This window comes from Neoarius graeffei, chromosome 9 (assembly GCF_027579695.1).
Source record: "Neoarius graeffei isolate fNeoGra1 chromosome 9, fNeoGra1.pri, whole genome shotgun sequence".
Lineage (NCBI taxonomy): Eukaryota > Metazoa > Chordata > Actinopteri > Siluriformes > Ariidae > Neoarius > Neoarius graeffei.
Window position 1 is genome coordinate 56,667,606 of NC_083577.1, and position 570,196 is coordinate 57,237,801.

At 41.8% G+C, this 570,196-nt stretch overlaps 10 protein-coding genes across 18 annotated transcripts in view; 9 read left to right on the forward strand and 1 right to left on the reverse strand.

Annotated features, from left to right (window-relative positions):
- Window positions 1-13,694, forward strand: part of scel (sciellin) — a 16,115-nt gene extending 2,421 nt beyond the window's left edge. For both annotated transcript variants that reach the window (XM_060929890.1, XM_060929891.1), the window contains exons 3-25: window positions 1,761-1,860; window positions 2,056-2,118; window positions 2,313-2,393; window positions 2,615-2,650; window positions 2,869-2,898; window positions 2,995-3,048; window positions 4,129-4,176; window positions 4,288-4,341; window positions 4,427-4,528; window positions 4,610-4,714; window positions 4,804-4,905; window positions 4,994-5,095; window positions 5,184-5,285; window positions 5,408-5,467; window positions 5,557-5,622; window positions 5,748-5,816; window positions 5,931-5,993; window positions 6,080-6,148; window positions 6,241-6,300; window positions 6,394-6,459; window positions 6,540-6,648; window positions 12,974-13,076; window positions 13,156-13,694. In XM_060929890.1, coding sequence (XP_060785873.1) covers window positions 1,761-1,860; window positions 2,056-2,118; window positions 2,313-2,393; window positions 2,615-2,650; window positions 2,869-2,898; window positions 2,995-3,048; window positions 4,129-4,176; window positions 4,288-4,341; window positions 4,427-4,528; window positions 4,610-4,714; window positions 4,804-4,905; window positions 4,994-5,095; window positions 5,184-5,285; window positions 5,408-5,467; window positions 5,557-5,622; window positions 5,748-5,816; window positions 5,931-5,993; window positions 6,080-6,148; window positions 6,241-6,300; window positions 6,394-6,459; window positions 6,540-6,648; window positions 12,974-13,076; window positions 13,156-13,172 — 1,661 coding nt within the window. In that variant the 3' untranslated portion in view covers window positions 13,173-13,694. The remainder of the gene's footprint in view (window positions 1-1,760; window positions 1,861-2,055; window positions 2,119-2,312; window positions 2,394-2,614; window positions 2,651-2,868; window positions 2,899-2,994; window positions 3,049-4,128; window positions 4,177-4,287; window positions 4,342-4,426; window positions 4,529-4,609; window positions 4,715-4,803; window positions 4,906-4,993; window positions 5,096-5,183; window positions 5,286-5,407; window positions 5,468-5,556; window positions 5,623-5,747; window positions 5,817-5,930; window positions 5,994-6,079; window positions 6,149-6,240; window positions 6,301-6,393; window positions 6,460-6,539; window positions 6,649-12,973; window positions 13,077-13,155) is intronic.
- A 16,748-nt stretch (window positions 13,695-30,442) lies between these two features.
- Window positions 30,443-56,496, forward strand: slain1a (SLAIN motif family, member 1a). Of its 2 annotated transcripts, XM_060928770.1 has the most exons (9): window positions 30,443-31,009; window positions 32,594-32,730; window positions 35,180-35,305; window positions 35,843-35,953; window positions 41,772-41,921; window positions 42,069-42,392; window positions 49,142-49,327; window positions 52,646-52,928; window positions 55,665-56,496. In XM_060928770.1, the coding sequence occupies exons 1-9, from the start codon at window positions 30,615-30,617 to the stop codon at window positions 55,738-55,740; spliced, it is 1,788 nt and encodes a 595-aa protein (XP_060784753.1). In that variant the 5' UTR covers window positions 30,443-30,614; the 3' UTR covers window positions 55,741-56,496. The 2 variants fall into 2 exon arrangements, with proteins under 2 accessions (XP_060784753.1, XP_060784755.1); XM_060928772.1 differs by lacking the exon at window positions 35,180-35,305.
- Window positions 56,497-58,070: 1,574 nt separating this feature from the next.
- wu:fc50b12 (uncharacterized protein LOC103911624 homolog) lies at window positions 58,071-58,783 on the forward strand. The gene is made up of 3 exons (XM_060930562.1): window positions 58,071-58,149; window positions 58,236-58,399; window positions 58,549-58,783. Exons 1-3 carry the CDS (start codon window positions 58,087-58,089, stop codon window positions 58,781-58,783), a joined length of 462 nt encoding a protein of 153 aa, XP_060786545.1. The 5' UTR covers window positions 58,071-58,086.
- An 8,112-nt stretch (window positions 58,784-66,895) lies between these two features.
- Window positions 66,896-69,502, forward strand: kbtbd7 (kelch repeat and BTB (POZ) domain containing 7). The gene is given in 10 exon segments (XM_060930563.1): window positions 66,896-66,906; window positions 67,111-67,260; window positions 67,262-67,300; window positions 67,302-67,360; window positions 67,363-67,696; window positions 67,698-67,897; window positions 67,900-68,008; window positions 68,010-68,215; window positions 68,218-68,333; window positions 69,473-69,502. Coding segments are annotated over 10 exon segments (1,254 nt in total).
- An 8,192-nt stretch (window positions 69,503-77,694) lies between these two features.
- On the forward strand, window positions 77,695-87,409 carry zgc:101559 (Ras-related protein Rab-33B-like). Its single transcript, XM_060929892.1, has 2 exons — window positions 77,695-77,994; window positions 86,384-87,409. Exons 1-2 carry the CDS (start codon window positions 77,758-77,760, stop codon window positions 86,822-86,824), a joined length of 678 nt encoding a protein of 225 aa, XP_060785875.1. The 5' UTR covers window positions 77,695-77,757; the 3' UTR covers window positions 86,825-87,409.
- A 16,972-nt stretch (window positions 87,410-104,381) lies between these two features.
- Window positions 104,382-110,357, forward strand: rgcc (regulator of cell cycle). Its single transcript, XM_060928773.1, has 5 exons — window positions 104,382-104,516; window positions 105,644-105,817; window positions 107,824-107,928; window positions 108,146-108,208; window positions 109,906-110,357. Exons 1-5 carry the CDS (start codon window positions 104,483-104,485, stop codon window positions 109,911-109,913), a joined length of 384 nt encoding a protein of 127 aa, XP_060784756.1. The 5' UTR covers window positions 104,382-104,482; the 3' UTR covers window positions 109,914-110,357.
- Window positions 110,358-132,281: 21,924 nt separating this feature from the next.
- Window positions 132,282-327,730, reverse strand: vwa8 (von Willebrand factor A domain containing 8). Its single transcript, XM_060929893.1, has 45 exons — window positions 327,461-327,730; window positions 324,772-324,849; window positions 309,090-309,220; window positions 307,474-307,584; window positions 296,333-296,500; window positions 293,964-294,128; window positions 293,838-293,887; window positions 293,647-293,755; window positions 293,448-293,552; window positions 290,610-290,732; window positions 290,229-290,363; window positions 289,854-289,931; window positions 276,913-277,073; window positions 276,698-276,811; window positions 266,856-267,024; window positions 265,744-265,821; window positions 265,192-265,307; window positions 261,590-261,693; window positions 258,551-258,657; window positions 254,564-254,635; window positions 253,918-253,994; window positions 253,099-253,174; window positions 246,685-246,820; window positions 246,479-246,598; window positions 242,974-243,179; window positions 239,167-239,318; window positions 237,632-237,746; window positions 237,404-237,542; window positions 233,184-233,371; window positions 230,386-230,508; window positions 226,878-226,942; window positions 226,664-226,789; window positions 226,344-226,453; window positions 219,201-219,355; window positions 218,845-219,037; window positions 218,662-218,743; window positions 215,730-215,934; window positions 166,470-166,578; window positions 164,459-164,615; window positions 156,030-156,138; window positions 143,589-143,714; window positions 140,765-140,923; window positions 136,071-136,169; window positions 135,402-135,640; window positions 132,282-133,911 (listed from the first exon to the last, which is right to left on the reverse strand). Exons 1-45 carry the CDS (start codon window positions 327,597-327,599, stop codon window positions 133,803-133,805), a joined length of 5,688 nt encoding a protein of 1,895 aa, XP_060785876.1. The 5' UTR covers window positions 327,600-327,730; the 3' UTR covers window positions 132,282-133,802.
- A 3,399-nt stretch (window positions 327,731-331,129) lies between these two features.
- dgkh (diacylglycerol kinase, eta) lies at window positions 331,130-452,833 on the forward strand. Of its 5 annotated transcripts, none has more exons than XM_060929898.1 (30): window positions 331,130-331,322; window positions 336,174-336,332; window positions 361,529-361,639; window positions 364,894-364,974; window positions 389,604-389,708; window positions 390,678-390,810; window positions 399,058-399,164; window positions 401,121-401,246; window positions 401,637-401,739; window positions 413,222-413,384; window positions 413,505-413,613; window positions 413,709-413,848; window positions 417,978-418,059; window positions 421,544-421,635; window positions 421,783-421,882; window positions 429,534-429,831; window positions 430,047-430,178; window positions 433,341-433,475; window positions 434,459-434,576; window positions 435,379-435,489; window positions 435,576-435,672; window positions 436,658-436,765; window positions 442,395-442,508; window positions 443,919-444,053; window positions 444,141-444,407; window positions 444,533-444,625; window positions 444,736-444,855; window positions 447,408-447,513; window positions 448,746-448,876; window positions 451,270-452,833. In XM_060929898.1, the coding sequence occupies exons 1-30, from the start codon at window positions 331,275-331,277 to the stop codon at window positions 451,354-451,356; spliced, it is 3,711 nt and encodes a 1,236-aa protein (XP_060785881.1). In that variant the 5' UTR covers window positions 331,130-331,274; the 3' UTR covers window positions 451,357-452,833. The 5 variants fall into 5 exon arrangements, with proteins under 5 accessions (XP_060785881.1, XP_060785877.1, XP_060785878.1 ...); XM_060929897.1 differs by lacking the exon at window positions 331,130-331,322 and adding an exon at window positions 363,429-363,575 and having other exon boundaries at window positions 336,066-336,332; XM_060929894.1 differs by lacking the exon at window positions 448,746-448,876.
- A 12,092-nt stretch (window positions 452,834-464,925) lies between these two features.
- On the forward strand, window positions 464,926-518,172 carry akap11 (A kinase (PRKA) anchor protein 11). 3 transcript variants are annotated; one of them, XM_060929899.1, is made up of 12 exons: window positions 464,926-465,008; window positions 477,084-477,182; window positions 492,348-492,458; window positions 496,675-496,728; window positions 496,975-497,106; window positions 498,100-498,343; window positions 498,532-502,813; window positions 503,992-504,147; window positions 505,178-505,264; window positions 511,473-511,519; window positions 511,904-512,085; window positions 514,586-518,172. In XM_060929899.1, exons 2-12 carry the CDS (start codon window positions 477,120-477,122, stop codon window positions 514,751-514,753), a joined length of 5,526 nt encoding a protein of 1,841 aa, XP_060785882.1. In that variant the 5' UTR covers window positions 464,926-465,008; window positions 477,084-477,119; the 3' UTR covers window positions 514,754-518,172. The 3 variants fall into 3 exon arrangements, with proteins under 3 accessions (XP_060785882.1, XP_060785884.1, XP_060785885.1); XM_060929901.1 differs by having other exon boundaries at window positions 505,181-505,264; XM_060929902.1 differs by lacking the exon at window positions 505,178-505,264.
- A 14,985-nt stretch (window positions 518,173-533,157) lies between these two features.
- On the forward strand, window positions 533,158-544,362 carry tnfsf11 (TNF superfamily member 11). Its single transcript, XM_060929903.1, has 4 exons — window positions 533,158-533,383; window positions 536,328-536,357; window positions 542,410-542,536; window positions 542,621-544,362. Exons 1-4 carry the CDS (start codon window positions 533,195-533,197, stop codon window positions 543,040-543,042), a joined length of 768 nt encoding a protein of 255 aa, XP_060785886.1. The 5' UTR covers window positions 533,158-533,194; the 3' UTR covers window positions 543,043-544,362.
- Window positions 544,363-570,196: the final 25,834 nt, after the last annotated feature.

Sequence of the window (570,196 nt, forward strand, 5' to 3'; positions counted from 1 at the left end):
AAAATTCAAAATGAAAAGCTATCCTGAACATGTGTGTTTTCAGAAGAGGCTTAAAACTCTCAGTACTGTCAGCAGCTCTGAGTTGTTGAAGGAAAGCGTTACAAAGGCGAGGGGCCACAGCAGAGAAAGTTCTGTCACCCATAGATCAGTGTCTTGTTTTGGGGACAGTGACGAGGCCATAGTCAGAAGAGCAGAGAGAGCATGTTGGACAGTATGGATGGATGAGTTCAGATAAATAAGCAGGAGCAGAGCCATGTAGAGCCTTGTAGGTGAGCAGAAGGACTTTAAAATCAATCCTCTGCTGGACAGGGAGCCAGTGAAGGTCGTGAAGCGCTCGGGTGATGTGATATGATGGCGGGATGGGGTCGATGTGAGTGAACAGGCAGATGGGTTCTGCATGTGTTGTAGTCAACTAAGTAGATGAGAAGGGAAACCCCTGAAATGGGCATGACAGTAGTCCAACTGGTAGGAAATAAGAGCATGTATTACTTGTTCAGCATCAGAAAAGGAGAGTATCGGGCAGATCCGGGTGATATTTTTAAGGTGGAAAAAGATTAATTGTTGTGTTTTATTGATGTGATGCTCAAATGAGAAGGTAGAGTCCAGGAAAACACCCATGTTCTTGACATGAGGGGAAGCTATGACTTTTGTGTCATCAATGGTAAGACAAAAGTTATTAAGGTTGTTGAGGTGTGACTTTGAACCTATAAGGAGAACCTCTGTTTTGTCGGAGTTAAGTTAAAAAAAAAAAGCTGCTGTGCATCCAGGTTTTGATGTTCAGAAAGCAGTTATTGACTGTTGTCAGTGCAGAGGTGATGCCTGGTTTGGTATAGATATAAAACTGAGTGTCATCAGCATACAAATGATAACTGGGACCATGAAAATAGATAATATGACTGGGGGGAGCATATAGATACAAAATAAGAGAGGACTGATCCCTGTGGAACACTGTGGAGGATAGCAGATGGGTGGGATCAGATGCCATTTATGGTAGTGAACTGTTGTCGGTTAGTGAGATATTAGTTAAACCAGGAAAGAGTGGAGCCAGGGAACCCGGCAAGGCTTTCCAGTCATTGCAGTAAGATAGTGTGGTTGACAGTGTTATGCTGAGATCCAACAGGATTAAAATGCTCAGATAGTCACAGTTAGCAGCCAACAAAAAGTCACTGGTCATTCTGACCAGTGCTGTTTTGGTGCTGTGTTGCTTCCTGAAACCAGTTTGGAATGGGTCAAGAAGTACATTGGAGGTAAGATGGTTTTGAAGTTGAGTGAACACAACACGCTCAAGCACTTTGGAAAGAAAAGGAAGGTTGGTTATGGGTCAACTAAGGTATTAGACAAGTTAGACAAGGCATCAGGATTGAGGCCAGGTATGATCGAACCAGTTTTCAGGGCAACAAGACGATGACCATGTTCAAGGGAAGAATTTATCACCTGTACTATCAGAGGACAAAGCTGAGGTAGACAGGTTTTAACCAAGGTGGTAGGCATGGAGTCGAGATAGCAGGTAGTAGAGCGCATGCCAGAAATTATTTTGCAGGCAGTCAGGCTTCACTTGTGATAGAGACAGGTCACAGATATGATTCAGATTCTTTCAAGAATTTAAAGAGATATTTCCAGGTTCTTGGGGTTTTGGCACAATGAAACCATTCAGTAGCATGTTTTTTTCCTCTTAAACAACTCATGATATAACACTCATTGTTTAATTCAGTGGTAGATGAGGTAATGAATAATACATGAACGATGCTTTGTAATTGCAGACAAGAGGAAGTCTAGTGTGGTAGAGGACAGCAAAAAGAAGTCCCTGCTGAAGGACAACAGCTGGATCAAGAAAGATGTGAATGATGAGAAAACAGTGGAGTGAGTCAACATTGAGGCAATACAAATACAGACAAATACCAGGAGGGAAAAAGCTTTTTTCATGCGAGTGGAAAGAGTCAGATGTTTTTCTATTGGATTTTTGTAACCATCATTACCACATTTTGTTATCATGGGAAAACAAAATATATAAATTATAATTTATGGTACTGTTTGACCCTTATTGTCTTTTTACAGCCAAAATTCAAACTTTGGAAGAACTGTCCTGAGCCGTTTTAGATCCTCTGAAAATATTAGCAGGTATACAGAAAACTTCTGGACCCTCTTTTATACATTATATCACAAAAGATGCCACATAAGATGCCAAACACAATCAAATACAATTGCTTTGTAATTACAAAACATGTGACTGATGGATAAGAGAATGTTTTTTTTTAATTGTCACCAATGGATATAAATGGATAGGTACAGTATTTGCACATTATTCTCTTTAGCTCTTCAGAAAAAATCACCAGCTCCTCCGAAGTTACTGTCACTAGTCCATCAAGAAAAAATGTCCTGTCCCTGACTAAAAGGTAAGACAACCTACAAAATATGCATGGGAAAAAAAAATAAAATAAATTATATATATATATATATATATATATATATATATATATATATATATATATATATATATATATATATATATATATATATATATGTGTGTGTGTGTGTGTGTGTGTGTGTGTGTGTGTGTGTGTGTGTGTGTATGAAAAAAAGTAAAAAAAAATCCACATCATATTTTTACTTGTAGATTCAGTGCAAGTCAGGATGAGCTGGATTCAAGCAGGTAACAATTAATTTATTTGAATTTTGGTCCATTTATTGATTAATGTATAATTATAACATAAAAGTCCTGCATTTGAACACTTGCTCTTAAAAGTGTTACATCGCAGAACCCCAGCTTAAATTACAGAGTAGACTTTTATCTGGTAATCTTTAGAATGCATGGCCATACCCAAAATGTACAACATTTAAAGTATGCCTTCCCCACCCATCATTTTCCAGGTTTACCACATCAGTAGAGCCAAAGACAAGGTAAAACACACCCTGAAAGCACACACCTAGTGGAATACCACATTCTTCTGCAGAATGCAGAATGATCCTTAAAAATACATTGCGTGTCCCTTTCAGCATTACTTCTACATCTTTCAAAAATGGCACGAAGACGACTGTGACCACAAGCAGGTAGAACACATTTTAAAAACTCTGTTAAAAAAAACCCAACCCAAAATATTTTGCTAACTACTTGATAGACAGCACATACAACTTTGCTCTACGTTCATTTTTGAAATTGTAATGCGTCTTCAAACATTTCTTGGGGACATCTGTGGTGAAATCACCAACCAAAACAGAAACATTCACTGAAAAGATCGTCACAGGCTCCAAGACTAATACTGAGTAAATGTTGTTAGTGCTACTGTATTTTGACACACCTATAGCTCATTATCAATGCTAAAACAGCGATCTTATTTTTAAGCCTGTGTTATTCAGTCTTGCCTGTCTGGAAGGTTGATGGCTGCAGAGAGAAGATTCTGTCACTTAGGTGTCTCATATATGGCAGTTTTCCTCCCCAGGATATGTTTTATTGCATACAGTTCAGTGACAACTCTTTAGGCTTTTCTCAAAGTAAAATGTTTTATCTGCACATCAAGGCTGTACATTGACGATCATAATAGTATTTAATTTTGATTGATTTTTCTCTCTCTCTTTAAATGTAACATGGACAATATGTAAAGTATACCCAGCCATTTGTCTCATATAACTTTACAAATTCTTCTATTCAGTCAGTAATAAGCAGGGTAATCATAATAAATGGACAATAACTAGGTGTTATCACCACGGCACCACTTCACCCTCACTCCCCCCATCTCTTACACCTCTTCATGCAATTCCATCTAACTAAAGTGCAATATATACAGTACATTTCTATTGCAATTGTATCTCTTTGCGCAACTTCATTCATTACAGTGCAATATACGGTATATTTAAGTTTTTTCTTAAGTGCAATATATTTTTATACATATTCTGTATATTGTGTATATTCTGCAGAGCGTTCTACCATCACATTTTTATTTTTTATTCTATTTATTACATTCTATTTTACTCCCTTTCTTTTTACTACTCCCCCCCCCCCCCCCCAAGTATCTTCACAGCTTATGGAGCACTGCAATAAGCATTTCACTGCATGTCGTACTATGTATGATTGTGTATGTGACAAATAAAATTTGAATTTGATAAATGTAAATATATTTTATTTATTTAAAGGAAAATTCAAACTCCACCATCAACACCTGTTGAGACAACTACTAAAAGGTATGTTTTAACATAATAAATATCATATATGAAAATTAAAAAAACAAAAATAAATGTATTAAAAGGTTAACCAGCAAAATAACTCTCAATAACTGTTCATGAAAACTCAAGTGTTACCAAGAGAGAGACTGTCACTGTGACTACTTCCAAGGACAACACAGTCCAGTAAGTGCTGAATTCTTATATGATGTTATTTTGTTAAAAAAAATTTTATTCACATAACTCTACATAATGCCCTTTTTATGTGCAGAGAAAACATAAAATCTGTCAAACCAGCACCACCAATCTCACCCACAAAGACTACCAAGAGAGAGATTGTCACAGTAACTACTTCTAAGGATAAAACAGTGCAGTATGTGGGTTATTTGTCTATGAAGCATTGCTCATTCTGTTTGAGTTTTCTATTGCATATAACTCTTTTTTCTTTCCTCAGAGAAGACAACAAAACAGTCAAATCAGTGATAACACCCACCTCACCCACCAAGAGTACCAAGACAGAGACCATCACTGTGACTAATTTTAGGGACACCATCATTCAGTGAGTGGTGAATTCCTGTAGGATGTTTTGCTGATTTGTTTTCTTTTTTCATACATATAACTCTACATTACTATCTTTTTAATATTCAGAGAAGACAGCAAAACGGCCAAGTCGGCGCCACCGATCTCACCTACCAAGAGTACCAAGACAGAAACTGTCACTGTGACTAATTTTAAGGACACCATCGTTCAGTGAGTGGTGAATTTCTACAGAATGTTTTGCTTATTTGTTTCTTTTTTAATGCATATAACTCTACATTACTATCTTTTTAATATTCAGAGAAGACAGCAAAACGGCCAAGTCGGCGCCACCGATCTCACCTACCAAGAGTACCAAGACAGAAACTGTCACTGTGACTAATTTTAAGGACACCATCGTTCAGTGAGTGGTGAATTTCTACAGAATGTTTTGCTTATTTGTTTCTTTTTTAATGCATATAACTCTACATTACTATCTTTTTAATATTCAGAGAAGACAGCAAAACAGCCAAGTTGGCGCCACCGATCTCACCTACCAAGAGTACCAAGACAGAAACTGTCACTGTGACTAATTTTAAGGACACCATTGTTCAGTGAGTGGTGAATTCCTGAAAAAAGCATTGCTTACTTGGTTTCATTTAGTAATACATATAATTCTATATAACTGTATATAACATGCTCGATATAACATGCATATAAATCTATTTACGTTCAGAGAAGACACCAAAACATCCAGATCAGCGCCACCGATGTCACCCACCAAGAGCATTACAAGGTAAATCCAAATAACTTTCACAGATATTTTAAACTGAGTCATCTTATCACCCCAACTTTCTGATAAACTCTTATTCTTATCAATTTCAGCACAACCTATACAAGTACTACGCCAACTTCTAAGACAACATTTGATACCTTCAGCTCCAAATCCAGGTGATTTATCAGTATGGCCTTTAGATGGCACATACAGTAGATTAAATAAAATACTGTAATAATTACACACATAGAGGAATTCATTATACAGAAAGAACATAGCTTGACTGAATAATTTCCCCTAGTGCTGAAGACCAGTTATTTGATACCCTCATTCCCACATCCATCAAGTCAGCTTATGTGTCTGACACCAGGTATGGTGTGTAGGGTGTGGCCCATAAATGGCATTTTTCTTCGTAGATGCTTTGCACATAATGTGTCCTACCTCTTAACTGTTTTGCATATCAGATTTGTTTGTTTTTACACAGGAATGATAAAAGCAATGGAACCAGTTCTACAGCCTATACTAGAAAGTCTTACAAAGACAGCAAGTACGCATTTGCACTTCGACTCCTGTATCTGCATGGTCATTTGAGATCTACAGATATTTTACAATGAATTTGTATTATTTGCGCAGGCCTGAAGACTATATTTCTGATACAGTGATCACCGAATCTGTGAAGACTGTGTCCTCAGTGTATGACAGGTATGTTTCATTTTACTAAATTTAAGTACCATACTGTATGTTGATGAAATATTGCAGACACTTGAATTTGAGGATTTTTTTTTTTTTTGCAGTTATGAATATAGCGGTCATAGGAGCTCCACAAAAACCTACACAACTTACACTGACAGCAGGTACAATGAGAGGTCGAATGTTTAATTAAGTGTAGAATTTTTCCCAAATACAGAATGTGAAATTTGCATTTTAATGGCATAACTTCTCCACAGACCTGAAGATCTCTCAGACATCTACACATCAAGAACTGTTGAAACAGTTTATATGTCACCTGAAAGGTTCAGTAATTAAGCTGGACTTTACATATTCTTACTTCTTCTGTGACAGAATATTCACATTCACATCACTGTTTTTGCAGGAATATTATAGAAAGGGATATTTGCACATACTGCCAGAAACCAATGTTCTCTGATACGAAGATGATTCTAGAGGATGTGGACATAAAGTGCCATGCCAGTTGTTTCAAGGTAAATGATATAATAACACATTTTATATGAAAAAAGAACATATTATTTAAGGAGTAAAACACAATGTGCAATTTGCCAATATTTGTTTGTTTGTTCGTTTATGTGTTGATGAGCAAGACATCATATGTTTATCAATTTATATTTATATTTTAATATGGTGCAATGTCTGTGAAAAAAATTTGTTCAGATTAACACAGATTTAAAAAAAAAAGTAATTTGTCACAGAACTGAGAACCCTCAAGGCACAAATTCCTCTGTCTTGAAGATTTTCTCCGGCAGAAAACTTAAAGAAACAAATTTATGACAAAAAATGTTGACAGTGACTGAATGCTTCTTTCAGTATTTTAAAAAATGTCTCCTAAAAAAACCAGGGCACTCTTTATAGTCTGGGAGCATATGTAACCTACTTTGCAAAATTTGCCAAGTCTGGTTTCTCAGTATTAACCCTTTATTTACATCCCAAACAAATTATTTTTACTTGTTGTAATGTCAGCAATCACCATTTCCACCAAAAAAAGGAAATGCTAAATATCGCATGTAAAAATGTTTTTAAAAAAAAAAACATATATCTGTATCATTTAAGTCCATTATAACATCTATATTTTTTTTTATTACCCATTTACTAACTTTATGTGAATAGAAAGCATATATTTACATGATATTATCAAGTTAAGTTTAAAATGAGACACTTAAGTACATAGAGAACATAAAAAAAGCCAGAAATATTTTACACTGTTGCTACAGAACTTGAGAATATTTATAGCTTATCTACATTCCAGAACTCGGCTCACAATCTCTCATTTCAGAAATTTCTGTGATACATTTATTACTAAGCTGCTAGCAGTTTCTGGATTTTTTTTTATGTCCAAACTACATCAAGAAGTAACACTTTGCCTGATTCAAACACAAAACACGAAGATAAAAGCAGTTATTAGTAACACATTATGACCAGAAATAAAGCAGAATGAGCATTTTCTAAGAGCATGCATATTAAACTACCTTCAAATGTGTCCACATGTTTATGATGCAATGAACTCGTCATCATTTGATATTCCATATTCATCATGGCTCTTTCCCCATTGTCGAGGATCTCTGGGAAGTACTGGTAGTCCTGCAGGCTCTCAGATGGCTGAATAGGCCTATCTTCGACCTGCATACTCTGTTGCACTGCTGACAGGTAAACTGGGTTGGAGACACGTTCTGGTCAGCTGCCTCCTTTCTCCTTCTTCTTCTATCTTCAGCATGATCATGTTGGATTTTCTCAAGGGCCTCAGCGCCTCGCCTTGTCAAAGTTCTCCAGTTTGCTCTGTTAGCAGCTCTGTTTTCCCAATCAGCTTCAGGGATGCCAGCCACTCTGAGCTGTTGTTTTAACTGGTCTTTGTAGCGCTTTCTTGGTGCACCTCTGGCACGTTTACCTTGGCAGAGTTCACCATAGAAAATGGCCTTTGGCATTCTGGTGTCTTCCATCCGTGCCAGGTGGCCTGCCCAGTGTAGTTGTCTGGACAGGAGCATGGCCTCAATGCTCCAGATGTTGGCTCGCTTCAGGACCTCATTGTTCGTTGTAAAGTCCTGCCATTTGATGTCCATGATGGAGCGAAGGCTTCGCTGATGGAATCGTTCCAAGAGCTTTACTTGTCTCCAGTACAGAACCCAGGCCTCAGATCCATAGAGAAGGGTGGTAACAACAACTGCTTTGTAGACCAGGATTTTGGTAGCCAGCCGCAGGTTGTGGTTCTTCCAGACATGTTTCCATAGTTGACCGAAGGCAATGCTGGCTTTGGAGAGTCTGTTGTCCACTTCTTTGTCAACTGAAGCATCGTTGGAAATAACGCTCCTGAGGTATGTGAAGTGCTCTACTGTGTTGAGCTGTGTACCATCAATACTTATGTGGGGTGACTGGTAGCTCCCATGAGGTGACTTCTGGTGCAGCACTTCTGTCTTCTTGAGGCTTATGGTGAGGCCAAAGGCCTTCGCTGCATCAGCAGAATGGTTAACAGCTCTCTGAAGGGCTTCTTCTGTATGAGCAAGAAGGGCACAGTCGTCTGAGAACAGCAGCTCTATTATCAGTGCTTCAAGGGTTTTGGTGCGAGCCAGGAGTCTTCACAGGTTGAAAACACTCCCATCCATTTGGAATCGTATGTAAATTCCGTCTGTGAGGTCCTCCTTGGCTTCCCTAAGCATCATGCTGAAGTATGGCAAATAGTGTGGGTGCCAAAACACATCCTTGCTTAACCCCATTTTCAATGGGGAATGGATCTGATAGCTCACCTTTGTGCTTAACTTGTCCCATTTGGCCTTTATGTAGCTGTTGCAGGATTTGAAGAAGTTTTGGTGGGCAGCCCAATCTTACTAGAATCCTCCAGAGCCCGTCATGGCTAATGGTATCGAAGGCCTTTCTAAGATCTATGAAGGCAGCATACAGTCCTACATTTTGTTCTCTACACTTTTCCTGAATCTGCCTGAGAACAAAAGTCATGTCTGTTGTGCTCCTGTTTGCCCTAAATTCACACTGACTTTCTGGAAGGTTCTCCTCAGCAACTGTTGGGATAAGCCGGTCCAGGATAACCCTTGCTAGGATCTTCCCAGCAATAGACAGTAGTGTCACACCCCTGTAATTCGAGCAGTCAGACTTCTCCCCTTTGTTTTTGTAGAGGGATACAATAACAGCATCACAGAGATCTTACCGTACAACTCCTCTCTCCCAGCAGTCCTTAAACAGGTCAGTAATCACTGTGAGCAGGGTGTCACCCCCCAGCTTATACACTTCAGCTGGTACGCCCTCAACTCCGGGAACCTTGTGGCACTTCAACTTGGCAACTGCTGCTTTCACTTCCTCTAGGGAAGGGGGGATGTCAAGCTCTGTCTTTATTGCTTGCTGTGGTATCCTCCTGATTGCCTCCTCATGCACTTGGCATTTGTCTCCAAACAGACTTCCATAGTGCTCTGCCCAACGATGTAGTATGGACTCCTTGTCAGTGAGAAGCCTTCTGCCATCTGATGAGCGTAAGGGGGCTTGTATCTGGAGGGTTGGGCCATATACTGTTCGTAGTGCTTCGTAGAAAGCACAGGTGTTTCCTGAGTCAGCATAACTCTGAGTTTCTACTGCTAATGCTGTCCACCACTTGTTTTGCAATTCCCTCAGCTTTCTACGTGCAGTGTGGCATGAATTCCTGTAAGCTGTTTTAGCTGACTGGTTGTCTGGCCTTGCAAGGACTCTCTCATAACAGGAGTGTTTCCTTTGCAGTAGGTCTTGAATCTCAGTATCATTCTCATCAAATCAGTCTCTATGCTTCCTGGATTCATAGCCTGCTACCTCTGCCGTTGTGTCCTGAAGGATTGTTTTCAACCTCTGCCACTGGGTTTCTGGGTCTGGGTTCTCCTCACTTGTGTTACCTTTGATGGTGTTCAGACGCTCTTCCAGTTTGGCTTGAAATTCCACCTTGCGTTCTGAGAGCCTGTCAATGTGTAGCTTCTTTACTTGTGGGCCTCTCCTCTTTACTGGGGGTTTGATAGATAGTCTGAGTTTAGCTCTGACCAACCAGTGGTCTGTGTAGCAGTCTGCATGGGCATGACTTGGGTGTGTAGTACATCCTGGACATCCTTCTGGCACACCAGTATGTAATCCAGGAGGTGCCAATGTTTGGAGCGCGGATGTCGCCGTGTTGTCTTGAACCATGCTTTCTGCTGAAAGAGGGTGTTGGTGATGCTTAGACCATGTTCTCCACACAACTCAAGAAGCAGTCGTCCATTATCATTACAGTTACCCACCCCGTGTCATCCAAGTACACCTGGCCATACATCTGAGTCTCTACCCACTCTGGCGTTGAAGTCTCCCATGACAACAACCTTGTCTGCTACGTTGATTTTGCTGAGGAGGTTCCTCAGCTCTGAGTAGAACACTTCTTTTGTGAGAGGATCTGCTCGGAGTGTAGGAGCATAGGCACTGATCAGGGTGACAAACTTGTCTTCACGTAGTGGTAGACGGAGGGACATAAGATGGTCGGAATGTCCGAACGGGAGATTTTGAAGCTTGTTGGCAATGGAAGTCTTTACCATGAAGCCCACACCAGATAACCGTCTTTCATCTTTCCCTTTCCCAGACCAGTAGAGCGTGTACCCTGCACCATGTTCTGTCAGACAGCCCTGTTCTGCAAAACGAACTTCACTAACTGCTGCAATGTCAATGTCCAGTCTGGCTAGTTCTCTGGCGACAAGAGCTGTGCGTCTCTGTGGATGGTTGCTGTCGTTTGAGTCCTGCATTGTGCGAACATTCCAGCAGGCCACTTTAAGCATAGTACTACTCTTCATTCTTATGTTTGTTTTACCGTTTTAGAGAGATGCCTGTTGGCCGCGGCGAGCCAACCTGGCTACACAGCAAATTCCCCAGTGTTGAATTAACACCCAGAGTGTTTATATTGGTCCAATTGGACCAATATAAACACTCTGGGTGTTAATTCAACACTGAGGAATTTGCTGTGTATAGTGAGACAAGCAATTTTTAGACCACCTTTTCTAGGTCCTTCTCTATTCAGAGCAAGCAGCGCTGTCCCAAAAAAGGGCTGCTTGGTCACTCAGGATGTTGCTGAGTGTTGCTGTTGTCTCAGGTCAGCAGACAGACGACCATCACGTCTGAGCCACCTACATGCGGAGTCGAGACTGCGACTCCCAGTGCCATCTAACACCTGTCGTTTCGCCTCTTCTCCATCGCTGCAGAACTTTCCTTTCCTTTCCTTCCCACCTGCACTCGGTAGGTTTATAGTGACGGTTGGTTCACGCAGCCAACTTCTGTTGGAACCAACTTCACTCCTTAGGCTCAGTATCCTTCCACAGTGGCTCAGCAGACTAAGACGGCTGTGGTGACCACAGAGCTGTAGGTTTTACAGACTGTCCTTGTCCCTGTCCCCTCACGTGGTTTAGCCCGCCTGCTGAAGCGGTGTACCGGGGTGTGGCGCTTGGAGCCAGCACATGAGAGTTTAGGGGATGAGTGAGGGCCGAGGTGCATGTCCACCCTACTGATGGTCGGTTCGGGTGCAGCAGACATCAACCAAGTGACTACCCCTCTACTCAGAGCCCCCTACACCCCATATTCCATATTAATGAATAAGTAAAAAACGAATGATACTTCTAATTCTAAATATTATATTTGACATGTGCAGATTTCAAATTTTGTCTTATAAAATCTTTTATTCAAATAAGGAATCACTTATCCCAGCTTTTTATTGAAGAGTTGGTATGTGGACACATTGTTATTAAGCATTAGCGTATTAGCACAAAGCATAGGTGCAAGGATCTGTTGTGGTATGTGGTTGTGTATGGAGAGTGCATGGACAGATAAGCATCAGACATTTCAGTAACTCTATAACTAACAGGTTCACTAGTTATTTACAATTTGTAAGAAAGAGTTATATTCTTAATTATGGCAGACATCTGAGACAAGCATGCAAACATACAGATAGGCAAAGATAGACACACAACGAAGCGACTAGCTTGCTGAAATATTTTTGCAACAAATCTCACAGAGTTATGGGACCCCAACAGAAAATCAGTCACCTTGTTAAACACTTTTTCATCAATCTTGAAACAAACATACTTTTAGATAAAGAATCTATAGAGTAACAAACTCCTAAAAGCAAAAAGTTATGTCGGTTGAATAGACTGAGCAGCACACCACCTCTGAGGTTCGAACTGATCCCACTCAGTAGTTTAGGTCCTTTTAGGGTTAAATGGGTATCTAATGTATGACCTGAGTAAAAAGGTTGTGTGCCACAAATAACACCTATTATGGATATAATAATTGCATATTAATGATATAATACTTTTATACCAATTTCCTATATGTGGTTTCAGGGCTCTTTTTATGCACAAAGTTCTCCTGCATAATTAACTATGAAACAGCAGCCTACAAACATTACAAGTCCAGATTAATATCTGAACTTGTATATTATTACCAAAAACAAGACTTTGCAAATTTTGCAAAGTAGCCTCCAAATATAAACAAATACTGTCTGACTATTATATATGTGTGTGTGTGTGTGTGTGTGTGTGTGTGTGTGTGTGTGTGTGTGTGTGTATGCATGCGCGCGTGTGTTTATAGACATAAATTATGTGAACCCTGTGAATGAGTTATTACTATCGAAACAAGGAACACATGAATGTAAATTCACCGACCGTATGCTGTGATATAATGTAATATAATAATGATATTCAAAGATTATTTAGGTTTTTAATTCAAACTTAGCAGGTAAACAGTATTGTGTTTAAATTAGCATTTTGTTTGGCAGTTAAACTTCAGCATGTTCTCACACTCTCTGTTCCTATACTCTAGTGTGATGTTTGTCAAAGTCCTCTTGGACACCTTAAGGCAGGGGACAACATGTGGTTGTACCGCCGCAATGTGCACTGTGAGGACTGCTTTGATGCCACCAAGGGTAAGACAAAATGCTTTTCACATGTTTACACTGAAATTATAATAGCAGTATTTAAAACAAACACTTTTTTGTCCTTTAGGTCAATGGCATCGCTGAGGACAAAACTACTGCAAATCCATGAAGCATACAGACATGAAGGAATTTTACATGATGTTAAAATAGTTTGGTATGGTGAAGGAAAGCAACACAGTTTTGTATGCATATCAAAAGTACTCACCCAGGGGTTTTATTAAAAATAATTATTCATTTAAGATGCAAAAAAGACAGTTTGGGTGGTGGATCTGTTGAAAATGCATAGCATATGGGAGGGAATCTATGTCTTTATTTTATTTCCTTATACATAACGTCATTGAATTGTGGAATACTTAGTTGGTTGTGGAATAGGGCTATTTATTGTACTTTTTATTATTTACTATTTACTGTTTGATCTCAAACGCATTAAGAAAGCAAGAAATTCCACTAATTAACTTTTGACGAGGCACACTTGTTAATTGAAAAACATTCCAGGTGACTGCCTCATGAAGCTGGGATGATGCCAGTAGTGTGCAAAGTGTCATCAAGGTAAACAGTGGCTACTTTGAAGAATCTAAAATATTAAACATGTTTTTTTTAACACTTTTTTGTTTACCACGTAATTCCATACATGTGCCATATGTTATTTCATAGTTTTGATGTCTTCAATATTGTTCTACAATGTAGAAAATAGTCAAAATACAAAAAAATCTATGAGTAAGTTGGTGTTTAAATATATAATTTCCAAAGACCAAGCTAATCCAGTTTAACAAAAGGGTTTATTTATATATTTTTTTATTTGATTTTTTTTTTTTACTTAATGTATGTTTGAATTGTTCTACACACTATGCCATTATAAATAAAAAAAAATAAAACACCATATAAGATTATACTACTAGGTAGACTCTTAGTTCAAGTTCAAGTCAACTTTATTGTCAATTCTGCCATCTGTACAGGACATAGATGGGATTGAAATACTGTTTCTCCCAAACCATTGGTGTAAACATATATGTCGATCAGCCATAACATTATGACTAGTGATAGGTGAAGTCATTAACATGGATTATCTCATTACAGCGACACCTGTCAAGGGGTGCGGTATATTAGGCAGCAAGAGAACAGTCAGTTCTTGAAGTTGATGTGTTGGAAGCAGGAAAAATGGGCAAGTGTAAGGATCTGAGTGACTTTGACAAGGGCCAAATTATGATGGCTAGATTATTGGGTCAGAGCATCTCCAAACATGCAGTTAAAGAAAGGCAGGTCAGAGTCATTGACTTTGTTACTGGTAACATTGTAACCCAGCACCACTGCATGAATGTCTAAACCGCCGCCGCCCCCCCCCCCCCCCCCCCCCCCCCCCACTGGGTATCACCTGGTGAGGAGGGTGGCATGACACCCGGCAGGACAAAAAGCAAAACTTGTCAAAGGACAGATGAGCTCAATGTGAGCCAATGGCCATCATGCACCCTAATAAAGAGGCAAGGTGGATGGACACCCCATGGGAATCACAACCTCTCACTAAGGCTAAGGCATGGATGAGCTCCCTCCAAGTCAATGACCATCCATCAACCACTGAAGTAGTTGCACCCTCAGCATGAAACAGCCATTGATAAGATTACGATGACACTACAACATAGCACCAGCGTTCAAGCCCCTGCACATGAAAAATGACTGAGCAATTTTTCCAGAGTTTTTATAAGAATATAGGAAAAGTATTTTCCTCAAACATAGTTCACTGTGGGTGGTAGAAAAGGGCAACTGGACTTGCTTGAAGATTCTTGAAAACGTTTCACCTCTCGTCCAAAAGGCTTCCTCAGTTCTGTCTGACTAATAGGGAGTATCAGATATTTATCCTCTCCTGGCTCAGAATCAGAATCAGAATTCTGATGACCAGCTCATCTAAGGTGTCACTGAGGCATCATGTTGGTGTGGGTCGCTGGAGGCTGGGTGTGGATGGCGAGTCATTAGGGTGATCAAAGGATTGCCCGTTAGGGTGATCAATGGCAATCTGACTCTCTCTGTCCTCCTGTGAGTCCCCGAAAACAGCTGACACCTTAGATGAGCTGGTCATCAGAATTCTGATTCTGATTCTGAGCCAGGAGAGGATAAATATCTGATACTCCCTATTAGTCAGACAGAACTGAGGAAGCCTTTTGGACGAGAGGTGAAACGTTTTCAAGAATCTTCAAGCAAGTCCAGTTGCCCTTTTCTACCACCCACAGTTTACTATGACCTGGATGATTGAGAATCTTCACAGACATCTCAAACATAGTTCATTTTGCTCTATTTTGAGTTTAGAGAGTAAAATTTGCAGTTGGAGTGGGGGCAAAATTATAGAGTAATTGTATAACAGAGTAACAGAGTTGGTTGTGGCTCTGAACTGAGTAAAATAGTACAAAAGTTAATTTCAAGACACACTGAATAGAGTCAAATACCACAACAAAGAGTAAAATATTAACAGTGAATTGAGGAGAATTGACTGAAAAAAAAAACAGGTCTATCAAAATAATAATTTTTCCTCTTTTTAGAGAGGGACCAAATGTTATCTGGCATAGAATAAAATTTTCTTCAATTTGAGTAAATTTTACTCAGGCAAATTTCTTGTGTGCGCTTCCTGGGACATCTATGTCAAATATGGTTCCTACCATATTCAATGATGGGTTGGTTCCAAAGCCAATTGGGAGACTCAGCTTTGCTCAAGATAAAGTATCCCTGGAAAAATTTGTTTGTCGCAAGACACCATTTATCATCAGCACCCTCAACACCAGAACTCTTGCCTCCCAACCCAAAAAGTATGAACTTAAGAAGAAGAAACCTTTATTCGTCACATGCACACTTCAAGCACAGTGAAATTCATCCTCTGCATTTAACCCATCTGAAGCAGTGAACACACACACACACTCAGAGCAGTGGGCAGCCACACCAGAGCGCCCGGGGAGCAGTCAGGGGTTCGGTACCTTGCTCAAGGGCACCTCAGCCCAAGGCCGCCCCATGCCAACCCAACTGCCTTCCTTGCTCAGCAATACAACATAGACATAATCTGCCTTCAAGAGCACCGGAATTTCCATCATAAAGCCCGCATACAAGAAAAGATTAACATGCATACACATACATGTCAACCTTTGGTCAATCAAACCTGTATAACCAACCTCCAAAATCCGCATTTCCCTTATAAAATCCTTATAAGATGCAAACTGAAATAATTTACCTAAAATTTGAATGATAATTAACAATGATATATCCAAGTTACTTTTTATTCAATATTAATAACAATAAACCTTCAGAATGAATACAAAGCTCCAATGTTTGACAAAAACACAAAGTGTCACTCTAATGTTCTGAATTGTACTCCATGACAGCTTTTTTAGCAGTCTGCACCAATACCTCACTAGGCTGCATGTCACAGCAAGTGTCTGTGTTGATCTTGCTGGAGTGCCCATTCAGAATCTTTTCAGTCGCTAGTGAAAGTCGCTCAGGTGGAAATACGCGTTTCAAACAAAATGTTACTTCACGGTTGGCGGGATTCTCGCAATGCAGTGTGCGCATGATCAAAAGTGGAACGAAGTCTCGCTACCACAAGATAACGCGAGATTTCATAAGACTCTTTACTGGCTGTTTGTGCTTTCTGTGGTGTACAGTACGTTTGTAAATGTTATGCGCTCTTTTATCATCGTGGGAATTGATTATAGCTCGAAATAAATATTGAAGTTTTTTTTTAAAGAATCTGTATAACTTTATTTGTACGCCCGTATACTACGTTTATTGAATCAAATCCATATAAAATACGGACATTCCGTATAGGTTGACATGTATGCATACACTCATCACTGCCTCAGCTAGCAAGAACAGCCAAAACTCCACCATCCAAGGCATTGGGTACTTTCACTCTCTGAGAGCCTACAGAGCATGCAACGACATCAAAAAATGGAAGGAAAGGATAATGACCATGACACTCACTGGCAATCCAGAAACAACTATTTTATGCTGCTATAGTCCAACTTATACCCCAGAAAATGAACATGAAGGAGGCGACTCTGTTCTATAGAGATCTATCAATAATTGTATCTACAATCCCAGCCTATAACCTACACATCATCAGGGGGAGACTTCAACACCAAACTCGGTCCAGAAAAGCATAAATTTGCCTAACACCAAGAATCCAACAAGAATGGCAAATGCTTCATAGATTTATGGAGCAGTTCAACCTATTTGCTGCCAAGACCAAATTCCAGAACCAGCCACAACCAACCTTGGGCAGCTGGATTACATTCTTGTCAGAAAGAAGTGGCAAAACTCTGTTAAGAAGTGCAGAGCCTACACCTCATTCAAAAGTGTCAAATCAGACCATATTGTCTCCTGCACCTGTCAAATCAGCTACAGGCAAAACAGAGCTCCAGCTCGAGACCCCATAAATACCATAGACAGGAAAAAGTAACATCAGATCCAATCCTCTTCGAAGATAATGCGGTCGCTGTGCACAACAGATTCTCTGCCCTACTTGATCAACTGGAAGAGGAACCAGACGTCTCATCTCATCTCATTATCTCTAGCCGCTTTATCCTGTTCTACAGGGTCGCAGGCAAGCCGGAGCCTATCCCAGCTGACTACGGGCGAAAGGCGGGGTACACCCTGGACAAGTCGCCAGGTCATCACAGGGCTGACACATAGACACAGACAACCATTCACACTCACATTCACACCTACAGTCAATTTAGAGTCACCAGTTAACCTAACCTGCATGTCTTTGGACTGTGGGGGAAACCGGAGCACCCGGAGGAAACCCACGTGGACACGGGGAGAACATGCAAACTCTGCACAGAAAGGCCCTCGCCGGCCACGGGGCTCGAACCCGGACCTTCTTGCTGTGAGGCGACAGCGCTAACCACTACACCACCGTGCCGCCCAGAACCAGACGTCTCTGAGAAATATGATCTCTTAATTACTGCAAACAGAGAAGTCGCACTCAAAACCATTCCCAAGCGAGGAAAAAAGACAGGCTCCATCTCAGAGAAAACTGAGGTTGTAGAAGCAAGAAATGCTCTGTGAAAAGCAACTCAGGCACATCACTTTTGCCCTGTCAGAGGCTCCCAGGCTAAGTTAGAAGCTACTAAATCAGCCCTTGATGGAGCCTACAACACAACCCTCAAACAACAACTCGAGTCTAAAATAGAAGAACTTGAAAAGGCACACCATGAAAAAAAGACACTCTGCTGCCTGGCAAGCCCTCAGTGAACTGACTAAGAGAACATTTTCCCTGGTCATGAAGCTCAAAGGGGCAACTGCAAAAGAGCACCTGGACACATGGTTCTATCACAATACCAAGCAAAATCCTGTAGACCTGAGTGACCCTTTCTACAATCAAAAAGTTTCTGACCCACTCCCCATTAACACCAACCCATTCACCAATGCTGAGCTAGGACCTTGCCTCCTAAAGATCAACAATTCCAAATCTCCTGGACCTGATCACGTTCCTGCCATCATATGGAAGAATCCCCTCTTCAAATAACAATTATATGAATTCAGCAACGAAACCTTCAAGGGGAATAAGCCAGTCACTTTCTCCAAGTCATGTATTTGCCCAAAACCAAAGAAGAGCAACCTACGATTACCCGAAAAACATCATGGAATAGCTCTATCAGCCATTGCATCAAAAATCTATAACTCTCTTCTACTTAACCAAACATTGCCACATCAAACCTATTCTTTGAAGGAACCAAAATGGCTTTTGTAAAGGGAGATCCACTCTACCACAGACACCACAGATGCAAGGATTATTGAAGAACTTAAAGTCATCAGGAGGAGAGCCTCTGTCATATTTGTGGACTTTTGTAAAGTCTTCAACAGTGTCAACAGGGAAGCAATGATGCATATCCTCTGCAACTATGGAATTCCAGACCTGATAATAGAGGTCACTGCAGTGATGTCTGACAACCCCTCATGCTTTGTCAACACCTCATATGGCCCTACGAAGGAATTTACAACCACTACAGGCATCCTCCAAGGAGATACAGTTGCTCCATTTCTCTTTGTGATTGTGGTAGACTACATCTTCAGGCAATCAGTTGATTCCATCCCCACAAAAGGTCTCACCATAGATAGAAGATCTGGAAGACAAAGCTCCAAATACCTTACTGATTTGGATTACGCTGATGACATTGCTCTAATATCTGAGCTCCTAACTTCAGCACAGGAGCTCCTCTCTTCTCTGGAGGAAGCTGCTGCAAAAGTTGGTCTTATACTTAATGCCAAGATGACAGAACTTTTGACCATCAGTAAAGATGCAGACCGTCAGCCCATTCACTCAATGAGTGACAATGACCTGAAAGAGGTCACTGACTTAAAATACCTGGGCTCATTGATCATGACAGCAGAAAGGACTTTCAGTCTTGGAAAGGTCAGGCATGGGACATATGCAATAAACTCCATCAAATCTGGCAAGCAGACATTCCTATATCCACTAAAATCAGTTTCTTCCGAGCCTGTATAGAGAGCATCCTTATCTATGGAGCAGAAACATGGATCATCAACAAGGAACTAGAAAAATGTCTTGATAGCACTTACACCAAGCTACTGATGAGGATATGGAACTTTTCCTGGAAAGCCCACCCCACCAAATCTCAGATCTACAGAGAAATCCTTCCAATCTCCACCACCTTGCCCCAAAGAAGAGCCCGGTCCACTGGCCACAGCTTCAGAGCAAAAAAATCAAGTAGCCTCTGACACCATTCTTTGGAGACTACCTTGCTCAAATTGAGGAGCCAGACCTATCACTTATCTAGACACCCTAGTTAGGGATACTGGCCAACTCCTTGGCAAAATGGGTCAAGCGATGATGGACAAGACCCAGTTACGAAAGATTGTGTCACGCAGTCGACCGATGATGATGATGATGATGATTAAAGAAAGGCACACACATACAAAAACAGCCATCCATCCATCATCTGTAGCCACTTATCCTGTACAGGGTCACAAGCAAGCTGGAGCCTATCCCAGCTGACTATGGGCTAGAGGCGGGGTACACCCTGGACAAGTCGCCAGGTCATTGCAAGGCTGACACAAAGACACAAACAATCATTCACACTCACAGTCAATTTAGAGCCACCAATTAGCCTAACCTGCATGTCTTTGGACTATGGGGGAAACTGGAGCACCCGGAGGAAACCCACGCAGACACAGGGAGAACATGCAAACTCCACACAAAAAGGCCCCCATTGGCCTCGAACTCACGACCTTCTTACTGTGGGGCAACAGTGCTAACCACTACACCACCCCATACAAAAACGCACAAGCAGAAATAGTGCAAACAGCTTAACAGATATGGGCGTATGCACAATGTGCAAATCATGTTCCATTCACAGGATGAGTAATGAACAGATGTTAAAAATCCATCCATCCATTATCCATAACCGCTTATCCTGTGCAGGGTTGCAGGCAAGCTCGAGCCTATCCTAGCTGACTATGGGCGAGAGGTGGGGTACACCCTGGACAAGTTGCCAGATCATTGCAGGGCTGACACACAGAGACAAACCACCGTTCAGACTCACATTCACACCTACGGTCAATTTAGAGCCACCAGTTAACCTAACCTGCATGTCTTTGGACTGTCGGGGAAACTGGGGCACCCAGAGGAAACTGACACAGACATGGGGAAAACATGCAAACTCCACACAGAAAGGCCCCTGTTGGCTGCTGGGCTTGAACACAGAATCTTCTTTCTGTGAGATGACACCACCAGATGTTAAAAAACTTATTATTATAAGAAAAGGGTTCATCAATGTGTAGCGCGGATAATGTGTGGGTGGAGCACAGAGGATGGCAGGACAATGTTTGGAGGTAGAGAAAGCGTATTTATTAAACAACTTTTCAGTTATACTACGGCGTAAGCACACACGCACACACACACTCAGCCTCCAATCCCGGGTCGCGCTCCCTCTGCTCTCTCTCAGCCTCCTTAAATAGGGAGCGGTTTACTGGGAAAACACACACAAAACACAGGTTAATTACCGTCAGGTGTAGCGATTCTGCCACTCACCTTCCCTGGCTCCACCCTCCTGTCACAGACCGGCGCTTGACCACGCCCCCGCTGCCACATACCCCCACCGCCCGACTCAGGCCGGGCGCCCGTCCGGCCCGCAGCCGACTCCCCCCCCCCCCTTGACGGGAGAGGAAGTCCGCCACGACCATCTGCGCCCCCGGCCTGTGGACCACCTTGAAGTTGAAGGGTTGGAGTGCCAGATACCAACGGGTAATCCGCGCGTTGGCATCCTTCATGTGGTGGAGCCACTGGAGGGGCGCGTGGTCCGAACAGAGGGTGAAAGAGCGCCCCAGCAGGTAGTAACGGAGGGCGAGGACCGCCCACTTGATCACCAGGCACTCTTTCTCAATTGTGCTGTAGCGCCCCTCACGCACTGACAGCTTGCGGTTGATGTATAGGACCGGGCGGTCCTCCCCCTCCACCCGCTGGGACAAAACGGCCCCCAGCCCTCTGTCTGACGCATCCGTCTGTAACAAAAAAGGGAGAGAGAAGTCAGGGGAGTGTAAGAGTGGCCCCCCACACAGTGCAGCCTTTACCTCAGAGAAAGCCCGCTGGCACTGCTCCGTCCACTGGTCCAGATCTGGCGCCCCCTTTTTAGTGAGGTCAGTCAGCGGGCTGGTGACGTCCGAATAATTAGGTATAAACCTACGATAGTAGCCAGCCAGCCCCAGGAACTGTCTCACCCCCTTTTTGGTCTTGGGCCTCGGGCAGGCTGCAATCGCTGCTGTCTTATTAATTTGGGGACGCACCTGCCCGTTGCCCAAGTGGAAGCCCAGATACCATACTTCCACCCGCCCAATCGCACACTTCTTCGGGTTGGCAGTGAGTCCCGCCTGCCTCAGCGACCTAAGGACGGCCCTCAGGTGTTGCAGGTGCCGCTGCCAGTCATTACTATAAATGATGATGTCGTCTAGGTAAGCGGCCGCATAGGTGGTGTGCGGCCGGAGGACCCGGTCCATCAGCCGCTGAAACGTAGCGGGCGCCCCAAACAGCCCAAACGGAAGTGTGCCGAACTGGTGTAAGCCGAACGGTGTGGAAAAGGCCGTTTTCTCTCGGGATAATGGAGTCAAGGGGATCTGCCAATATCCCTTCATCAAATCCAGTGTCGAGTAAAAGCGAGCCGTGCCTAGTCGATCGAGCAGCTCATCAATACGAGGCATTGGGTACGCGTCGAATTTAGACACCGTGTTGACTTTTCTATAGTCCACACAGAACCGGACTGAGCCGTCGGCCTTGGGAACCAAGACCACCGGGCTGCTCCAGTCACTGTGGGACTCCTCGACGATGCCCATTTCGAGCATGGCCTGAAGTTCTTCCCGAACCACTTTTTTTTTGTGTTCGGGTAATCTATAAGGACGGCTACGCACTACCACCCCCGGGGGCGTCTCTACGTGGTGTTCTATGAGGTTAGTGCGACCGGGCAGGGGCGAGAACACATCCGAAAACTCGGCCTGCAACTGGGCGACCTCCGTGAGTTGAGTCGGGGAGAGGTGGTCTCCACAGGGGACCGGAGAGGTACGTGATGCCAATGACCCTTTTTGGACCTCCGGCCCCAGCTCCGCCTTCTCCGGAACTACCGACACCAACGCCACGGGGACCTCCTCGTTCCAGAGTTTCAGCAGATTGAGGTGGTAGATCTGTAGTGCCCCCTCCCTGTCCGTTCGCCTAACCTCATAGTCGACGTCCCCGACTCGCCATGTGACCTCAAAGGGTCCTTGCCACTTGGCGATTAATTTGGAGCTCGACGTGGGCAACAGGACGAGTACCTTATCTCCCGGAGTGAACTCTCTAAGGCGTGTGCCCTTGTTGTACAGGCGGGCTTGCCGTTCCTGGGCCTGCCGCAAATTCTCCTGAGTTAGGTGGGTGAGCGTGTGGAGTTTTGCGTGCAGATCCATAACGTACTGAATTTCGTTTTTGCTCTGTGAAGGTCCCTCCTCCCAATTTTCCTGCAGTACATCTAAAATGCCGCGCGGCTTACGCCCATATAATAATTCAAACGGGGAGAACCCCGTGGAGGCTTGGGGGACCTCTCGCACTGCAAACAACAAGGGTTCGAGCCACTTATCCCAGTTACGTGCATCCTCACTTACGAATTTTTTGATAATATTCTTGAGGGTGCGATTGAACCGTTCAACTAAACCGTCCGTCTGTGGGTGATAAACGCTGGTGCGGATCGGCTTAATACCCAGTAGCCCATACAGTTCGCTCAGTGTTCGTGACATAAACGAGGTGCCTTGGTCAGTCAGAATCTCTTTCGGGATTCCAACCCGGGAGATGACGTGGAAGAGGGCCTCTGCAATACTGCGTGCTGAGATATTGCGAAGAGGCACCGCTTCCGGGTATCGCGTTGCATAGTCCACCAGAACCAATATAAAGCGGTACCCTCGTGTTGACCGATCTAATGGCCTGACGAGATCCATCCCAATTCTTTCGAACGGGGTCTCGATTAATGGTAGGGGGCGCAAGGGCGCTTTTGGAATGGCCGCTGGATTTACTAACTGGCATTCGCGGCACGCCGTACACCACTTACGGACGTCGCCGCGAATCCCCGGCCAATAGAATCGGGCCATTATCTGGGCGAGTGTCTTATCCTGCCCGAGGTGTCCAGCCATGGGATTAAAGTGAGCCGCCTGGAATACCAATTCCCGGCGGCTCTTTGAAATTAACAACTGGGTGACTCGCTCTTTCGTCTGAGTGTCCTGCGTCACTCGGTATAACCTATCCTTCAAAATGGAAAAATAGGGGAAGGACGGGGTGGCGTTCGGCTGGAGCGTTTGACCATCGATTACTCTCACTTGGTCAAATGTGTGTCGCAGAGTCTCGTCTCGCGATTGTTCCAGTGGGAAATCCGCGAGGGATTCCCCAATAGAAAGAGGAGGGGCCGGCAGCTCCTCACTCTGTCGCAGAGATGACGTAGACGGCTCTGCGACCGCAGCTCCAGCCAAAGCGACACCGGGACCTTCCCCCGTCAACCGGCAGGACCCACTCTTTACTAGGCGTGCCATTAAACCCCGAAATCCCGGCCAATCAGTCCCCAAGATCAAAGAGTGGGTAAGGCGAGGATTAACCGCCGCCTTCACTATCGATTTTTCCCCTCTGAAATATATGTGGATCGACACCAACGGGTAGCTGTGAATATCCCCGTGCACACACAACACCTTCACCCCTTGTGCTCCCCCCAATGCCTCATCTTGCACCAGGCTTTGGCGGATCGAGGTCTGATTGCAGCCTGAATCCACCAACGCCTGATATGTAGCCCCTTGTACACTTACCGGTATGCGATACACTCCGGCCCGATCGAGGGCAGCCTCTGGCGCGTCGGGGATCCGCACCACCGCCCCCACCTCCATCGCTGCACACTGTTGCTGCAGGTGGCCCGGTTCCCCGCAGCGTCAGCAAACCAGCCCGGGCCTTCCCTCTGCAGCTGTGTTCTGGGGCTCACTCACCTGAGGGGGGGGAGAGACAGACACAGAAGGGAGAAACGGGAGGGCACCACGGGTGCGGCGGGCCGGCTGGGGTGGAGCCGGCCCCCGCCTCCGTGGTGGGGGAATGGGGCGAGGATGGGACATGGGAGGAGGGGGGGAGACAGAGAGAGAGAAGAGGAGAGAGAAGACGATGTCATCTGTTGTCCTGCCGCCGGAACAGCCGCCAGATGCCAGTCCTACGGCCTGATCCAGCGACGCCGGGCGGTGGCACTGGACCCACTCCGCGGTTCCGGCTGGTAAGCGGGCGATGAACTGTTCCAGCGCCACCTGGTCGATGATTCCCTCGGCGTCGCGATCTTCGGCCCTCAGCCACCGCCAGCAGGCGTCCCGGAGCTGCTGGCCGAACGCGAATGGGCTGCCGACTTCCTCCATCCGCAGCGCGCGGAAGCGCTGGCGCTGCTGCTCCGGCGTGCGCCCCACGCGCTGGAGGACGGCCTGGCGAAGGTCGGCGTAGGCCAGCTGGCGGTCAGCGGGGAGCTGTAGTGCGGCCAGCTGCGCCTCTCCCGTCAGGAGGGGGAGGAGGTGCGCCGCGCGCTGCTCCATTGGCCACCCCGAGGCTTCGGCGACCTGCTTGAACAAGGTGATGAAAGCCTCGGGGTCGTCCTGCGGGCCCATCTTGGTCAAGGTGAGGGGAGACGGGCCCGCGGCCGGGGCGCTGGTGGACCCCGCCGACGCGAGGAGCCGCCGGAACGCCTCTCGGTCTTCCTGCTGGGCCAGCACCAGGGCTTCGAAGCGGCGCTCCTGCTCCTTTCGGAGCGTGACGAGTGCCTGGTGCTAGCTCTGCTGAGCCGTGGCGAGGGCGTGGACCAAGTCCGCGAATGGGGAGGATTCCATGGAGCTGCAGAACTGGTGCTCCACCTTTTCCGGGTTTCAGCACCACTGTAGCATGGATAATGTGTGGGTGGAGCACAGAGGACGGCAGGACAACGTTTGGAGGTAGAGAAAGCGTATTTATTAAACAACTTTTCAGTTATACTACGGCGTAAGCACACACGCACACAGACACACACTCAGCCTCCAATCCCGGGTCGCGCTCCCTCTGCTCTCTCTCAGCCTCCTTAAATAGGGAGCGGTTTACTGGGAAAACACACACAAAACACAGGTTAATTACTGTCAGGTGTAGCGATTCTGCCACTCACCTTCCCTGGCTCCACCCTCCTGTCACAGACCAACGCTTGACCACGCCCCCGCTGCCACACAATGATTCCTTAATGCTTTATTGGACATCAACTGTGACTGAACCTTTTAGAGTTCCAGCAGGGGGACAAGTGAAGAATCTCTAAGTGTAAAGATGGTTGGCAAAAATATCAAAAATAATTGAGGCTTTCATTATTTAGTTTAACAACAGTCTGATGTTTTATTTAGTGTCTACAAAAATAATACTTAGTATTTTGTATGAGGAAACCAGGATATTATTGTTAAGTTACAAAAACAATTTGCTTTTAACATAGTAGGGGGCATGGAGGTGCAGTGGTTCGCACTGTTGCCTCACAGCAAGCAGGTTCTGGGTTCAATCCTCCCAGTCAATTGTATGGAGTTTGCATGTTCTACCTGTATGGGTTTCCTCCAGGTGATCTGGTTTCTTCCAACATTCCAAAGACATGCAGTTAACTGGCTACTCTAAATTGTCCATATGTGAATGTCTATCTCTCTGATAGCCCAGTGGGGTATATGCCCTGTTTAGAGTTTACCCCAACTCTCACTCAATGTCACCTTACACATGACCTGCAGAAAATGAGTGAACTTAAATAATTTATCAAAGTAAAACTATAGATTGTTCTCTGATAAGCCGATATACTGTATTATCTGACTGTACAGCTTGGACTCCAACAACTCATGCACATCCCCCTACTGGCTAAATTATTACCTCCGCCAAGGAGGTTATGTTTTCGGTAGCGTTGGTTTGTTTGTTTGTTTGTTTGTTTGTTTGTTTGTTGGTTTGTCTGTTAGCAACATTACGGAAAAAGTTATGAACGGATTGCTCTGAAATTTTTTTCCAGAGGTGTGACTGGGCACAAGTAACAATCCATTAAATTTTGGCGGTGATCCGGATCACTTTCTGGATCCCGGATTTTTTTTAAAGGATTCTTGGCGGAGGTCTGCGCTCTCTGAGTGCTTTTCTAGTTCTATTTTAATTATGTCCACTTTTCAAAATTGTATATTTCAGATTATTCTATTTCTTATTGTGTGTTTATAGCTATTTTTTGTCTTTGCTAAATTCTTCTATTTTAACTGTTCAAGCACCAATCACCAGAGCAAATTCCTTGTATGTGAGAACGTACTTGGCAATTGCTGGATTTCAGTCACGTGACCTTTCTTAGCGGTTTTACTTGAAGTGAAATAGCTGGTGGTCTAAACAGCTGCCGTAGTGCAAACAACTAGCGATAACTTATCAGAGTATGCTCATAATCTAGAAGCCACTGCTCGCTTTAAATATATTCAGAAGATTACTATGTGCAATGGAATCGACCCCTACAGTCTGGGAAAGAATGATTTGTCATACGATCTTGAAAACTACCCTTCAGTCGAGTTCCCCGACATCTTGAATTATCTGGTGTTGCAGACATCCTTCTACACCGCAAAACAGATGAAAGCGTGGAAGAGTATGGAGGCTTCCAACTTTTTTGTATGTGGCTGGGTAAAGGACCTTGGTATCAAGTCACTGCCGAATGAATCCTGTATTGTTTTTGCCCGTGTAAGTATGTTTTTTTAAGCTTTTTGTTCGCGTCTTTACAACGAAGCGCTGCAAGTTGAAGTGTAAACAAACAACAGTTTGCTTGATTCTCACTTGTGTTGACTCTTATCTCTCAGGTAAATCATTCACAAAGATCATCAGAAATCCCTTTAAAGACCTGGATCCTAGTTAAACAAGACAGAGAAGTGATCACGGTGCATTGTAACTGTATGGCTGAGGAAGAATTTTGTCGCGCCTTTCATGCATATGGACTTTGTGAGGAGTGAGGAGGAAACAAAGAAACAGCTGGGGACTTCAGCGCTTCGTGACTGAAAAAAAAGTACCATAAAATAATGATACAGCAAGAAAAGTACTTGGAAACCACTAACGACACCACTGAGAGGGATATACAAACCTTTCACCAAGTGATCACTGCAAACTCGAGCATGCTTCGACTTGTCTCCCTTTAATTTCAGTGAGAGGTTCAAAAGCCACTTTTCTCAACGTCCATTCATCCATTATCTGTAACCGCTTATCCTGTCCTACAGGGTCACAGGCAAGCTGGAGCCTATCCCAGCTGACTATGGGCGAGAGACAGGGTACACCCTGGACAAGTCACCAGGTCATCGCAAGGCTGACACAAACAACCATTCACATCTACGGTCAATTTCAAGCCATCAATTAGCCTAACCTGCATGTCTTTGGGGGAAACCGGAGCACCTCCACACAAACACAGGGAGAACAAGTAAACTCCACACAGAAAGGCCTTCGCCAGCTGCTGGGCTTGAACCCGGGAGCTTCTTGCTGTGAGGCGACAGTGCTAACCACTACACCACTGCTGCCGATGTCTTTTTGTGAAATCATGTGTTCATTCACCCTTTTTTATTAGTTTATTTACGGAGAACCCTGAAGAAACTTTTATCAGTTTGATCGGTTCAAACAACCTAAAACAATCTGTGGGTGGTAGAAGAAACCAACTGGACTTGTTTGAAGATTCTTGAAAACGTTTCACCTCTCATCCGAAAGGCTTCCTCAGTTCTGTCTGACTAATAGGGAGTATCAGGTATTTATCCTCTCATGGATCATAATAGAATCAGAATCAGAATTCTGATGGCTGCATAGTAGGTGGCTGATAAATGATGTCTTAGACCCCCACCTCTGTTCAGTGATGGCCATTCCAGGTTGACAAAAAAGAATGATCCTCTCTGGCTAAAATGTCTGCCAGTTTTCTGGAAGTCCTCTCATACTCCCGCACCAGTCGAAGGGATCTCATCCCAAAGTGCGTAAAACAATGCAAGCGTCAAGCATTTTTCATGTACCTTCTTCATACAAATGCTTTGTCAACGGAGCTTTGGTTGACCACCAAGTAAAGTTTTGAATAACTAATGAGGCAGATATGATGTCATGTGAAAATCTGATTCTGATATGATTTTAAGATATTGATCCATTTGACCATCAAGAGACTTTTTAAAATGTGTTTTGTAAAATTAATGTGTCACATATACAGTGGTGCTTGAAAGTTTGTGAACCCTTTAGAATTTTCTATATTTCTGCATAAATATGACCTAAAACATCAGATTTTCACACAAGTCCTTGGTCATTTATTTATTGAGGAAAATGATCCAATATTACATATCTGTGAGTGGCAAAAGTATGTGAACCTTTGCTTTCAGTATCTGGTGTGACCCCCTTGTGCAACAATAACTGCAATTAAACGTTTCCGGTAACTGTTGATCAGTCCTGCACACCGGCTTGGAGGAATTTTAGCCCATTCCTCCGTACAGAACAGCTTCAACTCTGGGATGTTGGTGGGTTTCCTCACATGAACTGCTCGCTTCAGGTCTTTCCACAACATTTCGATTGGATTAAGGTCAGGATTTTGACTTGGTCATTCCAAAACATTAACTTTATTCTTCTTTAAACATTCTTTGGAAGAACAACTTGTGTGCTTAGAGTCTTTGTCTTGCTGCATGACCCACCTTCTCTTGAGATTCAGTTCATGGACAGATGTTCTCACATTTTCCTTTAGAATTCACTGATATGATTCAGAATTCATTGTTCCATCAATGATGGCAAGCCATCCTGGCCCAGATGCAGCAAAAAAGGCCTAAACCATGACACTATCACCACCATGTTTCACAGATGGGATAAGGTTCTTATGCTGGGATGCAGCGTTTTCCTTTCTCCAAACATAACGCTTCTCATTTAAACCAAAAAGTTCTATTTTGGTCTCATCCATCCACAAAACATTTTTCCAATAGCCTTCTGGCGTCTACGTGATCTTTAGCAAACTGCAGACGAGCAGCAATGTTCTTTTTGGAGAGCAGTGGCTTTCTCCTTGCAACCCTGCCATGCACACCATTGTTGTTCAGTGTTCTCCTGATGGTGGACTCATGAACATTAACATTAGCCAATGTGAGAGAGACCTTCAGTTGCTTAGAAGTTACCCTGGGGTCCTTTGTGACCTCGCTGACTATTACACACCTTGCTCTTGGAGTGACCTTTGTTCGTCGACCACTCCTGGGGAGGGTAACAATGGTCTTGAATTTCCTCCATTTGTACACAATCTGTCTGACTGTGGATTGGTGGAGTCCAAACTCTTTAGGTTTTGTAACCTCTTCCAGCCTGATGAGCATCAACAACGCTTTTTCTGAGGTTCTCAGAAATCTCCTTTGTTCATGCCATGATACACTTCCACAAACATGTGTTGTGAAGCTCAGACTTCGATAGATCCCTGTTCTTTAAATAAAACAGGGTGCCCTCTCACACCTGATTGTCATCCCATTGATTGAAAACACCTGACTGTAATTTCACCTTCAAATTAACTGCTAATCCTAGAGGTTCACATACTTTTGCCACTCACAGATATGTAATATTGGATCATTTTCCTCAAAAAATAAATGACCAAGGACTTGTGTGAAAATCTGATGATGTTTTAGGTCATATTTATGCAGAAATATGGACAATTCTAAAGGATTCACAAACTTTCAAGCACCACTGTATGAGTGGATGGATGGACATATATTAGTCTTCTTCATGCTAAAATAGACCAAATATGAAAATTCTGTGACATAATTTCTACAACCCCCCAGTCTGTGGCTCTCGGGGTGTCTTCACTTTAAGGTGTCTTGCTGTAGCTGTGTGTGTGTGTGAAACGGAGAGGAAGGAGAAAGGGGGGCATCGAACCGAACAGCATCTGAAAGAAGCAGCATGTCGCCTCGAGCTGAGCAGACAAACCTCACGCACACGCACTGACTACAAACACTGCCATCGCTGAGTCGCTGTGTATTTCTTCCTTCATTTTTTAATCGCTGGTTTTGATTGTTTGCTCCATGGAGGCGGCTGTGATGAAGCTGCACGCGATGGCGGACGTTAACGGGAACAGCGCCGTTATGGACGCGGAGCTCGAGGTGAAAAAGCTGCAGGAGCTCGTGCGCAAACTGGAGCGACAAAACGAGCAGCTAAGGACGAGAGCAGCTAATAACTACACCCACAGCGGACATCTATTCCCCAACCAGAGCTGCGCTGCGAACCCGGCCGGCGGTCATGTTTATTCAGGGAGTCACTGCCTTTCAGCTCAGCCCACGCAATTGGAAATGCACAATAGAGAGGAGCAGTACGCGTGTTTCCACGCTCAGAGCGAGGCTGAGAGCTCACTGCTGGACGAGCTGGAAACCTTAGACCTCTTTTCTCTTCTCAACATCGACCGAGAGTCCGAGGACAGCTGGTACTGCAACCCTGCTCCATTTCTCACCGCTTTCTTTCACTAGCCTGCTGCCTTATTGCTTTGCATTCTAAATGCATTCAAACCAAGGCACTTCATTCAGCACTGATTTTTATATTGTCAGGTCTGATACTGTTCCATCACATAGGACACAGGGAACAGTATATTATCACTGCTGACCTAATAATTCTCTGATATTTACACTCATGGCCTAGTTAGGAGAGAAATACTGTATGCAGATCCTCTTCCAGCAATAGCTGAAGTGTTTTTGTAGGTGTCTTTTGTTATAGTGTACATCACAGAACCCAGACTCAAAGCCTGTGCTGGAGAAAATCTCTCTCTCTATCTATCTATCTATCTATCTATCTATCTATCTATCTATCTATCTATCTATCTATCCATTATCTGTAGCCGCTTATCGTGTTCTACAGGGTCGCAGGCAAGCTTTATTTATATATATATATATATATATATATATATATATATATAATCTCATTATCTCTAGCTGCTTTATCCTGTTCTACAGGGTCACAGGCAAGCTCTATCTATCTATCTATCTATCTATCTATCTATCTATCTATCTATCTATCTATCTATCTATCTATCTATCTATCTATCCATCCATTATCTGTAGCCGCTTATCGTGTTCTACAGGGTCGCAGGCAAGCTTTATATATATATATATATATATATATATATATATATATATATATAATCTCATTATCTCTAGCTGCTTTATCCTGTTCTACAGGGTCACAGGCAAGCTCTATCTATCTATCTATCTATCTATCTATCTATCTATCTATCTATCTATCTATCTATCTAATCTAATTTTTTCTTATATCAAAACATCCATCCATTATCTGTAGCCGCTTATTCTGTTCTACAGGGTCACAGGCAAGCTATATATATATATATATATATATATATATATATATATAAAATCTCATTATCTCTAGCCGCTTTATCCTGTTCTACAGGGTCGCAGGCAAGCTTTATCTATCTATCTATCTATCTGTCTGTCTGTCTGTCTGTCTGTCTGTCTGTCTGTCTGTCTGTCTATCTATCTATCTATCTATCTATCTATCTATCTATCTAATCTAATTTTTTCTTATATCAAAACATCCATCCATTATCTGTAGCCGCTTATCCTGTTCTACAGGGTCACAGGCAAGCTTATATATATATATATATATATATATATATATATATATATATATATATATATATATATATAAAATTTTTCCTTATATCAAAACATCAAACATATTTTCACATTTTCTTATATCAAAACATTTTATATATATATATATATATATATATATATATATATATATATATATCTATATATATATCTTCCCACTTATAACAAAACATCAGAATAATATATAGAAATATATTATTGTGATGTTTTGCTCTAAAGGTTGTGTGTCTGTGTTTATTGTGATAAGATAACATGATCACACAATTAGGCGACCTTTCTTCCATATTTCTCTTTATAACACCTGGATGTCTCCATCATCCTATATCATACATAGACATTCTGCAACACAAATAACATGGTGAAATTGTGGCTTATATCTGCAGGTTGTATTTGTCTCCAAAAGCAAAGCTGTTCCCTCGGTCAGCCCTCAGCCCTCTGCAGTGGTGTAGACATGTATTCGACAACCCTGGGCCTGAGGTGGAGTCAGCAAAGCGTTCCTTATGCTACCGACTAGACCAGGGTACGGTATTCTTGATTTTGCATCGCACACTTCATGTTCGATCTAGAAGAATGTAAGAGCTGAGCACATCTGATTGTGGCTAATTGAAGAGGTTAATATTCGTAGAGGAAAACTGGAAATGTTTAATATGCTCTTTCAGTGGCAATCGGTTTAATTTAAAGCGCGTTGTCAGGGTGATTGTTAATCTTTTTTTGCAAAGTTATTTAATGTACTGATTATATTTCAGTTAAAAACTGCTGCATTGGCACTGGTACCTCAGAGAGCAATCATCAGCATCATCAGCCTGTCCTATAGTATGTAACAGCACTGTGGATCAGCAGTATTATATTGTGCTGGAATATGGGCAGTGGTACTGTGATTTTAAGAAGAGCATGACTAGCGCAAGGAATGTAAAATTAGAACCATGGGTAATAAACTTGGATACTTATGTAAGTGTCATTATCTTTGCATATAATCACGTGATTGTGAATAATATACTGGGTGATGTTCTGAATAATATAGATGTTCTGATACATCAAGATGAGTGTATCTTGTTAAAAAAAAAGTCTTGTATTACATTTGAAATTTGTATATTGTTCAGCATATGAACTGGTGTGAGGCCATTTTATATGATGACATTATACTATGTATAGTACTACTTAATGTAATATTACAGCGTTTATATGAGTGTGTTTGCATATGTAACATTTTAAAAACGTCTCTCTCTTCATCCCCGTCAGTAATAATCCATATCAGTAGTAATAATCCCGATAAATGTTAACATATTAGTCTATTTATGCAGCAGAGAAACCAAGCTGTAAACGTTTTTCCTTTCCTTAATTCTCTTTTACCCTGAAATATTCGACAGTGTTTTGCAGCCATGGTAGAGAGGATGGTTACCATAGAAACTATGACTATATTAACCCTTTCAGTTAAACTAGAGGGAAACATTGTGCTGGCTTCATTTCCACGCACAGGCACGGCATTACGATCAGTTTGGATGTGTGTATGTATAAATATGAGATGTGTGTACAGAGGAATCTGCTGTTTAGCTTTCGAGCTCTTGTTGCTGTTGAAAGGCCAGATTGAGCAAAGGTTGGCCGTGTGCTGGAAGGTTATGAATACAGCTTTGTTTAGCCACTCACTGAAAACGCTTTGTTCTTGTGGGCGGCTGTGAATGCTTGCTTTCATGTAGTTTGTGGCTAGGCTAATTTTCTGTGGTATAGCAAAAGCACACAGCTCCAGTTGCTTATCAATTAATCATAATTAGCTGAATTTTGTATGTGAAATGCATGATATTACTTTTTTTTCCATTTTTCAGTTGAATAAACAGCAGAAATGGGAAGGCAGGAAAGTTACACTCATTCCTTCTTAACCATTAAAAAAAAGCTAAAACCGTGTACCCTGACCAAAGCCTGATTCACTGAACAACAGCAAGCTTAAGCTTAATATTCTCAGTTCTCACCTACACACACACACACACACACACACACACATATATATATATATATATATATATATATATATATATATATATATATATACACATACATGTCAACCTTTGGTCAATCAAACCTGTATAACCAACCTCCAAAATCCGTATTTCCCTTATAAAATCCGTATAAGATGCAAATTAAAATAATTTCCTGGCGACTTGTCCAGGGTGTACCCTGCCTTTCGCCCGTAGTCAGCTGGGATAGGCTCCAGCTTGCCTACGACCCTGTAGAAGGATGAAGCGGCTAGAGATAATGAGATGAGATGAGATTAAAATAATTTACCTAAAATTTGAATGATAATTAGCAATGATATATCCCAGTTACTTTTTATTCAATATTAATAACAATAAACCTTCAGAATGAATACAAAGTATTTTTCCAGTCTCACCTGTGAAAGGTAATCCCATGTGATCTCGTTTGGACGGTAAACCTGTTGGTACAGTTAAACGCAGCACATGAATGAGGCATCTTTATTCTCGGCTACTGTCTAGACGCCATACCAGAGACGGCTGAAGAATCTCCACTTTGCCCCATCCAATATGGCGGCGAGGATGACGTATGATTCTACGCAGAAGGCGGCGTCTATGTTTATATGTCTATGACTTCACGGTTGGCGGGATTCTCGCAACGCGGTGTGCACATGATCAAAAGTGGAACGAAGTCTCGCTACCACAAGATAACGCGCGATTTCATAAGACTCTTTACTGGCTGTCTGTGGTGTACAGTACGCGTTTATCATCGTGGGAATTGATTATAGCTCTCAATAAATATTGAAGTTTTTTTTAAAGAATCCGTATAACTTTATTTGTACGCCCGTATACTACGTTTATTGAATCAAATCCGTATAAAATACGGACATTCCGTATAGGTTGACATGTATATATATATATATATATATATATATATATATATATATATATATATATCCTCCACAATCTGAACAGTAATTAATATCCTTTCCATTCTTTTCTTAGCCAAAAGATGGAGAGGAGCTCTCTCTGGCAGTGCATCATCCTTATCATACAGACCTGTAGATGGACTTTCCTTCTTAAGCACCTCAGTTAAATCTCTTACTAAACCTGCACTAACTGAACAAACAGGTAACACCATCACTACAGCTATACTAACAGACTCAAAAAGTAATAGAAATAATTATCTCCTTTTTTTTATCCTTTCCCCTTACATATTGACAGTAGATTATTTATACTGCATTGCATGCCATTTTTAATTTACCGAAATATTTGACATATGGAGTGTACACGAGGATAATATACAAATGGCAAAGTTCAAAGCATTAGCATCTTTATTGATTTGTGCTCTAGGAAAAAAAAAAACCCAGCTATCATATGTCCTTCTATACTACTCAGCATATTTCTGTCAGACTTAGGGAAATGTGAGACGTATTGATTGGTTCTGGTGACATCCTTTATGGAAGTGGCTCAATCAGCATGTGTTCTCTATAGAAAAGCATTTATAGTAATACTGTGTTATCATGGACATAAATATAGACCTCAAGTAAAATGACTGTTCATATTACTTTAACAAAGCATGATGGCCATATTATCACATTCATCACCTGAGTTGAAATCTGGTAAATCCATTACAATGAATCATGTCTCATGTGTCTGTTGATCTAGTTCCATCTCCTCAATCCAGCCACTGCTCTCTCCAGTCACCTCTCATTGGGAGGAGTTGTGGTGGCCTGGCCGAGAGATCGCCCTCATTCCTCTATCACACGGCTACTCACAGTAAGCCTCACCATACTCATCCATCTTCCATTCTTCTATGAGGCACAACAGCATAGCTAATTTGGAACTGAGTCAGTAACAGAAGACATCATAGCTAGTATAAAATATATGTACAGTGGTGCTTGAAAGTTTGTGAACCCTTTAGAATTTTCTATATTTCTGCATAAATATGACCTAAAGCATCATCAGATTTTCACACAAGTCCTAAAAGTAGATAAAGAGAACACAGTTAAACAAATGAGACAAAAATATTATACTTGGTCATTTATTTACTGAGGAAAATGATCCAATATTACAGATCTGTGAGTGGCAAAAGTATGTGAACCTTTGCTTTCAGTATCTGGTGTGACCCCCTTGTGCAGCAATAACTGCAACTGAACGTTTCCGGTAACTGTTGATCAGTCCTGCACACCGGCTTGGAGGAATTTTAGCCCACTCCTCCGTACAGAACAGCTTCGGCTCTGGGATGTTGGTGGGTTTCCTCACATGAACTGGTCGCATCAGGTCCTTCCACAACATTTCGATTGGATTAAGGTCAGGACTTTGACTTGGCCATTCCAAAACATTAACTTTATTCTTCTTTGACCATTCATAGTAGAACGACTTGTGTGCTTAGGGTCGTTGTCTTGCTGCATGACCCACCTTCTCTTGAGATTCAGTTCATGGACAGATGTCCTGACATTTTCCTTTAGAATTCGCAGGTATAATTCAGAATTCATTGTTCCATGAATGATGGCAAGCCATCCTGGCCCAGATGCAGCAAAAGAGGCCCAAAACATGATACTACCACCACCATGTTTCACAGATGGGATAAGGTTCTTATGCTGGAATGCAGTGTTTTCCTTTCTCCAAACATAACGCTTGTCATTTAAACCAAAAAGTTCTGTTTTGGTCTCATCCGTCCACAAAACATTCTTCCAATAGCTTTCTGGCTTATCCACATGATCTTTAGCAAACTGCAGATGAGCAGCAATGTTCTTTTTGGAGAGCAGTGGCTTTCTCCTTGCAACCCTGCCATGCGCACCATTGTTGTTCAGTGTTCTCCTGATGGTGGACGCATGAACATTAACATTAGCCAATGTGAGAGAGGCCTTCAGTTGCTTAGAAGTTACCCTGGGGTCCTTTGTAACCTCGCCGACTATTATACCCCTTGCCCTTGGAGTGATCTTGGTTGGTTGACCACTCCTGGGGAGTGTAACAATGGTCTTGAATTTCCTCCATTTGTACACAATCTGTCTGACTGTGGATTGGTGGAGTCCAAACTCTTTAGAGATGGTTTTGTAACCTTTTCCAGTCTGATGAGCATCAACAACGCTTTTTCTGAGGTCCTCAGAAATCTCCTTTGTTCATGCCATGATACACTTCCACAAACATGTGTTGTGAAGATCAGTCTTTGATAGATCCCTGTTCTTTAAATAAAACAGGGTGCCCACTCACACCTGATTGTCATCCCATTGATTGAAAACACCTGACTCTAATTTCACCTTCAAATGAACTGCTAATCCTAGAGGTTCACATAGTTTTGCCACTCACAGATATGTAATATTGGATCATTTTCCTCAATAAATAAATGAGCAAGTATAATATTTTTGTCTCATTTGTTTAACTGGGTTCTCTTTATCTACTTTTAGGACTTGTGTGAAAATCTGATGATGTTTTAGGTCATATTTATGCAGAAATATAGAAAATTCTAAAGGGTTCACAAACTTTCAAGCACCACTGTAAAAGTACCTTATTCAATAGTAAGGGCTTGTGTTTATAAGTCTACATGGAGTCTGTGTGTAACCCTATGAACAACTGAGGCCCTGTTTACACTTGGTTTTAAAATGCATCTTGGGTGATTGGATCACAAGTGGACAGCTAAATACATGTATAAATGACCATCAAGACACATTGTGATCCCATCATGCCGAGGTGGTATGGGACACATTTGACCATGTATATTTTGTAGAGTAAACACAATGCGTCCTGATGCGTCCCCGACAAGGACATAACAGGAAAATACGTCGTCAGTGCAGGATGTGGTGGTTGTTTTGGTGATAGCGCGCCAACACTTGAAAAAATGGAGAGGAGCACTGATGCACATGGTTGAAGTGCAAGAAAATGATTACAATATGTTGCAGGTTTAACATTTTTAATGTAGCTGTGCATGGGGCCCTGTGACCTTCTAGCAGAAGTGATGTAGGCAGTGACGAAATCTGAACACAAGTGGTCAGCTGGACACCTTGGCGGTGCATGATACATACAGATATAAACGGCAATGTGTCTCGGCTGTCCACTTGTGACCAGATCACCGAAGACGTAATTTAAAACCAAGTGTAAACAGGGCCTGACATAAAGCCTACACACATCTTTATGAAAGCTTATTCCAATAAGTGTAAGCTGGGCTGTAACAACCATTGTTGTAGTCGAGTCACTAAACCTCAAGTCTGAGTCCAATCTCGAGTCCCCAGTGTTCAAGTCCAAGTCTTTAAAAAAATTTTCGAGTCAAGTCCAACACTCCAACCGCACCATTTGACGGTGGCTGTTTTAGTGCCATTAACATTAGTTTGTTCCTGAACATGACGTATGAACAGGTGAATGTGCTTCTCTTTATCAGGGAGTGTGAAGTATTCTGTCAGAGATGGTTGGGAGATGGATGCAAGTGTAGAAGGTGTGTTTATTAATATAATACAAGTGAAGACAGGTAAACAATCCAGAATGGCAGGCAAAATCGTAAAACGGTGAAACAGGCAATAGGTCGAGCGAGGTACAAACAGGCTATCGTAGACTCAGCAGAATCAGACGAGAAACAGGAAATCAGGGATCAGGAAACTAAACAAGGAAATAAGGCTCAGTAATGCGTCTGCAATGCAACTCAGTACTTCGCAAAGTAAGTGTTTTCACAGTTTTTATACAGGTGCGCTGATTGCGCCTTAATCCTGTGTAGGTGTGAGTTGTTTACGGCGCGTGCACGCTGTCTGTAGCGCACCCAAGAGTCTATCTGATGCACGCGCCAAGGCGCACAGGTGTGACACTCTTGAATTAAATTAGTACAAAAATTAATGAGATATAAATATCTTATGCCAAATTATTATCGCATGTTACAAAAAATAAATAAAAAAATCAGAGTCCTCATCTCCAATTTACGAATCCGAACGCAGTTAATGCACGAGTCCGAGCCCAGGTCCAAGTCATCAGTGCTCAGGTCCAAGTCAAGTCATGAGTCCTTAAAATTAGGGCACGAATCGGACTCGAGTCCGAGTCCTGGACTCGAGTACTACAAGCCTGACTGTAACCATGATCAGAATGTCAGTGAGGTCCACATTCTAGAAATGTGACCCACTTCATATACCACAATGCAGAATGTCTACAACTACAACGCCAGCAGCTAATCAGTAATCTGTTATGTTATGCTTCCATTTGTCCATAAACTGCTCTGATTCATATTAGAGGGTTTAATTTTTTTAGATGAACATTTTGGTTGACGTAATGACTTAAAATATTCCGTGGCCACCAAGTTCTTATTTTATAGCAAATAATCAGAATTAAATCTAATACATTTCTGCAAACAACACTTACAAAGCAAAGTGTGCCTATGATGTACATAGCCAATTTGGAATGTACAGGAGTGGATTCTGTCTGCACATCAGAAATGTGTGTGCATCACAGTGACCTTGTTTCCCATGCTAAAAAAAGACGACAAATGTGTTTCCTTTTTCCAGTGTCTAAATATTTTGGGCTTGGTTTGTGTGGTTTTCCAGATGTAGTTGGGCTGTATGTTGTTGACTCTCAGCTGCTTATTATGGTGTTACTCTAACTGAATAGAATTTTATCAATACTTATGACAATGTCATGACGTAGTGAGTTATGTATCTCCAGGTCCTTTTGTAAAATGAGGTTCTTTCTATTATTTATTAGATATTATGTGATGTTTACATAATGTTGGATGGTGTTGAGTGGTATATCAGATATATTCCATTCAGCTAGCATGATATTGAGCAAGTCAAAGACAAGTCAGCTGAATGGAATATGTCTGCTATACCATGAAAAAAGCCAGCCAATATTATTATTATTATTATTATTATTATTATTATTATTATTATTATTATACATACACATTCCTTTCGGGTGTTCAATGCGTCTTTCTCTTTCAAAATTCTTTCAAAATCTTCTATATTTAAAGAAGCAAACCTGGCAGCCATGTTTGTTTATAAATTGTCACAGTCACTCGCTAGCGTGGAAGTTTTACGCCACCGGAGAACAAAGAAATGCTTCTGCGCATGCACAGCAGAAAGCTCTCTCATTGGATATTCGCATCAGCTCAGCCGTGTGACATGTTGTCTTGACAACCATGCAGTATCGTAAACCATATTCAACTCTCATTCTCCATTGGGTGGGTGGAGTGATGTAATACATGTAGAATAAGCGATATGCTAACAATATTTCATGCTGTCAAACCAAATGAATGAAACCCACCAGAAGGGAATAGAATACATATATGTTATTTACCAGCTGGGAGGTCCGTATGGTGAAATACCGTGACCAAGGTCTTGAAAGTACTGAGCGAGGCCCTCTGGGCCAAGGTCAGTATTCAAGGCCGAGGTCATGGTATTTCACCATACGGACCGACCTTAAGCTGGTAAATAATTTATTATTTTTTTTCTTTACCAAATTCTAACAGAAAACGAGAGCGCCCGAAAGGGAAAACCGAGCCGAGCTGCCATTTTGAATCCTCATTCACGGCTGTAATGCTAATTGCTTCCTCCTCGGTTTACAAGTGCACTTCCATGGCAGGAAAAAAACTACGTTTTGCCACCTATGTAGTGCCCTATTTATACAAAACTGAGTCATTCAGGATTCAGCCATGTTTTTGCTCGGCGTTTTTGTTCGACCAAAGTTATACAGTATTATGACCTTTATATTGTATAAATAAAGCCATTTGGTGAAACTTTGAAGAAGAGATTGTACTGGTTTAAAGTTTTTACCTAACATAATATTATGTATTAGGATAACATGGTCCAAAATGGGCCTCATTAACTAATGAGATCAAACTGTGTTACAAGTTACAAGTTACAGGTTTTTAGCTTTCTCCTGAAATGTTTTCTTTTATTTCTTCTTCCTCAGGGTAGTAAAACTCGCTTTTGCTGTGAACACTGTCGTTATCGCTATCCATGCTGTAAAATTAATGCTATTCTCCTGAGAAATGCTGGCAAAGATTTATAAGATTTTTGATACTTATAAATAAATTGTATTAAAAAAAAGATAAATGTTGACAAAAAATGCTACTATGTTTGTTGGTGTTGTGAATGAGCGAGTCGCCAGAGGTCCATAACCGGGGTCCGTACCGTAGGATACGGACCCGCTCGCCAGCCAATTAGAGCGCAGGATTTGATGGAAACTGGACCGTGAAAAAAATGTTTTTATTCCATTGAAAATGTGTCCCGTATGTATAATAATTATTTATATTGTGATATTTATGAAAACTAATAGCAATATGATAACACTGTAATAACAGAATTATATATATTTCTTTCTGACCCTAAATTTTTATAGTAATTTTTGTCACGTCATCATTATATGACTTTAACCTACTAGAAGTCCACTGAGCTTCAAAATTAGTCTTTACGTTTGTTAGAACACCACTGTATGCCACTTGAAAAAAGCAGTCTCTGTGACAGAAGTGGCAGTTGGAATAAGCCTTTTTAAATGTTTTTGTAGGTTTATGTCAGTTGTCATAAAGGTGTCACATAACCCTATTATCACCACCCTGTAGTAAAGTGTGAATGGTTTAGTAAAATCCTAGTTTGCTCCCAAATTAACACTGTCATTTCACTAGATTACAGTCGTCCACATGCTGCCGTCAGTCCACAGTCTTCCATGAACAATGAGTTCAGCATCTCAGAGCTGGACGATGATTCAGTCTCTATGGACTACAAACTTCAAGACATGACTGATGTCCAGGTCATGGCCCGGCTACAGGAGGAGAGTATGTACTTTTTAACACAATCATCAGCTTTAATATATAATTATTTGAACATTTTGATTGATATGGATTATAGGCATGACAGAACAAGACATGCATGAGGTTAAATGAATATTCGGATCCATGTTGCATGCCTGCTCATATGTTCAGGTCTGCGTCAGGAGTACGCCACTACCTCGGCCACAGGTGCTCGCCGGAGCTCCAGCTTCTCTGTGCACTCAGGATTGCGTCGCCCCGAGAGGACTGATGTGAGGATGGAGGAAGATGAGGAGGATTTTGATGATCTGCCACCTCCCCAGCCACGACTTTTTCGTACAGGGTCCATGCAGCGGAGTGTGTCCCACTCACACAACTTGTCCAGCCTCAGAGAGCCACGCCGCTGCAGCTCCTCCAGCACTCAGTACCTCAGCAGCCCCAGTCCCAGCACAGCCAGCTACACGAGCACCGAAACACAGGGTTACCGCACCGGCGCAGGTCAGGACTGTGTGCAGTACAATTACTGCATTTAGAAATTTTTATTTAGCACAGAATACAGCCTTTGGTTACATTTGTACATTAACTGATTTACAAGCAGACACCCAAATAGACTCACAGATATTACTGATATCCAGAAATTCTCTTTTTACAGTAGCCAAACAAAGCACTCTCTCTCTCTCTCTCTCTCTCTCTGTGTATATATATATATATATATATATATATATATATATATATATATATATATATATATATATATATATATACACACACAGGGTGTTTCAAAAAATTTGATATTATTTGAGATGTAAATATCCCAGAAACTACGTAGTCTAGGCAAATTAATCTGAACAGGCTTAATGTTGAGCAATATAAGATTTATTCCTCAAAATTTGAATGAGAAATTCAAAGGTATGTGGATTCTGTGAATGATTTCACAAATTTTCAATATTGGCAAACCCATTCGACCATCTCTTCCGATGCTGGTGGTCGTTCAGATCCTTTTGCCCTGCATAGAAAGCCTCCCTCTTTGAACTTTTTGTGCCGTGTCCAAATCTGCATTGCAGTTGATGCATTTTTAGAGAATTCTCTCATAAATGCACAGTGTACAGTCTTGTTCGACTGTGTTCGAGCGTACTCTTAACACACAAAACGCCTTTTCTTTTCCAGTGAATGGCGTTTCTATACCTAAAAAGATAAAAACAAAAAATATTAATCATAAAATTTTGACCTGTTTCGACACATGCTGTTAAAATTTGAAGTCAATTGAACAAGAATTGGCAAAGTTATTAGATTGTGAAACTTTCTTGTGAAACTTTCTGTGAAAATTTTTTGAAACATCCTGTGTGTGTGTATATATATATACAGTGGTGCTTGAAAGTTTGTGAACCCTTTAGAATTTTCTATATTTCTGCATAAATATGACCTAAAACATCATCAGATTTTCACACAAGTCCTAAAAGTAGATAAAGAGAACCCAGTTAAACAATTGAGACAAAAATATAACATTTGGTCATTTATTTATTGAGGAAAATGATCCAATATTACATATCTGTGAGTGGCAAAAGTATGTGAACCTCAAGGATTAGCAGTTAATTTGAAGGTGAAATTAGAGTCAGGTGTTTTCAGTCAATGGGATGACAATCAGGTGTGAGTGGGCACCCTGTTTTATTAAAAGAACAGGGATCTATCAAAGTCTGATCATCACAACACATGTTTGTGGAAGTGTATCATGGCACGAACAATGGAGATTTCTGAGGACCTCAGAAAAAGCGTTGTTGATGCTCATCAGGCTGGAAAAGGTTACAAAACCATCTCTAAAGAGTTTGGACTCCACCAATCCACAGTCAGACAGATTGTGTACAAATGGAGGAAATTCAAGACCATTGTTACCCTCCCCAGGAGTGGTCGACCAACAAAGATCACTCCAAGAGCAAGGCATGTAATAGTCGGCAAGGTCCCCAAGGACCCCAGGGTAACTTCTAAGCAACTGAAGGCTTCTCTCACATTGGCTAATGTTAATGTTCATGAGTCCACCATCAGGAGAACACTGAACAACAATGGTGTGCATGGCAGGGTTGCAAGGAGAAAGCCACTGCTCTCCAAAAAGAACATTGCTGCTCATCTGCAGTTTGCTAAAGATCACGTGGACAAGCCAGAAGGCTATTGGAAAAAATTTTTGGATGGATGAGACCAAAATAGAACTTTTTGGTTTAAATGAGAAGCGTTATGTTTGGAGAAAGGAAAACAATGCATTTCAGCATAAGAACCTTATCCCATCTGTGAAACATGGTGGTGGTAGTATCATGGTTTGGGCCTGTTTTGCTGCATCTGGGCCAGGACGGCTTGCCATCATTGATGGAACAATGAATTCTGAATTATACCAGCGAATTCTAAAGGAAAATGTCAGGACATCTGTCCATGAACTGAATCTCAAGAGAAGGTGGGTCATGCAGCAAGACAATGACCCTAAGCACACAAGTTGTTCTACCAAAAACGGTTAAAGAAGAATAAAGTTAATGTTTTGGAATGGCCAAGTCAAAGTCCTGACCTTAATCCAATTGAAATGTTGTGGAAGGAACTGAAGCGAGCAGTTCATGTGAGGAAACCCACCAACATCCCAAAGTTAAAGCTGTTCTGTACGGAGGAATGGGCTAAAATTCCTCCAAGCCGGTGTGCAGGACTGATCAACAGTTACCGCAAACGTTTAGTTGCAGTTATTGCTGCACAAGGGGGTCACACCAGATACTGAAAGCAAAGGTTCACATACTTTTGCCACTCACAGATATGTAATATTGGATCATTTTCCTCAATAAATAAATGACCAAGTACAATATTTTTGTCTCATTTGTTTAACTGGGTTCTCTTTATCTACTTTTAGGACTTGTGTGAAAATTTGATGATGTTTTAGGTCATATTTATTCAGAAATATAGAAAATTCTAAAGGGTTCACAAACTTTCAAGCACCACTGTATATATATATATATATATATATATATATATATATATATATATATATATATATATATGAGAGAGAGGGAGAAATAACTGTTTTTATTTTTTTCGCGGTCCGGTTTCCATCAAATTGTGCGCTGTGATTGGCTCGCGAGCGGTCTGGAATCCTACGATCCGGACCCTGGTTACAGACCTTTGGCGACTTGCTTGTTCACAACAACAACAAACATAGCAGCAATTTTTTGTCAACATTTATTTTCGCATTTCTCAAGAGAATAGCATTAATTTTACAGCATGGATAGCGATAACAACAGTGTTCACAGCGAAAGCGAGTTTTACTACCCTGGTGAAGACGAAATAAAAGAAAGCATTTCAGGAGAAGCCCTGTGGTGACCTGGCGACTTGTCCAGGGTGTACCCCGCCTTTCGCCCGTAGTCAGCTGGGATAGGCTCCAGCTTGCCTGCGACCCTGTAGAACAGGATAAAGCGGCTAGAGATAATGAGATGAGATTTCAGGAGAAAGCCGAAAACCTGTAACTGTTGCTAACGCCGAGCAAAAACATGGCTGAATCCTGAATGACTCAATTTTGTATAAATAGGGGACTACATAGGCGGCAAAATGTAGTTTTTTTTCCTGCCATGGACATGCACTTGTATACCAAGGAGGAAGCCATTTGCATTACAGCCGTGAATGAGGATTCAAAATGCCGGCTCGCCTTGGCTTTGTTTTCCCTTTCGTGCGCTCTCATTTTCTGTTAGAATTTGGTAAAGAAAAAAATATATATATTATTTACCAGCTTAAAGGAGATACGCAGAACCTTTATTTTTAAATACATTTCTGAGTGGATAGTACCTCCATCCTTGACTCTTGTATGTTGCATAAATGGGAATAAAAATATATATATCTTTGGGAGTTAAAATCGACCGCAAAGTTGGCATTCGAGCTGCCCCGCTGAGCCAGCCAGCCGAGTGCGTGACATCACAGCAGGAACTGGTTTTAAGGCCGAGGCCTTTTACAGCTATAGACCAAAATCATATAAATAAAAATTTATGGTGAAAGTAAGAAATACCGTTACCGACTTGCTCAACTAAGACTGATTTGACTTCATTGATTGTGAGTTGACTCTCATTAAAACAGGATAGGTGTTATAACTTATGCATCATACATGTACCGTACATGCATGCATTTTCACTGATAAAATGTAAAAGGCTAATTAAATAATCAGATGAACTGAGACAATCACATTCTGAAGCAAATTAAATAATCTTATACCGGTAACTTAAACACACAATACAAGTTACATGTATTAATCTAAATGCAGGTAAACAACGTTTGGTTTGGTTTTTTAATCCAAGTGAGAGTCAGAGCTTACCTGTCTGTGTTCTCGCTTCTTGAAGGCCGATTGTTTTTGAAACAATCTGACTTTCAGTTGTTTGTTCAGTTCTCTGTTCATTCGCTTCTTCCATGTAAGGGCGAGATGGCAGCAACATCCAGTTTAGAAATCAGACGGCTGCTCCACTCATTCACTTTTCTTCATACTGTGTATTCCGCCATTATTGCTGGGCTCAGACAATTACTAAAACCTGGGATGGAACGGGATGTCACCGGTTTTAGCAACAACTGCAAGGAGGTCACTGCCCGAGCAATATGTCCCGTCCCGTTCTGTCCCGGGTTTTAACAATAACCTTTGGCTCACTCCGGGAGGACTGGTGCAACTGAACTCACTTTCCTTTAAAAAAAATAAAATAAATACTTTCCTTTTCTTGTAGTTTTCTTTTTCTTTAATTGTTAGTACTGCACCCTCTTTTAATACGGGCTTATAGCCAACGCTCCTCAACAGATCAGAGGTCTCGTACGAGTCTTCAGTAAAATGTGCAAAGTAGAGGAGAGACCACTTTGTAGGCGCCCAATGTGCCCATGAACTTCTCATAAAACGCGTCCAGATCTTCGCAGTTTGAACATTCTTGGGCCATGAATGCAACGTAAATCCAGCTTCTGTCGTGTTGCTGCACCCACCAGTAACACATCTACATGGCATGGTGATAAATTGGCTCAAAATGGAGGATTGGAGTTGCAGTCAGCTCTGTGTTTTAGTATAGTGGAAATGGCGATGAGACTGATAGACTTCCTGTTGTGACGTTACAGACGTCAAGGTCATTCACTCAGACCACTACCTATATAAATCACTTTAACCCTTTGGTGACTGACCCCTTGAAAATGGTTCCTCCAGGAACGATGACATTTCAGTTGTCAAGACAACGGAAAAACTAAAATACAAAAACAGAAAGATACGTCACAATGCTCTTGTGCACAAAACAAAATGCTCTTGTATTTTAGTTTTTCCGTTGTCTTGACAACTGAAACGTCATGGTTCCTGGAGGAACCATTTTCAAGGGGTCAGTCACCAAAGGGTTAATCGTAAAAATTACTATATTAGATTTATTGTTAATGCTTAAAACTATTCCTGTGCCATTCTTGAGGTCTCAAAGCATTTATAAACGAAAGTGAGGCCATGGCTCTGCGTATATGCTTTAAGGTCGGTCCTGTGAAATACCGTGACCGAGGTCTTGAAAATACTGACCTTGGCCCAGAGACCTTGGTCACGGTATTTCACGATACAGACCTTCCAGCTGGTAAATAATATATATGTCTTTTACAGTACTGTGCAATAATCTTAGGCACCCTATTTTTTTCCATACAAACTTTGTTATAGATTTCTATTTTATGACTTCTACATTATCAAGTCAGTACAAAAACATTTTAGAGTTCCAAATGTTCATTTTCCAGCACAAAATTAAATGTTACAGAAAAAATAAATTCTATCTGAGCAGCATATTACATAAGAAACCACTTTTCAGATTAAAAAAGAAAACATAATGAAGGCTCCTGGATTTTGCTGCAAAATGAAGAAGCGAGTGTGACAGTCAAAGTGTCCAGAAGAACTGTGGCTGGTTCTGCAAGACGCTCAGTAAAACCTACAGCTCATTTCCTTATCAAACTGCTCTCATTGTACCTGAGACTACTTTTTTTTTTTAAAAGCAAAGGGTCGTCTCACACCAAATATTGACTTTGTTTCATTTATTATGGCTTACTGCTGTTTAGAGTATTTTTTTAATGTTGAAACATTTCATTTCATTTCATTATTTTTAAGCCATTTTTGGTCGACAGCATTTCTTTACATGTGCCTAAGACTTGCACAGTACTGTGTATTATAGAGTGACAAGTCAGTTTATAAAATACACCTACCTTCAGCCTACATCAATGGTCTGTTCAATCAGATACCCCACCTCGTTGCAGGTTGAAGGAGCTGCTGGCAGTGATATGAAAGTGGTGACTATTTTAACACATATTTTAACACATATACAATATCAGATTGTAGGGGTCTTACCAGTATCCCCCCACCCGCCAATACTATATATCACTCTAAAGGGACGATCATAAAACCACCTCTGACCATGTATTATTTGGTTTGTGTATCATTCTCCGCACAGTGGCGATACTGATGTGGTAGTGGTTTGCTTGATGTGTTACTAATGTGAGCGTATTGGATTATTGGGATTTTTAAACACCCAAAAATGTCCAGCCAACAGCAGTAAAGTGGCCAGACCCTGACACCAGTAAAAGACTGATTAACATAAATTGTGCATGAAAAAGCTGGAGTCTTTTACTGTACACCAGTAGTTGTACGCAGTGGTTAAAATCCCAGAAACACTGTTCTGCTTGACACAGTAGTACCAATGCAATGCCCACTAACATGCCACTACTATGTCAGTGTCATTAATAATGGTCTACTTACCCCAGTAATATCAGATAAGTGGTGATGGATGGGTACACAGGGGCTGACATATTGTACCTAGAAAAAGATGGGCGACAATCAGGATGCCTACCTACAGACTGCATTTGCAGGGCGTATATATCGTCATATACAATAACTTTTTCATCATTTTTAAATATAGTCACTACATGTGCCATTTGACAACAAGTGGCCAGTTTTACTGATTATGAGCAGTTGAATGGCGGTTTATGGCACACTTTGGCCTAGAGAGCAAATGTTTATCTGTTTATGCCAGAGTGGGTGGGGTGGATTAGCAGATGCTGGATGAGGTAGTAGAGGCGTGGGCTGTTTGTATAAAGATATTTTCATTATTAGAGTATTAAAGGAATTTTTTTTAATATATCTGACAGGTGACAAAGTTCATCTTCATTTTGTGCCATATCAAATGTTTCAGGGCTTTTTTTTTTTACATTGAATATTGAAAGTATCTCACTTGATTTTTTGCAATTTGTACTTTTAGATATGCTGCGGAAAAGCATGCCAAATCTGATACGAGCTCCCAGCATGCTGTCGATGCCAAGTGTGACAAGTATTGCAGCTCCTACCAGTCACACAAGTTTCTCTTCATTTCAATCTTCACCATCGTCCCTACGCAGCAGTCAGAGCTTTGACTCTTCAAGCGGCCTTTCCAGGCTTCAGTCTGCAAGTAAGGCTCACACAAAAGCAAGCACTATTCAAGAAAGCAACACAAGAGTTATCACAACCAACATTCAGACACATAATAATTAACACAAAACAGCACTGTGAAAGGGCGGCACGGTGGTGTAGTGGTTAGCGCTGTCGCCTCACAGCAAGAAGGTCCGGGTTCGAGCCCCGGGGCCGGCGAGGGCCTTTCTGTGTGGAGTTTGCATGTTCTCCCCGTGTCCGCGTGGGTTTCCTCCGGGTGCTCCGGTTTCCTCCACAGTCCAAAGACATGCAGGTTAGGTTAACTGGTGACTCTAAATTGACCGTAGGTGTGAATGTGAGTGTGAATGGTTGTCTGTTTCTATGTGTCAGCCCTGTGATGACCTGGCGACTTGTCCAGGGTGTACCCCACCTTTCGCCCGTAGTCAGCTGGGATAGGCTCCAGCTTGCCTGCGACCCTGTAGAAGGATAAAGCGGCTAGAGATAATGAGATGAGATGAGATGAGCACTGTGAAAGAATTAAAAATAAAAAAAAAATCATACTGAAACAATTCCCTAATATATAGCTTAAGCTCTAATAGTGAGATCAATTGCACAACTTTCAGATGTTTTGTTTCTGTAAGTCATGTCATGATGATGGAGAACTATAACTAAAAGCTATCTTCAGAATCATAAATCAAATACTTTAATAATCCTGAGGGCTTTTGTACATATCCCAAATGTCTATATCCCTGCATCAAAATGATAAATATAAGAATGTGAAACTGTATTTCATGATTTTTATTTGCAAAAGTACAGACAGATGGGATGCTGCGTCAAATGTACATAAAAACAGAATGCTATGATTTGCAAATCATGGAAATCTTATATTTCATAGTACAAAGACAACATATCAAATGTTGAAACTGAGAAATGTTTATTGTTTTTTTAAAAATATATGCTCATTTTGAATCTAGTGCCAGCAAATTTTATTTCAAAAAAGTTCGGACAGGGGCAATAAAAGACTGGAAAAGTTGTGTAATGTTAAAAAAAAACAATTTGGTTCATTGGCAGCAGGTCAGTAACATGATTGGGTATAAAAAGAGCATCCCAGAGAGGCGGAGTCTCTCTGAAGTAAAGATGGGGAGGAGTTCACTGCTCTGTGAAATAATGTGTGGGCAAACAGTACAACAATTTAAGAATAACATTTCTTAATGTAAAATTGCAAAGAATTTGGGGATCACATCATCTACAGTACATAATCATTAAAAGATTCAGATGATCCAGAAAAATCTCTGTACGCAGGGACAAGGCTGAAAACTGACATTGGATGCCTGTGATCTTCAGGCCTTTGGGTGACACTGCATTAAAAGCAGACACGTGTCTGTAGTGGCAATCACTGTATGGGCTCAGAAACACTTTCGAAAACCATCGTCTGTGAAAACAGTGTGTCACTGCATCCACAAATATAAGTTGAAACCATAAACAATATCCAGAAACACCGCCACCTTCTCTGGGCCCGAGCTCTTTTACGATGGACTGAGGCGAAGTGGAAAACTGTCCTGTGGTCTGATGAATCGCAGTTTGAATTTCGTTTTGAAATCATGAACACCACGTCCTCCAGGCTAAAAGGGGAGAGGGACCATCTGGCTTGTTATGAGTACACAGTTCAAAAGCCAGCATCTGTGATGGTATGAGGACGGATTAGTGCATATGACATGGGTAGCTTTCACATCTGGGTTTAAACATCTTGGGTTTCACATCCCATACAGGTTTTGGAGCAACATGCTGCCATCCAGATGAAATCATTTTCAGGGAAGGCCTTCCTTCTTTTAGCAAGACAATGCCAAACTGCTTTCTGCACATATTAAAACTGCATGGCTCCATAGTAAAAGAGTCCGGGTGCTAAACTGGCCTGCCTGCAGTCCAGACTTGACTCTCACTGAAAATATTTGGTGCATTATGAAGCGCAAAATACAACAAAGGACAAAAAATGTTGAGCAACTGAAATTGTATATCAGGCAAGAAAGGGACAACATTTCACTTTCAAATCTACAGCAGTTGGTCTCCTCAGTTTCCAAACATTTCCAGAGTGTTGTTAAAAGTAGAGGTGATGCAGCACAGTGGTAAACATACCCCTGTCCCAACTTTTTTGAAACGTGTTGCTGTCACTAAATTCAAAATGGTTTTAGTATATTCATCTATAAAATCGATTATACTATAGATTAGATTAGATTAGATTAGATTAGATTAGATTAGATTAGATTAGATTAGATTAAACTTTATTGATCCCTTTGGGGGGGTTCCCTCAGGGAAATTAAGATTCCAGCAGCATCATTACAGATAAACAGAGAAAATAAATAGAGAAAACTTCTAGATAAATTAAAATAAATTATTTACATATACAAATATAAAAAGAATAAGATATGGGGAAGGGGGGGAAGGCGGGGGAAAAAGGGGGGGGGGGGGCGGCAGGAGAGATATTGCACATTATATTGCACATTGTCCGGTATTGCTTATTGTTAAACTAGGCTACTGCTCCTTCCCATCCTCTGTCCTCCTGTTACCCCTCCTCCCCCTCAGAGAGGAGTTGTACAGTCTGATGGCGTGAGGGACAAAGGAGTTTTTAAGTCTGTTCGTCCTGCACTTGGGAAGGAGCATTCTGTCACTGAACAGGCTCCTCTGGTTGCTGATGACGGTGTGCAGAGGGTGACTGGGATCGTCCATGATGTTCAATAGTTTGTCCATAGATCTCTTCTCTGCCACCGTTACCAGAGAGTCCAGCTTCCAACGATGGCTGTGTCATCGGCAAACTTCTGAATGTGACACAGCTCCGAGTTGTAGCAGAAGTCCACGGTGTACGGGGTGAAGAGAAGAGGGGCCAGCACCGTGCCCTGGGGTGCTCCGGTGCTGCTAATCACGGTGTCAGACGTGATGTCCTTCAGCCTGACGTACTGTGGCCTGTCAGTGAGGTAGCTGGAGAGCCAGGTGACCAGGCAGGGGTCCACTCGCATCCTGTTCAGTTTGTCCTGAAGCAATAGAGGCTGGATATATAAATTCAATAGGGGCTGATATATAAATTCAAAATGATTTAGTCATATATTTTTCAAAAAATAATACAATTTCTCAGTTTCAACATTTGATATGTTGTCTTTGTACTATTTTCATCGAAATAAAGGGCTTTCATGATTTGCAAATTATCGCATTCTGTTTTTATTGATATTTTACAGTGTCCCAAATTTTTTGGAATTGGGGTTGTAATATAATTTTCTATAATATGGTATGATTACTTCCTAAATCAGTTATATACCATACACTGACACGCACTTTGATTTAACTCATATATAATCTGTAATGTCAGTTCCATCTCCAGGTCAGCTGCAGCAGCGGGTACAGAGTATAGGCACCTTCTCCACTGCAACACGACAACCAGTGAAAGCCACTGCCTATGTCAGTCCTACAATACAGGGTCCCATCACAATGCCTTCATCTGTTAGTTTAAACTCACTCTCCAGCAATAGTGTTAGTAAACCCAGTAAAGCCAGCACTCCATCCACTACAAGTCGCAGTGCTCTACCTCGACCAGCCTCCTTCATTGGCACCAGTGGGACCACACGCAGCAAGATCGCTCAGCCAGCGCGCAGGTAATCACCAATCACAGCCTGAAACAATCCATATTAGTTGGCTTAAACTATTAGAATATGGATTCTATCTATCTATCTATCTATCTATCTATCTATCTATCTATCTATCTATCTATCTATCTATCTATCTATCTATCTATCTATCTATCTATCTATCTATCTATCTATCTATCTATCTAATTAGACACAAATGTTTCCTAAGAAATACGCCATTCGTATTTTTCATACGAACTACATCCAGGACATTGAGTAACATATTTCAATAATATTGGATAGCGTTGAGTGTTATATCAGATATATTCCATTCAGCTAGAATGGAGTCGAAGACGAGTTCAATATCATGCTAGCTGAATGGAATATGTCTGATATACAGTGCTGAGCGTAAATGAGTACACCCCCTTTGAAAAGTAACATTTTAAACAATATCTCAATGAACACAAACAATTTCCAAAATGTTGACAAGACAAAGTTTAATATAACATCTGTTTAACTTATAACGTGAAAGTAAGGTTAATAATATAACTTAGATTACACAGTTTTTAGTTTTACTCAAATTAGGGTGGTGCAAAAATGAGTACACCCCACAACAAAAACTACTACATCTAGTACTTTGTATGGCCTCCATGATTTTTAATGACAGCACCAAGTCTTCTAAGCATGGAATGAACAAGTTGGTGACATTTTGCAACATCAATCTTTTTCCATTCTTCAACAATGACCTCTTTTAGTGACTGGATGGAGAGTGATGCTCAACTTGTCTCTTCAGAATTCCCCAAAGAAAATAATTTCTTTACACCACAAAGGTGAAGGCTACAAGAAGATCAGCAATGCTTTACTTATCAGTCAGAATACTGTAGCAAAAGTGGTACAGAAATTTAAGAAAGATGGAACTGCAACCATCTCACAGAGACGTCCAGGTCGTCCACGGAAGTTAACACCTTGACAGGAGCATCTTCTGATGAGAAGAGTTGAAGAAAATCAGCATGCGAGTTCACTGCAGTTATCTAAAGAAGTAGAAAGCCAAACTGGGGTGACTATTTCCCGTAACACAATACGGCGTACACTGCAGAGGAATGGCATGCATGGATGCCGTCCACGAAAGAAGTCTCTCCTAAAGCCCAGGCACAAAAAAGCCCACCTAGAGTTTGCCAGGGCCCATGCTGACAAAGATGAAGACTACTGGGACTCTATACTCTGGAGTGATGAGACCAAGATAAATGTTTTTGGAACTGATGGCTTCAAAACTGTATGGTGTCGCAAAGTTGAGGAATACAAAGAAAAATGCATGGTGCCTACAGTGAAACATGGTGGTGGCAGTGTCCTTATATGGGGCTGCATGAGTGCTGCTGGTGTCGGGGAGCTGCATTTCATTGATGGCATCATGAATTCACAGATGTATTGCTCTATACTGAGAGAGAAGGTGCTACCATCAGTCCGTGCCCTTGGTCGTTGTGCACTTTTCCAGCATGACTAAACACACATCTAAGGCCACTGTTGGATTTCTGAAGAAGAACAGGGTGAAAGTGATTCAATGGCCAAGTGTGTCTCCTGATCGGAACCCAATCGAACACCTACAGGGAATTTTGAAGAGACAAGTTGGGCATCACTCTCCATCCAGCATCCAGTCACTAAAAGAGGTCATTGTTGAAGAATGGAAAAAGATTGATGTTGCAAAATGTCGCCAACTTGTTCATTCCATGCCTAGAAGACTTGTGCTGTCATTAAAAATCATGGAGGCCATACAAAGTACTAGATGTAGTAGTTTTTGTTGTGGAGTGTACTCATTTTTGCACCACCCTAATTTGAGTAAAACTGAAAAAATGTGTAATCCAAGTTATATTATTAACCTTACTTTCACGTTATAAGTTAAACAGATGTTATATTAAACTTTGTCTTGTCAACATTTTGGAAATTGTTTGTGTTCATTGAGATATTGTTTAAAATGTTACTTTTCAAAGGGGGTGCACTCATTTACGCTCAGCACTGTACCATGAAAAAAAAGCCAGGCAATATTATTATTATACATACATATTCGATGGCTCCACTGGCGAACAAAGAAATGCTTCTGCGCATGTGCAGCAGAAAACTCTCCCACTGAATATTCACATCAGCTCCAGCGTGTAATGTCATGTTGTCTTGACAACCATGCAATAATCGTAAACCATATTCAACGCTCATTCTCCATTGGGTAGAGTGACGTGGTACACACAGGATAAGCGATATGCTAACAATATTGCATGCTGTCAGACCAATGAATAAAACCCATTAGAAGGAAATAGAACACGTTGTTATTCCATTGAAAAAGTGTCCTGTATGTATGGTAATTCCTGATATTTCACTCCAATGACGTCACTCCCAGTGTTTCCCCGTTGACTAGACGCATGTTTTCAAAATGGTGAACCAGTTCAAAATTAAAATTCTTTTGATTAACTTGCATATTTTTTGTGGATGTGTCTAAAAAGAATAATACACTGTGACACGAAGATATGAAGTTTATCTTCTTGTGTTCAAAAATATTTCATTTGTTCGCTTCGCTCACTTGTGATATATGCATTCACCACTCAAAGATAAACTTAATATCTTCGCACAACCATGTAATATCCTATATATACTCTATTTACATTGTAAATCGTTTTGCAAGTACGTTTGCTAATCATAAATCATAGTAGTTACAGATTTCAGGCTATTTTACGGTTCCATATTACACAAAAAAATGCCTGTGTTCATTTTTCTCAGCTTACTGACTCCCCCAAAGAGTATGGCATCCTTGAGTGCCCTGCGTGATGCAAGCTGGAGGGATGGATGTTATTGATGCTGGATATCCGCTGCTCTTCACAAACGGCCAACAGTGTTTCAGGCCCAGCTGGCTGGGTAAAGCTGTTGTTTAAAGGCAACAGGAAAAGATTGAAGTGTAATCACTGATGTGTGATCATGGACGGTATAAAACGGTTAGCACAGCTAATTTCATTGATGCCATGTACATACAAAAATTGCAATATGCCCCAGTGACCAAAAACTTTGATTAGAACATTATGCAAATGATTGTTTACATGTAAGATACTCCCCATAATTACAAACTGTTTGTTATTTAATTCTTTTTACTTACAGAAAACAAGTAAGACTACATAAGACAAATATTGTTAGCTCTTAGTGCCTCATGGTAAGTGTTTAAGATTATACTGAAAGTAATTACCTGACTGCCAAATGGTACTTTTACTAGTCATTGTTAGTTGAGAACTGTTAGGCCAGTTAAGTTTCATTTCATGAACCACATCTAGTACTACTGAACTCGAAATGTTTCTAAGGAAGCACCTTGATTAAGTACATTAGTGTCAAAAAATAAGATAACATTGAAACTGTGAATTTCAATAACTACAAATGTGAATACTGGACAGCTTGGCTTTGATACGATTGCAAACATTAACACATTGATCTCGTTCTTTTAGCAAATTGGCTTTAAAAATGTAATATAAGAACAAATGCCTCTTAATGTGATTACAACATGCATACTTGTGTGTTTACAAGCTGCTCATATGAAAGAGCGTTGCTGATGGATTGCACATCATGGTAGGAACAAGAAAGAAAATTCAAATAAGTGTATTTTAACATTGAAATAAAGTTTTTTCAACTGATTGTCTTCACTTGAACATGTTAAATATTTGATGTCTGAGGAGATGCTGTACTTTTATCCTGTAGATGGCACTATAGCAAAGGCTTATAGTGTGTGGGATAGACTATTTCATTATTAATACTCAGTTATAGTCAAGTTATATTCAATTATGAATGAGAATATGAGGGAGGGCAAATTTACATTCTCTTGGAAATATTTTATAATGCCATTTTTTAAATGACTTTTTAAAAAAAATAATTTTGGTAAATTATTTACTGGTTTAAGTGCAGTAGAGACTTGGAGTGATCTTGTAACATTATCTATTTAATGCTAGAATTCTGATATATTATTTTTAATAATTTCTTACTGGCTGATGTCCATAGCCCATAGTTAAAATAATAACTCCTGTTTTGTTCCCAGAATAAAGTAGTAACTGCAGATGAAGAAGGTTTTAATTATTAGCTGTTACTATACAGTACCTCATATAAAATGTATAAACAATTTAAACATGTGTGCATCTTATATATTCTAAGATGAATCGTAATCAAGTATAAATTAGAAAAACAAAAAAGTTAGAAAAACATTTCACAGTGCAATAATCTAATAAAAGCAACAACCGGGCTTTGTTTACTTTCTAGAAAGTAAACTGATAAGCACGTGTTAATATGTATTAATAAAAGTTCAATATGTCACGGGTTCTCAAAAGACAGTCTGAAGAGGTGAGTTAATGAGTGCAGATCTGACAGGCGAGAATACTAAAGCAGTAAAGATTTGGATTTTTGATCTGGATGTTTTTCTGTGGGAGCAGATTTGAGTTTTGGTTGTGCGTGAAAACGTAGTTTTCTCTCTGTACAGGTGTTGTGTGGTTCTGCTTCTGATGGAGTGATATTTTTACCTGGGGAGTTTCTGATAAAGATGTGTGTGAGGTCCATATCAACATTGTTTTATTGATTTCTATACCTTTCTTCTTCAGAAACTTGACGTGTTTTTGTGTTTTTTCCTGCCTTCTAATTATTATTATTATTATTATTATTATTAGTCTAATTATTACTTTGTTTATTCATGCACAATTTGGTAAGCTTTTGTAATGTCCGTAACAGCACCTTGAACCTGAATATACAGATAATTTGGTACATCAGCGTTTGAGTTGTTTGTAAGGATTTGTGAATATTGTTAACCTTATGTTCAAGATGTACAACGAAAGTGAGAGTCACATGGCATAGCAGTGGACGTGACTGGCTGAGCACAGTTTAAATGTAACCTTAATTTCTAACAGAGCAGATTTGTATTGGACAGTCTCCATGGTGACTCCAAGCCAGTGCAAAATCAGTGGCTGATGTGCAGCAACAAAAAGTAAGTGCTTCAATTTATTTTTGATAAACAACTATAGTCAACATTTTAAAAAGTGTTCTTTGTATGCAATAATACTGAACATGTTTAAAACTGATAATGCAGTGGACTGGAACTGAAACCTGTGAAAGGGGTAGAGATGATGTTATTTTAAGCAACATCAAAGCAGTGCACTTTTCTTATTATTCATGGAAAATCATGGATCAGCAGGTTCTGGAAGCAAGGAACCGTGTGGACAAAATGCCAAGTAAAGCTCAAGAGGTGAGCTGGGTAAAGACTAGAAATTGAGGAGGAAATGAAAACTGAAATGTAGTTATAAATGTCAGTGCAAACGTTGTGTCTCTTAGGATGCTGTGATCAACATGAAGTCTATACAGGACCTCTCAAAACAGCTGGGCTTTGAATGGCCGATTCTTGCATATGAACTGGGTTTCACAAGAACTGAAGTCAGGCAGTTTCATGCCACATCGATGGAGAAGAGGGATCAGGCCAAGAGCATGCTGGAATCCTGGTAGGCAACACTTTAAACAGAATCTTTCATCTGAACACACATGCTTGTAAGATTTTGAAGCTGTACTATTTATTCAAATAATATTCGAATATTTGATATGTACATTATTATAAGAAATGAACAGAAGCGAAGGTTGTCGTATCCCACAGGTATGAGAGGTCTTGGGATAAGCCTAATAAGACTAAAGTGCTGCAGGATGGACTGGAGCGTGCTGGCCGGAGAGACCTGGCTGAGAGGCTGCGCTGTCTTCACTGGGGCCACCAGAAACTCAGCCGCAGAGTCGAGTTGCCCTCTGCCTTCCCCTTTCTCATAACTGTCCAAAAGACTATAAAAAACAAGGAAGGCCTGAGAAGAATTAATGAGCTTAATCGCAGTTACACCTAATATCATTGCTGTGAAAGAATAAAACATATTTAAGCTCTCATATATTCTGGATACTCCAAACATAATTTATATGCATTTATCATGCAGAACACTTTTAATTAGGTAAAAAAAAAAAAAACCTGAATTTTTTTTAAGCTGAAGGACATTAATTATATTGTTTTCACACTGATGCTCAGTTTGCATAGTTTTAATGCTTTCAAATTATTAAAATTTTAGGGCACCTCAGCACCGCTTTTAATGTATTCAAAATAAACTTAAGACCATTCAATCTATTCTATTCTTCTAGATTTTTACTTGACTACTACTTTTTTGGAATACTTTATTAATCACCGAGGGGAAATTTAGGCTCTGCTTTAATCATCTGAGGCAGTGAACATACATGCACAGACAAGTGAGCAATGCCCAGAGCAGTGGGCAGCGCTACAGCATCTGGGGAGCAGTTGGGGATCAAGGGCACTTCAGCCATGTAGAGGATCATTCCCTCTGGTCCAGGGACTCGAACTGGAGACCTTTTGGTCCCAAAGCTGCTTCTCTAACCTTTAGACCAGATAAAGCAGCCATATTTACAGCAAATAAAGTAACATCTATCACATGCAATTGTTTCCATACAACAGGATAGATTGAAAGGCTGGAATAACAATTTGTTGAGTGACCTACAGTGGTGCTTGAAAGTTTGTGAACCCTTTAGAATTTTCTATATTTCTGAATAAATATGACCTAAAACATCGTCAGATTTTCACACAAGTCCTAAAAGTAGATAAAGAGATCCCAGTTAAACAAATGAGACAAAAATATTATACTTGGTCATTTATTTATTGAGGAAAATGATCCGATATTACATATCTATGAGTGGCAAAAGTATGTGAACCTTTGCTTTCAGAATCTGGTGTGACCCCCTTGTGCAGCAATAACTGCAACTAAACGTTTCCGGTAACTGTTGATCAGTCCTGCACACCGACTTGGAGGAATTTTAGCCCATTCCTCCATACAGAACAGCTTCAGCTCTGGGATGTTGGTGGGTTTCCTCACATGAACTGCTCACTTCAGGTCCTTCCACAACATTTTGATTGGATTAAGGTCAGGACTTTGACTTGGCCATTCCAAAACATTAACTTTATTCTTCTTTAACCATTCTTTGGTGGAACAACTTGTGTGCTTAGGGTCACTGACTACGTTTACATGCACGTCCAAATCGAGCTGCTGTCGGTAATCGAGCAAAGGGTCCCAGCAGGGGTGCCAGAGAAATCCAATCCTACATGCACAAGTGAAATCGGGCTATTGTGCAAGGTGCATTGTGCACCCGAGCCACACGTGGCGCTACACGCCCCATCGTGTTGGTACACTTCCGGTTGTCGTCATGAAGAAGAGCTATAGTGTTGCCAGATACTGCTGACGTTTTCCAGCCCAAAACATGTTCAAATCCGCTAAAATGCACTTAAAACCCCCAATCTGGCAACACTAGCAGTTCCGTGTTCAAGCTGTTCGGCTTGCTCTAACAGACTATGGCTACAAACTGTCCGGCGCAGACCACTGTTTTGTAAGAAAACTTATTTTGCACAATAATATTTTTCTAAAGTCCATTTTTTGCTTACAAAAAAATATTTTTTTTTGCTTACAATTTAACTTATGTCTTAATAAACACACAAAAAGTTCAGTTGTTTTGTTTTTATTGACATTCTTCAGATGTTGGACATATATATTACACACACAAATACAATGACTTGTTTATGTACACAATTCACAGCTATGCAACAGCTGTACAGATGTATTTGGTGATACAGTAAGTGAGCTAAATTTTAACAGTGCAAACAATGCCACAAAAAGAAAAGATTCATGCCGTTGTCATGCCGACCGAGGCTGTTGTGTTTCCCGCTTGTGGTCTCGTCACTCGTCACTTCCGGAAGTAGCTCGACAACTAGCTCGATAGGGTATACATGCGCAAAATAGCTCGGCAGAAATCGCATAAACTAGGTCGTGTAGCTCGATTCCGAGAAATCAAGTTCGGTTCAATTTCAGCCGAATTAAGGTGTATACATGGCATTTTGAACTTCGATTTCAGTCGAGCAACGGCAGAAATTCGATTCTCTCTATGTGCATGTAAACGTAGTGACTGTCTTGCTGAATGACCCAGCTTCTCTTGAGATTCAGTTCATAGACAGATGTCCTGACATTTTCCTTTAGTATTCGCTGGTATAATTCAGAATTCATTGACTACGTTTACATGCGCATCCAAATCGAGCTGCTGTTGGTAATTGAGCAAAGGGTCCCAGCAGGGTGCCAGAGAAATCCAATCCTACATGCACAAGTGAAATCGGGCTATTGTGCAAGGTGCATTGTGCACCCGAGCCACACGTGGCGCTACACACCCCATCGTGTTGGTACACTTCCGGTTGTCGTCATGAAGAAGAGCTATAGTGTTGCCAGATACTGCTGACGTTTTCCAGCCCAAAACATGTTCAAATCCGCTAAAATGCACTTAAAACCCCCAATCTGGCAACACTAGCAGTTCCGTGTTCAAGCTGTTAGGCTTGCTCTAACAGACTATGGCTACAAACTGTCCGGCGCAGACCACTGTTTTGTAAGACAACTTATTTTGCACAATAATATTTTTCTAAAGTCCATTTTTTGCTTACAAAAAATTTTTTTTTTTGCTTACAATTTAACTTATGTCTTAATAAACACACAAAAAGTTCAATTGTTTTGTTTTTATTGACATTCTTCAGATGTTGGATATATATATATATATATATATATATATATATATATATATATATATAGATAGATAGATAGATATACACACACAAATACAATGACTTGTTTATGTACACAATTCACAGCTATGCAACAGCTGTACAGATGTATTTGGTGATACAGTAAGTGAGCTAAATTTTAACAGTGCAAACAATGCCACAAAAAGAAAAGATTCATGCCGTTGTCATGATTCGTTGTCATGCCGACCGAGGCTGTTGTGTTTCCCGCTTGTGGTCTCGTCACTCGTCACTTCCGGAAGTAGCTCGACAACTAGCTCGATAGGGTATACATGCTCAAAGTAGCTCGGCAGAAATCGCATAAACTAGGTCATGTAGCTCGATTCCGAGAAATCAAGTTCGGTTCAATTTCAGCCGAATTAAGGTGTATACATGGCGTTTTGAACTTCGATTTCAGTCGAGCAACGGCAGAAATTCGATTCTCTCTATGTGCATGTAAACGTAGTGAGTGTTCCATCAATGATTGCAAGCCGTCCTGGCCCAGATGCAGCAAAACAGGCCCAAACCATGATACTACCACCACCATGATTCACAGACGGGATAAGGTTCTTATGCTGGAATGCAGTGTTTTCCTTTCTCCAAACGTAACGCTTGTCATTTAAACCAAAAAGTTCTATTTTGGTCTCATCCGTCCACAAAAATTTTTCCAATAGCCAACTGGCTTGTCCACATGATCTTTAGCAAACTGCAGACGAGCAGCAATGTTCATTTTGGAGAACAGTGGCTTTCTCCTTGCAACCCTGCCATGCACACCATTGTTGTTCAGTGTTCTCCTGATGGTGGACTCATGAACATTAACATTAGCCAATGCAAGAGAGGCCTTCAGTTGCTTAGAAGTTACCCTGGGGTCCTTTGTGACTTCGCCGACTATTACACGCCTTGCTCTTGGAGTGATTTTTGTTGGTCCACCACTCCTGGGGAGGGTAACAATGATCTTGTGGGTGGTAGAAAAGGGCAACTGGACTTGCTTGAAGATTCTTGAAAACGTTTCACCTCTCGTCCAAAAGGCTTCCTCAGTTCTGTCTGACTAATAGGGAGTATCAGATATTTATCCTCTCCTGGCTCAGAATCAGAATCAGAATTCTGATGACCAGCTCATCTAAGGTGTCACTGAGGCATCATGTTGGTGTGGGTCGCTGGAGGCTGGGTGTGAATGGCGAGTCATTAGGGTGATCAAAGGATTGCCCGTTAGGGTGATCACCCTAACGGGCAATCCTTTGATCACCCTAATGACTCGCCATTCACACCCAGCCTCCAGCGACCCACACCAACATGATGCCTCAGTGACACCTTAGATGAGCTGGTCATCAGAATTCTGATTCTGAGCCAGGAGAGGATAAATATCTGATACTCCCTATTAGTCAGACAGAACTGAGGAAGCCTTTTGGACGAGAGGTGAAACGTTTTCAAGAATCTTCAAGCAAGTCCAGTTGCCCTTTTCTACCACCCACAGTTTACTATGACCTGGATGATTGAGAATCTTCACAGACATGTAACAATGATCTTGAATTTCCTCCATTTGTACACAATCTGTCTGACTGTGGATTGGTGGAGTCCAAACTCTTTAGAGATGGTTTTGTAACCTTTTCCAGCCCAATAAGCATCAACAATGCTTTTTCTGAGGTCCTCAGAAATCTCCTTTGTTCGTGCCATGATACACTTCCACAAACATGTGTTGTGAAGCTCATACTTTGATAGATCCCTGTTCTTTAAATAAAACAGGGTGCCCACTCACACCTGATTGTCATCCCATTGACTGAAAACACCTGACTCTAATTTCACCTTCAAATGAACTGCTAATCCTAGAGGTTCACATACTTTTGCCACTCACAGATATGTAATATTGGATCATTTTCCTCAATAAATAAATGACCAAGTATAATATTTTTGTCTCATTTGTTTAACTGGGTGCTCTTTATCTACATTTACTGTAGGACTTGTGTAAAATCTGATTTTGTTTTAGGTCATATTTATGCAGAAATATAGAAAATTCTAAAGGGTTCACAAACTTTCAAGCACACCATAAACCCGATAACACAGCAATCAATAACCAATCAATGCAATGTACTTCCATGTTGGATGTGTTGCCAAGTGCCCGAAAAACCCTCATATATGGGGTACTTGAATTGATGTTGATAGATTGACACCCCTCCCCCCCACACACAATCGAAAACGAGTGATTGTATTTCCCCACTCCGCCATCTTGAAACTGCCATGTTTGATGTAGCCCGTGTGTTAGTCACCAATCCATGCATCCATTATCTGTAGCCAGCCATCCTGTTCTACAGGGTCGCAGGCAAACCTATTCCAGCTGACTATGGGCAAGAGGCGGGACACACCCTGGACAAGTCACCAGGTCATCGCAAGGCTGACGTAGGCTACGTTTACACTAGACCGTATCTGTCTCGTTTTCTTCGCGGACGCACTGTCCGTTTACATTAACCCCCCTGAAAAAGCGGGGAAACGGGAATCCGCCAGCGTCCACGTATTCAATCTAGATCGTATCAGCTCCGGTGCTGTGTAAACATTCAGAATACGCGAATACGCTGTGCTGAGCTCTAGCTGGCGTCTCATTAGACAACGTCACTGTGACATCCACCTTCCTGATTCGCTGGCGTTGGTCATGTGACGTGACTGCTGAAAAACGGCGCAGACTTCCGCCTTGTATCACCTTTCATTAAAGAGTATAAAAGTATGAAAATACTGCAAATACTGATGCAAATACTGCCCATTGTGTAGTTATGATTGTCTTTAGGCTTGCCATCCTTCCACTTGCAAGTAATAAGTGATATGCGCTGGGATCACACACACAGCGGCTCAGTCCCGAATCGTGGCTTGTTCACTTCACTCGCGCGCTCTGTGAGCTGCGCAGGGCCGGAGTGCGCACCCTCCAGAGGGCACTCGCTGTTCAGGGCGGAGTGATTTGGAGCGCAGGATGCCTGCGGAGCCGAGCGTATCCGCGTATTGGTGTTGCTGTGTGCACGGCTAACGGTTTTAGTGTCAACGCGAATCGTTTTAAGAACGTTAATCTGATGATCCGCTGATTCGACGTAATGTAAACGTAGCCGTAGACACAAATAACCATTCACACTCACATTCACACCTTCGATCAATTTAGAGCCACCAATTAGCCTAACCTGCATGTCTTTGGACTGTGGGGGAAACTGGAGCACCCAAAGGAAACCCACGCAGACACGGGGAGAACATGCAAACTGCACACAAAAAGGCCCTTGTTGGCCACTGGGCTCAAACCCAGAACCTTCTTGCTGTGAGACATCAGTGCTAACCACTACACCACTGTGCCGCCCTAGTCACCAATCCTCCCTCCAAATTATTTAACACAGCATGTCCCCTGTACACCACTACAGCCAACTTACAGGTTTGTTTAGTCTTTATTAAAGTGCTAAGCTTAAATTATATCACATTTATTATTTACAATTTGATAATTTGATAACGAGTAATTACTGACAGTCAGTTAAATTTGTGATATGATCAAAAGTGACTGAAGTTATCTATGAAGGTGCCCACAATTCAGGGTTTGTTCTGGCTTAACTACAAATATCCAAAGACACCAAAGAATCGGATTTTCAGTCTATGTTTCAGGGATCAACAACTGATCCTTAACATGCACAGCAGCAGAAATTCCGACTTCCAGTCCCAAAGCAATTATAACTAGAAAAGCACTCGGAGAGCACAGACCTCCGCCAAGAATCCTTTAAAAAAATCCGGGATCCAGAAGGTGATCCGGATCACCGCCAAAATTTAATGGATTGTTACTTGTGCCCAGTCACACCTCTGGAAAAAAATTTCAGAGCAATCCGTTCATTACTTTTTCCATAATGTTGCTAACAGACAAACCAACCAACAAACAAACAAACCAACGCTACCGAAAACATACCCTCCTTGGCAGAGGTAATAATAATAACTAGAATGCATTTCTGGAGAAAATGTGAAAGTGTGCTTGCTCAGGTGCGCCGCCATGGTGACCTGGCAAGAGAGGCAACCGCACGCCCACACGACAAGTTTTGTGTCAACATGCGAAAGTTTGGCCGAGACACAAGGCAGATTCTCATATGTAGATGACAGGCTGGCAAGGTTCTTTACAGGGACATCCCAGAGCATCACTAACATGAAAATATAGATGTAATTCTAAATCCGTAAAGAGATATGACCCAAAACACGTTTTTTGCTCATTGTGGCGCCCCCTAGTGGCCAAATGACACCAAATTTGATGAGGATACATGAACTGGTGCCGAAAGTCATCTCAACAAATCTGGTCTTGATACGTCAAAGCATTTCTGAGATATGAGCCAAAATACGTTTTTGCTAATTGTGACGCCCCCTAGTGGCCAAATGACACCATATTTGATGAGGGTAGTTTGGATGGTGTCCAAAGTCATGCCACTAAATATGGTCTTGATACATCAAAGCGTTTCCATGATATGAGCTCACTTCCTGTTTGGTGGCTTCACCATCGATTTTGATTGGCTGCCACGGGCGAACACTTCGATGTATGAGAGCGAAACGAATATCGTTCATTAGACATGGACTGGAGACCATGTGTGCCAAGTTTCATGATGATCGGACAAAACATGCGGCCAGGGTTACTCTACCTTCACTTTGGACAAAATTCAAAATGGCGGAAAATCTAATTAGGCGGAGAATGACGTCATAGAGCGCGTTGGAATCGTCTAGCTTCAAGGATTCCAACAGCACCAGACTTATGAAAATCGGACGTGCGGATCAAAAGTTACGTGCATGAACGCATGTAAGACTGTGATCAGTTGGTGGCACTAGATCGTGAGACGTACCAACATGAAACTTGATGAAATCAATCAGGGTCCAGTTCTTTATCAGTGTACCAACTTTCATGACTTTACACCTTACGGTTTGGCCTACAGAAGGAAAAATCTGTTTTTTTGCGTCACGCGCCCATGCATTTCAATGGGGAAAAAATTAATCCTTTAAAAAAATCCGGAATCGAAAAGGTGATCCAGATCACCGCCAAAATTTAATGGATTGTTACTTGTGCCCAGTCACACCTCTGGAAAAAATTTCAGAGCAATCCGTTCATAACTTTTTCCGTAATGTTGCTAACAGACAAACCAACCAACAAACAAACAAACAAATAAACAAACAAACCAACGCTACCGAAAACATAACCTCCTTGGCGGAGGTAATAAACCCCTTCTTATATCAAGATGAGTATTTTTTTTTCGATTATTGTGACCATAATCCAGAGTTGCGCTAAAGAACAGAGTTGTGCTAAGAGACTTTAGAACTTGTGCTAAACGACTTTAGAGTTTTCCTGAAATACTTTTGTGTTAAATAACTGAATACCAACATGGCTGCGCTGTAAGACAAATAAATCTGTCTAGCATTGAGACCTTGTTATAGTGTTACAGCTGGGAATGTGAACTGCAAGCTGCATCTTAAACCAGCAATAGAATTCACAAATCTAGTGGATATTGTTGTTGTGGAGGTAATTCAGACAGGAGAGACATGTAGATGTCATTCTACTCAAAATGGCTTCAGTAAACTCTTTTAGTGGTCCAGAAGAATTCAAGGATTCAAGCCATGCAGTGAATTTAAAGTGACCATCACTGAATCCAAAATGCAAAAGCTTTATTCAGCTGCCAGTATGCTGCAGGTGGAGCACATCAGACATGCCTGTGCTGATTTCATGTCCAGAAGGCTGGACCTGTCTAACTGGGATCTTGAAATTTGCTGACACCTTTGATAACATGGCCCTTTGCTCAGCTAAGTGCCAGTGAAAATGAGCTGTGTGAACTGGACATGAATCAAGTGAAAGAGATTCCCTTGATATTGATTGTGAGAGGAGAGTGTGTGTAGTTGCAATACACGAGATCAAACGTAACCTGCCTCTGGAAACAGAGGATGCACTGCACATGTGTCCAATGGCTCTGTTCACAGAGAAAGACTGGTTCTATTTTGATAGAATTAAATCAAAGTCTTTTATTACAAAACACATTTCAAGTTTACCAGATTTGGCTAGTACAGGAGAGAGTGGTGTGATTTTGATGAACCATACAAAACAGAAAATTGGTTTAAAAAAAAGAAAAAAAAAAGAAATGGTCCTGTTTTTTGACTGTCCAAATCAACTGTTCATGTGTTATGATCCACACTGAAGACATCTACCCCATGTCATCACCTATCGTTAATCTCAGCAATCAGAACCTTCAACATTCTCATATGGAAACTTTTTTAGTCTGCGCCACGCCAGAGAACAACCTTTACATAGCCTCACACCTGTTGAAGCACTTATCAGTGTATAATCCATTGTTGAATTGCTGGCAGGAGCTGGCAGAAAGACTTCTCGACAGAATGATTCATAAATTGGCTACTTCAATGGGTGCAAGTGCATTCTTGGTGGTAGGGACTCTGTATCTGATGCCAGGCTCAAGGAGATTGAATGCTATAGCATTCAGAGGAATCAGTTGCTATTTAAAATGCAACAAGCACCATGAGACCTGTGTCTTTCAGGATCAGATCATCTGCCTTTGTGACATCCCAACAGGCAAAGTGTATAAACTAGTCTGAAGGGATTATAGATGCATCGTGGACATACCGATTGATAGCAGTGCTCTGACCTACCAAGTTGTGCAACACAAAAACAAACTGCTCCTGCTTACTCTTGCCATCGCATCAAAAACAGGCTGGTCATAGATGAGTATGACTCTTCTTGGGACACATGGAAAAATGTGTTCATCATGTTTGGGTACTCATTTGGCTCAAAAAGTCTCTCTGCCCACATTTACATGGCTTCTGCTGACTTTTTATATATATATATATATATATATATATATATATATATATATATATATATATATATATATATATGGGGCGGCACGGTGGTGTAGTGGTTGTGTAGTGGTTAGCGCTGTCGCCTCACAGCAAGAAGGTCCTGGGTTCGAGCCCCGGGGCCGGCGAGGGCCTTTCTGTGTGGAGTTTGCATGTTCTCCCCGTGTCCGCGTGGGTTTCCTCCGGGTGCTCCGGTTTCCCCCACAGTCCAAAGACATGCAGGTTAGGTTAACTGGTGACTCTAAATTGACCGTAGGTGTGAATGTGAGTGTGAATGGTTGTCTGTGTCTATGTGTCAGCCCTGTGATGACCTGGTGACTTGTCCAGGGTGTACCCCGCCTTTCGCCCATAGTCAGCTGGGATAGGCTCCAGCTTGCCTGCGACCCTGTAGAAGGATAAAGCGGCTAGAGATAATGAGATGAGATATATATATATGTGTGTGTGTGTGTGTGTGTATGTACGCCTTACACCGATACGGGTATAACCTAGTGAATAAAAATCAAATAGTCTATAGTTCATGAAGTATTGTATTTGGTAGTTGTCTGTTTGTTATGGCGCTTTGCACGCTTTCTTTCGTAGTCTTCTTTTCTTCTGATGGCAATCCTGCGACAGATGTTAAAGTTCAGAAGTCTCCACTTGCTGCGGTCGTTAACCATAGAACTCCAGTCTTCCAAAGCCTCCTCACGCTTGAGAGCACTCTTGCCCATGTCCTTGTAGCGAAGCAGTGGTCGGCCCACTTTTCTGGCTCCATCAGCTAACTCACCATATAATAGAGCTTTGACTGGGCGATCATCATCCAAACAGCAAACGTGCCCCATCTAGTGAAGGCGATTTCTGACCAGTTTGATCTCAATGTCTTCTACATTTGCTTTATCTAGGACCTTCTCGTTTGAAACAAAGTGGTCCCATTTAATTCGTAGAATGAACCTTAGATGACGCTGTTGTATGGTTCTTAACTGATTTACATGTTTTTGATGAAGGGTCCATGTTTCGTTGCCATACAGAAGAAGAGGGATGACACATTGATCATAAACTTTGATCTTCGTAGTTGTAGTCAGATCTCTGCAATCAAACACTCTTTTCCGCAATTGTCCAACAGCACAAGAAGCACTTTGTATTCGTGCATTGATCTCTTCGTTCATCATACAATCTCTGGAAACATGACTGCCGAGGTACTTGAAGCAATCAACTCTTGTCAGCTTAATATCATCTACAAAAAAGTCAAGTGGGGTTCCAATACTCATGGTTTCAGTCTTGGAGGTGTTGATGCGGAGTCCCATTTTCTTAGATATTTCGTTGTAGGCTGTAAGAAGGCATTGAAGGCCCTCTGCACTGTTGCTAAAGAGAGCTATATTGTCTGCATACTGGGCCTCTTGAATGTACATATACTGGACTTTTGTCTTAGCCTTTAATCTTCACAGATTGAAGAGATCAGCATCGTACCGGAAGCATACTTTTACGCTGCAGTCGGGGGTGATGGACTTAGAAGAGAGTTGGAGAAGTATAGCTGTGTAGATGCCATAAAGGGTTGGAGCAAGTTTGCAACCTTGTTTTACACCACAGTTTTAGTTGAAAGTTTGCGAGAGTTCTCCATCAACAATGACTCTTGCTTTTACATTCGAGCATAGTGCTTTGATAAATCTTGTAAGTTTCATCGGACTGCCAAGCCTTTCCAACATGACAAAGAGCAGCTCACGATTAACACAATCAAAGGCTTTTGTGAAATCAACAACAGCTATATGAAGATCTCTTTGGTGTTCTCGACTTTTTTCCATAATTTGATGTAACATAAAAATACCATCAATCGTACTTCTACCTCTACGGTACCCAGACTGAGATTGTGCGTAAACACGTTCAGCAAGGACCTGGAGCCTCTGAAGGATAATATCTGCAAAAGCTTTCCCAACAACACTGAGAAGAGAAATTCCTCGGTAATTGCTGCACTGGCTGCAATCTCCTTTTTTAAAATCGATGGTAATGTTTGTATCGATGAGTTCCGATGGAAGGTCCTCAGTTGACTATAGATGATTGAAAAAGCACAGCAAAGATGACTTCAAACAGGTGTCACCATAAACAAGTAGTTCTGGAATTATTCCATCAGGTCCAGGACTTTTCCCAAGCTTTATATTATTCAGCGAAGTAGTAAGCTCATCCATAGTGATGGGGCTATCCAGTTCCTCTATTACTGGTAATTGTATGATGTCGCTGACTATGTCCATGTCGATGACGGAAGACTGGTTGAGTAGTTGACTGAAATATTCGACCCATCTACACCTGGTATCATGGGGTGATGACAATAATTCCCCATTTTGAGAGCTGATTTTATGCGTACTTTTGGACCTTGGGCCATAGACAGCGTTAAGTGTAGCATAAAACTCTCAATGGTTTTTCTCTTTGCTGTACTTTTCTGCTTCTGCTGCCTTATTCTGGAACCACTCATTTTTGAGCTTTCTTATCTGTTCTCTGAGGGAATGTCTGTCTCAGTTATGTTTCATTTCCTTGAGAAGACTCTGTATAACCTCATCTTGGTCATCAAACCAATCATGATGTTTCCTTTTCTTCTTTCCAAATATATGTCTTGTCGCCTCGTGCAGTGTATTCTTTAGATCTGTCCAGTGCACATTACAGTTTGACAGTTCCTTTTGTAGAAAGAGATCTAGAATTTCTTTTCTGTCTTCGGTCATGGTGGTGTCTAACTTCCTAGGGAGCTTTGTGTCTTGCCTCTTCTTCTTCCTAACAGACATTTTACACTTGCATATAAGTAGTCTGTGATCAGTGAAGCAGTCAGCTGTAAGACTGACCTTGGTTACTTTAACAAGAGACTTGGCTTTATCATTGGCAAGCACATGATCTAACTGATGCCAGTGCTTAGATCGCACATGCATCCAAGTGTTTTTGAGATGGTTCTTTAACTGAAATGTGGTGCCAGTTATGACAAGTACAGAATTCTAGCAGCATGAGACTGTTTGAGTTCATTTTACCAACACCATGTTTTCCTATTACAGATGGCCAAGATTTCCAATCATTATCAACTAGTGCATTAAAATGCCCCAGGATAATTATGCTGTTATTTTTGGCCCTGGTTATGCACTCTCCAAGATTCTCGTAAAAGTGTTCCTTCTCTTCACTTGTTCTTTGCACAGTTGGTGCGTAGGCACTAATGAGAGTCAGATAACTACTGACATGTCGTGAGTCAATCATTCACAGGAAGAGGATGAATGTTCTTGAACTTATTGGACACTGCAAAACCTACGCCAACTGTTTTATCATGACCACCACTCCAGAAGATTGTGTGACTTCTCTCAACAATATTACCTGAACCTGGCCTTCTCACTTCTGTTAGTGCACATATATCTATTTCTGCTTTCTCGAGTTCTCTGCAAATTATTGCTGTGGCGCGTTCAGGTCTCACAGATGTATCGCTGTCATTTGTTGTACATACGTCCCATGTTGCTAGATTAAAGGAGTTTCGTGGTGACGTTTCGCCAGAGACACTGTACATAGTACAACCCCGATTCCAAAAAAGTTGGGACAAAGTACAAATTGTAAATAAAAATGGAATGCAATAATTTATAAATCTCAAAAACTGATATTGTATTCACAATAGAACATAGACAACATATCAAATTTCGAAAGTGAGATATTTTGAAATTTCATGCCAAATATTAGCTCATTTGAAATTTCATGACAGCAACACATCTCAAAAAAGTTGGGACAGGGGCAATAAGAGTCTGGAAAAGTTAAAGGTACAAAAAAGGAACAGCTGGAGGACCAAATTGCAACTCATTAGGTCAATTGGCAATAGGTCATTAACATGACTGGGTATAAAAAGAGCATCTTGGAGTGGCAGTGGCTCTCAGAAGTAAAGATGGGAAGAGGATCACCAATCCCCCTAATTCTGCGCCGACAAATAGTGGAGCAATATCAGAAAGGAGTTCGACAGTGTAAAATTGCAAAGAGTTTGAACATATCATCTACAGTGCATAATATCATCAAAAGGTTCAGAGAACCTGGAAGAATCTCTGTGCGTAAGGGTCAAAGCCGGAAAACCATACTGGGTGCCCGTGATCTTCGGGCCCTTAGACGGCACTGCATCACATACAGTAGGGTGCATCAGTTGCCCTCACTTTCATAAAATCTGATGCATTTTTGTTTGGATGTTCCTTTTCACCAATAAAGACATCCTGTAAAATTTTTTGGCCATATTCAAAAGTCTAATGGTGGCACCATGAGGTTCATTTTTTGCCAAAAAACGCTTATTTTATGTTTTCGCGTAAGGTTTGAATCACAATGTTGGACTCCATTTATTGATTTCTTGTGACCCAGAGATCATGTTAAGAACCTTTGCAAGGGATTGAGAAGCATTAATGTGATTCATAATACATTTGTATTGTTTAAAATTAGTTGAACAATGATTCAATGAACAGCTAAAACTCAAACTGTGCTTGATAATATATTTAGAATATGTACTAAAAATGTGTATCTAAGATATTTGGTATACTCTATAAGGTGCCATAATGTTTCATGAAAAGTGATCGAAATTTTGTCATAAAAGTCATAAAATAGCATCTTTTTCCATAACTTTGAGCTCCTGGTGCAACCATTAAACTTTTGAATTTTGTCAAAATATTTCACCCAGTGTGTTTTCTTACCAAAAGGAACATAAAAACAAAAATGCATCATGATCAGAGGAACTTTTCATTTTTAGGGGTGCTTCTGTATTGGAAATCACAAAATGGGCTCAGGAATATTTCCAGAGAACATTATCTGTGAACACAATTCACCGTGCCATCCACCGTTGCCAGCTAAAACTCTATAGTTCAAAGAAGAAGCCGTATCTAAACACGATCCAGAAGCGCAGACGTCTTCTCTGGGCCAAGGCTCATTTAAAATGGACTGTGGCAAAGTGGAAAACTGTTCTGTGGTCAGACGAATCAAAATTTGAAGCTCTTTATGGAAATCAGGGACGTCGTGTCATTTGGACTAAAGAGGAGAAGGATGACCCAAGTTGTTATCAGCGCTCAGTTCTGAAGCCTGCATCTCTGATGGTATGGGGTTGCATTAGTGCGTGTGGCATGGGCAGCTTACACATCTGGAAAGACACCATCAGTGCTGAAAGGTATATCCAGGTTCTAGAGCAACATATGCTCCCATCCAGATGATGTCTCTTTCAGGGAAGACCTTGCATTTTCCAACATGACAATGCCAAACCACATACTGCATCAATTACAGCATCATGGCTGCGTAGAAGAAGGGTCCGGGTACTGAACTGGCCAGCCTGCAGTCCAGATCTTTCACCCATAGAAAACATTTGGTGCATCATAAAACAGAAGATACGACAAAAAAGACCTAAGACAGTTGAGCAACTAGAATCCTACATTAGACAAGAATGGGTTAACATTCCTATCCCTAAACTTGAGCAACTTGTCTCCTCAGTTTACAGACTGTTGTAAAGAGAAAAGGGGATGTCTCACAGTGGTAAACATGGCCTTGTCCCAACTTTTTTGAGATGTGTTATTGTCATGAAATTTAAAATCACCTAATTTTTCTCTTTAAATGATACATTTTCTCAGTTTAAACATTTGATATGTCATCTATGTTCTATTCTGAATAAAATATGGAATTTTGAAACTTCCACATCATTGCATTCCGTTTTTATTTACAATTTGTACTTTGTCCCAACTTTTTTGGAATCAGGGTTGTATTATGTGGCTGGTCATAAGTGACTTTATTTATGTACCAGGACAGAGTGACTTGGCAAAATGGCGGCCAATCACTTCGTCGCCATAAGTGAGGAAGAATTACAAATTATAAAAGAAAATGCTGTTCCTAAAAGATGTTTGGTCTAAAACTATTCAAATGTAAGGTGAAATTGTGATTTATTTTATCTGTTTCAAAAAAAAGTATTTTATGTGAGTCGGCATCAATAAGTGAAACAAGTTTGCTCCACGCCATTATTACATTTACATGCCACTTTTGAAGTTTGAAATAAATGATTTTTAAATACATTTTTAAAAATATTTTAAAATAACCACCTGTGTATTTATACTAAACAATTATCCACGTCAGGCTCAGCGAATAACTGTTAATTACATGGTATTTGTATTCGTATTACTGAGTAAAAAGGTACTATGATGATGAACACCATCCATTATCTGTAGCCGCTTATAGGTCACAGGCAAGCTGGAGCCTATCCCAGCTGACTATGGGTGAGACGCGGGGTACACCCTGGACAAGTCGCCAGGTCATCACAGGGCTGACACATAGACACAGACAACCATTCACACTCACATTCACATCTACGGTCAATTTAGAGCCACTAATTAACCTAACCTGCATGTCTTTGGACTGTGAGGAAAACCGGAGCACCCGGAGGAAACCCACGCAGACAAGGGGAGAACATGCAAACTCCACACAGAAAGGCTCTCATCAGCCACTGGGCTTGAACCCAGGACCTTCTTGCTGTGAGGCGACAGTGCTAACCACTACACCTTCGTGTCACCCCATGATAAACACCAGGAGATGATAAATTATTTTCTCAGATTAATGTTGCTAATTTCGGTGGTGTAGTGGTTAGCACTGTCGCCTCACAGCAAGAAGGTCCTGGGTTCAAGCCGGCGAGGGCCTTTCTGTGTGGAGTTTGCATGTTCTCCCCTTGTCTGCGTGGGTTTCCTCCGGGTGCTCCGGTTTCCTCCACAGTCCAAAGACATGCAGGAGATGTTGCCCATTGAAATGTTGCCCATTGTTAGTTGCCCTGAAAAGTTGCCCTGTGTCTCACCTAGTTGCCCGTTGCCAGCAACATTGCTCGGCAACATTGCCCAAAAAGTTGCCCCGTGTATCATCACCATAAGAGTCCTTAGTGTCCAGGTGAGTGAGAGCTGAGTGGAGAGCGGTGGAGATTGCATCATCAGTGGACTGGTTGGCCCGATATGCAAATTGGTATGGGTCCATGGAGGGAGGGAGGATGGATTTGATGTGCTGCATGACTAACCGCTTGAAGCACTTCATAATGATGGGGGTCAGTGTCACAGGGCGGTAGTCAATGAAGCAGGATGGTGAGGCCTTCTTTGGAACAGGGATGATGGTGGTGCTCTTGAAGCAGGTGGGGACAACAGCTTGGCTCAGGGAGGTGTTGAAGATGTCTGTGAGGACATCTGTTACCCCTTTTCCACCAAATCAGTTCCAGGGCTGGCTCGGGGCCAGTGTTGGTGCTGGTTCACAACTCGTTCAACTTGCGAGCCAGCTGAGAACCAGTTTGCTTTTCCATATCTCGGGGTGCTAAGGGGAGCCACGTCATTACGTCGCTGTATATGTCAGTTACGTCGCTGTATACGTCAGTTACGTCGCTGCGTTTGCATAAACCTTGGTGTGAACATCGAAGCAACAACAACACGGAGAAGAAGAAGCAGCAACAACAACAATAATGGATGACTTCATGTTTGTACAGCTGCTGCTTCTTGTCGCTTAAAAATGGCGACCTTTCGAGGTCTTGCTATTGTTGTTGGTCTTAACAACTCCCCCCCCCGCGACGTAAGCGGTTCTTTCCTTTGGCCCAGCAAAGAGTTGGTGCTAGCCTGGAACCGGTTTTTCTGGCCCCAGAGCCAGTTCTTTGTCAGTGGAAACAGAAAACCCGGTTCCAAACTAAGCACTGGCCCTGAACCAGCCCTGGAACTGCTTTGTGGAAAAGGGGCATGTGAGCTCCTCTGCACAGTCCTTTAGCACACGACCTGGAATGTTGTCAGGTCCTACAGCTTTGCGGGTATTGATCCTGGAGAGGGATCTCCTCACACTGGCTGGAGACAGGGACAGCACCTGGTCATCCGGAAAGGGTGATGTCTTCTGTGCAGGCGTGCTGTTGTCGGCTTCAAACCGTCCAAAGAAGTTGTTAAGACAGAAGTTGTTAAGACAGAAGTTGTAAGGACAACAGAGTGATGTCCTTGTCACAGGTCTGTGGTTGAGGTTTATAGTCCGTGATGGTCTGTATCCCCTGCCACAGGCTCCTTGTGTCTCTGCTGTCAGTGAAATGATGGGTTATCCTGCTGCTGTACTGCCTCTTTGCTAGTCTGATGCCACGGGACAAGTTGGCTCTTGCTGATCTCAGACCAGCCTCATCACCTGCTCTGAAAGCAGCGTTCCGGGCTTTCAGTAACCAATAGACTTCTCCCATCAGCCATGATTTCTGGTTGGCCCGTACTGTGATGGTCTTAATGTCTGTGACATCATCAATGCATTTACTAATGTAGGCTGTAACAGTGTCTGAATACTTCTGGATGTTGATCTGGTGGTTGTAAGTGGCTGCCTGCTTAAACATGTCCCAGTCTGTGATGTTAAAGCAGTCCCTAAAGCATATAACAATATTTTGAGTGTGATTTCTTTTCAGATGTCTTACATATTGTAGGATGCATGTCTGTAGAAAGGGTGCCACGTTTTGAGTATTGAGTGTTCTGCTGTTTTCTCCCACCTTCCAAAACATGCCATTATGAGGATTAGCAATGCTAAGTAAGAGAGAGAGAAAGAGAGAGAGAGAGAGAGAGAGAGAGAGAGAGTGCCCTGAGATGGACTGTCAGTCCATTGATACCCCTTTTCCACCAAATCAGTTCCAGGGCTGGTTCGGGGCCAGTGCTGGTGCTGGTTCACAACTCGTTCAACTTGTGAGCCAGCTGAGAACCAGTTTGCTTTTCCATAGCTCGGGGTGCTAAGGGGAGCCACGTCATTACGTCACTGTATACATCAGTTACGTCACTGCATTTGCATAAACCTTGGCGCGAACATCGAAGCAACAACAACACGAAGAAGAAGAAGAAGCAACACCACCAACAACAATAATGGATGACTGCTGCTTTACTGCATCCATGATATCTCGTCGCTTATTTAAAAATGGCGACCTTTCGCGGTCTTGCTATTATTGTTGGTCTTAACAACTCCGCCCCCCTGCTGACGTAAGCGGTTCTTTCCTCTGGCCCAGCAAAGAGCTGGTGCTAGCCTGGAACCGGTTTTTCTGGCCCCAGAGCCAGTTCTTTGTCAGTGGAAACAGAAAACCCGGTTCCAAACTAAGCACTGGCCCTGAACCAGCCCTGGAACTGCTTTGTGGAAAAGGGGCATCAGTGTTTCCCAGTAGGACTGATGCAGGATCTACTGCCACCCTGACCAGGATAAAGCTGTTACTGGAGACCAGTGAATGTTTGTAGAACCTAAATGTTTTATTTTTCCAGTTTATATGTTTTTGTCACTCCAGGTTGCTGTAGCTCATTTGGTGTGTGTGTGTGTGTTAATAATTTATGCTGACAGTGATGCCTGGTCGTCCTGGTTGGTTGGAGGTGAGCTCGCGCTGAGGTCAGGTTTATCTTTGTGTTCTCGCGATACTTCACGGGAACTCGTAGTGCTATGGCAGCTGGTCCTGATCTCACTGCAGCCCGTGACAGAGACAGTCTCGGGAATGATTCGTTTCAGGACAGTTTTCAAACAAGGATATTTAAAATAATTGTCATTGGTGACTCGAATGTTGGGAAAACGTGTTTAACTTATAGGTTCTGTGAAGCTAAATTTCTTAAAAACCCAGAAGCCACAATCGGTGTTGACTTCAGAGAAAAGATCCTGGAGCTGGGGGCACAAAGCATCAAGGTAAGAAAGCGGATCCCAGCGCGAGGGCTTTATCAGGAAGGCGCATGCGCTGCAGGGCTCGGACCCTGATCAGGGATCAGTGTGCTCCGCTCTCCTTCAGCTGCTGGCCGCAGGAGACAATGGCATTCTCGAGTTCTTATCTATGAAAGGAAAATAAAATCACCGTTATAAAATGCAATATATTTATTTTTGAAAGCTCTATCAACAACAAATTACATTTCCTGACTCCCAGTGAAATGACTTGACATCTTACAAGTGAAATGTTACATTAGTCCTGTTGTACAGATACAAGGCAAGGCAAGTTTATTTATATAGCACATTTCATACACAATGGCAGTTCAGTGTGATTTACAGAAGTAAAAACAAAAACAGTAAACAATAGAGAAATAAAATTACCTAAAATAATTTTATTTTTATTCTGAAACAATTAATTAAAAGAATTAAAAGAAAATAATAAGAATTAAACAATAGTAGAAATAAAATAATAAAATGAAGTAGTAGTTCAAATAGGAGGAGAAAAAAGAAACCAGCAGAATAAAGTTAAAGTAAATTTAAAACATGCAGAGAAAGTAAAGATTATAAAAAATGTAAAGAAGACAATATTAATTATTTAACAGAAAGCATCTGAAAACAGCTTGGTCTTTAACCTAGATTTGAAGCTGCCAACAGCAGGAGCATTTTTGATGTCCTCTGGGAGTTGGTTCCATAGCTGTACTGCATAGTAGCTAAAAGCTGCTTCACCACACTTTGTTTTAACAACTGGTTTTAATAGTAAATTTTTCTGTTGCAATCTGGTAGATCTGATTGGGTTAGGCCGCTGCAACATATCAGAGAGGTAATTGGGCCCTGTACCATTTAGAGATTTGTACACCAGCAGCAATGCTTTAAAGTCAATTCTGTAGCTTACTGGAAGCCAGTGAAGGGACCTTAGAATTGGAGTAATGTGCTCTGTTCTTTTTGTTCGTGTGAGAACCCTAGCCGCTGCATTTTGAACCAGCTGAAGTCGTTTGATGGTCTTTTTTGGCAGGCCTGTGAAAAGGCCATTGCAGTAATCAACCCTACTAGAGATGAAGGCATGTATTAGTTTTTCCAGATCATTTTTTGACATAAGTCCTCTTAGTTTGGAAATGTTTTTTAGGTGATAAAATGCCGTTTTAGTGATTGCTTTCATGTGACTGTCAAAGTTTAGCTCGCTGTCAATGAAAACACCAAGATTTTTAACCATTTCTTTAGTTTTAATCCCTTTTGTGTCAAGAATAGTGGTAATCCTGAGTCTTTCATCTTTTTTTCCAAATAGAATTACTTCTGTTTTATCTGTGTTCAGCTGAAGAAAATTTTGTGACATCCAGCTATTGATTTGATCGATACACTGGTAGAGACATTCAAGGGGGGCATAATCATTAGGTAATAGAGCAAAATAAATTTGGGTGTCATCTGCATAGCAGTGATACAAAATTGAATTTTTATTGATAATTTGCCCAAGTGGGAGCATATAAAGGTTGAAAAGTAATGGTCCAAGAATCGACCCCTGGGGGACACCACAGGTCAAGGACATTGATGTTAAGGAACAATTTCCCAGGGTAACAAAGAAGCTTCTATCTTTTAAGTATGAATTTAACCAATTGATAACTTTACCAGTCAATCCAACCCAGTGTTCAAGTCGATATAGCAGTACGTTGTGATCAACAGTATCAAAAGCTGCACTGAGGTCCAGTAATACCAGGACCGATGTTTTGCCTGCATCAGTATTAAGACGTATGTCATTTATAACTTTAATCAGCGCTGTTTCAGTGCTATGATTGGCATGAAATCCTGACTGAAAATTATCAAAACGGCTGTTTGATATCAAGAAGGCAGTTAATTGATTGAAGACAATTTTTTCAAGGATTTTCCCGATGAATGGTAAATTTGATATTGGCCTGTAGTTATTTAATACTGAAGGATCCAGATTATTTTTTTTAAGTAGGGGCTTTACAACGGCTTTTTTTAGGGACACAGGAACAACGCCAGTCTCCAGGGATGTATTTATAATTTGAAGCACATGAACGTACATGAACGTACAGTACACTAAATCAATTCTGGAGGGGGAAAAAAGCATTAAAGGGGTCTGCTTACCTTCCCAGAATCCAGTTCATTGTTTTCAGTGGCGTGCACAGACATTTTGGGGGGCAAGTGCTCTGGGGGGAAAAAAGGGCACTTTTTTGCACATGTGGAACACCTTATTATAAAAGTCTGAGATTTAACCCTCCTCTTGTGTTCGGGTCGCCACTGACCCGTTTTAGTTTTTAAAGGTGTAAAACAACCACTTAATGTTAATTTATTACATCAAGGCTTTTTGACTTTGCCAGGAATCTCTAGTTGAACAAAATAGAAAAAGTTTCGCCTCTCCTCCGAAACGTTTTCAAGAATCGTCAAGCAAGTCCAGTTGCTGTCTTCAACCAACCACAGATTACTATGTACCTGGACGACTGAGTTTCTTCACAGATATGTTTCTACGCACTTTGGGATGAGATCCCTTCGACTGGTGCGGGAGTATGAGAGGACTTCCAGAAAACTGGCAGACATCTTAGCCAGAGTGGATCGTTCATTTTTGTCAACATGGAACGACCATCATTGAACAGAGGTGGGTGTCTATGACATCTTATCAGCCGCCCACAATGCAGCCATCAGCATTCTGATTCGGATTCTATGATGATCCATGAGAGAATAAATACTGGATACTCCCTAGTAGTCAGACAGAACTGAGGATGCCTTTCGGAGGAGAGGCGAAACGTTTTCAAGAATCGTCAAGCAAGTCCAGTTGCTCTCTTCAACCAACCACAGATTACTATGTACCTGGACGACTGAGTTTCTTCACAGATATAAAATAGAAAAAGAAATTTTTGTTTTCCTAAATCTGAAAATGATCTAGCAAAAAATATAATACTTATGTGCAGTTGTTTCTGTATGCGATGGGCTACTTCACGACAAAATAATTACAGCTTGGGCTTAGAGGGCAAACAATACATTTTCACTCGATTCATGTGTTACCTGGCTGGTGGGGCAGGGGAAGAGCTGACTGACTGCCCGATGTGTTGTCTGCGCTACGACAAGGCCGTGGCTTCCAGGACGCTATGCTGCTGCAACCTCACATTGAATGCACTGCACGCTTGTTCACGTGACGGAGCAAGAGAGACAGAGGTCCGGTGTGTGTGCGGAGGGGGCACACATCGGGACATTATTTTCACACACGCTTTTAATGCCGCGGCTTTTCTAAAAGATTATGTCGACATTGGCCTCAGTAAACTGTAAAAAAAAAATTCAAAAGGGCACTTTTTTGGACAGAGGGCAGAGGGGCAGGTGCTTGAGCACCACCTCGTGTCTATCTGTGCACGCCACTGGTTGTTTTTGTTTGTCAAGTTTATTTGTATAGCGCTTTTAACAATAAACATTGTCGCAAAGCAGCTTTACAGAATTTGAATGACTTACAGTGGTGCTTGAAAGTTTGTGAACCCTTTCCATATATTTCTGCATAAATATGACCTGAAACATCATCAGATTTTCACACAAGTCCTAAAAGTAGATAAAGAGAACCCAGTTAAACAAATGAAACAAAAAAAATATTATACTTGGTCATTTATTTATTGAGGAAAATGATCCAGTATTACATATCTGTGAGTGGCAAAAGTATGTGAACCTTTGCTTTCAGTATCTGGTGTGACCCCCTTGTGCAGCAATAACTGCAACTGAACGTTTCCAGTAACTGTTGATCAGTCCTGCACACCAGCTTGGAGGAATTTTAGCCCATTCCACCGTACAGAACAGCTTCAACTCTGGGATACTGGTGGGTTTCCTCACATGAACTGCTCGCTTCAGGTCCTTCCACAACATTTCGATTGGATTAAGGTCAGGACTTTGACTTGGCCATTCCAAAACATTAACTTTATTCTTGCTTAACCATTCTTTGGTGGAACAACTTATGTGCTTAGGATTGTTGTCTTGCTGCATGACCAACCATCTCTTGAGATTCAGTTCATGGACAGATGTCCTGACATTTTCCTTTAGAATTCGCTGGTATAATTCAGAATTCATTGTTCCATCAATGATTGCAAGCCGTCCTGGCCCAGATGCAGCAAAACAGATCCAAACCATGATACTACCACCACCATGTTTCACAGATGGGATAAGGTTCTTATGCTGGAATGCAGTGTTTTCCTTTCTCCAAACATAACACTTCTCAAAAATTCTATTTTGGTCTCATCCATCCACAAAACATTTTTACAATAGCCTTTCGGCTTGTCCACATGATCTTTAGCAAACTGCAGACAAGCAGCAATGTTCTTTTTGGAGAGCAGTAGCTTTCTCCTTGCAACCCTGCCATACACACCATTGTTGTTCAGTGTTCTCCTGATGGTGGACTCATGAACATTAGCCAATGTGAGAGAGGCCTTCAGTTGCTTAGAAGTTACCCTGGGTTCCTTTGTGACCTCACTGACTATTACACGCCTTGCTCTTGGAGTGATCTTTGTTGGTCCACCACTCCTGGGGAGGGTAGCAATGGTCTTGAATTTCCTCCATTTGTACACAATCTGTCTGACTGTGGATTGGTGGAGTCCAAACTCTTTAGAGATGGTTTTGTAACCTTTTCCAGCCTGATGAGCATCAACAATGCTTTTTCTGAGGTCCTCAGAAATCTCCTTTGTTCGTGCCATGATACACTTCCACAAGCGTGTTGTGAAGCTCATACTTTGATAGATGCCTGTTCTTTAAATAAAACAGGGTGCCCACTCACACCTGACTGTCATCTCATTGATTGAAAACACCTGACTCTAATTTCACCTTCAAATTAACTGCTAATCCTAGAGGTTCACATACTTTTGCCACTAACATATATGTAATATTGGATCATTTTCCTCAATAAATAAATGACCAAGTATAATATTTTTGTCTCATATGTTTAACTGGGTTCTCTTTATCTACTTGTGAAAATCTGATGATGTTTTAGGTCATATTCATGCAGAAATATAGAAAATTCTAAAGGGTTCACAAACTTTCAAGCACCACTGTAAAACATGAGCTAATTTTGTCCCTAATCTATCCCCAATGAGCAAGCCTGTGGCGACAGTGGCAAAGAAAAACTCCCTCAGACGACCCGAGGACAAAACCTCGAGAGGAACCAGACTCAAAAGGGAACCCATCCTCATTTGGGCAACAACAGACAACATGACTATAACATTAACAGTTTTAACTGTTTTCGTTGATGTTATAACTCTTCATTGATGGAAACTTGAGTGCAAAACTGTTCATGACAACTGCAGTCCTAAAGTTAGCAAGTCAACTGTCGTCCTCAGCCTTAAAAGCATTACTGTAAGTGTCCAGAGATTACATACGGGCCACTGTGTTTTGAAAGCTTGGGCCCACTACTCTCAAACTCTCTTTGTGTGCTTACCCAGCTGAATACTGAGACTTTACAAGACAGGTTTTGCTAATAAAAAAGCACACAATATGCCAAATATTTTCTTTCCAAGGCTGGTTCTGATCCCTTATAACAGAATAACCGTAAGAAGACAGAATGGATCGGTCTTATCATCATCACTGCCAAACCCAGTACGGGCTTGAGGCAAGCCATGTTTGGTTGACTTGGCCAGAATTGCAGCAGTAAGGTGGCCAGTTCTTTTCTGCGCACTCACATTCGCACCTACGGTCAATTTAGAGCCACCAGTTAACCTAACCTGCATGTCTTTGGGTGAAACCGGAGCACCCAGATGAAACCCACACAGACCCCGGGAGAACATGCAAACTCCACACAGAAAGGCCCCCCTGTCAGCCACTGGGCTTGAACCCAGAACCTTCTTGCTGTGAGGCGACAGTGCTAACCACTACACCACCGTGCCACCCAATGGATTGGTCTAAAGAATTTAAAATATAACTACTCTGACTAAATTTCTATGTTAAAATTTCTGATCTATGGCATAGGATGTCACAGCATAGTTGTGGATAGTTTTTTTTTTTTTACATAAGACAGTGGAATATTGATGGCATTGAAAATAGTGACTCGCTCCTTAACGCAGAGGTTTTGGGAAGGTTGAACTGTCCCTTCACTCCTTCCTTATCTCAGTCAGATCTGAAAAGAAAACATGGTGGATTCCCAGTGTATGTGTGTAAACGTAATCTGTTCAAAGCATTGAACTGTTTGAATGTCTGGCTTTACATAACAAATGAAGCGGATACCTTCTTTCACATAGAGCTCCATGTAAGGCAATGCTTTAGATCAGACCTGGGCATTTTCCGGCCCGCGGGCCGCATCCGGCCCTTTGGTTCATTCTGACCGGCCCGCGTAAGGTTAATTAGAAATTACAAAATAAACGTATTTTCTAATTTTACCTCATGCATGGACTGAATGTGCATTGCTTTTATTTTGAAGTTGTGTTCAACAAAAATGCAATGCGCGACATGAACATGACATGAAATCCCACGAAACCTAATCCCGCGATAACTACTTCCGTAATTTGTCCAGACCAACCACAAACTTGTACGTCATCCTTCAAATGGTCCAGCCAATCACGTAGTGTGACGTCACCAGCAGGCGCCGGAGCCCGAGCCGATCTGTAGATCTGATACCTACACCGAATCTGTCAGCTGTGCTTCGCATCTCCACCTCAGACATTCAACCTGACTTTGATGCACTCGTTAAAGACCAACAGAGACTAGATTTCTCTCACTGAACAAATAAAAAACACCAAATGAGGTGATTAGACTACAAATGTGGGCATCATTATTATAATATGATGTATCTTGCTTGATATTTGGAGCAGAAAGACAATATTGTGATGTTTTTATTGTGTTTTGGGCTGAATGTGACTGAAAAAAAGTGGTACAAACGTTCACATTTTGTTAACCATTGTTTTGGGAAATTTGATTGAATAAATGACATTTTTTGTAAGGCAACCTCATTTTTTCCATACTCTTACCAGTCTTAGCAGCTTGTAAAAACAATGATATTTATTGTTTTTTATAAAGAAATACAATTAATATTATGCAGAATTTAGTTCAGCCTTATGGTCCGGCCCTCCACAAAATTTTCTGTTTCTCATGTGGCCCCATGGAAAAAATAATTGCCCACCCCTGCTTTAGATGAACCACCATCGTAGAAATGCATGTAATGTTATCTAACTTCAGTAGTGGCAGTCAGTCGACAAACTCCTTAGCGCTCTTTAAAAAGAAAAGTGAAGGCACTGTTTACCATTCTTACAGCAGCAAATATGTAAGAGCCAAATTTCATACAACACACTTAATAAACCGCCTACATAATCACTTTAAAGTGATGCCATGCTAGTCTTTGATAACAGTGATAACTTGGTGACTCTTAAAAGTAGACGGCCTTTAAATTTCATAAAATCGGTGAAATTTAGTTCCCTCTGAAATTTGGTTATTGCAATAGGTGTTTATTTCTATAATATTTATAAAAAAAAAAAAAACGCCATTTTGTGGCTGGGAAGTTATTTAATTTGAGAGGATTCCCTCACAAATAATGTGCTTGAAATCGCTCGCTTAACGCAGTCAAGCAGACAGAGGAAGCCTATGTGCGCATGCGCACGCTTACCTTAGTCATCGTCGTCATCTTCTTCAGCTAGGGTTTTACAGCAGCTGGCATCCAGTGTTGCATTACTGCCATCTACAGGTTTACCTTGACCGTGCACTGACAGTTACATTTTTTATTGCTAAACGAACAGCTGATCACACTGAGGTGCTCACTGACTGCCAATATTTATTAGTTTGGTCCTGCGTTTCCTTTCTTTCGCAGCATAACGTCTTTTCTTCTCACTTTCTGTTACTGTAGTCTGTCTTTCACATTTCATTCGCACACTCACGTCCTCCATTTTTCTCTCCCGTTTCAAATTTGTATCCCACAATGCCTTGTGCGAACGGGGAAAGCCCACCACGTGATGCATGACGTAGTATCTTGAATTGGGTCATGGTGAAGTAGGAAAAAATAGCAGAGAATTTAGGGCCACATGGCCCTAAATTCATTAATTGTTCTATTTTAAAAAAACTAATAAAATTGGAAGCCTGTGATTCAAATTCAGTAGCTTTCGGTCCACTAAACAAAAATAATTGGGTGTCAGGGAAAATTCTTTTTATGACCTAAACTTGAAAAATCTGAAAGGCAGTCTACCTTTAACTGACCACCGGCCACCCCAGATTCTGGGAGGTGGGTTCACAGAGTAACCTCTAGACAGCAGTATTGACTAATGCACCTTTAACAGCAGGACCCAGTTTCCCCAAAGCCTTGTGAAGTTAAAATCATTGCAACTGATAGGGATGGTGAAAATCATGCTACCGTTTAACACTGAGTTTTTGATGTGAAGATTTTTAGGGAAATTGATCCAAACCGTATATTTGTTTTTAGTTACAGATTTGGGACACAGCAGGACAGGAGCGATTCAGAAAGAGTATGGTGGACCATTACTACCGCAGCGTGCACGCTGTGATCTTTGTTTATGATGTAAGCAACCTGGCAACCTTCGAAAGTCTGCCTGAGTGGATTGAGGAGTGTAGGCGCCACTCAGTCCCACTGAGCGTGCCCCACATTTTAGTAGGGAACAAATGTGACTTAGGAAGACGAGAGGTTCCCATCTCTTTGGCCCAACGACTAGCCGATAGCTACAATTTCCCCCTTTTTGAGACGTCTGCCAAAGACCCCGCTGAGAAGGAGCATGTGGACGCCATTTTCCTCACGCTGGCCCACAGGCTGAAGAATCACAAGCCTCTGAGGCTGAAACAGCCAAGTGGAAGCATTGCAACACCCCTGAATAGTGAACAGGAAGAGAAGAAGTTCTGTTTTTGCTGAGAGACTGTGGCCATGTGTAACTGATTTAAAATGATGAAATGGTCAGATGGCTGGGTTAGATTTTGAACTTTTTGCTGTTTTTATTGGAACAGAAAGGGATAGAGGGCAGGCATCATTAACTATGTGCACTTAGCAAAGGTGTTCCTTATTCTTTGAAGCCAGTGTGAGTGTTTACCAATAAATTAGTACAATGATTAAGTGGAACAACACAACAGCATTAATGAAGCAAACAATTGCAAAAGAAAATAAAATAGTTAGATTTGAATTACATTAAAATGCATTGATATTTTATTTGTACAGCGCTTTTAACAATGGACGTTGTCACAAAGCAGCTTTACAGAAATATATAAATTCAGGATATAAACTTTAAACATGCGAATTTAAAAAAAGCCTTATTAGCGTGACAAAACTACATCGTCAAACTATATGACTAGTTTTACATTGCTTTTAAGGTCTAGGGCACATGCATTCTGAGCAACTTGAATTGTGATGTTTTTGTTCAGTGTTCTTTGCCTCTTTCATGCTGTTTGTTGTCACTTATTATGACCTTTTTCCACCAAATCAGTTCCAGGGCTGGTTCGGGGCCAGTGCTTAGTTTGGAACCAAGTTTTCTGTTTCCACTGACAAAGAACTGGCTCTGGGGCCAGAAAAAATGGTTCCAGGCTAGCACCAACTCTTTGCTGGGCCAGAGGAAAGAACCGCTTACGTCGGGGGGGCGGAGTTGTTAAGACCAACAATAATAGCAAGACCGCAAAAGGTCACCATTTTTAAATAAGCGACGAGATATCATGGATGCAGTAAAGCAGCAGTCATCCATTATTATTGTTGTTGGTGTTGCTGCTTCTTCTCCGTGTTGTTGTTGCTTCGATGTTCGCGCCAAGGTTTATGCAAATGCAGCAACGTAACTGACGTATACAGTGACGTAATGACGTGGCTCCCCTTAGCACCGCGAGCTATGGAAAAGCAAACTGGTTCTCAGCTGGCTCGCAAATTGAACGAGTTGTGAACCAGCACCAGCACTGGCCCCGAACCAGCCCTGGAACTGATTTGGTGGAAAAGGGGTACCAGTGTTGTGCTGTTGTGAGTATTTAATTATTTGCAGCATTTCAGTTTCATTGTCTGAGCCATAATTCAGAGATTTTAAAGTGACATTTCAGAAGTTAAAAGGGAACCAGTACCTTCTAGATATTCATAACACTTCATAATATTCATGATCACTTTCACATTTATTTGCTGCATCTGTTCAACAAAACTTAAGAAAATCTGTTCTGATTATTTTGCATGTTTGAAGCCATCCTTACTGTGGATTTTTTAATTTTTTTGCAAATGCAGCATTGCATAGAGTTAAAAATAATATCAGCTAACACTCCATAAACAGTGCGATTTAGCAGCTTAATCATAATTGTATCAATGAATAGGACCAGCTTGCTGCTTTTACTGATTAGCGTAAAGAATGCCATTAAAGTATTCTCAGAGCTTGTACTTCATATACTTTTTTTAATCACATAGAGAAATAGATGCTTTAACAACACTTAACTACCAGCCTGACAGCTTGATATATATAACAGCTTACTCTAAACTCGTACTAATTTTACAGCAGGGACGCTAAACCTACAGCCAGCAGGCAGGGCCTGGCCTGATAAAGGTACTAATTCAGCCCAGCAAATGAATTTAAAAACCTGGCTCTAAATTAAAATTGTCTTGTGGACCATAATTGAATCGAAAGATTTTAAAAAGAGCTGGTTTCTGTTATTCCACTAGAGGGCAAAATAGAGCAATAAACTCAAAGCCATAGAAGTATAAAAGTTACTGTAACCATCCATCCATCCATCCATTATCTGTAGCCGCTTTATCCTGTTCTACAGGGTCACAGGCGAGCTGGATCCTATCCCAGCTGACTACGGGCGAAAGGCGGGGTACACCCTGGACAAGTCGCCAGGTCATCACAGGACTGACACATAGACACAGACAACCATTCACACTCACATTCACACCTACGGTCAATTTAGAGTCACCAGTTAACCTAACCTGCATGTCTTTGGACTGTGGGGGAAACCAGAGCACCCGGAGGAAACCCATGCGGACACGGGGAGAACATGCAAACTCCACACAGAAAGGCCCTCGCCGGCCTCAAACCCAGGACCTTCTTGCTGTGAGGCAACAGTGCTAACCACTACACCACTGTGCCGCCCTACTGTAACCATGTCTTTCCAAAAGAATTAATTTTCAGGGTTTCATGAGACATCTCTGTATCTTTGTAGACCAGGACTAGCTCCAAGCAGGCGCTACAACTCCAAATGGTCTAACACAGTGGTTCTCAAACTTTTTTCACCAAGTACCACCTCAGAAAATACTTGGCTCTCCAAGTACCACCATAATGACCAACATTAAAATACAGCCGTATGGCTACCCAGAAGCACTTGCAAACTTTTTAAAATTATTAACTTAATTTGTATCTCCTTTCATTTTCTTGTCATCACACATCACATCACATTATCTCTAGCCGCTTTATCCTTCTACAGGGTCGCAGGCAAGCTGGAGCCTATCCCAGCTGACTACGGGCGAAAGGCGGGGTACACCCTGGACAAGTCGCCAGGTCATCACAGGGCTGACACATAGACACAGACAACCATTCACACCTACGGTCAATTTAGAGTCACCAGTTAACCTAACCTGCATGTCTTTGGACTGTGGGGGAAACCGGAGCACCCGGAGGAAACCCACGCGGACACGGGGAGAACATGCAAACTCCGCACAGAAAGGCCCTCGCCGGCCCCGGGGCTCGAACCCAGGACCTTCTTGCTGTGAGGCAACAGTGCTAACCACTACACCACTGTGCCGCCCTACTGTAACCATGTCTTTCCAAAAGAATTAATTTTCAGGGTTTCATGAGACATCTCTGTATCTTTGTAGACCAGGACTAGCTCCAAGCAGGCGCTACAACTCCAAATGGTCTAACACAGTGGTTCTCAAACTTTTTTCACCAAGTACCACCTCAGAAAATACTTGGCTCTCCAAGTACCACCATAATGACCAACATTAAAATACAGCCGTATGGCTACCCAGAAGCACTTGCAAACTTTTTAAAATTATTAACTTAATTTGTATCTCCTTTCATTTTCTTGTCATCGGTTGATATTTTCATCCATTCGGATATTATGGATAGTATTTCACTCGTCTCGTCTCGTCTTCTTCCGCTTATCCAGGACCGGGTCGCGGAGGCAGCAGTCTAAGCATGGAAGCCCAAACTTCCCTCTCTCCAGACACCTCGGCCAGCTCCTCGGGAAGAACACCGAGGCGTTCCCAGGCCAGCCGAGAGACATAGTCCCTCCAGCGTGTCCTGGGTCTTCCCCGGGGCCTCCTCCCGGGGGGACATGCCTGGAACACCTCCCCAGGGAGGCGTCCAGGAGGCATCCGAAAAAGATGCCCGAGCCACCTCAGCTGGTTCCTCTCGATGTGGAGGAGCAGCGGCTCTACTCCGAGCTCCTCCCGAGTGACTGTGCTTCTCACCCTATCTCTAAGGGAGCGCCCAGCCACCCTGCGAAGGAAACTCATTTCAGCCGCTTGTATCCGCGATCTTGTTCTTTCTGTCATTATCCAAAGCTCATGACCAAGCTCATAGTCATAGGTCATAGTATTTCACGTTTTATTTTATTTTTTAAATTTTATTTATATTTAATTAAGTGATTCTTTGGCGTACCACAGTTTGAGAATCACTGGTCTAGCATGTTCACATGTGATAGTGGATGGTTCTATGGACCATCTTCCCTAATCCTAACCGCAATCCATCCCATTTTTGGCTCATTTGGAGCTGGCTTTGGGCTGCAGAGACTTGGATTTCACAGCAGCAGGGGTGAATACTTCATGCAATACAATCACACCTATACTGATTTTCTACCACTTTAGTATTGTTTTGTGTGTGTGAGTGTATTTGTGTAGATTCGTGACATATAATCCCATTTAAGTCCAATTCAGTTCCAGTTTGGAAATTGTGGAAAATTTCAAGGGGAGGTGAATACTTAATCAAGGCACTGTATATCATATGGTAAAACCATAACTTGTCATTTTTTAGTAATGAATTGTGGTGTGTTTGTGTGTTTTGTTAGTGATATATATTAAATCTGTGTGTACCTTTTAGATGAATGAACACATTTAAGAGGCGTGGATAATGATTTTTGGCCCACTTGAGAGTGTAATCAAAAATGAATTTAATAGCCCTGTTTAAAAGAATTTTTTTTGCCTAAATGAAGAAAGCCTTTAGACTAATTGTCACATGTACATTGCAGTACAGTAAAATTCCTAGCTTTTTTTTTTTTGGTGGGGTTGGACATCTGATATGTTCAGAGCTGTGTGACACACAAAATTAATTATTTTAAAGTCAGTTTGATCAACCTTTACCTTCTCACCCTAATCCTGAAAAGCTGCTAAGCTATAAACGATAATCTTGTGACGAAGGCTTGTGATGGATTGTGTCTCAAATATGATGTTTGTTCATGACGCACCTAGGTCAGACATGTGCTATAAGTCATTTGAAGAGTGTACATGCAGGTGGTTTCAGGGCACAGTTCTCACTGAGAGATATAGGGCACTTACGAACACAAATATGATCCGAGCATTACAGCTTGCAGACTGCAGCTTTACTATTACTGTACATTTCCTAAAATTCTGCTAATGTCATTCTATATAACTGTGACTACATGGTAAAACTCATTTAAATCATTTTTTCCCTTCCAAAATGGATATAAAACCATTAGCACAAAGTATCCTAGTTAATGTGAATGTAGGACATACCGTAGTAGTGAATCATCTCATGTCACTGCACCTTTGTACCTGCTAAGAATGCGCATGAGATAAATAAACCGTCAATATGAATCTTGAGTGAGAGGGGAAAAAGTTTCTGGAATGGAATGAAAATAATCCATTTTGTGTCATTTTGAAGATGTCTTTAATAGTTTGACCAAAATATGCTATGTTTTGTGTAACCAGTCTTTGGGATTTATGTAATAAACCAGTCGTGAATGTCTAAGTGTATAAATAAAATGAATACTTCAATACTTTCCCGTTTGTTTTGCTATTTATTTGGATGACAATTAGGGGGAAATGACTTTTTACATTTACACAGCAAGATCTGATTGCATTACAGTGGCTGTTAAATGGTCACAGTGTTCAGTTGGGGATATCTGAATTTATGTAATAAACGTATGAATCAACAAATCCTGATTTGTTTAACATTGGAAATATTGTTTGTACAGTAAACATTTTCTAAAACATCCAGATTTTTTTTCAGAATAATGCTGTTTGCACTTCTTTAGCAAACAGAATGCTTAGCTTATATTTTAACAAATGTTATAAAATTCTTGTTGTACCCAAATACAAGCCCAAACATCTCATCTCATTATCTGTAGCTGCTTTATCCTGTTCTACAGGGTTGCAGGCAAGCTGGAGCCTATCCCAGCTGACTACGGGCGAAAGGCGGGGTACACCCTGGACAAGTCGCCAGGTCATCACAGGCCAAGCCCAAACATTTATAATGGAAATAATTTAAACAACATCTAGTCCTCTCTTAAAGTATTGTAATGGTAAGGCCAATTCTTTTGTTGTTGCTATACGCTGAAGACATTTGGGCTTACAACCCCGATTGCAAAAAAGTTGGGACGAAGTACAAATTGTAAATAAAAACGGAATGCAATAATTTACAAATCTCAAAAACTGATATTGTATTCACAATAGAACATAGACAACATATCAAATGTCGAAAGTGAGACATTTTGAAATTTCGTGCCAAATATTGGCTCATTTGAAATTTCATGACAGCAACACATCTCAAAAAAGTTGGGACAGGGGCAATAAGAGGCTGGAAAAGTTAAAGGTACAAAAAAGGAACAGCTGGAGGACCAAATTGCAACTCATTAGGTCAACTGGCAATAGGTCATTAACATGACTGGGTATAAAAAGAGCATCTTGGAGTGGCAGCGGCTCTCAGAAGTAAAGATGGGAAGAAGATCACCAATCCCCCTAATTCTGCGCCGACAAATAGTGGAGCAATATCAGAAAGGAGTTCGACAGTGTAAAATTGCAAAGAGTTTGAACATATCATCATCTACAGTGCATAATATCATCAAAAGATTCAGAGAATCTGGAAGAATCTCTGTGCGTAAGGGTCAAGGCCGGAAAACCATACTGGGTGCCCGTGATCTTCGGGCCCTTAGACGCCACTGCATCACATACAGGCATGCTTCTGTATTGGAAATCACAAAATGGGCTCAGGAATATTTCCAGAGAACATTATCTGTGAACACAATTCACCGTGCCATCCGCCGTTGCCAGCTAAAACTCTATAGTTCAAAGAAGAAGCCGTATCTAAACATGATCCAGAAGCGCAGACGTCTTCTCTGGGCCAAGGCTCATTTAAAATGGACTGTGGCAAAGTGGAAAACTGTTCTGTGGTCAGACGAATCAAAATTTGAAGTTCTTTATGGAAATCAGGGACGCCGTGTCATTCGGACTAAAGAGGAGAAGGACGACCCGAGTTGTTATCAGCGCTCAGTTCAGAAGCCTGCATCTCTGATGGTATGGGGTTGCATTAGTGCATGTGGCATGGGCAGCTTACACATCTGGAAAGACACCATCAATGCTGAAAGGTATATCCAGGTTCTAGAGCAACATATGCTCTCATCCAGATGACGTCTCTTTCAGGGAAGACCTTGCATTTTCCAACATGACAATGCCAAACCACATACTGCATCAATTACAGCATCATGGCTGCGTAGAAGAAGGGTCCGGGTACTGAACTGGCCAGCCTGCAGTCCAGATCTTTCACCCATAGAAAACATTTGGCGCATCATAAAACGGAAGATACAACAAAAAAGACCTAAGACAGTTGAGCAACTCGAATCCTACATTAGACAAGAATGGGTTAACATTCCTATCCCTAAACTTGAGCAACTTGTCTCCTCAGTCCCCAGACGTTTACAGACTGTTGTAAAGAGAAAAGGGGATGTCTCACAGTGGTAAACATGGCCTTGTCCCAACTTTTTTGAGATGTGTTGTTGTCATGAAATTTAAAATCACCTAATTTTTCTCTTTAAATGATACATTTTCTCAGTTTAAACATTTGATATGTCATCTATGTTCTATTCTGAATAAAATATGGAATTTTGAAACTTCTACATCATTGCATTCCATTTTTATTTACAATTTGTACTTTGTCCCAACTTTTTTGGAATCGGGGTTGTAGATCAAGAGATGAATATGAGACGATAGATCAGTTTCAGCTTCCATTTCCTGATATTTACATATAGGGGTCAATCCATGTGAAATCACCAGAGGCCTCGCCACTGACCATCTCAGATTTGCTTCATACTTTCTGGAAATATTGTCAGTGTGCCCAATAAATAGTGTACAAAATTTTAGGCTTGTACCTTCATTAGTTTCTGAGATATAGGGGCGTTTAAAAAGGGGCATGGCCCCAATTTCACTGTTAAAACGCATGCTACAGAAAACGGACCTAACTTCCATAAGTCATTACTTTTAAACTATTCATGCAAGATACATGAAATTTTCAAGGATTGTTCTTCAATGCCAGACGCCTTTAAATACTATAATAGAAAGTTCACAGTTCAATATTTGCCAAGTTATGGCTTGCTGAAAATCATTAAAAAAATGTCTTCTATCGTACTTTGGAGCAACTTTGACCCCCCCCCATATCTCCACATTAAAGCACACCAGATCTTTCAAATTGTCTTATTTATTACTCATGTTATAGTACTCTTTAGGCAACTAGGTATGTGTTCAAAAGAAATCAAACTTTCTGATTTATTAGGCTTTAAAAATAAAAAAAAAACATGTTGCGCCTATAATTCTAATGCATATTGCAAATGTATGACAAGGTCTACCATAAAAACAATTATACCACTGGAAAGAGCTTGTCCTGATTAGCAAATGCACAAAATATGAAGTTGGTACCCTAAACCAAACTATAAATATTAAGGTATCAAGTACGGCATGTTTTACGATAGATGGAAATGCTGTTTTAATGCATATTACAATACAATTACAAACCTACAGTGTAGGAAAAATGACAACCTTAAAAATACTTTATTTGAAGAGCTTAAACAGTGTATTGATTTGCTTTTCCACATCAGATGGAAGTTTATACTGCCTGCCAGTTGATGTAAGTGGGGCATCAATGATTTTCATGACATCCACCAGAAGGACCCAACAGTTATCCTCTCTCCTGGGCCAGCTGTGAGTCTGAGAGGGACCATGAGGATGCATAAATGTTACTTGTACATCTTGTTCCTCCTCTGATAATGCACGAATGTTGCCTATCCACCACTGTCTGTCATACAGACATATAACATTTACCAGGAATTGTATCTGCCAGAGAGACTGCTGATTGAACAGGGGTTTTATGCATTACTTGTGGCCGATTCCCACTCATATCCACAATGAAGCGAGGTCAGCAGCTCGAGCTAGCTTACAGGCAGTCACGAGTGATCACATACTAACCCCATCTGATCTGTTTTTGTGGGCAGAAATACATATCAAGAACATCCATTTCATCTGGGTTGGTACAGGGGAAGTTATGGAGAGTGGAAAAGCATTGGAGACAAGATTTTCAAGGTCAGCTACTATTCCTGGAACAGGAGACAAACCACTCATTCGTTCCAATCATATCCAACCAGCTGCAGGTCAGCAGGGTGTCAGGTGGTCTTAGCTTCATTGTGGATATGAGTGGGAATCGGCCACAAGTAATGCATAAAACCCCTGTTAAATCAGCAGTCTCTCTGGCAGATACAATTCCTGGTAAATATGTTATATGTCTGTATGACAGACAGTGGTGGATAGGCAACATTCGTGCATTATCAGAGGAGGAACAAGATATACGAGTAGCATTTATGCATCCTCATGGGCCCTCTCAGACTTACAGCTGGCCCAGGAGAGAGGATAACTGTTGGGTCCCTCTGGTGCATGTCATGAAAATCATTGATGCCTCACTTACATCAACTGGCAGGCAGTATAAACTTCCATCTGACGTGACTCTTTAAGCTCTTCAAATAAAGTATTTTTAAGGTTGTCATTTTTCCTACACTGTAGGTTTGTAATTGTATTGTAATATGCCTTAAAACAGCATTTCCATCTATCGTAAAATATACCATATTTGATACCTTAATATTTATAGTTTGGTTTAGGATACCAACTTCATGTTTTGTGCATTTGCTAATCAAAACAAGCTCTTTCCAGTGGTATAATTGTTTTTATGGTAGACCTTGTCATACATTTGCAATATGCATTTGAATTATAGGCGCAATTTTTTTTAAAGCCTAATAAATCAGAAAGTTTGATTTCTTTTGAACACATACCTAGTTGCCTAAAGAGTACTATAACATGAGTAATAAATAAAAAAATTTGAAAGATCTGGTGCGCTTTAATGTGGAGATATGGGGCGTCAAAGTTGCTCCAAAGCATGATAGAAGACATTTTTTTTACGATTTTCAGCAAACCATAACTTGGCAAATATTGAACTGTGAACTTTCTATTTTAGTATTTAAAGGCATCTGGCATTGAAGAACATCTCATCTCATCTCATTATCTCTAGCTGCTTTATCCTGTCCTACAGGGTCGCAGGCAAGCTGGAGCCTATCCCAGCTGACTACGGACGAAAGGCGGGGTACACCCTGGACAAGTCGCCAGGTCATCACAGGGCTGGCACATAGACACAGACAACCATTCACACTCACATTCACACCTACGGTCAATTTAGAGTCATCAGTTAACCTAACCTGCATGTCTTTGGACTGTGGGGGAAACCGGAGCACCCGGAGGAAACCCACGCAGACACGGGGAGAGCATGCAAACTCCGCACAGAAAGGCCCTCGCCGGCCACAGGGCTCGAACCCGGACCTTCTTGCTGTGAGGCGACAGCGCTAACCACTACACCACCGTGCCGCCCCATTGAAGAACAATCCTTGAAAATTTCATGTATCTTGCATGAATAGTTTTAAAGTAATGAATTATGGAAGTTACCGTAGGTCTGTTTTCTGTAGCACACGTTTCAACAGTGAAATTGGGGTCACGCCCCTTTTTTAAAGCCCCTATATCTCAGAAACTAATGAAGGTACAAGCCTAAAAATTTGTACACTATTTATTGGGCACACTGACAATATTTCCAGAAAGTATGAAGCAAATCTGAGATGGTCAGTGGCGAACATTTTTCTAAATCTGGTGATTTGGGGTGGAATTACCCATAGATGTGTTAAACAACGTAGACCATGACACATTTTGTGTGAACCCACCCATTTTTCAAATGATCAGACGTACTGGAACATATGACTAATAGTTGTTTCTGCTTGCCCAGGTGTACCCTGTTATATTTATTGTTTAACCAATTAATAGCTCTGAATGTTTATTCTTTGTTTGAGCCCTGAGTTTCACCTGTGAATAATTCATTTATTGTTAAAAAAGGATAAACCAACATGAAGACCAGAGAGCTGTCTACGGAAGAAAAGCAAGCCATTTTGATCTTGAGAAAAGAAGGAAAATCTGAGCCATTACACAAGCATTGAGCATACAATCGTGCTTGAAAGTTTGTGAAACCTTTAGAATTTTCTATATTTCTGCATACAACCCCAATTCCAAAAAAGTTGGGACAAAGTACAAATTGTAAATAAAAACGGAATGCAATAATTTACAAATCTCAAAAACTGATATTGTATTCACAATAGAACATAGACAACATATCAAATGTTGAAAGTGAGACATTTTGAAATTTCATGCCAAATATTGGCTCATTTGAAATTTCATGACAGCAACACATCTCAAAAAAGTTGGGACGGGGCAATAAGAGGCTGGAAAAGTTAAAGGTACAAAAAAGGAACAGCTGGAGGACCAAGATGCAACTCATGAGGTCAATTGGCAATAGGTCATTAACATGACTGGGTATAAAAAGAGCATCTTGGAGTGGCAGCAGCTCTCAGAAGTAAAGATGGGAAGAGGATCACCAATCCCCCTAATTCTGCGCTGACAAATAGTGGAGCAATATCAGAAAGGAGTTCGACAGTGTAAAATTGCAAAGAGTTTGAACATATCATCATCTACAGTGCATAATATCATCAAAAGATTCAGAGAATCTGGAAGAATCTCTGCGCGTAAGGGTCAAGCCCGGAAAACCATACTGGGTGCCCGTGATCTTCGGGCCCTTAGACGGCACTGCATCACATACAGGCATGCTTCTGTATTGGAAATCACAAAATGGGCTCAGAGAACATTATCTGTGAACACAATTCACCGTGCCATCCGCCGTTGCCAGCTAAAACTCTATAGTTCGAAGAAGCCGTATCTAAACATGATCCAGAAGCGCAGACGTCTTCTCTGGGCCAAGGCTCATTTAAAATGGACTGTGGCAAAGTGGAAAACTGTTCTGTGGTCAGACAAATCAAAATTTGAAGTTCTTTATGAAAATCGGGGTCGCCGTGTCATTTGGACTAAAGAGGAGAAGGACGACCCAAGTTGTTATCAGCGCTCAGTTCAGAAGCCTGCATCTCTGATGGTATGGGGTTGCATTAGTGCATGTGGCATGGGCAGCTTACACATCTGGAAAGACACCATCAATGCTGAAAGGTATATCCAGGTTCTAGAGCAACATATGCTCCCATCCAGACGACGTCTCTTTCAAGGAAGACCTTGCATTTTCCAACATGACAATGCCAAACCACATACTGCATCAATTACAGCATCATGGCTGCGTAGAAGAAGGGTCCAGGTACTGAACTGGCCAGCCTGCAGTCCAGATCTTTCACCCATGGAAAACATTTGGCGCATCATAAAACGGAAGATACGACAAAAAAAGACCTAAGACAGTTGAACAACTAGAACCCTACATTAGACAAGAATAGGTTAACATTCCTATCCCTAAACTTGAGCAACTTGTCTCCTCAGTCCCCAGACGTTTACAGACTGTTGTAAAGAGAAAAGGGGATGTCTCACAGTGGTAAACATGGCCTTGTCCCAACTTTTTTGAGATGTGTTGTTGTCATGAAATTTAAAATCACCTAATTTTTCTCTTTAAATGATACATTTTCTCAGTTTAAACATTTGATATGTCATCTATGTTCTATTCTGAATAAAATATGGAATTTTGAAACTTCCACATCATTGCATTCCGTTTTTATTTACAATTTGTACTTTGTCCCAACTTTTTTGGAATCGGGGTTGTAAATATGACCTAACACATCATCAGATTTTCACACAAGCCCTAAAAGTAGATAAAGAGAACCCAGTTAAACAAATGAGACAAAAAATATTATACTTGGTCATTTATTTATTGAGGAAAATGATCCAATATTACATATCTGTGAGTGGCAAAAGTATGTGAACCTCTAGGATTAGCAGTTAATTTGAAGGTGAAATTAGAGTCAGGTGTTTTCAATCAGTGGGATGACAATCAGGTGTGAGTGGGCACCCTGTTTTATTTAAAGAACAGGGATCTATCAAAGTCTGCTCTTCACAACACGTTTGTAGAAGTGTATCATGGCATAAACAAAGGAGATTTCTGAGGACCTCAGAAAAAGCATTGTTGATGCTCATCAGGCTGGAAAAAGTTACAAAACCATCTCTAAAGAGTTTGGACTCCACCAATCCACAGTCAGACAGATTGTGTACAAATGAAGGTAATTCAAGACCATTGTTACCCTCCCCAGGAGTGGTGGACCAACAAAGATCACTCCAAGAGCAAGGCGTGTAATAGTCAGTGAGGTCACAAAGAACCCCAGGGTAACTTCTAAGCAACTGAAGGCCTCTCTCACATTGGCTAATGTTCATGAGTCCACCATCAGGAGAACACTGAACAACAATGGTGTGCATGGCAGGGTTGCAAGGAGAAAGCCACTGCTCTCCAAAAAGAACATTACTGCTTGTCTGCAGTTTGCTGAAGATCACATGGACAAGCCAGAAGGCTATTGGAAAAATGTTTTGTGGACGGATGAGACCAAAATAGAACTTTTTGGTTTAAATGAGAGGCGTTATGTTTGGAGAAAAGAAAACACTGCATTCCAGCATAAAAACCTCATCCCATCTGTGAAATATGGTGGTGGTAGTATCATGGTTTGGGCCTGTTTTGCTGCATCTGGACCAGGACGGCCTGCCATCATTAATGGAACAATGAATTCTGAATTTTACCAGCGAATTCTAAAGGAAAATATCAGGACATCTGTCCATGAACTAAATCTCAAGAGAAGGTGGGTCATGGAGCAAGACAACGACCCTAAGCACACAAGTCATTCTACCAAAGAACGGTTAAAGAAGAATAAAGTTAATGTTTTGGAATGGCCAAGTCAAAGTCGTCACTTTAATCCAATCGAAATGTTGTGGAAGGACCTGAAGCGAGCAGTTCATATGAGGAAACCCACCAACATCCCAGAGTTGAAGCTGTTCTGTACGGAGGAATGGGCTAAAATTCCTCCAAGCCGGTGTGCAGGACTGATCAACAGTTACCAGAAACATTTATTTGCAGTTATTGCTGCACAAGGGGGTCACACCAGATACTGAAAGCAAAGGTACACATACTTTTGCCACTCACAGATATGTAATATTGGATCATTTTCCTCAATAAATAAATGACCAAGTATAATATTTTTGTCTCATTTGTTTAACTGGGTTCTCTTTATCTACTTTTAGGACTTGTGTGAAAATCTGATAATGTTTTAGGTCATATTTATGCAGAAATATAGAACATTCTAAAAGGTTCACAAACTTTCAAGCACCACTGTAGACAATACAACCATTTGGAATGTCCTGAAAAAGAAAGAAACCACTGGTTTACTGAACCAGATGTTGAACAGGTCAGCAGTTTATGACAAACATTGTGAGAGCTGTGAAGAAAACCCCCAAAACAACAGTCAGTGACATCAACAATCTCCACAGGGCAGAGATGAAGGTGTCATAATCCACTGTTTCAAGAAGACCTTGAGAGCAAAAATATAGAGGCCAAGCCACTCATCAGCAGTAAGAATCAGAAGGCCAGATTGGAATTAACCAAGAAATACAGAGATGAGGCACAAAAGAGCCAAGGTTAACCTCCACCAAAGTATGGAGAAAGAAAAGATAAGCCAGGTGGAGGTAGTGTTATTGCTTGGGCTTGCATGGCTGCTTCTGGAACAGGCTCACTCGTTATTGATGATGTCACTCATGATTGCAATGGCAGAATGAATCCAGAAGTCTACAGAAATATTTTGTCTGCCAATTTGCAGAGAAATGCATCCAAGTCTAATTGGGATAAACTTCATCATGCAGCAAGATAATGACCCAAAACACACTGCCAACACTTTCATCAGGGGAAAAATGCAGAAGGTTTTAGACTGACCAAGTCAATCACTAGACCTTAACCCAATCGAGCATTTCATTTCACCTCTTGAAGAGGAGACTGAAGGGAGAAACCTAACAAACAAACTGAAAGAAGCTGCATTACAAGCCTGGAAAAGCATCACAAAGGAAGAATGCAACAGTCTGGTGATGTCAGTGGGTCAATGACCTGATGGAATTATTGCAAGTAAGGGATATGCAATCAAATATAAAGTGTTATTTACTTTAATTTATGGTACGCCCATCTATTCCAATACTTTTGCTCACCTAAATGCTGGGTGGAATGCTATAAAAGGTGCCATATTCTAAGTTGTTTAACGTATCAAGATGTACATATCAGGAAATGAAAGCTGAACTTCTGATCTATCATCTCATACTCATCATCAAATGTCTTCAGTGTATAGCAAAATCAATAATTGGACTTTTGCGTTTTGGGGTTTTGTTTGCATGTTTTTTAACATTACATGACCCTGATACTGTTATTGTCCAACACTGCAGCACTAAAAGGCATCAGGAAAGTGCAACTACAAACACATCCTGTTTTTCCCATTTGTCCGTCTTGCAGCACACAGTCAGTGGTGTGATAAAATAGTAAAACACTGGTGGACTTGACACTTCAGGGAACGTCATGTGTGAACTACTGAATCTTACGTCACATCATTCTGTTATTTTGTGTCACGTTTGAAATAAATCGGAACTCAATCGCCCAGTGCTGTGGGTCCTGAACTCAGAGTGTAATTGCGGGTATGGACCACCAGATGTCGCTACAAACTCAATACAGTATTACAACAAAGAGTCGACATTTGCGGGTGGGTGGGAGCGCAGTACCATCCATCCATCCATCCATCCATCCATCATCTGTAGCTGCTTATCCTCCTGTCCTACAGGGTCGCAGGCAAGCTGGAGCCTATCCCAGCTGACTACGGGCGAAAGGCGGGGTACACCCTGGACAAGTTGCCAAGTCATCACAGGGCTGACACATAGACACAGACAACCATTCACACTCACACTCACACCTACGGTCAATTTAGAGTCACCAGTTAACCTAACCTGCATGTCTTTGGACTGTGGGGGAAACCGGAGCACCCGGAAGAAACCCACGCGGACACAGGGAGAACATGCAAACTCTGCACAGAAAGGCCCTCGTTGGCCGCTGGGCTCGAACCCAGAACCTTCTTGCTGTGAGGTGACAGTGCTAACCACTACACCACCGTGCCGCCTCAGCGCAGCACCAGCACTAATGTTTTACTACTGTTTTCACATAGCGTTATGCTAAATGTGATTTTGTTGCTAAAAGTTATGGCCTACATACTGTATAGCCTGTAGCACACAGTATTTCTTTCCCTCCATTGTGTCAGACTGGTGGAAACCACAATCCACTATGAGCCTATATTTAGGCTGATATTGTGTCCTTATTAGCATGTTTGACTGGTCCCATGAATTAAATCAGTGTTCATCTAAACCTCATGAACGCACAAAAAAGCCTACAACTAATGTCAGCTTGGAGCCAGTCTGTTCTGTCCGTGGAAAGTTCAGGAATAAATAAACAGACAAAATATTATTCGACACAGTTAAATAAGGTTCAGAAAATAAATCTGTGCTAAGGGGGTTAGTACGGATTCCTTATACAGTTATACAGTACAAAAGTTTTGAGACCCCCTGGCCTGGTCATAATAGAGTCTTCTAGCTTCTTGCAGGTAGCTACACTGATGGATAACAGCGACACTTTTACTGAAAAAGAAATTGTCTGTTGTAGGGCAGACAGTGTGCATCTCTCGCCTTTAAGGGCCCCCCAGAGGGATAAACTGAAGAATGTGTTGAGGTGCTAAATAAAGAACAGGTGATGAAAATAGGAAACGATTCGAGTAGTACACTAAGGGTCTTGGCATGATTAAAAATAAACAGGAATTGCGTTAAAGTCATGTGGTTGTTTACAAACACATACTTTTACTAGGGATAATGACACCAATTGGTGTAACTCAATCGGAAATCTAAATGAAGCCCCAGACTCCTGAACTGCACACTCAAATAAATAGTCCAAATAGTTATACTAGGCAGGGTGTCATTCGTTTGTGATGCTAGCTCATTATGGAATGTCATTTAAGCCATATCCATCCATCCATCCATCCATCCATCCATCCATTATCTGTAGCCACTTTATCCTGTCCTACAGAGTCACAGGCAAGCTGGAGCCTATCCCAGCTGACTATGGGTGAGAGGTGGGGTACACCCTGGACAAGTCACCAGGTCATCACAGGGCTGACACAGAGACAACCAACCATTCACACTCACATTCACACCTACGGTCAATTTAGAGTCACCAGTTAACCTAACCTGCATGTCTTTGGACTGTGGGGGAAACCAGAGCACCCGGAGGAAACCCACGCGGACACGGGGAGAACATGCAAACTCCGCACAGAAAGGCCCTCGCTGGCTCGAACCCAGAACCTTCTTGCTTACTGTCAGAAATAGGGGTACCGTAGGAGTCCATTTCTGTCCCCAAAGGTACAAGCTACACTAATGTACCCCTTAGGGCTCATTATTGGACTTCAAGGTAACTATATGTATCTTTTTAGGGTCAGAAAGGTACATATATGTTTTCAATCAGCATATAAATGGTACAAATAAGTACCTTAGAGGGTACTGCCCCAGTGACAAGCCGTTGTACCCCTAAAGGTACAGTGATGTACTTTGTTTTCTGAGAGTGCTGTGAGGCGACAGTGCTAACCACTACACCACCGTGTCGCCCCTATATATATATATGTGAGAGAGAGAGCGCATTTGAAATAAACAGCCTACCCTGAAACTGTAAATATATAAATTACAAAAATATAAATAAGCCAACATAGTTAAATAAATAAATAAATAAATAAATAAAGCTAATAAGTATTATTCAGAACGACGTTTTTCAAAAGACTACTACTTTTATTTATTTCAGGGGACATTTATTTCCTAATGCCACATTTATTTCCCAGTTCTTATTTCCATCTGAATGAGCATGAACGGTTATCTCACAGATTCATGGGCTTGTTTGTTTGTTTGTATGCATGTAATATTGAGTTAAGTCCCATCCCACAGCTCATTAGCGCAGCAGAACGTTATGCGGTATGGCGCGTCGCCACGAGCGCAGATGCGTTGGCCCCGCCCCATTGCCCCGCCCCCTGTGGCAGTCGGGGAATATTTAAAAGCAAAGTCGCGCTGCTTCGTCCTGAGAGAAGTTCAGTGAGAGTGAGAGGACCTGAGGAGCCACTTCTTATCTTGGAATAACTGCGGTTTGTGCTGGGAGACGCCACCGGAATGAAGTCACCAAAGATAAAGTCTCAGAGTAAATGTAAGTTTCAGTGTTCCCTGCTGGTTGGGCTCAGGGTCCAGCGCTCTTACCTGTCGGGGTGATAGCTGTCGGGGTGATAGCTGCAGGGGGGTGATAGCTGTCGGGGTGATAGCTGTCGGGGGGTGATACCTGTCGGGATGATAGCTGCAGGGGGGTGATAGCTGTAAGGGGGTGATAGCTGTCGGGGTGATACCTGTCGGGGTGATAGCTGCAGGGGGGTGATACCTGTCGGGGTGATAGCTGTAAGGGGGTGATAGCTGTCGGGGTGATAGCTGCAGGGGGGTGATACCTGTCGGGGTGATAGCTGTCGGGGTGATAGCTGTAAGGGGGTGATAGCTGTCGGGATGATAGCTGTAAGGGGGTGATAGCTGTCGGGGTGATAGCTGCAGGGGGGTGATAGCTGTCGGGGTGATAGCTGTAAGGGGGTGATAGCTGTAAGGGGGTGATAGCTGTCGGGGTGATAGCTGTAAGGGGGTGATAGCTGTCGGGGTGATAGCTGTAAGGGGGTGATAGCTGTCGGGGTGATAGCTGTAAGGGGGTGATAGCTGTCGGGGTGATAGCTGTAAGGGGTTGATAGCTGTTGGGGTGATACCTGTCGGGGTGATAGCTGTAAGGGGGTGATAGCTGTAAGGGGGTGATAGCTGTAGGGGGGTGATAGCTGTAAGGGGGGTGATAGCTGTAGGGGGGGTGATAGCTGTCAGGGTGATAGCTGTAGGGGGGTGATAACTGTCGGGGTGATAGCTGTAGGGGGGTGATAGCTGTAGGGGGGTGATAGCTCTCAGGGTGATAGCTGTAGGGGGGTGATAGCTGTCGGGGTGATAGCTGTAAGGGGGGTGATAGCTGTGGGGGGTGATAGCTGTAGGGGGGTGATAGCTGTCGGGGTGATAGCTGTAGGGGGGTGATAGCTGCAGGGGGGTGATAGCTGCAGGGGGGTGATGGGTGTCGGGGTGATAGCTGCAGGGGGGTGATAGCTGCAGGGGGGTGATGGGTGTCGGGGTGATAGCTGCAGGGGGGTGATGGGTGTCGGGGTGATAGCTGCAGGGGGGTGATAGCTGTGTTTGCTCAGAGAGGCGGCACAGTTTACTGAGGAATGGTAAGTTTGAAATGTGACTCTGCGATTCTTTCAGCTTTCCTGGAGGAGGACGATGACCTGAACGCGGTGCTGTGTGAGTTCGACGCAGTCATTGAGGATTTCACTTCGCCCTTTGAGAAGAGACATTTCCGGTATGACGAGCACTTAAAGACCATGAAAAGGCGGAGCAGCGCGAGCGTCAGCGACAGCGGCATCAGCGACTCAGACAGTGAGTGGGAGCTGTGAGCTCATCATCATCATCATAATAATCCAAAGACATTTCAGGTGTCTGGTAGGCTTCTAGTGACTCCACATCACAAGAATTCATGGGATACCATTTCTTAAGCTTGGTCATGTGCTTTACAAATCCACAAACTAGCATGAACATGAATAGAAATTGAATAGAAATTACAGTGGAAGTGAAGAACTCCTAAGAGAAACTCTGGCACTAAGCTGTGAAGACACATGACAGGATCCTTTGCATCTGATTTGTATAAACTACTTATGTGGCACGTCTCTCTCTCTCTCTCACTCACACACACACACACACACACACACACACACACACACACACACACACACACACACACTTTTCTCTCTCTCTGCCACACACACACACAAAAAAAGGTAACTACCTTTCCCTGTCACTTGGGTGGTTACATCTCTTGTATCTTTACGTATCTGGAAACATGGCTATAGTTGTTGTTGTTGTTATAGAAATAAATTACTTATTGGCAAAACGGTTTAAAGGTTCACTACATGTACGTTTCTAAATAAAAGGTGCATAATAAGTTACAAAAGCTGTCCCCCTGAGGGTGTCACCCCAGGAACAAGGAAAGGTGCAGTTTAGTACCCTTTTGTTTCTGATTGTGTACAGCTGAAATGAATACATCTCATGCACACACACTATGAGTTAGTGGTGATACTGTGACAGCCTACTCACTATTAATCATATCCCTCTGCCTCTCAAATTTGGAGTGAGCACTTTGTTCTAAAAGTCTGCTTGATCTAGATACATAATACATGTGATTATAATTCTGGATCTGGTGCAAAGGAGCAAAAGCAGTCAGCGCTCACGGATTTGTCTGAGCAGGGAGTCTAGAAGATTTCTGAAAGCAGACAGACTGCACTGATGTTGGGGTTTCTGATACATGGAAAGTCTGAACCTCGGCTCGGCCAGGAAGAATGATTAAGTGTCTAACAAGCAGTTTTCAGTGCAGTCTGGAGAATACAGGCTATCATTTTCAAGTTCATCGCTCACATTTTCACTTGAATCCTTTTAGTCACCAGTGCATGTAGTTAGTGGCAAAATGAAAGGAGTTTTTCTCCTGCACAATATAAGAAGCCATAAAACAAAGTATGTATGCATCTTCTGAGGTATAACCTCGCAATAACTAGATAATATCTAGAGAAACACGTTATTGTATTTCTCTGGAGTGGCATATATTGTCCAGAACACTCTTAAATCCAACATCTGGGTTTTAAACATGGCCAATGTCGTTACTGACGAGACTCTGGCACTTGGTGTGACGTGCTTTCATTTTATGAATCCTTAGTCTTTAAGTACTTGGTACCATTGCACTGGAAGTCACTCTAGATAAACGCGTTTGCCTGTACATGACTGTAAATACAGCCAGTGATTGTCCTCTCAAGGATTATAACCAAATAAAGTCCAAAATAAATGTATACATTTCCCAGCTATGTTCCATTATTTGAACAAATGCATAATTTCTTCACATTACATCCTGAAGCATGTTGTCAAATTGTGTGGTGGCTGAAAACATCTCCTGACTGAATGAAAGCCATCATTAATATCACTCAGTTCTTTGTGACACAATGTGGAATGCACGCATCCTGTGCTTCTTTAGCACTTCTGTTTCCATTTGAAGGCTGTGGTGTGAGTGAGTGAGTGAGAGAGAAAACATTGTGCTCACAACACTGAGGTGCTCGGGACTCTGTGGAGCCGTACACAGACAACCAAAACTGAATACACTGCACGCTTCCTGCAGCAACATGCCTGTGTGTGAATTCTGAGCAGGGATAAGAATGGGTAAACATGAAGCTGGGCGTGCGGTTTTTCACACAGAGAGGACTATGCCCACTGTGGCGTTTGGCTTTCGGTTTTCTTGCCAGTGGGTGGGATTCTTAAAAGTGATGGAGAGGAAGGAATTGCCAGTGAATGTTTTCTTAGCCATGCTCATGCTCATTCATTCACTCTCTCTCTCTCTGGAACAGGTGCAGAGTCTCTCAACAGAAACAGCTTCAGCTTTAGTGATGAGAGACTCAACTCTCCTGTCTTCTCGCCTTCACCTACCAGCCCTTCAGTCACATCACCCAAACGTGAGTGTTGGGATGTTTACATTTAAAAAGTGTTTGTTTTATATCCAGGGTGACCTACAGAAATGCTTAGCTCTGTTTGGAATGAGTTAATATAGCAGGAAGAACGAATTAATTAATTAATTTATGTGCTAATTTAGTGACGGGTTAAAAAAAATACATAGATAATGTATATGTGCTTATTTTCATTTTGATTTATTTGGTAATATTCTCATTACAGCAAAACTTGGTGACACAAAGGAACTGGAAGACTTCATTGCTGACCTTGATAAGACATTAGCAAGTAAGTGTTCAGTGCTATGGGAGGGCCAGCTCTTATAACTATACATATATCCCTGGAAAAAGTTTAGTTTTGAAGTGCTATTAATGTGCCTCAGAGGTGTGTGAGAGACAGAATGAGCACTGTACATGTCAGTGAGGGGAGTGGCTTCATGGAAATCTTTGCATTTTGTGTTTTTGTTTTGCTGCTCATTAACTGAATGTTCTCTAGTCTGAGTACACTACCGTTCAAAAGTTTGGGGTCACCCAGACAATTTTGTGTTTCCCATGAAAAGTCACACTTTTATTTGCCACCATAAGTTGTAAAATGAATAGAAAATATAGTCAAGACATTTTTTTGAGCATTTAATCGACCCCACAAATGTGATGCTCCAGAAACTCAATCTGCTCAAAGGAAGGTCAGTTTTATAGCTTCTCTAAAGAGCTCAACTGTTTTCAGCTGTGCTAACATGATTGTACAAGGGTTTTCTAATCATCCATTAGCCTTCTGAGGCAATGAGCAAACACATTGTACCATTAGAACACTGGAGTGATAGTTGCTGGAAATGGGCCTCTATACACCTATGCAGATATTGCACCAAAAACAGACATTTGCAGCTAGAATAGTCATTTACCACATTAGCAATGTATTGAGGTATTTCACTCACGTGACCAAGTCATGTGATGCTGCCATTTTGGACGTCACGGCTCGAATCAGTTTGAATGCGAGGAAGGCGACAAACGAAAAACATAAAAGAAAAAGGAGCGAGATGCAGAAAACACCTTCACTATCCAGCGACGTAGAGCATTTACAGGGCGAGCAGAGGGAGAGGTATTTGCAAAAATTGAGGAGCAGGCTTAGAGAACGACATTTACCTGCTTCCACCAGGATTGTTCACTGACAGCTAAGATTTGTTCACATTTTCATTTACTTTCAGTCCTCAGGATAAACAAAATGTTATTAAATGTCATTGAAATAACTTCTTAGTCTGTTGAGACATGGCCCGTTATAAGTTTTTCCTTTACTGTATTTACTAGTTTACTGAGCGCGCTCCGGGGCTGGCTGGCTGGCGCTAGCTAGCTAGCGCTCCGGGGCTCGCTGGCCGGCTAGCTAGCGCTCCGGGGCTCGCTGGCCGGCTAGCTAGCGCTCCGGGGCTCGCTGGCCGGCTAGCTAGCGCTCCGGGGCTCGCTGGCCGGCTAGCTAGCGCTCCGGGGCTCGCTGGCCGGCTAGCTAGCGCTCCGGGGCTCGCTGGCCGGCTAGCTAGCGCTCCGGGGCTCGCTGGCTCAGTAAACTAGTAAATCCAGTAAAGGAAAAACTTGAGACTGAAAGGTTTTAAGAGTCATCCAAATGACTGAACGTAAACATTGCTACAGTAACATACTAGCTACTGTTGTTGACATTAGCTAGCTTGCCGTCCAAAATGGTGGACACCGGGGCGTCACGTGACCCTGTGACGTCAGGTGAAATACCTCAATAGAGTGGATTTCTGATTAGTTTAAAGTGATCTTCATTGAAAAGAACAGTGCTTTTCTTTCAAAAATAAGGACATTTCAGAGTGACCCCAAACTTTTGAACGGTAGCGTATCTGAGCGGTGAAGATAAGCAGTTAAGGTTTACAAGGCCGGACTCCTCACAGTGTGGCTGTTCATTAAAACTAGACCTCTCAACTTGCAACTAATAACCAATGGAGCTTCATTAACTGTGCACTCGTTCTTCTGTAGGCATGTGACCTGGAGTTAGTTACCAAGTTTTACACCATCAGGAAGAGCAAGCAGACAGCAGGCCACACTGGACAGGCACAGTCATGGGCCGACACGATGACGAAACTCATGAAGACATCTCTCTGTCTCATTCATAAACCCCTACGCTATAAGGACTCATTGTGCTTCCTCTGGAAAACTTGATCTGGAAGATTATTTAAATCGCCTTTTATAGAAATTATTATTTGTAATTGTATAGAGCTAGTTATTGTAAATTATGAGTAATTTGTGAATATATATTTTTGTATTTTTATGTAAATAGTAATTGTCAAAGTCTATCGCCTTGTTATAAGAAGCTTTTCCATTTAATAATTAATTGAGCTTAACAGAAATGCACACTTAATTCACTAGAAAAACTGGAAAGCATCATTAAGTGTACTTAATAACTACTACCTGAGATTAAAATGAAAAACTGTGACTTTAAAATATGTCCTTGTTTTGTTTCTTTCTTGTTCTTCCCTCAAGTAAAAGTTGAGACAATTGCTCATATATATATAGTGTTGGAGTTTTATGAGTAGAACTATGCCGAGTCAGTCAGTGCAGTAAATTAGCCACAGTCTGTCGGTAAATGGTTTACCATACAGCAGGGGGCTCAGATTGTGAGCAGCTGTCCTGCAAAATATTTAACAGCTGGTCACCACCTCTGCGCTTTAAGTCGGTCTATAGTCAGAAAGGCAGAGATAAAGATGACGTGACCTGTCCCTGGAGCCCTGCTGCTCCGTTTCAGCTATACTGTACACAGCTCTATTAAAATCACTCCATAATACCTAATGGGAGAAGGATGACTCTGTGATACCTGATGCATGTCACTGGGAAATATCAACTTCTGCCTTCGATTCAAAGAAAGGAGGATTACTAACAAGTGCAAGGGTGAAAAAGCAGAACAAGCCAGACATTCTTAATCATGAGTCAGTGCATGACCTTGTCACCGGCCAGCTGAATTTTTATTTGCTGTGTTGATAACGTATGAAGGAGAAGTGGCTTTGGCATGTGCTTCTGCTTTTTTTGTGTGTGAATAAAGTTGACACAAACTATATTACAGCAGCTGTCCTTCGCTTGTATGGACAGGGCAGCAGCAAGTGTATTTGTGCTACAGGCCTGAGGCGACCCAGCGTCAAATATACTGACACAACAGATTAATGCTTCTGAGCCGGGTTCTGTCATTTTTAAAACTGAATTCCCACTTGGCAGCAGCAGGCACTGTTTTGGCAGCGCTGTCCGTGTGAGTTTGGCAGATAGCAGAGAGCTAGTGGTCTGGAAGTGTGGGAAAGTGGAAATGGCAGGTGACAACTGTGTCTCCTACCCAGTGGGACAGAGGAACACAGGAGGAGGGCATCACCATCCAAATCAATACCACAGCGAGGAGGATGGCTTTATTCCAGTGGGCAAAATAAAGTTGCGTCATGGCATAACAGGATATACGCCTTCCTAATCTGTACCCCTCCAGTATGTACATAAATAGACTGTTGACACATATTTAGTCTGGGGACAGCATAATGGAATTACTATCAAATGTATTTTTATACAAATTGATTTGCCATCAGCAGGGATTTAAGGAGAAGGTATCCATAAAACACCCAGACCCACAGGAAAATCTAACTAGCTGAAGTTACGTCGGGGTGGGTTTCCCAAAAGCCTCTTAACACTAAGAGCATCTTAACTAGGACAGAGTGTGTTCATTGTGCTGCTTGCTGTATTATTTAACAATGATCTTTGTGCTACGATGCTTTTGGGAAACCCACCCCAGATCAGTTTATACAGCATATACGGTACAGCGGTGTTTGAAAGTTTGTGAACCCTTTAGAATTTTCTATATTTCTGCATAAATATGACCTAAAACATCATGAGATTTTCACACAAGTCCTAAAAGTAGATAAAGAGAACCCAGTTAAACAAATGAAACAAAAATATTCTACTTGGTCATTTATTTATTGAGGAAAATGATCCAATATTACATATCTGTGAGTGGCAAAAGTATGTGAACCTTTGCTTTCAGTATCTGGTGTGACCCCCTTGTGAAGAAGAAGAAGAAGAAGAAACCTTTATTTGTCACATGCACACTTCAAGCACAGTGAAATTCATCCTCTGCATTTAACCCATCTGAAGCAGTGAAAACACGCGCACACACCCAGAGCAGTGGGCAGCCATACTACAGCACCCGGGGAGCAGTCAGGGGTTAGGTACCTTGCTCAAGGGCACCTCATCCCAAGGCAGCCCCACGTTAACCTAACTGCATGTCTCTGAACTGTGGGGGAAACCGGAGCACCCGGAGGAAACCCATGCAGACACAGGGAGAACATGCAAACTCCGCACAGAAAGGCCCCTGCTGGCCACTGGGCTCGAACCCAGAACCTTCTTGCTGTGAGGCGACCATGCTAACCACTACACCACCATGCCACCCATCTGTGCAATAACTGCAGCTAAACGTTTGCGGTAACTGTTGATCAGTCCTGCACACCAGCTTGGAGGAATTTTAGCCCATTCCTCTGTACAGAACAGCTTCAACTCTGGGATGTTGGTGGGTTTCCTCACATGAACTGCTCGCTTCAGGTCCTTCCACAACATTTCCATTGCATTAAGGTCAGGACTTTGACTTGGCCATTCCAAAACATTAACTTTATTCTTCTTTAACCATTCTTTGGTAGAACGACTTGTGTGCTTAGGGTCGTTGTCTTGCTGCATAACCCACCTTCTCTTGAGATTCAGTTCATGGACAGATGTCCTCACATTTTCCTTCAGAATTCACTGGTATAATTCAGAATTCATTGTTCCATCAATGATGGCAAGCCGTCCTGGCCCAGATGCAGCAAAACAGGCCCAAACCATGATACTACCACCACCATGTTTCACAGATGGGATAAGGTTCTTATGCTGGAATGCAGTGTTTTCCTTTCTCCAAACATAACGCTTCTCATTTAAACCAAAAAGTTCTATTTTGGTCTCATCCGTCCACAAAACATTTTTCCAACAGCCCTCTGGCTTGTCCATGTGATCTTTAGCAAACTGCAGATGAGCAGCAATGTTCTTTTTGGAGAGCAGTGGCTTTCTCCTTGCAACCCTGCCATACACACCATTGTTGTTCAGTGTTCTCTTGATGGTGGACTCATGAACATTAACATCAGCCAATGTGAGAGAGGCCTTCAGTTGCTTAGATGTTACCCTGGGGTCCTTTGTGACCTTGTGAGGGGGACAAATTGCTCAGAGGTCTATTGAGTGATTTATCATCCTCTCACATTCAATTGCACCTCTCCTTAGCAGCTAAAGAACCGCATAACCACAAACAGCACAGCACCAGGGAACCGACTTTATTTCTTTAAAATGATATACTATCAAAATCTAAATTCAAAATCTATAAAGTAAAATTTATAAATAGAATTAAGAATAGTAGTAGTGACGTAGCTAGTTATATTCTCTTCTCACCTGTGACCCTGCATAATCATCCCTGTTGGCCTCTGGTCCACTGTCTCCTCTCTCACCCTGCTCTTTCTATTGTGGCAATAAAGATTAAAAATATGTGGAAAGCAACATTTTGAAATAGAATTAGGAATACAGTAATAATAATCAGCAAATTCATGTACTTTAAACTTTAACTACCACAAAAATAAATTAAATCTTTACAAAAATAACAGTCAAAGGAACACAAATACATTTATATTCTTATTTTCTACCCAGAAGTGAGTAATCTTAGAGTAGCCAAAATAGTAATGTTACTCAAGTAAGAGTATTGTTACTTTAGAATAATATTACTCAAGTAAAAGTAAAACGTATTTTGCAACAAAACAACTCTTAAGAGTACAATTTATCCAAAAAGTTACTCAAGTAAATGTAACGGAGTAAATGTAACTAGTTACTACCGCCTCTGGGCGGCACGGTGGTGTAGTGGTTAGCGCTGTCGCCTCACAGCAAGAAGGTCCGGGTTCGAGCCCCGGGGCCGGCGAGGGCCTTTCTGTGTGGAGTTTGCATGTTCTCCCCGTGTCCGCGTGGGTTTCCTCTGGGTGCTCCGGTTTCCCCCACAGTCCAAAGACATGCAGGTTAGGTTAACTGGTGACTCTAAATTGACCGTAGGTGTGAATGTGAGTGTGAATGGTTGTCTGTGTCTATGTGTCAGCCCTGTGATGACCTGGTGACTTGTCCAGGGTGTACCCCGCCTTTCGCCCGTAGTCAGCTAGGATAGGCTCCAGCTTGCCTGCAACCCTGTAGAACAGGATAAAGAGGCTAGAGATAATGAGATGAGATGAGACTACCACCTCTAAGTCAGCTAGCTAGCTTAACTAACTAAATTGACATCTATTTGTCATCTTTTAGCGAAACATTATCTACATTCAACAGCATTACTCAACTTACACGGTTTGTTTGGAAAAAACTATCTCAAGTCTCTAGCCTCTTGGCTGGTTTGCTGAACATACAGAAGCACTGCCCAGATCTGAATCACACCAAAGACACTCATACAATATTTTCTAAAGCGTCTCTGATCGCACACGACAGCGGTGTTTGTTTGCCGCCTTACTGGTAGCTCTGCCTGCTCATGATGCGATTAGAGGCGGCTCGGAAAAACACGTTTCCATATGTTAAAAATGAATTGAGTGGTTGTAATGGCTGTAAAAAGTGCAGGGGACAGAGGGCACAAATACGGGAAGTGCGGGGGACATGTCCCCCACGTACTGTACCCCGCGTCCACTACGCCCATGGTTCGTGCCATGATACACTTCCACAAACATGTGTTGTGAAGATCAGACTTTGATAGATCCCTGTTCTTTAAATAAAACAGGGTGCCCACTCACACCTGATTGTCATCCCATTGATTGAAAACACCTGACTCTAATTTCACCTTCAAATTAACTGCTAATCCTAGAGGTTCACATACTTTTGCCACTCACAGATATGTAATATTGGATCATTTTCCTCAATAAATAAATGACCAAGTATAATATTTTTGTCTCATTTGTTTAACTGGGTTCCCTTTATCTACTTTTAGGACTTGTGTGAAAATCTCATGATGTTTTAGGTCATATTTATGCAGGAATACAGACAATTCTAAAGGGTTCACAAGCTTTCAAGCACCACTGTAAATGGAATATGATTCTGACAAGAAAGAAAAAGTTGATATGAACTCACATTCATCAGAATAGAAGTGAGAAACATCTTACTTTGTGAATACACCGGAATGAGTTACGGTTTACCTTAAGGAACCTGAAAACCTTCGACACTCATGTTCTGGCTGGATTTCATGTCTGGAAGCAATAATAGGAAAATAAATGTAATAGGAAAATAAAGAGTTGACAAAAGATCATAAAACCTGGCCAGTTTGTTCATGCACATAGCTTGCAGGTAGAGAGCTGCTGTGTGCAACTCAGCAAATTGGCCTCAATACATCATTCATATGAAAAGCCCGTGGCATTCTCATTTTTCTCTTCTGTCAATGATTCGTTCCCCCAAGCTCATGGTAAAAGAAAGTGGTGATAAAAAAAAAGAACGCAAACAGAATACACTTTTAAAAGACAATTGAAAAAGAAATGCATGATTCACATGGTTAATGTGATGATGTGAGCTAACTTTCAAAATTAATTCACATTTGACATAATTCACGTACGGCTCAAGAAAGCAGCGGTTCTGCCTCAGCTGCTCCTGCACTGACCATTTCCCATGTGTAGCTACCAAAACTAATGCACCAGGATTGCAGGCCAAGCTAAGCAGCCCAGGATTTCAGGACCGTTAAGTCAGTTAGGTTATTTAGCTTGGATGAACGTATCTCTTTTTATGCTGCTTCATAGAATGTAGTGTTTGGCTTCGTGTAGCCAATGCAGAATGTGCTCATTTCCCACCGATGATGAAAGACTAATGTTAAAGCAATCATTTCTATCAGTCTCAGCCTGGGGGAGAGAAATAAAAGCATCATGCATCAGCAAGAATCACTCTACACTGCTATCCCAAACACACTGGGATTCAGATGAACTCTGTAGTTTGGTGTAATAATAAAGACTTAACCTTGATGTTCCAGTGAGAATGAACTGCAGAGATGTTGGATGGTATGTGACGTTGATGCCTCCACACGCCTTAAATATAAAACGGTGGAAAACCCAGGGAAAGCACATTCATCTCTCATGCAGCCTCAGTATTGTTTCTGTCCTTCCTCTGACCTGTGCGTCATCAGCTACCTTTCACCCCCACACACAGAAAAGAAGGCTTGTGTGAAAGATCACGCAGCAAAACACAAGGGACTGTTGTCCAAAATCAGACAGAAATAGCTGGATTTAAAACCTGTTAGCTTGTTTTGTTTGAAAGGAAAACATCTAATATCTAAAGTGCCCATGTTTATCAAACTGATACTGAGAACATGGATTTTTTTTTAACCATTTACAGTGTTAAGTATCTTCCTCAGCCTATATACTGTATATCAGCTCTTGTTCTGATCAGACACATAAAAATCTAATCTGTTATATAGCATAGCTTAAAAAAAAAAAAAACGTGTCAACTAGAGCACATAATACAACCCCGATTCCAAAAAAGTTGGGACAAAGTACAAATTGTAAATAAAAACGGAATGCAATGATGTGGAAGTTTCAAAATTCCATATTTTATTCAGAATAGAACATAGATGACATATCAAATGTTTAAACTGAGAAAATGTATCATTTAAAGAGAAAAATTAGGTGATTTTAAATTTCATGACAACAACACATCTCAAAAAAGTTGGGACAAGGTCATGTTTACCACTGTGAGACATCCCCTTTTCTCTTTACAACAGTCTGTAAACGTCTGGGGACTGAGGAGACAAGTTGCTCAAGTTTAGGGATAGGAATGTTAACCCATTCTTGTCTAATGTAGGATTCTAGTTGCTCAACTGTCTTAGGTCTTTTTTGTCGTATCTTCCGTTTTATGATGCGCCAAATGTTTTCTATGGGTGAAAGATCTGGACTGCAGGCTGGCCAGTTCAGTACCCGGACCCTTCTTCTATGCAGCCATGATGCTGTAATTGATGCAGTATGTGGTTTGGCATTGTCATGTTGGAAAATGCAAGGTCTTCCCTGAAAGAGACATCGTCTGGATGGGAGCATATGTTGCTCTAGAACCTGGATATACCTTTCAGCATTGATGGTGTCTTTCCAGATATGCAAGCTGCCCATGCCACACGCACTAATGCAACCCCATACCATCAGAGATGCAGGCTTCTGAACTGAGCGATGATAACAACTTGGGTTGTCCTTCTCTTTAGTCCGAATGACACGGCGTCCCTGATTTCCATAAAGAACTTCAAATTTTGATTCGTCTGACCACAGAGCAGTTTTCCACTTTGCCACAGTCCATTTTAAATGAGCCTTGGCCCAGAGAAGACGTCTGCGCTTCTGGATCATGTTTAGATACGGCTTCTTCTTTGAACTATAGAGTTTTAGCTGGCAACGGCGGATGGCACGGTGAATTGTGTTCACAGATAATGTTCTCTGGAAACATTCCTGAGCCCATTTTGTGATTTCCAATACAGAAGCATGCCTGTATGTGATGCAGTGCCGTCTAAGGGCCCGAAGATCACAGGCACCCAGTATGGTTTTCCGGCCTTGACCCTTATGCACAGAGATTCTTCCAGATTCTCTGAATCTTTTGATGATATTATGCACTGTAGATGATGATATGTTCAAACTCTTTGCAATTTTACACTGTCGAACTCCTTTCTGATATTGCTCCACTATTTGTCGGCGCAGAATTAGGGGGATTGGTGATCCTCTTCCCATCTTTACTTCTGAGAGCTGCTGCCACTCCAAGATGCTCTTTTTATACCCAGTCATGTTAATGACCTATTGTCAATTGACCTAATGAGTTGCATTTTGGTCCTCCAGCTGTTCCTTTTTTGTACCTTTAACTTTTCCAGCCTTTTATTGCCCCTGTCCCAACTTTTTTGAGATGTGTTGCTGTCATGAAATTTCAAATGAGCCAATATTTGGCATGAAATTTCAAAATGTCTCACTTTCGACGTTTGATATGTTGTCTATGTTCTATTGTGAATACAATATCAGTTTTTGAGATTTGTAAATTATTGCATTCCATTTTTATTTACAATTTGTACTTTGTCCCAACTTTTTTGGAATCAGGGTTGTACTTATACACACTCATTCTCCGTGCAGAGGCATGGTCCAGATGGCCTGCTGTGATCAGAGCTCCTATTGAGCAGAACATCTCATCTGCTGTGGGATCTGGTCTGACGCATACTGATCACTTGTCTCTGGGGAGAGGTCATATCCTGTCTGATGAACATGATGCTTCGGAAAAGGAATCTGGGCTCCCACAAGGAATCATTTCATTTTAAGGTGGGAGTCATTAGAATCCTTTCTGCCATAATAACAGGAAGAACGGAAGAGTTTTCTTATGATCAGATTACTTGTGCATATGTTGACATATTGGATGAATTTTTGACAAAATAACTCAAGTTTTTCAGTATTTTGTTCACTGTTTAATTGAGAGACTATCTGAAATAAAACGTTTCAGGCCCCTCAAATGAGTTGCGCTTTGATCCTCTAGTGAGTACAAAGTGAAGTACAAAGGTAAAAATGAGACAGTCAAGACAGTAAATTCTACCGATCCCAGTCAAGATCTCATCTCATCATCTCTAGCCGCTTTATCCTGTTCTACAGGGTCGCAGGCAAGCTGGAGCCTATCCCAGCTGACTACGGGCGAAAGGCGGGGTACACCCTGGACAAGTCGCCAGGTCATCACAGGGCTGACACATAGACACAGACAACCATTCACACTCACATTCACACCTACGGTCAATTTAGAGTCACCAGTTAACCTAACCTGCATGTCTTTGGACTGTGGGGGAAACCGGAGCACCCGGAGGAAACCCACGTGGACACGGGGAGAACATGCAAACTCCGCACAGAAAGGCCCTTGCCGGCCATGGGGCTCGAACCCGGACCTTCTTGCTGTGAGGCAACAGCGCTAACCACTACACCACCGTGCCGCCCCCCCCAGTCAAGATGAGAGGTCATTATCTTGATTGACAACAGAATGACCCTCTGTTCGGTAACGATCCTGATAAGATCGTACTATTTGGGGTTGTAAACTAGGACAGTAGTGGGCTGGTAAACGTAAGCAAACTGCATTCAGAAGAGCTGCTGCTGTTCGGATACTGTAGGAAAACAACCTAGTCATAAAGAGGGACAGATGGAGGACAAGAACTTGTGAACTGTAATCCACAGTGCTAAACAATTTGTTCCTATTCATCCTACAATGCATCTTTCAGCACAGCTCACTTATCTGCTTGCAGCAGGGCAGACTCTGCCAGCAGAGGAAAGAAAAGGCACTTTGAAATGCATGAATGAGAATTAGGCAGAAGCCTGCCAGTGACATGAAGGGGCTCAATTTAGCATTCTGTGAGCTCGGCCATTTAAAAAAAATAAATAAATAAATAAAAAACCAAGCCGTCTTTTACAAATCGAGCACAATTCAGTCCTTCATGTGGCAAAATGATTAGAGTCTTTGTTGCAAAATCTTATAAACCAGCTTGAACAGTTTCTGAGAAGGTGAATTAACACAACGAACCTTCAGTGATCAAAGAATGTTACAAATGCAAATTATTTAACACTGCTTACTGCCAGGAAAAGAAAATTACTTTTGATAGCTTTTAAATTGGATTATGCAAGAAACGCAGACTCTATTCTTGACTTTATATAATTGTAGTGAGATTGAAAAGGCACTGTGAGTGAACCACACTACTAAGCAGATGGTGATTAAAATTACCAGGTCAAATTCTTTTCTCAGGTTCTCAAAACACAAAGACTAACCACTAAGTAATCCTTCACATCTGCCCTTCTGCTGTCTTCCCCCTCCGGCCAGGTTGAGGCTGCGGGCAGAAAACTGCTTAATTTAGCATCACCACCCTCTCATTTAGTCTTGCAGGTTTTACATGACAGCCTTTCACCTGGAGGCTAGAGGCTAACAGGCTGTATCTACTTACCTCAGCCACGCCTTCTGTGGAGTTAGATACTTTCTCTGCAGGTTTCTTTTACTACGAATCAAACGACCTCTTGTTGACTGTCAACCTCATTTCTCCATCACATCTCACCAAATACAGAGGGCTAACCGAGACTGAATGGACATCATCCAAGACAAGCACAAGCAATATGACTACCTTCTGTAACGTTCTGTACTGTCTGTAATGTGGTGGACTCTGGAGCATCACTAATAATTTTTCATCAGCTATAATATTACAGTGGTGCTTGAAAGTTTGTGAACCCTTTAGAATTTTCTATATTCCTGCATAAATATGACCTAAAACATCAGATTTTCACACAAATCCTAAAAGTAGATAAAGAGAACACAGTTAAATAAACGATACAAAAATATTATACTTGGTCATTTATTTATTGAGGAAAATGATCCAATATTACATATCTGTGAGTGGCAAAAGTATGTGAACCTCTAGGATTAGCAGTTAATTTGAACCTTTGTTTTCAGTATCTGGTGTGACCCCCTTGTGCAGCAATAACTGCAACTAAACGTTTCTGGTAACTGTTGATCAGTCCTGCACACCGGCTTGGAAGAATTTTAGTCCATTCCTCCATACAGAACAGCTTCAACTCTGGGATGTTGGTGGGTTTCCTCACATGAACTGCTCACTTCAGGTCCTTCCACAACATTTTGATTGGATTAAGGTCAGGGCTTTGACTTGGCCATTCCAAAACATTTACTTTATTCTTCTTTAACTATTTTTTGGTAGAACGACTTGTGTGCTTAGGGTTGTTGTCTTGCTGCATGACCCACCTTCTCTTGAGATTCTTTTCATGGACAGATGTCCTGACATTTTCCTTTAGAATTCGCTGGTATCATTCAGAATTCATTGTTCCATCAATGATGGCAAGCCGTCCTGATGCAGCAACACAGGCCCAAACCATGATACTACCACCACCATGTTTCACAGATGGGATAAGGTTCTTATGCTGGAATGCAGTGTTTTCCTTTCTCCAAACATAACACCTCTCATTTAAACCAAAAAGTTCTATTTTGGTCTCATCCGTCCACAAAACATTTTTACAATAGCCTTCTGACTTGTCCACATGATCTTTAGCAAACTGCAGACAAGCAGCAATGCTATTTTTGGAGAGCAGTGTAAACGTTTGGGAACTGAGGAGACCAATTGCTCTAGTTTTGAAAGAGAAACATTGTCCCATTCTTGCCTGATATACAATTTGAGTTGCTTAACAATTCAGGGTCTCCTCTGTCATATTTTGCGATTCATAATGCACCAAATGTTTTAAATGGGAGACAGGTCTGGACTGCAGGCAGACCAGTTTAGCACCTGGACTCTTTTACTACGGAGCCATGCAGTTTTAATATGTGCAGAAAGCGGTTTGGCATTGTCCTGCTGAAAGAAGGAAAGCCTTCCCTGAAAAAGATTTTGTCTGGATGACAGCATATTGTTCTGAAACGTGTATATATCATTCAGCATTAATGATGCCTTCCCAGATGTACAAGCTACCCATGTCATGTGCACTAATGCACCCTCATACCATCACAGACGCTGGCTTTTGAACTGTGCACTGATAACAAGCTGGATGGTCCAGTGTGGGAAATAAGGCCGGACCGGTGGACACTGACCTGTAATTTTTGCATTTGTCCGTCTGTATTTCAAAAGCACCAGACTGGATGGCCGATAAAAAATAATTTGAATGTGTCTGTTTGTATTTCAAAAGCATCAAACCAGATGGCCCATAAAAAAATTGTAAAGATATGGGTCTAATCTACTTCCAATTTTCTTCCAAATGTTACACTGGGCGAATACATTGTCATAACACGGCCTGCGAAATGGAGACCCCTGCGGGCCTGTCTTTAAAAATTCATAACTCGGCTACCAATGGTCCTAGTCCCGCCAAAATTTACAGGCACATCTCTCTACCCGAGCCCTTTCGAACCAGCACAGGCATGGCCTGCTACGACCCTGCGTCAGCCCATTATTCGCCCCTGAAACCCCCGCGTGAGAGCTGCTTGGTGAAATCTTTAATATGAGCCCTGGCTTGAGCCAGCCTTTAAAAATTCATAACTCGGCCACCGAAGGTCCTAGCCCCGCCAAACTTTACAGGCACCTCCGTCTCCCCAAGTGGCACACTGAATAAGACAATAATAATAATACACTCAGCATTCAGTGTTGTTTTTATTGCACAATACATTTGAACTAGTGTTTTAGGGTTGACAATATCTGATTGATCCAGTCAGTTGATTAAAGCTGTACTGCCTTTCAGATTTTTCAAGCTTAGGTCATTAAAAAGAATTTTCCCGACACCCAATTATTTTTGTTTAATGGACCAAAAGCTACTGAATTGGAATCACAGACTTCCAATTTTATTATTATTATTTTTAAATAGAACAATTAATGTATTTAGGGCCACGTGGCCCTAAATTCTCTGCTATTTTTTCTTGCTTCACCATGACGCAAAACAAGATATGACATCATGCATCACATGGTGGGCTTCCACATTCGTGCAAGCCATTGTGGGATACAAATTTGAAACTGGAGAGGGAAACGGAGAACGCGAGTGTGCGAACGGAACACGAAAGACGGACTACAGTAACAGAAAGTGAGAAGAAAAGACATTATGTTGCGAAGGAAAGGAAACAGGACCAAACTAATAAATATTGGCGGTCAGCGAGCACCTCGGTGTGATCAGCTGTTCGTTTAGCGACAGAATGACGTAACTGTCAGTGCACGGTCACGGTAAACCTGTAGATGCGCACACGGACTTCCGTGTCTTCTGTGTATTTGTGAGGGAATCCCCTCAAATTAAATAACTTCCCAGCCACAGAATGGCCTGGTTTTTTTTTTAAAGATATTACAGAAATAAACATATCACAATGACCAAATTTCAGAGGGAACTACTGTAAATTTCACCGATTTTATGAACTCGAAAGGCCGTCTACTTTTAAGAATACAGTTTACATGAAACTTTGCAGTACAGTACAATGTTAAGTGCTATTATTATGTGCATTTTTAAAAATTCATAATAAGAACGACAGTCTTTGCTTTGCTTTGGAGGATGTAGATTTATATTTTAACAGAGTTTTTATTTTCTTCTATTTTCTAAGTTCGAGTCCAGCAGATTTTAATCTGAATGCCAAATGATATGACTATGTAGTTCTGAGTCATTTTAAAAGTCATTTTGTTCCAAAGTTACTTGGAATCTCGTACTCAAAATTATAACTCTATTATGTAAGAATAGTTGGATTGTTAATTAGTACATTTCTTATAGACTTATTATAAACATAATATTAAAAATAATAATTGTTGGACATAATGTTGCATGAGTGTTATTATACTACCTATAGATGAGCACCAGTAAGTTGTAACCAACTGGAACATCCTTTTCCCCCCCCATACTTTTTTCTAGACATGTGTCCAGATTTGCATGTTTGAGCTATATGTATTATTTCCATACACAATGAGTCGTATGAGTTATTAAAGGGGCAGCTGATAGACAGGATATCAGTGAGCATCTGACTCAGCTACAGAGGAATGTTTTTTGATCGCACTGCAGCATGATATTAACTGTAATGGATTTGAAAAAGAAATACTCATCAATACAGCACAACGTGTGTAGAGACAACTATCAATCATGTGATTAATGGTTCAGCATCAGAGCCACATTTCTGTTAATAGAAGACAGGCGTCACTCTGCCTACCACATGATGCTGTGATCTGAGGAACGTGACCTTTAGGCATCCAGTCCATTCCAGAGTTCACACGAGGACATTTTCTTCTGAGTGACTCGTTGAAAATCTAGCCTAAAGTCCTCATGGAAACATCTACTATTATAGGAACCACTAAGCCTCTCACATTTTTTCTTACTGAAAAAAGGAAAGTCAGATGCCAAGACAAGTTGGCACCGGTTACGATCTCTTACTGAATTTCTAAAAATCAAATAGTCAGAATGTTAAATTAGCCCAAACAAGATTGAAATAATAAAAATACCAAGCTTAGCTCTGTAAATCATGCCCCCAAATACAGAGAACAAAATCAGATGACAGACAGAAGAGCAAAAATATGGAAAGTTAATAAGAGGCTTCTGCTTGAAGTTAATCTATGAGATGTCTTCAAGCACAAAATATACGACTGCAAATCGTATATTTTTTTCCAAATATTTCGTTCATGTGCCATATTTGGTTTTTCACAAGCTCACTAATTTCTCTAGTCATTAAACATTTCGTATATTTTTTAGTCTACTTAATTATGAGATGTTGTCTAATATATAAACTTAAAGCAACAGCTGCATGGCCTTCCAGACTGCACCTAGAAGTCGTCTTTATTTGTCACATGCACACTCAAGCACAGTGAAATCCTTCCTCTGCATTTAACCCATCTGAAGCAGTGAACACACACATCCACACACACAAGTGAGCAATGAGCACACACACATACCCAGAGCAGTGGGCAACTATACTACAGCGCCTAGGGAGCAGTTGAGGGTTAGGTGCCTTCCTCAAGGGCACTTCAGGCCACGGCTGCCCCATGTTAACTTAACCTGCATGTCTTTGGACTGTGGGGGAAACCGGAGCACCTGGAGGAAACCCATGCAAACACGGGGAGAACATGCAAACTCCGCACAGAAAGGCTTCCGTCGGCCGCTGGGCTTGAACCCAGAACCTTCTTGCTGTGAGGCGACAGTGCTAACCACTACACCACCGTGTTACATATCTATATATAGGTATACCTTCATATGTAATTTGGTCTAAGTGACAAACTCACTCATTCAGAGCATTTTGATCTGTTACACAGTGAACGTCTCACACTAACACACACACACGGCATGAAAGATTTCCTTTCACTGCTCTTTCTCACGCTGCTTCTGATAAATGGGCAAAAACGTGTTGTCGCTCAGTTTCTAACTAAATAGCTTAGCATAATGATTCATGGACTATTACACAAAAGTAAGCATATCATATTGGCTATCAGAAGGGAAACACATATGGTACATATTAATGAAACGTGTCGGTCAGCTTCTGCAGAGCAGGAATCTGTATGCAACACTTAAAAAGCAAAGTAGTTCAAGTTCAAGGTAAAATAAGTTTCTGAGGATATTCTCAAGTTAAGAGAAATGGAGTGGTTGAGAAATGGAATGATTTAGGCAGTGTGTGTGTGTTGAAAAGATACATATTAAAACCTATCAAACAATCTTTTAAACCACAAACTACTTACAGACAGCTTCCAGTTTAACGCTTACACAACTGTAGAACATTTCAGAATGATCGGTCTCTCAGAAGTGCAAATTTAATACACGACAAAAGTTACAACATTTTATGGGAAATAAAGCACATTATTTTTTTCGCGGTCCAAATCCTGCGCTCTGATTGGCTGGCGAGCAGGTCCGTATCCGACGAGATGGACCCCGGTTACGGACCTCTGGCGACTCGCTCGCTCACAACAACAACAAACATAGTTGCATTTTTTGCCAACATTTAGCTTTTTTTTTTATAAGATTTATTTATAAGATTATCAAAAATCTTATAAATTTTTGCCAGCATTTCTCAGGAGAATAGGATTAATTTTACAGCATGGATAGCGATAACGACAGTGTTCACAGTGAAAGTGAGTTTTACTACCCTGAGGAAGAAGAAATTAAAGAAAACATTTCAGGAGAAAGCTAAAAACCTGTAACTGTTGCTAACGCCGAGCAAAAACATGGCTGAATCCTGAATGACTCAATTTTGTATAAATAGGGGACTACACAGGCGCCAAAATGTAGTTTTTTTCCTGCCATGGAAGTGCACTTGTATACCGAGGAGGAAGCCATTTGCATTACAGCCGTGAATGAGGAATCAAAATGGCGGCTCGCCTTGGTTTTCCCTTTCGGGCGCTCTCGTTTTCTGTTAGAATTTGATAAAGAAAAAAATAAATATATTATTTTCAAGACCTCGGTCACGGTATTTCGCGATACGGACCTCCCAGCTGGTAAATAACATATATGTATTGGTTTTCAGTCATGAAAGCACTATCTATAGAAAGATTTCCCAGGGTTTGTTGGCCGTTTAGTTCAAATAAATACGCAGTACAAAATAAAATAAATAATGAGCCATTCCAAACTTGATCGTCCAGTGTGCAAGGCGTCACAAATGAGAATATATGTGGAAACCTCTTTGGGGGTGACTCCCATTATTCCATGATTATTTACTTGCATTAGACGAGTGGAATCCTGCACTCAAAGTCTGGAGTGCAGCTGTGGACTGAGCCTTGGGAAAGTGAGAGGAGCTGGTCAGGCAGAGCCAGCTGGCTGCTGCAGTGCGAGAAGACACACACACACACACAAAAAGAAAACCCCTCATCATTGTGCCTAAAACTTTGGCACGACTCACGCACTCAGTGCAAGAGAAAATCAGCATAGCTGCACACCAGTGAATAGACTGATGCAGATGCAACTGACAAATCTGAAAGTCATTCCAGGACATGTGGACATGTTTGGGCCTGGTGTCACAACAGGGCCTCATGGTAGTCACAACACTGCTGAGTGAGCCAGTAGCTTTTAGAGATCTACTGTGATCTACTGTGAAAAGCCCTGAACTCGTCAACACGGGTCAAGCAAAACGCTTCTAGACAGCAGGCAATCTCACGATGAAGATTTCTATCTGCTGCTCCTAAGCCTCATACTTTTCATTGTTAAATGCGACTGAGAAGCTTTTATGAAGTACATCAGGTATGAAACACTCAACTCCATGGAATAAACCTCCGTAATAATGTACGTATTCTACATGCTTGCTTTTTCTTTTCCAGTCCTGTCACTACATGTTTGCTCCAAACTCCTAATGCCACCATATTCAAAAGCTTGTTTTCCAAGCAGAATATCAGTGTAAGTAAAACATGTTTTCACAGTTCAATATCCTGAAGCTTGTGGCCCGCTAAGTGTGTAAGAGATGTCAGATGCTCCATGGGAAGAAGGTCTGAAGCGGAGTTCGATTTCAATTGCATTGCATTTGGAAGAGAAATGCTTGCTGATACAGCACAAAGTGTGCCGAGACAAGAGGAGGTTTCTGAGCTTGGCTTCATCCACTCAGTCAGTAACATAACACAAAGTTCCACTTCTTAACACGTACAGCACGCTCTGTGAATCCCTGCTCTGATTAAGAATGCAGAGAGAGAAATTCAATGCTATTTCGATGACATACTGTAACTAATTACGGGGCTATTTTTTCAAGCTTGGGTTGATTTTAACCAGATGATCTGATGACATCATTTACTGCATGACTGTGAACGATTACGAAAGTACAGTGATCAAGACTATATTTGTCAGCAGCACTTTAGTTTTCATATTCATTCCTATTCACAGCTAGCAACTTTATAGTAATTTCATATGACGAAATCACAGGGCTGTGATGGTGTGTGTGTGTGTTGCAGTGCTAGTAGTAAAATAAGGTCCAGAGAGCTGATAGTTTTACTCACTGATCACACTGGCTGCTTTATGGCAGATTAATCAGCTGATAGTGACGGATTTATCTCCTCCCAGAACCTGGAGATTAGAAACTAAACTTGACCACTATCACCCTGTCCCTCTCTCTGTCTGTCTCTCTATCTGTATCTCTCTGTCTGTCTGTCTCTCTCTTTGCCTCTCTGTCTTTCTGTCTCTCTCTCTGTCTGTCTTTTTCTTTCTGTCTCTCTCTCTGTCTTGCTCTCTGTATGTCTTGCTCTCTGTGTGTCTCTCTGTCTTTCTTTCTCTTTGTCTGTCTCTCTCTCTCTCTGTCTGTCTCTCTCTCTCTGTGTGCCTCTCTGTCTGTCTCTCTCTGTCGTTCTGGCTCTCTCTCTCTCTCTCTGTCTGTCCATTTGTCTGTCTGTCTCTCTCTCTCACACACACACACACACACACACACACATTTGTCTTACTATCCTTATGTACCTTCCACTGACAATTATTCATGCACATAATTAATGCTATGCCTCCACCTGAATCAAACCTGAACCTTAACCTCAGTAACCAAAAGGAAATATTTTGACACTTAGATTTTTTTAAAATAAACAATACAGTTTTGGGGGGGTTGAATTAAATAAGTTTAAAAAAAAAAAAAGTTTCCTTGTGGGGACCAGCCAAATGTCCTCACAATGTTATAAGTGTCAGATATGATCAGGCTCCGAAATCTGAACATCTGGAATTCCCTGTAGAGGTTAATACAAATAAAGAGAGCGAACAGATGATAGATAAGTAAAAAGTGTTCCATCTGAAGTAACACATTGACAGCTGACCCTGTCTGTCGCTGGTTAGGACACGGTCCTTATCTAAAACGGTGTAACTAATTAACCTGAAGAAAACTGTGTGACCCTGTGAATATTACATGTGGTTTAATCAGTAATCTGTAGCATTCACATGAGAAAAGACCGAGTCGCAACGGCGGCGTCCAATTAGCATCTTCCCCTTCCTCGAACTCAGTGCATCAGCAGGATCAGGAAGCACATTAGTGCAGACACATGCCTTCCACAACCAAGCTGACAAACACAGGACACAGACGCAGTCTCAAACAATTCAGTAAACACATTCCCAGATGCCTTTAAACATCCTACCCTTCTACACACTCTACCAGAGCTTAAAAAAAGAAATATATCCGATGACCTCGTAAACTGATTCTTCCAACTGATTTTGTTTAACCATCTGTTCTATAAAGTTCCTTCGTGCACACTTTGCAATGTTTCAAGCTTTCCATTGAACCTGTGCGCAGTCGAAGGTCAGCGTAAATGTTTGCATCCGCCATGTTTTTTCTTTTTTCAAAAGGGAAGAAGGAAATGTATCTGGATTTTTCAGTCTATCTACAAAAAAGCATTCCAATATATTATATGTATTTCATCTGGAAGACTTACACTGGATACAGTACGTCAAGAAAAATAAGGAACGTTTCGCCAAGCAATCTGACAGATTTAGAGCAGATATATCAAAAGGAATATGCAAATAGTGTAACTGGGAGAACCTCAAAGCAGCTCAGAGGATATTAAAATATGTTGGATACAGTCAAAAGCAAAGTGCTGACATACAAGGGTTTTTTTTTTTTTTTTGGTTTATAAAATAGAATACATCACACTCAGCAAGGGAAATGCAAACTACTGAACTGACAGCAGTTAGACCTTTTTTCTCCAGTACTGCAATCTCAAAACCCACAATTTGTCTATTTTTGTTAATGTGGTAATGAAGGAGCGTCTATAAAACCTAACACACTGAGGCCCTGAATTACTGAATTATCTAAAATAATGTGAAATCAAATGCAAAATGAAGATACATGCATTAAACCCTTGTGCACTTTAACATAAAACACCCCAAAGTGCATGCTCAGTCAATCAAATGTGCAAAATAGACAATTAAAAAGTTAATCAATGAAAGTTGAAAACGATAAAAATTATATAAATAATACATTATATTATAATAATAATAATAAAATTATTACAAGCACCCTTTGTAAAGATTATGAAAATTGTCATAAATGACCACTTAAGAGTTCCCGAACACTCAGGTGAACTTGTTTTGCATGTGTTTTTACACACACAAAGGTTTAGTTAATCAGAATCTAAATGCAGGCGGCGCGGTGGTGTAGTGGTTAGCGCTGTCGCCTCACAGCAAGAAGGTCCGGGTTCAAGCCCCGTGGCCGGTGAGGGCCTTTCTGTGCGGAGTTTGCATGTTCTCCCCGTGTCCGCGTGGGTTTCCTCCGGGTGCTCCGGTTTCCCCCACAGTCCAAAGACATGCAGGTTAGTTTAACTGGTGACTCTAAATTGACCGTAGGTGTGAATGTGAGTGTGAATGGTTGTCTGTGTCTATGTGTCAGCCCTGTGATGACCTGGCGACTTGTCCAGGGTGTACCCCGCCTTTCGCCCGTAGTCAGCTGGGATAGGCTCCAGCTTGCCTGCGACCCTGTAGAAGGATAAAGTGGCTAGAGATAATGAGATGAGATGAGAATCTAAATGCCTTGTTCACAGAAATATTTTTGGTCTTCTTCAATTTGTCCTACGTGTATGTGAGCTTTTTGCGCTTATGTGTAGCCGGTCTTAATATAGCACACACGTGTAAATCAAGGTCATAGTGTGAAGAGTTCAAGAGGGCCTGGAGAATACTGCCTAATGGCCTTGTGAGCTTGACTGGACAGAAGCAACGGCACATTATGCAATAGAGAGTAAGGAAACAGTCACGTTCTCTGTAAGAGGTCAGATTAAATGCTATCATGTGCAGAGCAGTGTGTCACTTGATTGAGTGTCCCTTCACCCTGAAGAAAAAAAAGCACCAAAAAAGAAATGATACCATCCTGATGTCAGGACAGCAGTGGTGGTGGGGTTTTTTTTTGTTTTTTTTTTTCCATTATAGATGATACAATATGGCATTACATGTGTTTGTGTCTACTAAGTCAGTAGATCCTTGGTCATTTCTGTGCTTTTTGTGTGTACTTGCACATCTGTAATGAGCCTCTGACATTTGCAAGCTTGAGCAAAGCAAGTAAATCCTAGCAGCCATGTGGATACACACTACCATTACATTACACTGCAGGCATTGAGCAGACGCTCTTATCCATAGCGATGTACAACATACCCAGAGCAGCCTGGGGACCAGTTGGGCGTTAGGTGCCTCACTCAAGGACACTTCAGCCATTCCTGCTGGTCCAGGGAATTGAACCAGCAACCTTTTGGTCCCAAATCTGCTTCTCTAACCATTAGGCCATGGCTTCCCCTATCATGGAAATATGACATCATGGAGTTCGAGATGTCTTAATTTCTCAACAATAGCGTAAAAATAGCACAAATGGATGTGTTGTGTTGTTAATCACCTAATCAATCAGCCTTGACACACAAGTCACATGGACAACACAACTGTTGAAAAAGTGTACATAGAAATAAGCAGTGGTCTACAGTTAGGTGCAAAAGTTTGATTTAAAAAAAAAAGAAAAGAAATTCAGATGATTTTTTTTAAATAGCAACGAGGCATTTAGTCTGTTTGACTCCCAAGCTTTCTTTGTACAAAGATGGCTAAACTGTACATGTTAAGACACGTTAATGATGACAATTTCATTTATCTCATCTCATTATCTCTAGCCGCTTTATCCTTCTACAGGGTCGCAGGCAAGCTGGAGCCTATCCCAGCTGACTACGGGTGAAAGGCGGGGTACACCCTGGACAAGTCGCCAGGTCATCACAGGGCTGACACATAGACACAGACAACCATTCACACTCACATTCACACCTACGGTCAATTTAGAGTCACCAGTTAACCTAACCTGCATGTCTTTGGACTGTGGGGGAAACCGGAGCACCCGGAGGAAACCCACGCGGACATGGGGAGAACATGCAAACTCCACACAGAAAGGCCCTCGCCGGCCACGGGGCTCGAACCCGGACCTTCTTGCTGTGAGGCGACAGCGCTAACCACTACACCACCGTGCCGCCCCCATTCTAAATGTGATATAAATATTCTGAATGAACTTTTATGCCCAAGCTTTGTCTTTACACTCACCTCCAGTCTCTTTGGTAACCTCTGAGCACTTTTAAGTCAGGCAAATCACCAGTACTGAGCTGTTTTTTAACTGCTTGTTATTATTATTGGTTGTATATTGGTGTATACAGCAGAAGTAGTTTACTTTTTTCACTGAAAAACCACAGAGGGTGAAAACTTACATGATATTACACAATACTTGCTACACGTTGATTGTGAGGTCTGTTCTTAACTGGAAAGCTTTGCTGAGTAAATAATTAACAGTAGAGCCCACACTTCGCATTTCTTGGTAGGGAACTAGGTAAGGTAAGTTACTTCAGAGCAGAGTTCAAACGTACTCTCTTGGAAACTAATGCAAGCTGTTATTAATAATCAATCTTCAGCAAAAGGTAGTGGAACACACAGTACAATCTTACTGGACCTTAACCAAAGACCACAGACTGTAGTCACCGTATGAAGACAAGGAGAGGGATAAGGAATGAAAAAAAAAAAAAAGACATAACGACTATATATTTACAGAGCTGGACGAAGGAGTGTGCATTAATAGCACTATGAAATTATAATCTTATAATCATAACCATATGAGATGCAGATGTAATGGAAAAGTCCATGGGTTGGCTTGAATGGGCAGGATAGTAAAACGAAGCACAGCAATCTGCTGATGCTTCATTTTGTTCCTTAGTAGATGGAAAAAGTGACCAAACGGACGAAAACTGCTGTGCCCTCTAGAAATGCACCAAACAGCCACCTCTGTTAGCTGCGGAAAATCCCTGCCTTGCGCCGTTAAATGAAAAGTTGTTTCTTTTATCTGGAGACAACTATGCTGTAAATACCAGACATAACACAATCAGCAGGGCGCACACTTCCTGTCAGCATTTTCATCCAAATCCCCTGTGACAAGAAAAGATAATGGTGTTTATTGTTAAGATTTATTTGATCTCTTTAAATGTCACATGAGTAGTAACAGATCATTTGACAATCACAGGATATGACCATGTACATAATGCACGCGCGCACACACATTTTGAACAATCACTGAAAATGTTTTGATTTTTAAAGCTGTGTCTTCGTGGGAGGATTCACTCATTAACAATGTTGACGAGCAACTCTAACCCCTCAGAAAACCTGCCTTACAGAGGACTATTGCACACTGCAGCTAAAACACCTTTCTCACTCCCTTGAATGCATAGCGGAGCTGACCCATTGCAGCCACCCAGAGTCTAATGGAAAAAAAAAAAAAATCACATGTGACCGATAGCCACATCCATCTTCCGTCCACACACATGTTTGTGCCACCTGCTGATGGTCCACAGCTTGCTATTCAGCTCATATAAATTACAGGTCCACTTTCTCCCCAGCAACACCCAGTGAGTACGGTGTAACCTGAGCCTGGGCCTGGATCCTCAAGCACTCGAGAGGCGCACGGCAGCCTGGCGGGGTAACAGCAGCTCCAGCAACACAGGAAGGAAAAGGCATGCTTGGAACACAGGAAAAACACACGCATCCCGAGGATTCGAGACAGAGACAGAGAAAGGGGAGGGTGGACTTGCGCAAGTAGTGCTAAAGGAGTACACACAGTTAAACAGGGAATGCCAGGGGTCAGATTGGCACTGGTCCAATCAGTGCTGCTAGCGCCAAACACCTAAGCCAAGAGGTCAGAAAAGTCAGGAAGCTGAGTAAAAATCATGCTCAAGTTCATTTAAAAATGCAAGGCTCCTACTGGATTATAAACTAGTAAGATAAAAATAACCTGGACTTTGTCTCCCAAAATTACTTACAGTATTTCTGGGATTTCAGGTTGGTCAGTCTCTAATTTTCTGTTAAAGTGAGCTACTTTTATCCACTCTGGGTGAGAAATTAGCTGTGCATTTATTTCATTTTATTTTTAATTTGTAAGACAGAGTGTACACAGAAGCACGGGAGTAAAACTGCACTTCAGAATCTGCTTTCTTTGTAGATACGGACAGATTAAAGAGGAACACTAAGGCACACTAAGGTGAGTGTGAATTTCCTGCCTCGCTCTGCTGCTCCCTCACAGGACCTGTCCACTCCATGATCCCTCCACAAGGAGAGAGGAAGATCCTGAGAAAACCCACACAAACACATCCATCAAGCGACATGTCTTACATAACACTGGGCTCTTTTAACAGGGCGTTAAGGTTACAGTCTGTACAACCGAACACCAGTTGGAACATCGATGTTTAACTGTTTGTAGCTTCTCATTTGTACACACATGACACACTCATACAATATAATTCAAGGAAATGTGTTAACAGGATATAAGCTCAACAATCTGTAATGGGTTATGTATCGCTTTAAATAAGTGAAATGAATTATACAAAGATGAAAACCCAAACGTGAAAATGCAGAACAGGCCACAAGACTGGAATCTGCAGCGTTTGAGCGTGCAGAGGAATCTCAGGTGGTCAGGTGTGTTTAGGCACTGGACAGCATCGTAGAGGTGAAGATCTGCTGCAGGATTTGAGGTATCTCCTTGGTGTCCATGGCAACAAAAGAACGGCCTGCTGGCAGGGTTCTCTGGAGCCTACGTGTGAGAGAAAATAAGGAGAAAAAACCCTCCAAAGCACACTCCCTCGCAAAGAAAAAAAAAAATGCAAATGTGCTTTCACTTGCAATCAAAGTGAGCTCTTAGTCCTCATGGGACAACAAAGGCTGTCATTCACACAGATTCTTTTGTGAGAGATGGGGGGGATTGGGAAATGCCTGCTGGGGGCAAGGGGCTAAAGGCGGAGGGACGCCCTGCTCCTTTCACTCTTTTGCCCTCCCACCTTTCCTATTCCACTGACCATTCATTACTGTCACTCTGTCTCTCCAAGGAGGACACCAGTTCTGAAAAGCCTACCCTTTAAATCATGGTGGGCCTGAAAAGAGTGGAGTCAGTGAGGGCTATGCGGAATTTGTTCTGACCACCGCAGTAGCATCGCTCTCGTGTCGCTATATTCTTCTCATTTGTGCTCAATGGCCTCACTCTGGCACAGCAAACAAAACCCAGCCTTTTACAGCTTAAACATCCATACTTTGTCATTAGATCTAGATCCTCTTTTACAAAATACAAATATGAGTCATAAATAAGCCTTAAAGGCTGATTATATACATATAGATCGAAAACATTACAAACTAATAATTATATAGTAGGAAAAACTGCCATTTGCAAGCTTTGATGTTGCTAGTTTCTTTAGTTTAGCTTCTTTCTTTCTTTATTTCAGAAAAGATTTCCTCAACTTTGCTCCTTTTCCTTTAAAGGCACCTTACGAGGCATATGTACTTTAAACAGAGAGGAGATGGAACAGTGAGGACCTTGTCAATGTTTCTACTGTAGCTGTAATTTACCTCTCAAGCTGCAGAGAATCTCAAATACCCCTTTTCCACCAAATCAGTTCCAGGGCTGGTTCGGGGCCAGTGCTGGTGCTGGTTCACAACTCGTTCAACTTGCGAGCCAGCTGAGAACCAGTTTGCTTTTCCATAGCTCGCGGTGCTAAGGGGAGCCACGTCATTACGTCGCTGTATACGTCATTACATCGCTGTATATGTCAGTTACGTCGCTACGTTTGCATAAACCTTGGCGCGAATATCGAAGCAAAAACAACGCGGAAGAAGAAGCAGCAGCAACAACAACAACAACAATAATAATAATGGATGACTTCACGTTTGTACAGCTGCTGCTTCTCGTCGCTTAAAAATGGCGATCTTTCGCGGTCTTGTTATTGTTGTTGGTCTTAACAACTCCGCCCCCCCGCTGACGTAAGCGGTTCTTTCCTCTGGCCCAGCAGAGAGTTGGTGCTAGCCTGGAACCGGTTTTTCTGGCCCAGAGCCAGTTCTTTGTCAGTGGAAACAGAAAACCCGGTTCCAAACTAAGCACTGGCCCCGAACCAGCCCTGGAACTGCTTTGGTGGAAAAGGGGCAAAAGTGACAAACTGCTCCTTTAATATGTAGTTAAATACACTGGTGTGGAACGATGACCCAACAGGGATGGTATCTGCATGTATGTGTATGTGTCAGTGCGATGAAGCTCACCTCTCGGCCTGGTCCCCGAGGGAACCAATAAAGATGGCAAAGGCGTGGACCTGAGGGTTGCTGGTGAGTGCGCGGGCAAAGCGGTCAGGGCTGATCCCATAGCGCTCCAGATTGGCATCACTCAGCACGATGACAAAGTGCTCATCGGCTTCTTCGCGTACCAGCTCCTTCACAGCATGCTCCGTGCCCTCCAGTGTGTAGTCTCCACTCATACAGAACTGAGAGTGCGCATGCATCGTCTGTACACAGGGTATTCAGGGAAATCATTTCATAAATATCTATGTACAAACACCAAATTTACATTTAAAATAAATTTCCAGTTACTGAAGATGCTGACTTGAACAGCCAGGTGTGTATTAGTAGTACAGATAACTCATAGGGCATTCTGTTCATCAGATGACCATTTCAAAACACACACAGGTGAACGGAGCCGGCTTCTGCAGACTATTTATGGTTTAAACATTCAAATCTGACCAAGATTGTTTCTTTGAATGCAAATGAACCTTCCCTGAAGAACCGAAGACTGAAGCATGCCTGTCTGTGCACACCCTGCCACGTTTCATGATCAGAAGGATGGCTTCGTTCCAGGAAAGCTTGTCAGGAAGCCGATTTCCAAACAAAGGGAAAAAACATGAGAGAATGCACGCAGTTCTTACGTAGGCTACATACCTTTAAGACTTTCAGTCTCTGTTTGTTGTTCTTTGGCACTTTGTCACATCTGACCAGCTCTATATCAAATCCATCCCCAGAGTGACCCACTATGTCATACTGCAGGAAGAAAAAAAAAATCAACAGGAAAGCAGAGAAATGAACATACCGTTCCAAAATCAGAATACAGACACTGACAACTTCATCCTGAGAATGACAAATATATAGGTATGCCAACTGTTTGGAAAGGTTTTTCCATTTATCCAAGCACACAGGGCATGCTGACACGGAGTGTGAAAAAAGAACTATGAAAGGGAAATTACATAAATCACTCACTGCTTAACAAAGGAATCTAACAGGGCAGACAGGAGACAGATGTTATTTTTATATATATTTTAAATAGACACCCAAAGCATGTTGCAAGCACTTTCAGAAAGACATTGTGTCGCAATACAACTGTTGTTTTACTGACATCCTTTGCAAAAAATACCATGCCTAAAAAAGCATCTCTGACCAATCTCCAGCTATTAAAGAGACAGTGATTTGGACAAGTATTCATTCCTATAACGACCCAGTTTTAAAAATCCAAACCGAGGAAAGCATTTTCCCCCACAAACCTCATGCTCGAGCTAAAGACAACATTTTTACAGCTTTTTTAAAGGAAACTCTAAGAATATTTAAGGTGGATAAGCAGACTCTCTCAGTATAACGCAGATCAACATTTAAACACAACAAGCGTTGCCAGGGAAAACAAACCTCGCCCGGCAGCACTTATTTTATACCTATATGTTGATAATGGTAATATTTCTCAATCATCAGCTGTCAGGTTATAGCCCTACGAAAATCCATGACCTTGAGTTTGACATTTCAAAGTCAGTCATTCAAGGTCAAAGGTCATGGTGCCAAATGAAAGCCCATATGGCACTTCCTATAAGTTGATAATGGTAAATATCTGTCTACCATCAACCGTTTTCAAGTTACAGCCCTCTGAAAATCCATGACCTTGAGTTTGACCTTTCAAGATCACAGATCATGGTGCCAAATGAAAGGCCATATAGGAGTTTCTATATGCTCATAATAGTAAACATTTGTCTATCGGCAACCGTTTTTGAGCTATAATGGAAAATGTTATTTTGACTGAAAGGTTTACCTTTCCGGTGACCTTCACCTTGACCCGATTACCCCCCAAATTAAATCAGGTAATCTACAGACCATTGCCCACCTACCCTGAAAATTTGGAGTTGATCGGTGCAACCGTCTAGACAGTAGATTGTTAACAGCCAGACACACCAACCAACCAACAAACAAACCAACCAACCAACCAACCAACCAACCAACCAAACCGTACTGATTACAATACTTCGCCCTGCTTACTCCATCGCAGGCGAGGTAATTACTGTCAAATACCTCTGGTGAAAATGATTTTAACTGCATGTAATTTGCACTGTTTTTTCAATGCTTCATAGGATAGGATAATTTTAGGATAATTGGCCCAAATTCTAAATATAAAATACACTGAGTACTGTTCTGTGTGTTCAGTCCTTGCTATAACCAGATTTTCATTTTCTAACCTGTATATAAAGTTGAACCAGCAGGTGTAATGCTTTAATCATGGGCTTTAACAGATAATCATTTGAGACTCAAAGAAGGCACATGTGACCTGCAAATGCAGACAGGTGACAAATCAAAGCAAAAACCAAGGTATGCTATGCAAACAACCTATCTTCCCCTTCCATTAAGGTGTTTGTCCCTGAAACTGTACTGGATGGAAGAAGACCGTTGCTCCAAAAGATATTCCCTCAAATAGTGTTTTAATGATGGTGGTAGAGAGCGCTGTCTAACAGAATCTCTCATCGGTGCTTTAACTGAGTGGAGATCTCGTGATCTCAACGGCCATAGGATATGACTGACATTATGTTCATACCCATCAAACCATTCAGCGATCCACGCACATCAGGCAAGAAATGTTTCATCTAAGAATAAAGGTATACAGTCACAATAACGCCTTTTTTGGGCTTTTTTCACCTTTATTGGATAGGACAGTGTAGAGACAGGAAATGAGCGGGAGAGAGAGACGGGGAGGGATCGGGAAATGACTTCGGGTCGGAATCGAACCCGGGTCCCCGGGTTTATGGTATGGCACCTTATCCACCTGAGCCAGCGGCCGGCAAGGGCCTTTCTGTGTGGAGTTTGCATGTTCTCCCCGTGTCCGCGTGGGTTTCCTCTGGGTGCTCCGGTTTCCCCCACAGTCCAAAGACATGCAGGTTAGGTTAACTGGTGATTCTAAATTGATCATAAGTGTAAGTGTGAATGGTTGTTTGTCTCTGTGTCAGCCCTGTGATGACCTGGCGACTTGTCCAGGGTGTACCCCGCCTCTCGCCCGTAGTCAGCTGGGATAGGCTCCAGCTCACCTGCGACCCTACACAGGATAATAAGTGGCTACAGATAATGGATGGATGGATGGTGCTCTGAGATGCACAATGGTGCATAACTCTGGTGCACAATATCCCCCGCTGGCAACTATGCCATAACTCTGGTAAAATGCGACTGAATTGAACGAAATTGCAATATGCATATTACTGACATTTTATAATGAATCCTGTCAAGTTTCGTGAAATTCCTCCAAAAATTGTGAGAGGAGTTGATTTCAGAAGGTGAGTACCCTTCCCTGGATGGACGGACGGAAATCGCCACGACATAATCCCCCTTCGGGCCTTTCGCCCAGCAGGGGATAAAAATTGCGAGGGAAGTTGATTTCAGAACGCACGCACACCTTGATGCAATTGCCAAAGTATAAGTCTGTTAATAAATTAAGGGCATAACTCTGGTAAAATCTGCCCAAATTAAACAAAATTTCAGTATGCGTATAACTGTCATATAACAAAGCCTTTTGCCTAAGGTCTCTGCACTGGCTCCCAGTGAGCTATAGAATTGACTTTAAAGCACTACTACTTCTATTTAAAACATTAAATGGGATGGGACCCAGCTACCTACTGGATACGTTTCAATTACATGCACCAACTAGGTCTCTAAGATCACAGGAGAAAAACTTGCTAGTAATACCAGCTGTCAAAACGAAGTGTGGTGAAGCAGCCTTTAGTTGCTATGCTGCTAAGCTTTGGAACCAACTTCCAGATGATATCAAAAATGCTCCTACTGTTGTTAGTTTTAAATCCAGGCTCAAGACAAAGCTGTTTTCAGATGCTTTCACTTGATTCATTTTTACCTAAGTAATTAATTTCCTTTAACATAATTTCTTTTAATTTTGATTTTAATGATTTTACTTTCTTTATTTTAATTTCTTTTTAATCTTGGATTTTAATGATTTTACTTTTACTTTAATTCTTTGTTACTGTGATCCTCGTAGATTTTGTCTGCGGGACGATTTTTGGTGATCCTCGTAGATTTTGTCTGCGGGACGATTTTATTTGGTGATCCTCGTAGATTGTGTCTGCGGGACGATTTTTGGTGATCCTCGTGGAAGAGCCACGGGAAGAGCGCGCTTTATGTGATCCTCGTAGATTTTGTCTGCGGGACGATTTTTGGTGATCCTCGTAGATTTTCTCTGCGGGACGATTTTTGGTGATCCTCGTGGAAGAGCCACGGGAAGAGCACGCTTTATGAGTTAAACCCATAATATTAATTAATATCGAGGCTGATTCCTTTTTTGAACTTTTACTTCATTTTATTATTTTATTTCTACTATTGTTTAATTCTTATTATTTTTCTTCCCCAATTATTTTATGTAATTTTATTTTCTATTGTTTACTGTTCTGCTTTTACTTCTGTAAAGCACATTGAACTGCCACTGTGTATGAAATGTGCTATATAAATAAACTTGCCTTGCCAAGTTTGGTGAAATTCCTCCATAAATTGTGAGAGGAGTTGATTTCAGAAGAACGTGCACCCTCATGAAATTGTCAAAGTACAAGTTATTTAATGAAGGGTCAAAACTCTGGTAAAAGTTTCACAAACGAAATTAAATCGCAATATGCGTGTTACTGTCATATAAAGCGTATCTGTAATGAAGCCTGCTTGTGTGCTGATGCAGTGTTCTATTCAGTTACATAATACTGAACTTCTTTTACTTTATTTCCACCCATAGATTCTCTGAGATGGAAATAAACAGAGAAACAACAGATCAGCTTTGTGCTGCTACGGCTGTGTTGAGAACATCTTCCAGTAATAGAATGATTCATTGCCTCCTGCATGGCAGCCAGCAGCTGGACTCGCTTCAGTGAAGGGAGTCAAGAGGGGAAAAAACGAGAGACAGAAAGAAGTGACCACTTAGGCAAAACCCTGCACAACTGTTGCTGTACACACAGCGGTGACTGAAGCATGCGTCAGCCTCGGAGGATCTCTTCAGCCCCCATTACCCATGTCTCCATAGTAACCTCCATCACAGTGTGTCAGCGGCTGAGGATATCCCTGTTACGCAACAGTACATGAGTGACCGAGGAAGCAAACACAGCCGCTGTTTCCTTGGTGCGTTGGTATGGAGCTAGGTTTCTGTAAATAATTACAACTTTCTTCGTTTCTCACTGCTGCATGATGTACACTGAGAATATTAAGCATTAAGAGAGAAGCAGGCTGGGAAAATTATTGTAAGCACACAACTGGGCCTATTCTTGCGTCTGTTTCCTTGAAAGCAAACCAAAATTTTCCAGAGTCTAAAGGTGTAAGCCCCCAAAAAAAACAATAATTTAACATCTCACCTTGAACTTGTGCTCGTAACTCTCTAATGCCTCCATCACCATACACACAGCCTCCATAGAGCGTTCCAGGCGCCCGTCCACACCATTAAAGCGGTACATGCTGCCCGACACGTCAGCTAGCAGACGCAAGCGCTTGGGCTTCTGCTGAGGTGTGCCCAGCTACGAAAAGACAGAGACATACTATACCATCAAGAAAATTTAAATATGACTAGATTGAGTGAGCATCCATCATTTTAATATCTCATCTGCGGTTCCCTTAATTCTAGTTCTCGCTTGGTTCAGGTTCCATTCCCGAAAGCTATAACATTTTGTAATAGATTTTACAGGAGGCATTAATATGATTTATTAGAGCACTTTTTAAATTCCTACAGTACGTAGTCTTTGCGTCAAGGTTATTTAGAAAACAGACGTAAGCCTGAAGAAGAGAATGTGCTTCCCCGAGACACACAGAGCCAATCAGTGCATCTTTATACAGTGGACATAAAAAGTATACGCACCCCGTTAAAATGATCGGTTTTTCTGATGTAAAAAAAATGAGACCACAATAAATAATTTCAAACCTTTTCCCACCTTTAATGTGACCTATAACCTGTACAATTTAGTTGAAAAACAAACAAATCTGTTAGGGGGAAAAACAAAAAATAAAAAAAACATACAATAAGTTGGTCACATAAGTGTGCACACCCTTAAACTAATACTTTGTTGAAGCACCTTTTGATTTAATTACAGCATTCAGTCTTTTTGGGTTCACACCTGCCATCAGTTAAAATGACTCTGATTAACCCCAAATAAAGTTCAGACATTTACTCAGTTGCCTCCTCCAGCAAAAGCCAGGGTTCACAGAGAGCTTACAAAGCATCAAAGGGATCTCATTGTTGAAAGGTATCAGTCAGGAGAAGGGGACAAAAACATTTCCACAGCATTAGACATACCATGGAGCACAGTGAAAACAGTCATCAAGAAGTGGAGAAAATACGGGACAACAGTGACATTACCAAGAACTGGACATCCCTCCAAAATTGATGAAAAGACAAGACGAAAACTGGTCAGGGAGGCTGCCAAGAGGCCTACAGCAACACTGAAGGAGCTGCAGGAATTTCTGGCAAGTACTGGTTGTGTACATGTGACAACAGTCTCCCATATTCTCCGTCTGGACTATGAGGTAGGGTCAAAGAAAAACATCCAGGCTTGGCTAAATTTTGCAAAAAAACCCCAAAACATCAACTCTCCCAAACGCATGTGGGAAAATGTGTTATGGTCTGATGAAACCAAGGTTGAACTTTTTGGCCGCAATTCCAAAAGGTATGTTTGGCACAAAAACAACACTGCGCATCACCAAAAGAACACCATACCCACGGTGAAGCATGGTAGTGGCAGCATCATGTTTTGGGGTTGTTTTTCTTCAGCTGGAACAGGGGCTTTAGTCAAGGTGGAGGGAATTATGAACAGTTCTAAATACCAGTCAATTTTGGCCCAAAACCTTCAGGTGTCTGCTAGAAAGCTGAAGATGAAGAGGAATTTCATCTTTCAGCATGACATTGACCCCAAAAAAGTTTTGGAATGGCTCAGCCAGAGCCCAGACCTAAATCCTATTGAAAATCTGTGGGGTGACCTGAAGATGACTGTGCACATGAGATGCCCTAGCAATCTGACAGATTTGGAGCGCTTTTGCAAGGAAGAGTGGGCAAATATTGCCAAGTCTAGATGTGGCAGGCTGATAGACTCCGACCCAAAAAGACTGAATGCTGTAATTAAATCAAAAGGTGCTTCAACAAACTATTAGTTTAAGGGTGTGCACACTTACGCAACCAGCTTATTGTACGTTTTTTTATTTTTTGTTTTCCCCCTAACAGATTTGTTTGTTTTGTACAGGCTATAGGTCACATTAAAGGTGGGAAAAGTTTTGAAATTATTTATCATGGTCTCATTTTTTTTTTACATCAGAAAAACCTATCATTTTAATGGGTTGTGTACACTTTTTATATCCACTGTAATTGTGACTCCGTGTGCTCAGTTGTGTTCTTGTTTATTTTAAAGTCTTTTTTAAGACATTCAATAAATTCACATCATAATATAACATCAAATAATATGTAACTGTCTTTGAGATAGTGTTCTGTTTTGCTGGATTAACAATTCTTACAGGACCTCATGACTTCTTTGCCTCCCAGATAAAATTTCAATAAAAATTCAACATAAACTCTAAATAATCATGTTGATGTAACCTTTATATATTTGCTAGCAATTTTTTTTTTCATGGCTAATGCCATCTCATTAATGCCAACAAGGTTATTAAACATTAGCTAACTAGTAAGCTGAATATGTCTGAGTTGGCAGAAAACGTCTGATAAGATAATTCATGCTTAAACTGTTCATTTTTTTATCACTTTACACTTTAGATGTTTCCTTTACCCTTGAATCTTTGAGTCAGATTAAATGTAAATAATTTCTATACCCATACTTTTACTTCAGTACATTTTTCTCTGGACTTTTTCCACCCCTTGTGTTGTGGTGTTTGTAGAAGAGGACTGCTCATGGATGGCAATGTCAACACGATTCAATCCTATTAGCAGCTGCACCACTCAGGAACTCATTAAAAACATTAAATTGGATGAAGATGGCACACAATCCTTGTAAGAATCAAAGCCATAAGCTGAATGCCTTTGAGACCAAAAGTGTTTATAGAGGTCTGAATGCACATACTCATATTAACTATTCAACACATTCTGCTAAGTGTGAATTTTTGATCGCTTGGGGCTACTTTATGAAAATAAAGCTCCTATGAGCAGTGTCATTCTCAGAGCTAAAGACAGAACAGCTCTCTCACCTCTGGTTCTAGCTCTCCTCTACGTTTGTAAACTGCTTTCTCTCCAGTCAGGCCATCAATAATCTTAGCATCATCCAGTTCCCCCAGTGCCTGGTTCTTCAGCCATTGCCTTTCCTTTCCTTTCGCCTGTAAAAGAAGCATTAAACACCATAAAATATTGCACTCACCACCTAACAGCAGTCTTATTTAAAAAAATAAATCCAACAGGGTTACAATAAAAGCAGTGACAGCGTTAATACTGAAAAACCAAACTTAGAAACTAAAGAGATCTGCTGACAGTGCGATACATGCACAGGGCTCGAAATTCATATATTTTTTCAGCAGCCAGATGGACTAGTTACCTTCCAAAGTAACTCGCCAAACAGAAAATCAACTCGCCAAAATTTGTTCATGTATGAATTTTACTTCTGTCAAAAATAACGCAAAAGAGAGTAGTTACCATTGTTCATGACTAATGTGCATTTATTTCAAGACCCGAGTATTTTGATACTGTTTTTTTTTTTGCACACTTTACAAATTGGCATTTGCTGTTCCACGTCCTCCTCGCGATATCCAAAAAAATGCTGGATGACTGACCCCTTACTAGTTCTTTTAGGAACCAATTCGTCCGCTTCCATTTTTAATTTGTCACTGAAATTGACAGAGCTTACACGGTAGCCTGTGCAACACCAGCGATTGCACGAACTGAGTCAGCGCTGTAAACCGAAACCAGGAAATCTTCCCGCAAGTTCCTTTCAGAATCAGAAGCACTTTATTGCCAGGTATGTTACACACACGAGGAATTTGACTCCGGTTCGACTTAGCTTTCATAGTACAGACAGAAAGAAAGTATAGGAAAAACACACACACACACACACACACACACACACACACACACACACACACACACACACACACACACAGAGTCTCATTGCAGTGAACTCCAGGGGGAGAATCGCGTTTCTACAGCGACAGCCTTGAAGGCAGTGCTGGCTGGGAGAGCCAAGATAAGATTGAAATTTGTTTAGACTTAAGATGGGTAGACGTGTCCTTTTTCGCTTAACCCGCTTGTCCATTCTGGCCACCAAAATGATCCATTACTCTTTGCAAAGCCATCAACTTCTCCATGATGTTATCAATGTTGCAACTCAAGTTCTGAATAGCCACAGTCTGAGTGCCGACAGCTCTGCCCACCGCCTCAATCATGTTGGGCAGCTTTGTGGGGCTTTGAACAGCTGCCACCATTAACTAATTTCCTCGATACACCAAGGCAATGCCAAGTCCAATCAGCAAAAATCCTTTGATCATGATTCCGAATAGGTAAATATCCTCAATGTCCTCCACGGAAAGAATCGCCAAGCACACCACACGCCACTTCTCCCAGGCATCCATGGTGTATCCGGCTGCAAATGTTCCGGCAGGACAGGCAGGTTCCCCCGAACCCAGACTTCTCATCGAGAAGATTGTGTCAATTGCGTGAAGTGACCAGTTGATCAGATCCATAATTTTGATTCGGAGAACAGTGCAGGAAGGGTCTCTCAGACAAGACGAGTCCGCAGAAGCAAAGCAGGAGAGAGGCTTGTCAGGAAGGGAGAGGCTGAGAAATGAGAGATGAGAGGAAAAAACACCCACATATTTCGCTCCTATCAGGACCGGAATGTGTAGGCATTAAAAAAAAAACCTCAGCGCAGCATTCCGTGAAGCACGGAGAAAAATTAACACAACAATTACACAAAAACATAGAGAGTACGAGAGAGCAAAGTCCTGTGGCAGCCGTCTGCGGCGCCATCTTGGATGGAAAGCACCGAGATGTTGCCCGGGATTGGTTGGCGAGTGCGTGACGTTGTTGTTTTTTTTTACCCTTAGGCAGCCTCTCACGTTACTGCCTGAGGGACAGGGAGAAAACCACCGGGAAATGTTTTAAACAAACACGAAACAAACGCAAGTGGGCAGATGACCATAAAATACTCTATCATTACAATATAATAATTTTATGTATCTCACACAGAATTTTCGGAGATATATCGAGTATATTCGATATATCGCACAGCCCTAGTCTGAATCTTCACTTCATATATATTTTTTATTTTCAACTAGCCAGCCGAGCTGCCTAGTGGCAGGAATTACCCGCTAAATGACAAATTAAGTCACCTCGGGCGACCGGACCACCGCGAATTTCAAGCCCTGCATACAGGATATTACATGGCTGCATGAAGATATGAAGATCATCTTCGAGTGGTGAATATATTCATGAGTGAACGAAGTGAACGAATGAAAACATTTTCAACACAAGAAGATAAACTTCAACTCTTCGTGCAACCGTATATTATTCTTTTTATTATATAGACACAGCCACAAAAAATATGCAAGCTAATCAGAAGATTTTTAATTTTGAACCGGTTCGCCATTTTGACACGTGTCAAGTCGGCGGGAAAACACTGGGAGTGATGTCATCAGAGTGAAATATTGGAAAATGTGTCACCCAGATCCGTGATGTATTTCGTATGAAAACTGCAAGCAGGAGAAGATAAAGTTTATATCTTCAAGCCAATGTGTGACTTTCTTTTTATTATCTAGACATATTCACAAACAAAAAGTACTCAAATTTATCAAAACAACTCATCGATTTCCTCACGAGTGACATATAGAGAAACATGTTTTGGTTCTCCATGTCCTGGATGTAGCTTGTATGAAAAGTACAAGTGGCATATTTCCCAGTAAACCACTCGTGTCCATATAATACTTTATCAACACCCTCAAGTTGAATGAGGGACAAATCAATCAGTTAAATCAGTTTATATTCCGTTAATATAAAATGAGTTAAATAAAGTAACACCACCAGTCAAAGGATTGGACATTGTCTTAATTTGATAATATATTTTGATAATGGCTTATCGTTTAAAATTTTTTTAAAGACAGATGTATATAGTTAAATTCTATCGTACAAGTTGTATAATTTTATTTCTAAATCAAAATGTATTTTTAACTAGATAGAACTCGACGCCAACGGTGTCGATGGGGATGCCTCCACCTGGTAGACTACACGCCTTATTAAGTTGTGATTTGGGGATGGACATTTGACCTCACAGTAATCTTGACCTGTGACCTTTTAACCTCAAAATCTAATCAGTTCATGTTTGTCCCCAAATGCACAAATGGTGAAAGTTTGGTGAAATTCCTTTCATTTGCCTTGGAGATATTGTGTTCACAAGGTTTTCGGACAGACATTTGACCTCAGTGACCTTGACCTTAGACCTTTTAACCTCAAAATCTAATCAGTTCATGTTCGTCCCAAAGCGCACAAATGGTGAAAGTTTGAAGGTTTCGGGACGGACGCACGCACGGACGGACAGACGGACAACCCGAAAACATAATGCCTCCTGCACCTTAAGGTGGCGGAGGCATAAAAATTAGGTTTTACTTAAAATAAATTTGTCTCACCAAACAAGGGGAGAAACAAACGATATGTGAAATAGCAAATAAGCGCATGGTCACTTTATGAACTTTAATAAACCCTCTTGAATGAAGCTCCTCCATAAAGCTGTTAAAGTTATTGAATAATTTTCTTGGTCAGTGTATAATTCCAAGTGTTATGATGTTAATGTTTTTATTCTTATTCTAAAACAGAAAATAGGAAAAATGAGGAAAAACCTAAGGATAAAATAATCACAGCTCACAGATATGATCGTGACCTCAGTAGCACCTCAGCTATGAACGATGAGCAAAACATCATCAAACTGTCATAGATGCAAGTCCGCATCTGCTTTTCATTTAGACTCAGATCCCTCTGGAGCTCCCTGAACTGCTACATCATCCCACACATTGTCCTCCTGTGTCATCCTGCCAGTCACACTCAGATAATGCAGAACAAAGTGCTACACTCACAATACAACAATGTTTTCTGTGATCCAGACGGGAAATTGTTGGCAAGAGTCTGAAATTGAGCAGAAAAAATATACTACTCTCCAGAGGCTGCCTGAATGAATGAAATCAGGGTTATTTTCAGTGCTCTATCTGACAACTAGGAACAATGAGCTGAGCTGTACAACAAACAATAAGTAGACACGAGACTTTGGTCACATCTGTAATAGTAGCTGAGTAAAACTACGGCACAAGGCTTATCTGGTTTTACGGTGTGGTTTGAACTCAGTAAGATAAATGAGGACTGCAAGCTGTAGGTGCACAATAATGTATCTAACATAACTGATATGTGGCTTTTATAACAACTTTTGCAAAATGCTTCCAAACGTCTAAGTACACATTTAAAAAAAAAAAAAAGAGTACTCTGAAATACTTGTAAGAAAACTAGTTTGGATAAAAATACATTTTTGCAGTTGGTTATTCTTCATTATACACAGTACCAGTCAAACGTTTGGACATGCCTTCTAATTCAATGAGTTTTCTTTATTTTTATTAATTGAAAGACACTTCATGTCTTAAAGTAATGATGGATGTCGTTTCTCTTTACTTAGCTGAACGGTTCTTGGCATAATATGGATTACTACAGTTGAAGAATACGGCTATTTATCCATCCATTATCCGTAACCGCCTATCCTTTGCAGGCAAGCTGGAGCCTATCCCAGCTGACTACGGGCGAAAGGCGGGGTACACCCTGGACAAGTCGCCAAGTCATTGCAGGACTGACACATAGACACAGACAACCATTCACACTCACATTCACACCTACGGTCAATTTAGAGTCACCAGTTAACCTAACCTGCATGTCTTTGGACTGTGGGGGAAACCGGAGCACCCGGAGGAAACCCACGCGGACATGGGGAGAACATGCAAACTCCACACAGAAAGGCTCTCATCAGCTGCTGGGCTCAAACCCAGAACCTTCTTGCTGTGAGGCAACAGTGCTAACCTCTATACCACCGTACCGCCTACTTACTGTATTTTTATTATTTACTATTTACTGTTTGATCTCAAACGCATTAAGGCGGCAAGAAATTGCACTAGTTCATTTTTGACGAGGCACACCTGTTAATTGAAAAGCATTCCAGGTGACTCCCTCATGAAGCTGGGATTAAGATAAAGCCAGTAGTGCGCAAAGTGTCATTAAAGTAACTGCTGGCTACTTTGACAAATCTAAAATATGAAAATATTAAACATTTTTTAAAACACTTTCTTGTTTACCACATAATTCCATATGCTAGTGCATCTCAAAAAATTAGAATATTGTGAAAAAGTTCAATATTTTCCATCAGTTATTTAAGAAAGTGAAAATGTTATATATTATAGACTCATTACACATAAACTAAAATGTTTCAAGCATTTTCCTATTTTAATTTTAATCAGTATGGCATACAGTACAAAAACATAAAAAAACCCATCTCAAAATATTAGAATATTTCATTTCGAGTTTGAGTAAAACAGTATGAACACAGTGTATCTCTCGGTCTAGTTCAGTACACACAACCACAATCATGGGGAAGACTGCTGACTTGACTGTTGTCCAGAAGATGATCACTGATGCCCTGCACAAGGAGGGTAAGCCACAAAAGGTCATTGCTGAAAAGGGTGGCTGGAAAAGGTGCACAAGCAACAGGGATGGCCGCAGTCTTGAGAGGATTGTCAAGACTTGGGAGAGCTTCACAAGGAGTGGACTGAGGCTGGTGTCAGTGTATCAAGACCCATCACGAACAGACATCTTCAAGAAAGGGGATACAACTTTTGCATTCCTAATATCAAGCTACTCCTGAGCCAGAGACAATGTCAGAAGTGTCTTATCTGGGCTAAGGAGAGGAAAGAAATGGACTGTTGCTCAGTGGTCCAAAGTCCTCTTTTCAGATGAAAGTACATTTTGCATTTAATTTGGAAATCACGGTTCTAGAGTCTGGAGGAAGAGTGGAGAGGCACAGAATCCAAGATGCTTGAAGCCCAGTGTGAAGTTTCCACAGTCTGTGATGATTTGGGGTGCCATGTCATCTGCTGGTGTTGGTCCACTGTATTTTATCAAGTCCAAAGTCAACACAGCCATCTACCAGGAGATTTTAGAGCACTTCATGCTTCCATCTGCTGACGAGCTTTTTGGAGATGCTGATTTCCTTTTCCAGCAGGACTTAGCACCTACCCACAGTGCCAAAACTACTACCAAATGGTTTGCTGACCATGATATTACTGTGTTTGATTGGCCAGCCAACTTGCCTGACCTGAACCCCATAGAGAATCTATGGGGTAGTGTCAAGAGGAAGATGAGAAACACCCGACCCAAAAATACAGATATGCTGAAGGCCACTATCAAAGCAACCTGGGCTTCAATAACACCTCAGCAGTGCCACAGACTGATTACCTCCATGCCACACCGCACTGATACAGTAATTCATGGTAAAGGAGCCCCAACCAAGTATTGAGTGTATAAATGAATATACTTTTCAAAAGTTGGACATTTCTGTATTGTAAATCCTTTTTTTGATTGATCTTAGGGAATATTCTAATAATTTGAGATACTGGATTTCTGATTTTCATGAGCTATGAGCCATAATCATCAAAATTAAAACAAAAAAGGCTTTAAATATTTCACTTTACATGTAATGAATATAGAATATATTTAAGTTTACCTTTTTGAATTAAATTACGAAAAAAAGGAACTTTTTCATGGTATTTTAATTTTTTGAGATGCACTAGTATATGTTATTTCATAGTTTTGATGTCTTCAGTATTGTTCTACAATGCCAAAAATAGTCAAAATACAGAAAAACCTATGAATGAATAGGTGTTTAAATATATACTTTCCAAAGACCAAACTAATCCAGTTAAACAAAAGTTTGTTTTTTTTACTTAATGCTAATTGTTCTACACACAATGTCATAAGATTACACTACTAAGTAGACTAGAAGAAGCTAGAAGATTGAATGCCTTTATTGTCACTACACAAATGTACAACAAAATTTAGTTGAGGACAGCAAAGCCGCTGTGTACGCTGCGTTCAGCCCAAGGCCGTCCCATGTCTTGCTGTGAGGCGACAGTGCTAACCACTTACACCACCGTGCTGCCCCATATTGAAAGAAAAGGGTTCATCAATGGTTCCTTAATGGGTTATTGTATATCATCTGTGACTGAACCTTTAAGGCTACATCCACACGACAACGGCAACGAGTTTTTTTTTTTTTAAATATCGCGTCCACATGGGCAACGGATCAGTAAAATATCAGGTACATATGGCAACGCAACGCTTGCTGAAAATGATGCAATACACATGCCACACCTCTACGTGCGCTGTAAGACGGTCCCATCGGAGACACCAGAACAATAGAAGAAATAGACGCATGCGCATAAACCCCTTCTTCTGTAGCATCAGCCACATAAAGTTTTGATTATTAATCAGTAGCGTAAAACGAAAGACGCGGAAAGAGGAATGAATGGGGGTAGATGGAAGCCGGTACGCCAACATTCTGATATCCTCCAGAATTCTTTAATGGTCCGGAATAAATTGAATGCTACACGTTGATGGATTACTTTGTTCTTCTACGCCCTTTTTGAGGAATGTATTGTCGGACTTAAACCAACATCTGAAGAGGTGAGATCGCTCCTTTTTTTTTTCCTATTTTTGCTGGCGGGATTGTTTTTGTTTTTGGAAAGCGCACGGGCGGTGCGCGGTTTGGTACTGCTTCCGCAGTGTTTGGACTAAAGACTCTGCCCTAAAGGCTATTCTCTCACTCTCTCTCTCTCACTTTGCGCCATTACACAATAAATATTCACAGTGAAAATATTTTGTAAGCACGTTTCATGAACCAAGTTATAGGATTTGTTGACAACTCGCATCGAGTTCGTTACACTTCTACCCGGCGTGAAGCACTGACAGTCATGTGGTTGTGACGTCATCGTAAACAAATCCGTTCTACTCATCCAGACGACTTCGCAATGGCGCCGTTGCCAGATTTTTCCACTCTGGAACCCGTTCTCAAAAGATTTCGTTTTGGGGCACCCAAAACGCCGGTGCCGTGTGGACGCCAGGCCGAAACGATAAACAATTTTATCAGATTCACCTGAATCCGTTGCTGTGTGGACAGGGCCTATGATTTCCAGCAAGGGGACAACTGAAGAATCTCCAAGTGTAGGGATGGCTGGCAAAAATATCAAAACATGAAACAATACAAAATACGTCTCATAAAAGTTAGCTTAACGACAGTCTGATGTTTAATCAAATGCTTATTTAAAGGTAGAAAAATTAAGCTGGTTGGTGTTTCTGATATACCTGTAATGTCTTTTAAAAGTGAATAGGATATTATATAGGATATTATAGGATATTAAAGATGGATATATATGGTCCGGAATAAATTGAATGCTACACGTTGATGGAATACTTTGTTCTTCTACGCCCTTTTTAAGGAATGTATTGTCGGACTTAAACCAACATCTGAAACCAACATCTTAACATCTTAAACCAACATCTTAAACCAACATCTGACCATATATAGGATATTAAAGATGCCATGGATGTTCCGGCTTGCATGAATATGAGCTGTGTGGGAACAGGAGCCAAGAAAGTACAGGTGAGAGAAAGTGTGTGTGTGTGTGTGTTAGAGAGAGAGAGAGAGAGAGAGAGAGAGAGAGAGTGTGTGTGTGTGAGTGTTAGAGTGTGTGTGTGTGTGTGTGTTAGAGAGAGAGTGTGTGTGTGTGTGTGAGAGAATGAGAATGGAAAAGCATATGCCACCCCTGTGCACTGATTACAGAGCAGCACCACGCAAGTAAATATGCAGCTTTGTTCTTCTCCTTTGCTGTTATCTTTAAATTCCTTAATTTAAGTTAGTATAATGGTTATGCTGTTTTTGGTCCTTTGTAAAGTCCGAGCTCTGTCATACCACAGTGATGCTCACGTGTGTATACGGTTGTTCAAAGAGTGAGGAAATGTGGGAATGTCATGCGACATGTGCTGTTTGTGCTGACACGTACACAAAGATGCTTTCCAACAAGTAATTTTGACTCAGCCCAGAAACAGGAGTGCCTGAATAAAAGTGAGAAATGGAGGGTGACTCCACATCTGCAGTGCTCTACTCTCCTGTCTGTACAAGATCGAACCGAGACAGAACTTCAGAAATAAGTGTACAAATGTACAAGGTTGAATATTTCAGTTTTCACTTTCACACTGAGGTGACCAGAAATGAAAGTTCATGTGCGAGACTGTTTCAACTCGACCTCATGTAGATTTTGCTTGACTCATTTTGTTAGGCTAATTGGCAACTCCAACATGGAAAGCACCAGAAAATTTCAAGATTATGTTGAACACGGCAACTTTTTAAGTGCAAGCTGTTGTAACAAATGGTTTTTGGGGCAATCAACTGTACTGGCATTACAATAATGAAACAGTAAACACATTGGAAAACTAATTTGCTCGTAATATCATGTCAAGTGTGACAAAAATTGCAATGTAGTCTAGCCATGTTATGAACAGACATTTGGTTGAATTTGTGATGGTTTGTTCCTGGTACAATAAAACATTTCATGTTAGGCCCAGGCGGCACAGTGGTGTAGTGGTTAGCGCTGTTGCCTCACAGCAAGAAGGTCCGGGTTCGAGCCCCGTGGCCGGCAAGGGCCTTTCTGTGTGGAGTTTGCATGCTGTCTGCGTGGGTTTCTTCCGGGTGCTCCGGTTTCCCCCACAGTCCAAAGACATGCAGGTTAGGGTAACTGGTGACTCTAAATTGACCGTAGGTGTGAATGTGAGTGTGAATGGTTGTCTGTGTCTATGTGTCAGCCCTGTGATGACCTGGTGACTTGTCCAGGGTGTACCCCGCCTTTCGCCTGTAGTCAGCTGGGATAGGCTCCAGCTTGCCTGCAACTCTGTAGAACAGGATAAAGTGGCTAGAGATAATGAGATGAGATGTAAGGCCCATATACTGCACATGAGAAGAAAGAAATGTACAACATGGCAGAACAGTTTGAGTTCGGTTACACGTGATACGTTACAACCCCGATTCCAAAAAAGTTGGGACAAAGTACAAATTGTAAATAAAAACGGAATGCAATAATTTACAAATCTCAAAAACTGATATTGTATTCACAATAGAACATAGACAACATATCAAATGTCGAAAGTGAGACATTCTGAAATTTCATGCCAAATATTGGCTCATTTGAAATTTCATGACAGCAACACATCTCAAAAAAGTTGGGACAGGGGCAATAAGAGGCTGGAAAAGTTAAAGGTACAAAAAAGGAACAGCTGGAGGACCAAATTGCAACTCATTAGGTCAATTGGCAATAGGTCATTAACATGACTGGGTATAAAAAGAGCATCTTGGAGTGGCAGCGGCTCTCAGAAGTAAAGATGGGAAGAGGATCACCAATCCCCCTAATTCTGCGCCGACAAATAGTGGAGCAATATCAGAAAGGAGTTCAACAGTGTAAAATTGCAAAGAGTTTGAACATATCATCATCTGCAGTGCATAATATCATCAAAAGATTCAGAGAATCTGGAAGAATCTCTGTGCGTAAGGGTCAAAGCCGGAAAACCATACTGGGTGCCCGTGATCTTCGGGCCCTTAGACGGCACTGCATCACATACAGTCATGCTTCTGTATTGGAAATCACAAAATGGGCTCAGGAATATTTCCAGAGAACATTATCTGTGAACACAATTCACTGTGCCATCCGCCGTTGCCAGCTAAAACTCTATAGTTCAAAGAAGAAGCCGTATCTAAACACGATCCAGAAGCGCAGACGTCTTCTCTGGGCCAAGGCTCATTTAAAATGGACTGTGGCAAAGTGGAAAACTGTTCTGTGGTCAGACGAATCAAAATTTGAAGTTCTTTATGGAAATCAGGGACGCCGTGTCATTCGGACTAAAGAGGAGAAGGACGACCCAAGTTGTTATCGGCGCTCAGTTCAGAAGCCTGCATCTCTGATGGTATGGGGTTGCATTAGTGTGTGTGGCATGGGCAGCTTACACATCTGGAAAGAGACCATCAATGCTGAAAGGTATATCCAGGTTCTAGAGCAACATATGCTCCCATCCAGACGACGTCTCTTTCAGGGAAGACCTTGCATTTTCCAACATGACAATGCCAAACCACATACTGCATCAATTACAGCATCATGGCTGCGTAGAAGAAGGGTCCGGGTACTGAACTGGCCAGCCTGCAGTCCAGATCTTTCACCCATAGAAAACATTTGGCGCATCATAAAACGGAAGATACGACAAAAAAGACCTAAGACAGTTGAGCAACTAGAATCCTACATTAGACAAGAATGGGTTAACATTCCTATCCCTAAACTTGAGCAACTTGTCTCCTCAGTCCCCAGACGTTTACAGACTGTTGTAAAGAGAAAAGGGGATGTCTCACAGTGGTAAACATGGCCTTGTCCCAACTTTTTTGAGATGCGTTGTTGTCATGAAATTTAAAATCACCGAATTTTTCTCTTTAAATGATACATTTTCTCAGTTTAAACATTTGATATGTCATCTATGTTCTATTCTGAATAAAATATGGAATTTTGAAACTTCCACATCATTGCATTCCGTTTTCATTTACAATTTGTACTTTGTCCCAACTTTTTTGGAATTGGGGTTGTACATTATAATATAAACTATAAATTCCTGACTCTCCTGGCACCTTAATCTCACAACTTCTGACTTGTTCCGGTTTTGATTGTTTTCTTCCCCTCACAGATGTAGCCATGGTTTCTCAACAGTGAAAATAGGAAGTAATTTAACTCTGTCATTTGTATATTCCAACATGACGCATCTTTGGGTTCATACTAGGTCATGCCTGTAGATTTGATGCCGGTTTCATATTGATTGGGATGTATTAAGAAAGGAAATGCAGAATTTCATACTTCTGGTAAACTTCTGTTCATACTTAGTGCTCAATATATAAATAATTATATGCAAGATTTTCTATGTGGTGCAACTAGAGAGAAAAATGCCAAGATGCCCTGCTAGGCCACAGTTACACAGACGCGCACAACTGCCACAGTTTATTGGAGCTAATCACTGGTACAGTTTGAATCCCCTTATTTCAAATTGCTATAGATTACAAAGATATTCAAAGATGCCATAAATTGTTGGTGAGAGAATGAGACAAAGAGAAGGGACCAGAAAGTAAGATGGAATTCCTGACATGGTATTTTCCCATTAATGCATCTATGTTTGAGCAGAAATGGTCAATGAGGCTGCCAGCAAGGAACCTGATCCTGCAGAGTCACTGCTCTGTCTCACTGCAAAGGAAATCCCCAGGAGTGCTGCTGAAGTGTCAAAACATCACTCGCAATCTGCTCGAGCACATCACATGGCCGCGTGTCCACTCAGAGGTCACTCAGAAAAGGAACAATAGCATTTAATTTCACTTAGTGATAGGAGATAATTGTTTCATGACTTGAAGGAAAAGAGAAGCAGCTGTAATAGCAGCTACATGAGGGTGTGAGTGCATGTGTATGTGAAAGGAAGGAAAGGAAAGAGCACTCAAAGATTCTTGGAAGCACTGCACACACCCTCTGGGAGAGCTGAGATGATATGTTTACCTGCAGGCTGTCCAGAATGATGCGTAGGGACTGGACCTGGCGCCGGACAGCTCCGGAAAAACGCTCATATGTGGCGGCGTCATACTCACTCATCTGAATCTCCTTCAATCTGAAATACACAGGGCTTCCTTTATACACACCAGCACACTCAAAACCTACAGAGACATTCCAGACCATCATGCAGTTTCTTTGTTGAAGATACAATTGGTATTTAAGTTTAGAATTTCAAATCAAACTTATACACACACACACTATATATATATATATATATATATATATATATATATATATATATATATATACACACACACACACACACACATACACACACAGTCAGAAGTCTACATACAGTGACATGAATGCCATCTTGGATATGAATGTCATGGCAATATTGGGCTTTCAAGGATTTCTCTGCATTGTTTGTTTTCTGTGCCGAAATGATTGTACAACATATTTCTTGAATACAAAAAAACCTATGAATTTGGTGTAGAAGTTTTAATTTATTTTGGGTTTTCTGAAATCAATACAGGGTCAAAATTATACAAACAGGTTCAAAAATTTACATACACTCACTTTGATTATTAATTCAGAGGTGCTGAGGCTTCCAAAATGTCTCTTATCTTGCCAAGTCCAACGTCTCTTAATTTCCTGTTAGTGATCATGACTGACTACAGCTGGTAGTTTCTCTGTGCCTTCATGAAAAGGGTTTGTTTACAGCACTCATTGGACTGACTAACACACAGTAAAATGGGAAAGTCCAAGGAGTTCAGTGCAGATCTGAGAAAGAGGATCGCAGATGTACACAACTCAGGAATGTCTCTTAGAGCCATTTCTAAACAACTGCAGATCCCAAGATCAGTTGTATGCAAGTTATTGTGAGGTGTAGCCACTTTGCTTCAAGAAAACCCAAACTGTCACCCTCAGCTGAAAGGAAATTGGTTCAGATGATCAAGAACCACCATGGCACACCCTGTCTACAGTTCAGTGAGTTTTATATCACCATGGACTAAGAGGCTGCTATCCAAGAAATAACCCCCTGCTCCAAAAATGACACCTTCAAGCTTAACTAAAGTTTGCAACTAACCACATGGACAAAGAAAAAGCCTTCTGGAGGATAGCTGTATGGTCAGATGAGACAAAGATTGAGTTGTTTGGCCACGATGACCACCATGTACTGTACCAGCTGGTGGTGGTGGTAGTATCATTATGCTCTGGGGCTGTTTTACTGCCAGTGGAACTGGTTCATTGCACAAAGTGGATGGGATAATGAAGGAGGACTACCTCAGAATTCTTCAGCATAAACCATCAGAAACTTGAACACGACTTGGGACTTACAACAGGACATTGAACCCAAACATGCATCAGAGCTGGTTGTGGAGAACAAAGCAGGCTAACATTAAGCTTAAAATAAGCCCTGACTTCAACCCTATTGAAAATATATGGACCGTGCTTATAAGTTGAATCCATGCCAAGAAAAAAAACCCTAATTTAATTGAACTCTACCAATTCTACCATGAAGAGTTGTGAAATATCCAACCAGAATTCTGTCAGAAGTTTGTTCGTGGTAAACAAAAATGTTTAGTCAAAGTGAATCTTGCGAAGAGATATTTTACGCAAATATTAGGTGTGCTGTATGTAAATTTCTGACCATGTGTTGATTTCAGAAAACCAAAAGAAAACTATGCACCAAATTCTAGTTTTTTTAATTAAAGATGTATGCTGTACAATCATTCTGCCAAAGAAAACGAACAGTTCAGAAAAATCATTGAAAGCCCAAATATTGCCATGACATTCATATCCAAGATGACATTCATGCCACTGTATGTAAACTTCTGACCACAACTGTGTGTGTGTGTGTGTGTGTGTGTGTGTATTTACACACACACTCTCTGTCTCTCTCTCTCTCTCTCTCTCTCTCTATATATATATATATATATATATATATATATATATATATATAAATAATCTCATTGTCTCTAGCCGCTTTATCCTGTCCTACAGGGTCACAGGCAAGCTGGAGCCTATCCCAGCTGACTACGGGTGAAAGGCAGGGTACACCCTGGACAAGTCGCCAGGTCATCACAGGGCTGACACATAGACACAGACAACCATTCACACTCACATTCACACCTACGGTCAATTTAGAGTCACCAGTTAACCTAACCTGCATGTCTTTGGACTGTGGGGGAAACCGGAGCACCCGGAGGAAACCCACGCAGACACGGGGAGAACATGCAAACTCCACACAGAAAGGCCCTTGCCGGCCCCGGGGCTCGAACCCAGGACCTTCTTGCTGTGAGGCGACAGCGCTAACCACTACACCACCGTGCCGCCCCTCTCTCTCTCTCTCTCTATATATATATATATATATATACACACACTGTACATACATACAGTGGTGCCTGAAAGTTTGTGAACCCTTTAAAATTGTCTATATTTCTGCATAAATATGGCCTAAAACATCATCAGATTTTCACACAAGTCCTAAAAGTAGATAAAGAGAACCCAGTTAAACAAATGAGACAAAAATATGATACATGGTCATTTATTTATTGAGGAAAATTATCCAATATTACATATCTGTGAGTGGCAAAAGTATGTGAATCTCTAGGATTAGCAGTTCATTTGAAGGTGAAATTAGAGTCAGGTGTTTTCAATCAGTGGGATGACAATCAGGTGTGAGTGGGCACCGTTTTATTTAAAGAACAGGGATCTATCAAAGTCTGATCTTCACAACACATGTTTGTGAAAGTGTATCATGGCACGAACAAAGGAGATTTCTGAGGACCTCAGGAAAAGCGTTGTTGATGCTCATCAGTCTGGAAAAGGTTACAAAACCATCTCTAAAGAGTTTGGACTCCACCAATCCACAGTCAGACAGATTGTGTACAAATGGAGGAAATTCAAGACCATTGTTACCCTCCCCAGGAGTGGCTGACCAACAAAGATCACTCCAAGAGCAAGGTGTGTAATAGTCGGCGAGGTCACAAAGGAACCCAGGGTAACTTCTAAGCAACTGAAGGCCTCTCTCACATTGGCTAATGTTAATGTTCATGAGTCCACCATCAGGAGAACACTGAACAACAATGGTGTGCATGGCAGGGTTGCAAGGAGAAAGCCACTGCTCTCCAAAATGAACATTGCTGCTCATCTGCAGTTTGCCAAAGATCACGTGGACAAGACAGAAGGCTATTGGAAAAATGTTTTGTGGACAGATGAGACCAAAACAGAACTTTTTGGTTTAAATAAGAAGTGTTATGTTTGGAGAAAGGAAAACACTGCATTCCAGCATAAGAACCTTATCCCATCTGTGAAACATGATGGTGGTAGCATCATGGTTTGGGCCTGTTTTGCTGCATCTGGGCCAGGACAGCCTGCCATCATTAATGGAACAATGAATTCTGAATTATACCCGCGAATTGTAAAGGAAAATGTCAGGACATCTGTCCATGAACTGAATCTCAAGAGAAGGTGGGTCATGCAGCAAGACAACAACCCTAAGCACACAAGTCGTTCTACCAAAGAATGGTTAAAGAAGAATAAAGTTAACGTTTTGGAATGGCCAAGTCAAAGTCCTGACCTTAATCCAATCGTAATGTTGTGGAAAGATCGGAAGCGAGCATTTCATGTGAGGAAACCCACCAACATCCCAGAGTTGAAGCGGCTCTTTATGGAGGAATGGGCTAAAATTCCTCCAAGCCGGTGTGCAGGACTGATCAACAGTTACCGGAAATGTTCAGTTGCAGTTATTGCTGCACAAGTGGGTCACACCAGATACTGAAAGCAAAGGTTCACATACTTTTGCCACTCACAGATGTGTAATATCGGATCATTTTCCTCAATAAATAAATGACTAAGTTTAATATTTTTGTCTCATTTGTTTAACTGGGTTCTCTTTATCTACTTTTAGGACTTGTGTGAAAATCTGATGATGTTTTAGGTCATATTTATACAGGAATATAGAAAATTCTAAAGGGTTCACAAACTTTCAAGCACCACTGCATATATATATATATATATATATATATATATATATATATATATATATATATATATACACACACACACGAACAACTGATACCACAATGATACCGGAGAGCAGATGTGCTTCTTTTTTCATTTCGGCTTTCTGTTCACAGTTTTCGAGCCTAAAAATTAACTCCACTCCCAGCTAGAGGAGAGCTGCTCAGCTTTGCTCGCTTTCCTTAAAATGCATCTCACAAGCCACAGGTAATGCAAAACGCTCATCAGTGTTTTCATTGAATTTGTAATTTGTCTTGCAGGCAGCAGAACACTCAAAACTTCACAAAGTGCTTTTTTAATCTGTCTGTTAGACTTTGCAAAGGAATTCAACCACAACTTGTGATCTGACTAGATAAAATTCCTTGCTTACAAGGGTCTGGATAAGCACCAAACATGGCTGAATAAAGACAATGGATTTAACGCTTTTCAAAGTGGTTTTGTTTTGTTTTTCAGTAGCACTTCATGTAACCGTTTTTGACTGGACTCTGAACAGGCGAGACAAATTACAGTGGGGTCCAAAAGCAAGAGACCACATTGAAAATCTGAGATTTTTTTTCCCCATTTTAAACTGGAAATCATTCAATCCTGGTTGAATCATCTCCATGTTTTCTTTGTCAACTTATTTTTAAAACAAGCCCCCTGTCTTTAGCCCTGTAGCTCATCTCTGAGAAGAAGAGATGATGATGATGATAATGAAGAAGAAGAAGGAGCCTTTATTTGTCACATGCACACTCAAGCACAGTGAAATTGGTCCTCTGCATTTAACCCATCTGAAGCAGTGAACACACGCATGCACACACACACCCAAGTGAGCAATGAGCACGCACACATACCCAGAGCAGTGGGGAGCCATGCTACAGTACCCGGGGAGCAATTGGGGGTTAAGTGCCTTGCTTAAGGGCACTTCAGCCCAAGGCCGCCCCATGATATAAGAGGCCTTTATTTGTCACATATACATTACAGCACAGTGAAATTCTTTTCTCATATATCCCAGCTTGTTAGGAAGTTTGAACTGCCTTCAGCAAAATAATTAAAGAAATTGATGTGACTGAATAAAAAGCACCAGAGGATCTGTTACAGAAGCAGTGATATTTTAAAAATTAGAAACTCTGAACTATGGCTACTTTCTTTCATACATTCGTCATCTCTGTTATAGTAAGTTCTTTTACAAGTTTAATCCACCTGAACACTTTGCTGGGTCCACATCTAAACCACGCTCAGCCAGTTGGCAACCCCGGACCTATATACTATACAGTTATACATTACTAATCTTGATGGCAGATCAGTATGATGGCAGATCTGTATTCTTTTTTTTGGATTCTACATAGTCTTAACGTCACATGTTTTGGGGGACGGACTGGAGCAAGAGAAAACTTGTTTGTGGCTGCCATGTGATGAGCCCAGTGATAGAGCCATCTGTCAGTGAAACCAACAATGATGAGCAGTCGAGCGTGGAAGGCCTCTGATGAGGACTGCTGTATGTGGCAGCACGCCCACCATACTGCTCCTCCTCAGCTTGTTCTGGAACTGTCCTCTGTATGGGCTTCTCACGGACGTCATAAATTTTTGTTTTTCACGCAGCGTCTGCCATATTGCTGGACAAACAAACACAGCTGCCATAGTTAATAATGAAAATCGAGATGACTGCAGTGAGTACAACTTCTCTGAAATGATTAAAAAGGTATATTATACCAGCAGATCGTGTTACATCCAAAAGCTGAAACATGCAGGCATCATAGATCCATATAATTTACCCTGCCCACTGTGCTCTCTCTCTCTCTCTGTGTGTGTACACACACATTCACTGCTTCAGATGGGTTAAATGCAGAGGAGGAATTTCACTGTGCTTGAGTGTACATGTGACAAAATAAAAGCTTCTTCTTCTTAATTTACCCACAAATGTATTTATTCCACTTGAAAAGTTTACGGCAAACCAGCTACCGGATTTGGGACACTACAACATCCTGACCTATTTAGTATTTTGGACTTCTAAATACACCGGAGATGCTAAAAGCATACAAAAGTACAGATGCCTACCAATATTTCGAGGCAGGTTTCGTGAATGCCGGAATGTTATGAGAAATTCCTGACAAAGAAAAATACCTTATTATGACAAAGGTAAGCTCAAACGTGGTCTTTTAATAGTAATAAACAAGCCAGGGCCCTAGATCTAGCATCTTTTATGGTGTTTAGTCTCGTCTACATTATCTGTACATAAACATGCTGCTAGTCTCGCCAAACATTAGCTCTAATAAAATATATGGTGTCCATATAACCAACATCCAGATATACATTTTAACACTGCAGACAGCGTTCATACCTGTCATAAAATATATCATAACCTGATATAAAATATTCTCCACACCCACAGGAATGCTTTGGTGGCTTCCAGTTTAACTGCAGCTCGCCATTTTTCTCATTTTTCTGGGTTCACCGGGAAACAGTGAAAAGTTAAACCAGGCTTATCTCCACATCTGTTATTACATCCAAAAGCACTACAGGTCTCTGGCATTATTCTTCCAGATGTAACTTCTGCAAGTTTATCTGTAGATGTTTACTGAATTGGGCTTACAATCACTCGCGTACACTTGTGCCAGTTGTCAAACACAAGGCTTGCCCAGCAACATGGCCACATAAGCAAATCCACAGGTATAATGACGTCATGTGAAAGGCTCCTACTGGGTGTGTGTGACTGCTGAACTCACAGCTCTGTGCTTCTTTTAGCAGGTGTAAGTGGCTGTCCAGGTGGCACACGTTGCACTGAAAGCCAATAATCCCTACAGACCTTTACTAATCCTACAATACTGTGATCCAGGCTGAGCAGAACGATAAGGGCAATTCATCGTGTGTTTTCATGTCAGAGCCGTTTGAAGTCATAGGGAGGAAGCGGAGCCTAGCATTTACACAGGCGTACACATAGCGGTGAGCAGCTCTCAGCTTCTACACAGGTGAGATCACAGAACGGTCTCATCTCATCACACAGCTAAACAAGTCACCTTCATCTCCCACAGCCACCTGGAGCTGATGTGCAAAAAGCCCTTGAAGAAGTTGCTCAGGCAGATTGTTTCAGTGAGACTGAAACTTTGAGAAACGATACGGGTTGGGGAGTGATAACCTCCCTCGCGTGAAATCGTAGAAGCCGCCAAGCTTTCTCCTTCTTCTGTCTTTTCTTTATCCCTCCTGTACTCTGTCCCTCTCTTAAACACACATACACATATTTAGAGCAGTGGATGGCTGTGGGTTTCCTGACTGGTCTCAGAAGCTCACATTCTCTGTGTAGAGCTATTGCAGAAGGGACAGGCCATGCTGCTATTTTCTGCTGAATTCCAGACCTATCCACAGACCACAGAGAGAACGCCAGGGTATGTGTGTGCATGTGTGTGTGTGTGAGAGAAACGGAGAGTAAAATTTCAGTCTGAGAGGATCCATATTCTACTGCAAAGGTGAGAAAAAAAATTGAGTGTGGTTCAGTAGATTGTCATCACTCTTTTCTTGAGGCCTGCTCATATTATGTGACTGCTTCTTGTTTTTTTTTTTGCAGTTTTAGATGTTACACTGTCTTTCCTCACTTCCTGCGAAAACCGTCTTGCACAGTAAACCCTGAAATTTATCAGCTGAGAACGTGACAAGAAGCATGCACAAGATATAACAGGATATAATGCGTTACCACATAAATGGCCTACATTCACACAGACACATGTACACACACACTGATTGAATCATCAGGAGCATCAGAAACAATGCTGAAATATGACTTAGTCAGTCAGACATGTTCCAGCAATAATGCACAATTTAAAAGGTTTGAAAAATGTGAAAAAGAGAGTCCAATTACAGAATAAGCGTTTGCTCATAATCATGCTGAAGGTGAACCTGTCTATGAGTGTGTCACTTAAAGATCAGTATCGGTGACGAATGGCTCTGTGTGTTTATGGATCTGTGTGCGAAACTTGTTTAGATGTGAGAGGCTTGGGTGTGGACACAAGAAGTACAAAAGAGAAAATGGGCAAAAACAGACGCTTCCTTCATTACCAGGCCCTCTCATCCTGCACTCTGTGGCTTCTCTTTCCCACTCACAGACACACACGGAGTCGCATGAATTGCGGTATTCACGGGGTGCATTTTTGGAATAGCTGGCTCTGGTGGAGCTCTCTGGGTTCTGAGGCTTCAGTCTTCTATAGCCTACTGATGAAGCTTTGTGCTTCAGTATATACCTGGCATTACACACATGCCCATACACACATGTAAACACTGAAAATAATGACACTGATGTCTTTCAGCTCTCACTGTTAAAAAAAAAAAAAGCTGACAGATAAGCATTTCATCAGAAACATTTCAACTCTCTCAAAGATCCTATTAGTGTATGAGGGCACCAGGAGATGAATAGAGAGCGTGATGAATGAGTATACCTCTCTTTAAAAGCCTTCTCGGCCATTTCTCGCGCAGCTCTCTTCACTTCTTCAGGCACAGCGTCTTTCTCAGCCTGGGAGATTTGGTAGACTTTGTGGCCAGCATCTAGACGGTAGGGACCTCCCTTTCCCCCGAGGCCTGCTGTGTCTCTGCCTCCTACAGGACCAGAGAATTAACCTTTAAATAATGATTCTATACAGAATATCTAATGGTTTTGAACACTTGCAGTTTTCTTGTATTTTATTATAGTGTGACCACAGATCAAACAAAATGATACAGAATCACAATTACAATCCCAATTCCAAAAAAGTTGGGATGCTGTGTAAACTGTAAATAAAAACAGAATGTGATAATTTGCAAATCATGGAAACCTTATACTTCATTGAAAATAGCACAAAGACAACATATCAAATGTTGAAACTGAAAAATCGTATTGTTTCTTGAAATATATATATATATATATTATATACACATATGGGTCTGTCTCAGAAACTGGGTACTGTGGGGGTACCCTACTAAATATACTCACAGTCAATAAACTATACGGTTTTGAATGGTGATGTTGGTTTTAATTTGAAATAAAATGATGAAAGAAATAATACAGATAAAACTAAATCTTTGATGCGACCCTGTAGAACAGGATAAAGCGGCTAGAGATAATGAGATGAGATGAGATGTCAGCAACGTTTCAAAAAAAGTTGGGACATGTTTACCACTGTGTTGCATCACCTCTACTTTTAAAACAACACTCTGTAAACGTTTGGGAACTGAGGAGACCAACTACTATAGTTTTGAAAGAGAAACATTGTCCCATTCTTGCCTGATATACAATTTGAGTTGCTTCACAATTCAGGGTCTCCTCTGTCATATTTTGCGATTCATAATGCACCAAATGTTTTAAATGGGAGACAGGTCTGGACTGCATGCAGACCAGTTTAGCACCCAGACTCTTACTATGGAGCCATGCAGTTTTAATGTGCATAAAATGGTTTGGCATTGTCCTGCTGAAAGAAGGAAGGCCTTCCCTGAAAAACATTTTGTCTGGATGGCAGCATATTGCTCTGAAACGTGTATATATTGTTCAGCATTAATGATGCCTTCCCAGGTGTACAAGCTACCCATGTCATGTGCACTAATGCACCCTCATACCATCACAGATGCTGGCTTTTGAACTGTGCACTGATAACAAGCCGGATGCTCCCGCTCCTCTTTAGCCTGGAGGACGTAGTGTCCATGATATCTAAAAAGAACTTCTACTTTTAATTCATCAGACCTCGGGACAATTTTCCACTTTGCCTCAGTCCATCATAAAAAAAGCTTGAGCCCAGAGAAGGTGGCGGTGTTTCTGGATATTATTTATATCTGGATGCAGTAATGAATTGTTTTCACAGACGATGGTTTTCTGAAGTGTTCCTGAGCCCATACAGTGATTTCCACTACAGACACGTGTCTGCTTTTAATGTAGTGTCGCCTGAGGGCCTGAAGATCACAGGCATCCAATGTCAGTTTTCAGCCTTGTCTCTTGCACACAGAGATTTTCCCAGATTCTCTGAATCTTGTAATTATATTGTGCATGCTGACATCAAATTCAAAATGAGCATATATTTTTCAAAAAAAAAGAATAAAATTTCTCAGTTTCAACATTTGATATATTGTCTTTGGACTATTTTCAATGAAATATAGGGTTTCCATGATTTGCAAATTATCACATTCTGTTTTTATTTATGTTTTACAGTGTCCCAACTTTTTTCAAATTGGGGTTATAAATCAGTAAAGTTAAACATGTGTGAATCATCCTTCCTATAAAGTCATGTCTACAATTTCTCAATTCACAAAACATTAAAAAAATAAATAAATTTCTTGACTAGATTAGATTTAGAGTATGTCATTAGAGTGATGCCATTAAAAATGCTAAATTACAGTGTCTTCAGAAACGTTTGACTGATTAGGAGGGCCATGTTTCCTCCAGAAGTTGCTTTGAGCGGACTCCCAACATAGATTAAAACCTACCTGTTCCTCCTGCCCACTGATTTCCCCCTACATGAGGGGCGTTCATGGGGTCAATCTTGCCATGTTTTGGTGTGCTGACATCGAGACCGCTGTCCCTCTGAATTGTGATCTGAAAGATAATTTATATTAAAAACAAACATCACATCATCTTTTCAGTGCATCATTTCTTGTTGGTATAGCAAGCAGATCCATTCATATTTAGAATGACAGTATGTGGTGTGGGACACAGCTTGTGCTGTATGTTAATTGCAATCATTGGCTTATCACAATAATTTATTTAAATGAATTTCTTACATGAAGTCAGTGAGTCCAAAGGGCATGTAAAAATGAGTTTTTCTGACTGTTTAATTGAAGAACCTTCATTAGGTACAGATTTAAAAAAAAAAAAAGTTTTTTTTTTTTTTTTTTTTAAATACGGGCCTTTTCATGGCTCCTAATTGCATGGCACATACTCACTCCCTGATACACAGAACATGCTTTTTGCACATTTTCAGCATTTTAAACACATTACAACTGCTGTTACACATTGGGAGTATAGCACAAGTCTTTCAACATGCCTTTAAAGAAGTGTGCGTACATACGTGTGTGTGCGCGCGCGTGTGTATATATATATATATATATATATATATATATATATATATATATATATATATTAGTGCTGTCAAAAATGTCGCGTTATTAACGCGTTAACTTGACTCAATTTTAACGGCGATAATTTTTTTATCGCGAGATTAACGCTCTGTGACACGATGTAGGTTTGTCATAAGCTTTTGAAACTGCCAGGAACTTGGAACAGAGACTTTGCTTAGAAAAACGATAGCAGCTAGCCACGCCCTGCACAGCCAGAGTCCTCTGCCCTCCTCCCTCAAAGAACCAGCGCGGGCAGGGCGCGCTAGTAGAGATGGGATTTATGGCTCTTTGATGGGATCCGCATCTTTGTGATCCGTTCTTTGAAAAGAGCCGTTCAAAAGACTGGCTCATTTGGCTTTTTTTAAATATTTATTCAGTTTTAAGAAGACAGCGTCTAAAGAAGCCAGATCCCTCTGAACTGTAAACTCAATGCTATCCCAGAAATCCTTCCTGTAATATGCAAATTTGGCCACCTCTGATTGGACAGCGCGACGCATCAACAGGCAGAAAGTGTAAAAGTACAAAATGTGTTAAGTGAGCTGAAACAGTAAAGATCAGATTCAATGCAATATTTATCAACGAACAACTTAAACTTAATATAATAGTGTACTTTATATTATAATCAAGCATGTCAAGCCTACCGTCACTGTGTAACCTGTCTCTCTGATAGACTAACTCAAGCAGTAGATTACTTCACTCACGGTTCTCTTGTTAGTCTCGGGACGAAGAGCCCCGGTGCTCAGCTTAGGTTTCAGTTTGCAGTGGCTGTGTCAAGACGTGTTATGCTTTGCAATAAGAAAAACATTGGTACAAAACAAGCCCATTCACTTTTTTATGCTGGTAAGAGAATTACAATGGTTTTTCGTGTGACAAAAATGTGCGATTAAATTGCAATTAATCGCGAGTTAACTATGACAGTCGTGACATTAATCGCGATTAAATATTTTAATCGCTTGACAGCACTAATACACACACATATATATATATATATATATATATATATATATATATATATATATATATAAAATGCGCATGAGTAAGTTTGTTCATTTATGTGCAGGGAAGGTCCTCGTCTCTGCCCAGTTCTGACCTGGAACTGGAGTTCTTTGTAACATTTCTATTTATCCACACAGACCCAACCTCTGCATCCTCTCTGATCTCCCATGATACAAAGCTTTAAAAGCATCAGCTACTGAGCAGCTCTTTGATGCCTACACACACAAGTACAGATGTCTATGACCTTCATACACTCCTGTCTTGCCCCTGCTGAGAGATACTTGAAGCTAAAACAGTATAATAACTCCTTTCTAAGGTCTTACTGTGATCTGCAAGAGTAATTCAGTGCTCAGTCCTAGACTGTGTTCATTGCCTGAGTCCGATCAGACCTGATGCCACGCCGTCAAATGCTAACTGTACTTTACGCCAATGCAGTAAACAACCTGATTATCAAACCTTGATAATGACCGTACTAAGAGTGGACAGAACATTTCTTGTTTTGCTGAATCACTTTGGAAAGAACGGTTGGGACAGTGTACAATATAAAAGAACACTTGTTATGAGGTCTGCCCTATTTGTCCTAGTACCTGATATCAATTCTGCCTAGTTATGGAGAGAAGGCAACCTTACACACAAACCATGAACACACACTTACAGGAAAGCAGCAAAGCAAACTCTCTGCAAAACCCCCAGACCTCCATGAGAGACAAAAACCACCCAGAAATAGAAAACATGATTCATGGCGGTCTCTTTGTCTCCCACTGCATTTGCATGTCACTGAATTACACTCATGTGCAAAAGCAGCTTTGCTGGGAGCAGTGCACACAGCCAGCACTACAAGACTGTGTAAACTGGAGACAGGTGTAATGGGTACAGTCGACACTCATGGACAATTATACAGCACAGAGCAAAAAACAAGCTGAAGCCTGGGGTCTGTTTGCACCGTCTGCACACGAGGGCTGTAACAGGACACACAGGGAACAATACATAGCCGATACTGCAACTAAGAGGATCCAAAAGCTATTTAGAGGATATGAAAGATGATGGAGGCAATATATACATGTTATTTACCAGCTGGGAGGTCCATATCGTGAAATACCGTGACCGAGGTCTTGAAAGTACTGAGCGAGGCCCTCTGGGCCGAGGTCAGTATTCAAGGCCGAGGTCACGGTATTTCACCATACGGACCGACCTTAAGCTGGTAAATAATATATTTTTTTTCTTTAAATATATTTATTTTTAAATTTATTTTTATTTTTAGCGCCTGAAAGGGAAAACTGAGCCGAGCTGCCATTTTGAATCCTCATTCACGGCTGTAATGCAAATGGCTTCCTCCTCGGTATACAAGTGCACTTCCATGGCAGGAAAAAAAAAAAACTACATTTTGCTGCCTATGTAGTTCCCTATTTATACAAAATTGAGTCATTCAGGATTCTGCCATGTTTTTAGCTTTCTCCTGAAATGTTTTCTTTTATTTCTTCTTCCTCGGGGTAGTAAAACTTGCTTTCGCTGTGAACACTGTCATTATCGCTATCCATGATGTAAAATTAATGCTATTATGCTGAGAAATGCTGGCAAAAATTTATAAGATTTTTGATAAAAATCTTATAAATAAATCTTATAAAAAAGATAAATGTTGACAAAAATTGCGACTATGTTTGTTGGTGTTTTGAACGAGCGAGTTGCCAGAGGTCTGTAACCGGGGTCCGTACCGCAGGATACTGACCCGCTCGCCAGCCAATCAGAACGCGGGATTTGATGGAAACCGGACCGTGAAAAAAAATAATTAACAGTTATTCCATGAAATCGAGTCATACATGAGCTGACAGCCGACGAGGCGCATAGTGCCAAGTTGGCTATAAGCAGTGAACAATGAGATTGAGTGGAATAACTGTTTTATTCTATCCACATTCGCTGGATTTTGAGAAACACAGCATTTTTATTTTTTGCAAATTCGATAAATAAAAACTTCTTACAAAATGTCCGACAAAATAATTTCCGCTTAGAATGTAAACAAACGGGGAAAATGACAGCAGCAATTTGTGAAAAATGCTACAATAATAATAATAATTCTTGAAAAATACAAAAGATACATTCTTACCATCAAATACTTTTATTTCATATTTTTTGCTTTTTTATTTTTGGGGGTCTTCTTCTTCTTTAGGTTTTTTTTGGCAGTTGGCCAACCAACTTAAAAGGTGCATTACCGCCACCGACTGGGCTGGAATGTGGAACAGGAGATATTGGGGGGGAGGGGGGGACTATATTCTTATAGCTATTTCTGCTTCTTTTAAATACTTGATAATTTTTTGGGGTTCTGTTTTCGAGTAGTTTTTATTTCGTCCTCGGTTGGTTCAGCAACACGTGCCACCATTTTGTTTTTCTCTACTCACGGTATATGAGCTGATAGCCTAGTAGCAGAGTAGCCAATCAGAGCGCACTATATTTCCTATAAAGAATGAGAAATCTAAAGATTGAATTTTCTTTAACATTTACAAAAATGAATTAAGTAGTAACAGAAAAAAATTGACCAACCAATCAACTACTTGTCACTAAGTAACAATGCTGTCAATTTACATTATCAACAATACATTACATTTCATGAAAGTGTATCGTGATGTAATTTATCACCACATCACACATACACATCACTGTCTATAACCAGGCCAAGATGAAAATGTCAGTCAGAAGATCTCAACTCAACTGAAAACCTATGGGAGATTTTGGGCCGATGTGTTAGACAGCCCTCTCCACCACCATCATCATCAAAACCCCAACTGAGAAAATAGTTTAGAAGAACAGTACTTATTCCTCCAGTACAGTTCCAGGGGTGTACAGAGATGCACAAAAACTCTTCTTGTGATGGTCCAACACCTTATGAAGTCACTTTATGTTGGGTTTAACTTTAATTTGTCACCTGTCTATATATTCAGGACATGTAAATAACAGATTTATAACATTAACTCAATTTTGTCACACAACTTCAAAAGGTCTCAAGGAGCTGGATAGCATTACACTAGCTTTCAGCTGGTAAACAGTATCAATGTATTAAAACGTTCACAAGTTTCATCAAGATTTCACAGTCAATGTGGCATGAATTATAAACGTCAAGATGGAGTTAATTTCTTTTGTGCACAACTTGCAGAATGTTCCATGTGTTCAGCCCATGGAGCCAGGAACCTCTGTATGAACCCTATTATTAGCACAAGCCTATTTAAACTCATTTAAGCTAGCAGTTAGAATAGTACTGGTCCCTGAATTTAAGACAGAACTGTAAAGACAGATAAGGGAAAAGCTTTCTGAAATGTCCAAACTGACATGATTGATATGTGTGCCTTTTACACAGGTCACATACAGACACTAAAGGTAGATTGTGGCTGTACCAGTTACACTAATGTACCAGTTCCCACTTTACACAGAAGTGTACTGTCCGCAAAAGGCTTAAAGCATATACGCAGAGCCATGGCCTCACTTTCGTTTATAAGTGTCTTGAGACCTCAAGAATGGCACAGGAATAGTTTTAAGCTCTAACAATAAATCTAATATAGTAATTTTTACAATCAAAGTGATTTATATACTGTAGGTAGCGGTCTGAGTGAATGATCTTGACATCCATAATGTCACAGCAGGAAGTCTATCGGTCTCATCGCCATTTCCGCTATACTAAAACACAGAGCTGACTGCAACTCCGATCCTCCACTTTGAGTTAATTTATCGCAATGCCACGTAAATGCGTTGTTGGCCGGTGCAGCAACATGACAGAACGCTGGTTACGAATGTAACCGTGGTTCTATGACTAAGTGGAAGACCGCCAGGGCGGTGCTGAAAGCACTAGTGGAAGCATCTTTGCATCTGCGCATTTCGAGAACCGCATACAAAAGTTGTCATCTTATGACGTATGACGTGCCTGCCTACATAAGGCAACATCCCACGTCATTTGGCCTCAAGATCATTCTCGCGCAATCCGAGTGACCAAAGACCCTGGCGGTCTTCCACTTAGTCATAGAACCATGGTTACATTTGTAACCAGCGTTCTATTTCCTTCACTCCAGACCGCCAGGGCGGTGCTGAAAGCACTAGTGGAAGATGAATACCAACCCAGTCACGAGGAATTCAGAAGAGCATCACCACCTTCTGGAAGAACAGCTGCACACAGCAATGGCATGGACGCAACATTTAGCCTGTAGTACCGGGCAAATGTACATGTATTGGTCCAAGTTGCAGCAGCACAAATGTCAGAGAGTCGTACGCCCCGGAGAGCTGCCCATGATGTTGCCTGAGCACACGTCGAATGGAAGCGGACAGGAGAGGGCACAGTACGTCCCATAGATTCATAGGCATAGGTGATTGCCTCCACAACCCAACGGGAGAGCCGCTGCTTGGACAGAGGCCTTCCTCTCAGAGCACCACGAAAACAAACAAACAATTGGTCTGTCGTACGAAAGGCTGCCATCCTATCAAAATAAAACCTCAGAGCCCTGACAGGGCACAACTCTGCACGCAAGTCTGTCCTGTCCGCCGGTATAGCAGTCAGCAAAATCGGCTGGTTGCTAAACTGGGGAGATAAGACTTTCGGGAGGAAAGCTGGGTTAGGCCACAATGAAACACTGTCAAACATAGGGCCCCAACGAAGACAAACAGTACTCACTGAGAGGGCATGTAGCTCACTCACACACCGGGCTGTTGTGATGGCAAGAAGAAAAGCCGTTTTAACAGATAGCCACTTAATGTCAGTTGCTGACAGGGGTTCATAAGGAGGCAAGCAAAGGGATTTGAGCACAGTGTTCAGATCCCATGACGGACTCCGCACAAAATGAGGAGGATTAAGACGAAATGCCCCTCTCAAAAAAGGCTACCACCAGCCGGTGGGACCCAAGTGAAACACCTCCAACCTCTAAACGGTGGGCTGTTAGTGCTGCAACATACACCTTAAGTGTAGATGCAGCCCTGTCAAGCTCTAAAAGGTGCTGCAGGAAATCTAAAGTCTGTGGAACAGAGCAGCTTAGGGGGTCGATGTTGCGTTCCGCACACCAATCACAGAACACCTTCCACTTGCCTGCATACAAGCGACGGGTAGATTCTGCACGTGTGTTCACCACAGTGTTCCTGGTCCCTTCTGAATACTCCAGTAGTAGCCCCGGGGCCCCAAGGGCCACACCCAGAGCTTCAGGTGTTCGGAACATGGGTGTTGAATCCTGCCCTCCATCTGCGTCAGCAAGTTGGGCCTGTTGGGCAGCTGACAAGGGGGTCCCACTGGTAGTGACAGCAGGAGCTGGAACCATGGCCTGGATGGCCAATGAGGAGCTATCAATAGCACATGGTGACTGTGATCACGCACATGGCAGAGAGTCCTCCACAACAGTGGTAGAGGGGGAAAGGCATAAAGGATGGCCCTCGGCCAGTCGTGGGCCAGAGCATCCTGGCCCAACGCTGCCGTTTCTTTCCCCAAGGAAAACCATGTTGGACAATGAGTTGTCTGACTGCTCGCAAACAGGTCCACAGTCGCTCTCCCATAGGTTTTCCAGATCTGTTCCACTGTGTCTGGATGCAGTTTCCAATCCCCTTGAGACACCTTGCCACGTGACAGAGCATCTGCCACACTGTTTAGGCGTCCAGGTAGATAAGATGCTCTTATGGAAAGGAGGTTGTCCTGAGCCCATACTAGGAGACTGTGAGCCACCTGAAGCGCAGCTACAGACCTTGTGCCCCCCTGATGATTGATATAGAAAACAGTTCCCACATTGTCTGCATGTACCAATACATGTTTGCCCTGTAGCACTTCCTGAAAGTGGCGCAACGTCAGAAACACTGCCATCAACTCCAGTGTGTTGATGTGGGACGTCCACGGAGCAGGCCAGGTGCCATTCACACCTTGCCGATGCCAGATTCTACCCCAACCCATGAGGGAAGCATCTGCCCGGATAACCTCCCACCGTCCCGGTGGGGGACCAAGTGGAACTCCACGAGTGAGAAAGTGTGCCTGGGACCAAGGTCTTAGCGTGAGCATGCAACGGCGTGTTATTCTCACCCTCATGTGTCTGTCTCGCACTGGACACAGACGAAGAAGCCATCTCTGAAAAGCCCTTAGCCACAGAAGACCCAGAGGAATGACTACTGAGGCCGCTGTGAGTTTCCCCAACAGCTGAAGGAGAGAAACATAACGCTGAGTTCCCCCGACACGAAGGTGGTTCACTCCAGTGAGAATTGAACTTATTCTGTCTGGCGTGGGACTGGCCAGCATAGTGTTCGAATCCAGGGCAAGGCCGATGAAATGTGTTGCCTGGACTGGGACCAGTTTGCACTTCCTCTGGTTCACCCTGAACCCCAGAGCCGTAATGTGTAGTAGCAACCGGTGAGCATGTTCCCTGGCCTGTTCAGGTGATGCCGCACAAAGAAGCCAGTTGTCCAAGTAAGGGAGCACTCTTATGCCCTCCTTCTGAAGGGGTTCTAGTGCTACTTGGAAGCGTTTCGAGAACACCCTTGGTGCCAGAGAAAGTCCAAAGGGGAGAACTCTGAACTGAAAAATCTTTCCCATGAACGAAAAACGAAGGAAGCGCCTGTGGTCTGCAGCAATGGGTATGTGAAAATAGGTGTCCTCGAGATCTACGGTCACAAACCAGTCCTGGTTTGTGACCGCTTGCAGTACATCTGTTGTTCGTAGCATTCGAAAAGGAAGCACCTTCAAGAAACGGTTTAACCTTCTTAAATCTAAAATCGGCCTGAACCCGCCATCTTTCTTTGGAACGAGAAAATAAACTGAAAAGAAACCCCCTGGGTGAACAATGGGGTCGACCATCTCTATGGCTCCTTTTTGTAGTAACAACTGAACTTCTCTCGACAAGGCTTCTGCCTGTCTTGGATTGGTTATAACTGTCTGCCTCACACCCGAATGCATTGGTGGCCGACGGCGGAATTGCAGGCAGTACCCTTCTGAGAGGGTTGTGAGTAGCCATTGGTTGGTTGTTATTTCATGCCAACGCGCTAGCTGGCTGCCTATAAAAACTCCTGCCACTGGCCCTGACCTGTCAGTGGTCCTGTCTACATTTTTCGAAAGGGATTGGGAGGCTGATGACGGCAGGGAGGACCCGTCTGTCGAAAAGGGCGAAAACTCACGTGTGGCTGAGCGCCACCCTGCCTGGCCGAGGGAGGTGGGGGATTGGGGGCCCGCTGCTGGAGTCGATGGGGAGACCTTTGTGCAGCTCTAGGGGCCACATGCCTAAAGCATGAGGCAGAAGGGTTTGGCGGAGCTCTGAAGGTGGGTGCTACGCCCACATGACGAGAGCGAGACTCTGTAACAGACGCACGTCTGTCAAGGGCCTCTTGTACTGCTGGCCCAAAGACCTGTCCAGGTGCCAGTGGGAGGTGCCTCAGGTTGTTCCTGCATACTTCTGGCAGAGGCGATTGAGCTAGCCACACTTGTCGACGGGCTTGCAGCAAGGTGCCCAAGGTAATGCCACACTGGTTGGCAATGACACCCATAGCCTGCAATGCAAGTTCCAGTACCTCAGCCGCCAGTGGGTCTGCCGATGATGTGTTGAGTGTCGAGTGCAGCATAACAAGCATGTGTGCCAGTGAGTTAGACACCCTGCCAAGAAAGCCAGTAGAGTTGTAAGCACAAGAAAGTAGCTCGTCTGTGCGGTGGCACTCAGCATTAGGGCAACGCACCTGCTCCCAAAGTGCTTCATCGGGAGACACAATGAGCGAAGCAATGCTTGATTCAACTACTGGCATGCTACCCAAGCCAACAGCACTGGGGTCCTGCATCGCCGCAAGCATGCGAGACATCTGGTCTGGACGGGCAGATTTCATAGCAGCCTTCAGGGCAGAGGCCACCACAGAAGTAAAAAGTCACGACACTGTGGAATTACCAGAGAGGCGCGCTGAACATGGCGCAAGAACATGTTCTCAGATCCAGTAGGAGGCGCCGGGGTGTCCAACTGCAAACGTGCAAGCAAAGCCTTCAGTGTGGCCTCCACTGAACCCACCACTGAGGCAGACTCCCCAGATTGCCCAGAGGTAACATCACTGCCCGAATCACGGGGCTCAACACCTGGCAGGACTTCGCTTGGTGGCTGCACCGAGGAAGAAGACTGACTGAAAAAGGTGTCTGAGGCAGCCACAGACATCACTTCCTCTTGGTCAGGTGGCTGAGAACATGAGCCAATGGGTGACAAGGAGGCAGGCAGTGCAGGCTGTTCCTCTACAGTACCTACCTGTGCCCCTGCTGGGGGGGGGGCTTGCAAGCAGAGGCAGCAGACGTTCCACTGTAGATGAGAGCAGTTCCACTTTACTCTCTAACTCAGAAGACTTAGATTTTTTGCACTGTTTTGCATGCACTGGTGGTGAAAGCCTACGCTTACGCTGTGTCTGAGAATCCGAGAGCAAAAAACTGCTAGACGCACGTTCCATACCAGCCAACCGCGCCTGTCTAACAGTAAACAGCATTAACGCACAGGAAGGGCATAGATCAGACATTGCCTCCCTTAGATGTTGCATGCCAAGGCACTCCATGCAGCGATCATGTGCATCCAGCACCTCCATTAGGTTGGGGCAAGTGGAACACCTCACTGAATCCATCTCAGTGTCTACTCACCCACGATTTTTTTTTTTAGAAAAGAAGCAAGGTGTAGCGCTGCTTGCTAGCCTGGCAACCAAGGCTAGTGAGTTCGCAAGCGCAACTTTACCGCTACAGACAACGATTTACTAGCAACCAGAAAACCGATGCTCACGTAAAGTTGTAAGTACACGTTAACGTTATTGGCAACCAATTCGCTAACTCACTCAACACTGACAAACCTGCCGGCAACCGAACAGTTTGTGACAAGACCGATATAATAGCCGTCCCTGAAAACTTGGCAGCCAAGATTCAGTGACTATTGATACATAAAACAATCTCAAAATAATGTTAACCAAGTTACCTTAGCGACCAAACAGCTCGCGTGGAGTCGAGTCCCACTGAAGTCCTCTTCAGTCATGAGCTGCACTGTAGATTGTCACAGGTATTCCCACAGTTAACTGATAACACACACAGAATTCCAACAGAAGAGATGTGATTCCAACGCGAGAAAAAAGAAGAGGCCAAATGACGTGGGATGTTGCCTTATGTAGGCAGGCATGTCATACGTCATGAGATGACAACTTTTGTATGCGGTTCTCGAAACGCGTGGATGCAAAGATGCTTCCACTAGTGCTTTCAGCACCGCCCTGGCGGTCTGGAGTGAATGAAATAGAAGCTGGATTTACGTTGAATTCATGGCCCAAGAATGTTCAAACTGCAAAGATTTGGACGCGTTTTGCGAGAAGTTCACAGGCACATTGGACACTTATGAAGTGGTCTCTCCGCTGCTCTGCACATTTTACTGAAGACTCGTATGAGACCTCTGATCTGTTGAGAAGCGTTGGCTATAAGCCCGTGTTGAAAGAGGGTGCAGTATCAACAATTAAACAAAAAGAAAACTCCAAGAAAAGGAAAATATTTATTTTATGTATTTATTTTTTTTTAAGGAAAGTAAGTTCAGTTGCACCAGTCCTCCCGAGTGAGCCGAGGGTTGTTGCTAAAACCCGGGACGGAATGGGACGTGACATATCGCTCGGGCAGTGGCCTCCCTGCAGTTGTTCCCGCTCCGTCCCGGGTTTTAGTAATTGCCTGAGCCGAACAGTAATGACAGAATGCACAGTATGAGAAAAGTGAATGAGTGGAGCAGCCATCTTATTTCTAAACTGGATATTGCTGCCATCTCGCCCTTACGTGGAAGAAGTGAATGAACGGAGAACTGAAAGTCAGATTGTTTGTTTCATAAACAAATCAGCCACAAGATTGGCCTTCAAGAACCGAGAACACAGACGGGTAAGCTCCGACTCTCATTTGGATAAAAAAAAACCACGTTGTTTACCTGCATTTAGATTAATACATGTAACTTGTATTGTGTGTTTAAGTTACCGGTATAAGATTATTTAATTTGCTTCAGAATGTGATTGTCTCAGTTCATCTGATTATTTAATTACCCTTTTACGTTTTATCAGTGAAAATGCATGCATGTACATGTAAGTTATAACACCTATCCTGTTTTAATGAGAGTCAACCCACAATCAATGAAGTCAAATCAGTCTTAGTTGAGCAAGTGGGTAACGGTATTTCTTACTTTCACCGTAAATTTTTATTTATATGACTTTGGTCTATAGCTGTAAAAGGCCTCGGCCTTAAAACCGGTTACCGCTGTGATGTCACGCACTCAGGGCTGGCTGGCTCAGCGGGACAGCTCGAATGCCAACTTTGCGGTCAATTTTAACTCTCAAAAATATATAATTTTTTATTTCCATTTATGCAGCATACAAGGGTCAAGGATAGAGATACTATCTACTCAGAAATGTATTTAAAAATAAAGGCTCTGCGTATCTGCTTTAAGAAAGAAAGTCTTTTGCTTTTATTACTAGTCAGACAGAACTGAAGAAGCCTTTCGGATGAGAGGTGAAACGTCTTCAAGGATTTCAAGCAAGTCCAGTTGCCTTCTTTAGCCCTTACGGTTTACGATGACTTGGATGGCTGAGAACCTTCACAGGCTTAAAGGGCTGATGACACGAACATGACTCTGTGTATGACGTTGTTCAAAGGCTTCAATCAATATCCCCCGAATCCCCGTCCTTTATATTGGGCGATTTTAACCATGTCTCTCTTAAGAAGACTATTCCGAACTTTCATCAATATGTAACCTGTCCCACCAGAAGGGAAAAGACTCTTGACCAATGCTACGGGTCAGTGAAGGAGGCATACAAGTCCGTCCCACTTGCCTCTCTGGGTCGCGGAGACCACAAGCTTGTGTATCTCATGCCGACGTATAGAACTGTCCTTAAGAGGGAAAAGGTCCACACAAAGGAAATTAAAGACTGGAATGAACAGTCGGTGCAGCGCCTAAAAGCGTGCTATGACTGTACTGATTGGGATATGTTTATTGAAGCATGTGAAGATCTGGATGAACTTGCGGATGTAACGTGCTCTTATATATCTTTTTGCAGAGACATGATTATTCCCTGTAAAAAAGTGAAAATATATTCAAATAATAAGCCATGGGTGACAAAATCAGTGAAAGCCCGTATACAGGCTAAAAAATATGCTTTCAAATATGGGACTGCTTTGGAACTGCACACAGCCACCAAGGACTTGAAAATTGAAATCTTGAGAGCTAAAAGCAATTACAAAACAATGGTGGAAAATAAAATGGTTGCTAACAATTTGGGTTCAGCCTGGTCAAGCATGAAATCCATTGCAGGTATTAGCAACCCAAAGAATGTAAACACTGTTATTCTAGAAGATTTTGACTCTGAAGCTGATCTTGCCAATGGCCTTAATACATTTTTTTGTCGTTTTGATACTTATGATTTTAGTAAAGAACAACAGGAACTTTTCCATAATTTATCAGATCAGGATCATCATTATGAAATAAATAAGGGCTCAGTTGAAAAGGCCCTACGTTTTACCAACCCAAACAAAAGCTGTGGTCCTGACAATATCTGTGGTAGGGTGCTTAGGCTATGTTCTAACGAATTGTGTACAGTTTTTAATTACATTTTTAATAAATCCTTAAAAAATCGACATGTCCCTAAATGTTGGAAAGATGCAATAATTGTTCCTGTTCCCAAGATTAGGTGTCCCAAAGCCCAAAACGATTTTAGGCCAATTGCTTTGACCTCACTGGTAATGAAAGCGTTTGAAAAATTGGTAAGAAATGTTATTTTAATGAATATCCAGTCCGATCTTGACCCATTTCAGTTTGCATATAGGCCCTACAGAGGCGTTGAGGATGCAACTGTATCCCTGATGAATTTGATTTTAAAGCATTTAGAAGGCAAGGGAGCACACGCCCAACTATTATTTATTGATTTCTCCTCTGCCTTCAATACTATTCAGCCCCATGTTTTAATCGAAAGACTTCTGGAGCAATTCCAACTGAGCAGGAACCTTTTGGGCTGGGTGCTGCACTTTTTAATTAACAGGACACAAAGAGTGCGGGTCAATGGAGTGCTATCTGACCAGATTTCTACCTCCACGGGCTCGCCTCAAGGCTGTGTTCTGTCCCCCCTATTGTTTATCCTGTACACCAATATGTGTCGCAGTAGTCGGGAGGACCGATATATTCTGAAATATGCAGACGACTCAGTTATTGTCAGTCTGTTAAAGGACAAGGACACGGGTCATGGTCCAATTGTTCAGGAGTTTGTAGATTGGTGCGATCAGTCTTTTCTACAACTGAACATCTCTAAAACAAAAAACATGTATGTGGACTTTAGGAGACACACCACTGATAAAGAACCAATTACCATAAAAGGTCAGGTAGTGGAATGTGTAGACAATTATAAATATCTTGGGACCACAATTGATAGTAAATTCACCTTTGTGGCACATTGTGAATCTGGTTATAAAAAGGCGAACCAGCGCCTACATTGCCTAAGAAAGTTGTCATCCTTTAACATAGATAAAAAGCTGCTATCCATGTTTTACAGATGTTTTATTGAGTCAATTCTGTCTTTTAGCCTTGTGTCATGGTTCAGTAACCTACCCCTCAAAAACAGAAATTCCCTGAATCAGATTGTGAAGTGGGCTGGTAAGTTAATTGGAGAACCACAGCTCAACATGGAGTCTCTCTACAGTAGGCAGTTGCAGAGACTAGCGGGGTCTATCTTAAACGATACATCCCACCCACTATATGGTGAATTTCAGCCTCTCCCCTCAGGTCGTAGGTTCCTAATGCCAGCCTGCAAAACTAAGAGGTATAGATGCAGTTTTATCCCCTCTGCTATTAACACATTGAATAGCACATGAGTCCAATATTTTAAGGTTTTCCCCCTGTGATTTTTACACATATTTATATATTTATTGTTTATTTGTCCTTCTTCATATCTTTGCTTGGAGCACTTGTCTGTTTGTCACGTTTGTGCTTTTGTTGTTCTTGTTTTGTTTTGTTATTGTCCGCTGTCACTGTCCAGTACTGGGCTGTTGGTATAAGTTTGCTGTGGGTCAGTATTTTGTTGTCTGTGTAAGCTTTTGCTACTTTTGCCTGCAACCAAATCTACCTTTGAGTACAAATAAAGTTACCTTACCTTACCTTACTCTATGCAATTTCTTAAATAAACTATACAACATGGCAAACATGTTAGATTGCTGTTATAATTACGTGAAAAGAAGCTGTTGTTACGCAAATATCCAACTTTTAATTGCACAGCGCAAGAAAACTGGGTCCGTGGCTCGCGGCCATGTTGTGACGTCAGCGGGAGAACACGCTGCGGTTCACTGGCTGTTCTACTCATAGACATCCTATGGTTCTACTCTGGTTCTACTCAATGGAAATGGCGCATGAAAACGCCGGTGAACTCTCTAGTGCTTGCTCTTCCTCTTCTGGGAGTCTAGAATTGTGTTGATCTCTTCCAAATAGAATCTATGATAGCCTACCCTCTTTACCCTTTGCCTCTCGTTGCTAGGCGGCAGTTACATGAAAGCCGCAAGCTTTCACAAGCAAATACATGACTGATATCACGCCGACTTTATGATTACATTTATGATTATCATGTAGAATCTATAGCTCTACGTCCCTTTATCTTATGTCATTTCACAACACATGTTCTGACAGGAGGACTGTCTTTGGATCCGGCATAGCTACTAGTAGACCCCCTCCGGAATACTGGCAGTGTTGCCAGATTGGGATTTTTCCCGCCCAGTTGAGCGGTTTCAAGTGCATTTTGGTGGGTTTTGAACATATTTGGGGCTGGAAAACTTCAGCAGTATCTGGCAACAGATACTGCTGACGTTTTCCAGCCCAAAATATGTTCAAAACCCACCAAAATGCACTTGAAACCGCTCAACTGGGCGGGAAAAATCCCAATCTGGCAACACCGTGTAGGCACTGCTGATGGTAGTAACACACGTTTGTGCTGAACTGAACACCCAAGAGATTCTTTAAGCTGGGAAGGGTGTCAAAACAATCCAAATCGAAGTGTTCAGAGCACAGGACGGATGTTGGTGAGGGCTCCCACTTGTCACGAGCGCGCCTGACTTGCTTCACCCACTTCGCATGCAGCTCGGGATCTCTGGGAAACTTGAATAAACTTACCCTATCCTTGTGGGTTTTGGAGCAAAAGCCAGCAACACAACGCGAAGGCATAATAACTAATATATATATATATATATATATATATATATATATATATATATATATATAATAATGTATAATAGTACTAATAATGACAAACTGAACACCTGTCGCATCAACAATAAACTGGTAAGTTAGGAGGAAGGTTCTTTCGCTGACGTCATATAGCCCCTCCTCCTCATTCGTCTCCTGGATGCTGCAGCCCCGTCAAATTTGCCCAAATAGCCGCGTTTTTTATCATAACTTGTAAAATAGGCGCCTTCGTGAATTAATATATGGATCATCGGGAATTACTTTTTATGTTATAAAACATCGCCAAAGATGTCAAAAACATGTCATCAGCACTTTAAGAAAGAACACAGAGCTGATGTAAAACTGTTGGTCGGTTCCTTTCAGTCCAGCCAAATGCCATGGTTAGTTGGGATTCTGATGACACACTTGAGCATCCAATGTTTAGTCTGCTTGAACTGAATAGTGAGTGGAGTGACAGTAAAGTTTAACAACTCATATGTTTCTTATTTCCCCAGAGCATCAAGGACAGATCTTGAAGGTGGGGTGTGTGTGTGTGTGTGTGTGTGTGCACGCACGACGTGGCATTAGAAGAAATTTACCACCATAAAGTCAAGCCCTTCCACTAATGTCTGATCGCACACTCAGATGGATCACTGATGGGAATGCAACTGAATTTGGTTACAGCTGCAGATGTTTTATCTTTTGTTAAAATCGGACAAGTCAGTTTGTGTAGTGCTTGCATGATTGATTTGTGGTTACATGAATCAACAACATACATCACACACTCACAAGTCGTTGACACACACTCAGACAGTGGGTGAGAATTACGCAGGTGTGTCTAACCACAACAACTGTCGAGAGCTACCACTATTGTTTTCTTTATGCGTCAATAGAATGAGCTCAGTCAGATAAGACCCGGCTCTCCTGCAGTGCCTCAAGGCAGGGGAAGGCACAGAGAAGAAAGGACGACAAGAGGGAGACGGCTGACAAATCTACAGAAGCCAAGAATAGGACCGAATAAACACACGGACATTCCATCAGTCTAACTGTCCTACATGATCATACTGCAACTCTATAAAATTTAAGTGTAAAAAAAAAAAAAAGTCCATACACTTTTAAGGATTAGGATTAAAAGTCTATAATGTAGACCGCAGTATGACAAATGACTACAGCATGACCAAGAGCTTAGGAACAAAGAAAAAAGCTATACCATATTCAGGCTGAGGATTTTTTAGGCCACTCTTGCAAATGCTATCAAAGTAGTGTCTAAAAGTGGGCCAGGTTTCTAAATTAAGCATGTAATCCTAGTTAATGTACATTTTCAGATCAGTCACCGTCAGTAATGATTTATAGGTCAGTGAAGATCAAAAAGGCGAAGAGTACTCATAATCCCATTAGCACACATGCATGTGTGCACAAATGCACACACACCCAAAGCTTTTTTCACCATTAGCAGTCAAAATGACTGCTTTTACTACAACTCTCACATTTCATCTCATTAAAGATCCCTTAATATTCTTACTCATATGACCCCAGAACCAGTAAAAACATCATGATGATGCATGTTTGATCCTAAATATCATCTGAAGAAAATAACATTAGACTGGCAAGATATCTGGCCTGAAGTGCTTGGGGTTTTTCAGTGGGTATCATAAGCATTTCCTCAGCACTATTAATGACCATCTGTCATGAGCTCATTTGTCGCATGGCTTGTTTGAGTTTTCTGCTTTTTCACTGCTGCAGTGTCTAGAGCATAGCGGTTATAATATCTATAAAAGATGAGGAGAACTAACTCACACCAGCCAATCAAAAGTTCCATCTGACCAGACGAAATCAGCATTGTTCCCAGTGAGTCAGAACCTGGTGATGTAGTTTTAGTGTCTTGCAGTATTGTTATTTTGTGGTTGAAAATAATCTGTTAGTACAGTGCTCAGCGTAAATGAGTACACCCCCTTTGAAAAGTAACATTTTAAACAATATCTCAATGAACACAAACAATTTCCAAAATGTTGACAAGACAAAATTTAATATAACATCTGTTTAACTTATAACGGGAAAAAGTAAGGTCAATAAGATAACTTAGATTACACATTTTACTCAAATTAGGGTGGTGCAAAAATGAGTACACCCCACAACAAAAACTACTACATCTAGTACTTTGTATGGCCTCCATGATTTTTAATGACAGCACCAAGTCTTCTAGGCATGGAATGAACAAGTTGGTGACATTTTGCAACATCAATCTTTTTCCATTGTTCAACAATGACCTCTTTTAGTGACTGGATGCTGGATGGAGAGTGATGCTCAACTTGTCTCTTCAGAATTCCCCATAGGTGTTCGATTGGGTTCAGATCAGGAGACGTACTTGGCCATTGAATCACTTTCACCCTGTTCTTCTTCAGAAATCCAACAGTGACCTTAGATGTGTGTTTAGTCATGCTGGAAAAGTGCACAACGATCAAGGGCATGGACTGATGGTAGCATCTTCTCTTTCAGTATAGAGCAATACATCTGTGAATTCATGATGCCATCAATGAAATACAGCTCCCCGACACCAGCAGCACTCATGCAGCCCCACATAAGGACACTGCCACCACCATGTTTCACTGTAGGCACCATGCATCTTTCTTTATATTCCTCACCTTTGCAACTCCATACGGTTTCCAGCTATGGGTTAAATAGCACATCACCAGTAAGGCGCTGGCAGCAGGGTGCTTTTCAGTGCCATGTGGCAGATGAACCCAACAGGGTCAATGGTACATCACCTGATGGCATGCGGAAGAGCCACTCAAATGGCCAACGGATGGCATCACTCAGCAAGTCAGTTGTCACTGCGGGCAATTTCCATACCCGTCAGGTCTGTGGCACTTTTGTGCACCACTTGGCATCAGGTCTGGAGGTCCAGAGAGACAACACAATGGGGGCATAACATCGTTTGCCTTACCTTACTGTGCAAGGCGCTTCGTTAGGAGAGGAGAATAGAAAAGCCCTGGATGGAGTAAATGCGAGCTCACGAAACAGACATTCCATAGCAGCTCAACCAGGCCATTCATGCCACCGCTGCGGACGACTCTGTCGCTCTGGTGCAGGCCTCGCGGCCCATCTGTGTTTCTGCGTGTCATCATTGCTAGCAATGGACAGCCGACGACGGACTATCCACTATAAGCAGTTAAAACCTTAGTGCATGGGTGCAAGTATAAAATTTTCAAAAACCTGAAAAGTCTGACAAAGTCAGATGTGCATGGCGCAGCCATGCGGGGGGGTTACAAAGGGGGGTGAGCTCCCCTTAGGGCTCAAAAAAAATTTCAAATTACAAGTTAAAATGGTTGTCTCTTATGCAATCTCATGCAAACATTTATAACATTAATAGTTATATGATTTGCATATTCACATCAAATGTTTAATACATTTCATCAATTCATCTGAAATAACAATATTTCAAGTACAAGCCTTGATATTTCAAAACATCTAGCAACTACTAATTTAAATGTTGAAACAACCATTTTTAATATGCTTTTGCTGTGATACCTTTTTTACAATATATACACAGCTTGAGTTAAAATAAGGGGCCACATGTCTTGATGTCCTCAGAAACTCCTGGATTTTAGCAAATAACAAGATTCAGCTTTTTCCATATACAAAAACATCTATATTTTATAATCCATTACTGACTACAGATGAGTTTTCAACCTAACAACCACATTAGAAAAGATGATAAAAAAGCTAACAAACTTATTTCAAGACCTACCTTACTTTTATTTAATAATTGAAAGGTAATCAAATGTAAAAAAAAAAAAAAACGTTTATAAAAGCAGATACTTGTGATGAATAATTTCAATTCTAGAAGAAAGCACATTACATTTGCACATCACACAATATCAGATGACAATTTAAATCACCAATAAATGTTTTGAATTCACTTATTGCTACATAGCACAAGAATCAGAAAAGTGATTAGTCTCATCGGCGTGACTTTAAGTCCCTTCTTCCCGCTGGAGCCGTACTTGATAGTCTTTGAACAGCAGTCACAGTACGCAACTCCCGGGACGTCCAGTTTTCTCAGCCATATTCCCCATTTGTCACCGTTTTTGTCACACTCGCTTAACCATTCCCATCTCCATTTATTTCTAGACGTCTTTTCTAATTCTTTTGTATTGGAGCCTTCCGATAAAAACTTCATTTTGACATATTTTGATCAGCAACCAGAAGCAAAGCACATGGATCTGTCGCATGGGAGGGAAGTGAAATAAGGCTTATTATAAAAGCTGAAGTTTCATTGGACAGCAGTTAACAGTGAGCCGATCAAAAGCACTGTTCTAACTTAGCCTGGGCCCGCCCATCCTAAGCGTGACGCAACACGAGAGCCTGTTGCAAGCTTAGTCTGGCAAGGCAAGCTATCTCCAGCTCTTCCAAGCTCCCGAAAAATCAGGAACCAATCAACTTTGAGCATCTCCAACGGCCCTGGGTAGAGGCGTGTTCAAGGCACTGACATAGTAGAACTGCGACCGGAAGCCATAGATTGTTTACAGAATCTATGCCGGAAGCGCTTCATTCACGCTTCCGCATCTATTATGCATAGATGCTGTATTGAAAGCATTCAACGGGAAGTTCTCATTGAAAACGGAGCAAAGAGCAGCCCTGGAGGTATTTATTGAAAGGAAGGACGCTTTCGCCTTGCTCCCGACCAGCTTCGGTAAGAGTTTAATCTACCAGTTAGCCCCGTCGCATCGCATACGTCAGAGGAAAGAGTGACGTGATTGGTTTAAGCTTCATCACAGCCTTTTCTGGCTTCGACCAGTAGCAAACTGAGGCATTTCAGGGAGGCGGGTCAAGCACGCACTTTGGGAAACGGTTGGGCTTAATATCTTGGCCAGACCAATAGCTCGTAGAGCTTTGTCGCGTTAGCCAGACTAGTTCTAACTTGCACCAAAAGAAACAGCGACTCATGGGAATAGCTGTGTTGATTTGGTCAAACAACGTGCTACGTGAGTGAAACATGATATCACACATATATAACACCGTGAAATAGAGGTCTGCGCGGGACAGAATTTTCAGTCCCACTCCTGCATTGTGCAGTCCTGCTCCCGCCCGCTCCCGCAAAGAATTATGATTTTCAGTCCCGCTCCCGCCCGCAAATCCCGCATGATGCAGACGTTCGCGTTATTTCTCATGAAAGTTCTTGTCATTGGCTTGGGGAATTAAACATGCTGAGCTTAGCTGAGCTCTCCACTGACTGATCCTTCACCTAGCGCACATAGCGAGGGTGCGCGTTGCCAGGCGGCATGCGCAGCTGAGGCTTTACAGAGATACCCAACACACCTACCAAAATCTACAGTGGATATTAAGAATATTGTACATTGCACATAGCTTATATGTCACTCCTCACATTTACATTCTAGGAAATACAAGTAGGCCTATAAGAAATTAATATAATTTAAAGACACAGCGTGATGGTGCCCCACCCCCTACTTTGAGTGGATTTGAGTATAAATATCTACAGCTCACGTTCAGGGGTGCGTTTCCCAAACAACCAACCAAGTTAGCATTAAACCAATATGGTACGATGCAAGTTTGAACTAACTAACATCCAAAAAACGACTGTTTCCCAAAGCTGTAGTACCAACTTGGTCTGAACCAAGTTGATTTGAACCAACACAGTTCAACCCACGATGTTTTCAGATGTGTTCGGATGGTCTCGTTTATTGTCAGAATTCAGAGAAACAACCCGAAGTTGGCTAACAGTGTGAACGGCATTTCACCATTAAATGACCGTTAAGCCAAATTTGGTGCGTCCATAATCTTCCCCTGATGCTTGCAACTTGGTGTAGATGTTCATTTAGACTAATATAAAATTGCAATACCCCTCATTTGGAAATCACGTGTAAACAAAAGGCATCTCCATAAATTAAAGCATCATATACTAGTTTTGGCTATAAGGCTATTTGCCCTGATTAAAAATAGCTAAACAAACTGCCGTGAGATGGCACAGACAACATTATGTAGATCTACATGTTGTGTATTTATAGGTGGCATTGTTAGGTTTATTGTAAGTTTATTGTTTAGACTCTGACATTCTGCTGACACAGCGTGAAACAACGGGCTAGTCAGGACCGCTCGTCGGTGAGCGGCGTATAAATTGAATGAGGTTTGTGGTGAAGATGAGATGAAAAGATTTGTCTCGTGCAGAGACTGTACCGCGGTAACCCGGTAATACGCTGAGAGTGAGACAGTGAGAGGGCCACCCCCCCAAAAATCTCAACGGATTTACACGATTTGGAAAAATGACTTTTTCAGAACCGAAAAAAACAGAGCTTCCGGCACATGCCAGAAAACTTGCACCCATGTTAGTGGAGAATGCAACTGTACTAATACAATCCTATCGATCATTTAACAAGTGTTCAGAGTCTTGGGTTGGTGGAGGGCGTTGCCTGGGTGAGGAGTCCACTCTCTCACTCATGTTGCGGTCCAGGCCATAACAGCTGTCAAATTAGCTTTTTGATATTTCAGAATCATTTTGAATATGGAGGTATTACAGTACCAGTCTACAATAAAGTCTGGACACACCTACTCATTCATAGGTTTTGTAAATAGCCCTATTCCACAACTGTAGTAATCCATATTATGTCGCGAACTGCTCACCTAAGTAAAGAGAAACGACATCCATCATTACTTTAAGGCATGAAGTGTCTTTAATTAATAAAAATAAAGAAAAAGTACTGAATTATAACGTGTATCCAAACTTTTGACTGGGACTGTATATTATAGCCTGAATGAGTAATTAAATTGCACTCAACATAATATTACACCTTTTAATACCTAGTATTAGATATTAATAAAGCAGCTCACATGGTCACTGTGCAGGCTCACTTTCTCCTGCTCTCCAACACGCGCGCACACTGCATGCTCAGCCTGTTTGTGCTTTCAGGCCCTGCTGTGTTTGCTCACATGGAGACGTCTGTCTGCGCGGACATGTAAAGATTTGAAGTGGACTAAAATATACATTCTTATTTTCACGCATGGCCTCTACATATAGTATGTAGGGAAGCAAATCCAGCACATTCGGATCCAAGGGACAAGTACGGGCTAAGTGTTTCACAAAGTCAGTTCAAATATGAATCAAATCGTAACATTCAAAATGATTACAAAATATTTTCAGAATTCGTTTTTTGGACTGTCATGATAAAAACCAAAGTACATAGTAAGAGCGGGGGCGGCACGGTGGTGTAGTGGTTAGCGCTGTCGCCTCACAGCAAGAAGGTCCGGGTTCGAGCCCCGTGGCCGGCGAGGGCCTTTCTGTGCGGAGTTTGCATGTTCTCCCCGTGTCCGTGTGGGTTTCCTCTGGGTGCTCCGGTTTCCCCCACAGTCCAAAGACATGCAGGTTAGGTTAACTGGTGACTCTAAATTGACCGTAGGTGTGAATGTGAGTGTGAATGGTTGTCTGTGTCTATGTGTCAGCCCTGTGATGACCTGGCGACTTGTCCAGGGTGTACGCCGCCTTTCGCCCGTAGTCAGCTGGGATAGGCTCCAGCTTGCCTGCGACCCTGTAGAACAGGATAAAGCGGCTAGAGATAATGAGATGAGACATAGTAAGAGCCCTGCAGCACAGATTACAAATATAAAGTAGCAATAAAACTGGACATACATCCTATTTGACTGAGCTTCAATCAACTCAAGAAAGTGATCGACATGCACTCACCAAACACCTGCTCACTCATCCAACCAGCCAATCATGTAGCAACAGCACAATGCATAAAATCATGCAGATACAGGTCAAGAGCTTCAGTCCATTTTCACATCAAACATCAGAATGGGGGGAAAAAATATGTGATCTGAGTGACTTTGACCATGGCATGACTATTGAGCCAGGCAGGCTGGTTTCAGAAACACGTCGGAGTTTCACACTCAACAGTCTCTAGTCTTCACACGGAATAGTGTGAAAAACCTGCAAATGGTGGTTCCGTGGGAGGAAACACTTTGTTGATGAGAGGTCATTGGAGAACACCCAGACTGGTTCATCTCAGAACACGCTGAACGGCAGCCGAGTACAAAAGGTATCAGACGCTCCGTGGAGTGTGGCCAGCGTGTCTGAGGCTGAGACTAGGTCAGCTCTAACCTCTAACATCCCAGTGGCCACAGCGACATCCTGGGTCGGAATGTAAGGAATGCCCTGCTCGGAGCCTGCTACTCCACAACGAAGTGTCCTGGTGTGGCCACAGCATTCAGCATGGAGCACAAACTCAAAGAGGAAGACATTATGACACATACTAGAAGAAGAACAACAACAAGAACAACTTTATTCATCACACACACATGAAATTCCTCTCTACATTTAACCCATCTGAAGCAGTGAATACACACATGCACACACACCCAGAGCAATGGACAGCCATGCTAACAGCATCCAGGGAGTAATTGGGGGTCAGGTGCCTCACTCAAGAGCACCTCAGCCTAAGGCCGTCCCATGTTAACCTAACCGCATGTCTTTGTACTGTAGGGGAAACCGGAGCACCCGGAGGAAACCCACACAGACATGGGGAGAACATGCAAACTCCACACAGAAAGGCCCTCATCAACCGCTGGGCTTGAACCTAGAACCTTCTTGGTGTGAGGCTACAGTGTTAACCATTACACCACATATTAATTAGAAAGTTCCACATAGGACCCTTAATTACAGTACATCAGAGCCAAACTTTCATTCCTTAACCTTTTACTCGGTTTTGTCCCTATCAAGGCCGTTTGAGACATCAGAGAAAACATTATCGTGAGGGTTTGATAAATGGAGTAATAAAAGCAGGTTACATAAATAATCTACTTAAACCTTTTAATAAAAATGTCCATCAATGATTAATGCAAACCACATGGTGTCACATCATTAATCCTGATGGCAGGAGTAACAAAGTGCGTCTTGAATAGTATCCGGCGTCTGAACACTGCAGGAACATTTAAAGATGTGTGCTGTCCGAGAAAGTGCTAGTCAGGTCATTTTTTGGTTTAAAAGAATCCAATAGGATGAATGCTTCATTTTACTTGACAAGACGTCTTGGAATAAGTTGGTTACAATCTAGAACTAGTTTTAATAATCTCAGAGTTGGTGTCTTGTATTCTTCTAATAGGAAATACTAGATAATTTCAACTATATTCAAGATACTCTAACTTGTTAAGATATCATTTTTGCAGTGTAGAAGAACACAAGACACCAACTCTGAGATTATTAAAACTAGTTCTAGACTGTAACCAATTTACAGTGGTGCTCAAAAGTTTGTGAACCCTTCAAAATTTTCTATATTTCTGCATAAACATGACCTAAAACAGCATCAGATTTTCACACAAGTCCTAAAAGCAGATAAAGAGAACCCAGTTAAACAAATGAGATGAAAATATTATACTTGGTCATTTATTTATTGAGGAAAATGATCCAATATTACGTATCTTTCAGTGGCATAAGTATGTGAACCTTTGCTTTCAGTATCTGGTGTGACCCCCTTGTGCAGCAATAACTGCAAATAAAAGTTTCATCAGTCCTGCACACCAGCTTGGAGGAATTTTAGCCCGTTCCTCCGTACAGAACAGCTTCAACTCTGGGATGTTGGTGGGTTTCCTCACATGAACTGCTCGCTTCAGGTCCTTCCACAACATTTCGATTGGATTAAGGTCAGGGCTTTGACTTGGCCATTCCAAAACATTAACTTCTTTAACCATTCATTGTAGAACGACTTGTGTGCTTAGGGTCGTTGTCTTGCTGCATGACCCACCTTCTCTTGAGATTCAGTTCATGGACAGATGTCCTGACATTTTCCTTTACAATTCGCTGGTATAACTGAGAATTCATTGTTCCATCAATGATGGCAAGCCGTCCTGGCCCGGATGCAGCAAAACAGGCCCAAACCATGATACTACCACCACCATGTTTCACAGATGGGATAAAGTTCTTATGCTGGAATGCAGTGTTTTCCTTTCTCCAAACATAACGCTCCTCATTTAAACCAAAAAGTTATATTTTGGTCTCATCCATCCACAAAACATTTTTCCAATAGTCTTCTGGCTTGTCCGCATGATCTTTAGCAAACTGCAGACAAGCAGCAATGTTCTTTTTGGAGAACAGTGGCTTTCTCCTTGCAATCCTGCCATGCACACCATTGTCGTTCAGTGTTCTCCTGATGGTGGACTCATAAACATTAGCCAATGTGAGAGAGGCCTTCAGTTGCTTAGAAGTTACCCTGGGGTCCTTTGTGACCTCACCGACTATTACATGCCTTGCTCTTGAAGTGATTTTTGTTGGTCCACCACTCCTGGGGAGGGTAACAATGGTCTTGAATTTCCTCCATTTGTACACAATCTGTCTGACTGTGGATTGGTGGAGTCCAAACTCTTTAGAGATGGTTTTGTGACCTTTTCCAGCCTGATGAGCATCAACAACGCTTTTTCTGAGGTCCTCAGAAATCTCCTTTGTTTGTGCCATGATACACTTCCACAAACGTGTTGTGAAGATCAGACTTTGATAGATCCCTGTTCTTTAAATAAAACAGGGTGCCCTCTCACACCTGATTGTCATCCCATTGATTGAAAACACCTGACTCTAATTTCACCTTCAAATTAACTGCTAATCCTAGAGGTTCACATACTTTTGCCACTCACAGATATGTAACATTGGATCATTTTCCTCAATAAATAAATGACCAAGTATAATATTTTTGTCTCATTTGTTTAACTGGGTTCTCTTTATCTACTTTTAGGACTTGTGTGAAAATCTGATGATGTTTTAGGCCATATTTAGGCAGAAATATAGAAAATTCTAAAGGGTTCACAAACTTTCAAGCACCACTGTATTCCAAAATGTCTTGTCAAGTAAAATTATCTGTCCATGCAGCAAGATAATTTCACTAGTGTTAAGGAATTTTCTCCTCAATTTCAGTTTTCAGTTTTTTTGCAGTGTTCATGGCCCTATCAGCATCCAAATAGAGCTTCACACAGGCACATCAGCCACACAGCCTGCAGAATGGAATGTTTCCCCAGCTGCTGGAGCACTTCACACTCGGAGACAGTGATTCTGGGTCAGATTCTACATGGAGAAACATTGGAGACGGAAAGGCGATGACACTTGCCATACCACAGATATGAGGACATGGGGACAGAGGCGGCTACAAGAACAGCATGTGCCCACGTCAAGCCCCGGAGACACGACTCCAGCTTCTGTTACACGCCCACACACATACACGGCTATATACAGAATACCTGTGTACTGCATGGAGAATATGTATACAGGACACACCTTAATTGGAGTCTCTGATCTGCAGACAGTAGACAGATTGTTCTCGAGGTTAAAGGAGAAATGTTGCTTCTTCACCCTCTCTCTATACTGAGAGATAAAGATCCACTGATCACTATCAACCTAAAGATTTCTCAACCTAAACACGGTCAGTCGGAGTCTTCATTCACATGCCTTCAGTCTGCAGCAAATGCTGGAAACATTTAGCCTTTGTGTTATAAGACAATTTATCTTTCAAATGCATCTTTCAAGCAAATTAAAATGGAGGTTCTTTCATGACTATATTTAATTTATTAAAAACATTTATTCCGACATATTAACGACAGCTTTTAGTTATAAACAGTATGAATCATAAATGCACCTTTATTTTCCTATTTTATCAAACCTGCACTGTTTCAGCCTAATCATCATTAAATTTATCAAGTCGAATATTTATCTTTTTTTTTTATTGCTGCATTTTTAGCAATTAATGTTTGCTATTTTCACCTCACATTTTGATTCTAAAAGGTATTTTAATTACAATCGGGAATTCTTGTAGCTAGGAATTCTTGACCCCCATTTGTCTTCTTTCTTTTAGTTGTATTACTATTGCTTTCATTCCTTTTCCTTCATTTAAAGTGCAGTGGTTAGCAGTGTTGTCTCACAGCAAAAAGGTTCTGGGTTCGAACCTCACGGCCACCGGGGACCTTTCTGTGTGACGTTTGCACGTTCTCCCCGTCTCTGTGTGGGTTTCCTCTAGGTGCTCCGGTTTCCCCCACAGTCCAAAGACATGCAGTTAGGTTAAAGTGCATGTCACGGGTAAATTCAGGAGCAAGATCAGTGTAATTCTCCTATTTTATAGTAAACTTTGGTCAAATATCTGTCACATTTTTCATTTTGTGCTATTTTTTTACCTTGCGCAATACCAGAAAAATTCAGTTGAAATCAAGCCATTTGAGGCGAATTGGTCCGCCTCTGAAAAATTTTGGCATTTGGATTTCCCAGCAAACACTGATTTTCGTGACGTCGCGTGCGGGACGCCTCCCTCTGAATCCTAAGTCAGCGCTGGTTTGTTTATGAGTAAACGACCTGGAGGTTTTCTGCAAATTTCTTCAAAGTTATCGCGTAATTATTAAAATGGTTAACAAATGTATCGTAGGAGGGTGCAGCAACACCAATCTTGATGGGATTATGCTGCGTTCATGTGCTATGGGAAGATGATATTTTCCAGTTGGGAAGTGGTATTTACCAGTGTGTTGTGTTCACATGCTTTTGTTGTTGTTGACAAATTAAAGATGGTGGACCAGATTCAGAATCAGGCCTGTTATTTGGCTAAAACAATTATAGATTGCCTTGTTCATCAGCTGCAGCAGGAATATGAGTTATCAAAAGTCAAAAAATGCTGAATATTTCCTGATCATGACAAGTAGAGATTTTCTTAACACATTGAATGCCACGCAGTTTTTGGAAATTTGGCTGTAGCCACAATGAGAGTAGCCAGTATCTAGATCATTGTTGGCGTTCTTTGGACAGCCACAGAATATTTTGTATTAGGCTATAATATACATATTATAATAATATAATATACATGACTCGTTTAGAAGGTGAGAGTCAGCTTTCCGTAGGTGAAAACCACTTCTTTCTTGGTTCATAAGCTAGTCTTGTACCGCTCGCCGCCATGCTGAAAAGGTTAAAGTTCATCTCATCTCGGCAACTCGTGTATCAAAATTTTCTACGAGTTGCCCAGTAGAAAATACCACAAGAGGGGGCGTTCATGTGTGCTTTCCATGTCAGCGTTTGGTATTTACCATAATTCCCATAGCACATGAACGCACCATTAGTACTCATCGTTTCCCAAAAGACCGGGCAATGAGAGAGAAATGGGAGCGCTTGGTCTACACAGGCTGTGCACTGAAACCGTGCAAAGCTCTCGCAGCCTGCTGGCGCTTCCGCAGGTGACGTCACGAATCTGGCTCCAGACTCCCTTGGGATTTTTCCAGACATGTTTTGTTATTTTATTTTTTTCTGCTGTAGACAGATGACCTTGTGCAAAATTACCCTTCTGGATGAGTGTGGAAAGGGACATACTTTCATATAAAAAAAAAAACAAAATTGCTCCAGGATATGCACTTTAACTGGCTACTTTAAATTGTCCATAGGTGTGAATGTGTGTGAATGGTTGAGAGGAGAAAACCTCTATAATAAACCAGTAGAAGGCAACAGGAAACCACTACTGTAATTCTTCCCTAGAAACTTTGATGGCTGGAGCCGTCAGAGCAGCCACGTCACTGTAGTGATATGCCAAATAGATAGATCCTTCATTTAAATTGTATGACTAATATTATTATTATTATTGTTATTATTATTATCATCACATGCACTTGCTGTACCTGCACAGCGTCCTAATATAAAACGGTATTACTAAGTTACAACCCCAATTCCAAAAAAAAGTTGGGACGTTGTGTAAAATGTAAATAAAAACAGAATGCAATGATATGCAAAGTTCATAAACCCACATTTTTTTCACAACAGAACAGACAACATATCAAATGTTTAAATGGAGACATTTTACTATTTCATGAAAAATGTTAGCTCATTTTGAATTTGATGGCAGCAACACATCTCAAAAAAAGTTGGGACGGGGGCCAGAAAAGGCTGGAAAAGTAAGTGGTACTAAAAAGAAACAGCTGGAGAAATATTTGGCAACTAATTAGGTTAATTGGCAACAGGTCAGTAACAGGACTGGGTCTAAAAGAGCATCTTAGAGAGGCAGAATCTCTCAGAAGTAAAGATGGGCAGACATTCACCAATCCGCGAAAACCTGCATCTACAAATTGTGGAATAATTTCAGAATAATGTTCCTCAACATAAAATTGCAAAGACTTTTAATATCTCAATCTACAGGACATAACATACTCAAAAGATTTCAAGACTCTGGAGAAATCTCTGCGCACATGGAACAAGGCCCAAAAACAATACTGGAGGCCCGTGATCTTCGGGCCCTCAGGTGGCACTGCATTAAAAGCAGACATGATTCTGTAATGGAAATCACTGCATGGGCTCAGGAACACTTCCAGAAATCATTGTCTGTGATCACAGTTCACCGTGCCATCCATAAATGCAGGTTCAAGCTCTATCATGCAAAGAAGAAGCCATATTTGAACATGTTCTCCAGGCCAAAGCTCATTTAAAATGGACTGAGGCAAAGTAGAAAACTGTTCTGTGGTCAGATGAATCGAAATTTGAAATTCTTTTTGGAAACCATGGACACCGCATCCTCCGGACTAATGAGGAGAGGGACCATCCGGCTTATCAGCGCCCAGTTCAACCGCCTGCATCTCTGATGGTATGGAGGTGCATTAGTGCCTATGGCATGGGCAACTTGCACATCTGGAAAGGCACCATCAATGCTGAAAAGTATATACAGGTTTTAGAGCAACATATCTCCCATCCAGATAACGTCTTTCTCCGGGAAGGCCTTGCATATTTCAACAAAATAATACTAAACCATATACTGTACTGCATCTATTACAACAGCATGGCTTCATAGTCGAAGAGTACGGGTGCTGAACTGGCCTGCCTGCAGTCCAGACCTTTCACCAATTGAAAACATTTGGCACATCATGAAACGAAAAATACGACAAAGAAGACCCAGGACTGTTGAGCATCGAGAATCCTATATCAGGCAAGAATGAGACAGCATTCCTCTCCCAAAACTCCAGCAGCTGGTCTCCTCAGTTCTCAGATGTTTACGGACTGTTGCTAAAAGAAGAAAGGATGCTACACAGTGAAAAACATGGCCCTGTCCCAACTTTTTTGAGACGTGTTGTTGCCATCAAATTCAAAATTACCTTTTTTTTTTCTTAAAATGGTACAATTTCTCAGTTTAAACATTTGATATTTTGTCTGTTCTCTACTGTGAAAAATGTATGGTTTTATGAGATTTGCAAATCATTGCATTCTGTTTTTATTTACATTTTACACAGCATCCCAACTTTTTTGGAATTGGGGTTGTCTTATAAAATATTGCTTTCAGCTACAAACCCAGTTTAATTTCATACTACATTTTGTATAGATTCAGAATAGTCAGACATCTTAATTAAAGTTTAGCGGACCTCCTCCTTTAGCCCTGGGCTCCACCTCCTCCCCCTATTAGCACTGGCCATGAGTTCAGTGCAGCATATGAAGCATAACTGAATCATTTGTAATCGTTTAAGACAAACAGAATATTTATTCACTGTAATGAACCACTAAGCATGCACAACGCCTTCGAAGGCTCAGACTAGCTAGACTGAATTATATTATGAATCATTAATCAGTTGTCAGACTATTTCTCGTTTCATACGTCACTCATCATCTGCCTTTTTCTGCCATTACGAGCGTTTCTCCACTCTAAGGCTGAGTGGTAGTCAGAGATGAGTCAGTGTCAACTTCCCTTTAAACACGTACACCCAGGGATCTCAGCTTGCACCTGTTGGAATCACTGACTTCCTGACACTCTCTGGCTACTTGTTTTAAACTGTAAGAAAGAATTCAGCTCTGTCTTACATAGGCACATATATGGTTGGCTTGTAGAGTCACTGACGTCAGGCTGGCCTGAATAACAGGAATATACATGGCTGTCCTGTGCTGCACTGGGTCACGGGCTATAGATCATGTCACTACAGTAAATGAAAGGACTTGTGCGATGCCAAGCATTCCTTGCACAGTAGAATTTCCAATAACTGAGAGACCATTAATGTCACTCAGGTCTCTGCCTTCACTTGCCTTTTCCTCCATGTCTATATTATTGTCAAACATGGCAAACTCAGTCAGGCAAAGCGTCTGCTCTTTTGCTGCACTACAGAAATTGCATCAGTTGCCTCAGGGAACAATACAAGAACTAGAACAAAGGCAGACATTCCACAGGTCTGACATCAGCACGTGTAGGAGAGTGTTGTGTTCTAATAATGTGAAATTAAGACCCCTTTAACACAGCCTGTTCAAGGCGGAATCCTCACGCCTTTATTCCGCCTCACGTTCTGTAGAATCAATATCAGAAATACTTTAATAATCCCGAGAGAAAATTGAGGAAAGGGGAAACGGAGTCCGAAAAACATCCGAAAGCAGAATGGGGGCCTGTGTTGTTCTGCCTCTGAGCCGAAACAATTGCTAATCACAGAGCCGGAATCGATGTCTGTGTGTAAGGGGCAATCGGAACGGCGGGACAGGAGTGTGACATTTTTGACCTTGACATTCTACTTTCTGAGACCAGTGTGAATTCGAACGTCTCTGTCTACGGCGTCTGAGGTCCGTGTGCCTTTCTGCTTCAAATCGCTTCCAACTTTTCTTCACTTTCTCCTCGAACATATTTCTGATCACATAAACATGTTGCTCGGTCACGTCTCTTCACTCCTCTCTTCTTCTCTTCCACACTTCCTCCCTCTCTCTCTCTCTCTCTCTCTCTCTCACGTTTTCAAGTGTAGTTTTCTGTGACACCTTTTTCACGCAAAAAGCTGGCTTGGATTTTGTTCTCAAGGACACAAACATATTTTATATATACATATAAATATACAGTGGTGCTTAAAAGTTTGTGAACCCTTTACAATTTTCTATATTTCTGAATAAATATGACCTAAAACTTCATCAGATTTTCACACAAGTCCTAAAAGTAGATAAAGAGAACCCAGTGAAAGAAATGAGACAAAATATTATACTTGGTCATTTACTTATTGAGGAAAATGATCCAATATTACATATCTGTGAGTGGCAAAAGTATGTGAACCTTTGCTTTCAGTATCTGGTGTGACCCCCTTGTGCAGCAATAACTGCAACTAAATATTAAATGGTAACTGTTGATCAGTCCTGCACACCAGCTTGGAGGAAGTTTAGCCCATTCCTCCATACAGAACAGTTTCAGCTCTGGGATGTTGGTGGGTTTCCTCACATGAACTGCTCGCTTCAGGTCCTTCCACAACATTTCGATTGGATTAAGGTCAGGACTTTGACTTGGCCATTCCAAAACATTAACTTTATTCTTCTTTAACTATTCTTTGGTAGAACGACTTGTGCTTAGGGTCGTTGTCTTGCTGCATGACCCACCTTCTCTTGAGATTCAGTTCATGGACAGATGTCCTGACATTTTCCTTTAGAATTTGCTGGTATAATTCAGAATTCATTGTTCCATTAATGATGGCAAGCTGTCCTGGCCCAGATGCAGCAAAACAGCCCCAAACCATGATGCTACCACCATCATGTTTCACAGATGGGATAAGGTTCTTATGCTGGAATGCAGCGTTTTCCTTTCTCCAAACATATTGCTTCTCATTTAAACCAAAAAGTTCTATTTTGGTCTCATCCGTCCACAAAACATTTTTCCAATAGCCTTCTGGCTTGTCCACATGATCTTTAGCAAACTGCAGACAAGCAGCAATGTTCTTTTTGGAAAGCAGTGGCTTTCTCCTTGCAACCCTGCCATGCACACCATTGTTGTTCAGTGTTCTCCTGATGGTGGACTCATGAACATTAATATTAGCCAATGTGAGAGAGGCCTTCAGTTGCTTAGAAGTTACCCTGGGGTCCTTTGCGACCTCACCGACTATTACACGCCTTGCTCTTGGAGTGATCTTTGTTACTCAACCACTCCTGGGGAGGGTAACAATGGTCTTGAATTTCCTCCATTTGTACACAATCTGTCTGACTGTGGATTGGTGGAGTCCAAACTCTTTAGAGATGGCTTTGTAACGTTTTCCAGCCTGATAAGCATCAACAACACTTTTTCTGAGGTCCTCAGAAATCTCCTTTGTTCGTGCCATGATACACTTCCACAAACATGTGTTGGGAAGATCAGACTTTGATAGATCCCTGTTCTTTAAATAAAACAGGGTGCCCACTCACACCTGGTTGTCATCCCATTGATTGAAAACACCCGACTCGAATTTCACCTTCACATTAACTGCTAATCCTAGAGGTTCACATACTTTTGCCACTCACAGATATGTAATATTGGATCATTTCCCTCAATAAATAAATGACCAAGTATAATATTTTTGTCTCATTTGTTTAACTGGGTTCTCTTTATCTACTTTTAGGACTTGTGTGAAAATCTGATGATGTTTTAGGTCATATTTAGGCAGAAATATAGAAAATTCTAAAGGGTTTACAAACTTTCAAGCACCACTGTATATAAATGTATATAAATACACACACTGTACTGAGGCTATTACTTTCCTTAAACATTAATTATTTTATGGAAGTGATTACATGTTGCATATGATGCTCAGCAACTTTGCTTGCATTTGAAGAGTGGTATAAATGTGCATGGCTAACAAAAGCACCTCAACACTCAGTTCACCCGCCGCTGTTTTTAAAGCAACGCCGGTATGCTCAGGGTATTCGTAATTCTGATGTGTAAATACGTCACCTTAGACCTGATGCTCTGTTGTTATGCGTCATGCCTCTGGTTTTGGAACGCTGGCTTGCAAAGTAAAAAAAACACACTGGCACGGCTTCATGCCGGCTTTATTTGGTTCACTATAAATCACTCAACCTGAAATATTGAGATGCCTTTTTTACACCAATAATTAAATAACATTGGCTGGCATTGAGTGGTATATCAGATATATTCCATTCAGCTAGCATGATATTGAAATGGAATATATCTGATGTACCATGAATAAAAGCCAGCCAATATTATTTTTATTATACGTACACATTCCTTTCAGGTGATCAAGGCATCTTTCTCTTTCAAAATCTTCCATATTTAACAAAGCAAACCTGGCAGCCATGTTTGTTTACAAATTGTCACAGTCGCTCACTAGCGTGGAAGTTTTACGTGTCCAATGTCTGACGTCATCTTCTCTTGACAACCATGCAATATCATAAACCATAATCAATGCTCATTCTCCATTGGGTGATGTAATACATGTAGGATAAGTGATATGCTAACAATATTGCATGCTATGAAACCAAATGAATGAAACCCGCTAGAAGGGAATAGAATACATATATGTGACGAGTCATGGAATCCACGGACACACGTCGGCCGAAACGAATCCGAGAAAATCGCAAAAGAAGCATTTTTTTTTTTAATTTGTGATTTTCGTTTTTTTCCATAATGTGCAAGTTGAGTAGCCTAGTAAACTAGACCCACCCGCCTAGCGGCCAAAAATATTTTTGCCTAGCGAATGGGTCTAGCCTCGCACCATATAAACAAAAACACCCCGGGCATCAAATCATGCCCGCCAATCACAACGCAAGGTTTTTGTTTGGATTCTTTGGGCGGGCTTTTGCAGGAGTGACGACAAAGCTGCGCGACGCTGGAGAAAGCGCAGCAGGAAAGATGGCTACGGGCTAGTGAACAGCGCGCGTTTGACTCCGCTTTGGAATCAGTTTTAGAAGAATTAGACTTGGAGTTTTCGTTGAAACATGAGCAGGAAGAGGCTCTCCACTCATTCCTTTTCAAGAAGGACGTTTTCGCTGTTTTGCCGACCGGCTATGGCAAAAGTCTGATCTACCAGCTGGCTCCGCTCATAGCCAAAAGGATGGGGCTAGTTTGTGCAGTACGAAGAATTAATAAACAGCTTTGAAACATTACTTTTTGATTGTTTCTTATTTTCCCGTTATTTTAAATTTAAGGGAAATTATTTTACCAAACACCACTAAATAAAAACTCTCAAAAACAGTTTAAGCAAACCCTTGAAAAACACTTGGAAAAAAATGTGTATGTGGTACAGACTCCAAACTTGTGGTCATTATCTCCAAACTTCTTAATATCTAGAATCTGTTTATTAATTAATACGCATTTTGAAAAATTATTTATTTCAAGGTCTCCCCCACTGCTTTCTGTCGCTCTGACTACGTCACAGTCACTGTTGCGCTGATTGGTCAGAGCGTTGGCCTATACGCACAGAGACAGTTTGAAAGACAGCGGTTTGTTCCTCCTACCCGCTTCGGAAATGTCTACGGATCGAGGCCAGACTAAATATTCACATTTAGTCTGGCTTGCCAGGCTACAAGTTGAGATCTTGAAGAATGCAATCAGTATTTCAGATAATAGATTGTTTTGTTGGAAAAGCATACATTTTTTTTTGCAAATTGTCTTGTTTTTGTCAGGACTGTAGCCTGCTGGGGGGGTGTGGGTAAATTACCATATGGGCCATTCACGTGACGATTTAAGTCTTTTTTTTTTTTCGCCAATCAGCTGTATGATATGAGCTGAGCTCGTGGCTACTTAAGCTGCATACAGGCATGTAATTTCACTATGGAATGAATATGGAGCAAGCTAAACAGATCGCAGAGGAGCTGAAACACCTCGAAGCAAACAGATGCACGGTAGTTACATCAGAGATGACCATTTCTAGCAAAAAAACCCCAACCAAAAGGAAGTGTTCTAGGACATTATGTTATTTACCAGTTGGGAGGTCCGTATGGTGAAATACCGTGACCTCAGCCTTGAATATTGACCTCGGCCCAGAGGGCCTCGCTCAGTACTTTCAAGACCTCGGTCACGGTATTTCACCATACAGACCGACCTTAAGCTGGTAAATAATATATTTATTTTTTTCTTTAAATTCTAACAGAAAACGAGAGCGCCCGAAAGGGAAAACCGAGCCGAGCCGCCATTTTGAATCCTCATTCACGGCTGTAATGCAAATTTCTTTCTCCTCGGTATACAAGTGCACTTCCATGGCAGGAAAAAAAAAACTACATTTTGCCGCCTATGTAGTCCCCTATTTATACAAAATTGAGTCATTCAGGATTCAGCCATGCTTTTGCTCAGTGTTAGCAAATTACAGGTTTTAGCTTTCTCCTGAAATGTTTTCTTTTATTTCTTCTTCCTCAGGGTAATAAAACTCGCTTTCGCTGTGAACACTGTCTTTATCGCTATCCATGCTGTAAAATTAATGCTATTCTCCTGAGAAATGCTGGCAAAAATGTACAAGATTTTTGATAATCTTATAAATAAATCTTATAAAAAAAAGATAAATGTTGACAAAAAAATGCTACCATGTTTGTTGTTGTTGTTGTGAATGAGCGAGTCACCAAAGGTTCGTAACTGGGGTCCATACCGTAGGATACGGACCCGCTCGCCAGCCAATCAGAGCGCAGGATTTGGACCGCGAAAAAAAAATGTTTTTATTCCATCGAGAAAGTGCCTTGTGTGTATAATAATACAATCTGTGTAAAAAGGGCTTAATAAAGGGAAAAGAGCAAAGTGCTAGCCGTGGACAGAGGAAAGACACAACTGAGAGACGGCCATGACCTCATAATGGACTCTTTCATGGGAAGAGCCAATGCTTCCCACCAAACAACGGGTTTCATAGAGATCATGGAAACGCCTACACTGAACTGCATGGGACTCATTCTGGAACAGCTATTGCTCCATAGGCCATGCCTGGACAAGCTGATGCAGATACAGCACTGAACAAACAAAACTACTGTCAATTACTGTGCACCTGAGTAGGATCTTCATTTCATAGTGTTGACAAAAGAAAGTGCCTATAATCCAAATAAAATAGATGTTCAAATTGAACTGGTATGCACACAGGTGACTGCTGTTGAAAGTTCAGGAGATTGTCAGGACTACTGTAATCAAGCTCATTAAACACCAGGCAAATTTCTCACAGAGAGAGAGAGAGAGAGAGAGAGAGAGAGAGCCACAGCACAGTCAGTACTCCTCAGCTTTCCACCATGCAGTGTTTGGACATGTGATGAGAAAGCGATTCACTTTATCTCGACCCTCCTCGTAAATCCACACCAGGTGGGTCCAGCCTGTGAGAATGGAGGGAAATTTACAGGCTCATTAATCCAGGAAGGCAGGAGACAGAGAGTTTTAAAAAGGGGAAAACACCCACGGCTGAAGGAATGCCCCACTATAGGCTGTAACAGAGGCGCTATTCACAAGAATGCTGGAGTGTAAAAATATAGCGCTAAAACAATGTGAGAAAGAGAAAAAAGTGATGAGAGAGAGGAAATAAAATCTGACAATGTGACAGAGGGTTTTAAAAGCTGAAAGATGGAAAGAGGGAATGAGTCTATAGCAGTGGAATGAGACAGGTGGCCGGGATCCCAGTATGAGCTCAAAGAGACGCTCTTATTGCTGGATTTTGGTGCTCTAATGTCTCGCCACTAACTCATTTCGCAGAGCGATCTGAGGAATGCAGACCAGAACAGCATTATACATCAGATATTCCAGTAGTGAAAGATTTCCACATGTAATACAGAAGTGTGTGGCCTACAGAGCAATGTGGTGGTGTGTAAGAGGGAAAAAAAATCATACGTACAGATCTCTGAATACAAACCAGCTACATTACATTACAGCCATTTAGCAGACACTTTTATAAAGAGTGATGTACAACAAGCACACACATCCTGGGAAGCAGTTGGGGGTTAGGTGCCTTGCTCAAGGGCACTTCAGCCACGGATGTTTCCTGTCAGTCCAGGGAATTGAACCAGTGACCCTTTGGGCTCAAGGCTGCTTCTCTAACCCTTAGGCCATGGCCTTTCAATTTATTGTATTTAATACATTTTTTTGGTAGTCTACAGACAGTACCAGTCAAAAGTTTGAACACACCTTCTAATTCAATGATTTCTTTATTTTTATTAATTAAAAGACACTTCATGGCTTAAAGGAACAGTCCACCGTACTTCCATAATGAAATATGCTCTTATCTGAATTGAGACGAGCTGCTCCGTACCTCTCCGAGCTTTGCGCGACCTCCCAGTCAGTCAGACGCAGTCAGACGCGCTGTCACTCCTGTTAGCAATGTAGCTAGGCTCAGTATGGCCAATGGTATTTTTTGGGGCTGTAGTTAGATGTGACCAAACTCTTCCGCGTTTTTCCTGTTTACATAGGTTTATATGACCAGTGATATGAAACAAGTTCAGTTACACAAATTGAAACGTAGCGATTTTCTATGCTATGGAAAGTCCGCACTATAATGACAGGCGTACTAACACCTGCGCGCTTCGACAGCGCATTGATACGGAGCTCAGATATCAATGCGCTGCCGAAGCGCGCAGAAGGTGTTAGTACGCCTGTCATTATAGTGCGGACTTTCCATAGCATTGAAAATCGCTACGTTTCAATTTGTGTAACTGAACTTGTTTCATATCACTGGTCATATAAACCTATGTAAACAGGAAAAACGTGGAAGAGTTTGGTCACATCTAACTACAGCCCCAAAAAATACCGTTGGCCATGCTGAGCCTAGCTACATTGCTAACAGGAGTGACAGCGCGTCTGACTGCGTCTGACTGACTGGGAGGTCGCACAAAGCTCGGAGAGGTACGGAGCAGCTCGTCTCAATTCAGATAAGAGCATATTTCATTATGGAAGTACGGTGGACTGTTCCTTTAAAGCGAGACGGCCTTTCGATTTCATAAAATCTATGAAATTTATTTCCCTCTGAAATTTGGTCATTGTGATATATATTTATTTCTGTAATATCTCACAAAATATCAGGCCATTCTGTGGCTGGCAAGTTATTTAATTTGAGGGGATTCCCTAGCAAATAACATGCATGAAATCGCTCGCTTCACGCAGTCAAGCAGACAGAGGAAGTCCGTGTGCGCATGTGCAGATTTACCTTTCAGCATCTGCGTCGTCTTCTTCTCTTGGGTTTTACGGCAGCTGGCATCCACAGTGTTGTATTACTGCCATCTACAGGTTTTCCGTTGACCGTTCACTGACAGTTACATCAATCTGTCACTAAACAAACAGCTGATCACACCGAGGTGCCCGCTGACCGCCGATATTTATTAGTTTGGTCCTGCGTTTCCTTTCCTTCCCAACATAACGCCTTTTCTTCTCGCTTTCCGTTACTGTAGTCGGTCTTTCACGTTTCAATCACACACTCACGTCCTCCATTTTTCTCTCCTGTTTCAAATTTGTACACTACCGTTCAAAAGTTTGGGGTCACTTTGAAATGTCCTTATTTTTGAAAGAAAAGCACTGTTCTTTTCAATGAAGATCACTTTAAACTACTCAGAAATACACTCTATACATTGATAATGTGGTAAATGACTATTCTAGCTGCAAATGTCTGGTTTTTGGTGCAATATCTCCATAGGTGTATAGAGGCCCATTTCCAGCAACTCTCACTCCAGTGTTCTAATGGTACAGTGTGTTTGCTCATTGCCTCAGAAGGCTAATGGATGATTAGAAAACCCTTGTACAATCATGTTAGCACAGCTGAAAACAGTTTAGCTCTTTAGAGAAGCTATAAAACTGACCTTCCTTTGAGCAGATTGAGTTTCTGGAGCATCACATTTGTGGGGTCGATTAAATGCTCAAAATGGCCAGGAAAATGTCTTGACTATATTTTCTATTCATTTTACAACTTATGGTGGTAAATAGAAGTGTGACTTTTCATGGAAAACACAAAATTGTCTGGGTGACCCCAAACTTTTGAACGGTAGTGTATCCCACAATACTTTGCGTAAACAGAGAAAGCCCACCACGTGATGCATGACATAGTGGCCCTAAATTCATTAATTGTTCTATTTAAAAAACCTAATAAAATTGGAAGTCTGTGATTAGAATTCAGTAGCTTTCAGTCCACTAAACAAAAATAACTGGGTGTCAGGGAACAAATTTTTATGACCTACACTTGAAATCTGAAAGGCAGTCTACCTTTAAAGTAATGTTGAGCGGTTCTTGACATAATATGGATTACTACAGTTGTGGAATAGGGCTATTTACTGTATTTTTATTATTTACTTTTTACTGTTTGATCTCAGATGCATTAAGAAGGCAAGAAATTGCACTAATTAACTTTTAACGAGTCACACCTATTAACTGAAAAGCATTCCAGGTGACTCCCTCATGAAGCTGGTTACGATAATGCCAATAGTGTGCAAAGCGTCATCAAGGTAAACGCTGAAACCTATATTTTAAAATATGAAACCTATTTTTTTAACACTTTTTTTGTTTACCACATAATTCCATATGTGTTCCAAATGTTATTTCGTAGTTTTGATGTCTTCAGTATTGTTCTACAATGTAGAAAATAGACAAAATACAGAAAAACCTATGAATGAGTAGGGGTGTCCAAATTTTTGACCTTATACTGTATGAGCTGCAGTCTGCTACAGTGGTGTTCTCATTTTTCTCAGTGACCGGCAAATATGGATGTTTGTCACTGGAAGAAACACAAGAGAAGGTGAAGTACTGTAAGTTAATGTTAAAGGCATTTAAGTGTTGTTTTTTAAAAACTACACCAACCCACAATCACAGCGACCCAGCAATCACATCCTCTACAGGGGCGTAGCTAGGATTTTTCAAAGGGGGGGTCACACACTGACTGGCAGCCTGAGTACATACCTGCAGGTTCGTAAATGAAAAAATACATTGAATACATTTGAGAAAATAACGCGGTCTTTGCATCATTCTTTCATCTCATGCTACGAGCTGTTGAGATGTCGGACAATGATTAGGCCAAATCAGCTTTATCCGGCAGTGTATGGATAGTGGCTCGACATCTTGCCCTAGTCAACCGATGCAGATCTCAACTGATGCAGATCAAAAAATTGACTTAGTACTAGAATAGAACTATGAAAAATATGTAACAAAAAATAATTACCATTGCCAGTTTTAGGTAGCGTAGAAACCGGCTCTTCAATTATTGCTGTTTCTTCCACGTTTTCTTGATGTTGTGTTCTAGAAACGGCACTAAAACTTAGCTTCGAAGCCACAAAATGCAACTTTGATGGAAAAAATTATATCATAAACTGCTTACCTCTCTTCACGTCGAAAGAAGGAGGAAAGTTTCGCTTTTGACATGGTGAATTATTAACACAAGAGAAAATACTCGTAATTCGCAACTAAAAAGACTGCAGCTACACTAGCAGCTTGACCATGCTTTCTAGTGCGATCATGTTGTGCTTGTGCAGAACTGGGTTTTCGCGTCCAAACCACAGAAAGTCCATACAAGGTTATAGAAATGAGGCTGAGGTGATGATCTGGTTTTAAAAAAATGTTAGAAAAATTACAGCGGGCGCTTTTCTAATATTCTTATGCGGCTATTGAAAAAAATGTATGGTCCGACCCCAGGACCCACCCCCCCCAGCTACGCCCCTGCTCTAACCAGTTGCTTTTAACCATTCTACACTCTCAGATGAGGCTTAAAGGCAATTCTGCATTTTGTTGTGGTGGCCCAGTCTATGGAGCACTTTTTAAAATAAAGTCTCAAAATACATTTTGACAAAATTCAATTTGAAAACATATGCATTCACCCAGTCTTCTGAGGGTTTATCGGATCCAGACATCTATTTTTTCTTGTTCTAGGTTACCCTTGGTTCATCTCTATTCATAGCTTTTATTGTTTTATATCTTATTTTTTAAACTAAGGCTACATCCACACGACAACGGCAACGAGATTTTATTAAAAAAAATATCGCGTCCACATGGGTAACGGATCAGTAAAATATCAGGTTCATATGGCAACGCAACGCTTGCTGAAAACGATGCAATACACATGCCACACCTCTACGTGCACTGTAAGACGGTCCCATCGGAGACACCAGAACAATAGAAGAAGTAGGAGGACGCATGCGCATAAACCCCTTCTTCTACCCGGCGTGAAGCACTCACAGGAACAAACACACAACAACAAGAAGAAGATGGCTGCGACTACGCGAGGAAATCGTGCCTTCTGTGTGTACAAATTAGTTTTATTAGTGTGCATAGTTTTATATAACTTAATTTTCTTATTGTGTGTGAACATTTTGAAAAGCATTTTTATATAATTTATATAACTTTTTATATTGTGTGTGAACATTTTGAAAAGCAGTCTTATCCAATAAAAAAAAGAAATTCAAGAAATGGTTCAGTTACTTGTTTATTTAAAAGAAAAGCTGTATACAAAAGTGAATGCAATGCAGTGGTTCATACAAAACAGCGAGAGTGCTGCTTGTTCTAGTCATGTGGTTGTGACGTCATTGTAAACAAATCCGTTCTACTCATACAGATGACTTCGCAACGGCGCCGTTGCCAGATTTTTCCACTCTGGAACCCGTTTTCCACTCACAGCACCCAAAATGCCGGTGCCGTGTGGACGCCAGGCCGAAACGATAAACAATTTTATCAGATTCACCTGAATCCGTTGCCGTGTGGACAGCCTCTAATAGTTACTTTTGCATCACTATAGTTTAAAACAGTTATATCTTATGTCTTTATTTGCATTTTGTGTAGTGCCTTACTTGTCTTGCAGGTTTTTCACGACCTTGCACTACCATTAGTGGTGTGTCTGCACAGTCTTGTCTCTTACTTTCTGCTTTTCTTTCTTTTTTTTGTGGCAAGAGACGGAACAGTACAGTTTGAATTAATTTAGTTTTGTTTTTGACATGCAGCACTTTGGACTAACACTGTCTGTGAATGTGCTGTATAAATAAAAGTGACTTATAGTGGCGGACAAATCACTAGCTCAGGTGCCTGGGACAAGCAGTTTACGCGTCTGAGCTATCAGGCTTTGTTTTTATTTGTCATCGTCTGGTGAACTAGTCAATCAGTCGGCTGCTGATATGACTATCACTAGCTTTCCATTTGTTATCAAATCCTGCTGACCAACAAAGGTCATTCTGCTCATTGATAGGAGCAATTTAGATTACTCTAAAAATTTTAATGGTTTCCAAGAACCAAAGCATGGCACTGGGCAAAGACACTGGAGCATTCATTCTCTTGCTTGGTGGACTTGCGAATGAGATTATGATTTGTCCGTCTGTGACTTGAAAATAAAACAAAGACACAGACAGATATGTCCTTACAAGGCGATGAGTGGCACTCTCAATGAGGCTGACGATTTGGAGTCTGATGAATCTCCTGTCCAGCACTCAAACACAGTGAGTCGCACTGACACAACTGACTGAAAGTGGCAGCAAGCACTGTGAGTCATCTGCCTTTCAGATTTTTTCAAGTGTAGGTCATAAAAAGAAATTTCCCTGACACCCAATTATTTTTGTTTAGTGGACTGAAAGCTACTGAATTCAAAATCACAGACTTCCAATTTTAGACGTTTTGTCCCTAAAAGAACAATTAATAAATTATCCGCTATTTTTTCCTGCTTCACCATGACCCAATTCAAGATACATCATCATGCATCACATGGTGGGCTTTCTCCATTCGCACTAGGCATTGTGGGATACAAATTTGAAACAGGAGAGAAAAATGGAGGACGCGAGTGCGTGAATGAAACGTCAAAGACCGACTACAGTAACGGAAAGCAAGAAGAAAAGGCGTTATGTTGGGAAGGAAAGGAAACGCAGGACCAAACTAATAAATATTGGCGGTCAGCGAGCACCTCGGTGTGATCAGCTGTTCCTTTAGCAACAGATTGATGTAACTGTCAGTGCACGGTCAACGGAAAACCTGTAGATGGCAGTAATGCAACACTGTGGATGCCAGCTGCCGTAAAACCCAAAAGAAGGAGGAAAATAAGAAGAAGCAGGTAAACCTGCGCATGCGCACACGGACTTCCTCTGTCTGCTCGACTGCACGAAGCGAGCAATTTCATGCACGTTATTTGCTAGGGAATCTCCTCAAATTAAATAACTTCCCAGCCACAGAATGGCCTGGGTTTTGAGATATTGCAGAAATAAATATATATTGCAATGACCAAATTTCAGAAGGAAATAAATTTCACCGATTTTATGAAATCGAAAGGCCGTCTCGCTTTAACACACTTTGAAGACAACACTGCCTCTCTAATCCAGGATGTCCTTTAATCCCATATCCCACAGTGTTCCACTCAAACTGTCCAGCTGAGCACACCAACTGAGTCCAGCTGACCCAATACAGCGAGCACGCTATGTGTGTGTGTGTGTGTGTGTAAATAAGGCACGGTAGGATTAGAGACTGTGTTTGGGTGCTGTGAGAGCTCCTGTAGCTCTAGCTTCAGGTCTCATAAATCCTGATCTCAAAGTCCCAACAGTCGGATTCAACCCTGTTTTCTCTTTCCCTCCCTCTCTTACACCCCCTGTGTGAACACACACATACCATACCTTTACACTGGCTACACAGCAAATCTGCGCCACTACTTTGAGAGAGAGCAGTGTTCAAAGAGGTTTAGTGAAAAAGCAGTGGGGACAGAATTCTAGGTAAGTATATGTGATGGAGTGGAGGTGATGAATGCTGGGAGAAAGCTATATAAAGGAAGATCCCTAGAGTTCAGGAATCCACGGACATGATTTTCTGAGAGGATGCGTCTCTACCCTTTGAGAGGAATGGATCAGACAAAGACTCGGTGTGTGTGAAGAAGGACTCGCACAATCACAGTGTAAAATCAAATCGGTGACAGAAGAGTGATGCATGGCCACTCCATTAGTAAACATCCTCTACCAGGTGTGTGACTACATGTAATTTAATGACGCACCGGCCGACTCTGTGCACTAATCACATATATCAAAAGCAGGCGAGAATGTAAACCAGCAAACCTAATACACGGAATAGTCTAATTACAACCCCGATTCCAAAAAAGTTGGGACAAAGTACAAATTGTAAATAAAAACGGAATGCAATGATGTCGAAGTTTCAAAATTCCGTATTTTATTCAGAATAGAACATAGATGACATATCAAATGTTTAAACTGAGAAAATGCATCATTTAAAGAGAAAAATTAGGTGATTTTAAATTTCATGACAATAACGCATCTCAAAAAAGTTGGGACAAGGCCATGTTTACCACTGTGAGACATCCCCTTTTCTCTTTACAACAGTCTGTAAACGTCTGGGGACTGAGGAGACAAGTTGCTCAAGTTTAGAGATAGGAATGTTAACCCATTCTTGTCTAATGTGGGATTCTAGTTGCTCAACTGTCTTAGGTCTTTTTTGTCGTATCTTCCATTTTATGATGCGCCAAATGTTTTCTATGGGTGAAAGATCTGGACTGCAGGCTGGCCAGTTCAGTACCCGGACCCTTCTTCTACGCAGCCATGATGCTGTAATTGATGCAGTATGTGGTTTGGCATCGTCATGTTGGAAAATGCAAGGTCTTCCCTGAAAGAGACGTCGTCTGGATGGGAGCATATGTTGCTCTAGAACCTGGATATACCTTTCAGCATTGATGGTGTCTTTCCAGATGTGTAAGCTGCCCATGCCACACGCACTAATGCAACCCCATACCATCAGAGATGCAGGCTTCTGAACTGAGCACTGATAACAACTTGGGTCGTCCTTCTCCTCTTTAGTCCGAATGACACGGCGTCCCTGATTTCCATAAAGAACTTCAAATTTTGATTTGTCTGACCACAGAGCAGTTTTCCACTTTGCCACAGTCCATTTTAAATGAGCCTTGGCTCAGAGAAGACATCTGCGCTTCTGGATCATGTTTAGATACGGCTTCTTCTTTGAACTATAGAGTTTTAGCTGGCAACGGCAGATGGCACGGTGAATTGTGTTCACAGATAATGTTCTCTGGAAATATTCCTGAGCCCATTTTGTGATTTCCAATACAGAAGCATGCCTGTATGTGATGCAGTGCCGTCTAAGGGCCCGAAGATCACGGGCACCCAGTATGGTTTTCCGGCCTTGACCCTTACGCGCAGAGATTCTTCCAGATTCTCTGAATCTTTTGATGATATTATGCACTGTAGATGATGATATGTTCAAACTCTTTGCAATTTTACACTGTCGAACTCCTTTCTGATATTGCTCCACTATTTGTCGGCGCAGAATTAGGGGGATTGGTGATCCTCTTTCCATCTTTACTTCTGAGAGCCGCTGCCACTCCAAGATGCTCTTTTTATACCCAGTCATGTTAATGACCTATTGCCAATTGACCTAATGAGTTGCAATTTGGTCCTCCAGCTGTTCCTTTTTTGTACCTTTAACTTTTCCAGCCTCTTATTGCCCCTGTCCCAACTTTTTTGAGATGTGTTGCTGTCATTAAATTTCAAATGAGCCAATATTTGGCATGAAATTTCAAAATGTCTCACTTTCAACATTTGATATGTTGTCTATGTTCTATTGTGAATACAATATCAGTTTTTGAGATTTGTAAATTATTGCATTCCGTTTTTATTTACAATTTGTACTCTGTCCCAACTTTTTTGGAATCGGGGTTGTACATAAAGTCAGTTGTTTACCTCTCGTTCACATAGCCAGGTCCTGAAGCACTGACATGAAACGATAGGTTCAAGGAGGAAGACTGTGGAATTTTAGCCACAAAACAAAGATGGCAAGCATCTTTTAACATAAGTATCGATGTAACAAACTAGTAAAATAAAACATGGGGGGGAGCATTAAAACTGTGATAGGTATGAACAAAACAGATACTGTTCACGAGAAAGTACAAAAGCTTACATAAACTCAAATAAAACCAGGAAGCAAAAAAAGGGGAGGAAATGACTAACTGTTCCCATGTCATGTTAATAACAGCTTTTAAAAAAAATATGCTTTTAATGCAGAAGAGTCTTCAAAGGACCATTCGGAAGCCTAATGCTGCCACCACATGGTCATGTCCTGCAACTGCAATACAAACCAAATGCAAGTGGTCCACTTTACATTTAAAAGTAAACATGTATCAGTGGCGGCTGGTAGTCTTTCAAACAGGGGAGGCTGGTCGGTTACGATATTTCCAGATTTTAAAAGAAAAAAAACATAAATTTTGCCCATACTCTTGCCTCTGATCTGGCTGATTGTTGGCAGGGTCACAAACTGTGAAATAACAGGTTCTTTTGGCCCATTAGCCTACTGTCCAATATACATGATGGTGGTGTTGGGGGGTATATTTTAACATTTTATATTTTAAAATTGTGGCATGTTGTTTAAAAATTGATCATTATTGAAAGCAGCTCTTTATCAGGAACCTCAGCAGTAACAGCAGAGTGTTCTGGAATAGGCACAAGCACTGACCTTGGGGAGCCAAACATCGAGCTGGGTGCCACACATTTCATTCAATGACACTTTCCCTATATTTTACTTATTTTGACTGAGAAATGTTTTATTGACAATTTTGATAACCCTTCACTTTTAATCCAGGTCTGTAGTGTGAAATGTTCTCGGCTGTGTTTTTGTTTAAAAATGTTTTCCAAATTGTAGCTGTGTTTAATTCATTTCCAGAGAAATATATATTCCAATATAATATACTCAGCATAAACATTTTAAATAGATTCTATATTTTTGGTCCATCCATGACATATTACTAAAGTAGCCTATTTACTGTTGTTGATGTGGGTCACTTGCTGTTAGCCAATTCACTTTCTCGTACCAGGAGAGCTGAAAGGAACGAGTATTATTCCCTACCTTTTTCACCAAGTCAGTTTGAGGCGTTGGTCTACCCTGCTCTTTAATTTTAATTTTTCCTCAAAAGGAAGACTGGCAAATGGCTTCGCCAAAATTAAATCAGCAATGCTTGGCATCCGTGCGCAGCTTTCTTGCTAGCTGACTAGCCCCCTCAAGTTCAAGTTCAGTCACTCAAATAAATGAAATTTCTGGAACTAAGATAGCAAACTTGACAACACTATATTTACACTTTATTTACAATGAAAATATATACAAACTAAAAAAGCTGGTAGAAACCGTATGTAATGAATGAAATCGAAATGTAAGCTGATCTCTTACAATACACCACACCACTTGCGAATCCGCATGGGACTGAACTGAGATTCACCACTGCCTGTCTATAGTTGAAACGAGCTGTCAATCAAAGAAAATATCCGGCCGCTTTCACCAATCACCAGTCTCCTCGCGGAAAGCTTTGCCATGTCCCTCCCACTGTGAGGCTCGGAGTCCGTGGGCGGGCGTTTTCGCAGTATTTGTCCAATAACCGTCTTGCATTTTGAGATTGAAAAGCGCATAGCTCCCAAATGCCATTGAAGTGCACTGAGGCTGGGCTGCATCGCGCTGTCACGAGGGGGAAAAACTCACGCACACATTAGGCGAACTGGGGAAAGTTATAATGGAATGATTTCGCACTGTAGTTGGGTTGAGCACATATATTTCTATGATTCTGGATCTGAAATAGCAATGTTATAAGGTCGGCTATAACATAAGCCTAATGCAATTCATCCTACACGATGTTTGTCATTTTTAGAGGAGGCTGAGCCTCCCTCGTTGTCTTAGAGCAATCGCCTGTGACATGTATGCATAAACATAACTGCATTTTAGTCTATATTTAGCTCACAATAAAATGCCCATCGAATCATAATGCACCTTAAATCTCTGTATTAATAATACAGGGGTGATAGTGTTCCGGCGCCGCGCCGGAACGCCATCACCCCTGATAATAAAACATTCCTTCATCGCAAAGCTTCTCCTACCTGGACAGGTCGGCCGTCCTCAGAGCCGATCATGTTCCTCCACTCCAGCAGGGATTTCTGCAAATTTTCCAGTCCTGTCTCCCACACCCTCACATAGCCTCCCATATCTACAGTCACCACGCCACCAGAGCCCAATGGAGCGATCAGCACATCAGTGTCGGACACCTTAGAGATCCACACCGTGTAAGGAGACATGGACATACTCCTGCAGGATTACAGTGTGGGAATATGGGAATAATATGAGACGTGTGTGTAAACTGATGTTTCTGCTATGAAGTGCTTCTGGTAAAGTGAGATAATGGTCAGAGAAATAAATAACTTGTAGGAATGGGAACGGTTCCACTGTACACTGTGGATCATTAACAGTTATTCCACGAAATCAAGTCGTACATGAGCTGACAGCCGATAATGTGCATAGTGTAAGCCATGTACGATGAGATTGAGTGGAATAACTGTTTTATTCTATCCACATTTACTGGATTTTGAGAAATAGAGCATTTTTATTTTTAAAAGATATTTTTTGGGCTTTTTTCACCTTTATTGGATAGGACAGTGTAGAGACAGGACAGGAAATGAGCAGGAGAGAGAGACGGGGAGGGATCGGGAAATGACCTCGGGTCGGAATCGAACCCGGGTCCCCGGATTTATGGTATGGCGCCTTAGCCACCTGAGCCACGACACCCCTGAGCATTTTTATTTTTTGCAAATTCGGTACATAACGAGTGCTCTGAGAGCACAATATCCCCCGCTGGCAACTGTCATAACCTCTGGTAAAATGCAACTGAATTGAACGAAATTGTAATATGCGTATTACCGACACGTGACAAAGAATCCTGTCAAGTTTCATGAAATTCCTCCAGAAATTGTGAGAGGAGCTGATTTCAGAAGCTTCCCGGGACGGACGGACATCGCCATGACATAATCCCCCTTCGGGCCTTTTGGCCAGCGGGGGATAAAAACCTGATGCAAAATGTCAGACAAAATCATTTCCGCTTAGAATGTAAACAAACTGGCGAAATGAGAGTAGCAATTTGTGAAAAATGCAATGATAATTCTTGAGAAATTAAAAAAAAAAGATATGTTCTTCCCATCGAAGACTTTTATTCCATATTTTGTTGCTTTTGGGGGGGGAGGCTGGAGTGTGGAACAGGGGATATTGGAGGAGGAAAAAAAAACCCTATATTCTTATAGCTATTTCTGTTTCTTTTAAATACTTGATAATTTTTGGGGTTTTGTTTTCGAGTAGAGTTTTTATTTCGTCCTCACTTGGTTCAACAACATGCTCTGCCATTTCGTTTTTCTCTACTCACGGTATAGAAGCCGATAGCCTAGTAGTAGAGTAGCCAATCAGAGCGTGCGACTGCTCATATCCAGTGGATGTGGATAGAATTACTGCATTTTCATTGGTGTTAGAAAGCAAGGTAACTCACATTAGACAGGAAAGTCAGATACTGGACAAGGCAAAATTCATAATCTTGTTCAAAGTAAAGACTAGAATTCCTAGTTGTTCTTTAATATTATAAAATACAAAAGTTTGTAAACCCTTATGACAAAGTAACAGAAATTGTCCAGCAACATACAGTATATATATATATAACTGTACATAAATAAACAGCATGCCATGTCACGTTTTATTGCTCTTGAAACAGCATTTTTCCAATGAGTATTTTTTCAAGTAAAATATCAGACTTTTTATCAGTTTATAGTTACATTTAATGATGTTGAATAAGTTAGCTGCTAACTTGCAAAACAAGTTATTTCCTGTTATCACTCATGTTACGACAGCTATAACCAGTCGTTCTTTCACCAGCCGCTTTTTTTCCTCTTGAAGTTAAGAGAAAAAAATTGCAGCTCGTCATTACTGAGTAAGACAATCCTCTGTCCTGCAGACTCTCCCATGGAGGAAAGCTGACTGTTGCAAAGCTCTGACACCTGAGACTCCTTCCATAAATATTAAATAATTAAATCATTTTTCATTGTTAGATGAGAACATTTTTAAAATCCGTTTATTATTAGGCTTAGACTATGTGGAGCAGGTCATACGTGGCCCTGTGAATGAGCTGTTACTATAGAAATGATAACATATTCGTACGAGCGCACTAATGCACTAGTGCACCTGTGATTTGAATCAGACATTGCTATTGTGTCACAACAAAATGACATCAGTTAAAAAGTTTGCTTCTCCCTATGTGAATATGAATAAATATTTTTATTTTCAAACTAGGGGCGGCACGGTGGTGTAGTGGTTAGCGCTGTCGCCTCACAGCAAGAAGGTCCGGGTTCGAGCCCCGGGGCCGGCGAGGGCCTTTCTGTGCGGAGTTTGCATGTTCTCCCCGTGTCCGTGTGGGTTTCCTCCGGGTGCTCCGGTTTCCCCCACAGTCCAAAGACATGCAGGTTAGGTTAACTGGTGACTCTAAATTGAGCGTAGGTGTGAATGTGAGTGTGAATGGTTGTCTGTGTCTATGTGTCAGCCCTGTGATGACCTGGCGACTTGTCCAGGGTGTACCCCGCCTTTCACCCGTAGTCAGCTGGGATAGGCTCCAGCTTGCCTGCGACCCTGTAGAAGGATAAAGCGGCTAGAGATCATGAGATGAGATTTTCAAACTATTGTGTTGTTAATGTTGTCTCATGGTTTAGATCGTTGTTCTGTTGCAGGATACACACTCATTTTAGGTTTATCTTACTGGTATTCAAGTTTGTCGTGCTGGGAACACAGAGGTGTATTTTTCCTTTCTTTACCCCATTAAAAAACACAGGGAATACAAACATTTGCACTCAGTAGCTTTTTCTGCTCTAAACACACCATCTCAGATAAACAGAAGGGGGCACTACAGCTTTACACAGTGTGTAAATTCTGGTCAGACGCAGTGGATGTTCAACCAGCATAAAAACTGGAACACAATATGTTTTCCTAAGAAACCAGTGTGTTTACCTTGGCACTGGAATATACTTGACTTTCTTGGTGTTCAAATCCGTCACCTCCAGGTAGGCAGAAGTCAAAGGTGGGGTGATATCTGTAATTAAATGGACATCATACAACAGTACAATGATAAACACTTAATTATCTTTGTTTAATCTAAGAATCTAAGCCCTGGTTCGTCTTTTCCCCCCTCACCTTTCGGGTAGATATCAGCCAGAGGCACTTGTGTAGGGGGAAGAGCTCGCACCACCTGATTGGCTCCTACTAGACTGACGCAGTTGACTCTTTTCGCAGGTCCTGTGCGGCGACTCGACCCAAAAAACACGTCAGGCCCTCTGCCTTCTGTGAGGGATGATTTCCTCTGAAAGCTGTATATCTCATTCGGAGACTGAGTGAAAGATTGGAACAGTGAAAAATTTCTGAATCAGTCAGGTCTCCAAGCATAACGTGAGGTTTTCAAGCCTGTTTGTGAACTTAATAACACTGATGCAATGTGTCACACTGCAGGCAGCAGGATGGGTGATGATTGACATGTTGAGACAGCTACTCACCAGCAGGTCCGGAAACCCAACTATGATGTTAGCGTAGGTGTTGTTGTCACAGACGAGGCGATTTGGTGAGACGATCTTCTGTCCCAGGGCAGCGCTGAGGTTCTCATTGGGCAGCTGCTCACTGGACACATCCTGAAGGGTGCCGGGTTCCATCCCTGAGCCATGACACAGAAGACAAATGAGGTCATAAACAGTGTGCGTTAGCTATCACGGCCATGTCCATTACTCTACCGCTGTTTGATGTAAAAGCCTTGAGAGAGTGCGGGGGTTTTCTTGGTTTGCTAACCTTGATGGATGACATCTGAACATTTCACTCTAACTGGCTATAATTTGGAGTGTCTCATGACATCCTGTCAGACTCAGCTTGACAAAGATGCCATTTTTTTCAAAGCAAAAGCCAGGTTCTGTCCTGCACTGTGGATTTATCCAGTGAACCAAATGGCACTGATGACACATATCTCCAGCTTGATTGCGACATTGTAAGAGTGGTTGTTTTGTCCCCTACTTGTTTCAATTTTCCACATTACATTTTGTTCGAAAAAGTCCTCCGTCTTGATGACTCTCTCACGGCAGGAAGCTTACTGACTTTTACAAATCGCTGAGACTCTTTTCATAAATGTTAACTAAACATCTCCTTAGAGAAAGCATCAATGATTATATGTTTTCTTTGCTAAAAGCAACGCTTATCTGTGTATTATTAGCTTTAGATGAGGTTGGTAATCTGCCATGCAAGTACAGTTAACAGGTTGTTTCTATAGCAATGATAACATACAGTATTAAATTAATAAAAACCTATCATTTGAATTGCAGCCGGCACAACTGTCAGAGCTGCTATTACAGAAAATTAAATCAACACCTTCTGGCCAATCAGATTTGATAATTTGACTGCAATGTCCTAGAAATAGTCTTTCAAATCATCGAAAATTTGAGTTTTTTAAATAAGGGACATTGTGCATTGCAATATGTTGTTTTGTTGTTTTTTTCCCCCAATATCGCCTACCCCGCCTGCAATCTTGTGCCTGTGTGATTCTTTTAGCCATATAAAGTGATAAGCCGAAGAGATAAAGATTATCTGAAAGGTGGCTTTTTGTCAAAGGAGGCGACCATAAATATATTCCTCTTCCACAAACAAAATTCCAGCAAGAGATAAACAACAGTGAAGCAATTTATTTCACCTGCTATTTCAAGCTGTAAAAATAGACAGGGCTTATTTTGTATCAAATGAGCTGTAAAAGCCTTCAAACAATTGGCATCATTAATCAGACCAACAAAGTTAAAGCCTTTCCAGGACCGGTTTCATAATAATAAGGCAATGAAAAAATAAAAATGAGTGTCACCCGATATGGAAAGTGAGAGATGACTGCATTAGTCGTCTTTCAGTGGGAAGAAAGAATCTGAGGTGTGTAAACATGGAAAGACTTCAAAACGTATTTGAACTTTAAGCAAATACACACACACACAAACAAGAAGTAAATTTCAAGCCCAGCCCCTGACTGCATCTTAGCATCTTATTTAGCAGTCACGGTACATTCTTTGACAGAAACCCTAATCAAGCTGTAAACCCCCAAAACGTCAGGCCACACCAAGCAGATGTGCGGTAGATGTTTCTAAATGAAGACAGATGTTCAGAAATGGTCAGTGGACTGTCTGTTCACTGAGAATGCCTCCTCCAAAAAGCTTGACTATAAACATGCTGCATGAATTCACTCTTAGTTCGTTCATTAGATTTCGAAATCCTGTAATGACAAGGTCACTGATCTTCAGACATCTGCGTGAAGGATGCAAACTCACAAGGGCACGCATTAGAGCACTGTTGTGAAGCTTTTTTTTTCCAATGTAGCAAACAAAGAAATAGTTTCAATTTATTATTTATATATCCTAATACGGGCGGCACGGTGGTGTAGTGGTTAGCGCTGTCGCCTCACAGCAAGAAGGTCTGGGTTCGAGCCCCGGGGCCGGCGAGGGCCTTTCTGTGTGGAGTTTGCATGTTCTCCCCGTGTCCGCGTGGGTTTCCTCCGGGTACTCCGGTTTCCCCCACAGTCCAAAGACATGCAGGTTAGGTTAACTGGTGACTCTAAATTGACCGTAGGTGTGAATGTGAGTGTGAATGGTTGTCTGTGTCTATGTGTCAGCCCTGTGATGACCTGGCGACTTGTCCAGGGTGTACCCCGCCTTTCGCCCGTAGTCAGCTGGGATAGGCTCCAGCTTGCCTGTGACCCTGTAGAAGGATAAAGCGGCTAGAGATAATGAGATGAGATATCCTAATACTACACTGATACTGCACGCTGCCTAAAGACGAGTCAAATTATATGTACAGGAGCAGCACCTTGTAAATCACATGTACAGCATTATAGGTATCAATGTCAGTGAACTGTCTGTAGCCTCATACAGTGTTGTTCAAAATAGTAATCTGACATGACAAACGAACACCATAACCAAAACTATGGATCAGTGCGGTTTTCAGGACTGTGAGCATATCCAAAACCTACCAGTGCAGGATTTTATTCAGTAACGTATATCAGCTTTTACTCAGAAAAATAGATGTACACAAAAATCCAAGTACAAAATGATATAATCCAATTTATATTTACTTTCAATACAGTAGGATGAATGTCAGACAATTTTACAATTTATTTCTTGCCATGATATTGCTTTGCTGTCCGCCATTGTAAAGCATACAGTGTCTTGCAAAAGTATTCATCCCCCTTGGTGTTTGTCCTGTTTTGTCGCATTACAAGCTGGAATTAAAATGGAGTTTTGGAGGGTTAGCACCATTTGATTTACACAACATGCCTACAACTTTAAAGGTGCAAATTGTTTTTTGTGTGGTTTTTTTTTTTATTGTGACAAACAATACTTAAGATGGAAAAAAAACGCAGAAATCTGGTGTGTGCATAAGTATTCACCCCCTTTTGTATAAAACCCCTAAATAAGAGCTGGTCCAACAAATTCACTTCATAAGTCACATTAGTTGATGAAGAGCCACCTGTATGTAATCAAAGTGTCACATGATCTGTCACATGATGTCTGTATAAATCAACCTGTTCTGGAAGGACCCTGACTCTGCTACACTACTAAGCAAGCAACATGAAAACCAAGGAGCACTCCAAACAGGTCAGAGACAACGTTGTGGAGAAGTATAGATCAGGGTTGGGTTATAAAAAATATCCCAAACTTTGAATATCCCAGGTGGAAAGAATATGGCACCACTACAAACCTGACAAGAGAAGGCCACCCACCAAAACTCACAGACCAGACAAGGAGGGCATTAATCAGAGATGCAACAAAGACGCCAAAGATAACACTGAAGGAACTGCAAAGATCCACAGTGGAGATGGGAGTATCTGTCCATTGGACAACTTTAAGCCATACACTCCACAGAGTGGGGCTTTATGGAAGAGTGGCCAGAAAAAAGTAATTGCTTAAGAAAACACGTTTGGAGTTTGCCCAACAGCATGTGGCAGACTCCCCAAAACACATGGAAGAAGATTCTCTGGTCAAACGAGACTAAAATTGATCTTTTTGGCCATTATGGGAAGTGCCATGTGTGGCGCAAACCCAACACCCTGAGAACACCATTCCTACAGTGAAGCATGGTGGTGGCAGCATCATGCTGTGGGGATGTTTTTCATATGCAGGGATAGGAAAGCTGGTCAGGACTGAAGGAAAGATGGATGGCACTAAACACAGGGCAATTCTGGAGGAAAACCTGTTTGAGTCAGCCAGAGGTTTGAGACTGGGACGAAGGTTCACGTTTTAGCAGGACAATGATCCTAAACATACTGCTAAAGCTACACTGGAGTGGTTTAAAGGGAAACATTTAAATGTCTTGGAACGGCCTAATCAAAGCCCAGACCTCAATCCAATTGAGAATCTGTGGCATAACTTGAAGATTGCTGTTCACCAACACAACCCATCTAACTTGAAGGAGTTGGAGCAGTTTTGCCTTGAGGAATGGGCAAAAATCCCAGTGGCTAGATGTGTTAAGCTAATAGAGACATACCCCAAGAGACTTGCAGCTGTAATTGCAGCAAAAGGTGGCTCTACAAAGTAGTGACGTTGGGGGGTGAATACCTATGCACACTCCAGGTTTCTGGTAGTTTTTCATCTTAATTATTGTTTGTGTCACAATAAACAACAATTTTCACCTTTAAAGTGTTAGGCATGTTGTGTAAATCAAATGGTGCTAACCCCCCCAAAATCCATTTTAATTCCAGCTTGTAATGTGACAAAACAGAACAAACACCAAGGGGGATGAATACTTTTGCAAACCACTGCACTTGGTATTTGTACTGAAAGTCAAAATCATGCCATCATGACAACCCAAGTTTCTGAAATGAACTAATACACTACCGTTCAAAAGTTTGGGGTCACCCAGACAATTTTGTGTTTTCCATGAAAAGTCACACTTTTATTTCCCACCATAAGTTGTAAAATGAATAGAAAATATAGTCAAGACATTTTTCTGGCCATTTTGAGCATTTAATCGACCCCACAAATGTGATGCTCCAGAAACTCAATCTGCTCAAAGGAAGGTCAGTTTTATAGCTTCTCTAAAGAGCTAAACTGTTTTCAGCTGTGCTAACATGATTGTACAAGGGTTTTCTAATCATCCATTAGCCTTCTGAGGCAATGAGCAAACACATTGTACCATTAGAACACTGGAGTGAGAGTTGCTGGAAATGGGCCTCTATACACCAGGGGCGATTTCTCAGACACAACAAGGGAAGCCGAAATTCCCCTAAAATTCTCTCCCCAAACTGCGGCGTCTACGACGTTGAATTCTCATTAAAACAATAACTTGCATAACATATGCCCAAGATTGTATTTACGTTCATAACTATCTCTATGTCATCCTGTAACTTATTTGAGTGATATCTGACGAACTTGCAGTTCACTACAAGAATCACCTTTGCTGCCAGGCTGTAACCTTTCTTATTTCAATGGGCTCTATGGACTGGCAGCCGGGTATCCGTTGCAGTCTACGAGACGGCTCTGAACAGCCAATTTCGGCTAGTTGTTATTGGTTAAAATCGACAAAATCGTCACTTCCGGGGAAGCCGGGTATCTCTGGGGGTAAATGGGACATGGGCAGGCCAAGAAGCCGGGCTGATAAAGGATTATTGGAGGTGGTGTTTGAAAGACATGAGGAGGGCGGTCACTGTACTTCGGCGTCGGCGAGGAACACGGAAGCATGATCAGTCAGTCAGTCCCTAGCGGATGTCGAGAAAGTGTAGTCGTGTGCCAAAGTGCTGTCCGAATTTCTTTTCATATAAACGTTTCTTCTCATTGATGTCTCTGTACATTACTCTGTAAATAAATGTAAATATTACTCGTTGTGCTCCGTTAACTTTCATCCATTCTATCAGTTTGATCATTCATGAATTCACTCGTTTATTTCATTTGTAGTTCAATCAACGTGGTTGTAGGCTAGCTTGAGCCTTGTTGGGATCTGCAGTGCTAGCTGCTAACAGCTGGTATCTATCTGCTATAATGGCAAAGTACGGCCAGTCATTTTGCCCCGCCCCCGCCTCGCGCTCCGTCCAGTGCGGTAGTGATGTCCCGTTACTCGCGCGCCACAGCAGAGACCCGCGCAACCTTCAGCCGGTACAGTCGCTGTTCTTTTACCACCGCAGTTATTCTCATCTTTCCGGTGCGTTCTTGATTTTTCCATTGTGTCCTATTTTGCCATATCAAATACCCAAAATGGTATCGTATTATTCATATTTAAGTGAATAATCAATTCAGTCATCATAACTTGGCATTTTTAACCCAAGCAATCAAAAAAAGGAAATTTTTTCAATATTTTCAAAAAATTTTACAAAAACATTTGAATTGTAATAAAAAAAAAAATTCCACAGCAGAGGCCAGATAAAGCAAGACGCTATCTTTATTCTTATTAAACATGATAAAAGAAACATTGTGTTAGGTAAATGCAAAAAAAAAATAGTAAAATTAGAAAATTTATTTTTTGACCATAATGTCCCAAATGAGAGACCAGTTTCTGAGACAGACCCACATAAATTGACTCATGACAAATAACAAATAATTGAAAAATTGCATTACGTAGACCTAAAACTGAGCTTCCCCTATTTCAAAGCCCACCAGCCGTCACTGCTATACACCTATGTAGATATTGCACCAAAAACCAGACATTTGCAGCTAGAATAGTCATTTACCACATTAGCAATGTATAGAGTGGATTTCTGATTAGTTTAAAGTGATCTTCATTGAAAAGAACAGTGCTTTTCTTTCAAAAATAAGGACATTTCAAAGTGACCCCAAACTTTTGAACGGTAGTGTACATTTCCTGCTAGATTTCTAAGAAATACAGTAAAAACGAGCAAGATATTTATTGATAAATTCCTATACTGGATGTCTAAATAAAATACTGGCCATTGTTAATAAAATGTGAAAAGGATGGAAAAACGCAACACCCTGAATAAATACTCTGATAGCATGCTAGTAGTCTGGCTAACGCGACTTCAAAGCTCTGCGAGCATTTGGTCTGGCAAAGATATTAAGCCCAACTGTTTCCCAAAGTGCGTGGTTGACCTGCCTCCCTGAAATGCCTCAGTTTGCTACTGGTCGAAGCCAGAAAAGGCTGTGGCAAAGCTTAAACCAATCACATCACTCTTTCCTCTGACGTATGTGACGCGACGGGGCTAACTGGTAGATTAAACTCTTACCGAAGCCGGTCAGGAGCAAGGCGAAAGCGTCCTTCCTTTCAATAAATACCTCCAGGGCTGCTCTTTGCTCCGTTTTCAATGAGAACTTGCTCCATGTTCGTAATGTTTCTAGTGAAAGAAGCGCTTCCAGCATAGATTCTGTAAACAATCTATGGCTTCCGGTCGCAGTTCTACTACGTCAGTGCCTTGAACACGCCTCTACCCAGGGCTGTTGGAGATGCTCAAAGTTGATTGGCTCCCGATTTTTCGGGAGCTTGGAAGAGCTGTAGATAGCTTGCCTTGCCAGACTAAGCTCGCAACAGGCCCTCATGTTGCGTCACACTTAGGATGGGCGGGCCCAGGCTAGCATGCTAGATCTCTCAAGGTCAGTTTATAAAAGCAGCCCATGGAGTATACGTAAGTTAAGAGCTATTAAAGTATTCCTGTATATATAAAATCAACAGATCTGCTGTACCTGAGCTGGTACCAAAGCCACTGCTGACACCGTCTTCACTGATGGCATGAAGCTGACACACACCCGACTCCTCTACTCCCATGTGCATGGGTTTGGTCAACAGGAACTTCCTGCATCCAGAAAAAAACAAAAAACAAAACCAAGCCCATTTGCAACAGAGCCAAATAATAGAATGCTAATTATTGATAGAGTATGTATGTATAGTATATAGATTGGCAACACCATAACTCATAACACAGTTACAGTGACTCACAAAGCAATAGATAAAATCACAAATCACTTTCTGTCCATATCTATAGGATGAAAGGGAAAGGAGGCACCTGTTAGTCTTGCTCTCAATTAACAGCCAGCGGTCTTCAGCCACCAAGAATACAGCTTTAACATTGATGGGGAGGGTGATGGTGTGGACTTGGCCCTCCAGCACATCCAGAACATCCAGCTGATTCCTGTCAACGCAAGGTAGAGAGCATGTCATTACACTAGGACGAGAAGAGGCTCTCGGTGTAGAACATCAAACCAGAGTGATGAGCTCACCCATCAGCGTTGTAGAACAGGAGCCAGTTCTTGTGGGCAAACTCTCGGCACATTTTGGATGCTGACTGGAGCAACACATTTTGAGACATTGACTGTTATGAACATTACTATATCATGCCTATAGTTTGATAATTATCAGAACTTGATATGAAGTATAAATAAGATTCTGTCAGATTTCTGGATGACATAGGATCCCCAGACAAAAAATTATTCGCAAGTGTCATTTCAGTCCGAATACTTGGTTATGCTTTCCATCACCTTCATAACGATTCCAAATCACGTCAAGTTAGGTCACTACTTACACTGACTGGTTGCGCATTTCTGCTCGAGCAAAGGTTTCCAAAATAGAGCTCGATTTTGAGGTGCTTATTTTAGTGAAATAAACCCACAAGTTTTCTATGAGATGGAGGTTTGGTGATTTTGCACCGTACAGCCATTTCGTAATGCGGAAAAGTCAGTGCTGTGCTCTTCTTGGACATGAAGCCCAAACGACCTCTGAGCTAGCCAACAACTGCTTTTATATGACAACCCCAATTCCAAAAAAGTTGGGACGCTGTGTAAACTGTAAATAAAAACAGAACGTGATAATTTGCAAATCATGGAAACCCTATATTTCATTGAAAATAGTACAAAGACAACATATCAAATGCTGAAACTGAGAAATTTTATTGTTTTTTGAAAAAATATATGCTGATTTTGAATTCAAATGTCAGCAAGATGTTTCAGAAAAGTTGGGACGGGGCAACAAAAGACTGAAAAAGTTGTGTAATGCTAAAAAAATAAATAAAAACCCACCTAATTTGGTTAATTGGCACCAGGTCAGTAACATGATTGGGTATAAAAAGAGTATCCCATAGAGGCAGAGTCTCTCAGAACTAAAGATAAGGAAGAGTTCACCGCTCTGTGAAAGACTGCGTGGGCAAACAATGCAACAATTTAAGAATAATGTTCCTCAATGTAAAACTGCAAAGAATTTGGGGATCACATCATCTATGGCAGTGTTTCTCAACCAGTGGGCCGCGAAGCACCATCTAATGGGCCGCAAATTTTTTTTTTCCAAGTTGAAGCTAATTTTTACTCACACTCGAGTACAATTCCTGGGTTGCATCCAATGTCACATCCGCCTCATTAAGCTACAGTCACACTACAGCTCGTGATGCTTTGCGATGGGTTATCGATGAAAATGAGGCATTTTGGTGGCGATATACACACGAGCTAAAAGTTGTGCTCACACAGCAGGTGAACACTTGACTGTCACGCCTTTGCGCACTTGAGTCTGGCACAGCTCGTGCGGCCGCGCTCACTCACGGAGCACATTGTGTGCACGCTTGGGACCCGGTCATTATAGGAAATTGATTTGAGCGCAATTAGCACGCACAGATATGGACACTGTTTTCACAGAGGCTTTGCAAAGTATTATCATTATCACGGTCATGTTTGTTTCTAGCCATGTTTATAACACTGTTTAAATATTATGCTTTATGATTCTACATTACTTTCATTCGTGATTTGCTTTTATAAATATCACACCTGCTAATAAACACTCTTCCTGCACTTAGATCCATCTACCGCCGTCTATCTTGCAGTGTCCTGATCCCCAGATCTTTAACCCAGCCACATATAAAAAGTTGTACACCTCCATGCTCTTCCAGGTTTTCATCTGTTTGTTCTGTAGAACAATGTCTGCAGCACCAGGTAGTTTGAGATGTCCGGGAACTCAACAGATGGATAAATTTCCAACTCATAGGAAAAATCCTTCTTTGTTAGCATGTAAGGATCTAATCCCATTGAGTGGTTTCTATACCCACTTCTTTTGAGTGGGCTTCTTGGTTTTAATAACTTGCTTGTTTGCTGAACACAAACATGGCAATAAGTTCTTGTGTTAGTGGACCAGACTCCACTTTTGGATCATTAATCCCTTTTGACTGAGAATGCCCTGCATACATGGTTTTATATTGGCTTCTGGCACATCCATACAGTTTTAAATACAAAACCTACAACTAAAACCAGTTTCTTTTTATTGCATTTATTTAATTCCTGGGCTCCCATCTGTAACAGGGAGTGATGTTGCATTCCGTTAATACACTTTACAATAGATTATTAGATTCTAATAGAATAGATGAGCCAAAATAACTGGGGATCTTTTTTAATGGGCCCCGACTCGTGACAAGAATGAATAGATGGGCCTTAAAGTAGAAAAGGTTGAGAACCCCTGATCTATGGTATATAATATCATGAAAAGATTCAGAGAATCTGGAGAAATCTCTGTATGCAAGAGACAAGGCTGAAAACTGACACTGAATTCCTGTGATCTTCAGGCCCTCAGGCGACACTGCATTAAAAACCAGACACGTGTCTGTAGTGGAAATCACTGTATGGGCTCAGGAACACTTCAGAAAACCATCGTCTGTGAACACAGTGCGTCACTGCATCCACAGATGCAAGTTAAAACCAGATATAAACAATATCCAGAAACACCGCCACCTTCTCTGGGCCCGAGCTCTTTTACGATGGACTGAGGCAAAGTGGAAAACTGTCCCGAGGTCTAACGAATCAAAAGTGAAATTCTTTTTAGATTATCATGGACACCACGTCCTCCAGGCTAAAGAGGAGAGGGACCATCCGGCTTGTTATCAGTGCACAGTTCAAAAGCCAGCATCTGTGATGGTATGAGGGTGCATTAGTGCACATGACATGGGTAGCTTGTACATCTGGGAAGGCATCATTAATGCTGAATGATATTTACACATTTCAGAGCAATATGCTGCCATCCAGACAAAATATTTTTCAGGGAAGGCTTTCCTTCTTTCAGCAAGACAATGCCAAACCGCTTTCTGCACATATTAAAACCGCATGGCTCCGTAGTAAAAGAGCCTGGGTGCTAAACTGGCCTGCCTGCAGTCCAGACCTATCTCCCATTTAAAACATTTTGTGCATTATGAAGTGCAAAATATGACAAAGGAGACCCCGAACTGCTGAGCAACTGAAATTGTATATCGGGCAAAAACGGAACATTTCTCTTTCAAAACTACAGCAATTGGTCTCCTCAGTTCCCAAACATTTACAGAATGTTGTTAAAAGTAGAGGTGATGCAACACAGTGGTAAACATAACCCTGTCCCAACTTTTTTGAAATGCGTTACTAACAGCAAATTCAAAATGAGCATATATTTTTCAAAAAACAATAAAAATTTCTCAGTTTCAACATCTGATATGTTGTCTTTGCACTATTTTCAGTGGAATATAGGGATTCCATGATTTGCAAATTATCGCCTCCTGTTTTTATTTATAGTTTACACAGCGTCCCAACTTTTTTGGGATTGGGGTTGTAAGCTATTCATCCAGGTGCACAGCCTACTGATGTCATACACCAGGCACTGCTAATTTTTTGTCTGTTGAGCTTATATTCAAGTCCAGTCACCTTGTCTATAATACCTGCCCTCCATTTTCAAAAATGCTTCATTATGAATCCGCAAGTGAAAATAACCTGACATGTACCAGGACCTAACCTGAGAGTCTTTTGTATTCCACCAGCTGGAAGTTTTGCGCATAGGTTCCTCCTCTTTACCTGGAGACAGGACGAGTCTCCTCACTGCACCAGTCACGAGGTCCACATGCAGCACTGTGTTACTCTACAGATAGCAGAGAAACACTTGCAGTATAATTCACCGCTAACTTTCTACTCATCTGACAGTTCTTAATTATGTATGCCCTTTTTGGGCCTTTGACGCACGAGCAGTATTAAGAATGTAGCAAGTGACATTGCTGAAGATGAAGCCCAGCCTCTTTCAGGATGAACTGCTTAATCTTCAATTTACTTTTATGGAAAAGCATCTCAGATTTATCTCTCGCATTTGGGGCCTAATGGGTTCCTTATGGACTGCTTGACACACAGTTCACACTGTCTGTGTTATAAATAGGAAGGTTACATCAGGCCTGGATAGATGGTGAAATTGGCTTAGAAGAGATGTCAGGATTTTGGGCCACACTGTTCCATTCATGCTTTGTTTTTCTTCTACTGGGAGAACCATGACCTCTGGACGACCCCCTTTCTGGTGTCTAGAATTCCACAATTTTGAAGTAGTCCTGCTCTTTTTCTCTCTCACGCACATAGACACTTTACCCTGAAAGGTTTTTTTTTTTTAAGATATTTTTATCCTCTACTGGAAGCCCTTGAAAAGTAAAAATGTTTGTAGATTCATTTTATTTGCTCACTTTGTGCTGTGTAGCTCCAAGGCCGTATTAGGTAAGTAAAGTATTATTAGATCTTTAGAGAGACCTGAGAGAGTTATGATCTTATAATCAGCAAAGGCGTTTAGAAAACTGTTACAAATCTCCTGAGCCTCCCGAAGCCAAATCCATATCAATTTTCTTCCAGCCTTTCGCTAAAACACACTTTAAATATTATTAGTAAAGCACAGACATCATATATTTTTATAGTACGATACTGTATCATGTGATGTATTGTCATACATGTCAACCTATACGGGATGTCCGTACTTTATACGGATTTGATTCGATAAACGTAGTATACGGGCGTATAAATAAAGTTATACGGATTCTTTAAAAAAAAACTTCAATATTTATTTAGAGCTATAATCAATTCCCATGATGATAAAAGAGCGCATAACATTTATAAACGTACTGTACACCACAGACAGCCAGTAAAGAGTCTTATGAAATCGCGCGTTGTGGTAGCGAGACTTCGTTCCACTTTTGATCATGCGCACACCGCATTGCGAGAATCCCGCCAACCGTGAAGTCATAGACATATAAACATAGACGCCACCTTCTGCGTAGAATCATACGTCATCCTCGCCGCCATATTGGATGTGGCAAAGTGGAGATTCTTCAACCGTCTCTGGTATAGCGTCTAGACAGTAGCCGAGAATAAAGATGCCTCATTCATGTGCTGCGTTTAACTGTACCAACAGGTTTACCGTCCAAACGAGATCACATGGGATTACCTTTCACAGGTGAGACTGGAAAAATACTTTTCATTGTATATGGTCATTATAACGTAATTTTACGAACAGATTTTCCTGACTTTGTGGCTAATACAAAGTCTCGTGCATAATAGCCGCTCGGTGAAACCTGTCTCCAAACAACGAAGTATTTCCTTCGTAACTACGCTGATAACACTTTGTGTTTTTGTCAAATGACGCGGTACGCGGTGGTCCGGACTACCGTTGTGGTCCGGACCACGCCGTTTTCAGGTGTGGTCCGGACCACCAAGTTCAGAAGACAAATAAATTTTAAATTTTCAGCTACTTCTTCCCCTAATTTAGAATAAATTCTTTCCTTTGCCCTTTCTTCTGTTGCTTTGTAGTCTCTAGCACATTTTTTCTTATTCCTTAGAAGCTGTTCATAACCACCCTGAGACATAATGACGAAAGTTGGTAAAATTATTTTTCACTTCCCTCGTGGCAGCTCCCGCTTTTTTACATGCGTTAGAACTGGTATCTTTTATTGCGCGTGTGTTTTACGCATGCATTTCTCTTCCGGTTTGAGAAAAAATAACAAATGATGTACGACTTTGTAAAAAAACTCGTATTAAATGACAAACACAGTATGATTTTGGTAAGTTTTTATTTATATCGTAATATAATACAGCATACGGTGAACCGGACCACAATCCAGGAAAAATAATTAATTAATGCCCTCGTTTTGTATGGAAAATACGGTGATCCGGACCACCGCGTACCGCGTCAAATATTGGAGCTTTGTATTCATTCTGAAGGTTTATTGTTATTATCAAATCAAATCAAATCAAGTTTATTTGTACAGCGCTTTTAACAATAAACATTGTCGCAAAGCAGCTTTACAGAATTTGAACGACTTAAAACATGAGCTAATTTATTAATATTGAATAAAAAGTAACTGGGATATATCATTGTTAATTATCATTCAAATTTTAGGTAAATTATTTTAATTTGCATCTTATACGGATTTTATAAGGGAAATACGGATTTTGGAGGTTGGTTATACAGGTTTGATTGACCAAAGGTTGACATGTATGTATTGTTTCACAAATGCATGTAAGGATTAAAACTATAAAAAAAATTCTCTCTTCAAATTTAAATCAAACTCATAACGGAGCTATACACGCACCCGTCATCTGCCGGCTCACACAGAATTAGCATGAGCATAACAACAGAATATGCTCTCCCATATTCTCAAATGACTCATGGAACAACATGCAGTCCATGATGGATTGTGCGACACCAGCAGGTGGGATTAAAGACGCAACAATGTGATTGTTTTGTCTGTGTGTGCATGTGTTTTTGCAAGACTCCTATAAACCCACCTGCTCCTCGTGAAGCACCACCTGGCCCTTAAGTGGGCTGCCCAGTGCAGCCACAGTGATGAAAGGCTGCCACACTCCACTGATGGTCCGGGGAAAGACATCATACAGCTCAATGGACTGTAGCGTGTCTGCCCGCTCACGCATGGCGTACAGTGACACAGGGTTACACGTCGCCACATAAATGACACCTGCAACAACAACAACAACAAATTAGCTGGTCAACATTTCAATATTCAGTCATTTTGGATGTACAGAAGTAGGAAGGCCACTGGATTTCTATCATAATCTTGAAGATGCCGAGAGCTTTCAAAGTGGCTCAATGATCGTGAAATATTTAAGTTATCCCACGAAATAGAGTCGTACATGAGCCGATAGCTGATGAGGCACGAAGCGCCGAGTCGGCCATAAGCCATGTATGACGAGATTGAGTGGAATAACTGTTTTATTCTAGCCACATTCACTGGATTTTGAGAAACAGAGCATTTTTATTTTTATTTTTTGCAAATTGAATAAATAAAAGCTTCATACAAAACGTCTGACAAAATCATTTCCGCTCAGAATGTGAACAAACTGGTGAAATAATAGTAGCAATTTGTGAAAAATGCTCTAATAATAAACTGTGAATAAGCTCCTTCTTTGTGAATCTTGGGGAGTCCGTATATGAGAGGCACGGCTTCCCCAGGGTACAATCTGTAGTAAAGAGATCGGTTGATGGCTTGGTCCTTTTTGTTTGCAACAACTAGAAAAGGACCAAGCCATCAACCGATCTCTTTACTACAGATTGTACCCTGGGGAAGCCGTGCCTCCCCAAGATTCACAAAGAAGGAGCTCCTCTCAGACCTATTATCAGCAGTATAAACTCGGTCACATATAACATTGCTAAACACCTAGCCACCATCTTGGCTCCTCTGGTTGGGAATACACCATATCATGTCAAGAATTCCCAAGATTTTGCTTCTAAAGTTGCAGACCTCAAACTAGATTCAGATGAAACCATGGTTTCCTACGATGTCACTTCTCTGTTCACCTGCATTCCCACCACAGAAGCAGTCGAATCTGTAAGAAAACGACTCCTTCAGGATAGCTCCTTACTGGATAGAACGAAACTCAACATGGATCAGATTTGCACCCTGCTTGACCTCTGCCTGACTACCACTTATTTCCAGTTTAATGAAAGTTTCTACAGACAGAAGCATGGATGCGCCATGGGATCACCAGTGTCCCCTATTGTGGCCAATTTATACATGGAGGAAGTGGAACATATAGCTTTGACCACTTTTGCAGGAGTTGCTCCCAGCCATTGGTTTAGATACGTGGATGATACCTGGGTTAAAATCAAAATCCAGGAGGTGGAAGCTTTCTCGAAACACATCAATGCAGTGGATAGCAACATCAACTTCACTCGGGAAGATGTCAGTGGGAATAATCTAGCCTTCTTGGATTGTGATGTACACATTAGACAAGACAGAAGCCTTAGTATCGAGGTCTACCGGAAACCCCCACACACAGACCAGTACCTACTTTTCGACTCTCACCACCCACTGGAACATAAATTGGGGGTCATTAGGACCTTGCAACACAGGGCTCAGAACATTCCTACAACATTAGAGGGAAAAGAGAAGGAGCAGAATCATATCAAGAAAGCACTTCAGAATTGCGGTTATCCCAACTGGGCTTTCCTAAAGAGCAGAAAAAGGAACATAACTGACAAGGATGATAACAGGAACAAACGCAAGAACATTGTCATTCCCTACATTTCTGGTCTATCTGAGAAACTCAGGAGGATCTTCTACAAACACAACATTCTGGTACATTTCAGACCCAGTAACACCCTGAAGCAGAAACTGGTCCACCCTAAGGACAGAATACCCAGACACAAACAGGACAACGTAGTGTATGCAATTCAGTGCAGTGAGGATTGCACAGATTCGTATATTGGGGAGACAAAACAACCGCTATACAGGCGCTTGGCCCAACACAGGAGAGCCAGCTCCTCAGGCCAGGACTTGGCTGTCTACATTCATCTTAACAACAAAGGACACTCATTTCAGGATTGTAACGTACGCATTTTAGCCAGAGAGGATCGTTGGTATGAGCGAGGAGTTAAAGAAGCCATTTTTGTCAACCTGGAACGGCCATCACTGAACAGAGGTGGGGGTCTAAGACATCATTTGTCAACCATCTACAAGGCGGTCTTGAACACTCTTCCCAGACGGCTGGGTGTACGCCAGGACCCAGCTGTTTTCGGTGACTCACAGGAGGACAGAGAGAGTCAGATTGCCATTGATCACCCTAACGGGCAATCCTTTGATCACCCTAATGACTCGCCGTTCACACCCAGCCTCCAGTGACCCACACCAACATGATGCCTCAGTGACACCTTAGATGAGCTGGTCATCAGAATTCTGATTCTGATCCAGGAGAGGATAAATATCTGATACTCCCTATTAGTCAGACAGAACTGAGGAAGCCTTTTGGACGAGAGGTGGAACGTTTTCAAGAATCTTCAAGCAAGTCAAGTTGCCCATTTCTACCACCCACAGTTTACTATGACCTGGATGATTGAGAATCTTCACAGACATACTCTAATAATAATTCTTGAAAAATAAGAAAAGATATGTTATTACCATCAAATATTTTTATTCCATATTTTGTTGCTTTTTTTTGTATTTTTCAGGTTTTGTTTTCGAGTAGAGTTTTTATTTCGTCCTTGGTTGGTTCAGTAACACACTCTGCCATTTTGTTTTCTCTACTCACGGTATATGAGCTGATTGGCTACTGATAGCTACTAGGCTATCAGAGAAATCAGAGCGCACGATTGCTCATATCCAGAGTTATACATGCATTCATATTACCTCATTTAGACGTGTGGTTCTCAAAGTGGGGTCTGGGATTTTTACATTTAGTCATCATCTCATCTCATTATCTCTAGCCGCTTTATCCTGTTCTACAGGGTCGCAGGCAAGCTGGAGCCTATCCCAGCTGACTACGGGCGAAAGGCGGGGTACACCCTGGACAAGTCGCCAGGTACATTTAGTTATCTCATCTCATTACCTCTAGCCGCTTTATCCTGTTCTACAGGGTCGCAGGCAAGGTGGAGCCTATCCCAGCTGACTACGGGCGAAAGGCGGGGTACACCCTGGACAAGTCGCCAGGTACATTTAGTTATAGTTGTGGAAATTATAACCATCCATTAGTAAAACCAGTAAATTTGTGATTCAGTTCTTATTGTTATTAACCCAATTGACTTCTTTGATTTAAGTGGGTTGGGTTTCATTCAAACTTTAATAACTCAAAACCAAGTAGATCTACGGATAACGTAGATTTGAACTTAATGTGTTGCATAGCTTTAACTCTATAGCACTAATAAATTAAAATATATATATATATATATATTAACATTCAAATAATGTTCATGAAACAAAACTAATCTGTAAAGAAGGGGACCATGGAATTTACTATACTGTATATGTACAGTATGTAGACTGTGTATATTTACACGTGTGTGTGTTAAGTCTTATTTTGCACAAATACAGCAAGTATAGAATATAACAAACAGATCACGTCATCCCAGTTTAACCCCTTCGGACATAATGTGTACGATTGTACACGTGAAGTTCCATAGCATTTTTCCTTGTATCCGAAGGGCTTAAGCTTTTCTCCACTGATTCCAGGTCTATTACAGGATCTAATTTAAGGTTTTCATTGTTTTTAAGGTGGACTTGTGTATTCTGCCACACTTATCTGTAAGGTTTTTGCCTCTGTTGCTTTTTGGCTGTTCTACCGTCCTGGCTGAAACTCAAGGGCGATCATACCTTTTAGTTACTGCTTCCTGGCTACAGATAAGCCTACCACTGGACATTAGTTGTTCTCTAACTGTTACAAACTTTTATAGTAGACTTTCTGGTTTTCCGGTAAATCTAGTAAAGGTGGTGCCGACGTCTATTGTGTCTGTTCTTATATGTTTTAATCTCATTTATGTTATAATCTACGCATGAAACACTTATACATACTTATCAACTTACTTTCTAATGGATGAGTGGAGAAATGTTTTCAAGATCGTAATACATCTATCGGTTCACCTTGACTTCCTACTACTATCGATTTACAGCCCTATCATGTTCAACACCACCTATAAAACGCAGCTCCTTTATAACTAAAACAATCCCTCAACAGCCTCGACTCTACCAGGGAAAACACTCTCTGGTCTTCTGGCCTACCGTTATCAGTGATGATGTCACAGATGATGTTGACTTCATTCATGGGGAGCTGCCAGTGTGCGTACTCCTCTGTGAAGCTCATCGCTCTGGCCTCGTGCCTCTCCAATGGATAACCCTGTACTCTTAAAAACACTGGGCCCTGGAGAGCATCATGCATCACTATCACATTAACTCCACAGCATTACATTACACTAGAAGAGTTCTGGATTTAGCAATGATGTGTGATACCTTGATATCTATATGATGGGATTTGGTAGGACACAGCAGTTTCCGCCGTGCACCACCACCACCACCCTGGTTAATAGTCCAATACCCAGCCATCTTACAGTCTGGTAACGGCAACCTTGAAAAGTGAAAATACGGATTCAGCATACACATGCATTTTAAAGGCTGATTGTTGTATAAATCTAAGAAGAACAACAAGAACAAGAAGCCTTTATTTATCACACGTATGCTCAAGCACAGACTTAAGCACAGTGAAATTCCTCTGCATTTAACCCATCTGAAGCAGTGAACACACACACACAAGTTAGCAATGGGCACACACATGTACCCAGAGCAGTGGGCAGCTATGCTACAGCGCCCGGGGAGCAGTTGGGGGTTCGGTGCCTTGGTTAACCTTACCGCGTGTCTTTGGACTGTGGGGGAAACCGGAGCACCCGGAGGAAACCCACACAGACATGGGGAGAACATGCAAACTCCACACAGAAAGGCCCCTGTCGGCCGCTGGGCTCAAACCCAGAACCTTCTTGCTGTGAGGTGACAGTGCTAACCACTACACCACCGTGCCACCCTAGCTACCTCTTTGCTTAAATTCATCCAACAGAATAACTTATTCATCAACTTGCAGAAGAAGGATGCAAATAAAACAGGGTGCTAATGAAAGAAACTCAAAATGCCTAATAGCACAATGGCTTCAGTTTAATTATTTTTTTAGAGCTTTTTCTGTCAGTGCAGTGAGATAGCACACAACAAGCCGTTTCTGGGTTCCTGCTCTGCTAGTTCCATCTGCACACATCTGTTCAGCAGCTACTCGCTATACACCAGGAAGGACTACATTGCCATGCTTGAGTTCATGCAAGCAGAAATACTATTCTTAGCGCAGACAAATTATCCAGTCAGTAAATTACGATACTGAACCTGATAACAATTCATTAAGTATTTCTGTCTGTTCAACGTGTAAAGACTGAACTGTACAATCTAAAAGAAAATACTTGTTTCTTCGCTGTTTTTATTTTCAAAGAAAATGATCAAAAGAATGATTTGACTTCGAAGAATCCCCACATTCAAATCTCTAAAATAAGACAAACATGAGACAGAAGAAACAAATATTTTCCTTTATTAAATGCCAAATACTGCAAGTACACTAGGGAACAAACATCAAGTGGTCAAGTCAGTGTTATTGTAATTCATTTCAGGTCAATTCAGAGGTAGTTAGAATACCAATAAACGGCATGACAATAAATACATAATTCATACAGATCTTTATAATAAATACACTTGTTAAATTGCTACGGTACATTTAACATGCGTTGATTACCACAGTGACTTCTAAGTCAACGTACTCTTAAGTAATTTACAGCTGAGATCAAATGACACAATAGTTCTCATGAGTTCTGTGTGAAAATGAGGCAGACAGAAGGGAAATTAGCTGTATTTCAAGTATGAGTTAATAAAAGCTGCATTGTAGCTCTTCACTAATGGGGTCAGTACACAACCGCTGGACCTGTTACAAAATATTAGAGAGAATCCTGGGTTCTTACTCCTTGGCCAGATGGACGCTTGTGGGTTTGGCTCCGATGGGAATGCCATGTTTGTGCAGAGCTGTAATCAGAACCTCCCTCATGTCCTTGTTGTAGGAGTCAAAATCGAAGACATTCCTCACTACGTTAGCCAGGCCTTCATCTGGAAATTTCTAGTGAGATAAATATAAAGAACTTAATTTAGTCAGTGATGCATTTTGAAACAGTCACACTGCTGTCTGAGTGACCTGGAATAAAATAACCTACTTTTGAGGCTGCAGAGAAACCATTCCTCCACCCAACACAATGCGAGGCCTGATATTAAAGATGAGTTCAAGACAGATTAAATGTCGTGGCGAGTGGTGTGGCAGGTCCAGGTGCCTAATGAGTGCGGCCTGGTGAGAGAGCTCAGGCAGACAGGCCACTGCTGTCAATACCGCCTCTGCTGACTCGGATACTGATTTACGTCCCTCTATGTTACCATGATAACAGGCTCACATTGCGCACACCGGAGCGACTGGGCAAACGTATCATTAAACTTAAAATAGGCATTTGCACCTAAGGCAGGCACGTTGGCCACACCTGACAGAGATAAAGGTGATGGGTTTATCTTAAAGGGCACCGCAAAAAATCACGATCAATGAATTCTGACTCAATATGTCATACAGGTCTTGAGCAGGTGGGATTACAGGAACTCAGGACAAGAAAATCTATACACAAATCAAAGAAAGTAGGATGTGTTGCTATAGATTTTGTAAGCTCAGAGATGACCCAATTGTGCTGGGCATATTGTACAAGACACTGCACGAGGTTTTTGGTTGCCTTTTTTTTGGTTCTTTCTTCATTATCAGCTCTGCACTGGCTCAATGAGTGAACAGACACTTATTACAGATTCCACATGTATTAATCTGAGGTTAGAGCGATCCCTTTAAAGGTTACAAGCCAACAGCTGCTCGAATCCAGAGTGAAGGAAAAAGAAAAGCAGGATGTGATTAATATGGAACAGGACAAGTTGTTACACACAAAAAATGTGAAGTGATGAGAACAAGTGCCATGTGAACAAGCATCAGAAATGATACAAAATACATTTCCTTGTGAGGTGTATGGATTATTGCATGTTCTGCGATTTTTTTTTTTGCAAACGAAGATCCAATGTTATGCCTTAAAGGAACAGTCCACCGTACTTCCATAATGAAATATGCTCTTATCTGAATTGAGATGAGCTGCTCCGTACCTCTCCGAGCTTTGCGCGACCTCCCAGTCAGTCAGACGCAGTCAGACGCGCTGTCACTCCTGTTAGCAATGTAGCTAGGCTCAGCATGGCCAATGGTATTTTTTGGGGCTGTAGTTAGATGCGACCAAACTCTTCCGCGTTTTTCCTGTTTACATAGGTTTATATGACCAGTGATATGAAACAAGTTCAGTTACACAAATTGAAACGTAGCGATTTTCTATGCTATGGAAAGTCCGCACTATAATGACAGGCGTACTAACACCTTCTGCGCGCTTCGGCAGCGCATTGATATCTGAGCTCCGTATCAATGCGCTGCCGAAGCGCGCAGAAGGTGTTAGTACGCCTGTCATTATAGTGCATTATAGTTTCCTGTAAACAGGAAAAACGCGGAAGAGTTTGGTCACATCTAACTACAGCCCCAAAAAATACCATTGGCCATGCTGAGCCTAGCTACATTGCTAACAGGAGTGACAGCGCGTCTGACTGCGTCTGACTGACTGGGAGGTCGCGCAAAGCTCGGAGAGGTATGGAGCAGCTCGTCTCAATTCATCTCATCTCATTATCTCAAGCCGCTTTATCCTTCTACAGGGTCGCAGGCAAGCTGGAGCCTATCCCAGCTGACTACGGGCGAAAGGCGGGGTACACCCTGGACAAGTCGCCAGGTCATCACAGGGCTGACACATAGACACAGACAACCATTCACACTCACATTCACACCTACGGTCAATTTAGAGTCACCAGTTAACCTAACCTGCATGTCTTTGGACTGTGGGGGAAACCGGAGCACCCGGAGGAAACCCACGCGGACACGGGGAGAACATGCAAACTCCACACAGAAAGGCCCTCGCCGGCCCCGGGGCTTGAACCCAGGACCTTCTTGCTGTGAGGCGACAGCGCTAACCACTACACCACCGTGCCGTCCCCGTCTCAATTCAGATAAGAGCATATTTCATTATGGAAGTACGGTGGACTGTTCCTTTAAGGCAAGATATTAAATGTAGAAATGACAACTTGTTTCAGATTTTTGGATTAAATTGCATGTATAACATGTCTCATCTCAAACTGTCGTGCTAAATATACAAACTCAACAGAAAAAATGGTTCGCTGTTCCATGCTCAGCCCACGAGACAATCATGACCTACCATCGAGCACTGAAAAGCTTGTTTCCTTAAATACATGTCAATATATGTGTCATTATGACATGCAGTACTGTGCAAAAGTCTTAGGCACATGTAAAGAAATGTTGTAGACCAAAAATTACTTAAAAAATAATGAAATGAAATGTTTCAACATTTAAAAAAATGCTATAAAGAGCAGTAAACCATAATAAATGAAAAAGTGAATATTTGGTGAGTTTGATAAGGAAATGAGCTGTAGGTTTTACTGAGCATCTTGCAGAACCAGCCACAGTTCTTCTGGACACTGTGTCACACTCGCTTCTTAATTTTGCACCAAAACCCAGGAGCCTTTATTATGTTTTCTTTTTTTAATCTGAAAAGTGGTCTCTTATGTAATATGCTGCTCAGACACAAACAGTTTTTTTTTCCCTGTAACATTTAATTTTATGCTGGAAAACGAATGTTTGGAACTCGAAAATGTTTTTGTACTGACTCGATAAAAAAGAGAAATCTATAACAAAGGTTGTTTGGAAAAAAAAAATAGGGTGCCTAAGACTTTTGCACAGTGTTGTACATGTCAATTTTTTATAAACTTTAAACGCCACAATGACTTGAGTGGAACCACATTAAACACAATGTGCTCCAAAATCTTTTTTTTTTCTATATTCAGACCCAAAAATGGCGGCACGGTGGTGTAGTGGTTAGCGCTGTCGCCTCACAGCAAGAAGGTCCTGGGTTCGAGCCCCGGGGCCGGCGAGGGCCTTTCTGTGTGGAGTTTGCATGTTCTCCCCGTGTCCGCGTGGGTTTCCTCCGGGTGCTCCGGTTTCCCCCACAGTCCAAAGACATGCAGGTTAGGTTAACTGGTGACTCTAAATTGAGCGTAGGTGTGAATGTGAGTGTGAATGGTTGTCTGTGTCTATGTGTCAGCCCTGTGATGACCTGGCGACTTGTCCAGGGTGTACCCCGCCTTTCGCCCGTAGTCAGCTGGGATAGGCTCCAGCTTGCCTGCGACCCTGTAGAACAGGATAAAGCGGCTACAGATAATGAGATGAGACCCAAAAATGTCTGTTTCTAGATAACCTGCACTGATAAAAAATTTTACATCCTCCTTTCAGTCTTTAATTCAAAGGATATTACAGAGGAATTTCTTAAAATGTTTAATCTTGCTAGATTGTCATTTGACTTTAGGCTGAAAATGGCATAAATATTTTTAAGTAAAAAGGTTTAATAGCCATTAAACCTTGTTTAGAAATTGTCAGTGCTGGGCAGGAACTGTATAGCTAGGAGAATGCGCATGCCCATGTATTCACTTGTGTTTGCAGGCCAGAGTGGCAGCTTGGCCTATATGTGTCAACTGAGTTAGTGAGTGGGCTGAGTGAGGAGTTTCAGCCTGCAGTCCTCCACAGCACAGTTTCTCTCCAGCCACCAGTGTTGTAAGTTTAAGTATTACCCTGGTTTAAAGTCCCTGTTTTGTACCTGTAAGTGTTTGACAATGTTGACCACCTCGCGAGTGGAGTAAGGGTAAGTGATGGTTCCCTGGTCTGCCATGGCACGCAGCTCTCCAAATGCTGCCACGAGTTTCTGGAGAACGGTGTCAGGAACATCAGGTCCATACTGCTTTAGCATAGCCAACTCTGCCCTAGGCTTCGGGTTGTCCACTGCATGACAACTAAAGATGTCCCCTAACACAAATACCAACATCTATATGAGATACATCATATGATTACAATGCTCCAGAACACCTGATAGTTAAATGTGTTAATATAGTTTTGATGGAAAGATGATGAAGCTGAAGGTTTTAAAACTCTAAATACACACAAATGTACAGTGGTGTTTGAATGTTTGTGAACCCTTTAGAATTTTCTACATTTCTGCATAAATATGACCTAAAACAACATCAGATTTTCACACAAGTCCTAAAAGTAGATAAAGAGAACCCAGTTAAACAAATGAGACAAAAATATTATACTTGGTCATTTATTTATTGAGGAAAATGATCCAATGTTACATATCTGTGAGTAGCAAAAGTATGTGAACGTCTAGGATTAGCAGTTAATTTGAAGGTGAAATTAGAGTCAGGTGTTTTCAGCCAATGGGATGACAACCAGGTGTGAGTGGGCACCCTGTTTTATTTAAAGAACAGGGATCTATCAAAGTCTGACCTTCACAACACATGTTTGTGGAAGTGTATCATGGCACGAACAAAGGAGATTTCTGAGGACCTCAGAAAAGCGTTGTTGATGCTCATCAGGCTGGAAAAGGTTACAAAACCATCTCTAAAGAGTTTGGACTCCACCAATCCACAGTCAGACAGATTGTGTACAAAGGGAGGAAATTCAAGACCATTGTTACCCTCCCCAGGAGTGGTCGACCAACAAAGATGAGAGCAAGGCATGTAATAGTCAGCGAGGTCACAAAGGACCCCAGGGTAACTTCTAAGCAACTGAAGGCCTCTCTCACATTGGCTAATGTTAATGTTCATGAGTCCGCCATCAGGAAAACACTGAACAACAATGGTGTGCATGGCAGGGTTGCAAAGAGAAAGCCGCTGCTCTCCAAAAAGAACATTGCTGCTCGTCTGCAGTTTGCTAAAGATCACGTGGACAAGCCAGAAGGCTATTGGAAAAATGTTTTGTGGACAGATGAGACCAAAATCGAACTTTTTGGTTTGAATGAGAAGTGTTATGTTTGGAGAAAGGAAAACACTGCATTCCAGCATAAGAACCTTATCCCATCTGTGAAACATGGTGGTGGTAGTTTCATGGTTTGGGCCTGTTTTGCTGCATCTGGGCCAGGACGGCTTGCCATCATTGAGGATCATTGATGGAACAATGATAAAAAATAACCTCATTTTCATATCCTTTGAAGTAGTTTTTATGATAATGCATACACTTAGAATTCTCTCAGCCATCTTCATGAGGAAGTCACATGGAATGCTTTTTTATGGTCGGGGAAATGAGGACTGCTTTTTTTCCCCCCCAAGTAAAAAACTATTTGAAAATACATTCATATATGTGCACTGGTTTAACTATTTATAGCTGTCTTATCAGTTCTCTAGAACATGCTACTAATATCAGGAAAAATCTGCAATTAATCAGATGTGTCCAATGCCAGATGTCTTACCAAGAGCTCCAAAGAAGTCATTTCCCAAGAAAGGAAAGCCATCATTGCTGGAACAATGAATTCTGAATGATACCAGCGAATTCTAAAGGAAAATGTCAGGACATCTGTCCATGAACTGAATCTCAAGAGAAGGTGGGTCATGCAGCAAGACAACGACCCTAAGCACACAAGTCGTTCGACCAAAGAATGGTTAAAGAAGAATAAAGTTAATGTTTTGGAATGGCCAAGTCAAAGTCCTGACCTTAATCCAATTGAAATGTTGTGGAAGGACCTGAAGCAAGCAGTTCATGTGAGGAAACCCACCAAGATCCCAGAGTTGAAGCTGTTCTGTACAGAGGAATGGGCTAAAATTCCTCCAAGCCGGTGTGCAGGACTGATCAACAGTTACCGGAAACATTTAGTTGCAGTTATTGCTGCACAAGGGGGTCACACCAGATACTGAAAACAAAGGTTCACATACTTTTGCCACTCACAGATATGTAATATTGGATCATTTTCCTCAATAAATAAATGACCAAGTATAATATTTTTGTCTCATTTGTTTAACTGGGTTCTCTTTATCTACTTTTAGGACTTGTGTGAAAATCTGATGATGTTTTAGGTCATATTTATGCAGAAATATAGAAAATTCTAAAGGGTTCACAAACTTTCAAGCACCACTGTAGCCCATCACTTTAAGTGATCCCTCCCAAACATGGCCACAAAACAAATGCACTCATGCTGGAGTCTACTGCATAACTGGGATCTCTCTGACTTCACCAACAGACATTTAATTTTTTCACCAATTCAGAGCCCGGGGAAATACGGTACCATGACAAGTTTTTTCCCCTCTGAGAAGATATTTTACTGAAGCTGCCTGAAAGGGAGGAGAACCGTGCTAAATAATTAACAGTTATTCCATGAAATCGAGTCATAAATGAGCCGATAGCTGACAAGGCACTTGGCGCTGAGTCAGCTATAAGCTGTACGAAGAGATTGAGTGGAATAACTGTTTTATTCTATCCACATTCACTGGATTTTGAGAAAACAGAATTTTTTTTTTTGCATATTTGATCAAATAAAAACTCTGTACAAAACGTCCGACAAAATCATTTCCACTTCGAATGTAAACAAACCGGTGAAATTACAGTAGCAATTTGTGAAAAATGCGATAATAATTCTTGGAAAAAAAAAGTTCTTACCATCAAATACTTTCATTCCATATTTTGTTGCTTTGTTTTTTGTATTTTTGGGGGTTTTAGTTTTTAGTTCATCCTTGGTTGGTTCAGCAACACGCTTTGCCATTTTGCTTTTCTCTACTCACGGTATATGAGCTGATAGCCTAGTAGTAGAGTAGCCAATCAGAGTGCGTGATTGCTCATATCCAGTGAATGTGGATAGAATATTATAAAACGTCTGATTTGAAAATTGCTGAATACACTATTAATTAAGAAGTCGAATCAGGTTAAAGATTGTTCAAAATTGTGCTGAGCATTACCAGGGGCCAGGAGTTTGAAAGGCACACACAGTGTCCTAAACATGTAATGGTGAAAGCATTATTGCCATAACACTAATGAAATTCTGTAATGATAAAAAAAACCCCTCATTTTCATATTTCAGATCCTTCGAAGTAGTTTTTATGATAATGCATACACTTAGAATTCTCTCAGCCATCTTCATGAGGAAGTCACATGGAATGCTTTTTTACGGTCGGGGAAATGAGGATTGCTCCCCCCAAGTAAAAAACTATGTGAAAATAAATGTATATATGTGCACTGGTTTAACTATTTATAGTTGTCTTATCAGTTCTCTAGAATATGCTACTAATATCAGGAAAAATCTGCATTTAATCAGATGTGTCCAATGCCAGATGTCTTACCAAGAGCTCCAAAGAAGTCATTTCCCAAGAAAGGAAAGCCGGGTCGATTAGCTAAAACAATCATCCGAAAGTCTGGATGCATGGTTATAACACTGGCTCTCCCATCTGCTCCCATGGGATCTAGAGTGAGAGAAAGAATAATTTGCAACTCCTACTTTCGACTAGTATTTACATAAAGCAAAAAGCTATCTTTCCCACTCTTTTACCTGACACTATTCTTCTGCCATCAGCCAGGATCATCTCTCCACTCTCCACCAGAGTCTTCAGGATACAGGTGACATTAGTGGGGGCTTTATCTGCCTCATCTATTACCAGGATGTGTCCCATCTTTACAGCCTTCACCTTTATACCAGCGCATGGAGACAAGCAGAGATAAAAAGGTTCCATTTTCATTGCGCTAACACAGAGTCGTGATGTCCTGGCTTTGCTGGCTGCTATTAATCTCTCGCAAACAACGTCCGACATTTCACTTTGAAACCACGGCAAGCTGACAGGGACTGTGCAGGAAATAGGACAGTGTACAAGTAAAAGTAGAATTCTAAAAATATACTTATGTATCAACTATTTTTACCGTTATCCATTCAGGTGGGTTTCCTTTTCATCTTACAGAGATATAGCTCCTTTTATAACCCATATCAGATCGTTTACAGGTGGTGTTTGTCTGGTCTGCTGGCGCAGTGTTAGCACATTATAAACCACCGAAAAGTGCATGATGAGCACTTCAAAGCTGACTCTATTAATACTCTGAGAGCTGCCAGGAGTGCTAATTGAGGGGCAAAACTCAGAGTTGTGCGAGATGAAAAGAAGAATGTGGCTCTGTATCAAGCTGAGGCATCATTAAAACCCATTTGAAAAGGACACCCACAACTGCGGTGCACAAACAGTACACCTAAATGCCACCAACTCACATTAACAAGACACTACATAGACTGTAGAGGCGAATGGTCTGGTGGATTAGTACGCGCTGTTCACTGGCTCACTTATGAATCTTTAACACGCTTTTCCTCAACTAGATCAGAGCATCTCTGGCAACAAGTATGCCCTCGTTGGAGCTTGGGAAAAGACCAGCTACTGACTGACTAATATTAATATTACAAGGGTTGCCACTCTTCACTCATCTGCTTTGATTTATGAGCATTAATAGAAAATTTGCCCCAGAAACCGTTAAACTATGATTAGATCAGTGGCGGCTGGTAGTCTTTCAAACAGGGGAGGCTGGTCGGTTACGATATTTCCAGATTTTAAAAGAAAAAACATAAATTCTGCCCATACTCTTGCCTCTGATCTGGCTGATTGTTGGCAGCATCACAAACTGTGAAATAACAGGTTCTTTTGGCCCATTAGCCTACTGTCCAATATACATGATGGTGGTGTTGGGGGGGGGGTATATTTTAACATTTTATATTTTAAAATTGTGGCATGTTGTTTAAAAATTGATCATTATTGAAAGCAGCTCTTTGTCAGGAACCTCAGCAGTAGAGCTGGGTGCCACACATTTCATTCAATGACACTTTCCCTATATTTTACTTATTTTGACTGAGAAATGTTTTATTGACAATGTTGATAACCCTTCACTTTTAATCCAGGTCTGTAGTGTGTAATGTTCTCGGCTGTGTTTTTGTTTAAAAATGTTTTCCAAATTGTAGCTGTGTTTAATTCATATCCAGAAAAATATATATTCCAATATAATATACTCAGCATAAAGATTTTAAATAGATTCTATATTTTTGGTCCATCCATGACATATTACTAAAGTAGCCTATTTACTGTTGTTGATGTGGGTCACTTGCTGTTAGCCAATTCACTTTCTCGTACCAGGAGAGCTGAAAGGAACGAGTATTATTCCCTACCTTTTTCACCAAGTCAATTTGAGGCGTTGGTCTACCCTGCTCTTTAATTTTAATTTTTTCCTCGAAAGGAAGACTGGCAAATGGCTTCGCCAAAATTAAATCAGCAATGCTTGGCATCCGTGCGCAGCTTTCTTGCTAGCTGACTAGCCCCCTCAAGTTCAAGTTCAGTCACTCAAATAAACGAAATTTCTGGAAATAAGATAGCAAACTTGACAACACTATATTTACACTTTATTTACAATGAAAATATATACAAACTAAAAAAGCTGGTAGAAACCGTATGTAATGAATGAAATCGAAATGTAAGCCGATCTCTTACAATACACCACAGCACTTGCGAATCCGCATGGGACTGAACTGAAATTCACCGCTGCCTGTCTATAGTTGAAACGAGCTGTCAATCAAAGAAAATATCCGGCCGCTTTCACCAATCACCAGTCTCCTCGCGGAAACTGCCATGTCCCTCCCACTGTGAGGCTCGGAGTCCGTAGGCAGGCATTTTCGCAGTATTTGTCCAATAACCGTCTTGCATTTTGAGATTGAAAAGCGCAGAGCTCCCAAATGCCGTTGAAGTCCACTGAGGCTGGGAGTCTGTGGGACTCCGTGGGCGGGCGTTTTCGCAGTATTTGTCCAATAACCGTCTTGCATTTTGAGATTGAAAAGCGCAGAGCTCCCAATGCCATTGAAGTGCACTGAGGCTGGGCTGCATCGCGCTGTCACGAGGGGGAAAAACTCACGCGCACATTAAAGTTATAAGGGCATTTTTAGAGGAGGCTGAGCCTCCCTCGTTGTCTTAGAGCAATCGCCCGTGGATTAGATTGAAATATTTCTGACGTGTTTCGCAATACTACTCCTGCTGTCAGACTGTATAACACCCACAACTTGTAATGTAGCACCAATAACCTGTTTGTCGGTTTTATTTGCATTACTTCACCACTACTACCTCATCGATGCAATTATGTGCAATAATATAGGTCTTAAATTATTTTTTATATACTTTTATTTATATACATACACACATTTTATATATATATATATATATATATATATATATATATACACACACACACACACACACACACACACACACACATATACGCGCGCGTATGTATATATATATATATATATATATATATATATATATATACACACATACACATATATATATATATATATATATATATATATATATATATATATATATATATATATATAAAAACACAGAGTCTACCTGTAATGTGCAATTTTTTTTTCCGAGCCTCTCAATAAGGCAATATTTCCATACTTTTCAAGGCAGATAATGCAAATAGCCCTCTGTATTTAAGCTTTCGTTTGTCTAATTTTTATTTCAGTTTTTATTTGTTATCTGTATGACATTTTCTTGCTACTGTAACACGTGAATTTCCCAGATGTGGGATCAATAAAGTGAATCTAATCTAATCTAATCTAATCTAATCATGGTGCTCATATGTTGGTTGGTGCGGAATTTAAGTTTTTCCTGTGAGCAATTAGTGCCAGTGTGCTAATTTATTGATTTTCCGTTTCCGGTTGAGAGTACGCTGTGCGCATTTTGGCTGCTGCTTCTCACAGGAGCTTTTTATTTTTCTCTCCCTTTGTTTTTCTTTTTGTGTTTGTATAGTTTGATGTTTGTTTTTCTGTTTGAATGTTTTGTCCGCCGGTTCCCTTCAGGCCTTGGTGTGCCGTGGATGATGCCTGTGCTCCTCGCTATGAACTGCAGTGAGCTCGTTGCTCTTTTAACATCAGATTTGTCTAGCGCTCTGTGCGGCGTTGCTGCTGTGCTTGGTGCGGTGTTCTGAGTGAAGTTGCCCGGTGGTGTCACAGTGGCTGTACAGGTGGGTTGGGACATACCAGCGCTCTGTGTGACGGTGCTTCTGTACTCACTTTGTGGATCCATGACATGGTGTTCCGAGCAATGTTGCCTGGCGGCATCACAGTGGCTGTGCAGGTGGTGTGGGATTGATCTTCGTGTGTTTTTTGGTGGTTCTGTGGGTAGCTACGCCATTGGAATTACATCCTGACCCTCTTTTGGTGGATTCCTTTTCCCCCCCCTTCCCCTAATTGTAAAGCGACCTTGAGTGTGAGAAAGGTGCTATATAAATTGAAATAATAATAATAAATAATAATAATAATGTGACCCTTTAGAACAGGATAAAGCGGCTAGAGATAATGAGATGAGATGAGATAATAATAATTAGTATTATTATTATCTCATCTCATTATCTGTAGCCGCTTTATCCTGCTCTGCAGGGTCGCAGGCAAGCTGGAGCCTATCCCAGCTGACTATGGGCGAGAGGCGGGGTACACCCTGGACAAGTCGCCAGGTCATCATAGGGCTGACACATAGACACAGACAACCATTCACACTCACATTCACACCTACGGTCAATTTAGAGTCACCAGTTAACCTAACTTGCATGTCTTTGGACTGTGGGGGAAACCGGAGCACCCGGAGGAAACCCACGCGGACACGGGGAGAACATGCAAACTCCGCACAGAAAGGCCCTCGCCGGCCACGGGGCTCGAACCCGGACCTTCTTGCTGTGAAGCGACAGCGCTAACCACTACACCACCGTGCCACCATTGTTATTATTATTATTATTATTATATTAGTGTGCTGCTCTGACACCACAGGGGGACATGGTTATTGCTTGCACAGTTACAATGGTGTTAAATTGGGGCAGAATCAACAATCTCAACCAAAAGAGACAATGGTCAGGTTTCACTGTTGGCTCCTAAAAACAAACGAGTTTCTTCTCTCACACAGCATTTTCCAGTAACGTTCAATGTCATATTAATACAAAAACTGATATAGAAGTAGTGGGAAGGGAAAAATGTTGGACTCAAATTTCCAGAATGCAACACAGCTATAGGACACAGTTGTGCTGAGCTATGGCAGAGACCCGGCTCAGCTAATTAACAGTTATTCCATGAAATCGAGTCGTACATGAGCTGGTAGCCGACGAGGCACGTAGCGCCGAGTTGGCTATAAGCCATGTATGACGAGATTGAGTGGAATAACGGCTTTATTCTATCCACATTTCACTGGATTTTGAGAAACCGAGCATTTTTATTTTTATCTTTTGCAAATTCGATAAAATAAAAACTTCATGCAAAACGTCCGACAAAATCAGTTCCACTTAGAATGTAAACTAACCGGCGAAATGACAGGAGCAATTTATGAAAAATGCTATAATAATAATAATAATTCTTGAAAAATAAAAAAGATACATTCTTACCATCACATACTTTTATTCCATATTTTGTTGCTTTTTTTGTATTTTTTGGGGTTTTGTTTTCGAGTAGAGTTTTTATTTCGTCCTCGGTTGGTTCAGCGGCACGCTCCGCCATTTTGTTTTCTCTACTCACAGTATACTGATAGCTTAGTAGTAGTAGAGTAGCCAATCAGAGTATGTGACTGCTCATATCCAGTGAATGTGGATAGAATAATTAGTGATAGACAAGATGGGCTTGATCACAGGTGGCAGTATTAGCATGAGGCTGAAACCAAATCTGTTTGAGCAGAGCGTACAGATGAAAGCGCTGCTGCATCAGTCTCTTTACATCGAGATAAAACAATTGCTGTTTACCACTGGCACCATCTCAGCAGGTACCGTAGTTAGACAGACAGGCCAACATATGCTGATGAAAGAAATTCAAACTAAAAAAAAAAAAAAACTATTGCAATATATATACTGGACTCCATTGAAGGTCAAATCTTATAAAGATTAACATCCAACTGCCTCAGGGTGGATTTTCTTTTAAGACCTACCTTCGTGAATTGGACACTAGTGGCACAGAATTACACACATACATATACACACACACACACACACACACACACATATATATATATTAGGGCTGTCGAAGTTAACGCGATAATAACGCATTAACGCGATCTCAATTTATCGCGATTAAAAAAAATAGTGCCGTTAACACAAATTCTAATTTGGCCCTGCAAGTCACCCGTAGTTCCTGTTGAGGCTTGTCGCGCGCTGCTTCAGTAAGAGTAAGTGTGAGTGATGGAGAAAGGTCTGTTAAACAGGAAGTTTCATTTCAAAAGAAGAGTGTGATTGAGTTGGTTTTGGTATGCACTTTGCAGTTCTAAAATACTTTTGTAAAGTGAGATGTCAGTATGCTGTAGCACTGGGATATGACACTAAATGTCTTTCTTGAAGTCCAACTGCAATTTATTTTTGTTTGCACAGCACTGTGAAGTCCGATAGGCTGTGACTGAATACAACTCCAGCACAATTGAAGTTTTATTTCATTTTTATTTTATCACACGTCTGAACTGAGACACAGTAGTATGTGACTACATGTTTTATATTTGAGACTACAGCTCCCTAATCCATCACAAAATCCAATTTTGTGTTTTGTATGTTCAGTACTGCCTAGTATGTGAGTGAATAAACTCCCTTACCATTTTCTCTTGTCCCAGCAGTTTTTAACAAGTACTTTTAGCATAAAATGTGTTCACCATTTTAATTGTAGCATTTCACTTTAAAAGCCTTATTAATTTACATAGATTAAAAAAAGCGATTAATCGCGATTAACTATATGAAATTCTGAGATTAATCACGATTAAATTTTTTAATCGTTTGACAGCCCTAATATTATATATACCACTAAACCCACTTCAGAATGCATATTTTATATATATGTATATACATATATACACATTCTGAAGTGGGTTTAGTCTTGACCGGACATGTTTTAGAAAATGACCCAGGATTAAAACAGGACACTAACCAGAGGAGAGTCCTCATAAACAATGATCCCATCCCTCACAGATGGCTGAAGAGTCAGCGTCTGGACCGTAGTGTCTCTGTATGAATCAAGAATGAAATGTAATACACTATCGAAAACATCGTACTCCACAGGTTTAGTTCCAACACGTAAAGAAATATCACAGTCTGAGAATTCTCTTAAGGGACCTGAAGTAGCTCTGTTTTGGACCCTTGTTCTTCAGATAATTATAAAAAACATATAATGACCCAAAACTTTAATAGATAAGAGTGCTCTCTCATGTCTGTAGGTCTCAGATGTGATGCATTTCTCAGCAGAGTTACTGGCATGGAGAATCCCTAAAGTGATTTCTTCGGACTAATATTAGAGGTTTGTCGCAGCCAACCAGGCCAGTAGAACACAGTTGACTTTCAAATACCTTTCAAAAGGACATTGCATTAACTTAGTATCACGACACACATGATCTAAAATGAGCATGTAGAACACAGTCAAGTTAGAATCAGACTACATTTTTAGCCACTGTGTCCTAATTTATAAAGGATAAAAATAATCACTCAACCCTGGCTAGAAGGAACCTGGTTTTGGCCAAAGCACAGAATAAGCTCACAAGATTCTGAGAAAATGAATCTCCCATTTCAACAGCTTAAGGCTGATACTGATATCTTGGCATACATACAAATGACATATGACTAATTTCCCCTAGGTATTTAGTTAAGGGGCAAAGAATTCCACTTCCTTTCGTATTGGAAGTGGAATGAAAAAGAAATGAAGGGATTTCTATTTCTGAAACAAGGTTTTGCATACACAATAGATTTACTGTACCTGTGAAGTTGCAGATATTCTCTGGGTCTGTTCATCAGATGCAGGAATCTGTCCACAATTTTGTTTTTCCCCACACCCTGTCAATGAAAGGGAGCAATCTTAATGTCTATGATGTAAAACCATACGGTAGACACACTTTCTTTTATTTTACTCAACTATGAATACGAGTATAGTCATACTTATCACAGATATTCAAAGAACCCTAATATTGTAGAAACAAGATCTGTTAGGATCAGCTTCAATTTACAAATGTGTGTGAATCTGTCTAGCAGCCTGGGGTGCATTGTGACAGCTGTGATCATGCCACTTCTTACATCCGGAGTCGGAGCACTCCCTCCAGGGACAGGGAAGTCAACTATAGTAGGGAGTGGGCGAGTGTACAATTACTGCAGGGCATGATGAGTTCCAGTTCTCCAGTTCACCCTGTCCCTTTGTGCTTTGCATTTATAAACCACAACTTGGCCTCCTGACTCAAAGTCACACTCCTCCCAGGAGCGTGCTAATAAACTGTTCCACTGGGTTGTGTTCGGGAGAAGCTCACTGGGCAGCTATGACGGGACTATCGGCAGTCATTTCACTCTGGACGATGTGAGTAGCCTCTGAAAAAGTGTTTATGTGGATTAATTTTCACATGCCTCTTATTTACCTGGTTGCCTACCAGCAGCAGGTGTTCCCCCAACAAGAAGTCCTTCAGCATGTCCTCCATAATCATCATGTGCTGCAGTAAGAAGGCCACAGACATTACACAAAAGTCTCGAACAGTACCATTCAAGCCTCAATGCAATACCTTGTATAGTGATAGTGTTTGTTTTTGGGCGGCAAGATGGTGTAGTCACAGCAAGAAGGTTCTGGGTTCGAGCCCAGCGGCCGACGGGGGCCTTTCTGTGTGGAGTTCGCATGTTCTCCCCGTGTATGCGTGGGTTTCCTCCAGTTTCCCCCGCAGTCCAAAGACATGCGATTAGGTTAACATGGGGTAGCCATGGCCTAAAGGTCGGGCTGAAGTGCCCTTGAGCAAGGCACCTAAGCCCCAACTGCTCCCCGGGGCGCTGTAGTATAGCTGCCCACTGCTCTGAGTATGTGTGTTTGCTTATTGCTCACTTGTGTGTGCATGTGTGTGTTCACTGCTTCAGATGGGTTAAATACAGAGGAGGAATTTCACTGTGTACTTAAGTCTGTGCTTGAGTGCATGTGTGATAAATAAAGGCATAAATAAAGAAAATTTATTTTGTTGACAAATCTCACTGTAGTTGCTAAATAATTCGGTAATTTTCCAAATAAAATGCTAGTTGCTAATATTATAATATAATATAACCGAAATATAAGCTGGGACTTTATGGGGTTAACGATATAATGATGGTGGAAGTTACTACCAACTAGTATCAGCTTTATTTTCATAACTCTTACCTTATTAACTTTAGTGTCAATGGTAACTTTAGCTGCACCAAAGCCAGGAAATGTTGTTGATATAACACACACAATCAAATCTACATCTGGAATACTGGAAAATTTAGGAATAAAATGGTACATATTTTCCCTTTTCTTAAAATTTAATCTGCACTATGATCATAAAACCGGCGAGTGGCCTAGTGGTTAGCGTGCCCGCCTCTCGATCGGGAGGTTCTACTCACGGTCTACTCACGGTCGGGTCATACCAAAGACCATCATAAAAATGGTGCCTACTGCCGTCTGGCAAGGCACGCCGCAATACAGATGCGAGTGGGGAATCAAACTCTTGCGGTTACCAAGCCCTTAGCTATGTAATAGGCGAGAAGCCGAGGGCTATGGAAACGGAGATCGGCGGCGCCTTATGCGCCACGTGGCATGGGAAGGACTTTGATTTGATGATCATAAAGGGGTCCTTGAAGAGATTATATATATAATTTTTTAAAACTTTTGAAGGGGTCCTCGGATGCAAAAAAAAGTAAGAGAACCCATGATTTAAGGTATATAAATGGACTGCAGTTAGTTTTTATAGTAAAGATACATCTATATATGCACCTTTCTTAGTAAAATATACATACTAATATACATTTTTCTGAGTGTGTTAGATATGAAAAAGAGCTGTCTGTATTTTAGAGAACCCTACAGCACAGTGTTTAAATTAAACTACCAATATAAGGAAAAGGGTACAACATCTGCGAACTGTGCATTGATGTTCTGTGAAGCCAAAGTTAGGTTAGGTTTCAACACATGCAGGACACAGAGGCTGACATATCTATGCGACGTGTCCTCATTTTAGTCTCAGGGGTGGGCTCTACTCCTCTCCTGGGCATGCTCGAAAGACAAAAAGCAGGCCATTCAGAAGTGGGACAGGGAGGAACTTTTTCCTCTTCTGCCTTATTCTTGTCCTCTAACACAGCACAGAAGGGGAGCATTTTCAGAAAGGAAAAGGGAGTATTTAGGTCAGGCCTGAGTTCTTTTCCTCATGAAGATGGCCTGGCACACTTACAGGGTAGCATTATCAAAGAGCTAAAGCAAACATAGTGAGAAAATGTCATGCAGTATATACAATTTGGTGATTGTATACGGTTGGTAATATGGACAAGCTTGTTTTAAAATGTGCAGATAGCATACACTGATGCCCCTTTGTAGTGTGTATTTACAACCCTGATTCCAAAAAAGTTAGGACAAAGTACAAATTGTAAATAAAAACAGAATGCAATAATTTACAAATCTCAAAAACTGATATTGTATTCACAATAGAACATAGACAACATATCAAATGTCGAAAGTGAGACATTTTGAAATTTCATGCCAAATATTGGTTCATTTGAAATTTCATGACAGCAACACATCTCAAAAAAGTTGGGACAGGGGCAATAAGAGGCTGGAAAAGTTAAAGGTACAAAAAAGGAACAGCTGGAGGACCAAATTGCAACTCATTAGGTCAATTGGCAATAGGTCATTAACATGACTGGGTATAAAAAGAGCATCTTGGAGTGGCAGCGGCTCTCAGAAGTAAAGATGGGAAGTGGATCACCAATCCCCCTAATTCTGCGCCGACAAATAGTGGAGCAATATCACAAAGGAGTTCGACAGTGTAAAATTGCAAAGGGTTTGAACATATCATCTACAGTGCATAATATCATCAAAAGATTCAGTGAACCTGGAAGAATCTCTGTGCGTAAGGGTCAAGGCCGGAAAACCATACTGGGTGCCCGTGATCTTCGGGCCCTAAGACGGCACTGCATCACATACAGGCATGCTTCTGTATTGGAAATCACAAAATGGGCTCAGGAATATTTCCAGAGAACATTATCTGTGAACACAATTCACCGTGCCATCCGCCGTTGCCAGCTAAAACTCTATAGTTCAAAGAAGAAGCCGTATCTAAACATGATCCAGAAGCGCAGACGTCTTCTCTGGGCCAAGGCTCATTTAAAATGGACTGTGGCAAAGTGGAAAACTGTTCTGTGGTCAGACGAATCAAAATTTGAAGTTCTTTATGGAAATCGGGGTCGCCGTGTCATTCGGACTAAAGAGGAGAAGGACGACCCAAGTTGTTATCAGCGCTCAGTTCAGAAGCCTGCATCTCTGATGGTATGGGGTTGCATTAGTGCGCGTGGCATGGGCAGCTTACACATCTGGAAAGACACCATCAATGCTGAAAGGTATATCCAGGTTCTAGAGCAACATATGCTCCCATCCAGACGACGTCTCTTTCAGGGAAGACCTTGCATTTTCCAACATGACAATGCCAAACCACATACTGCATCAATTACAGCATCATGGCTGCGTAGAAGAAGGGTCCGGGTACTGAACTGGCCAGCCTGCAGTCCAGATCTTTCACCCATAGAAAACATTTGGCGCATCATAAAACGGAAGATACGACAAAAAAGACCTAAGACAGTTGAGCAACTAGAATCCTACATTAGACAAGAATGGGTTAACATTCCTATCCCTAAACTTGAGCAACTTGTCTCCTCAGTCCCCAGACGTTTACAGACTGTTGTAAAGAGAAAAGGGGATGTCTCACAGTGGTAAACATGGCCTTGTCCCAACTTTTTTGAGATGTGTTGTTGTCATGAAATTTAAAATCACCTAATTTTTCTCTTTAAATGATACATTTTCTCAGTTTAAACATTTGATATGTCATCTATGTTCTATTCTGAATAAAATATGGAATTCTGAAACTTCCACATCATTGCATTCCGTTTTTATTTACAATTTGTACTTTGTCCCAACTTTTTTGGAATCGGGGTTGTATTTACAATTTTGATGTGCAGTAGTTATTTATTTATAATCATTTTTTATTAGTCATAAAAACGGCATCTGTGCAGACAATTTTAGACAGAGGCTACACTTTAAAAAAAAAACTATGCACATGACCAATTAAGCATTTAACATACCTCTAAAAAGAGAAGCAATAGGAGCTTGTCTAGACTAACAGGCAGAGTAACATTCATTGTTCTTGTTCAATTGTCACTTAGTAGTAGAAAGAACAGAAGGTTTTAACCTGAGTGCAGCATCAATCTTGGCAACCAGCTAATCATGTGAATATCTGAAGTTTAACATGATAATGATAATAATAATAGGTTATAATGACAGTAAGGAGTCTGAAGGCCTCTTGTTAATGAACTGCAATCGAAGAGGATAATGCTGCACACTGGTAATGGTGTGCTGACAAGCTCACCTGAGTGTTCTCATAAAAAAGTACATCAGGGACTTTCATCTTCTCATCCGAGGTATAGACAGGAGCGGAGACCTTGCCTATGGTGAGAACTGCGTCTCTAATCGTGCCTGGAATTCACAAAAAGATGAAGATGACTGGGGTGAGAGAGTGAAATTGAGAAAAAGAAGTTGAAGAGGGAGAGATTGAGGAAAACAAGAGCAAGAGCACAACAGGCAAGAGATATAGGATTCAAGTTAAAAAAAAAAAACACTGCGAATTCAACAAGTGTGATGAATTTTCGGCTCAGCACTCGGAACTGCCATTTGTCTTCATCCCTTACGTGGACTGTCAGAACGACTTTCAGTATTTACATTTTTATAACTGACATATTTAAGGCAAAAAACCCATACATTTTAATTACAAGGTCACTTCATGCAAGTCTGTTAAATAAATAAATCATACACACGCCCCCCCCCCAAAAAAAAGGGAAAAGAAAAAAGAAAAAAAAACCAAGGAGCTGCTTCATGTAGAAAAGGTCTCAGAATAAATGTGTTTAATTTGTATTGTAAATCATACATTAGTTTTCATTTCAAATACAAAAAAAAATTACATCCTAGCAGTTAATAATTTCCAAAAGACACTTGCAGTTGCTTCTTTTCTATGGCTAAATCTCAAATGCAAACATGATATATCCAATATCGTGAGAATGCATACTGCATTGGAAACCATCTGGGAGTCAACCTAACCTTGGACAGGTTTAAATAAAAACAAAAACAGTTTAAAAAGGAAAAAAAAAAAAAGATTGCTGACTTCCCCCCCAATACTACAACCCCGATTCCAAAAAAGTTGGGACAAAGTACAAATTGTAAATAAAAACGGAATGCAATGATGTGGAAGTTTCAAAATTCCATATTTTATTCAGAATAGAACATAGATGGCATATCAAATGTTTAAACTGAGAAAATGTATCATTTAAAGAGAAAAATTAGGTGATTTTAAATTTCATGACAACAACACATCTCAAAAAAGTTGGGACAAGGCCATGTTTACCACTGTGAGACATCCCCTTTTCTCTTTACAACAGTCTGTAAACGTCTGGGGACTGAGGAGACAAGTTGCTCAAGTTTAGGGATAGGAATGTTAACCCATTCTTGTCTAATGTAGGATTCTAGTTGCTCAACTGTCTTAGGTCTTTTTTGTCGTATCTTCCGTTTTGTGATGCGCCAAATGTTTTCTATGGGTGAGAGATCTGGACTGCAGGCTGGCCAGTTCAGTACCCGGACCCTTCTTCTACGCAGCCATGATGCTGTAATTGATGCAGTATGTGGTTTGGCATTGTCATGTTGGAAAATGCAAGGTCTTCCCTGAAAGACACGTCGTCTGGATGGGAGCATATGTTGCTCTAGAACCTGGATATACCTTTCAGCATTGATGGTGTCTTTCCAGATGTGTAAGCTGCCCATGCCACGCGCACTAATGCAACCCCATACCGTCAGAGATGCAGGCTTCTGAACTGAGCGCTGATAACAACTTGGGTCGTCCTTCTCCTCTTTAGTCCGAATGACACGGCGTCCCTGATTTCCATAAAGAACTTCAAATTTTGATTCGTCTGACCACAGAACAGTTTTCCACTTTGCCACAGTCCATTTTAAATGAGCCTTGGCCCAGAGAAGACGTCTGCGCTTCTGGATCATGTTTAGATGCGGCTTCTTCTTTGAACTATAGAGTTTTAGCTGGCAACGGCGGATGGCACGGTGAATTATGTTCACAGATAATGTTCTCTGGAAATATTCCTGAGCCCATTTTGTGATTTCCAATACAGAAGCATGCCTGTATGTGATGCAGTGCCGTCTAAGGGCCCGAGGATCACAGGCACCCAGGATGGTTTTCCGGCCTTGACCCAAAGATTCTTCCAGATTCTCTGAATCTTTTGATGATATTATGCACTGTAGATGATGATATGTTCAAACCCTTTGCAATTTTACACTGTCGAACTCCTTTCTGATATTGCTCCACTATTTGTCGGCGCAGAATTAGGGGGATTGGTGATCCTCTTCCCATCTTTACTTCTGAGAGCCGCTGCCACTCCAAGATGCTCTTTTTAGACGCAGTCATGTTAATGACCTATTGCCAATTGACCTAATGAGTTGCAATTTGGTCCTCCAGCTGTTCCTTTTTTGTACCTTTAACTTTTCCAGCCTCTTATTGCCCCTGTCCCAACTTTTTTGAGATGTGTTGCTGTCATGAAATTTCAAATGAGCCGATATTTGGCATGAAATTTCAAAATGTCTCACTTTCGACATTTGATATGTTGTCTATGTTCTATTGTGAATACAATATCAGTTTTTGAGATTTGTAAATTATTGCATTCTGTTTTTATTTACAATTTGTACTTTGTCCCAACTTTTTTGGAATCGGGGTTGTAAATGTTATGTCTGTGATTCCCTATTCGCTACAGAATGCACTATTTTGGCCATTTAATAGCCATTTTGTAAATGTTGTCTGTACATTATTACAATAAATAGTGATTTCTTCTAGATTGAAATTTATTTATCATTTGAACATCACTGTCGTTTAAAAAATGTTTAAAAGTACTCAAGCCAGTTGTCCTTGTTAGTAAGTGGATATAAAAAACCCTGTTTTAATTCTTATGTATTTTTGAGATGTCGAGTTGCTTGGTAACGTGTAACATTCGAATAGTTTATGTAATAGCTGATCACAATGATGGCGTACTCTCTCGTTAGCATTGTCTAAATTCAGTCTGGTGTCTCTTTCACTGCCCCAATATCCTACTCTATATACAACAGTTAATATAGAAAACAGTGAACAAATGAGCAATTTCATACATATTGTCTTTTCTGATGGAATGTGACAGCTCATTACATACAATACAATCATTTCCTACAACTGATGCTTTTTTGGCAGTACATAAGGCATTTATAATGAAACAGCTTGAGCCATTTCTTGCAGACAGCATTCAATTAGCTAAAAGACTGGGATTAACAGTAATAATAAATTAAGATGATCAATCACTAGTGTGCAGAGGACAGTGTAACTCACAGGTGGTGTCTTGCTCTAGCTCTGTCCCTGGATCAGTCCTCTCCTCTATTGAACAATTCGCCAGGTTTTTCTGCAGAGAAGAGCATGCCAAGCTAGGGAGGAACCTACACAGGGCAGAAAAAAAAAGTCACAGAAAAGCTGTGAAAATAGTTCAGTATGTACAGTATGATATGGATGTATCCTATTTTTCCATACCTGCATGGCTTCAGGTAGATACTACATACCTATATTGGTGGGCATTTGTGTGTACATGGGGGTATATGCATATATATGGACATGAGTGTTTTGCTGGGAAATACGTCACTTGTATTTTTCATACGCGCTACATCCGGGACACGGAGAACCAAAACCGTGACATAAATCCCTATATGTCTCTCATGAGGAAATCAATTTTTTTGATAAATTTGGGTACATTTTGTTTGTGAATGTGTCTATATAATAAAAAGAACATCACACGTTGGCTTGAAGATATGAAGTTTATCTTTTCATGTTGAAAAACTTTTTCATACAAAATACATCACGGATCTGAGTGACATATGTAAATAATATTGGTTGGCTTTTTTTCGTGGTATATCAGATATATTCCATTTAGTTACTATGATATTAAACAAGTCGAAGACAAGTTCAAAGTAGTGCTAGCTGAATGGAATATATCTGATATGTAAAGCCAGCTAATATTATTATTATTATTATACACACACACACACACTTTTCCAGTTTTTCAATTTTTTTAAATAGATATATGATTCAAGTTTATATACAGTTAGGTCCATATATATTTGGACACTGACACAAATTTTCTTTTTTTTACCTGTTTACTGAAACATATTCAGGTTATAGTTATATAATGGACATAAAATCCAGACTTTCAGCTTTCATTTGAGGGTATCCACATTAAAATTGGATGAAGGGTTTAGGAGTTTCAGCTCCTTAACATGTGCCACCCTGCTTTTAAAGGGACCAAAAGTAATTGGACAATTGACTCAAAGGCTATTTCATAGGCAGGTGTGGGCAATTCCTTCGTTATGTCATTCTCAATTAAGCAGACAAAAGGCCTGGAGTTGATTTGAGGTGTGGTGCTTGCATTTGGAAGATTTTGCTGTGAAGAAAACATGCGGTCAAAGGAGCTCTCCATGCAGGTGAAACAAGCCATCCTTAAGCTGCGAAAACAGAAAAAACCCATCCAAGAAATTGCTACAATATTAGGAGTGGCAAAATCTACAGTTTGGTACATCCTGAGAAAGAAAGAAAGCACTGGTGAACTCATCAATGCAAAAAGACCTGGACGCCCACAGAAGACAACAGTGGTGGATGATTGCAGAATAATTTCCATGGTGAAGAGAAACCCCTTCACAACAGCCAACCAAGTGAACAACACTCTCCAGGAGGTAGGCCTATCAATATCCAAATCTACCATAAAGAGAAGACTGCATGAAAGTAAATACAGAGGGTTCACTGCATGGTGCAAGACATTCATAAGCCTCAAGAATAAAAAGGCTAGATTGGACTTTGCTAAAAAAGCATCTAAAAAAGCCAGCACAGTTCTGGAAGAACATTCTTTGGACAGATGAAACCAAGATCAACCTCTACCAGAATGATGGAAAGAAAAAAGTATGGCGAAGGCGTGGTACAGCTCATGATCCAAAGCATACCACATCATCTGTAAAACACGGCGGAGGCAGTGTGATGGCTTGGGCATGCATGGCTGCCAGTGGCACTGGGTCACTAGTGTTTATTGATGATGTGACACAGGACAGAAGCAGCCGGATGAATTCTGAGGTATTCAGAGACATACTGTGTGCTCAAATCCAGCCAAACTGATTGGTCGGCGTTTCATAATACAGATGGACAATGACCCAAAACATAAAGCCAAAGCAACCCAGGAGTTTATTAAAGCAAAGACGTGGAATATTCTTGAATGGCCAAGTCAGTCACCTGATCTCAACCCAAATGAGCATGCATTTCACTTGTTAAAGACTAAACTTCAGACAGAAAGGCCCACAAACAAACAGCAACTGAAAACCGCTGCAGTAAAGGCCTGGCAGAGCATTAAAAAGGAGGAAACACAGCGTCTGGTGATGTCCATGAGTTCAAGACTTCAGGCAGTCATTGCCAACAAAGGGTTTTCAACCAAGTATTAGAAATGAACATTTTATTTACAATTATTTAATTTGTCCAATTACTTTTGAGCCCCTGAAATGAAGGGATTGTGTTTAAAAAATGCTTTAGTTCCTCACATTTTTATGCAATCATTTTGTTCAACCCACTGAATTAAAGCTGAAAGTCTGAACTTCAACTGCATCTGAATTGTTTTGTTCAAAATCCATTGTGGTAATGTACAGAACCAAAATTAGAAAAATGTTGTCTCTGTCCAAATATTTATGGACCTAACTATATCTCCATCCATTATCTGTAGCTGCTTATCCTGTCCTACAGGGTCGCAAACAAGCTGGAGCCTATCCCAGCTGACTATGGGTGAGAGGCGGGGTACACCCTGGACAAGTCGCCAGGTCATCGCAGGGCTGACACAGAGACAAACAACCATTCACACCTACGGTCAATTTAGAGTCACCAGTTAGCCTAACCTGCATGTCTTTAGACTGTGGGGGAAACCGGAGCACCCGGAGGAAACCCACACAGACACGGGGAGAACATGCAAACTCCACACAGAAAGGCCCTTGTCGGCTGCTGGGCTTGAACCCAGGACCTTCTTATATATGTATGTATGTGTGTGTGTGTGTGTGTGTGTGTGTGTGTGTGTGTGTGTGAGAGATTAAACCATTTATAATATAGCTTTCTGCTTGGTATTAGCACTTGCTCGAAACCTCTGGTTTCATTGCAGTTCTCTCGGTTCTGACCAATGACTGTAAAAAACATGGACAATGTAATATCTCTAAAAAAATATATATATATAAAAAAATGGAATAACCCCAGGTCTAGCGCCCCTGCTGGTTGGCTGCAGTATAATGTGTTGCCCCACCCATCCCTATGTGTTTCAATAACAAAACAGCCTATTTTCCATGTCACTTTTCTAAACTATCTTTCCATGTCCAGTGTCTAACTCAAACAGTTAGTTTTCCCTGTGTTGATATCTGCACAATTTTTATATTTCCCAGAAATTAGTTTTTAAAAATATTATTCTACTATATCATAAGAAAGCATGGATACACTTGGGAATGAAGTGATTGACAGTCTTAGTAATGCACTGAACCTTGGTATTGGTATTGGGGGTGGGCCTACCAAATGAGAAGGTGAACCTGACTTCGACTCTCATCTCTCCTGCGCAGATTCTGGCACAAGATAGCAGCAGAAAGTCCCTACTGAGCAAACTCTGGCTCCAAGTTTGACAAAACGGTGGAGTAAATTTGGCTTAATTTCTATAGAACGGAAGGGCATGGAACCATGCTGTACATGTCTTTCACAGTCACTGGTGCCTAAAAATATCCTGTACTTGTTTCTTGTTAGTTGATGGACGCTAAACCCTGGCACTTATATCACTGTTAGCAGCTCTATAAGTAGGTTGTGTTCTGCTTCAGTGAAAAGTCGCTTTTAAGAAAAAAATCAGTGTAAATGCATGATTATGTGAGAGATCTGAACGCTACCTGGACAAGCAGGCTTTATTGACAGCATGAGCGATGCTTTCTTCAGGATACTGAGACAGACGGCGACAAATTCTCAACAGCTGCCTGGTAGACAATGAAGAAGCCAAGGACTGAGCCTGGATAGAACGACCACACACACACACACACACACACACACAGATGCTACAGTGTTGATGAACTGATTTCTTTAGCAGTAAAATAAGTTAAGGTCAAGATTCAATAATGGCCAGCAGTGTCTGTTTTCTTCAACAATCTTTGTAACTATCCAGTTCTTATCCAATATAATAACCATTGCATCATTTGCACTCCTTTTTGCCACTGGCAGTATTTATGTAGCACTATTCTGTATTGCACATAATTGTACTTATAACTGCATTTTATTTATTTATTTATTCATACATACATACTGATATTATTTACTGCATTTTATTTTTCATTGCATTATGCTGTATTTAATCTACATGGCAGTGCTCCAAAAGAAATTCCTTCTACATACGTGGCATATAAAAGATTCTGCTTGTGATTGTTATGAGATACTATATAGCGTCTTACAGTTGGATCACTGGTGCTTCTCAGGCTGTGGGTCAAATGCAGCAACTGTTCCACTGCTTCTTTTGGAACATTCGGAGTCTGCAAGAAACCAATGACAGTGCAATAATTTAATTTGGGCATAACTGAACTCGGGAGGCACGGTGGTGTAGTGGTTAGCGCTGTCGCCTCACAGCAAGAAGGTCCGGGTTCGAGCCCCGGGGCCGGCGAGGGCCTTTCTGTGCGGAGTTTGCATGTTCTCCCCGTGTCCGCGTGGGTTTCCTCCGGGTGCTCCGGTTTCCCCCACAGTCCAAAGACATGCAGGTTAGGTTAACTGGTGACTCTAAATTGAGCGTAGGTGTGAATGTGAGTGTGAATGGTTGTCTGTGTCTATGTGTCAGCCCTGTGATGACCTGGCGACTTGTCCAGGGTGTACCCCGCCTTTCGCCCGTAGTCAGCTGGGATAGGTTCCAGCTTGCCTGCGACCCTGTAGAACAGGATAAAGCGGCTAGAGATAATGAGATAACTGAACTCAGTAATAATTTAAGTGGGCTAAACTGGAAGCCCAGTCTTTTTTTGGTGGATGACTTTTAACAGTAAAGTTTATTGAAAACTTTACTCAAGCCTGAAGGAGTAAATCTGACAGCAAAAACAAACAGAATGAATTTAAGCACATACAGTTTACACAAGAGCAGTGTAATCCTGAACAAAAATCAGTGTAATCTTGTGTGTCACCAAAGCAAATCCATGCTCAAGCGCAACAGACTGAGTCTGGAAGCGAATTTGGTATAAAACCAAAAGAAATGAACAGCAGCAGAAGGAATCCTGCATATGGATTAAATGTTCTTTTGAATTTTGGCAGTAAAATAACACCATGGAAATATGGCAAGCGCCGTTCCGTATGCTCTACACATGCCTTTGACAGCTGAAAACCTTGGCAGGGAGTGAATTTCCATTCGGGTGTAGAGAATAAAGAAAAGGTGGGAGGTGTCCTATAGTGAAGGTGAATAAAGAAAACAATGGTGCAAGAACAATGACAGCTGAAAAGAACATGAATGTGGAACATTTCTCTGTAATCAAATACAAAACAGCGTTAAGTTTGACACTGCTTGTAGAGTCAGTGACTGTGTACAGACCATTCCATGGATAACTGCCGCCTCCTCCACCTTGGCAAGAGGTCTGACTGCATGGAAGAAGAACATGGTGAGGAGCTCAGGGTTGAGCCACTGCTGAGAACTGCTGCCTGCCACTGGTGGCTCAGCCAACGCAATAACCCGGAATGAAGGATGGATGGGAAAGATACGCCTGTGTGAGAAGGAAAGCAGCAAAAAGATGAGCTAGTTATTCTTAGGCAATTAAGACACGATGTGAATTATACGGAGGCTTCAAATTCAGTCAGTGGATGTGCCAGACATGCACGTCACATCATATGTATTTCATGAGTCACGAAATACACTATATGGCTAAAGGTATGTGGACGCCTGAACTTCACATCCATATGTGGCTTTTGAGACAAAGAAAGTATTTATTTGTCTAAAATGTATTTGTATGTTGTAGCATTAAGATTTCCCTTCATTGGAACTAGGAGGCCTAGCCCAAAATTGTTCCAGCATGACAATACCCCTGTGCACAAAAGAAGCCAAATGTGTCAATACTTTAAGTGTAGTAAAATCACACAGATAACTAAGTGCAAACTTGGCCAAATTATCTACAAACACAACAAAAACAGTCTATGGCTGAATCTCAAATGCAATTCTAGGTTGGGTGTATAGCACCTCCATATTATACCCCATAGATCTACCCAGAGGGCATTCAGCCCGCATCATCTCCCTGCGACTTCCGCTTCAACACAAGCACAACATCACACTTATTAGTATACATACCCCAATTGTTCAAGCAGACCCAGCAGACAAAGACAAATTTTATGCTGATTTGCGTAGCATTCTACAGCAAGTCCCTGCGGATGATAAAGTCATCATCCTTGGAGACTTCAATGCCAGGGTTGGCAGTGACTCGGTAACCTGGAAAGGAATTCTTGGCAAGTATGGCATTGGCAACCGCAACAACAACGGACGTTTGCTTTCGGAATTCTGCGCAGAACAGCAGCTTGTCATTGCAAACACCATCTTCCAGCAGAAGGACAGGCACAAAACAACCTGGATGCATCCTCGTTCAAAACATTGGCACCTCATTGACTACGTCCTAGTGTGTCAACGCAACCTCCAAGACATCTTGCAAACCAGAGTGATGCCTAGTGCTGAACGCCAAGCTGACCGTCGCCTTGTCCGCTGCAAACTGAACCTCAAATTCAAGTCTAAACTGAAGAGAAGAGGCGTGCCCGCTAGGAAGATCAAGGTCACCAGTCTCCAATCAGCTGAAGTGAAAGCTGACTTCCAGGCAAGTTTGCAAACCAAGCTTGAAGGCGAGAATGACTCCCTTGACTCTTCCCCAGAAGGATGCTGGGAACACCTAAAGTACTTTATTCTGCAAGCTTCCAAAGAAGTTCTGGGATATACCTCCAGGAAAAACCTGGACTGGTTTGATGAAAACAACCAAGCAGTCCAAGAGCTACTGTCAAAGAACCGTTCAGCCCATCAAGCCCACCTTGCTCAGCCAGACTGTCCCAAGAAGAAAGCAGACTTCCGCCTCGCCTGTAGCAATCTCCAGCACAAGCTTCAAGAGATCCAGAATCAGTGATGGTCCAACCTTGCCAAGAGGACTCAGCTGTGCACTGACAGAGGAAACCACAAGGGTTTCTATGATGCCCTAAAGGCAATGGCCCAACTTTCCAAGCTCAAAGCCCACTGTGCAGCATGGATGTTCGCTGCTGCTGCTCTTGTTGCCCATACCGAGTCAGTCATGCAACGCTTAGTGACCTGCTTTGCAGAAGCTGCCCAACTCTTCGGCTTAGAAGCCAGCCTAAAAAAGACCGAAGTCCTCCATCAGCCTGCGCCAAATCAATAGTACCAACCACCCCACATTACCATCAACCAGTCTGAGCTGAAAGCTATTCAGCAGTTCACCGACCTTGGGTGCACAATCTCTGCAGAAGCAAAGATCGACAAAGAAATTGACAACAAGGCAAGGCAAGTTTATTTATATAGCACATTTCATACACAATGGCAGTTCAATGTGCTTTACAGAAGTAAAAACAGACTGGCAAAAGCGAACAGAGCCTTCGGCCGGCTCTACAAACGAGTCTGGAATAACAAGGACCTGAAGAAGAACACCAAAGTTAGTGTCTACCGTGCTGCCGTGCTGACTACACTGTTGTACGACTCGAAGTCGTGGATCGCCTTTCAGTGACATAAGCATCTCCTCGAGCGCTTTCACCAGTACTGCCTCCGTTCCATCCTTAACATCCACTGGAGTGACTTTGTCACCAACACTGAAGTCCTTCAGTAGGCAGGACTCACCAGCATTGAATCTATGCTTCTGAAGTCCAGGCTTCATTGAGCAGGCCATGTGTCCAGGATGGAGGACCACCGCCTGCCCAAGATCGTCCTTTATGGTGAGCTATCATCAGGTTACAGAAACATAGGAGCCCCCAAGAAGCAGTTTAAAGACTTACTCAAGGCTTCCCTCCAGGACTGCAACATCAGCCCCACTCACTGGTCCTCCCTAGCCACTGACCGAGACTGCTGGAGAAGTACTGTGCACAACACAGTTACATCCTTTGAGAACACCCGTCGTGCCAGCCTCGAGGACAAGCGAGCAAGGAGGAAAGCCAGGCAATCCACAGCTCCTATTCCTGACCAGTCCCTACCCTGCAGCCTGTGTGGTCGTGCCTGTTTATTTCGCATAGGACTCTTTAGCCACGAGCACGTCTGTAGGAGACGTGGACAGCCCCTATCACAAATCTTTGTTTGCAAGGCCAAGCCATGATTATACCCTATGTATTGAGCAAACACCATGACTAGGAAGGGAACCGAAGAAAAAAAGGAATCTAGAACCTTTCATTTTCTGATAAATATTTTGATATTGCCTTCCAGTGGGACCAGAACACATACGATTTGCAGAAAGCCCCTGCGCTTATTAAAAGTACAGTGCCGAGTGTCCCAAAAGCATCGCAGCACAAAGATCCTCATTAAATGGTTGAACAAGCAGCACAATGAACCCTCTCTCTCCTAGTTAAGACGCTCTTAGCGTTACAAGGCTTTTGCAGAATCCACCTCAGAACTGAAGTACTGTCCATTAGAAGAGCCATTCTCAGACATGATCAGAACAATTGTGTTTGACCGTTCAATGATCTGCACTACTTCTAGCTCCACCCATCTGTCTCTGTTCAGCAAGAATGATACCTGGACAAGAACGGTCACCAAATTTAGCACAATGACTTACCTACAGTGCAACTTAATGTACACATCACGTTGACCTAGGAAAGTGAATTTTACAAAGCTTTTAAAGGATGCAACAGTATCTTTTAATATTTTAATGACCTATTAAGTAGTATGGCGGCACGGTGGTGTAGTGGTTAGCACTGTCGCCTCACAGCAAGAAGGTTCTGGGTTCAAGCCTCCGTGTGGAGTTTGCATGTTCTCCCCGTGTCTGCATGGGTTTCCCCCACAGTCCAAAGACATGCAGGTTAGGCTAATTGGTGGCTCTAAATTGACCGTAGGTATGAATGTATGTGTGGATGGTTGAGAGGAGAAAACCTCTATAACAATCCGGTAGAAGGCAACAGGAAACCACTACTGTAATGTTCCCAGAGACTTTGATGGCTGAAGCCGTCAAAGTGGCCACATCACTGTAGTGATATGCCAAAATGGATAGATGGATTAAGTAGAATTGCTGATAAAAGGCAGAATTTAGATTCACTCAGCCTAATAACCAACTGCTTGTACTTTGATTACATGCGTGCTCCTAAAGCCTTACATTCAGCTATGTACCAGGCCTTTGATGTCTGCTGGCACCCGGGAAACAAGAACATGTCCATGTAAAGTATTTCTTTGTCATAGCTGAGGGTTTGCAGCTGACAATACTATGGTTCTTGGTGGTTCCTGGTCACATTTCCTCCTAATCGCACTGGACAGCTTTGTCTATTTATAAACAGAGGAGGATCCTGCATGTCATAGACAGAAACTACAACTGACAGAGGTAGGGGGCGGAAAGAAAGTGAGACACAAAACCCCTCACTATTATATCATCGTCAATGGGACTGTCGCCTCCTGCTGTTGCCTAGCAACACCATACTATTCCTCATGCCTGAGACCGGCCTAATTGTGTTTCCTGCACATTTTATTGTGTTGCAATGGAAACACACAGGTGCAACACTAACATGAATTTCAAAAATAATAAAGCACTGGGCAGCAGTTTTCTCTAAACCTATCCATCCATGGAATGAAGGAACTAACTGGGTATAATAAAACTAACAAGTACTCAAGGCACCGTAAACTGAGGGACTGGGAGCCTTCAGTGTGTTCTTTTAATATGAAGCATGGCATTAGGTCAGTCTCCTCTCTGCCTCCCTGTCTGGCTAGACAGCCCAGCATGGTAGGTTCATTCATTAACGGGGCTGGAAGGAGTGATGTGTGTGAGTGCGCATGTGTATGTGTTAATTAAGAGCAGTACTGGAACCACATGAAGTACAGACTGGGATGCCGACTCGAAAGACAGGAAGAGGAAGAGGCTTTATTTCAGCCTCAGACGGGCCACCGCAAACATCCTTCCTGCCCGTCTAGGTGGAGTTCCAGCAGCAGCATATATCCAGTGCCGATTCTGTGGGCTGAAGGTTTACAACCTTCCCTCAGTGATGAAATGTGGAGACGTCGCGGTAAAGAGGGAACTGTGATGAGCCCATATAAACATCAGCTTTTTTTTTTTTTAAATAATAGGCCAGAAGTTCAATCATATAAACATTGTGAATCTGCTATAGTGAATTTCCACTTCTGTTCAGTCCACACAGGCAAAAACAAATAACTGGACTGAATAATAATACCATAAGCAATTTGTTCAAAAAGATTGGTCAATGTGACAATGTAGCATTAAACATACCATAGCAGGAAAGTTAGACAACTCATCACGGAGTCATGCTGCTTCAATCTTATTATTTCATCAAATCAATGCAAAAATGTGGTGAGTGAAGCGCAAAACAGGAGCACTTCACCAGCAGATAATTAACTCCCCATTAAACGAGCTGTTGCACTTCTGAACCATTTTATATTTCTTATCTGAAGGCAAGTAAAACAGACACAAATAACTCGCCACCCATGACAGTCCTATAACTCAACCCCCTCAGTATAAAATACGCTGGCCTTTCTGGTGGGCAGTTTCCTGTTATTGTGGTGAGAGATGAAAGCACCCATTGTTATGGACTGAAATGCATCTCATCGAGCGTCAGTGTTTTACCCAGACACCGAGTCCTGACTTTAATTTAGAGCCCACTCTCTCAGGCTTGACACCAGACATTTTTATAGTGGATGTGTGTTTAATTGCTGGTCAGAGACAGACACTCTCTATGAGGGTGACGTCAACAGGAGTTAATCAACACCTCAGACATGGCTCTGTTCTTTAAGGAGCCATTGAGCTATCAGGACAATTCAGACACTCTCTTCGAGCACATGAGCCACTGGGCTATGTGCTCTGTGCTTCAGAAGAAATAAAATATATAGCCATGAAGAAACTAAATATACACAAACACTACACTGCCAGTCATCTATTTTAAATACTCTAAACTTTGAAATTCTATCAAAGGAATAATTTTCGGTGAACTGAGAAAGGTTTATTACTAATTGAGAAATGTCAGAAATTACCATTTTATGGGATCTATCTCGATCCAAATTAATTGGGCCTTTATCACTGTAATTAGACACTCGTAGCACACCACATATTTATGTTTCACGGTTAATACTTGCACACTTTATGAGGCTTAATAGGTTTACCCTTCAAGTGTTTCCATCTTTAATAACACTCATTTCCAGCCTGATCTGATCGTAAGTTTTAATCTATCCTTGTCTAACTGATATTCTTAATATACTTTTATTTGGTCTGTGGCGATAAACATGACTAAGTAAGGAATAAGGCTATAGCATAAAGTAAACTAATACTATACACTCACCAGCCACTTTATTAGGAACACCTGCTGCTCATATACCTGCTGCTTTCTGCAGTTCTCTAATCAGCCGATCCCTTGACGGCAGCACAATGCATCAAATCATGCAGATACAAATCAAGAGCTTCAGGCCAAGTTTACATTAGACCGTATCTGTCTCGTTTTCTTCGCGGATACACTGTCCGTTTACATTAAAACGCCTGGAAACGCCGGGAAACGGGAATCCGCCAGGGTAAACGTATTCAATCCAGATCGTGTGTGGTCCGGTGCTGTGTAAACATTGAGAATACGCGGATACGCTGTGCTGAGCTCTAGCTGGCGTCGTCATTGGACAATGTCACTGTGACATCCACCTTCCTGATTCGCTGGCGTTGGTCATGTGACGCGACTGCTGAAAAACGGCGCGGACTTCCGCCTTGTATCACCTTTCATTAAAGAGTATAAAAGTATGAAAATACTGCAAATACTGATGCAAATACTGCCCATTGTGTAGTTATGATTGTCTTTAGGCTTGCCATCCTTCCACTTGCAAGTGGTAAGTGATATGCACTGAGATCACACACACAGCGGCTCAGTCCCGAATCACTGCTCGTGCACTACACTCGCGCGCTCTGTGAGCTGCGCAGGGCCGGAGTGCGCACCCTCCAGAGGGCACTCGCTGTTCAGGGCGGAGTGATTTGGAGCGCAGGATGCCTGCGGAGCCGAGCGTATCCGTGTATTGGTGTTGCTGTGTGCACGCGAATCGTGTATTGGTGTTGCTGTGTGCACGCTAATCATTTTAAAAACGTTAATTTGATGATCCGCTGATACGGTCTAATGTAAACCCCACCTCAGTTAATGTTCATGTCAAACATCAGAATGGGAAAATTGTGATCTCTGTGACTTTCACTGTGGTGTGGGTGTTGGTTTGAGCCAGATGGACTGGTTTGAGGATTTCAGAAACTGCTGATCTCCTGGGGTTTTCACACACACAACAGTCTCTAGAGTTTACACAGAATGGTGCAAAAAACAAACAAACAAAAAAAACATCAAGTGAGTGACAGTTCTGTGGGTGGAAACGCCTTGTTGATAAGAGAGGTCAGAGGAAAATGGCCAGATCAGTTCAAGCTGCCAGGAAGGATATAGTAACTCTTTACAACCGTGGTGAGCAGAAAAGCATCTCAGCATGCTACAGCAGAAGACCACATTGGGTTCCACTCCTGCCAGCCGAGAACAGGAATCTTAGGATCAAGAACAAGTTCCTATTAAAGTGGCTGATGAGTATACATTATAGTTCTAGTAGATTAGGTATAGTAAAATAATCAAAGGTGGGTTTGTGTGATGTGGCCCAGCCTGAAGCTGTTAGCATCCCAAAATGGGGAATTTTCTGTGGTGCTTTATTCCTCTTATGCCACTGTAATTTGTCTGTAATATTTAACTCATTAAAGAAATGCATGCTGTGTTTTTAATTGTTCTTTTTAAATCGTCATATTTTTAAATTTCTTATTGTGGAACGTCTGTGAAACAAGATAGTTCCTGTTATCACTCATAGCAGCTATAAACCCTTGTTCCTTCACCAACTTCTTTTTATTCTTTCTCTTGAAGTTAACAAGTAAAAAAAAAAAATGCAGCTTGTCATTTTACTGAAAAGTGAAAATCCATGGTCCTGAAGATTTTCCCATGATGGAAAAGGCACAGACACCTTTCGAACCTCCTTCCATAAATATTCAATAAATGTCTTCAGAATATTTAAGTCATTCCATGAAGTCGACTTATACATGAGCTGATCGGCTATAAGCCATGTACAATAAGACTGAGTGGAATAACTGTTTTGTTCTATCCACATTCACTGGATTTTGAGAAACGGAGCATTTTTATTTCCTGCAAATTCGATAAATAAAAAAAACTTTACACAAACCATCCGACAAAATCATTTCCGCTTAGAATGTAAACAAACCGGCGAAATGACCGTAGCAATTTGTGAAAAATGCTATAATAATAATTCTTGAAAAATAAAAAAAGATGCGTTCTTACCATCAGATACTTTCATTCCGTATTTTGTTGCTTTTTTTTTTGTAGTTTTGTTTTCAAGTAGAGTTTTTATTTGATCCTCGGTTGATTCAGCAACACGCTCCGCCACTTTGTTTTTCTCTACTCACAGTATACAGTGTTAGTTACTGTTAGTGCTGGGTTTGCACCACATATGGCGTTTCCCATGATGGCCAAAAAGATCAATTTTAGTCTCGTTTGACAAGACATTCTTCTTCCATGTGTTTGGGGAGTCTGCCACATGCTGTTGGGCAAACTCCAAACGTGATTTTTTTAAGCAATTACTTTTTTCTGGCCACTCTTCCATAAAGCCCGACTCTGTGGAGTGTACGGCTTAAAGTGGTCCTATGGACAGATACTCCCATCTCCACTGTGGATCTTTGCAGATCCTTCAGTGTTATCTTTGGCGTTTTTGTTGCATCTCTGATTAATGCCCTCCTTGCCCGGTCTGTGAGTTTTGGTGGGCGGCCTTCTCTTGTCAGGTTTGCAGTGGTGCCATATTCTTTCCATGTTGCTGGAATGGATTTAATGGTGCTCCGTGGGATATTCAAAGTTTGGGATATTTTTTATAACCCAACCCTGATCCATACTTCTTCACAACGTTGTCTCTGACCTGTTTGGAGGCTCCTTGGTTTTCATGTTGCTTGTTTAGTAGTGTTGCAGAGTCAGGGTCCTTCCAGAACAGGTTGGTTGATTGATACAGACATCATGTGACAGATCACGTGACACTTTGATTGGACACAGGTGGATCTTAATCAACTAATTATGTGACTTATGAAGTGAATTGGGTGGACCAGCTCTTATTTAGGGGTTTCATACGAAAGGGGGTGAATACTTATGCACACTCCAGATTTCTGTTTTTTCATCTTAATTACTGTTGGTGTCACAATTAAAAAAAAAAGTGCACCTTTAAAGTTGTAGGCATGTTGTGTAAATCAAATGGTGCTAACCCTCCAAAACTCCATTTTAATTCCAGCTTGTAATGCGACAAAACAGGACAAACACCGAGGGGGATGAAAACTTTTGCAAGACACTGTATGAACTGATATCAGAGCACGCGATTGCTCATACCCAGTGAATGTGGATAAAATAACAATTATACAGCTTCCATAAACAACTCTACATTTTTTAACCATTTATCAGTAGGGTTAGATTATGTGGAGAATCCAGCCCTGTGAACGAGTTGTTGCTATAGAAACGATAACGTTTGAGAAGGAGTGCATTAATTCGAAAATGTGCAGAGCTACTGTTACAGGGGATTAAATCAACACCTTTTGACTCATCGGATTTGAGAATTCAGCGGTGCTGTAGTATAAAGTGGAATAAAACATTACAAGAAACTCTCGGTGTTCAAGCATTCTGACTGGCCGTGCGAATGAATATCGGTGTTCAAATACATTTCACATTTTCATACTGTTTTGGAAGCAAAATACAGACATCTAATGGATGTCACTTCATAGACTTCTACATTTTCCAAATGCGTCAAGTGAGAATCTCATTCAAAGTTGAGCAAAGCACTCTTGGAGGTGTTGATTAGTATGAGCTCATGAGCAGAGAACCAGACTCCCTCTCTCTCTCACACACACACCCACACCCTCATAACACCTTGCCATTGACGTAATCACATGTGCTAACACAGGCTGTTGTTCCCACTGGGAGCATGTATGACAGTCTGTCAGGTCGTAAAACGGTGGAACACAGAACTGCAGAGTTCACACCTTTCTCTACAAGCAGTGCTGCAATTAACTGAAAACCAAAAATGTATGCTGGCCTCCAATTGTTTAAAATGAAATCTGACTGTAAATCATGTGCGTTTTCTTCAGAACCGTGCATGTCTGGAGTACACCGTAAACCATTACAGGCATGTTGGGCTAGGATGTGATGTGGAGGACGCGGTACCTCTCCTGCAGCTCATGGTCAGTGAGCTGGAGCGCTTCTTTCATGGTGAGATAACGGTCCCACCTCAGTAGCCGAGTTCCATCATACAGAGCCAGCTCCCGATCGTGCAGCAGCCTGCATGGAGATCGCACACATTTCAATCACAGCACCACTTCTACCTGTTTGTAGCTTATCCAAAATCAATAAATAAGCTAATAAACCCATATTAGGCTTGCCTGGATAGCACTGCCAGAGTTCCCAGGTTAACCCGATGGATGCCATCCAGCAGCACCAGCTTGCCCTCCTGCGCTGCGCTGACCAGCGGAGAGGCCCTCCAGGCTGTGTCACCATTAGGCAGTGTGTAGCGCTGCTGGAGCAGGTCCCGTGCAGTCATATCCTGCCACATACACATGTGATGAGTGCAACCATGTGTGAACAATACCAAGCTGCTTTAAAGAATCTCATCTCATCTCATTATCTCTAGCCGCTTTATCCTGTTCTACAGGGTCGCAGGCAAGCTGGAGCCTATCCCAGCTGACTACGGGCGAAAGGCGGGGTACACCCTGGACAAGTCGCCAGGTCATCACAGGGCTGACATATAGACACAGACAACCATTCACACCTACGGTCAATTTAGAGTCACCAGTTAACCTAACCTGCATGTCTTTGGACTGTGGGGGAAACCGGAGCACCCGGAGGAAACCCACGCGGACACGGGGAGAACATGCAAACTCCGCACAGAAAGGCCCTCGCCGGCCCCGGGGCTCGAACCCGGACCTTCTTGCTGTGAGGCGACAGCGCTAACCACTACACCACCGTGCCGCCCCGCTTTAAAGAATAAGAGAGAAAATAACAATTTGCATTATCTTCATAACATACAACATTAAAAGCTAGCAGTTATCCATAATTTGCTGTTTTGTTGTTAACGGCTGACAACGTCAAAACATAGTGAGCTTCGTTTAATTTTGTTTCAAAGAATTCAGTTGTGAAGGTGGAATAAGAAGCGCCTCTTAATATGCATTTTTCTTGGAATAGCTCACAAATGCAGGAAAGTCATTTGCATAACGCTGTACATCTCACATTAAAGTTTAAAGAAAATATGTTAAGAGAAAAAAAAAAAAGAAGATAGTGCCTCCTAGTAAGCCTTTCCAAGGAAAACTACCAAATGCAGGAAATAATTAAAAATCAGTTACATAATGCTATACATCTTATATTAAAGCTACCATTTAAGTACGAAGAATTTGTTTAAGTGTAAACAGTCACACAAGGCAAATTACGGCACCAGGCCATGGGGATTAGTATTTACAAACTATTTGAGCTTCATACTGCAAGCTAAATCACTACATGTGATTAGGGACAAGCAGGGTGCTATGGAAACAAGAAACGAGTAACAAGAAATGAGAAAAGGCTCAAAAGTGTGTTTTTGTGATGAATTATTGCAGAAAAATTCCTTTTTTTCCCCCGGACGCTGGGACCCCTGACCTGCACGAGCTAAAAATATCCACAGCATGATGCACAGGCTGCTTCCTTTTCCTGCTCGCTTCAGACTGAGCCAACAAATTCCCAGCATTCCACAGCTTACACACAGACTCACTTAACCGCACACATACACTTATACACATGGGCACCAGAAATTTACTACCTGTGGCAATCGTGCTTACCCTCTGCTTCTCATAGCCTGTGTAACTGGCTTCAAAATAACAGTGGTATATTCACACGCTCTTTAGAGACAGAGTGGGTTCGTGGGTGGGTTTTTTTTTTTTTTTGTGCGTGGGTGATGTGCTAAATCACACACAGCATTTTTCAAAGTACGCCTTTCAAGATCAAAGAATAAGAATGCTGAGGATTTAAGTCTTGAATTTGATAAATGGTTCAAAAACAACTTCTTAAGACGGAATTTGAATAACATCTATTTATTATCCAGATGATACTGTTCTGGAGTGCGTTTTTAAAACTTAGGTTACTCAATGTTTTGCGGCTCAGACTAAATTAAACAAATACAGTGTCTCAGCGTCCTTTCCAAAGCCATGCCTCGAAAACACGAGCTGCCTAGTAAGAGTAGGCAATCGGACAAATATCACGATTTTCAAAATCATTTCTACAATACACATGTATCATGAATGTTGACTCACAAACTGCCTGCAATACAGCAGAGTTTTCTTAATACTTTTATAAGTGATAATTAATTTGTTTATAATAAATTCATTTATAATACATTTGTAACTATAGATTATATATATCTATATAAAAACAAATGTGTGGAAGCAGAGGCGTGGTCGAGCGTCAGTTTGTGAATGGAGAACGAGGATGAGGGAGTTGAGTGGAAAAACGATTACACCTGGGACTGGCTAACAGTGATGACTGTTGTTGTGTGTCTTCTGTTGCAGTGACACCCGAGGACTTAAAAGAGGGAAGAGCGAGCCAAGAGCGGAGAGAAAGAAGTCAAGATCCAGCACACAGCTGTATATGTGCCTGTGCGTGGGTTTTTTTTGTGTCTCACAAAGTGAGACTGTGAAGCTGAATAGCGCAATCTGAATGTAAAGTGAACAAGAGTGCTTTGAAAGCACAATATCCCCCGCTGGCAACTATGCCATAACTCTGGTAAAATGCGACTGAATTGAATGAAATTGCAATATGCGTATTACTGACATATAACAAAGAATCCTGCCAAGTTTCGTGAAATTCCTCCAAAAATTGTGAGAGGACTTGATTTCAGAAGGCGAGTACCCTTCCCGGGATGGACGGACGAACATTGCCACGACATAATCCCCCTTTGGGCCTTTCCGCCAGCGGGGGATAAAAATTGTGAGGGAAGTTGATTTCAGAACGCAAGCACACCTTGATGAAATTGCCAAAGTGCACATTTGTTAATAATCAAGGGCATAACTCTGGTGAAATTTGCCCAAATTAAACAAAATTTCAGTATGCGTATAACTGTCATATAACAAAGCCTTCTGCCAAGTTTGGTGAAATTCCTCCACAAATTGTGAGAGGAGTTGATGTCAGAAGAACGTACACCCTCATGAAATTGTCAAAGTACAAGTTATTTAATGAAGGGTCAAAACGCTAGGAAAAGTTTCACAAACGAAATTAAATCGCAATATGAGTATTACTGTCATATAACAAGGCCTTTTGCCAAGCTTCGAGAAATTCGTCCAAAAATTGTGAGAGGAGTCGATGTCAGAAGGCGAACACACCTTCATGAAATTGTGAAAGTACAAGGTTGCTAATCAAGGGCCACAACTCTGGTAAAATGTGACTGAATTTAACAAAATACCAATATGCGTACTACCGACATATAACAATGCCTTTTGCCAGGTTTGGTGGAATTCCTCCACAAACTGTGAGAGGAGTTGATTTCAGAAGGAAAACGCACCCTCATGAAATTGTCAAAGTATAATTTTGTTAATCAAGGGCTGTAACTCTGGTAAAATGTGACTCAATTTAACGAAATTACACTATGCATGTTACTGACATATAACAAAGAATCCTGCCAAGTTTTGAGAAATTCCTCCAAAAATTGTGAGAGGAGTTGATTTCAGAAGGCGAGTACCCTTCCCGGGACGGACGAACATTGCCACGACATAATCCCCTTTTGGGCCTTTCCGCCAGCGGGGGATAAAAATTGTGAGGGAAGTTGATTTCAGAACGCAAGCACACCTTGATGAAATTGCCAAAGTGCACGTTTGTTAATAATCAAGGGCATAACTCTGGTGAAATTTGCCCAAATTAAACAAAATTTTAGTATATCTGTGAAGATACTCAGTCATCCAGGTACATAGTAATCTGTGGTTGGTAGAAGAGAGCAACTGGACTTGCTTGAAAAGTCTTGAAGACGTTTCGCCTCTCGTCCGAAAGGCATCCTCAGTTCTGTCTGTCTCTGTTCAGTGATGGTCGTTCCAGGTTGACAAAAATGAACGATCCTCTCTGGCTAAGTTTCTACGCACTTTGGGATGAGTTCCCTTCGACTGGTGCGGGAGTATGAGAGGACTTCCAGAAAACTGGCAGACATCTTAGCCAGAGAGGATCGTTCATTTTTGTCAACCTGGAACGACCATCACTGAACAGAGACAGACAGAACTGAGGATGCCTTTCGGACGAGAGGCGAAATGTCTTCAAGACTTTTCAAGCAAGTCCAGTTGCTCTCTTCTACCAACCACAAAATTTTAGTATGCGTATAACTGTAATATAACAAAGCCTTTTGCCAAGTTTGGTGAAATTCCTCCACAAATTGTGAGAGGAGTTGATTTCAGAAGAACGTACACCCTCATGAAATTGTCAAAGTACAAGTTATTTAATGAAGGGTCAAAACTCTGGGAAAAGTTTCACAAATGAAATTAAATTGCAATAGGAGTATTACTGTCATATAACAAGGCCTTTTGCCAAGCTTCAAGAAATTCGTCCAAAAATTGTGAGAGGAGTCGATGTCAGAAGGCGAACACACCTTCATGAAATTGTGAAAGTACAAGGTTGTTAATCAAGGGCTACAACTCTGGTAAAATGTGACTGAATTTAACAAAATACCAATATGCGTACTAGAGCCCTGCACTCCCGCGGGACCCGACGCAAAGCAGTGCGGCACGGGACAAATTTTGAAAGCTCATTGCGGGCGCAGGCAGGAGGGCGAGTGCACAATGCGGGAGCGGGCGGGAGAGGTGATAAGCTGCAGTCCCGCTAACTAAAAACGTGTTTAAAATAAAATTTATAAATTATTAATTTAGGCGGCACGGTGGTATAGCGGTTAGCGCTGTTGCCTCACAGCAAGAAGGTCCGGGTTCGAGCCCCGTGGCCGGCGAGGGCCTTTCTGTGCGGAGTTTGCATGTTCTCCCCATGTCCGCGTGGGTTTCCTCCGGGTGCTCCGGTTTCCCCCACAGTCCAAAGACATGCAGGTTAGGTTAACTGGTGGCTCTAAATTGACCGTAGGTGTGAATGTGAGTGTGAATGGTTGTCTGTGTCTATGTGTCAGCCCTGTGATGACCTGGCGACTTGTCCAGGGTGTACCCCGCCTTTCGCCCGTAGTCAGCTGGGATAGGCTCCAGCTTGCCTGCGACCCTGTAGAACAGGATAAAGCGGCTAGAGATAATGAGATGAGATGAGATTATTAATTTATGTCCATCATATATAATTTGTGCTGGATATTTTATTTGGCATTAATAAAAACATTTTAAGATGCCTAAATTTGCGGATGTGGTCTAATCTCGCGTACGTTTCCGATTCCTTTCCGCTCTTCCGTGTTTGAGATCTCCGATCATGGCAGAAGAGCAGAGCTCCTCTAGTGAAGCTCACAATGGGTATCTCTGTAAAGCCTCAGCTGCGCATGCCGCCTGCAAATGCGCACCCTCGCTACGGGCACTAGGTGAAGGATCGGTCAGTGGAGAGCTCAGCTAAGCTCAGCATGTTTAATTCCCCAAGCCAATGACAAGAACTTTCGTGAGAAATAACGCGAACGTCTGCATCATGCGGGATTTGCGGGCGGGAGCGGGACAAAATATGGTAAGCGCGGGCGGGAGTGGGACTGAAAATCATAATTCTTTGCGGGAGTGGGACTGCACAATGCGGGAGCGGGACTGAAAATTCTGTCCCGCGCAGACCTCTAATGCGTACTACCGACATATAACAATGCCTTTTGCCAGGTTTGGTGAAATTCCTCCACAAATTGTAAGAGGAGTTGATTTCAGAAGGAAAATGCACCCTCATGAAATTGTCAAAGTATAATTTTGTTAATCAAGGGCTGTAACTCTGGTAAAATGTGACTCAATTTAACGAAATTACACTATGCGTATTACCGATATATAACAAAGAATCCTGCCACGTTTCGTGAAATTCCTCCAAAAACTGTGAGAGGAGTTCATTTCAGAAGGTGAGCACCCTTCCCAGGAGGGAGGGAAGACGGGCGGACGTTAATCACCACGAAGTAATTCCTCCTTCGGGCCTTTCGGCCAGCGGGGGATAATAAAGCGACGGTCAAAGTAACAGTCTGTCTCCATCCCTTCAGTCTCCCAACCCCCTGAAGTGCAAAAAGTGTAACTACATTTTAAGTACAAAAGTGTAACATCACGCGATTTGCTTTCAGTCAGTTTGTAGGAATTAAAAACATTTTAAACATTTTATAAGAAGACATCACAACAGCTGCAATATCTCAGAAAAGCATATTGTGACAATACTGTTATTATATTATCATATCACCAGCCAGCTCTGTAGGCCAGAACACCTGAAGAATACTGCAGCAAGAGGAGCTTTCGAAATGATTGAGATGCAAGTAGAAACTCCTTGTGATGACTGACTGGATGCTGGTGCTCCACGGCATTTGTTTTTCCTCACCTTTACATATTTTGGTAGCGCCATATTATGTGAAACAACTGCTCTGCTTCTTGAGCTGAATGTTACTCAGAGAAAGACAGGATAACATTCAAGGCTCAAAATAGAAAATACCCTGATCTTTTAAAAGTAGCTACTTAGGGATATTTTGGGCTCTGAAAATAAAATAAAATAAAATAAAATAAAATAAAATAAAATAAAATAATATAAATCTTCCCTCACATCTCTTGCATGAGTCTATGGAAATGCTGAAGTCAGAATCAGCCAATCAGGGGGTGTGACTGTCCCTCCACCAGCTTGATTGGTGGAGAGAGCTGGATGACGGGGATGGATAACTACCTCTGGCATGACTGCGCTGAGGCTCAGTGGGCTGCTCTCGGAGCCAGCGCTTTGGTCTGTTCAGCATATCCAAACATTTCTGAGTAAACAGCTCTGTCTGCAGCTCATGTACCACTAACACTCATCCATAAAGCTCCAAAAATAAACTCTACGTACCAGCAATGTGCAAAATTCAAAGCGATTTTCCACCTGACATCTAAAGCTTATCTATCATCCTATCCAAGTGTCAATCTTTTGTCTTCAGGCTGTGTAAACTGATTTTATAATATTTTTTTTTAATTATCAATTTACTCATATATAACTTTTTTCATTTTCAGTCCAAAATCTTAAAGTCTGGGTGGCACGGTGGTGTAGTGGTTAGCGCTGTCGCCTCACAGCAAGAAGGTCCGGGTTCGAGCCCCGTGGCCGGCGAGGGCCTTTCTGTGCGGAGTTTGCATGTTCTCCCCGTGTCCGCGTGGGTTTCCTCCGGGTGCTCCGGTTTTCCCCACAGTCCAAAGACATGCAGGTTAGGTTAACTGGTGACTCTAAATTGACCGTAGGTGTGAATGTGAGTGTGAATGGTTGTCTGTGTCTATGTGTCAGCCCTGTGATGACCTGGCGACTTGTCCAGGGTGTACCCCGCCTTTCACCCATAGTCAGCTGGGATTGGCTCCAGCTTGCCTGCGACCCTGTAGAACAGGATAAAGCGGCTACAGATAATGAGATGAGATGAGAACTTCAAGTCTAAGTAGGAATGCAAACCGATCAGAGCTTTAAACATCATACGCAGGACGTTATAGTTAATACTGAGCTTAAAGGAACAGTCCACCGTACTTCCATAATGAAATATGCTCTTATCTGAATTGAGACGAGCTGCTCCGTACCTCTCCGAGCTTTGCGCGACCTCCCAGTCAGTCAGACGCAGTCAGACGCGCTGTCACTCCTGTTCACAATGTAGCTAGGCTCAGCATGGCCAATGGTATTTTTTGGGGCTGTAGTTAGATGCGACCAAACTCTTCCGCGTTTTTCCTGTTTACATAGGTTTATATGACCAGTGATATGAAACAAGTTCAGTTACACAAATTGAAACGTAGCGATTTTCTATGCTATGGAAAGTCCGCACTATAATGACAGGCGTACTAACACCTTCTGCGCGCTTCGGCAGTGCATTGATACGGAGCTCAGATATCAATGCGCTGCCGAAGCGCGCAGAAGGTGTTAGTACGCCTGTCATTATAGTGCGGACTTTCCATAGCATAGAAAATCACTACGTTTCAATTTGTGTAACTGAACTTGTTTCATATCACTGGTCATATAAACCTATGTAAACAGGAAAAACGCGGAAGAGTTTGGTCGCATCTAACTACAGCCCCAAAAAATACCATTGGCCATACTGAGCCTAGCTACATTGTGAACAGGAGTGACAGCGCGTCTGACTGCGTCTGACTGACTGGGAGGTCGCGCAAAGCTCAGACAGGTACGGAGCAGCTCGTCTCAATTCAGATAAGAGCATATTTCATTATGGAAGTACGGTGGACTGTTCCTTTAATACATAACTAATATCGCTTGGCTAAGACCGGGGTAATGTGCTCTGACTGCTCTCTGCTTCTTTCCGTCATAAGGATGTGTTCTGCTGCACTGCACACATCCTTATTTTCTCAGCATCATGTAGGATTAAGCATATGTCTTGTATATACAGGACCAGTCAAAAGTTTGGACACCCCTACTCATTCACAGGGTTTTCTGTATTTTGACTATTTTCTACATTGTACGTAGAACAATACTGAAGACATCAAAACTATGAAATAACATACAGAACATATATGGAATTGTGTGTTAAAAAAAACAAGTTTCATATTTTATTTAAAATATAGGCTTCACCATTTACCTGGATGATGCTTTGCACACTATTGGCATTATCTTAACCAGCTTCACGAAGGAGTCACCTGGAATGCTTTTCAATTAAAAGGTGCCTCGTCAAAAATTTATTAGTGCAATTTCTTGCCTTCTTAATACATTGGAGATCAAACAGTAAATAGTAAATAATAAAAATACAGTAAATAGCCCTGTTCCACAACTGTAGTAATCCATATTGTCAAGAACCGATCAGCTAAGTAAAGAGAAACGACATCCATCATTACTTTAAGACATGACGTGTGTTTTAAAGGTAGACGGACTTTCAGATTTTTCAAGTGTAGGTCATAAAAAGAATTTTCCCTGACACCCAATTATTTTTGTTTAGTGGACCGAAACCTACTGAATTCGTATCACAGACTTCCAATTTTCTTAGTTTTTTTTTTTTTAAATAGAACAATCAATGAATTTAGAGCCACGCGGCCTTAAATTCTCCGCGATTTTTTTCCTGTTTCACCATGACCCAATTCAACATACTACGTCATGCATCACATAGTGGGCTTTCCCCGTTCACAGAAGGCATTGTGGGATACAAATTTGAAACAGGAGAGAAAAATGGAGGATGTGAATGAAACGTGAAAGACCAACTACAGTAATGGAAAGCAAGAAGAAAAGACGTTATGTTGAGAAGGAAAGGAAACTCACTCACTCACTATCTATTAACGTCAGTTTGGGTGTGACGTTGCATGATAGGCTTTCACCCTCATTTTCCATGCTGTGTGGTCCGTTGTGTCATTTGCAGTGAGGCTGGACACCTTTAGATCGTTTGTGACCACTTCACACCATGTTTTGCGTGGCCTACCCCTTTTTTTCTGCCCATCAACCTGGATGTTCCTTATGGTGTTAATACAGCTCTCAGCCCTTTCTACGTGTCCAAACCATCAGAGCCGCTTACATCTGATAGCAGTCACAAGGTCAACCATCTCGAGCCTTGCGCATAAGTCACTCACGCTGGTAACATCATCAGGTTTGACACCGCACATCCACCTTAGCATCACTCGCTCGTTTCTCTCCAGCCTTGCCATGTCGATCTTCTTAGGGGCCCAGCACTCACTGGCGTACAGCATGGCACCCCTAACACAGCTACCATACACCCTACCCTGTGTTTGAAATGACAAGCTCTTGCAAGACATTATAGGCAGCAGTTCCCTGAATTTGCCCCAGGCGGCTCTCACCCTAGTGATTGTGGCAGCCTCACAGCCACCACCAGCACAGATGGTATCTCCTAGATAGCAAAAGGAATCCACCACATCCAGACGGTGTTCACCAACCATGACGTGGTCGCATGGCATGCCATCGATGGGGCAAGCTGTTTCTAGGCATCTGCTGCACCTGAACAATGGTTCAGAGATCAGCCTGCCATGTACATTACTACATTTCTTATGAACCCAGTGTGAACACCCACTGCAGTAGATGGAATTACTACCAACGCCCTTTCCAGCACACGGCGCATGGATGCTTGCCTGAGTCTCTCAGCGAATCCAAGTTGGGGCCAAACACAGGACCAAACTAATAAATATCAGCCGTCAGCGAGCACCTCGGTGTGATCAGCTGTTTGTTTAGCGACAGAATGATGTAACCGTCAGTGCACGGTCAACGGAAAACCTGTAGATGGCAGTAATGCAACACTGTGGATGCCGGCTGCCGTAAAACCCAAAAGAAGAAGGAAAAGAAGAAAGTAGACCTGCGCATGCGCACACGGATTTCCTCCATCTGCATGACTGCGCGAAGCGAGCGATTTCATGCACATTATTTGCTAGGGAATCCTCTCAAATTAAATAACTTCCCAGACACAGAATGGTCTGGGTTTTTTTTTTTTTTTAGATATTGCAGAAATAACCATATACAGTGGGGCAAAAAAGTATTTAGTCAGTCACCAATTGTGCAAGTTCTCCCACTTAAAAAGATGAGAGAGGCCTGTAATTTTCATCATAGGTATACCTCAACTATGAGAGACAAAATGAGAAAAAAAAATCCAGAAAATCACATTGTCTGATTTTTAAAGAATTTATTTGCAAATTATGGTGGAAAATAAGTATTTGGTCAATAACAAAAGTTCATCTCAATACTTTGTTATATACCCTTTGTTGGCAATGACAGAGGTCAAACGTTTTCTGTAAGTCTTCACAAGGTTTTCACACACTGTTGCTGGTATTTTGGCCCATTCCTCCATGCAGATCTCCTCTAGAGCAGTGATGTTTTGGGGCTGTCGCTGGGCAACACGGACTTTCAACTCCCTCCAAAGATTTTCTATGGGGTGGAGATCTGGAGACTGGCTAGGCCACTCCGGGACCTTGAAATGCTTCTTACGAAGCCACTCCTTCATTGCCCGGGCGGTGTGTTTGGGATCATTGTCATGCTGAAAGACCCAGCCACGTTTCATCTTCAATGCCCTTGCTGATGGAAGGAGGTTTTCACTCAAAATCTCACGATATATGGCCCTATTCATTCTTTTCTTTACACGGATCAGTCGTCCTGGTCCCTTTGCAGAAAAACAGCCCCAAAGCATGATGTTTCCACCCCCATGCTTCACAGTAGGTATGGTGTTCTTTGGATGCAACTCAGCATTCTTTCTCCTCCAAACACGACAAGTTGAGTTTTTACCAAAAAGTTCTATTTTGGTTTCATTTGACCATATGACATTCTCCCAATCCTCTTCTGGATCATCCAAATGCTCTCTAGCAAACTTCAGACGGGCCTGGACATGTACTGGCTTAAGCAGGGGGACACGTCTGGCACTGCAGGATTTGAGTCCCTGGTGGCGTAGTGTGTTACTGATGGTAGCCTTTGTTACTTTGGTCCCAGCTCTCTGCAGGTCATTCACTAGGTCCCCCCGTGTGGTTCTGGGATTTTTGCTCACCGTTCTTGTGATCATTTTGACCCCACAGGGTGAGATCTTGCATGGAGCCCCAGATCGAGGGAGATTATCAGTGGTCTTGTATGTCTTCCATTTTCTAATAATTGCTCCCACAGTTGATTTCTTCACACCAAGCTGCTTACCTATTGCAGATTCAGTCTTCCCAGCCTGGTGCAGGTCTACAATTTTGTTTCTGGTGTCCTTTGACAGCTCTTTGGTCTTGGCCATAGTGGAGTTTGGAGTGTGACTGTTTGAGGTTGTGGACAGGTGTCTTTTATACTGACAACGAGTTCAAACAGGTGCCATTAATACAGGTAACGAGTGGAGGACAGAGGAGCCTCTTAAAGAAGAAGTTACAGGTCTGTGAGAGCCAGAAATCTTGTTTGTTTGTAGGTGACCAAATACTTATTTTACCGAGGAATTTACCAATTAATTCATTAAAAATCCTACAATGTGATTTCCTGGATTCTTTCCTCCCATTCTGTCTCTCATAGTTGAAGTGTACCTATGAAGAAAATTACAGGCCTCTCTCATCTTTTTAAAGATCTGATGACACGTTTTTGACATCTTTGGCCGATGTTTTATAACATAAAAAGTAATACCCGATGATCCATATATTAATTCACGAAGGCGCCTATTTTACAAGCTATGATAAAAAACGAGGCTATTTGGGCAAATTTGACGGGGCTGCAGCACCCAGGAGATGAATGAGGAGGAGGGGCTATATGACGTCATCTAAAGAATCTTCCTCCTCACTTACCAGTTTGTTGTTGATGCGACAGGTGTTCAGTTTGTCATTATTAGTATTATTATTATACATTATTATTATTATTATTATTATTATATATATATATATATTAGTTATTATGCCTTCGAGTTGTGTTGCCGGCTTTTGCTCCAAAACCCACAAGGATGGAGTAAGTTTATTCAAGTTTCCCAGAGATCCCGAGGTGCATGCGAAGTGGGTGAAGCAAGTCAGGCGCACTCGTGACAAGTGGGAGCCCTTGTGACACTTGTGTGTTATATAGAACTGTATGTCTTATCAGCACATCGAGGATCTTCCACCGGAGGCTTTAGCAAGTACTCGTCATCACTAGATTCTTCCGATCTATCCCACTCACAACACAATTCTAGACTCCCAGAAGAGGAAGAGCTAGCACTAGAGAGTTCCCCGGCGTTTTCATGCGCCATTTCCATTGAGTAGATTCAGTAGAACCAGAGTAGAACAGCCAGTGAACCGCAGCATGTTCTTACGCTGACGTCACAGCATGGCCGCGAGCCACGGACCCAGTTTTCTTGCGCTGTGCAATTAAAAGTTAGATATTCGCGTAACAACAGCTTCTTTTCACGTAATTATAACAGAAATCTAACATGTTTGCCATGTTGTATAGTTTATTTAAGAAATTGCATAGAGTCATGTTCGTGTCATCAGCCCTTTAAGTGGGAGAACTTGCACAATTGGTGGCTGACTAAATACTTTTTTGCCCCACAGTATCGTAATGACCAAATTTCAGAGGGAACTAAATTTCACTGATTTTATGAAATCAAAAGGCCGTCTAGCTTTAATTTATAAAAATAAAGAAAAACCATTGAATTTGAAGGTGTGTCCAAACTTTTGACCTGTACTGCATATTTTAACAGACTGAGCAGTAGAGTATTATTTATATGGAAATCAAATGCACTAAGAACCTTAACTATAGATTATGGGTTCACAGAAATAGCCGTGATTTTTCAAATACAGTATGTGCAGGTAAACCATTTCCACTATACCTGATAGAGCATGATTGGCTCAATGCTATACCCAAGCATTTCAGCAAATTCTTTGGCAATCACAGATTTGCCACAACCCTGTAAAGATACAAAAGAAAAGCGCATGAGTATATATATGGAAACATGTTTATTCACCAACTTGAGCTAAATCACAATAATCAGACACTCGGTGAAACTAAGTGATTGAGAAACACACTCTGCAAGGCAAACTCTTGCTTGACAGGGGACGAGGAACCTTCCTAATCATTTCAATAGGCTGGTAGGATACTGTTCTCTGTATTGCTCTTGTAGTTACACACACTTCAACTCTGTAGTCAAGAGCTCCGTTGAAGTGTGTAACCCTGTCTGCTGTGGTTCAGGAAGCTGCTTGTGTACCTTGGCTCCGATAAGACACATGTCTTTGACGAGGTGAGACTGCATCATCTCAGCTAGCAGGCGAGCGTGGGTGGGAGTGCTGATGAAAGATGGACTGCTGTCGGGGGGCCGTGGGGGCCGTGATCCTGCTGGAACCTGCAGCATTTCCATTAGAGACAAATGATAATCTAAGAGTACTGTTCTCTTTAAATCGTGTCTGTGTGAATTACGTCTTAATCCCTTGCTAGAAACTTGGAACATGTTTTTCCTTATCATGGGCTCTGGCTTATACGAGTGTCAGCCTTGAATTAAGGGAGCACAGAGGAACGTACACAAGCCCTCTTTTCTGTTTTCTCAGTCATTTACTGAAATGCATAAAGAAGCATTTTGTTGAACCCTGACCTGGAAGGAAATGATTTTGTCAGCTATGCTGAGAGTAACTGATGCTTCTCCTGTGTGCCCTGGCTCCACTTGTACCACAGCACGGGGAGAAGGCTGTTTCTTTCCATCCGTCAGCTCAAAACGCTACAGAGAGAGAGAGAGAGAGAGAGAGAGAGAGAGAGAGAGAGAGAGAGAGAGAGAATATGGAGCAATCATCACTTCAACATGGGGTCTGAAAGTGCCAATATCTGTTTACATCTAGACTAGTCTTGTGATGAAGATAAAATAAGAGAGAGCGAGAGAGAGAAAGAAGAAGACAGACATGGAAATGGAGTAACAGGACTAGAGGTAGAAAGAAAGCAAGCCTGAGAGAGTGACAGAGAGAGACAAAGACAGACAGTAATGAGAGAGAGAAGCCATTTTCACATACGAAATCCGTTATTGTATGAGATAAAAACACCACAGAAAATATAACAAATTTTCATTCCCACTCAGTCTTCCATAATGGAAAAGTAATGGATATCGCGTATTCCCATCTGACTGTATTTAACGGAATGCTACAGAGTGCCAACATGAAAGAACAGATATGACGTATAATTCATGAGGCAGCAAGTCCATTGTTGTGAAAATCCCAAGCTGAGACATTAGCAAGTTAGCAACATGGCACAAGTTGAGCTGCATCACATCTCTGTTGAGCGAGTTCTCTTCCTGTTTCTGAACATTTGTTTTGTTCAAGCAAAAGTTATGTATAACATTTTTGCTTATAGGGCGGCACGGTGGTGTAGTGGTTAGCGCTGTCGCCTCACAGCAAGAAGGTCCGGGTTCGAGCCCCGTGGCCGGCGAGGGCCTTTCTGTGTGGAGTTTGCATGTTCTCCCCGTGTCCGCGTGGGTTTCCTCCGGGTGCTCCGGTTTCCCCCACAGTCCAAAGACATGCAGGTTAGGTTAACTGGTGACTCTAAATTGACCGTAGGTGTGAATGTGAGTGTGAATGGTTGTCTGTGTCTATGTGTCAGCCCTGTGATGACCTGGCGACTTGTCCAGGGTGTACCCCGCCTTTCGCCCGTAGTCAGCTGGGATAGGCTCCAGCTTGCCTGCGACCCTGTAGAACAGGATAAAGCGGCTAGAGATAATGAGATGAATGAATGAGATTTTTGCTTATACAGTGGGACCACCGGATCTGCAGACTCACTCAGGCATACAAGCATGACCCCTGGAACTAGTTCCCACATAACCACCCAATCCTGCTTTCCCTTTCACTTATTACTCGCCTTATTTAAAACCCCGGCTTCAATGTGTAAACTTCTGCTTTTAACGAGGCGATGTATTCTGTTCCAGTGGACTCAGGAGAAGCCTCCCTCAGTTACACAATGGTACAGAGAAACATTTAAAGTTTTTCCTGTGGAACATGTTAGTGTTACTTGTCTTTTATAATATCTGGCAGCCCCTTCTTGATCATCTTCTCGGTGATCTTGTTGATCTAAAAGATGCAGAAAGGGCGTCCATACCTTGTCTTCACATATAAGTCATAGGCTTTTGAATCTCTTCCTTTGACATGACCCTAATGCAAACAATGATGTATATAAAATGATAACATGATCCTAATATGTGCTGATGTAACCCATGTACATTAAATTTTTTTCCCTTCTTTTTTTGATTTGGCAAGATCTGTGCTGTATGGTTGTTTATATAAAAATTAAGAAAATATTATTGAAAACCCCGGCTTCTGTTAGTTTGTCTTGCGTTTGTCTTTATTTTACGTGCCGATGCTTGCTGTGTTCCTCACTGGTTTCATGCCTGGGTTTTTTTGTTGTTGTTGTTGTTGCTTTGACTATCCTGTGAAAATACAAGGTTTACATACTTACATCTGTTTCTGTGGCTCAACCAACATAAAAATATTAAGTGGAAATGTCAGAATCATATGAGAGAGAGAGAGAGAGAGAGAGAGAGAGAGAGAGAGAGCACATTCACATAACACAGAATTTTCCTCCAGTATATTGTTATAACTGTTTTATTTAATGATTAGTTACTGTTGATGTTATATTGTGTGTAATTTATAATGAAACTTCATCATAGGTATGTACAGCATGTACATGAAAAACCAGCTTTATATATTTGCTCCTATCCGTGGTTTTGGCCATCTGTGTTCGATCTTGGACCGTAACCTCTGTGCATACTGCGCTCCCACTTTATCTGCTGATGTTTACTTGGTTTGTTGTTTTGAGTTTGCTGCTTGTTGCTTTACACTGAGGCAGGATGAGTAGTGCCATTGCAACATCATTTACGTCACCACCAGCAACGTTGCGGCCGGTCGGATCTGACGGTTCCAATTCCCACTGGAGCCGTAACAAATGATTTCCATAAATGTTACTACGTCAACAGGGGGCAGATTAATGTTTCAACTTTGCCGTTTCGCTTCCATTCCCACACGACACCATTACTGCATAATAAAAGAAAATTTACAGTTTTCACTGTGAGCATGAGTGGGGTGAGAGAGAGAGAGAGAGAGAGAGAGAGAGAGATGGAAAAAGAAAAACAGAGTAACAGAAATAGAGGGAGAGAGACTGAGGGACTGAGAGAACAACAGAGACAGAGATAGAGTGAGAGAAACGGAGACAGACTGAGAGATAATAGAGAGAGCATGCACGAGAGACAGACAGAGATAGAGAGACAGAGAAAGAGAGAGACAGACACAGATGGACAGAGAGAGACGGACAGACAGACAAAGAGCGAGAGAGAAACACACACAGAGAGAGAGAGACAAAGTGAGAGAAAGAGAAAGACAGAGAGAGACAGACAGAAACAGACAGAGAGAGAGAGAGCAAGAGAGACAGACAGACAAACATAGAGCGACAGACTCACACTGAGCACACCCTCCACTGCATTTCGACCCTCTTTCCCCAGCATGGCATCATACGGGTAGAGCCTCTGGAGCAGCTGCTGAGCCGACAGCATGGGGAACAGGTTCTGCAACAGTGACATCATTTTTTTTAGCCACTACTCAGTTGATGATACTGATATCCACCATTCCACATCAGAATGGAATCTTCTGCACACTCACCAGCACTCTCATAGCAGATGGTAAATTGTCGACAGGAAAGTCAGGAAGACCCAGATTGGCAGATTCTTGTGAGCAAAGAGTAGTAGCACATGACAGGAGCTGAGACACTCTGACAAGGAAAAGGACATCTTTAGTGTCCGTCATTAGGCTGCCAAATATATCTCTTTAGTACATCCTACATTTCTCTTTACCTTTCAGCTTTCACATTTGGTCCAACACTATACAGGACTTCAAGCTGGTCCTGAGAAAAGCAGGAGTAATCTGAGGCAATGTGCATTTCACTCGGTGCAGTAATAAATAAGACGTGACCTTTGTACCTTGAAGGGCAGGTAGTAGACGTCTCTAGCTTGGAAGCGTGAGCGTAAGGGCGGATCTAGAGGGTTGCCCTTGTAGCGTGGCACAGGCAGCCCCAGAGCGATGACACGGAAATCCTCACTCACACGCACAAGCTTCCACTGGTCCAGTTCTTCTTTAGTGTGCTCCTACAATCAGCACACAGTAAGGGGGACTTATTTTACACAAAGGGATACTGCATAGGAGTCTCACAGCACTGTTTCATACTCCGGTTTCTTGTGGAAAGTAAGTTTCAGAGAAGGTGGAGGCAGAGTACACTACCGTTCAAAAGTTTGGGGTCACCCAGACAATTTTGTGTTTTCCATGAAAAGTCACACTTTTATTTACCACCATAAGTTGTAAAATGAATAGAAAATATAGTCAAGACATTTTTTTGAGCATTTAATCGACCCCACAAATGTGATGCTCCAGAAACTCAATCTGCTCAAAGGAAGGTCAGTTTTATAGCTTCTCTAAAGAGCTAAACTGTTTTCAGCTGTGCTAACATGATTGTACAAGGGTTTTCTAATCATCCATTAGCCTTCTGAGGCAATGAGCAAACACATTGTACCATTAGAACACTGGAGTGAGAGTTGCTGGAAATGGGCCTCTATACACCTATGGAGATATTGCACCAAAAACCAGACATTTGCAGCTAGAATAGTCATTTACCACATTAGCAATGTATAGAGTGGATTTCTGATTAGTTTAAAGTGATCTTCATTGAAAAGAACAGTGCTTTTCTTTCAAAAATAAGGAATTTTAAAGTGACCCCAAACTTTTGAATGGTAGTGTACATTTATCAGTTCATTCAGATTTCCATCATTTTATGTTTATCATAATGTCATTACTTGTTTTTATTAAAAAACTTTATAAAAAAAACAATCATCACTGGTTTTCATTACATCCCTTCAGAGATATTTACATTTAAACTGATTTAGATTATAATCAGCAAATAATTTAAATCACCATCATTTGTTTCCAATGTATACCGTGCCACCATTAACTAATTTCTTTTAGATATTTTGTCTGAAATGATGTTTATGTCTTCTGCATTACGGTACAAGCAGAAATATTAGACATGTCAAATAAATTTTATTATGCCATTAAAGAAAGATATTTTTAAACTGAAAACAATCAATGAGGTTGGAATTAATTGCCAAACCAGAAGCAGGCAAGACAAAGTCTGTGGGAAAACTGTGGCAGGTTCTCCAAGACACATGAAATGACCTACCAGGCAAATTCCTTATAAAACTCCATGAGATTTTTTTTTAAAAGCGAAATATATATATATATATATATATATATATATATATATATATATATATATATATATATATATACACACACACACACACACACACACAAACATACATACACACACTTTTTTTTCCCCATTCTATCCACATTCACTGGATATGAGCAATTGCATGCTCTGATTGGCTACTCTTCTAGTAGAATATCAGCTTATATACTGTGAGTAGAGAAAAACAAAATGGTGGTGTGCATCAAGTCAGATATATCACTTTATTATCAAGTACTTAAAAGAAACAGAAGAAGTAGCTAAAACTAAAATAGCTAAAACTGCCAAAAACACCTAAAGGATAAGAAGAAAATGGTGGAGCATGTTATTGAACCAACTGAGGATGAAATAAAAACTCTACTCAACCCCCCCCCCCAAAAAAAAAAGCAACAAAATATGGAATAAAAGTATTCGATGGTAAGAACGTATCTTTTTTTTTTCAGGAATTATTATAACATTTTTCACAAATTGCTACTGTCATTTTGCTGGTTTGTTTACATTCTAAGTGGAAATGATTTTATCAGACATTTTGAATAAAGTTTTTATTTATCAAATTTACAAAAAATAAAAATGCTCTGTTTCTCAAAATCCAGTGAATGTGGATAGAATAAAAGAGTTATTCCACTGGCTTATAGCCGGCTCAGTGCTATATGCCTCATCGGCTATCAGCTCATGTACGACTTGATTTTGTGGAATAACTGTATATATACACACACAATATATATATATATATATATATATATATATATATATATATATATATATATATATACACACACACACACACACACACACATATATATATATATATATATACATACATATATATATATATATATATATATATATATATATATATATATATATACATATATACACACACACACACACACACACACACACACATTTTGTTTAATTATTTTGAAAGCATCTTTGTTTTGCAGAATTTCTTTCGAGGTGCCTAAGAATTTTGCACCATGCTGCATATCAATATATCTTCAGTATCTCTTCACTGTCTATTGGAATCAAATTTGTTTAAGTGGTTATGACCTGCAGCAATTTGTCATAACGCTGGGCTGACATGAGGAAGCGTCCATCCTCTAGCTGCATCTCACGGTTCTCCAGCAGGTTGTTGAGGACAGGCAGCACGTTCCTCTCAGCCTTCTCCAGCCCCTCCAGAACCAGAATTCGGCCCTCGGTCGCCGCTCTCACGGCACACTGCACACACGAGACGTCTCAGTGAGCTCAGCTAACACAAAGAGCACAACCTCACCTCACCCTGAGCTTGCTATTCAATTACTTTATTAGCTAAATTAGTCCTCACGTTCAAGTCTCCTTTAATAAATGCTACAATCATCTTCGAAAAGGCTATTAACTGTGATTTGATTTTAATGCTGTTTCGAATACAAAATAATGCTTTCATTCAAAGGAAAGCCCTTTTAGAGTATTGTTTATAAAATGATGCAGCTCGTTTACCCAAAGCCCCAGAACAGCCTATTTCTATTTTAAAACCCTGAATAAGTGTGGGAAGAATGATCAGCTTTCTTAAGTTATGACAATGCAACCATACAAACATATGTGTGCTAGAATCAAGCAGTCTTGACGTCAAAGGCAGGAAATTCTAGGCTACTCCATGACCACAAAACAAGTTGCCATATAATTAGGTTAACATGTAAGTATATGCCTAATTATGTGGAAATAGGGCCTACCAAAGTGCAGCCAGATGCTCTAAATATAACTTTGCCTCTATTTCCATAATGGACTCTATAATCCCATAATTACTATAAACGATAGACACGCAGGACGAGGTGGTGAGCAAAAGCCACACACCAGCCACGCAATATGTTTATCAATGAAACAGCAAGTCAGACTGCCCTATATGTTCCATCGGTTTTGAATATTTTGAAAGTGTTCAATGACTTGACGTCTTTTCATTTGGAATACAGCAAATGACAAGAGCTAAGGTGGAAAAAGTGATCTCATCTGAAATAACTTAATTCTTGCTCTGGAAGTGAAAAGTGACGAGAGCTGGGTGCATGATGTAACTTTCATAAATACACCAAATGAACAGCAAAGTTCTTGGTCTTCAGCTATTTAGGCAGATGTTTTACTAACGTCATGACTTAAAACAAGCTCAACTGTGAGCTACTGCTCACTTACGTATCCCCGCGCTCTCGCTTATATCAGAATGCAAGCAATCGAAGGAATAGGACACTTATTATGAATGCTGACTTCAACAAATAATTAACCCTGAAACAAGTAAAGAGCAGTGTTCTCCCCAGAGATTTCAAATAGCATCCTGGTAAAATGTCATTTTGAAATGGCATTTTGCTTCTTGAAATAGCGTCAAAATCCACTCTGTGTGTTTCGTAAATACATTCAGTCGGTAAACAGGAAATCGATGTGCGACAGACCTGAAAACGGTAAACACGGTATAGAACGCCAAGCTGAAGCTCGGTACCAAATATCAGGCAGTTGTGATTTGTAGTTGCTGAGAAAAGTCTTCCGAAAATTTTGTAAATTCACGCTATATGTTTCGCAAATACATTCAATCGGTAAACGGGAGGTCGATGGGCGACAGACCTGAAAACGGTATACACGGTATAGAACCCCAAGCTGAAGCTCGGTACCAAATATCAAGCAGTTACGATTTGTAGTTGCTGAGAAAAGTGTTCCGAAATTTTTATAAATCCACGCTATATGTTTCGTAAATACATTCAATCGGTAAATGGGAAGTCGATACGCGACAGAGCTGAAAACGGTATACAGGGTATAGAACCCCAAGCTGAAGTCTGGTACCAAGTAGCTATGATTTGTGGTTGCTGAGAAAAAGGGTGTTTCGGACAGAGGTAAACCAGTACCCCCCCCCCCTTTGGAATGGGGGTATAATAATTTCCTTATCCAGTGAGAACAGTCAATTGAAATCAGCAGCAAGCTTAAAGACTTCTGTGGCAGCAGGGGCGTGATGGAGCATCAGCTGTGAGTGGTGAGGAGTCAGGTAGAAGCAGCTGGTTGCACGTGATGAGTTTCACATGGGTTTGATTACTGGCAATTTATCTTTGTGTGTCTTTTGTGTTCCTACAGGGAAGCCAGTAGCCAGAGAGAGAGATGAGCAATCCAACACCACCGTGTGTGTGCGTGCGTAGGCCAGAGTGAACTCACTGAAAAGTGAAGTTAAAGAAAAATAAAGTGCACCTAGAGTTCTCAAGCCTGTCTCCCATTTCCTTATTTCTCAAGAGCCTCAGACTGCTCCAACTTCAGTGTCAGCTGAACTACTACACGTCTTTCTTTTTTGCTTCGGGACACTCGGCTGGTCGTTTAACTGCTGAGATCATTCATTCAAGAAGCCAAGAAGCCTTTATTTGTCACACGTACACTCAAGCACAGACTTAAGCACACAGTGAAATTTAACCTCTTCATTTAACCCATCTGAAGCAGTGAACACACACACATACCCAGAGCAGTGGGCAGCAATGCTACAGCGCCCGGGGAGCAGTTGGGGGTTCGGTGGCTTGCTCAAGGGCACTTCAGCCCAACCTCGGATAACCTAACCTGCATGTCTTTGGACTGTGGGGGAAACCGGAGCACCCGGAGGAAACCCACGCAGACACGGGGAGAACATGCAAACTCCGCACAGAAAGGCCCTCGCCGGCCGCCGGGCTCAAACCCAGAACCTTCTTGCTGTGAGGAGACAGTGCTAACCACTACACCACCGTGCTGCCCATTCAAATGAAATTGTACACATACTTCCAATAAGCGTTAGCATCCACTAGTGATGGTCGATAAATCGTATTTTCATCGTCGCCATATGAACATGCACAATAAACACATCGCAAAAGCCTGCCTGAAACGTAATGAATAAGAACAAGCATTTTATTTACACGTGCCATGCGTTTATACTCAACATGCAAGCATTTGACCTGTCAGATAGAACCATGTGCAATTTGTTCAATAAAAGCATGTTTGAAATAATTTATTTCATTTCTTTATTCAGTGGGCAGTGTCTGAGGTCTATGTTAGCTGTGAACCTATTAAAGCAGAAAGACAGAGGAACTGGAGAGCTAATATGCACACTTCAAGATTCGTTTAGTCAGATAGTCATCGCAATACTGAATAATGTTATTGCTGATCTTCCTCATAACATTCAGGCCTAGCGTCCACATAATCGTCCTGCCTGAAAATCGAGTCTATCTCAAGAGAAACTTCACAAGATTATTACAAATATTCTATTAACACACAGCTCGTCTATAGAAAGACATTTTTATACACTGAGCTTGGTATATGGGTCGAAAAAAGAGCACAGAACCCCAGAGAGCAGTGCGACAGTTCACACTCCCTCCCACCTTCACACTCTCACTCTCTCACACACACAAACCCACGCACACACCACTGCTTCCCCATGCTGTTAGGCTGTGTTCAAGAAACAATTCGAGCCCGGGAGACTGACGCCTCACTGACAGTTTAACTCGATTCGTGTTTTTTTTTTTTCTTTAAGCATGTACTGTAATTCCCATCTCATCTCATTATCTCAAGCCGCTTTATCCTGTTCTACAGGGTCGCAGGCAAGCTGGAGCCTATCCCAGCTGACTACGGGCGAAAGGCGGGGTACACCCTGGACAAGTCGCCAGGTCATCACAGGGCTGACACATAGACACAGACGACCATTCACACTCACATTCACACCTACGCTCAATTTAGAGTCACCAGTTAACCTAACCTGCATGTCTTTGGACTGTGGGGGAAACCGGAGCACCCGGAGGAAACCCACGCGGACACGGGGAGAACATGCAAACTCCGCACAGAAAGGCCCTCGCCGGCCCCGGGGCTCGAACCCGGACCTTCTTGCTGTGAGGTGACAGCGCTAACCACTACACCACCGTGCCGCCCCATGTACTGTAATTAATTAAGAAAAAGGTTGAAGCAAGTAGCAGCATGAAGGACAATCAATAACTAAAACTGTTCGAGGTTGTTTGCTTCAACAAGCATATTGACCATGAGATGATTTCTCACACAGCTGACCTCCTCCTAACAGTAGCCATAACGACACAAACACTGACGTACCTTCATCAGCTTTAATACAAGAATCAACGGGTCAGCCAAGATCAGATGGACCTTATAGGTTCCAAAATAACAAAAAACCCAAGGTTACCCAAAATGGTCAAAACTCTGATATTATGGGCTTGAACATATTGGGGTCCCATACCTAAAATTTCATGTAGCATTCTCTTTCCGTTTTGAAAATATACCTCATTTTATACATGCCCCATTCTGCTAGGTTGTTGACGTTACGGACACTACATTAAAAGATATAACGGGATAGATCCACTTAAAACACCTCAAAAGCAAATGTTGATGGGGCAATGAACTGTTATGCCATAAAGTGCCCTGTCGAATGTTACAATTGAGTATAGTTACATATATTTGCTGGGTCTTCTAGTTATGTGACACGTTATCAGGGACCCCGATATTAGACAGAGAAACACAAAATTTCACAACACTTTATTAAAGCTCCAATTATTGGGCTCACAAAACATCATTTTATGCATAGTATCGGCTTATTATAGAGCAATTCCAGCGTTATGGACGTGACACTTGAACTCAAAATGGCAACAAATGACCCAGTGCATGTTTTATTGTCTCCCAGTATTTAAACAGGTGTTGCATATTTTAAGGCTGTACCATACTGGAGAAGTGATAGAACAAGAACAATTCCCATAGTACATCTAGGGCATGCCAGAAAATGCCAATAAAAGATGCGTTATGGATGTGACAGAAAAAGTATCACTTTTCTTGGGTGACTGTACATTTTTATCAAACTCTGTGAAATTGTAAACCTAATGTCGAAATGGAGATATCCATTTGATAGAGGGGTCCAAGGTGAATATTAAAACATCTTTGTTTAAAATATTTTGTATTTCATGCAGAGTTTCGGAAGGAAAAGTCAGCGTTATGGATGCGACGAAATTCCGTTATGGATGTGACGCGTCTGAAATAGACATGGCATATGTTTAGAAAATCAGCAATTTAACCACCATAACCCTTTGAAAAACTCTCTAAATATCAGCTAAAACTATCAAAGTTCTTAAATAATATTTAGGATGGCTATTGTTTTGCTGTTTTGTGGATTTTAGCATACATTTCTGTGGCTTGTGGCAATAATACAGAATTGTACATGATCAAAGTTGATTTTAGCTTGGGTTTTACATTATAAGAAAGAAAGACTGACAGTGACATATTAGGTTGGTTACAAATTGGTTCAACTTATTCACATCTGTAAAATACAGGCCTAGGTGATATCTCTGGGAGTGGTTTGATGTATTACATGTTGCTTTATTTTTGCATGGTGAGGTTGACATTTACATGGAATTGCCCTATACTAGTTCCTTAATTAACTGACAGTTGGTTGTCCTTTCCATCAAAGATTACATAGCTTATATACTTGTTGAACAATGTTACACATAACGTTACGGACACTACACAATGTGTCTTGGGTTATTCCCAAAGTCACAACATGGGACGTGTTTCAGAGAAATGTTTTTAGTACAATTACCGTAGTCATGACGCACTGCATCTACTACACATTACACCTTAACGAATTATTAAAAAACAAGGGTGACTACTCAAACATTGCATCATGCAGCAGGGCGAAACCTACCGGGTAATACTAGTATATCAATATCAACACAGGATCAACACCACATGTTATACATACTTAAACACGCTTTTGGAAAATACTAGTAATTGTAATACCTCTCTAGAGAGGTCACTTATGTGAGCAGTCACCTCTTATGAAAGGCCACATTTGGCTGTCTCACGGATGCATTTGGACCTCTCGTGAACAACCACCTCATTTATAAGGCCACTTTTGGCCGGCAATAGGGGAGGCCACTCAAACGAGGTTCAACTGTACATGAATAGCCGTCTCAAAAACAAAAGTGTTAAAAAGCACATTATGTAAAAAAAATATGTTATTAACAAGCAGGGCTCTATCTTGAATGGTCAAAATATGTCTTGGTAACATCTTGATTATAATAATTTAGTGTTCAAATAGTTGGCCTGTGGGGTCTTAAAGGGATAGTTCGGGATTTTTGACATGAATCTGTATGGCATCCCCATCAATAGTGTCGTGCAAACACACTGACTTACCCCTGACAGCATCCTGCGAGTCCAGTTCTTGTCCAGTTTTGGTCCAGACGAAAGTAGTCCGCCAAGTTTGTTGGGGTCACGAAAGTAAAACGTTTTTCGTCTCAAAACAGTATGTGTTCAAAAGAGTGATATATTTGCATCACAAAACCGTTGCCAAATAAAAAGTCAGACCTCGAAATCGCTTGGCACTATTTTCTCTCCCTTCTTATCACTGCGCGCTGCCGCCAGGTGACAGCCACGGCTGGTTCATTCATTGTTTACTAGTGATGGAAATTTCAGCTCTTTTGGCTCTTCTTACTATAAGGAGCCGGCTCTTTCGGAAGATTTTTTATAATTATTTCTCATGACTTGTACATTCACATCGAGTACACATATCAATGCAAATTAACACGAAGGGATTTACTAGACCAATTTATATCTGGAACTATTTTCAGCCACAGCACAGGCAAAGCACCGCTGCAGGCGCAAAGACACCGCGCAGCACCTCAAAACGGGTGCGCAGTGCCTGAAAACCCGTTTTCAGGCGCTGCGCGGTGTCTTTGCGTCTTCCTTTTCCTACCTATTCCTTTAATTGCTGCAATTAACTAGTTAATTCTGATTCTATTTCTCCTCTCAGTTATAATCTGTCCTGCTTTTGAAAAGATCCTCTCTGGGGGGACAGATGCTGCCACTATACACATCCTCCGTGCCATCACGTGTGTAAGCCGTGGATAGAGTGCAGCCTTGGTCTCCCACCAGCTTAGTGGGTCTGCGTTTCGCTGTCACCTGGCGGCAGCGCGCAGTGATAAGAAGGGAGAGAAAATAGTGCCAAGCGATTTCGAGGTCTGACTTTTTATTTGGCAACGGTTTTGTGATGCAAATATATCACTCTTTTGAACACATACTGTTTTGAGACAAAAAACGTTTTACTTTCGTGACCCCAACAAACTTGCCGGACTACTTTTGTCTGGACCAAAACTGGACTCACAGGATGCTGTCAGGGGTAAGTCAGTGTGTTTGCACGACACTATTGATGGGGATGCCATACAGATTCATGTCAAAAATCCCGAACTATCCCTTTAATTCAATCAATTACAACTTTGAGAGAAGAATATGATTAATTTGCGTCATTCTCACATGAAGGTTTCATTTAAATTTGTCAAGAAGTGTCAATTAACTGGCTTTACCAAAATATCAATTTGGCGTTACGGACACTACACCCGTTACGGACACTACATATTGCAAATATATCTATTAATATAACAACTAAAGACGTATGAATATGTAACTAGAGCCCTACATGAGGCCAACAGGACCAATGCATGTCATAATCACCAAAAATGGTAAAAAATTCTGCAGCATTCTGTTACAGCAAGACCGTTACGGACACTACAGAAAACAACGGAAATGACACGCAAAATCTTTGGCATGTGAATTTTGCAAACATATGCCCCCAGCAACAAGGTTTTTGTATCAAATCATATCACATACTACATAAAATGTCTGTATTTAATTTAAAGTGTTTATTAAAATACATTAAATAAGATTTCTCAGGCCATTTTCAACTTTGCAGTGACAAAGAAAACAAATTAGGTTCAGCACCCCCCCCCCATTGACAAAACTATTGTGAAAGATTTCATTTTTATCGGAATTCCGTGATTCAGCTGTCAATTTGTTCCTCAAAAATCTGCTGATTTACTAAAACAGTTAGTGTTTGACAAATTATTGCCAAGTTTAAGCAGCAATGATGCATTCTGGAGTATTAAATCAAATGAACATGCGTTACATGGTGAAAATGTGCAATATGAAGAGTTTGTCTGATAAAAAAAAACTGAAACATGGATTCAGTAGTGGTAAATTATGATCTGGCTTTGAAACGTCATACATTGGCAATGACGGTCTACCATTACAACATATGAAATAGTTTAATAAACATAAACAGAAGGCTGTTACATAGTGTTACATGATCTCAAACAAGTAGGTACATCTGATTGTGGCTGACCCGTCAACATCTTTGTCTTTTTAAGTGCCTAATATACACAAGGTCAAAAGAAAACAAGAGTGCTCTGAAAGCACAATATCCCCCGCTGGCAACTATGGCCAAGTTTACATTAGACCGTATCTGTCTCGTTTTCTTCGCGGACGCACTGTCCATTTACATTAAAACGCCTGGAAACGCCGGGAAACGGGAATCCGCCAGCGTCCACGTATTCAATCCAGATCGTGTCTGGTCCGGTGCTGTGTAAACATTGAGAATACGCGGATACACTGTGCTGAGCTCTAGCTGGCGTCGTCATTGGACAACGTCACTGTGACATCCACCTTCCTGATTCGCTGGCGTTGGTCATGTGACGCGACTGCTGAAAAACGGCGCGGACTTCCGCCTTGTATCACCTTTCATTAAAGAGTATAAAAGTATGAAAATACTGCAAATACTGATGCAAATACTGCCCATTGTGTAGTTATGATGGTCTTTAGGCTTGCCATCCTTCCACTTGCAAGTGGTAAGTGATATGCGCTGGGATCACACACACAGCGGCTCAGTCCCGAATCACTGCTTGTGCACTCCACTCGCGCGCTCTGTGAGCTGCGCAGGGCCGGAGTGCGCACCCTCCAGAGGGCACTCGCTGTTCAGGGCGGAGTGATTTGGAGCGCAGGATGCCTGCGGAGCCGAGCGTATCCGTGTATTGGCGTTGCTGTGTGCACGCGAATCGTGTATTGGTGTTGCTGTGTGCACGCTAATCGTTTTAAAAACGTTAATCTGATGATCCGCTGATACGGTCTAATGTAAACCCCACCTATGCCATAACTCTGGTAAAATGCGACTGAATTGAATGAAATTGCAATATGCATATTACGGACATATCACAAAGAATCCTGTCAAGTTTTGTGAAATTCCTCCAAAAATTGTGAGAGGAGTTGATTTCAGAAGGTAAGTACCCTTCCCGGAACAGACAGACAGATGGACGGACGGAGGGATGGACAAACATCGCCACGACATAATCCCCCTTCGGGCCTTTCGGCCAGTGGGGGATAAAAATTGCGAGGGAAGTTGATTTCAGAACGCAAGCACACCTTGATGAAATTGCCACAGTACAAGTTTGTTAATAATAAAGGGCATAACTCTGGTGAAATTTGCCCAAATTAAACAAAATTTCAGTCTGCGTATAACTGTCATTTATAATACATCGGGCCAAATTACTCAATTCTGGTTGGTCAATCAAGGAGGGTTATTTTCCTTTCCGAAGCGCATTCTAAGTATTCGAACAGCATTCTTACAAAGCTGTAAGAATGTTGGTCAGTTTGAAATTCCCGCACGTGGCATGAATTTTGAAAAAATTTTCATTCCGGCTGGTTCTGCTTGATTCCTGCTAATTCCGAATAAGTGTGACGGGGGCCTTAGATAATCCAAAAATTTACCGAGGTTGGAAATTATGAACGAGGTTAAAAATTTTAACCCAGGTCAAAAATCACCTAGGTTTTTGATCTGTAACATTTGCCTGTTGGTAAAGAAAGCAGCATATGACATAAGAGACACTTTTCAGACAAAAGCAGAATGAAAGCTGCTGGGTTTTGCTCGAAAATAAGACGCACGTGCAACAGAGTCTCTCCAGAAGAACTGCGGCTGCTTCTGTAAGATGCTCAGTCAAACTTACCAGCTAATTTTCTTATAAAACTACACGGCACTGGACCTGAGATTACTATTTTTTAACAAAATTAAATGTTTCTACATTTAAAAAATTCTGTAAAGAGCAGTAAACAGTAATAAGTGAAACAAAGTCAATACTTGGTGTGTAATGACCCTTTGCTTTAAAAAAAAAAGGAGTCTCAGGTATAATGTGTGCAGTTTTATAAGGAAATCAGATAGTAAACCAAGCAGCCTTCTTTTTTTTTTTAACTTAAAGGTAGACTGCCTTTCAGATTTTTCAAGTGTAGGTCATAAAAATGACACCCAGTTATTTTTGTTTAGTGGACTGAAAGCTACTGAATTTGAACTTCCAATTTTATTCTTTTCTTTTTCTAATAGAGCAATTAATGAATTTAGGGCCACGTGGCCCGAAATTCTCCGCTATTTTTTCCTGCTTCACCATGACCCAATTCAAGATACTATGTCATGCATCACATGGTGGGCTTTCCCCGTTCGCACAAGGCATTGTGGGATACAAATTTGAAACAGGAGAGAAAAACGGAGGATGCGAGAGTGCGAATGAAACGTGAAAGACCGACTACAGTCAGGGAAAGCGAGAAGAAAAGACGTTATGTTGTGAAGGAAAGGAAACGCAGGACCAAACTAATAAATATCGGCGGTCAGCGAGCACCTCGGTGTGATCAGCTGTTCGTTTACTGACAGAATGATGTAACTGTCAGTGCACGGTCAAGGTAAACCTGCGCATGCGTACACGGACTTCCTCTGTCTGCTTGACTGCGCAAAGCGAGCGATTTCGTGCACATTATTTGCTCAGGAAGCTCCTCAAATTAAATAACTTCCCAGCCACAAAATGGCCCGATACTTTGTGAGATATTACAGAAATAAACACATCACAATGACGAAATTTCACAGGTAACTAAATTTCACAGATTTCATGAAATCGAAAGGCCGTCTAGCTTTAAAAAGCGATCTTTTACGCTATATGATTCTTTCTTTACTGATATGCAAACATTTTTCTGTAACATTTAAATTTTTTGCTAGAAAACTAATATTTGGAAATCTAAAATGCTTTTGGATTTGGACTCGATAATGTAGAAGTCATAACATAAAAATCTATTACAAAGTTTGTACTAAAAAGAAAAAAAATATGTGCCGAAGACTTTTGCACAGTACTGTACATAAACCGTGATCCATTCGCAGTTGGCCCACCTACAGAGTCTGAAAGTGTTTTATTTCCCTTAATGCATTTGTGTTGTTTTAGTACAGTATATCAGTCTTGCACACTAAACTGTACGACATGCACTGGAAGGAAAATTAAAGAGTAAAAATACTAGGTTGGATCCATAATAAATTATTATTATGGACATGAGGCATAATAACAAGCCTAAGCACAGCTAAGGAAAGATTTCGTACTTGCCTGGTCTATGTAGAAGGCTGTGCCAGAGCGGATTTCTCTGCGCTGCTTGAGATCAGTCTCAGTTGTGTCTCTGGATAGAGCCACGTACTCAACCTCTCTCTTCGTCAGCTCCTACAATTCAAGACCAGCATACATTTCAAGTGCATGTGTTTCTGAAATGAACTAGCATGATGGATTGAGAGGTCACTATTAAATAGCATAGAGTCGGTATAAAATCTATTATTCTATCCACATTCACTGGATATGAGCAATCGCACGCTCTGATTGGCTACTGTACTACTAGGCTAGCAGCTCATACACTATGAGTAGAGAGAAACAAAATGGCGGCGCGTGTTGCTGAACCGAGGACGAAATAAAAACTACTCGAAAACAAAACCCAAAAAATACACACACACACAGATATATATATATATATATATATATATATATATATATATATAAAAAAGTGCTGTCAAGCGATTAAAATATTTAATCGCGATTAATGTCGCGACTGCCATAGTTAACTCGCGATTAATCGCAATTTAATCGCACATTTTTGTCACATGAAAAACCATTGTAATTCTCTTATCAGCATAAAAAAGTGAATGGGCTTACTTTGTACCAATGTTTTTTTTTTTTTTATTGCAGAGCATAACACGTCTTGTCACAGCCACTGCAAAGTCGGGCTGGAGCCGCCGATGGGAAAACGAAACCTAAGCCGAGCACCGTGGCTCTTCGTCCCGAGGCGCGGGGCTAGCGCGCCCTGCCCGCGCTGGTTCTTTGGGGGGAGGGCAGAGGACTCTGGCTGTGCGGGGCGTGGCATTACAGTATAGCTGCTATCGTTTTTCTAAGCAAAGTCTCTGTTCCAAGTTCCTGGCAGTTTCAAAAGCTTATGAAAAACCTACATCATGTCACAGAGAGTTAATCTCGCGATAAAAAAATTATCGCCGTTAAAATTGAGTCAAGTTAACGCAATAATAACGCGACATTTTTGACAGCACTAATATATATATATATATATATATATATATATTATAAAACACACACACACACACACACACACACACACATTATATATAAGTATTTGATAGGAAGAACGAATTTTTTTTTCAAGAATTATTATTCTTGCATTTTTCACAAATTGCTCCTGTCATTTCACTGCTTTGTTTATATTCTTCATATTTAAGCACTAAAATTTGATTTTTTTTTTAGACTGGTTCAAAAGCTCAAAGAAGAAGTTTGAAAATTATCTCACTGAAATGTCCAAGGAAGAATTAAATAAGTGTCTAAAGCCATTCTTTCCCTCGGCATGACAGCAAGACGGCACTTTCTACAAAAAAACAACATTAAAGTCAATTTGTGCAGCCATCGGTAGGTTTTTAAGAAGTCCGCTGAAGCGGAAATTATTTTGTCAGACGTTTTGTATGAAGTTTTTATTTATCGAATTTGCAAAAAATAAAAATGATCCGTTTCTGAAAATCCAGTGAATGTGGATAGAATAAAACAGTTATTCCACTCAATCTCATCATACATGGCTTACAGCCAACTCTATGCGCCTTGTCGGCTATCAGCTCATGTATGACTCGATTTCGTGGAATAATTATTAAATATTTGTGATTAGGGTTACACTGTGTTACCAGATACTGCATGGCAATGGAACGGCGCAGTGGGCCAGGAGGACCAATGAGAAACACATCCTGTCCCAGCAGATCTTTCTGCATGATCCAACGAAGGTGCTGAGCAACTGTCTGTGGCATGGATTCTGTCACTGCACCAAACACACCACTGTCAGTGTAACGCAATGGAGCAACGTTACAAAAATTCAAATCAGCATTGTGAATATATCGCCATAATTAAAACTGCCATCAACTGTTTAGATGTACAGTTAGGTCCATAAATATTTGGACAGAGACAACATTTTTCTAATTTTGGTTCTGTACATTACCACAATGAATTTTGAACAAAACAATTCAGATGCAGTTGAAGTTCAGACTTTCAGCTTTAATTCAGTGGGTTGAACAAAATGATTGCATAAAAATGTGAGGAACTAAAGCATTTTTAAACACAATCCCTTCATTTCAGGGGCTCAAAAGTAATTGGACAAATTAAATAATTGTAAATAAAATGTTCATTTCTAATACTTGGTTGAAAACCCTTTGTTGGCAATGACTGCCTGAAGTCTTGAACTCATGGACATCACCAGACGCTGTGTTTCCTCCTTTTTAATGCTCTGCCAGGCCTTTACTGCAGCGGTTTTCAGTTGCTGTTTGTTTGTGGGCCTTTCTGTCTGAAGTTTAGTCTTTAACAAGTGAAATGCATGCTCAATTGGGTTGAGATCAGGTGACTGACTTGGCCATTCAAGAATATTCCACTTCTTTGCTTTAATAAACTCCTGGGTTGCTTTGGCTTTATGTTTTGGGTCATTGTCCATCTGTATTATGAAACGCCGACCAATCAGTTTGGCTGGATTTGAGCACACAGTATGTCTCTGAATACCTGAGAATTCATCCGGCTGCTTCTGTCCTGTGTCACATCATCAATAAACACTAGTGACCCAGTGCCACTGGCAGCCATGCATGCCCAAGCCATCACACTGCCTCCGCCGTGTTTTACAGATCATGTGGTATACTTTGGATCATGAGCTGTACCACGCCTTCACCATACTTTTTTCTTTCCATCATTCTGGTAGAGGTTGATCTTGGTTTCATCTGTCCAAAGAATGTTCTTCCAGAACTGTGCTGGCTTTTTGAGATTTTTTTTAGCAAAGTCCAATCTAGCCTTTTTATTCTTGAGGCTTATGAGGTGGCTTGCACCATGCAGTGAACCCTCTGTATTTACTTTCATGCAGTCTTCTCTTTATGGTAGATTTGGATATTGATAGGCCTACCTCCTGGAGAGTGTTGTTCACTTGGTTGGCTGTTGTGAAGGGGTTTCTCTTCACCATGGAAATTATTCTGCAATCATCCACCACTGTTGTCTTCTGTGGGCGTCCAGGTCTTTTTGCATTGATGAGTTCACCAGTGCTTTCTTTCTTTCTCAGGATGTACCAAACTGTAGATTTTGCCACTCCTAATATTGTAGCAATTTCTTGGATGGGTTTTTTCTGTTTTCGCAGCTTAAGGATGGCTTGTTTCACCGGCATGGAGAGCTCCTTTGACCGCATGTTTTCTTCACAGCAAAATCTTCCAAATGCAAGCACCACACCTCAAATCAACTCCAGGTCTTTTATCTGCTTAATTGAGAATGACATAACGAAGGAATTGCCCACACCTGCCCATGAAACAGCCTTTGAGTCAATTGTCCAATTACTTTTGGTCCCTTTAAAAACAGGGTGGCACATGTTAAGGAGCTGAAACTCCTAAACCCTTCATCCAATTTTAATTTGGATACCCTCAAACGAAAGCCGAAAGTCTGGACTTTATGTCCATGTCCATTATATAACTATAACTTGAATATGTTTCAGTAAACAGGTAAAAAAAAAACAAAATTTGTGTCAGTGTCCAAATATATATGGACCTAACTGTAAATTTTTGAAGTTACGGCAACATCAAACTCTTTGCTCATAAAGCTTCCAAATGGATGATGACAACATTTATCTTTGCAATGCATAACCATTAATAATCTATAACCACGTCATGTTTAAAATTATCTAAGGTGAGCACTTTGAGACATCTGTTTTGGGTTATGGAAGGGTTTTTTTTTTAAAGCCACTTTGCTGATCAGACAAGAGAAGGTAAATCTAAGAAATTCAGCAACTCTTTCCTTTCTCAGTGCACTGCCTTCAGCTAAATAATCTGCATTACTGCATGATATTTGACTGCAACAGAAAATCAGCTACAGATGGTTCACCATTCTGTTACAGTATAGTTTACGCACTCAGGTCAATCCACTGAATTTACACTGTCGGGTCCTTGTCCAGACCACAGTCCACCAGTTGATGACCGCTGAACTATAAAATATTTATCATGTAAAATTACAAAAGTAAAGCTTCTGTCATATACAGTGTCTTGCAAAAGTATTCATCCCGCTTGGTGTTTGTCCTGTTTTGTCGCATTACAAGCTGGAATTAAAATGGGTTTTGGGGGGGTTAGCACCATTTGATTTACACAGCATGCCTACAACTTTAAAGATGCACATTGTGACACAAACAATAATTAAGATGAAAAAAAAAACAGAAATCTGGAGTGTGCATAGGTATTCACGCCCCAAAGTCAAAACTTTGTTGAGCCACCTTTTCTGCAATTACAGATGCAAGTCTCTTGGGGTATGTCTCTATTAGCTTACCACATCTAGCCACTGGGATTTTTGCCCATTCCTCAAGGCAAAACTGCTCCAACTCCTTCAAGTTAGATGGGTTGCATTGGTGCACAGCAATCTTCAAGTTATGCCACAGATTCTCAATTGGATTGAGGTCTGGGCTTTGATTAGGCCATTCCAAGACATTTAAATGTTTCCTTTTAAACCACTCCAGTGTAGCTTTAGCAGTATGTTTAGGATCATTGTCCTGCTGGAATGTGAACCTTCATCCCAGTCTCAAACCGGTTTTCCTCCAGAATTACCCTGTATTTAGTGCCATCCATCTTTCCTTCAGTCCTGACCAGCTTTCCTGTCCCTGCAGATGAAAAATATCCCCACAGCACGATGCTGCCACCACCACGCTTCACTATAGAAATGATGTTCTCAGGGTGTTGGGTTTGCGCCACGTATGGCGTTTCCCATGATGGCCAAAAAGATCGATTTTAGTCTCATTTTACCAGAGAATCTTCTTCCATGTGTTTGGGGAGTCTGCCACATGCTGTTGGGTGAACTCCAAACATGATTTCTGAAGCAATGACTTTTTCTGGCCACTCTTCCATAAAGCCCCGCTCTGTGGAGTGTATGGCTTAAAGTGGTCCTATGGACAGATACTCCCATCTCTGCTGTGGATCTTTGCAGCTCCTTCAGTGTTATCTTTGGTGTCTTTGTTGCATCTCTGATTAATGCCCTCCTTGTCCGGTCTGTGAGTTTTGGTGGGGGGCCTTCTCTTGTCAGGTTTATAGTGGTACCATATTCTTTCCATTTTGCTATAATGGATTTAATGGTGTTCCCTGGGATATTCAAAGATTGGGATATTTTTTATAACCCAACCCTGATCTATACTTCTCCACAACTTTGTCTCTGACCTGTTTAGAGTGCTTCTTGGTTTTCATGTTGCTTGCTTAGTAGTGTAGCAGAGTCAGGGTCCTTCCAGAAAAGGTCGATTTATACAGACATCATGTGACAGATCATGTGACACTTTGACTGCACACAGGTGGATCTTAAATCAACTAATTATGTGACTTACACTATATTGCCAAAAGTATTTGCTCACCTGCTTTGACTCACATATGAGTTTAAGTGACATCCCATTCCTAATCCATAGGGTTCAATATGACGTCGGTCCACCCTTTGCAGCTAGAACAGCTTCAACTCTTCTGGGAAGGCTGTCCACAAGGTTTAGGAGTGTGTTTATGGGAATTTTTGACCATTCTTCCAGAAGCGCATTTGTGAGGTCACACACTGATGTTGAACGAGAAGGCCTGGCTCTCAGTTTCCACTCTAATTCATCCCAAAGGTGTTCTATCAGGTTGAGGTCAGGACTCTGTGCAGGCCAGTCAAGTTCATCCACACCAGACTCTGTCATCCATGTCTTTATGGACCTTGCTTTGTGCACTGGTGCACAGTCATGTTGGAAGAGGAAGGGGCCAGCTCCAAACTGTAAAAACAGTCTGCATGCCTAGGTGCTTGATTTTATACACCTGTGGCCATGGAAGTGATTGGAACACCTGATTCCGATAATTTGGATGGGTAAGCAAATACTTTTGGCAATATAGTGTATGAATTAAATTGGTTGGACCAGCTCTTATTTAGGGGTTTCATACAAAAGGGGGTGAATACTTATGCACACTCCCGATTTCTGTTTTTCATCTTATTGTTTGGGTCACAATAAAACAACAATTTGCACCTTTAAAGTTGTAGAGATTTTGTGTAAATCAAATGGTGCTAACCCTCCAAAAATCCATTTTAATTCCAGCTTGTAATGCAACAAAACAGGGATGAATACTTTTGCAAGAGATTGTACAGTATGTTCTACAGCTTCGTATGCGATAGCAGGGCAGAAGCTCTGATTCACCACCACACAATAATATGTCCAGTATAGAAGCAAGAGAGTTTCGATATGATGGATATATATTAGGATCAGGGTTCCTGCTCTCTGCTCTTTCCTGATGCAAATATCTATAGTTGAGACGTGGTCCACAACGTCTTTTCCAGTATTTTACTTTCCATATTTTATATAATTTGTTTTCTTGCTCATTTTAAATAAGCCATGAAGGAAAATACAAAAAAAAAGAAATTTGAGATGCTTGGCTATAATAGTGCAAAAAATAAAGAACAGATTAGATTAGATTAACTTTATTCATCCCACATTGGGGAAATTCACGTGTTACAGTAGCAAGAAAATGTCAAACAGATAACAAATAAAACTGAAATAAAAAATTAGACAAATGAAGGATTAAATACAAAGGGCTATTTGCATTATCTACAGTGAAAAAGTATAGAAAAATTGCCTTATTGAGAGGCTCAGAAAAATTGCACATTACAGGTAGACTCTGTATATACACACACACACATATATATAATTTATGTATATATGAATATAAATATAAGCATGCATAAAAATAGTTTAAGGCCTTTATTATTGCACATAATTGCATCGATGAGAGATGGCAGAGGTAGTAGTGGTGAAGTAGTGCAAATATAACGACAAACAGGTTATTGGTGCTACGTTACAAGTTGTGGGTGTTATACAGTCTGACAGCAGCAGGTATGAATGACCTGCGGTATCTCTCCTTCTTACACCGTGGGTGTAGCAGTCTACTACTAAAAGAGCTGCTTAAAACCCCCACAGCCTCATGTAGGGGGTGAGAGGGGTTATCCATGATTGAGGTCAGCTTGGCTAACATCCTCCTCTCACCCACCACGTCAATGGAGTCCAGAGGACAGTTCAATGCCCCTTTTCCACCAAAGCAGTTCCAGGGCTGGTTCGGGGCCAGTGCTTAGTTTGGAACCGGGTTTTCTGTTTCCACTGACAAAGAACTGGCTCTGGGGCCAGAAAAACCGGTTCCAGGCTAGCACCAACTCTCTGCTGGGCCAGAGGAAAGAACCGCTTACGTCAGCGGGGGGGCGGAGTTGTTAAGACCAACAACAATAAGACTGCGAAAGATCGCCATTTTTAAGCGACGAGAAGCAGCAGCTGTACAAACGCAAAGTCATCCATTATTATTATTATTATTATTATTATTATTGTTGTTGTTGCTGCTTCTTCCGTGTTGTTTTTGCTTCGATATTCGCGCCAAGGTTTATGCAAACGTAGCGACGTAACTGACGTATACAGCGACGTAATGATGTATACAACGACGTAACTGACGTATACAGCGACGTAATGACGTGGCTTCCCTTAGCACCGCGAGCTATGGAAAAGCAAACTGGTTCTCAGCTGGCTCGCAAGTTGAACGAGTTGTGAACCAGCACCAGCACTGGCCCCGAACCAGCCCTGGAACTGATTTGGTGGAAAAGGGGTACAAGACTGAGCCAGCCCTTCTGACCAGTTTATTAAGTTTCTTCCTGTCCCTCTCTGAACTTCCACAGCCCCAGCAGACCACAGTGTAGAAAATCGCTGATGCTACCACAGAGTCATAAAAAGTCCTAAGCAGTGTCCTGCATACACCAAAAGACCTCAGTCTTCTCAAGAGGTGGAGACAACTTTGGCCCTTCTTGTACAGGACATCTGTGTTGTTAGTCCAGTCCAGTTTGTTGTTAAGGTGAACACCCAGGTATTTGTACTCCTCCACGATCTCAATGTCCAAACCCTGGATGTTCACTGGTGCAATTTGAGGAACTGTCCTTCTGAAATCGATCACCACCTCCTTTGTCTTGCTGGTGTTGATGCACAGGTGGTTCAGTTCGCACCAGGCGACAAAGTTGGTGATAACCTCTCTGTACTCCAGATCGTCCCCCTCTGACACATGTCCAACGATGGCTGTATCATCTGAGAACTTCTGGAGGTGGCAGCTGTCCGTGTTGTAGCTGAAGTCAGATGTGTAAAGTGTAAAGAGGAAAGGAGAGAGCACTGTACCCTGTGGAGCCCCTGTGCTGCAGACTACCACATCAGACACACAGTTGCAGAGCCTCACATACTGCGGTCTGTTAATGAGGTAGTCGATGATCCATGCAGCCAGGTGGCAGTCAACACCAGCTCCCTCCAGCATCCCCTTAAGCAGTGATGGCTGGATTGTGTTGAAAAGCACTGGAGAAGTCAAAGAACATGATTCTCACAGTGCTTCCAGTGCCCTCCAGGTGCAAAAGTGACCGGTGTAGCAGGTAAATGACAGCGTCATCCACACCAATGCCCGGTCGATATGCGAACTGCAGGGGGTCCATCTCGCTTTTCACCAGGTGTCAGAGGTGGGAGAGAACAATCCTCTCCATGATCTTCATTAGGTGAGACGTTAAAGCTACTGGCCGAAAGTGATTGAGCTCCCTGGGGTGCGCAGTCTTGGGAACTGGAACCACACATGATGTTTTCCACAGAAGTGGAACTTTCTCCAGATTGAGGCTCAGGTTGAAAATGTACAGAAGAATCCCACAGAGCTGATCTGCACAGTCCTTAAGCAGTCTGAAGTTGATACCATCAGGGCCAGCAGCTTTCCTCGTCTTGATCCTCCTCAGCTCCTTCAACACCTGATCAGCTGTTATGGAGAGATGAGGGGTGTAGCTGAGGTGTGAGTCCTGTAGAGTGAGGTCGGGGGTGGAGTGTGTGGATTGGTCTGGAAGAGCTCACAGGCTGCAGCAGCCTCGGCCGCTGGGGGGATGTACACAGTTATCGTGATAATGTGCGAGAATTCCCTCGGAAGGTAATATGGCCGAATTCTAACCGCTAGCAGTTCAATGTTTTTACTGCAGTACTGCTCCTTTACCCTGATGTGCCCCGGGTTACACCATCTGTCATTCACAAACATCGCTATACCCCCTCCTTTCCTCTTACCGCTCTCCTTGGCTTTCCTGTCCGCTCTCACGAGTTGAAATCCGTCCAGAGTGACGTGTGAGTCTGGTGAGAGTTCATTCAGCCAAGTCTCTGTGAAGCACATAAGGCTACACTCCCGGTACTCCCTCTGCAGCCTGGTTAGCACCGTTAGCTCATCCATCTTATTAGGGAGAGATCTTACGTTTCCCATGATGACAGACGGTATACATGGTTTTCTTCTCCCGGCACTTCATTCCAGCTCTGTATCCCCTTCTCCTTCTCTTTAATTCCGCGGGGATCACCGGTCTTTCCACGAGGAGTACCTTGGTGTAGGACAGATCTACAGATTTTAAATCTTCAGCCCTGTTTACACTTCATTTTAAAATGCATCCCATCACAAGATGGACTTTAAATCTTAACACTAAATACAAGTTGTGGCAGTGGGGGCGTGGCCAAGCAGCAGTCTGTGATTGGAGGGCGGGGTCAGGGAAGGTAAGTGGCTAAGTAATTCCACCTGCTGTTAATTAATGTGTGTGTGTGTTTGTTACAGGGACGGAGCATAAAAGGAGGGAGAGAGCAGAGAAAAGGGGCTCCCTCCTGACCACAACGCATGAGCGAGCGAGCGGAAAAGCTCAAATAAAGTGTTTGTGTGTGAACATCAACTCTCACTTGCCATGCTTCTGTACTCCTCCCACATCAGGAACTGCTACAGTGGTGCTGAAACCCGGGAGCACAGAAGGGAACCACCCCATGGAGTCCTCCCCATTCGAAGAGCTCATCCTTGCCCTTGCTACTGCCCAGCAGAACCAGCATCAAGCACTGATCACCCTCCGAAAGGAACAAGAGCAACGCTTCGAAGCCTTGATGCTGGCCCAGCAGGAATATCGCCAGGCGTTCCGACACCTGCTCGCATCAGCAGGGGCGTCGACCACCGCAGCCGGCACCCTCACGAAGATGGGCCCGCAGGACGATCCAGAAGCGTTCCTCGCCTTCTTCGAGCAAGCAGCCAAAGCATGGGGGTGGCCGCTGGAGCAGCACGTGGCGCAGCACGTGGCGCATCTCCGCCCACTCCTGACTGGCGAGGTGCAGCTCACAGCGCAGCAGCTCCCTGCTGACAGCCGACTGGTGTATGCTGACCTGAGGAAAGCCATCCTGCAGCGGGTCAGCCGCTCCCCAGAACAACATCCCCAGCGCTTTTGGACGCTGGCATCGGAGCAGGTCGGCTGGCCGTTTGCATTCGGCCAGCAACTCCAGGATGCCTGGCGGTGGTGGCTGAGGGCGGAAGACCACGATGCTGACGAGCTCATCGATCTGGTGGCACTGGAACAGTTTATCTCTTGACTTCCGGAAAGAACGGTGGAATAGGTCCAGTGTCATTGCCCGGCGTTGCTGGAACGAGCCATCGAGCTGGCAGAGGACCATCTGGAGGCGGCTCCGACGGCAGGCAGACGAGGCGCCTCCCCTCACTTCTCTTCTCTCTCTCCCCCCATCTCTCGTCCCCCTCCCCACCCCGTCCCCCTGCCGCAGAGGTGGTGGCTGGCTCCTCCCCAGCCAGCCCTTCGCACCCGTGGTGTCCTCCCATCTCCCTCTTCCGTGTCTGTGTTGTCTCCTCCTCAGGTGAGTGACACCCATAACACCAGTGCAGAGGGAAAGCTTGGGCCGGTGTGCTGGCGTGGCGGGGAATCGGAGCATCTCCAGAGTCGGAGCTCTGCAAGGGAGGTGGGAGCTGTAATCCGGATCCCCGACGCACCAGAAACCGCCCCCAATGGGGCTGGAACGTATCAGATACCGGTAAGTGTTCAAGGGGATACATATCACACTTTGGTGGATTCCGGTTATAATCAGACCTCAATTCACTAATGCCTGATGCAAGGTGAGGCAGTGGGGAGAGCACAAGCGGTGAAAGTGTTGTGTGTGCACGGGGATGTTCACAATTATCTCTTAGTGTCTGTCCGTATTCTATTCCAGGGCCAAATGTATAGAGTAAAGGTGGCGGTTAGTCCTCGTCTCACCCACTCGTTGATTGGCCAGGGTTTAAAAAGCTGATGGAATATTTAACATGTAGTGGGTCCTGCACTAGTAGGTCACAGGAAGATGCCGGTGTGGCATTGACTGGAGAAACTGTCACAGAGCAGTCTACGTCAACACCGCGTCAGAGTGAGGAGCAGCTCGCTCCTCCTCCCTCTCTCGGGGATTTTCCTTGGGGATTTCCCGTTAGAGCAGTCGCAAGACGAGACTCTGCGGCATGCGTTTGACCAAGTGAGAGTAATCGATATTCAAACTCTTCAGCCAAGCGCGGCACCGACCTTCCCTTAGTTTGCTATTATTAAAGATAGATTGTACCGAGTGACGCAGGACACTCAAACTAATGAATGAATAACCCAATTGTTAATCCCAAAGAGCCGTAGGGAACTCGTATTCCATGCGGCTCACTTTAATCCCATGGCTGGACACTTAGGGCAAGATAAAACACTAGCCCGAATAATGGCCTGCTCTATTGGCCAGGGATTCGTGGGGATGTCCATCGGTGGTGTGCGGCATGCCATGAATGCCAATTAGTAAATCCTGCAGCTCCTCCAAAAGCACCGTTACGCCCTCTTCCTCTAATCGAGACCCTGTTTGAGCAAATTGGGATGGAGCTCATTGGGCCATTAGATTGGTCAGCACGGGGATATCGCTTTATTTTAGTTCTGGTGGACTATGCAACGCGATATCCGGAAGCAGTGCCTCTCCGCAATATCTCAGCATGTAGTATTGCGGAAGCGCTCTTCCGCTTTATCTCCCGGGTCGGGATTCCAAAAGAAATCTTGACAGACCAAGGCGCTTCATTTATGTCACACACACTGTGCGAACCGTATGGGTTATTAGGGATTAAGTCTATCCACACCAGTGTCCATCACCCACAAGTGGATGGCTTAGTAGAGTGATTTAACCAAATACTCAAGAACATAATCTGGAAATTCGTAAGTGAAGATGCGCGTAATTGGGATAAGTGGCTCGAGCCCCTGTTATTCGCAGTACGAGAGGTCCCGCAAGCCTCCACGGGGTTTTCTCCCTTTAAATTATTATATGGGCGTAAGCCGCGTGGCATTCTGTACGTGCTACAGGAAAATTGGGAGGAGGGACCTTCACCTAGCAAAAACAAAATCCAGTATGTTCTTAACCTGCGCGCAAAACTCCACACCCTCACGCACCTAACCCAGGAAAATTTGCGGGAGGCACAAGAACGTCAAAGCCAGCTGTATGACAGGGGCACGTGCCTTAGAGAGTTCACGCCAGGAGACAAAGTGCTCGTATTATTGCCCACGTCGAGCTCCAAATTAGCCACCAAATGGCAAGGGCCCTTCGAGGTCACACGGCGAGTCGGGGACGTCGACTATGAGGTGAGGCGAATGGATAGGGGTGGGGCATTGCAAATCTACCACCTTAACCTTTTAAAACGCTGGAATGAGGGGGTCCCCGTGGCGTTGGCGTCGGTAGTCCCGGAGAAGGCGGAGCTGGGGCCAGAGGTGAAAAAGATAACATCTCGGACCACTCCAGTTGCTTGTGGAGACCACCTCTCACCGGCCCAACTCATGGAGGTGGCCAAGTTGCAAAAGGAATTTTCTGACATGGTCTCGCCCCTTCCTAGTCGTACCCACCTCATAGAACATCACATCGAAACGCCCCCGGGGGTGGTAGTGCGTAGCCGCCCTTACCGCTTACCCAAACACAAGAAAAAGGTGGTTCGGGACGAACTCAAGGCCATGCTCGGAATGGGCATAATCGAGGAGTCCCACAGTGACTGGAGCAGCCCAGTGGTCCTGGTTCCCAAGACCGACAGGTTGGTCCGGTTCTGTGTGGACTATAGAAAGGTCAACGCGGTGTCTAAATTTGACGCATACCCAATGCCTCGCATTGATGAGTTGCTTGATCGGTTAGGTGCTGCTCACTTTTATTCGACACTGGATCTAACAAAGGGATATTGGCAGATTCCCTTGACTCCTCTATCCCAAGAGAAAACGGCCTTTTCCACACCGTTTGGTTTACACCAATTTGTCACGCTCCCTTTTGGTTTGTTTGGGGCGCCCACTACGTTCCAGCGGCTTACGGACAGCGTCTTCCGCCCTCACGCTGCCGCCTATCTGGACGACATCATAATCTACAGCCACGATTGGCCGCGGCACTTGGAACACCTGAGGGCCAATCTAAAGTCACTGAGGCGAGCGGGCCTCACAGCGAACCTAAAAAAAGTGTGCAATTGGGCAGGTGGAAGTACGGTATCTGGGGTTCCACTTGGGTCATGGGCAGGTGCATCCCCAAATTAACAAGACTGCAGCGATTGCGGCCTGCCCGAGGCCCAAGACCAAAAAGGAGGTGAGACGGTTCCTGGGGCTGTCTATTATCGTAGGTTTCTACCTAATTATTCAGACGTCACCAGCCCATTAACCGATCTCACTAAAAAGGGGGCTCCAGATCCGGTCCAGTGGATGGAGCAGTGCCAACAGGCTTTCTCTGAGGTAAAAGCTGCACTGTGTGGGGGGCCACTTTTACACTCCCCTGACTTCTCTCTCCCCTTTATTTTGCAGACTGATGCATCGGACAGAGGGCTGGGGGCTGTTTTGTCCCAGGAGGTGGAGGGCGAGGAGCGCCCCGTGCTGTACATCAGCCGGAAACTGTCAATACGTGAAAACAAGTACAAAACAATTGAGAAGAAGTGTCTTGCCATCAAGTGGGCGGTCCTCGCCTTCCAATACTACCTGCTGGAGCGCCCTTTCACTCTCTGTTCGGACCACGCGCCTCTCCAGTGGCTCCACCGCATGAAGGATGCCAATGCGCGGATCACCCGTTGGTATCTCGCCCTCCAGCCATTTAAGTTCAAGGTGATCCACAGGCCGGGGGCACAGATGGTGGTGACAGACTTCCTGTCCCGTCGAGGGGGGAGTCAGCTTCAGGCCGGACGGCTCCCCAGCCGTCACCACCAGCCTAAGTCGGTCGATGGGGGTATGTGGCAGCGGGGGCATGGCCAACCAGCAGTCTGTGAATGGAGGGCGGGGTCAGGGAAGGTAAGTGGCTAAGTCATTCCCCCTGCTGTTAATGTGTGTGTGTGTGTGTGTGTGTGTGTGTGTGTGTGTGTGTTACAGGGATGGAGCATAAAAGGAGGGAGAGAGCAGAGAAAAAGGGCTCCCTCCCGACCACAACGCATGTGTGTGTTGAGTGAGTGAGTGAAAGCTGAAAAGCTCAAATAAAGTGCTTGTGTGTGAACATCAACTCTCGCCTGCCGTGCTTCTGTGCTCCACCCACATCAGGAACTGCTACACAAGTGTAAACCACCACCAAGACACATTGGGATCCAATCACACCAACTACTTGCCAAGGTGGTCTGGGACATATTTGGTCACACATCGTTTGTAGTGTACATGCTAATGTGTCCTGATGCGTCCCCGACAAGGACGCAACAGGAAAATACATCATCAATGCAGGATGTGGTGGTTGTTTTGGCGACAGCGCTCGAAAAAATGGAGAGGAGCACTAATGCACATGGTTGAAGTGCAAGAAAATAATTACAGTATGTTGCATGTTTAATGTTTTGAAAATAACTGTGTGGGGCCCTTTGACCTTCAAGTGGAAGTGATGTAGGCAGTAACGAAATCTCAACACAAGTGGTCAGCTGGACACCTTGGAGACGCATGATACACACAGGTGATGTGTCTCGGCTGTCCACTTGTGATCCGACTGCTCAAAACACATTTTAAAACCAAGTGTAAACAGCGCCTTAGTATCTCAGGTCTCAGAATATTTACAAACAGAAGATTCAAACTATTTTCTAAACATTTTCTGAATGGCTTTAGTTGACCAGAAATTGTTACATTTAAATTTCATACTTTTCTAGACTTTCCTGAGCGGTGCACGAACCCAGAGGATGAAAACTCACTATTACATTACATTACAGGCATTTAGCAGATGCTCTTATGCAGAGTGGCATACAACATACCCAGAGCAGCCTGGAGGTTAGGTGCCTTGCTCAAGGGCACTTCAGCCATTCCTGCTGGTCCAGGGACTCAAAACAGCAACCCTTTGGTCCCAAAGCTGTGTCTCTAACCATTAGGACCTGGCTAATTCTATTAAAAAGAATTCTTGGGTTTCAGTCTCGTGACTTCTCTTAGCGATTTCACTTCTGGTAAAATACTGTAGCTGGTGGTCTAGCAAACCAAAATGGCTGCCGTAGTGCAAACAACTAGCGATAACTCATCAGAGTATGCTCGTAATCTAGAAGCCACTGCTCGCTTTAGATATATTCAGAAGCTTGCTATGTGCAATGGAATCGACCTCTACAGTCTGGGACAGAAGGATTTGTCATATGATCTCGAAAACTACCCTTCAGTCGAGTTCCCCGACATCTCGAACTATCTGGTGTTGCAGACGTCCTTCTACACCGCAAAACAGATGAATGCATGGAAGGGTATGGAGGCTTACAACTCTTTTTTTGTATGTGGCTGGGTAAAGGACCTCGGTATCAAGTCACTGCTGAATGAATCCTGTATTGTTTTTGCCCGTGTAAGTATGCTTTTTTTAAGCTTTTCGTTCGTGTCTTTACAACGAAGCGCTGCAAGTTGAAGTGTAAACAAACAACAGTTCGCTTGATTCTCACTTGTGTTGGTGCTTATCTCTCAGTTAAATCATTCACAAAGATCATCAGAAACCTCTTTAAAGACCTGGGTCTTAATTAAACAAGATGGAGAAGTGATCACGGCGCATTGTAACTGTATGGCTGTGTAAGAATTTTGTCGCGACCTTCATGCATATGGACTTTGTGAGGAGTGAACAAAGAAACAGCTGGGGACTTTAGCGCTTTGTGACTAAAAGTAGTACCGTAAAATAACGACACATAGCAAGACAAGTACTTGGAAAACACTAAGGACAATTGAGAGGGAGATACAAACCTTTCACGAAGTGATCACTGCAAACTCGAGCATGCTAAGACTCGACTCCCCTCGATTTCAGTGAGATTTCAGCCACCTTTCTGAACGTCTTTTTGTGACATCCTGTGTTCGTTCACCCTTTTTATTAGTTCACGGAGAACCCTGAAGAAACTTTTATCAGTTTCATGGTTTGATCAATTCGAACAACCTAAAACAACGCAAGTGTAAGGCATTTTCCATGCAAGGAATGCACCTTCTTCATACAAACGCTTTGTCAACTGAGCTTTGGCAGACCACCAACTAAAGTTTTGAATAACTAATGAGGCAGATGTGATGTCATGTGAAACCCAAGAATTAGCATAAGTTGCCTGATCATCTGGAGATTGTGTGTTCGAATCCTGATGATACCACAGCCATCCATGGCCAAAAGCCAAGGAAGCACAATTGTCTGTGCTCTCTAGGTGTGAGGGATGGCATTACTCTCTCTCCCCTGTCAATCACAGCAAAATTAGCCAGTCATGGACATCTGTGATCTCATGTATGTGGAAGAGGGCAGACAGCGCTTTCCTCTGAGTAATAGGGAGAGCTGGCTCACAATGCCAGATGATCAAATTCTCTCACAAGATATGCTGTGAGTACATTCTAATTCTAAAACTTAGACCATTCAGATCTTTAAAAAAAAATCGTAACTGCCTATGGATTATTCTCTACGTAAGAAAGCTGGCCTCAGATCTTTCGAAGTAACCCCTGATATCAGTTTGTTCAGGGGACAGCAACTAGAGCTAAATCAACTCCCAACCCGATGTGGAAAGTCAAAGAGAGAACCGATGGCACAAAAAATATTGCAGAATTAACAAACTCAAATACATTTCCTGTGGTCAGAAATGAAAGAAGATACAATCTGAAAGTTCTGTCCACCATCTGTTGGATACAATGATATTATTTACATCGAGTATGAAGCAAATCCAAGATGGTCAGACAGGAAAACTTTGTAAATTCTCTCAATCTGACATAGAATTACCCTACTTTCTTATTCTGTTGACTTTGTGATGGCTATAAGCTGGAGATGTGAGTTCAGTTTACAAGAAATAACAGCTAGAGGGTTGAAAGTTCATTTATATAATAAATTAATTACTTCAGAGAACTTCTGAGCTTAATAAACAGAAGGGAAAAAAATCCTCATTTAAATTAAATGAATAATGTCATAATACATGTGCAGGCATTCTTTTTTTAAATCATGTTTTGCGACTGAGAGTCCATTGCTCTTATCTTAACCCAGGACTAATATCTGAATGGCTGACTGGTTCAGGTTAGAGTTGACATTTCAGAGAAAGACGACAGTCAATGATTAATTCCACAGAGAAAAGCACATACTGTGATTGACCGGTACGAGCTCAGGGTTTCTGGGTGTCTTGAGCCGATAAGAGATCTCCCCTATCTTCACTGTGTCACCTGTCAATCAAGGTAAGATCAAAGGAAGTTGTATGAGTTATCTGAGTTTTATATATATATATTATATATATAAAACCTTGTTACAAACACATGACCTTGATAACTGTTGCTACTTTTAGGGTTTATTCTTCATGCCAGCAAAGTTATTATACAGTGGATATAAAAAAAAGTGTACACACCCCGTTAAAATGATCGGTTTTTCTGATGTAAAAAAAATGAGACCACGATAAATCATTTCAAACCTTTTCCCACATTTAATGTGACCTATAACCTCATCTCATCTCATTATCTGTAGCTGCTTTATCCTGTTCTACAGGGTCGCAGGCAAGCTGGAGCCTATCCCAGCTGACTACGGGCGAAAGGCAGGGTACACCCTGGACAAGTCGCCAGGTCATCACAGGGCTGACACATAGACACAGACAACCATTCACACTCACATTCACACCTACGGTCAATTTAGAGTCACCAGTTAACCTAACCTGCATGTCTTTGGACTGTGGGGGAAACCGGAGCACCCGGAGGAAACCCACGCGGACACGGGGAGAACATGCAAACTCCGCACAGAAAGGCCCTCGCTGGCCACGGGGCTCGAACCCGGACCTTCTTGCTGTGAGGCGACAGCGCTAACCACTACACCACCGTGCCGCCCAGGGAAAAACATAAAAAATAAAAAACGTACAATAAGCTGGTTGCATAAGTGTGCACACCCTTAAACTAATACTTTGTTGAAGCACCTTTTGATTTAATTACAGCATTCAATCTTTTTGGGTTCACACCTGCCATCAGTCAAAATGACTCTGATTAACCCCAAATAAAGTTCAGACATTTACTCAGTTGCATCCTCCAGCAAAAGCCAGGGCTCACAGAGAGCTTACAAAGCATCAAAGGGATCTCATTGTTGAAAGGTATCAGTCAGGAGAAGGGGACAAAAACATTTCCATGGCATTAGATATACCATGGAGCACAGTGAAAACAGTCATCAAGAAGTGGATAAGATATGGGCCAACAGTGACATTACCGAGAACTGGGCGTCCCTCCAAAATTGATGAAAAGACAAGATGAAAACTGGTCAGGGAGGCTGCCAAGAGGCCTACAGCAACACTGAAGGAGCTGCAGGAATTTCTGACAAGTACTGGTTGTGTACTACACGTGACAACAGTCTCCCATATTCTCCATATGTCTGGACTATGAGGTAGGGTCAAAGAAAAACATCCAGGTCCGGCTAAATTTTACAAAAAAATACATCAACTCTCCCAAACGCATGTGGGAAAATGCGTTATGGTCTGATGAAACCAAGATTGAACGTTTTGGCCACAATTCCAAAAGGTATGTTTGGCACAAAAACAACACTGTGCATCACCAAAAGAACACCATACCCACGGTGAAGCATGGTGGTGGCAGCATCATGTTTTGGGGTTGTTTTTCTTCAGCTGGAAGAGGGGCTTTAGTCAAGGTGGAGGGAATTATGAACAGTTCTAAATACCAGTCAGTTTTGGCCCAAAAACCTTCAGGTGTCTGCTAGAAAGCTGAAGATGAAGAAGAATTTCATCTTTCAGCATGACAACGACCCCAAAAAAGTTTTGGAACGGCCCAGCCAATTGAAAATCTGTGGGGTGACCTGAAGAGGGGTGTGCACAAGAGATGCCCTCGCAATGTGACAGATTTGGAGCGCTTTTGCAAGGAAGAGTGGGCAAATATTGCCAAGTCTAGACATGGCATGCTGATCGACTCCGACCCAAAAAGACTCATCTCATCTCATTATCTCTAGCCGCTTTATCCTTCTACAGGGTCGCAGGCAAGCTGGAGCCTATCTCAGCTGACTACGGGTGAAAGGCGGGGTACACCCTGGACAAGTCGCCAGGTCATCACAGGGCTGACACATAGACACAGACAACCATTCACACCTATGGTCAATTTAGAGCCACCAGTTAACCTAACCTGCATGTCTTTGGACTGTGGGGGAAACCGGAGCACCCGGAGGAAACCCACGCGGATACGGGGAGAACATGCAAACTCCACACAGAAAGGCCCTCGCCGGCCACGGGGCTCGAACCCAGGACCTTCTTGCTGTGAGGCGACAGCGCTAACCACTACACCACCGTGCCGCCCCCCCAAAAAGACTGACTCCTGTAATTAAATCAAAAGGTGCTTCAACAAAGTATTAGTTTAAGGGTGTGCACACTTACACAACCAGATTATTGTATGTTTTTTATTTTTCCTCCTAACAGATTTGCTTTTCAATTGAATTGTACAGGTTATAGGTCACATTAAAGGTGGGAAAAGTTTTGAAATTATTTATCGTGGTCTCTTTTTTTTTTAATCAGAAAAACCTGTAATTTTAACAGGGTGTGTACACTTTTTATACCCACTGTAGCAACAACATTTATTGTCACTGCAGTAAACGTTGTACTATGCAATAGGCTGGATGGGCTCCGTCCCAAACCGACTACTGCTACTTAAACAGTGTATTAGTGATTTTGGACATAGCCTAGTACTGATGTTGACAAGTTAGTCGAACTGAAGAAGCACCGCACAGAAGATTTCGAAGCTAATATCAGACTGCCAGGGTGTGTTTAGTGTCTGAATGTGAACACTGGAAAGTGACTCTAACCTGATGAAGTGTTTAAGTGTTTGACCTCATGCGTGCTCCATTTCCAGCCTTCCCTTGACATGACGGGACCCAAAATATTCCGGAGTCTTCGGGAGGCCACAGCTGCGGCTGTTCCTTTGAATAAAATGTGTGACTGCATAATGATTTCTTAAAATATATACATATATATCAAAGTTAAATGGGAAAACAATAGGACATTCCGATTTATTTAGTCTTTTCCTTCATGTTCACTTCCCAAAACCGCCGACAGCAGCGGTCTCGCGGAGGAAAATACTTGAAGAACAGAGGTAATGCGTCGCATAATCGCTCCGTGTGAAACAAGAAACACTGTTTTGGTTCCGAGAAGAAGAAAAAAAAAAACCTGTCTACCTGCTTGGAAACAGACGGAATAATAATAATAATAGGGCGGCACGGTGGTGTAGTGGTTAGCGCTGTCGCCTCACAGCAAGAAGGTCCTGGGTTCGAGCCCTGTGGCCGGCGAGGGCCTTTCTGTGCGGAGTTTGCATGTTCTCCCCATGTCCACATGGGTTTCCTCTGGGTTCTCCGGTTTCCCCCCACAGTCCAAAGACATGCAGGTTAGGTTAACTGGTAACTCTAAATTGACCGTAGATGTGAGTGTGACTGGTTGTCTGTGTCTATGTGTCAGCCCTGTGATGACCTGGCGACTTGTCCAGGGTGTACCCCGCCTTTCGCCCGTAGTCAGCTGGGATAGGCTCCAGCTTGCCTGCGACCCTGTAGAAGGATAAAGCGGCTACAGATAATGAGATGAGATAATAATAATAATAATAATAATAATAGGGCAGCATGGTGGTGTAGTGGTTAGCACTGTCGCCTCACAGCAAGAAGGTCCTGGGTTCGAGCCCCGGGGCCGGCGAGGGCCTTTCTGTGTGGCGTTTGCATGTTCTCCCCATGTCCGCATGGGTTTCCTCTGGGTTCTCCGGTTTCCCCCACAGTCCAAAGACATGCAGGTTAGGTTAACTGGTGGCTCTAAATTGACCGTAGGTGTGAATGTGAGTGTGAATGGTTGTTTGTCTCTGTGTCAGCCCTGCGATAACCTGGCGACTTGTCCAGGGTGTACCCCACCTCTCACCCATAGTCAGCTGGGATAGGCTCCAGCTTGCCTGCAACCCTGTACAGGATAAGCAGCTACAGATGATGGATGGATGGATAATAATAATATGGCCTGAAGGTTAGAGAAGCAGCCTTGGGCCCAAAGAGTTGCTGGTTCGATTCCCAGGACCTGCAGGAAAAATGTGAAGGGAGTTGAGTGAATGAACAGCACTTTCCCCTCCCTTTGTATCATGGCTGAAGTGCCCTTGAGTAAGGCACTGAACCCCCGACTGCTCCCTGGGCGCTGTAGCATAGCTGCCCACTGCTCTGGGTATGTGTGTGTGCGCTCATTGCTTACCTGTGTGCGCATGCGTGTGTTCGCTGCTTCAGATGAGTTAAATGCAGAGGAGAAATTTCACTGTGCTTGAGTACATGTGACAAAGCCTTCTTCTAATTTTTGTTGTTGTTGTTGTTGTTGTTGTTGCTGCTACTTACATACTACAAATACTAACCAACCTAGACTGTTTGTTTATTTCTTTGACCAGATTGGGGTTTTTTTAAGACTATTCTAAAGTGATATCTAAATTGTATTTTCTTAAACTTTCTTAAAAGATTACACTCAAACCAAACCGATGATTATATAAGACAATTTATTTATTGCCGTTTACTACCTGTTGATAAATTCTTTGGCCTTCTTATCTCTTTACGTCATTACCATTAGGCTATAATAAACGTCTGCTTGCAAACCAACCCTATTTCAGTTACTGTTTGAAAAGATCCAAAACAGCTTTAAATGGTAATAAATTCACGTAAAGTCTAACTGTATGCATGTCGTTATAGGTTTACAGGATGTGAGTGGTTTCCTTGGTTTGTGTCATAGTATTGAGTTAAGCTGCATCAGTCACCGGACTTCCCTTTTTAGCCAGCATTTAGGTTTAATCTGGGAAACAGGCCCAGAATGATTTTAAAGCGATTCTGTGCACATTACTCCATATAAACAGTTATTCTTGAAGTCAATTCCTTGGTGCATTGGCAACTTCAAGAAACAATTTTCACCACTTCATTTTTCAAACAGCTTGCACTCAGAAAACCAATGACTATATCAGACTCAGAAAAGAAAAAAAAAACCTTCATTTTTCAAACAGCTCAAGTCTTGCCTTCAGAAATGAGGGGAAAAGTTCCGTCAAGGATCCTCAGCTCTATAGGTTTCCAAAGGTGAGCTTTTCTAAAACAGAAGTCCATAATCCATCTAACGCTAAGCGTAGATTAAATCTACTTCTAAGGCTGTAAATTGCGTACTTGTTGTCGAAATGAACAGGTGTGATTCTTTGTGCAAATGGAAAGCATCATCATTAGGTGGTGTACACTACCGTTCAAAAGTTTGGGGTCACTTTGAAATGTCCTTATTTTTGAAAGGAAAGCACTGTTCTTTTCAATGAAGATCACTTTAAACTACTCAGAAGTCCACTCTATACATTGCTAATGTGGTAAATGACTATTCTAGCTGCAAATGTCTGGTTTTTGGTGCAATATCTCCATAGGTGTATAGAGGCCCATTTCCAGCAACTCTCACTCCAGTGTTCTAATGGTACAATGTGTTTGCTCATTGCCTCAGAAGGCTAATGGATGATTAGAAAACCCTTGTACAATCATGTTAGCACAGCTGAAAACAGTTGAGCTCTTTAGAGAAGCTATAAAACTGACCTTCCTTTGAGCAGATTGAGTTTCTGGAGCATCGCATTTGTGGGGTCGATTAAATCTCATCTCATCTCATTATCTCTAGCCGCTTTATCCTTCTACACCCTGGACAAGTCGCCAGGTCATCACAGGGCTGACACATAGACACAGACAACCATTCACACTCACATTCACACCTACGGTCAATTTAGAGTCACCAGTTAACCTAACCTGCATGTCTTTGGACTGTGGGGGAAACCGGAGCACCCGGAGGAAACCCACGCGGACACGGGGAGAACATGCAAACTCCACACAGAAAGGCCCTCGCCGGCCCCGGGGCTCGAACCCAGGACCTTCTTGCTGTGAGGCAACAGCGCTGACCACTACACCACCGTGCCGCCCCGGGGTCGATTAAATGCTCAAAAAAATGTCTTGACTATATTTTCTATTCATTTTACAACTTATGGTGGTAAATAAAAGTGTGACTTTTCATGGAAAACACAAAATTGTCTGGGTGACCCCAAACTTTTGAACGGTAGTGTATGGTTTATCAGGTCACCTCTGATGAATCCAGATGTCTATGAAGGTGAGTTCCAGCTTGTCCCAGACTCGTCCCTGCCTCAGATGAATAGGAAACAGAGCTGTGTGCTCACCAGATCTCATACCTTTAATGTATAAAAGTGTCTCTTTCAGCTTCAGATCGACTCGACAAAGAAGTGTGAAGGATTAGGAGATTTACTGAGACTGATCAGGTCAAATGACATCATGGGCTCGGTCCATGAGCGCATCTACCCTTCTCAAGTGTCAAAATAGGACAAGCAGTAGTGGAGGGGTTTTGGTCGTAGCCATGGTGATCACTCGACTTCCTTTTACGGCGTGACATTTATCACGTGGCGAGAAAGCTCAGCCCTTGGAGGAACCCTGAAAGAGGAGGGAAGTGATAAGTGGCGGAGTGGAGAAGCCGTACCAGGCTAATAGAGGGTTGAAGAATCCACCCATATGCCCGGTTACACGCTGACAAATTCACCGGAAGCTTCGAGGCTGAGTGCGTAAAGCGCTGGTGTTTGCGGCAGTGGGATTTGGGAATATGGACGATGAGTACCAGTACACACGGAGCCCTGCCTGGGAAGAACTGGTGAGTACAACCTCAGTGATTTCCTCCTCACCGGACTTTCAGGATGACAGACATGTCTGTGTGTTTGTGGCTGGCTGAGGCTGAGTGAGAGGAGCGCTATAGTGCGGTTTCAGCGCACTGCTGTCAGAGTCCGGTGGGCAGACAGACAGACAGACAGAAGGCTGCCGCTCGGCGCTTTCCTGCTTTTGTTGCGATCGGAGGAAGGGAGAGGATGATGGACGCGGAGAGCCGACTCCAGACAGGCTAACTGCGCTTAGAAAGCGAACCTGAGGGGCTGTTTAGAGAAGCTGGAAACAGTTGCACGGCTTGCGCGCTGTTCCACTGGGGCTGTTCAGAAAGGAGCTCCGAGTCAACTGCATTCAGAGAGTTGGAGGAGTTCAGGAGAGTCCGTGTCATTTTACATCCAAGGCTGGTGTAATTCAAGAAAGAAAGAAACTCACAGAACAGAACAGTACAGAATAGACGAGAGAAGAGAAAATAATCTTTCGCCCGTAGTCAGCTGGGATAGGCTCCAGCTCCCCTGCGACCCTGTAGAACAGGATAAAGCGGCTAGAGATAATGAGATGAGATGAGAATAGTAAACAGTATATAGAAAAGTGCAGAATAAACTAGAGAAGAGAAAATAATATAGAACAGAATAGTAAACAGTATATATACTAGTACAGGATAGACTAGAGGAGACAAAATAATATTGAATTGAACAGAACAGAATAGTAAACAGTATATAGAATAGTACAGAATAGACTAGAGAAGAGAAAATAATATTGAACAGAATAGAATAGTAAACAGTATATAGAATAGTACAGAATAGACTAGAGAAGAGAAAATAATATTGAATAGAATAGTAAACAGTATATAGACTAGTACAGAATAGACTAGAGAAGACAAAATAATATTGAATAGAATAGAACAAAATAGAATAGTAAACAGTATATAGACTAGTACAGGATAGACTAGAGGAGACAAAATAATATTGAATTGAACAGAACAGAATAGTAAACAGTATATAGAATAGTACAGAATAGACTAGAGAAGACAAAATAATATAGAATTGAACAGAATAGAATAGAACAGAATAGTAAACAGTATATAGAATAGTACAGAATAGACTAGAGAAGAGAAAATAATGTTGAATAGATTAGTAAACAGTATATAGACTAGTACAGAATAAACTAGAGAAGAGGAAATAATATTGAATTGAACAGAATAGAATAGTAAACAGTACATAGAATAGTACAGAATAAACTAGAGAAGAGAAAATAATGAATAGAATAGTAAACAGTATATAGAATGGTACAGAATAGACTAGAGAAGACAAAATAATATTGAATTGAACAGAATAGAACAGAATAGTAAACAGTATATAGAATAGTACAGAATAGACTAGAGAAGGGACAATAATATAGAATAGTAAACAGTATATAGGATAGTACAGAATAGACTAGAGAAGAGACAATAATATAGAATAGTAAACAGTATATAGAATAGTACAGAATAAACTAGAGAAGAGAAAATAATATTGAATCAAATAGAACAGACTAGAATAATATACAATGATGTAGAATAGACTATAATATAATAAAAGTATATGAAATAATATGAACTAGAGAATAGAATAGAAATATAGAGAATAATGTGGACTATAATAGAATCAATATAGAACAGAAGAGAAAAGAGTAAATAATACAACAGAATATACAGAATAGAATGGAGTAGGAGAAAATAATAGAATATTGAACAGAACAGTGGTGGGTTTCCCAAAAGCCTCTTAACGTTAAGAGCATCTTAACTAGGAAAGAGAGCATTCATTGTGTTTCTTGCTCTACCATTTAAAGATGATCTTTGTGCTGCGATGCTTTTGGTAAACTCAAGCCAGAATAGTATAAAATGATATAGAATAAAATAGAATAAAATATATATAACAACATGGACTAGAGAACAGAATGGAATAGTATAGAATATACCAGAAAAAAAATAGTGTGTCGAGTAGAATAGAATAAAATGACGTGGAATTGAATAGAGAGTGGAACTGTAGGCTATAGAATAAACAAAACAGAATAGAATATAGAATAGAATTTAAATGTTTACAGTGAAATAAAGAATAGAACAGAACAGAATAGAGCAGAAAATACTCAGAGTAGAAGAGAATAAAAATATCTAGACTTGAATAGAATATGGAAGTGAACAGAATAGAATGATATAGAACAGATTCAAATGTTTGTAGAATAATATGAAGTAAAGAATAGAACAGAATGGAATAGGATCGAATAGAGCAGAAACATACATTGAGTAGAATAGATATTCAGAATTGAATAGAGAACTGAATAGAATACAGAACAGAACTGAATGATATCGAATAGGATCGAATTGAAATGTTTATAGAATAAGGTTAAATAAAGAATAGAACAGAATAGAACAGTATAGAATAGAGCAGAAAATACTCAGAGTAGAAGAGAATAAAAATATCTAGAATTGAATAGAATATGGAAGTGAACAGAACAGGATAGAATGATATAGAATAGATTCAGTGTTTGTAGAATAATATGAAGTAAAGAATAGAACAGAATGGAATAGGATAGAATAGAGCAGAAACATACATTGAGTAGAATAGAATAAAGATATTCAGAATTGAATAGAGAACTGAATAGAATACAGAATAGAACAGAACTGAATGATATCGAATAGGATCAAATTGAAATGTTTATAGAATAAGGTTAAATAAAGAATAGAACAGAATAGAACAGTATAGAATAGAGCAGAAAATACTCAGAGTAGAAGAGAATAAAAATATCTAGAATTGAATAGAATATGGAAGTGAACAGAACAGGATAGAATGATATAGAATAGATTCAGTGTTTGTAGAATAATATGAAGTAAAGAATAGAACAGAATGGAATAGGATAGAATAGAGCAGAAACATACATTGAGTAGAATAGAATAAAGATATTCAGAATTGAATAGAGAACTGAATAGAATACAGAATAGAACAGAACTGAATGATATCGAATAGGATCAAATTGAAATGTTTATAGAATAAGGTTAAATAAAGAATAGAACAGAATAGAACAGTATAGAATAGAGCAGAAAATACTCAGAGTAGAAGAGAATAAAAATATCTAGAATTGAATAGAATATGGAAGTGAACAGAACAGGATAGAATGATATAGAATAGATTCAGTGTTTGTAGAATAATATGAAGTAAAGAATAGAACAGAATGGAATAGGATAGAATAGAGCAGAAACATACATTGAGTAGAATAGAATAAAGATATTCAGAATTGAATAGAGAACTGAATAGAATACAGAATAGAACAGAACTGAATGATATCGAATAGGATCGAATTGAAATGTTTATAGAATAAGGTTAACTAAAGAATAGAACAGAATGGAATAGTATAGAATAGAGCAGAAAATACTCAGAGTAGAAGAGAATAAAAATATCTCGAATTGAATAGAGAATAGAATAGAATATGGAAGTGAACAGAATAGAATGATATAGAATAGAATGTTTGTAGAATAATATGAAGTAAAGAATAGAACAGAATGGAATAGAGCAGAAACATACATAGAGTAGAATAGAATAAAGATATACAGAATAAAACAGAACCGAATGATATTGAATAGGATAGAATTGAAATGTTTATAGAATAATATTAAATAAAGAATAGAAAAGAATAGAATAGTATAGAATAGAGCAGAAAATACATAGAATAGGAAAAAAAAATATATATATATATATATATACACACATATGTATATAGAATAATATGAAATGGAATAGAATATCTCATGAGATTCACAGCTACTTGAATCCTTGTTATTAACCCAATGCATTAACAAAAAATAAATGATAAAAATATTATCTGTTCATATCTCTTCTTGTGTGGCATACTTATCAACTTATTCAGGATCAATTTTATTCTGTAATGTAAATAATTTCTTCACTGACCATTGAAGCGAGTTTTAAGGGGAAAAATTGTATGTATATATATATATATATATATATATATATATATATAAAATTTAATTCCCTTATTTATTAGTAATCAAGGGTATACTCAGAACACGTCAGTTCTTAAGGGTTCTGCGGTTCTGCTGATGTCCCTCATGGGGGACCATAAAAATTACTCTGTAGAAACTTAAAGCTGAATGTTTGTCAGAAACGATTCAAGGGAAAAAAGCCTTCGAGGGTGATAAGAACCCTTAATGTATATACTTAAACACACACACACACACACCTTGAGCAAAAATGTGTTAAGATAAATGTCTGTCCAGCTTAATCTACAATCGGTATAAATAAATTAGTATCACACGCCTAAACGAACCTGTAGGACACAGTTCAGAGTGTAATGTTGTTGATGTAAAGTGAGAGAGACAGAGAAGTGAAGAGAGTGCGCACAGCCTAGTGCCCTAAGTAGGCAGTGTAGAGAGACATCTGTTGCAGTGTGAGTTTGAGTCACCGCTAGGGTCTGCTGCAGAGATTTCCTCCCGCTCTCTTGTAATAATAACAACAGTAATGATAATAATAATAAGGTGTGTGTGCTGTGTAGCCTGTCTCTCTCTCTCTCTCAGGCTGTGTGTAAGCGCGAGCCGAGCCGAGCCTTTAAAAGCCCGCGACAGGGAGCGCTGCTTACAGAATACCCGTGGAAAATGCTTACAGTGTGCTTTTATAGGGCACAGTGAGTAGGATTGAGCTCAGTGCATGGGTAGTGGTAGGAAGAGAGGAGGAGGAGGAGGAGGAGGATGACGGCGAAGCGAGCCGCTGTGGAGCCGTTGTGCGGCTCTCCGTGGCTCGTGGACCGGAAGGGAGCAGTAGCGCGTGCTCACCGCGGTTCCGCTCTCCCGCACCAGGAGCCCCGTGGGGCAGCCGCCACTCAGCACAGCAGCACGGGCTCCGGGGCCGCTGGAGGATCGGGGGCTGGAGAGGAGTCTTCGGACAGCGAGGGCGAGCAGGAAGGGCCGCAGAAGCTCATCAGGAAAGTGTCTACATCCGGCCAGATCCGGAGCAAGGTAAGCGACCAAAATGCTGCACCGTCAGCTGTGATCATAACCCACAGTGTATGAATTGTGATGTGACTTTTGAGATAGCTATGCATCCCCAATTCCCACTGCTTACACATGTTCATGTTATGGCCTGCCTGCATCACACCAGTCTACATGACCGACCAAAACCACACATATAAACAATTCATCCTCTCTCTCTCTCTTTTCTTTTTATCTATGCACTCTTTGACTATTATTAACATGATGTACACTAAACTGCTAAATTGTTCCTGGAACAAACCTGTTGATGGGCCACTTGTTGCAATAACATGGTGTTGGGATTCAGTCACTCGTGAGCATAACGTCATCATACACAAACCATTGTTTTAAAACACTTAAGAATTATTACAGTAAAAAAAAAAAAATCCAGTTTGTTGTTTGAAATATTTCTCTGTGCTTGTTTAGGCTCCTAGTCACCGACCTCTAAACATTCCAGATCCTCATTTCCATCACTATGATTCATTTGAAAAAACAAACCCATTTCGCCTAATACTGTCGTAGACTACTTGTTGCTCTTTAAGCAGACTGTCCAGCACTCAATTAGGTGCCACCTTGGACAAAATGACTGCACAGAAACTCAGTGACATTAAAAAGTTCCTCTTTTCTGCCTCGTACGAGATCCGCTCAATTATTGACTGCTGCTCTCTAGCCTCACTGCATTATTTAAGAAGGCTATATTTAGAGGCTCGCTGGTCTGGATCATGAACCGATACAAGAAGGCTTTTGACATGTTAATTAAGAGCCTATTACACACACCAGATGGGTAAATAGAGACTCCTTAAAATGTTAACAGGAATGAGTGAGCTCTTTCAAAATGTCATTCCATCCCTCATCTTCACATTTCTCGATTGAACACAAGACTACATCAAGACAATTAATAACTAAGGTGTTTCCCTCGTGACATACAGTGGGGCAAAAAAGTATTTAGTCAGTCACCAATTGTGCAAGTTCTCCCACTTAAAAAGATGAGAGAGGCCTGTAATTTTCATCATAGGTATACCTCAACTATGAGAGACAAAATGAGAAAAAAAATCCAGAAAATCACATTGTCTGATTTTTAAAGAATTTATTTGCAAATTATGGTGGAAAATAAGTATTTGGTCAATAATAAAAGTTCATCTCAATACTTTGTTATATACCCTTTGTTGGCAATGACAGAGATCAAACGTTTTCTGTAAGTCTTCACAAGGTTTTCACACACTGTTGCTGGTATTTTGGCCCATTCCTCCATGCAGATCTCCTCTAGAGCAGTGATGTTTTGGAGCTGTCGCTGGGCAACATAGACTTTCAACTCCCTCCAAAGATTTTCGATGGGGTTGAGATCTGGAGACTGGCTAGGCCACTCCAGGACCTTGAAATGCTTCTTACGAAGCCACTCCTTTGTTGCCCGGGCGGTGTGTTTGGGATCATTGTCATGCTGAAAGACCCAGCCACGTTTCATCTTCAGTGCCCTTGCTGATGGAAGGAGGTTTTCACTCAAAATCTCACGATACATGGCCCCATTCATTCTTTCCTTTACACGGATCAGTCGTCCTGGTCCCTTTGCAGAAAAACAGCCCCAAAGCATGATGTTTCCACCCCCATGCTTCACAGTAGGTATGGTGTTCTTTGGATGCAACTCAGCATTCTGTCTCCTCCAAACACAACAAGTTGATTTTTTACCAAAAAGTTCTATTTTGGTTTCATCTGACCATATGACATTCTCCAAATCCTCTTCTGGATCATCCAAATGCTCTCTAGCAAACTTCAGACGGGCCTGGACATGTACTGGCTTAAGCAGGGGGACACGTCTGGCACTGCAGGATTTGAGTCCCTGGCGGCGTAGTGTGTTACTGATGGTAGCCTTTGTTACTTTGGTCCCAGCTCTCTGCAGGTCATTCACTAGGTCCCCCCGTGTGGTTCTGGGATTTTTGCTCACCGTTCTTGTGATCATTTTGACCCCACGGGGTGAGATCTTGCATGGAGCCCCAGATCGAGGGAGATTATCAGTGGTCTTGTATGTCTTCCATTTTCTAATAATTGCTCCCACAGTTGATTTCTTCACACCAAGCTGCTTACCTATTGCAGATTCAGTCTTCCCAGCCTGGTGCAGGTCTACAATTTTGTTTCTGGTGTCCTTTGACAGCTCTTTGGTCTTGGCCATAGTGGAGTTTGGAGTGTGACTGTTTGAGGTTGTGGACAGGTGTCTTTTATACTGACAACGAGTTCAAACAGGTGCCATTAATACAGGTAACGAGTGGAGGACAGAGGAGCCTCTTAAAGAAGAAGTTACAGGTCTGTGAGAGCCAGAAATCTTGTTTGTTTGTAGGTGACCAAATACTTATTTTACCGAGGAATTTACCAATTAATTCATTAAAAATCCTACAATGTGATTTCCTGGATTCTTTCCCCCCATTCTGTCTCTCATAGTTGAAGTGTACCTATTGCCGCTTTTCCACTACAAACGCGGCTGAGCCGTGCCGTGCTGAGTTGGGCTGAGTCGAGCTGAGCGGGGCTGTTGGAGTTGCATTTCGACTACAACCGCGCTGAACCGTGCTGGCTGGAAGTGGGTGGACACATTGGGTGGAGTTAGCGAAAGTGGGTGGACGTCACGTGATGTCGTTAAGCAGCGCAAACAGTGACATCAGTGATCTTTTAAGCGGTAGTCTCACGACCCGAATAGTAAACAATAAACATGGAGGACATGGTGTCGTTAGTGTTGCTGGTCTTGGTGCTGTGGCTTGTTGTCACCGACAATGCCAACAGATACTGGCAAGAGCGTATAGATGAGGCGAGGCGCATAAGGCTTCAGAAATTCTCGTAATTCGTAATTATTCTTCTTCCGGGTTTGCGGTGTTTACAGATCCCAGCGTGCTCGTGGGGCGTGTGTGGGCATGTGAGGACACTCCTCCTCACCAATCAGTGCACAGGGGAGTGTCTGCTCACGCCCCCAGCCTCACTCGGCTCGGTTTGGCTCGCTTCAGCCCCACTCCAAAACGGTGCGAGTTTTAGGGGCTAAGCAGGGCTGAAGCGAGCCGAGTCGTGCTGTTTTTTGGTAGTCGAAACGCGAGCCGTGTCGGGCTGAAGTGAGCTGAAGCGAGCTGAAGTGAGCTGAAAAAGGGTAGTGGAAAAGGGCCATAAGATGAAAATTACAGACCTCTCTCATCTTTTTAAGTGGGAGAACTTGCACAATTGGTGGCTGACTAAATACTTTTTTGCCCCACTGTAACGGCATGAAACAAATGCAAAACTTTCATTATGCTTTTTGCATACAACATGTGCTTTTAACAAGAATATTAACAATATTTGAAATCTTTCCTTTTAAAATGATCAGCAGAGAGCTTAAAGGGATGTTTATATACGTACTGAGTTACTAATCTGACTTTAACACAGAGGCTTTGGAAAGAGCAGTTTTGTTCACATTCATGGCTTTTCTAATTTTTTTTTTTAAATAATGCTTGAATTCTCGTGGTTGGAGTTTCTCCGGTAATGTTAAGAGAGCAGTTTGCTGTCAGCCCCTTTACAAGCCCTAACAGGACAGCTGCATCCTTAGTGGGGAATATAAGCAGACTTTGCCTGGTATATTAATTTCTATGCATATGAGCAAAAATAACCAAAAACACAATACTTGATATGCATCACGACAACAACAAATGAACAAACTGCCAGCAAGCAGTAGTACTGCACTGACAATAAATGTAAAAACAAAAGTTTGATGATGCAAAATCATGAAGGGAACTGTTGTTTTTTTTTAATCTATGCAAAATTTTCTGATTTATAGTTATTCTAGTTATAATTACGCTAATTTTACTGCCTACTGTATACAAGTGAAGTCTCAGAGTGTATCGTGACAAAATGTATCATGATACTGATATGATATTGTCATATTGCAAAGTCATTACACAGTATATCCTTTTCAAAAAAAATTTGTAAAGTTGAGAAACTTGAAAAATGAGAAAGAAGTAAGTCTTTTTTTCTGGTAGCTGCCGTAACCGGGCTTGTTTTAACTGGGTCTGTGCCGAAGCAGACTGTGCACTGGGCTGTGATATGTGCAAATTAGCAGTAATGGAGCACACAGCCTCTGAGTGTTCCACCTCATTGTTTGCACAACTTGGCTCATCATAGAGACTGTCTATGGCTTCCTGCCTGCTCCTCATACACACACACACACACACACACACACACACACACACACACACACACGCACACACACAGCTGTCCAGATGCTGTGGATCTTTTACTGCAGGGGTGCAATGGCAGTTTTTCACCCTGATTTGCTGATGCCATGGCGACCAGCTGGTGGGCCTCCATCTTCATCAGAATAGCGTGTAGGAGCAGAATGCTTCGGGCAGGATACTCAGCGGCTTTGCACTGAATAAGCCTTCGGACATGAAAACAAAAATGAAGAAAGACTTGTTTTAATCTCTTTGTCTTATGATGTGTAGATTCGGTTTCCCTAGCAACACACCTCTTAGTGTTTATTCAGTAGACTTCCCACTCAACGCTCAGGCTATTTGTGATGCCAGTTTACAGGTTTTCTACAAAAGCATGGTGTAGAAATTGTGCAACACAGCTGCCTTTGAGAGGCAAATATCAGTTTAAAGAATGTTAAATATTTTTAATATTTTTTTCTGATAGAATTGATAGGATGCATTTTAAAAGTAGTGATATTTGATTCTCATTATATATATATATATATATATATATATATATATATATATATATATATATCTATATATATATAATTCTCATCATCTCTAGCCGCTTTATCCTGTTCTACAGGGTCGCAGGCAAGCTGGAGCCTATCCCAGCTGACTACGGGCGAAAGGCGGGGTACACCCTGGACAAGTCGCCAGGTCATCACAGGGCTGACACATAGACACAGACAACCATTCACACTCACACCTACGGTCAATTTAGAGCCACCAGTTAACCTAACCTGCATGTCTTTGGACTGTGGGGGAAACCGGAGCACCTGGAGGAAACCCATGCAGACACGGGGAGAACATGCAAACTCCGCACAGAAAGGCCCTTGCCGGCCACGGGGCTCGAACCCGGACCTTCTTGCTGTGAGGCGACAGCGCTAACCACTACACCACCGTGCCACCATATATATATATATATATATATATATATATATATATATATATATATATACAGTGCTCAGCGTAAATGAGTGCACCCCCTTTGAAAAGTAACATTTTAAACAATATCTCAATGAACACAAACAATTTCCAAAATGTTGACAAGACAAAGTTTAATATAACATCTGTTTAACTTATAACGTGAACGTAAGGTTAATAATATAACTTAGATTACACATTTTTTCAGTTTTACTCAAATTAGGGTGGTGCAAAAATGAGTACACCCCACAACAAAAACTACTACATCTAGTACTTTGTATGGCCTCCATGATTTTTAATGACAGCACCAAGTCTTCTAGGCATTGAATGAACAAAATGTCGCCAACTTGCAACATCAATCTTTTTCCATTCTTCAACAATGACCTCTTTTAGTGACTGGATGCTGGATGGAGAGTGATGCTCAACTTGTCTCTTCGGAATTCCCCAAAGAAAATAATTTCTTTACACCACAAAGGTGAAGGCTACAAGAAGATCAGCAAAGCTTTACTTATCAGTTAGAATACTGTACCAAAAGTAGTACAAAAATTTAAGAAAGATGGAACTGCAACCATCTCACAGACGTCTAGGTCGTCCACGGAAGTTAACACCTTGACAGGAGCGCCTTCTGATGAGAAGGATTGAAGAAAATCGGCACGCAAGTTCACTGCAGTTATCTAAAGAAGTAGAAAGCCAAACTGGGGTGACTATTTCCCGTGACACAATACGGCGTACACTGCAGAGGAATGGCATGCATGGATGCCGTCCACGAAAGAAGCCTCTCCTAAAGCCCAGGCACAAAAAAGTCCGCCTAGAGTTTGCCAGGGCCCATGCTGACAAAGATGAAGACTACTGGGACTCTATACTCTGGAGTGATGAGACCAAGATAAATGTTTTTGGAACTGATGGCTTCAAAACTGTATGGCGTCGCAAAGGTGAGGAATTCAAAGAAAAATGCATGGTGCCTACAGTGAAACATGGTGGTGGCAGTGTCCTTATGTGGGGCTGCATGAGTGCTGCTGGTGTCGGGGAGCTGCATTTCACTGATGGCATCATGAATTCACAGATGTATTGCTCTATACTGAATGAGAAGATGCTACCATCACTCCGTGCTCTTGGTCGTCGTGTACTGTTCCAACATGACTAAACACACATCTAAGGCCACTGTTGGATTTCTGAAGAAGAACAGGGTGAAAGTGATTCAGTGGCCAAGTATGTCTCCTGATCTGAACCCAATCGAACACCTACAGTATGGGGAATTCTGAAGAGACAAGTTGAGCATCACTCTCCATCCAGCATCCAGTCACTAAAAGAGGTCATTGTTGAAGAATGGAAAAAGACTGATGTTGCAAAATGTCACCAACTTGTTCATTCCATGCCTAGAAGACTTGTGCTGTCATTAAAAATCATGGAGGCCATACAAAGTACTAGATGTAGTAGTTTTTGTTGTGGGGTGTACTCATTTTTGCACCACCCTAATTTGAGTAAAACTGAAAAAATGTGTAATCTAAGTTATATTATTAACCTTATTTTAATGTTATAAGTTAAACAGATGTTATATTAAACTTTGTCTTGTCAACATTTTGGAAATTGTTTGTGTTCATTGAGATATTGTTTAAAATGTTACTTTTCAAAGGGGGTGCACTCATTTACGCTGAGCACTGTGTATATATATATATATATATATATATATATATATATATATATATATATATATATATATATATATATATATATATAATATAATTGATTGCAAAAAGGGTGACCATATGATATGTTTACTTGTATCACAGGCATTTTATGTATGTGTGTATATATATATTTAAAATTTTCATACTTCTCATTGATTCTGTCTGCAGATGCATTTATTAGTTATAATTTCTTTAAAATGGCTAAAATGTTCCCATGTTAAAAGCTTTTTCACAATTTTCCACTCACTCTTAATGATGCAACATTTATTTCAGGGACTGCTTACTTCATGACTGTGATACAAGTAAACATATCATGTGGTCACACTTCCCCATTTTGCAATCAACTTGCTGACTCCTGAGTTGAAGCTTATAGCCAGAAGAGCAGTGTGCGGTCTAGTTTGCAGTACTCCTGCTTTTGGCATTCTGATAATTCATGAGTTTTGCTTTCATGGATTGGAGCCTTTCTTTAACTGGAAGGACTCATCAGTTACAGACTATCCAAGACGCTTAGTTTTCTACACGTGTACCGAGAGTGTTGCGATACCATGAAATGCTTTCAGCATTAAATCGAGAAATATAGATTTCTATAATTTCTGTAAAATCGACTTATAAAAAAGTGTGACTGAGTTTATTTCCTAATGAATATAAACCCTCTGTACTTTTGAAGCACTGAAAGTCTAAGGTTACCCTGTTTTCGTCTGCAGTGGCGCAATTAGCCATGCAATGGGAGATTTTGATAGTGCAATTAAAACTATCAAATGCACACAGTTGGTATTGCATTTAGAGCTTAATGATGGCGTGTTAGACAATTCCCTACACACTTATCACAATATTGTTGATCGAAAATGTCATTAACTGTGCACTGAAATGAACCCAGATGCTGCAGACAGAAGTGTTAGACAAGACAAGGTTTACATGCTCTTCTTAAGTTTGATCGGATTTGCTTTGCTGTTAAAAATGACAAAACGGTAAAAGAAACCAAGAGACCATTCTACCATTCTCCCATATTCCTAATGTAAGAGTGAGTGCAGCTCAGAAAGCTCAGATCCAGGTGTATAGATAAGGAGGGGAAATCCATGATAACACTGATAGAGAGAACTGCAATCATGTCTGACAAGTCCTCTTATTGAGTTAGGGATATCTGCTTTGTCTGTGTCCTGTGCCCTGTGCTCTAATGCATGAATAAGATGCACTGTTGATGAGATAGTGGAGCTGGAAGAGTGGAATTGCCAAAGGCACGAAGCAGAATACACACCGTCTGTTTGTGCAGTTTGCTGTACAATCGGATCATCTGTCTTTCACACATAGGGCTGTAATTTCATGCAGGTGCAAGCGTAATTTGGTGGCATAACCAACACAATTCTAATTGCTAATTAGCTTACGCACAAGCAAATTTCCCCTTTTTTGTTCTCACTTGCTGTTTTTTAATGACAAACTTCGACGGTTAAAATCTACCAATAGAGTAACGGAGTAATCTCAGAACACCCACTCAAAGTTCTCAGGACCTCCTGTCAGTGTAAGCACAAAACTTTAATTTCCTGATCTCAAGAAAAGCCTTAAAAGTCCCATGCTATTTCCAACAATCCAGTTTATTTCATGAGAATAAGGTACAAACAGAACTTTTAGAGTACTAGCTAGTGTTGTAGTCAAGACCACCTAAACCGAGACCAAGTCATGACCAATGTATCGAGACAGAGACAAGACCAAGACTTTGAGGGGTTGAAACCAAGTCAAGACCGAGACCCAGTAAAGACCAGGATCCGGCCAGTGTGTGTGAAGGGGGGTGGGGAGGGGTAACAGCCATTAACAGATACATTTTGGTGGCACGGTGGTGTAGTGGTTAGCACTGTCGCCTCACAGCAAGAAGGTTCTGGGTTCGAGCCCAGTGGCCAATGGGGGCCTTTCTGTGTGGAGTTTGCATGTTCTCCCCTTGTCTGCATGGGTTTCTTCTGGGTGCTGTGATTTCCCCCACAGTCCAAAGACATGTGGTTAGGTTAACATGGGGCAGCCATGGCCTGAAGTTGGGCTGAAGTGCCCTTGAGCAAGGCACCTAACCCACAACTGCTCCCTGGGAGCTGTAGCATCGCTGCCCACTGCTCTGGGTATGTGTATGTGCTCATTGCTCACTTGTGTGTGCATGTGTGTGTTCACTGCTTCAGATGGGTAGATGCAAGAGAGGAATTTCAGTGTGTGCTGAAGTTTGTGCTTGAGTGTACGTGTGACAAATAAAAGCTTCTGCTTCTTCTTCTCTTTCTAAAACTAGAAGAAGAATTTAAATTAAAGCCGCAAGCGGCCTCGACGGGCCCTCGCGCCAGCGGCCAAGGGGGGCGGGGGCATGCGTCCCCGCGAAAGACCTTCCACAGCTTCTTCGGCAAGAGACATTACTCCCACAATGGCGACAAAGCACAGAATTGGACACAGAGTACACGGTGCGCTGAGATGTTGTCATGGACAGAAGATTTTATGCCATGGCTTCCAAACCAAATTAATGTATTTACCTCATCAGTCACCAAGCTATAGCTACATAGGATTGTCTTCTGTTAGACATCTATTAGTCTGTATGTAACGCTACAACACTTGCTCCCGACTGCCTACCCATTCCCCACAAGTCATGTGTGTTTAAGGCAACCAAAACAACATACTCCTGGTGCCTCATGATTGTAAAGACCTCTCCTGCAACTGCTACAGCGCAATGAGCGCCCCCAGTGGTGAAAGTTCACCAAATTTGGTATACATGTCAAGGGACCTATGAGAAGTTGTTTTGTCAAGTTTGATCAAGTTTGACCAATCAGAAGCCGAGATATAAATTGTTGCCTGAAAACAGTGCCCCCAGTGGCAAAAGTACAGAGAATTTGGCACATATGTCAGGTGACCTGTTAAGAGTGTGCGTATCAAGTTTGATCAAGATTGAGAAAATAGAAGATGAGATATTGATTTTTGAAGAATAAATTTTTTGGTTTTTCCCATGTCAGTAGGTGGCGCTATGCTGTACATGAGCGATTATGAGTTGGAAAAATAAGTGTCTACAACAGCAACGTACTATCACAAGGTAGTGGTGTGAAGGAGAAGCATTATGGAATTATTTACCAAAAACCCGTTTTGGAGCAATTGCGTTGGCCAAAAACAGCGCCCCCCATGGACGAAAATTCCCAAAATGTGGTGTACATGACATGGGAGGTAGTAAGAGGGTGGCCGTGAAGTTTGACCAAATTTGAGGAAAGATTGGAATTTTTGCCCAAAAATAGCGCCCCCAGTGGCGAAATATCACAGAAATTGGGTAACATGTCAGAAGCCCAATGAGTGATTTGCGTGTGAAGTATGAGCAGTTTTGAGCAATTAGAAGATTTGTTATGAATTTTTAAGCAGGTAAAATTTTGCATTGAAAATTGATTGACGTATAACTTCTGAACGGTGTATGCTACGTGAAACGTATTTAGTAACTTTTGTCAGCCATGTCTGTAGATGATGTTTATCAATTTTGGTGACATTCCAATGAACGGTCTAGGGGGAGTTGCGCCGTCTTCGTGGCCATGCATTTCGCACAAAAGTGAAATTACCCCACTTCCTCTTGGGCGTGGCTAATGCATTGGCATTACATTTTTGTCCGGCTTAGTGAGATACATATGCGTACCAAATGGCATGCCACTACTACAAACTACATGGCAACCAGGCACCGTTTTGCGGGAGGCCAAAATCACAACGAGTTAGGGGGCGCTAAAGAGGCCCTGAGGCCCGCCTGGATCTGGGCTTCTGGTTCTCAGTAGCGGTGGCAGTCTAAGAAAAAGGAGCAAAATTTCGTGCGTTGTCGACCATGGCAAGCGCCCCAATAAGGGTCTTGTAAAGAGTTTGCCTGCCAAGTTTGACAAATCAGAAGCTGCAATATCATTTCTGAAATCACCAGCACCCCCAGGGGCGAAAGTGCACAAAATTTGGCGTACATGTCAGGTGAGCTATGAAGAGTTTGCGTATGAAGTTTGATGACAATTGAGTAAATAGAAGATGAGATATAGATTTTTGAAGAATAAATTTTCTGGTTTTTCCCATGTCAGTAGGTGGCGCTATGCTGTACATGAGCGACAATGAGTTGGAAAAATAAGTGTCTACAACAGCAACGTACAATCACAAGGTAGTGGTGTGAAGGAAAAGCATTATGGAATTATTTACCAAAAACCCGTTTTGGAGGAATTGCGTCGGCCAGAAACAGCGCCCCCCATGGACGAAAATTCCCAAAATGTGGTAGACATGACATGGGAGGTAGTAAGAGGGTGGCTGTGAAGTTTGACCAAATTTGAGGAAAGATTGGATTTTTTGCCCAAAAATAGCGCCCCCAGTGGCGAAATATCACAGAAATTGGGTAACATGTCAGAAGCCCAATGACTGATTTGCATGTGAAGTATGAGCAGTTTTGAGCATTCAGAAGATTTGTTATGAATTTTTAAGCATGTAAAATTTTGCATCGAAAATTGATTGACGTATAACTTCTGAACGGTTTATCCTACGTGAAACGTATTTAGTAACTTTTGTCAGCCATGTCTGTAGATGATGTGGATCAATTTTGGTGACATTCCTATGAACGATCTAGGAGGAGTTGCGCCGTCTTCGTGGCCATGCATTTCGCACAAAAGTGAAATTACCTCAGTTCCTGTTGGGCGTGGCTAATGCATTGGCATTACATTTTTGTCCGGCTTAGTGAGATACATATGCGTACCAAATGGCATGCCACTACTACAAACTACATGGCACCCAGGCACCTTAATGCGGGAGGCCAAAATCACAACGACTTAGGGGGCGCTATAGAGGCCCTGAGCCCCGGCCAAGTTTGGGCTTCTGGTTCTGAGTAGCGGTGGCAATTCTCGGAACTGGTACCAAATTTCGTGCGTTTTTGCCCATGGCAAGTGCCCCGAAAATGGCCCAACAGCGGAGAAAAATAAAGAAGAAGAAGAAGACGGAAGAAGAAGAAGAAGACGGAAGAATAATTAAAGCCGCAAGTGGCCTCGACGGGCCCTCGCGCCAGCGGCCAAGGGGGGCGGGGGCATGCGTCCCCGTGAAATACCTTCCACAGCTTCTTCGGCAAGAGACATTACTCCCACAATGGCGACAAAGCACAGAATCGGACACAGAGTACACGGTGCGCTGAGATGTTGTCATGGACAGAAAATTTTATGCCATGGCTTCCCAACCAAATTAATGTATTTACCTCATCAGTCACCAAGCTATAGCTACATAGGATTGTCTTCTGTTAGACATCTATTAGTCTGTATGTAACGCTACAACACTTGCTCCCGACTGCCTACCCATTCCCCACAAGTCATGTGTGTTTAAGGCAACCAAAACAACATACTCCTGGTGCCTCATGATTGTAAACACCTCTCCTGCAACTGCTACAGCGCAATGAGCGCCCCCAGTGGTGAAAGTTCACCAAATTTGGTATACATGTCAAGGGACCTATGCAGAGTTGTTTTGTCAAGTTTGATCAAGTTTGACCAATCAGAAGCCGAGATATAAAATGTTGCCTGAAAACAGCGCCCCCAGTGGCAAAAGTTTACAAAATTTGGGAGATATGTCAGGTGACCTGTTAAGAGTGTGCGTATCAAGTTTGATCAAGATTGAGTAAATAGAAGATGAGATATTGATTTTTGAAGAAAAAATGTTTTGGTTTTTCCCATGTCAGTAGGTGGCACTATGCTGTACATGAGCGATTATGAGTTGGAAAAATAAGTGTCTACAACAGCAACGTACTATCACAAGGTAGTGGTGTGAAGGAAAGCATTATGGAACTATTTACCAAAAACCCGTTTTGGAGCAATTGCGTTGGCCAAAAACAGCGCCCCCCATGGACGAAAATTCCCAAAATGGGGTATACATGACATGGGAGGTAGTAAGAGGGTGGCCGTGAAGTTTGACCAAATTTGAGGAAAGATTGGAGTTTTTGCCCAAAAATAGCGCCCCCAGTGGCGAAATAGCACAGAAATTGGGTAACATGTCAGAAGCCCAATGAGTGATTAGCGTGTGAAGTATGAGCAGTTTTGAGCAATTAGAAGATTTGTTATGAATTTTTTAGCATGTAAAATTTTGAAGTGAAAATTGATAGACGTATAACTTCTGAACGGTTTATCCACCGTGAAACCTATTTAATAACTTTTGTCAGCCATGTCTGTAGATGATGTGTATCAATTTTGGTGACATTCCTATGAACGGTCTAGGAGGAGTTGCGCCGTCTTCGTGGCCACGCATTTCGCACAAAAGTGAAATTACCTCACTTCCTGTTGGGCGTGGCTAATGCAGTGGCATAACATTTTTGGCCGGCTTAGTGAGATACATATGCGTACCAAATGGCATGCCAGTACTACAAACTATATGGCAACCAGGCACCTTAATGCGGGAGGCCAAAATCACAATGACTTAGGGGGCGCTATAGAGGCCCTGAGCCCCGGCCAAGTTTGGGCTTTTGGTTCTGAGTAGCGGTGGCAATTCTCGGAAGTGGTGCCAAATTTCGTGCGTTTTCGCCCATGGCAAGCGCCCCGAAAATGGCCCAACAGCGGAGAAAAATAAAGAAGAAGAAGAAGAAGAAGAAGACGGAAGAATAATAATAGTGAACTCTTACAAGAACAATAGGGCCTTCGCCCATAGGGCTCGGGCCCTAATAATAGTGAACTCTTACAAGAACAATAGGGCCTTCGCCCATAGGGCTCGGGCCCTAATTAGTCATAAATATTGTTCATTGCATTTGAAGCAGTAAGTTTTACATCCAATAACAGTAACGATATTAAGAAATAAATAAGACAATGCACAGGCAATTTAGTTTCATCTCTGCATTTTGACCAGACTTGAAATAAAATCCCGAGTCATCTATATCGGAGTACGAGACAAGACTGAGCAAAAATGCTGTTGATTCCGAGACGAGACCAATAATTTCAAGAAGTGATCTTGAGACCAGCCTTGAGTACGACAACATGACTACAACTAAATACAACTGACTGAATTATTTTATCTGTAACTTAGTGTGGACACTATGACAAAAATATGATATTATAGTACTTGACATTTCTGCAATGCATGATATCTATCCTGATATCTAAGTTTGCTTCTAAATTGCGAGCAAAACAGTAATGTTGCATTTAAAAACGCAGTGAAAAATGTTCATTGACACATTTATTTAATGTTTGCAAAAATAAATTCTTTAACACTGAAATAGGGCGGCACGGTGGTGTAGTGGTTAGCGCTGTCGCCTCACAGCAAGAAGGTCCTGGGTTCGAGCCCCGGGGCCGGCGAGGGCCTTTCTGTGTGGAGTTTGCATGTTCTCCCCGTGTCCGCGTGGGTTTCCTCCGGGTGCTCCGGTTTCCCCCACAGTCCAAAGACATGCAGGTTAGGTTAACTGGTGACTCTAAATTGACCATAGGTGTGAATGTGAGTGTGAATGGTTGTCTGTGTCTATGTGTCAGCCCTGTGATGACCTGGCGACTTGTCCAGGGTGTACCCCGCCTTTCGCCCGTAGTCAGCTGGGATAGGCTCCAGCTTGCCTGCGACCCTGTAGAAGGATAAAGCGGCTAGAGATAATGAGATGAGATGAGACACTGAAATAGAGGGGGGCAGCACGGTGGTGTAGTGGTTAGCACTGTTGGCTCACAGCAAGAAGGTCCTGGGTTCGAGTCCAGTGGCCGGCGAGGGCCTTTCTGTGCGGAGTTTGCATGTTCTCCCCGTGTCCGCGTGGGTTTCCTCCGGGTGCTCCGTTTTCCCCCACAGTCCAAAGACATGCAGGTTAGGTTAACTGGTGACTCTAAATTGACCGTAGGTGTGAATGTGAGTGTGAATGGTTGTCTGTGTCTATGTGTCAGCCCTGTGATGACCTGGCGACTTGTCCAGGGTGTACCCCGCCTCTCTCCCATAGTCAGCTGGGATAGGCTCCAGCTTGCCCGCGACCCTGTAGGACAGGATAAAGCGGCTACAGATAATGGATGGATGGATGGATGAAATGGAGGGGAAATAAAAATTCAGCTTCCAATCCGAAATCTGAGTTTGTAATTGGTATTAAGACGATATCTCAGAAAAGTGTACTGTCGTATGTTTAAGTAATACTGAGTGTGATTACACTGAATATCAGCAAGGCTGTGGTTTAGCGATATTCAGTGTAACCGCACAGAATGTCTAACAAAAAGTATTTAATACCAGTTTTACCAAATGTATCGTCTGCATGAAGATAAAGAACAAGCCTAGAGTTTGAACACACATGAAAACACATCACTGATGTAAAATGGATAAATGGAATTTACGAGCATGCCAAGTATCACTGCAAATGTCACAGTCACGACTGACTTTTATTAAAAGAAATGAGAGAAGCTGATTTGATTGGATGCCACCTAACCACACCCCTTCATAATATATTCATTCTAGCCCAACCCTCCCCCTTTTTTTTTACAGTTTCGCCACTTTTTGCTAGGTTTTTGCTTGTGCTAATGACCACAAAAATAAGTATGGAATAAAAACACAGTGGTTATATTATGTTATAAGAAATTATAAGAAAATAATCAATAATGGGGTGGTGTGATATCCCTGTTTCAACCCTGAGGTTGATAATTTTCCAATAACAGCACGTCTTGAAGTGTTTTGTTCTTATTGCACAGCAATTTGCCATCAATTAAAAGTTTTTATTGATTTAAGCATACCTTTTATTCATTTATAGGTGTATTTAATGTTGTGGAATGTTTGCCAATCAAGTTCATTCCTGTTATCACTTGCATTATAGTAACTGTAAAGAGTCATTTCCTTAACAGCCTGTCTTCTTTCCACAAAGAAACCGCAAAGCTTTTCTTAATTCTTTTGTTTTATTTATCATTTTTGTGAGGGCGGCACGGTGGTGTAGTGGTTAGCGCTGTTGCCTCACAGCAAGAAGGTCCTGGGTTTGAGCCCCGTGGCCGGCGAGGGCCTTTCTGTGTGGACTTTGCATGTTCTCCCCGTGTCCGCGTGGGTTTCCTCCGGGTGCTCCGGTTTCCCCCACAGTCCAAAGACATGCAGGTTAGGTTAACTGGTGACTCTAAATTGACCGTAGGTGTGAATGTGAGTGTGAATGGTTGTCTGTGTCTATGTGTCAGCCCTGTGATGACCTGGCGACTTGTCCAGGGTGTACCCCGCCTTTCGCCCGTAGTCAGCTGGGATTGGCTCCAGCTTGCCTGCGACCCTGTAGAACAGGATAAAGCGGCTACAGATAATGAGATGAGATGAGATCATTTTTGTGACTCCTTTAAAAAAAAAACACCTAATTGAAAGCTGCACTATATCAATGATTACACACATTTTTAAAATCAGTGTATGTGGATTATCCCTCATATGTAAGATTTTTTTTTCCGTAGAAATATTAATGTATTCGACCAAACTCATTGCTATAAACCTGTGATTTGTCATGCAGCCGTAATGTCATATACATGCGGTTAAAGAGAATTAATCAAAACATTCTGCCCAGTCAGATTAGAGAATTAAACAGTGTTGTGGTATTATGAGGATATACTGTATAACTCAGCAATCAGATGTTATTTTTGTGATTTACTTCACAAACCATTAATTTCATGGGAAATAAGCCTTTCTCATATGTATTATGGGCTACGTTCATTGATTTACGGTGGGGATTTTACAGATCAGCTCTGTTGATAATACAGGGAGTAAAGACAGAAAGCCTGAGTTACTGGGATCCTGTTTGGAGACACAAGATTAGACAAAGCTTCTCCATTCAAATATGACTCCGTGTTCTTTCACAAGGAGTCTGTAGGCAAAGCATTACCGAGAAAATTGCTCTCGGAGGAGGTTGAAACAGCCAATATATTCCCCTCGTTAAGTCATTTCCATTTTCATCCTAATTGGCTTCAGTTGATGTACAGTGTTTCCCAACTCACATGATTTCGTTTTGCAGTGATTGATCAGTTTATGGGGCGGCACGGTGGTGTAGTGGTTAGCGCTGTCGCCTCACAGCAAGAAGGTCTGGGTTCGAGCCCCGTGGCCGGCGAGGGCCTTTCTGTGCGGAGTTTGCATGTTCTCCCCGTGTCCGTGTGGGTTTCCTCCGGGTGCTCCGGTTTCCCCCACAGTCCAAAGACATGCAGGTTAGGTTAACTGGTGACTCTAAATTGACCGTAGGTGTGAATGTGAGTGTGAATGGTTGTCTGTGTCTATGTGTCAGCCCTGTGATGACCTGGCGACTTGTCCAGGGTGTACCCCGCCTTTCGCCCGTAGTCAGCTGGGATAGGCTCCAGCTTGCCTGCAACCCTGTAGAACAGGATAAAGTGGCTAGAGATAATGAGATGAGATGAGATGATCAGTTTATGGTCTGTGCCTGTGTCAAACCCTAATATCGTCTAAAATGCCACTGTATTTAGCTATGACAGTTGATACTTGGACGTGCCATGTTTTGGCCTATATTCATAGGCAATATGGAAGATATATGTTTGCATTATGTGTGTATATTGGGGAGGGGTGGCAATCCCGAGCTAGCCTCTTTTCTTTGTTAAGTAGCTTTAATGGCTGTTCTCCTCCCCTCCTTCCCCTGCTGACTGTATAGCAGTGTTTCAGTGGCTGTCATTCCTTCCGCCGCCCCACGCCTGAGCGTCCTGACCAGTGTAATTGTTACCTTGTGTGCTGCCTCCTCTGTACACAATGGCTGTGTGTCGCAGGAGATGGGAAAATTATGTGCAACATTTGACAAGGTGTAATTGCTGGACCAGTTTAAACCCTGCTGCAAAGTTTTAGCGAAAGTGGTATTTTTAACTTCCAGAGCGGCAACAGCGTGTTTGTGTTAATGTGGGGCCTTGATCACGCTCTGCTAACATGAAGCCTGAAAAGTCATCACCAGGGAGGTAACGTGTCCCTGCTGCTCTTTGTGATTTCACCAACGATCATTTATTTTTCAGTTGGTACTTTGTGCCATCCATGAAACTGAAGCGTCTCAGGTTGTAACTGTTTGCTGGGGAGAATGGGTGAAGATATGCACCTGTAGCATCACTGTAAACGCATAGCATTAAAGACTTACGGTTAAGGTAGGCCTCGTTAGATTTTAATGGTGAGAAAATATTTGGGTAATTCCACATATCATTCCTAAAATACAACTAGCTTTCATAAGCTCAAAGCAGATCTGTCTGTCACTGTGACGGCATTGGTTTAAATCCAGTCTTCCAAACGAATCCATTTTCTGAATTCAATATTCACCCAAAAACAAAAGCACTAGGTTCGTATTTACTACCTTTGTAATAACCTTACTTTAGATTGAGCGGCTCACTGATTTCCCTATTTTCTCGACTGAGAATTAGTAATCCCTGTGCTAGTTCCTAATTAGACTCAAGGCCATTAGCGACTGCAGAAGACAATGGCGAGAAAGCTTGGTGTGGCAGTTGATATGCAGGCCATTAAGTTCGGATTAGCCTGTGGGTAATTGCTACCACAGAAAATGTATTCTTTCAATTTCAGTTTATGCCACAAAACCCCCACAGGCCCAATATTGTAGATATCGTAGACAGATCACCACCATGCACAAAGGGATCTTATTTGCAGAACTCCAACCACTTACTAAGACTAAAAAGGTTTGTTCATTTTTTATTTATGCGATGCTGGTACTTGCATCCATTTCAAACCTGGCCTGATTGACACTATCACATTGTATTTGTTCATACAATTCATTAAATTGTTCTATAATGTATTGGTTTGACATGTTGAGGACATTTTTAGTGTTTTCTTGTTCAGTTTTACATTACGTAAGCAGTGAATCAAGGGAGGCCAAGCCCAAACTTTCCTATTGATCGAACTCTAGTATGTCTTTTGTAAGGTTTGTCTAAGCTGTCGTCACATGTACATGTGTTACACAACCTGACTGTAAATTATTTGTATTTGAGAGCATCAGGATTGACTATTCGATTCCATAAACAGACCTAATCAGTCAGGTAGAAAGTACTGGGAAGAACAAGGTTCTTCAATATAATCAAACAATATTTTAAACATAATGTATATAAGCATATCAGGTGAAAATTTAAATTCAATCCAAATTGCTTGAAACTGGTCTCATTGAATTCAGAATTGAATGCAGAACAACATACTTTTTTACATAATTAAAATATGTTTATCCGTTCTTGAGATATTACAAATCAAAGATAAAAAAAAACAGCTTAATTTTTGGAAAACTGACATAACATTATGTATTTGCATAACATGGTCAAAAATGGGCCTTGTTAACTAATGAGATCAAATGTTTTTTCTTAATATCTTTTATATTGTTCAAGATATTTACATGGAAATTGGCAGGCACATAGATGGTTGTATACCGAATACAAACTTTGAAAAGTTAGTAAAAACAAATCATGCAAATTAGCATTTAATGAGTATGAATTATGCTAATTAGATAAAAAATTAATTGGTACACTCAGTAAAAAGTAATAAAAGATTATTTCTAATACCCTCTTTGCACTCTGTAGAGCTTTGTATTTCTCAAAAGTAGGAACTACTAGTGTTTATATTAAAGAATATAAATGATTCTTATTTTGATTAATATTCACAGCTTTCAAGGCGAACCTCGGAAAAACTGTGAGCCACATCCAATAAACAATTCCAATTCACTGAACTGAAATTGACACTCACGTTTCTGACTTCCAGTGTTTTAAAATCTCATTCTGACCATGAAGATCTCAATATTTTTCATCAAAACAACTCCGGTTATATTCTAAAATAGTTATTTATTTACATGAATCAGTTTGATTTGAAACATAAATCGGTAAAGCTATAAAAACTCACTTCAAAGTCTCCCGTGAATCATAACATCAAAACTAGCAGACGGAAAATTTTGCTGAATACTTCATCAGAAACAGAGAGCTAGAGAACATCTCTATAAAAGTTATCTGATTGATATTCACAAGTAATCCTGCCGGAAACCCATCAGAAGAGAGAGATAGAGTCTGACCACTTTCCTGTGACTCAAAAAGCACTGGCAGTTTCCCAGAGTTTTTACTCTGTTGTTCCAACTTCAACTTGCCGTTACTCCCAAAGTACTGAACAGATCTTAACAAGACAAATTTCTTTGGAAAGCAGAGATTATAAGCTTTTTAAATATTCAAGAGTTAAATAATGATAGATTTGGAAACTTAGATGAGCGTCTGCATGCACAATTTTCACAGCATGAGTAGCGAGCATCTGATACGCCTACTGTATAATATTTTAAACAATATTCTTAGTCAAGGAAAAAAGAGCAAAGAATAGTTGAATTATTTGTAGCCAGTGACTATATTTAGTGTAGCAGTATGTATAGCATTATTCATTTTTACATATTTTTTGATCTATTAAAAGGTTTATTGTTCAGTAAACTCTCTGTGAATTTTATTATATTCATTTTAATTAATTATAATGTCGATCATGTCTTTGCACTCGCTTTTTATTATTTAAAAGACAGACAGAAATCTTATCGACTTACAAGTTTCGTGTAGATATATAATATGACCCTTATGACTCTATGACTCTACATAAAGCATAAGTGCATTATTACAGTGCTTATACAATATTCTATTTTTATATTATTATACAGAGTGTTTCAAAAAATTTGATATTATTTGAGATGTAAATATCCCAGAAACTACATAGTCGAGGCAAATGAAACTAAACAGGCTTAATCTTGAGCAATATAAGATTTATTCCTCGAAATTTGAATGAGAAATTCAAAGGTATGTAGATTCCATGAACGATTTCACAAATTTTCAATATGCGTGCCGCCTGAGACACCACACACGTCAAGTCGGTAGTCCAGCTCTTGCCAAACACGCTGCAACATGTCTTTGGTAACAGTCTTTTCTGGTAACAGTGCATTTTTAGAGAAGTCTCTCATAAATGCACGCTGCACAGTCTTGTTCGACTGTGTTCGAGCGTACTCGAACACACAAAACGCCTTTTCTTTTCCAGTGAATGGCATTTCTATACCTAAAAAGATACAAAAAAAAACATTAAACATAAAATTTTGACCTGTTTCCACACATGCTGTTAAAATTTGAGGTCATCTGAACGAGAATTGGCAAAGTTATTAGATTGTGAAATGATATCAAATTTTTTTGAAACACCCTGTACTATAAGAGTGACATCAAATCCAGAGAAAAAGCAAATAAATAATAAGGGTTTGTATGATAATTAATCATCTAGTGAAAGTGTATGATTGTAAAATTAATTGTTTAGTCATATGCCTAGGCTTTGAATCAGAGAGAGTAAATGGATATGTGTCTGACCCTGTACACCCCTGTATTGTAGATGAGGGAGGTGAAAGCAATCCAGTTATTATGAGCACTTACAGTTACGAATGTGTATTTAACAGCGCCTATTTCCATGAATTACGCAATACCAGAAGGATGAAGTGTTCATCTTTTCCTGAGTTTATTCCAAAGAAAGAACAGACTCCAAGGTGAGTCCTGAAGTCAGAGACTTATTCATCGTGTTGCAGAAGTAGGAACAGGAAGCCACGTACTGTATGTGTATGTGATGTATGCGTCAAGCAGTGTTCCAGTGAAGCATTGGATATGAAATGTCGTCCTCTTTAAATCAACATACTTATACTAACAAGGTACAACTAACAAGTTGCCTAGCCATTAGATAAATATGTGAAAATTCTCCTGTTCCTAGTTAAACCTTTGTAAATTCTTCCCTTAATTCAGTTCAGAGGTTGACAGGCAATAAGAGCGTATAGCCAAAAATCATCAAGGAGTTGTGTTTACTGCAGCAGTGTGCCCATCTTGGCACTAGGTACATCCTCTGTGTGTGTGTGTGTGTGTGTGTGTGTGTGTGTGTGTGTGTGTGTGTGTGTGTGTGCGCGTGTTGCAAGCACAGCAGGCGTGTGCCAAGCAGTGAGATAGAGAGGCTGGATATCCTCAGGGACAGGATGGAGGCCTGTTTTCTTCATTCACTTTCTGTACAAACTCCTGCTTTGTGCTCCCCTCCGAACACAGCTGCTGCCCTCATTGCTGCCTTAGTCTACATGTGTCCACACACACACACACACACACACACACACACACACACACACACACACACACACACACACACAGAGAGAGTACTTTTTTGTGTCTAGTAGATGGGGTTACACAGAGTTGTGGTGTACTGTATATGTGTGTGTGTGTGTGTGTGTGTGTGTGTGTGTGTGTGTGTGTGTGTGTGTGTGTTGTGCACTGAGGTGTGGGTGTACTCTATGGCACAGTGAGGTTACTCAGTTCTGTCTGGCACAGAGCAGTTCTCCCTGTCAGTATTTAGTGAAGAAAAGCTCTATTAATAGATCGCTGCTTGTCCTACTTGGCAACAGGAAAGGAACTTAAGACAAGGAAAGGTCTATTGAGACCTAAAGGGGGCACAAAAAATGGAGCATTAAAGTAGAGCATTAAAGTTTTCCCTTAAACCTGCTGAAAAAATGATTGTCTTTGTGCTTTCAATGCACTTTCCATACACAGAAATAGCAACAGTAATAATACTAACAACATTCAGTGCTTCATCCATGATTTCCTTTCCTCTCCATAAGCACTGAACATTAAAACCAGTGTCTCCTACAGTTTCAATTCCCTGCTAAGGAGGGAAAAGGAAAAAGAACAGAGAAAAATGGGGGTGGGGGGGGCAGCATACTGTCATGCAGCTCTCATGAATCCTCAGTCGGGCGAGTTCCTGGTGCTGAAATTGGATTAGGCAAATTGCCCACTGATTGCATTGCACCTCTCATCCATCTGCTACACATCACCTGATATTTTTCACAAAGAAATGTTAAGCTGCTGGTCTTTGACATGGAAAAACGCTCAGTGTTTGAGTAAGACGTCTTGTATGTAGCTAAGCAAGTAGAATGCTCCAGGTAGACGTAGCATTGAGGAAGCCGCAGTGGTGACGTGTGCATTGTGTTTACTGATCCTTCTGCATCACCACTTTAATGTTTACTTCACGGAACACATAAAAGTCCTTATAAGGAAGCTGAAGTCATCTTAATTTGTTGCAGGAATTTGATTTTGAAACTGCACTATGTGAGAGAAACATCTGATAGAAACTTAGCACGAAGGGTCTGTTTGAGTTTATAAAGAAGGATTCTGACTTCAGCAGAATGTACGATTAAAAGAATCGGTGAAGATTCAATGTTATATATTATATATAAAACAGTAAAATTAGAAAACACTGGTTAAATAAATACATAAAAGAAACAAATGTACTGGCTTGCAAATTATGTAATTTAAAAGAGTGATTGTTTATTTACTTACTTATTTACTTACTTGCTTGCATGTTTGATTGCTTGCTTACTTACTTATTTACTTAGTTACTTGCTTGCTTACTTGTTTACTTACTTATTTGCTTGCTTGCTTGATTGCTTGCTTGCTTACTTATTTACTTACTTGCTTGCATGTTTGATTGCTTGCTTACTTATTTACTTAGTTACTTGCTTGCTTACTTGTTTACTTATTTACTTGCTTGCTTGATTACTTGCTTGCTTGCTTGCTTACTTACTTACTTATTTTCTTGCTTACTTATTTGATTATTTACTTACTTATTTACTTGTTTACTTGCTTGCTTGCTTGCTTGCTTACTTACTTAGTTACTTACTTGTGTGCTTACTTACATATTTGTTTATTTACTTACTTATTTGCTTATTTACTTATTTATTTACTTGCTTGCTTGCTTGCTTACTTATTTACTTACTTATTTACTTGCTTGCTTGCTTACTTACTTATTTGCTTGCTTGCTTACTTACTTATTTACTTGCTTGCTTGATTACTTGCTTGCTTACTTGCTTGCTTATTTACTTACGTACTTGCTTGCTTATTTGCTTAGTTAGTTACTTGCTTGCTTATTTACTTGCTTGCTTGCTTGCTTGCTTACTTACTTACAGTTTCAAAAGCCTGTCAGGTTGAGTGTAAAAAGTCAGATGGCTGTGGCTGTTTTATTATGAGTGTTAAAAACTAAACCCTATAGTTGGGATATTTGCAGGTATGAATCATATGTCCATTACTAAGAACTGTAATTTTTATTGACTAACTTAGTTAAAATCGTAAATCATAAGAATGTCAAACGGTGCATATACTGAAGAGTTCACAAGTGTTATTTGAGTATTGAAGACTTTAACAATTATATACTCTGTGTGTGTGTGTGTGTGCGCGCGCGCACGCATGTACCGGTGGACTGACTTTCTGTTTAAGTTGACACAGCTGTGGCACCAGGATGTCAGATCGAAGCCTGCCTCTCTGTTTGCAATCCCTTCAGAGAGCATATTTCCTCTGCTATAAATAGCTTCCCACCCCTATATGTCTGGGGATTCTTGTTTTTTTCTTCTCTCTCTCTCTCTCTCTCTCTCTCTCTCTCTCTCTCTCTCCAGTGTTTGTGCTATATTTGTAACTGAATGGACAGGAAGGAGCACGACTGCTTGCAGCTCTGCACTTCTTGTTTATTGTTGGTAGGGATTGGGATAATGTGAAATGACAGTACAGCTCTACTAAAGGCAACTAGCTGACGCTGTGACCCAAGGGTCATCCCTGAACACACACACACACACGTAACCCTGCCATGTACTACCAGGGCTTTTCCATTGACACATGTTTAGGCTCAACAAGGATCTGTTGCTTCAAACTTTATAGCTGTGTAATTTTGTAAACTGAACCCTGTCCTCGGAAGTCGTCTATGTGTGATAGTATGTGTGTAGAATTGTTCTCACTTAAGCTTTGCTTTGAGTAATGAGCTTTCTTTATTGGGTGTTGTTTGCCTTGTCTCGCCGCTCTCAAGCGTAAAATTGTTCTTTGAACACACTTGACACTGGCAAAGATACACAGCGAGGCGTGGACTCTAGCCAGGGCCAGGCCAACACACTGACACAGTCCCATGTGACATGCCGTCACTTTGAAGCCCTGCATCACTTAACAGTTTCATATTCCCCTAAAATTGTACAAATAATTAGATTTGAAGTGCACAGTGCTTAGGAAGCTCTGAAAATGTTGGCTGGAAAGAAATTATAAGTGCGCATCATTGTTTAAAAGTCTGTGGCCTGGTTTAAGTGAAGTAATGCCTGCTTTGGTGCCAGTGTCTCTCCAGAGCAGCATTTGAATAACAAACCAAAAAATGTGATAAACAAAGTGTTTTAGGTTAGTGTGGGGATCTCCACATAAAACATGAGAAAGCGCCTCACTTAAGCAGGTTAAACCGCAACATATGACACGTTTAATAAAATAAAATGTAAAACGCGGACATTTTGAAGCACTGACATGATGTTTAAAAAAAAAGGATATAGAAAGTTCTCATGAACTCAGTGATCCCACCTCCTCACAGATCTGTTTTTATGCACCACTTTGTCTCATATAATGTGCCTGTGGATTCTGGGAATAGATGAATGTCCTCATCCTGTTTTACTTTCTCTCTGTAGACGAGTGTGAAGGAAGGCCTGCTCCTAAAACAGACCAGCTCTTTCCAGCGCTGGAAAAAAAGATACTTCAAACTCCGTGGCCGGACACTTTACTATGCCAAGGACGCCAAGGTGAGGTTACTGGCTGCTTTTCTACTGTAGGTCCATCGCATTCAGAGGTCTAATTCCTGACACACACGGTGTTATTTGCACTTTTCTGTCAGATGATGCGGTATGGCATGGTAATGGTAACAAATCCAAGTTCTCACATTTTGCTGTTATTTCCATTCCTCACTGAAATGTATTGTGCTGGATTTGGTAATCTTTCTTGTCAGGCTAAAAAGAGTACCAGTCAGGTTGGAGCTAGGTGCAGATTCAGTACATCACAAGTTGGCACATTTGTCAGACCAGCACCACTGTGAAAAATGAAATAATTTTATCTCATCCGGCTGTAGGCCAGGCCGGAGGAGCTTATGCGATCACGCGTTGTCTGTCCATCGTTCGCCATCATCATCCGACCACAATTTACAAAAATCACTACTCCTCCTACAGGATTGATCGGATTTCGATCAAACTCACATCCAATGTTCCCCAGGTGGGTGTGCATAAAATTTGTCAAGATGGTGGTGCCACCTGTCATATTTACGATTTTATGGGTGTCTGAAAATTTCGGGTGACTCGTCACTTTAAACGCTACTCTTCGTGAACTGCTGGGACGTTTTCACTGAAACTCACCCAGAAGACTCTAAAGACATGTACCAACAAGAGTTGTTCGCCAGGTGGTGCCACCTGCCATGGATGCGGCTACACAAGGGTCATATGCAGTTTCACAAAAATCACTACTTCTCATACGGGAGTGATCGGATTTTGATCAAACTCATGTGGAATGTTCCCCAGGTTGGTATGTATAAAAATTGTCAATATGGTGGTGCCACCTGTCTTATTTAACATTTTATAGGCGTTTGAAAATTTTGGGTGACTCATCACATCAAACACTACTGTTCGTAAACTGCTAGGATGTTTTCACTGAAACTCAGCCAGAAGACTCTAAAGACATATTCCAACAAGAATTGTTCACCAGGTGGTGCCACCTGCCATGGATGCGGCTACATTACATTACATTACATGGTCATATGCAATTTCACAAAAATCGCTACTCCTCCTACAGGATTGATCGGATTTCAAACTCCCACACAACAGTGGCCAGTATGAGCTACAGCCTCACTGAGGCTATTTTTTGCTTTTACCTGTTTTTTAAACTGCTATTTGCTTTTTCTATGCATTATCAATGTTTTATCATAATGGTGCATGCACAAAGCAAGCCCATAATATTGTGTATTCTGCTGAAATATTCAATCAAATCAGCTCTTTTCATTCCCTTTAAGAAATGAGTATGCACAGTGATGTTTGCACACTGATATGCTAGTAATACTAGTGATATTACATTTCACTAGTGCTTTTAGAGATTACTGTTAACATGAGCATAATGTGGGAAATTATCTCACCACCCATCAACCTCCAGAGAACTCCTTCTACATTTGCAGTGTGGAATTACGTATGGGATAGGAATAGGCCACAGGTTCTTGACCATGTTTGGAGAGTTTGGGATTTGGTCCAGTAACCATGTCGTGCCATACCGTACATTCCAGTGGAAAAGCAGAACACAAAGTAGAAAGTGCACTAGCCCTCATTCTTTTCCCACTGCTCAGCCATCTCTAAGGTAGAGTTTGGTCTAGGGGACGTAAACAGTGAGACAAAGATTTGACGCTCTTGCAACAGGTGTATATATGTGTGTATATATATATATATATATATATATATATATATATATATATATATATATATATATACCCCCACTGCTCTTAATGCCATGATATGTGTGTGTGTGTGTGTGTGTGTTTGTTTAATTGCCCTGTGGCAGACGGGTGGCGTGCTGGCCCGCTGGCAGTACCGGGTCTCGCGTAGCCGCGTGTGTTGGAGAGTTCTGTCCGTCTGCTGGTCCGGTGCTCGCCTTCCGCCTCCCGCTCTGGGTGCCAGCGGATCGGAGGAAGGTTTGGTGGCGATTCGGGTTAGCAGCAACTGCAGCAGGAGCCACCTGTCTGGCGCTGGATATCCGTCTCTCTCTCTCTCTCTCTCTCTCTCTCTCTCATAGCTGCGATTACTGACTGCCATTCGCTACGTTCATTTGGCTGGCCTGTACACTCTGGCATCATTTAGGATGCCTGTTCTCCCCATTGTGCCTGAGCTGGGATATGAGCTGTGCAATGGTTGAGAACATCATGTCATCGCTGTCGTCATGTCCACATAAGCAATAGAAGAGAAGTGTTGTGGAGATTTGGGCCTTATGTGTCACTGATCTTTGTCTGAAAGGAGAGACTGTTTAAACTAATCTGGAATCTGCATCCACTCTCTGTGACGCCCCCAACACGAAGAGGCTAAAGACAGTCAGCCATTCAGTGTGTCCTCGCTGTCTCCACCATGTATGTCATTCATACGGAAACTGACCCACGGGTTAAGGATGGCATTCAAACACCGTCTTGTAATCTGAATATGAAAGAAAGGCTTTTCAAAAACCTCCATTTCTAAGGCTCTTTTTTTGTGATTCAAAAAAAACCCCAAAGTGTTCTGAATGCATGTAGTAGGAGTCATGACTGTGTATGCGAAAGAGAGGAGAGTCCTAACAGTGACCTCACAGGCACAAATGAAGTGGCTGAGCATCTGGGGGGGGGCTCTGTTTGTGTTGGCATAACACCCTGCTCTCCAACAGATATTGCAGACCTAGTCCAGCCAGCCAACATTGAGCCAGCATTCTCCCTACTAGATGCAAGCCAAGGCAGCAGATCATATCATAAACAGGATGTCACATTGCTTACACTTCCCAAGTACACAGTCAACACTTAGTCAAATATCTGCCAATCAGCACTTGAATGCAGATTAGGTCCTGTAAAGTGATCTGGCCTTAATTGCAAGCCTGTGGTTTGATGTTTCAGGTGGTTCCTTGTTGTCTCGTGGAGATTTTTGAGCTGCTCTGAAGCAGAATGTAACATAGCGAAGCACTGAAGGTTGTGTGAATGCCCACATGCCTCATCCTCGTTCTGTTCATTGCTTTCTTCCTTCCGCGCTTCAAGCCTCCACCGCTGTTAGGAAGACTACCGTGTATGAACTCACACTGTGAAATCATGTACATACATGTCCATGAAGAGGATAAGAATAAAGCACTTTAAGGACTTTGTTGCATTAACTTTGACAAGCTACAGCTTCCAGTGTATCCAGGTTAATTCAGCTATTAAGCTCGTTTTCACTTTTTAAACTGAAAAATAAGCCATGAAGCTGCTGCAGGGCAGGAATACAATGTGTTGACGATTTCTCTTTACTATTCTCTACAGTCCCTTATCTTTGATGAGGTGGACCTCTCAGATGCCAGTGTTGCCGAATCAAGCACAAAGAATGTCAACAACAGTTTCACGGTAAGCAGCTGTTTCAGTGAATTACATCAAGACTGCAGGGGTGTATAGTACACTGTACACTGAGGGCCTCTGCATGCTCTTGCGACAAGGCTTTCGCAGATAGCTTTTCGCAGACAGTTGTAATTTATCGTTGAGCGGGGAGTAATAGGCGTGCGCGATGTTATTCACCGCCACAACGCAAGGGGGCGCGAAGTCGCGAAATCGCTAGGAGTAGTTGGTGGGTGTGGTTAGTGGAGTGTTTATCCTCCGGTTACTTATAATGACTAGAACTGGAGTCGTATAGATATACGTACTTCCTCACTTCCTCGATCAACTGCTCTTCGTGCTGCTCCATCTTCGCTCGTGTTTTTAAAAATGGCGGTAGTGAAAACAAACCAAACCAGGAAAGTAGGGAAGCGGAAGTGCGTGTACAGCGGATGTAGAGTGGACCTGGAGTGGACCAATCAGAGCCCTCTTGTCTGCGACGCTGTCTGCGAGGCTTCTGTGGTGGTCACAATTTTTGGGAGGTGCGCGCAGAGCATCTGCGAAGGTGGGGGGGCTACGCAGACGCCATCTGCGACGCCATCTGCGAGGACTGCGTTGTCAGCATAAATTGGCCTTGAGGCTTGTCGTTGATACAGCATGCTGACATCAAAACTGGCCCCCCCATTTATAGCCCTTATTGCTGCATGCAATACTGCTTCAAACACTATACTTAGACTATATAGCCAAAAGCATGTGGACACCTGACCAAATGTGCTTGGTGAACATCCCATTATAGATTTACAAGGGTACTTCAAAAAGTTCTCAGCCTCACCCAGAAACTCCCATTTTGGGGCATAACTGTATACTATTAAGCCTTATATCACTGTCCACAAAAACTCAAATGAAAGAAGCAATCACAGAAAAAAGGAGAGGAAAGCTTTGAGCTATCATGATGTTGCTCCAGGACAGGTGGCAGTGGCACAAGCGGCCAAATGTGGCTTTGAACTGTTGCCTCATGCACCTTACTCACCCGACCTGGCACTGCCTGACTTCTATCTGTTTCCCAAATTGAAATCCCACTCACATGATTGCCATTTTTAGAGTGATGATGAAGTCATCCATGCTGTTAAGGAGTATCTGGAGGCTCAAGACGTGACCTTTGTCCATGAAGGGATAGAGAAGATTGAACATCAATGGACCAAGTGCATTGAAGTTAAAGGAGACTATGTTGAAAAATAATGCAAGAAAAATCTTTCTCCTGTGATGTTTTCTGGGTGAGGCTGAGAACTTTTTGAAGTACCCTCATAGTCCCCCTTGTTATAATAACCTTCACTCTTCTGGGAAGGCTTTTCACTAGCTGTTGGAGTGTGGGCTGTGGGGATTTAACCATTCACGACTTGTGTGTTCTGATTCATCCAGAAGGTATTCTGTAGGGTTGAAGGTTAGGGCTCTATAAAGACCACTCCAGTTCTTCCACAGCAATGCTGGAAAACCATGTCTTCATAGAGCTCATTTTGTGCACAGGCACATTGTCATGCTGGAACATGTTTGTGCCAGTAAAGGGGAAATCATTAATGCTACAGTAGCTAGTCAAAGACATTCTAGACTATTGTGTGATTCAAACCTTGTGCCAACAGTTTGGAGAAGAACTACATATAGGTGTGATGGTCAGGTGTCCAAAAATATTTGGCCATATAGCATCTTACTACAAGGTGGATTGTCTCAGTAATGTCTGCTAATTTAGTTTTGAGATGGACTTTTTTGTATACTTGGTTCAGTGTTGTAGTCAAGTCACTAAACCTTGAGTCCAAGTCCAGTCTTGAGTCCCCAGTGTTCAAGTCCGAGTCAAGTCCAAGTCATTAAAGAAAATTTCGAATCGAGTCTGAGTCGAGTCCACTATTGAGCCGAGTTGAGTCTGAGAATAAGGCTACGTTTACACTAGACCGTATCTATCTCGTTTTCTTCGCGGATGCACTGTCCGTTTACATTAAACCGCCTGGAAACGCCTGGAAACGGGAATCCGCCAGCGTCCACGTATTCAATCCAGATCGTGTCAGCTCCGGTGCTGTGTAAACATTCAAAATACGCGGATACGCTGTGCTGAGCTATAGCTGGCGTCTCATTGGACAACGTCACTGTGACATCCACCTTCCTGATTCGCTGGCGTTGGTCATGTGACGCGACTGCTGAAAAACGGCGCGGACTTCCGCCTTGTATCACCTTTCATTAAAGAGTATAAAAGTATGAAAATACTGCAAATACTGATGCAAATACTGCCTATTGTGTAGTTATGATTGTCTTTAGGCTTGCCATCCTTCCACTTGCAAGTAGTAAGTGATATGCGCTGGGATCACACACACAGTGGCTCAGTCCCGAATCGTGGCTTGTGCACTTCACTCGCGCGCTGTGTGAGCTGCGCAGGGCCGGAGTGCGCACCCTCCAGAGGGCACTCGCTGTTCAGGGCGGAGTGATTTGGAGCGCAGGATGCCTGCGGAGCCGAGCATATCCGCGTATTGGCGTTGCTGTGTGCACGGCTAACGGTTTTAGTGTAAACGCGAATCGTTTTAAGAACGTTAATCTGATGATCCACTGATTCGACGTAATGTAAACGTAGCCTAAGACTCGCACCATTTGATGGTGACTGTTGCTGTCTTTATGTGAAGCCGTCTCTGCTACCGTGTTGGACTAACATTACTGCTTGACTGCTCCGTTTTAGTTAATAGGCTACAGATAAAAAGCTTGTTCATTGCTCAGCAAGCCCCGCCCACTATCAACAGGGCAAATAACATGAGAGTGGGTCAACACTAGCTAGTTCATTGGTCAGCAAGCAAGCCCCGCTATCAACAGAGCAATGACCATAGCGTATCACTTGCTTCTCTGGGTGGAGTCTTGCAAAATGATGATTGAAGTTCGAGGTTGTCCTCATTGTCTCCTCGATAGTTCTTCTACATATGGAATACATAGCAGTGCATTTTTTTTTCCCCACTACATGAGAAGTCTGTATAAGCAAAGTGGACAATCCTAGTGGCATTCTCTCCAGGCATTTTAGCACCATTAACGTTAGTTTGTTCCTGAACATGACGTATGAACAGGTGAATGTGCATTCTCTTGCACAAAATTAGTATAAAAATTAATGTAGGTATAAATATCTTATACCAAATTATTATGGCATGTTACAAAAAAAATTAAGAAAAAATCAGAATCCTCGTCTCCAATTTACAAGTCCGAATGCAGTTAATGCACGAGTCCAAGTCCAAGCCATCAGTGCTGAAGTCCAAGTCAAGTCACGAGTCCTTAAAATTAGAGCACAAGTTGGACTCGAGTACTGCAAGCCTGGCTTGGTTTATCACAATGGAAAAGAAAACTTGGAGAATTTCTTAAGAGCTTTTTATATGACCTTGATCCGAAAACTGTTGTAGTAAATGTAACTAACAAAGTCGTTTACCTTAATCTAAATTGCTGTAATACAGAAGCGATACAGAACCAAACTTTGTGTGTATGAATGTTGCTTGATATGACATCAGTTGCTAGGTTAAAGAGCAAAACCTCTTGCCTTCAGCTCGGTTTTTTAGCTTGCTAACATTATCTGGTCGACTCTGTGTGTGAGCTCCACTCTGATCTTTCTACCTGATTGCTGATATTATGGTGTAACTACAGTGGGGCAAAAAAGTATTTAGTCAGTCACCAATTGTGCAAGTTCTCCCACTTAAAAAGATGAGAGAGGCCTGTAATTTTCATCATAGGTATACCTCAACTATGAGAGACAAAATGAGAAAAAAAATCCAGAAACTCACATTGTCTGATTTTTAATGAATTTATTTGCAAATTATGGTGGAAAATAAGTATTTGGTCAATAACAAAAGTTCATCTCAATACTTTGTTATATACCCTTTGTTGGCAATGACAGAGGTCAAACGTTTTCTGTAAGTCTTCACAAGGTTTTCACACACTGTTGCTGGTATTTTGGCCCATTCCTCCATGCAGATCTCCTCTAGAGCAGTGATGTTTTGGAGCTGTCGCTGGGCAACACGGACTTTCAACTCCCTCCAAAGATTTTCTATGGGGTTGAGATCTGGAGACTGGCTAGGCCACTCTGGGACCTTGAAATGCTTCTTACGAAGCCACTCCTTCGTTGCCCGGGCGGTGTGTTTGGGATCATTGTCATGCTGAAAGACCCAGCCACGTTTCATCTTCAATGCCCTTGCTGATGGAAGGAGGTTTTCACTCAAAATCTCACAATACATGGCCCCATTCATTCTTTCCTTTACATGGATCAGTCATCCTGGTCCCTTTGCAGAAAAACAGCCCCAAAGCATGATGTTTCCACCCCCATGCTTCACAGTAGGTATGGTGTTCTTTGGATGCAACTCAGCATTCTTTCTCCTCCAAACACGACAAGTTGAGTTTTTACCAAAAAGTTCTATTTTGGTTTCATCTGACCATATGACATTCTCCCAATCCTCTTCTGGATCATCCAAATGCTCTCTAGTAAACTTCAGATGGCCCTGGACATGTACTGGCTTAAGCAGGGGGACACGTCTGGCACTGCAGGATTTGAGTCCCTGGCGGCGTAGTGTGTTACTGATGGTAGCCTTTGTTACTTTGGTCCCAGCTCTCTGCAGGTCATTCACTAGGTTCCCCTGTGTGGTTCTGGGATTTTTGCTCACTGTTCTTGTGATCATTTTGACCCCACGAGGTGAGATCTTGAGTGGAGCCCCAGATCGAGGGAGATTATCAGTGGTCTTGTATGTCTTCCATTTTCTAATAATTGCGCCTACAGTTGATTTCTTCACACAAGCTGCTTACCTATTGCAGATTCAGTCTTCCCAGCCTGGTGCAGGTCTACAATTTTGTTTCTGGTGTCCTTTGACAGCTCTTTGGTCTTGGCCATAGTGGAGTTTGGAGTGTGACTGTTTGAAGTTGTGGACAGGTATCTTTTATACTGATAACGAGTTCAAACAGGTGCCATTAATACAGGTAATGAGTGGAGGACAGAGGAGCCTCTTAAAGAAGAAGTTACAGGTCTGTGAGAGCCAGAAATCTTGTTTGTTTGTAGGTGACCAAATACTTATTTTACCGAGGAATTTACCAATTAATTCATTAAAAATCCTACAATGTGATTTCCTGGATTCTTTCCCCCCATTCTGTCTCTCATAGTTGAGATATACCTATGATGAAAATTACAGGCCTCTCTCATCTTTTTAAGTGGGAGAACTTGCACAATTGGTGGCTGACTAAATACTTTTTTGCCCCACTGTATGTTTGCTCTGTGATACAGCCCGCAGCACAAAGCTAACAGAGAACGCTAGCTAGCCATTGTTAGCTAGCTAACATTAACACATAGAGTTTTGTTATAGGGAAAGAAAAGGTTTCCCTCTACTCTGGAACCTAAACAACCTCTTAAAAATGCTGAATTTGTTTACAGGTAACCCCTTTCCTCATGTGCTTTCCTATGCATGAGTGTGTGTCAGTGAGTGTCAGGATGTACAAGCTCGAGAAGTTAACTATGATTAAAGTTTTGTCAGAGCAGCGAGTGTGACCGTGTCTTTCTAAAAATTACCCAGCTCTTCAGGCATGGCTATAAAAAGACATGGAGAAAAACTAAGAAATCTCAGAGCAAAATGAGGAGTTATTCATAGTACTGTAGCAGTGCTAGTAGTGCTTCACTGAGCATGTTTTGGATCACTTAGCTGATAGCATATTGTTTAAAGGAGTTACGCAGAACCTTTATTTTTAAATAAATTTCTGAGTGGATAGTATCTCCATCCTTGACTCTTGTATGCTGCATAAATGGGAATAAAAAAATATATTTTTGAGAGTTAACATCGACCGCAGAGTTGGCATTCGAGCTGCCCCGCTGAGCCAGCCAGCCCTGAGTGCGTGACATCACAGCGGTAACTGGTTTTAAGTCCGAGGCCTTTTACAGCTATAGACCAAAGTCATATAAATAAAAATTTATGGTGAAAGTAAGAAATCCCGTTACCGACTTGCTCAACTAAGACTGATTTGACTTCATTGATTGTGGTTTGACTCTCATTAAAACAGGATAGGTGTTATAACTTATGCAACATACATGTACATGCATGCATTTTCACTGATAAAATGTAAAAGGCTAATTGAATAATCAGATGAACTGAGGCAATCACATTCTGAAGCAAATTAAATAATCTTATACTGGTAACTTAAACACACAATACAAGTTACATGCATTAATCTAAATGCAGGTAAATAACGTGCTGTTTTTGTTGTTTTGTATCCAAATGAGAGTCGGAGCTTACCCGTCTGTGTTCTTGCTTCTTGAAGGCTGACCTTGTGGCTGATTGTTTTTGAAACAATCTGACTTTCAGTTGTTCGTTCATTTCTCCGTTCATTCGCTTCTTCCACATAAGGGCGAGATACTGCTGCTGAGGCAAGCATATCCAGCAGACAAATCAGACAGCTGCTCCACTCATTCTCCATTTTCTCCATACGGAGTACTCTGCCATTACTGCTCAGCTCAGGCAATTACTAAAACCCGGGATGGGACGGGACGTCACCGGTTTTAGCAACAACCATGGGGAGGTCACTGCCCAAGCGATAATATGTCCCGTCCCGTCCCATTCCATCCTGGGTTTTATCAATAACCCTTGGCTCACATTCCGGGAGAACTGGTGCAACTGAACTTACTTTCCTTTTCTTATAGTTTTCTTTTCTTTAATTGTTGGTACTGCACCCTCTTTCAATACGGGCTTATAGCCAACGCTCCTCAACAGATCAGAGGTCTCGTACGAGTCTTCAGTAAAACGTGCAGAGCAGAAGAGAGACCACTTCGTAGGCACCCAATGTACCTGTGAACTTCTCGCAAAATGCGTCCAAATCTTTGCAGTTTGAACATTCTTGGGTCATGAATGCAACGTAAATCCACCTTCTGTCGTGTTGCTGCACCCACCAGCAACACATCTACGTGGCATGGCGATAAATGATCTCAAAATGGAGGATCAGAGTTGCAGTCAGCTCTGTGTTTTAGTATAGCGGAAATGGCGATGAGACCGATAGACTTCTTGCGGTGACGTCACAGATGTCAAGGTCATTCACTCAGACCGCTACCTATATGAATCATTTTAATCATAAAAATTACTAAATTAGATGTATTGTTAACGCTTAAAACTATTCCTGTGCCATTCTTGAGGTCTCAATGCATTTATAAACAAAAAGTGAGGCCATGGTTCTGCGTATATGCTTTAACAGGTGTGTGTGTGTGTGTGTGTGTGTGTGGCCTTCTTCTGTTATTTGCTCTGTTGTCCTACTACATTTTGTTGATGGTATTAATAATTCTTCAGTCCAACTCAAGCCATTATGATCCAGATGCATGTTTTCTCTCAATGAGCCAGAAAGCTATAAAAACACAAACGGTGTCTCAGTGTTGTGTAGGCTTTACACTGGTTCCTGTTTAATAATTTAGACTCATTTTGTTCAGGACAAATAGCCATTTTGCTATTATAGCATGAAGCTACAATGGCTCTTTGTTGCGCTTTCAGTTAAATGTTTTTTTTTTTCTCTCTCTTGATGAAAGATGATCTTGGGTATGCACATTCAGTTGTGCCTCTTTGAGGAGACTTTTACTGCAGGCCCTTCTTTATTGTAGCTATGTTTTTTTTTTGTCAGCTTCTATTAATAGCACAGCACTGAGTGTGCTTCGGAGGGAGGGACAGAGAGGGATCAGACTAGCATGGAGAAGCTGTGAGCTATGTAAAGAACAAAAGGAAATCCTCAGAGTGTCGTCACCGAGCGAACACCTCCCTGAGTGGAGGGCTGAAGCAAAACTAAGCAAGGAGAAATCGGAGGGGACGGAGAGAGGGAGAGGTGAAGGAATGATGGAAGGTGAATAGCCAAGCGAGTTCACAGTCTTCTGATTTTTATTGCCACTACTCGAATGTTTGAGCCCAGTGAAGCGCAAAAGCGTTGAGCTTTGTCTCTTCAGAGCATGCGTCCAAGTCTTTGCTAAAGAGGCTGTTGTCTCTTTAAGATACTCACTAAGGGTGGTCTGTGAATTTTTTGCCTTTCCTTGCAAGTGTGTTCAGTTCCTAGAGGACGCTAGAGCATATTTTCAGGGAGTCCAGGAGGCTTAGTGAGAATAAGGTATGGGGACATCGGGCACTGCCCGTCTGTACGTTATACGCATGCACATACACACGTGCAAGGTACAGGAGCTCAGAGATCCTCAGAGGACACAGCGCTGCAATCAGGAGAAGGCTGCTGGTGAGTGCATGGCTCTGAGATTTACGCGCACACACACAGGGAATCGGGGAACAGCACTGCAGGACTGTGACAGCGAGAACATTGCATATCTTTCTCAACAGACAAGTGTTGATGTTATTGTTCAGAATGGAAAATTGCCTTTAAAATTAATGGATGACCTCTGTCTGGTTTTTGTCCTGAACGCAGAGTTTGTGTGTTTTGCATTTTATGCGCAAGTGTGTGCACGCACACTTTCGGGAGGGGGTTGTTCTGAAATGAAGATGAAGAACAGAGTTTTGCACCTTAAAGCACATTCCAGTGAGCACTTTTTTGGCTCCGATCCTGACAAGACGCAGGATTCCATTATTTAATTTAAGCTCGTGCGGCGCTACTGAGAGCTTTTAGCTGATTGCGAGGAAATTGATCTGTTGCTTACATTTGCAGCCTGTGTCCTCAAAATACCGAGCAATAACACGTTTTATTGTGAGACGTGATGTACAGTGTATGAATGTGTGCACAAGGTGAATGCGCATTTGGAGGCTAATCACTTGGGCTCAGCCACGATTATCTCTTAGCTTTTAAATCCAGCAGTGGTCCCACTGCAGGTTACAGAGGTGGTCCATTAGCACTCAGCTATACAGCAGAGCATCGTGACACAATAGCTATTATTGTGTTCTTTTCCCTCCCTGAATGTTACGGGAGCAAACTTCATTAGCTCTGCACACCCTCCTGCTGCTAATTCAACAATCCATGACATTTAAGGTTTGGTAAGATCCATCGAGATAAAAACCATCCAGTTAAAATCTCTGTTAACATGACTGGTGTAACTGGCTGCTCAGAGAAGAATTAGTTTTGCCCAGAGGAAATACTGGAGCAGTATTAATACATCAATCAGCCATAACATTTAAAACCACTGACAGGTGAAGTGAATAGCATTGATTATCTCATTACCTGTTAAGGTGTGGGATATATTTAGGTAGAAAGAGAACAGTCAGTTCTTGAAGTTGATGTGTTGGAAGCAGGAAAAATGGGCAAGCGTAAGGATATGAACGACTTTAACAAGGGCCAAATTGTGATGGCAAGATGACTGGGTCTGAGCATCTCCAAAATGGCACATCTTATGGGGTGTTCCCGGTATGCAGTGGTGAGTACCTACCAAAAGTGGTCCAAGGAAGGACAACCAGTGAACCAGCGACAGGGTCATGGGTGTCGAAGGCTCACTGATTCGCATGGGGCACGAAGGCTAGCCCGTATGGTCCAATCCCACAGAAGAGCTACTGTAGCACAAACTGCTGAAAAAGTTAATGCTGGCTAAAGCAGAAAGGTGTCAGCATTGTAATGAGCTAATCAAACTACTGAACATCATGGACGATGCCAGTCACCCTCTGCACACCGTCATCAGCAACCAGAGGAGCCTGTTCAGTGACAGAATGCTCCTTCCTCAGTGCAGGACGAACAGACTCAAAAACTCCTTTGTCCCTCATGCCATCAGACTGTACAGCTCCTCCCTGGGGGGGAGGAGGGGTAACAGGAGGACAGAGGACGGGAAGGAGCAGTAGCCTAGCCTAACAATAAGCAATACCGGACAATGTGCAATATAATGTGCAATATAAAGTGCAATATCTTTCCTGCTCCCCCCCCCCCCACACACACACACTTACTTACCCTAACCCCACTTCTCCCCCCTCCCCCTTCCTCTCTTCCCCATATCTTATTCTTTTATATTTGTATATCTCATCTCATCTCATCTCATTATCTCTAGCCGCTTTATCCTTCTACAGGGTCGCAGGCAAGCTGGAGCCTATCCCAGCTGACTACGGGCGAAAGGCGGGGTACACCCTGGACAAGTCGCCAGGTCATCACAGGGCCGACACATAGACACAGACAACCATTCACACTCACATTCACACCTACGGTCAATTTAGAGTCACCAGTTAACCTAACCTGCATGTCTTTGGACTGTGGGGGAAACCGGAGCACCCGGAGGAAACCCACGCGGACACGGGGAGAACATGCAAACTCCACACAGAAAGGCCCTCGCCGGCCACGGGGCTCGAACCTGGACCTTCTTGCTGTGAGGCGACAGCGCTAACCACTACACCACCGTGCCGACCATATTTGTATATGTAAATACTTAATTTATTTTAATTTATCTAGAAGTTTTTCTCTATTTCTTTTCTCTGTTTATCTGTAATGATGCTGCTGGAATCTTAATTTCCCTGAGGGAACCCTCCCAAAGGGATCAATAAAGTTTTATCTAATCTGATCTAATCTAATCTGATCTAATCTAATCTAATCTGATCTAATCTAATCCCTGTTATTCACTTCACCTGTCAATGGTTTTAATGTTATGGCTGATCGGTGTGTAAACAAATGCAGGCACAGGGACATGTATTGTGGTTGTGTATTATGCAAAGATGACAGAGATTTACTTTATAGGTATGTTATACTTACAGCTTAGGTGATCATAATGAGATGAGTATAAATATGGAGGTGATTATAGGAAATTGCACACGTTGATTGGTTAAGAAATTTCTCGATAATCACCTTGAGTGATTGGGCAAAATGGCGGCTAAGTGCTGTGAGGAAGAATTACAAATTATGAAAGAAAATGTTGTTCCTAAAAGCACTGACGAAGTTTGGTCGAAAACTATTTAAAGGTAAGGTGGAATTGTTCATCCATCCATTATCTGTAGCTGCTTATCCTGTCCTACAAGGTCGCGGGCAAGCTGGAGCCTATCCCAGCTGACTATGGGCAAGAGGCGGGGTACACCCTGGACAAGTTGCCAGGTCATCGCAGGACTGGCACATAGAGACACACAACCATTCACACTCACATTCACACCTATGGTCAATTTAGAGCCATCAATTAGCCTAACCTGCATGTCTTTGGACTGTGGGGGAAACCGGAGCACCCGGAGGAAACCCACGCGGACACGGGGAGAACATGCAAACTCCATAGAGAAAGGTCCCCATCGGCTGCTGGGCTCAAACCCAGAATTTTCTTGCTGTGAGGTGACAGTGCTAACCACTACACCACCATGCCACCCAGAAATAAATTATTTTTATTTAATGCAATTTTTAAAAAATAATCATCAGTATATTTATACTAAAACAATTATCCACCTCAGGCTCAGTGAATAATTGTTAAATATAACTCGACAGTCAATTACACTGAGCAGAGTGTGTACTGTTTGTACTTTTTTTGGGCTTTTCAAGGTAGAACAATATTAGTATCACAAGATCTGGTGAGACATAAAATAGAGCAACAAGTCAAGAAGAAGGTCAAGTCATGAACCTAAACCAAACACATATAATAAATGAATGATTGAATGAATGAATATGATTTCAATAAAGCAGATATTACAACATGATAATAATATCATAATAAAAAATATGACTGCATTTTACGAGCACCACGCCAGTGGTGCTTGAAAGTTTGTGAACCCTTTAGAATTTTCTATATTTCTGCATAAATATGACCTAAAACATCATCAGATTTTCACACAAGTCCTAAAAGTAGATAAAGAGAACCCAGTTAAACAAATGAGACAAAAATATTATACTTGGTCACTTATTTATTGAGGAAAATGATCCAATATTACATATCTGTGAGTGGCAAAAGTATGTGAACCTCTAGGATTAGCAGTTAATTTGAAGGTGAAATTAGAGTCAGGTGTTTTCAATCAATGGGATGACAATCAGGTGTGAGTGGGCACCCTGTTTTATTTAAAGAACAGGGATCTATCAAAGTCTGATCTTCACAACACATGTTTGTGGAAGTGTATCATGACACGAACAAAGGAGATTTCTGAGGACCTCAGAAAAAGCGTTGTTGATGCTCATCAGGCTGGAAAAGGTTACAAAACCATCTCTAAAGAGTTTGGACTCCACAGTCAGACAGATTGTGTACAAATGGAGGAAATTCAAGACCATTGTTACCCTCCCCAGGAGTGGTCGACCAACAAAGATCACTCCAAGAGCAAGGCGTGTAATAGTCGGCGAGGTCACAAAGGACCCCAGGGTAACTTCTAAGCAACTGAAGGCCTCCCTTGCATTGGCTAATGTTAATGTTCATGAGTCCACCATCAGGAGAACACTGAACAACAATGGTGTGCATGGCAGGGTTGCAAGGAGAAAGCCACTGCTCTCCAAAAAGAACATTGTTGCTCATCTGCAGTTTGCTAAAGATCATGTGGATAAGCCAGAAGGCTATTGGAAAAATGTTTTGTGGACGGATGAGACCAAAATCGAACTTTTTGGTTTGACTGAAAAGCGTTATGTTTGGAGAAAGGAAAACACTGCATTCCAGCATAAGAACCTTATCCCATCTGTGAAACATGGTGGTGGTAGTATCATGGTTTGGGCCTGTTTTGCTGCATCTGGGCCAGGACGGCTTGCCATCATTGATGGAACAATGAATTCTGAATTATACCAGCAAATCCTAAAGGAATATATCAGGACATCTGTCCATGAACTGAATCTCAAGCGAAGGTGAGTCTTGCAGAAAGACAACGACCCTAAGCGCACAAGTCATTCTACCAAAGAATAGTTAAAGAACAATAAAGTTAATGTTTTGGAATGGCCAAGTCAAAGTCCTGACCTTAATCCAATCGAAATGTTGTGGAAGGACCTGAAGCGAGCAGTTCATGTGAGGAAACCCACCAACATCCCAGAGTTGAAGCTGTTCTGTACGGAGGAATGGGCTAAAATTCCTCCAAGCCGGTGTGCAGGACTGATCAACAGTTACCGGAAACATTTAGTTGCAGTTATTGCTGCACAAGGGGGTCACACCAGATACTGAAAGCAAAGGTTCACATACTTTTGCCACTCAGAGATATGTAATATTGGATCATTTTCCTTAATAAATAAATGACCAAGTATAATATTTTTTTTCTCATTTCTTTGACTGGGTTCTCTTTATCTACTTTTAGGACTTGTGTGAAAATCTGATGATGTTTTAGGTGTTTCCTGGTCAGTATTGTACAAAGGCATAATAAAAACACATTTTTATTTTACTGTTCATTGCTGATGAAATCTGCCAATCATATAAATAAACAGCATGTAGCCAAGCAGCTGAAACAGACAGATCTTTCAGACTGAGATGATTACATTCAAATTGAATAAGAACAGAAGTGACCAATCACTGTAATTATATTTAGAAGATGCTGTAACTGATATTAGCAAAGCACCATTGTTACTTAGCACCCTCTATGCTTTGCCTGTGGTCATCCACACAAACAGAAACTTTGGTTTTACTTCAGTTTTCATAGCGCCCCCTGGTGGAGAATCTTCCTCTTCCAGAGCAAATGAATGAGTGCGAGTCGAAAGACAGGGTGGCTTTTGAAGAGATATTCACTTTAAATTTGATTGCATTGGTTCAGTTTGTATTTGTATCTATACAGGGGTTGTTTTACAATCAGGGTACGCAACCTAAAAATCACATTTAACACTTATTATCTTCAATATCAAAAGGCTTGACTAAATAAACTTGGTTGTTTATTGTAGCCCTGTGATAGCTCTATTTACCATACAAAAAAAATTTGGTGATAATGTTATTTTTGGTGAATGCATGGCAATATATGTCATATTTAGCAAAATTACTCGTGTCATTTAGAAAAAGTGCTTTTTTGACCACAGGTAGCTCCAAAAGGGATGCACTTACATCATTCTTTATACCATAACACAAATATTTGGTTCCATATCATTGGAAACATAGTTAAGTTTTAATGTTGAATGCCAGCAAGTTCTCAGACTATTTTGATCAAATTAGTATGTAATTGTGTCAAAAAAAATGTCCTCTCCGAGACAGCTAATTTTTCAATATAAAATCTCATCTCATTATCTGTAGCCGCTTTATCCTGTTCTACAGGGTCGCAGGCAAGCTGGAGCCTATCCCAGCTGACTACGGGCGAAAGGCGGGGTACACCCTGGACAAGTCGCCAGGTCATCACAGGGCTGACACATAGACACAGACAACCATTCACACTCACATTCACACCTACGGTCAATTTAGAGTCACCAGTTAACCTAACCTGCATGTCTTTGGACTGTGGGGGAAACCGGAGCACCCGGAGGAAACCCACACGGACACGGGGAGAACATGCAAACTCCGCACAGAAAGGCCCTCGCCGGCCACGGGGCTCGAACCCGGACCTTCTTATTGTGAGGCGACAGCGCTAACCACTACACCACCGTGCCGCCCCTCAATATAAAATAACATATCTAAAATGATTATTTTCTTCCTAAAATGTGGTCAAGATATTGGGACATAAATATTAGAGACAACTAACACAAAGCTTACAGCCTTATATTTAAAAGCACTATGGAAGTAGTGGATTCTGAATTGTCCAAAAAAAAAAAAAAGTCCTCTCCGAGAATCACTTCATTTGTTTCTCCCATCTTATAGCAGATTACACAAAACTACCATACACATATGTCAAAAAATTACCTGAAATCTGTCCTTTAACTTGTCCTTCACTTAAAAACTGGTACAAGAACCAGTTTGAATCAATTTGAATTGTGGACCCCTGTGACACAAACTTTGTACCCTGATTGTAAAACAACCCTTAGCACAAAAAACATTGTTGAAAAAGCCATTTTACAGAACCTGGGTCTAGATCTAGATCCCTACTGAGGAAGACAAAGACAGCAGTGTCAATGTAAAACTCTTTGATGGGGAAATATGCAGAAAACCTTGACAGGAATCAGACTCGGACAGCTCAACCTCTTTTGAGTGACACCAGATAGTGGGATTTCTCTCATTACAGTCATCTTTCATATCATGAAAAAAACAAAAAATACAAATGCATTCAATTCTATATGATGCTTTAAATAGCCTGTACACTACCAGTCAGAAGTTTGAGTGAACTTGCTACAAGGTGTGTTTTTATCTAAGCTGTGTGTGTGTGTTTTTTATTTTATTTTATTTTTATTTTTTGCTGCTCACTAAAATGTGCATTAGTACAGAATAGTACATTTATATGGTATATTTACATAGTTTTGCTGTAATGCCGAGCATATTGTCCAGTCGCCTGTCTCTCTACTGTATTCCTGTAGTAAGATTTATACAATACCAGTCAAAAGTTTGGACACACCTTCTAATTCAGTGGTTTTTCTTTATTTTCATTAATTAAAAGACATTTCATGTCTTAAAGTAATGATGAATGTCGTTTCTCTTGACTTAGTTGAGCGGCTCTTGACATAATATGGATTACTACAGTTGTGGAATAGGGTTATTTACTCTTTTATTATTTATTGTTTCATCTTAAACACATTAAGAAGGCAAGAAATTCCACAAATTAACTTTTTATCAAGCCACACACACCTGTTAATCGAAAAGCATTTCAGGTGACTACCTCATGAAGCTGGTTACGTTCTGAAGCAGATGCAAGTGCAGGTTGGTGTTTTTATTAAAAAGTCCAGCAAACAAATATAAAACAAGAATCAAACTCAAGGCCAAAGTCAGGCAGGATTTCAGGCATTCAGCAAATATCGATACTAGGGCAATATCTAAAATAACCAAAACCAGAGAAGCAAATATAAATATAAAGTCTTAGTAAGTCAGGTAAAAACACACCGAGTGTTACCGGTACTTCACAAAAAGGTATTGTCCAAAGTCTGTTTATTCTGTTTATATAGTGTATGTGTACAGGGGAAGCCATGGCCTAATGGTTAGAGAAGCAACTTTGGGACCAAAAGGTTGCTGGTTCAATTCCATGGACCAGCAGGAATGGCTGAAGTGACCTTGAGGAAGGCACCTAACGCCCAACTGCTCCCCAGGCTGCTCTGGATACGTTGTACGTTGCTCTGGATAAGAGCGTCTGCTACGTGTCATTAATGTAATGAGACACAGGTGTACGTACTCAGGTGACTGTGAACGTGCGTGATGGGAATTGTAGTTCATTATGATTTGTCTGTAGGCCTGGACTCTGGTGCTGAAGTGACACAAAGCTGTCATCAAGGTAAACGGTGGCTACTTTGAAGAATCTGAAATCTTTCATAGCTACTATGAAAGCTGTTTTGGTTTTTTAACACTTTTTTTTTTGTTTTCCACATAATTCCAATATGTTCCATATGTTATTTCATAGTTTTGATGTTTTCAGTATTGTTCTACAATGTAGAAAATAGTCAAAATACAGAAAAACCTATGAATGTGTCGGGGTGTCCAAACTTCTAACTGGTCCTGTAGATGTGAGTTAGTAGTTGTGACATGACTCGCAGGTGCATTTCTATAGTCCAGAATACAAACAGAATTGTTTGTATTGCAATTTTTGCTTTAAGATTGTTAATGGAGAAGTACAGGGAAGGCCAGAGAAAGCTACATTGTGTGTTTGTAGACGTGGAGAAGGCATATGATAGAGTGCCGGAAGATGAGTTATGGTATTGTATGAGAAAGAGTGGAGTGAATGAGAAGTATATTAGCGTGGTGCAAGACTTGTATGAGAACAGTGAAACAGCAGTGAGGTGTGCAGTTGGAACGACTGAATGGTTCAAGGTGAAGGTGGGACTTCATCAAGGATCTGCTGCGAGTCCTTTCTTGTTTGCCATAGTGATGGGTAGCTTGACGGACGAAGTGAGGCAAGAGTTGCCATGGAACATGTTTGCGGATGATATTGTGATATGTGATGAAAGTAGAAAGGAGGTTGAGTTGGGTTTGGAGAGATGGAGGGATGCATTGGAATGAAGAGGAATGAAGGTGAGCAGTAGCAAAGCAGAATACATGTGCATCAATGAGAATGGAGATGAGAGTGTAGTGAAAATGCAAGGAGTAGACATAAAGAAAGTTGGTGAATTCAAGTACCTGAGGTCAACTGTGCAGGAAAATGGGGGCCGCGATAGTGAGGTGAGAAAGAGAGTGCAGGCAGGGTGGAGCAGTTGGAGAAGGATTTCCGGAGTCATTTGTGATAGGAAAGTCCCAGCAAAAGTGAAAGGTAAGATGTGTAAGACAGTAGTGAGACCAGCTGTGATGTATGGATTGGAGACCGTACCCTTAACGAAGAGACAGGAGGCAAAGTTGGAGGTGGCGGAGTTGAGGATGTTAAGGTTTGCGATGGGAGGTTGGACAGGATAAGGAACGAGCACATCAGAGGGACAGCACATGTGGAGAGCTTGGGAATTAAGCTAAGAGAGATGAGACTGAGATGGTATGGGCACATCCTGAGAAGAGATGCAGAGCATGTTGGAAGGAGAATGTTGAGGATGGAGCTGCCAGGCACACGAAAACGAGGAAGGCTAAAGAGGAGATACATGGATGTTGTGAGAGAGGACATGAAAGTGGCAGGTGTGGTAGAGAAGGATGCGGAAGACAGGGAGCAATGGAGACAGAAGATCCGCTGTGGCGACCTCTAATTGGGAGCAACCAAAAGAAGAAGAAGAAGACAAACAGAAATGTAATGAGATTTAATAAATATTAGAAAAGTAGCAGAATATCGTTAGAAAGAAAATTAAATCATAATCACAATTATGTGTTTGACAATAAATTGTTAGCCAAAATGTCACCATTGTGAGAGGCCTACATCTGGTATTGTTGAATGTGGTATTGATATTGTCATAAAGCTGCTACCATGACATTAGTTTTGAACTAGAGCTTTTAACGAGACTTTTAGAGGAAGTAGCATGGCTGTGGTTTGATGCTTTGGGATTTGAGTATGCTCGTGTAATGGGGAGATGAATGACTAATGTGACGGCTACATCAGGGCAGAGCTGGAAATTGATAGGAAGGTTTTAGCCAAAGAGTATGCAAGGACATTTTTCTGTAACGGAAAGACAGTCCATCAAATCCTTTGGAACCATTCAAGTAACCATGTTAAAATATCATATGATATTTATGAAAGTTTTGTTCAAGTGTTTCTAATAGCTGCAGTGTATAGTTGCTCTGGCTGCAGTCCGTGTTGTGGAGGATTGCAGTATCTACTGTATAGACAGTATATAAATAAACATTAGGTGTGTGGGCTTCCACTAAACTCCTCCACACTCCTGACGTTCAACTGCACCTTTACATCTCTGCTGTATTATACCAGTGTATTATAGCCTTCTTGTCATTTACAAGGCAATAAAGAGAAACTGATCCCATACACAACATACAGGCTTCACACTTGCACTGGTTTGCATTTACAAAGGAGGCTTTTCACATTGCCATGTCTTACTAGCAGCCCATCAAAGAGCTGGTCAAAGGCTCACTGGACATCTGCCAAAAGAACATTTGCTGAAAAATCTCCCACTTATCGATGAGCTGTTTTATAACAATGTTCCTGCGGTTCTGCTACTTCGAATGAAAAGAGATGAAACAGGAGAGCAAGGTGTCATAGTCTCCGAGATTAGTTTTACGTGGTGGGGTCAGTAAGTCAGAACACCATTTGTAATAAAATGTCCAACAAATGTCAGAATATAGTATGCTCAGAGGAAGAAGTGGGTTATTTTACCTGCCCTGGGATCTATAAACAGAAGAACAAACACATTTGTGGTGGACCTCAACATCCAAGGACTGAGAAGAATGAACGCTCCGACCTCTTTCACTAGACGTTAGATAGCATGTGATGTATTGTGGCTGGAATTGTTTAAATTTTGAGTTTCAACAGCAGCTAATTTCTCAAACACAATCTCCCACAACACATGGTTCGGTCTCTATACTACTTTAATATTATTTTTCTTTTATAACTTTATATATGGTGGCACGGTGGTGTAGTGGTTAGCGCTGTCGCCTCACAGCAAGAAGGTCCGGGTTCGAGCCCCGTGGCCGGTGAGGGCCTTTCTGTGCGGAGTTTGCATGTTCTCCCAGTGTCCGTGTGGGTTTCCTCCGGGTGCTCCGGTTTCCCACACAGTCCAAAGACATGCAGGTTAGGTTAACTGGTGACTCTAAATTGACCGTAGGTGTGAATGTGAGTGTGAATGGTTGTCTGTGTCTATGTGTCAGCCCTGTGATGACCTGGCGGCTTGTCCAGGGTGTACCCCGCCTTTCGCCCGTAGTCAGCTGGGATAGGCTCCAGCTTGCCTGCGACCCTGTAGAAGGATAAAGCGGCTAGAGATAATGAGATGAGATGAGAACTTTATATATTTTGTAAAAAAAAATTCCAAGCGGCCTGTTGGCGCCCCATGCAGAGTGTATTTCCACGCTGTGCCCACTGTTCCTGGAATAGTCTTCAAATCTACAGCAACCCTGACCAGGCAGTAAGAACAATAAAGACAGTAAGTAATTTCTGTAATTGACCTTAATTGATAACTGAAGAGCTATATATACACACGAACAGATTGTAATGAGTTGTAGGGAGATGTGAGGCGAGCAAGCACATGTCCAGGAGCATTACACACACCACCGTAGCAACAGCACGGGGGAAAAGAAGCAGCAAAATAAGAGTCACAGACTTTGCGTGACCTGAACAGCTCAAAACAGGGAGGGATAACAAGCGGGTTTGTGCTGACTCTCAGGTCGTCTTGCTGGAGTGTGACTCTGTCTTAGCCATTGTTTTTTGACTTTCTGTCTTTGCATTTCTCTGATTCTGACACATCTTCCTCTTCCCCTGTGTGCTCTTCTCACCTGCCATTGCCTCTGCTTCTGTACAATTCAGATTGTTCAATTTCACTCTGCCTCTTTCACACTTCCTGTGTAATCCAGCTCATGAGCCACAGACAGATCTGTCATAGTCATGAGAAGTTTTCTGTGCAAGATGGAATTTGTTGATTTCAATTATGCAGTAGATTTTGGGCCAGTATGGGAAGTTCATAACTGCACAACTCTTGCTAGGTGATGCAAACTGATTGTAATTTCAGGAGATTTACAGCATCTTGCAAAAGTATTCATCCCCTTGGTGTTTGTCCTGTTTTGTCGCATTACAAGCTGGAATTAAAATGGAGTTTTGGAGGGTTAGCACTATTTGATTTACACAACATGCCTACAGCTTTAAAGGTGCAAATTGTTGTTTTATTGTGACACAAACAATAATTAAGATGAAAAAACAGAAATCTGGAGTGTGCATAGGTATTCACCCCCTTTCGTATGAAACCGCTAAATAAGAGCTGGTCCAACCAAGTCAAGTCAAGTCAAGTTTATTTGTATAGCGCTTTTAACAATAAACATTGTTGCAAAGCAGCTTTACAGAATTTGAACGACTTAAAACATGAGCTAATTTTATCCCTAATCTATCCCCAGTGAGCAAGCCTGTGGTGACGGTGGCAAGGAAAAACTCCCTCAGACAACATGAGGAAGAAACCTCGAGAGGAACCAGACTCAAAAGGGAACCCATCCTCATTTGGGCAACAACAGACAACATGACTGTAACATTAACAGTTTTAACTGTTTTCGTTGATGTTATAACTCTTCATTGATGGAAACTTGAGTGCAAAACCGTTCAATGACAACTGCAGTCCTAAAGTTAGCAAGTCAACTGTAGTCCTCAGCCATAAAAGCATTACTGTAAGTGTCCAGAGCGTCCTCCAAGTGTGACTTTCAACTGTCCACATGGGGCTGTCCTCCACAGGAGCGATGCGATGAGACTCCAACCAGACACAGGGCACCAGGATGGATCAGGCAGGTCCAAGGAGCAGAAGAGGTCAGCATCTCGATCCCAGGACTGACATGTAACTCAGAGGGACAGATTTGGGGGGGGAGAGAAAACACAGGTGGTTAGGTATGCCCAATGTCACCTGAATAAGTAGGAACAGCCAGCAGGTAACACAGGCATGAGGGCGCCCCGGGGCCAGCCACTACACCGTCAACAAACTCGAGTAAGCAAGCGAGTGGGGGACTGACAGCATCCATACCGGTACATCCCAGTTTACCAAAACACTCTGTCTGAGGACTCTCCAGATCTACACCTTTACCTCATAAACACCATTAACAAAAGGCTTGACTAAACAGATATGTTTTCAGCCTAGACTTAAACGCTGAGACTGTGTCTGATTCCCGAACACTACTTGGAAGGCTGTTCCATAACTGTGGGGCTTTGTAAGAAAAGGCTCTGCCCCTTGATGTAGCCTTCACTATACGAGGTACCAGCAGATAGCCTGCACCTTTTAATCTAAGTAGGCGTGGCGGGTCATAAAGGAGCAGAAGTTCACTCAGGTACTGTGGTGCGAGACCATTCAGTGCTTTAAAGGTCAATAGTAGTATTTTATAATCAATACGAAATTTGATTGGGAGCCAATGCAGTGTGGATCTGACAGGGGTGATGTGGTCATATTTTCTAGTTCTAGTAAGGACTCTTGCTGCTGTATTTTGAACTAACTGTAGCTTGTTTATGCACTTATTGGAACATTCAGACAGTAAGGCATTACAATAATCCAACCTGGAGGTAACGAAAGCATGAACTAGTTTTTCCACCTCATGTAATGACATTAAATTTCTTATCTTGGCAATATTTCTGAGATGAAAGAAAGCTATCCGGGTAATGTTATCAATGTGAGTTTCGAATGAAAGTCTGGGGTCAATACTCACTCCGAGGTCTTTTACCGTTGCATGTGAAGAAACAGAAAGGCCATCCAGAGTTACTGTGTAATCAGAAAACTTACTTCTAGCTGCATGTGGTCCTAGTACAAGTACTTCAGTTTTGTCAGAATTAAGCAGAAGGAAGTTAATAAGCATCCAGTGTCTAATGTCCTTCACACATTCCTCAATTCTATTAAGCTGGTGTCTCTCATCAGGTTTTGCAGAAACATAGAACTGTGTGTCATCAGCATAACAGTGGAAACTAATATGAATGAATTTGAATTGAATGAATTTATTTTTAATAAATACAATGTTTACAATGTTTTAATACAATGTTTACGAATAAGATCACCCAGAGGTAACATATGTAAAGAAAACAGCAGTGGACCCAAGACAGAACCTTGTGGGACACCAAACTTTACTTCAGTACATCTAGAAATATCACCATTTATATCATCATACTGATAGCGATCAGTTAAATAAGCGCTGAGCCAGGAGAAGGCCGTTCCCTTAATTCCCACAACATTTTCTAGTCTATCCAGAAGAATGGAATGATCAGTGGTATCAAATGCTGCACTAAGGTCATGCAACACAAGCAGCGAGACACAGCCCTGATCAGACGCCAACAGTAGGTCGGTTACTGCTTTAACCAGTGCTGTCTCTGTACTATGATGAGGTCTAAATCCTGACTGATACATTTCATGGATGCTATTCCTATGTAAATATGAGCATAACTGCTGTGCCACAGCTTTTTCAAGGATCTTGGAGATAAAGGGGAGGTTTGATATTGGCCGATAATTGGACAGCTGACAGGGATCAAGGTCAGGTTTTTTAAATTCACTTCATAAGTCACATAATTTGTTGATTAAGATCCACCTGTGTGCAATCAAAGTGTCACATGATCTGTCACATGATGTCTGTATAAATTGACCTGTTCTGGAAGGACCCTGACTCTGCAACACTACTAAACAAGCAACAGGAAAACCAAGGAGCCTCCAAACAGGTCAGAGACAACGTTGTGAAGAAGTATAGATTAGGGTTGGGTTATAAAAAAATATACCAGACTTTGAATATCCCAGCGAGCTCCATTAAATCCATTATAGCAAAACGGAAAGAATATGGCACCACTACAAACCTGACAAGAGAAGGCCGCCCACCAAAACTCACAGACCGGGCAAGGAGGGCATTAATCAGAGATGCAACAAAGACACCAACGATAACACTGAAGGAGCTGCAAAGATCCACAGTGGAGATGGGAGTATCTGTCCATAGGACCACTTTAAGCTGTACACTCCACAGAGTCAGGCTTTATGGAAGAGTGGCCAGAAAAAAGTAATTGCTTCAGAAAACACGTTTGGAGTTTGCCCAACAGCATGTGGCAGACTCCCCAAAACACATGGAAGAAGATTCTCTGGTCAAATGAGACTAAAATTGACCTTTTTGGGCATAATTGGAAATGCCATGTGTGGTGCAAACCCAACACCCTGAGAACACCATTCCTACAGTGAAGCGTGGTGGTGGCAGCATCATGCTGTGGGGATATTTTTCATCTGCAGGGACAGGAAAGCTGGTCAGGACTGAAGGAAAGTTGGATGGCACTAAATACAGGGCAATTTTGGAGGAAAACCTGTTTGAGTCAGCCAGAGGTTTGAGACTGGGATGAAGGTTCACGTTCCAGCAAGACAATGACCCTAAACATACTGCTAAAGCTACACTGGAGTGGTTTAAAGGGAAACATTTAAATGTCTTGGACTGGCCTCATCAAAGCCCAGACCTCAATCCAATTGAGAATCTGTGGCATAACTTGAAGATCGCTGTACACCAATGCAACCCATCTAACTTGAAGGAGTTGGAGCAGTTTTGCCTTGAGGAATGGGCAAAAATCCCAGTGACTAGATGTGCCAAGCTAATAGAGACATACCCCAAGATACTTGCAGCTGTAATTGCAGCAAAAGGTAGCTTTACAAAGTATTGACTTTTGGGGAGGGGGTGAATACCAATGCACACTCCAGATTTCTGTTTTTTCATCTTAATTATTGTTTGTGTCAGAATAAAAAAAAAACAGTTTTCACCTTTAAAGTGGTAGGCGTGTTGTGTAAATCAAATGGTGATAACCTCTCAAAAATCCATTTTAATTCCAGCTTGTAATGCGACAAAACCAAGGGGGATGAATACTTTTGCAAGACACTGTATTCTGTCATTGTGCCACAGAAAGCTGCATACTGTGCTTTTGAACAAAGCGAAGTTCTTATTGCTATCATGAACATGTTCATTCAGCTTCTTTGACATGTGTAGCTGTAATTCCAGCTGTTTTCAAAATCCAAAATTACTTCTATCTAAATAGCTTATAGGAGTTTGTTCATAGTAAATGACCTCCATTTTTATTCCAGTAGTACTACTTTATTGTAGTCAGTGTTCTAGGGATAGTCCTGTTTGGGTAACTAATGTGTCAATTAGTTCGAGACACAAGGGTTCTCCTTAAATTGACAAAGATGATGTGTGCAAAACTTAAAACAGTACCTCCTCTTCCTTTTCTCTTTTACACAGAGCCTATGTTGCCATGTAAAACATGCTCACAACCCTTTCTTTCTCACTCTGCTCCTCGCCTGTAATAGTGAAGTAGTAATGTAGATTGATATATTATCAATAGATAATGCGGGTATTCAAAGCACACGGCGTGTCTTTTCGTGGATCGCTAGTGCAGCGACTACTTCTGTTATGAAACAGGCTTTTAGCATTTTCTGAGGCGCTCTGCCTGTCAGCCTGGATCTTGCTCACGCTGGGCTAGTGGAGCAGGAGAGGAGCGCAGGGGAGGGGGAGGACAGGGAGGGAGGTAGGTAGGGGGTCATCTTAACTCTCATCTTTAAGAAGCGGAGACTCATCTTCAGCTTTACTCTGAGCTGAGACAGGCAGCCAGCCAGATAGACAAGAGACATTTATCTCCCAGTATCTCCTCCCCTTCTCTCTCTCTCTCTCTCTCTCTCTCGCTCTCGCTCTCTCTGTCTGACTGTCTCTCTCCTTGCAGGTAATTACTCCGTTTCGAAGGCTCATCCTGTGTGCAGAGAACAGAAAAGAGATGGAGGACTGGATCAGTTCTTTGAAATCGGTTCAGTCTAGAGAGCATTACGAGGTAAGGCACTCATCTCCTTTTAGCGAGTATATGTTGTGGATTTTGTCATCTGTCCGACTTGTTCCTGATCTCATTGGAGTCTTGAACTTGGAGACGCACAAAGCTTTCTTTCACTGATGTAGTATGCGATGCTGTGCATGTGTGATATTTGTTTTGCATTGGTGACGGTTGGGTTTTTATATGCAGTTTTTCTAGCTGTAAATTCCAAGCTTAATAAACCTGCCAAAGAATCACCACTCTCTCTCTCTCTGCGTGTGCAGTATACCAAAGTCCTGGAGATCCTGCTGCATGCTTTTCCATGCGCTTCTCTCGGATTTCCTTTTTCCGTTACTCCTGAAAGGATTTGATTCCTTATTAAGTTAGATGAATATTTTGCGCTGACAAAAAAAGTGTACAATAATGTACGTTTCTGCAAATTTGAATTGGAATTATTTGAATTTGCAGCCTGTTGACAGACCATCGTATGCAGTTATCAGATTGAGTTTATATTGCCTTGAAATGAGAAGGAGGGGGAGATTATATAAGTCCTAATTCTCTGCAATACCACACCTTGAGCCCATGTTCCTCTGTTAGCACCCACACATCTGCCAAGTGGGGCACGATCCGTTCCTTCATTTTTTCCCTTGATGAATAAATCACATCAGAAATATGTAGTGACCTTAAATAAGACCCAAACTGTAGGGGGAAAAAAAAGGTGCTTCATTAGTGTAAAATTATAGTAGCACCACTGGCTAACTTGAACACATTACACTCTTGTAGTACAAGTGATGTGTGACAGGCATGTGTGGTACTGTGCTGTGTACAGGAGCTTCTGAGAGTTGTGTGTGTGCCAGCATGCTGCTTGCACGTGCACCATCTTAACTAGAAAAAAAAAATCACTCACCGTATGATAAAGTGTATTTCCTTTCTAGGAGCTCCAAAAGTCTTATCCTGGTTCTGCCAATTTGTTTTTAACTTCTTCTTTGCTAGACGGCACAGTTTAATGTGGAACATTTCTCAGGGATGCACAACTGGTATGCCTGCTCCCATGCTCGCCCCACCTTCTGCAACGTCTGCCGTGACAGCCTCTCAGGGGTCACTTCTCATGGCCTCTCCTGTGAAGGTAGGCGTCCACTTCCTCTGTCTTCATTTCGCTTTTTACCGGCTTTATCTCCCTCAGCTCTGTATATGCGAATCGCTCTTTAATTATGGATGCCATATTTTGTTGATGCCTCCCATCTGTCTGCTTATTTTGCGCTCACTTTTTTATTCCTGGGAAACGTGAGCGCTTTTTTTTGTATCCGTGCTTATCTGCAGTTGCAGTTGCAGTTGCAGACCACAAATGATCTAGCACAGAGAGCGAAAGAGATGACGAGCACGTCAGCGTTCTGCCAGAGTAGTGCGGATGAGTGATCGTTATTACTGTTTTTGCGTGTGTGTGTTTGTGTGTGTGCGCAATCTTGATACATGATTAAGTATCTCAGATAAGGTCCTGCTAGGTTAAAATACTAAAAATATCCTCTTGAGGATCATGCATTTTAATGGACTGAAATCATGTGGAAAGATAGTGCTAATTAGGCTCAGCGACATGCAGATGGTGCTCATTAAACACCTCTGCACGTCACTGGATCTCGCAAAACCAGGAAGTAAAAATAGCTTCACACTAACACTTTGTGACCGATAATCAGTTTGGCTTAATTTTTAATTTTGAGCAGGAGTCTATTTTTTCCCCATCATCTGCAAAGTTATTGCTGTAATGAGTTGATATTGTGTAAAAGGTAGTTAAACATTAATTCCAATTCTCAAGCATGTGAATGTGCAGACCGGTTATTACGGGGAATTTACAAGGTCTCCACGGCTGCTGAATGCAGCATTATGAACTATTTTCCATCAACAACTCAGTGTTTGTGGAAGAAACAAAATGCTTTTCAGTAAATGTTATAATTTTATGGTGCCCTTTATACACAATTTGAGAACGATCATTTAGGTCATTTAGTGGCGATGCTAAATGACCTGAATTAATTGCTGTGAACTCGTCTTCATTTTCACGATGAAAGATAGAGTTTCGCCATCAGTGCAGAAGTAATAATTAAAGGACACTTTAGAATGCCGTTGCCTTTTTTTCCCCTCACATGAAGGGAGCAGCCAGAGCTCTTTTCGTCCCTTGAGTATTCGTTATGTTGCAATGAGCAGATCATCTTATTTGGTGTAACTAATTAACAGTTATTCCGTGAAGCTATAAGCCATGTATGACGAGCCTGAGTGGAATAACTGTTTTATTCTATGTACATTCACTGGATTTTAAGAAACGGAGCATCCATCCATTATCTGTAGCTGCTTACCCTGTCCAACAGGGTCGCAGTCAAGCTGGAGCCTATCCCAGCTGACTATGGGCGAGAGGCGGGGTACACCCTGGAAAAGTCGCCAGATCATTGCAGGGCTGACACAGAGACAAACAACCATTCACACTCACATTCACACCTACGGTCAATTTAGAGTCACCAGTTAACCTAACCTGCATGTCTTTGGACTGTGGGGGAAACCGGAGCACCCGGAGGAAACCCACGTGGACATGGGGAGGACATGCAAACTCCACACAGAAAGGCCCTCGCCGGCCACGGGGCTCAAACCCAGACTTTCTTGCTGTGAGGCGACAGCGCTAACCACTACACCACCGTGCCGCCCACGGAGCATTTTTATTTTTTTCAAATTCGATAAATAAAAACTTTATACAAAACGTTCGACAAAATAATTTCTGCTCAGAATGTAAACAAACCGGCGAAATGACAGTAGCAATTTGTGGAAAATGCTATAATAATAATTCTTGAAAAATAAAAAAAGATACGTTCTTGCCATCAAATACTTTTATTCCATATTCTGTTGCTTTTTTGTATTTTTGGGGGTTTGTTTTCGAGTAGAGTTTTTATTTCGTCCTCGGTTGGTTCAGCAACACGCTCTGCCTTTTTTTTTCTCTACTCATGGTATATGAGCTGATAGCCTAGTAGTAGAGTAGCCAATCAGAGCGCGTGATTGCTCATATCCAGTGAATGTGGATAGAAAAATACATAATAGAACCACAACCAAGAGCTGTCTGAAGGAACCTACAGTTCACATTGGGTTCTGAAGGCAATACTGTTTTTTTTTCTTTTTTTCAAACCTGAATACATTTTATGCATTTGCCTTGGTATTCAGTCAATGTTGTTTACGTGTTTTTTTTTTTCTGCATAGTGTGCCAAGATTGGTGTATAGAACCTTTGCTGTCATATCAGAACCTGCTGCAGTACTCTTCATTTTTGTAGCAAAGTATTTCTGGAGAATTTTCCTATTTGATATTATACCAGGGCTTTGAACCGGTTCAAGGAACGAAAACGAAAACTGGGAACTTTTTCTATTTCACATGGAACAGAAACGAAACCAGAAACTTTATTATTTTTTATGTTCCGGAACAGAAACGCTTATTAAAAATAATGGTAACCGGTTAATACCGGTTTTTATTTCGTTCCTCAAAGTTTCCGTAGCCTACAAATAAAAAAAGTCATTCTTCTCCTGCGCAAGTTTCTATGACCCACTGGGGTTCACTTCCTGTGTGACGTTCGCTGACTGAATGTAGAGAGCGGGAGGGTGGACTACTATCACGTCTCCACATCTTAAATAAGAGGTAAATATTGCAGTCTATCATTATTCAAAAACGTCAATTTCAAACACGATATCAATATATTTGTCCACGTTAATGAGAGGCTCGCGAACATTAAATGACGTTAACCTCTGTTAGCCTATCAATGCATAGGGCCTGACTAGCCTTTGGTAACACACTAAACGAATTATCTTTCATTTTTGGCACTTTTTCTGTTTGTGTAGATGGGAAGACATACTGAGAATCCAAATCGCCAACATTTGAAATAATAATTGTTTTGAATTATTTCTTGTCTTATTTAATGAAGGTTGTAATAGAATTAGCCTACATTTGGCTTAAGCTGGATGAGACAGAGACATAATTTTATAGCCATTTGTTAAACAGCTGACAGGGAACGTAATTAACCGTTCCGGGAACTAAATTTTTTTGTTCTAACCGGTTCGGGAACGTCTATTTAATGGTGGAACCCAAAACCGGAAACGTTAAAATTCCATTTCTGTTCGGAACGAACCAATAGGAAAAAAAATCTGGTTCAAAGCCCTGTATTATACCAATACCAGAGCACTGGGTATCTGCTAGTCTCACAAACCAGACTGTTATTTGCTTGAAACTCTGGTAGGTTTTGTCAGTAAACCTGGCTAAGAACCACAGAAAGATGCAACGTGACTGACTTGAGAGTTGACTTACTCCAGACCTTTTCCCATAGTCCATCAGCAGGCACATGAGCTTCTCATTTCCTCACCATTTGAATTCTGTGAATTTTAAGTCCAATGACTATATCTTACTCTCAAAAGCTGGTAATGTAGTGGTGTTCAAAAGTTTGTTTTCTCACAGAAAAGCAGTGCATGAAAGTGCATATGTATATATGGAAGTGTGTATATACAGAAGTGCAGACAGCCAATCAGATTGCAAGTTTCATGATCCTGAAGCTTATGGCCAGAAAAGTGTATGAAAGATATCCGATGCTTCAGTGTTTGAGTGGCTGAGTGTTTTTGAGGCTGAAACTAGTATTGGACTACTTATCCAATACTGTTATCCTCTTAGTTACTGACTCTATAAACTTTAAAGTTAACTGATCGCTACTTAGAGGGTCCTGGGTTCGAACATTAACATTAGCCAAAGTGAGAGAGGCCTTCAGTTGCTTAGAAGTTACCCTGGGGTCCTCTGTGACCTCGCTGACTATTACACGCCTTGCTCTTAGAGTGATCTTTGTTGGTCGGCCACTCCTGGGGAGGGTAACAATGTTCTTGAATTTCCTCCATTTGTACACAATCTGTCTGACTGTGGATTGGTGGAGTCCAAACTCTTTAGAGATGGTTTTGTAACCTTTTCCAGCCTGATGAGCATCAACAACACTTTTTCTGAGGTCCTCAGAAATCTCCTTTGTTCGTGCCATGATACACTTCCACAAACATGTGTTGTGAAGATCAGACTTTGATAGATCCCTGTTCTTGAAATAAAACAGGGTGCCCTCTCACACCTGACTGTCATCCCATTGATTGAAAACACCTGACTCTAATTTCACCTTCAAATGAACTGCTGATCCTAGAGGTTCACATACTTTTGCCACTCACAGATATGTAACATTGGATCATTTTCCTCAATAAATAAATGACCAAGTATAATATTTTTGTCTCATTTGTTTAACTGGGTTCTCATTATCTACTTTTAGGACTTGTGTGAAAATCTGATGATGTTTTAGGTCATATTTATGCAGAAATATATAAAATTCTAAAGGGTTCACAAACTTTCAAGCACCACCGTAAGCGTTGTGTCGTTGATCATCGTGACCTGAAGAAGTGATTGCAATGAAGAGTTGTTGAAGCCAGTTCAGAAAGGGCTGGAGAGCCTGGGTGTTTGGAGCGATCATTGCTGCTTATATTTCTCTTTGATTTCCTGCAAAAGCAAATCAATAAGGATTGATGTGCAACATGGTCCCTAACAAAAGAGGCATATTCGATATTTCTTACTGTCTAATTTGACAGAGACATCCTGTCCATTAGCTGCACATCATATACAGTCTCACAATCACTTGACGTTACCAAGTGTTCCGCAAATGGTTTGCTAACAGCTCTGAGAATGACATTAGCCTTATTGATTCGAGCCTTGTTTTCAGAGCCGTGGCGAACGTTTGGGGAGAGGATCAGCTCAGATTGCAGCTGAAGTGTAGAACTATCGGGAGATGCGGCTTTTGCTTATTGCTAAAGTGGCTTTGGTAAGAGAGGCCTTTCCGAGACTTCACATCAGAGACTTGGTAGATGTGCCTCCTCATTTATTATTGAGAGAGAGAGTGAAATCTCGAGGTCCACGCAGCATGTTGGAAATGCCGTGCTCCATTTTCAGTGCTCTGTTCTTCCAGCACACAGTAAGAAAACAACCAGATATGACCAGTGTGATAGTGGGAACAGTGTGAGAGGAGCAGGGAAAGGTTACCCCACCACTGTGATTAGTGTTGTCGCTATAAATCTCACTAATCAAGCAGGTCATTGGAGACCCAGCGGGATATGTCAGAATAGAGGAGTGGTCTGATCAGACACAAAAATAGGAAGATTTCACTGAACTTAAATACGTGAATCTTTATCAGCACCAACTCAGTCTTTGCATGTTGCATACAGCGTGGGCATGGTTTCTAGATATTTAAATATATATGGTTTAGTATGATTCAGGCATTGTGCTTTGTGAGCCAGGCTTTAAAATAGACAAATAACAGGAGATTCATGGTTGTGCAGCTTTACAGTATGCTGTTAGTAATCAGTACAGATATCTACATTGATTAAGAAAATAGTGTTTTGGAAAAAAGGCTTACTGTACACTTTGGGTGTATTGGCTGAAGCAGGCAATCTGTTGTTAAAATATTGCAGCCAATCAATCAGCCACTTATTTCTCAGTGTGGACCCAGCCAGATGAACATTTTTAATCTGATTAAAGCTGCAGTGTAATATAGTAGAGGAAATCAGAGAGTTGCCAGCCATTAGATTATTGCTCCTCACCCACACAAGTGACGTGGGCAGTGGAATAGAGTGTGCAAACGTGTGTGTGTGTGTGTGCATGTATGGAAGTTGATCTGTTGACTCAATTTACTCTTATCGGGGCATATTCAGGGTTGGCAACTTCAATTCAAAAGATAAAGTTCAAAGTTCAAGATGAAGCTGGCAACTCGCATCTTGTTGAAATCCTTTCTGGGTGGTCCATTCAAATTATTAAAATTACCCACACGCAGTTCACCCCTACTAGATTTTTCTTGTGCTACTTTGGCAGGAGTTTGGCTGACTACACTAAGCCTGTTTACATCATAACCAAGTTTAAACCTACAATTTAAACATCATGTACATCCATGTCAACACACAAACTGCATTGCTCCCCATTCATACGCACTGTATGATGCAGAATTGTCTGGAAGAAGTCTGCACAAATACAGGCTGAGAAATGGGAATTGTGACTGATTACATATTCCTCTTGAGGAAATAAACTTATTGGCAGCCAGTAGCCAGTGTCCATCCATCCATTATCTGTAGCCGCTTATCCTGTGCAGGGTCGCGAGCAAGCTGGAGCCTATCCCAGCTGACTATGGGCAAGAGGCGGGGTACACCCTGGACAAGTCGCCAGGTCATCGCAGGGCTGACACATAGACACAGACAACCATTCACACTCACATTCACACCTACGGTCAATTTAGAGCCACCAGTTAACCTAACCTGCATGTCTTTGGACTGTGGGGGAAACCGGAGCAGACACGGGGAGAACATGCAAACTCCACACAGAAAGGCCCTCGCCGGCCACTGGACTCGAACCCAGAGCCTTCTTGCTGTGAGGCGACAGTGCTAACCACTACACCACTGTGCCGCCATCAGTAGCCAGTGTTCCATGTGATTTTGTCCACCTTCCAGAACCAGCCGTTTTTATTTATGACAAAATGTGTAACAACAAAAGAGAATTTTAGGATGTTAGAGTTATATTCAGGGACGTCTGCCAACCCTGGGGAAAGGACATGCCTCAGGAACACACATCAGTTTCCTCACATCTCTGAAGTTTAACACATTAAATACACAACATTTATAACAGTCAACCATAAGAAGCACTTTTTAATGTCACACTTTTACACAGGTATCCTTTCATTAAAGCCAATTAGTAGGCAAATACAATGGCATACTATCCATATTACATTACATTACAGGCATTTCGCAGATGCTCTTATCCAGAGTGACAAACAACATACTGTACCCAGAGCAGCCTGGGGAGCAGTTAGGGGTTAGGTGCCTTGCTTAAGGGCACTTCAGCCATTCCTGCTGGTCCAGGAAATCAAACCAGGGACCTTTTGGTGCCAAAGCTGCATCTCTAACCATTAGGCCATGACTTCCCCATAATATAAATGCATATAAATGCTCTTGACAGTTTACTTCTTTTTTTTTTAAAGTGACACAGGTCAATGTATTAAAAAGAAGAATAGTACCCTGTGGAGCTAGAATAACCCCTAGGTACCTGAATCACACGCTGTTTTGCCCGCTGCTTCATGCTTGTGAAGGAGAATGAGCTGGAAAAGCACAGCGCACTAATGTTTACACTTGCATATGGAAACGGCCAAAGTTTATCCTCATTATAATATTATAATGAGTGAGGTCGCAACATAGGAACTGGCGGCCTCCGACAGAGAAGTGAGCGCTCAAAAGCCTTCAAGCTCACAGGTGCATTTAGATTTGGAATATTTCAATTCTAACCTGTATAAAAGTTGATGTTTCTCAAAGTGCAAACTCTTTTGTCACTCACCTGTCCAGCAGCACTTTGGCAAAGTTGGCATCAGATGCCGCATTTGTTTTTGCCTTTTCGGCCCTCCATCGGGAAAGCTGGCCAGCGATATTTACTCGGCTTGTCTGCCATGTTTTTTTCCCTCACTTTTGCCTCTGACAATGTCCTGACAATACTTCCTTAAAATTGTCAGGTTTTTTTGTCTCGATTTAGGAGTCTTTGTTCGATCCTGGCAATCCACTATGTTTGCTGTGGCTCTGCGGTCGTGACCTCTGACCCGTGCATGACCTCACGTGACTTTTCCGAACTGTCTGCCAAGCAGTTTATAAACAGACTGACACATGGTTAGGACGCCCCGCGTTAGGAAATAAAATGTATTGAAACAAGATGATGCATATGGGGATGGGCATCAGCTCAAACAATTCAGAAAGGGCAGTGGATTAAATGATTCCTGAACCAGCACATCGACCCGCGTCACTTTAAATGAATCCTAATAAATATGAAATTCCGTTATTACCGTATTATTTTTGTCACTGAACTTTTGCAATTCCTCTTTCGTCATGAGCCTTTTGAAAGCTCTGTGGTTGACCAGTTCCACCACTTTACACCACCTTTTGCCTGCATTTTGTGTCTCCCACAGTGTGCATTTAGTAATTTAATCCAGCACAGCTCCTGCCTTAGTAAATCCAATGTTAATTTCAGCTCTATTGTGAGAGCATTTTGTGGTCGCATCAAGTTGTTTTGCACTTTACCTCCTGACATACGTATGTCCATCTAACTCTGAGGTGTTACATTAATTTTCATTCAGTTTGGGCCATTTTCATCTATGCATTATTAGGATTTGGTTCAGGGCTGATTCTATTATTGATTATTCACATTCATAGTTAATGTTTTTGGAAAGATTTTTATAGAAATACTGAATTGTACTGCCACAGAGAAACTGCAGGCTTTCTGCTAAAGTGACTCGTAATCATTTTTCCTCTTTCTGTTCAGTGTGTAAATTTAAAGCCCACAAAAGGTGTGCCGTCAGGGCCACTAATAACTGTAAATGGACCACGCTGGCGTCTATTGGGAGAGACATCATTGAGGATGAGGATGGGGTAAGTGACATCTGAAGGCTTGAAATCATGCCTTTTTTGGATGCCTAGAATAGAGAGAAAAAAGAGCAGAAGATCAGAAAGACCGAAGATGAGGAAATACAATTATATGAAGAATATAAGCAGCGGTAGTAAATGCAAGAAAAAGAGAGTTTGAGAGCGAGAAGGAGAGGATAGATCAGCCTGAGGTATTCTGGGGGGAATGAAGCATGATGGAAGTGTCCAGTGGCCTTAAAGGGGAACTGAAGTCATTTTTAAACTTGTTTTATTTTTTAATTAACGTTCTGTTTTAGTAACCTTATATCGTGACTCGTATTGGCAACTAATTGCAATTAAATATTAGACTTATCGGCCTATTCGGTTTTTATCCATGCTGAATGTAGTTTGTTTGGGCCACGGCAGGCGTCGCTTATCCGCGCGATCTTCACGAGACTTGTGCGAGACTTCGAAACGTGACGTGTCAGCCAGGTGTCAGTGCCGCCATTTTGAAAACTGTTTTCCAAATGAGAAAATGAGTTTAAATGACGATTACTGCCTACTTTTTGCAAACTTTCCTGATTGCTATCAAAAGAAACAAAACTCCCGGCTTGATTACATCAGCATTCGAAAGAGTGCGCGCACTTCTTTTGACAACCCCCTGTGTCTGAAATCGCTCCCTACTCACTATACAGGGCACTACATGGTGGGGATGCCATTTTGTCGTGCTGTCCGAAACCTTAGTGAGGATTATTTACACCCTATATAGTGCACTCAAAGTATCCCACAATGCATCACGAAAAGTAGTGTACAATGATGGTCACTAACCAAAGCAATATATCCCATCATGCATTGCGGTCACGCTGAAAGAAATCAAATTAAAAATCTCAAATTTGATTTAATAAAAGGCAGCGGCAAAGAAGAAAGTATTCAGCCTTGATTTAAAAAAAAACCTGAAAGATGCAGGTACTTTGTATTTATTAATGTGAGAAATACGCTCAGTATAATATGTATTTATTACAAAATACATGCATGTATTTATCATTTTGAAAACCCACCAGCCGACTGATCTGGCACGTTTTAATTGCGCGACAGTAATGACGTAAATACCAGCGCGACGGACTAGTGTCTGAAAGCGTTTTTTCATTTTACCAATGAGCTCACTGTATAGTAATTCCTTATATAGGGAGTAGTGAACGAGTGAGCGATTTCGGACACAGGGAACGTTGGCAGATGTCGGTCACTTTGATTTCCGCTGTGCGTTTTACTTCCTCCTACGATGTCTCGCACAGGTCTCAACGAATCTCGTTTACGGCCATTGCTTTGACATATGGACTGATATATTCTCATCTCATCTCATCTCATTATCTCTAGCCGCTTTATCCTTCTACAGGGTCGCAGGCAAGCTGGAGCCTATCCCAGCTGACTGTGGGTGAAAGGCGGGGAACACCCTGGACAAGTCGCCAGGTCATCACAGGGCTGACACATAGACACAGACAACCATTCACACTCACATTCACACCTACGGTCAATTTAGAGTCACCAGTTAACCTAACCTGCATGTCTTTGGACTGTGGGGGAAACCGGAGCACCCGGAGGAAACCCACGTGGACACGGGGAGAACATGCAAACTCCGCACAGAAAGGCCCTCGCCGGCCACGGGGCTCGAACCTGGACCTTCTTGCTGTGAGGCGACAGCACTAACCACTACACCACCGTGCCGCCTGGACTGATATATTACATAGCATATTTCAAACACTCATAACTTGCTATCGCAGTGACAAAATAGCTGTCAGAAATACATTCCTATATTTAATAAAATGAGAAATATAATTTTGATAATAAAAAAAATTTGCCTTCAGTTCCCCTTTAACAACAGAAGCTCGGAGAATCCACAAGAGAGACAACAGTACTGAAAGAATAGCGAGAGGTAAGAAACATTTATCCACCTAATATAACACAGTATCTCTTTTTGTTGTATAGATTGCAATGCCACATCAGTGGCTAGAGGGCAACCTTCCAGTCAGTGCCAAGTGTGCTGTGTGTGACAAAACGTGTGGTAGCGTGCTGCGCTTGCAAGACTGGCGCTGTCTATGGTGCAAAGCCATGGTAAGGTCTTAATATTCTTAAAATGAACAGCAAACTGCAAATGTATGGTTTGAGTTGAAAGCAGAAGTCTTCAGGTTTATCCACAAAGGGCCAGTGTGGCTGCAGGCTTTCATTCCAACCAAGCAGGAGCTACACCTGATTTCACTTGTTTAATCATTTCACCCTCGTCTCCAATCAACAATCAAGTGAGCCTCCAATTTGGCTGTAATGAAAGCCTGCAGCTACACCAGCCCTTTGCGGATAGGATTGAAGACCCCTGGTTTAACGCATTAAAGTAGGTGGGACACAGAATTGTTCTTTATTAGTTGATTGAGCTCTGAGCATATGGATAATAAGCCCCTGTAGAAGCTGTGATCCTGAAACTCATAATGTGTTTTTCCGCCTTAACAGGTGCACACAGCCTGCATGGACCTTTACCCCCGCAAGTGTCCTCTGGGCCAGTGCAAAGTGTCTATCATCCCTCCCACCGCCCTCAACAGCATTGACTCCGATGGTAGGCCTCACTGTTTCGGAGCCAATTTTTTTCTTCTCACTTCTACCATTTCTAGCTGTTTCGTCCAGCTCTCCAATGCAGATTGGTTTATTTTTTTTAAATGTACTCTGAATAACAGTGAGGATAAATAAATGATACTAATATAGCAGATGAAAACAAAATGCAAGACTGTTCTTCTTGGTAACCGTCGGTCTGATTGACCGTAATTGGTGCATTGATGGGTTCTGATTGAGTATGCTTGTGCATTTGTGTGCGTTTTCTTGGAGAAGATGGAGCTCATTTGGTTTGCTAATCCCGCTCACAGCAGAAAGACTAATACCTCATTCCTTGGCCTTCTGACCTGTTGTGATTAGATCAGGGATGTGGAGGATGTGTTCTCTTGGTCATTTAAGACACAGTACAACAGTGTTGTGATATCCCTTTACATTGTTTCCATTCTCTCCTCGAGTGAGCAGCCTTGTGCCTACGCCACATGGAAAGTCACTTCTCCTGCAAACAAACTGTCTTCTGTGTATGTAAACATAATAGCCTGTGATAGGCCATGAGCTCGGAAAGTTCAAGATGAAAGCAAACAGTAGATTTTCCCCTTCTCTCTCTCTCTCTCTCTCTCTCTCTCTCTCTCTCTCTCTCTCTCCTTGATGCATTACTAACCTGATGTAGAGACTTCATTGCTGGACTGTTTACCTAACCAGCCATCTTAGTGCATTTGCTACTGGAGGTGTGTTTTGCAGGAAACTGCATGCTCCTGATTACTGATGGTCACATCAAGTGCTGTTTGGAATAGTATTAGGCCAAGTTTACATTAGACCGTATCTGTCTCGTTTTCTTCGCGGACGCACTGTCCGTTTACATTAAAACGCCTGGAAACGCCGGGAAACGGGAATCCGCCAGGGTCCACGTATTCAATCCAGATCGTGTCAGCTCCGGTGCTGTGTAAACATTGAGATACGCGGATACGCTGTGCTGAGCTCTAGCTGGCGTCTCATTGGACAACGTCACTGTGACATCCACCTTCCTGATTCGCTGGCGTTGGTCATGTGACGCGACTGCTGAAAAACGGCGCGGACTTCCGCCTTGTATCACCTTTCATTAAAGAGTATAAAAGTATGAAAATACTGCAAATACTGATGCAAATACTGCCCATTGTGTAGTTATGATTGTCTTTAGGCTTGCCATCCTTCCACTTGCAAGTGGTAAGTGACGCGCATGCCCGACATGCACTGAGATCACACACACAGCGGCTCAGTCCCAAATCACTGCTCGTGCGCTATACTCGCGCGCTCTGTGAGCTGCGCAGGGCCGGAGTGCGCACCCTCCAGAGGGCACTCGCTGTTCAGGGCGGAGTGATTTGGAGCGCAGGATGCCTGCGGAGCCGAGCGTATCCGTGTATTGGCGTTGCTGTGTGCACGCGAATCGTGTATTGGCGTTGCTGTGTGCACACTAATCGTTTTAAAAACGTTAATCTGATGATCCGCTGATACGGTCTAATGTAAACCCCACCTTAGCGTGAAGGTCTATTAATAGAGCTGCACGCTAGGAGATTACCTTCGGTGTTTCTGTGTCAGTGTGTGAATGCCCTGATCTTTGAGGACATCCTTTATTGATCAGGTCTCAAAGCCCATGAGGGAAAGAGCTTTCTCTTTTTGTTGCAGGAATGTGTATCAGAATGAAATGTTTGCTTGCACCTAAACATGAATGCAACAGAAACTAGATTTGCTTTTCCTAAAGAAAATATACTCTACTTACAAGGAACTGAAATACGGTACATGGGGAGATAGAAGGACGACTGCACAGAAAACAACAACAACAACAACAAAAAAGCCACAAAGTCCAAAAGAAAAAAAAAGATGGAGAAAGAAGAAAAACGATGGGGGGAGATGTGATACTGGAAGAGAAAATAAGAACAAAAGAAAATGAAAGAAACAGTATGAGAGAAAGAGAGGGAGGAAGTGAAAAAAGAAAACAGTGGGAGGAAAAGAGATGAAGGAAGAAAGACTGGAACAAGTAACCGAGGAAGAATGAGAAGCAGTAATTGGGAGAAAAAAGAAGGAATGAAAGAGTGATAGGACACACACACACACACACACACACACACACACACACACACACACACACACACACACACACACTTTATTTATCACACATACACTTAAGCACAGTGAAATTCCTCCTCTGCATTTAACCCATCTGAAGCTGTGAACACACACATGCGCACACACACATGAGCAATGAGTGCATACACATACCCAGAGCTGTGAACAGTCATGTTACAGCGCCTGGGGAGCAGTTAGGGGTTAGGTGCCTTGCTCAAGGGCACCTCAGCCTAAAGGCCAATTTATGCTGACAACACAGTCCTCGCAGATGGCGTCGCAGATGGCGTCTGCGTAGCCCCCCCCCTTCGCAGATGCTCTGCGCGCACCTCCCAAAAATTGTGACCACCGCAGAAGCCTCGCAGACAGCGTCGCAGACAAGAGGGCTCTGATTGGTCCACTCTACATCCGCTGTACACGCACTTCCGCTTCCCTACTTTCCCGGTTTGGTTTGTTTTCACTACCGCCATTTTTAAAAACACGAGCGAAGATGGAGCAGCACAAAGAGCGGTTGATCGAGGAAGTGAGGAAGTACGTACATCTATACGACTCCAGTTCTAGTCATTATAAGTAACCGGAGGATAAACACTCCACTAACCACACCCACCAACTACTCCTAGCGATTTCGTGACTTCGCGCCCCCTTGCGTTGTGGCGGTGAATAACATCGCGCACGCCTATTACTCCCCGCTCAACGATAAATTACAACTGTCTGCGAAAAGCTATCTGCGAAAGCCTTGTCGCAAGAGCATGCAGAGGCCCTAAGACCACCCCATGTGAACCTAACCACGTCTTTGGACTGTTGGGGAAACCAGAGCACCCGGAGGAAACTCACACAGACACGGGGAGAACATGCAAACTCCACACAGAAAGGCCCCCGTTGGCCACTGGGCTGGAACCCAGAACCTTCTTGCTGTGAGGCGACAGTGCTAACCACCGTGCTGACTATAAACGCAAATCACAGGAAGGGAGATAGAGAAAAGAGAAGCCACCCTTCACAGTGAGAACTCCATCGTAGGCGATCATAACAGGGATTTGGAGCGTAACCTGAACATCCTTTTTTTTTTTTTAAGCTTGAAGAGCTGTCTATGATTTTTTTTATCACTTCTGAGTGATGAATTTTAATTGAATGCAGCATTAAAGCAGAGTTGTTGAATGGGGATGAGAGTGTAGTGAAGATGCAAGGAGTGGACGTAAAGAAAGTTGGTGAATTCAAGTACCTGGGGTCAATTGTGCGGGAAAATGGGGGCCGCGATAGTGAGGTGAGAAAGAGAGTGCAGGCAGGGTGGAGCAGTTGGAGAAGGATTTCCGGAGTCATTTGTGATAGGAAAGTCCCAGCAAAAGTGAAAGGTAAGATGTGTAAGACAGTAGTGAGACCAGCTGTGATGTATGGATTGGAGACCGTACCCTTAACGAAGAGACAGGAGGCAAAGTTGGAGGTGGTGGAGTTGAGGATGTTAAGGTTTGCGATGGGAGGTTGGACAGGATAAGGAACGAGCACATCAGAGGGACAGCACATGTGGAGAGCTTGGGAATTAAGCTAAGAGAGATGAGACTGAGATGGTATGGGCACATCCTGAGAAGAGATGCAGAGCATGTTGGAAGGAGAATGTTGAGGATGGAGCTGCCAGGCACACGAAAACGAGAAGGGCCAAAGAGGAGATACATGGATGTAGTGAGAGAGGACATGAAAGTGGCAGGTGTGGGAGAGAAGGATGCAGAAGACAGAGAGCAATGGAGACGAAAGATCCGCTGTGGCGACCCCTAATCGGGAGCAGCCAGAAGAAGATTAAAGCAGAGATGTTGACTGATCTGCTGTAAAGCTCTGTTGTGACTTCATCAGTGACAGTTGGAATTCAAACTGACAGGCAATCCAGTTGGTGTGATTTACATTTATAGTCTGATTTTATATTATCGGTTCGCTTTGTCAGGAATAAGAAGAATGACAGCAAAGCAACCGTCATTGATTTACTGTGCACAGTTGTGGATAAAGAAGGAGCTTCCCGTCTGCCCTCAATCCCTCACATGCAAGGGATATCCTTCTCAGAGCTAAATGGGTAGTGGGTAGAAAGAGTGGCATCTTAATTGGCCACGGAGTGCCTCAGGCACATGTATGAGCTTCGTGACTGAGCTTCATCTTCTGCGGAAAGTAAAGAGAGCAGAAAAAAAAAAACCCAAGAAAAAGAGACAGAAGGAAGAAATGGAGAGAAATAAGAAAGGAAAGACGAATAAGAGGATGATGGAAAGGAAGAGAGGAATAAAACATATGTGCAATGTAAAAGCACATCCACATGTTAATGTTTCCACAGACGCTCATGCACATGGAGGTGGGTTATTGCCTGTGTGGGCTGGTGTGTTTCCACAGCGCTCAGTGCACATGCTGCCAGCACGTGACTCGCTCCCACTCTGAAACACTCTGATGCTGTGGAGAAGCTCACTTAGCTCTGCTGTTATACACACACACACACGTGAGAAACCTGAAGTCCGAAGTTCCTATAAAACATCCATTGAAAGATCAATGCATCACAAAGAAGTGATACTTCTAGACAGAAGACCTGAGAGCCTCAGGGTTGTTTCAGTTTACATTTTGAGGTGCATTCCTAAGAATTTGTTGATTGGTTTATTTCTTTGCTCCTGTGCCCTGTAAATAGTCTCTGATATACACAGATTTGACACTTTATTGTGTTGTTTAGATTCAGGCTTGACATTTTAAAATGACCCATTAGTGGAACTAAGGAGGCATCTGCAGGCTGGGACTGCTAGAGGTGGAAAAAACATTTGGTTTAGTTTACTTAAGGGTAGTGTTCGTGGAGCTACGTGACACCGACCTAAATCCTTAATGACAGCTGACACAAACATACACAGTTACAAAGTCTTACTTGGATAGGACAGAAAGACGTCTTCAATGTTCTTGATATTAACATAAGACCTGAGTCAAATGACAGATTGTTGCCGTGTTATTACACTTACTGGACTGGCTTACGCTAAAACATTATGAACGCCATGTTCGAGCTGACTTTCGAACTCAAATGGAAAGTTGAATAAAGGTCATTTTCATGAAAGGGGCTGTGCATTGTCTCCTGAGCTAACATTAACATGAATACCTGATTTATAATAGCAGGCATTTGGCTGACCCTTAAGTAAAGTGTGTTCTTTATTTCTGCTTACAAGACTTTTATGAATATTTATGAAAATGTCAGGACACTGTAATGACAGAGGTATTTCTATTTTTTCCCTACCATAAATCAGAACGCGTTTGTTTGTGATTTTGGACATGTAACAGGACCGCCGTTATGCCGCTCTGACATATCAAAAGTACACTGAGCGCCGGATCAGTTGTCATAACATTCCATATTAAAATACGAGATTCAACCTGGAAAATGTCATAAAAAAAAAGCTTGGATGCTTATTGGAATAAGCCTTGATACACTACCGTTCAAAAGTTTGGGGTCACCCAGACAATTTTGTGTTTTCCATGAAAAGTCACACTTTTATTTACCACCATAAGTTGTAAAATGAATAGAAAATATAGTCAAGACATTTTTCTGGCCATTTTGAGCATTTAATCGACCCCACAAATGTGATGCTCCAGAAACTCAGGCCCTGTCCACACGGCAACGGATTCAGGTGAATCTGATAAAATTGTTTATCGTTTCGGCCTGGCGTCCACACAGCACCGGCGTTTTGGGTGCCCCAAAACGAAATCTTTTGAGAGCGGGTTCCAGAGTGAAAAAATCTGGCAACGGAGCCGTTGCGAAGTCGCCTGGATGAGTAGAACGGATTTCTTTACGATGACGTCACAACCACATGTGCTTCACGCCGGGTAGAAGTGTAATGAACTCGATGCGAGTTGTCAACAAATCCTATAACTTGGTTCATGAAACGCGCTTACAAAATATTTTCACTGTGAATATTTATTGTGTAATGGTGCAGAGAGAGAGAGAGAGAGAGAGAGTGAGAGAATAGCCCTTAGGGCAGAGTCAATCCTGCCAGCAAAAATAGGGAAAAAAAAGGAGCGATCTCACCTCTTCAGATGTTTATTCCGGACCATTAAAGAATTCTGGAGGATATCAGAATGTTGGTGTACCGGCTTTCATCTACCCCCGTTCATTCCTCTTTCCGCATCTCTATTCAAAAAATGAGCACGTGATTTAAAGGGACTATATCCATAGGATAGGGAGTAAGAAAGTGTGTGCGTGTGACAGTGACAGGGATAGTCACTCAGTGCGTTTACATGCACATCCAAATCGAGCTACTGTCGGTAATCGAGCTAAGGGTCCCAGCAGGGGTGCCAGAGAAATCCAATCCTACATGCACACAAGGAAATCGAGCTATTGTGTGAGGTACATTGTGCACCTGAGCCACAGGTGGCGCTACACGCCCCATCGTGTTGGTACACTTCCGGTTGTCGTCATGAAGAAGAGCTATTCAAGAGTATAAACAAAGTTATCAGTTCCATGTTCGTTCGTTCTCCTTGTTCCTCCTGACCTCTTCTGCTGCTCGCTACTACTACTGTTGTCATGCCGACCGAGGCTGTTGTGTTTCCCGCTTGTGGTCTCATCACTCGTCATTTCCAGAAGGGGCAGTGCTGAAGTAAGTAGCTCGACTACGTAGCTCGATAGGGTTTACATGCACTAAGTAGCTCGGCTACAATCGCATAATCTAGGTCGCGTAGCTTCGATTACGAGAAATCCAGTTCGGTTCGATTTCAGCCAAGCTAAGGTGTTTCCATGGCATTTAGAACTTCGATTTCAGTCGAGCTACGGCAGAAATTCGATTTTCTCTATGTGCATGTAAACGCACTGACTGTGCGCATGCGCAGTTATGCGCATGCGTCTACTTCTATTGTTCTGGTGTCTCCGATGGGACCGTCTTACAGCGCACGTAGTGGTGTGGCATGTGTATTGCATCGTTTTCAGCAAGCGTTGCGTTGCCATATGAACCTGATATTTTACTGATCCGTTGCCCATGTGGACGCGATATTTTAAAAAAAAAATCTCGTTGCCGTTGTCGTGTGGATGTAGCCTCAATCTGCTCAAAGGAAGGTCAGTTTTATAGCTTCTCTAAAGAGCTCAACTGTTTTCAGCTGTGCTAACATGATTGTACAAGGGTTTTCTAATCATCCATTAGCCTTCTGAGGCAATGAGCAAACACATTGTACCATTAGAACACTGGAGTGAGAGTTGCTGGAAATGGGCCTCTATACACCTATGGAGATATTGCACCAAAAACCAGACATTTGCAGCTAGAATAGTCATTTACCACATTAGCAATGTATAGAGTGGATTTCTGATTAGTTTAAAGTGATCTTCATTGAAAAGAACAGTGCTTTTCTTTCAAAAATAAGGACATTTCAAAGTGACCCCAAACTTTTGAACGGTAGTGTAAATGTGTATGAAGTGTATTTCAGTTGCCATGAATACCACGTACAGTTTAACACTCTCAGTGCTACCAAACATTAATACTAACATATAAATCCATTTTGTGATGAGCCATGTCTGAAAAAAACCCTCCGTACCAGTTCACACAAAAACCCTACATTGTTCACCTGGTTGTAGTGTAGTGCTGTCTTTATCAGATTTATTGCTTTCTGTTTCTTTTTTGGAACTGTAAAGTGAACTTGGGCATGAGAAAGGTGCTATATAAATCAAATAAATATATATGTATATATAAGTTATTCCACGAAATCGAGTCGTACATGAGCTGATAGCCGACGAGGCGTGTAGTGGAATAACTGTCTTATTCTATCCACAGTCACTGGATTTTGAGAAACTGAGCGTTATTTATTTTTTTGGAAATTCAATAAATAAAAACTTCATACAAAATATCTGACAAAATCATTTCCGCTTAGAATGTAAACAAACCGGCAAAATGACAGGAGCAATTTCTGAAAAATGCTACAATAATAATTCTTGAAAAAAAAAGATATGTTCTTACCTTCAAGTTCTTTTATTCCATAGACATTCATACATTCCTTCCATTGCTTTTTTGTATTTTTGGGGGTTTTGTTTTCGAGTAGAGTTTTTATTTCGTCCTCGGTTGGTTCAGCAACACGCTCCACCATTTTGTTTTTCTCTACTCACAGTATATGAGCTGATATCCTTGCAGTACAGTAGCCAATCAGAACGCCCGATTGCTCATATCCAGTGAATGTGGATAGAATAAACCACAATATCTCAAAATAATGATAACATTTTTAGGAATTATGATTTCATATTGCCACGGTAATTGGTTTCAAATCTCAGATTTGCATCACTTTTGCACCAACAATGCCAACAGTGTTTATAAGAGTCTAAAAAAAGGTGGGTTTTTTTTGCTTTTTTTTATATTTAGCTTATAACCAGAACATATACTTGTATACCTCTTGATTTTGTATTCACAGTTTGACCACCTTATATTTGATACACAATTATGTGGCATACTGCATGTTTCTGCCTTTCGATTTCATAAAATCGGTCATTGGCCAAGGATGGCTCACATGACAGTTCCACCACTGATTAAGCAGTGTATCTTGTGACGGCAAAAATTTAAAAAAGTGGATATGGTGCGAGTCAGTCATGGTATATTCTGGATATACCAGGAACTGATGTCACAATTCTATGCGGCCGACAGCTGTGGCTCTGTGAGCATTTCTGTGTGTGTAGATCTGCGTATCATGATTATGACTAATGAGGCAGACGATAATGTACATGGTACATTGCACATGCGCAGTTTTTTTTTCTTCAGATTTATTTCTAATTCTTTATAGTTAACACTTTTGGTTTGGAATTTTCTGAGGGATATAAATCAAATATGCCATGCATTGAGAGGCACCAGTAATTATAGATTGTCTTTGGTGACTGGCTGCACCTCTCAGAAAATAGTACAATGCCAGTCACCTCAGAGAATCCATCATTTCAACCAGAGCCTCTGTGTGTGGTATATTTGATTTAATATATGTACACACACACACACACACACACACACACACACACACACACACACACACACACACAGTACTGGTCAGAAGTTTGGACACATCTTCTAATTCAGGGTTTTTTCTTTATTTTTAATAATTAAAAGACACGTCATGTCTTAAAGTAATGATGGATGTTGTTTCTCGTACTTAGTTGATCGGTTCTTGACATAATACGGGTTACTACAATTGTGGAACAGGGCTATTTACTGTATTTTTATTATTTACTATTTACTGTTTGATCTCAAGTGCATTAAGAAGGCAAGAAATTATGCATTAAGAAGCCACTAATTAACTTTTGACGAGGCACCTGTTAATTGAAAAGCATTCCAGGTGACTCCCTCATGAAGCTGGTTAAGATAATGCCAATACTGTACAAAGCGTCATCAAGGTAGACGCTGGCGACTTTGAAGAATCTAAAATATTAAACATATATATATCATCTCATCTCATTATCTGTAGCTGCTTTATCCTGTTCTACAGGGTCGCAGGCAAGCTGGAGCCTATCCCAGCTGACTACGGGTGAAAGGCGGGGTACACCCTGGACAAGTCGCCAGGTCATCACAGGGCTGACACATAGACACAGACAACCATTCACACTCACATTCACACCTACGGTCAATTTAGAGTCACCAGTTAACCTAACCTGCATGTCTTTGGACTGTGGGGGAAACCGGAGCACCTGGAGGAAACCCACGCGGACACGGGGAGAACATGCAAACTCCGCACAGAAGGGCCCTCGCCGGCCACGGGGCTTGAACCCGGACCTTCTTGCTGCGAGGCGACAGCGCTAACCACTACACCACCGTGCCGCCATATATATATATATAAAACACTTTTTTTTTGTTTAGCACATAATTCCATTTATATTCCATATGTTTTGATGTCTACAGTATTGTAGAAAATAGTCTAAATACAGAAAAACTTATGAATGAGTAGGTGTATCCAAACTTTTGACAGGTACTGTGTGTGTGTGTGTGTGTGTGTGTGTGTGTGTGTGTGTGTGTGTGTGTGTGTGTGTGTGTGGTCAAACGATTAAAATTTTTAATCTGATTAATCACAGGGTAGCTGTGGATTAATTATGATTAATCAACATTCCTAAATATGACCTGAAAAATTCACATTTTCTCTGTATATTGTTGTTGGAATGGAAAGATAAATGACAGGAGGCAGATATATATGTTTAACATTTGTTTTTTATTTCTGACAAATCCAAATGATGCTATTATTAAGATTGAAAAATAACATCAACAAAATCATACCACACCTTAACTCAATTTGGCTATCTCCTATGCCTCTTCGTGAATATAGGATGTGTTATTCAGGACATTTAAAAAAAAAAATCTAACTAAAAGATAACCTTAATTATAAACAGCACTTGCATGCTATTGTTTGAATCTGTTCTGCACATGCCTCTGCAAAGTGACGCTCTTCTGTTTTCATTACGGTTAGCGCAAACGACTTCAGTTCCCAGGTTTTAGTAATGTGATGCGCAGTTACACCCAGATAATTATTGTTACTCACAGAGGTCCAGTGGTCTCCTGTCAGGGAGACATATTCCGCTGAAGCCAAATCCTCTTCCTTAGTTTTCTTTTTAGCTTCATAGAGTTTGTAGATTTTAGTCATTACTGTGCCTCTTGACAGTGGCTTATAGAATGCGTCAAGAGTTGCAACTTTCAAAACTTCTGTGAAGCCCTTGTCCTCGACAGTATTAATTGGTCTACAGTCCTTGGCAATCCATTTGGCAATTGTGTAAGTCAACTTGTCAGAGGTAGACTAACTTAATGCCCTGCGGGTGGTCTGACGCAAGCCAGTCATAACACCTGAAGCTGAAGCCCTGACAAACACATGCTTGGCCTTGAGGTGGTAATTTAAGCTCAAGGTGCTTCAGTGAAATGAAAACTCCTTCCTGCAGTGTATGCAAATGACAATGTGTTTATTGATTGTTCCATCTTTTTTTTTTTAATACTCAAACTTCCCATCCAGAGGGCCAACAGGTTGTGGGATATACGGGGTGGGTCGTTCTGCACATATGTTAATGGGTTAAAAAAGTTATCGCGTTAATTACACAAATTAATTGTCTTGCGTTAACGCGTTAAATTTGACAGCCCTAATATATATGTACGGTATATACACACACACACACACACACACACACACACACACACACACACCCACACACACCACTCACATTGTTTTCATTTCCTGTAACCCTCCAAACATTAGGAGCTGCAGCCCTCAGTGGAAGGGAATGCATGCTCTTTGTGCAAATTAATGTGACTCAGACTTTTCTTGTTTTCAATAGGTTGTTAGTCATTTGCCTTGCATAACTCTTACTTAACCTTCTTTGAGGTATAAAAGCATGCAGAAAGATTTTTCTTCAGTGATTCATATTTGTGAAAGCACTTTGCTAAGTGTGTTTCTTTGTTTCTGGACAGGCTTTTGGAAAGCCACCTGTCCCCCATCCTGTGCCAGCCCACTTCTCGTCTTTGTTAATTCCAAAAGCGGAGACAACCAAGGAGTGAAATTTCTGCGCCGTTTCAAACAGTTACTCAACCCGGCTCAGGTCTTCGACCTAATCAATGGTGGACCTCATTTAGGGTGAGTCACTCTGAAACCTGTGGCTACTGGCGGCAAGAAATGTCATTCTTCATCTGCTGTTGAATAATACAATTATGCAAGCCATAAAGTTCGGGACATCACTGTTGTGATGTTTTTCAGGTTACGCTTATTTCAGAAGTTTGATAACTTCCGAATCCTTGTATGTGGCGGAGATGGCAGTGTCGGCTGGGTCCTGTCTGAAATTGATAAACTCAATCTTCACAAACAGGTATGTCTCTGCTCTTCGATATATTATTCATAAATGAAAGGGTTTTGATGGGTTCTGTGAAAGCGACGACTGAAGATGTTTACTCTTATTGGCAGTGCCAGCTAGGCGTGTTGCCTTTAGGCACAGGAAACGACCTGGCACGTGTGCTTGGCTGGGGGCCATCATGTGATGATGACACGCAGCTCCCTCAGATACTGGAGAAACTGGAGCGAGCCAGCACCAAGATGCTGGATAGGTACAAACACCTCACGTCTATTTAAAAAGCAAACCTAGAACACTTCCCAAAATGTGTTCTGTGATGAACATATACAGTTTACTTCCATTTGTTACTCTCTAGTCGGCAGCAAATTCAAATTCTGATGATGACATAGCCATTGGTAGTGGGAGACAAGGGAGCCAAATTGGCCGTCATCTCCTGGTGGGAGGGATGGCCTACTCTGTGTCATGTGCGTCTGTGAGCTCATGTATGCAGAGGAGGGCAGATAGCATTTTTATCCGTGTGCATTATGCTGCCCTGTGATGCAGCATGAGCAGCAGTTTGAAAAGATGTGGTTGGCTGGCTTCATGTGTTTCTGAGGAAGAAAATGGAAAAGAAATTTTAAAAATTTAATTTCGAACAACATGACTGTTGTACTCGCTTTGATAGATGTCATTTCAACATCTTTGAATATATTCATGATACTGATAGTGAAAAAACCACAGTGTTAAAAGAAGTTACCACTCTGAGTGTGATAATCTAATTTAGTATAAATACGCAGGTGATTACAGGAAATCGCACACGCTGATTGGTTGAGAAATCCAGACTATTTCTCGATAATCACCTCGAGCGACTCGGCAAAATGGCGGCCGGTTGCTTCGTCACCGTAAGTGAGGAAGAATTACAAATTATGAAAGAAAATGCTGTTCCTAAAAGCACTAAAGATGCTACAAAGTTTGCTCTAAAACTATTCAAAGGTAAGGTGGAATTGTGATTTCCATCCATCAATTATCTGTAGCCGCTTTATCCTGTTCTACAGGGTCGCAGGCAAGCTGGAGCCTATCCCAGCTGACTACGGGCGAAAGGCGGGGTACACCCTGGACAAGTCGCCAGGTCATCACAGGGCTGACACATAGACACAGACAACCATTCACACTCACATTCACACCTACGGTCAATTTAGAGTCACCAGTTAACCTAACCTGCATGTCTTTGGACTGTGGGGGAAACCAGAGCACCCGGAGGAAACCCACGCAGACATGGGGAGAACATGCAAACTCCACACAGAAAGGCCCTCGCCGGCCACGGGGCTCGAACCCAGAACCTTCTTGCTGTGAGGCAACAGTGCTAACCACTACACCACCGTGCCGCCTGGAATTGTGATTTATTTTATCTATTTCAAAACAAAGTGTGAGTCGGCATAGATAAGTGACACAAGTCTGCATGCATTACATTTGCATGCCACTTTTGAAGTTTGAAAAAAGTAATTTTTAATACGATTTTTAAATTTCTTTAAATAATCACCTGTGTATTTATACTAAAACAATTATTCGCCTCAGGCTCAGTGAATATTGGTGATTATTGTACATACAGGATGCTTTTTCAGTGGAATAAAAACATTTATTTTTTTCGCGGTTCGGTTTCCATCAAATCTTGCGCTCTGATTGGCTGGTGAGCAGGTCCATATCCTACGATACGGACCCCAGTTACGGACCCTGGTTATGGACCTCTGGCGACTCGCTCGTTCAAAACAACAACAAACATAGTCGCATTTCTTGTCAACATTTATCTTTTTTTTGTAAGATTTATTAATAAGGCGGTACAGTGGTGTAGTGGTTAGCGCTGTCGCCTCACAGAAAGAAGGTCCGGGTTCGAGCCCCGTGGCCGGCGAGGGCCTTTCTGTGCGGAGTTTGTATGTTCTCCCCGTGTCCGCGTGGGTTTCCTCCGGGTGCTCCGGTTTCCCCCACAGTCCAAAGACATGCAGGTTAGGTTAACTGGTGACTCTAAATTGACCGTAGGTGTGAATGTGAGTGTGAATGGTTGTCTGTGTCTATGTGTCAGCCCTGTGATGACCTGGCGACTTGTCCAGGGTGTACCCCGCCTTTCGCCCGTAGTCAGCTGGGATAGGCTCCAGCTTGCCTGTGACCCTGTAGAACAGGATAAAGCGGCTAGAGATAATGAGATGAGATGAGATTTATTAATAAGATTATCAAAAATCTTATAAATTTTTGCCAGCATTTCTCAGGAGAATAGCATTAATTTTACAGCATGGATAGCGATAAAGACAGTCTTCACAGTGAAAGCGAGTTTTACTACCCTGAGGAAGAAGAAATAAAAGAAAACATTTCAGGAGAAAGCTAAAAACCTGTAACTGTTGCTAACGCCGAGCAAAAACATGGCTGAATCCTGAATGTCTCAATTTTGTATAAATAGGGGACTACATAGGCGGCAAAATGCAGTTTTTTTCCTGCCATGGAAGTGCACTTGCATGGTGAAATACTGTGACCTCAGCCTTGAATACTGACCTCGGCCCAGAGGGCCTCGCTCAGTACTTTCAAGACCTCGGTCACGGTATTTCACAAAACGGACCTCCCAGCTCGTAAATAACATATATGTATTCTATTCCCTTCCAGCAGGTTTCATTCATTTGGTTCAATAGCATGCAATATTGTTAGCATATCACTTATCCTATGTGTATTACATCACTCTATCCAATGGAGAATGAGCATTGAATATGGTTTACGATACTGCATGGTTGTCAAGACAACATGACGTCATACATCGGAGCTGATGCGAATATTCAGTGAGAGAGAGTTTTGTGTTGTGCAGGCACAGAAGCATTTCTTTGTTTGCCGGGAAAGAGAAAGACGCATTGAACACCCGAAAGACTACCAAAACTTCATTCGATATTCTTCACGCATATTTACAAGCAGTGGCGAATCGTTACTATTAGAGCTGGGACTTCAGCTCAGCCAGAACAGGGCAAAGGATTTTGCAAGGGATTAGTGTCAGGCTGCCAGGTCGCTCTGTTGTGTGTATGGTTGTTGATATTGATTTTAAAAGTAACTAAGTAAATTACATAGGGAAATGAATACTTAAGTCTGAGTGAAAAATACTGGGGTGAGTGTGTGTGGAAGAAGAGTCTGGAAACAGAACTCTTAGTTTCTCGGTCATTAGCTTGTGCTACTTGCTCTCAATAACACTGGCTTGACCGCTTTATTAGCATTCGTTAACATTACTGATGAACGCTACACCGACTGGAAGGTGACTTCACTGCTATGCTGACGGCGCTGACTCACAAGTAAGCTCGTGCTGGCCTTCGAGAATGCTGATATGAAGAGAGTGTATAATAATAATAATAATAATAATAATGGCTTTTTTCATGGTATATCAAATATATTCCATTCAGCTAGCATGATCTTGAACTCGTCTTCGACTCATTCAGCATCATGCTTGCTGAATGGAATATAGCTGAAATACCATGAAAAAAAGCCAGCCAATATTATTTAAATAATAACATTGACATCATCTCAGGGGCGGCACGGTGGTGTAGTGGTTTAGTGCTGTCGCCTCACAGCAAGAAGGTTCTGGGTTTGAGCCCAGCGGCCGGCGAGGGCCTTTCTGTGCGGAGTTTGCATGTTCTCCCCGTGGGTTTCCTCCGGGTGCTCTGGTTTCCCCCACAGTCCAAAGACATGCAGGTTAAGTTAACTGGTGACTCTAAATTGACCGTAGGTGTGAATGTGAGTGTGAATGATTGTTTGTCTCTGTGCCAGCCCTGTGATGACCTGGCGACTTGTCCAGGGTGTACCCCGCCTCTCGCCCATAGTCAGCTGGGATAGGCTCCAGCTTGCCCGTGACCCTGTAGAACAGGATAAGCGGCTACAGATAATGGATGGATGGATGGACATCGTTTTGGTTATTATTCACTGATATTATGAATAATTGTTAATTGTAAATAATTAGTAATCCAATAAGATATTAGATTAATAACATATTGTAACTGTCATACACTGCATTCTTTTGACCAGATCATGGCATGTTTTTATATCAGAGATTTCTATTGTATGTAGCTAGACAATAAATTGACGTACATTTTTCTTTTTTCCATCATACCCTTTTATAATGTAATATACCTTTTCTAGTATTTGCTGTGTTTACCCTGTCATATATTTTTTTCCGTTGAAGGTATTGCAACCACTTGTTAGGGTTGCACAGTACTTTTCACATCGTTAAGGGTTGTGTCCTAACAGAATCTTTTTGTTGCAATCCCAAATGAGATACTTGCAGTGCAAGTCAGTTAAGCAAACAGGATGCTCAGCTGACTCAACATAGCTTCTCTGTTTTGTGTGCATTTTTGTAGCATGCACCTGCTCTCTGCTTTTCACAGGTGGAGTATAATGACGTATGAGATTAAAATACCTCCCAAACACAGCTGTCCTGCCACACCGGAGGAGGCAGAGGACTGCCAGGTACCTGCACCACAACCCCAACACACACCAACCGCCACGCACAACCTCAGAGGAACCTTATTTAGGTTTAAAGTGAACAGCCATTTATTTGCTCATTTCCTGTTGACAGTGTTTATCCACCCTGGAGCTCTGAGTTACGAATGCTTTGTGTGGACACATACAAATGTGATAAACACCAGACAAAAATTGTTCAGGCTGATTTCCTAACAGGGTTTATGGAGGATTGTCTTTCAGATAAGCAAGCCTGTTTTACTTATTTGGCTTAATGAATATGCAGTGTTTCAACATAAGAGTGCAAAATGCAGACATTGTTAATGTAAATAAATTGTCCCCAGTTTGATTTACTGAACCCTGAAAGTTACTTTCCCTATGGTGATTGTATGCACATATTTATATCACTATAGAGCAGGTACTAAATTTGTGTAAACCTCTTTGCTGAAGACCAAAATGGTGATTACATTTCATACAAATATTTAAGTTATTCCACGAAATCAAGTCGTATATGAGTTGATAGCCGACAAGTAGCGCCAAGTTGGCTATAAGCCGGCTATAAGCCATGTACGACAAGATTGAGTGGAATAACTGGTTTATGATATCCACATTCGCTGGATTTTGAGAAATGGAGCATTTTTATTTTTTGCAAATTCAATAAATAAAAACTTTATACAAAACGTCCGACAAAATCATTTCCGCTTAGAATGTAAACAAACCGGCAAAATGACAGTAGCAATTTGTGAAAAATGCTATAATAATAATTCTTGAAAAATTAAAAAAAACATACGTTCTGACCATCAAATTCTTTTATTCCATTTTTTTTGTGGTTTTGTTTTCGAGTAGAGTTTTTATTTCATCCTCGGTTGGTTCAGCAACACGCTCTGCCATTTTGTTTTTCTCTACTCACGGTATATGAGCTGATATCCTTGCAATAGAGTAGCCAGTCAGAGTGCGCGATTGCTCATACCCAGTGAATGTGGATAGAATAAACCACAATATCTCAAAACAATGATAACATTTTTAGAAATTATGATTTCATATTGCCACGGTAATTGGTTTCAAATCTCAGATTTGCATCACTTTTGCACCGACAGTGCCAACAGTGTTTATAGAGAACCTACAAAAAGGTGTTTTTTGTTTTTTTATATTTAGTTTATAACCAGAACATATACTTGTATACCTCTTGACTTTGTATTCACAGTGGCAGATCCATAACAGAGGCCAGTTAAGTCCCATCTCCTTAAATTGCTGAATTGATTATTTTGATCATTCTATTAAGTTTTTCTAGTAGCATTTGGGGTCTTGGACATTCACAGTAAATTTTAGGACAGTAGTCCTGGTAACTAATTAATAAAAGCCTGACATGACAGACATGCTAAATGACAATAGAAACACATCGGTTTCTATCATCAAAATCTGACAGACAAACTAACGTCTACCATCATATTCTGACAGACACTCTAGATGACAATAGCAACAAAACTGTTTCTTACATTATTAATCTGACAAATTTAGTAATAATATTAAATACCTCATCACTAGAACCAAATAATAAAATAAAATATTGAAATAAAAAAGATAAAATTTATTTTCAAAATTGAAATATCAACAATAATTGTCAGAACAGTGACGATAGACACGACTGTGTCACTTTCACGGGGAAATAACACATTGAAATGGCCTGTCGGCTGAAAGGGTCGCAAGTGGCTCTGATTTATCTCAACTTACGATAGTTTTCCTCCAGAAAAATTTAAATATGAATGCACAAATATATTCTCAATGTTTCTATCGTCAAAAATTTCTATCGTCAGGATATCTGACTGAAAATCTTACCTTGATTTATTTGATGAAATCTAGCTGTCAGAACTCCAAGTCTTGCCCGGAAGTAAATGTCTGCCGTCACAAAAATCACGCGCAGTAGAATTTCCTCTTTGCGTCAGTCAACATGTGCGTGGCGAGGGCTTGAATTTTGCTATCGTCAGGTGCATTAGACTGACAGACTGACGATAGCATTTTTTTAAAAATAACTGTGGGCTTCTCTCGTGAACGAAATAGTTTTTTCGCTGTTAATCTATTTCAACTCTATCTGTTGACACCCAAAAATGATAAAGCCTGCTTCCACACGATAACTACCAAAGATCCATAATGGCCGAGTCTATCGTCAGGTCATCTGACAGAAATTCACTGACGATAGCAACAGGGATAATGAAAGTGATTTTTAAAATGGGAGTTATGTCTGTCAGATATGTCAAAGAAATAGAACTTTATTCTTTAAAAATCTTTTATTGATATACTCAGTGTATTTTTAAATGACGTGCTGTTTTAGAAGACCAAATACCATATTTTCAATCTTGAAAATATTACCTCACTGAAAAAAGGACAAGAAAAATTTCTTATTTTGTGGGCAAGTGATTAATGGATCCAGTTACGGTAGAATCTGCCAGTTTGACCACCTTATATTTGATACACAATTATGCGGCATACTACATGTTTCAAGCGAGTCTGCCTTTCGAGTTCATAAAACCAGTGAAATTTAGTTCCTCTGAAATTTGATCATTGTGATATGTGTTTATTTCTGTAATATCTCACAAAATATCAGGCCATTCTGTGACTGGGAAGTTATTTAATTTGAGGGGATTCTCTCGCAAACAGTGTGCATGAAATCACTCACGTCGCGCAGTCAAGCAGACAGAGGAAGTCCGTGTGCGCATGCGCAGGTTTACCTTGACTGTGCAGTGACAGTTACATCATTCCGTCGCTAAACGAACAGCTGATCACACCAAGGTGCTCACTGACTGCCGATATTTATTAGTTTGGTCCTGCGTTTCCTTTCCTTCGCAACATAACGTCTTTTCTTCTCACTTTCCGTTACTGTAGTCGGTCTTTCACGTTTCATTCGCACACTCACGTCCTCTATTTTTCTCTCTGGTTTCAAATTTGTATCCCATAATGCCTTGCGCAAACGGGGAAAGCCCTCCACGTGATGCATGACGTAGTATCTTGAATTGGGTCATGGTGAAGCAGGAAAAAATAGCAGAGAATTTAGGGCCATGTGGCCTTAAATTCATTAATCGATCTATTTTAAAAAACCTAATAAAATTGGAAGCCTGTGATTCGAATTCAGTAGCCTTCAGTCCACTAAACGGAAATAACTGGGTGTCAGGGAAAATTCTTTTTATGACCTGCACTTGAAAAATCTGAAAGGCAGTACAGCTTTAATTTCCATTTCTAGAACTTTCTTTGCAGTTGTTACTTGCTGTGACTCTTGAGAGCACTTAGTACAGTCAAAAAATCTAATTTATATCTTGCTTCCTCTCCTTACTTTGCATGTGACACCATAACACAATAACACGGTAATAAAATTATTCATTGTAAAATATCCCTCAACATGCTCACTAAGACTGCTTGCAATTTGTTACATAGCACGCAAATGATTTCTTTCGGATGTTAGTAAATCAGAACCTGAGAGCTATTATATACGTGGCTGTAGTTTCAGATATCAGATTATGAGGATTCAGTTGCTGCTCATCTCACAAAGATCCTCAACTCAGATCAGCACTCCGTGGTCATATCCTCAGCAAAGTAAGTCCACCCATGCAGTACTGTGTGTACACACACACACACACACACACACACACACACACACACACACACACACACACACACACACATATATACATATCCTGGGCTAGCAGATCTAGAGAAATTATCCTCTCCTCTCACCACCAGGATCCTGTGTGAAACAGTCAAGGACTTTGTTGCCAAGGTTGGGAAGTCCTATGAAAAGAGCACCGAGAACACCGAGGAAGCTGAAAGCATGGCTGTGAAAGTGAGTTTACACTGCACCTTGCTTCTATATGGGTTTAGTTTGGCTTTTGTGGAAGAATTTTAATCCTGCATTCACAAAGCAGCATTTTCTGTCCAAGTTCACAAGACTCCTGTCATAGTGTCAGGCAACATGATGATGAACAGCTTGTGACACAGTAGTCAGCTATGACCCAGTCAATCAATAAATCCAAGTGATTGGCTCGAGTAAAGTTCTTAAACCGATCCTGCAACACACCACTCTCGTAACTACAGTCCCTACCTGTGATTTAGTTCCTATTCTACAGTGTTTGCATACGAAAAGAAAAACAAAGTAGAAATTCTAACTGCACTTTAATCTTTTCGAAGGTTTATGATAATTTTAAAAAGCATTTAAAGAAAAGTAATATAATTATACTATGCATAGGTGTAAAGAATACAGTAATCCATACAGTGGTGCTTGAAAGTTTGTGAACCCTTTAGAATTTTCTATATTTCTGCATAAATATGACCTAAAACATCATCAGGTTTTCACACAAGTCCTAAAAGTAGATAAAGAGAACCCAGTTAAACAAATGAGACAAAAATATTATACTTGGTCACTTATTTATTGAGAAAAATGATCCAATATTACATATCTGTCAGTGGCAAAAGTATGTGAACCTCTAGGATTAGCAGTTCATTTGAAGGTGAAATTAGAGTCAGGTGTTTTCAATCAGTGGGATGACAACCAGGTGTGAGTGGGCACCCTGTTTTATTTCAAGAACAGGGATCTATCAAAGTCTGATCTTCACAACACATGTTTGTGGAAGTGTATCATGGCACGAACAAAGGAGATTTCTGAGGACCTCAGAAAAAGCGTTGTTGATGCTCATCACGCTGGAAAAGGTTACAAAACCATCTCTAAAAAGTTTGGACTCCACCAATCCACAGTCAGACAGATTGTGTACAAATGGAGGAAATTCAAGACCATTGTTACCCTCCCCAGGAGTGGTGGACCAACAAAGATCACTCCAAGAGCAAGGCGTGTAATAGTCGGCGAGGTCACAAAGGACCCCAGGGTAACTTCTAAGCAACTGAAGGCCTCTCTCACATTGGCTAATGTTAATGTTCATGAGTCCACCATCAGGAGAACACTGAACAACAGTGGTGTGCATGGCAGGGTTGCAAGGAGAAAGCCACTGCTCTCCAAAAAGAACATTGCTGCTCATCTGCAGTTTGCTAAAGATCACTTGGACAAGCCAGAAGGCTATTGGAAAAATGTTCTGTGGACAGATGAGACCAAAATAGAACTTTTTGGTTTAAATGAGAAGCGTTATGTTTGGAGAAAGGAAAACACTGCATTCCAGCACAAGAACTTTATCCCATCTGTGAAACATGGTGGTGGTAGTATCATGGTTTGGACCTGTTTTGCTGCATCTGGGCCAGGACGGCTTGCCATCATTGATGGAACAATGAATTCTGAATTATACCAGTGAATTCTAAAGGTAAATGTCAGGACATCTGTCCATGAACTGAATCTCAAGAGAAGGTGGATCATGCAGCAAGACAACGACTCTAAGCGCACAAGTCATTCTACCAAAGAATGGTTAAAGAAGAATAAAGTTGATGTTTTGGAATGGCCAAGTCAAAGTCCTGACCTTAATCCAGTGGAAATGTTGTGGAAGGACCTGAAGTGAGCAGTTCATGTGAGGAAACCCACCAACATCCCAGAGTTGAAGCTGTTCTGTACGGAGGAACGGGCTAAAATTCCTCCAAGCCAGTGTGCAGGACTGATCAACAGTTACCGCAAACGTTTAGTTGCAGTTATTGTTGCACAAGGGGGTCACACCAGATACTGAAACCAAAGGTTCACATACTTTTGCCACTCACAGATATGTAATATTGGATCATTTTCCTCAATAAATAAATGACCAAGTCTAATATTTTTGTCTCATTTGTTTAACTGGGTTCTCTTTATCTACTTTTAGGACTTGTGTGAAAATCTGATGTTTTAGGTCATATTTATGCAGAAATATATAAAATTCTAAAGGGTTCACAAACTTTCAAGCACCACTGTATGTAATGTGTCTACTGACGTGTCTTGTGAAGTTTTCTAAAATGTATAGTTTTGATTTGCAGTCGTTGTTAAATCCTTGATCTACAGTACTGTGCAAAAATCTTAGGCACATGCAAAGAAACGCTGTAGACCAAAAATGGCTTAAAAATAATGAAATGAAATGTTTCAACATTAAAAATATACTATAAACAGCAGTAAGCCATAATAAATGAAACAAAGTCAATATTTGGTGTGAGACGACCCTTTGCTTTAAAAAAAAAATCATAGTCTCAGGTACAATGAGAGCAGTTTGATAAGGAAATGAGCTGTAGGCTTTACTGAGCATCTTGCAGAACCAGCCACAGTTCTTCTGGACACTTTGTCACACTTGCTTCTTCATTTTGCAGCAAAACCCAGGAGCCTTCATTACGTTTTCTTTTTTAATCTGAAAAGTGGTCTCTTATGTAGATTAGATTAGATTAAACTTTATTGATCCCTTTGGGAGGGTTCCCTCAGGGAAATTAAGAATATGCTGCTCAGATACAAACTTTTTTTTCTGTAACATTTAAAGCAATACAGCCTTTCGATTTCATAAACTCGGTGACATTTAGTTCCCTCTGAAATTTGTCATTGTGATACATGTTTATTTCTGTAATATCTCACAAAGAACCAGGACATTCTGTGGCTGGGAAGTTATTTAATTTGAGAGGTTTCCCGAGCAAATAATGTGCATGAAATCGCTCACTTTGCACAGTCAAGCAGACAGAGGAAGTCTGTGTGCACATGTGCAGGTTTACCTTTTTCTTCTTCTTTTTTTTCTTTTGGGTTTTACGGCAGCTGGCATCCTCAGTGTTGCATTACTGCCATCTACAGGTTTACCTTGACGATGCACTGACAGTTCCATCATTCTGTCGCTAAATGAACAGCTGATCACACCGAGGTGCTCGCTGACCGCCAATATTTATTAGTTTGGTCCTGCATTTCCTTTCCTTCGCAACATATCTTCTCACTTTCCGTGACTTTCACATTTCATTCACACACTCACGTCCTCCATTTTTCTCTCCTGTTTCAAATTTGTATCCCACAATGCCTTGCGTGAACAGGGAAAGCCCTCCACATGATGCATGACGTAGTATCTTGAATTGGGTCATGGTGAAGCAGGAAAAAATAGCGGAGAATTTAGGGCCACATGGCTCTAAATTCATTAATTGCTCTATTTAAAAAACCTAATAAAATTGGAAGTCTGTGATTTGAATTCAGTAGCTTTCGATTCACTAAACAAAAATAATTGGGTGTCAGGGAAAATTCTTTTTATGACCTACACTTGAAAAATCTGAAAGACAGTCTACCTTTAATTTTGTGCTGGAAAACAAATGTTTGAAAGTCTAAAATGTTTTTGTACTGACTTGATAATGTAGAAGTCATAAAATAGAACTCTATATAACAAAGTTTGAGTGAAAAAAATAGGGTGCCTAAGACTTTTGCACAGTACTGTATGTATGTATGTATGTATGTATGTATGTATGTATGTATGTATGTATGTATGTATGTATGTAAAGTAAGTAAAGTAAATTTTATTTATAAAGCACATTTAAAAACAGTGCAAACTGACCAAAGTGCTGTACAGTGTCTGGCTAAAACAATAAAAGAAAATAAAAGCAATAAAGCATATTAGTAACATATGGTAAGAAAACATTTTAGCAGCATTCCAATAGACAAAGACAACTGGGTGCAGTGTACAGTGACAAAACACTGACAGCATTGACCAACACATAGTAAAAGAAAATGAAGCATAAAATAATTAAGATACATAAAAAGTGTTAAAAAGCAATTTAGATACATAAAAGGTGTTAAAGGGCAGTGGCTTAAAGGAACAGTCCACCGTACTTCCATAATGAAATATGCTCTTATCTGAATTGAGACGAGCTGCTCCGTACCTCTCCGAGCTTTGCGCGACCTCCCAGTCGGTCAGACGCGCTGTCACTCCTGTTAGCAATGTAGCTAGGCTCAGCATGGCCAATGGTATTTTTTGGGGCTGTAGTTAGATGCGACCAAACTCTTCCGCGTTTTTCCTGTTTACATAGGTTTATATGACCAGTGATATGAAACAAGTTCAGTTACACAAATTGAAACGTAGCGATTTTCTATGCTATGGAAAGTCCGCACTATAATGACAGGCGTACTAACACCTTCTGCGCGCTTCGACAGCGCATTGATACTGAGCTCCGTATCAATGTGCTGTCGAAGCGTGCAGAAGGTGTTAGTACGCCTGTCATTATAGTGCGGACTTTCCATAGCATAGAAAATCGCTACGTTTCAATTTGTGTAACTGAACTTGTTTCATATCACTGGTCATATAAACCTATGTAAACAGGAAAAACGCGGAAGAGTTTGGTCGCATCTAACTACAGCCCCAAAAAATACCGTTGGCCATGCTGAGCCTAGCTACATTGCTAACAGGAGTGACAGCGCGTCTGACTGCGTCTGACTGACTGGGAGGTCGCGCAAAGCTCGGAGAGGTACGGAGCAGCTCGTCTCAATTCAGATAAGAGCATATTTCATTATGGAAGTACGGTGGACTGTTCCTTTAAGGGAGAGAAGAAAGCTAAGAACTAAGAAGCAAAGGGTAAGGTGTAAAAGTGTGTTTTCAGTCTAAATTTAAAAGTAGTGATAGTGGGAGCGAGTCTGATGTCTGGAGGCAGACCATTCCAAAGACGTGGGGCTGCCACTGCAAAGGCTCGGTCACCTTTATGTATAAGACGGGACCGGGGAACATGGAGGAGGCCTTGGTTAGTGGATCTGAGAGACCTGGGTGCAGAGTGGTGTCGCAGCATGTCTGAAATGTAGGAAGGGGCCTGACCATGTAAAAACTTAAAAACTAAAAGAAGTATTTTGAATTGGATTCTAAAACATATGGGGAGCCAGTGCAGAGAGGAGAGTATGTATGTATGCACACCTTTGACCACATCACATAAATTGAATTTTGGGTTAATGTGGCAGATTTTAAACCAGTAACAATCATTAAGCGTTTGTTATGTCCATAGAATACACTAATTTTTAGTTCATCCAGCTGTAGGCCAGGCCGGGTGAACTTGTGTGACCACACGTCGTCCGTTTGTCGTACGTTGTCATCCGTCCACAATTTACAGAAATCGCTACTTCTCCTACAGGATTGATCAGATTTTGATCAAACTCACATACAATGTTCCCCAGGTGGGTGTGCATAAAAATTGTCAAGATGGTGGCGCAACCTGTCATATTTACGATTTTATGGGCGTCTGAAATTTTCAGGTGACTCATCACATTAAACGCTACTCTTTGTAAACTGCTGGGACGTTTTCACTGAAACTCACCCAGAAGACTCGAAAGACATGTACCAACAAGAGTTGTTTGCCAGGTGGTGCCACCTGCCATGGATGCAGCTACAGAGGGGTCATATGCAGTTTCTTGAACATCACTCCTCCTCCTCCAGGAGTGATCAGATTTTGATCAAACTCATATGAAATGTTCCCCAGGTTGGTATGTATAAAAGTTGTCAATACGGTGGCACCACCTGTCTTATTTAACATTTTATAGGCGTTTTAAAATTTCGGGTGACTCGTCACACCAAACACCACTATTTATAAATTGCGAGGATGTTTTCACTGAAACACACCCAGAAGACTCTAAAGACATATGCCAACAAAAATTGTTCACCAGGTGGCACCACCTGCCATGGATGCAACTACACAGGGGTCATATACAATTTCACAAAAATTGCTACTCCCCCTACAGGATTGATCGGATTTCAAACTCACATACAGCAGTGGCCAGGATGAGCTACAGCCTCATTGAGGCTATGTTCTTCATGTTTTCCTTTCCTTATGTTGTTTGTAATCTGTTAATAGCAGTGTTGTAGTCGAGTCAGTAAACCTCGAGTCCAAGTCCAGTCTCGAGTCCCTAGTGTTCAAGTCCAAGTCATTAAAGAAAATTTCAAGTCGAGTCCGAGCCGAGTCCACTACTGATCTGAGTTGAGTCCGACACAAGCCCCGCTATCAATAGGGCCAATAACATGAGAGAGGGTTAACACTAGCGAGTTCATTGGTCAGCAAGCCACGCTATCAACAGAGCAATGAACATAGCATGTCACTTCCTTCTCTGGGTGGAGTCTTACCAACTAACGATTGAAGTTCGAGGTCGTTCCCGTCGTCTCCTCGATAGTTCTTCTACATATGGAACACATAGCAGTGCATTTTTTCCCTACTGCACGAGAAGTCTGTATAAGCAAATCGGACAATCCTAGTGGCATTGTCTCCAGGCATTTTAGCGCCATTAATGTTAGTTTGTTCCTGAACATGACGTATGAACAGGTGAACGTGCATTCTCTTGCACGGAATCAGTATAAAATTAACGTATATCTTATGCCAAATTATTATGGCATGTTACAAAAATGAAAAAAATGAGAGTCCTCATCTCCAGCTTACGAGTCCAAATGCAGTTAATGCACAAGTCCGAGTCATCAGTGCTGAAGTCCAAGTCAAGTCACGAGTCCTTAAAATTAGAGCACGAGTTGGACTCGAGTACTACAAGCCTGGTTAATCGATTACATTTTGTGGTGGAAGAATGCTTTATTGCAAGTATAATTGATAATAATTATTTATTTTGATTATTAGATTTTGTCATATTGTTTTGTCGCCATTTTATAAAAGCTATAATATTCCATGGCATCCTTTACAGTGCAGTACTCCTTCTCATGGCTTATTTCTTTATGAACAATGAACGAACAACACTTGAGAGATTTGTCACTTGCTTGATTTTTTTTTCTTTCTTTTTTTTTTAAACATTTCCAGCTAATGATTTTCTGTTTTTTACGTTACAATTCTAGAAACATTCGGTCCCAGTACAATTTTCATGATGTTCATTTTTGTGTAACTGGGAACATTGTGTGAGCATTGTTGTCATAACATTGTTACACAACCAATAATTACCACGTTTTCTGATCTTTAAAGGAATGTTGGTTTGAGTGTTTGAATACCATCTAACCTCCTTATAAACTGTGAATCCATACTGAAAGTTCTACTTCTTTATTAGACGAGTTTCACATGAAGATGGTGTAGATGAATGAAAACAGTCAATTTAGTGCTTGATTTTTGGAATCTGTCATTTCAAGCTTGTGCCAAGTCTTCTCTTCTCATCTCATTATCTCTAGCCGCTTTACCCTGTTCTACAGGGTCGCAGGCAAGCTGGAGCCTATCCCAGCTGACTACAGGCGAAAGGCGGGGTACACCCTGGACAAGTCGCCAGGTCATCACAGGGCTGACACATAGACACAGACAACCATTCACACTCACATTCACACCTACGGTCAATTTAGAGTCACCAGTTAACCTAACCTGCATGTCTTTGGACTGTGGGGGAAACCGGAGCACCCGGAGGAAACCCACGCGGACACGGGGAGAACATGCAAACTCCGCGCAGAAAGGCCCTCGCCGGCCACGGGGCTCGAACCCAGGACCTTCTTGCTGTGAGGCGACAGCGCTAACCACTACACCACCGTGCCGCCCGTGCCAAGTCTTATGTAATGTTATTTCTTAAGAATAAGACTATGAGCGGTGTTTTTATTAAGCTGCACACTGACTTGTGTCTTCTCTCTGTGCAGTGTGCGGTCCTGAATGAGAAGCTGGATTCACTCCTGCAGACCCTGAACACAGAGGCTCAGGCGATGAGTCCTCCTTCTCTCACCACCCCCCCTATTGTAGAAGAGGAGCTGGAGGAAGAGGAGCTGGAGGAGGAGGATCTCAGTGAGGAGTCTCTGACGGAGCTAAAGGAGAAAATGGAGGAGAACGTCACAGAGAAGGACTCTCCACACAAGCTTTTCAGGCCACGTGAGCAGCTCATGCTGCGTGCAAACAGCTTGAAGAAAGCGGTCAGGCAGATCATCGAGCAGGCTGAGAAAAGTAATAATAACAAGCCAGAGATGATTATAATGCTCTGATGAGAGATTTGCGAGTATCAACATTATCTTTGTTAGCAAGCAGTGAATGTGTAGTACGTTCCTTTTCTGATTTGCGCCATCATAACATAGTGGAGCTTCCTTTTACGATTTATGTAAACATTCACATTGACTAAGAACTCAGCGAATCTATGTATCTGGTCTGGTTCTCTTTCCTAGTGGTGGATGAACAGAATGCTCATACGGACGAACAAGACCTGCAGTCTCCTACAGACATCAAAAAGGACATAGAGGAGGAAAACAAGGACAGCGAGAAGGATGAGGACACCAAAGAACTGGAGAGTCTGCCCTGTGAGTCTAAACTGCACTTGTGGAAGAAGGCTTTAAGATGCCAACAACTAATGATTACATGTGCTATCAGAGTGGGTAGTTAAAGGGGAACTGAAGGCAAATTTTTTTATTATCAAAATTCTATTTATCTCATTTTATTAAATATAGGAATGCATTTTTGACAGCTATTTTGTCACTGCGATAGCGCGCTATGAGTGTTTGAAATATGCTCTGTAATATATCAGTCCATATGTCAAAGCAATGGCCGTAAACGAGATTCGTTGAGACCTGTGCGAGACATCGTAGGACGGAAGTAAAACGTACAGCGGAAATCAAAGTGGCCGACATCTGCCAACATTGTCAAAAGACGCACGCGCCCTCTTTCGAATGCTGACGTAATCAAGCCGGAAGTTTTGTTTGTTTTGAGAGCAATCAAGAAAGTTTGAAGAAAGTAGGCAGTAATCATCATTTAAACTCGTTTTTGTGCGACATTTCATTTGGAAAACAGTTCATTTGGTGGAATAAATGTGACACAAGATGCCAAGGACACCTGGCTGACACTTCACGTCTCAGAGTCTCGCACAAGTCTCGTGAAGATCGCGCGGATAAGCGACGCCTGCCGTGGACCAAACGAACTACATTCAACATGGCTAAAAACTGAATAGGCTGATAAGTCTAATATTTAATTGCAAGTAGTTGCCAATACAAGTCACGATATAAGGTTACTAAAACCGAAAACGTAATTGAATAACACGTTAATTAAGAAATAAAGCAAGTTGAAAAATGACTTCAGTTCTCCTTTAAACACAACACATTCAATATCATAGATAATTTTAGAAGTCTAGCTGTAAAATTGACTTTGATTTCTGAATGTTTGATGATGATGCCCTCTAGTGTTTCTAGCACGTTATGAACATTATTATAATTTCAGTGTGGGAAATAAGGAATTTTAAGCAGACTGTCACAAGACAGACAAGTCTGAAATGTTGTTTGTCAGTCCAAATTTCAGCCTGTCCAAATAACGGGCCAAATGCCTGGAATGATGCGTCTGGGGGTCCGGGGCCTGCCTTAGGGCCCCGGAAGCTGAAAGGCTTTAGATGCCTGGAGATGGCTTCTCCACTATTTCCAGGCACATTTTTGTGATCTTTAAAGGCCAAATTACATTAGATATTAGTTGCTAGTTACACTACAAATTAAATATAATATACAAGAAAATGTCAGAAGATTCAAGAAAAACATGCTTAAAGTTATACCCAAAAAAACAGTAGCACACACAGATCAGTTCCATGTCTAGAAAAAAATATGGGGGGGGAAGGATGTTCCAGTTGGTTACAACTTACTGGTCCTCATATATAGGTACTATAATAACACTCATGAAACACTATGTCAACCATGACTATTTGTTCTATACTATGTTTATAATAAGTCTATAAGAAATTTAGTAATTAACAATACAACTCTTCTTACATAATACAGTTCAAATTTTGAGTACGAGATTCCAAGCAGGGGCGGCACGGTGGTGTAGTGGTTAGCGCTGTCGCCTCACAGCAAGAAGGTCCGGGTTGGTTCGAACCCCGTGGCCGGCGAGGGCCTTTCTCTGCGGAGTTTGCATGTTCTCCGCGTGTCCGGGTGCTCCGGTTTCCCCCACAGTCCAAAGACATGCAGGTTAGGTTAACTGGTGACTCTAAATTGACCGTAGGTGTGAATGTGAGTGTGAATGGTTGTCTGTGTCTATGTGTCAGCCCTGTGATGACCTGGCGACTTGTCCAGGGTGTACCCCACCTTTCGCCCGTAGTCAACTGGGATAGGCTCCAGCTTGCCTGCGACCCTGTAGAACAGGATAAAGCGGCTAGAGATAATGAGATGAGATTCCAAGCAACTTTGTAACAAAATGACTCTTAAAATGGCTCGAAACTAAACATGGTCATATCGTTTGGCATTCAGACTAAAATCTGCTGGACTAGAACTTAGAAAATAGAGATTATCATGCCGTTATCTTGGGAATAGTCTTTTATGAATGCGGCTCGGCATAGCCTAACCTTCCCCGTGACTTAAAAAGTGCATTTACATTCAGGGATCCTTCGGAGTGTGTTGTGCATGCACTTGGGACCCAGTCGTTAAGGGAAGCACCTGATGCTGATTTGAGTGCAATCAGCACATGCATATAAGGACTGTGTTTTCACAGAGACTTTGTGAAGTATTGTGTCAGGTATACGGCGGTAGATGGCTCTAAGTGCAGGAAGAGTGTTTATTAGTAGGTGTGATATTTACAAAAACAAACCTCAAACGAAATCGTAAGCAGAGTCTTAAACATGGCTAGAAACAAATGTGACCGTGATAATGATAATACTTCGCAAAGCCTCTGTGTTCTTATATGAGCGTGCTGATTGTGCTCAAATCAGCATCACGTATTTCCCATAACAACCAAGTCCTGTGAGCAAACGTGGCCACTCGAGCACGAAGGCATGACAGTCAAGTGTTCGTTTGCTGTGTGACCACAACTTTTAGCTCGGCTGTATATCGCCATGCGTCGTCACCAAAACGCCTCATTTTCATCAGTAACCCATCGCAAAGCATCGCGAGCTGTAGTGTGACCGTAGCCTTATACATTTATCCCAGAGCAATATCTGTCTCTATAAAGCCCATGTGATTGTGTAATAGACAGACCTACTTGTCCAGGCGAGAATAAAAGGCTCCTGAAGACATTACCTTGTCATTAGCGGCTAGTGATGTTTTATTGTATTGTAAAATTATTGCATTATGTAAAGCAAAAAAACAACAAAAATGTGAAACATACTGTGATGAAGCAGCCATACAACTGTTTATGGATGCCAGCTTGATAATCGTACGTTCACTCTTTCTCAGATGTATTCACTTACAGTCAGTGGTCACTTTATAAGGTACACCTGCCTCGTAGCTACACTCATTTACAATTTTATTAGGTATTTACACTTTCAGTAGATTTATATCTAGGTGCAATTTGTAGGTTTCCCCATCTCCTTGTAGCTTCCAATACCTGCACCTCATCAGTGTTGTCCTCCATCTTAATTTTCCATCCTAGTCTAGAATTTATATTTGTAGATATTTTGCATCTTTTTGTTTATCATGAAATTGCTATCACAGAGAGAGAAGGTTCTCCTGTGTTGTCTTCAGCTTTTATACTAACATGCTATCTTCCTTTAGTGGCGAAGTCACCCTGTTCACCTACCGAGAGGCGTGTGAGTCGCAGCACGCAGTCCTGTGGCTCTTTCTCCATTCCTCCCTTCACCACAAGTAAAGAGAACCTGCCTGTCCTCAACACTCGCATCATCTGTCCAGGTATGATTGCACGGACACTAAATTATAATCTAGGAGGAAGTAAAGTATTTCACTATTTATTAAAAGGATCTAATGCAGTAAATGGTCTTGTTAGCTCACCGGCTGGAGGGCGATGAGCTATTGCCATCACACGGCGTCCGTCCGTCCGTCCATCCGTCCATTCGTCCATCCACAAGTCACAAAAATTGCTGCTCCTACCTGAGTTTTCAATGGATTTTGATTCTGACTGTTTTTGTTTGGAAGATCTAATCAGTCTGCACAAAAGTTACTCCTTGGTTTCGTGATTTCTCATTAACAAGTTGCTAATTAGGCCAATTAATAAACTTTCGGGAAAATCGCCACTCCTCCCTGAGTCTTCAATGGATTTTGATTCTGATTGTTTTGTTTGGAAGGTCAGATTGTTGTAATTGTTCTCATGAAGAGCAACTTTTTTCATAATCTCTTTCTCCATCTTCACAAAGGGTGCCAATAATTACCAAACCAACTGTAAATGCTTATATACAATATTTATATTTATGTTTATCTATCATACTTGTAGAGAGGGGTATTTGGAGAAGTGTGTCATGAACAACTACTTTGGGATCGGCTTGGATGCCAAGATCTCACTGGAGTTGAACAACAAGCGTGAAGAACATCCTGAGAAATGCAATTCTGATTGTTTTGTTTGGAAGATCTAATCAGTCTGCACAAAAGTTACTCCCTGGTTTTATGATTTCTCATTAACAAGTTGCTAATTAGGCCAATTAACAAACTTTCAGGAAAATTGCTACTCCTCCTGAGTTTTCAGTGGATTTTGATTCTGAATGTTTCGTTTGAAAGATCAAATTGTTGTAATTGTTCTCATGACGAGCAACTTAGCTAATTATAAATGAGTCTGGTTTCTCATGGTATGGTCGTGTGAGCTACTGCGTCGCTGACGCTCTGGTATGATATTAAATTATTTAAGTTTGTTAATGAAACTTCTCTGATTTGCTGGCTCTCAGGCTTGCGTGCAGGTCTTGCTGCCTCCATAGCTGGAAGCTCAATCATTAGCAAGATGTTACTTGCTAACATTGACCCGTTTGGAGCCACGCCTTTCATTGACCCTGACCCAGATTCATTGTAAGATCCTCTAACATACCTCTTCATTCTCTCTCTCACTCACTCACACACACACACACACACACACACACACACACACACACATTCTTTGTCAAATTATACTTTAGTGTAACAAGACGTCATGAACTTCCTGGAGTTTCTTAACATTCAGATGAACTTTAAAAAAATCAAATATGGACATGCTTTAGTTAGATTTTATTCCTTAAATTTTCTTAGAAGGGCAGCATGGTGGTGTAGTGGTTAGCGCTGTCGCCTCACAGCAAGAAGGTCCGGGTTCGAGCCCCGTGGCCGACGAGGGCCTTTCTGTGTGGAGTTTGCATGTTCTCCCCGTGTCCGCGTGGGTTTCCTCCGGGTGCTCCGGTTTCCCCCACAGTCCAAAGACATGCAGGTTAGGTTAACTGGTGGCTCTAAATTGACCGTAGGTGTGAATGTGAGTGTGAATGGTTGTCTGTGTCTCTGTGTCAGCCCTGTGATGACCTGGCGACTTGTCCAGGGTGTACCCCGCCTTTCGCCCATAGTCAGCTGGGATAGGCTCCAGCTTGCCTGCGACCCTGTAGAACAGGATAAAGCGGCTAGAGATAATGAGATGAGATGAGATGAGATTTTCTTAGAATAAATTACCTTCAGTTAAAGGTTAGTTAGATTTCTCTCATATTTTCCAATATGTGAAAGTAAAGCAATTAACCACAAAGACATTTTTTCATAATCTCTCCATCTTCACAAAGGGTGCTAATAATTATCAAACCAACTGTAAATGCTTATATACAATATTTATATTTATGCTTATCTATCATACTTGTAGAGAGGGGTATTTGGAGAAATGTGTCATGAACAACTACTTTGGGATCGGCTTGGATGCCAAGATCTCACTGGAGTTTAATAACAAGCGTGAAGAACATCCTGAGAAATGCAGGTCAGAGCTTCTTCTTCTCTCTGGCTGTTTCATATCAGGTATTAGATTTATTTTTTTTTGACTGTCCCAATGTTCCACTGTGGTAGGAGTCGCACCAAAAATATGATGTGGTACGGAGTCTTAGGCACGAAGGAATTACTGCAGAGAACCTACAAGAACCTGGAGCAGAAAGTGCAGTTAGAGGTAAGACAAAAAAGTGAGAAGTCGAGTTAGAAGTCAGCTTTGCACAACTCTGTGATAGTGATGTAGATTAGCACAGTAAATGTGAATTAAGTTACATTTTAAAACACCATATGTAAAAGTTAACTAATGACTCTAATAGTTGTACTGTACTTTGTAATTTTTATTTATGTCCCCCTTAGTGCACTGGTTTGATTCTGTATTATATTTGGATTTGTACTGGTGCATTGGTTTGGTTCTGTATTGTATTTGGATCTGTATTGTATTTGGTTGGTTTGGTTCTGTATTGTATTTGGATCTGTATTGTATTTGGATTTGGTTGGTTTGGTTCTGTATTGTATTTGGATCTGTATTGTATTTGGATTTGGTTGGTTTGGTTCTGTATTGTATTTGGATTTGTACTGGTGCATTGGTTTGGTTCTGTATTGTATTTGGATCTGTATTGTATTTGGATTTGGTTGGTTTGGTTCTGTATTGTATTTGGATCTGTATTGGATTTGGATTTGGTTGGTTTGGTTCTGTATTGTATTTGGATCTGTATTGTATTTGGATTTGGTTGGTTTGGTTCTGTATTGTATTTGGATTTGTACTGGTGCATTGGTTTGGTTCTGTATTGTATTTGGATCTGTATTGGATTTGGATTTGGTTGGTTTGGTTCTGTATTGTATTTGGATCTGTATTGTATTTGGATTTGGTTGGTTTGGTTCTGTATTGTATTTGGATCTGTATTGTATTTGGATTTGGTTGGTTTGGTTCTGTATTGTATTTGGATTTGTACTGGTGCATTGGTTTGGTTCTGTATTGTATTTGGATTTGGTTGGTTTGGTTCTGTATTGTATTTGTATTTGTATTGGTACATTGATTTGGTTCTGTACATAGATGCAAATCAGTAGGAAACAAACACTCATGTTCATCCATGGCTTGCTGCTCATGTCTGTTCTATTAAAAAATCCCAGAGCACTTTATGTTTATATGATGGCTTTTGCAGTGTGATGGACAGTACATCCCGCTCCCCAGTCTCCAGGGAATTGCTGTGCTCAACATCCCCAGCTACGCAGGAGGAACCAACTTCTGGGGCGGGACCAAAGAGGATGATGTAAGTGTCCCTAATAATCTTCTCCTTTGATCTCTCCTCTTCCTGTATCTGCTGTACTGTGCATATCCCAGGCTTTCGTTAAATCTTGAAATGTGATTTTTCACTATGGCTCTTCCCTATGATTTTTGTGTGTGTGTTGATCTTAGTCAACCTAATGTGAGGCTGTCATCAAAGTTAGCCCCAGCACACACATTGATGAACAGCTTACATCACTAAAGCACAGAAAGCAATCTTTCTGTGATCAGTTTAGTGTTAGTCTCTGTACCAGTACCCAGTCTAGTACGCAATCAAGTGAACTACAATAGATATGACTCCCAACCAGCTCCATGTCACCATTTATTATGCAAGAGGTTTCAGAGGTTTGTGCACAGTGTTAGAGGTGTGTGGAATGTGACTATTTTCATTCTCTGTGGACAGACACATGCTGATCATGACCATATGTTTAAGAGCAGTTCTTCATCTATCCGTCCATCAGTTATCTATAGCTTATCCATCAGGGTTGCAGGGGAAGCTAGAGCCAATCCCAGCTGACTTCATCGAGAGGCGGGTTACACACTGGACAGATCCCCAATTCATTACATTACAGTCTGGAATCTCTTATCCAGACGTACAGTGGTGCTTGAAAGTTTGTGAACCCTTTAGAATTTTATATATTTATGCATAAATAAACATCAGATTTTCACACAAGTCCTAAAAGTAGATAAAGAGAACCCAGTTAAACAGATGAGACAAAAATATTATACTTGGTCATTTATTTATTGAGAAAAATGATCCAATATTATACATCTGTGAGTGGCAAAAGTATGTGAACCTTTGGTTTCAGTATCTGGTGTGACCCCCTTGTGCTGCAATAACTGCAACTAAACATTTCCGGTAACTGTTGATCAGTCCTGCACACCGGCTTGGAGGAATTTTAGCCCGTACCTCCGTACAGAACAGCTTCAACTCTGGGATGTTGGTGGGTTTCCTCACATGAACTGCTCGCTTCAGGTCCTTCCACAACATTTCGATTGGATTAAGGTCAGGACTTTGACTTGGCCATTCCAAAACATTAACTTTATTCTTCTTTAACCATTCTTTGGTTAATTCAGAATTCATTGTTCCATCAATGATGGCAAGCCATCCTGGCCCAGATGCAGCAAAACAGGCCCAAACCATGATACTACCACCACCATGTTTCACAGGTGGGATAAGGTTCTTATGCTGGAATGCAGCGTTTTCCTTTCTCCAAACATAACGCTTCTCATTTAAACCAAAAAGTTCTATTTTGTCTCATCTGTCCACAAAACATTTTTCCAATAGTCTTCTGGCTTGTCCACATGATCTTTTAGCAAACTGCAGACAAGTAGCAATGTTCTTTTTGGAGAGCAGTGGCTTTCTCCTTGCAACCCTGCCCTGCACACTATTTGTTGTTCAGTGTTCTCCTGATGGTGGACTCATGAACATTGGCTAATGTGAGAGAGGCCTTCAGTTGCTTAGAAGTTACCCTGGGGTCCTTTGTGACCTCGCCAACTATTACACACCTTGCTCTTGGAGTGATCTTTGTTGGTCGACCACTCCTGGGGAGGGTAACAATGGTCTTGAATTTCCTCCATTTGTACACAATCTGTCTGACTGTGGATTGGTGGAGTCCAAACTCTTTAGAGATGGATTTGTAACCTTTTCCAGCCTGATGAGCATCAACAATGCTTTTTCTGAGGTCCTCAGAAATCTCCTTTGTTCGTGCCATGATACACTTCCACAAACGTGAAGATCAGACTTTGATAGATCCCTGTTCTTTAAATAAAACAGGGTGCCCACTCACACCTGATTGTCATCCCACTGATTGAAAACACCTGACTCTAATTTCACCTTCAAATTATCTGCTAATCCTAGAGGTTTGCATACTTTTGCCAGTCATAGATATGTAATATTGGATCATTTTCCTCAATAAATAAATGACCAAGTATAATATTTTTGTCTCATTTGTTTAACTGGGTTCTCTTTATCTACTTTTAGAACTTGTGTGAAAATCTGATGATGTTGTTTTAGGTCATATTTATGCAGAAATATAGAAAATTCTAAAGCGTTCACAAACTTTCAAGCACCACTGTACAACACACTTAAAGCAGCCTGGGGAGCAGTTGGGGGTTAGGTGCCTTGCTCAAGGAATGCACTTCTGCCATTCCTGCTGGTCCAGGGAATCAAACCAGCGATCTTTTGGTTCCAAAGCTGCTTCTCTAACCTTTAGGCCATGGCTTCCCAATTCCAGAGACAATCATTCACACTCACTTTCATACCTGTGGGCAATTTAGAGTAGCCGTTTGAACTAATCTGCATGTCTTTGGACTGTGGGAGGAAACCGGAGCACCCAGAGGAAACCCAGGCAGGCACGGAGAGAACATACAAACTCCTCACAGAAAGACTCCAGTCAGCCACGAGGTTTGAACTGTGACGGCCATAGGCTTTGGGCAGGCTGTGTTTTGTTTTCCTGCCTTTGCTTTCTCCTTTTAGGCTCCCTGATTGCCTGGCTCCTCCCATCTCATTGGGTGATTAGTTTTACCTGTTGGTGGCCTTTAAAAGCCATGAAACCCAAACTGGCTCTCCTTCCTTGAAGGCTGGTGCCTCTCAGGCACCTCGTCCTACTTTGGTTTGTGTTTAGTATAGTTTGGTTTGCCTTTGACATATAGCTTATGTTAGCTTTCTTATTCTTCAGATGCTCTCACCACACTACTGATTCCTGAGTTAACCATTAGTTTACTTTTGCGAAGTTATCTTTAATAAAACGTTTGTTCCTTTAAAAGCTGTTATTGCGTGGACTTCCCTTCTTTGTTATGCTCTCCAGCGAGCCGGGCCTAACAGAACCCAGAACTTTCTCGCTGTGAGGCGACGGTACTAACCACTGCACCACCAACAAGACATCAAAATGTTATCTCAAAAGGACTGACTTGCATTTCTTTGACCATATATTTTAACACAGAGAATCCAGCCTTTTCAGTGTCATCTTTCTGTTGTTGGCAGAGCTTCATAGCAAAAAAAAAAAAAAAAAACACCTGCTGATCCAAAGCCGAGCACAGAACTGGCTTTGTTCAATTCGGATCTGCCTAGTGTGGGTTCAGCTGATGATTTTGACCACAGACTGGGTGCTGTGTTTACAGCACCAGCCACATGCAGCATATTGTCACTTGCTTTTAGACATATGCAAATACTTAGAAAGGAGACCCTTGGAGCTGTGTAGTGGTGGAAAAACTAAGAACATATGCATCCTACACAAAAGCAGGCACTGTCTAACTTTCTCCCTTCAAAAGGAGCTGAATATGCAAGAGCAGTATTAACCTGGAGCACAAAATCATACTGAAAACATCCTCTCCTACTTGCATCAGCTTTAAAGGGGAACTGACGGCAAATTTTTATGATCAAAATTCTATTTATCTCATTTTATAAAATGTAGGAATGCATTTCTGACAGCTATTTTGTCACTGCTATAGCAAGTTATGAGTGTTTGAAATATGCTATGTAATACATCAGTCCATATGTCAAAGCAGTGGCCATAAACAAGATTCGCTGAGACCTGTGCGAGACTTCGTAGGACGGAAGTAAAACGTACAGCGGAAATCAAAGTGACCGACATCTGCCAACGTTGTCAAAAGACGCACGCGCCCTCCTTCGAATGCTGACATAATCAAGCTGGAAGTTTTCCCTGTGTCCGAAATCGCTCCCTACTCACTATATAGGGCACTATATAGTGGGGACGCCATTTTGTAGTGCTGTCTGAAACCTTAGTGAGGGTTATGTGGGAAATGCGCTCAGTATAATATGTATTTATCACAAAAATACATGCATGTATTTATTTTGAAAACCCACCAACCGCCTGATCTGGCACATTTTAATTGTGCGACAGTAATGACCTAAATACCAGCGCGACAGACTAGCCCTTATCCTGTCGTCTTTCCAACTCTTCTCTACTCCACGTTGGTTCAAAGTCGTATGGAATAATCTCCATGTCACGTATGCAAGGGAGGCGGATGTATGTGCAGAAGTATACAGTTTAATAAAGTGCAGAACAGATAGATAGATATAGTGAGACAATATATACACAGGCAAACAATCCAAAACGGCAGGCTAGATCAAAAACCAGAATACAGGCAAAAGGGTCGGTCGAGGCACAAACAGTACATCAAAGGCTAAGCGAGGACAAGAACGAGAAACGGGCACAAGGATCGTCTCATCTCATCTCATCTCATTACCTCTAGCTGCTTTATCCTGTTCTACAGGGTCGCAGGCAAGCTGGAGCCTATCCCAGCTGACTACGGGTGAAAGGCGGGGTACACCCTGGACAAGTTGCCAGGTCATCACAGGGCTGACACATAGACACAGACAACCATTCACACTCACATTCACACCTACGGTCAATTTAGAGTCACCAGTTAACCTAACCTGCATGTCTTTGGACTGTGGGGGAAACCGGAGCACCCGGAGGAAACCCACGCGGACACGGGGAGAACATGCAAACTCTGCACAGAAAGGCCCTCGCCGGCCACAGGGTTCGAACCCGGACCTTCTTGTTGTGAGGCGACAGCGCTACCCACTACACCACCGTGCCGCCCACAAGGATCGTGAAACAGGAAATCAAGACAACAGGTAGAAAGGCTCGGTAATGCATATCATAATACTTCGCAATGCAAATGCGTCAGCACAGTCCTTAAATAGGCAAACACATAGTTCCTTAATTGAGCTCAGGTGCGCCTTGTTCACGGCGCACGTGCTGGAGTCCACTCGGCGCGCGCACAGCCCGAGGCGTGCCTTCAGGTGCACGCCCCACAGCGCACAGGACTGACACTCCATCACTGATGAAGCTGGCAAGTCTCAAAATTGGAATGATATGGCGATCTGGCCGCTGTGTAAACAGTTTTCAAAATGGCGGCGCTGACACTTCACGTTTGAAGTCTCGCACAAGTCTTGTGAAGATTGCATGGATAAGCGACGCCTGCCGTGGACCATACGAGCTACATTCAACATGGCTAAAAACCGATAAGGCTGATAAGTGTAATATAATATGCCAATACGAGTCACGATATAAGGTTAATAAAACCGAAAACGTTATTGAATAACACGTTAATTAAGAAATAAAGCAAGTTTAAAAATGACTTCAGTTCCCCTTTAACACTAAATGTGATTTGTGATGTTGCTGTCTATGGCTCTGACAGCCCAGTCTGCAAGTGAGTTTCCATTTCCACTGCACCTTGATGTGAACTGAATGGATTGTGCAAGTAAACTGCTTGTGTTGACCCCTTTCTACTGCTACAGGTGAAGAAATTCACCATAACTCTAGATGGCTTCATGCATTGTGCCATTTTTGCTCAATTAGCCAATGAGCCTAAAATATGACAGGAAGTATCAGAAATGCGTTACTTTCACTGCATTCTTCATGGAGTAAAACAATGTATGTGGACACTTCAGAGAATTTACCGAAATGGTATATGGAAATTTCAACTGAACCTTCTTCTCTGAAAATGGTACATTCCTGGCAAGTGAGATTAAATCTAAGTAAAAATGACTTGATTCTTTTTCTGGCATACACCCTGCACAACATTACAGATGAAATGAATAAAAAGAATAACAGTACTCTGCTTTTTTCTTTTCCATCCAGATATTCTGTGCTCCTTCATTCGATGATAAAATCTTGGAGGTAGTGGCTGTGTTTGGGAGCATGCAAATGGCGGTGTCCAGAGTGATCAAGCTCCAGCACCACCGTATTGCACAGGTGAACTTTTGTTATAAAATGTGGCATACGTAGAGGATATTACTTGGTTGTGCAAAGATATGAAGTTTATCTTCCAGTGGTGAGGGAGCGAAGCGAACAAGTGAAAATATTTTCAATATACGAAGATAAACTTCATATCTTCACGCCATGTTCTTTATATTCTATCGACACATCCACAAAAAAAACACAAGTTAATCAAAAGAATTTTAATTTTGAACGGTTTGCCATTTTGACAACGCACGTCAAGTCAGCAGGAAAACACTGAGAGTGACATCATCAGAGTGAAATATCGGGGATTATTATACATACGGACCACTTTTTCCATGGAATAAAAACATGTATTCTGTTCCTTTCTAGTGGGTTTATTGATAGCATGCAATATTGTTATCATATCACTTATCCTCCATGTATTACGCCAGTCTCCCCAATGGAGAATAAGCGTGCAATATTGTTATAATATTGCATGTTGTCAGGACAACACGACGTCATACATCGGAGCTCATGCGAAGATCCAATGACAAAACTTTTCTGCTGCGCATGCGCAAAATCACTCCTTTTGTCAGCCAGGAAAGAGAGAAGACAAGGCTAATCTGGTGCTAGGTTTAAACACTAAATAAATAAACTGAAAACTGAAACGAAAGACGTGCTGAACACCCAAAAGGCTACCAAAACTTCATTATATATTCTTCATACATATTTACAAGAGAAAAACATACCAATGGACATCAAAAAACTGGAAAAGAGACACGTCGGACATGTAAAACTTCCGCGCTCACGAGTGACTGTGACCGTTTGTATACAAACATGGCCGTGAGGTTTGCTTCATTAAAAGCGGAAGATTTAGAGAGAATTTTGAAAGAGAAAGACGCGCTGAACACGCGAAAGGAATGTGTATTCATATTAATAATAATAATAATAATATAGGTCGGCTTTTCTTCGTGGTATATCGGATATATTCCATTCAACTAGCATGATATTGAACTCATCTTCGACTCGTTCAATATCTTGCTAGCTGAGTGGAATATATCTGATATACCACGAAAAAAAGCCAGCCAATATTATTTAAATATGTCACTCAGATCTGCGATGTATTTTGTATGAAAAATGTGAGTTTTTCAACAGAAGAAGATAAACTTCATATCTTCTAGCCAACGTGTGATTTTCTTTTTATTATCTAGACACATTCACAAACAAAAAGTACCCAAATGCATCAAAACAATTCATCGATTTCCTCACGAGTGACATAGAGATTTATGTCACGGTTTTGGTTCTCCATGTCCTGGATGTAGCGCGTATGAAAAATACGAGTGGTGTATTTCCCAGTAAAACACTCATGTCCATATAATACATATTTGTATTAATCCTGTACTGAAATACTCATGTGCTGTCAAACTTCTATCATTGTCATAGTGTCGCACAGTGAAGATTACCATCCTGGGAGATGAAGGAGTGCCTATTCAAGTGGATGGAGAAGCCTGGATCCAGCCTCCTGGAGTTATAAAGATCCAGCACAAGAATAGAGCCCAAATGCTAACCAGAGATAGGGTGAGTGTTTGTGTCCAGGTTCAGATTGGACACAACCCAAGTGCTGCTGCTTGCAATTGAACTTTCTGGCTATGTTTTTCCCCACAGGCGTTTGAGAACACGTTGAAGTCCTGGGAGGACAAGTTGAAGTATGACAAGCCTCCACTGAGACCACACCTGTACTCTCAGCACTCTGTAGATCTAGCCACTGAGGAAGAAGCTGCACTTGTCCAGATGTGTGCACGTGCAGCAGAGGAGCTCATCACCAGGATCTGTGAGGCAGCCAAGACAAATGGACTCCTGGAACAAGAGCTTGCTCATGCTGTCAATGCTGCATCTCATGCTATCAACAAAACTCACCCCAAGTTCCCTGAGGTGAGGTACCCATCTAACATTCACTGCTGTTGAATTGCATCAAACCATTGATCATAATAAATCTTATGCATGCATGCTTTGCCCAAAGGTTTGTTGTATTGTAATCTACTATCTGTTTCCTTTAGAGTCTAACCAGGAACACAGCCATTGAGGTGACCAGCACAGTGAAGGCTCTGCACAACGAGACTGAGTCACTTCTAGTGGGACGAGTGTCATTGGTAAGGCAATTTTGAAAGCTCACTGTTTACATTTTTCTTTTGCTTGGTCATTGTAGTCTATGAACGTAATTTTAGGCCCTGTTTTATGTTGTGGGATTGTGTCTGTACAGCAACTGGACCCTCCTGATGAGGAGATATTGTCCAGTGCTTTGCAGTGTGTTGAGGTGGAGTTGGGCAAGCTGACTGAGATCCCGTGGCTTTACCACATTCTCCAGCCCAATGATGAGGAGGTAAGCCCAACTCATTACTGTATATACAAAACAAACCCTGTGTCCAAAACCACTCACTCGTTCACTACTCCCTACTCACTACATAGGGAATTACTATATAGAGGACTATATATTGTGAGCTCATTGGTAAAATGAAAAAAACACTTTTGGATACTACTCCGTCGCGCTGTTATTTATGTCATTACTGTCGCACAATTAAAACGTGCCAGATCAGTTGGCTGGTGGGTTTTCAAAATAATAAATACATGCATGTATTTTTGTGATAAATACATATTAAACTGAGCATATTTCCCACATTAATCAATACAAAGTACTTTGTGTCTGCTGCATCTTTCAGTTCTTTTAAATCAAGGTTGAATACTTTCTTCTTTGCCGCTGCCTTTTATCAAATTTGAGGCTTTTAATTTGATTTCTTTCAGTGTGACTGCAATGCATGATGGGATATATTGCTTGGTTAGTGACCATCAGTTGTTCGCTACTTTTCATAATGCATTGTGGGATACTTTGAGTGCACTATATAGGGTGTAATAATTCTCACTATACATTCAGACAGCACTACAAAATGGTGAACTCACTATATAGTCCACTATATAGTGAGTAGGGAGTGATTTCGGACACAGGGAAATCTAAGCAGTGACAGTTAAGATTCTATTATACACAGCCATCCAGCATGCTTGTCACTAACATGCCCAACGTAGCCATTACTAGCATGCACATCAGTAACGTGCCCATCACCAACATACCCACTACCATCATACCCAACACCAAAATATCCATCACCAATATGCCCAACACACCCATCACCAACATTCACATCACCAACATGCTCACTGCTAACATACACAACACCATTATATCCATCACCAATATGCTCAACGCACTGATAACAAACATCTTAAACACCAGCATTCCTGTCACCAATATGTGCAACTTGTCCATTACCAGTGTGCATATGATATTACACATGCTCATCACCAACATCCCAAACATCTCCATATGCCCAACATGCCCATTACCACCATCACTAATACACACATCACCAACTTGTCCATCGCCAGTGTGCGCAACATGCAGATGACCAGCATCTTCAAAACCAAAATGCCCATTACCAGTGTGCACATAATCACAAAAACTTGTTCGTCACCAACACACCTGGGATACCTGCAACCAGCATGTCCAACATTCCTCTCTTCAACATGTCCAGCATTCCCAACACCAGTATGTTCATCACCAGTATGCTCATCACAAACATACCCATCATCATGTCCAACATTCCCAACACCAGTATGCTCATCGCCAGTATGCTCATCACCAACATACCCATCATCACCATGTTCAACATTCCCAACACCAGTATGCTAATCATCAACATTCCCATCATCAACATGTCCAACATTCCCAACACCAACATTCCCAACACCAGTATGCTCATCACCAACATACCCAACATTCCCATCCTCAACATGTCCAACATTCCCCACACCAACATTCCCAACACCAGTATGCTCATCACCAACATAGCCAATATACCCATCATCACCATGCCAACATTCCCAACACCAGCATGCTCATCACCAACATACCCAACATTCCCATCATCAACATTCCCAACACCAGTATGCTCATCACCAACATACCCATCATCAACATGTCCAACATTCCCAACACCAACATTCCCAACACCAGTACACTCATCACCAACATACCCAACATTCCCATCATCAACATGTCCAACAGGCCCAACACCAACATTCCCAACACCAGTATCACCAACATAGCCAATATACCCATCATCACCATGCCCAACATTCCCAACACCAGTATGCTCATCACCAACATACCCAACATACCCATCATCACCATGCCCAACATTCCCAACACCAGCATGCTCATCACCAACATACCCAACATTCCCATCATCAACATATCCAACATTCCCAACACCAGTACGCTTATCACCAGTATGGTCTTCACCAACATACTCATCATCACCATGTCCAACATTCCCAACACCAGTATGCTCATCACCAACATACCCAACATTCCCATCATCAACATGTCCAACAGTCCCAACACCAGTACGCTCATCACCATGCCCAACATTCCCAACACCAGCATGCTCATCACCAACATACCCAACATTCCCATCATCAACATGTCCAACATTCCCAACACCAGTATCACCAACATAGCCAATATACCCATCATCACCATGCCCAACATTCCCAACACCAGTATGCTCATCACCAACATACCCAACATACCCATCATCACCATGCCCAACATTCCCAACACCAGCATGCTCATCACCAACATACCCAACATTCCCATCATCAACATATCCAACATTCCCAACACCAGTACGCTTATCACCAGTATGGTCTTCACCAACATACTCATCATCACCATGTCCAACATTCCCAACACCAGTATGCTCATCACCAACATACCCATCATCACGATGTCCAAAATTCCTAACACCAGTATGCTCATCACCAACATACCCAACATTGTCAGCAAATGTTTTTACATGAATTGTGTTTTTGTGATAGGACCACTCCCTGGAGTATGGCAAGAGAAACAGTCGAAGTGGCATGTTCCGTATTGTGCCAAAATTCAAGAAAGAGAAAGCACTGAAAAAGTCCAGCCCACAGTCAGGTAAGATTGTGTGGCCGTCCTGACATTAAACATACAAAGCTTTTCATAGATGGACATTGAAAAGGTTGCATTTATGGATCATAATGTTGCCAGAGTGTGGCTTGTAGTCGAGAGAAATGTAATACCAAATGCCATGTAATACCAAAACTGAACTGAAAGGTGTCCCTACTTCTCACTAATGCCACAATGCAGAGTGAAATAAGCATGTGGCTGACCTCTTAAATCCATCACGGCAGTGCTATGAGGCGTGTTTAATGCTATAGATCTTCATGTAGCATCTGTATCCCTCCTCCCAAGAGTTCTCTGTTCTGTGACGTCCTCAGTACAACCCAACCATCCATAAGCATCCTGCACTTCCTGTACATGATGTTGTCCTGTGAGTCAGATACAGTCTCATGTGTCCACGCGTGAACAGCAGGCACAAACCACTGTGATTCAACTCATGGAAGGGAAACCATTAACATGCATACACAAATTAAAATTCATGTTTCAACTGGATTCAGGTTGAAACTATTGGACTCTTGGAAATTTATAAATTAGTAGCTTGTTAACTAAGTATCAAGTTCATTTCTCAATAACTGAAAATATTGGAAACAGTTATATGCTTTCGAGGAAACTGTAACTATTACAAATCAGTGAACAGAAATTGCCCCTGGTGTTTCAGTGTTCTGGGATGATGTCAGCATATTAGCTTAATAATGTATATCTGACGCATGGCTTCCTGCCTGTAGATGAGCAAGTGTATGGCTGGATGGGAGAGGACAGTTGAAACCATGGTTCAGGGTCCAGAGATAGATCATTAGGGTACACAGGCTTAAACCCGTCCTCCCTGCTCTCTCTCTCTCTCTCTCTCTCTGTCTCTCTCTCGCTTTCTCTCTCTCGTTCTCTCTTTTGCTGTCTCCTGTGTCTGCTCTGAATGCAGTGATGAATGTCCCACTCTGATAACCTGCATGCCAGAAATTACCCTCTGGGTGTGTGCCAGTGACCAGAGACATTGTACCAAACCAAAACCTGTTTAACCCTCTTTTTGCCAGCTGCTGCCGCCACTCCTTTCTGTGTCTTCTCTTTCTGTTTTTGATTCCTCCCCCTCCCCCCCTTTTGTGGTTTATTTATTTATTTATTTTTAAATTTTTTTTTTTTACTTCGGCCCCCTGACTCCATTTGCTCATGTCCTTCGCGGCATGTACGGGGCTTGGAGACTGAAGGGGCCTTGTTGCTCTTGACTTGTGTAGTTCAGAGGTGGGGCACTGAGGAGGTGGGCGCCTGGCTGGAGCAGCTCAGCTTGGGGGAATACAAAGACACCTTCATCCGCCATGACATCCGCGGCTCCGAGCTCCTGCACCTTGAAAGGAGGGACCTGAAGGTATACACACATGCCCCTTTCGTGCCTCACAATGTCCCTCAGAATAAGCAGAACTTTATCTCTCTTCCTTTAGCTTTCACTGACTCTGTTTCTGTATCTTTTCTGTCCTTTTTACCTGTCCCCGTTTGCTGTTTTGTGCTGCACTGCTCTGCTTGGCTTCCTTTGTGCAAGTGTCGTTTGGGACTTGAACCTACTTACATGCGAACTAACTGTTTGTGGCCCTGCCATGATACAGCTTTGGAAAGTGTTGAGATTAGAAGAGAGAATAGAGTCAGTGAGAGGTGAAAAGGTGGAGAGGGGAGATCCGCTCACGCTGAGGGCAGCTAAAAGGGTGACTGCACCTGCAGCATGGTGTGACACATGCATCAGCTCGTGTTGTGTGTTATAGACACATAAGTTCACTGGTGTCAGTTGCTAAGATGTGAATGAGCATGTCTCTGTGTTTGTTTGTTTTTTTGAATACAACTCTGTGTGTGTGAGAGAGAGAGAGAGAGAGAGCGCAAGAGAGAAAGAGATTGTTGTCATATGGCAGGAACAAGAAGAGATTAAAAAAAAATTATCTAACAAGTGCAAATCTGCTGCCAAACCAAAATACGATTGCATCGCCATGTAATTATATTCCTGAATTAATAAACCAGTAGCTGAAACCATCACTGACCATTTTCACATCATTGTATTTTCCTATTATTTGCACTTGTTGAGTATATTGAGGTTTCATACTTGTACCATGTCAAATGTCACATAAATCACACAAGCAGAACTGCGCCAAAAAGACAAGTCTTGTCTATACCGCTTACATGTCCACTAATTAAGACCTCATCTGCAACCTGGCTTGTCCAGTGTCTTTATCGCAGCATCAGTTGTATGTTTTTCATTTATTATTTGTGGTGAATGTATCAACAGTCTTCATGATTTAAAAAAGAAAAAAAAAACATATATGACATATATGTGTGGCAACCAGAAAAACCCATCATGTGCTGCTGGGGCTAACTTTAGCAAACAGCCAAAAATGACCAAAAAAGCAGGCTTTCTGCCTGTAGCATACTTTTATACCTAGACTAAAAGAAAAAATCATGAATGTGTGTGGCAGCCTGGGAACGAAATGTCGCTGGAGATTTGATTTTATTGATTTGTTTGTTTGCCAGAATTCAGCTGCAGTGATATCTGTTAGGATTCTCCAGGCCACCACACATACAGTATAAATACGTGACCACTATAACATGGTCACTCCAGGATGATAATTATGCACACAGTGAAATGTGTAATTTTAATATTTGATGATGTTCCCCTTCATTTCAGATGCCCATCATTCATCTCGAAATGATCTGTGTTGTCTATTAGGTTGTGGACATTTTGAGAAATCAGTGCAAACTTATATATATATATATATATATATATATATATATATATATATATATATATATATATATATATATAACCATTCAAAAGTTTGGGGTCACTTTGAAATGTCCTTATTTTTGAAAGAAAAGCACTGTTCTTTTCAATGAAGATCACTTTAAACTAATCAGAAATCCACTCTATACATTGCTAATGTGGTAAATGACTATTCTAGCTGCAAATGTCTGGTTTTTGGTGCAATATCTCCATAGGTATATAGAGGCCCATTTCCAGCAACTCTCACTCCAGTGTTCTAATGGTACAATGTGTTTGCTCATTGCCTCAGAAGGCTAATGGATGATTAGAAAACCCTTGTACAATCATGTTAGCACAGCTGAAAACAGTTTAGCTCTTTAGAGAAGCTATAAAACTGACCTTCCTTTGAGCAGATTGAGTTTCTGGAGCATCACATTTGTGGGGTCGATTAAATGCTCAAAAAAATGTCTTGACTATATTTTCTATTCATTTTACAACTTATGGTGGTAAATAAAAGTGTGACTTTTCATGGAAAACACAAAATTGTCCGGGTGACCCCAAACTTTTGAACGGTAGTGTGTATATAAAATTTACTGTTGTTTATTAAGAGTGAAAAATGACAATTGTATTTATATATTTTTAGCTCTGTTACCAATTAATTTGTTGTTTGTGTTAAGCATTTTATCAAAATATTTTATATTGGAATAGTGTTCAATTTTTGCTTTGTAAAAGGAGTAAAAGCACTGCTATGTAGTTTTGTCAATAAGCTAGATGTATTTCGAAGTACATATTTATTTAGTAATGAACGTATCTTTTTTTCCTCATTTTGCATTACTTTTAGCTGATATTCGAACCAGGCATAAACTACTAAAGTGTTGTTAAGTCTGTATCTACATACACATCAACCTAAATCACTGTCCTTCATTATAGAAATAAATTACTACTGTGACAAATTCATGTTCTTTCTTTCCTATACATATAATATACAAACTGCAAGTATGCCGTTATTGTTTGCACAGGATCTGGGGATCTCGAAGGTGGGTCATATGAAGAGAATTCTCCAGGGAACTAAAGAGCTGGCTAAGAGCGCCATGGTGGACCTGTAAAGCTCGAGGAGTCCTTTCCTTCAGAAGAAGTGAACATTTTACAGAGCTGCATTGTCTGGATGAACTCGGTAATGAGTGGTTTCCTCCGCGTGATTTAGCCTCGCTTTAGAGTACCTGCGAATGTGTTGTTGTTTTAGTATGAGTGCTGGTGCCAAAAGAATTGTAGTGGTCGAATATTTTCAGGTGGTTGATAGATTTACAAAAAAAAAAAAGCCATTTCTTATTGCATTGATGGCACAATCAGGTATGCAACTCTCATTGCAGAGGCATCTTAAAACTTCTGGCATCTTAAAAAGAGTCAAGTAGCAAAACAGGACTTCCATAAAGTGTTCACTGTGGGTGAAGCAAAGGCCAGGTAATAGGTCGCTGGTGTTTTGCCTTGTGGTGGATGGCTACAATAGGATGGAGATGTGATGTGTCAGCAATATTCTTCTTTCGACAGCACTGTTTACATTTTAAGGAGACAGGAAAACGGCTGCTGAAGAGTTGCACTCAAACTGCAATCATAGCAAATGGTTTTTCAGTCCAGAAAGAAAGTTGAGTTCCTGAAGCAGTGACATTCTGATGCATGGTGAATTTGCTTGATTTTGGATATGTATTTCACTGCATGATTAGTGTCGTTTTTTTATTGTACAAACTAACACTTGAACAAGTTTTCTATGACTTTAGTATGATACTATTTGTTACTACTGAAGCATCCCTGTGGTCTTACTAGACTGCTGTTTCATTTCTACGTATATATTTGTTTGCATGAGACTTCTGTGTCAAAGAGCAGTGTCATGTATCATATTTATAGTAAAATTGTGTTTTATTGTAGGACATCTATGATTTATATTCAATTAGGACATTGAGTAAGACAGAAATATTAGTTCTTTAAAATATCAGTAAGGAAGACTACGTCGAAGTGAATACAAAAGTGAATGTGCCCCATACGTTTTCTTGAAATTATGTTCTTTAGTTTGCATTAGGATGCAAATTTGAAGGGGGAAAAAAAAAACATTTTAAGTATCAGAATATTAGTGTGGAAGTTCTTATTAGATTTACGAAATAAATAATGGAGTCACTTTTCTGCATTTTGACTGTAGACCTATTTGGAACATTTAGCTATTTTACTTGCAATAAGAATCTTGTGTTGGTCATAAGATATTGCAGTTGATCTGCAACTTTGCATAAGTTTCTCATAATTGTCATTCCTCAAAATAGGGATAAAGTACATGTTTGATAAGACACCCAGAACTAAATTATTATAAGTTGATGGCATTACAGGGTATACAAGTATAAGTGAGGTTTTTGTTGGTTAATATATGCACTGTAAATATGTTGAAACAGTCTGTACTGTTAATTCCAGTTGTAAGGAAATGGTTTGGATAGATTAATGCTGACACGTTATATATAGCTTACACATTTGATTGTGTATAGCGCACCATAATACAGATGTGATTTATAATAATGTTTATAAATTACCTTTATATGTTAAGTGCTGTTGTATTCTGTTGAAGGTGCAATATTGTATTTATTTTGATACATTTTCTTCTCTATGAAGCTTTATTATGTGATTTTTTTTTTCCATAGAAGACAAGAAATCAATTCATGCACTCCTGTTATCTGAGTTATTTTCTTTTAAGGCAGACTCGTGGACATGCCATATTCTCTCCAAATTCATAAAATCTTCCTTAAGCAAGTTGTTGATTCTCTCTATTCAATTGTGCTTCCAGGATAATTCGCTAGACAACTGGATGTTCTCTTAGACACACTATGGAACTAGCAGAATTGCCTGCTGTGCCTCTTTTATTTTCATTAGAATGGAGAGTTTTCACCCTTCACCGTCAAATCATATCATGTCATTTACAACTTTATGTCGATTTTGCCTGGGGTTTATGTCATATAAAGATTTTCCTCAAGGGGGTGACAGAGTACTGAATGTGGGTTTGGTAAAAAAATTGGGTCCCATCAAAATACTTAATATTGTAATAATAGAATAATATATTTATTCTAAAAAAAAAAAAAACCAAACCTTTTTTTAATGAAGATGTTAGTGTCCATTAAATAACTTTGCACTCTGTATCAAGACTCATTTAAAAGGAAATTTGTGTGAAATATATGGAAATAAAAATCACCAAATGTTCAGATATAAATAATAATACATCCGGAAATGAAATAAAAAATTGGCCCTACATTTGACTGCAGATTAGATGGCTGACTTCCAATTATGATCTAACTCTTAAACCAACTGTGCTGCATTCAGAACCGCCAGAATATGAGTGTGTTAATGTGCGTAAGAGTGTAGAAAACTTAGTGGACAAGATTTATTAGGAGAAACGGGAGGAGGCCTGATTCAGTGTGGTTCTAATTTTAACCAATATGGTTATTTTTAGATAATATAACCTTTCACGGGGGCGGCACGGTGGTGTAGTGGTTAGCGCTGTCGCCTCACAGCAAGAAGGTCCGGGTTCGAGCTCCGTGGCCGGCAAGGGCCTTTCTTTGCGGAGTTTGCATGTTCTCCCCGTGTCCACATGGGTTTCCTCCGGGTGCTCCGGTTTCCCCCACAGTCCAAAGACATGCAGGTTAGGTTAACTGGTGACTCTAAATTGACCGTAGGTGTGAATGGTTGTCTGTGTCTATGTGTCAGCCCTGTGATGACCTGGCGACTTGTCCAGGGTGTACCCCGCCTTTCGCCCGTAGTCAGCTGGGATAGGCTCCAGCTTGCCTGCGACCCTGTAGAACAGGATAAAGCAGCTAGAGATGATGAGCTGAGATAACCTTTCACGCTACACTCTTAGAAAAAAAGGGTTCCTCAAGGGTTCTTTAGCTTTCTAACGGTTTTCAATTCTGAACTTTTTAAAGGGAACCTCTCTTTTGTAGGTTTGTGTCGAGCCTTTCCCAACAGGGTCAAATTGAAGAACGCTGTAGGGTGATCTTGGAACCGAATGGCCCTTAGTTTTTTTTTGTTTGTTTTTGTTTTTCTCCAAAGGGTGTCACATGTAAAAATAGTGAATGTAGTGTTATTTTTATCCTTTCATTTTCACTCTTCATAAACAGATATGCATTGTCTTGGAAATCAGTCAAAGACTATTTTTACAAGGAGAAAGTGAGTTATCCCACACTGATCTAGAGTCATTGCCAATGATGCAACTACAACATGTCATCAGTTCACTGCATTTCTTTCTAGAAACTACTACAGTGCGGTGTTAACAATGTTCGGTGCCATACATGCTAACTATTAAAAAGAAGAAAAAAAAGATATCTGTAATGGTTTCATGACCTCTGACTACAGCACATTCACAAATGAGAGACTTGATAGCTCCTGAAAAGAGTACTGAAAAATTTGGCCTTAGAGATTGACCATTTCTCAACCGTAGCAAGTGAACTGACCTCAGAATAACAGTGCCTCGTCTGTGGTTTTATTTGCATTCATTTTCCCCCAAATGCAGTCTTCCTTTCAAACTGCAGTTACTTCATCTGCACATGTTCATGTGTTATCTGTCTCTGAACAAGCTCTCAAGAGTGTATCCACAAGACTGAGTGTGTTTTTGATCAGACTTTAGGCTCATGTGAGCTTGGGCTTATCTATAGATGGTGTACATAAAGCTGTATACTGCCTGATTTTTTTCAAAACCAATTCACATGAGAAATTTTTAGAGCATATCGCTGACATGATCTTATTATGAGAAGTGCGATGTGAGTTTCATTTGTTTACATTGTGTTTACAATGGCACAGTTTAATTTGTACAACTATGTGTATAGCTATATACAACATTTGCATATTTATTAAGGTTAAACAAATGATGTGTATGTGTTTTCACTATTGGGATATAATGTTACAGTAGTCACTTGTATTGATATCTGGATGATCTTTTGGTAAAGTAGTTGGTAATTTTTATGACTACTAAGTGACTGTTTTCTGTGCCTTTTTATCGTAGGTGCATGATTAACTATTTATTACAATATGAAAGTCACTGAGATGTGTATTTTTGTATCCTGATTGAATAAATGTCTCAATTTTGTTGTACATTTTGAAGTGGTAAAATGGTGCCACTTAATATCTTACTTCTTCAATAAAACTGAATGCATACACAATGTATGGTGTCATGTATGGTCTCCGTTCCTTTTTGAGTTGTTGAAATATTGAAAATAATACAAACTTAGTGAATTTTGTAAAAAGTAAATCATAGGAAAGTTATAAAGTTAGCTCCAGGATTATTAGCATCAAACATTTAGTACGTTATGACAAAATGTCATAACTAGGTTAACTTCATACTGAAAATATGTGAGAGGGGAAAAAAATTTAAGAGATATATTAAACAAACAAGCAAACAAAAACCTTTTAAATCCTGGCTTCTTTGTCACCTCATGTTTATACCCCAGTGAAAGATAAGGTCCGAATGATTGCTTGAGAATTCCTAAACATCCTGGTGCATGACTTAAAAAACAACAACAACAACAATAAAATAAAAATGGGAACATTTCCTCTCATATTTTGTATAATGTTATGCTAGTTAACCACAGACGTTTTTCATAAGCTTATGTAGCTTAACCTTGTAAAACCTTCAGTAGACTCTTCTGAGTTTGGTCTAATGGTTAGAGAAATGACTATGGGACCAAAAGATCACTGGTTCAATTCCCTGGACCAGCAGGAATGGCTGAAGTGCCCTTGAGCGAGGCACCTAACCCCCAACTGCTCCCCAGGCTACTCTGGGTATGTTGTATGTCGCTCTGGATAAGAGCGTCTGCTAAATGCCTGTAATGTAATGTATTGTCTCAAACTTGTATATCTAGGGTTCTCATTACAGCATAAACACTAATTTATCACTATTTTACATTAAAAAAATGCTTATAAGAAATCATATAATTCAGTGTAAAATTACATACACTACCCTAATTGTTAATCATGTTTCTTTTTTTTTAATCAATATCCATTGTGCTTAGTCATTTGTACAAAATTAGTTATTTGAGAGTAGCTGCAGTCTGAGCTCTGCCTACATGCCATCTAAATAGTGGCAGGATACAGTGAATCGAGAGACTGTCAGACTAACGTTTGATCACATGTAACATCACTGATTTGTAGAAACATTCTTTAATTAACAGCAGGTCAGAAAAAAATATTTAGTAGTTCCTGTTTGTCAGTTTTATCAAAATTGTATAAAGAATACCTTATGATTTTTCTTCTGGGGCGGCACGGTGGTGTAGTGGTTAGCGCTGTCGCCTCACAGCAAGAAGGTCCGGGTTCGAGCCCCGTGGCCGGTGAGGGCCTTTCTGTGCGGAGTTTGCATGTTCTCCCCGTGTCCGCGTGGGTTTCCTCCAGGTGCTCCGGTTTCCCCCACAGTCCAAAGACATGCAGGTTAGGTTAACTGGTGACTCTAAATTGACCGTAGGTGTGAATGTGAATGGTTGTCTGTGTCTATGTGTCAGCCCTGTGGTGACCTGGTGACTTGTCCAGGGTGTACCCCGCCTCTCGCCCATAGTCAGCTGGGATAGGCTCCAGCTTGCCTGCGACCCTGTAGAACAGGATAAAGCGGCTACAGATAATGAGATGAGATTTTTCTTCTGCCAAAGACACATGATACAGGCAAAAATATTCACATACCCAGCAATTAATGATTGCCATGACTAAAAGAATGAATTTTACAATTTTAAAATGAAAGCAAATGTCTATAATGCAGTATAAATTTATACTATGCTTATATAATCGTATGCTGTCATTTTTATCAAATTTTAAGAAATCAATATAAATTTCTACTAGACCGAAGTTCCACTTGCCGTTCACGTAGTGTACCACTAACTGCAGCACTCCAGGAACTGGCCACAGAGTGCCAGCTTATAACAATGTTTCCTAGCTCCAGTCCTGGTGACCCACTTCACTGCAAAGTTTCAGTGTTTTTGTGCGCTAATATACTCACACTGCAAAAAATGATATCTTAGCAAGTGAAAATATATTGAAAATAGTTGAAACGATCTAGTATTTCCTATTAGAAGAATACAAGACACCAATTCTGACATTTTTAAACCTAGTTCAAGATTGCAACCAACTTATTCTAAGATGTCTTATCAAGTAAAAATATCTGTCCATGCAGCAAGATAATTTCACTAGTATTAAATAATTTTCTCCTGAAATTCAGTTTTCAATTTTTTGCAGTGTGCAATTAATCATCTCAATAACAGCCCATGAGAGAGTTCTTAAAGAAAGCACTAAAGACACTTAACACCTCTGCAGAGAAGTGCTTATTAATCCCACACTAGCCAGCTCCCACAGTCTCTCCTCACCAATCCTACCCACACCCATAGTCCCTCCTCATCAATCCATCTCACTCCCACAGTCTCTCATCAATCCTTCTCACTCCCAGTCTCTTCTAGTCAATCCTGCCCACTCCCACAGTTTCTTCTCATCAATCCTGCCACTCCCAGTCTCTTCTCACCAGTCCTGCCCACTCCCAGTCTCTTCTCACCAATCCTACCAATTCCCACAGTCTTTTCTCACCAATCGTACCCACTCCCAGTCTCTTCTCACAAATCATAACTACACCCACAGTCTCTTCTCACCAGTCCTGCCCACTCCCAGTTTCTTCTCACCAATACTTCTCACTCCCACAGTCTCTTCTCACCAATCGTACCCAATCCCACAGTCTCTTCTCACCAATCAGACCTACACCCACAGTCTCTTCTCACCAGCCCTGCCCACTCCCACAGTCTGTCCTCATCAAGCCTTCTCACTCCCACAGTTTCTTCTCCCCAGTCCTGCCCACTCCCACAGTCTCTTCTCATGAATCCTTCTCATGCCCAGTCTCTTCTCACCAGTCCTGCCCACTCCCACAGTCTCTCCTCATCAATCCTTCTCACTCCCAGTCTCTTCTCACCAGTCCTGCCCACTTCCACAGTCCCTTCTCACCAGTCCTACCCACTCCCACAGTCTCTTCTCACCAATCAGACCTACACCCACAGTCTCTTCTCACCAGCCCTGCCCACTCCCAGTTTCTTCTCACCAATACTTCTCACTCCCACAGTCTCTTCTCACCAATCGTACCCAATCCCAAAGTCTCTTCTCACCAATCAGACCTACACCCACAGTCTCTTCTCACCAGCCCTGCCCACTCCCACAGTCTGTCCTCATCAAGCCTTCTCACTCCCACAGTTTCTTCTCCCCAGTCCTGCCCACTCCCACAGTCTCTTCTCATGAATCCTTCTCATGCCCAGTCTCTTCTCACCAGTCCTGCCCACTCCCACAGTCTCTCCTCATCAATTCTTCTCATGCCCAGTCTCTTCTCACCAGTCCTACCCACTCCCATAGTCTCTCCTCATCAATCCTTCTCACTCCCAGTCTCTTCTCACCAGTCCTGCCCACTTCCACAGTCCCTTCTCACCAATCCTACCCACTCCCACAATCTGTCCTCATCAATCCTTCTCACTCCCACAATCTCTTCTCACCAGTCATAACTATACCCACAGTCTCTTCTCACCAGTCCTGCCCACTCCCAGTTTCTTCTCACCAATAATTCTCACTCCCACTGTCTCCTCACCAATCCTACTCACTCCCGCGGTCTCTTCTCATTAATCCTGCCCAGTCCCACAGTCTCGTCTCACCAATCATACCTACACCCACAGTCTCTTCTCACTATTCCTGTCCATTCCCAGTTTCTTCTCACCAATCCTACCCACTCCCACAGTCTTTTCTTACCAGTCCTGCCCACTCCCACAGTCTGTCCTCATCAATCCTTCTCACTCCCACAGTCTCTTCTCATCAATTCTACCCACTACCACAGTTTCTTCTCACCAGTCCTGCCCACTCCCATAGTCTCTTCTCACTATTCCTGTCCATTCCCAGTTTCTTCTCACCAATTCTACCCAGTCCCACAGTCTCTCCTCATCAATCCTGCCCACTCCCACAGTCTGTCCTCATCAATCCTTCTCACTCTCACAGTCTCTTCTCACCAATCCTGCCCACAGTTTCATCTCACCCATCCTACCCACTCCCACAGTCTGACATCATCAATCCTACTCACTCCCTCAGTCTCTTCTCATCAATCCTGCCCACTCCCACAGTCTCTTCTCATCATTCGTACCCACTCCCACAGTCTCTTCTCACCAGTCCTGTCCATACCCAGTTTGTTTTCACCAATCCTACCCACTCCCACAGTCTCTTCTCACCAATCCTACCCACTCCCACAGTCTGTCCTCATCAATCCTTCTCACTCCCACAGTTTCTTCTCACAAATTCTACCCACTCCCAGTCGATTCTCACCAATCATAACTACACCCACAGTCTGTTCTCACCAGTCCTGCCCACTCCCAGTTTCTTCTCACCAATAATTCTCACTCCCACAGTCTCTTCTCACCAGTCCTACCCACTCCCACAGTCTCTCATCAATCCTTCTCACTCCTGCAGTCTCTTCTCATCAATCCTGCCCACTCCCAGTCACTTCTCACCAATTCTACCCACTCCCACAGTTTCTTCTCACCAATCATACCTACTCCCACAGTCTCTTCTCACCAATCCTTCTCACTCTCACAGTCTCTCCTCATCAATCCTGCCCACTCCCACAGTCTGTCCTCATTAATCCTTCTCACTCCCACAGTCTCTTCTCACCAATCCTACCCACTCCCATAATCTGTCCTCATCAAACCTACACACTCCCAGGTCTTTCCTCATCAATCCTTCTCACTCCCACAGTCTGTCCTCATCAATCCTTCTCACTCCCATATTCTCTTCTCACCAATCCTACCCACTCCCATAATCTGTCCTCATCAATGCTACCCACTCCCAGGTCTTGCCTCATCAATTCTTCTCACTCCCACAGACTCTTCTCACCAGTCCTGCCCACCTTCACAGTCTCTTCTCACCAATCCTACCTACTCCCACAGTTTCGTCTCACCCATCCTACCCACTCCCATAATCTGTCCTCATCAAACCTACACACTCCCAGGTCTTTCCTCATCAATCCTTCTCACTCCCACAGTCTGTCCTCATCAATCCTTCTCACTCCCACAGTCTCTTCTCACCAGTCCTACCCACTCCCATAATCTGTCCTCATCGAGCCTTCTCCCTCCCACAGTCTCTTCTCACCAGTCCTGCCCACCTCCACAGTCTCTTCTCACCAGTTCTGCCCACTTCCACAGTCTTTCCTCATCAATCCTTCTCACTCCAACAGTCTCTTCTCATCAATCCTACCCACTCCCAGTTTCTTCTCACCAGTCCTGGCCACTCCAACAGTCTCTCCTCATCAATCCTTCTCACTCTAACAGTCTCTCCTCATCAATTCGACCCACTCCCACAGTCTCTTCTCACCAGTTCTGCCCACTCCCACAGTTTCTTCTCACCAGTCCTGTCCACTCCCACAGTTTCTGCTCACCAATCTTTCCCACTCCCACAGTCTCTCCTCACCAATCCTAGCCATTCCCAGAGACTTTCCTCAGCATTCCGGCCTACTCACAGTCTCTCTTCACCAATACTGACTGCATCCACAAAATCTGTGAACAGATTTTAATGGATATTTTTGCTTGTACCTGCCCACAGGCGGTACAGTGGTGCAAGTGGTTAGCCTCACAGCAAGAAGGTTCTGGGTTTGAGCCCAGCGGCCGATGGGGGCCTTTCTGTGTGGAGTTTACATGTTCTCCCTGTGTCTCCGGGTGCTCCGGTTTCCCCCACAGTCCAAAGATATGTAGGTTAGGCTAATTGGTGGCTCTAAATTGTCCATAGGTTTGAATGTGAGTGTGTTTGGTTGAGAGGAGAAAACCTCTATAATAATCCAGTAGAAGGCAATGGGAAACCACTACTGTAATGTTCCCGAGAGAGTTTGATGGCTGAAGCCGTCAGAGCGGCCATGTCACTGTAGTGATATACCAAAATGGATGGATGGACCTGCCCACAATGGACTTACTTGTTTCCATATACTGTCTATATACATTCTCTCCTCACCAATCCAGCCAATTCCTGCAGTCTTTCCTCACCAGTTGTGCCAGCTCCCACAGACTCTCCTCACCAATCCTGCCCACCTTCACAGTCTCTCCTCACCAAACCTCCAGGGCATGTACCTTCAGACCTGGAGTTAGAGAAGGGTACAGAGCAATATTTATTAATCCCACACCCACCAGTTCCCAAAGGAATTCTGAACAATCCTGCCCACTCCTACAGGTTCCCACAGTCTGCCCTCGCCAATCCTGCCCACTCCCACAGACTCTTCCATAGATTCTCATCACCATTAGTGCCTGCCCCCACAATCTCTTCTCACCAATAGTGCCCACTGCCACAGTCTCTCCTCATCAATTCCGACTGCTCCCACAGTCTGTCCTCACCAAACCTCCAGGGCATGTACCTTCAGATCTGGAGTTATAGGGGTGCAGAGCAATGTTTATTAATCCCACACCCACCAGTTCCGAAAGGAATTCTGAACAATCCTGCCCAGTCCAACAGACTCCCATCACCAATACTGCCATTTCCCATAAAAAGACTGACCAAAGTTTAACGGTGGTTATTTTTTCATTGTACCTGCCTACAGTATTTTCTAATGGACTTACTTGGTTCCAATATCTTGAACTAAAAAGTAACTCACATAAAAGTAACTAAAGATGAATCAGTAAATGACACAATTAGTAAAGTCCAATTTACAGCACACACAATAAATGCTTTATGCACACGATTACCGTGCCATGTCCAAGACACTCATGTTACTTGAGTATGCTGTCTTCATCTCAATAACAAAGGACACTCAGATACATGCTATCGTCATCTGAATAACAAAGGAAACTTGTTTCAGGACTGCAATTTATGCATTTTAGCCAGAGAAGACCGGTGGTTTGAAAGAGGAGTAAAAGAAGCCATCTTTGTCAACCTGGAACGACCATCACTGAATAGAGGAGGTGGTCTGAGACAACACTTATCAGCCACCTACAATGCAGTCCTTGGCACACTTCCCAGAAAACTGAATACACATCCACATCAAGACTCAGCTGACTTCAAGGACTCACATGACGGCAGAGGGAGCCAACGACCCACAGATCACCCCAATGACCCTCTAGGCTGCTAAGGTGGGGTTTACATTAGACCATATCAGCGGATCATCAGATTAACGTTTTTAAAACGATTAGCGTGCACACAGCAACGCCAATACACGATTTGCGTGCACATAGCAACGCCAATACACGGATACGCTCGGCTCCGCAGGCATCCTGCGCTCCAAATCACTCCGCCCTGAACAGCGAGTGCCCTCTGGAGGGTGCGCACTCCGGCCCTGCGCAGCTCACACAGCACGCGAGTATAGTGCACGAGCAGTGATTCGGGACTGAGCCGCTGTGTGTGTGATCTCAGTGCATGTCGGGCATGCGCGTCACTTACCACTTGCAAGTGGAAGGATGGCAAGCCTAAAGACAATCATAACTACACAGTGGGCAGTATTTGCATCAGTATTTGCAGTATTTTCATACTTTTATACTCTTTAATGAAAGGTGATACAAGGCGGACGTCCGCGCCGTTTTTCAGCAGTCGCGTCACATGACCAACGCCAGCGAATCAGGAAGGTGGATGTCACAGTGACGTTGTCCAATGACGACGCCAGCTAGAGCTCAGCACAGCGTATCCGCGTATTCTCAATGTTTACACAGCACCGGACCAGAAACGATTTGGATTGAATACGTGGACCCTGGCGGATTCCCGTTTCCCGGCGTTTCCAGGCGTTTTAATGTAAACGGAGAGTGCATCCACGAAGAAAACGAGACAGATACGGTCTAATGTAAACTTGGCCTAACACTGTTCACACCTGGCCTCCAGTGACCCTAACAACCTACAGGATGACTGAGAGGGTCAACGACCCATGTGACCTCAACAACTCTCCTTAGGGTTGCTTTTGGTCCACTAGAGGATAAATACCTGGAACTCCCCACTAGTCAGACAGAACTGAAGAAGCCTTTGGGATGAGAGGTGAAACGTCTTCAAGCAAGTCCAGTTATCTTCTTTAGCACCTACGGTTTATGATGACCTGGATGACTGAGAACCTTCACAGACATGTTTATTCAACAAGAAAACTAGTCTTCTTATATTTCTGTCCTGACAGTTAGCAGAGTCAAAACTGCCCACTTCCATCCATCATCTATAACCGCTTATCCTGTCCTACAGGGTCGCAAGCAAGCTGGACTATGGGTGAGAGGTGGGGTACACCCTGGACAAGTCGCCAGGTCATTGCAGGGCTGACACAGAGACACACAACCATTCACACTCACATTCACACCTACGGTCAATTTAGAGCCACCAATTAACCTAACCTGCATGTCTTTGGACTGTGACCCGGAGTAAACCCGCACGGACATGGGGAGAGCATGCAAACTCCACACACTGGGCTCGAACCCAGGATCTTCTTGCTGTGAGGCGACAGTGCTAACCACTACACCACCGTCTCATTTAGCCGCTTTATCCTGTTCTACAGGATCGCAGGCAAGCTGGAGCCTATCCCAGCTGACTACGGGCGAAAGGCGGGGTACACCCTGGACAGGGCTGACACATATGGCCCTTTTCCACTACCCTTTTTCAGCTCACTTCAGCCCGACACGGCTCGCGTTTCGACTATCTCAAAACAGCACGACTCAGCTCGCTTCAGCCCTGCTTAGCACCCAAAACTCGCACGGTTTTGGAGTGGGGCTGAAGCGAGCCAAACCGAGCTGAGTGAGGCTGGGGGCGTGAGCAGACACTCCCCTGTGCACTGATTGGTGAGGAGGAGTGTCCTCACATGCCCACACACGCCCCGCGAGCACGCTGGGATCTGTCAACACCGTAAACCCGGAAGAAGAAGAATTACGAATTACGAGAATTTCTGGAGCCTTATGCACCTCGCCTCATCTATACGCTCTTGCCAGTATCTGTTGGCGTTGTCGGTGACAACAAGCCACAGCACCAAGACCAGCAACACTAACGACTCCATGTCCTCCATGTTTATTGTTTACTATCCGGGTCATGAGACTACCGCTTAAAAGATCACTGATGTCACTGTTTGCGCCGCCTAACGACATCACGTGACGTCCACCCACTTTCGCTAACTCCACCCAATGTGTCCACCCACTTCCAGCCAGCACGGTTCAGCGCGGTTGTAGTCGAAATGCAACTCCAATAGCCCCACTCAGCTCGACTCAGCTCGACTCAGCACGGCACGGCTCAGCCGCGTTTGTAGTGGAAAAGCGGCATAAGACACAGACAACCATTCACACTCACATTCACACCTACGGTCAATTTAGAGTCACCAGTTAACCTAACCTGCATGTCTTTGGACTGTGGGGGAAACCGGAGCACCCGGAGGAAACCCACGTGGACACGGGGAGAACATGCAAACTCCGCACAGAAAGGCCCTCACCAGCCTCGAACCCGGACCTTTTTTGCTGTGCGGCGACAGCGCTAACCACTACACCACCGTGCCGCCCCAAAACTGCCCACTTCTCTGACTTTTGACACTTATTTCATCTGAAAGAGTTACAAATGAAACATTAATTAATAATCTGTGCAACAAGAAAACTGCGATAAATTTAAAGCTCTGCTTTGGACGCGTTAATCATTGACTCTGTGCTCATCCTGTCAGAGTCGCTGTTCCGGGTTTGATTACTTTGGCCTGTTTGACTTGTTTTCATGAAGAGGGGGCAGACAGAAACATCTAACAGCTTATTGCGTGGCTGTGACAACAAAGGTGAGAGGCACGTTTGGAAAATATTGTATTTTGAGGACAGTAACACCGATCAGATATTCTCTTTAAAAGCGATGCCGTGGGGTGCTCGGTTTAAGGTTGTTGAACGACGTAAGCTCGCTTAGCATATCTGCTGCATTGACTCGATGCTAGCAGGCTAAGCTAGCTGTGTTGTAATCTTTGCATTCAAATGACATCTCGAACTGTAGGCGAACAAACTCGGATAAATCCTCTAATCAGTGCTTTATGTCATCCTTAACAAGCGCCCATTACATGATTTGGGTTGCAGTGTCAACAAATCTGCCTCTGGATCAACTCACGAAGCACAGTGTAATTGATAAGAAAGCTAACAACAAAGCAAAGCCGAGTGCATGTCACTTTCAGGCCTGACATGAACAGCGCCTAGCCAAGCTCGTTGTGGGTAAACAAAAGGTGTGATAGAAGAAATAACACTCAATAACGCACTTTAAAAAAGAAAAAAAAGGTATTGTTTATCAGTCTACCTAACTGTCTAACTAGCTCTCTGTTAGTCTATCCACATGTCTCAGGTGATAAATATATGGTGATGGAAATATAAAATACAGTATGTAACACAAACACAGCTTTAAAAAATACATTAAAATACAACTATTAGACTGTTCACTTTATAAATGTTGCTAAGAACAGGCTGTTTTGCCGGTTTTGGGTGAACAACGTGTTATTGTTTAGATGTTTTTCTTTGCCACGCCCCCTTTTGGCTGTAGCTGAAAAACAGGGTTTAATCTAGAAGCAGTTGTACGGAAGCCGAGAGAGGCCCTTCATATAATCTCTTTTTTTATTCACCTTGTTATCCCGAGATAACGACATAATTAATTCAGGATCTCGAGAAAACAACACAACTAATTCTAGATCTCGAGAAAACAAGACAATTATTCCGTGATCTCGAGAAAACAAAACAATATTGCCTTATTAGGTGATCGATTATTCCAGACATTCTAATGGCCAAAGTTGCGTCTGTACAGAATGAAAAATAGCCCCAAAGTCAGCGTATCACAAGTCTCTTGGCGTACCTGAATGGACCATTTCTCAGCTGTTTACTCGAGATCATGAAATAACGGTTTTGTTTTTTCGAGATCTCGAATTAGTTGTGGTGTTTTCTCGAGATCCTGAATTAATTATGTCGTTATCTCGGGATAACAAGGTGAATAAAAAAAATAAAGGATTATATGAAGGGCCTGTCTCGGCTTCCGTACAGTTGTGTTGTCTCATCTCATCTCATTATCTCTAGCCACTTTATCCTGTTCTACAGGGTCGCAGGAAAGCTGGAGCCTATCCCAGCTGACTACGGGCGAAAGGCGGGGTACACCCTGGACAAGTCGCCAGGTCATCACAGGGCTGACACTTATGCCGCTTTTCCACTACCAACGCGGCTGAGTTGGGCTGAATCGAGCTGAGTGGGGCTGTTGGAGTTGCATTTCGACTACAACCGCGCTGAACCGTGCTGGCTGGAAGTGGGTGGACACATTGGGTGGAGTTAGCGAAAGTGGGTGGACGTCACGTGATGTCGTTAGGCGGCGCAAACAGTGACATCAGTGACCTTTTAAGCGGTGGTCTCACGACCTGGATAGTAAACAATAAACATGGAGGACATGGAGTCGTTAGTGTTGCTGGTCTTGGTGCTGTGGCTTGTTGTCACCGACAACGCCAACAGATACTGGCAAGAGCGTATAGATGAGGCGAGGCGCATAAGGCTTCAGAAATTCTCGTAATTCTTCTTCTTCCGGGTTTACGGTGTTTACAGATCCCAGCGTGCTTGCGGGGCATGTGTGGGTGTATGAGGACACTCCTCCTGACCAATCAGTGCACAGGGGAGTGTCTCCTCACGCCCCTAGCCCCACTCGGCTCGGTTTGGCTCGCTTCAGCCCCACTCCAAAACAGTGCAAGTTTTGGGTGCTGAGCAGGGCTGAAGCGAGCTGAGTCGCGCCGCTCTGAGGTAGTCGAAACGCGAGCCGTGTCGGGCTGAAGCGAGCTGAAGTGAGCTGAAAAAGGGTAGTGGAAAAGGGCCAATAGACACAGACAACCATTCACACTCACATTCACACCTACGGTCAATTTAGAGTCACCAGTTAACCTAACCTGCATGTTTTTGGACTGTGGGGGAAACCGGAGCACCCGGAGGAAACCCACGGGGACACGGGGAGAACATGCAAACTCCGCACAGAAAGGCCCTCGTTGGCCACGGGGCTCGAACCCGGACCTTCTTGCTATGAGGCGACAGCGCTAACCACTACACCACCGTGCCGTCCGTAAGCCATAATAAACGAAACAAAGTCAATATTTGGTGAGATGACCCTTTGCTTAAAAAAAAATTGTTTCAGGTACAATGAGTGCAGTTTTATAAGGAAATGAGCTGTAGGTTTTATTGAGCATCTTACAGAACCAGCCCCAGTTCTTCTGGACACTTTAACTGTCAAACTCACTTCTTAATTTTGCAGCAAAACCCAGGAGCCTTCATTATTATTATTTTTTTAAATCTGAAAAGTGGTCTCATGTAATATGCTGCTCAGATACACACTTTTTTTTTTTTCTGTAACATTGTGCTGGAAAGTGAACGTTTGGAACTCTAAAATGTTTGTGTACTCACTCGATAATGTAGAAGTCATAAAATAGAAATCTGTAACAAAGTTTGTATGAAAAAACAGGGTGCTTAAGACTTTTTTTTTTTTTTGTATAGTACACCGGTAAATATATCGGTACAGTAGGAGTCCATTTCTGTCCCCCAAGGTACAGTCTATACTAATGCACCTCCTAGGGCTCATTATTGGTCTTCAAGATAACTATTTGTACCTTTTTAGGGTCAAAAAGGTACATGCATGTTCCCAATCAGTATGGAAATGGTACAAATAAGAACCTTATGGCCCTTTTCCACTACCCTTTTTCAGCTCACTTCAGCTTGCTTCAGCTCACTTCAGCCCGACACGGCTCGCGTTTCGACTACCAAAAACCAGCACGACTCGGCTCGCTTCAGCCCTGCTTAGCCCCTAAAACTCGCACCGTTTTGGAGTGGGGCTGAAGCGAGCCAAAGCGAGCCGAGTGAGGCTGAGGGCATGAGCAGACACTCCCCGTGCACTGATTGGTGAGGAGGAGTGTCCTCACATGCCCACACACGCCCCGCGAGCACGCTGGGATCTGTAAACACCGCAAACCCGGAAGAAGAATAATTACGAATTACGAGAATTTCTGAACCCTTATGCGCCTCGCCTCATCTATACGCTCTTGCCAGTATCTGTTGGCGTTGTCGGTGACAACAAGCCACAGCACCAAGACCAGCAACACTAACAACTCCATGTCCTCCATGTTTATTGTTTACTATTCGGGTCGTGAGACTACCGCTTAAAAGATCACTGATGTCACTGTTTGCGCTGCTTAACGACATCACGTGACGTCCACCCACTTTCGCTAACTCCACCCAATGTGTCCACCCACTTCCAGCCAGCACGGTTCAGCGTGGTTGTAGTCGAAATGCAACTCCAACAGCCCCGCTCAGCTCGACTCAGCACGGCACGGCTCAGCCGCGTTTGTAGTGGAAAAGCGGCATTAGAGGGTGCTGCCCCAGTAACAATACATCCACCCATCCATCCATTATCTGTAGCTGCTTATCCTGTTCTACAGGCAAGCTGGAGCCTATCCCAGCTGACTATGGGCGAGAGGCGGGGTACACCCTGGACAAGTTGCCAGGTTATCACAGGGCTGACACAGAGACAAACAACCGTTCACATTCACACCTACGGTCTATTTAGAAACCGGAGCACCCGGAGGAAACCCATGCAGACACGGGGTGAACATGCAAACTCCACATAGAAAGGCCCTCGCTGGGCTCGAACCCAGGACCTTCTTGCTGTGAGGCGACAGTGCTAACCGCTACACCACCGTGCTGCCCATAAATAAATTTTTTTTTTTTAAAGTAAGTATAAGTGGACCACAGTGACTGTGTTTTACAAACCCCCTGGCGCTCCCCAGATCCCATTTTAGAAGTGTTTATTCAAAATAGGCTGTTAGTCTCCATATACTGAGTGAATGATCAGTGAACAAATTGGTACATTCTGAAGTTTAAAGATTATATATTTTAGTACGCTCATTTAGGAAGCCTGCACAATTAACTAGGAGAACTATCTTGCTTCATAGCTGTCATGATGGAAACTTTTCACTCACTTGCATATGTCATGCTTTGAGTGTAAAGTTTATGATTGACAGTAATGTACATCATGTACCACAATGAAATAAGTGGTGTCTCTTGCTTACATGAACCCTGCATGCTTATTTGGAATAAATATCATATATGCTGATTATCACTGGAGGCCAAGCAGGGACGCTGCAGAGGTACCCATTGAGGCCCTGTTTACATTATTTCGAATCAGCGGATCATCAGATTGACGTTTTTAAAACGATTCGCGTACACACACACAATTTCTGTGCCCGCAACAAAACCGTTCCCCGTGCACACAGCCACGCCAATACACGGATACGCTAATCACATGACTAATTAGACGGCACGTCACATGATCCCAGTGCATATCGGGCATGCGCAAGTCACTCACCACTTGCAAGTGGAAGGATGTCGTTGTAAAAAATGAAGTATGCCAGTCTGTTATCGGCGGTACCGGTACTACAATGACGCCTTTTTTACACCGTGTATGGCCTTCGTGTTTATGCTAGAAGGATCTAACAGTGTTCGGTACACTCTTCACCTCGCAGAACGGCCGTTTTTTGCGATTACAACAAGACTATTTAGTGCTACGGTAACCAACACACTTCCTGTATTGCTCATTCACTTAATGACTTCCTCAACACACTTCCTGTATTGCTCATTCACATGACCAACGTGGCATGACTAACGCCAGCGAATCAGGAAGGTGGATGTCACAGTGACGTTGACCAATGACGACGTCAGCTAGAGCTCAGCACTGCGTATCCTCGTTCCTCAATGTTTACACAGCACCGGATCAGATACGAACTGGGTTGAATACGTGGGCCCTGGCGGATTCAGACTGTTCCGCCTGTGGAGTCGTTTTCCGGCGTTTTAATGTGCACGGACAGTGCATCTGCAATGAAAACGATACGGATACGGTCTAATGTAAACACCACCTGAGTTTCTATCTTTCTCTTATTATTCATCATCGTTGTCTATGGCAGCCTATAGAACCGTATGGTAAAAAGTTTTGAAATTTGGCACACTGACTGGGGACAATCCCCTGATTCTTTTCACCGAGTTTCATTTTTGCATTTCGAGTGTTGTAGCTCCACTAATAGGTCAAATTTGGAGGTGCATTTATGCATGTAACTAGATATCCGATTTTCAAAAGTGAGCTGTCGTCGGATTACTTGGCTTGTTGAAGCTTTTAGTCTTTTCAGAACTTTAAGATTAAATGTACCAGTTTTGCAACATGAAAGGTTTTCCACAGTTTGTCTATTTGAACTAGGTGCCTTTTTATATTTTCACTCTTGGTTCATTTCTAATTGCTTGTGGTACTTGATAGTTTTGGATTGGATTTTGAGCTTGTAATAATAGTATAGCATATTTCAATAATATTGGCTCGCGGGTAAGCTTGTGCTGGCCTTCGAGAATGCTGATATGAAGAGTGTGTATGTATTATAATAATAATAATAATAACATTGGCTGGCTTTTTTTCATGGTATATCAGATATATTCCTTTCAGCTAGCCTGGTATAGAGCGAGTAGAAGACAAATTCAGTATCATGCAAGCTGAATGGAATATATCTGATAGACCACGAAAAAGCTATTTATTATTATTATTATTATTATTATTATTATTATTATTATATATGCTTTCCTTTCGGGTGTTCGGCGTGTCTTTTCTCTTTCTAAATTCTCTCAAAATCTTCTGTATTTAACGAAGCAAACCTGGCAGCCTTGTTTGTTTACAAATTGTCAGCCACTCACTAGTGCGGAAGTTTTATGTCTCTGACGTGAGATGTGATGTTGCCTTGACAACCACGTGATATCGTAAACCATATTCAACACTCATTCTCCATTGGGTAGAGTGATGCAGTACATGTATCAGGGCTCGAAATTCATATATTTTTTCACCAGCCAGCCGGATTAGTTACCTTCCAAAGTAACTCGCCAAACAGAAAACCAACTCGCCAAAATTTGTTCATGTATGAATTTTACTTCTGTCAAAAATAACGCAAAAGTGAGTAGTTACCATTGTTCATGACTAATGTGCATTTATTTCAAGACCCGAGTATTTTGATACTGTTGTTAAATACATAAATGAGAACAACACAGAGCACCATATGGTAATATGGTAATATAATATCAACAAATAATAATATATTGGAAAACTTGCCAACTTGGTGTATGAGTATTGAAAACAAATATACTTACTATATCATGACTATCGCACCCAAAATATTGCCTTCTGTGTAAAATGTCTGCGACCAGGCAACTCATATTTGGGATCGAGCGTGTTTAGTAATTTTTGGAAGCCTGGTTTTTCCACTATACTAATTGGGATCAAGTCTTCAGCAGTGACGTTAGTGATTGCATCCGTTATAGCTCTCCATCTCTGACTCGTTTTCTCATATGGGGGGGCTTTGGAGAACGAGGCCGCTATGGTCATTTGTTTAGCTTGTGGGGGGGGTTTAGCTCGTGGGCAAGTCGTTCGGAGTTTGAGACTCTTCATACTGTACCGGGTGAGTTTTCAGGTGATGGAACATATTTGTAGTGCTGCTGCCTTTCGTGATGACAGGTTTTTTTTTTGCACACTTTACAAACTGGCATTTGCTGTTCCACATCCTCCTCGCGATATCCAAAAAAATGCCAGATGACTGACCCCTTACTAGTTCTTTTAGGAACCAATTCGTCCGCTTCCATTTTTAATTTGTCGCTGAAATTGACAGAGCTTACACGGTAGCCTATGCAGCACCAGTGATTGCACGAACTGAGTCAGCGCTGGAAACCGAAACTAGAAAATCTTCCCACAAGTTCCTTTCAGCACCGAGATGTCACCCGGGATTGGTTGGCGAGTGCGTGACGTTATTTATTTTTTTTTACCCTTAGGCAGCCTCTCGCGTTACTGCCTCAGGGACAGGGAGAAAACCACCGGGAAATGTTTTAAACCAGGGATTTTCAAAGTGTGGGAGAGTCAGCCCCCCCTCAGAGAGCAAATAAACAACAGCCCCCCCCCCTTACAATTTTTATTGTTGCTATACTTAATGTTCCATTCGTATTTAAAAAAATGGTTGTTGTACAGATTTTTATTTTTTTATTTTAAACATATGAGCTTTTTAAAAACCTCTTTTTTACACGTTTTAAACATCTGTGCTTTTTAAAACCTCTTTTTTTTTTACACATTTTAAACATCTGTGCTTTTTTAAAACCTCTTTTTTACACGTTTTAAACATCTGTGCTTTTTTTAAACCTCTTTTTTTACACATTTTAAACATCTGTGCTTTTTTTAAAAACATCTTGTTTTACACATTTTAAACATCTCATAGCATCGTTAGCTAGCACCTCTTGGCAGACAACACACTGTGGCAGTGGAGCATCTTCAGATCCAGTCCATGAAAATCCAAACTTTAAATAATCGTGGTCATACTTCCTTCTTTTTTTGCTTGGCCCAGACTCTGTCTCCTCACTCACTGTAGCTTTAGGTACTAAAAATCGATCCGTTTTGTCTCTGGCAAAGGCTAGCTGAAGTTCGCTAAATGTCTGCAATAGTAACTTATTCTGGTTTATTTTTCCTCACGTTGCGCCCCCCCCTGAAGAACTCTGTCGCCCCCTAGGGGAGGCGCGCCCCACACTTTGAAAAGCCCTGTTTTAAACAAACGCAACAAACACGAAACAAACGCAAGTCGGCAGATGACCATAAAATACTCGATAGTTACGATATAATAATTTTATGTCTCTCACACAGAATTTTCAGCGATATATCAAGTATATTCGATATATCGCACAGCCCTAGTCTGAATCTTCGCTTCATTCATATTTTTTATTTTCAACTAGCCAGCCGGGCTGCCTAGTGACAGGAATTACTCACCAAATTACAAATGAAGTCGCCTTGGGCGACCGGACCACCGCGAATTTCGAGCTCTGATGTAGGATAAGCGATATGCTAACAATATTGCATTCTATCAAACCAAATGAATGAAACCCATTAGAAGGGAATAGAATACATGTTTTTATTCCATCAAAAAAGTGTCCTGTAGTGTTGTAATTTGAGATTGCACTAATTGGATGCCAGCTGCAAAACATGGGTCTGATACTGGAAAATTTATGGAATGTGTTTTGGGTTTTTTTTTCCCCTCTCCCCTTGGCCCATGTCTTATGAGTGTTGCTGTTCCGCCCGTGAACCACCCCCTCCCAATTAGCATGCCTGTAATGGAGAATCCATTCTTACGACACTGGTAAAATAGATTCCTTCTGTGTTTTGTGCGTGTATGAGACAGAGCAAGTGAGAGACTGCTTGCGGTCACTGTTTACACACCAACGCATGTTCATGCTAAAAAGGCTGACCTATTTTAGCCTTAGGAAATACTTGTCAAAACATTTTCCCTTTGCAGAGGCTTATTATATTACAGAAGACAAGCATTTTGCTACTAATCAAAAATATAGACATACCTGCCCATAGAAAGGTTTTCTTCATTTTTTAAAATTCTTTTCATTTTTAATTAAATAAATTTTATATTTAATTGACTAATATTAAACTATTGAGCTGTCTTATGTGGCAATTCTGCAGAATGTAGTTTTCCTGCTAAGCTGTATTATAGGCATTATAGGTATGATTTATAGGCATTATTGGATTACTTAACAGTCTAACGTATTTGTTTTTTATTTAAAACTGAATTTTTTTTTTTTTTTAAATACTGATGCAGTCAGATTGGTTTTGAGAAATCAGTCAGCTCATTTGCTAGTTCTTCTTTCATGTAGGCTTCTGTTTTGCGGTGTATAGATAATATCTTGCATCAGGCAGCTGCACCAGGTTTTAGGGTATTGGAGAATGTGATGAGCTCAGATAGGGCCAACACAGGCCTACATTTCTGTAAATGATGATAACGTAAACCATTTAAATGTACACCAGCTTCTTTACAGCAAGAATCTGTGCCAGTCCTACTCGGCATAGTCAGGTTTAAATTCATATCTTGAATAATGAATTTTATTCTGCATGTCAATCTGCATTTTAATTTATCATGATCTGAAAATATGAAAAGAGGGGGAAAAGTATTATCTCATCTCATTATCTCTAGCCGCTTTATCCTTCTACAGGGTCGCAGGCAAGCTGGAGCCTATCCCAGCTGACTATGGGCGAAAGGCGGGGTACACCGTGGACAAGTTGCCAGGGGAAAAGTATTATGTGTTTGTAAATCTATTTTCCCCCCAAGGACTAACCTTCTGTTAAATATGCAGTTTATCAAGGGTTTTAAATGTTCCTAAATATATGCATTCCTAAGGCCCTGTCCACACGGCAACGGATTCAGGTGAATCTGATAAAATTGTTTATCGTTTCGGCCTGGCGTCCACACGGCACCGGCGTTTTGGGTGCCCCAAAACGAAATCTTTTGAGAACGGGTTCCAGAGTGAAAAAATCTGGCAACGGAGCCGTTGCGAAGTCGTCTGGATGAGCAGAACGGATTTGTTTACGACGACGTCACAACCACATGACTGTCAGTGCTTCACGCCGGGTAGAAGTGTAACGAACTCGATGCGAGTTGTCAACAAATCCTATAACTTGGTTCATGAAACACGCTTACAAAATATTTTCACTGTGAATATTTATTGTGTAATGGTGCAAAGTGAGAGAGAGAGCGAGTGAGAGAATAGCCCTTAGGGCAGAGCCTTTAGTCCAAACACTGCGGAAGCAGTACCAAACCGCGCACCGCCCGTGCGCTTTCCAAAAACAATCCCGCCAGCGAAAATAGGAAAAAAAAGGAGCGATCTCACCTCTTCAGATGTTGGTTTAAGTCCGACAATACATTCCTCAAAAAGGACGTAGAAGAACAAAGTAATCCATCAACGTGTAGCATTCAATTTATTCCAGACCATTAAAGAATTCTGGAGGATATCAGAATGTCGGCGTACCGGCTTCCATCTACCCCTGTTCATTCCTCTTTCCGCGTCTTTCGTTTTAAGCTACTGATTAATAATCAAAACTTTATGTGGCTAATGCTACAGAAGAACGGGTTTATGCGCATGCGTCTATTTCTTCTATTGTTCTGGTGTCTCCGATGGGACCGTGTTACAGCGCACGTAGAGGTGTGGCATGTGTATTGCATCGTTTTCAGCAAGCGTTGCGTTGCCATATGTACCTGAAATTTTACTGATCCGTTGCCCATGTGGACGCGATATTTAAAAAAAAAAAAAATCTCGTTGCCGTTGTCGTGTGGATGTATGTAGCCCAAGTCATGTGTGGATAAATTATGTCTTGTTAGATTTTTTTAAAATTCAATCCTATTTGATTAGCAAGCGGCAGATCTCATCTCATCTCATTATCTCTAGCCGCTTTATCCTTCTACAGGGTCGCAGGCAAGCTGGAGCCTATCCCAGCTGACTACGGGCGAAAGGCGGGGTACACCCTGGACAAGTCGCCAGGTCATCACAGGGCTGACACATAGACACAGACAACCATTCACACTCACATTCACACCTACGGTCAATTTAGAGTCACCAATTAGCCTAACCTGCATGTCTTTGGACTGTGGGGGAAACCGGAGCACCCGGAGGAAACCCACGCGGACACGGGGAGAACATGCAAACTCCACACAGAAAGGCCCTCGCCGGCCCCGGGGCTCGAACCCAGGACCTTCTTGCTGTGAGGCGACAGCGCTAACCACTACACCACCGCAAGCGGCAGATGTCTCTGAAAATTACAAACTGTACTTTTAAAGAAAATTTAGGTTCTCTTAATCATATATTCTGCTACTGCTGATGTTAAAGGGGAACTGAAGGCAATTTTTTTTAATCAAAATTCTATTTATCTCATTTTATAAGATCTAGGAATGTATTTCTGACAGCTATTTTGTCACTGCTATAGCAAGTTATGAGTGTTTGAAATAAGCTATGTAAAACATCAGTCCATATGTCAAAGCAATGGCCATAAACAAGATTCGCTGAGACCTGTGCGAGACATCGTAGGACGGAAGTAAAACGTACAGCGGAAATCAGTGACCAACATCTGCCAACGTTGTCAAAAGACGCACGCACCCTCCTTCGAATGCTGACGTAATCAAGCTGGAAGTTTTCCCTGTGTCTGAAATCACTCCCTACTCACTATATAGGGCACTATATAGTGGGGACGCCATTTTGTAGTGCTGTCCGAAACCTTAGTGAGGGTTATGTGGGAAATGCGCTCAGTATAATATGTATTTATCACAAAAATACATGCATGTATTTATTATTTTGAAAACCCACCAACCGCCTGATCTGGCACGTTTTAATTTGTGCAAAAGTAATGACGTAAATACCAGCGTGACGGACTAGTCCTTATCCTGTCGTCTTTCCAACTCTTCTCTACTCCACGCTGGTTCGAAGTCGGATGGAATAATCTCCATCACTCATGAAGCTGGCAAATCTCGAAATTTAATCTAAATTGGAATGATATGGTGATCTGGCTGCTGTGTAAACAGTTTTTAAAATGGCAGCGCTGACACTTCACGTTTGAAGTCTCGCACAAGTCTCGTGAAGATCGCGTGGATAAGCGACACCTGCCGTGGACCATATGAACTAGATTCAATATGGCTAAAAACCGAAAAGGCTGATAAGCGTAATATAATATCCCAATACGAGTCACGATATAAGGTTAATAAAACCGAAAACGTTATTGAATAGCACCTTTAATTAAGAAATAAAGCAAGTTTAAAAATGACTTCAGTTCCCCTTTAAACAACGGTGCATGTTAATATCAAATTGCCCATGCTTTATATTTTATTATTTTACCTTCTGTGTTGGGGAAACCAGAGAAAATACCAGACTGCTGTCTTGGGTTATTATTTACGGGGCTACTAAAGGGCCATTACTGTCATTCGGATCTGTATGATTGATCTGGCAATCTCCGTTACTCCTTCTTTCTTCATTGCAAGGTGTGGCCTCCCAGCCCAGCCCAGCCCTCCACTGTAATGGATGCCTGTGCCCGGATCAGAGGTGTTCCACTCAAGAGCCGTGCCAGCATCAGGAAAGAGGTACTCCTATATTATTCAAGAAAAGCAATTACCATTTCTGATTATTGTTATAATTATCATTATATTATTGATAATTGTTGGTGGTAGTAATACACTGCAACCCTGCTGTAGCAAACTCCTTGGAGGACATCCAATGGTTCATAATACTGAAATGGACCCACTCGTCACAGCAAACACTCACTTATATGCAAAAATATTAGGCACATTCTCCTTATCATGAATTTCTCCTTCCGAGTCACTATCGCAATTCACTGACTGAGTTAAAGGATCACGAACAGAGGCAATGATTTCTTCATCTGTTATGGGAATGATGGAGGTTACCGGTGTATCGTTGTCGGTGTCCATCCACTGACTCGCTATGTTTTCTAAATCTTCACCATTCAGTTCATTTATGTGTTACAAATCACCGCTGATGTCATTTATGTCACACCACAGGGGTATAAAAATGCTGCCGATATGCTTTAAATATGTGTTAAGTTTAGCAGTATTAGCAGTCAGGTCATCCTTTCATTGAGCCTTTGATCACCGAGCTTGATAATTGTTAGCGATCGACACCTAAGCTAAGCTAGTCAAGCCTTTGTTTTATGGCGTTAACACATTAACTTGATGACTTATGGCCCTTTTCCACTACCCTTTTTCAGCTCACTTCAGCCCAACACGGCTCGCGTTTCGACTACCTCAGAGCAGCACGACTCAGCTCACTTCAGCCCTACTCAGCACCCAAAACCCGCACGGTTTTGGAGTGGGGCTGAAGCGAGCCAGTCCGAGCCGAGTGAGGCTGGGGGCGTGAGCAGACACTCCCCTGTGCACTGACTGGTGAGGAGGAGTGTCCTCACATGCCCACACGCCCCGCGAGCACGCTGGGATCTGTAAACACCGTAAACCCGGAAGAAGAAGAATTACGAATTACGAGAATTTCTGAAGCCTTATGCGCCTCGCCTCATCTATACACTCTTGCCAGTATCTGTTGGCATTGTCGGTGACAACAAGCCACAGCACTAAGACCAGCAACACTAACGACTCCATGTCCTCCGTGTTTATTGTTTACTATCCGGGTCGTGAGACTACCGCTTAAAAGCTCACTGATGTCACTGTTTGCGCCACCTAACGACATCACGTGACGTCCACCCACTTTCGCTAACTCCACCCAATGTGTCCACCCACTTCCAGCCAGCACGGTTCAGCGCAGTTGTAGTCGAAATGCAACTCCAACAGCCCCACTCAGCCCGACTCAGCACGGCACGGCTCAGCCCAACTCAGCCACGTTGGTAGTGGAAAAGCGGCATTATTGTTTGTCTCTGGTGGGAAGAGAAGCGTGTGGCTCTGTGTCATGTTGCAGGAAGAGTGTTTATTTACAAACAGGCAGGCAAATGGTTCAAAAATGTAAAACGAGCAGAGCTGTGAAACAGGTAATGAGCATGCGAGCGAGGCACAAACAGAAGGGTAGAGGCAAAGAGGAAAGGCAGAGTCCAAATAAACAAACAAAGTCAAAACCAGAAAGGCAAGACACAAATACAAGGCTTGGTAACATGAGACACTAGATACAGTGTGTATACTTTTCCAAATCTGTGTGTTTAGTCATTATAAGCGTGCGCTGTGATTGTGCTCTAATCCAGAACAGGTGTGTAATAATTGGTCCTAATGGCGCTGCGTGCGTTGTGATCCGCTGTGCTCTCTGAGCGCTAACGCCCGTGGACATGACAGTGATTTTTTTTTTCTTTTTTTTTTTCTGGAAGACTCCATCATCATTAAAGGCAGGGAACATGAACTTGGTTTGTTGTATGATAAATTTAGTGAAAGAGTTTGTTATAGCGGAGTTGCAGTGTAGTAGTATTTTTAATGTTGGCGTTATGGTTTTTCTTGGTGATGGTATTAATGACAAACATTTGTTTATTATTATTATTATGAGTAGTAGTAGTATTGAGAGAAGTCAGAAGTGGAAATACAATAACAAAACTTAAGAAGTGTACTGGTGGACCAAAAAAATAAAACCCACCACTAAATATTTAAATGTTAGTGGATACATGCTACACCCACGATGTAAGAAGGAGAGATACCGCAGGTCATTCATACCTAATGCTGTCAGACTGTATAACATCCACAACTTGTAACGTAGCACCAATAACCTGTTTTGTCGTTTAATTTGCACTACTTCACCACTACTACCTCTGCCATCTCTCATCGACGCAATTATGTGCAATAATATAGACCCTAAACTATTTTTATGCATACTTATATTTATATATAAATATTATTTGTGTGTGTGTGTGTATACACAGACTCTACTTATAATGTGCAATTTTTCCGAGCCTCTCAATAAGGCAATTTTTCTATACTTTTTCACGGTAGATAATGCAAATAGCCCTCTGTATTTAATCCTTCGTTTGTCTAATTTTTATTTCAGTTTTATTTGTCATCTGTTTGACATTTTCTTGCTACTGTAACACGTGAATTTCCCCGATGTGGGATGAATAAAGTGAATCTAATCTAATCTAAACCAAATAGTAATGCATATAACATGATGCAAAGCAAGGGAAAGGTGAAATAGCTTGTTTAAGCTTAAAGAACACCTGGCGTGAGAAAAAGGGCTGAAAAGAAAAGGTTTTAACTGGGCTTTAAAGGATGTAATGGAGGCAGAGTTCTGAAAGCTCTGTGGGATTATATTCAAGGGCTTAAGTCCCAGGTTTAAGAAAATTAGAGTACATACAATCCCTTGCATTACAGTATAGGCACTTAATGAGGAGATTGCTTATAAATCTGTGTGATGTGCATAGCAGTGAAATTTGAGACAATGTTGGATAATATAGCCAGAGAATAGGATGGGATAGGATGTCAATTTGAAAAATAAGAGGTGCACAAACATCTACAGTGCTGAGCGTAAATGAGTGCACCCCCTTTGAAAAGTAACATTTTAAACAATATCTCAATGAACACAAACAATTTCCAAAATGTCGACAAGACAAAGTTTAATATAACATCTGTTTAACTTATAATGGGAAAGTAAGGTTAATAATATAAACTTGGGGCATCATAGCTCAGGCGCCATACCATAAATCCAGGGACCCGGGTTCGATTCCGACCCGAGGTCATTTCCCGATCCCTCCCCGTCTCTCTCTCCCGCCCATTTCCTGTCTCTACACTGTCCTATCCAGTAAAGGTGAAAAAAAAGCCCAAAAAATCTTTAAATAATAATAATAATATAAACTTAGATTACACATTTTTCAGTTTTACTCAAATTAGGGTGGTGCAAAAATGAGTACACCCCCACAACAAAAACTACTACATCTAGTACTTTGTATGGCCTCCATGATTTTTAATGACAGCACCAAGTCTTCTAGGCATGGAATGAACAAGTTGGCGACATTTTGCAACATCAATCTTTTTCCATTCTTCAACAATGACCTCTTTTAGTGACTGGATGCTGGATGGAGAGTGATGCTCAACTTGTCTCTTCAGAATTCCCCATAGGTGTTCGATTGGGTTCAGATCAGGAGACATACTTGGCCACTGAATCACTTTCACCCTGTTCTTCTTCAGAAATCCAACAGTGGCCTTAGATGTGTGTTTAGTCATGTTGGAAAAGTGCACGACAACCAAGGGCACGGAGTGATGGTAGCATCCATCTGTGAATTCATGATGCCATCAGTGAAATGCAGCTCCCTGACACCAGCAGCACTCATGCAGCCCCACATAAGGACACTGCCACCACCATGTTTCACTGTAGGCACCATGCATCTTTCTTTGTATTCCTCACCTTTGTGACGCCATGCAGTTTTGAAGCCATCAGTTCCAAAAACATTTATCTTGGTCTCATCACTCCAGAGTATAGAGTCCCAGTAGTCTTCATCTTTGTCAGCATGGGCCCTGGCAAACTCTAGGCGGGCTTTTTTGTGCCTGGGCTTTAGGATAGGCTTCTTTCGTGGACGGCATCCATGCATGCCATTCCTCTGTATTGTGTCACGGGAAATAGTCACCCCAGTTTGGCTTTCTACTTTTTTTTACATAACTGCAGTGAACTTGCATGCCGATTTTCTTCAACCCTTCTCACCAGAAGACGCTCCTGTCGAGGTGTTAACTTCCGTGGACGACCTGGACGTCTCTGTGAGATGGTTGCAGTTCCATCTTTCTTAAATTTGTGTACCACTTTTGCGACAGTATTCTGACTGATAAGTAAAGCATTGCTGATCTTCTTGTAGCCTTCACCTTTGTGGTGTAAAGAAATTATTTTCTTTCTCAGGTCTTGTCATTTCTCTTCCATGTGGTGCCATTGCTGACAGCATGAAATGGGAAGGGGTTTTCTTTAAGTAACACCTTTTTATAGTCAACTGTCTGCTGGACACCTACAGTATGTAATGACTAATTAGACTCACCTGTGATTGTATTCTTGTTAAATTAGACATTTGTAGTCTACAATTTAGCTTCGCTCCAGAGACTTTCAGTGGGGTGTACTCATTTTTGCACCACCCTAATTTGAGTAAAACTGAAAAATGTGTAATCCAAGTTATATTATTAACCTTACTTTCACGTTATAAGTTAAACAGATGTTATATTAAACTTTGTCTTGTCAACATTTTGGAAATTGTTTGTGTTCATTGAGATATTGTTTAAAATGTTACTTTTCAAAGGGGGTGTACTCATTTACGCTCGGCACTGTAAGTCAGTGAGATATTGTCTGTCACTGAGATAAGAATAAACCAGGAGCTGTGAGCTGTGCTAGTGGTTCAGTGACGGACAGGCAGACAAAGAGTGGCATGCTGGCTCAATAACGATCTATGATAAGAATTTTGATCACCAGAATCAGTAGAGTGCAGGAATGCCATTAATCCTCAGTGCTGGAAGATGGACAAAGCCAAGATATTAATGCCAATTAAATGGGCATCAGCTCTTTAATAATGTTGGCTATGCAAAGCAGTTTAGAGATTAATCTTTTTGTTGATTTTTCTTTTCTTTGGTTGGTAGTAGTGGTGCAGGGCTCGACATTAGCACTTGCCCGATGGCCCGGCGGTGTTTTTTACGTCGTTCGGGCCAATAAATTTGGCCAAACAGTGGCCCGGGTGGGCCAGTACATTTTCGATACAAATTAACAAATTTTATTACTCGTATTTTACCCAGAATTGTGAAGAAATTGTTCGTAAAATGCACCTTTTCGATACGAGGTCCGCCCTCTTTGTTTTTGTCATCCTCCGCTCCCCGGCAGGAGTGTGTCGTCTTCGTGCATCTTCGGAGATGTTTGGCTTCATTTTGAACTCGGCAGCCAATCAGAGCACGCGACGTCACGCTCGGTTTACAACTCGCCAAATCATAAAACAGCATTTCACCACGCGCTTTAGCTTCAGATGGTGTAAAATCGTTCAGACTTTGCATATTAATATCAAAATTTCAGGATACACTGCCAAGAAATATGTCTACACGTGTATCAACTTTTAGTGATTCAAGAATTAAGTATAAATGTTGGTTGCTATGACTGAAATAGAACAGATAAAATAATGTGGTAAATTAGATCTGATCCCATATATTATATTATTCAAATATCCAAAGATGATGAAATCTATCAAAATAGCCAAACTAGGTTTACATTAGTTCATTACAACAAAAATAATAACTATTCTGACCCTCTCTGGTACAACCAGACCATGCTAAACCCAGTATACCCCCAGTTGCTAGGGTATCTGCTGTTGCCATGGCAACGGTTTATGCAAATGAGCTGAATTTGCAAAAATTTGCTACTAGTTCCCCCAAGGACGTATCCTGAAAATTTGGTGTTTATATCTTGTCTTATTAAAAAAAAAACATTTCACCCCTTTTTGGCTCACCTGAGCATACCTGTTAATTAGCTAATTAACAGGTAATTAGGGTTATAAATCACCCCCGAGCAGGTAAGGCTTTGCAAAAATCTCACTAGATTATTCCCCAAAGTCCACCCTTTCAGGAAATGTATGGTTTGTCAGTGATTCTCATGATATTTTATTAATTAAGAAATAAAACTTCTTCATGGGCAATAAAAATGCCCATTTAAATCCAGCATGATGAGGGTTAGTATGCCACCCTCACCTTTCATCCAGACTTGGGACTGGCCTGTGTGTGTCTTGTGGCTATTATATAAAGGTGTATATAAAAAGTTCTTTGTACCTCTATTTCTATTAGAATATCTACAGTGGTGAGAATTCAATATCTACAATGTTGAGAATATATGAGCCAAAGTTGAAACCATGACAAAAAAGGAAAATATGTCTCCATCACACAGGGTGGGTTACAGGCAAAGCTTATTCTATAAACAAGTTAGTTGCATGGTGAGGCAAAACTTGGCGTATTCTAAAACTTATACAAACAATTGTTAATGTAAAACAGTAATCAACAGCATGTGTTAAACGAACAGAGAACAAGAACAAAGGAAATTTTTAAATGTAACTAAGAAATTGATAGAACAAGAAATGCAAACAAAATATCAATGTGAACAAAGAAAGATATAATAATGTTAGCAAAATATGAATAATCTTATTTTCATTAATTGCACCTTAAAATGCATCAGAATGCATGAATATGAATTGAAAAATCAAAGTTTTCTTTCCAGGGGAGGGCCCCCGGACCCCACTCTTTGTGCAAGCACCTGTGGTGCTTGCAGCGGCTGCCTGCGGCAGCTGTGGTTCGGGTACCGCGCGCATTCGGGCCACCACATTTTCCTTTTGGGCCAGTAACTTTTCAATTCCACTGGCCCAATGGGCCACCAGTGGTAAATGCTTAATGTCTAGGCCTGTGGTGTGTTTTTTTTTTTTTTTTTTTCCCTCCCCTCTCTCACGCTCCTAAAAATTGAGGTTATTCTACCAGTTTAATCCACACAGAGTGGCATCGGCAAGACTTCAGTTTGGAAATGGGAGCAGAGATATGTGAGCAGTTTTCAGGAGAGAGGTGGGAACAGGATGTAACCCACAGGATGATGAGTTCGGCCTCATGTTCATTTCTCCCTTATAGAGAATAGACTGGCAGGAGTAAAAATAGAAATTCACTGTAGGAAGCCTAATGGGTGTTGGTAGAGCAGAGGTAATAGCAGTGAAAAAGTGTACTGGTTGAGTGGTTTGCAGCTTCTAGCTGACCCCTCCGACAGAAACGGGGGAGAAGTAGGAGGTTTGTGCAGGCCTGTGTTTAGGAAACTGTGGTCAGTGTGTGTTATAGAATGGATAGCAGGTCAGTCCGTGGCTTTCAGGTTGAAATAAGATACACTAGAGGGAGTGGAAATCTACAATTAAATTTAACCAACATGTTTTTAACAACATGTAGGAAAAGAAAGATGTCGTTTAAAGTTAAAATCCTGATTATTACCTTTGCCAACTTTGTCCGAGGTCTTGTTTTCATATCTGTTTGTTTGCTTGTTTGTCTTTTCCCAATGTAACTCAAAAAGTAGTGAATGGATTTTGCTAAAATTTTTGAGGAAAGGTGAGCCATGGGCCAAGGAACAGTTTATTTGATGCAAATTCGGCTACATATATTTATTTTTTTTTATTTTTTATTTTTTTTTACACACACAAGTTCCCAACATAACTCAAAATGTAGTGAACAGATTTTGATGAAACTTGGTGTACAGCTTTAGTATTATCCTAGGTTCAAGTGATTTTTGATTTTGATGATGTGTGGCTTGGTGGAGGTATGCACCCTATCGAGTGCCCTTCAAGTTTGTAATAATTCAGCAAAAATGCTTCACTGCAATTTTAATATAAACAGTCGGAAGGAAGGAATGACGTGCAAGTTGGCATATGAATTTATGCAATCGCATAGACTGTTAAAGGGGAACTGAAGTCATTTTTAAACTTGCTTTATTTCTTAATTAATGTGTTATTCAAGTACGTTTTCGGTTTTAGTAACCTTATATCGTGACTAATATTGGCAACTAATTGCAATTAAATATTAGACTTATCGGCCTATTCGGGTTTTAGCCATGTTGAATTTGGTTCGTTTGGTCCACGGCAGGCGTCGCTTATCCGTGCAATCTTCACGAGACTTGTGCAAGACTTCGAAATGTGAAGTGTCAGCCAGGTGTCAGTGCCGCCATTTTGAAAACTGTTTTTCCAAACGAAATATTGCACAAAAACGAGTTTAAATGACGATTACTGTCTACCTTTTTTTTCAAACTTTCCCGATTGCTATCAAAACAAACAAAACTTCCGGCTTGATTACATCAGCATTCGAAAGAGGGCGCGCGTCTTTTTTTGCCGTCGTGCTGAAAGAAATCAAATTAAAAGTCTCAAATTTTATTTAATAAAAGGCAGCAGCAAAGAAGAAAGTATTCAGCCTTGATTTAAAAAAAAACTGAAAGATGCAGGTACTTTTATATTTATTAATGTGGGAAATGTGCTCAGTATAATATGGATTTATCACAAAAACACATGCATGTATTTATTATTTTGAAAACCCACCAGCTGACTGATCTGGCACGTTTTAATTGTGCGACATTAATGATGTAAATACCAGCGCGACGGACTAGTGTCCGAAAGGGCGCCCCCGCCCCCCCATTTTACCAATGAGCTCACTATATAGTAATGAGTCCTCTATATAGTAATTCCTTATATAGTTATATAGGGAGTAGTGAACGAGTGAGCGATTTCAGACACGGAACGTTGGCAGATGTCGGTCACTTTGATTTCTGCTGTACGTTTTACTTCTGTCCTACGATGTCTCGCACAGGTCTCAACGAATCTTGTTTATGGCCATTGCTTTGACATACGGACTGATATATTACATAGCATATTTCAAACACTCATAACTTGCTGTAGCAGTGACAAAATAGCTATGAAAAGTGCATTCCTATATTTAATAAAATGAGAGAAATAGAATTTTGATAATAAAAAATTTGCCTTCAGTTCTTCTTTAAGTCTCAAATGGGTTCCCGAGAGCTTACCCCAATACTGCAGTGAATTATGTTTCATTATGTTGGTAACTCGCCAGCGCCCCCTATAACGATCCCACAATTTCCTTGCGCGCTCCACCCGGATGTGACGTAAAGTGGAACTGCTTTAACTGTATCGAGAGCGCCTCGATTCGCTCTCTCATGTTCTGACTACTGGAGTGGTCGGACGGACTGTAGGCACGCTCGCCTACAGTGTTGAGACTAACCGCTATTGTCTGAGAACAGCCTGTTCAAATTAGTTTCGGCCGAACTTTTGAACGACCCGCTAAGTTTCAGCGATATAGTGGTTTTGATTCTAAACCTTTGCAAAGTTTAACTACAGTTAAGTAGTTTTCCACGCTAAGAGGCATTTGCGGACAGCTTCGCTCCTCTCAGCCTTTTCCTCGTCGACGCATCACCGGAGGTTTCTCCTGAAGCACCGTGGGCCAGCTAGGCCTTCATCTCCCTGCTTCGTTAGCCGCGGTTGGACGCAGCGCGCCGCTAACCTCCTCTCCTCGGACCGCGACCCTCAGCGCGGACATCGGAGAAAGAACTTCCATCGCATTGAGTAGGCACTTGGGCAAATTTTTAATTTGTAGCTTATTCAGATGGTTGTTAGGGTCATGTTTAAGCTTTGAGCTATTTAGCATACCCGCTCAGACACGGAAGGTGTTTGTTTGTTTTTATTGTTTGTTTTGGTTCTGTTTTTTTTTTTTCTTTGAACTTGTTAGACAGGGTATCTTGCATGATATCTTTCCTTAACTCCATTGCTAGCTTCCCTATCTGATTAGCAGCGCAGCGACAAGTTTGTTATTTTAAGCTCCGAGGCTAGACCGCTACAAGGCCTAGTTCTCTCCATCCAACACATATACACACTCTCTCACACTCTCTCTCTCTCTCGCGTTGAGTTCTTTGCCTAGATAGTCTGTTGGAAATTGTTAAGTGCAGTGTTTGGATCCAGCTGTAGCGTGGTCAGATTCTCCTTAGCAACTTATTGCTAGCTACCTCAGGGTGATACGCTAGCTGGTAGGCTTGTGTTCTCGACTAGGCCTGCAGGCGCCATCTTTCCGACGCCATTTTGATACCTTCCTCATTGAGTTACCTGTGATACGACACCTAGGCACTGACCGCCATTTTGTTTAAGCATTGCCAGAGTGGCTAGTCATTAGCATCTGCCCACAGATACCTACACAAAGCACACATTAGCCACAGAGCTAATCCTTTGTTCTATTTAGCTAACATTCCTTTGTTTTAGCTAACATTCCTTTGTTTTAGCTAACGACAAGCTAGGTCACACACACACACCCACCTCCACACACACGCACACAAGGGATTCTTTTCTTTTTTCTTCTATCTCTTTCTCTCTCTCTTTCCCTCAAATTTATAGTCCAGGTGTAATTGTTCCATTGTTTTGTCTTGTTATTACCTTTGCTGACATTGAATGTATTTTGAGTTTATTATTATTAGTGAGTAGTAGACAAATAAAAGCTAATTAAAATTAATTGCATTTTACTTGTTCCTGTTGTTTATTCACAAGGTCAACTATTTAGAACTCCTTTTTCCTTCAGAATTTAGCTTTTGTATACAACTGGGTTTCCCATCTAATACAGAGCTACCATTAATCTTGAATGTAACCATTCACGGTGAGTATTAAGATTAATAATTTAAGATTTTATGAGACTGATCTTTATTTATAAATTGATTAATTTAATTATCAATTATTACATAATTTATAATTTAATTAATCCCAATTCAACCTACATTTATATTAGGAAATCTTGTACACAAAAAAAAAGAAAAGGAAAAAAAATCACATTTTGAATACAACTATTTGAGCTGACTTTGTGCACATGTATAGTAGAGTCTTGCTCTACAGGCTTGCTCATTGGGGATAGATTAGGGATAAAATTAGATCATGTTTTAAGTCGTTCAAATTCTGTAAAGCTGCTTTGCGACAATGTTTATTGTTAAAAGCGCTATACAAATAAACTTGACTTGACTAGAGTCACCAAACAACATTGTACAAGTAAATAGTTCAGACAGATTAACTTAGGCTATTTAGCTATTAATCAATGGTCAGTAATTCATTTATTTATTTATTTATTTATTTTTGTTGTTTTTTGTTGGGACAAACATATATTGAAAACCTTAATATCACATCTTTCAAACAGGTTTTACTGTAATTGCATCAGCCATGTGAGGTTTGGCTTATCTTTATGAAGGAACAACATCGATCGCACAATTTAAGATACAGCACCCTCCATGATTATCCCCCCCCCCGTAAAGGTTAGTAAAAATGGTTAGAACCCCCCCTTGGTGAAGTAGCTACACCTCGCACTGAAAACATGAGAAAAATCCAACTTTAAATTGAAATGAATTTATTTAGAGAAAAAAAAATCAAGAAAATTTTCAACAAAAACACGTGCCACTATTATCGGCACCCTTGCATTTAATACTTTGTACAACTTCCTTTTGCCAGTAAAACAGCACCGAGTTGCTTATAACAATTTATAAGCTTGGAGATACAGAGCAGGGCATCGGAGCCCATTCCTCCTTACACAGTCTCTCCACATCATCCAGGGTCCTCGGCCCTCTCTTGTGTTCTCTCCTCTTCAGCTCACCCAACAGGTTTTCATTGGGGTTCAGGTCAGGGGACTGAGACGATCATGGTACAACCCCGATTCCAAAAAAGTTGGGACAAAGTACAAATTGTAAATAAAAACGGAATGCAATGATGTGGAAGTTTCAAAATTCCATATTTTATTCAGAATAGAACATAGATGACATATCAAATGTTTAAACTGATAAAATGTATCATTTAAAGAGAAAAATTAGGTGATTTTTAAATTTCATGACAACAACACATCTCAAAAAAGTTGGGACAAGGCCATGTTTACCACTGTGAGACATCCCCTTTTCTCTTTACAACAGTCTGTAAACGTCTGGGGACTGAGGAGACAAGTTGCTCAAGTTTAGGGATAGGAATGTTAACCCATTCTTGTCTAATGTAGGATTCTAGTTGCTCAACTGTCTTAGGTCTTTTTTTTGTCATATCTTCCGTTTTATGATGCAGCAAATGTTTTCTATGGGTGAAAGATCTGGACTGCAGACTGGCCAGTTCAGTACCCGGACCCTTCTTCTACGCAGCCATGATGCTGTAATTGATGCAGTATGTGGTTTGGCATTGTCATGTTGGAAAATGCAAGGTCTTCCCTGAAAGAGACGTCATCTGGATGGGAGCATATGTTGCTCTAGAACCTGGATATACCTTTCAGCATTGATGGTGTCTTTCCAGATGTGTAAGCTGCCCATGCCACACGCACTAATGCAACCCCATACCATCAGAGATGCAGGCTTCTGAACTGAGTGCTGATAACAACTTGGGTCGTCCTTCTCCTCTTTAGTCCGAATGACACGGCGTCCCTGATTTCCATAAAGAACTTCAAATTTTGATTCGTCTGACCACAGAACAGTTTTCCACTTTGCCACAGTCCATTTTAAATGAGCCTTGGCCCAGAGAAGACATCTGCGCTTCTGGATCATGTTTAGATATGGCTTCTTCTTTGAACTATAGAGTTTTAGCTGGCAACAGCGGATGGCACGGTGAATTGTGTTCACAGATAATGTTCTCTGGAAATATTCCTGAGCCCATTTTGCGATTTCCAATACAGAAGCATGCCTGTATGTGATGCAGTGTCGTCTAAGGGCCCGAAGATCACGAGCACCCAGTATGGTTTTCCGGCCTTGACCCTTACGCACAGAGATTCTTCCAGATTCTCTGAATCTTTTGATGATATTATGCACTGTAGATGATGATATGTTCAAACTCTTTGCAATTTTACACTGTCGAACTCCTTTCTGATATTGCTCCACTATTTGTCGGCGCAGAATTAGGGGGATTGGTGATCCTCTTCCCATCTTTACTTCTGAGAGCCGCTGCCACTCCAAGATACTCTTTTTATACCCAGTTATGTTAATGACCTATTGCTAATTGACCTAATGAGTTGCAATTTGGTCCTCCAGCTGTTCCTTTTTTGCACCTTTAACTTTTCCAGCCTCTTATTGCCCCTGTCCCAACTTTTTTGATATGTGTTGCTGTCATGAAATTTCAAATGAGCCGATATTTGGCATGAAATTTCAAAATGTCTCACTTTCGACATTTGATATGTTGTCTATGTTCTATTGTGAATACAATATCAGTTTTTGAGATTTGTAAATTATTGCATTCCATTTTTATTTACAATTTGTACTTTGTCCCAACTTTTTTGGAATCGGGGTTGTAGAAGCTTGATTCTGTGGTCAGTGAACTATTTTTGTGTTGATTTGGACATATGCTTCTGATCATTGTCCTGCTGGAAGATCCAGTGATGACCCAGTTTTAGTTTCCTGCCAGAAGCAGCCAAATTTTGATTTAAAATGCCCTGGTATTTCATGGAGTCCATGACGCCATGTACCCTAACAATGTTTCCTGGGCCTTTGGAGGAAAAACAGCCCCAAAACATCACAGAACTTTATACCATATTTTACAGTTGGAATCGGGTTCTTTTCATTCTAGCCATATTTCTTTTCACACTAAATCCACCTTGAGTGTTTATTACCAAAAAGCTCTATTTTTGTTTCATCAGACCATAGAACATGGTTCCAGCCAAAAGTTATAGTAGCACTTCACAAATTTCAGGTGTTTGTTTTGTGGTTAACTGACAGAAAAGGCTTTTTCCTGGCAAACCTTCCAAATAACCTGCTGGCATGGAGGTGGTATCTGATGGTGGTTATAGAGACTTGGAAACCCAAAGATTTTACTTTTTCTTGTAATTCACCAACAGTAATCCTTGGAGTTTTTTTTTTTTTTGCTCCTTTACCATCCTCCTCACTGTACATGGGGGTAAAAGAAACTTGGGTTCTCTTCCAGTCAAGTTTGTAACTGTTCCAGTTTGTGTCCACTTTTTTGTTATTGCACCAACAGTAGAAATGGACATTTTAATGCAAGTAGCTGTTTTTTTTTTTTTAACAACAATTTCCTGTCTTATGAAGGTCAACACACTCCTTTCTCATTTGGTTTGTGTTCTCTTATCGTTCCCATGTCAATGGATGACTAAGGGAATTTGGCCTCTGTGCGTCACCTCATATTTGTTCCTCAGTTAATCAGGAAGTCATGGATTACAGCTTGAAAGTTCCTACACACTCCAATCAGCGTAAAAAGTAAAATTTAAATGGGAAGCATGCTTCAGTTGCATTGTGTCCACTATAATTTCCAGGCGTGGCAATAATGGTGGCACATGTGTTTTTTTTTTTTTTTTTTTTTAAGATATTTTTTGGGCTTTTTTCACCTTTATTGGATAGGACAGTGTAGAGACAGGAAATGAGCGGGAGAGAGAGACGGGGAGGGATCGGGAAATGACCTCGGGTCGGAATCGAACCCGGGTCCCCGGATTTATGGTATGGCGCCTTATCCACCTGAGCCATGACGCCCCCAGGCACATGTGTTTTTGATAAATTATTATTTATTGAGGGATTTTTCTCTGAATATATGTATTCAAATTAAAGGTTGGATTTTTTTTCTCATTTTTTCAGTGTGAGATGAAGCTACTTCACCAAAAGGTGTTGATCCCCCTCCCCCCACCCTTTTTACTAATCTTTACAAGGCGTGCCATAAATTGTGTAGGGTGCTGTATATAACCGCTAATTTAGGACAGAACATCATGACAATAAATAGACTAGATAAGTTGGTAGATGGCATTAAATGGATAAACAAGAAAACATAATGAGTGAAAAGTGGCAGCCAGGTAAAAGAGTTTCTACACAGTGGAAATGGGACGTGTATCCAAAGGCTGGCATGAATGAGGCTTTCTATAGGAAAATTCAGTGCTTTATTAAGGGAACCCACAGAAGGTCTCATTTTCAGGAAAAATCATTAAAGCTAGAGTCTAACTGATATATGATACCATGACACATATTAGAATGGAATTATTGCCTTTGTTTTTACCCTTTGTTTCTTCAAGCCAAAACACTCAAAACATCCAGCGATGAAGTAATTCTCGTCATTCAGTTCTGTCCAGCTGCTTGATTCTGCTGGCATTAGGTCAACACTGGGGAAACCATTAAAGTGTTTACTGTTTAAACATCAACTTTCACCACGCTACAGCACTCCTTATTATCATTCGAGTCTACACCATGGCGTTAAATGATGGATAAATATTTCTTAGTTGTCATTATACTTGTTTTAGTAGTTTTTGAACTTGAATGAACGAACTAACAGCTCTATTTTCTCTTGCGTTTTGTATGAATAGACTGTCCGTGAGAGTTCAGCCCTGTCCCTGAGGAGCCTTTTAAAGAACAGGAAAGAGCTGAGCAATGTGGTGCCAGAGCTGCATGCTAGAGAGTCACAGTGTCTGCAACAAGTAAGGATAATATACAAAAAAAAACCAACAAAAAACTACACTTACACTTACTACAGATTTCAGAAGAGACTGAAGTGTCACAGCAGATTTATGTCTCTCTTCACAAAACATTTCAAGCTTGTTTATATTTATGGACGTGGCCTCTGTTCTCCATTCTGACCACAGGTTTCAGCTGTTTCGGACATTATTATGGCCATAAACCTGCTTAATTATATTTTAACTGCTTTGTTGTATTTGATCTGTTTATTACTTGACATGCAGGTCAACAACCATCTGTCTCTCCCCCCCCCCTTAAAATCTCTTTGGCTTTCCCAGCATTGGCTGATATTTGTTTATAATATTTATTTTATACAGTCATTCTCTTGTGTGTCAGTAATTCTGGACTTCACTGTAAACTTGCATTGGTGGTTTTAAAGCCTCGGTCACAACCGGCCGTACGTGCTCCTACGGCCGGTCTACATGCAAAAAACGCAAGAAAAACACGGAGAGCGCGCGTGAAACGCACGAGAGCGCGCGTGTGACGTGCTGATTTTCAAGCCGCAGACTGGCCGCAGAGGTTCTTTGTCATGTCAAACAAACTCTACGGGCGCTTACGGTTTTTTTCAGGTTGCAAGACAAACTTACGGCCAATGCGCATCTTTCTCCATGAACAAAAAAAAAAAAATGCAGCGATTTGGGAAACGCCAAAAATCGCACGGCCAAAAAATCGTACGTCCGGTTGTGACCTAGGCTTAACCACAGTCTTAGGCCCTGTCCACACGGCAACGGATTCAGGTGACTCCGATACAATTGCTTATCGTTTAGGCCTGGCGTCCACACGGCACCGGCGTTTTGGGTGCCCAAAACGCAATCTTTTTGAGAACGGGTTCCAGAGTGGAAAGATCTGGCAACGTTGCTGTTGTGAAGTCGTCTGGATGAGTAGAACGGATTTGTTTACGATGACGTCACAACCACATGACTGTGAGTGCTTCACGCCGGGTAGAAGTGTAACGAATATCACCAGGAAAAAGCCTTACAGAGCACTACAGGGAGTGCAGAATTATTAGGCAAGTTGTATTTTTGAGGATTAGTTTTATTATTGAAAAACAACTATGTTCTTGATGAACCCAAAAGACTCATAAATATCAAAGCTGAGTATTTTTGGAAGTTGGAGTAGGGCTTTCTTAGTTTTAGCTATCTTAGGAGGATATCTGTGTGTGCAGGTGACTATAACTGTGCATAATTATTAGGCAACTTAACAAAAAACAAACATATACCCATTTCACTCATTTATTTTCACCAGGGAAACCAATATAACAACTCAACATTCACTAATATACATTGCTGGCATTCAAAAAAAAAAAAAAAATCAGTGACTAATATAGCCGCCTTTCTTTACAAGGACACTCAAAAGCCTGCCATCCATGGATTCGGTCAGTGTTTTGATCTGTTTGCGATCAACATTGCGTGCAGCAGCAACCACAGCCTCCCAGACACTGTTCAGAGATGTGTACTGTTTCCCCTCCTTGTAGATCTCACATTTGATGAGGGACCACAGGTTTTCTATGGGGTTCAGATCAGGTGAACAAGGAGGCCACGTCATTAATCTTTCTTCCTTTAGACCCTTTCTGGCCAGCCATGCTGTGGAGTACTTGGATGCGTGTGATGGAGCATTGTCCTGCATGAAAATCATGTTTTTCTTGAAGGATGCTGACTTCTTCCTATACCACTGCTTGAAGAAGGTGTCTTCCAAAAACTGACAATAGGACTGGGAGTTGAGCTTGACGCCATCCTCAACCCGAAAAGGTCCCACAAACTCATCTTTGATGATACCAGCCCATACCAGTACCCCACCTCCACCTTGCTGGTGTCTGAGTCGGACTGGAGCTCTCTGCCCTTTGCTGATCCAGCCACGAGCCCATCCATCTGGCCCATCAAGACTCACTCTCATTTCATCTGTCCATAAGACCTTAGAAAAATCAGTCTTGTGATACTTCTTGGCCCAGTCTTGACGTTTCATCTTGTGTGTCTTGTTCAGTGGTGGTCGTTTTTCAGCCTTTGTTACCTTGGCCGTGTCCCTGAGTATTGCACACCTTGTGCTTTTTGACACTCCAGTGATGTTGCAGCTCTGAAATATGGCAAAACTGGTGGCGAGTGGCATCTTGGCAGCTTCACGCTTGACTTTCCTCAGTTCACTGGCAGTTAGTTTGCGCCTTTTTTTTTCAATGCGCTTCTTGCGACCCTGTTGACTATTTTGAATGAAGCGCTTGATTGTTCGATGGTCACGCTTCAAAAGCTTGGCAATTTTAAGAGTGCTCCATCCCTTTGCAATATATGTCACTATTTTTGACTTTTCTGAGTCCGTCAAATCCCTCTTCTGACCCATTTTGCCAAAGGAAAGGAAGTTGCCTAATAATTTTGCACACCTGATATAGGGTGTTGATGTCATTAGACCACACCCCTTTTCATTACAGAGATGCACATCACCTGGTATGCTTAATTGGTAGGAGGCTTTCAAGCCTATGCAGCTTGGAGTAGGCCAACATGCATAGAGAGGGTAATGTGGTCAACATACTCATTTGCCTAATAATTCTGCACTCCCTGTAGTGAGAGTGAAACATGAGCTTGGATATTATTATTATTATTATTATGTTCAGTGTTAGTTCACAGTAGTAATGCAAGAAGCAGAATAGTGACAGTAATAGTGAAGCAGAAACATGCAATTGTACAAACACTGCAGCTCTACAGCAAAATATTCATTTATGAAATGGTCTGATTCTTAACACCAGTAGTGCCAATGATGATCTCATTGCGATGCGATGCGAGTCGTCAACAAATCCTATAACTTGGTTCATGAAACGCGCTTACAAAATATTTTCACTGTGAATATTTATTGTGTAATGGTGCAAAGTGAGAGAGAGAGAGAGAGAGAGAGAGAGAGAGAGACTCTGCCCTTAGGGCAGAGTCAATCCCGCCAGCAAAAATAGGGAAAAAAAGGAGCGATCTCACCTCTTCAGATGTTGGTTTAAGTCCGACAATACATTCCTCAAAAAGGGCGTAGAGGAGCAAATTAATCCATCAACGTGTAGCATTCAATTTATTCCGGACCATTAAAGACGCCGCCTTCCGCGTAGAATCATACGTCATCCTCGCCGCCATATTGGATATGCAAAGCGGAGAATAAAGATTCATGCGCTGCCTTTAACTGTACCAACAGGTTTACCGTTCAAATGAGATCACATGGGATTACCTTTCACAGGTGAGAAACAACAAATTAATCCATCAACGTGTAGTATTCAATTTATTCCGGACCATTAAAGACGCCGCCTTCCGCGTTGAATCATACGTCATCCTCGCCGCCATATTGGATAGGTCAAAGCGGAGAATAAAGATTAGCTGCGTTTAACTGTACCAACAGGTTTGCCGTCCAAACGAGATCACATGGGATTACCTTTCACAGGTGAGACTGGAAAAATACTTTTCATTGTATTTGGTCATTATAATGTAATTTTACAAACAGATTTTCCTGACTTTGTGGCTAATATGAAGTCTTGCGCATAATAGTTTATGCGCATGCGTCCTTACTACTTCTATTGTTCTGGTGTCTCCGAAGGGACCGTCTTACAGCGCCCCTAGAGGTGTGGCATGTGTATTGCATCGTTTTCAGCAAGCGTTGCGTTGCCATATGGACCTGATATTTTACTGATCGTTGCCCATTTGGACGCGATATATTTTTAAATAACGTCTCGTTGCCGTTGTCGTGTGGATGTAGCCTACGTTCACTGAATGATTGTGAAGTGACTTCCTCAATCTGAGGATTGTGATATAATTTATTGCGTCAGAGTTCATCTTGATTGTCTTAAAAGAAGTGCTAATAATTAAATCGACCAGTAATCCTAAGTATGTCATCAGTCCTGAAGTGGCATTTGGCCTAAATCTGTCAACGTTTTGGTGTGGGATTGGATACTTCTCTTGCTAGGTTATGTGAAATGCATTACAGTTGTGATGATATACTTTTTGTTACAGGTCTGTGTTGCCAGTACAGCATGACGCAGGGACAATAGGTTTAGAAATGTTTCAGGAGAAAAGATTGGCTGAGTGTCCGGTTAAACATGCCATATTTCTTCAAAGTTTTATGGACTTCTTATGTACTCCTGTTGCAATATTCAGTGTTCGAACTGTGCGTTCTGACTACTAATGATTTGTCAATTTATATGGCTGTGTTCTGTTTTTTTAGATACACTTCATATGCTTACCTAGTTCTGCAGGAGGGGAGGATTTCACATTACAGGCAAGTTTTCATTTTCTTGCAGTTTGCAATAAGTAAACTAGATTTAATAGATTATTACATACATGTTTTAGACATTCGTTATGATGCAAATAACTTTTTTTTCTGATATTTTTGGCATGTAGATGCTTTGCACTATGATTACACAAAAAGTGTAATAAAACACTACAGTAGTGTCATGGAAGGGCCGCTATAACTTGCTAAATGATCTTCACAAAAAATAAATTCATCTCATTTTAATTTGCATAGGCTGTGCCTTCTCTCCCGACTGAATTATTGGAGTTGCTAAGATCCTTACACGTACAGACTCTCAAAGATGAAGAAGTGCTTCTCATCAAAGATCCGAAGCGAACCCTGGACAGAAAAGATGCAGTCTCTCAGGTACATTTAAATAATATTGGCTGGCATTGAGTGGTTATATCAGATATATTCCATTCAGCTAGCATGATGTTGAACGAGTCGAAGACAAATTCATGCTTGCTGAATGGAATATATCTGATATACCATGAAAATAGCTATTATTATTATTATTATTATTATTATTATGAGGGGCATCAGAAGCATTTTTAATGTGTGTGGGGGGGGGGTACTGGCGGGGGTCTGGAGGTCCTCCCCCAGAAAATTTTTAATTAATTAGATGCCATTTCCTGCATTCTGGTGTATTTTTAACAGGTTGTTAAACACCTAATTTTACCTAAATTAGGTGTTTAAATTAAATGTACACGTCCCCTTCACATTCAATGGTGGCGACACCCATGATTATTATTATACATTCCTTTCGGTTGTTCAACGCGTCTTTCTCTTTCAAAATTCTCTCAATCTTCCGTATTTAATGAAGCAAACCTGGCAGCCATGTTTGTTTGCAAATTGTCACAGTCCCTCGCTGATGCGGAAGTTTTACATCTCCAATGTGTGACGTCATGTTGTCTTGACAACCATGCAATATCGTAAACCATATTCAGCACTGATTCTCCATTGGGTAGTGGTGTAATACATGTAGGATAAGCAATATGCTAACAATATTGCATGCTATTAAACCAAATGAATGGAATCCGCTAGAAGGGAATAGAACACATGTTTTTATTCCGTTGAAAGGGTGTCCTGTGTATATATAATAAGCTATCATACAAAACGTCAAGTGTGTGTGTTTGGTGGATTTGCTTAATTTCTTGAGTATTAAGTTTCTTTTATGGTTTTCTAGGTGTGTGGTATGTTCTTTGTGTGACAACAGGGCTAAGACAGACAGACATTTGTCAAGCCACAAACTGATTACAGGCCTAACAAAAAAAAAAAAAAAAGTGTATTCTTTCACAAACACGTTTAGCCCACACAGTGTGATGTTTTTACAAACGTTGTCTGATTTCCCAATTGCAGACGAACTCCTCCAGAGCCATGTGCATACTGAGACATGGCAGCTCTCAACAAATCAGTGTTTGTACTATGCTGGGGCTCCTGAGCCGCTATACAGCAGGGATCAGATACGCTCTGGAGGTACAGTCTCTGCAGAGGGGCATATCCGAGTCATGTCAAGCTGAGGATGATGACACCAACCAGTCTGTCTCTTCTATCGAGGAAGATTTTGTCACAGCTTTTGAACATCTTGAAGAGGAAGACACAGGTTGCACACTACTTTTCCATGTTACAGGACCCTTGTAAATGAGACACTACTAATTCATGAATGTTTGGCTCAAGAATTATCTCACATTCGGTATTACATATGCTGTACAAAACTATTAAAGTTCAAGTGAAATAAAACCGTTCTTTTTAAATGTAGTAATTGTCATTATGACCTCTCTTATGTTGTAGTTGTATATAACAAGAGGAACCAGAGAGATGTGGCCTCCCAAACTCTTCCCTCCCATTTCAAAGATTTATCTGGGTCACGTATCATCATTAGCTCTTTCTCCAAGAAGTCCAAGAGTAGAGAGAAGTCAACTTCTGATGTGTCAGGATCAGTACAGAAGTCACCAACAACATGGCGTCGGGGTACGGAGAACGATTGGAACCTATCCACACCAAGTAACCGCCCAAAAAGTCATGTTACCTCGACATCATTCACTGAATCTGATGATTCAGATTGCTCTAGTCCAAGTCCCATTATTTTTTTGGACGAGGTTGGTTATCAGAAAAGTCTGAAGGCGAAGCTTGATATTCCAAAGATCCCTGTTCTTAAAGAGGGAGTAGAAGATTCTGACTCAGAAGTGTGTGAGTTTTTTGATAGTTTTGATCAATTCGATGATCTGGATCATTGTTTTGATTCCACTATGAAGGTGCCAAAAGAACAGATTCTCATTACCCAGAAAAAAAAGCCATCTGACAGTTCTGTTAGTAATTCTGATTCAAAATGTGGCTCAACAACAGCAATGAACCCTCACAAGTTTGACCACAGGACTCTTCCAGCCAATATCAAGAAGCCCACTCCACTTAAACCAGGATCTCCATATAGTATACCGTCTGACGCTCCAGATTCTCCACGACCAGTGAGGACATCCTGCGAGGAGAGCGGGGGACTCTTCAGCCCAATCCACTCCTCAGCATTTAGTCCACTGGGAGAAGGAGGAGCCTTGGAGTATTTTTGGAAAATAGATGGAGATGTTTCAGAATTGCGCAAACCACAGGACCTTTGTTCACTGTATAAGACTTATTCCGATTTTGCAAGCAATCTCTCGAAAGAAATTCTTGGATCTGTCTGTGGGTACTCCTCTCCTGTTGACATTAACATTAATAAGAACTTGAGTTGTGTGTGCCATAAAGAATTCAGAAACTCTAACGGCTATCTGATGAAACTGTCAGATATTCAGGAGACGGTCACTATTGCCAAATCGCACTCGCAGTCTCTGAAGGATGGGATTCAGAAGTTTGCCACAGACTTGGTTGAAATGAGCATTGGCAGTGCCTTAAGAGATTTACAGAGAGGAGTGTCCTCTTGCACTACAACACTTTGCCATTTAGCTGCTAGGCTGACATCTTCAGTGTTTCATATGGCTTTTCAAGAGATAGGAATGCGCCATGCATATGTGTTAAAAGAGCGTGCCATAAACGGATTGGCTGGATTCCTTGTTGGGGAAGCAGTCTCTGGAGCTCTGAAAGAGTTTCTGTTTGTGAAAAAGCAGATTTTTAACAACACTGTCACCAGATTTGCAGCTGATCTTGCTGAGGAATTAATATTTGAGGGAATTATGGAGGTGTGCCAATTCTCATATCCTTCTACCCCTCTTACCCCAAAAGATTGGTCGTTTGAGCAAGAAGAGGAAGTGGTTTGTTCTTATGCTTCAGATCTTTCGGAGTCAGTTCTTCAAGAAGCCTTCATAGAACTGTCCCAAGCTGATGTGACTTTCACAACACAGGCTGCCATAAGCGTGTCACTGGACAATATCTGCTATGTCAGCGCTGAAGATGCATCTCAAACCACAAAAATCTGCAATGCCCAATTATGTTACCAGAATTCGCAGTTGCCTGTCCAGGCGGGAAACCAAGAAGAAGAAGAAGGCGGCTGCACTGTAAAGAAAGCTTTGTACTGTGTTTCTGGAATGGCCAGTTGTGTTCCAGTTCCAGCAGCTGGCAAAGCTATATCCTACCTGCAGAACCCAGAGGAAATGTGTCAGTATAAATCTAGCATTAGTCACACTTGCCAGAGTAGCCCCAAAAGAAGCATTTGTTTCCAAGGAAGGGCTGTGACCTCTACTTCAAACACATCCGCTGCAACATTTTCTGAGTCAGTGCTAGGTATTTCCAAAATCCGTAATGTCTGTGGCAGTCTTGGGAATGCGTCTACAAGTGCTGATGAGAAACCTCCAGTGGGAAACAATTTTGAAAGCGTTTCTGGTGCTTTGGTTGAGACAATTGTGGGTGAAGCGTTTGACACCATGTCCACAAGCAAAATGAAGAAAAAAGTGGACGACTGTGCTGATTTCTTAAGTAAAAATGCTGGGGGTCGGATGGCTACGTGTACTGGCATAGCAAAATCCCAGGATGTGGCATGTCAGAGTTTACCACCTTATGATTTGTGCTCATCACAGAAAATGTTGTCTTTAATTCCTAAAGGAGATTTGACTGAATCATTGTCATGTAACTCTCAGCCTCACATACCTTCAAAGAACACAGATAAAACAATCTGTCAATCTGGCTTAAAAAACATGCATCCACTTGAAAAATTCTCGCTGGAAGTCCAGTCTGCCGTGATGAAGGATACTTTGGAAGTACCCAGTTTTGAAGCGGGCATTCGTGGAAGCAGAAAAGTTGTCTCAGAAGAGATGCTTAATGGCAGCACTGGAATAAAATCCAGCGGAAGTCCTGGCACTCCTCCCTCAACTCCCCAACAACCGTCAGACATCTCATGTGAGAAAAAGCTTAAACAGTTTTCAAAGAAGCTGAAGGGCAAACTTGCAAAGGAATTCTCCCCTGCAACACCCCCACCCACCCCTCATTACGAGCCCACTCCAGGACTTGAAGAGGGCTCCGATTCAGAGAAGGAGGAATTCATGCTGAGGCTCATGAGGTCCCTTTCTGAAGAAGCTGTCAACAATGAAGATGAAGATGATGAGCAGGAAGATGGTCTCGACTCTGCGACCCATAACACAGAGCAAAGTCCCAGTGTGGGAAACAAAATGATTGAGAGAGGGGCTCTGCATTATGCAGAGCGTTTGGCATGCCATATTGTTTCCATGGCAACTGAGATGGACACTTTAAGCATTGGTGATGCAAGTAAGCCAGAGAATGAAGAAGGCAGTGAGAGATTTGCTTTACACAGTGCACAATTCTCAGAACAGACCTTGAATTCCTTGTGGACATATGCTGGGGAAATTGCTGGGGAAGTCATCAGTGATGTAAAGAGGATGATGAGTTCCAGCAATTGCCGTCACAAAGCAGTCAAAAGAGGATCGTTTAAGTCAGATAAGCATCCCTGTGGTGACTGGAAAGACTGTCACTTTGTTAGCAAGAATAGCCAGTGGTCAAATGATCTCATTCCACCAGTTCCCAGTCCTCAGAGTAACCCTTCAAGTAAAATCTCAACCCAGTCTGAGTACCCAAGCTGTGATGGTGTTCCTGATGAGTGCACCGGATATGTTATAAAGGTGCTTAAAAAAGACGGAGGAAGTCGGGAACTTATACTGGACCAGTATGCCAGTCAGTTGGCTTATAAATCTATCAAATCAGGCCTAGCTCATGCTGCACAAAAAATAAAGCAGAAGTCTCCTTTAAGACTTGGCTCATCTCAACATTTACACCCTGAGGGCAGCCGTAGCATTTCTAAGATCCCACCATCGGAGTCTTCTCCTGCCATTCTTACCCGAGGACAAGAAGGGTCCTCTAGTGAGTCCATGCAGTGTCAAGATGTTGAAAACATTGGTAGGAAAGAATACATGGAACTTGTGAACTTTGCCGAGTCATTGGCCTACAATATTACATGTGATGTTACAAGAAAGCTAAGAATGTCCTCGATTAGGCTTCCAAAATCGCTTACAGATTCATGTCTCTACAGAAAGTCAAATGTTGAAGACATGGCAGGAAATTTAATCAAAACTGCGTTTTCATGTTCAATGCTACCATACACCAGGAAAAACAGGCAATATCATAGCACCAGCAGATTAGATGATGGAAATTACAATAATGGTGTTATGCAAGTAATTGATCATTATGCCAGGAAGATTGTTGATGACACTTTGGAAATGACTCTGGGGTCTACAGCTGTTCAGACAGCAGAAGAGAGGAGGTCTTTGGAACTCGGTTCTTTCACCGAAAAGCTGACGGAGGCATACAAGACTTGCTGGTACTGTCAAGCAAGAGATTGCTCGTTTTGCAAAAATTGTCACCTTAAGTACCATGGAATGCAAAAGAGAATACAGCAAGACCCTGATACAATGGTTGGTCTTGAAATTCCCAAAATCCATATAGATTTGGACAAGAGAGCAGCTTTTGCTGAAGAAATGGTATCTGCAACACTTGAGAAAGCGAAGAAGGAACACAGTAGCACCAGCTTAAATGCAGACAGTGGGATTGGTCATGATGGCGCAAGCTTTGCAGAGAGCCTTACCACGGAGATTATGACGTCCGCATTGTCCAACATCTGCCAAACCATCAACCTCAGGTAACCAAAAAGATGACACATTTTCTAAACATTTTTGCAATACCTTAAGTTTATACTACTGAAGAAATGTGGCTCATCAGTTACTCGAATATTGTGGGTTCCTTAGTCATTAACGTTTCCTGTATTGGTGTAATACTGGGCAGATTTAGGGACGTGATTTAAATGAATGACAAATATTCAGTTGCTTTTTCCTTAATTGCACTTTCTGCCATTATACAGTGGTGCTTGAAAGTTTGTGAACCCTTTAGAATGTTCGATATTTCTGCATAAATATGACCTAAAACAACATCAGATTTTCACACAAGTCCTAAAAGTAGATAAAGAGAACCAAACCAAACAAATGAGACAAAAATATTATACTTGGTCATTTATTTATTGAGGAAAATGATCCAATATTACATATCTGTGAGTGGCAAAAGTATGTGAACCTTTGCTCATCTCTAAAGAGTTGGTTTTGTAACCTTTTCCAGCCTGATGATCATCAACAACGCTTTTTCTGAGGTCCTCAGAAATCTCCTTTGTTCGTGCCATGATACACTTTCACAAACGTGTTGTGAAGATCAGACTTTGATAGATCCCTGTTCTTTAAATAAAACAGGGTGTCCACTCACACCTGGTTGTCATCCCATTGATTGAAAACACCGGACTCTAATTTCACCTTCAAATGAACTGCTAATCCTAGAGGTTCACATACTTTTGCCACTCAGAGATATGTAATATTGGATCATTTTCCTCAATAAATAAATGACCAAGTATTATATTTTTGTCTCATTTGTTTAACTGGGTTCCCTTTATCGACTTTTAGGACTTGTGTGAAAATCTGATGATGTTTTAGGTCATATTTATGCAGAAATATAGAAAATTCTAAAGGGTTCACAAATTTTCAAGCACCACTGTAATTTAGTTGAATTTGGCCCTAATTCTAGGGGTTTCCATTGTTTCTGCAATACAGTATAATTACACTATGATGGTATCTGTAGTGTGTGTATTTTTCATGTAAATTACATGCATCAATCTGAAAGTGAGGTCTGTATATGAAGAAGAGTATCAATACGCTCTTTAGCAAAGCAGCCAACACTCGGACTTCAAACATCTCATCGGTCATAGTTTACATAGTTAAAGACCTTGTTTTTTAACATCTATGTTTTTTAAGTGAATATCTACTATTTATGTTCCAGTGCCAATGGGAGGGAGAGCGTCAGCGTGACGGAGTCGACTGTCAGTCAGCAGCTGAATCTGAGTGTGGGAGATGACAGTCTGGGCAGCTGGTCTAATTTGAGCTTTGAAGAAGACCATCCCGATGAAAGTAGTAGCTTCCATCACCTAAGTGACAGGTAATTTTTAGGTTTGACAGCTTGAAGATAGTCACTTTTTTTTTAATTACTAACTCCTCACCAACTCTCCTCCCCCACCATTTCTAAACACCTTTTTCTCACTTGAACACAGTTCATAATTGACAGTTTAAGATGAGGGCAATTTCTGAGAATTTCATACATGAATATACTGGTTTGCGAAGCTGGAAGTGTGGTGTTTAATATGGTCATCAAAATAAATCAATCACATAATTGTAAATGACCAGCAAACTGTTTTCATTGTCCATATTTTAATGCAGCCTGTGACATTTTGTTGATTGTGTTTCTGGCTCCTCTTTATTTTATACATTAACTTGAGGCCTTTTATACAACTTGGGTTTCCCCAAAACAATGATTCATCTTTGCCAGTGAGTAATTCGTCTTTTTTTTTTTTCTTAATTTTATTATTTTTTTAAATAGATACTACACTCATTCATGGAAAATTGTTTATTCCAAAAATGGCAAAACCAATTGCTCTATAAAACATCAAGATCCATGGAAATGAGCATTTTTTTTTTTTTTTTAAGTATTATCGCATTTCCTTTTTCAATTGGGACTTTAAATGACCTCTTCCCCTAGGCTGAATATTTGAAAATCTTTTTTGGCAGAAGCTTTTTTCTAAGGAGGAGGCTCTTGTATGCAAGTAGTTATTTTTGAATAATGGAAGCCATCTGTAGGTAGCAAAATATTTTTTTGAAAGGTGTGCTTGTAAGCAGTTATTTATCTTGGGGCAGTGTTTCCAGGATGCTACTTCTGCACTGTAGATCAAGCTCTACTCCATAAATGTACTCCTCTGCTGTCCCTTTTTACAAGTGAACTGGTGGTGTAAAATAATAGCCTTTGTGCAGAAGGGTTTTTCAAGCTGTGTGGCGAGAACTGAATCTGATAGGTAGCCTATTATAAAATCTTGAAGATTTCTTCAAGGTGGGTATGTCCGCTCCATAGTGTCATGGCAATGACCTGGTAGTGTATGTGCTTGCCCAGTGTTGAGTGCTCCTCTTTTCTCCTACAGCAGTAATGGGAACAGCAGTAGCTGGAGCAGTCTGGGGTTAGAGGGCGAGGTTTATGAAGAGCATTTGTCCTTCTCTCCATCAGACAGGTTGGTCCAGAGCAGGAAACTGAGTATAGTCAGCGTTGGCTTTCTCAAATATCTGCATGATGTAAGAGCTTTGATCACAAAGTGTTGAAAATGTGTCTGTGTGACTGTAGCAACCTTTGCCTTGTAGAGACAAACCCAGGAACACAACAGCTCTTTGTTGGTCTCCTTTCTGTGGTTTTACAAATGGAATTAGTCAATTAAATTGTGTGTGTGTGAGTGGGTGTAGGAAGGGTTGGGGAGTTTATTCCTTTTGTCAGTTCTTTGTAAAATCTTGACTCCGACAAAAGAGCAATCTGTCTTTGGTGTCTGCTGCATGGCTGAGTGATGGGAGACTGTTCTGGCCCCTGCTTCTCATAAGGATCCTGTTCCACTGGGAAAATGACTCAGTGATGTTAAAATGGCAGTGGAGATCACTGTCAGTACTTCATTTCACTGAACAGGAAAATGTTATCTGAACGTAAGCACAGTGAGACACTTTAATGAGATGAAGCACAATTGAATATGTTTCCTCTGGGCTGGTTTATTTGTGTGGCCGCCTGGGAAAACTGTTCAGAGTAAAGATTTATTTTCAAAATCTTCTGCTAAATACAATTCTGAAAAGACCAGAACTAAAAGGCTCGGGCATCCCACTCATCAAGCACTTATTTTCCATCTTTACTAATAAAAAATCCTTTATTTTCTTTTAAAACAAAAATCGTACAGTACCACTTGCAAGTTTGGGGACACATTCATAGCTTTTATTTATTTTTATATATATATATATATATATATATATATATATATATATATATATATATTGTATATTGACTGTTTTCTACATTATAGAACAAATGAAGACATCAAAACTATGAAATAACATATGAAACATATATGAAATTATCTTTTAAACAAAAAGGTGTTTTAAAAAAAAGTTTCATGTTTTAGATTCTTGAAAGCAGTCAGCGTTTTACCTTGACGATGCTTTGCGCGCTATTGGCATTATCTTCACCAGCTTCATGAGGGTGTCACCTGGAATGCTTTTCAATTAACAGGTGTGCTTCATCAAAAGTTAATTAGTGCAATTTCTTGCCGCCTTAATGCGTTTGAGATCAAATAATAAAAATACAGCAGTAAATAACCACGACTATTTACTATTCCACAACTGTAGTAATCCAAATTATGTCAAGAACCATCAACTAAGTAAAGAGAAATGAAGGTCCATCATTACTTTTAAGACATGAAGTGCCTTTTTAATTAATAAAAATAAAGAAAAACCATTTGAATTAAGTGTGTCCAGATTTTCTAACTGGTACTGTATATACAGTTGCAGTCAGAAGTTTACACACACACACACACACACACACACACGTCTGTGTGAATGTCATAGCAATATTGGGCTTTTGATAATTTCTTCGAACTGTTCTTTTTCTGTGGCTGAATGAATGAATGATTGTACAACATACATTTTTAATAGAAAAAAAACAAGAATTTGGTGCACAAGGTCAAAGTTAAACACACAGGGCTGAAAATTAAACATACAGAACACCTAATATTTGATTAAATGTCCCTAAGCAGGTTTCATCTCGACACTTTTGGTAGCCATCAACAAGCTCCTGGCAGAATTCCAGTTGGATGTTTGGCCACTCCTCTTGGCGCATTTGTGAGCATTCAATTAAATTTCAGTATTTCCTGGCACAGACCTGACTTTTAAGCACAATCCACATATTTTTGACAGGCTTGAGGTCAGGACTTGTTTTAAGCTTGATGTTAGCCTGCTTTATTCATATCACAACCAGTTTTGATATGTGTTTGGGGTCATTGTCCTGTTGGAACGTCGAATTGTGTCCAAGTTTCAACATTCTAGCTGATGGTTTGAGGTTATGCTGAAGAATTCTGAGGGAATCCTCCTTCTACATTATTCCATCCACTTTGTGCAATGCACCAGTTCCACTAGCAGCAAAACAGCCCCAGAGCATGATACTACTACCACCACCATGCTTAACAGTTATGCTCATTGTGGCCATACGATTCAATATTTGTCTCATCTGACTGTAAAACTTTTCCTCCAAAAGGCCTTTTCTTTGTCCATGTTGTTAGCTGCAAACTTTAGCTGAGCTTGAAGGTATCAATTTTGGAGCAAGGACTTCTTCTTTCTTGAATGGCAGCCTCTCAGTCTATGGCCCCGTCCACACGAGTACGTTTTTGTTGAATCCGCATAAATACTTTATCGTTTCGGCCTCGCGTCCAGACGGAGCTGGCTTTTTCGAGGTGTGAAACCGGTATTTTTTGAAAACGGGTCCCAGAGTGGGAAAATCCTAAAACGCCGGATAGCCCGGAGTCGTCTGGACGGCGAAGCAGATTTTTTCAGAAACGATGACGTATAAGCCCCGCCTCTCTAACCTTTAACCTCAGCCGCCGCCACTAGACACGTCATAACAACAACAACAATGGCGGACTACAGGCTTGTGCTCGTACTGCAGAAACAACTCGGTCTATTACGGCTGCTACAACAAAACCTTCTGCTTTTATATTACTGCGAGGAGCAACAAAACTTCTCGTGTTATGAGCTTGTTTTGTAAACAGCGCATGACCTTTATACGCATGCTCCATGGCTTCTCTTCCGGTTTAGGGTATTGGTGTGGTGGTGTCACAGCGCCACATACAGGCCTGGCATATGTACTACAGCATTTTGGGTCGTTTCCAGTGAATCGAAACAACGCCGTGTTTACGGAGATTTTTTTCAAAACAACAGCATATTGGGTGAGGCCGCGTACTCGTGTGGACGGGGCCTATGGTGAGGTGTAACTTGTTTGATTGAAGACAGTGTTCCAGTAGCTTCCAGGTCATGGCAGGCCTGTGCCTTGGTGATTTCCCTTGGTAGGTTGTTCCTGACCATGTGAAACAATTTCCTCTCAGCTGAGGGTGCCACTTTGGGACTTCTTCCAGTGAAGTGGTTTGGCAAAGTAACTACACCTCTCAATAACTTGTAATTACATATAATTGTTTGAACTGATGATCTTGGAATCTGCAGTTATTTAGGAATGGTTCCAAGGGAAGTTCCTGAGGATCTTTGATCCTCTTTCTGAGATCTGCACTGAGCTCCTCAGACTTTCACATTGTACTGTGAGTTGGTTAATCCAGTGAGTGTTTTCAAACAAACCCTTTTGATTTTGGCACAGAGAAACTGCCAGCTGTTAGTCAATCGTGATCACTAACAGGAAGTTAAGAGGCCTTGGTAAGTTAAAATACATTTTGGAGCCTTCAGTACCACTGAATTAATAATGTAAGCGGGTGTAATTTCTGACCCTGTATGTATAATTTTGAGCCTGTGTTGATTACAGAAAACCCAAAATAAATTAAAACTTGTGCACCAAATTTGTGTTGTGTTGTTTTTTTTTTCTATTAAAGATGTACGTTGTACAATCATTCTGCCACAGGAAAGTTCAAAGAAATCACTGAAAGCTCAATATTGCCATGAGAACATTTATGTCTGTGTATGTAAACTTCTGACTACAACTGTATAAACCATTATCTGTTTGAAAACCAACATTTAATTAAACTTGATCATAGATGAGTTTAAAGGTCTTGACTGCAAAGTTGTCTGATTTTAAGATTTTTTAATTTTATTTATTTTTTTAAATTGTGCATGGCATTTTCCTGTGTCTCACAAAAACAATATCATGCGGATGAGATGTGATCATTTTGATGTGCTGAGGGTCACTTTTCTCTGTTTTGGGACTGAATATCCTACCTCTTGAGGTAAACAGTATGGCCTCACGGAAATGGCTGAACGCGAGGAGCTTAAACTAATTAACATAACTATGGAACTGCGTCACATCAAGATGGCGACGCGCGGAAAACATCGTGACTCTGCATCGACCTTGGAGGGTTTTAAGTCGCAGGGATGTAATTTGTGGTCAACATTCGCGAATAGATCCATGAAACAAAAGACAAATATATCTTTTCTCCGTTACTGCTTTTGTGTTATCGTTTCTTTCTCTGCAAGATCAAAACATTGGGTGTATAACTACGCACTCGCTACTGTGGAGTCGAGTCCATGCATTCTAAGGCTAAGGCTACATCCACACGACAACGGCAACGAGATTTTATTAAAAAAAAAATCGCGTCCACATGGGCAACGGATCAGTAAAATATCAGGTACATATGGCAACGCAACGCTTGCTGAAAACGATGCAATACACATGCCACACCTCTATGTGCGCTATAAGACAGTCCCATCGGAGACACCAGAACAATAGAAGAAGTAGACGCATGCGCATAAACCCCTTCTTCTACCTGGCGTGAAGCACTCACAGGAACAAGCACACAACAACAAGAAGAAGATGGCTGCGACTACGCGAGGAAATCGTGCCTTCTGTGTGTACAAATTAGTTTTATTAGTGTGCATGGTTTTATATAACTTTCTTATTGTGTGTGAACATTTTGAAAAGCATTTTTATATAATTTATATAACTTTTTATATTGTGTGTGAACATTTTGAAAAGCAGTCTTATTCAATAAAAAAAAGAAATTCAAGAAATGGTTCAGTTACTTGTTTATTTAAAAGAAAAGCTGTATACAAAAGTGAATGCAATGCAGTGGTTCATACAAAACAGCGAGAGTGCTGCTTGTTCTAGTCATGTGGTTGTGACGTCATCGTAAACAAATCCGTTCTACTCATACAGACGACTTTGCAACGGCGCCGTTGCCAGATTTTTTTCACTCTGGAACCCGTTCTCAAAAAATATTGTTTTGGGGAACCCAAAATGCCGGTGCCGTGTGGACGCCAGGCCGAAACGATAAACAATTTTATCAGATTCACCTGAATCCGTTGCCATGTGGACAGCCTCTGGATAGATAAGCATGAGCTAGAATGATTTAGTTATCTGTCCAGGAAAATGACATCTAACCTTGCTCTGTCTTGCAGTTGCGCTCACTAGGCAGGCTTTCCTTTTCTTTTCTGCTGGCTTTTAGCTGGCAGGAGAGCCGAGTCTTCCATGTTTGCCCACGCCGACTTGTTTTGGTTAAAAGTAGGTCAAACGCGCCCCACGGTGATCACGTGATGTTGTTCACTTGCTTCAGCGATTTCCGGGATCATAAATTGTGGGACGTGTTTTATCTCAGCAAAACATTTTTACACGCAGGATAAACAATGTGTGCGGCAGCGAAACATCTTGAAACTCCAACAGCAAGAGAAATCGGAACTTTTTGGGGGTTTTTTTGCCCAGAATTCAACTTTGCAGCCAGAACCTTTTAATCTCAATACCTGAAGAAACAAAATGTGATGAACAGGAGCAGTGTTCTCTTTTGCATCAGTGCTGAAATCGTCATTGATTTAATTCAGTATTTGTTTTATTAGACTCACTTTTATTAGCATTAAATTTGCAGCACCAGTTTTATTAGCTCTGTGTAAGCGATGGCGTATGCATTGCAAACAATTTGACACATGATATTTAGACCATTTTCAAACTGAATTGATTAGGCTTAATGTTGTTTTTTTTGATAATCCTTTATCTGTTTTTACAAGTAAGGTGAGAGAGAAACGGAATTTCGATTCTCCTATATGTCCTGGATATATAGTGAATTGACAATAAAAAAAATCTTTGAATTTTGCAAATGCACATAATGAGCAAATAAACTCTCTTTGCGGATGGATTATTATTATTATTTTTTTTTTACACCTGGGTTTGTTAAACTGGCTTCTTATTTGGCTCATTTATCGTTAGAAAGTAAATAACATTTCTGCATTGTTTTGATTAATGTTTTCTTAAATTAGTGATGTCAAAGTAAGTTATAGATGGAAAATTCAATTTGGTTAAAGCCCAATTTTGTCTAGTTTTCCCATTCTGCTTCACATTTGGTCATTGATGCATTAATGAGTGCAAGTCCCATACATATTTCAGTAAAAATATTTAAGAAATTGGGTAAATTTAGTGTCTAGCAATTTAACAGAATGCTGAACTCAAAATATTGAAGTTTCTACTTCTCTCGTATGGTATAATTGAATATCAGAAGTAAATAGTGGAACAGGTCAGTATGAAAACTAGGTTTGCTGAAAACGGTCATCCCTCTCTTTATCTTTCGGTTCTGAATGACCCTTTGCATGTGGGTTTGTTTTGTTTGTTTGTTTGTTTTTGTTTTTCTTCCCCTCCCCCCAGCCTTTTGGCTTTTTCATTGACGTCTTTTTGATCTGTTTGCTCACACTAGTGATGTTTGTCATCCTGTATAGTGACTTCACAGAGGAGAAGGAACCCGACGCCAAGAACATCATGGGTGGTAATGGATAATTTCTTGTTCTCATCATAAAACCTTTTTTTTTTTTTTGGATAAAGGTAAATACTGAAATACCATATTTGTACTTGTAGTCGGGCTTGACCCCGTCATTTTTCAGAACGATCATACTTGGCAGCAGGAGTGTTCCGCTACTTTGTCCAAACTGCACTGCTGTTGTTTCACATCCCTGTCTCCTGTAACTGTCCAAACGCTGCGGGTCTGCAGATGATTTCAGACTGAGTCGTCTGGCCCCATTTGCTGAAAGACTGTGGGAAACTGATTTATGCTATGGCCTTGCTGAAATAGGGGTTATCTGCTGTGATCATGCTGATGGCAGTTGGGATGTATGTGTGCTTTTAACAGGCCTTTGTATGTTTGCTCTGGCAGGGATGGTGCGAGTAGAGAGGGGCCACACAGATGGGGACAGAGCTTTGCTGATAGTCAGTACAGATGCGTGGGGGCAGGGCCCAGACCCCCAACTGAGAACAGTGCTGCAGTGGATGGCAACCTCAATCACTGATCTTCCAGTCATGCAGCTCAGTCAGCAGTCTGAAAGAGAAGTGAAGCAGGTTAGGTTTTCCAAAGATATTCGATATTTCAAATACGCACTATATGGCCAAAAGTTTGTGGATACATGATCCTTACACCCATATGTGGGCCTTCCCCAAACTGTTGGAAACCACAGACCACAAAGTTGGAAGCACACAGTTGTATAGAATGTCTGTGTACTGTAGCATTACGATTTCCCTTCATTGGCACTAATGGTCGCAAACCTGTTCCCCCATGACAACGCCCCTGTGCACAAAGCAAGCTCCATGAAGACATGGTTTGCCAAGGTTGGAGTGGAAGAACTCGAGTGGCTTGCATAGAGTCCTGATCTCAAGCCCACTGAAGAACTTTCGGATGAATCAGAACAAAGACTGAGCCCCACGTCTCTTCACTTGACATCAGTGCCTGACCTCACTAATGCTCGTGCGGGAATGTGCACAGACTCCACAGCCATGCTCCAAAATCTAATAGCCTTCCCAGAAGAATGGAGGATATTATAACAGCAAAGGGGGACTAAATCTGGAATGAGATGTACATGAAAAGTACATATGGGTGTGTGTTGGTCGGGTGTCCACAATCATTTGGCCAAAAGTTGATGTTCAACGACTTATTATTATTATTATTATTATTATTATTATCAGGGCTTTGAACCAGAATTTTTTTCCTATTGGTTCGTTCCGAACAGAAATGGAATTTTAACGTTTCCGGTTTTGGGTTCCACCATTAAATAGACGTTCCCGAACCGGTTAGAACAAAAAAATTTCATTCCCGGAACAGTTAATTACGTTCCCTGTCAGCTGTTTAACAAATGGCTATAAAATTATGTCTCTGTCTCATCCAGCTTAAGCCAAATGTAGGCTAATTCTATTACAACCTTCATTAAATAAGACAAGAAATAATTCAAAACAATTATTATTTCAAATGTTGGCGATTTGGATTCTCAGTATGTCTTCCCATCTACACAAACAGAAAAAGTGCCAAAAATGAAAGATAATTCGTTTAGTGTGTTACCAAAGGCTAGTCAGGCCCTATAGAGGGCTACCGCATGACGTTACCGCGCCGCGAGATTTTGTTAGGCGCCATATTGGAAGACCAAGTACACATCTATGCAAGTACATACATTCATAAAACAAACTACACCTGAAATGTAGCCAGGGGCCGGTTCTGCCCTAATCTGGACCCGGGTGCAACATCGCGCAACCCCCTCCCAAAAAAAACCAGTCTAAATCAGGACAACCATCACATAACTATCAACATTTTATACCAACTATTTTAACTAAATGGGCTATAATAAATAAGCCTGCAGGCAGCCACGGCGGGCTGCCTCAGAAAAGTAACCATTCAATGACACAACTGAAAGCCTGCAGCCACGGTGGGCTGCCTTAAAAAGTAACCATTTGTCCTACCTTAAAACTCGTTTTGCATTTTCTGCCTCCTTTTTTGTATTTTCGACCCTCTGTTTATTTTCTTTCCTTTTCTGAAAACCCGATTTGTGTCCAGACATTTTGTTCTGCTACCAACGAACTAACTCGTCAGGTCTCGTCTCTCGAGCCCGCGATGATTCCCGTGGGAAGGGCAACAATTGATACATTTTTACAAACAGCCAATAGGGAGGTTGCAACGTTCAGGCTCTTCTTTGCTCAGACACTCAGTAATGCACTTACTCACTTATCACGTGGAGACGTGATAGTAGTCCACCCTCCCGCTCTCTCCATTCAGTCAGCGAACGTCACACAGGAAGTGAACCCCAGCGGGTCATAGAAACTTGCGCAGGAGAAGAATGACTTTTTTTATTTGTAGGCTACGGAAACTTTGAGGAACGAAATAAAAACCGGTATTAACCGGTTACCATTATTTTTAATAAGCGTTTCTGTTCCGGAACATAAAAAATAATAAAGTTTCTGGTTTCGTTTCTGTTCCATGTGAAATAGAAAAAGTTCCCGGTTTTCGTTTTCGTTCCTTGAACCGGTTCAAAGCCCTGATTATTATACAACTAAACTTGCATACAATAACAAGAAACCCAAATTTTTATGGTCAACTAAGCTTAAGTTCTTGAAACTTTCCCCATTTTAACAAAAACTACTGGGAAATTAAAACGACACTGCAAATTAGTAATAAACAATGTTTTAGTGATGTGTAAATGTAACATCTGCCATACAAGTCCCTGTGCATGAGCGCATTAATATTCTAATATTAATGAGCGCTTTAACCGAGGATTTGCTCTGCAGACTGAGCTTTGCTGTTATGGAATAATAAACACCACCACCTGACCAATCAGCACTGAGAGCTCAGCAGCTCTGTGATACAAGTATACATAATGGCAATCTTGGATTAATAGTGCAACAGAAGCTATAAAGTTGGTTTAATTCTCAGTTGCTCCAGTTTGTCCTCCTTAAGTTATAAAAGTTCACGAATACTGTAGCCCATCTGATTTCTGACACTGTAGATTCAGGTTCATACAAACATGGGAATGTTATTTCAAATGCATTCTAAATATAGCTGCTGTGTTTATATTTGTAGTTTCTGCGTGTAGTTCAGAGGCTGAGAGAGAGAGAGTGGAGAGTCGGCGAACTCCTTCAGGCTCTGCTTAAATACTATGAGGAGTGTCCTTCCGAGGAGGAACCATGCGCTGAGGATACAAGACATGAACGCAGGTCCCTTTTCCACTGGCTTCTTGAACACCCATAAACCATCACCACCCACTGCTTACACTCGCGCAAATGGCAGTGTATTGAGGTGAAGATTTCACTCACTTTCACGTTTATGTGCAATGTAGCTGCCAGTTTAGAGGTCTAGCCAGTGGGATGTATCGGCGGGGACGTGTGTGGTTGAGTGTATCGCATGCTGTGACTGAAGGTATTTTAGTTCTCGACCTTTCTGTTGTCACTTTTTTTTTTTTTGTTTCGTTTGATATTGGATTGCATATCGCACACTCGGAAGATTATCATTTGCACTTTTCTCAGTGTTTTGCTTTCATGCCCTAAGCCAGCATTACAGCAACACACAGAGGGCTCAGTAACGGCATTGCGTTGTCAAAGGGAATCTCTAGAGCAGAGATGAATATCAGATCACCTCTCTTTATGGGAATGCGTACATACAGTAAAGGGACCAGCTAGCCGAACCACTACACCTCCCTCCCATATCCGTGTTCCTGGTCCCTGAAGCGTTTCGGAGCTTAATATACAAATGAATGAAAAAGTAGCAGAGGACACGTCAATTGTTCAGTTATAACAGGTGCACATACATCTAACCAAGTTATCAGAATACCATTTCATGGTAAATATTTTGACACTTTAAAAACAGCTGCTATTGAAGGACTCCATGAAAATATATTTTGATAATGTTCCCCTCCGTGTGAAGCCTTTCCTTTTTCAATGGGGCATCTCCGAATGGCACTGAATTTACTAAAAGGCCCTTATGGATAAGTATTTATGACACCACAGCGTGTGTATATATAGATATAAAAAAAAATATATTTTTTGTATGACTAAAGTCAGATGGTGTGGTGCACTCAGATGTTCCTTGACATACGAGTGCACTTGGTATACTAAACTGTATAAAATACACTGTTGCCAAAAATTAAGGAATACAAATTAATATTTTTTAAAAGTACATTTAAGTTCATATTTAACATTTTAAATAATCAGTAAATGACAAGCTGCTAAACAGGCAAAGAAGCTCTGTAGTATGAAGGAGAAAGAAGGGCAGTTTTGCTGATTTTTCTAAATTAAACTCTTAGCCAGTGATGTGTGTTAAGTTTTCTATAGTTACTGTAGTAGTCAGACACTATGTTTGTACCTGATGTAGGCATGTGGGTCACGTTCTTTGGTTGAGCGGGATAGATGTTAGTATTGTTTAAAAAAAAAAATACATTTTTTTTTCCTTTCCCGTTTGATTCTTTCTTTGTACAGGACTAACTACAAAATTAACTGTTTCTTATTTCCGGATTGTCAAAGATCATAAATGGCATATCCTAGAGTAGAAAGACAGAAATTTCAGTTCGTTTTGTTTTAAAATCAAATTTTCATGGTAATTTTGTTTTTCCTTACCTAGACTTTGATATAGATATTTCTTTGAGTTCTCTTCATAACATTTGTGGTTGCTTCGATTCCTCCGAACACCACTCTAATTTGAACCACGAATGAACCACAGCTGCCAGTTCCTGCATAACTCGGTCACTAATCACACACTTCTTACATCTCCTGGAAATGTTTTACACTCCAGCAGGAACTCAACCACCACAGTCTTTCCCACGTTTTCGTTTCCCTCAGTGACTGCACTTGACTGTGCGCTCCCCATGAAAGTAGCACTTTAGCCCGGAATGGCCGTGTAGGTCCTTCTCAACTTCTTTCACTATCTCGGAACAGTATATTCCCCAAGCTAGGTCAATATTAAAACCACCAGAAGTTTGTGTAGGTGAGTATTGATGATATGCCTGCCCTGTGGTTAAGTATAAGGATGCTTTCTTACCTGTTAGTCCATTTGCTGAGTCGTAGTAAGAGCAGAATTGATACTTTTGGATTGTTTGCTTCCTGGTTCGGTTTAGTTTCACACTGCACAAAATTAACAAAGCAAAAAAAAACTTGGCAGAAGGCTGTATATGGCTGAAAATGTATTCCTAAAACTCAATCATTAGTCAGAAATACAAATTAAAAAAAAAAAAGATAAGCAAAACTTTGTCAAATGTGTGCAATCTCAAAAATCACCCAGTGCTCGATAAATTTAGATAATTATATAAATAACCAGTTTAAAACATTTGGTACATCATATCAGACAATTATTTCTACTTTTTATTATAGCATTTCTACGGCACTTCAGCTCTGTCCGTTGGCTTAGTTTGTGCCTCATGACTCTTGCATCTACAAAAAAATGCCACCCATGATGCAAAATACAAGGCATGTTTGGCTCAGTTCCTACAGCTGGATTGATTCCGGGTTCACGCTAGAGTTCGCTTGAAACCAGACCTCGCTCAGAAGGCCTCAAACCGGTTGTTTTGATCTGTACTCGAATGCGATTTGCTGCGTTTTCACCTGCACAAACAAACCACACCAAGGGGGGAAAAAACCACCAGGGTTCGATTTAGATGGACTAAACACTGCACATGTGAAAGCAACTGAAGAGACATCTCGGTACCAGTTGTTCAGTTTAAGCTGACGTTGCCATACATGTTAAATAATTTTAATGTATTATTCAGAAAACTGATGCAGTTCAAAATCGACTTAGAGTATGGTTTAGAGATGTGTACGTTGGTATAGGCAGTATGCACAGGCAGATCGGGGTAGGAGGAGTTTCACATGAACACTACTGCATGCTATTCTATCCCTCCATGCTTACCTGTATTACTGTTAAAGTGGTGTGGATGTTCAGTTTGTGGCATCATATCATTAATGATTATTTCTCAAGAGCATGGTCCAAAGTAATCCAGCACTGTGGCTGCTCGTGCTCTCTCGACGTAAATCGCTACAGTGAAATTTCTCTCGTCAAATTGTGAAGGAAAAGGGGAGGAGGGGGCCATTTTGTTTACATGATTTTGAGTTGCCATAAAAACCTTTTGGAGGCGGCTATGTAGGCATAATCTGAATCTAAATGTGGAAAAGAACTGTTTGGTTTTTGAGCTGACGACCCTAAAAAATCCAAATACTTTATTCATTCATTTGAAGGCATACAGTATTTGCAGATGTACACTTTTTTTTGCCTCTTTCACAGTATATGCTTTTGCTGTAAGTATAAATACACACGTACTGGCTTGTGTACTAACTTTATTTTATGTACATTCCTATATTTCCTGTATGACCGATTGCCATTTGTTATTTAAAGCTGTGTGTACTGCAGATCTGACATTCTAGTTTAAAGGTAAATATTTTGTTACTTGTGCAGTGTCCTGCTCATCTCCGTGAAGTAGACAGACAATATTACACTGACTTCTCTATTTTTTTTTCTGCTTATTTGTATTATCTTGAAAAGTAAAATATTTAATAATTTGTCAGTATAACTTATAATTGTGATTACACTCGTGAAGTTGCTGAATAGTTTACATATTAAAAGCCTAAAGTAAGAGCACTACACCTGTTAAAGCTGTGGCTAAGAATAAAGCTTTTCCATGTGAAGCTGTCAAGTTTTCTTATTTATTGAATGACCCAATAAAAGAGTTGGAAAGTGAAACCTTTTATTTTACCACTGAATGTGGAGGAACAATGCTATACATACACCCTCTTTCTAGAGGGAAGTGAAGCATAGAACAATTAAAGGTTTGTGCTCTTAAATAGTTCCTGAGTTATAAACCTGGCTGCATACAGATGCAAAAATACATTCAAATGATGATAATCATGTTCTAAAGATTGATGCAGCTTGGGCTTTCGTGTCTCACTCGCGGGTACAAATTTGAACCTGCGCCTGAGCAGCCATCTGGTACAAACGCCTTTGTCCGTGATACTCCTCCAGAGCTGAATCTGCAAGTTTTTTTTAACAGCTACTCATTAACTCGTATTTTGTCTTTGCCTCATGAAGTATGTGATGATACAGTGCTGTATTTTTGCTGCTATGTACAGTTCCTGTCAACATCCTGCTCAAAGAGACTGGAGGGGATTCAGGGAGACGTGAATAGAAAGCAGACCCGAAAGAGATAATTGCAGGCTTTAGCAGTGACGCAAAAACCGAAGAATGTGAAAGGGTGGCAAGTCTCACAAAAGGGCATTTCTAACATGGCTCATTAAACAAAGCTCATTACTGTGTTGGTGATAAAGCTTCGAGATGTCATTCATCCTGCCCAGCCTCTGCGCTGTTAAACAAGGTAATACAGAGCCGTTTGGAGCCTGCACAGGCCGTGGCCCCATTGACTTCACAAGGCTGGTGGTGTAACAGCAGACGGGCTCAGTCTTGAGCTGGAATCCCCCCCCCCCCTTCCTCCAACAACCCCAGGACTGCCGTGATTCATCCCAGACCATGATATCATATGCTTCTCAGTGCCAACAAAACGCCAGTGTTGCTGGGTGAATCCACTGCCCTAAACACAGAAGCTTGAATCAGGGCCTTGGTATTCATGACCTACAGCATGGAGAGCATTTTATGTGAAGAAGGATCTCCACCTACATCATTTATACTGGATTTGTTTAATCTGATGGACTATTTATTTAACATTTTGTTGTAAGCCACGCTCTGTGAGAAGCCAAACAACAGGTTTACAGAGTTCGACAAATTATTGGCTGAGTAAGTTCGCTCGTTTTCATGAATTAATGGGCAAATTTTTATTAAGTACGCCTGAGAGAGTTTCATGAATGTACATAATATGCAGAAACACACAAAATTTCCTCTCATACTTAGCACTTCATTTAAACATAAATAAGAAACTGTCACGGAAAATCGTTTTCTTAATGTTTTTCACATCCCACAGAATTGAGTCCAGGTTGTTGTTTTTTTTTTCTTCAATTACAGTAAAGTGGTGTACATAATGGAGAGCTGGTGATGTCTCGAACACCGACCACTAACCATCCAATTTGCTTCAATCTGTTGAACCGTGAACTCACTGACATTTGGCTGTTGCACCACAAGCGTCACCAAACACCTTATTCAACAGCCTGGCGGGACAGTCGTTAGCTGACGTGATTAGAGCAATAGTGCCCATCACGGCTGAGTGGATGAGCTGTTCACTTCTATTCCACCGCAGATCATTGTTCTACCTCAGCGTATGGAGTATTGAGTGGCCGTATCCAGGATATCTTAGACAACATGACGGCGCACATGGCAGTTGGCCTTGTTGTGTTTGTGGGCTGGGTGCATGGCTTGGGCTCTCCCACAGCTCTGAGCCAGATCAGCCTGGCCCTGTTTATCATGGAAAAGTCCCACCGTGGGAGAGCTGAAGCTTACAGACATGTGTAAGTTCCTTCATTTATTCAAGAGGTTGAGTCATTTTAAAAATCAGTATTTTATTAAGGTGGGGAAAAAGAAGACCTAACAGACATTCAACAACATCTCAGTAACTCGGTTCAATATTTCCCCTTCTGAAAATGTTTTGACTAACATGACTGAAAACAGGCAAAGAGGCCGCGGATGAGAGACGCTGGCCGTGTTGTTCATGACACACTGACAGAATTGTTCTGACCACAATCCAATTATTGACAATAAGGTCACACCTAATTTCTCACAAGTTTATTGCCTTTGCCTCTTTGATATATTTGCATCTTATGTTGTGATGATTTCAACTCATGAGCTCATATGTTTCGTGTCATGACGATAGCACAAACACTCCTTCATCTCCTTCCATGACATCAGTCCTCCCTCTAACTCGTCCAGTTTTAATCCCCAAATACAAGCGCCTCCTTATTCACTTGGAGACATGGCGAGGAGGAAATTGAGATTAGATTTGGGGATTTGTCGATGAATCACGAGGTTTCCCCTGGCTGCCTGTAGGGATTGTAGCTCAGTCCTATTATTCCTGCTTGTGGTTACCAGAAGCGGGAGAAATGATTGTACAGTATCACCTTAACTGGAACCAGGAACAGCTTGCTTAGTGGGGTAGCATATTTCTCTTTGGGAGCTGGAAAACTCTGGCCTGTGCAGTTCACTCGGAGGTCCAGTGGGAGAATGAAGGCCGGAGCCAGATCGAACAGAGCAGCAGTGTGGCTTTTCTAATTAGGTCTTAACTGATGGAAAGACAAGCAGGAAGCTGTCTGCGGATAGTAGAGGAAGAACTGTTAGTGACATATTGAATGTTTAGTTCTTGTGGATAGACAGCAAGCCATCGAGAAGAGTTGTGGATATGCTTCGCACACACTAAGAGGGCCAGTTACAGTTTATGTACGGATAATTAGAGACTATGGGGTTTTAAACCAATGTTTCAGCTCCTACTATCCATTGTTCATCTACAGCTCACATGACTGTAATGATACAGCAAGCATAGTTTGTATTTCATCATTGTTTAACATGGAAGGAAATCAGTAAAAAAAAAAAACTGTCCACCATTGTTCAAACAAATGCAATATTGCATTTAGTTTTTATTATAATTACCCGTTTATATTTCAATAAGTGGTCAGGTTTCGCTCGGAGGTTCAGTGGAACCACTGGTGTAATTAACGACACGTTACTGAGAGCTGATTAAAAGGCTTGCTGCACATTATAGTGATGGCAGCCAAGTAGATATTTGATCTGCCTACTTCAAGCCATAAACAAATGGATCACATGTCAAAATAAAAGGTTATGCAGGGGCCTGTTTGTACATTTTAAAACTTGTTGACAGCAAAAGTAGGCTGGTCCTTAGCGTGCTGACACAAGTTTGTTTTGTAATGCATCTGTTAAGAATTCCTATCGGGAATACAGGTTTGAGAATTTTTCTGTTGCGGCTCATCCGTCATCGCACAAATAATGTCTGTTGTAATCGTTCGTTTTTTTCAGTCAGCTCAGTTATCCTAGTTTTACACTTGAACATGTGTGGTCAAAACCTAGTTCACAAACGATCCCTTAAATTTTGGACTTGGGCTAAAACCACACACTCGCCTTTGTGTGTCAGATGAGCAACATCTTAGCAGATGGGGTTCTTTGTAAACACACTTGTTGCTATGTGAGTTGCTGTGTACTAAGTTCACAGAGGTCTAAAGTACAAAGGCCAGCACAAGGAGGCAGAGTAGGGCTACACACACACGCCCATACATATTCTTCTCAAGCCTTCTCGTGTTTTGGTGTGTGAATGAGAGGGCGGTAGGAGGAGGAACGATGGAGAAGCTCTTTTCCTGCTCTGGGATGGAAGCGCCACACAGGATGTGGGAGAGAAGGGAAAGACAACAGTGCGCCCTTTTATGTCCCTGTCTTCTTTTCTAAACTGTAACAGTATTCCATTTGACATTCATTACCAGTTCGTAACTGGTTATAACCAGGATTGTTAGCAATAACCACAAGTGTTATTGCGCATGGGAGAGTGAAATCTAGAAGTTTACAAGTCTGAAAGACAAATCTCTTTGGGCACTATTACAACAGTCATATTCCCTCACCGGGGTTTAGTTGAAGCCAGGGGTGTTAATAATTCATGGCTTACTTCCTGTCCATCATGAAGTGCTGAAATATCATGAAACTTATGCAAAAAACGTGGTTGGCTTGAAATACAGCAGGGCAGCCACATGGAGTCTAGAGGCAGAAAAAAAAACACTCTCATGGTGACTCCACAGTCTGTGAAACATGCAGAGGGCTCTGGCACTTGCTCTCTCTCATCCTGTGCGTACAGTACTGTGCTCACAGGAGAGCTAATAATACCCTCCCGTGGCCGGCTCAGCACACAGAAAAGTGCCTGCCAGTGGTTTCGGCTGCTTTGCTCTTGACACTGTATGGTTTTGGCTCCTGTTCATATTCTGATGGAGCATTGGGTTCAGCTTGTTCAACTACCTCCTGGCTTGGGCAAGAACAGCTCACATGGCAAAACAAAAGGGTATAAATACCACCCAAACCTTCCTGCCGCAGCCCTAGCGCCTGCACTCTGCGGAAAATCGCTGAAGGCACGAGAAAGCCACTGCAAAAAAAAAAAAAGGGTTCTCACGGTATATTAATGACTCCAGAGTGAATGTGGAGCATTGTGGGATAACAGCGCCACAGCGCCTGGCTGGCCCGCTGAGTTCAAAAGGTCAGAGTGTGCGCTGGTCTCGGGCAAAAACTTCGTCTTGTGTTGTGCTCAGTTCCGTAAAAGAATGCAGGTGAACTGACAGTCAACAGGAATGTGCTTTGCCAAAATGCAATTACAACTGTAGCCTACTAATATGACACAGTGAGTAACCAGAGTGAGATTTGTGGTACTGGAAAATAAGCTAATTTAATGGCTGCACACTAAATGATTTCAGGGCAGTGAGGTTGCAGGATTTAGAATGAAAACATAAAGGCCAAGTTTCACCCATGAACTCTTTTGACACCTAGTGATTATGCAAACGCGCTCTGACTCTATTGTTACTCGAGGAACTTAAAAAAAAAACACACACACGCGCACACACACAGAGAATTTTAATCTGCTTCAAGTTTTTAAAAAAATTGTTAATTAATAAAAAAAATGTTTTGATATATTTGAGCTACTTCTTGGCGCTATACTAAGTGCTTGAGCTCTGCCAGCCAAGCCAGTGTGCGATATTTAACATGAATTTATGATCTTTACCTCCGCAGTTCACTGATGCACATCAACTATATGGCCAATGTCTGTAAATGATTATCATTAGACATGAACTGCTCTCCGTCGTTCAGCATCTTATTCTAACATGCCCATATGGTTCTATTTTTGGATAATGGATAAATGCATTTCCTGTGGAAATATTACTGTTGCCACAAAAAGATTGGAGGCACAGACTACAATCAGACTTTATTTTCCTTGGCAGGAATGTCAACTGTAACACGTTAGTAAAAACACACATGATTTTAGAGGAAAGAAAGTCATAATGCTATTTAACACTCCAAATAAGACACGCCACTGCAAACAGGGTGGAGTGGACAAAATAACTAACACCACACAAAAATGAGGACTTCAAAAAAAAAAAACAACATCGTGAGGCAACTAAAAATGCAAAGTGACCAAATTGTGCCAAAGTGCCCCGTGCATCAAATCATGCAATGTGGCGGAAGGAACAGTGCCAAAAATCAATAAAAGGTAAGCCAGAAAGAAACGCGCTGTGGCATCGTGGCTGTAACTGAAGCTTAATGACAAAATGTGATAGATACTTAACAGAGGAGTTGTTAAACACAGTGAAAATGCAATATAAAGTAATTACTGTGAGATTGAATCAGCACTTTGTTGAAACAATTAAAGAACAACTACATGTGGTGAGCTTCACAACACTGAGATTTATGACCAAGCTGCCATTCGGAAACTGCTGGTATCCAAGGCCCACACACAAACACACAACTTGGTGTAAGCAGCACAAAACCTGGACCCCTGAGCAATGGAAAAACGGACTATGGTCTGATGAGTTGACTTTCACCAATTTTCCTACTTTCAGATGTGTTTACATTTCAAGAAAACCAAATCCACAATGTTTGTTGCTAACTGTTTAACATGTTGGGGGAAGCATACTTTTATGGATACCCACCTTTTGGAAGTCATTAGCTCAAGAAATTTCTCAGCCTGCTTGTATGATGGTCAAAGAATATGAGGCAATTTACGAGCCAGGTGCACTTTAACAACAGTTCCTTGATGATACTGTATACTCAGAAGGAAATTCCCAAATAAGCGTTGCTAAAAAATCTCATCTCATTATCTCTAGCCGCTTTATCCTGTTCTACAGGGTCGCAGGCAAGCTACAAGCTGACTACGGGCGAAAGGCGGGGTACACCCTGGACAAGTCGCCAGGTCATCACAGGGCTGACACACAGAGACACAGACAACCATTCACACTCACATTCACACCTACGGTCAATTTAGAGTCACCAGTTAACCTAATCTGCATGTCTTTGGACTGTGGGGGAAACCGGAGCACCCGGAGGAAACCCACGCGGACACGGGGAGAACATGCAAACTCCGCACAGAAAGGTCCTCGCCGGCCCCGGGGCTCGAACCCGGACCTTCTTGCTGTGAGGCGACAGCGCTAACCATTATACCACTGTGCCGCCCTCTTTTTATATTTGTATATATAAATACTTAATTTATTTTAATTTATCTAGAAGTTTTCCTCTATTTCTTTTCTCTGTTTATCTGTAATGAGGCTGCTGGAATCTTAATTTCCCTGAGGGAACCGTCACAAAGGGGTCAATAAAAAGTTTTATCTAATCTAATCTAAGTCTGCATTCGTGAACACACTTCTGGGATCATATACTGTATAACACACTAATGACCAGATCTGCACATTGCACCACCTTTATTGTATGTTTCGGAGGAAACTGTAAAGTACTTCCATCAAAGATCCATCAAAGAACTGGAGGTGTTTCTTCTTAAAGGAAAAACAAGTTAAGCTGTAGGCGTGATGAATGTAGGAGTGACCCCGCTCCTTATAAAGTACTTCATATTGTTGTTCGGTGTTTCCATTACTTTATCTACCCACAGGGTTTGCTTGAATGACTTCATCATGTCTCACAATTTGACCGAAGGCAACTGAATTGCAATTAGCACTGCACCATTGCAACACCTGCTTAATCATTCTACCCAACAAATACCAATGAAAGACATCCTGTACGCCTCTGCATCTAGCATCATTCAGGAAGTTAGGACACATTTACGCTGCAAGTAAACGTGGACCAAAATCTGATTCTTCTCCTCCCCCCCCCAAAAAAAAAAAAAAAAATCTTGTTTTTAATGATAGCATGAACAGAAAAAAAATGATATTGACTAATAATTTACATTTGAAATTCTGATTTGTTGCTTTGGAAAAATAGGTGAAGAAATGGGAGTCAATGCATTCATTCATTCATTCATTCATTCATTCATTCATCTTCGGTAAACATTAACCTGATCACAGGTGGCTGTAGATCTGGAACCTATTCCAGGAACAAGGACAGAGGCAGAGACACACCCTGAATTCGATGCCAGTCCATCATATTTTTTCTTTTGATTTTCATTATTGTCATTTCTATCAACACCAACAAACTAGAATAAAACAAGACAAGTTTTCTCAGTGACTATTCCCAAACGTGCAATTGCTATTACTTTCAATATGAACAGACAATCTGTCTTCTTTAAAATATCTTTTTGTGTATTTTAATACAAAATAAGGCGGCACGGTGGTGTAGTGGTTAGCACTGTCACCTCACAGCAAGAAGGTTCCGTTCCGAGTTCGAGCCCGGTGGCCGACGAGGGCCTTTCTGTGCGGAGTTTGCATGTTCTCCCCGTGTCCGCGTGGGTTTCCTCCGGGTGCTCCGGTTTCCCCCACAGTCCAAAGACATGCAGGTTAGGTTAATTGGTGGCTCCAAATTGACCGTAGGTGTGAATGTGAGTGTGAATGGTGGTTTGTCTCTGTGTCGGCCATGCGATGACCTGGCGACTTGTCCAGGGTGTACCCCGCCTCTCGCCCATAGTCAGCTGGGATAGGCTCCAGCTTGCCTGCAGCCCTGCACAGGATAAGCGGTTATAGATACTGGATGGATGGATTAATACAAAATGAATTATTTTGTGCCATTGTTTAGAACTGTGCTGGATGAAGGCCATATTAAAAAGATAACATAAAATTAAATTGATCATCATTCATTCATTTATGAAATGTCACTAAGTGTTTTATCCTGGTCAGGGTCACAGGGGATCCAGACCTGATCACTGGAACACTGGACACAAAGCAGGAATACACCCTGGATGGGATGTCAGTTCACACACGTATTCACGCCTACGGCCAATTTAAAATAGCCAATTCACCTTCTGGTATGGTTTTGGGAGGTGGGAGGAAACTGTATACCGTTCAAGGTCACAGTGGCTCAGGGGCCTGTTCCTTGGCCATAAAGCAGAATTACACCCTGGATGCAATGGCAGTTCATCATGGGAAACTAGATTTCAGTAAATCACAACTGAACACCGGGGCTTGCAGTGTGAATGCAGTCTTACTGATGCTAGGAGTCTGAACTGTCAAGCACAATTATTGTGCACTCAAATCATAGACACTCAGAATCTTTCCTTGCTGCTTGGGTGGTACAATTATCTTTTGTATCTTCCATCCATTATCTGTAGCCGCTTATCCTGTGCAGGGTTGCGGGCAAGCTGGAGCCTATCCCAACTGACTACAGGCAAGAGGCAGGGTACACCCAGGACAAGTCACCAGGTCATCACAGGGCTGACACACAGAGACAAACAACCATTCACACCCACATTCACACCTACGGTCAATTTAGAGCCACCCATTAACCTAACCTGCATGTCTTTGGACTGTGAGGAAAACTGGAGCACTTGAAGGAAACCCATGCAGACACGGGGAGAACATGCAAACTCCACACAGAAAGGCCTCTATTGGCTGCTGGGTTCAACCCCAGAACCTTCTTGCTGTGAGGTGACAGTGCTAACCACTACACCACCGTGCCACCCAAGTCAGAAAATACAATAACAGTTACTGATTACTGCACTGGACGTGTTAATACAATAGTAATTCACATTAAAACCATGAGCATAATAAAGACAAGATCCTTTGCTTTAATAATAATACACAACTGTACACACTGAGACAAAAGAGTACAAAGAGTACCATTCAGTGTCTCTGGGAGACCTTTTGTACCTTTAGAATGTATGTTTTACCTACACTCTCAGAAAACAAAGTACATCATTGTACCTTGAAGGGTACAACAGCTTGTCACTGTGGCAGTACCCTCGAAGGTACTTATTTGTACCATGGGAACATATATATACGTTTTTGACCCTAAAAAGATACACATAGTTACCTGGAAGTCCAATAATGAGCCCTAGGGGGTACATTAGTGTAGATTGTACCTTGGGGGACAGAAATGGACTCCTACTGTACCCCTATTTCTGAAAGCTCGAGGGTACCCTGAAGTGCCATGGTAAATCTTGTTTTTGTTTCACCACTATCTTCTTATGGAATAGCCTACCTAGTCATATACAGAAGCTCAGACACAAACTCAAGTCTCAGGTTAAAGAATTCTTATTCAATAGTTCTTGTTCTCATTCGGTATTAAACATTTACTTATGGTATTATTTATTTATTTTACTATGTAATTTTTAACTCCGCTTGTTATTGTATGCGGGAAGCCATGGCCAAATGGTTACAGAACCAGATTTGGGACCAGAAGGTTGCTAGTTCAAGTCCCTGAACCAGCAGGACTGGCTCAAGTGCCCTTGACCCCTAACTGCTCTGGCAAGAGTGGTGGCATACCTTGTGTCTGATTAGAAGAAGAAGAAACCTTTATTTGTCACATGCACACTTCAAGCACAGTGAAAATTCATCCTCTGCATTTAACCCATCTGAAGCAGTGAACACACACACACCCAGAGCAGTGGGCAGCCACACTACAGCGCCCGGGGAGCAGTCAGGGGTTCGGTACCTTGCTCAAGGGCACTTCAGCCCAAGGCCGCCCCACGTCCACCTAACTGCATGTCTTTGGACTGTGGGGGACACCAGAACAAACCCACGCAGACATGGGAAGAACATGCAAACTCCACACAGAAAGGCCCTCGCCGACCACTGGGCTCGAACCCGGAGCCTTCTTGCTGTGAGGCGACAGTGCTAACCGCTACACCACCGTAACTCCTTTTGGACCAGAATGGAAATAAGTGCTTGCACTTGCACTTTATTGTGTTATCCATTTATTATTATTATGTTATTGTATTATTTTTATACATCATTTTCATAATGAATAAATCAAATCAAACCCCGCCTTTTCACTTGTATCTTCGAGGGATTATCTTTTGTACCTTCAGTGTGCATGCAGAGGCGATTCTAGAGTCTGTTGTGGCCCCAAGCAAAAATTTCCAGGGGGCCCTTCTGACCAGTGTTCATCACCAATATGTTATAAATAATCTGACACCAACGAAAAATGTATGAAACCAAAGTTTTTTAAATTCAAAATGTGAAAATACAATGGTAAAGAACAATAAAAAAACAAAATAAATAAGCCCTCGGGCCCCGACTCTCGGGGGGCCCCTGGGCCAGGGGGCCCCAAGCAGTTGCCTGCCTTGCCTGTTCACAAGCTGCGCGTCTGTGTGCATGTTTTACCTGCTAAGATGCATAAAGTGTACCTTAGGCATGTAAAAGCTAATATACATCATGAGTTACACCACATTCACGTTATCCTGTTTATACTACAGGTACAAACCACATACTATGAGGGTTGTTTTACAATCAGGGTACAAAGTTTGTGTCACAGGGGTCCAAAATTCAAATTGATTCAAACTGCTTCTTGTACCAGTTTTTAAGTGAAGGACAAGTTAAAGAACAGATTTCAGGTAATTTTTTGACATATGTGTATGGTAGTTTTGTGTAATCTGCTATAAGATGGGAGAAACAAATGAAGTGATTCTCGGAGAGGACTTTTTTTTTTTTGACAATTCAGAATCCACTACTTCCATAGTGCTTTTAAATATAAGGCTGTAAGCTTTGTGTTAGTTGTCTCTAATATTTATGTCCCAATATCTTGACCACATTTTAGGATGAAAATAATCATTTTAGATGTGTTATTTTATATTGAAAAATTAGCTGTCTCGGAGAGGACTTTTTTTTGACACAGTTACATACTGATTTGATCAAAATAGTCTGAAAACTTACTGGCATTCAACGTTAAAACTTAACTATGTTTCCAATGATATGGAACCAATTTGTTTTATGGTATAAAGAATGATTTAAGTGCATCCCATTTGGAGCTACCTGTGGTCAAAAAAGCACTTTTTCTAAATGACACGAGTAATTTTGCTAAATAGACCCCTTCGCAGTAAACGTCATTCATACGTAAGCGGAAATTGCGCGCGCAGCCTGGACCCAAAAAAGACTCAGAAATGCCTAGTTGTTGTGTTATCGGGTGTCAGAATCGTAGCAGTGATGGGGTTAAAATGTTCAGAATTCCAGCAGGATCTCACCCATTCCAAAAAAATCACCGACGTCTATGGCTACAAGCCATCAAACGTGTAGACTGGGATGAAAGCACCATCAAAAATGCGCGGGTTTGCAGCGCCCACTTCATCACAGGTAAGATCAGGCTATTTATTAAATCTTTCTTTTTTATTCTTTCTAGTCTTCGTTTATTGATGTAGCAAAACACTTTGGTAACGTTTGTCTGATTAGCTGGGTCATAGTCACACAATGTAATGAATATTGTTAGCATGTTAACTTAGGGCGGCACGGTGGTGTAGTGGTTAGCGCTGTCGCCTCACAGCAAGAAGGTCCTGGGTTCGAGCCCCGGGGCCGGCGAGGGCCTTTCTGTGCGGAGTTTGCATGTTCTCCCCGTGTCCGCGTGGGTTTCCTCCGGGTGCTCCGGTTTCTCCCACAGTCCAAAGACATGCAGGTTAGGTTAACTGGTGACTCTAAATTGACCGTAGGTGTGAATGTGAGTGTGAATGGTTGTCTGTGTCTATGTGTCAGCCCTGTGATGACCTGGCGACTTGTCCAGGGTGTACCCCGCCTTTCGCCCGTAGTCAGCTGGGATAGGCTCCAGCTTGCCTGCGACCCTGTAGAAGGATAAAGCGGCTAGAGATAATGTGATGTGATGTTAACTTAGCTTTGCATGCAATTTTGTTTGTAGGAGAGGTCTCGCTTGACTCAAGCAGTCCAGATTTTGTGCCATCATTATTTGTGTATGCCGAAAATCACAAATTTAAAGCAAGGATGGAAAGGTAAAATTGTGCCCTCACTCTAAATGCCAACTTACGTTGACTGCTCTAACCTAGCTCCCGCCCCGTTCAGTTTCATTTCTGCTCTCTGCCTCTCGCTTTTTACGCAGCTCTGATTTCTCTTAGCTGCACTCTTTACACTATCATTCCTTTCATGCCATTACCTCCTGCAAATTGCTGTTTAGTGTTGGTATTTGCTGTTGTAGCTAAAGCCACATTGCCATCACATCACTGGCATAATTTGATTAAAACAAAATGAATATGAATGTCCCATTGTTAAGTTGTACATGCCCGCACATAACACAATCATATGCGTCTAAAGACTTGTAGGCACGAAGTTTTTCGTGGGTGTACACTGAAGTCTTGTCAATAAGGTACGAGTATATATCTGGCCATTGTATACCAGGGAACTTACTAACATCGTCCGTCCACTCTTTAATTAAATACGGATCCGGTAGGCGATGTCCACTTGTTAGAGTTAACTTATTTATGTAGCATTCTCGATCTTGCAACGACAATTGTTTGGCCTAATCTGACAGCTCATAATGCCGGTCTATGGGCAGCGCCATTGTTTCTGAGTCCAGGCTGCGCGCGCATCCTGGCAACGGTCGGTTTGTTTACAAACATGCAAAGGGGTCTATGGAGCACTTGCATGTGACGTCACAGCCGATCCAGATTGTGACAGACGCCATCGTGTCGGTCAAACGCCATATTCCGCCTTCTACTTCTACTTCTGGTTCTACTTCTGCTTTCACTTCTACCTTTTCTTCTGGAAAACCCTACTATATACAATTCTACTACAACGGCTGCGGCTACAAGCTCTCCCTACCTGTGCACGGTTTTTATGTTTTTTGTGTGTATTTTTGCGTGTTGTTCGTCTGTACCAGACTTCAATATCCACTACAACCGTATGGACTTACTGGACAGTGGTTTCCAGCAGAAAATGACGGTTTGTAGCGATTTCCATCGCATGCACAACATTCCGGACGAGAAAAAAAAAAAACATTCCGGACGAGACAGCGGGGTCTCCGTGGATTGTTATTGGAAGCAAAGCGAAGGAGGCGGCGCCGGGAGCAGAAGCGAGGCTACAGGCAGAGCCGGCCTGTTGACTAAGCTCAGAAAACAGCTACTCAAACCTCCACTGCCAAGCCTCTACCTCTCCAACGCCAGATCCATGTAAACAACACGGACGATTTGGAATTACCTTATTCTATTCTATAATCGGCTGGTCAGTGCTATACTCAATACTTAAGTGACTTACCCATCCAATGAGGATAGTTATTTTCTTGTTTACAAGATGCCACATCTGAGTCGCTGACAAATCCTGAATTTCTGTAAAGATAACTGTGCAGAGATTTGTAAGCACGCAGTGCTTCACCACTGAACAGCGAGGGAAAGTTGATGAGGTAATCATACACGTCTGGGTATTCCGCTGGCAGTTCAAAATCCGGTCGTGAAAACTCCGTCCGGTAAGCCATAAGGGTCACAAATCTGTAGATCGTTTATTTTAGACATATATCTAGTTATGGGGCAGCACGGTGGTGTAGCGGTTAGCGCTGTCGCCTCACAGCAAGAAGGTCCTGGGTTCGAGCCCCGGGGCCGGTGAGGGCCCTTCTGTGTGGAGTTTGCATGTTCTCCCCGTGTCCGTGTGGGTTTCCTCCGGGTGCTCCGGTTTCCCCAACAGTCCAAAGACATGCAGGTTAGGTTAACTGGTGACTCTAAATTGACCGTAGGTGTGAATGTGAGTGTGAATGGTTGTCTGTGTCTATGTGTCAGCCCTGTGATGACCTGGCGACTTGTCCAGGGTGTACCCTGCCTCTCGCCCGTAGTCAGCCGGGATAGGCTCCAGCTTGCGACCCTGTAGAAGGATAAAGCGGCTACAGATGAGATGAGATATCTAGTTATCTGTTCATTAGAAAAATGAGCCGTGTAGTCCGTCGGTTGAAATTGATCCATTCTGTACACGAGTGCAGCAGTATTCAGCGGTGTTTTTGACCAAGATGGGGGTTGTGTACTTTCCGGTCACGTGACTGCAAGATCTCTATATGACATACAAAAGTTTGAGGTCACTTTAAAATTCCTTATTTTTGAAAGAAAAGCACTGTTCTTTTCAATGAAGATCACTTTAAACTAATCAGAAATCCACTCTATACATTGCTAATGTGGTAAATGACTATTCTAGCTGCAAATGTCTGGTTTTTGGTGCAATATCTCCATAGGTGTATAGAGGCCCATTTCCAGCAACTCTCACTCCAGTGTTCTAATGGTACAATGTGTTTGCTCATTGCCTCAGAAGGCTAATGGATGATTAGAAAACCCTTGTACAATCATGTTAGCACAGCTGAAAACAGTTGAGCTCTTTAGAGAAGCTATAAAACTGACCTTCCTTTGAGCAGATTGAGTTTCTGGAGCATCACATTTGTGGGGTCGATTAAATGCTCAAAAAAATGTCTTGATTATATTTTCTATTCATTTTACAACTTATGGTGGTAAATAAAAGTGTGACTTTTCATGGAAAGCACAAAATTGTCCGGGTGACCCCAAACTTTTGAACAGTAGTGTATATTGCCATACATTCACCAAAAATAACATCACCAATTTTTTTTTTTGCATGGTAAATAGAGCTACACTATTCACAGGGCTACAATAAACAACCAAGTTTATTTAGTCAAGCCTTTTGATATTGAAGATAATAAGTGTGAGATGTGATGTTTAGCTCGCGGACCCTGACTGTAAAACAACCCCGATAGAAGTCACAGAGCTGGGAACCGATTGTGCTGCTGGGCGCGCGACACAGTTCCCGAGCCCGCTGTGATGTGATTGGCTGAGCCATGATGCTGCTTTGCGCCCACCCACCGTTTATATATCAATCCGCGCGCATTAGCGACTTCCTGCACAGACGAGGCGATTAGAAGCGCGCGCTCATGGCAGCTAATGATTATCGTGGTTACCTGCGGAACCATATGGACATGGAGCACGGGGGCTCGCGCTTTCAGCCGCCCACCCAGAGCGCCCACAGGCCGCTGATTTTCGGCACGCTGGCCGTCATGGGACTGCTGCAGGTCGCGTCCAGTGTCACCATTTTGCTGCACTTGACCGGTTATCTCCGAGAGGTGAGGCGCGTGCGAAAAGCACACTTTCTGTAGACCCGTTGGCACGGTTACGGCACGAGCCTGTCGGTGAGCGGTGCACGTGAGATCTGTTGACCTTGAAGTTAAAGCAGGAAACGTTTAGAGCACGCGCTCGGTTTGTGTTGTAACTTTTCCTGCGCGTGCGCTCCTGCTTCGTTTCTAGCTCGCGCACTTTTTGTTTGTTTGTTTGTTTGTTTGTTTTTATCTGCGTGTAAATCGCAGCAAGTGAATCTGTGCAGAATTGGAAATGGCGGTTGGGGATTATCTCCTGTTTAGACCCCCCCACCCCTTTTTTTTTTTTTAAAGATCATCTTTAGACAACACGTTAAGCGCTGTTTAGGTTCTTCGGAAAGAAACTTTCACAACCCTAAGCATGTCGCCTCACTGGTTTGTGTTTTGGCACGCGCACAATAGTACGAGCTTGATTTTCCGACTCGATAATGGCAGTGAGAGTGTGTGTGTGAGTGTGTGTGTGTGTGTGTGTGTTCGCTCACAGCTCTCTGAGCTGCTCAGAGGGTTTTGTGCGGCTTTAAAAAGCCAACTGGTGTCTGTGCTGTCTGAGTTCTCATGCTTGGAGACTGCTGTGCTTTCACAGGGCTCAAGGATGCTGGTGAAGGACAGGAAAGATTGGGAAATCACCTTTTCTGAAAACAAGCCGGTTTGGGTCATTTTTTGGTTTGGCCAGTGAGAGAGAAAGAAAGCACGACTTTATTCAGCACACGCTTGTGAAATTCCTCTCTGCGTTTAACCCATCTGAAGCAGTGAACACACACACACACACACTACCGTTCAAAAGTTTGGGGTCACCCGGACAATTTTGTGTTTTCCATGAAAAGTCACACTTTTATTTACCACCATAAGTTGTAAAATGAATAGAAAATATAGTCAAGACTTTTTTTTTTTTTTTGAGCATTTAATCGACCCCACAAATGTGATGCTCCAGAAACTCAATCTGCTCAAAGGAAGGTCAGTTTTATAGCTTCTCTAAAGAGCTCAACTGTTTTCAGCTGTGCTAACATGATTGTACAAGGGTTTTCTAATCATCCATTAGCCTTCTGAGGCAATGAGCAAACACATTGTACCATTAGAACACTGGAGTGAGAGTTGCTGGAAATGGGCCTCTATACACCTATGCAGATATTGCACCAAAAACCAGACCTTTGCAGCTAGAATAGTCATTTACCACATTAGCAATGTATAGAGTGGATTTCTGATTAGTTTAAAGTGATCTTCATTGACAAGAACAGTGCTTTTCTTTCAAAAATAAGGGAATTTCAAAGTGACCCCAAACTTTTGAACGGTAGTGTAGGTGCCTCGTTCGAGGGCACCTCAGCCCAAAGCCGTCCCATAGTAACCCAACCGCATGTCTTTGGACGGTAGAGGAAGCCCACACAGACATGGGGAGAACATGCAAACTCTACACAGCAAGGCCCGCACCGGACTCGAACCCAGAACCTTCTTGCTGTGAGGCGACCGTGCCACCCAGAATGAATGAATGAATTTCATGGCTGAAGATGTCTAAATAGTCCTTCAACTCAACTCGTGCATAAATCTGAACAGAAAGTCTTTTGTGTGCACGAAGCTTTTCATTACAGTGTTGTGGGTTTTTTTTTTAAACGTGTAAGATCTTCCCAGCTCTCATTTGTTTATTTAGGGCTTTCACATTGAACTGAGGATTAGTTTAACTAGATCAAGAAATACAAAGCGAGAAAGAGAGGGGCCCCATCACAACATGTTATAAATTTTAATCATGGCCACTTTCCTTTGTTTGAGTCCTTACTGTGAATCTTGTGTTGCAAGGCTTTGGCATGAATAGTAGTGTATAAGTGTACGAGATGCTTTTTTTTTTTTTAATGTTTTGGGGGAGAGCCCAAGTAGCAGACACAAGATGAATTTCAGTTGTACTTGGCACAAAGTTCAGATTGGCTTTGGAAAATGGATGCAGGGAGAAAGTCAGATGAAGAAAATTGCTGATTTTCTTTTTTTTTTCCCCCTATGGAGAGTATTTTTTAAAAGCTGCTGCTTCTTTTTTTTTTGCTTTTTAAATCGTATTATTTTGATAAATGACACGAGGATACTGAATGGGGGCAGTACGGTGGTGTAGTGGTTAGCACCGTCACCTCACAGCAAGAAGGTCCTGGGTTTGAGCCCAGTGGCCGGCGAGGGCCTTTCTGTATGGAGTTTGCATGTTCTCCCCGTGTCTACATGGGTTTCCTCCGGGTGCTCGGGTTTCCCCCAAAGACATGCAGGTTAGGCTAATTGGTGGCTCTAAATTGACCGTAGGTTGAATGTGAGTGTGAATGGTTGTTTGTCTGTGTGTCAGCCCTGCAATGACCTGGCGACTTGTCCTGGGTGTACCCTGCCTCTCGCCCGTAGTCAGCTGGGATAGGCTCCAGCTCGCCTGCAACCCTGTACAGGATAAGTGGCTACAGATAATGGATGGATGCTGAATGTAATTCATGATATCCTAACAAATATTAATCCACACACAACTCTTTTCGTAGTCAAATTGCAGTTTCACCTGCATGTGTCATGGACTGAATCATGAACTCGCTCTCACCTGTGTACTGAGCATGCTTTGGCTCGCATGTTTTTAATCGCAGTAATTATGTGCCTGGGTGAGTTAATAATTTGAGTTGCCTTCTCAGAGTACACTGAAATAAAGCCTCTGTTACTATCAAATAAATTAGTTTGTTTTTGGTTGTTTGTTAGCAAGATCGAGATCCATCAGTGCATGCATTCAAATATAATCTCTTCTCGGAAACATCTGTCTCAGGTTAACCCTGTAACAAAATGTGCCTTTTTTTATAAGTTCACACAAATTACAAAGCATGCAACTTTCCCATACTGAGTCATTTTATAAGCCATTTTACAAGCATGGGATTGACTACAGATGCATTACTGAATCATGTTTGTTATTTTTCAGGTCGACCTTTCTTCAGCTCGGCCTGTAGAGGTGAGTGTCTGTGTGTTGAGATTTTACTGATGTTTTACCGATTACATCACAGAAGAGTTGCTTATTACACAAAAAGGGTTCTTATTTTTATTTGGTGCTATCCAGCTTTAAGTTCAGCTCAAGTTTATTTAGTTGCTAAATGAGTATTTTCCATGGAATGCTCATGCTCTTAAATTCCATGTAAACTAAAAACGGTCAGCTTGGTAGAACTAATGCTCCGCTTTTGTTGATGATATCCAAGATATTCTTGTTGCTCTTGTGCATGCTCAGAGCCACTGCTTTCTCATAATTTGTTTGAAGCAGAAGATAAACATTGAGCTACATACCGCAGCTGCTGTAAAACATTTCCTTAACTGTGGTGGTTAGAGCTGCCTGTGTAAAGGTCAAGCCTGTTGTCTGTCAGGATAACCACTATGACATATTAACATTCATGTCATCAGCCTTGCCATAAAGATTTATAACAAGGGGCATGCTTATATAACCTGGGGTTGGTTTGTAGACAGAAAATGTGAAATGCATGTCAATGCTTCTCTCCTCGCTATTGCTTCTCATTCCTTCTCTGCAACTGATGGGACAGAAGTATAATGCTTTGCATGGGGCTTTAATACCCTCATAATCACTAACACCATTCACTCGCGTGACGGGGCAGGTGCAGCATGAAGTTACATGGGAAACGTAAAAACGTTAGAGGTTTTTATTTTGCAGCTCGTATTTATAACACTGTCGATTTAATTTGATAGGTTTTGGCCCTTTTGTAGGACTGACTCAAACCACCCACACTGCCTGGGAATAGTAGTGTATTATCTCATTATGTTTAAGCATTTGAGCAATGAGTTCTTGGTCATGCTCTTTTCACGATGAACTGTCAGCTTGAGCGTTTGTATAGCCTCAGACATTTCTTCTCAGGGAAAGTTCAAAAGCCAGTGCTTAAACCCATGATGTCTCTTGTTCTGTTTTTTATTTCTCAAGTGCGGTCCAAAGTTGTATATACTGGCCTACACTGTGTTTGTGGTCCACCCAAACTCTTAGGCTCGTAGCTGAACAGCATCCAGAACACTGCGCAGAAAACGGCTAATCAAAGCTTTTAATCATGTTTGTAGTTGTGTTTACTGCGGAATGATAGCTATACTATTTGGAAAAACATTGTGAAAAACATTGGTATTATATTTCAGAAACATTTGGCATCTTGTACTCTTCTGGAGAGGAATAGGGTCTTTGAGGGTGGTAATCGTGATTGGCTGATGTTTGGTGATGCAGCTTTTCCAAATTTCATTCACTGGCCTATCTGTTTATAAACAGCAAAACTGACTGTAATCATGGAATGTAATCCTGCATCATTTCGAAGCTTTGCAACCGTCAACATCTTTAAATGCTGTATTTACTAGAATCTGGATAATTTCCTGGCAGGTCAGTTTTAGTGCAGTACCATGCACTTCCAATAGGTTTCACTGGAAACACTCAGGGCATCTCTAAGAACTAAAACTTGAAAGTGTTGCATTTATTTGTTTTCATTTTGAAATGAAAGTGTGAAAACAAGGAAATGCCTTTTTTTTATTGTATTTTTTTGGGCTCTTTTTTTCGAGAGTATAAAAACTATTGATTTGAAGTATTGACATTTTTAAATTGTTTCTACTTGTTTGGTCTGAATCCATATATGAAAATTGCCCATTGAAGTACATTTCAGTATGAACAGGGTCATTCTGGAAGGTCTATAGGCTGCTTTCGGGTTGTGTGTACTCTGGAACTTTGTTCTTTTTTTCACAACTCCTTACATCATTAAAAATTGACTCAATGTGGGCGGCACAGTGGTGCAGTGTTTGGCACTGTTGCCTCACAGCAAGAAGGTTCTGGGTTCAAACTTGATGGTTGACTGGGGCCTTTCTGTGTGGAGTTTACATGCTGTCCCTGTGCTTGCCTGGGTTTCCTCCCAGAGTGCAAAGATGCACGGGTGAGATTAACTGCATATTTACTCTAAATGGCCCGTAGGTATGCATGGGAGTGTGGATGGTTGTTCGTCCCTGTGATAGATTGGCGACCTGCCCAGAGTGGACCCCGCCTCTCACCCAAAGTCAGCTGGGATTGGCCCCAGCTTCCTCCATGACCCTGACGGATAAGGAGTATAGATAACGGAGGGATGGACTCAGTGCAGCCCTTGGGGAAAATCCTGCTGGTTTTTTTTTTTAATTAATCATTATCTGTATCTATAAACCTCAACAGGTTAAGCCTCTGGGTTACTGATTGGGGTTTTGGCAGTTCGAGCCCCAGCACTGCCAAGCTGCCACTGTTGGGCCCTTGGGCAAGACCCTTAACCCTCTTGGGTCAACCTAACCAAATCAACCCCACACAGAGGTGGGGAAAAGATGTAAGAAGTAGTAGTAATTTATATCAGTAGTACATCTCAGACATTGTTATGGCTCGGCTCTTGCCCGAACCGATAATCACATCGGTTTTTCTTTGGCTAATCAGACATAAGGTACACCACCACACTTGCCAGAGCATTTAGGACTTGGGTGCCTTGCTCAAGGGCACTTGAGCCAATCCTGCTGGTTCAGGGAATCAAACCGGCAACCTTTTGGTCCCAAAGCTGTTTCTCTAACCATTTGGCCATGGCTTTCCCACTATTTGGCCCTCTTAAATGTACCCAGTAAGAGCTGATACACATCACTTATTAATATCAGCCCAAAAATGAAATTAAATGACTTTAAAAAAAAAAAAGAGCAAATGAAGAATCTGAGCTTTTTGTGACATAAAAAGCTCTTTATAGATATTCATAATGAAAAACGAATGTAATGTGCACACGAGACCAATGAAATCATCTTGCGCTTTATCTCTGTCTTGTGAGTGAGCAAATAAACTGCAGTTAGTTAATTAATGATAACAACTTTTGTCATACCTGTCTAATAAAGACAGCAAATTCAACTTTTTAAATCATAATTGAATTGCCAACTCAGTCTTGTAAGTGTAGTTCCTGAATTGAAACCTAGAAAGAAGAATTTTTCCTTTTTTATTGAGATGGATGCGCAATTCTGTAACCCCCCCCCCCCTTTTTTTTTTTATATATATTATACAACAATTCTCTGTTGAACTTCCTTGTTTTCAGAGAGTGCATGCAAATATGAACTTGGGCAGTTTGCCAAGCAAAACAAAAAACTAGCATTCCTAAGTTAAACACCCTTCCACATAAGTGTGTAAAATTACAGGAATGTGCCATCTCTAGTTCATCTGTATCACATGGGTTATATAACACATTTCCCTCTCCTGAGGAAAAAAAATCCTAGAAAACCTTTTTAGTCAAAATTTAATGATAAAATAGAAGCCTGTGACAGTTGATGAATTTCAACAGGAAATATGTGAAGGTATAGTGAAATTCCGTTTGTCAGTATAAAAGTACGTCCAGTTAGTTTGTTTTCTTTAGCTTATTTATAAGCTCATTGATTGGTAATGCAGAGCTCCAAATTCTGTCCTCAGAAAAGGACAAATGTAGAGCTTAATTTACAACACAACAAACGTTTTCAAGTGTCCTGACTGCTGTTCTTGGACTTGCGTTATAAATGCATTTTGAGTAAACAGGTTTTCTGTCTTCAGTACAGGGAAAGATGTTGAAATATCTTTTTTTTTTTTCTTTTTTTTCTTTTTACAGCGATCACAGAGAGACAACAGATGATGTAGATGGTGGTTAGGAATTAAAACAAACTTTCACAATGGTTTAGATTGCAGTCTAAACTTTAGGACTCTTGTACATGGAAAATAAGGTTTTTGTCATCCCTCCTTGCCGTGTTCTGTTGTTTAATAAACTCATCCATATGGAAAATCTCCGTTGTTTCCGTATTTGTAAAGGCAAAGGTGCACTATTTGCTGTCTTTCATGGCAAACAATGATTGCACACTCTGCATGTTTTCATGTATGTTTTGGTGTCATTTGACATTTTTCTCCAAGAGACACCAGAACAAAGGCCAGAGCCAGCCTCATAGTAATATGCAATGTTACAGGAAATGATTCTAAATCAGTCCCAAGACAAATGGAGCCACATATTAGTTCATTCGGCTGATAGGGGATGAGCTTATGCCATCATGTCTTGTCCATCCGTCATCGTCTACATTTCACGAAAATCGCTTCTCATCTCATTATCTGTAGCCGCTTTATCCTGTTCTACAGGGTCGCAGGCAAGCTGGAGCCTATCCCAACTGACTACGGGCGAAAGGCGGGGTACACCCTGGACAAGTCGCCAGGTCATCACAGGGCTGACACATGGACACAGACAACCCTTCACACTCACATTCACACCTACGGTCAATTTAGAGTCACCAGTTAACCTAACCTGCATGTCTTTGGACTGTGGGGGAAACCGGAGCACCCGGAGGAAACCCACGCGGACACGGGGAGAACATGCAAACTCCAAAATTGCTTCTCTCTCTCAATTCTTCACCAATTTTTATTCTTTTTGGCAGGAAGGTTGGTCTGCCTGGGGTGCATATGGTTTCTACCCAAATTTGCGTAACTGCAGTTAATAATGAGGATGTGGCCCTAACGAGCAGTTTTCACACAAATCGCTTCTCCCTCAATTCTTCACCAATTTTGATTCTTTCTGGCATGAAGGTAGAGGTACCTAGGGTGTATATGACTTCTACCCAGATTTGCTTAATTATTAATGAAATTCTGGACTAATTAAGCCTTAATTAGCAGTTCAACAAAAATCACTTCTCGGTCAGTTCCTTGCCGTTTTGGACTCTTTCTGGCAAATAGGTCGGTATTCCTAGGGTGTGTGTATATATAGCGTGTATATAGCTTGCAACATTTATTGCACAAGGTGGCCCACTTTAGATCATTCCTTCTGGACTAGACGAGGCCAAAGTGGACTACACTATCCTTGATGGTGTCTCTTCTTCTCTTCCCTTCACACAACACTTGCTGCTTTAGATAAATTGCCATTTAGTCTATGACTTTTGTAAATACTAAATGTTAGTTTTGCTTCGTCTAATGCAGTTAGACTTTCCATTGTGCCATTTAATTACACTAAATTCTTATCCATCCATCATCTGTACCACTTATCCATCAGGGTTATGGGCTTTTAAACTAAACATGTTTAATTGATTTATCATTCTGAAACTTGATACCCATGCTTGTCTCATGCAGGGTTTTTTTGGCATTGCTGTATGAAAAACCAGTCTTTGACTATCACTACTTACTTAACCGGTACTTGCTGTGTGTAGAGAACTATAGAATCTACATTTGTACTGCAACAGTAGAGATGTTAGCTTTACTCAAATAATCCCAGTTAGGTTTCATGCATGTTTCCCATGAACTGTGGTGCAAACATGACTGCAGTTTTGTTTTAATTCATAATTAAATCCATCCATTATCCATAACCGCTTATCCTGTGCAGGGTCACAGGCAAGCTGGAGCCTATCCCAGCTGACTATGGGCGAGAGGCGGGTACACCCTGGACAAGTTGCCAGGTCATCACAGGGCTGACACATAGAGACAAACAACCATTCACACTCACGGTCAACTTGGAGCCACCATTTAGCCTAACCTGCATGTTTTTGGACTGTGGGGGAAACCGGAGCAAACTCGCGCAGACATGGGGAGAACATGCAAACTCCATGCAGAAAGGCCCTTGCTGGCCACTGGGCTCGAACCCAGAATCTTCTTGCTGTGAAGCGACAGTGCTAACCGCTACACCACCGTGCTGCCTCATATTTAAATGTATTCATATAATGTCTTGGCCATCAATCAGTATGAACTTTTGCATATGTACAAGTGGGGATGTGTTCAGTGATTCTGTATATTTCATCTAAAGAATCTTTCTCCTGGATTTTTAACAATGGTTAATAAATTAATACATTTTATTAATTAGGAAATTAATTGATCTACTGTTTGAGTCATTGTTCTATCAGTTCTGTGTCTTAACTACAGTTCTACTATTCAAACACATTTTTATGAAAGATGTTAGTCAATACACAGGCTCCAATATGCAGGAATTGCTTTCATTTTCTTCCCAAGTTCTTCCAAAGGTTCCATGCCCTTTTTTTTTTTCCCTGTTCTTCTTTAGGAAGTTCATTCTGAACCCATAATTGCAGATGCGTTCAAAGACATCAGGAGAAGGGACAGATCCAGAAAAAAAGATCAAACGCCCATAGCTCACCTTTCTGTCAAGACCCCCATGGACTTCACAAGCAGTAAGCAAATGCTACTATTCAGTTAGAGCTGAACATTTATTGCATTGATGTTAAATTTTAACCTGTCTTAAATTGAATTTGCAGCCGACATGACGGTCTTGACCACTGTCCATTGGAACCAGTTTTATGGCACGCTGACAAAAGTGAAATACCATGACGGACGATTTGTGATGGAGGAACAAGGATTGTATTACGTGTATGCCAAGACCTGTTTCCGGTATTCCTTTAATCACGACACAAAGAAACAGGATGTTAGTAACCTCCAACTGTTTCAGTATATTTTCCATGAGAGCCACACCCAGTCTAAACTCAAGCCTGTGCAGCTTTCGAAGAGCGGCGGGACGTTCAATTGGAGTGAGCGAAGCAACAACATGTACTGTGTACAGCAAGGAAGAAGTGTCCGGTTGGGTCAAAGCGATGGCCTTTTTGTCAATGTGTCCAATTCATGGCTGTTGGATCCAGAACCAGAGGGGACTTACTTTGGTGCTTTTAAAATTAGCACCTGACTTTTGTTTATTTTTGCTACTGAACTGGTTTATGCACATTTTTTTACAACCTTATGAACAATTTCAACATGACCAAGAACCACTGAGCACTTATATTTTAGATCACTGACTTCTGACTTTTTTTTTTCAATATTGATTTATATTGTACAGCATTAAGGGCACATCAGATTTTCTAACTGTTAATTTTTTTTATAAACGTTCTGGCACGTTAACATTAACTGCCGTAGTATGTTAAAGTATTGCTACTTCATTGTGGACTTCACTTGCTCTCCATACTTTTGTACCAATCTTAGAGTGAAAATCTGTTGAATCTAGGAATACACTTCTAGATCTATGTTACCTGATAATTACCTGGTGAAGTTACAAGCCAAAGGAATTGCTGTAAGTGGCTGGTCAGATTTTGGCCGTGCAACAGCAGCACTAGGTGGTCACACCCTGAAATAATGCTTTTTAGTCCCAGTTCTGTGACTCCATATACAGTTTTTGTGTCCTAATCATCAACCTTTAAAGAACTGAAACAGGTGTATTAAGCAGGTAAAACACATATTTAGTACAGTCAGGCCTCTCAGATCTGCAATTTAGAACCACTGGTTTAAAACCTTAACCTAAGTATTTATGCTGTGGTTAGCAAGCTGAAGTCCTTGCATCAGATTTGGCACTGATTTTTCCAAGTACAAATTTCATACGATGTTAAAAGATTAACAAAAAGGCTGTTGGGGGTCTGCATCATGCAGACTTTGTTAATGGAATTTTTTTTGTTGTTGTTAGTTATGCAAAATTACTTTGAACAAAGCAAAACAAAATCAAAGATAGCTGGACTGTCTTTTAGTCATTGTGAGAGCTGAAAAGATTGACATGAATAGAGTGAACCAAACTGAGTTTGGTACATGCTAATTTAAAGAGTTATTTTTCATTTCACTCCTCTTGGAGGAAATGAGAAAATGCACTAAATGTATTTATTTATTTTTTATGATGAAAAAGACGGACATTTGTAAAATGTTCTGTCTTTATTCTAAAACTCTTGTACAGTGTGTATGTCTGCCTAAGCTCCATTCTTTACACAGGTTTTGGATGACAGGCATTGACTTTAGGTCAGTTGTAGATGCGCTTGTTTTTGCAAATGGGGGAAGCACAGGGCTCCTTTTAAACCTTATTCTGAGTGGTTTCTCATTAAAGAAACTTTGTATTTATGTATCTTGTATTTGACAATTCTGTGCACAAATTCTCATTCAAAGCAGCATCTATTGCTGTTCAACATATGATTTTAAATTTCAAACTTTAAAATTAAGGATTTTTCATATCATTAAATGTTTTTTTTAATAGTATTGTTTATTTATATTATTCTAACTAATAAAAATACTTTTCTAAATATGCCTAAAATGCTGTATTTCTGGTTTTGCTTCAAGTTAAAAGTTCATTTTGCGGAAATTAGTTGCTTAGCTTTTGTTCAGTAGTAATAACGGCTCATTCAGCTTTTCCTCAGCTACACTTTCAGCTTTCATTAAATGGCATAAATAAAGTGACTTTCAATGCGTCAGTACATGAGGATGGTTGATTAACATCTGATGAATCAGTCACTGCTTTCTCCTCAAGCAATGCTATAAACATTTCAATTCTCAGTTTTACATTTGACCTCTCATCTACCTTACTTTAGATAAAAAAATTGTCTGAAATGTAACATAACTCCTAATTAAAAGATTTTCTATTTTCATTTGTTAATTTGATGAGACCTTACAGTTCTGTAGTTTAAAACCTCCATCTCTCTTGTGATCCCTTAAGGCAGCCTTTCTCAACCAGGGTGCCGTCAAAAAATTATATATTCTAACATTGAAATAAATAAAATGAATTAAAATTCCAAAAACCAATAGTTACACTAATGCAAATCATCGCCGCCTCGTGCATCATCAAAATTTGTCTCACGGCCCCCTTTCCCATGTCACAACGTCACTGCCGGGGTCAGCGTATGGTCAGTGTGACCGTATATTTTATATGGGGGTGCCTTGAGAATTTGCATGCTTCTGAAGGGTGCCGTGACTGAAAAAAGGTTGAGAAACGCTGCCTTAAGGCATTAATAAGGGCATAGTTTGCTGGAGCTGTTAGCCCCCCCCGGTTACATATTAGAAATAAAACTCAGCTGTTTAAAGCTAATAAACACTAATTTACTATCGTAAGTATATCCATCCATGAAGGCAGTTGATGCTTTCCATATTTCCCTGCTGGATTTTAGTCATGAAAGGTGAGTTTTAAACATAGTACTACAATGTACCAGAAAGTGTCCAGAAGTGGGGTGAGTGGGTATATTGACTGAAATGAAGCCATGTTTTGTAACCAAATGGTGCTTTTGTCAGCAGAACATGGAGCATTGATACGTTATACGATTAGTGAACATGTTTTATGGGATTCTGTGGTAGGGCGAAAAATGGCTTTAAGGTAGGGTTTATGATGCAGCTGTGAGCTTGTTATGCACATCAAAGTTACTCAGAAGTTTGCACGCTCACACATTCCTCCTTTGCTGACTAAGCACTGGTTATTTCTGTTTTGTGCCACATTTCAGAAAGTGCTTTTACTGAAAGCTATCCATTCAGGTTTGGCAAAAAAAAAAAAGGGCCCCTGTAATGACCTCGGCTTGTGTGCCCACAGGCTTCAGGACCTTGGACAGCAGAGTTCCAATCTGCGTGATCCATCAAGGCTGAGACCAAAGATTGGCTGGTATGTTGTTTACTAGGTATGACTTGATTGGTTGCAGTTGTGGTCCCTGAGCATTACAAGCTGATAAAGCAAGTGTTTGTTTGTTTTTTTAACTAGTGGTGAAGCCAGCAAGCATGGGCACTAGTTTCTAAATGGGAATTTTATCTTATTTTAGTTAATACTTTTTAAAGGTTCAATATATAACAGACTATATGGCTAAAGGTATGTGGACATCTGGCCAAATTGTTTACAGATCCCATTCCAGATTTAGCCCTTCCTTTGCTCTTATAATAATTTCCACTCTTTGGAAGGCTTTCCATTACCATGTGGATTTGTGCCCATTCAGCCACAAGAGCGTTAGTGAGGTCAGGCGCTGACATCTGGCGAGGAGTCATGTTTAGTGGCATGCAGTCAGTATCCTAAAGCTGTTCAGTGGGGTTGTGGTTAGGGTTAGGGTGTCTACAAACCTTTGGGCCGTGTAGTGTTTTAACAGGGTTCATCAGAATGAACACAAAAACAACAACAGCAGTGCTGTACAACAGCCAACATGAATTCTAACATAACGGACCCAATCCTTGTTTTTTTTTTTTTTTAGCACAATCATTATGGGTGAAGCAATCAAATTATTTACAAAGAGAAAATTACAATTAGTGGTGGTGTTCATCATTCATAAAGTTGTATGCAAAAGTTTGGATACCCCTGGCCAAATTACATGTTTTATTGATTTTTGAAGTCTTCAATCACTGCAGCAAACTAACTAAAAACAAGAACATTGCTCTGTAAATATTAATGTACAGTTACTTTGTATTTGATTAATTTAAAAAATAGGAAAAAGTAGAATTGTTACCTATGCAAAAGTTTGGACACCCTACTAAGTCAGTACATAGTAACACCCTCTTTGGCAGATATCAGCACTTGCAAATGTTATTCGTAGCCAGCAAGGAGTTTTACTATTCATCTACTTTTCCTTGCAGAACATTTCAAGTTCTGAAAAATATTCTTGGATGTACACCACTGCTGTTCTGACATTTCAATATTTATATTTTTGACCTAATTTCTTTTTATGTAAGGCAATTGTAGTATGTAAAGATTTCTTATCAATGTTGTTTAATTGGTGTTTATTTGAATAAAGTGTTTATTTCTTGTCTATGCTGTCAACAGTCGTAACATGTTTGTGATCTACTGTTTAGCTTAGCTCTATTGACACCAGTTTAAACCATTAAACTCCCATGATAGGATCCCATGATGGGTCCAGACATGCTTTCCTCACTCTTGTAGCTACAAATCTTATTGGTTTTACTGTATTTACTGAATAAGTCATTGTAATTACTGAATAATATATTTAAAAATTAATCATTAATAATAAGATGAGAGCATAGTAAAAAGCCAATCTGACTAACCAAGATACTAAATATCCTACTGGTTAGCTGGGTAAACCTTCATGTCATGCTTTACTGGTCAGATTTTTATTGCCAACACCCGTACACCACAGTGAAATAACTTCGCGTCTCAGACAAGCCACACTGGTTACTTGTAGGTTTCACCACATCATTTACTTTCATTGTTATGCTAAATTAAAGTAACCTTATATTTTATGTATATTTAAAATTTTATTTTTAAATATTTGCTGTTTTGCTAGTAATCTGAATAACAGTCATCTACATTTTCCTTTACTGTCACCCTGAGAGCAGTCTGTAAGCTTCGACTATCAATGCCTTTTTATTGACATTAATTTGATTAAGAATTTAATCACGGTATATTACAGAATTGTTAGGCACAATTCTAAAAATTCTTGGCCCCTACAATGACAAAACAGAAAGAAAATTAAAAATGAATCAATTAAAAGGTATGTAGATATTAGAGTGAAGACAGTTGTGGTCAGAAGTTTACATACAGTGACATAAATGCCATCTTGGATATGAATGTCATGGCAATATTTGGGCTTTCAGTCATTTCTTTGAACTGTTCTTTTTCTGTGGCAGAACGTACAGCATACATCTTTAATTAAGAAACAACACTATAATTTGGTGCACATGTTTTAATTTTCTTTGGGTTTTCTGAAATCAATACAGGGTCAAAATTATACATACAGGGACAAAAATTTACATACGCTCACTTAGATTATTAATTCAGAGGCGATGAAACTTCCAAAATGTCTCTTATCTTGCCAAGGCCAAGGCCTCTTAACTTCCTGTTACTGATCATGATTGACTACAGCTGGTAGTTTCTCTGTACCTTCATAAAAAGGGTTTGTTTACAGCACTCATTGGATTGACCAACACAGTAAAATGGGAAAATCCAAGTAGCTCAGTGCAGATCTGAGAAAGAGGATTGCGGATATACACAACTCCGGAATGTCTCTTGGAGCCATTTCTAAACAAATGCAAATTCCAAGATCAGTTCAAACAATTGTATCCAATTTATTGTGAGGTGTAGTCACTTTGCCAAGCCACTTTGCTTCAAGAAAACCCAAACTGTCACCTTCAGCTGAAAGAAAATTGGTTTGGATGGTCAGGAACAACCTGGGAACCACCATGGCACAGCCCTGCCATGAACTGGAAGCTGATGGATCACTGTCTACAGTTCAGATCACCATGGACTAAGAGGCTACTATCCAAGAAATAACCCCCTGCTCCAAAATTGACACCTTCAGGCTTAACTAAAGTTTGAAGCTGACCACACAGAAAAAGAGAAAGCCTTCTGGAGGATAGCTATATGGTCAGAGGAGACAAAGATTGAGTTGTTTGGCCATAACGACCACCATGTACAGAGGAACACAGTACCAGCTGCTGCTGGTGGCAGGATCATCATGCTCTGGGGCTGTTTTGCTGCGAGTGGAACTGGTTCATTGCATAAAATGGATGGAATAATGAAGAAGGAGGACTACCTCAGAATTCTTCAGCATAAACCATCAGAAACTTGAACACGACTTGAGACTTGGAGTTACAACAGGACAGTGTACCCAAACACGCATCACAGCTGGTTGTAGAGGATAAAGCAGGCTAACATTAAGCTTAAAACAAGTCTTGACTTCAACCTTGTTGAACATATATGGACCGTGCTTATGTCGAGTCCATGCCAAGAAAAAAAAATTTAATTGAACTCTACCAATTCTACCATGAAGAGTCATGAAATATCCAACCAGAATTCTGCCAGAAGTTTGTTCATGGCAAACAAAAATGTTTGGTCCAGGTGAATCTTGCGAAAAGACATTTTACCCAAATATTAGGTGTGCTGTATGTATATTTTTGGCCCTGTATGCATAATTTTGACCCTGTGTTGATTTCAGAAAATCCAAAGAAAAGTAAAACTTGTGCACCAAATTTTAGTGTTGTTTTTTTAATTAAAGATGTATGCTGTACATTCTGCCACAGAAAAAGAACAGTTCAAAGAAATTACTGAAAGCCCAAATATTGCCATGACATTCATGTCACTGTATGTAAACTTCCGACCACAACTGTATGGAGCCACTGATGGATCCTGGGAGTTTGAAGGTTTTAAAAAGTTTTTTTTTTTTTTAATGGATATAATAGGAAAATAAAATGAAATAGTATGGTGATACTTCACATAACATTCTAAAAATAACTGCATCACTCAACATGTTTGTGTGAAATGAATATTGAGTGGTAATTAAAAGTGAGTGTGGCAGCGGGGGCGTGGTCAAGCATCAGTCTGTGACCGGAGGGCGGAGTCAGGGAAGGTAAGTGGCAGAATCACTGCACCTGATGTTAATTAATGTGTTTGTGTGTCTTCCCCAGTGACCGCGCCCTATTTAAGGAGGGAGAGCGAGAGCAGAGGGAGCTCTTCCCCGAACCAGACGCCGGTTGTGTGTGTGTCTGTTTAAATTACTAAGTGTCCACTGAAAAGTGTGAAAATAAAAACGGTTTACCAACCTGAGCTCTGTCCTGCCGTCTTCTGTGCTCCGCCCATACGTAAGAACTGCCACAGTGGTGCTGAAACCCGGGAGTAAATTTGGAGCGCAGAAGCAGAACAGCCCCATGGAGTCCTCCCTGTTCGCCGACTTGGTCCACGCCCTCGCCACAGCCCAGCAAAGCCAGCACCAGGCGCTAGTCGCCCTCCGGAAGGAGCAGGAACAGCAGTTCGAGGCCCTGGTGTTGGCTCAGCAGGAAGATCGTCAGGCATTCCGGAACCTCCTCGTGTCGGCGGGGTCCACCAACTCCACCCCCGCGGGCCCGTCCCCCCTCACCCTAACAAAGATGGGTCCGCAGGATGACCCCGAGGCATTCCTCACGCTCTTTGAGCAGGTAGCAGAGACCTCGGGGTGGCCGGTGGAGCAGCGCGCAGCGTGCCTCCTCCCCCTGCTAACGGGAGAGGCGCAGCTGGCCGCCCTACAGCTCCCCGCCGACCGCCGGCTGGCCTACGCGGACCTTCGCCGGGCCATCCTCCAGCGTGTGGGGTGCACCCCCGAGCAACAATGGCAGCGCTTCCGCGCTTTGCGCTTGGAGGAAGTCGGCTGGCCGTTCGTGTTTGGCCAGCAACTCCGGGACGCCTGCTGGCGGTGGTTGAGGGCTGACAACCGCGACGCCAAGGGGCTCATCGACCAGGTGGTACTGGAACAATTCATCGCGCGCTTACCAGCCGGAACCGCAGAGTGGGTCCAGTGCCACCGCCCGGCGTCACTGGATCAGGCAATCGAGCTGGCGGAGGACCATTTGGCGGCTGTCCCGACGGCAGGACAGCAGACCACCTCTCCTCTCCTCTCCTCTCCTCTCCTCTCCTCTCCTCTCCTCTCTCTCTCCCCCTCTCCTCCTGTGTCTCATCCTCGCCCCATTCCCCCACCGTGGGGGCCGGCGCCACCCCAGCCGGCCCGCCGCACCCACGGTGCCCTCCCGTTTCTCCCTTCTGTGTCTATCTCTTCCCCCCCTCAGGTGAGTGAGCCCCAGAACACCAGTGCGGAGAGGAAGCCCGGGCCGGTTTGCTGGTGCTGCAGGGAGCCGGGCCACCTCCAACAGTAGTGCTCGGTAATGGAGGTGGGCGCGGTGGTTCGGATCCCTGATGTGCCAGGAGCCGCCCTCGATCGGGCCGGAGCGTATCGCATACCGGTGAGTATCCAAGGGGATACATATCAGGCGTTGGTGGATTCTGGTTGTAATCAGACCCCAATCCACCAAAACCTGGTGCAAGACGAGGCATTGGGGGGAGCACAATTGGTGAAGGTGTTGTGTGTGCATGGGGATGTTCACAACTATCCTTTAGTGTCGGTCCACATTTTTTTTTGAGGGGAAAAATTTATAGTAAAGGCGGCGGTTAATCCTCTCCTTACCCACTCGATAATTTTGGGGACGGATTGGCTGGCATTTGGGGAATTAATGAGTCATCTAGTGAAGAGTGGGTCCTGCCGTAGTTTAATAGGGGGAGGTCCCGGTGTCGCGTTGGTGGGAGCAGCTGTCACAGAGCCGTCTACGTCAGCTCCATGTTAGAGTGAGGAGCCGTTGGCTCCTCCTCTCTCTCTCAGGGAATCCCTCGCGGATTTCCCATTAGAGCAGTCGCGAGACGAGACTCTGCGGCATGCATTTGACCAAGTGAGAGTAATCGATGATCAAATGCTCCAGCCAAACGCCACCCCGTCCTTCCCCTACTTCGCGATTATGAAGGATAGATTATACCGAGTGACGCAGGACACTCAAACTAAAGAGTGAGTCATGCAGCTTTAGATTCTGAAGAGCCGCCGGGAAGTGGTATTCCAGGCGGCTCACTTTAATCCCATGGCTGGACACTTAGGGCAGGATAAAACACTAGCCCGAATAATGGCCCGGTTCTACTGGCCAGGGATTTGCAGTGATGTCCGTAAGTGGTGTACGGCGTGCCGCGAATGCCAGTTAGTAAATCCAGCAGCCATTCCAAAAGCGCCTTTGCGCCCTCTACCTTTAATCGAGACCCTGTTCGAAAGAATTGGGATGGATCTCGTCGGGCCATTAGATCGGTCAACACGCGGGTACTGCTTTATATTAGTTCTGGTGGACTATGCAACGCGATACCCGGCAGCAGTGCCTCTTCGCAATATCTCAGCACGCAGTATTGCGGAAGTACTCTTCGGCGTTATCTCCCACGTTGGAATCCCAAAAGAGATTCTGACTGACCAAGGCACCTCGTTTGTCACGTACACTGAACGAACTGTATGGGTTGTTGGGTATTAAGCCGATCCGCACCAGCATTTATCACCCACAAACAGACCGTTCAGTTGAACGGTTCAATCACACCCTCAAGAATATAATTAAAAAATTTGTAAGTGAGGACGCACGTAATTGGGATAAATGGCTCGAACCCTTGTTGTTTGCAGTGCGAGAGGTCCCCCAAGCCTCCACGGGGTTCTCCCCATTCGAATTGTTATATGGGCATAAGCAGCGTGGCATTCTAGATGTGCTGCAGGAAAATTGGGAGGAGGGACCTTCACCAAGTAAAAATGAAATCCAATACATTATTGACCTGCGCGCAAAACTCCACACACTCACCCACCTAACCCAGGAGAATTTGCGGCAGGCCCAAGAACGACAAACCCACCTGTACGACAAGGGTACGCGCCTTAGAGAGTTCACACCGGGAGATAAAGTACTCGTCCTGTTGCCCACATCGAGCTCCAAATTAGTCGCCAAGTGGCAAGGACCTTTTGAGGTCACACGGCGAGTCGGGGACGTTGACTATGAGGTGAGGCGAACGGACAGGGGTGGGGCGCTACAGATTTACCACCTCAATCTGCTCAAACTCTGGAATGAAGAGGTCCCCGTGGCGTTGGTGTCGGTGGTTCTGGAGAAGGCGGAGCTGGGGCCGGAGGTTCAAAAAGGAACATTGGCATCACGTACCTCTCTGGTCCCCTGTGGAGACCACCTCTCCCCGACCCAACTCGTGGAGGTTGCCCAGTTGCAGACCGAGTTTTCGGACGTGTTCTCGCCCCTGCCCGGCCGCACCAACCTCATAGAGCACCACATTGAGATGCCCCCGGGGGTGGTAGTGCATAGCCGCCCTTACAGGCTACCCGAACACAAGAAAAAAGTGGTTCGGGAAGAACTTGAGGCCATGCTCGAAATGGGCATCGTCGAGGAGTCCCACAGTGACTGGAGCAGCCCGGTGGTCTTGGTACCCAAGGCCAACGGGTCGGTCCGGTTCTGTGTAGACTATAGAAAAGTCAACGCGGTGTCTAAATTCGACGCGTACCCAATGCCTCGTATTGATGAGTTGCTCGATCGACTAGGCACGGCTCGCTTTTATTCGACACTGGATTTAACAAAGGGTTATTGGCAGATCCCCTTGACTCCATTATCCCGAGAAAAAACGGCCTTTTCCACACCGTTCGGTTTACACCAATTTGTCACATTTCCTTTTGGGCTGTTTGGGGCGCCCGCTACGTTTCAGTGGCTGATGGACAGGGTCCTCTGCCCCCACGCCAACTATGCAGCCACCTACCTCGATGACATCATTATCTATAGTAATGACTGACCGAGGCACCTCCAACATCTGAGGGCCGTCCTTAGGTCGCTGAGGCGAGCGGGTCTCACAGCCAACCCAAAGAAGTGTGCGATTGGGCGGGTGGAAGTACGGTATCTGGGCTTCCACTTGGTGCAACGGGCAGGTGTGTCCCCAAATTAACAAGACAGCAGCAATTGCAGCCTGCCCAAGGCCCAAGACCAAAAAGGGGGTGAGACAGTTCCTGGGGCTGGCTGGCTACTATCGTAGGTTTATACCTAATTATTCGGACGTCACCAGCCCACTGACTGATCTGACTAAAAAGGAGGCACCAGATCCGGTCCAGTGGACGGAGCAATGCCAGCGGGCTTTTTCTGAGGTAAAGGCTGCACTGTGTGGGGGGCCACTTTTACACTCTCCTGACTTTTCTCTCCCCTTTATGTTACAGACGGATGCGTCAGACAGAGGGCTGGGGGCTGTTTTGTCCCAGGAGGTGGAGGGGGAGGACTGCCCAGTCTTGTACATCAGTAGAAAGCTGTTGGTGCGTGAGGGGCACTACAGCACAATTGAAAAAGAGTGCTTGGCAATCAAGTGGGCAGTCTTCGCCCTCCGTTACTACCTGCTGGGACGCCCTTTCACCCTCTGTTTGAACCATGCACTCTTCCAGTGGCTCCACCGCATGAAGGATGCCAACGCGCGGATCACCTATTGGTATCTGGCACGCCAACCCTTTAACTTCAAGGTGATCCACAGGCCGGGGGCACAGATGGTCGTGGCGGACTTCTTCTCCCGTCAAGGGGGGGGGAGTCGGCTGCAGGCCGGACGGCTGCCCGGCCTGAGTCGGGCGGTGGGGGTATGTGGCAGCGGGGGCGTGGTCAAGCATCGGTCTGTGACCGGAGGGCAGAGTCAGGGAAGGTAAGTGGCAGAATCACTGCACCTGATGTTAATTAATGTGTTTGTGTGTCTTCCCCAGTGACCGCGCCCTATTTAAGGAGGGAGAGCGAGAGCAGAGGGAGCTCTTCCCCGAACCAAACGCCGGTTGTGTGTGTGTGTGTCTGTGTTTAAATTACTACAGTGGTGCTTGAAAGTTTGTGAACCCTTTAGAATTTTCTATATTTCTGCATAAATATGACCTAAAACATCAACGGATTTTTACACAAGTCCTAAAGGTAGATAAAGAGAACCCAGTTAAACAAATGAGACAAAAATATTATACTTAGTCATTTATTTATTGAGGAAAATGATCCAATATTACATATCTGTGAGTGGCAAAAGTATGTGAACCTCTAGGATGAGCAGTTAATTTGAAGGTGAAATTAGAGTCAGGTGTTTTCAATTCAATGGGATGACAATCAGGTGTGAGTGAGCACCCTGTTTTATTTAAAGAACAAGGATCTATCAAAGTCTGATCTTCACAACACATGTTTGTGGAAGTGTATCATGGCACGAACAAAGGAGATTTCTGAGGACCTCAGAAAAAGTGTTACTGATGCTCATCAGGCTGGAAAATGTTACAAAACCATCTCTAAAGAGTTTGGACTCCACCAATCCACAGACAGACAGACTGTGTACAAATGGAGGAAATTCAAGACCATTGTTACCCTCCCCAGGAGTGGGCGACCAACAAAGATCACTCCAAGAGCAAGGCGTGTAATAGTCAGTGAGGTCACAAAGGACCCCAGGGTAACTTCTAAGCAACTGAAGGCCTCTCTCACATTGGCTAATGTTAATGTTCATGAGTCCACCATCAGGAAAACACTGAACAACAATGGTGTGCATGGCAGGGCTGCAAGGAGAAAGCCACTGCTCTCCAAAAATAACATTGCTGCTTGTCTACAGTCTGCTAAAGATCATGTGGACAAGCCAGAAGGCTACTGGACAAATGTTTTGTGGACGGATGAGACCAAAATCGAACTTTTTGGTTTAAATGAGAAGCGTTATGTTTGGAAAAAGGAAAACACTGCATTCCAGCATAAGTACCTTATCCCATCTGTGAAACATGGTGGTGGTAGTATCATGGTTTGGGCCTGTTTTGCTGCATCTGGGCCAGGATGGCTTGCCATCATTGATGGAACAATGAATTCCGAATTATACCAGCGAATTCTAAAGGAAAATGTCAGGACATCTGTCCATGAACTGAATCTCAAGAGAAGGTGGGTCATGCAGCAAGACAACAGCCCTAAGCACACAAGTCGTTCTACCAAAGAATGGTTAAAGAAGAATAAAGTTAATGTTTTGGAATGGCCAAGTCAAAGTCCTGACCTTAATCCAATCGAAATGTTGTGGAAAGACCTGAAGTGAGTAGTTCATGTGAGGAAACCCACCAACATCCCAGAGTTGAAGCTGTTCTGTACGGAGGAATGGGCTAAAATTCCTCCAAGCCGGTGTGCAGGACTGATCAACAGTTACCGGAAACGTTTAGTTGCAGTTATAGCTGCACAAGGGGGTCACACCAGATACTGAAAGCAAAGGTTCACATACTTTTGCCACTCACAGATATGTAATATTGGATCATTTTCCTCAATAAATAAATGACCAAGTATAATATTTTTGTCTCATTTGTTTAACTGGGTTTTCTTTCTCTACTTTTAGGACTTGTGTGAAAATCCGATGATGTTTTAGGTCATAGTATTTATGCAGAAATATAGAAAATTCTAAAGGGTTCACAAAGTTTCAAGCACCACTGTAAGTGTCCACTGAAAAGTGTGAAAATAAAAATGGTTTACTAACCTGAGCTCTGTCCTGCCGTCTTCTGTGCTCCGCCCATATGTAAGAACTGCCACAGTGATGCTTCACTGTTATTTCAGTAACAAATAAGAGATGATGTGGTTACAGAGAGAGAATCCCCTTGTGATTAATCTACAATCATGTTATCTTTGAGCAATCTCAAAATGAAGGACCTCCTTCTTCAAAGTAAGAGAGATTATTGCCAGGTTTATGATAAAGCTCCCTGCATACGCATGCTTTAATCACTTTCGCTGAGCAGATTAGTATGCGCTTAGTGATAAAGTGGCAAAACTAATATTTTAAATTTGCTTCAGTGCCTGTTACCAAATGTACAGGAAGCTGCCATTTACATTGCAGATTGATTTAAAGACTGTCCATCATTCCAGGCTTGCATTCATCATTAAGGAAATTTACCTGCGCAGGATATGTTATATATTTATGCCTATGTTGTACAAATAGGAAACACAGAGGGACAGTGGGTAGCATTACCACCGCACAGCTCCCATCCTGAGCTCTACTTACTGTCTGTATGGATTTTCGCATATTTTCTCCCTGTCCATCTGGGGTTCCTGTGGGTTCTCCAGTTTCCTTCTACCTCCTAGAACATGCCAGTAGGTGTATTGGCTACTCTAAATTGCCCATAGGTATGAATGAGTGTGATGGACTGGTGCCTAATCCAGGGTGAATTCCCCCCTTACACCCAGTGTTCCTGTGATAGGTTCCAGGTCCACCACAACCTTGATCAGGATAATACAGTTACTGAAGATGAATGAATGAATGAATGAATGAATGAATGAATGAATCTGTGTCAGCAAGCAAGTAAACAAGGAAAGAAAGTTTTTTTCTTTTTTTGCAATATCTTGCAAATAAACACATGAAATGAAAATTAAATATCATGCAGCATATGATATTCAGTATCAGGGTACAGTCCATTAGTGAATTAATTTGTAATGGAAACAAACCCAAATATCCACTATTTGGCTAGACATTAATATTTAAAGCTCAAAGACCCACATATGGGTGTGATGGATAAAGAAATTTTAGCTGTATAGTGTAAATCATGTGAGACTCCAGACTCAACAAACTGGCATAATTCATATAGGACTAATTTTATTCCAAACTCCCATCATATGTAATTAAGAACTCGGGTATAACTCGGGTTTATTGATGGTGTAGTGGCTGCTGCTTTATGTCCCGGGGCACCCTCATGTCTGTGTTACCTTTTGGCTCTCCCCTTTTAGTTATGCTGTCATAGTTAGTTTTGCCGGAGTCCCTGCTTGCACTTCACGCAAAACGTATACTGTTCTTACTTATTAGGTGACATTGGGCATATACCTAACAACCTGCCCTATGTCTGACTGGAGTCTCATCACATCGCTCCGGTGGAGGACGGCCCCATATGGACAGTCAAAAGTCACACTTGGAAGATGCTCTGGACAGGACTACAGTTGTCATGAACAGTTTTGCACTCAAGTTTCCATCAATGAACAGTTTATAACTTCAACAAAATAGACTAAATTATAAAACTATAATGAATTTCCTGGTTTCACAGTTATACTTTGTGACTATATAGGACACTGTTATAGAAGCAAGTTATTTATAATCACGTTATCTGTCATCACCCAAATGAGGATGGGTTCCCTTTTGAGTCTGGTTCCTCTCGAGGTTTCTTCCTCATGTCGTCTGAGGGAGTTTTTCCTTGCTACCGTCACCACAGGCTTGCTCATTGGGGATAGATTAGGGATAAAATTAGCTCATGTTTAAAGTCTTTATTTTCTGTCAAGCTACTTTGCGACAATGTCTATTGTTAAAAGTGCTATAAAAATTAACTTGACTTTAGAAGGGGTTCATTGCTGACAGCTAATCAAATACTTTAGAAAGGCTTTGGTTAACGATTCCCAGAACCTTTATTTACTGCTGCATATTTCTCAAACCCTTCAAACTTAATCCTAATTTCTGCTTTGTGTAACAGATAAACCTGTAGAAATACGTGTGTGTGTGTGTGTGTGTGTGTGTGAGAGAGAGAGAGAGAGAGAGAGATATTATCTATATCTGTATCAAATTAGGACAAAGAAACATACAATCACAGTAAACATACTTTCTAGTTATACGTCAGCTTTGATAATATCTTTGTTCTTTGAATGCTTCTCATGGAACCTGACAATATCAATAGCATTCATGCCTGCATGATGCACATTTTGTGATCTTATCTATATCTGTGTCAACTGAGAACACATTTGTCCCAGTTAACATTATTTTTATCTACGTTATGTCACGCATGATAACATCTATGCTAGAGTGTATTTCCAACACTATAAATGTCAGTAAGGTTTGCATGATGCATAGTGTCTGTCCTGTTTGTTAAACCCAAATGTTGAAAGAAAAATGGAGAAAGTTTTAAATGACTGCCTTTTTAAAAGTAGCACAATGTGTTTGTTTGTTTGTTTGTTTGTTTGTTTGTTTGTTTGTTTGTTTGTTTTTTCCCTTCTGGTTCTCAGAAGCATCATAGTACAGAATCAGCACTGGCTAAAGTGGTAAATGACCTAGGGGTTATATCAGATTATTATGGATATGTTTTATTTTGGTTTTAATTGACTTGAATGAAGCATTTGACACCATTTGACCTGATATGTCCTTGTAATGGACAAGCTTGAAATCACAGTCGGTTTTGACAGACAAGCTTTTCTAGTTTAGATTTTACTTGACATACTGCTACCAGTTTGTTATCATTAATGTAGATTTTTCAGAAAAGTAGAACACAATAGAACAATGTCACGTAAAGTTCTCGGGATCCTAATTGGCGTGCGCGCGCGCACACACACACACACACACACACACACACACACACACACACACACACACAACCACACACACTATTATATAGGCACTTGGACATGTAGCCGACTTTACAATGATGACTTTCTTTTGTGAAAAGGAATTGCAAGCAAATGTGTTTACTGGCATTGACAAATCTAACTACATTCAGTATCTGTATGCCCCTCTGCTGTATTAGCTCTGTATCATTATGGTGTATGTTACAGCTGCAGATGCTGACATCTGTTTGTCATTACTGAGAGTGTGTAAAAAGAACTCTATGACAGCAGCTGTACTCATGCAAAATTCAAACATACAAATGTTTATTCAAAGAGCCCACTCCATTTTAAGGCTCTAGAGCTAACATTAACACTAGGGTTAACATTAGCCGAATGATGAAGCCCATCTCAATCATAATATATAGAAAAAAAAGGACATTTATTGTCTAATATAGAAAAATAACTATCACTAAACAGAAAACAGACCATGAATTATAAGCACTAACTCCATATGCCCTTGAGTCTAAATATACTGTCGAAGAGCTTCCATTCCTTTTTACATGAGGTTCAAATTGAGGTTAATAAGTTTCCGTACAGTGGAGCTTTGTAGGATTTTTCCTCAGATGGTTTCTCTTTGTAATGGATGGTTTGACAAACATATCAGTCTTTTGTGGAAACTCAAATGGAAAATCATTTGTTGTTTTGAATGGCCTAAATTACAAGTTTTGAGGTGACTTATTGGTTAAAACACTGCAAATTGTACAAGACAGTATCTTTTTAATCTTCATACGCATATCTAAACACAATAGTATAAGTTACAAATCATGAATCATTACAGAATACCTGAAATCAACAACAAAATTTTTTTTTAGCTTGTTATGTTTGTCAAAAGGATTACACTGTGGTGGAAAACGTGCTATCCATTACAGAGCATTACAAAGTTTCCTTCCATGAAATGTTCAACAAATCTCTTTACAGAAATCTACTGTCCAAACTGCTGTTATAGGAAATTAATCAGTGACCATTTGTACAGCCATGTAGAGCAGCATGGTAAACAGAAGTGAGATGATATACTGCCCTGAACTTGCAGGTCACACAAACACACAGCCTCCATAAACAGATCCCTGGCCTTCTCTGGTGATCTTGGAAGATGTGCAAGCGTGAGAAAGCCTTAAAGTAGACAAGTTTCCTAAGTCATTTTGCAACATGCATAGGACAGGCCTCTACAAAAGCCTTGAAATTTGATAACAGGCATCATGATAAGATAAGATATTCCTTTATTATTATACATACAGGACACTTTTTCGATGGAATAAAAACAAGTATTCTATTCCCTTCTAACGGGTTCCATTCATTTGGTTTGATAGTGTAGTGGGATGAATGGGCGGAGCTCCTGGTAATGGCGATCATGGGCCAATGGGTATGCTGGGAGCTTACAGTATATACGTATAAGGATATGGAGATCTGGCCCAGGAAAAAACGCCTTCGTTTCCTAGTCCTATCTTGGCTCCCCGTATACCCGTTTCCACCTGATCGCCGGTAAGATTTCCTGTTTGCTTGATGTGCATTGTTCTTTGTCGTGGCTTATTCCTCGCGTTGTGGGTAATGTGTTCTACTTTCTGCAGCCTCCGTTGGTGAGCTACGTTAATACCTTGCTGCACGTCTGAGTCTGTATATCCTGTACCGGTAGGTTCCCGTTCAGTTTATTTATGTTGGCAGCTTGTTCCATGTTTATTTTAACTGAGAAACTTTCTGCAGTATTAAAGAACTGTGACTGAACCTGTGGAATTCGGTGTCGCAAGCAACTTGATACTGCTCCCCCGGTATGTAGCTTGATAGAGCATTAGAATGAACTTATTGTTTCACCTATTTTTTTTATTAACGTGACATTTTATGATGCATTTTAGGATCGTGGGCATACGCGACATTCATTGGGGTGCCTTCTGCTGTTTTGCTTGGCCCTGATTTTGCGTGATTGGCTTAATGGCGAACAGAGTTTTTGCTGTATGTCAGCTGCAATTGTGTGGCGTTGCTGTTCTGTTCACGTTGTGTGTGATTGTCTGTGAGAGTGAGAGTGCTTGTATTTGTAATTCATCTTTGTTTGTTATATTTTGTTTTTTGTTGGCCTACTTTGTGTGGGCTAATTGTTTTGTGTGTCTTCTTTTCCTTTGTGTACTGGTGGGAGGATTTCTGACAACTACCGTGGATCACCAGTATACACTTTTCATTAGTTGTTTGTTGGTTTGTTTGTTTTTGTTTGTTTTGGGTTGCCTTGTTTGAGTTAATTTTGTGTCAATTCAGTTTAACCTGTATTTTATTTTGTTTGATTTATACCAATTTTGTTGAGTAGATATGTGTATGTGTCTTTGGGTGTTTTTGTTAATTGTGTCCACCTCCAGTTATATTAATTTTCTTTCTAGTGTGCTGTGGTCACGTGTGATTGTTAAATTGGATATCTTTTGCTGTGGGTGTGTTCACGTGTGAGTGGGTGTTTATTCCTGGGACCTTTCCTAGGCCAAAGACTTGCCCTTTCCACTGGTAAGCCCTCAGCCTAGACATTTCTCTTTTTTTTCTCCTCCTCTTCCCTCTCCATTTGAGGTGGTACATACAATTGTGTGGTTGTGAGTGCTGAGTCTGTGTTTCATAAATATATATTTTTATACTTTTCAGTAAACTGAATTTCATGGATAGAAACACGTTTCTTGTCTTGTGGGTACTACGAACCTGTGTGCTATAGAACAGTCTATGGGTAATAACTGAGACACCTGTTAAGGTGATACTGGTCTAGGTAAATTCCCTAGTGGTGTAGTCGGAATATTACAGTCCCCCCTCCCCTTTTGCTACAATCTGGCATAGTCAGCAGGATCAGTTGAACCAACTTTCACAGAGTGTTTCCTTGTTACAACAGTGCCGCTTCCCACCCCATACTAATCCCATTATATGTAAAAGGTGCCAAAAGCCTGGCCATTTTGCTCGGGAATGTGACGGGGAACAGGTTGTTCCTCGTACCTCGCCTCCCTCGACAGCTCCCTCTAGTGGGAATAGACAATCTTCTCACATCCCAGCGGGAAACTAGCTCCCACCGAATTGCAGAGCCACAGTTTAGGTGGGGGCCTGATTGGCTCAAGTGCTAGTGGTGGCAGGACAAGCTTAAAGGAACAGTCCACCATATTTCCATAATGAAATATGCTCTTATCTGAATTGAGACGAGCTGCTCCGTACCTCTCCGAGCTTTGCGTGACCTTCCAGTCAGTCAGATGCAGTCAGACGCGCTGTCACTCCTGTTAGCAATGTAGCTAGGCTCAGTATGGCCAACGGTATTTTCTGGGGCTGTAGTTAGATGCGACCAAACTCTTCCACATTTTTCCTGTTTACATAGGTTTATATGACCAGTGATATGAAACAAGTTCAGTTACACAAATTGAAACGTAGCGATTTTCTATGCTATGGAAAGTCCGCACTATAATGACAGGCGTACTAACATCTCCTGCGCGCTTCGGCAGAGCATTGATATGGAGCTCAGATATCAATGCTCTGCCGAAGCGCGCAGAAGGTGTTAGTACCCCTGTCATTATAGTGCGGACTTTCCATAGCATAGAAAATCGCTACATTTCAATTTGTGTAACTGAACTTGTTTCATATCACTGGTCATATAAACCTATGTAAACAGGAAAAACGCAGAAGAGTTTGGTCGCATCTAACTACAGCCCCAAAAAATACCATTGGCCATACTGAGCCTAGCTACATTGCTAACAGGAGTGACAGCGCGTCTGACTGACTGGGAGGTCGCGCAAAGCTCGGATAGGTACGTAGCAGCTCGTCTCAATTCAGATAAGAGCATATTTCATTATGGAAATACAGTGGACTGTTCCTTTAATGTCATCATGCCCGCATTTGGATGTGCTTATGGGGGGGTATGTATGCCCTGCCTAATAGACACTGGTTCTATGGTGTCAACGATTAGTGAATCCTTCTTTATTACTCACTTTCAGTCATGGGGCTTCGACCATCTGCAATCTTGTCAGTGGTTGCAGCTCCGTGCAGCTAATGGCCTGGCTATTCCTTACATTGGCTATTTGGAACTGGATATAGAACCCTGTGGGGAGTTATTACCTCATTGTGGGGTGTTAGTTGTTAAGGACCCGGCTGGTGGGGTAGGCTTGCAGTCCCCAGAGGTCGTAGGGATGAATATACTGAGCAAATGCTACCATGAGCTCTTTGGTCAGCATGGCCCTGCCCTTTTCGATCTGCCCTTGGTCTCACAGGCTCATAGCTTAGTTGTTCAGGCTTTGCAATTTTGCCATCATGCAGACAGCAACATCGCCAGGCCTGGGAGGGTTAAGGTCCGGGGTAAGCAGGCATATCGAATTCCTGGTGGCACCATGATGATGGTTGCCGCGACATGCTCAGCCCAGTACTCCCATAACCTTGTGTTATTTGAGCCCCCTGAAACAGGCTTACCAGCTGGCCTGTTGGCTTCCCCCGTCCTGATTCAAGTGACTCGAGGCACCGGCTTTATACCCGTGGTTAACGTAGGCAGTGACGATGTTTTATTATACCCTCGTACATGCTTGGGTAAGTTGTACAGTGTACAAGTGGTTAGCTTGCCTGCAGATGTGCTGGAGGTTGATGCCATGACAGTAACCATGGCGTCCCATACAGTGGTTCCTTCCACGCTGGATCAGATCGAGGCTATAGACTTGTCTGCTCTGTCTGATGCAGACCAGGAACAAGTAAAGTCACTGCTGCGCAAGTTTAGTGGAGTCTTTTCTACCCATGATGGAGATTTGGGTTGTGCTAACCTTATTTCCCATCATATACCCTTAATCGACGATGCCCCTGTTCGACAGAGACATAGGCGTATCCCTCCCTCTGAGTATGAGTTGGCCAAGGCTCATATTAATCAGCTGTTGGAGGCGCAGGTCATCAGGGAGAGCAGTAGTCCTTATGCCTCTCCTATCGTCTTGGTGCGGAAAAAAGATGGTAGCCTGCGTGTGTGCGTGGACTACCGCCAACTTAACGCCAAGACTTGTAAGGATGCCTTCCCTCTACCCTGAATAGAGGAGTCTCTGGATGCGCTGGCAGGGGCCCAGTGGTTTTCCACAATGGACTTAGCCAGTGGATATAACCAGGTTCCTGTCAATGAGGGTGATCGTTCTAAGACCGCATTTTGCACTCCATTTGGCCTCTTTGAATGGAATCGCATGCCATTCGGGCTTTGTAATGCCCCTGCGATCTTTCAGAGGCTAATGGAGCGGCTTTTTGGGGATCAACAATGTCAGACTTTACTCTTGTATCTTGATGATATTGTGATTTTTTTTTCCTCCTCAGTTTCCCAACATCTGGAGCAGTTAGAAGTGGTCTTGGGGTGCTTACAGCGGGAGGGCCTAAAGACCAAGCTGGGGAAGTGTGTTTTCTTCAAGCAGGAGGTAGGCTATCTGGGCCATGTCATTTTGCTACATGGGGTAGCCACAGATCCCAAAAAGATTGAGGCTGTTGCTAGTTGGCGCTTACCTAGCACAGTGTCAGAATTGCGCTCTTACTTGGGCTTTGCCAGCTATTACTGCCGATTCATGGAGGGGTTTGCCAAGTTGGCGGCACCCCTGCACGGACTGGTGGCTGAGCTAGGTGGTACAAAATCCAGGAGAGGCTCCAGCCATAGTCTTGGCTCTTCCTGGACAGAGCAGTCCCAGCATAGCTTTGAGGAATTGAAAAGAAGGCTCACCACCGCTCCTGTTCTTGCTTATGCTGACTTTAGGCTGCCGTTTATTTTGGAGGTTGATGCCAGCCATAGTGGCTTGGGAGCTGTACTCTCCCAAGAGCAGGAGGGAAAAATGCACCCCATAGCATATGCTAGCCGAGGTCTGAGGCACACTGAGCACAATATGTCCAATTACAGCTCCATGAAATTGGAGTTTCTTGCGCTCAAGTGGGCCATGACCGAGAAGTTTAGGGAATACCTGCTGGGACATCATTGCTTGGTCTATACAGACAATAATCCCCTCAGTCATTTGTCCTCAGCTAAGTTGGGGGCCCTGGAACAGCGGTGGGCTGCCCAGTTGGCCTCTTTGGATTTTGAAATAAAGTATCGTTCTGGTCGGCATAACCATAATGTGGATGCCCTGTCTAGACAGCACCCCACAGACTTGTCTGGTTTGGCGGAGTTGGCCTTAGGCACCGTCCTCCCTGCCTCATTACAGCAGGCAATAGAAGCACAGCCAACAGCAACAGTCACCCAGACCATTATTACCGCCCTACCGGGACATAGTAGCTCGGAGTTGCGCTCCATGCAGGAAGTAGATCCTACCTTACAGGAGGTTCTGCCCCAATGGCAACAGAAAGTGAGGCTTAGTTCTGAGGTGCGTAAGTGCATGTCGAAATCTGCGATAATCCTGTTACGCCAGTGGGATCAACTGGTGGAGACGGAGGGAATCATGTACTGAAGGGTTCTGCGGCCAGACGATGCAGGGGAGTGTTTTTAGTTGTTATTACCAGCCAGACTCCAAACAGAGGTATTGACTCAGCTCCATCAGGATCACGGCCACCAAGGCATTGAACGTACTATGGAGCTGGTTAAGAAACGATGCTATTGGCCGGGCATGTCTACTGATGTGGCCCGTTGGTGCCTTGAGTGTGACTGGTGCCAACTGGTCAAGGACTCTCAACCAGTGGCCCGTAGTTTTATGGGACATCTGCTGGCTTCACGGCCACATGAAGTGCTTGCCATTGATTTTACCCTGTTAGAGCCGTCTCGGTCTGGCCTGGAGAATGTCTTGGTTATGACTGATGTTTTTAGCAAATACACTTTGGCCATTCCCACTAGAGATCAATGCGCTGCCACTGTAGCCCAGGTGCTTGTTTGCGAGTGGTTTTATAAGTTTGGTGTCCCAGCTCGCATTCACTCTGATCAAGGCAGGTGCTTTGAGGCATCCTTAATTCAACAGCTTTGCCATCTCTATGGGATTCAGAAGTCTCGGACTACCCCCTACCATCTGGCTGGAAATGGCCAGTGCGAACACTTTAATCGCACATTATACAACCTTCTCCGTACGCTACCTGCATCACGTAAGAGAGACTGGGTAGTTTGCCTTCCGCAACTACTCTTTAGCTATAACTCCACCCCCCATCCAGTCACTTGGGAGTCCCCATACTTCCTAATGTTTGGTCAAGAACTGTGGTTACCCATTGATTTTTTTGTTGGGGAGGGTTCAAGAGCCAAGAGCAGGCAGCCTCCATGACTGGGTCATGGAACATCAGACCAGATTGCAGGTGGCCTTTCAGGGAGCCTGTGACCGTTTGCAGGCTGCAGCAAATCGGAGAAAGGAGACTCATGATCGTCGGGTCCATGATGCACCATTGGGGGAGGGTCAGCTGGTATATCTGCGTGACTTAAATGTGCGAGGTAGACATAAAATCCAGGACCTGTGGAGCCCAGTGGTGCATCAAGTTATCAAGGCCCCCCAGTCAGAGGAGGGGTGAATACTATTACACCAGTGGGCGATCCCAGTAAGGTAAAACATGTACATCGTAGCCTATTGAAGGTTTGTCTAGGACAGGACCCTCCCGTGGGCCCTACTCAGACTGGGCCACTGGTTGTGGAGGCTATTTCTCCAGAACCGGAGGAGACGGCCGATCTAGCCCTCCTTGTCCCTGATGGACCACTGGTAGTGGAGTGGGTGACCCCACAGGAGGAGGAGAGGGTGGATTCGGCTCCCCATGGCCTTGAGCTTGCCCAACATCCTCCAGAAGTGCCTGGAGTTGTGCCTGCGCTTCCCCCTCTTGCCCTTGAGGCCACTTTGGGCCCAGCCACCGTACTAGACCTGCCCCCCATGCCATTAGGGTCCACCATGACTAGTGTGAATGCCCCAGTTGTACCATCACCCCCTGTAGAGGACCAGTGTGGTAACATCAGGCTATCCCTATGTCGGACCACAAGGCCCACAGCTGGTCACCACCCTAATATTTATCATCTACCACGACCAGTAGGTGGTGGGGAACTTGGTGCTAGCAACTCTGCATCAAGTGCAATCACAGCCTTGTTTAGGCCGTGGAATTAAAGTGGGGAGTTGACGGGTGTTCCATCGTCGGGACGACGATGCAAAAAGGTGAGGACAGATTGTACTGGGATGAATGGGCAGAGCTCCTGGTAATGGTGATCATGGGCCAATGGGTATGCTGGGAGCTTATATATAAGGATATGGAGATCTGGCCCAGGAAAAAATGCCTTCGTTTCCTGGTCCTACCTTGGCTCCCCGTATACCCGTTTCTGCCTGATTGCTGGTAAGATTTCCTGTTTGTTTGATGCGCGTTGTTCTGTGTCGTGGCTTATTCCTCGCATTGTGGGTAATGTGTTCTACTTTCTGCAGCCTCCGTTGGTGAGCTACGTTAATACCTTGCTGCACGTCTGAGTCTGTATATCCTGTACCGGTAGGTTCCCATTCAGTTTATTTATGTTGGCAGCTTGTTCCATGTTTATTGTAACTGAGAAACTTTCTGCAGTATTAAAGAACCGTGACTGAATCTGTGGAATTCGGTGTCGCAAGCAACTTGATACTGCTCCCCCGGTATGTAGCTTGATAGAGCATTAGAATGAACTTATTGTTTCACCTATTTTTTTTATTAACGTGACATTTTATGATGCATTTTAGGATCGTGGGCATATGCGACATTCATTGGGGTGCCTTCTGCTGTTTTGCTTGGCCCTGATTTTGCGTGATTGGCTTGACGGCGAACAGAGTTTTTGCTGTATGTCAGCTGCAATTGTGTGGCATTGCTGTTCTGTTCGCGTTGTGTGTGATTGTCTGTGAGAGTGAGAGTGCTTGTATTTGTAATTCATCTTTGTTTGTTATATTTTGTTTTTTGTTGGCCTACTTTGTGTGGGCTAATTGTTTTGTGTGTCTTCTTTTCCTTTGTGTACTGGTGGGAGGATTTCTGACAACTACCGTGGATCACCAGTATACACTTTTCATTAGTTGTTTGTTGGTTTGTTTGTTTGTTTGTTTTTGTTTGTTTTGGGTTGCTTTGTTTGAATTAATTTTGTGTCAATTCAGTTTAACCTGTATTTTATTTTGTTTGATTTATACCAATTTTGTTGAGTAGATATGTGTATGTGTCTTTGGGTGTGTTTGTTAATTGTGTCCACCTCCAGTTATATTAATTTTCTTTCTAGTGTGCTGTGGTCACATGTGATTGTTAAATTGGATATCTTTTGTTGTGGGTGTGTTCACGTGTGAGTGGGTGTTTATTCCTGGGACCTTTCCTAGGCCAAAGACTTGCCCTTTCCACGAGTAAGCCCTCAGCCTAGACATTTCTCTTTTTTTCTCCTCCTCTTCCCTCTCCATTTGAGGTGGTACATACAATTGTGTGGTTGTGAGTGCTGAGTCTGTGCTTCATAAATATATATTTTTATACTTTTCAATAAACTGAATTTCATGGATGGAAACACGTTTCTTGTCTTGCAGGTATAACGAACCTGTGTGTTATAGAACAGTCTATGGGTAATAACTGAGACACCTGTTAAGGTGATACTGGTCTAGGTAAATTCCCTAGTGGCGTAGTCGGAATATTACAATCCCCCCTCCCCTTTTGCTACAATAGCATGCAATATTGTTAGCATATTGCTTACCCTATGTGTATTACGTCACTACCCAATGGAGAATGAGCGTTGATTATGGTTTACAAAACTGCATGGCTGTCAAGACAACATGATGTCACATGACAAACATGGCTGCCAGGTTTGCTTTGTTAAATATGGAAGATTTTGAGAGAATTTTGAAAGAGAAAGATGCGTTGAACACCCGAAAGCAATATGTATGTATAATAATAAAATTGGCTGCCTTTTTTTCATTGTATATCAGATATATTCCATTCAGCTAACTCGTCTTTGACTCATTCAATATCATGCTAGCTGAATGGAATATGTTTGATATACCATGAAAAAAAGGCAGCCAATATTATTTAAATATAGAATATAATAAAATATATTAGGGTGGTATGCACTGTTGCCTCAGAGCAAGAAGGTTCTGGGTTCGAGCTCAGTGCCAACAAGGGCCTTTCTGTGTGGAGTTTGCATGTTCTCCCCATGTCTGTGTGGGTTTCTTCCGGGTGCTCCGTTTTCCCCCACCGTCCAAAGACATGCAAATTAGGCTAATTGGTGGCTCTAAATTGACCGTAGGTGTGAATGTGTGTGTCAGCCCTGTGATGACCCGACGACTTGTCCAGGGTGTACCCCGCCTCTTGCCCATAGTCAGCTGGGATAGGCTCCAGCTTGCTTGCGACCCTACACAGGATAAGCGGCTACAGATAATGGATGGATGGATATTGCTTCTGGTTTGTTCATTAGGGACCTCAGCATTTGGATATCTGATTGAAAATTTTGGCTATAATCTTTTTGTCTTTCTTCAGACAGTCTTTCCAATTTAATTTGAGCAATGTAACTATAGTATTTGATTTGTATCTATCTCGGAAATTATGAAAAACACTGTACTCTGGCAAGTCCTGCATGTTGCCTTGCATTATCGTTGGCTAGCTTGCTCATGACCCTGCACAGGATAAGCAGTTATGGATGATGGATGGATGGATAAAATAATTGGTGGCTCTAAATTGACCGTAGGTGTGAATGTGAGTGTGAATGGTTGTTTGTCTCTATGTGTCAGCCCTGTGATGATCTGGCAACTTGTCCAGGGTGTACCCCGCCTTTCACCCATAGTCAGCTGGGATAGGCTCCAGCTTGCCTGTGACCTTGCACAGGATAAGCGGTTACGGATAATGGATGGATGGATGGATAAAATATAATAGAATAAGGACAGAACTAAATAAGGTCAATTGCTCACAAAAAGACAGCAACAAACAACAAAAATTGGTAGTGGCACTACATCCACTAGTCGTATCAAAGTCAAACTTTATTGTCATTCAGACCATACAACAAGCAGTGCACGGCTGAAAGAATTTACATTTCCCCACACTCCAATGTGCTGGTATGTACAATGAACATGTGCACACAAGACAACAATAGGTAAACATACTAGATAGCTAGACAGACATGTACTATATACACAGACATAGACCAATAGATAGTAGGGCCATAAACAAACATTGCACAAGAGAACATCCATCCATTATCTGTAGCTGCTTATCCTGTTCTACAGGGTTACAGGCAAGCTGGAGCCTATCCCAGCTGACTATGGGTGAGAGGCGGGGTACACCCTGGACAAGTCACCAGGTCATCACAGGACTGACACATAGAGACAAACAACCATTCACACTCAATTTAGAGCCACCATTTAACCTAACCTATATGCCTTAGGACTGTGGGAGAAACCGGAGCACCCGCAGGGAACCCATGCAGACACAGGGAGAACGTGCAAACTCCACACAGAAAGGCCCTCGCCGGCTGCTGGGCTCCAACCCAGGACCTTCTTGCTGTGAGGTGATAGTGCTAACCACTACACCACCGTGCCGCCCACAAGAGAACATATTGCACAAAAATAGATAAGAACCATAAC

Bases quoted from the DNA above. Each gene is read 5' to 3' on its own strand.
- zgc:101559 (XM_060929892.1), top strand. From the start codon at position 77,758: ATGGCAGCTGGTCCTGATCTCACTGCAGCCCGTGACAGAGACAGTCTC. The intron at 77,995-86,383 runs GTAAGAAAGCGG...ATTTGTTTTTAG, and splicing joins TGGGGGCACAAAGCATCAAG to TTACAGATTTGGGACACAGC.
- rgcc (XM_060928773.1), top strand. From the start codon at position 104,483: ATGAAGTCACCAAAGATAAAGTCTCAGAGTAAAT. The intron at 105,818-107,823 runs GTGAGTGGGAGC...TCTCTGGAACAG, and splicing joins CGGCATCAGCGACTCAGACA to GTGCAGAGTCTCTCAACAGA. The intron at 107,929-108,145 runs GTGAGTGTTGGG...TTCTCATTACAG, and splicing joins TTCAGTCACATCACCCAAAC to CAAAACTTGGTGACACAAAG.
- akap11 (XM_060929899.1), top strand. From the start codon at position 477,120: ATGGATGCCTGTGCCCGGATCAGAGGTGTTCCACTCAAGAGCCGTGCC. The intron at 498,344-498,531 runs GTTGCACACTAC...CTTATGTTGTAG, and splicing joins TCTTGAAGAGGAAGACACAG to TTGTATATAACAAGAGGAAC. The intron at 502,814-503,991 runs GTAACCAAAAAG...TTTATGTTCCAG, and splicing joins TGCCAAACCATCAACCTCAG to TGCCAATGGGAGGGAGAGCG.
- dgkh (XM_060929897.1), top strand. From the start codon at position 336,066: ATGACGGCGAAGCGAGCCGCTGTGGAGCCGTTGTGCGGCTCTCCGTGG. The intron at 363,576-364,893 runs GTTAGCAGCAAC...TATTCTCTACAG, and splicing joins AAGGTTTGGTGGCGATTCGG to TCCCTTATCTTTGATGAGGT. The intron at 442,509-443,918 runs GTGAACTTTTGT...TCATTGTCATAG, and splicing joins AGCACCACCGTATTGCACAG to TGTCGCACAGTGAAGATTAC.
- vwa8 (XM_060929893.1), bottom strand. From the start codon at position 327,599: ATGCAGTCACACATTTTATTCAAAGGAACAGCCGCAGCTGTGGCCTCC. The intron at 293,553-293,646 runs GTGAGTGTGCAG...TCACTGTTGCAG, and splicing joins CATCTGCTATGAGAGTGCTG to AACCTGTTCCCCATGCTGTC. The intron at 226,943-230,385 runs GTTAGGTCCTGG...GTGTTGCTCCAG, and splicing joins GGAATACAAAAGACTCTCAG to TCAGCATCCAAAATGTGCCG.
- slain1a (XM_060928770.1), top strand. From the start codon at position 30,615: ATGGAGGCGGCTGTGATGAAGCTGCACGCGATGGCGGACGTTAACGGG. The intron at 32,731-35,179 runs GTACGGTATTCT...TTCTTTTCTTAG, and splicing joins ATGCTACCGACTAGACCAGG to CCAAAAGATGGAGAGGAGCT. The intron at 49,328-52,645 runs GTAAGGCTCACA...CTGTAATGTCAG, and splicing joins TTCCAGGCTTCAGTCTGCAA to TTCCATCTCCAGGTCAGCTG.
- tnfsf11 (XM_060929903.1), top strand. From the start codon at position 533,195: ATGGCAGCTAATGATTATCGTGGTTACCTGCGGAACCATATGGACATG. The intron at 533,384-536,327 runs GTGAGGCGCGTG...GTTATTTTTCAG, and splicing joins TGACCGGTTATCTCCGAGAG to GTCGACCTTTCTTCAGCTCG. The intron at 542,537-542,620 runs GTAAGCAAATGC...TTGAATTTGCAG, and splicing joins CCCCATGGACTTCACAAGCA to CCGACATGACGGTCTTGACC.
- wu:fc50b12 (XM_060930562.1), top strand. From the start codon at position 58,087: ATGGATCAGCAGGTTCTGGAAGCAAGGAACCGTGTGGACAAAATGCCA. The intron at 58,150-58,235 runs GTGAGCTGGGTA...TGTGTCTCTTAG, and splicing joins TGCCAAGTAAAGCTCAAGAG to GATGCTGTGATCAACATGAA. The intron at 58,400-58,548 runs GTAGGCAACACT...CGTATCCCACAG, and splicing joins AAGAGCATGCTGGAATCCTG to GTATGAGAGGTCTTGGGATA.